Source organism: Trachypithecus francoisi, unplaced genomic scaffold (assembly GCF_009764315.1).
Source record: "Trachypithecus francoisi isolate TF-2019V2 unplaced genomic scaffold, Tfra_2.0 Lachesis_group8, whole genome shotgun sequence".
NCBI classification, from domain to species: domain Eukaryota; kingdom Metazoa; phylum Chordata; class Mammalia; order Primates; family Cercopithecidae; genus Trachypithecus; species Trachypithecus francoisi.
Window position 1 is genome coordinate 50704078 of NW_022681473.1, and position 576716 is coordinate 51280793.

The 576716-nt window shown below is 41.7% G+C and overlaps 3 protein-coding genes and 3 long non-coding RNA genes across 8 annotated transcripts; 3 read left to right on the plus strand and 3 right to left on the minus strand.

Moving 5' to 3' along the window:
• Positions 1-3443: 3443 nt before the first annotated feature.
• LOC117081561 (transmembrane protein 230-like) lies at positions 3444-4433 on the minus strand. Its single transcript, XM_033207686.1, has one exon. It carries the CDS (start codon positions 4304-4306, stop codon positions 3944-3946), a length of 363 nt encoding a protein of 120 aa, XP_033063577.1. The 5' UTR covers positions 4307-4433; the 3' UTR covers positions 3444-3943.
• RRAS2 (RAS related 2) lies at positions 4218-151417 on the plus strand. 3 transcript variants are annotated; one of them, XM_033207684.1, is made up of 7 exons: positions 4218-4285; positions 31041-31132; positions 133161-133248; positions 134157-134259; positions 134437-134545; positions 147314-147432; positions 149911-151417. In XM_033207684.1, the coding sequence occupies exons 2-7, from the start codon at positions 31082-31084 to the stop codon at positions 149996-149998; spliced, it is 558 nt and encodes a 185-aa protein (XP_033063575.1). In that variant the 5' UTR covers positions 4218-4285; positions 31041-31081; the 3' UTR covers positions 149999-151417. The 3 variants fall into 3 exon arrangements, with proteins under 3 accessions (XP_033063575.1, XP_033063574.1, XP_033063576.1); XM_033207683.1 differs by lacking the exons at positions 4218-4285; positions 31041-31132 and adding an exon at positions 68247-68666; XM_033207685.1 differs by lacking the exons at positions 4218-4285; positions 31041-31132 and adding an exon at positions 93521-93626.
• Positions 53438-69400, minus strand: LOC117081562. The gene is made up of 3 exons (XR_004436196.1): positions 68946-69400; positions 66268-66269; positions 53438-53488 (listed from the first exon to the last, which is right to left on the minus strand). It is a non-coding gene; the product is annotated as an uncharacterized LOC117081562 (long non-coding RNA).
• A 10414-nt stretch (positions 151418-161831) lies between the features above and the next one.
• SPON1 (spondin 1) lies at positions 161832-478764 on the minus strand. The gene is made up of 16 exons (XM_033204547.1): positions 478125-478764; positions 457214-457320; positions 392282-392415; positions 358221-358294; positions 353627-353749; positions 286544-286692; positions 186129-186193; positions 175198-175399; positions 174119-174259; positions 173217-173292; positions 172017-172199; positions 170465-170635; positions 170214-170381; positions 169165-169329; positions 166913-167176; positions 161832-164380 (listed from the first exon to the last, which is right to left on the minus strand). Exons 1-16 carry the CDS (start codon positions 478711-478713, stop codon positions 164217-164219), a joined length of 2775 nt encoding a protein of 924 aa, XP_033060438.1. The 5' UTR covers positions 478714-478764; the 3' UTR covers positions 161832-164216.
• Positions 164370-172398, plus strand: LOC117080056. Its single transcript, XR_004435706.1, has 2 exons — positions 164370-164787; positions 166840-172398. It is a non-coding gene; the product is annotated as an uncharacterized LOC117080056 (long non-coding RNA).
• A 38993-nt stretch (positions 478765-517757) lies between the features above and the next one.
• Positions 517758-521160, plus strand: LOC117079900. Its single transcript, XR_004435648.1, has 2 exons — positions 517758-517929; positions 520650-521160. It is a non-coding gene; the product is annotated as an uncharacterized LOC117079900 (long non-coding RNA).
• The last annotated feature ends 55556 nt before the right edge of the window (positions 521161-576716 follow it).

Genomic DNA, 576716 nt, shown 5'->3' on the forward strand with positions numbered 1-576716 from the left:
GAGATGGGGAAACTAAGGCTCAGAAAAGTCATGATTTGTCCAAGGTAACATGGTGTCATGAAACTGGTCATAAATGCCAGACCTGTCTGACTCTGGAGCTGGCTCTTAGCCATTATGCAAGTCAGATACCTGCTCTCTGCCTAGCTGGTAGTTCCCACAGCTTCCTCCAGAGGCCCCTTCGGGCTGGCCATGGGGCTGAGCCACAGCTGCTGTCCTGGTGCCTTCCAACCCCAGACTTCATTTTCACTCTTTGTGGAGGAGAGGGAGTTTGTTGGGAGGAGGGGCACAGTCCTGGACTGAAAGGCAGAACACTGGGGTACTCGTGCTGTTCTGTCTGGGCACCATGATCTCTCTCTCAGCAGGTGTCTCTCGTACTGGCTAACACTCAATCGGTAACATGGGAAGAATTGTCCTATTCCTAGTCTCCACCAAAATTAGTATACTCTTTTTGAGATTATATATGAAAGACATCTGAATAAAGGGTTAGTACATTACTAGAATTTTTTTTTTTTTTTGAGACGGAGTCTCACTCTGTCACCCAGGCTGGAGTGCAGTGGCGCGATCTCGGCTCACTGCAAGCTCTGCCTCCCGGGTTCATGCCATTCTCCTGCCTCAGCCTCCCAAGTAGCTGGGACTACAGGCGCCTGCCACCACGCCCGGCTAATTTTTTTGTATTTTTAGTAGAGACGGGGTTTCACTGTGTTAGCCAGGATGGTCTCGATCTCCTGACCTTGTGATCCGCCCACCTCAGCCTCCCAAAGTACTGGGATGACAGGCGTGAGCCCCCGCGCCAGGCCAGTACATTACTAGATTATGGGTCTAGCCCCTGACCAATGTTCCAGACTTAATTCCCAAAATTTCCTACCAAACTTGGAAAACCTCCAAAGTATCCCTGCCTCTCTGCCTCTGTTCATGCCTTTTCACATTATCTGAAAGGCTTTTTCATCTTCACCTACCATAATTCTACCTATCCAGAAGACCCAGTACATAGGCTTTCTCCTAAGAGGCATTCATGGACAGCTGTCCTTGAAGTGATCCATTTCTTCTATCTAATCTTTGACTGTAAGCTCTCAAGAAAGGCATCACTACTAGCCTTGCCATTATTATTAGTGTATAGGGCATCTGCCCTGTGGAGGACATGTTGGTTTTTGCCTGCCCAGCATCATCTCCCACTTTTGGTAACAGCAACTTGATTTTCCTCTGGTGGACCACCTTCCCTCTTTTAGTCCATGTGATTTGGAGGGGTTAACCCCACCTCAAAAATCCAGAGGCAGGCATGTGACTTAGGCCTTTTCAATCAGAGTCACTGTGAACGGTTCTGTGAAGGGCAGATGAACCACTGGGAATTACTTTTGCTGGAAAGATTGGAACAAGCAGCTCTAATTGCTGTGATTGCATGCAAACATGGAGCTGTAAGTACTTTCACATGGAAAAAAAAATCCTGAGAATGCAGCTACACAAAAGCAAGTTATAGAAAGAGATGTAATTTTGAGAATAATATTGTTGGACATCCTTGGATCTTAGATTCAGTGATTCCTGAAGCTGGAGGTAATCTTAAGCCTGGTTTCCTGATGCACTCACTGGTAAATGGAGTTGGATAGCCATAATTGACTTAGACTAATTGAGATCTAACAGGATCCACCTCTGGGATTAGAGATTGAGCCCAGCTTTCTCCTGATCACATGCCTGGGGCAAATTAATTCTGCCCCCTACCCACACCCTTTTTTTTACTTCTTAAGCTAGTTTGAGTTGGGTTTCTGTAATGTATAATTGAAAGATATGAACCCATCCTCAATTTGTTTATAAACTTAAAGAGGACAAAAGCCTGATCTTTTTAACCATATAACTCCTCAGGGCTTAGCACAGTACCTGATAAGACAGAGGGTGCTCAAGGTGTGACGTTTGATGGATGGATGCTCACTTCATTCAATCCCACTTTTCCTGAGCACCTACGATGAGCTAAGCTGAGCACAGGAACCACAGGGAATAACCGGTCAAAGTGCTTGCCCTCAAGGAGTTCTGAGTTTAGTAAAAGGAGAAGGTATGAAAACAAACATATTATAAAATAACCTGGGCTACAATAGAAATCTGAACACATTTCTGTGGGATTCCAGAAGGTTGGAGATTTGGGGAGTTGGGAATGTGGGGAAGCTTCTTAGAGGAGAAGATAGATCTGAGTTGAGTTCTTAAAGAACAAAAAGAAGTTCCTAGGCAGAGAAAAGCTGTCCCAGGGATGAGGTATTCCAGGCTGAGAGAGCAATATTATATAATTATATTAATATAGTTAATAATATCTCTAGCTACTCTTCTTCCTGGGGCTTCTTCACAATCTCCTTCCTCGTTTCCTGTGCCTCACATATGGATGGAATCACCACAGTGATTAAGAACACAGGCTCTGAGCTCTGAAAGATTTTCATTCTGCAACTTAACCTTGAGCAGAATCACTTGTGTCTTGCAAATAAGCACAGTAGTTGCATTTGCCTTGTAAGATTGTTTAGAACATTTTTAAAAATTACCAATATAAAGTGTGAGCCTGGCACAAGCCAATTCTCAAGAAATGTTAGCTGCTATTATTTTTATTGTCAGTGAAGAACCTTTAAGGACCAGGGAACAGAAAACCTAACTCGAACTGGCACAAACAGTAAGGAGATTCTTCACAGCACACAACGGGGAGTGTTGAAGTAGAGCAGGCCCCAGGCATGGAATAATCAGGGCTCTGACTCCATTTCTCTGTAGTGCTCCCAGCTCTGCCCTCTTCTTTGTATTGGCTCTGTCTACAGGCTAGCTTCCCTCATTGTCCAGAGATGGCTGTGTCACTGTGTCCTGAGCAACTGTGACAACATGCTTCCTTGTTCACATTCATCATAACAGAGAAAAAAAATCTCCTCCCCAAACAGAAATATAAACCCTTTCTTTCAATCTGCCTCCCTCTAGAATATAAATTCCATGAAGGTAGAGGTTTGGAGTTGTTCAGTTTTGCACTTCTAATGTCTAGAAGAGCCCTGACCCACAGAATGCACAACATAACAATTTGTTGAGTGAATAAAGTCTTCTAACCAGAGCCAGACTCCTTGGATCATCTCAGAGGTTGTCACCCAGCTACGGGGCCTGGGAATGGTCTCAGCTTTCACAGATTCATTTCTCCTCTTTCTGCTCTGTCTCTCTATTTATTTGCCCCTTGTCTATCTCTCAGTCTCTCTAATATCCATCTGCGGAGTAGGCTCATATTTGTCATTTTGCTTTCTTCCTACACAGCATTGATTACAAATCTTTTTCTTCTCCCTTTTCATGCTGATTACCTCTTATTCTCTACATGCAAAATATTAAATATTTTGTGTTCAAATAGAGCTAAAAGACCTGAGTGACCTTTATATTCTGCAAAGATTTAAGACAGGACATCTCATTTTTTTGAGAACTTCATTTATTTATTTATTTATTTATTTTGAACTCACTGATCTTTGATTTTAATAAGGCCTTCCACTGGAACATGAAGGTAGGGGTAAGTGTAGAGGATAATATACTCAGATATGTTTAAAATAAATTACTTAGTAATAAGAAATTAGCCATACTACATTCTTCCATTTGCTATAAGAGGAAATTGGCAATGAAGACTATTTAAAAGAAATGTTCAGCTCTACAGAGGGTGGTGGCAGGCAACACTTTTCCATTACAGAATAACCTCTCTTCTTCCATGATACATATTCCTGTGGAAAAACTTGTCAGGAGCTCTTGCCAGTGCCAAGGGATGAAAAACAGAGCATGTCCTAATTAGCTACTGTAGGTTCAGTTAACATCTTTGGGAAGGACCCATAAAATCTGGCCATTATTTTCTTAAACATCTGCAAGCAGAAGAATTCCTTAGTCCTTAGCTATAGTTTCTGCTAGGTATCTTAAAGCTGGGACAGTTCCACCGTGACTCTTCTCCTCAGCTATTAGGTGGGTGCTAGTCATCAAAGTCTGGAATGTCATCATAGGAGTAACCAGGGTAGCCTTTGGATGCGTAGTAAGCGATGCGCAGGTGGTAGAATCCCGGTAGGAACACCAGAATGCCAATGATCAGGACTGGAACGGCCTGGTCTGCCCCCCCTTTGCTGATGTAGCCTGACAGCAGGAGGGAGCCTATAATAATGAGAAAGGCGCCAATCAAAAACAGCACAGTGGCAAGTGCGATGGTCTTAAAAGGGATCTTAGGAGGAGTTTTCTTAAACTGAAGGTCAATGTAGCCATCGTCTGTGCTGGAGAGCCTTGAATATTTCACTTTACTCCTGGGGATTCCAGTAGCCAGGTTGGTATGGGACGGCATCATAACACGCTGACACAGCGGAGCGCCGCGCCAGGCCGCCCGCACACCCAGAGCTCGCCCACGGTTGGCAGCACCCGAGGTCGCATGGCACAGCCCGCTTAAGGGCCACTCAGCCTGCCCCAGCCAGGATCAGTGCCTCATTTATGTTTTTACATACATGTTTGAGAAATCTATATGGAGTGTATTACTGTAGGTGCTTCGGTGTCTACCATTCCATGGCTTCCTGGAATTGTATCCTCTTTTTTTTTTTTTGCAAAACAGGGTCTCACTCCGTCACCCAGGCTGAGTGCAGATGTATGATCATGGCTCACTGCAGCCTCGACCTCCCAGGCTCAAGTGATCCTCCCACCTCAGCCTCCCAAGTAGCTGGGACTACAGGCCCACACCACCACACCTGGCTAATTTTTTATTTTTTGTAGAGATGGAGTCTTGCTGTGTTGCCAAGGCTAGTCTAAAACTCCTGGGCATAAGTGACCCTTCCACCTTGGCCTCCCAAAGAGCTGGGATTACAGATGTGAGCCACTGCGCCGGGCCCTGGATTTGTATCCTCTTTGAAGTCCTCTTTGGTATGAATATTTTTAAATTTTAAGAGAAAAGCCTCTGCTTTCTCCCATACCACTCCCACCCTAAAATTTGTCTGCCTCTAGTAAGGGACATGTAATAAGGCATTGTTTTCTTAGGTGATATTTTCTGGCTCTAGGACTGGACAAAGGAACAATGATAAAAATAACAATAGAAAACATGTATTTGTCTAGCACTTTACAATAAACTGTGACTATTGTTCTTTTCTCAATTATAAAATCAATATGAGCTTACAAAATATTACCTTTTTTTTTTTGAGACAGAGTCTTGCTCTGTCTCCTAGGCTGGAGTGCAGTGGCGCAATTTGGGCTCACTGCAAACTCTGCCTCATTGGTTCAAGCAATTCTCCTGCCTCAGCCTCCCAAGTAGCTGGGACTGTGGGAGTACACCACTATGCCTGGCTAATTTTTGTATTTTTAGTAGAGATGAGGTTTCACCATGTTGGCCAGGCTTGACTCAGACTCCTGACCTTACATGATCCTCCTGCCTTGAGTTCCCAAAGTGCTGGGATTACAGGTGTGAGCCACTGCACCTAGTCTACAATTTTTTTAGCAGGATTGCATTACGCCATGGTGTTATTTGACTTTCAGAGACTGAGAGAGGTTGTCGAAGAGATATGGCTAGGAGGTGGAAGAGCCAGAACTAGAACCTGGGCCCTGTCGTCCCAAAGCCTTTGCTCTTCTTGATGCCCCTATTCCAGGCATTCAACTTGGCCTTCACCTCCCTCTCTGATGATGTGAACGTGTAAGTGGGTGCTAGTTGTTAGGCTTACTTGATGACTCAGAACAGCTGCCTTCCCCTCTGAGGTGGGGGGTAAACCCAGGTAGGTGCTGCCCACCCAGGAGTCTGTGGCTTCCTGCCTTCTTCAGTTCAAGGGTTTATCAGATAAGGCGGAGCCTTAAAATGCTTGTATTTCCCAGAACACATAGTTTGATTTAACAAGCACAGGTTACAAAGACTGACCAGAGGACAGGGAGTCTGTGGTCATGGGTAAACAGCAGTGGAGACTGGAAGAGTCCAGGGCTAACAGCCTCTTCCTCCAGTCCAGCATCAGTACCCCCAGGGCCTCAGTATCTATAACTAGTGAGCCTATGTCCCCAGAGGGGGATCCCTCCTCCACCAGAAAGTGAACTTTAGAAAGCCAGATGGTCTCAGTTCTCACAGGCTTCCAGGAAACCTCAACAATTCTAAGAAGACCCCATTTCCTGCTTCACACCCAGAGCCTGAGTCTTTGGTGGGGAAAGGGAGGGAGGCCCGTGCCACCCCCTGCTCCCTCCACCTTCAATCCTTGCCCTAGGCAACCCCTCTGTGTGCACAACTTCTCATAGAGGCAGCATGTCTCTGAGGTGTTGAGAGGCGGCCTCCCAGCTTATCCAGACTCTAGGATCCCCCTCTTCTCTGGGATATCTTTCACACCCATGTCTCCTAACCCAGATCCGTCTGTTACTCCCAAGCTAAAGACAGGCCCAGAGGTGAGCCAAAGCAGCTGACAGCCCTAAAGGCATTTCATTGGGGTTATGACATTTAATAAATCAATGTTTCCCTGTGTGGAAGTCACATAGCATTGGTAGGACAGAAAATAATTTAAAGTTTCCACATGAATATCAGCATTAAAGAATAAATAATTACCCCCTTTTTCATTCCTTTTCAATACTTTTTATAATATCAAGAAGTATGTCTCCATTAGGTGCTAGTAGTTCTTTAACATCCCTCTGATACCAGTAAGACTTACCATGAAAAAAAGAAGAGAGGGCATAAATAAATAATATTAAAAATAAGAACAGGATTATAGCAAGCATTTTCTATATATTTTTTAAAAGATAACCTTTAAAAAGCAACAACATTGTTTCCGTGTAGAAACAAATTTCATAAAAGATGTACGCCTAGTCTTTATCAAGAAAATTATATAATTTTAATGAAAACTATAAAGTAAAACCTAAACAAATAAGATCCGCATGGATAGGAAGAAAACTCAATATGATAAAGATGTCAGTTCTTCCAAATTATTCTAGAAATTTAATGCAATCCCAATCAATATTCTGAGTGTGTGTGTGTGTGTGTGTGTGTGTGTGTGTGAAATTTTTCTAGCTGATTCTAAAACTTATTTGGAAGAGCAAAAACAGCTGCTATTTTATATTTTATATAGGGTGGCCAGGGAAGGCCCTTCTGAGGAATGATGTGTGAGGAGTGACGCATTCTAGGTAGGTTGAGCCAAGGCTTTGAGGCAGCAGCTTGCTTGGAATGTTCCAAGAATACGAGGTCAGTGTGGCTGACTGAATGAATGGCAGAAATGAGGTCAGAGAAGTAGCCAGGGGCCAGCTGACGTTGGGCCTTGCGGACTGCGGTAAGAGCTCCGAAATTTACTCTGCAATGGGAGGCTGTTTGATTTTTTGAGCAAGGAGTGATCCAATTTAATTTGAACATTAAAAATGTTGAAAGGGCTGAAAATATTAAGTAAGCCTGTGTGTGGGTGGTATGGAAATGCAGTAAAAACTGTGAAGGGGGCACATGAATGACTGAAATTTTGAAAATTCTGCATGAAGTAATTCCTTAAGTCACAGATTTGGTCTTTCTAATTTAGCTGAGCCCAAACAGAATGGGAAAGGAATCTGAGTTCTTGGAGCCAATGCTGACAAATATGTGGGAGGGACAGGCCAGGCCCAAATCTTCTTCCTGCTGCTTTGGCTCATGGTGGATGTACCAGGGAATCCCCTCCATGGCTGGACCTCCAATTACAGCCTCCCAGAGAGTGAGTCCAAAAAGCAACTACTCTGAAAAACATCACTGACCTCAAAACTAGTGAGATTTAAAGAAGGTTAGAGCTGAATGGGACTCCAGAGAGAGTAATAAAAATAAGAAATGATAATAACATGGGCATGTCCCTAAAAACAATCATCATCTTCTCTCAAAAACTGTTCCTTCTTTGGCATTCCCTAGTCCAGTAAATGGCACATTATTCACTCAGTCAAACAACAAAGTTTTATTAAGCCTACACTACATGTCAGTATTGGATTCTCTCTAACAAGCAAAATCGACATAGGCTCTGCCCTCATGGAGCTACCAGTCTGATATGGGGAGAGAGACAGTAAACAAGTTATTACAAAACACTTAGCAATGTGAAAGAAACAAATAAGGTGGTGTGGTAGAGCAAGGATCAGCAAACTAAACAGAGGTCAAATATGGCTTACTGTCTTTTTTTTTGTAAATAAACTTTTATTGGAACACAGACATCCTCATTTGTTTATATATGGTCTATGCTTGCTTTCATGCTACAATGGCAGGTTTGAGTAGTTTGTAACAGAGATTTATAGCCTTCAAAGCCTAAAATAGTTACTATCTGGCCATTTACAGGATAAGTTTGCCTATCACTATTATAGAAGATAATGGGATCATTGGTGAATGACAAACAAAACAAACAAAAACAAAACAAAAGAAGATAATGGGGGAGCCTATCTCCCAGTAATGTCCAATAGAACTTTCTGAAATGATGGCAGTGTACTGTATCTGTGCTGTCCCTTATGGTAACCACCAACCACATGTAACTATTGGATTTGTTGCACTTGGATTTAGCTTCCCACTTCCACTTGTCCAGTCAGTTGTGGCCAAAGGGTGATAGGGTCACATGATAAAAACAGGGCTTCCTTTGGCTGCCTTTTGCAGAGACAAGGAGCAGAATATTTACCCTTAGGAAGGGCTGTGTGTGTAACAGTGGAGTTAGTTGATGTGTTAACTACCATCCTATAATGTCTACATTAGCTAGGTGCCCAAATCTGTGATGCTCTGATTCTCCCTGAGGCTTCAGCTCTTGGGGTGCTGGATCTGTGACCTAAATTAACTCCCTCTATAGCCAGAAGTTCCCAGATGGTTATGATTGCTTGGTTGGGGCAAAAACATTCTTTTCCCTCCATGCCCCCAGCCAGACCTCTTCTATTCCTTCCCCCATTTAGAGACACTGCAGCAAGGGAGGGAAGGACAAAAGTCATGTGGGTCTCAGAGCCACAAAAAGTAGTGCAGTCCCTTGGGAGGAAGTCTGCTGCAGAGGCTGCTGGAAATTTCTGATTTTCTGCTTTGGGTCTTACTAACTCAGGGATGATGTGGTTGGGGACGAAGGGGATCATTTTGCAATTTTGCCCCTGACAGCATTGGCCTGGGCTCTGATGTTTGGGCCACCTCTGACTCAGAGTTGAGTTAAATAACTAAATCTGCTGCCTCCCAAATTTGGCAGGGATCGGGGTGGGCGGTGGCTGCACAGGTCCTGTGAATCTCCTAGGCAGGCAGAATGGGTTTTACTCAGCCATGTGGCAGGGGAGGGAGGCCTGGAAATTGTCCATTTCCAGTACACCTTCCCTAACTGCTCCGAATGCCTAAAAATAAGCCAGTGGACCCTTACCTTACCTGGAGGCTTTGTTTCCAATTAAAAGCAACTCCCTATACTGCCCAAGACTGTCCTTGGAGTTAGCATCAATCCTATGGGCTTTAGAGAGGACTGAATTTCACATCCTTTCCTCCATATTGGGTATGGAAAGGGAGATAGCAGGGAACTGTGAGAGCCCTAGGGTAGTGTGTGCATGTGAGTGTGTGTGTGTGAGAGCGTGTGTGTGTGAGCATATGTGTGTGAGCGTGTGTGTGTGTGTTGGGGATAGACGCGGGAGGTGGAATTGAAAGAAGAAACATGTTCAGAATTGGGGCTGGGTGGCACTAAATGCAGATGTTGGCAGGGCTATATCTCTAATAAAAGACCCGAGTCTTATCCTGACTGTGTCACTCATTCTCTGTATCCTTGATTGAGCAAGTCTTTTAATCTCCCTGGGCTTCAGTTTCCTCATTTGTAAAGTGAAGTGATTGGGTGAGGAAGTCTCCAAGAGTCCTTCTGGTTCTGCATCACTGGACCAGAAACACATCCCTTCTGGAGAAGGGCTGGTGAGGGGAGGCAGGTTCCAGTGAGATCTCTCCTTTCAGGCTTTCATATAGTAAGAGCACCACAGCAGCAGAGCCCAGGAGGAAAGGTGTGGGGAGTCTCACAGCTAAGCCCAGACTGCCCTGAATCTGGCCCCTGCAAGTCTCACCTCCAGTTCAGTTAGAAAACTGTGTCCCTTCTTCAAGACATGTTACTTCTGTTTACCAGAAAATTGTCTTAATAACTATAGATCTACAATGCCTGAAATGTGAAGGGCATTCTTCAGAGCTGTGCAAAGCACAGTGGCCTGCCATGCTATCACATGCTCTGCCATGGGCAGGGTGCAGGCTTAGGAGGTACTGGGTGCCATAAAGACAGTGCCATAGAGCAATGGTTTGCAAACTGCTGGGCTCCACCCCAGAGTTTCTGATTCAGTAGGTCAAGGGTGGACTCTGAAAATATGCATCTCTAACAAGTTCCCAGGTAAATCTGATGCTGCTTGACTGGGGACCACACATTGAGAACCACCACTGTAGAGTGTGAGAGGTCATCTAGTCCCCTTCCTCCACTCTGCATCCTTTCTTATGGATTAGTAAATTGAGGGAAAGTGAGTTGTCAGCATCCCAGGGCTGTGATCAGATTTCTCATCCAGTCCTCTTTCTTTGTTTATTTCTTTGTTTATTTATTTGAGACTAGGCCTTTCTCTGTTGCCCAGGCTGGTGTGCAGTGGTATGATCCTAGCTTACTGCAGCCTCAAACTCCCAGGCTCCAGCAGTCCTCCTGTCTCAGCCTCCCAATTAGCTTGGATTGCAGGTTCAACTCACTGCACCTTGCCAGTCCTCTTTCTACTCCATCATCTTGCTATTTCTTGAATAGTGATATTAATGGAAAATCCAGCATCTTCCTTAGCCTTCCTGGAGATCTTTGAGGAAAGGGGAGGCTAAGTCAGGGCTCTCTGGAGGCAGGAGAAGGACTGTTCTAGCCTCTGGCAAGCAGTGAGAAGTTCTTTCTCAAACTCAGGCCGTACCAGCACAGGTGAAGCCTGAACTCATTATGGGACTCTGGTGGGGTATGTGGCAGCAGTTCTCGCCTCACCCCAATTCAGAAGGAAATGTGTCAGGCTGTGGTTTCCTGCTCCAGTTCTGCCCCACCTTGCTGACCTTGAGGAATTGTTTGGTCTCAAGGTCCCAAACCTTTGTTCCATACCCAAATTCCAAATCTAGTTTGACTGATCCTGCTTGTTCTTGAATGCCTTCAGTGAGCAGAAACTCATGCCTTCCCGGGCATCATCCTAACTTCAGCTAAATATCCAGTCTCAGTGGAGAATGTCTCTTTCTGGAGAAATATGTGCAAGATGCCTAAGGTTTTCCTGAGGTCCAGCGCTTTGTCTTCCTGAGATCAGAAGGGCTTCCTTATGCTGTCAGTTAAGTAGGTAATCTATAGATATTTGTTAAAGGAATGAAATGAGGTGAGGTTGGGTGGGCAGAGTGAAGCTATCAAGAAGATCGTTTTATCAGCAGCTACTTAGAGGTGCAGATCATGCAGCGTTCACATGGCTGTTACCGCCTTGCGTGATCTGGACACTGCCTGCCTCTCCTATCCCATCTCACACAACCTTCCCTCACACTCACTCCTTTTGTGACAACATATTCATTTGTGTGACTGTTTGAATAATGTCTGTCTCCTCCCCCAGACTGGATGAAGGTAGGGACAGTGTTGGTTTTGCTCACCAATGTATCCCTAGCACTTAGCAATGTACCTATCACATAGTATATGCTCAACACATACTGTTTTCGAGACAGGGTCTCGCTCTGTCACCCAGGCTGGAGTGCAGTTGCATGATCTTGGCTCACTGCAGCCTCAACCTCTGGGCTCAAGCAATCCTCCCACCTCAGCCTCCTGAGGAGCTAGGGATACAGGTGGATGCCACTACCAGCTAATTTTTGTATTTTTTGTAGAGACAAGGTTTTGCCATATTGCTTAGACTGGTCTCGAACTCTTGGGTTTAAGTGATCTGCCCGCCTCAGCCTCCCAAAGTGCTGGGATTACAGGCGTGAGCCACTGTGCCTGGCTTCAACACATATTGTGAAAGGAAGGAATGACTTGCCTGTTCTGTGGCAGAGCAGTGCTTAGCCCCCTTAAATTCCTGTTTAAATAGACAGAATATATATGCATATGTAAATTATTTTGCTCAAACAGTGAGGGCAGTGCTCTAAGAGATAGCCTATTTCCAAAAAAATATTGAATGGATGTTAGGGTAAAGGCTAAGTTGCTTTTAGCAGCTTTAAAAAGGTTCCAGAATACAATGACTTCAGAAAATACAAGTTTATTTCTCTCTAACAAAAGCACCCCAAGGTAAGCAGGCCAGAACGGCAAAGCCTCTCTGATCCACATCGTCATTAAGGATTCCAAGTTCCTTCCATCTTACTGTTTTGTCATCCCCAATGCCATTGTCTTCATCTGTGTATTAGGGTTCTCTAGAGGGACAGACTAATAGGATATATATATATATGTGTGTATATATATATGTTTATTAAGTATTAATTACACAATCACAAGGTCCCACAATAGGCTATCTGCAAGCTTGAGGAGCAAGGAGAGCCAGTCTGAGTCTTGAAACTGAAGAACTTGGAGTCTGATGTTCGAGGGCAGGAAGCATCCAGCACGGGAGAAAGATGCAGGCTGGGAAGCTAGGCCAGCCTCGCCTTTTCACATTTTCTGCCTGCTTTATATTTGCTGGCAGCTGATTAAATGGTGCCCTCCAGATTAAGGGTGGGTCTGCCTTCCCCAGTCCACTGACTCAAATGTTAACCTCCTTTGGCAACCCCCTCACAGACACACCCAGGATCAATACTTTGCATCTTTCAATCAAGTTGACACTCAGTATTAACCATCACAATCTGCATGGTCAAAGATGGGCCATAGACCCAAACACGTTTCAGCTTGTAAGAAGGGGAGAGAGTAGAAGTCCAGGGTGAGTGATTTAAAAAAACAAAAACAAAAACAAGTGAGGCAAAGTTGCATCCTTCACTTCCACTCATAGTCCATTGGTCATAGGTTAATTCCAAGGTCACCTCTACTTGCAAACTGACCAGGAAATGAATGGCCATTTGCCCAGCTTAACCTCTATTATTATGAAAGAAGAGGTGAATGTATTTAGGGAGACAACTGGGAGTGTCTGTCATGAGAAGTCTTATAATAAGTAACCATCACTCAGGAGATCTAAACGTAACCCGAATTATTATGCCCAAACCACTAAGTTCCACCAATTAATTGCCAGAAAAAAAGTTGTCTTCATGGATTCTCCCGGCTATTTCTGAAACTGTTTCAGGGTGCTATTCCATATGTATTCAAGAACAGGTCCCTCCTCAATATAGCAAGATATACCCAAATTACAGATGCTCATATCAGCAAGTCTACCTGTAGGAATTTCTCCAATAGATATATTTACCCACATGGGAAATTAAATACACATTGTTCATAAAAGGAAAATATTTAAAAATATATAACGTCCCAGTCCAGGTGCAGTGGCTTACACATGGTAATCCCAGCACTTTGGGAGGCCAAGGCGGGTGGCTCGCTTGGGCAACATGGCAAAACTCCAAAACTCCATCTCTACAAACCTGTACAGCATGTTACTGTACTGATTACTGTAGTAAATTGTAACACAATGGTATTTGTGCATCTAAACGTAGAAAATACACAGTAAAAATGTGGTATAAAATATTTAAAATTGTACGCCTGTATTGGGCACTTATGAACGGAACTTGCAGGACTAGAAATTGCTCTGGGTGAGTGAAATTGCTCAGTGAGTGAGTGGTGAGGGAATATGAAGGCCTAGGACATTACTGTACACTACTGTAGACTTTATAAACACTGTACACTTAGGCTGCACTAAATTTATAAATGCAGCACAGCATGGTGGTATATGCCTATAGTCCCAGCTACTTGGGAGGCCAAGGAGGGAGAATCACTTGAGGCCAGGAGTTTGAGACCAGCCTGGACAACACAGTGAGACCCTATCTCTACCAAAAATTTAAAATTAGCCAGGTGTGGTGGTGTGTGCCTGTAGTCCTAGCTACTTGGGAGGCCAAGGTAGAAGGATCACTTGAGTCCAGGAGTTTGAGGCAGCAGTGAGCTATAATTGTGCCACTGCACTCCAGTCTGAGTGACAGGATGAGACCCTTCTAAAATAAATAAATAAATAAAATTTTAAAATGAAGAGTTTTTAAATAGAAAAAATTTTTCTTTCTTTATATCTTTATTTTGTAAGCTTTTTGCTTAATTTTTATTTTGAGATCAGAGGTACATGTTAGGGTTTGTTACATAGGTGAACTTGTGTCATGGGAGTTTGTTTTACTTTTTATTTTTTAGATTTTTTCAAAAAATAAAACTAAGGCACAAACACACACATTTGCCTAGGCCTACACAGGGTCAGCATCATCAATATCACCTCCACATCTTGACCCACTGGAAGGTCTTCAGGGTCAATAACGTGAATGGGGCTGTCATCTTATGATACCAATGCCTTCTTCTGAAATATCTCCTGAAGGATCTGCCTAAGGCTAATTTACAGTTTACCTTTTTTATTTTATTTTTTTTGAGATGCAGTCTCACTCCGTTGCCCAGGCTGGAATGCATTGGTGCGATCTCGGCTCACTGCAAATTCTGCCTCCCAGGTTCAAGCAATTCTCCTGCCTCAGCCTCCCAAGTAGCTGGGATTACAGGCGCCTGCCACCACACCCAGCTAATTTTTCTGTTTTTGGTAGAGACGGGGTTTCATCATGTTAGCCAGGATGGTCTCGAGCCACTGTGCCTGACATTTTTTTTTTTTTTTTTTAAAGTAGGCGTACACACTAAAATAACAATTAAAAAGTATAGTATAGTCGGCTGGGCACAGTGGCTTACACCTGTAATCCTAGCACTTTGGGAGGCCGAGGCAGGCAGATCACTTGAGGTCAGGAGTTCGAGACCACCCTGCCAACATGGTGAAACCCTGTCTCTACCGAAAATACAAAAATTAGCCAGGCATGGTAGCACACGCGTGTAATCCCAGCTACTCAGGAGGCTGAGGCAGGAGAACCACTTGAATCCAGGAGGCAGAGGTTGCAAGTGAGCCAAGATCATGCCACTGCACTCCAGCCTGGGCGACAGAGTGAGATGCCTCACACACACACACACAAAAAGTGTAGTATAGTCAACACATAAACCAGTCCCCTAGTCATTTATTATCATTATTAAATATTATATACTGTACATAATTGTATGTGCTATACTTTTTATACAACTGGCAGCACAGTAGGTTGTTTACATCAGCATCACCACAAACATGTGAGTGGTGCTTTGCGCTATGACGTTAAGATGGCTACAAAATCACTAGACAGAAATTTTTCTTAAAATACGGGACCACCATCCTATATGTAGTCCATCATTGGCTGAAATGTTATGTAGCACATGAATAAATATAAATATATTTTGATGAATATATCTTTAAAATTAAAAATATATTTATATAAATATATCTTTAAAATAAACATATATAAATATAAATATATATACTTGTTTGTATATTCATAAGTTTCCCTGGAAGAATTCAAAGGAAACTAGTAACAGGGGTGAGAAGGGGAAGGGACTGGGTGACTGGATGTCTGGGGTATATGCTTTTTGTACTTTTTCATTTAGGACCATGTGAATATGTTACCCATTTAAAAAGAAGAGGGCAGGGCAAGGTGGCTCACACCTGTAATCTCAGTACTTTGGGAGGCCAAGGCGGGTGAATAGCCTGAGGTCAGGAGTTTGAGACCAGCCTGATCAGCATGGTGAAGCCCCAATGCCATCTCTACTAAAAATACAAAATTAGCCAGGCATGGTGGCGGGTGCCTGGAATCCGTGCTACTTGGGAGGCTGGGGCAGGAAAATCGCTTGAACCTGTGAGGTGGAGGTTGCAGTGAGCTGAGATCACGCTGTTGCACTCCAGCCTGGGCAACAAGAGAGAAATGCTGTATCCAAAAAAAAAAAAGAAATTTAAATTAAATAAAAAGAAGGGCCAGGTGTGGTGGCTCAGCCCCGTAATATTCCAGAGCTTTGGGAGGCCGAGGCAGGAGGATCCTTTGACGCCTGGAGTTTGAGATGAGCCTGGGCAACATAGCAAGATCCCATCTCTAAAAAAAAAAAAAAAAAAATTAGTCGATGTAGTGGCATGTGCCTGTAGTCCCAGCTACTTGGGAGGCAGAGGCAGGGGGATCACTTGAGCCCAGGAGTTCATGGTTACAGTGAGCTATGATTGTGCCACTGCACTCAGCCTATTTGACAGAGTAGGATCCAGTCTCTTAAAAACAAAAAAAAAAAGATGGCCTGGGTGCAGTAGCTCACGCCTGTAATCCCAGCACTTTGGGAGGTCAAGGCAGATGACCTAAGGTCAGGAGTTTGAGACCAGCCTGGCCAACATGGCAAAACTCTGTCTCTACTAAAAATACAAAAGTTAGCTGGGCATGGTGGCAGATGCCTGTAATCCCAGCTACTCTGGAGGCTGAGGCAGGAGAATCGCTCCAACCTGGGAGGTGGAAGTTGCAGTGAGTTGAGACCAAGCCACTGCACTCCAGCCTGGGTGACAGAGCAAGAGACTGTCAAAAAAAGAGGAGGAGGAGGAGGAGGAGGAGGAGGAGGAAAGGAAATGATGGGAGAGAAGAAAGAGAACAAGGAAGGAGAGGAAGGAAGAGAAGGGAAGGAAGGAAAAAAATAAAGGAAGAAGGGAGGGAGAATCCTTCCTATACTTTCTATCTGGCCTCCTCACCATGTATGGACACTGCTGCCTCTGCCACAGTGACCCCTGAGGTCTCTACTCCACAGACCCAGCTATCCTCTGCTAACAACTACTGCTGACACCGTTTGGGGTTCAAGTAGGCAGAACTTGGTTTCTATGGCCGATGTGTGAGACAAGACCTTCCCTTCAATTTTACATATCCCAGCAGAGACCAGCCCATAATATTTCAAGGGAAGCGACTGATGATTCAAGAGAAAGGAAAGGCAAATTAACAAAAGATGAGAATTTCCAGTGACTGCAAAAACTCAGATCCTTCCTTGGGACCCCCACTATCCATCTTCCTGCTGTGTTCCAGGCCTGGCCTCATGACAGCAGGAGACAATATTTATGACCACCAGGAGTTCTCCAGGAATATTCTGACCTTAGAGTCCAGGCCAAACTGGCCCTAGGCATCAGAGAAAGGAGGAAGTTTCACCTTACCCCATTCTATGGGTTTGCTCCCCAGACCTCATTTCCAGCCACAGGATTGAACTCTAGCCAGGATGATTAATGATGGTACTAACCATTCCCTCGAGAACGCATTTCCTAAAAGACCGCCAGAGTATATTTTGGCCTTACGGTCCTCAAAAGACAATTCCAATAATCTGATATAAATACCTTTCAATGTCTGGTCAGTCAGCTTTTAGATATCAAATTAAACTCAAATTAAGATATGTAATCTGGGAAGTCAGTTTCTGGCCCATGGGGGAACTGTGCCAAACTAAGTCTAGTTTCTTGTATTGTTGGTCTCTCCCCATTAACAGCCCAAAATCCTGGGGTCCAGTCTTTCCCAACATCAACTTATTACATGAAGAAAAAACAACAACCAGATATTAGACACAATATTAGAGGAAGGAGAAACGTAATGGTACCAAGAGCCTGGGATGAGATCATGACAGCTATTGAGCACTGTAGATAGCTCTAAGTTCACTGTTGCAGGAAAGAATGATTATGGATTGTGTAATTGTCCTCGTTTGGTGAGAGGGTATTTGTCTATAGATACAAATGTGTAATTGAAAGAGATATTCATCACACATTCTTATATAAAGGATATTGAACAAGAGCATAAACAGCGTCTTCTGTGGTAATGTAGCAAAAACCTCAAGGTAAAACACAGCTGTGCCTGGGGTTAGCTAATTCCAGAACTCGATGGGGAGCTGGGTAACAAGAAAGAAAGAGGGGAAATGTTTTGGGGAGGTGTCCACATCGGAATGGAGGGTAGTGAGGACAGCCAGTGGCTTTCATAGAGATTGTCGTCCAGCCTGGGCTAGCAGATTTGAATAGCCATGTGCTATGTGGAGAGTTAGTGGACACTCAGTGTTGCCTCCAGCTTCCATTTTAACAGAATCTTGATTTTGTTCAGCTATCCATTTGTCTCTCATGCAGCCATGAGTATCAAGGGAAGAAGACTCCAGGCCAGTTCCAAGAGCTAGGCCTGACTGATTGGTCTAAAGGCAATCTTATCCCCTTGCCCAGATTAGCCTAGGAATATGCATATGACTCGATTCTGACCAATGCATGTTGAGAACTATGTAAGAGGATTACAAGAAGAGTTTCTTTGTTTCAAAAAAAGAGCCAGGAGAGATGTTCTCTCTTCTTCCTCCAGAGTTTATGCCTTGATTTTATATGATGATTGGAACTCTTACAGCCATCTTGCAGCTTGAGGGTGAAGGCAACACCAAAGATGGCATGTAGGGAGGTGGAAAGAACCCGTATTTTTCGTTTTATTTTATTTTATTTTATTTTAAGTTCTGGGATACATGCCCGGAATGTGCAGGTTTGTTACATAGGTATACATGTGCCATGGTGGTTTGCTGCACCCATCAACCTGTCATTTAGGTTTTAATCCCCCCATGCATTAGGTATTTGTCTTAATGCTCTCCCTCCTCTTGTCCCCTACTCCCTGACAGGCCCCAGTATGTGGTGTTCCCCTCCCTGTGTCCATGTGTTCTCATTGGAACTCCTATTCTTTTTTTATTTTTCTTTTCTTTTTTTTTTGATATGGAGTTTTGCTCTTGTTGCCCAGGCTGGATTTCTATGGCACAATCTTGGCTCATCGCAACCTCTGCCTCCCAGGTTCAAGTGATTCTCCTGTCTCAGTCTCCTGAGTAGCTGGGATTACCAGCCACCATGCCTGTCTAATTTTGTATTTTTAGTAGAGATGGGGTTTCTCCATGTTAATCAGGCTGGTCTCAAACTCCCGACCTCAGGTGATTTGCCCGCCTTGACCTCCCAAAGCACTGGGATAATGGGTGTAAGCCACCATGCCCAACCTGAACCCATATTCTTGATGACATATTCTTGATGACATATTCTTGATGACATCATATTCTTGATGACATTGTTGAGCTGCTGAATCAACCAACCTGGGAACTACCCTACCTCTAAATTTCTTATGTACAATAACGTATTTTCTAATTTTAAAGCAAATTTCGGTTGGAGGTTCTGTCACTTGTATCTGAAAACATACACTGCATGAATTTTAGTTATTTATTTATTTTTAAAGACAGGGTCTCACTCTGTCATCCAGGCTGGAGTGCAGTGGCACAATCTTGGTTCACTGCAACCTCCACCTTCTAGGCTCAAGTGATCCTCCTACCTCAGCCTCCCAAGTAGCTGGGACTACAAGCACATGCTGCCATGCCTGGATAATTTTTTGTATTTTTGGTAGAGACGGGGTTTCACCATATTGCCCAGGCTGGTCTCGAACTCCTGAGTTCAGATGATGCACCCGCCTAGGCCTCCCAGAGTGCTGAGATTATAGGTGTGAGCCACCATGCCCGGCCAGAAAGTATTTTAAATAACACATATCTACTCGCATGGAACTTACCTTGTAGTGGAGGAGGGCTAGACATTAAACAATTGATTTCACAATGAATTATTTAATCATAATAGTATAAAGTGCTAAAAGAATACAGTGCGTAAGAGAGGATCTGATCTTGTCTGAGAGTGGCATGTTCCCTTCTCAGTGTCTTTCTAATTGGACTTTTAAATTCCAACTGTGCTTCTTATAAGAAGGTAGTTTACACTTTAAGTCTTAGTTTTGCTTCTTGACAAGGGCTTCTGGCATCGATTTGGTGACCACAGATAGGCTTTAACTGTAAGACAAGAGCCAGGTGAAGTGGCCCACATTTGTAATCCCAGCTCTTTGAGAGGCCAAGGTGGGACAATCACTTGAGGCCAGGAGTTCAACACCAGTCTGGCCAAGATAGTGAGACCCCATCTGAAAAAGAGAGAGAGAGAAAAAAAACAACTCTAAGACCAATAGGTGCTAGAAAGAGGGAAAGAGAGAAAGAGAAAAACATGTATAAGACCAATAGATACTAAAGCTGATAAGCTTCTGTGAAAATTGTGGAGCATGAATTGCATTCCCTCTTGGATGGGAGGAGTCCAACCTGTGGTTTGCCTAGGATGAGCAAATCTCACTTCATTAACCAGCAATGCCAAAGAAATCCTGAGAAATGAGACAACTAGAAGAGCTGGGGACAGGGTTTGGGAATCACTCACAGTAGTGTAATCACATATTGGATACATTAAAATCAAGTGTTATATTAGTTATCAACTGGTTGACTTCTGATGACAAGATAGCAAAATCAAAGTCCTTTCCCTGTACTTTACTCAGACATCAGCCCATTGCCAACAAAGAGACTAGTAAACAAAAACACAAACTTCATCCTTGGCGACAGAGGGAGAAATCTGAAATAGAGAAAGCAGGTGGAGAAATTGTCTTAAGAAATTGGAGGAAGGCAAAGCTGCTACCTCATTCATATCTTCTCAGCCTGCCTGTGACTTCAGCCACAGCTCAAACTCACCTGTGCTGATAGCATTGTGCCTCATACATGAAACCCAATTTTTTTCTTTTTGCCCTGGAGCTTCTTCGATATTATGAAAGCTGCTTGGCTCATGTGCAAGAGAAAAGGCACTTGGGGAGTGGGACTCCCCAAATTAATGCCAGTGGGGGACAGTCCTCAACCAAAGGGGGGCCCACAGAGAGAAAGGATGCGTACTTCAATGTCCAGTGCCTTGGGCAGACAGTTTGGAGAGGCACACTCTACCTTTCCCAGCCCCTAACTGCCTCAAAGATGACCTTAATAATGTACTCTTCTATTGGCTTTTCCTTCTTCCTTTGATCAGCTTTTCTCTGCTTCTTCACACTTGCTTCCTGGGATCATCTCTCAAATAAACTACCTCCAACCAAGTTCTTATCTCAGACTTGACTTTCAAGGAAAACCAAACGAGGGCAGAGGGTACTTGCGAAGGAGACACTGACAAGAAGCAAGTCAGTGTCCCTGCAGTACCCTAGAAAGATTCAGGAATTAGAGGCACCAGATGCCTTGGAAAGCAAGAGTGAGGTGTCCAGGGGAAAAGCCGACCCTCTGCCCTAGCAAGGTACAAAGAAGCCCTCTGGGCAACAAGTCCTGCCCATACACGATTGCAATCAGCCTTCCAGTGCCATACTCTTCTCTTCCTCTAGAACATTAATTTTTCAAAACAGTCTCAAATCCATGGAAAAGTTGCAAGATTAGTACAAAGAATTTTCTTCACCTTATTTGAGAGTAAGTCACTGACATGATAACCCATCACCACTGAGTACTTCAGTGTATATTTCCTAAACACAAGGACATTCGCCTATATAGCCACAATACAGCCATCAAAATCAGGAAATTGATATTAACACATTACAACCATCCAATCTTCAGACCCCATGAAAATTTTACCAGTTATCCCAAGGAGGTCTTTTTCAGCAAAGGAGCCAGTTCAGCATTACATGTTGCATTTGGTTGTCATGCCTCTTTATTCTCTTTTTGAATCAGACACAGTACTTCAGTCTTTTCTTGACATTCATAACCTTAACGTATTTGAAGATTACGGTTCTAGTTATTTTGTAGAGTGTCCCTCAATTTAGGTATGGCTGATGTTTTCTCAATGATTAGATTCAGGTTACACATCACAGGAATAATATTATGCTCTCATTGCATCTTACCAGCGGGTCTATTGTTTCCGTTTGTCCCATTACTGATGATGTTCACTTTGATCATTTGACGAAGGTAGTGTCTTCCAGCTTTCTTCACTGAAAACATATTCTCTTTCCCTTTGTAATAAGCATTTTGTGGGCAGAATTTGTTGTTTTTTTTTTTTTTTTTGCTCTCCCTAATTAGAAGAAATGTGGGTAGATGTTTTGAAACTATGCAGATATACTGTTCTTTATCAAACTTTAACTTATCTATCTATTTACATCAGTATGTGCTCATGGTCCTATTTTATTCAGTGGTGTATGTCTGGATTCTCCAGAGAAGCAGAACCAATAAGACATATATATCATATATACACACACATATATGTAAAAAAAATTATAACGTATATAACATATTAAAATGTATAACATATGAAAATAGCAAACCTATATATGTAAAATAATCATAATATATATGCTTTGTTTTTATTTTATTTTTTGAGACAGGGTCTACTCTGTTGCCCAGGCTGGAGTACAGTGGTGCTGTCTCCACTCACTGCAACCTCCACTTCCTGGGCTCAAGTGATCCTCCCACCTCAGCCTTCTGAATATCTGGGACCACAGGTGCTCACCACCATGCCTGGCTATTTTTTTTTTTTTTTGAGATGGAGCCTCACTATGTCGCCCAGGCTAGAGTGCAGTGGCACAGTCTTGGCTCACTGCAACCTCCACCTCCCAGTTAAAGCGATTCTCGTGCCTCAGCCTCCTGAGTAGCTGGGATTACAGGTGCCTTCCACCACGCCCGGCTAAGTTTTGAATTTTTAGTAGAGATGGGGTTTTACCATGTTGGCCAGGCTGGTCTTGAACTCCTGACCTCAAGTGATCTGCCTGCCTTGGCCTCCCAAAGTTCTGGGATTACAGGCATGAGCCACCACATCTGGTCATATATGATTTACTTTATTTTTTTGAGATGGAGTTTCGCTTCTTGTTGCCCAAGCTGGAATGCAATGGTGCCATCTAGGCTCACTGCAACCTCCACCTCCCGGGTTGAAGCGATTCTCCTCTCTCAGCCTCCTGACTAGCAGGGATTACAGGCGTGTGCCACCATGCCCGGCTAATTTTTTTGTATTTTTAGTAGAAACAGGGCTTCACCATGTTAGCCAGGCTGGTCTTCAACTCTTGACCTCAGATGATCTGCCCACCTTGGCCTCCCAAAGTGCTGGGATTACAGGCGTGAGCCACTGCACCTGGCCCATATATGATTTATTATGAAAATTTTTCTCACATAGTTTTGGAGGCTGAGAAGTTCCAAGATATGCAGTTGGCAAGTTGAAAAGCCAGGAAAGCTGGAGGTGTAAGTTCTAGCCTGAGTCTGAGTCTGAAAGCGATAGGAGACTGATGTCCCAACTCAAAGACGGCCAGACAGACAGTGAATTCTCTCTTACTGAGCTTTTTGTTCTGTTCAGATCTTCACCAGATTGGATGAGGTCCACCCACACTGGGAAAGGCAATTTGTTTTACTCAGCCTACCAATTCAAAAGTTAATCTTATCCAGAAACACCCTCATAGGCACACCCAGAATAATGTTAACCAAACATCTGGGGATGCTGTAGCCCAGTCAAGTTGACACATAACATTAATCATCACAAGTGGATTATAATCCATTATTATCATTATGAATTTTGATATGCAAATCATTCTGGATTTGGCCAGTGAACATCTCTGCAAACTGGCTTCTATGTCCTTTTGACATGTCCCCATCAACTTTTTGGCATTTCTTTACATTCTGTCACAGAAAGATGTTAAACTAGACTTGTCTTGCACTGTCTGTGATTCAGCCCTGGAAGCCATTTCTCTAAGAAGCCCTGGTTCCTTTTAGTGAAGGATGTTTTTATTATTTATTTATATTTTTATTTATTTATTTATTTATTGAGATGGGGTGTAGCTCTGTCAACCCAGGCTAGAGTGCAGTGGTGTTATCTTGGCTCACTGCAACCTCTGCCTGCCTCCTGGGCTCAAGTGATTCTCCCACCTCAGCCTTTCATGTAGCTGGGACTACAGGCACGAGCCACCAAGCCCAGCTAGATTTTTGTGTGTGTGTATATATACATATATACACACACAATATATATATGTGTGTGTATATATATATTGTGTATATATACACATATTGTGTGTTTGTGTGTGTGTGTGTGTGTGTGTATATATATATATATATATTTTTTTTTTTTTTTTTTTTAAGAGACAGGGTTTCACCATGTTACCCAGGCTGGTCTTGAACTCCTGGGCTCAAGTGATCCATGCACCTCAGACTCCCAAAATGCTGGGATTACAGCACCTGGCTGAAGGATGGTTTTTAAAAATCAAGAACTGAGTGCTAGGTGTGTTCATTGTGTTTGGGATATCACTGTTTCTGGACTCTAAGAATGGGCAAAGCTAGGAAATATATCTATGTATATCCATGTGGAGTGTGTGTGTTATGTGTATATACTCTCACATATAGACATTTATATGTACATTTCTTTTTATTTAGTACACTTGGAAGAGGGCCAAGCAGGTGACTTGAGAGATTCAAGTGCATATATGTATATTTCTTTCTAAATCTATCTATATATATTGAAGAAAATGTTTCCACCAATATTCAGTTTGTAATCCAACTCCAGAAGGTTCATCCTAGTTATCTTCCTTTCCATAGTTTTCTCTCCATTCTCTGATAGCAAGAAATCTTATGGATGCCTAGGATATTTTTTATTGAAAAAAGGAAGTTACAAAATTGCATATACATTATGAACTCATCCTTTTCTTAAAGTTAATACATGCATTGAAAAAAAAAGTCTGGAGGAATATATATCCAACTGCTAACACTGTTCCCTTTTATCCAGGGAAGCGGGGTTATGGGGGCTTTGCAATTCCTCTATTACATCTATATTTATAATATTTTTACATTTTTGGTCAAAAGTAGGGGTAACTGTTTTTTTTTTTTCTTTTTTTTGAGACAGGTTCTCACTCTGTCACCCAGGCTAGAGTGCAGTGGAACAATCGGGGTTCACCACAGCCTTAACCTCCTGGGCTCAAGCGATCCTCTTGCCTCACCACCCTGAGTAGCTAGGACAACAGGCACGCACTACCACGCCCAGCCAATTTTTGTATTTTTAGTAGAGATGAGGTTTTGCCATGTTGGCCAAGCTGGTCTCGAACTCCTGGATTCAAGCGACCCACCCGCCTCAGCCTCCCAAAGTACTAGGATTACAGGCATGAGCCACCGCACCCAGCATGGGGGGTTACTTTTGAACAGGATGTTGGTGGCTCTTTTCCTGTTGCCCTACGATTGACACTAAAGCCCATGGCCACAGAAAACAAAAAAACAAAAACAAAAACAAAATATCTCACCTTCTAAAGAGAACAGCTTACATTTGAAGTGTAGAACCCTTCGCCCTTTAATCTTCCCCTGGGCTTACAAACAGGATGCACAATTGGTTCTGCTCCTATCAACCACCACCCCTCCACCATCACCCCCTACCTTCTGAATTATATTAAGATATAGAAAAGGGAAGGCAGGGGAGACTTCTTGAGGGTAGTGGGACTTGTGGAGACTGCAGCGTTTGTTCATGGTAAGTGGGTGTTTTCTTCTCTAACTGAAGCCTTGTATGAGGAAAGGAGGGAGGGGCTCCAAAGGAATTGCTATTACTAGTATTATTATTTATTTATTTAATTTTTTGAGATGGAGTCGTGCTCTGTCGTCCAGGCTGGAGTGTAGTGGTGCGACCTCAGCTCACTGTAACCTCCACCTCCTGGGTTCAAGTGATTCTCCTGCCTCAGCCTCCTGAGTATTTGGGATTACAGGTGTGTGTCACCATGCCCAGCTAATTTTTTGTATTTTTAGTAGAGACAGGGTTTTACCATGTTGGTCAGGCTGGTCTCAAACTCCTGACCTCATGATCCACCCACCTTGGCCTCCCAAAGTGCTGGGATTACAGGCGTGAGCCACTGCGCCCAGACTTATTTTTTTTACTTTTTAAGGGACAGGATCTCTCTCTGTTGTCCAGGCTGAAGCGCAGTGGTGTGATCATAGTAACCTCAAACTCCTGGGCTCTGGCAATGCTCCCACCTCAGTCTCTCAAGTGGCTAGGACTATAGGCATACGCCGCAATGCTTGGCTGATTGTATGTATGTATGTATGTATTTATTTTGTGGAGACAGGGTCTCACTATGTTGGCCCAGGATGGTGTTGAATTCCTGGCCTCAAGTGATTCTCCCGTCTCAGCCTCCCAAACCACATGGATTACAGGTGTGAGCCACCACACTGGGCCCCAAAGGAAGCATTTGTAGGGATTAGAGTTGCCTGCAAGAAGATGAGACTGCAATTCTATTTCCCATGTGGATATCTGCTTAGGCAATAGATTACTGAACTATCTCCAGGGTCTAACTGAGCAAGAGAGAAGAAAATTTGAGGGAAATGGCCCTTTCCTTCTTCCCCACCTCCATATACTAGAGGAACTAGGAATAGTTCCTTTCCTTTTAAGTCAGGAAAGAAGGTGTTAGAGTCTCTGATGTGGCCCACTCAGAGTGCTGTTCTCATCTGCCTGAGTTCTAAACAAATTGAGAAACCAGATAGAGATGGTGACAAAACCAGATAGATGGTGACAAAAACTCACCTTTTTGGTAATAAAGGCCAAATTGAGGCATATAGTTTAGAGAGGAGCCAAATAAGTGAGCTAATGAATCCCTGAATTAGGCACTCACCATCCAGTGGAAGTAGCATGGTCCCCAGCAGCCTCCAGACATGGGACCCTGCCCAGATGAGACTTAAAACAAGGAGCAGAAGAGAACTCCTTCTCCCTGCAGGCAGGCTCTAGCCTAAGAATACAAAAGAAAAGAAATTTATTTATTATTATTATAATTTTTTGAGGCAGAGTCTCACTCTGTTGCCCAGTCTGGAGTGCAGTGGCACAGTCTCTGCTTACTGTAGCCTCCACCTCCCAGGTTCAAGCAATTCTCGTGCCTCAGCCTCCCCAGTAGCTGGGATTACAGGCGCATGCCACCACACCCAGCTAATTCTTTGTATTTTTAGTAGAGATGGGGTTTCACTGTGTTGGCCAGGCTGGTCTCAAATTCCTGGCCTCAAGTGATCTACCCACCTCAGCTTCCCAAAGTGCTGAGATTACAGGTATAAGCCACTATGCTTGGCTAGAAAAGAAATTTAAAAGAAGGCACTGAATCAACCATGCCCAGCTTACTCTCACTTTTATGAATCAAGTAAGTCACTCCACTTGTGGACAGGGTAAGTTAATGGAAAGTGTCACGATAATTGAGCTCTCTTATTTGAAAGGAAACATAATGGTGAGGGAGAAGCCTTCCCCCTATTAAGGACAGGGGATGACTTACTGCTACATTTTATTCCTCTACTTCTGCTCTAAGCAATCAGGGTGAAACCTAAACCTGGGATGAGGAGTAGTGTGTATGTGATGAGGGTCAGATTTATACTGAATTTAAGTTTTAACTCCAAACGGATCATCAATGAAGTGTAAGAGTTGCAACTAAAAAGCGCTTGGAAAAGAACACAGGTGTAAAGCTTCAAGACTTTGGGTTAGGGCCAGGCACAGTGGGTCACACCTGTAATCTCAGCACCTTGGGAGGCCGAGGCAGGTGGATCACTTGAGGCCAGGAGTTCCAGACCAGCCTGCCAACACGATGAAACCCCGTCTCTACTAAAAATACAAAAATTAGCCGGTTATGATGGCACGCGCCTGTAATCCCAGCTACTTGGGAGGATGAGGCAGGAGAATTTCTTGAACCTGGGAGGCGGAATTTGCAGTGAGCCAAGATCACACCACTGTGCTCCAGCCTAAGCGACAGAGCAAGACTCCATCTCAAACAAAACAAAACAAAAACAAAAACAAACAAAAAACAACTTTGGGTTAGACAAAGCCTCCTTGGATACAAAAAAAGTATGAGGCTCGGTGCAGTGGCTTACGCCCGTAACCCCAGTGCTTTGGGAGACAGAGGCAGGCAGATCACCATGAGGCCAGTCTGGCCAACATGGTGAAACCCCGTCTCTACTAAAAATACAAAAATTAGCTGGGTGTGGTGTCGCACACCTGTAGTCCCAGTTATTCAGGAGGCTGAGGCACAGGAATTGCTTGAACCCGGGAGGTGGAGGTTGCAGTGAGCTGAGATGACACCACTGCACTCTAGCCTGGATGACAGAGTGAGAGCCTGTGTCAAAAAAAAAAAAAAAAAGCATGAGTGAAAGAAAAAATAGACTGGATTTTATCTAAACTTAAAACTTTTGTGCTTCAAAGGCTATCATCAGGGACGTGAAAAGACAACCCACAGAATGAGAAGTTTTGCAAATCATATATCTGATAAGGGACTTGTACCCAAAATATACAAAGAACTCTTAGAAATCAGTAATTAAAAGACAACCTAATTTAAAAATGAGCTAAGGATACAAATAGACATTTCCCCAGTGAAGATATGCAAATGGCCAGTAAACACACAAACAAATGCTCAACATTATTAGCCATTAGAAAAATGGAAATCAAAACCACAATGAGATTTCACTTCATACCCCCCAGTATGGTTCTAATGAAAAAGACAAACAATAAGTGTTGAGAAGGATGTAGAGAAACTCCCATACACTGCTGGTGGGAATGTGAACTGGTGCTGCTGCTTTGGGAAACAGTCTGGCAGTTAACAATTAAACGTCATGTTTAAACAATTACACAATATGCATACTTATATAACCTAGCAATTCCATCTCCCCAAAAATGAAAACATACATTCACACAAAACCTTTTACACAAATATTCATAGCAACATTATTCACAAAAGCCAAAATATTGAAACAATCCAAATGTCCATGAACTCATATGGCACATCCATACATAGGAATGTTATTTGTCAATCAAGAGGAATGAAGTATGAACACATACTACAACATGAATGAATCTTAAACCATTATGCTAAGTGATTGAAGCCACAGAATGTCTACCCTGGACCTCATAGCCCAAGATGGGGATGAGGAATAGGAAGATGTAGCAGAAACATGGCTTCTGGGAGTAAACTTTGGGGGTGAGGCAGGTAGTTTCTGTACAGGTTTCCCTTAGAAAACATACTGCAGCTGGGCACGGTGGCTCATGCCTGTAATCTCAGCACTTTGGGAGGCTGAGGTGGGTGGATCACAAGGTCAGGAGTTTGAGACCAGCCTGGCCAATATTGGTGAAACCCTGTCTCTACTAAAAATACAAAAATTTGCCAGGTGCAGTGGCGCACACCTGTAATCCCAGCTACGTGGGAGGCTGAGGAAGAAGAATTGCTTGAACCTGGGAGGTGGAGGTTGCAGTGAGCTGAGATTGTGCCTTGGCGAAAGAGCAAGACTCCGTCTCAAAAAAGAAAAAAAGGGAAAACATATACCGTGGCCAGTGTGGTGGTTCACGCCTGTAATCCCAGCACTTTGGGAGGCTAAGGCAGGTGGATCACTTGAGGTCAGGAGTTTGAGACCAGCCTGGCCAACATCAACATCGTGAACCCCCGTCTCTACCAAAAAAATACAAAAGTTAGCTGGGCATGGTGGCGAGCACCTGTTGTCCCAGCTACTCTGGAGGCTGAGGTGGAAGAATTGCTTGAACCCGGGAAGCGGAGGTTGCAGTTTGCTGAGATCACGCCACTGCACTCCATCCTGACAGAGAAAGTGAGACCCTGTCTCAAATATATATATATACACACACATATATACACACACACACACACACACACATATATATATACACACACACAAACACCTCAATATGTGTCCTACCAGGGCTCTGTGGGTAAGGGCTGCCTGTCCCAGGGCTGCATGTTGGGATCTGTGCCGTGTTGACAGCTTTTCCTGGATCTCCTTCAAGTTACACATCCCTGACCTCACCAAGGTGCATACCCTACTCTTTGCTTCTGGTTACAATTATGCCACCAAGAGATGGACAGTGAGTGACTGGCCGGGCAAAGGAAGCTCTGAATCTGAAGGAAGTAGGGAAGGTGAGGGTACAGCTCCCTGAGAACCTGACCTGGGGACAGTGGGACCAGCCCCAAAGGGGATAGGGAAGATACAGAAGACAGATCCCTGGAATGTAAATGGCTGTCTGCTAGACGGCTCATCTGTGCCTCACAGTCATTTCCATGAAATTACCACCCCAAGACACTAATAAGTGATCTGGGAGACAGCCAGTATTTTGCATAATTTCCAGAAAGCCAGTACTAAATGGAGACTAGGATTGATTCCCTTGTGTTTTCTAATAATAATAAGGGCATCTGGATGAGTGTGTCATCATAACAGCAGAGGCTGAGGGACACCTGGTGACCCCCTGTTGAGGAGCCAGCCGAAGGGATCCTCTGGAGTGGCCCACAGGGAGGAGAGAACTCAACTTTTGGAGTTTTGCTTCAAAACTGGCCTATGTCTATAGGTCAGACAGGACTATGGTATCTCCCAGGCCCTGGGCTCCTTCCTTCAGCCTGCAAACATGTCCAAGCTTCATTCTACATTGTAAAATTCTCCCTCACCCGCCTCAGTTATCATATCATCTCTCTACTCCCCATCACAGCCAGACTTCTAGAAAGAGTTGTCTGCATCTGCTGCCTTTACTGCTCACATCAAAGTCATTAAAGCTGAAGTCAATGCCTGTCTCCCTTGCCCTTCTGTGGTATTTAACACTCTTTGGAAATCTTTGTCCTTTGGCTTCTGTAATACAACCCCCTCCTGGTTCTCTTTCTATCTTTCTGATTACTCTGAGTTCACCTTTTTCATGGAATTCTCATCCACAGTCCATTCCTTAAATGCTGTGCCCCCAGAGTTCTGTTCTTGGCACCCTTCCCTTCTTGCTTTGGGTGACTTCATCCATTCCTTTGGCTTTAACCAATCCCTCCCATGCAGACAACTCTCAGCTCCATATCCCTTTCTCAATTCCAGCCTTTATCTTGTCCTTCCACCTGGAAACACCATGGTCTCCAAATTCAATATTTACACAATTGAGCTAATCATCAGCTCCTTCAAATTCGATCCTGTGATGTTCTTCAGTTCAGTTGGTGGCAAGACTTCTAGACAATCCCTGCATCTACTGCCAATGCAAATTTACCATCTCCAATTAGCTCTGTCTTTCCTAATTCCTACGCCAAATTCCCATCATCATTACTTTGGTTCAGGTCTCATCATTTCTCATATGGGTTTTGCAGCAGTTTGCTAACAGGTGTTCCTGCTTCTCATCTTTCCCTCCCTCTAGTCCATCTTCCGTATTACTCTCTAAGTGATCTATCGAAAACAGAAATCTAAGCTGGGTGAGGTGGCTCACACCTGTATATCCCAGAACTTTGGGAGGCCAAGGTAACAGAATTGCTTGAACCCAGGAGTTTGAGACCAGCCTGGGCAACGTAGTGAGACATTGTCTCTACAAAACAGACAACCACTAAAAAGGTCTGACTCTATCACCTGGTTGAAAATCCTCTAATGACTCTCCATTTCCCTCAGGAGAAAACCCAAATGCTTGATCCTAAATCCACTATGAAGGTATGACCCTGGGCCCTCGCTGTGATCAATGGGACCTGATAGAAAGTCTGCAGGTGGGTAATTGGGAGAGGTTTTCCTCACTACTAAAAAGCAATGCACAGGAGCAAATGCCTTTCTTCTTTGGATATGAAACATCTGCTTGTAACACTTGGAAGTGCTTTGACCATCTCTTAACTGTGAGGAAAGAGACTGCAGACATAACAAGGACAAAAGAGCAGAAAGATAGAAAAGATTTGGGTGCTGCTGCTATCCCTAAGCCACTGAATTAGCCAGCCCCAGAATGGCTCACCTCCAGGTTTTCTGGAGCATGAGATATTCACTGTTCTAATTATTTAAGCTGCTTTAGTTGGGTTTCCTGTTACTTGGAGCTGAAAGTACCCTAATTAACACATTTATAGGATGTTTCTCTTTAAAGATAGAGAAAATACCAAGATTTTATAAAGATGAAGTCTTCTATGACTCCCTTAGGAAGCATTAGGTCCAAATCCTCCTATTGTTCACATAGCAATAAGTATCTTCCTCTGTTGTGGCACTTAGAATGGAATTTTTGTTTTGTTTTTGGGCTTCTTTTAACTTATTATAGTCAAAACAGTTAACTGCTACAATGAACAGCCAACTGCATTTCCAAATTCAATTTCCTACTCTTGCAAACACAAACTTCCCCACCCCTCAGAGCCACATCCAGCCTGCTTTAGTCCTTAGATAAGTGCAAGGAAATAACAATAGCTAGTCAGCTACATTCTGTGGAGAGCAGGGTGTCACAGCTCCTGTCTGCTGAAACATCTAGTTGTGCTGGGCTTGTCGTCATGGAAACACAGCTGATGCTGTGAGCATATGGCCTAGAGCCTCTGTCTCTTCCATTCCCAGTGAGGGAGAGGAGCTGGTACTTGCTTACAACATGACAATGTCCTATATTGTCTGTTGGGTTTGTTGAATGAAGGGGGGAGAATAGATTGCTGTGGAGGGGGCTGAGCTGAAAGTGTTGTAAGGAATTAGAACTTAGAGAGCTCTAGTTCCTTTATGAGTAAGGCCTGTGCACCTAAAAATGTGTGCAGATGAATCTGGGGAGGTTGGAGGAGTGGTGAGGAGGAGGTAGGGAAACAGGCCTGTAATGAACGCTCACTGTGTGCCCGACGCTATATTTTGTACAATAACAAAAATTAGCATTTTTGAAACTTTTAAGTCAAGGTACTTTCCACATTTTATTTCATCCATACAACCATCCCATGGGATGAATTCTATTATTCTCTCAATTTTTCAGAAAAGGAAACCCAGTAAATAATTTTCCAAAGTCATGCAGCCAGGAAGTGATAAGCCCAGGCTTGAACCCAGGGTTGTCTATGTCTAAAATATCTGCATAAACCTATGCTATACTGTCTCTTTGCTATGATAAGTGCTTTGGATTTATTTTGTTCAGATAAATTATTTTGATATTAGACTTCTGCCTTAGTCCATTTGGGCTGCTATAACAAAATACTATAGACTGAGTGGCTATAAACAGCAGAACTATATTGCTTACAGTTCTGGAGGCTGGGAAATCCAAGATCAAGGTGCGAGCATGGTTGGGTTCCAGTGAGGGCCAGTTTCCTCATAGACAGCTGCCTTCTCACTGCAACCTCACATGTGGAAGGGGTGAGGGATCTCTCTGGGGTTTCTTTTATAAGGGCACTAGTCCCATTCATAAGGGCTTTGCCCTCATGACTTAATCATCTCCCAAAGGCCCCACCTCCCAATACCATCATCACCTCAGGGGTTAGGATTTCAGTATGTCACTTTTAAGGGGACACAAACATTCAGATCATAGCAATTTCACACCAAGCTTATAAGATATAGTGTTTGTCTGAAATATCCTTACATACAGTACGTAGATGAGAGTTTTTTGAACTGTTAATTGTAATATAGTATAATTCTCATGATAATTCAGTGATGTAGGAATCATTATTTCCAAATAATAAGGAGTCTTATGCTCAGATTAATTAAGCAAATTGACCAGGGTCACATGGCTGGTGGTTAAAAGGGAACCAAAAACCAATGAGTGCCATTCCAAAGCCTGTGTACCATCTATTCTCCACTATGCTTCAGGGATAGGCAGGTTGCCTCTCTCTGTCCACTGTGCCTTCAGTTGCCAATAGGTTGACTCCAAAACCCAATCCTCTCATTAATCAAGGGACCTCCATACCCAACTGCTTCCTCAATTCCATAGGCATACTCGGCATTCTCAGATGAAACCGAATTAAAACACAACCACCACAACTAGAAAACCCAATGTGTCTAAAGTTGAACTAAAGATCACCCTAAAACATGCTCCCCCCTAGTACTCTGATCTCAGTAAATGGCACCATCATTCACCCTGTTTTTCATTCCAGTAATGTTGTAGAACTTTATTCCTTAGTTCAGCTAAAACTTAGGTTCTTGTCACACTACCAGGGAAATTTAGGCATGTGGATGCATTTAAGGGCAAGTAAAGCAGGGCTTTATTGAACAAAAAGGAAAAATAGAAAAAAAAACAACTCAGCAAGTGAGATGGAGTCCTGCTAATAGGCCCTCCACCTCACAGATTGATTCCCAGGTCACCACTTGAACTGAAGAGAGCAGGCTCCTCTGCTGCCTAAGGCACAAACTTGCCGAGGCTCCACCCCCTTCCCCAGTGTGCAGGTGGGCATTATTCAGAGAGAACCAGTTGGGAAAGTGTGGGCTTCATCTGGGACCAGCAGTCTGGTTTTTCAGACTTCAGGCTTTTTTAGGCTTGAAACTGGGGTTTTGCTGGGGACCCTTGGCTGTCTTCTGTCTCTATCGGTAACATGAGTGTCACCTTTAACATGGCCTTCTCCCTTTCTCTTGTTACATGGAATCAATCATTGAGTCCCGATAGTTTTATGCCTCATTGGTCTAGTCACCCCACTTCCCTAATCCATGTCATTAACATCTCTTGTCTGAATTATTGCAAGAGTCAACTAGCAGGCCTCCATGCCTCCACTCTCGCATCCTTCCAATCTGGTCTTCATTGCAGCAGCCTCAATATCACCATTTTGCTTAGATGATTTCCTATTACTATTTGGGTACATCCAGAATCTTTGTGTGTGTGTGTGTGTGTGTGTGTGTGTGTGTCTTTCTTGAGATTTTCTCAAAGTCTTTTTTTTTTTTTTATACTTTAAGTTCTAGGGTACATGTGTGCAACGTGCAGGTTTGTTATATATGTATACATGTGCCATGTTGGTGTGCTGCACCCATTAACTCGTCATTTACCTTAGGTATATCTCCTAATGCTATCCCTGCCTCCTCCCACCTCCCCACAATAGACCCCGGTGTGTGATGTTCCCCTTCCTGTGTCCAAGTGATCTCATTGTTCAATTCCCACCTATGAGTGAGAACATGCAGTGTTTGCTTTTCTGTTCTTGCAATAGTTTGCTGAGAATGGTGGTTTCCAGCTGCATCCATGTCCCTACAAAGGACATGAGCTCATCCTTTTTTATGGCTGCATAGTATTCCATGGTGTATATGTGCCACATTTTCTTAATCCAGTCTGTCACTGATGGACATTTGGGTTGATTCCAAGTCTTTGCTATTCTGAATAGTGCCGCAATAAACATACGTGTGCATGTGTCTTTATAGCAGCATGATTTATAATCCTTTGGGTATACACCCAGTAACGGGATGACTGGGTCAAATGGTATTTGTAGTTCTAGATCCTTGAGGAATCGCCACACTGTCTTCCACAATGGTTGAACTAGTTTACATTCCCACCAATAGTGTAAAAGTGTTCCTTTTTCTCCATATCCTCTCCAGAACCTGGTGTTTCCTGACTTTTTAATGATCGCCATACTAACTGGTGTGAGATGGTATCTCATTGTGGTTTTCATTTGCATTTCTCTCATGGCCAGTGATGATGAACATTTTTTCATGTGTCTGTTGGCTGCATAAATGTCTTCTTTTGAGAAGTGTCTGTTCATATCCTTCACTCACTTTTTGATGGGGTTGTTTGATTTTTTCTTGTAAATTTGTTTAAGTTCTTTGTAGATTCTGGATATTAGTCCTTTGTCAGATGGGTAGATTGTAAAAATTTTCTCCCATTCTGTAGGTTGCCTGCTAACTCCAATGGTAGTTTCTTTTGCTGTGCAGAAGCTCTTTAGTTTAATTAGATCCCATTTGCCAATTTTGGCTTTTGTTGCCGTTGCTTTTGGTGTTTTAGTCATGAAGTCCTTGCCCATGCCTATGTCCTGAATGGTATTACCTAGGTTTTCTTCTATGGTTTTTATGGTTTTAGGTCTAACATTTAAGTCTCTAATCCATCTTGAATTAATTTTCATATAAGGAGTAAGGAAAGGATCCAGTTTCAGCTTTCTACTTACGGCTAGCCAATTTTCCCAGCACCATTTATTAAATAGGGAATCCTTTCCCCATTTCTTGTTTTTGTCAGGTTTGTCAAAGATCAGATATCTGTAGATGTGTGGTATTATTTCTGAGGGCTCTGTTCTGTTCCATTGGTCTATATCTCTGTTTTGGTACCAGTACCATGCTGTTTTGGTTACTGTAGCCTTGTAGTATAGTTTGAAGTCAGGTAGCATGATGCCTCCAGCTTTGTTCTTTTGGCTTAGGATTGTCTTGGCAATGCAGACTCTTTTTTGGTTCCATATGAACTTTAAAGCAGTTTTTTCCAATTCTGTGAAGAAACTCATTGGTAGCTTAATGGGGATGGCATTGAATCTATAAATTACCTTGGGCAGTATGGCCATTTTCACAATATTGATTCTTCCTATCCATGAGCATGGTATGTTCTTCCATTTGTTTGTGTCCTCTTTTACTTCACTGAGCAGTGGTTTGTAGTTCTCCTTGAAGAGGTCCTTCACATCCCTTGTAAGTTGGATTTCTAGGTATTTTATTCTCTTTGAAGCTACTGTGAATGGGAGTTCATTCATGATTTGGCTCTCTGTTTGTCTGTTACTGGTGTATAAGAATGCTTGTGATTTTTGCACATTGATTTTGTATCCTGAGACTTTACTGAAGTTGCTTATCAGCTTTAGGAAATTTTGGGCTGAGATGATGGGGTTTTCTAAATATACAATCATGTCATCTGCAAACAGGGACAATTTGACTTCTTCTTTTCCTAACTGAATACACTTTATTTCTTTCTCTTGCGTGATTGCCCTAGCCAGAACTTCCAACACTGTGTTGAATAGGAGTGGTGAGAGAGGGCATCCCTGTCTTGTGCCAGTTTTCAGAGGTAATGCTTCCAGTTTTTGCCCATTCAGTATGATATTGGCTGTGGGTTTGTCATAAATAGCTCTTATTATTTTGAGATATGTTCCATCAATACCAAATTTATTGAGAGCTTTTAGCATGAAGGGCTGTTGAATTTTGTCAAAGGCCTTTTGTGCATCTATTGAGATAATCATGTGGTTTTTGTCTTTGGTTCTGTTTATATGCTGGATTACGTTCATTGATTTGCATATGTTGAATCAGCTTTGCAGCCTAGGGATGAAGCCCACTTGGTCATGGTGGATAAGCTTTTTGATGTGCTGCTGGATTCAGTTTGCCAGTATTTTATTGAGGATTTTTGCATCGATGTTCCTAAGGGATATTGGTCTAAAATTCTCTTTTTTTGTTGTGTCTCTGTCAGGCTTTGGTATCAGGATGATGTTGGCCTCATAAAATGAGTTAGGGAGGATTCCCTCTTTTTCTGTTGATTGGAACAGTTTCAGAAGGAATGGTACCAGCTCCTCTTTGTACTTCTGGTAGAATTCGGCTGTGAATGGATCTGGTCCTGGACTTTTTTTGATTGGTAGGCTATTAATTATTGCCTCAATTTCAGAGCCTGCTATTGGTCTATTCAGGGATTCAATTTCCTCCTGGTTTAGTCTTGGGAGAGTGTAAGTGTCCAGGAAATTATCCATTTCTTCTAGGCTTTCTAGTTTATTTGCGTAGAGGTGTTTATAGTATTCTCTGATGGTACTTTGTGTTTCTGTGGGGTTGGTGGTGATATCCCCTTTATCATTTTTTATTGCGTCTATTTGATTCTTTTCTCTTTTCTTCTTTATTAGTCTTGCTAGAGGTCTTTTAATTTGTTGATCTTTTCAAAAAACCAGCTCCTGGATTCATTGATTTTTTTGGAGGGTTTTTGTGTCTCTCTCTCCTTCAGTTCTGCTCTGATCTTAGTTATTTCTTGCCTTCTTCTAGCTTTTGAATGTGTTTGCTCTTGCTTCTCTAGTTCTTTTAATTGTGATGTTAGGGTGTCAATTTTAGATCTTTCCTGCTTTCTTTTGTGGGCATTTAGTGCTATAAATTTCCCTCTACACACTGCTTTAAATGTGACCCAGAGATTCTGGTATGTTTTATCTTTGTTCTCATTGGTGTCAAGGAACATCTTTATTTCTGCCTTCATTTTATTATGTACCCAGTAGTCATTCAGGAGCAGGTTGTTCAGTTTCCATGTAGTTGAGAAGTTTTGATTGAGTTTCTTAGTCCTGAGTTCTAGTTTGATTGCACTGTGGTCTGAGAGACAGTTTGTTATAATTTCTGTTCTTTTACATTTGCTGAGGAGTGCTTTACTTCCAACTATGTGGTCAGTTTTGGAATAAGTGTGATGTGGTGCTGAGAAGAACATATATTCTGTTGATTTGGGGTGGAGAGTTCTATAGATGTCTATTAGGTCTGCTTGGTGCAGAGTTGAGTTCAATTCCTGGATATCCTTGTTAACTTTCTGTCTCGTTGATCTGTCTAATGTCGACAGTGGGGTGTTAAAGTCTCCCATTATTATTGTATGGGAGTCTAAGTCTCTTTGTAAGTCTCTAAGGACTTGCTTTATGAATCTGGGTGCTCCTGTATTGGGTGCATATATATTTAGGATAGTTAGCTCTTCCTGGTGAATTGATCCCTTTATCATCATGTAATGGCCGTCTTTGTCTCTTTTCATCTTTGATGGTTTAAGGTCTGTTTTATCAGAGACTAGGATTGCAACCCTGCCTTTTGTTTGTTTGTTTGTTTGTTTCCATTTGCTTGGTAGATCTTCCTCCATCCCTTTGTTTTGAGCCTATGTGTGTCTCTGCATGTGAGATGAGTCTCCTGAATACAGCAAACTGATGGGTCTTGACTGATGGGTCCAAACTGATGGGTCCAATTTGCCAGTCTGTGTCTTCTAATTGGACCATTTAGTCCATTTACATTTAAGGTTAATATTGTTATGTGTGAACTTGATCCTGTCATTATGATATTAGCTGGTTGTTTTGCTCGTTAGTTGATGCAGTTTCTTCCTAGCATTGATGGACTTTACATTTTGACATGTTTTTGCAATGGCTGGTACCTGTCATTCCTTTCCATGTTTAGTGCTTCTTTCAGGATCTCTTGTAGGGCAGGCCTGGTGGTGACAAAATCTCTAAGCATTTGCGTGTCTGTGAAGGATTTTATTTCTACTTCACTTATGAAGCTTAGTTTGGCTGGATATGAAATTCTGGGTTGAAAATTCTTTTGTTTAAGAATGTTGAATATTGGCCCCTACTCTCTTCTGGCTTGTAGTGTTTCTGCCGAGAGATCTGCTGTTAGTCTGATGGGCTTCCCTTTGTGGGTAACGCGACCTTTCTCTCTGGCTGCCCTTAACATTTTTTCCTTCATTTCAACTTTGGTGAATCTGACAATTATGTGTCTTAGAGTTGCTCTTCTCAAGGAGTATCTTTGTGGTATTCTCTGTATTTCCTGAATTTGAATGTTGGCCTGCCTTACTAGCTTGGGGAAGTTCTCCTGGATGATATCCAGCAGAGTGTTTTCCAACTTGGTTCCATTCTCCCTGTCACTTTCAGGCACACCAGTCAGACATAGATTTGGTCTTTTCACATAATCCCATGTTTCTTGGAGGCTTTGTTCATTTCTTTTACTCTTTTTTCTCTACACTCTCTTCTCACTTCATTTCATTAATTTGATCTTTAATCACTAATACTCTTTCTTCCAGTTGATCAAGTCGGTTACAGAAGCTTGTGCGTTTGCCATGTAGTTCTCGTGTTATGGTTTTCATCTCTATCAGTTCTTTTAAGGTCTTCTCTGCATTGATTATTCTAGTTATCCATTCATCCATTCTTTTTTCAAGGTTTTTAGTTTCTTTGCGCTGGTTATGTAGTTTCTCCTTTAGCTCTGAGAAGTTTGATCGACTGAAGCCTTCTTCTCTCAACTCATCAAAGTCATTCTCCATCCAGCTTTGTTCCGTTGCTGGCGATGAGCTGAGTTCCTTTGGAGGGGGAGATGCCCTCTGATTTTTTGAATTTCCAGCTTTTCTGCACTGCTTTTTCCCAATCTTTGTGGTTTTCTCTGCCTTTGGTGTTTGATGATGGTGACGTACTGATGGGGTTTTGGTGTGGGTGTCCTTTCTGTTTGTTAGTTTTCCTTCTAACAGTCAGGACCCTCAGCTGCAGGTCTGTTGGAATTTGCTTGAGGTCCACTCCGGACCCTGTTTGCCTGGGTATCAGCAGCGGAGGCTGCAGAAGATAGAATATTGCTGAACAGCGAGTGTTGCTGTCTGATTCTTGCTCTGGAAGCTTCATCTCAGGGGTGTACCCAGCCGTGTGAGGTGTTGGTCTGCACCGAGTGGGGGATGTCTCCCAGTTAGGCTATTCAGGGGTCAGGACCCACTTGAGCAGGCAGTCTGTCCGTTCTCAGATCTCAACATCCGTGCTCAGAGAATCACTGCTGTCTTCAAAGCTGTCAGACAGGTACTTTTACATCTGCAGAGGTTTCTGCTGCTTTTTGTTTAGCTATGCCCTGTCCCCGGAGGTGGAGTCTACAGAGGCAGGCAGGCCTCCTGAGCTGCAGTGGGCTCCACCTAATTTGAGCTTCCCGGTGGCTTTGTTCACCTACTTAAGCCTCAGCAATGGCGGGCGCCCCTCCCCCAGCCTCGTGCTGCCTTGCAGTTAGAGCTCAGACTGCTGTGCTAGCAATGAGGGAGGCTCCCTGGGCGTGGAACCCTCTGGGCCAGGTGTGGGATATAATCTCCTAGTGTGCCGTTTGCTAAGACCCTTAGTAAAGTGCGGTATTAGGGTGGGAGTTACCACATTTTCCAGGTGTTGTGTGTCTCAATTTCCCTTGGCTAAGAAAAGGAATTCCCTTCCCCTTGCGCTTCCCAGGTGAGGCGATGCCTCGCCCTGCTTCAGCTCTCACTGTTCGGGCTGCACCCGTGGACCAGCATCGACTGCCTGACACGCTCCAGTGAGACGAACCCGGTACCTCAGTTGAAAATGCAGAAATCACCCATCTTGTGTGTTACTCATGCTGGGAGCTGGAGGCCAGAGCTGTTCCTATTTGGCCATGTACATCCAGAATGTTTACCACAGCTTATACATCATGTTACGATCTGTTGTGTGTTTGCATAGCATCCTCTACCTTTCCTTTGTGGCAACTGTCACATTTCTGATTAGCCACTTCATTAATCATTTATATGATTATTATGTCTACATCAAGGTCTGGGCCCTGTATTCTAGTCCTTGCTCTGCCACTCACTGTGCTGCCTTGATCAAGAAGCAAGATCATTGCTTTTGTGCCAATCTCTTTTGTAAATCTTTTTTATGTATCTGTGTCCTTAGCTGACCTCTGAGTTCCTTTGAGAAGAACTGGGCTAGAAACCAAGTCTGTCTGACTTCAGAACCTAAATTTCCTAATCTTTTTTTTTTCTTCTTTTTTTGAGATGGAGTTTCACTCTGTTGCCCAGGCTGGAGTGCAGTGCCATAATCTTGGCTCAGTGCAACCTCTGCCTCCCGGGTTCAAGTGATTCTCCTGCCTCAGCCTCCCAAGTAGCTGGGATTACAGGTACACACCACCATGCCCAGCTAACTTTTGTGTTTTTAGTAGAGATGGGTTTCACCATGTTAGCCAGGTTGATCTCGAACTCCTGACCTCAAGTGATCCGCCCGCCTCCGCCTCCCAAAGAGCTGGGATCATAGGTGTGAGCCACCACACCTGGTCAATTTCCTAATTCTTACAGCAGAACAAGAATTAGAAAAATGTGTAGATGAGGAAACTGAAGCCCAGAATGGCAAGTCAACTTGCCCAACATCACACAGAGCCAGAGTGAGAACTCTAGCCTTCTGGCTCCTAATCCAGGGCTTGTTCCTTCATCCGACAGCCTTCCCAGTAGCAACACCTTCCCAGTAGCTAAGCGGAGCTGAAAAGATTGTTTTTCTGTCTACCTTGAGTGTTGGCAGTATTATTGCTAGACTTTGTGGGGTCTCTGTACACCAACCTCCCAACCTGAATCTTATTAGTGCTTAGCTCTGATGAGCTCTGCAGGTTATCCTCACTGGTCCAAGGCAGCACTGCTCATCAGCTCTGCAGGTGCCTTTAGGTGAGGAAGACATATCCCTGTCGGGCCCCAGAGGACCCATTTCAGTTTCAGATTATTACCTCACAGTCCTTGACTGCTGTAACTTTCTTTGGAATCCATGTAGGCTCTGCTAGCTCATATGGCACCTGACAGCATATTATAAGCAGGTACCCCTCAGGTGAACAAATTGTGAAAGGCAGCTCCTCTGGGAGCCTGGTTAAAACAGCCTCCCCTCTGCCTGCTGCCTCAGCCTCAGGTAGGTGATCCTGAGTTGCCTCCTCTGCAGGTGCTTTCCTTCGGAGTACAACCCGCCCCACCAGAAGCTGTGCCTGATAGTAGTTCTGAGCCCTGGAAATTCTACAGCTCTTCTGGCTACTTCTCTTTATCCTGTGCAATTTGTCCAAAGCCTATTCAGGACCTACTTAGGAAGATGAGCTCTGTATAACTCTGTCTGTACACCTACTATCTCACACCAACCTCCTAAACCATGGCTCTTCCTCTCCTGGAGTTCATAATCTAAGGAAAGAGACCAGGAGAGAATCCAAGGTGGTTCTGGGGAACCGCCCAAATTGTATCAACTTATCTTCTCTTAGACTCAGACAGAGGCACATTATTAGGCTCTCATGGGCACAAGCCCTGACTTGATGGTGAGAGGTAGGGGGAGTGGAGGGACCTAGGGAGAGGTAGTGTGTAAAGGGAGTCAAGGACATAGGACTGGAGGTTAGGAGGCATCAGCGTGTTCCTCCCATGATGGGTGATCCTGGGCAGGTCTGGTCATTTTGCCAGGCCTCTCTCTGTTAGCAGAGTCTGCAAAGGGAATTGGCCCTAGTGATATCTAGGATCTCTGTCAGTGTGGACATGCCATGATGGGCTCTATAAGGGGCTCATCAAACAAGAAGAAGAGAGTTTCCCAAAGTGTGCTATACATAGCCTGCACATATTATGCACTCAGACATCTTACCTGGTGATATGGTTTGGATCTGTGTCCCCACCCAAATCTCATTTAGAATTGTAATCCCCACGTGTTGAGGGAGGGAACTGGTGGGAGGTGATTGGATCGTGGGGGTTGTTCCCTCATGCTGTTCTCGTAATAGTGAGTTCACAAGAGCTGATGGTTTTGAAGTATAGCACTTTCCCTCTGCCTCCTCCTGTCACAATGTGAAGAAGGTCCTTGCTTCCCCTTCGCCTTCTGCCATGATTGTAAGTTTCATGAGGACTTCCCCAGCCATTTGGAACTGTGAGTCAATTAAACCTCTTTTCTTTATAACTTACCCAGTCTCCGGTATTCTTTATAACAGTGTGAAAACGGACTAATACACGTGGCATATAAGATGACATTAGGTGGTTAGAGAATGAACATTTTCTACTTTAATGGTTATGTATTTCTTAATAAAGTAAATTATATCAGGGAAAATATAGAACAAACACTTAAGGGAGTAATATATATTTTTTAATCAGGAAATATTTTTTGTTAGACTGTTTTAAAGAAAAAATATTCAATAACTAAATGTACATGTGGCATACAAATACAGCAAAACACATGAAGATGGTATGTAAATGACTGATACTTGGGGAATGAAGATTTAGAGAATATCCCATTTTTTCCTGAGGGCTTAATCTTCTCCTCTGTACTAATCTTTTCCGACAATGAGTACAACATTATCTGATTGTGGTTCCTTTTACACTTTGACTGACTGCTTTGAAACTCAGAACTCAATTCCAAACCCAATGTCAGAAATGTTATTGATCTTTATTATTATTATTATTGTTATTATTATTATTTTGAGATGGAGTCTCGCTCTGTTGCCCAGGCTGGAGTGCAGTGGCACGATCTGGGCTCACTGCAAGTTCTGCTTCCTGGGTTCATGCCATTCTCCTGCCTCAGTCTCTTGAGTAGCTGGAACTACAGGCACCCTCCACCACGCCCGGCTAGTAGAGAGGGGGTTTCACTGTGTTAACCAGGATGGTCTCGATCTCCTGGCCTCGTGATCCGCCCACCTTTGCCTCCCAAAGTGCTGGGATTACAGGCGTGAGCCACTGTTATTTATCTTTATATTGGCAGGTGTGTGCTCTCCTTTGCTTTGGACCTGATTTCCTTCCCAGTTCTAAGCTATCACTGCACTATAGTCTTCCATTTTAAGCTGTGGAAAGTGGAAAGTGATGATTTACCAATACACACAAATAACATTCAAAATTTAAGAACTATTAAGTCCTAAAATGTATACATCTAGCGAACAGGGACTGGCATCAGCTTATCCGTCATAATTTCCAAAGTAGTTTTCATTACTCTTTCTTATATCATTTGTATCTTCATTAATAAGACTCACGCTGCCTCTTGGGACAAATAGGATCATTATATCCATGTCACAGATGGGGAAGCGGAGGCATGAATGTGACCTGCTCATGGTCACATGGGTTGACAATCAAATTTAGGTCCTCTGACTCCTGTTTTTATATTTCTTTTGCGTCACCGTAATTTGTGTTTTTGTCTTTTTAGAGTAAGATCGATAGCCCCCCTGGGTGGAAATGGAGGGGAGAGTTGCCGCCCGCGAGGAATGCCAAGGGCTCCTGAGCGCGGAGCACATGATCCCCGCCTGCCCTGGTTCCCCTGGCACTGCTCCCCAGCGGGCGGGCTGCCAGGACCGCCTGGCCAGGGAGCCACTTCATGATGGCTCCGCTGCAGCGGCACGCGGGCTCCAGCGGTCAACGCAGCTCTGGGCAGGCCCCGGTCGGGGCTAGCTGTTGCGGAGCAACTTCCGCCTGGTTGGCTTGACTTTTCACAGGCTTACAGCTTCCTAGCTCCGCGAGCATAGCCTGCTAGCACCCCTCGTCAGCGGCGCCGGCGGCACCCGGGTGCCCGCGCGATGCCCCGGCATGTTCCAGCTCAGTGCCCTTCCAGAGCCACGCATCCAAGCGCGTCGCCCCGGGCCTGCTGGGCAGAGGCTGGGGCGAGCGCTCCGCTATGGAGAGGGCTGTCTGCTGGCGCCCATCCGCACACCAGCCTGCCCGTCCTCGGATCGGTCCAACCCGTTTCTTTCCTCTGCCCTTCTCGCCTGTCACCTGCGCACTTTGCTCTCAGAGCGAAAGTCTTTCACTTAGTTCTGATTTCCCCCGCACGGGGCTGTGGCAGATGTTGGGAATTCTGGCAATAGTTTCCTAGGCACACAGTGTGATTTTCTTAAAAAAAATAAAATAAAATAAAAGCAGGGGAGGAAATCTCCTCCTCTCCCCACCTCTTTAATTAGGCAAACAAGGTACTCAAGGTAGGAAAACACGAAAAAAGCAGAATAGTATAAAGAAAAAATACAAAAATTTCTTGTAACTATCCCTGCCTCGCAACCCAAGAGCAACTGTTGTTACCATGTTAGTATCTGTCCCTTCAGTATTTTACGCCTATGATAGCATGCTTTATTCTCTGTACAAAAGAAAGGGTGTCACGTTGTAGTTACCATTTTGTAAGTTTTTTTTTCTTACCAGTAAATCATGAACATTTTCTGTACCAACCAATATTCTTTTACAATACGATTTTTTGTTTGTTTTGTTTTTTGAGATGGCGTCTTGCTCTGTCGCCCAGGCTGCAGTGCAGTGGCATGATCTCGGCTCACTGCAACCTCTGCCTCCCAGGTTGAAGCGATTCTCCTGCCTCAGCCTCCTGAGTAGCTGGGATTACAGGTGCGTGCCATGAAGCCCAGCTAATTTTTGTATTTTTAGTAGAGACATGGTTTCACCATGTTGGCCAGGCTGGTCTTCAACTCCTAGCCTCAAGTGATCTGCCCGCCTCAGCCACTCAAAGGGCTAAGATTACAGGCGTGAGCTACTATGCCCGGTCTACAGTATGATTTTTTAATGGTTGTATAGCATCCCATTCTATGGATATATCATTGTTTATTTAACCAATATTCTGTTGTTTGACATTTAAGTAGTTTCCATTTTTTTCTACAACAATGCTATAATAAGGATTCAATAATTTACATTTTTGTGCCTTATCTCTGATTATATTCTTTTTTTTTTTTTTTTTTGAGACAGAGTCACGCTCTGTCACCCAGGCTGGAGTGCAGTGGCCGGATCTCGGCTCACTGCAAGCTCCGCCTCCCGGGTTCACGCCATTCTCCTGCCTCAGCCTCCCAAGTAGCTGGGACTACAGGCGCCCGCCACCTCGCCCGGCTAGTTTTTTGTATTTTTTAGTAGAGACGGGGTTTCACCATGTTAGCCAGGATGGCCTCGATCTCCTGACCTCGTGATCCGCCCGTCTCGGCCTCCCAAAGTGCTGGGATTACAGGCTTGAGCCACCGCGCCCGGCTATATTCTTTTTTTTTGAGACGGAGTCTCGCTCTGTCACCCAAGCTGGAGTGCAGTGGCCCGATCTCAGCTCACTGCAAGCTCCGCCTCCCGGGTTCACGCCATTCTCGTGCCTCAGCCTCCCGAGTAGCTGGGACTACAGGCGCCCGCCACCTCGCCCGGCTAGTTTTTTGTACTTTTTAGTAGAGACGGGGTTTCACTGTGTTAGCCAGGATGGTCTCGATCTCCTGACCTTGTGATCCGCCCGCCTCGGCCTCCCAAAGTGCTGGGATTACAGGCTTGAGCCACCGCGCCCGGCCTATATTCTTAAAATAAATACTTGGAAACCAGTATTGCAGAGTCAGTAATACACACATACTTAACGCTTTATCCCAGGAGTTCCACAGTGGTTTTAAAACAAAATTGTTATTTAATATAAAAACAACATTACAGCAACAATAATGAATTCTTCAAAAGAAATATCCACAAAATCCTTCTCTAACGAATTGATGGTTTTTATTTGTTCATGTTCCTGTCCCTGTCTATAGGCAAAGATAATTTTTACAGTTATGCTAGACTATTATGGTTCCCAGGAATGCATACTCACACTGGCTACAGGGTCTGATTGAAACCATTTAGCCAAAAGAGGCTGGAGTCCAGGGAAGCCTGTAGGACTGGACCTAGAAAGCATTCTGAATCTAAGGCTGCTCTCCAGAATTCTTGATCCTCACTCTAACACTGCTATTTACCTAAGTTAGCAGCTCTTTGGGCTTTCCTTTCTTTCTGTGTGTACCTCTGTCTCTCCGTTCACCTGGCTGACTTCTTCACGCTGTACTCTGTATCTTTTCTCAGGCTAATACTTTCTGGTTCCTTATAACACATGAGTTCATAGCCTCTCATGGCCCTTGCTTGATGACATAGTCTACATTTTGTTTTTGTTTTACCCAGGCTGCTGGTGAGCAGTGACATGATTATAGCCAATTTTTATTTTGTTCTATTTTATTTTATTTTTTTGAGATGGAGTCTCACTCTGTCACCCAGGCTGGAGTGCGATCTCAGCTCACTGCAACCTCCGCCTCCTGGGTTCAAGTGATTCTCATTCCTCAGCCTCCTGAGTAGCTGGGATTACAGGCGCCCACCACCACTCCTGGGTAATTTTTGTACTTTTAGTTGAGACAGGGTTTCACCATGTTGGCCAGGCTGGTCTCGAACTCCTGACATCAGGTGATTCACCTACTTCGGCCTCCCAGAATGCTGGGATTACAGGTGTGAGCGACTGTGCCCAGCCTAATTTTTATTTTTTATTTTGTAGAGATGGGGTGTCATTATATTGCCCAGGCTGGTCTGGAACTCCTGGCCTCAAGCAATCGTCCCATCTCAACCTCCCAAAGTACTGGGATTAAAGATGTGAGCCACTGTGCCCAGTAGTTCTCTATGTATTTTTTTTTTTTTGAGACAAGGTTTTGCTGTCTCCCAAACTGAAGTGCAGTGGCACAATCATGCCACACTGCAGCCTCAAACTTTTGGGCTCACGCGATCCTCCTGCCTCAACCTTCAGAGTAGCTGGGACTACAGGTGCATGCCACCATGCCCAGCTAATTTATTTATTTATTGTAAAGACGGGGTCTCATTATGTTGTCCAGGCTGGTCTCCAACTCCTGGCCTCAAAAGATCCTCCTGCCACAGCCTCCCAAAGTGCTGGGATTACAGGGATGAGCCACTATGCCTGACCGTTCTGTGTATTCTTTAAACTTCACTTCGTGATGTGATTTGCCTGATTCTTTTGGTATGCTACCAATTCTGATTCCAAAGGATGAGACTCTTACTGGCCCAATTCACCCCTGTTTGAGCAAAGAGTTTTGCAATAAGCATTGCAAAGGATGTTGGGTACTCTGGATCAGATGTCCACCCCTGAGCCAATCAGCTGTGTGGAGTGGAGGTGGTCATTGAGCCAGCCACACAGCACAGAACATGTTTACAGCTGCTCTGCTCATCAGGTGCAGTGGGTGATTCAGTTCCTTTAAAGGTGACAGTGGCCATTGCAGATAGCCTCAAGTGATCCTCCAGCCTCAGCCTCCCAAAATGCTGGGATTACTGGTGTGAGCCACCACACCTGGTCCAATTTACTTTTTTTTTTTTTTTTTTTTTAGATGGAGTCTCGCTCTGTCACCCAGGCTGCAGTGCAGTGGCCAGATCTCAGCTCACTGCAAGCTCTGCCTCCCGGGTTTATGCCATTCTCCTGCCTAAGCCTCCCGAGTAGCTGGGACTACAGGCACCCGCCACCTCGCCCGGCTAGTTTTTTGTATTTTTTAAGTAGAGACGGGGTTTCACCGTGTTCGCCAGGATGGTCTGGATCTCCTGACCTCGTGATCCGCCCGTCTCGGCCTCCCAAAGTGCTGGGATTACAGGCTTGAGCCACTGCGCCCGGCCGATAGCTGAGTTGGTATGCATAGTATATAACATAGATACAATTACTCATTCTAGGGTTTTAATTACTATTATGTCATAAACATATAATAGCTTCATAATTATTTATGTCACTATAGGCATAGTGGCATAGTAGTTCATCTAGTGGATAGACTGTAATTTATTTAAGCAATCTCCTATAGATAGACATTTAGATTTAGTTATTTCTTTAAACCAGTTTGGAAAATTCTGTAATAACTTTCTCTCTCTCTCTCTCTATATATATATATACACACACATATATACACACACACATATATGTGTATATATATGTATATATATTTACTTCTAGATTTTTCTCTCAGGGATATATCAATAAATAATTATATAAGCTGCAAGGAAAGAAAACTTCTTAAAATTGCTTTTAAAATAAAAGGTTATTTTTCTCATATAACAAGAGATTCAGAGGTGGGTGGATGCTGGCTTTGGTTCTCTTAGCCATTTTCTCATGTTTATGTTCTCAAAGTGGCTGCTGAAGTTGCAGTTGTAACATCAGCATTCATGGCAGAAAGAGGTAGAGATAATGCCAGTCAGGTCTACCTTTTTGTTTTTATCATCCCCAAATCACCTCCAGTGGATACAGACTTAATGTCTCATTTGACTAGAATTGTGCTACATGGCCACCTCTACCTGTAAGGGAGACTAGGAAAATAAACATTGTTCCAGTCTCGTCCCTAGAAGGCAGCAAAGGAGAAAACAGTAGATAAGGTATATTAAGCCAGCCTTCTTGGCGATCCACAAGGGCTTCTTTTTTTTTTTTTTTTTTTTTTTTTTTTTTGAGACGGAGTCTTGCTCTGTCGCCCAGGCTGGAGTGCGGTGGCCGGATCTCAGCTCACTGCAAGCTCCGCCTCCCGGGTTCACGCCATTCTCCTGCCTCAGCCTCCCGAGTAGCTGGGACTACAGGCGCCTGCCACCTCGCCCAGCTAGTTTTTTGTATTTTTTTAGTAGAGACGGGGTTTCACTGTGTTAGCCAGGATGGTCTCGATCTCCTGACCTCGTGATCCGCCCGTCTCGGCCTCCCAAAGTGCTGGGATTACAGGCTTGAGCCACCGCGCCCGGCCCACAAGGGCTTCTTAAATGTGTTGAAGCTGCAGAAACCTTTCAGCAAACAAAATCTTGCCTGGAAGCCTATTTGGAAAAGGTGATGAAAGTAGAGTTGCTCTGGCTGAAGTGGGGGTAGGAAGCTAAGAGCTTTATGTGGTTAGCATCCCTGAATATCACCCAGTAGTTGATAAATATTTCCTGCTTTTCAGCTGTCCAGCATCCATATCATCCTGCAACTAGTACCCAAGTCTTCTGCTTGAGGGTTCCCCATATGTGTGTAGACTTGAGAGGTAGTTCCCATCACCCATTAGGAAACCAGAGACCCAGAGTCTTCACCCTCATCTCCTGCTTCCTTGAAAAGCCTGAGGCATGTGATTTAGGTTCAGTCAGTCAGACATCCTTTCTTACGAATCACGGGCATATGAAGGTTTGGGGGTGACTGAAGGTCATTTTCCTCCAGCAGCAGTGCCACATGCACCTAACTGTTCTTGCTCTGTGACCTGTAGTGTGGTTCCAGCTGCCTAGCCCTCTGGAATTCTCTTGTTTCCTGCCTATTTTCAGAACCTGGTTTTGTAGCTTCCCATTGATTCTGTGAGTGTCCAAGTTTTCCCTGTGAATTGTCCTTTTGCTTAAGGTAATCAGGGTTAGTTTTTCTTGCTTATAGCCCCAAACCTTGGTTAATGTATATTCCTACAATCAGTTCCACAGACAATTCTGTAGCACTTCTCAGCTTGCCAGAAGCATAGTTTAAAATCTGCTGCCTTGGGATAAATCTCTTGGAATGGAATTAAGGAACAAAGGTACAAATAGTTTAAAGTTTCTTGATAATTATTGCCAAATACTGGTCCAAAAGTGTTGTACAAATTTACCTAACCACAAGCATTGGGTATTATCATTGTTTTACTTTTTGCTAGAATAATGGCAGGGAAAAGGTTCTTGTTAATATTTTAATTGCATATGCCTGAAAATAAGAAGCTAAGCATTTTTCCTTATGTTGACATTTTTCAGCTTATGGAAAATATGTTTACTCAGGCTTTAATTCTTCTTTTTATGATATGAACTTTATACGATATAAATATTTATTCTTTGCTTTACTGCAAACTTTTTATTTTTATCTTGTTACTTTTTTTTGTTCAGAAGCTTCGCTTTTTTTTTTTTTTAGGCCAGGTCGTCGGGCATGGTGGCTCACACCTGTAATCCCAGCACTTTGGGAGGCCAAGGTGGGTGGATCACCTAAGGTCTGGAGTTCGAGACTAGCCTGGCCAACATGGTGAAACCCCATCTCTATTAAAAATACAAAAATTAGCCAGGCATGGTGGCAGGTGCCTGTAATCCCAGCAACTTGGGAGACTGAGACAGGAGAATCACTTGAACCCAGGAGGCGGAGGTTGCAGTGAGCAGAGACCATGCCAGTGCACTCCAGCCTGGGCAACAAAAGCAAAACTCCATCTCAGAAAAAAAAAGAAAAAAGAGAGAGAGAGATGAGGTCTCACTATGTTGCCCAGGCTGGTCTAGAAATTCTAGGCTCAAGCAATCCTCCCACCTCACCACTGCCCCCCACCAACCTCCTGTCCCTGCCACCCAGTAGTTGGGGTTACAAGCATGTACCACTATAATAAAAATCTTTTCCTTCATGATTTCTTCTTTGCTTTAATGCTTTAAAAGTTACCATTCCTTCAAAGATCTGATAAATAGTAAATTCAATTTCCTGCAGTTTTTCTGTGATTTGGCTTTTCTATGTTTAATTCTTTAATATGTCTAAGATATATTTTTGTTTATGGTATAGAGGTATGAATCTAAATTATTACTGGCTTTTAGATTCATATGCTTTTGTGAATACCAAAACACCCAGGCTTATTGGGTGTTTTTGTTTGGCTTTGTTTTGGGTTCTTGTAATGCAAAGAAAATTTCCCAGGGAGCCATGCCTTGTTATTCAGAGAAATGTGAGTAAAATGGAAAAAGAAACTTTTAGATAGAAACAAAGACAGAAAGAGAGAACAATTGGAACAGAGACAGAAACGCTGAGATAGATACTAAAATAGAAACAAAGAGAAGTGAAGGATCAAAGAGCAACAAGCCAAGGGAGGGAGACCAAGATCCAGAGGAGAGGGCTTTGTGTCGAGGCTTGGAACTTGGATTGCTGACCACTGAGGCTGTGGGACTGAGGCTGAGGTGATGTTTAGGGGCAGCAGTGGAGGATCTCTCTTGGCCCCACTGCCCGAATCCAGTTTTAGACTGTCCCTGGATCTGGGGAGACCCCATATACTATTGGGGGACTGCAGTTTCCCCATTATTCTCCAGCTGGCTCAAGGTCTGGAGGATCTCAAGGCTTGGAGAGAAATATCTTTCCTCTGCCCTGTCCTTAGTCCTCCTTCTTTCCAGTTTGTCTTCAGCCCGGCATTTTAGGAAGGACAAGATCCTTAATACCAGTCATCTGAAAAGGCCACAGGTGGGGCTGTAGAGTCCAACTATCTCAGCCTAGCTCTGAAGCCCCATTCTCCCACCCCACATTACTTCCATCCCAGTCTGTTTCTTGGAGCTTAGCCCCCTAAATCTCTCCCAGTGCTCCAGCCAGCACCCTTTCTTCACTGTTACCTGTAGCCATTAGCTGAAGACTTTTGGATTTCATGTATGAAGATGAAAAATCATTTATTGAACACCTACCATAAGTGAGGCACTGGATTAGGTTGTCAATATAATTAACTAGCTTAATTCTCACAATGGCCTTATGAGCTGTTTTCCTTATCAGAGGGGTTAAGTAATTGTGCCCATCTATAAAGGGTAGATCTGGGATTCAAACCTTGGGCCTAATTCCAAATCTTACACCCTGCGTCAGGCTGTGAGGCTTATAAAACATCTCCACTAGAAATTGTCTTCCCCAGAATGCCTTCCTCTTGATCTCTGCCTATCTAGGTGACATATTCCCATCTCTACTGTACAGGGCTATTCTTCTACTTCTGATTGCCTGTGGCTGAGGCTTCATTTGACACGGGGGCCTTATTTATAGCCTGTCTCCTATGCTTACCTAAATATTGTGGTATTTTTGTCTTGTCTCCTCAACTGAGTTATAACCTAGCACTGTGTATTTTACTTCTTTGGACTTCCTGCATTGCCTCTCACTATGCGGCCAACTGTTGGATCATTCATTCACTCACCAAATATTTTCTGAGAAACCTCTATGTGCCAGGCACTGAGCCAGGGGCTACAAAGGCAAAATAATCTGTACTTTCAAGAACGTTCAGCTTAGTGCACATAGAATGTGTTTACTAGATGTTTGTCAAAAATATTTTCCAGACCAGTTTTGATAGATTCCCCCCCCTGTAATATGGCATTGTCATGCTGCAGTCACAGAAAGATGTGGACCCTATGCTCTGGCTCTGGCATGAAAATCTGTACAAAGGGGACAAAGACCAAATGGCTATCCTTCCTGCTTACTAGAGTACTTTCAGGCCTGGACCTTGGGCGATGACCCCTTATTCAATATTCTTATCACCTCTTACCAAGGTCTGAATCTTTAATAGATAGCACTGAGGGGATGTTGGTACATATCTTGCCTTGGGGTCAGATAGACCTGGAATTCATGTTCTCCTTAAGTGACCTTCAGCCAGTCCCTTCAGCTCTCCAGCCTTAGTCTCCTCACCTATAACATGTACATACTAATCTCATAGCAGGTCCACAGGATAGGTAAGATGTTATTTATAATGAGAGCTTCCAAGTCCCCAATTGTGACTTTGGGCTCTTCAACAACTTACCTGTCTTTTATTCTTTCTACTTCTCTGATTAATTAACACATTATCTAAACCTTTTAAAGCTCTAGGTGGCTGTTGGTACACATTTGTTGGACATACTGCAATTTGTAGTTTTGTGGTTTGTAGTTACATCTAACTTTACACAAATAAATGTTTCTGAAATGACTCAAAATAACTTTCTGAATATAAAATCTTTTTTCCACATTCATTTTTTAAAAGTTTCAATTAAGTCATTTTTTCTGAATAGGTAATTGACTCACATAGTTCACAATTCAAAAGGCACCAAAGGGTTTATATAAGAAAAGTTTCCCGGCCAGGTGCAGTGGCTCACGCCTGTATTCCCAGCACTTTGGGAGGCAGAGGTGGGTGGATCAGGAGATCGAGACCATCCTGGCTAACACGGTGAAACCCCGTCTCTACTAAAAATACAAAAAATTAGCCAGGCATAGTGGCGGGTGCCTGTAGTCCCAGCTACTCGGGAGGCTGAGGCAGGAGAATGGCGTGAACCCAGGAGGCGGAGCTTCCAGTGAGCTGAGATTATGCCACTGCACTCCAGCCTAGGTGACAGAGCAAGACTCCGTCTCAAAAAAAAAAAAAAAAGTGTTTCCTAGTTTCTTGTTTATTCTTCCAGAAAGAAAATCTGCGATTACAATCAAATACATGTTTGTTTATGCTCCCCCCTTTCCACAAATGGTAGTGTATCACACATGCTGTTTGGTATCTTGTTTTTTCATTTAAATAAATCTTGAAGATTGTTCCAAGTTAGTAGGCATTTGTTTTTCTGCATAGTATCTCATTGTATCAATGAACTTTGATTTATTTAACCAGTTCCCTATTAATGGGATTTAAATTGTGTCAGTCTCTTGCTATCACAAATAGTGATTCAGTGAATAACCTTATATATGTTATTTTGCACATGTGTGAATATACTTGTTAAAATTGTTACTAGAATTAGATTTGCCAGGTCAAAGGGCATGTGAATTTGTAATGCTGCTAGACATTGCCCATTCCCAGGGACTATTTATATCTTGATTGAGGTTCCTCCAGAAAAACATATCTCTGTGACAATGATTCTAGTGCATGTAGTACATTTGGGAGGTGCAGGGAACACCAGAAAGCTAAGGGAGAGGGAATGACGCAGGGATGGGAAGGCCTCCATTAAAGGGATGTGTTATTAAGCCAGATACTACAGTGAGTAATTCTGAGAAACGGTGCAAAATATTTACTTCAGGGTTTTCCTAATCAAAGGTGAAGCAGGTGAAACTCCCAGGACTCACAGGATGAAAGCTGCTCTGGGATGTGGAGGTGTGAATTGGGATAATACCCTGGCCTGGCCTGCTGGTGGCCAGCATGGACTTCTACAGTTCAGGAAAAAACCCTCAGGTAAACAGAGAAAATTCCATGAGACACTGGGCCACTGAGGAAAATGAAAGGTCCTAGGATATGGGCTGAGCTCAATCAGCAATAAATGAAAGTGTCTTTCCCCAGACTTTCACTCAATAGTGTTACCAAATATTTCATCTTGCCAATTTTGTAGGGGGAAAATAGTACTTATAAAACAAAAAGTAGTAACTCCAGATAATTTCAATTTTCATACATTACAATTCACATCAACTTTTTTTTTTTTTTTTTTTTTTGAGACAGAGTCTGGCTCTGTCGCCCAGGCTGGAGTGCGGTGGCGGGATCTCAGCTCACTGCAAGCTCCGCCTCCCGGGTTTACGCCATTCTCCTGCCTCCGCCTCCCAAGTAGCTGGGACTACAGGCGCCCGCCTCGTTTTTTGTATTCTTTAGTAGAGACGGGGTTTCACCATATTAGCCAGGATGGTCTCGATCTCCTGACCTTGTGATCCGCCCGTCTCGGCCTCCCAAAGTGCTGGGATTACAGGCTTGAGCCACCGCGCCCGGCCGACATCAACTTTTAAAATTATTTAAGCCGGGCGCGGTGGCTCACGCCTATAATCCTAGCACTTTGGGAGGCCAAGGTGGGCAGATCACCTGAGGTCAGGAGTTCAAAACCAGCCTAGCCAACATGGTGAAACCCCATCTCTACTAAAAATACAAAAATTAACTGGGCTTCGTAGCATGCACCTGTAATCCCAGCTACTTGGGAGGCTGAGGCAGGAGAAATGCTTGAACCTGGAAGATGGAGGTTGAGAGCACGCCACTGCACTCCAGCATGGGCAACAAAGCGAGACTCTGTCTCAAAAATAAATAAATAAATAAAATAAACTCATATTTAATACTTTCCTAATAAAGAAGTGTTACATGTTCTAGAAAATCATCATACTCTCATCCCACCCTGTGAGTAGGTGTTATTGTTATTTTCCTTTTAAAAAACTAAAGAGAGGAATGAAACACTAAAGGGGTTTAGTGATCTGCCCCAAACCAGTCAATTTGTCTGTGGTGGGGATGGATTTTCTTACTTTAAAACCCATGCATACTCTGTCTGTTATGCCAAGCTACCCTTTCAAAAAACTTTTCTATTCCAACTGGGATAAAACATAACAGCCACTTAACCTGTTTCTTAATCTATGAAACAAAAGGTAGAGAACCTCTATTGTTAGTGTCTACCAGCATTCGTTTGCCATTTTCTAAAAGCACCTTTATGTATCCCTCACCCATTTTCAATCTGGATAGCTCATGTGCAGTTAACCTCACCTGCATCTCCAGGTACTTCTGGAGTACTTACGGAAACTTCGGACCCAAGCCTGGCTGATGAGAACATCACAACAGTTGTTGGCTCAGGGACATGGGCATTCAGCTCAAATCCGTTCAGTTGGAGCAATGAGAATCAATTCCAGGTCTTATTTTATTTGTTTTTTGAATGGTGTGGAAAAAAACAGGAGAGATAAAATCTCTTTGTTTTCTTCAGAAACTGCTTAGAGAAGTGGTTCTCAAAATGTGGCCCTTGGGAATTTGCTAGAAATGAAAATTCTCAGTTGTTACCCAAGTCCTGCTGAATTAGGGACTCCAGGGGTAGGGCCCAGCAATCTGTGCTTTAACAAGGCCTCCAGGTGATTCTGAATCATGCTCTTTGAGAAACACTGTGTTAGGGAAAAGAATGTAAGTGGAGTCATCTTGCCAATACCAGAGGAAACCCCCGCTTATGACTAGAGCCATGCAGAACAGAGCTGAGAGATACAGAGTCCTGAAGATATCATTTGAGTCTCTGAGTCTAGTAGTGCTTGAACTTAAATTGACTGTTACATCATTTAGCTATATGAACCAATAACCTTTTCTTTTTTTAACGGGTTGAGTATCCCTTACCCAAAATGATTGGAACCAGAAGTGTTTCAGATTTCAGATGTTTTCAGTTTCTGGAGTATTTGCATTCTATTTACTGGCTGAGCATCCCTAATTGGAAAATCTGAAATCTGAAATGCTCCAATGAGCATTTCCTTTGAACATCATGTTGGTGTTCAAAAAATTTCAGATTTTGAAGCATTTCAGATTTTGGATTTTCAGATTAGGAATACTCAGCCTGCATTTCAGTTTGAGTTGGCTTTGTCACTGGCAACCAAACAAGATCTGGCTGTCAAGAGCAACACTTATTCTCCTAATGTTTCCAAGTGGAGAGATTTTCTTTGTGCAGCGGTTCTCAAAGTGTGGTCCCTAGATAACTGTCTCATGTGGGAACCTGTTTAAAAACACAGTTTATCAGGCCCTACTGCATACCTACTGAATCAGGGTTCTGGGAGTGGATGCCAGCAATCTGTGGTATAACAAGCTCACCAGGTGACTCTGATGTTTACTAAAATTTGAAGATCACTGGAGCAGAATTCCTGGCCTCTCTTTCTGCCCCTTATTCAGTCTTCTCCCTGAAGAAGATATGAATTATCTAATTAGTAAGTTTGGCAATGGTGAGTTTAATGCCTTCTCTTTTTTCTCTTTGGGAGCCAGCCTCATTAAAGGGGACAGTTATTCTGTTCCTCTATGTGCCACACAGAGGCAGATCCCCATAAGATGAGGCCTGCAGTCTTTCCAGCACTGCCTGTAATTAGGTGGGAAGTTTATTCTGGGAACAGTGTAAGCAAGCCCATTTGACCTCGCATCTAAACCATATCTTCCAGTCTAGCTCTTATCAGTCATAAAGCTGACATATTGATCCCCATCTGTTGGTTTTCTGTGCCTTGTTTCTCAGTTGGTTTAGAACTTGAGTGAAAAGAGAGTTGTTATTTAGTGAGCCCCTAGTGCCTGACTAATATAGGCAATCTCTCAGTCCCTTCCCCTTCTAATATTCTAGGATGCCATGTCCCACCCTCTCTCCAGGGATCCTGAATGCTCTGGTGAAGAAAATCTTGTTTGTTCTCACCAGATCACTGATGTTGCATCTGTGGGAGTCAGAAGTATCCCTTGCCCCATGGGCACAGGAGGGAAGATTGCAATCACAAAGCATTTCCTTTCTGTTCTCTCCTGAAACAGTGTAATTCTGTCAGGCAGGAACGGGGCTGCCCCACTGCATTTTAAAAAGCTTCCTAAGAGCTGTCTACCTTCTTTAATTATCAGGTTCTGCCAGCTGTCTAACCTAAATCTATATGGCTACTCTTGAAGTTATGCCGATTGTTCTGGAGGTTAGAAATGTCTTAGCCTGTGTTTGAAAAAAATAGGACTTCCCTCTTTCCCTTGCCACTATGTTGTTCTTTCCTGAGTTCTTCATGAATCTTTTTTTTTTTTTGAGACCAAGTCTCATTCTGTCGCTCAGGCTGCAATGTAGTGGCACAATCTTGGCTCACTGCAACCTCTGCCTCCTGGGTTCAGGCGATTCTCCTGCCTCAGCCTCTGAAGTAGCTGGGATTATAGATGCCCGCCACCACGCCCAGCTAATTGTATTTTTAGTAGAGACGGGGTTTCATTATATTGGCTAAGCTGGTCTCTAACTCCTGACCTCAAGTGATCCACCCGCTTCGGCCTCCCAAATTGCTGGGATTACAGGCATGAGCCACTGTGCCCGGCCCTTCATGAATCTTTAAAAGAGTGATAGTCATGGTCCTGGTAAAAGGTGTGGATTAAAGAAAGACCTGTTTGGAGCTCCAAAAACCAGGCCTGGGTGCTACCGGGAACTCGATTTTCAAAGCTTAGTCCCCTCTGAGCAGTAGGTATGCCTCTCTTTGGAAAGCTGCTGTAGAGAAGAAAGAGAAAAACAGCCATCACAATTCTCCTGAGTGACAGAAGGTTACATAGATTTTTTTTTTTGTATATGAACCCTCATTTTCAGTTGTCCTGGAATAGTTAATTCTTCCTTTCAGATTATCTAACTCCCATACCTTTTTACATAAATAGATCATATGTGTATAATCTGCCTCCCACTTTGTCCATATCATTAACAAATATTCACAAATATAATTTTATATTTTTCTCATTAAAAAGAAATAAAAGGTCAGGCATGGTGGCTCATGACTGTAATCCCAGTACTTTGGGGGGCCAAGGCAGGCAGATCACTTGAGGAGTTTGAGCAGCCTGGGCAACATAGCAAGTCCCTGTCTCTACAAAAAAATTTAAAAATTAGCCAGATAAGGTGTCACATGCCTGTAGTCCCAGCTAGTTGGGAGGCTGCGGTGGGAGGAGGGCTTAAACCCAGGAGTTCAATGCAGTGAGCCATGATTACACCACTACGCTCCAGCCTGGGCAACAGAGTGAGACTCTGTCAAAAAGAGAAAGAAAGGGGTGGGCGAAAGAGAGAGAGAGAGAGAAAGAGATGAGATTGCATTTCATTAAAATTAAAAAGATGCACATCCAAGAACATTATCAAGAGAGTAAAAAGACAAGCCATAGGATGGGAGAATATGTTTGCAAATCACATATCTGATAAAGGTTTAATATCTAGAATATATGGATAACTCCTACAACTCAACAACAAAAAGACAAACAATCTGATTAAAAACTAGGCAAAGGACTTGAATAGATATTTTTCCAAAGAAGATATGCAAATGGCAAATAAACTTGTGAAAAGATGTTCAACATCATTAGTCATTAGGGAACTGCGAGTCAAAATTACAGTGATATATCACTTCACACCTACTAGGACGGCTATAATAAAAAAATGAAAAATAACAAGTGTTGACAAGGATGTGAAGAAATTAAAACCTTCATACATTGCTAGTGGGAATGTAAAATGATGCAGCTGCTGTGGAAAACAGTGTGTCAGTTCCTCAAAAAATTAAACATAGAATTACCATATGATCCAGCAATTCCACGATTAGGCATATACTTGACAACAAGAATTCAAACAGGTACTTGTGTTCATAGCAGCATTTACTCTTAGAGCCAAAAAACAGAAACAACCCAAATGTTCTTCAACAGTTAAATGAATAAATAGTGTCATATCTATACAAAGGAATATTATCCAGCCATAACAAGGAATGAAGTATGAATATGTGCTACAACATGGATAAACTTTTTTTTTTTTTGAGACGGAGTCTTGCTCTGCCACCCAGGCTGGAGTGCAGTGGCCGGATCTCAGCTCACTGCAAGCTCCGCCTCCCGGGTTTACGCCATTTTCCTGCCTCAGCCTCCCGAGTAGCTGGGACTACAGGCGCCCGCCTCGTCGCCCGGCTAGTTTTTTGTATTTTTAAGTAGAGACAGGGTTTCACCGTATTAGCCAGGATGGTCTCAATCTCCTGACCTCGTGATCCGCCCGTCTCGGCCTCCCAAAGTGCTAGGATTACAGGCTTGAGCCACCGCGCCCGGCCCCAACATGGATAAACTTTGAAACATTATGCTAAACAAAATAAACCAGACACCAAAAGACAAATATCGTATGATTCTAGTTATATGTAATGTCTAGAATAGGAAAACTCATAGAGACAGAAAGTAGATTAGAGCTTTCCAGGGGCTGGAGGTAGAAGAGAATGGGGAATTACTTTGAAAAAAGATGCAAAACACAAAAAGTAGAAAATAAAACTCATCTGTGATTTCGCTCTCTAGGATAACTGAGTATCCTGCCAGTCTTCATCTTTTTAAAAAATCTATGCATAGTGACTAAGTAAAAGCTTGGACTTCCTGGGTTCAATATGCACTCTGTCATTTAGTAGCTATAGGACATCTCTGTGCTGCAGCTTTTTTGTATGATACAAATAATAACTGAACCCACTCAGATGGTTGATGGATTAAACTGGATAATGTTTTGAATGGTTAGCACAATGCTGGGTTCCTGGTAAGTGCTCAATAAATGACAGTTTATGTATTAATATATATCGGTATCTATCTATCTTTGTAACTGTAATTACACTGGATATACTATGTGTTTTTTTTTTGTTTGTTTGTTTTGAGATGGAGTTTCACTCTTGTTGCCCAGGGTGGAGTGCAATGGCGTGACCTCGGCTCACTGCAACCTCCACCCCCTGAGTTCAAGGGATTCTCCTGCCTCAGCCTCCCAAGTAGCTGGGATTACAGGCATGTGCCACCGCATCCTGCTAATTTTATATTTTTAGTAGAGACAGGGTTTCTCCATGTTGGCCAGGATGGTCTCAAACTCCCGACCTTAGGTGATCTGCCGGTCTCGGCCTCCCAAAGTGCTGGGATTAAAGGTGTGAGCCACCACTCCTGGCCTATACTGGATATACTGTTTTGTATCCTACTGTATTTTCCATTTGGGTGGTTATAACAAAATATCTTATTTCCTTATTTCTTTTTTTTGAGATGGAGTCTCACTCTATTGCCCAGGCTGGAGTGCAATGGTGCGATCTCAGCTCACTGCATGCAACCTCTGCTTCCTGGGTTCAAGCAATTCTCCTGTCTCAGCCTCCCGAGTAGCTGGGATTACAGGCACCCGCCATCATGCCTGGCTAATTTTTGTATTTTTGTAGAGATGGGGTTTCACCATGTTGGCCAGGCTGGTCTTGAACTCCTGACCTCAGGTGATCTGCCTGCCTCGGCCTCCCAAAGTGCTGGGATTACAGGCATGGGACACCACGCCCGGCCCAAAATATCTTATTTCTAGTAACTGGCCAGTGGATAAAAATATATGTATCTTAGACTGAGTAATAGATAAGCAACATAAATGTATTTCTCACCGTTCTGGAGGCTGGGAAGTCCAGATCAAAATGCTAGCAGGTTTCATGTCTGGTGAGGGCTCTCTGCTTTACAGATGGTGCTTTTTATGGGTCCCCACGTGGTACAAGAGGCAAACAGGTTTCCTGAAGCCTCTTTTATAAGGGTACTGTGATGGTTAATACTGACTGTCAGCTTGATTGGATTGAAGGATACCAAGTATTGATCCTGGGTGTGTCTGTGAGGGTGTTGCCAAAGGAGATTAACATTCTGAGTCAGTGGGCTGGGAAAGGCAGACTCATCCTTAATCTAGAGAGGCATAATCAAATCACCTGCCAGTGAGGCTAGAATATAAGCAGGCAGAAAAATGTGAAAAGAGAGACTGGCCTAGCCTTCCAGCCTACATCTTTCTCCCTTGCTGGATGGTTCCTGCCCTTGAACATCAGACTCCAAGTTCTTCAGTTTTGGAACTCAGACTGGCTCTCCTTGCTCCTCAGCCTGCAGGCGGCCTATTGTGGGACCTTGTGATCGTGTGAGTTAATATTTAATAAACTCTCCTTTATATATATTATATTTCATTAATTCTGTCCCTCTAGAGAAGCCTAAGAGAGGCACTAATCCCATTCATGAGGGCAGAGCCCTGACAACCTCCTAAAGGTCCCACCTTTTAATGTTATTACATTTAGAATTGAGTTTTAACATATGAAGTTTGGTGGGGGGGGGGATTAGACCATAGCACTTACCCTTCTCATTTTCCTATATAAGTAAACATTATTTTTAATGGCCACATAGTAGCCATTGCGTCATTGATTTAACCAAGTCCCTGTTGTTGAATATTTAGGGATTTTTCAATTTTTCATTATTTAAAAAATGCTATAGTGAGACTGGGTGTGGTGGCTCACAATGTAATCCCAGCAGTTTGGGAGGTCAAGGCGGGCGGATAACCTGAGGTCAGGAGTTTGAGACTAGCCTGGTCAACATGGTGAAACCCTGTCTCTACTAAAAATACAAAAGTTACGTGGGCGTGGTGGGGTGCACCTGTAGTCCCAGCTGTTCTGGAGGCTGAGGCATGAGAATCACTTCAACCAGGGAGGTAGAGGTTGCAGTGAACCAAGATCGTGCCACTGCACTCCAGCCTGGGTGACAGAATGAGACTCTGTCTTAAAAAAAAAAAAAAAAAAAAAAAAAGCAGTGGTGGATACCTTTGTTTGATTCTTTCTGTTAGCCATGCAGAAGAAGAGAGGTATGATTTTTGGCCCTGCTCTGCCTTCTGGGCTCTTGGGTTCCTAAGACAGTGTGCTACATTGAGATGGATCTCAAGGTGGGAAACAGAAATCTGAGTTCCAGTCATGCTTCTGCTCTATTTCCAGGTGATGCTGGGGACTCCTCTTCTTTCTGTGGGCCTTTGTTTTCCCATGTGTAAAAGGAGAGCTTTAGAGGGAATGAACTCAAGATGCCTTTTCTGTTCTAAGGCTCAATGATTCTTAGATCATCCTCTACTAAGCTGTGGATTTCTCCAGCTCCATTATGGCCTTCCTCAGGGCTGTGTGTGTGTGCACACGCTTGAGCGTGTGTTTCAATTTCTATTCTTAGCAACGTGATCTTTAAACAAGGAATAGATTTGTGCTTCTGTCTCATCTCAGATGCATGCAGCTCCTGCTGGGCTGTTTCATTCTCTGCCAGCCATTCATTCACATTAAAAGCAATGGCCCATTAAGGAAATAAGTGGATGATGCTCCTTCATCACCCATGATAAGTATTGCAGGCTCTGATCTAGGGGTTTGGCCTTCTTTGGCCACTAGGTCTTGGCTCTATCTGTTGTAGCTACAGATGAGGTCAGGGGAATCTTGATTTCAGCATCTCCCTCTCCACTCTACCCTCAGACCCTGTCTCCAGGATGGGCCAGGGATGCTGTTTGGTCAATATTGGTTTGTAAAGATGATGAGTAACTAACAATCCAGATGAGATGGTCACTGTTTGTCCTGAAATAAAGAGTGGACAGGGATGAGTACCCTCCTCTAAGAGTTCTTGCTGTGGTGGTGTCTCAGAGTCACTTTATTTTATTTTTAGACAGAGTTTCGCTCTTGTTGCCCAGGCTGGAGTGCAATGGTGTGATCTCGACTCACTGCAACCTCCACCTCCCGGGTTCAAGCAATTATATTGTCTCAGCCTCCCGAGTAGCTGGGATTACAGGCATGTGCCATCACGTACAGCTAATTTTGTATTTTTAGTAGAGATGGGGTTTCCCCATGTTGGTCAGGCTGGTCTCGAACTCCCAACCTCAGGTGACCCACCCGCCTTGGCCTCCCAAAAAGTGCTGGGATTACAGGCATGAGCCACCACGCCCGGCCTATTTTACTTTATTGTTTGAGATGGAGTCCTGCTCTGTTGCCCAGACTGGAGTACAGTGGCACGATCTCTGCTCACTGCAACCTCCGCCTCCCCGGTTCAAATGATTCTTCTGCCTCAGCCTCCCAAGTAGCTGGGATTACAGGCACACACCACCGTGCCCAGCTAATTTTTTTGTACTTTTAGTAGAATGGGATTTCGCCATGTTGGCCAGGCTGGTCTTGAACTCCTGACTTCAGGTGATCCACCTGCCTCGGCCTCCCAAAGTGCTGGGATTACAGGCATGAGCCACTGCACTCGGCCATCACTTTAGATATTTAATATACAAATTCAGATTCTAAGTCTGCGTCCTCAGAGGTTCTCATTTAGCAGGTCTGGGGAGGAGCCCAGTTTCTTCATTTTAAAAGACACTACAGGCTGCCTTTTATGTTTGAATAGCAAAAATAAATAAATAAATAAAATACACTACAGGGGATTTGGAAGCACAACCTTCGTGGAGAACATTGTCATAGTAGTAGGATTTGCAAGCTCTTAAAGCCCACTAAAGCCAGGCAGGTAACAAATGGGTGGTGTGTGACAGAAGAGTGCTGGCGACTCTGATGAGCAGAAGGATCTTAAGTTTTCTAAAACACAGTCAGTACTTAGCTTTAGCTACTTGTTGCCAGATAACGCCAGTCCAGTGTTGCTAGATATTCCACTTAATCTTTCCAAGAAGAGTTAGAAATCCTGATTTATTTGTGACATTCCCTATTTTTAAATATCGGCAACCAATTCAAAATTTAAACAAAAAAATTGAATTGTAGGCCAAAACATATGCGCTGGCTAGATCTGGCTCTGAATCTGCCTGTTGAAATCTCTTGACAACACTTTAGCCAAACAAAAGCTTGATTTAAGTCAAAATGATGCAGTCAACAGCTCTCTTGACTGGCAGCATCACACTGCTTCTGCAATGTGAGGCTCTCTGGGGTTCTGGATAACACCCAGCTTGGCATGGGGCAAAGTGCTCTGAGAGGGGAGTCAGGAGACCTGTTTCCTAATCCCTGCTAACAACTTGCTAGGTGACATTGGGAAAGAAATTCTCTCCCTTGTTACAGGATTTCTTTCTATAAAGTAAGGGGGATGACCTTTGTTCTTTTCAAGGTTCTAGATCATTCTTTTTCATGAAAATATATGTACTTATTATCTGTCAGCTACTTGAAAAGGAAACTTTTCAGATTAAGTTGAAAATTCACCTTTAATTGGCTTGAGTAACAACTAGTTCTTCCTCTCCCATATTCTCCTGTGTCTTCAGTGATTTGTGTTTGCATGGAAGTTTCTTTCTGCTGTATGCTTTTGGGGGTATTTTCTAAGGGAAAGAGCTCATACTGGAATAGAAAGTGTGGGTGGGGTTGAGCATATGGACTTCTCATTTGCTGAATACTACGTTTGAATCAAATAAACAAAAATAAAGGAATAGAGTTAATACGGAGAACATTCTGAAGTATAAAGCCACTTCCTTGAACTTCACTGTTCAAATAAAACCTTGCAATTCATTCTTTTTTCCTTGTAGCTTCACTGAGATATAATACACACACAATAAAATTCATGTATATAAAGCATACAATCCAATGTTTTTAGTATATTTACAGAGTTGTGCAATCAACACCACTATCTAATTTCAAAACATTTTCAACTCCTCAAAAAGAAACCCTATACCTGCTATTGGTTGCTATAGTCCTGGCAACCACAAATCTGCTTTCTGTATCTATAGACTTGCCTATTCTGGACCTTGTATATAAATGGAATTATACAATATGTGGTCTTTTGTGTCTGTCTTCTTTCATTTAGCATAATGTTTTCAAAGTTTATCCATGTTGTAGCATGTATCAGGACTTCATTCCTTTATATTGCCAAATAATATTCCATTGCATGGCTATACAACATTTTTTTGTTTATCCACTCATCATCTGAGGGACAACTGAGATGTTTCCACTTTTTGGCTATTATATATAACAATGCTATGAACATTCGCTAACAAGTTTTCATGTGAATATATGTCTTCATTTCTCTCAGTTATAGATAAATAGGGGTGTAATTGTCAGGTTGTATGGTAACTCTACATTTAATCTTTTGAGGAACTGACACAAAGTATTCCAAAGCAGCGGCATAATTTCACACACCTACCAGCTGTGTATGAGGGCTCCAGTTTCTTTACATCTTTGTCAACACTTACCTGTCTTTTTAATTTTAGTCATCTTCGTGTGTGAAGCAGTATTTCGATGCACTTTTTTTTTCTTTTTTTTTTTGAGACAGGGTCTCGCTCTGTTGCCTAGGCTGGAGTGCGGTGGCCCCGAGCTCGGCTCACTGAAACCTCCACCTGCCAGGTTCAGCAATCCTCCTGCCTGGGCCTCCCAAAGTGCAGGGAATACAGACATGAGCCGCTACAATTTTGTTTTGCTTATGATTTTGTGGGTCAAGTATTCAAGAAGGGTCGGGAGTGATGGCTCATGCCTGTAATCCCAGTGCTTTTTTTTTTTTTTTTTGAGATGGCTCTGTCGCCCAGGCGGGAGAGCAGTGGTGCGATCTTGTGATCTCGCGATCTTGGCTCACTGTAACTTCTGCTTCCTGGGTTCAAGCTATTTTCCGCCTCAGCATCCAGAGTAGCTGGGACTATAGGCGTGCACCACGCCCAGTTAATTTTTGTAATTTTTTGTAGAGACGGGTTTTAGCATGTTGGTCAGGCTGGTCTCCAACCCCTGGGCTCAAGCGATCCACCTGCGTCGGCACCTCAAAGTGTTGGGATTACAGGAGTGAGCCACTACAATTTTATTTTGCTCATGATTTTGTGGGTCAAGTATTCAAGAGATGGTTCATGCCTGTAATCCCAGCATTTTTTTTTTTTTTTGAGCCCACATTGTCGCGCAGGCGAGAGTGCAGTGGCGCGAACTTGGCTCACTGCAACTTCCGCGTCCCAGGCTCAAGTGATCCTCCCACCTCAGCCTCTGAAGTGGCTGGGACTACAGGCGCGCGCCACCACGCCTGGCTAATTTTTGTAATATTTTGTAGAGACGGGTTTCCGCATGTTGACCAGGCTGGTCTGGAACTCCTGGGCTCAAGCAAGCGATCTGCCCCCGCTCGGCCTCCCGAAGTGTTGGGATTACAGGCGTGAGCCACTACAATTTTATTTTGCTCAGGATTTTGTGGGTCAAATATTCAAGAAGGGCCGGTAGTGATGGTTCATGCCTGTAATCCCGGCAGTTTTTGTTTTTTTTTTTGAGCTGGCATTGTCGCCCAGGCGTGAGTGCAGTTGTGCGAACTTGGTTCACTGTCACTTCCGCGTCCCAGGCTCAAGTGATCCTCCCACCTCAGCCTCCGGAGTGGTAGAGACTACAAGTGCAAGCCACCGCTCTGGACTACCTTTTGTATTTTCAGTAGAGATGCGTTTAGCCATGTTGGCCAGATTGGTCTGGAACTCCTGGGCTCAAGCATCCACCCACCTCGGCCTCCCAAAGTGCTGGGATTACAGGCGTGAGCCATCGCGCTCAGCCATCCCAGCACTTTGGGAGTTCGAGACTAGCCTGGGCAACATAGGGAGACCTCATCTCTTAAAAAAAAAAAAAAAAAAAATTACCTGAGCTTGATGGCATGTTGCTGTAGTCCCAGCTGCTAGGGAGGCTGAAGCGGAAGCATCACTTGAGTCCAGAAGTTGGAGGCTGCAGTGAGCCATGATTGTGCCACTGCACTTCAGCCTGGGTGACAAAGGGATCTTGTCTCTCAAAAAAGAAAAAAATAAAAGATTAAAAAAAAAAAAAGAATTCAGGACGGGCTGGGCTGGGTGTGTAGTTCTTGCTTGGGGTCTCTCACGCAGTTGCAGTCAGATGCTAACAGGGGATGCCGTCATTGGAAGGCTTGATTAGGCTGAGTGTCCAAGATGTCTCACTTAGATGGCTGGCAGGTGATGCTGGTGATCTGGTGGGAGCTCAGTGGGACTTTTTTCTTTTTTTTTTAAATGACATGTTGCTCCTGGCCATCAATGAGACTTCTGATTGGCATGCCTACATGTAGCCTCTTTAGCATGGCAGTCTTATGGTAGTCAAACTTCTTACGTTGTTTCTCCCAGAGTGAGAATACCAAGGGAACAGCTGCATGGCCTCTTCTGATCTAGCCTGGTAAATTAGGCAGCATCTCTTCTGCTGCATTCTACTGGTTCCAAATGAGTTACCAAGTCCAAGAACTTGCAGTCATGTTCCAAGATTGCTGTAAATGCTTCCTGTGTACCAGCACTGTTTTATGTGGTCATTTAATTCTTATTAAAAACCCCATGAGGGCGGGTACAGTGACTCACACCTATAATCCCAGCACTTTGGGAGGCCGAGGCGGGAGGCTCGCTTGAGGCCAGGAGTTCAACCCCTCACACTCACACTCCTTATATCCAATTTACTGCACATTTGTCACACATAAACATAGCCGCCACGACACTGTACTGACACATACAAAATCTGTCACATTCCGTCTTGCCCATGCAAGCTCAATCACTGTGACTTATTCTCCATGCTCAGCCACTGTCCAATTTTTCATACTGTCACAACCACCAGCCCATCACACACTCAATTACTGTGACACAGCTCTAATCCTCAATCACTGTCACATACTGTTTTTCACACAAATATGGTCACCATCTGCACTCGTAAAGCAGGGTATTTACTCTCCTATAAAATTGAGTTAATATGCCAACAGCCCATTTTTCACACATGCTGTCACATATTGTATTTTTCATCCATACAATCCCTGACATACACAATTAGGGTCACACACTGTTACTACCTTCGTCCCACTCCCAACTGACACCTACTCCCACACTCTCACGCACTCGCTCAATGGCTAGGGATTGGATCGGCGTGTCCGTGGAGGTCTGAAGCCCGAGTGACCTCCCGAACCTCAGCCCCAAGCGGCGCGGCCCCGCCCCTCCCCGCCCCCTCATGCATATGCAGCACCTCAGCCTGGCAGCCCGGCCCCCAGACGGCCATTTGTGGCGGCGCTGGAGGCTGCGTTCCGCAGGCGCTGCGGAGACGCGTAGAGGAGCGCGCCCCCCGGCCGCTGCCGCCCCTGGCCCGTGCCGTCACTCCGCTTCTCAGCGCCTCGGGCGGTACCAAGCCATCCCCCAGCCCCGCGCTACCGCGCTGACCGGCCCTCCCGACACCTTCCGGTACCCGGGACCCCAGCGCGGCCGCTCGCCCGCAGCCCGCCGGCCGCACACGTCCCCAGCCGGGCCTAGGGCGGGCGGCAGCGGCGGCTCGGCGCGGTCAGGCTGGGCTCTGCGGCGTCCCCATGGCCGCGGCCGGCTGGCGGGACGGCTCCGGCCAGGAGAAGTACCGGCTCGTGGTGGTCGGCGGGGGTGGCGTGGGCAAGTCGGCGCTCACCATCCAGTTCATCCAGGTACCTGGAGCGGGCCTGCCCAGGGCGCCGGGGCGGCGGCGGGCGGGAGCTGGCGCTACCTGTGGCGGGTCGGCCGCCGCGACCTCGCCCCGGAGGCGCCTCGCGGGCCGGGGCCGGGGCAGGGGCCGGGGGCGGGAGGGCGCGGGGCCGACTACGCTTCTGCCCTGCGGCCGCAGCGTCGCGCTCTTGCCTCCTCCCGGGCGCGGCGTCGCGGGAGTAGGGCTTCTCAGGAATGTGGTCGGGAGGGCGGAGCTGGCAGGGTGGGAAGCACCGATCTACCTTATCGCTCTGGCCGAGGCCGGAGACCTCCGGGAGAGGCTGCGCCACCGAGCCGGGCTTCTTGCTCCGAGGGTCCGGGCGTGGGGCTGGAACTGGAGCCCTGCGCGCTGCTTTTCCAGCCGTCTGCGGCCGCGCCTGCACCGTCGGGGCGATCGCAGTGGCAACTTGGCGGCGGCTCCGCGTGGTCTCCGGGCTTCCCAGCGCCGCCTGAGCCAGAGCTACCCGCTTCAAGCACTGTGTATTTCTTTGTGTTGTTATGCTTTTCTTATAAGTACTCTCTTAGGTAATATGTCCGGGTGGGAGTGTGTGATAATGCCCCGGGGAAATGGTGGCTTCGAGGAAGTTAAAAATGTTCTCTGATGGGGTGATACCTTTTCCTAGGAATTCCTGATGCCGCCCTGCTTCTCGCCGTGCCTAGGTGAAGTTTGGGATGGGCCAGGCTAGGATATGACTGAGTCGTGCGTTCTGTTTTCTAACCACCCTCTCCCCCACCCCCAGCCCTCTCTGGTTGCTAGAGGCGGAAAGTCAGGGGTTTGTGGTAAAGAAAAAGGAGGTGGAATTCTTCCTTCTTAGAATTTGCTCTTGGGGAGAGGTTTGAGTAGTCTCTTTTGCGATTTTTAAAACACAAAGCCCCGATGTCTTTCTGCTTTTGTCAACCTAAAAGGTGTGGCATATGCTGGGAGAGAAGGAAGGTACCCTGCTATAACAGGTAATAAGGATATTTTTCACAGTATCTAGAGTATGAACGGTGAAATATTTTTTTCTGGTTTCCTTTTCACCCATTTGTCAGATACCTGAATAGCTTATTTCACTTAGTGTTTGTAGTGACATTAAAATATTGTACGGTAACAAATGTGATTGTCACCTTTCACATTGAGTAAATGAGCAATAATTGCTGCTATCATATTCCCTGGGATTACTACTGCTAAAACCTTTGTATCCAGGAAGAAAGGATGTTTTATGTAATGAGCATTTACAGTATGCTTATTAGTGGGTTAAAAAAAATAACTGAGTAAGGGGTGAGATTGGTTTAAGTTTAGCAGGCTACAGATTCAGGGGTGTTGTCAGGTTGCTATTTCCCTAGGGCGCAGAGAGATTGTACGTATCTAATGGCAAAGCAAAGCAATTTATAGCTAACCCTTTCTTTGGGACTAGTCTGATGGCGGGGGGTGGGGGGGGGTGGGGGGGTGGGGAGGGTAAGTGGAGGAGAGGTCTAGGAGTGGGAGAATAATCTTGGGTTCCAGTATTAGTAGTGTTACTTAAAAGATTTGAATCACAAATATTTAAGTTTTTTTGAGGAAGGGGCCATCTGAATTATTTGAGCCTATGTTAATTAATTAAGGTGTTGGGCCTTTTTGTTTTGGGGAAGTAATGGTATTAAACCATTAAGAAAGCAGTAATTGGACCTGGCGTCGTGGCTCGCTGTAATCCCATCACTTTGGGAGGCAGAGGCGGGCGGATCACGAGGTCAGGAGTTCCAGACCAGTCTGGCCAATATAGTAAAACCCCGTCTCTACCAAAAATACAAAAATTAGCCGGGCATAGTGGCGCGCGCCTGTAATCCAGCTACTTGGGAGACCGAGGCAGTAGAATCGCTTGAACCTGGGAGACGGAGATTGTAGTGAGCCGAGCTCGTGCCTGGGCAACAGAGCGAGACTCTGCCTCAAAAACAAAACAAACAAATTAATTGCTGTTTTCCTAACAATTTATAGAATCATTTGTTGAAGCAATACCTCCACTGTGAATAGTATAGTACCTAGATGCTCTAGATGATATTAAAGAAGTAAAGGAAGCAGATATGTATGAGGAAGACACATGTACATCAAGAGTATGAACTTTGAGTCTTACAGACTTGAGCACGTGTGTCTTTTAAAGCTGTCATTTATCGACTGTGAGAACATGGCCAAAATACTCAGCCTCTCTGAGCCTCAGTTTTCTCACCAGTAAAATGGGTCTGATTACACATTCTTTATAACTTTTAAATTACGACAAAGTTTGTAGCATTGTATCTAGCATGTTGTATGTGCTCAATAATGGTAGGTGTTATCAGTGTTTATGCCTACAGTTCTCTAACATGTTTAAATGCAAAGGGAATTCAGACTCAGAAAAGTCTGGAAAAAATTGATGAAAGCACTATGTAAGCTTGGTGGTGGGGAGAATGGAAATGTTATATGTGGGAGTCATATGCTAGCTTGGAGAGAGGAGGTGGCAAGTGCGGAAGTGGGATTGATGGTTGATTTGGGACCTGTGTTCTGGTCTCTGCAAAAAGGAGACTTTTTGGAGAGACAGGAACCCGACCACCTGGATGCAGCCTCGGCTCTACCACTTGCTGCATGTGTAATTTTAGGCAGGTTACCTAACTTCTCTGTACCTTAGTTTTCCCCGTCTGTGAACTGGGGAAATATGGTGGACCACATACAGCCGTGAAATTAAATGAGTTAACATGTCAAGGGCTTAGAACAATGTCTAGTACAATATATAGTAAAGCTGCATACATTATTATATTAATTTTAGATTATGGAACTAAAGTGATTTTTTTATATTTACACTTAATAGGGTAGCTATTCATTGCCTGACTCCTGGGATGTTAAAATTCATTCCACTATGATTGTTTAGCAGTAGTAACTGGAGGGAGAGAACACAGCAGACTAATCATTTTAATAAGCAGAAGTCAGTTCTCTTGGTAGGAGATTAGAATGGCACAAATTGGTCTTCATTATTTTTTTTGAGACTCCTGAAACACCAGACTGTTTTTACAGTTTTCAGTATATATGTTTTCTACTATGTAATTTTGAGCAGAAAAAATAATGTAAAATTGGGAACGGAGAATTTAAAAACAATGCCTTTTACCTTAACTTTCTTTGACTTAGATTTAGTTGTTACCTTCTGTTCATATGAAGAGTTGCAAAATTAGGAAACTAAGGAAGTCAAATTGAGATACCTTTTCCTTTTTAAAAATAAATATAACAAATCATAAAGTAGCCATGATAAAACATAAAATATTATGTTATTGAATGAGTACGTGTGTGTACATGACCTCCTCCTTTCTGTTGCTCATCATTCTTTGAAAAATGTGTGAAGTTCTGTTGGTAGGTAGAACACCTAAATGATGAGTAAACTCTAGGTAGGAAATGACTTCAAGATGGTACAGAGTGGTTAGGAGAGACCACTGGGTATGTAGGGGCTAGGTCTCTCTACCCAGGTGACTTTGAGTAGTTTCTTAATCGGCCTTTATCTCGACTGAGCTTCTGTTTCTTCATGAAATGTTGGGTTTGGGTGAACAAATTTCTACACCTTTGAAATTCTAGGGTTTTTTTTTTTTTCTTGTTTAACTAGCTGTGCCTTTAGTCAAGTTTCTTAGGTTCTCTAAACCTAAGTTTCACCACTTGGGAAGGGAGAATAATATTAAATAATAGTACCCTTAGGTTTTTGGAGTAAATAAAATAATGCAGGTAAATCATCCAGCACAGTGCCATCTACACAGTAAATAAATAAGAATTGTTGGTTGGGCACAGTGGCTCACACCTGTAATCCCAGCATTTTGGGAGGCCAAGGTGGGTGGATCAGTTGAGATCAGGAGTTTGAGACCACTCTGGCCAACATGGTGAAACCCCATCTCTACTAAAAATACAAAAATTAGCTGGGTGTGTTGGTGTGCGCTTGTAATCCCAGTTACTTGGGAGGCTGAGTCAAGAGAATCTCTTGAACCTGGGAGGCAGCAGCCACTGCACTCCATCCTGGGCAACAGAGCGAGACTGTGTCTCAAAAAAAAAAAAGAATTGTTACTTGGTTTTATTTGCTGCTGTTAGTTCTGTATCTTGGTGTTCCTGCAAAACAAAATTTGTAATTTATTCATTTTTCTTTGACACATAATCTGGTCTATTACTTTAAGTCTTCACTGCCCTCTCCTTCCTGGCTCAACCCTATACTCCCCTCCTTACTTCTGTGTGGTATTCAGGTGATGAATGTGTGGATTCCATTTTGAGTTGGAGAAATTTCTTTTTGTCAGTTTGGATTTGATTTTAAGAAATAATGAGGTAAGCTTTTAATTTTGGTGTTAGTGCTTTATCTGGTAACTCTGAGACAAGACCATATTTTTAAAAAAATTTATAGGGAGAAGTATCCCAGTTTCTATTTTTTTTTAGCATGTTAACTTTTTATTCAACAATTTGCCAGATTTTGAGGGAGGTAGGGGTTAGCTGATTTCTCACATCTTGAATTTCAGTCAGTCCTATGACCTGTTAGTCTGGACCCAGCATTGCTTTTTAAAAGTTTGTCTTTTGCTGAGTGCTTTTTCATTGCTTTTTCCTGGGGCAGAGATCCGAGAAGAGATTTCAGGAGATTTGTGTTAATAGTTTATTGATTTCATGTGAAGGTTGTGAGTTTAAATTCTCAATTTGCTGTTCCATTGCTGCATCTTGAAGATTTTTCCTGCAATTAGAAACTACTTAAACTGTTAACTTTTATCTGTGATTTTGAAACTCTAGACATTTTTAGTGCGTGAACTTTTTTTTTACATTAATGTACAAATAAATTGTTAGCATTGAAAAATAAGACACCTACCCCCAAAGTGATATCATACTAAAGGTTTTCTTGTTTGGGAAATAGCTGAAATGGTCCTGCAGGCAATTCCTAGATAAAATTTCTGTACACTCAGGGAAGAACATTTTCTTATAGAGGATGACTGCCTTTGGAGAAGAAGGAAATTTTAACATGCAGTTTCTTAACTTGCATCTTATTCTTAAGTGTTTTGTTTGTTCTCTTTCTCTTTGTGTCTGTCTCTGTGTGTGTGTGTTTGCGAGCATGCGTGCCTCTGTTTTGGGATAAGGAAGTTGTAGGAGTTGAGTGGGGACACTTCTTTTTTTGAGACGAAGTTTCACTCTTGTTCAGGCTAGAGTGCAATGGCGTGATCTTTGCTAACTGCAACCTCCACATCCTGGGTTCAAATGATTCTCCAGCCTCAGCCTCCCAAGTAGCTGGGATTACAGACAGGCATGCACCACCACACTCGGCTAATTTTGTATTTCTAGTAGAGATGGAGTTTCACCATGTTGGCCAGGGTGGTCACGAACTCCTGACCTCAGGTGATCCACCTGCCTGGGCCTCCACTGCGCCTGGCCGAGTGGGAGCACTTTTGTTGAGTAGGTCAAGAATACTGCTTTCCCTTGGTAGATGACAGGCTACTGCTCACTGGGATGGGATTTTATTTCATCTGATTGCTGAAATATAGTCTTTCCTAAGCTTTGAATGAAAATAGTCTGTTCCATTCAGTTAGGAAAATAAATTGATAACTTTAAATTGGGGGAGGAGAGTGGGAAGAGACTTTCTTAAAACTATTAAAAAAAAATATTTTAGCTGGGCACAGTGGCTCACGCCTGTAATCCCAACACTTTGGGAGGCCGAGGCTGGCGGATCATTTGAAGTCAGGAGTTTGAGACCAGCCTGGCCAACATGGTGCAACCCTGTCTCTACTAAAAATATAAAAATTAGCCGGGTGTGGTGGCGGGTGCCTGCAACCCCAGCTACTACTCAGAAGCTGACGCAGGAGAACTGCTTGAACCTGGGAGTCGGAGGGTTGTAGTGGGTGGAGATCATGCCACCGCACTCCAGCCTAGGCAACACAGCAAGACTCCATCTCAAAAAAAGAAAAAAATATATATATACACACACACATGCACACATATATTTTAAAGGTTTCTTTTTCAAATTAAACTTGGTCTGATACAATTGAAACATTTTGTGATGCCACTTGAACACCTTTTTTTCTGATTGGGGAAAATGGTCTTTAGGATGTTACTTCCACTGTGCCTTCCTTAATGAAAAGTGATAATGAGTAAAGGATTTTCACTCTGCGTGTAGACAGCATGGGGCTAATAGTCATGAATTTTGTTGAAAGGCCTTGATCTTGAATTACTTTGGGCAGAGCTACTGAGCCCTGTTTGAGATTGAAACTTACAACTATTATACTTGGTAGGCCTTAGATTTATATCTTTTTGCAAAGAAAAATGTGTTTCAAAGATGCGAAGAAATATAAATTGTCTTAAATTGTACTTGAGAATAATTGGACTGAGCTCCTTGATGTCTTATAAATTATATTTCATTTTTAGTGTTTTATAAAGGCCATGTGATTATTTGTTGCATAGCACTAAACAGCTTTAAATTATAGTTTAATTAAAAATATTATAGTCAATTTATTGTTGGTATGTACTAACAGTTTAATACTGCCGTCTTTAACTTACTGTCACCTTATACGATGAATTTTTTTTTTTTCCCCGGGAGAAAGCTCTTTATCCATGTAAGTAAAATTCAGCAGTAGAAATAAGAATATAAGTGTTAAAAAGACATCTGATGTTGCTTTCTTTTTTGACTTTAACCAGATTTCCCAAATGAACGTTTTACCATATTGCTTTATTCCCTGCAATATATAGTTTTTAAAAACATTTGAGTGTAAGTTGAAGACATGATGCCACCCTTATCCTTAAATATCTCTTTGCCTGAAAAACCAGGGCATTTGCTTTCTTCTTTTTATGTTGTGAGACGGAGTCTCACTCTGTCGCCCCGCCTAGGCTGGAGTGCAGTGGTACGATCTTGTCTCATTGCAACCTCCACCTCCTGGGTTCAAGGCATTCTCCTGCCTCAGCCTCCCGAGTAGTTGGGATTACAGGCGCCCGTCACCACACCCGGATAATTTTTTTTTTTTTTTTTGAGACGGAGTTTCACTTTTGTTGCCCAGACTAGAGTGCAGTGGTGTGATCTCAGCTCACTGCAGCCTCTACCTCCTGGGTTCAAGTCATTCTCCTGCCTCAGTCTTCTGAGTAGCTGGGATTACAGGTGCCTGCCACCATGCCTGGCTACTAATTTTTGTATTTTTAGTAGAGACGGAGTTTCACCATGTTGGCCAGGTTGTTCTTGAATTCCTGACCTCGTGATCTACCCGCTTGGCCTCCCAAAATGTTAGGATTACAGGTATGAGCCACTGTGCCTGGCTGCATTTGCTTTCATTAATAAAATATACTGACCTAACTCAGAAATTAATCTTGATTTGTTATTATACTATTACCTGATGTGTAGAATTTGTTTGAAATTTGCCAGTTGTCCCAGTTGTGCCCTTTATAGCAAAAGAAAATCTGATTATCCAATTCATTATTTACTTTGGAACAGTTCTTTAGTCTCTGTGTTTTATGACATTGACATTTTTAAAGAGTACAAATTAGTTACTTGTAGAGTTCCCTCAATTTGGGTTTGGCTGATGTTTCTTCGTGATTAGATTCAGGTTATGCATTTTTTGGGGGGCAGAAATAATACAGAAATTATGTGTTATTAGGCGACATAAGATGTATTTATTTGACCACATACATGCCTTTTGACTCAGCAATCCCAAATCTCAGAATTTACCCAGAAGACGTACTTCCCATAGTATGAAAATACACATGTATAAGGTTGCAGCATTTCTTAATTACAAAAATTACAAGCAACGTACATGATAGGAAAATCCAATGGAGCGTTATGCACCTGTGAACAAGAGTGGGAAAGGGCATGACTAACTGATGTGGAGTGCTTTCTTGGATGTGTTGTTCAGTTGCTTGGTTTGTCTTGCTTTCGAGCAAGCTTGTCCAACACTCAGGCTGTGAGTGGCATGCGGCCCAGGACAGCTTTGAATGTGGCCTAAGGCAAATTCATAAAGTTTCTTAAAACATTATGAGATTTTTTTTTTTCTTTTGCAATTTTTTTTAACCTCATCACGTATCGTTAGTGTATTTTATGTGTGGCCCAAGACAGTTCTTCCAGTGTGGCTCAGGGAAATCAAAAGATTGGACACCCCTGCCTTAAAGGAATACCTGAGGCTGGGTAATTTATAAAGAAAAGAGGTTTTGTTGGCTCAGAGTTTTGCATGCTGTACAAGAAGTATGGTACTAGCATCTACTTCTGATGAGGGTGTAAGGAATCTTCCATTCATGACAGAAGGGGAAGGGGAGTGGCGTGTGCAGAGATCACATGGTGAGAGAAGCAAGCCAATGGAGAGGCACCAGGCTCTTTTTAACAACCAGCTAGGCCGGGCGCGGTGGCTGAAGCCTGTAATCCCAGCACTTTGGGAGGCCGAGACGGGCGGATCACGAGGTCGGGAGATCGAGACCATCCTGGCTAACACGGTGAAACCCTGTCTCTACTAAAAAATACAAAAAAACTAGCCATGCGAGGTGGCAGGCGCCTGTAGTCCCAGCTACTCGGGAGGCTGAGGCAGGAGAATGGCATAAACCCGGGAGGCGGAGCTTGCAGTGAGCTGAGATCCAGCCACTGCACTCCAGCCTGGGCGACACAGCAAGACTCCGTCTCAAAAAAAAAAAAAAAAAACAAAAAAAACAACCAGCTGTAGTGGAACATAAGTAAGAGCTCACTCACACCCCAATCCCAGGGAAGGCATTAATCTATTCATGAGGGATTCACCCCCCATGACCCAAACACCTCCCATTAAGGCCCACCTCCAACTCTGGGGATCAGTAGTCAATATGAGATTTGGAGGGATCACACAAACCAAACTTATAGAATCAGTGAAAAAAGTAAAGTGCAAAAGTATCTAATACTACCTTTTGTGTAAGAAAGAAGGAGAAATAAGAAAATACGTAGGTATTTGTTCATTGGGGCAAAAACAAAACACAAAGATAAATTGGAGGTTGATAAGATTGATTTCCTAGAGGATGGGTAAAAAGGTATGCAGTGGAAAGGATAGAGGGAATAGGGGCAGGGACCCTTCTAAGGATACTTTTCTGACTTTTGGAACTATGTTAATGTTTCACATACTGAGTATATAAGCAACAAACACACCAACCAAATCAAGTGATAAAAAAAAAAAAACCTTAAGGGAGAGTACAAACAGAAACAAATGAACTGAACTGTATTTCAAATGAGTAACTTAACTACACTGAAGGAGTGAAAAACAACTAATTTAGGTAACTTTTGATCCTAGTATTTGAACTCTGTCCTCAGGATAAAGACAAAAAGATTGAAACAAACATTGAACTCTAGTTAATAGAGTTAACTAGAATTTTTGGTTTTTGTTGTTGTCATAGAGGCATGGGTTTGCAATTTTGAAGCAATTGTCTATACTATTATAAGCAAATAAGTAAATATATTGTGGAAAATCGGAGCCAGTTTCTCACTGTTGGAGAAGGGAGTTACAAAGGTGAAAAGGATGAAGTTATTAAAATGAACTCTGATGTTTGATTGGAATTTAAGATAGTGGCATAAATTCATGGTTTTAGCAGTATGTACATATAGGCCGGGCGCTGCAGCTCACACCTGTAATCCCAGCACTTTGGGACGCTGAGGTGGGCGGATCATGAGGTCAGCAGATCGAGACCATCCTGGCTAACATGGTGAAACCCCGTCTCTACTAAAAATACAAAAAAAAAAAAAAAAAAAAAAAATTAGCTCGGCATTGTGGTGGGCACCTATAGTCCCAGCTACTTGGGAGGCTGAGGCGGGTGAATGGTATGAACCTGGGAGGCAGAGGTTGCAGTGAGCCAAGTCGTGCCACTGCACTCCAGCCTGGGCAACAGAGCAAGACTCCGTCCCCCCCAAAAAAATACAAAAAATTAGCCGGGCATGGTGGCGTACGCCTGTAGTCCCAGCTACTTGGGAGCTAAGGCAAGAGAATGGCGTGAATCTGGGAGGCAGAGCTTGCAGTGAGCTGAGATCGCGCCACTGCACTCCAGCCTGGGCGACAGAGCGAGACTCTGTCTCAAAACCAAAAATCAAAAAAGTATGTAGATATAGAAATAGATCTTATTATGGATACACATGCATGCATCTGTACATCTTTTTCCACGTCTGTCTGTTAAGATGGCCAGGAAGCAGTGATACCCCTTTAGCAATGAGATCACCTAGCACTAGATCTTGGTTTCTAAATACCATTAATACTGTTCTCTACTGGAAGGAACCTTAGAGAAATGGTGGATTCCAGAATAGGAGAAGAAAAAATGCAAAATATGCTTAGAGCATCTTGTAGTCTCATAACATATGGGAGTGCTCAAAAAAGTAAAATGATGGAGATATTTGAAAGAGATACAGGAGCCAGCCTGGCAAAACTCCCATTGACTGACTATAGGGCAATTTAATCATTGAAATAAATAAGACAGTACTTGTTTATTATGCATAAATAGAGTAAGGATCTGTGATATATAAATGATCTAGAAGTCCTTAATGTAGAATTCTGACTAATGAATGAACATAAAGGAAAAGGTGGTTTAGTAAGTTGCCTTTTGGCAATTATAACAATTGATTTAAGTAAGAACCATAAATGGATCTTAAAACTAGTGGGTAAAAATGAATGTTAAAACTAGTATGTGAAAGTTTGAGAGTAGTAGATGTTAACATAGTCTCAAAGTATGTTCTCATAAGTTATTTATTTTACAGGGGGAAAATAACACCTTTACAGGGGGAAACCTGCACTAACTTGCCCATGTGATTAAAGTCAACATCTTTGATGTTATTCTAGGTAATAATAATGAGCAGAGTTTGTTTTATACTTAGTTATGCTAATGAGATCTTGTCTTTATAATTAGTTCAGCTAGGCATTTAATGAAATTAAGCCTAAAGGAACCAAGCAGAGCATAAAGGGGACCAACTTTTTCTCTGTTTAAAAAATATATCTTCTTAATTTGGTAACCAGATGTCTTGGGAAGGAAAGGTTGATAAATTTAGGCCAGTAAGGTTTTGGCCATGAACTCTAATCTTTTTTTTTTTTTTTTTTTTGAGGCGGAGTCTCGCTCTGTCGCCCGGACTGGAGTGCAGTGGCCGGATCTCAGCTCACTGCAAGCTCCGCCTCCCGGGTTTACGCCATTCTCCTGCCTCAGCCTCCCGAGTAGCTGGGACTACAAGCGCCAGCCACCTGGCCCGGCTAGTTTTTGTATTTTTAGTAGATACGGAGTTTCACCGTGTTAGCCAGGATGGTCTCGATCTCCTGACCTCGTTATCCGCCCGTCTCGGCCTCCCAAAGTGCTGAGATTACAGGCTTCAGCCACCGCGCCCGGCCAAACTCTAATCTTTATTTAGCATAATAACTTCCTCCCTTTGCACCAAGTGTGTCTTTTGCTGTACAACTGTTTTTGTTTTTTTCTGTGTTATGTGGTTGGTTTTTGGAAAGTATATTTTTTTTCCTACTGGAATTTATCTTAAACATTGTTTATATTCTTTAAAAAAATTTTAAAGACAAGGTCTTGCTCTGGTGCCCAGGTCAGGCTGTAGTGTAGTGGTGTGATCACAGGTCACTGCAGCCTCGGAACTCCTGGGCTGAAATGATCTTCCTACCTCGGCCTGCCAAAGTGCGGGCACTACAGTTGTGAGCCACTGTACCTACGTTTTTGATGTTTTGTAGCGACGAGGTCTTGCTATGTTGCCCAGGCTGGTCTTGAACTTCTGGCCTCAAGTGATCCTCCTGCCTTGGCCTCCCAAAGCGCTGGGATTATAGGTGTGAGCTATCTGGCTCTGTATAAAATGACTTATATTTTTAAACATACTTAATTAGGGAATCAGAATAATAGTGTCTTATTCCCAGTTACGGAAAATGGGAATTAAGCAGTTTTGTTTACCCTGTTTCTACCCACTCCTTCGTACATTTTTTGTCCTTATTTACAACAACCAACATTGTGTGAGATTCAGTATTTTTAAAAGATTTAAAAAATCTTATGCATTCTGTTATTGCTATAATTACAATAGTTAATAATACCCATTGGCATTAATCCCTTTGTCATTAAGGGTTATTGCTTTTATTTGCCATTTCTATCATTCTGTCTGGTTTTAGTGTTTACAAACAATCCTCATGAACAGCTAGTTTTAATTAATTGTTTTTAAAATTGACTTTATTTAGAGACAGGGTCTTGCTCGGTTGTCCAAGCTGGAGTCCAGCGGCATGATCATAGCTTACTGCAACCTTGAACTCCTAGGCTTAAGTAACCTTCCTCCTGTCTTAGTGCTCTGAGTAGCTAGGACTGCAGGCGTATGCCACCATGCCCAGCTAACTTTTTAAATTTTTATTTTTTAGAGATGAGGTCTCATTTTGTTGCCCAGGCTAGTCTTAAACTCCTGGCCTCAAGCAGTCCTCCCACCTTGGCCTCCCATAGGGCTGGGATTATAGGCCTGGCCTTTTTATTTTTAAATGACAGATAAAATTGTATGTATTTATTATGTACAACATGGTATTTTGAAGTATATATACATTGTGGAATGACTAAATATAGCTAACATATGTATTATGTCACATAGTTGTCATTTTTGTGGTGAGAAAAAACATCCATTCAGCATTTTTCAAAAGTACAATATATTGTTATTAACTATAGTTACTATGTTGTACAGCTATTTTTTAATTTGAATTGTGATCTAAAGAACATTTCCAAGTACTTTTTACTGAAAACATATCTAAGATTAAATTTATTTTGCATGATAATTGATGATTTGGCTGGGTATAAAATTATTGGGTCCCAACTTTTTTGTGTTAATAACAGTAGAGGTCCTGCTTTATTTGTCATCTTTATCTCTCTGGCCTCAAGTTTCTGTTCTGTAGAAATAACTTCTCTAGGTGTATGCTTGCAGCATTTTCTTATCATTGGAAATGGACACATTTATTAGGATATGACTAGAAGTTTTTCTCTGTCACTGGTATTCCCGGGGAAATGATGAAACACTCTCAGGTCTGGGAAGACTTTCTTCTCCATTTTTGTATTCATTTTTTTCAGTTACCTTCTGAAATACCTATTATTTACGCATTGATTTTCTGTTAACTTCTATAGTACATTGTTTTAAGTTAGCTAATGAAAAGGATAAGATCCTCTCTATTCTGGGAAGATTTATCAAATTTGTCTTCTCCATCCTTGATGAAATTTTCTGGATGTCACACATAATTACTGTCTCCAAAACATATTTAGTGCCCTTGATTTCTCGGTCTGATATTAAACAATGGTAATGTTCTCTTTTCTGAAGGCCACAAAACTGGTATTTTTGTAAAGCTTGATACTGTTTAATGAAACAACTTCCAGGGAAGTGATTTTTCTTTGTGTGGAAGAATATATTTGTTTTTCTTCTTGTTTATTCAAGAAGAGTTGCTTATAGCTATTCTTGGTTTAGGAAGTTAAGAGCTGGTCATCTCTCAGAATTGCCTTGGGGTACTGAGATTTCTGCTTTGTTTTGGTGCTGAACAGCAAGTTGACCTTGGGGAGCTTCAATTTCTTGGAGAATATCAGTAGCAGAATTTCAACAAATACGAAATTTTATTAAATCCTCCAAATCTTAATCTCCAAACATGGGCTTTTGACTGAGAGGTATAATTTTGTAGAATTAGAGATGTTTAAAAGGGATAGTTTTCAAGCTTTTACATCCTTCATACCTCAGCTTTTTGTGTGTGTATTCTTAAAAGAAGGTTTTGGATTAGAAAACGATCCTTTTTTGCTTCTTTTGTTCTTCTGTAGCTCAGACCTTGACCAACAATCTGTGTCTGGTTCACCTTGATGTTATTTTAAACCCTGTAAGCCCTAGACTATAAGTATTTTAGTAGAGGACTTTATATATTTGGTATATTTTGTCTGAAACTATGTCTCTTAGTTATATTTGTTTGTACATTTTATTCATATTTGCATTTTCAGAATCGCAGACTAGGAATACCTTTGTTACACAGAACTAAGCACGTAACAAAATATTTGTTGGTATTTGCTAGTATCAAGTTTTGAGTGGAGGCCAGGTGCGGTGGCTCACACTTGTAATCCCAGCACTTTGGGAGGCTAAGGAGGGCATATCACTTGAGGTCAGGAGTTCAGACCAGCCTGGCTGACATGGTGAAACCCCATCTCTACTGAAAATACAAAAAAAATTAGCCAGGTGTAGTGACATGCGCCTATAATCCCAGCTACTTGGGAAGCTAAGGCAGGAGAGTCACTTGAACCCAGGAGCGGAGGTTGCAGTGAGTCGACATCATGCCACTGCACTCCAGTCTGGGCAGCAGAGTGGGACTGTCTCAAAAAAAAAAAAAAAAAAAAAAGTCTTGAATAGGACACAGGAAATAAATAGTAGAAAAAAGAGGCCTTTGGAAAGATGAATTGTATCTATTATGGTTCCATAGCATCTAGTTAGTGAAGAAGAAAAAGAGCTGGCTATTATTTTGGATTTCAGAGATCATATGTGGCATATACACTTTGAATCTTGAGTTTTACAAGTTGATCCGTAACATTCGGTTTTAGCCAAAATAGTCTTTGGAGAAGATAGTCTTCTCTTAATTTCTCTCTGCCAGTTCTGACTTGGGAAGTGTACAACAGTCTGAGAGTAAGGTCTTAAAAGTTGTAACTTTTGTCTTATTTCCTGATGAATTTTCTCCTAATGCCTGTTTTTAGTTAATGATGATGTGGTTGACATTTCAGTAGTCAAAAGATGTGAGCTGAAAGGAAAGGTAAGCAGGTAGTCAAGTCAAACTGCAAATGAAGATTTGTGATAGATTTAATGTTTAGGTTTCAGAAGTCACATGGAAAAGATATGTGGCTATTTGTAATTTTGTCCTTTTTGCCTCTAAAATTAAGATGTGTCAACTAAAGGAAATTTGCCCCATGCAAGTAGGCTTGTGTGCGGGTACACAGAGGCATACATTTTACTTAACTTGAGGAAGGAGTGCATTTAAGGTTAGAGAGCGGTTTGTGGGTTTTTGGAATAAAAAAGTGGAAATGTGAAACAAAAGTTAAGTCTGATAATTTAATGACAAGTTGCAGATGTTTAAATTAATGATTGTAGTAGCTTGAGTACTATATGAATTATTATTTTCAGATAATGGCATGGAATCTCCATGCCAATAAGATGGTTTCAGTTAACTATTTAATAATTTTTTTAAAAAATTATTTTGTTTGAAACAGGGTCTCCCAGGCTAGAGTGCAATGGCACAATCATGGCTCACTGCAGCCTTGACGTCCCTGGCTTAAGCGATTCTCCTACCTCAGCCTCTCTAGTAACTGGGAGTACAGGTGTGCACCACCATGCCCGGCTAATTTTTGTGTGGTTTTGTAAGGATGTGGTTTCGCCGTGTTGCCCAGGTTGTTCTCGAACTCCTGGACTGAAATGATCTGCCCACCTTGGCCTCCCAAAGAGCTGGGATTACAGGGAACTAACTACTTTATTTTTTTTAATGTTATGTTATGTTATGTTTGAGACAGGGTCTCACTCTGTCACCCAGGCTGGAGTGCAGGGGCACGATCTCGGCTCACTGCTACCTCCGTCTTCGGGTAGAGGCAATTCTCCACCTCAGCCCCGGAAGTAGCTGGGACTACAGGCACGCACCATCATGCCCCACTAATGTTTGTATTTTTTTGGTAGAGACGGTTTCGCCATGCTGCCCGGGCTGTTCTCAAACTCAGGCTGAGCTCAAGCGATCCGCCCGCCTGCCTGGGCCTCCCAAAGTGCTGGGATTACAGGCGTGAGCCACTGCGCCTGGCCTACAGGGAACTACCTTAAAATTATCAAGTGACTTAATGTCAAAAATATCTGATAACCACTGCGAAGTGTTTTATGACAAAGCACTGTTATTCATTTGAAAGTTAATTGAGAATGGAGGCGAGGTTGCATATTGGTAATTCGAATTTAAGTTTTGAGTCTTTGGGTTATTTCCTTACTATTATGAAGCCTGAGAGGTGTAAGAATAGTATGGAAAACTTCTGTTTCACTATTAGTTTGTAATTTTTAGTTTTTAATTTTATATTTAGAGACAGACAATTGTGTTTATTTTGTCTCCTTCCTCAAATCATTGCAAAGTACATATTTAGTGTATATTTCTTTGTAGTGAGAGTTTCAGAAAAGCCATTGGCTGAGCTGACTATCCAATGAAGTTGTCTGACATGAGTTACTTTAGTTTGTGGTTTTAGATGAACAGTACATGGTGCACAGCTGTTGCTCAAACAGCTTTGTTCCAGCTGTCTTACTGGCCTGTCACAAAATACCCCACATTCCTTTTCTTTTAAAAACAGAGCCTCTTGTAATATTCTATACTTTATTACTTAAAATGGATCTAGTAATGACTTTCTTCATTTTTACTCCGATCAATAGCTGTTTACTTAGAGTAATGCCAAGATGAATTATGTGTAATAGATTTCAGCCTTGTCATATTTTTAATTCTTTAAAAATTAAAGTTGCAGTTGTGAAATATGTGTATGAGACAAGTTAAGTGATTAACATTGAAAAAGGCACCATACATTAATCATGTCCCCCAAATAAGTAGCTAATATCTAGATAATGAAGCTAGACATCTTCTGTTATTTATTATTATTTTTTTTTTGAGACGGAGTCTCGCTCTGTCGCCCAGGCTGGAGTGCAGTGGCCTTATCTCAGCTACACTGCAAGCTCCGCCTCCCGGGTTTATGCCATTCTCCTGCCTCAGCCTCCCAAGTAGCTGGGACTCCAGGCGCCCGTCACCTCGCCCGGCTAGTTTTTTTGTATTTTTTTAGTAGAGACGGGGTTTCGCCATGTTAGCCAGGGTGGTCTCCGTCTCCTGACCTCGTGATCCGCCCGTCTCGGCCTCCCAAAGTGCTGGGATTACAGGCATGAGTCACCGCACCCGGCCCTGTTTTCTTAATATTAACCTTGAGTTTGCATTAATTTCAGTAGAATTATGAAATGAAAAGCTATAATATCGTGTTCTGTAGCTTGTATGGAACCTATATTGATGAAATTTGGTTTGTATTTTTGATAAGCTGATTGGTTGGTGGTACTTCATTTTTCTATCCAATGCAGTAACTGAATTATATTACTAAGTGTTTCAAGTTTTGTTTTTTAATTAGGAGCAGGTACCTATGAAAAATATATTGAAGTAATTATGACTAATTATTTCATTTTCTACCAGTTACAACCCTTTATGACTGGAAGACAGCACGGCATCGTCATGGTCATTATTTCCATTCTATAGATGAGGAAATGCAAGCTTGGGAAGAAGGGATTTGCCCAAGGTCCTGTAGCAAGTAAAAAGCAAAGCCGGGATTTAAGTTGGTTTTGTATTTCTAAATATGATCCTCTTCTTACTACAAAACTGTTAAGGTTAAGTTGGAATAAAAATGCCAACACTTACTAGAGGGGAGCTGAAAAGAATGATAGATACTCTTTCTGAATGAAGTTCTTGGTCATGTGACTATGTTAACAATTTGAATCTGGCAGGAGCAGTGGGGTAGGAGGAGAGGGAAGAATGAGATTTCACCCAAAAGCACACTTGATGTATTTGTATTTCTATTAAAACTGCAAATGATGGGTACTGATAAAAGCTAGTATGGAGCTGAAGATTTGCAGTGGTGTCCTCTCCAAAACGTAGTTTAGGAATACTATTATATGATTCTTAATGTTGTATAAAGGCATGAGAATGATGGATACCAAATTCACGATATTGATTACCTCTTGGTGTTGGGGGAGGAGAGAGGGGAATATTATTGAGGAGGCCTGCAAGAGTCTTCAATCGTATTACAAATGTTTTGTTTCCTAAGTTGGGAGGTGAGTATGCATATTTATATTTTTTCATAACATTTTCTGAAGTATTTTATAGTTAATTAAAAACAGAGAATGTACTCTGACTTAACTGTGTAGTCAAATGGAAATTTTTAGCTGTTTGGTATTAAAGGTATCATGACTTGTTTGACGAGACACAAGTGTGTTCTTCAGGGGTTTTCTTCAAAGTGGGAAACTATTTTTATTTTTATTTTTTTGGTCCTCGTCCTCTCAAACAAATAAAACGAGTACATTCTTATTACAGTAAGAAATTCATATTTGAATTTGTGGATAAAACTTGTATGTGAATGTGTGTGTTATGATTTGCTTTAAAAATTACTATACATGGTTTCTGAAGATTTCTCCAAAGCACAGTATCTGATTTTGTCTTGGTAGTTACAGGAACTGATGATTAATTTTGCCTTTAGTTTCCTATATAAATAAATGCCTTTAACTTTTCTCAGCATCGAATTCATAATACTATTTGAAGGTATATATGCCCACATAATGTAGTTTGAGGTAGGTTTAATGATTGAAAGAAAACCTATAGTATCATACTAGACCTGTGCTCTGTGCTGTGCTGTTGACTTTTTTTGCACATGAAATTTATTCCTTTAGAAAATGGATTACTTTTGGACTGAGAAGATTTTCATCAAGAGTTGAATTTTTAGTGGGAGGGATAGGATTATTTATTGAAAAAGTGTGCTGCCACTCTTTTGGTGGCCTTGTGTATGACAGAAATCTTATTTTCATCATGGGATTAGAAAAAATGCTATGGTCATTGTTCATTTTAAAGGCTTCGCCCAATTTGGGTACTTATGCTTTTGAGAGAGGTGGGATGGGAGAGAGAAAAGGAATTCTGTGTTCTTGGAACAAGAATGTGAAAGTATATACATTTGAATGTTGCTAATTTCCTTAAGAAAGGAACTCTTCATCTTTAGATGTATAGATTATAATGTTTAAGAGGAAATGGGTAGGGGTAGGTAAGAGGTGGAAGATTGGAGAAGGTGGAATAAGTGCTCTTGTTCTTGTTTAGAGGTTTAGATTATATTCTTTTTGGGAATTACCTAGGAATTAACTCATGGTGTAAACTGGGGATCCTTTGGTGATTGTTGATAGATTTTTACTGAACTAAGGGTCTGACTCTTGGGGTATTGATTTTTGAGAACTTGAAAAAGCATTTGCTTCTAGCATGTTTTAGTTTTATAGGTAATTTTCTTTTGGTGTCTTCTAGCAGAGCTATTCTTCTCATTCCAGTGACAAGTAGAAGCTGTGGTCCATTAAGACTTTTTAATAAATTGGAAATGTTCTTAATGTAGGGATTCTTAAACTTTTTTGTGTAAAGGGTTCTTGGTAGTTTGGTAAAGCCTGTGGGATTCTCAGAATACTTTTTTTTGGCTGGGTGTGGTGGCTCACACCTGTAATTCCAGCACTTTGGGAGGCCGAGGCAGCTGGATCACTTGAGGTCAGAGTTCGAGACCACTCTGGCCTACATGGCAAAACCCCGTTTCTACTAAAAAAAAAAAAGTACAAAAAATTAGCTGGACGTTGTGGGGTGTGCCTGTAATCGCAGCAACTCAGGAGGCTGAGGCAGAAATCACTTGAACCTTGGAGGCGAAGGTTGCAGTGAGCTGAGATCGTGCCACTACACTCCAGCCTGGGCGACAGAGGGACAGACTCTGTTGCCCTGTCGCCCAGGCTGAAGTGTAGTGGCGTGATCTCGGCTCACTGCAGCCTCCCCCACAACCCCCAACTCTGGCTCAAGCAAACCTCCCACCTCAGCCTCCTGAATAGCTGGGACCACTGGCCTGCACTACCACGCCTGGCTATTTTTTTTTTTTTTTTGGTGTTTTTAGTAGAGATGGGGTCTCTCCATGTTGCCCAGGCTGGTTTTGAACTCCTGAGCTCAAGCCATCTGCCCACCTCAGCCTTCCAAGGTCGGTGGGATTACAGGCATGAGCCACTGCTCCTAACCAGAATATTATTTTTAAATGTATAAAATAAAATATGTATGATTATAAGGGGGAACCAATACATTTAAATTCAAATATGAAAATGTTAGAAGCAAAATTCTTTAACTTTTTAAAAAAATTCTTTTTGGGTTTAATAACTTTCTTTTTTAACTTTAACTTTCTATTTTCTTTCTTTCTAACTTTAGTAGTATAAATGCTATTCTGACTTACCTGCAATGGCTATTACATGAAAATGATCTGATATCTGTTGTTGACAGTCAGCAGGTATTGCTAGAGTGCTTTATGGAGGAAGTGCTAAGTTTCAATTGGAGGTATCAGAAAACAAAATTACAACAAATTTAGTTGAAAGATCTAATTGACTTTTTGATCCTAGAATCTGGCAACATCTCATTTTATAAAATAGAATGACTATTCTGATGAACTGAGCATAGAAGTTTGGCTTTACAGGCAGAAAAGGGCTGAAGAAAGCAAAAACAAAACAAAAAATGGATTGGTCTTTTTATGTTTTATTATCGATTTTTTCTTTTCCTTTTTTTTGGTAGAGACAGAGTCTCATTGTTTTGCCCAGGCTGGTCTTGAACTACTGGCCTCAAGTGATTTTTCCCAGCTCGGCTTCCCAAAGTACTGGGATTACAGGTGTGAGCCACTGAACTGGGGGCCCATTGATCTTTTTAAAGTTATTTTCCTTGTAAAGGTTAAAGCAGATGGAAGTTCCTTATTGTGCCAGCTAAAACTGGCCTGTTTGGGGATTTGGCTGTTACCTCTTATTCTCCTGATTTCTAGAAGGTCAGATAAATGGCTTGGTGGGGTGGAACTTCATTCAGCACGGGTAACTTCATTTTGGTTTGGTCTGTTGGGCCTAGTACAGAAGCTCAGTCCAAACAGATGGTCTCTCATAAGTTTGGTTTAACAGAGGTTAGTGAAAAACCATTTCCCCATCATGTTTTGAAGTTTTAAATCCCAAGAACCCCTTTCTATTCTGATGGAAAAAAAAAATCAGAATTTGGGATTGAGTCCCAAATTCACTGTTTTGTAGTATCTGTCCTTCTGTAACTCTGAGCTTTAAATCCCCATTACTCCTTTTTAATGTAGTTTTAAAAAAAATTAGGATTTGGAGCCATTTGACTTTGGGATTGAGTCTTATCATTACATGTTGTGCATTCCTAATTCAAAAATCTGAAATCCAGAACGCTCCAAAATCTGAAACTTTTTGAGTCATGATATGATGGCACAAGTGGAAAACTTAAAACTTGACCTCAATTTCGCTCTTGACCTTGAAACAAAGTACACAAACTTTGTTTCATGAACAAAATTATTAAAAATATGTATCAAGCTACCTTTTAGATATGTGTAGAAAGTGTATGATGCATAAATAAATCTCATGTTTAGACTTGGGTCCCATCCCCAAGATAACTCATGTATATGCAGATATTCCAAAATCCAAATAATTTCAGATCTGGAACACTTCTAGTTCCAAGTATTTCAGACAAGGGATACTCAGCCTGTACTTACTAGTATCTGCATCCTTATGCAACTTCGAGCCTTAATTTTCTCATCAATATAACGGGGATGATAATAGTACTTACCTTATAGGATTTTAGCTCTTTTGTGGGTACTCTTAGGTATTACATTATTTATGTATAATTTATTGCAACCTACTGATACTGTCATTTTGCCAGTTTGAGTAAAGTATGGAAACCTTACTTTATGTCCCTTTATTTTCCTGTTTATAATATAACTTTTAAATATTATCACTATATACATTTTACAGTATTAACATTTTTTTTTTTTGAACTGTCAAGCATACTACAGAAAACTCGAGAAGGAAAGCTATGGAGTTTGTCCATATTTTTGCTAACCATGTTCTTTTTCCCTTTCTGATGTTTCAAGGTTCCTTTTATTGTTTAAGGAACTTTCTTTAGTCATTCTTTTAGGGTGACCCTGCTGGCAATACATTCTCTTTGGTTTTCCTTATCTGAGAATATCTTGATTTCTCCTTCATCCCAGAAACATTTTTTAAAAATTTACTGTACATAAGATTCTGAGTTAATACAGTAGTACCCCCTTATCTGCAAGGCTATATATTTCAACCCCCCCAGATGCCTGAAACTGTGGATAGTACTGAACCCTACATATCCTGTTTTTCCAATAAAGAGATAGATACCTGCAATAAAGTTTAATTTATAAATTAGGCACAGTAAGAGATTAGATTATTAATAAAATAGAAAAATTACAACCATATACTGCAATAGAAGTTATCTGAACGTGGTCTTTCTCAAAATATCTTTTTGTTCTATATTCTTCTTGTGATGATGTGAGATAATGCCTACTTGATGAGATGTAGTGAGGTAAATGATGTAGGCATTGTGATGTTGCATTGTTACTATTGACCTTCTGATGTATGGTCAGAATCATCTGCGTTGGATGATCCTGGATCGTTGAGGCATGACGATGTGGATCGTTGAGGCACGATAATGTCAATAGTTGAATGTTCAGAGCAAACAGTGTTGATGACTAACGGGTGAGTAGCATATACAGTGTGGATACTCCGGACAAAGGGATGATTCATTGTCCTGGGTGAGATGGTGTGAGATTTCATCAGGCTACTCAGAATGGTACACAATTTAAAATTTTATTTTTGAAATTTTCCATTTAATATTTTTGAACTGTGGTTGACTGTGGGTAACTGAAACCAAGGAAAGTGAAACTGGGGATAAGCAAGGTACTGTAGTTTCCTTTGATCAGCACCTGAAAGATACTGTGCCACTTCTTCTGATCCCCATGTTTTCTGATGAGAAATCTGCTTTTTTTCTCCTGTAGATAAGATGTTTTTCCCAGGCTGCTTTCAATATTTCTTTGTCTTTTGTTTTTAGAAGTTTAATTATGATGTGTCTTGGTGTGGATTTCATTGGGTTTTTCCTCTTTGGAGTTTATTCAGCTTCTTGAATGTGTAGGTTTATGTATTAGCAAATTTGGGAAGTTTTCGGCCATTATTTCATGTACTTTTTCAGCTCCATTCTCTTTGTCTTCTCATTGGGATCCTCTGATAACATGGAGGTTAGATCTTTTGTAACATTCCCAAAGGCTCTGGAGGCTCTGTTCATTGTTTTCTTTTCTTCAGTGTATTTTCTGTTTTTCAGATTTGGTAGTTTCTACTGTTGTGCATTCTAGTTTGTTGATTCTTCTGTCCCTTCCATTTTGCTGTTAAGACCATCCATTGAGCTCTTTATTTTGATTATTGTATTTTTTAGTTTTAAGCTCCCACTTGTTTCTTTATACTGTGTCTTTACTGAGACTTTCATTTCTTTGTCAAGACTTTTTTTTTCGTTTGTTTCAAGCTGTTGAAACGTTTTGATGGAGACTGCCTTAATATGTTTGCCAGATAATTCTGACATCTTTGTTATCTCAATGTTGGTGTCTGTCGATTGTCTTTTTGTCATTTGGTTTGGGATCTTCCTGTTCCTTGGGTTTTTCTTTTGAAATCTGCACATTTTTATATTTTGTTGTGTGGCTCTGTATCTTCTTTAGACTGGGTTAGCTGGCTCTTTTGGATACCACTGTGGCAGGAGAAAGGGAAGTGCTGCTTGTTACTGTGAGGTGGAGGCAGGTGTCTAGATTCGCTACTCAGCTTCCATTAAGTCCAAAGTGTGGGGACACTCCTTGTTACTGCCTGGTGGCGATGGAAGTCCATGGACACTGCTGGGAGATGGAGGTTCATACTGGCCAGTTGGGATGAAAGTCTTAGCTCCCCACTTGGTCTTTTCTGACAGCATTGCAGTGGGGTGTTGGGGTGCCTCGTTACAGCCTTTTGAGTGTGGGATTCTAGGATCCCCGCTTGACCTTCCATGGTGTGGGCAGCGGTTTTTTCTTTGGTGTCTGGTGGGAGTAGAGCAGTTGTCATCTAAAAGTTTTCTGTCTTGCTGGGACATCCTGTTCCTGGTCCTTTAGCTAGAGAGAGCTTTCTTTTGTTAGGGCTTTTTTTGTGTGTGTGCCTGTTGGCATTTCCACGTTGCTGGCTTTTTCAGCTCCAACTCCAGGATATATGTTGCAAAAAGAAAACCCAGGAAACTCACCACAGTGTTGTTTCTTGGATTCCAAAGCGTTGGTCTATATGTCTTCCCTCCAACTTTCAGAGTCTTATGTTTGTCAAGGATTTTTAGTTTTTAGCAGGAGAAATAGGGAAAAGTATGTCTACTCTATCTTTTCATAAGAAGAATTTATTTTAAGGGCATTTTGGTTTATTAAGTAATGTTGTAATTGATGTTTTCTTCTAAAGTTTTGATTTTGTTGCTATTATTTCTCTGCTAGCAAAAAAATGGATATTTTTATGCCTCATTCAGATTGCAAGTTATTTTGTCATTCAGCTTAATTTATGATGAGTTCAGTTCTGAACCTCTTGAGTTTGAGATGCTTCAGGGGCTGCCATATGAAGGTATATATCCCTTTTTATAATCAGAAGAGAAGTGTAGGTAAGAGATCTAGGTGCAGAGGTAGATTTGGGAATGTAAAGTAGGATTTTTGAAGCTAGTTGGTGTAGCTGAGGATCACCCATGTTAAGGAGGTCTGCCAGCTCAAGGTGGAACTCTGAATGACTGCCATTGAAAGGGAGTCTGGAAGAAGAAAAGGAAAGGAACAAGATGACTGAACAGAACCCATTGGAGAACTAGAGACACAAATCATGTTAGGTATTACAGAAACCAAGAGAAGACAGATTCAGGAATGGCTTTGAGTGTTCAGCAGAGTCACATGTCTTAGAATGGTAAATAATCTGACGGTGAAAATTTTAAGTTTGACCGGGCGCGGTGACTCACGCCTGTAATCCCAGCACTTTGGGAGGCCCACATGGGCAGATCACAAGGTCAGGAGATCGAGACCATCCTGACTATCATGATGAAACCCTGTCTCTACTACAAATAGAAAAAAAAATTAGCCGGGCATTGTGGCGTGCGCCTGTAGTCCCAGCAACTCGGGAGGCTGAGGCGGGAGAATGGCCTGAACCCGGGAGGCGGAGCTTGCAGTGAACCGAGATCGCGCCACTACACTCCAGCCTGGGTGACAGAGCGAGACTCCGTCTCAAAAAAAAAAAAAAGAAAAGAAAATTGTAAGTTTGGATTCAGCAATGAACAGTTCACAGAGAGCAGTGTTAGTGCAACGATGGGACTAGAAGCCAGACCACTGGATGGGCAGTCAAGAAAAATGTTGATGGAGGAGAAAGAAGGTGAGAGCAGAGGTTGGGGCTGGAGTGGTGGTAGTGCAGTGGTGCATGTGAGTGTTTTTAGAAAAAGGTGTCTTGTGGCCGGGCGCGGTGGCTCAAGCCTGTAATCCCAGCACTTTGGGAGGCCGAGACGGGTGGATCGCGAGGTCAGGAGATCGAGACCAACCTAGCTAACACGGCGAAACCCCGTCTCTACTAAAAAATACAAAAAACTAGCCGGGCGAGTTGGCGGGCGCCTGTAGTCCCAGCTACTTGGGAGGCTGAGGCAGGAGAATGGCGTAAACCCGGGAGGCGGAGCTTGCAGTGAGCTGAGATCCGGCCACTGCACTCCAGCCTGGGCTACAGAGCGAGACTCCGTCTCAAAAAAAAAAAAAAAGAAAAGAAAAAGGTGTCTTGCTTATATGCTGAGGAAAAAGCTAGTACAATAGGGAAGATGTTGGAGGAGGGACAGTTGTGGATGGCAAGGACCTTTGAGAAGGTTGGAGGAGATTTGATTTCTAACTGAAGGATAAAAGATGCAGAATAATATACTTTTTTTTTTTTTTTTTTTTACACTTGCTAGAAGGGTGGGAAGGATATTTATATGGCTATGTTTATGGATGCAGGAGAGTTTTTAGAAACAAGGAAGAACTTGATGGGAGTCCCAGCTGGATAATTTTCTTTGATATAGGAGACAGACTAATCTATTGTGTGTGTATGTGTGTATGTATGGAGGCTTTTCAAAAAAGTGTTACCCTCCATCAGTAATTGAATAGGTTACATTATGGATATATCAGAATTGTATATATAACTTAATGGATGTGAACAACAACAAGAATTGCATTTTTAAAATAAATTTGCTGATGATACAAATGATTTTTGTATCTTAAAATGACAGCGAGGTGAGCAGTTGAAAAAAGAATAAACACTTCAAATTGTTAGCCCTCACTGAGTAGGAAAAAAACCAGGACAAAGTAAAACAATAAACCATTTTTAAATTATCAAATTGACAAAGATTAATAAAAGACTACCTGTATAGGTAAAGTGATGGGAAATGGGCACTCTCATGCTGCTGTTGAGATTGTAAATCGACAAGCTGAATTAAATCTTAAATTTCATAAGTTTTGACTCAGTAGTTATTTTCCAGGTAACTTTTTCTGATGTAGTAATTTGCTATATGTGCAAAGATTTTGACTGTTACTTAATATAAAAAAATTAGAAATCGCCTATGTGGTCAATAATGAAGATGGATTAAATAATAGTCCATGTCATTAAAATTACTTTTAAAAGACTGGTAAGCAGGAAAAGCTCATTAAAAGTAAGGGCGGGGCTGTGTGAGGTGGCTCACGCCTGTAATTCCAGCACTTTGTGGAGGCAGGTGGATTTCTTGAGTCCGGGATTTGAGACCAGCCTGGACAACATGGTGAAAACCCGTCTCTAAAAAATTTAGCGAGGCATGCTGGCACGTGCCTGTGGTTGCAGCTACTTGGGAAACAGAGGTGAAAGGATCACCAGGGCCCAGGGAAGTCGAGGTTACAGTGAGCTGTGATCGCTGCCACTGCACTCCAGCCTGGGCGACAGAGTGAGACCCTGTCTCCAAAAAAAAAAAAAAGAGGGCAGGGTGGGGGTGGGGAAAAGACTATAAAATGAAATTCACAGTACAGCATAGATTTAATTATATATGCATAGGAAAATAGGACACAAACTAAAAGTGGGCATCCCTGGATGGTGGAATTATGGATGATTTTAATTAGTTTTGTTTTTTTCTTTTCTGTGTCTGGATTTTCTTTATTGAACATGCAATATGTTTTTTAAGGAAAAAGAATTTTTAAAACTTGAGTTTTTAATCTTAAGGGAATATAATTGGTGTAGCTTTCTAGAGTATAGTGTTATGTATCAATAGCCTCGCCTTTTCCTTTGACTTGATAAATACACCTCCAGGGATAAGAACCATAAATATCTATCTACAGTGGTATTTATCATGACGTGACTTATAATAGTGATACACTAGAATTGTGTTACATAGACTAATGGTTAAATATAACTCTTTTTTCTAGTGGACTTAAAGCAGATCAGTGTAGCTTATAAAATTATTTTAGAAATATATATTATGATGTAAGAAGTTGCTTATACTATGATTTACCTGAAGAAAAAAATACTTCTTGTGCTTTTTTTTATCTTTAACAGATAAAACAATGGGAAGAAATAGAAATTGACCCAAATGTTATCTTTTTCTTTATACTTTCATAAAGTTTTTACAATGGTCTAATTATTTTATAATAAAAAAGTTGTAAATTAATTTACTAATTGATATAAAATTATATTTAAACATTTTTTGGTTTGTATTGTTATGGTTTCCAGGGAAGTCTGATTCTTATTTTTACTGTTGCATTTTTTTTCTTGTATGATTTTTTTCATGTCTTTGCCATTATCCGTTAGCTTACTTGGAAAAGCCTCTGGATGTTTTATATGTACTTCAGTTAGTTTCTCTATTGTGTGGTGAAACACACACAGTAGAGTACAAATCAAGATTTTCTCTGTCACTCAAAGCTTAGAAAAAGATCATTTTTAAAGATATCTGATTTGTAATTCTTTTCTATTTTCAGATTTTCTTATGCATTATATCTTCTTTTATAATGAGTCTCTTTCATGGCTTTCTGTTTTGGTCCAATGATAATGTGTGTGTGATTTTTTTTAATTGGTTGAAAAACTGAGTGAAATATTTGTGAGTCACTAAAAGTATAACATTTTAACCTTATGATATGTAAAGATGCAAGCAATACAAAGGCTTGTCAATTAAAAAGTAAAAGCTTCCTGTTTACTTCCCATTCTTATTTACATTCTTATCAGTAGTAACCACATATGTTAAAGTGTACCCTTTTTAGTATATTGTCATGTGAATTTTGAAAAATGTACACAGTTGTGTAACCATCATTACAAACACATATAGGACATTTCTGTCTCTCCAAGAAGGTCCCTTGTCTCCCTTCCTGCTGACTTTTTATTCCCATTGTTCAGTTTTGCCTGTTTCTAGACTTTATATAATAGAAATATACAGTATGTACTCTTTTGTGTCTGGGATGTTTTTGCTTGGCATGATTTTGACATTCACCTATGATATTGCTTGTTTCTATAGTTCTTTATTATTATTACTATTTTTGAGACAAAGTCTCACTCTGTTGCTGAGGCTTGAGTGCAGTGTGCCATCATGGCTCACTATAGTCTCAACCTCCCCAGGCTCAAGTGGTCCTTCTGCCTCAGCCTCCCAAGTAGCTGGGACTACAGGCACACACCACCATGCCTGGCTAGTAGTTTGTTCTTTTTTATTGTTTGGTAGTATTTCATTGTATGATATACCACAGTTTATTTGTCTGCTTATTGATAGAACATTTGGATTGTTTCCAGTGTTCAGGAACTGTAAATAAGGCTGCCCCAGACGTTGATGTACAAATCATTGTTTGGACTTACATTTTCGTTTCTCTTGGATAAATACCAAATTGTGATTATTGAGTCGTATGATAAGTGTAACTTTGGGAGACAGGTAGTTTCTTATAAAATGGTTGTACCATTTTACATTCCCAGCAACTGGGTATGGAAATTCCAGTTACTCTGGGTCCTTACCAATACTGGGTATTTTAGCCAATCTAGTGACTGCACTGTGGTTATCTCACTGTGGTTTTAAATAGCTTTTCCTTGATGACTAATGATATTCAGCATCTTTTTATGTGCCTGTTGGCCATTTGTATAACTGCTTTTGTGTCTGTATGTCTTTTGTCTCTTTTAAAAATTAGATTGCTTTGTGTTACTGAGTTGTAAAGTTTCTTAATATATTTGGAACACAAATCCTTTGTCAGCTGTGTATTGCAGATAGTTTCTTCCAGTCCGTAGGTTGCCTTTTCATTTGTTCCTTCCCTTTTAATACTTACATCCTGTTTCTGTAGTTTACTTGCCAGAACTTTTTTTTTTTTTTAAAAGAGTTGAAGATCTCCCTATGTTGCCTAGGCTGGACTTGAACTCCTGGGCTCAAGTGATCCTCCTGCCAGTCTCCTGAGTAGCTGGGACTACAGGTGTGCATCACCATGCCCAGGCCAGAACCTTATAACAAAATACTTCAAACAAAATGAACACAGTAGATAACCCTGTTTTGTTAATTTTTTTTTCTACATCGTGTACAATGGTTTTAAAATTTTTTGGATAAGTTATATAAGTATCCTATTAGTGTTTTCTTTTCCTTTGATGTTATTAGCAATGTAATTTTACCAGATGCTGTTTTGACATCTGTAGAAATGGATCCCTGTTTGTTTTTATTAAGCCATTACTGTGGTATGTTGAATCATTAGAATATATTTGCTTAGTACATTGAGGGATTTTATACACCATCATTTTACCCCAGTTTCTTGTTTATTTTATTAAGTTGTATGGGTGCTGTGTTTCTTGTTTCCAGTTTCTGGGTTCACAGAAACTTGTGACCAAGAATATATTTGACTTGAAGGATGAATTGAGTAGTATGTTCATCTTCATATTCTCCCAGGGCTTTAACTTTTATGTTCTTTAAAAAACTGGATTTAGGGTCAAGCGCAGTGGCTCATGCCTGTAGTCTCAGCACTTTAGAAGGCTGAGGCAGCAGGATTGCTTGAGCCCAGCAGTTTGAGGCTGCAGTGAACTAAGATCACGCCAATGCACACCACCCTGAGCAACAGAGTGAACTGTCTCTAAAACAAACAAACAAAAAACAAATGAAATTTACTACTGTTATTAACTACAGTTACTCCTATTGTCGATAAACAATTTTGTCTATTTCATCCTGTTGATTCAGTTTTCTGTCTCTTGAAATGTAAGCTTTATGTGTAAATATGTTTTTCTTCTTAAAAATTTGAGGGTGTGAAAACATTGCCCTAATTAAGTTTCTCAATGTATAGCTGTGGTTAAAAGTACCTTATTTTTGTTACAGCCTTTTTCCCTTGAATATTTATATCATCTGAAAATATTTTTTTTTTAGTGTTAACTACATGTCATCATAATGCCTCTGCTTTTTCAGGGAATCTGAAATGATTAAGACATCCCTCATCAGTGGTACTCATTTAAGTTTCTGAGAATGGTGTTCCCCCAACCCCAAGGAACCAGTTGTTTTTTAATTGAAACAAGGTCTCGCTCTGCCCTCCAGGCTGGAGTACAGTAGCACAATCATGACTCACTGCAGCCTTGACCTCCTAGGCTGAAGTGATCTTCCCACCTCAGCCTCCTGAGTAGCTGGGACTACAGGTATGTGCCACCATGCCTGGCTGATTTTAAAATTTTTTGTATAGACTGGGCCTCCCAAAGTGCTGGAATTACAAGATGTAAGCCGCTGAGCCTGGCCAGGAAGCAGTTCTTAAATTTTCAGGACTACCAATGAATAGATCCTTGTATTTTTCCTTAAATTATTTTGTTCTGTTTTCCTTTGGGTTTGTTTTCTAAAATCTTATAATTCATTGCTGTGTTTTTCCATCTTTTAATGAACACATTCACATTTCACCATGAATACTACATTAGTCATTTGGATATTTGTTAATTATCTTTTTGTTTGTTTCTCTCTTAAGAGATAGTGTCTTACTCTGTGACCCAGGCTGAGGTGCAGTGGCACAATCATAGCTTACTATAGGCTCGAACTCTTGAGCTGAAGCAATCCATCTGCTTCAGCCCCTTGAACAGCTAGGACTACAAGCATGTGTCACCATACCTGGCTAATTTATTTTTATTTTTATTTATAGAGATGAAGTCTCACTATGTTGCTCAGGCTGACCTCAAACTCCTGGGCTCAGGTGACTGTCTCACCTTGGCCTCCTGAAGTGCGGGGATTACAGGCATGAGCCACCGTGCCTGGCCCTGTTTTTAATTTCCTAATTTAAAATGTGTCCTTTCATCATGTGAATTTTTAGTATATATTTAAAATTTAAGTCTTTGTTGATTTCTGCTTTTTTGTTCTATTTTGCTTTTGGTATCATGACCAGAAATTTGCAAGTTTTAGACATTAGAAAAGGTATGTTTTTGCTATTTACTACAGGAATCAGATCCAGGTGTTGAGGGGGCCTAAAGCTTATATCATTTTGAGGACCCTCTTTAGGAAAGAAAATACAAGATTATGCACACGTGAATATTTGTTTAGAATAAGAAAAGGTATCTGTGTATGTGAGGGGTCTAAAAGCCTAACTTGATGCATTCTGTGTTCGATCTATCTCTGCTTTAAAATATATAATTTTGGCCGGACGCAGTGGCTCATGCCTGTAGTCTTAGCACTTTGGGAGGCCGAGGCGGGTGGATCACTTGAGGTCAGGAGTTTGAGACCAGCCTGACCGACATGGTGAAAACCCGTCTTTACTAAAAATACAACATTAGCTGGGCATGGTGGCGCATGCCTATAATCCCAGCTACTTGGGAGGCTGAGGCAAGAGAATCGCTTGAACCTGGGAGGCGAAGGGAGGTTGCAGTGAGCTGAGATCGCGCCGTTGGACTCCAGCCTGGACAACAAGAGTGAAACTCCGTCTCAAAAAATATATATATATGTATGTGTGTGTGTATGTATATATGTGTGTGTGTATATATGTATGTGTGTGTATATATGTATATGTGTGTGTGTGTATATATGTATATGTGTGTGTATGTATGTATGGGTGTGTATATATGTGTGTGTGCGCATATATATGTATATGTGTATATGTATGTGTGTATATATGTGTATGTATGTATATGTATGTGTGTATATGTGTATGTATATGTATGTGTGTATGTATATGTGTATGTATGTGTAGATATGTGTATACATGTATGTGTATATGTGTGTATACATGTATGCGTGTATGTATATTGTGTGTATGTGTGTATATGTGTGTATGTATGTGTAGATATATGTATATGTATGTATGTGTGTATATATGTGTATACATGTGTATACATATATATGTGTGTGTGTATATACACATATATATGAAATTTGGTGTATGTGCTGGGCGCAGTTGCTCACGCCTGTAATCCTAGCACTTTGGGAGGCCGAGGCGGGCAGATCACCTGAGGTTGGGAGTTCGAGACCAGCCTGACCAACATGGAGAAACCCTGTCTACTAAAAATACAAAATTAGCCGGGGATAGTGTCGCATGCCTCTAATCCCAGCTACTCGGGAGGCTGAGACAGGAGAATTGCTTGAACCCAGGAGGCAGAGGTTGTGGTGAGCAGAGGTTGTGCCATTGCACTCCAGCCTGGGCAACAAGAGTGAAATTCCGTCTCAAAAAAGACAAAATTTGCTGTATGTGTATTGCATCTGTATTAATTTTAGTCATTACTTTGTGTCATATATATATATTTTACTACTTTACATACTATAAATGTTTTCTAGTGTTTCTGAGCTTTTACATTGATTTATACTTTTTTGTTGCCTAAATATTATTTTTACTATTGCCTAATGGCACCTTAAAATTTTACTATAGCTCTTGCCAAATACATTTTACCGTTTGATATTGTTTTTACACTTGTCTTCCTGGCTTGACTAAATTTGCTACAATGTTTTTTCTCTTTTTTTTTTTTTTTTTTTTTGAGATGGAGTTTTGTTCTTCTTGCCCAGGCTGGAGTGCAATGGCACAATCTTGACTCACTGCAACCTTCGCCTCCTGGATTCAAGTGATTCTCCTGCCTCAGCCTCCTGAGTAGCTGGGATTACAGGCGTGCTGGCGCACGCCTGGCTAATTTTGTATTTTTAGTAGAGACGGGTTTCCCCATGTTGGTCAGGCTGGTCTTGAACTCCCGACCTCAGGTGATCAGCCTGCCTCGGTCTGCCAAAGTGCAAGGATTACAGGCATGAGCCACCCTGCCTGGCCATTTTTCTCACTCTTTACTGTTAGCCTTATGTACTTTGTAAGCACTACAGTGGTAGATTTTATTTTTTAAAAATCCTGTTAAGACTTTTTTTTCTCTAATAAAGCCATTTAACTTTGTTACAGCTACATTTGGTCTAAGTTTGGCTTCTTTGTGTTTTTTCCTCCATACTATGTATGACCTGTAACTTGTAAGAGACAACATCCATTTGCATTACCTGCAATATGGAAAGAAGTAAATAAACCCTTTTCATCCTTGAATTTTGTTTTTCTGTTGAGTTGTTACAGATGAGAAGTATATATGCATCTGTGAAAAGCGTTGGAACCTAATTAAATAATGTACCGCACGTTTTTCTTTTTCCCTAAAACATTTAGAGGCTGGCTAAATAGGGGAAAATTTGTATTGTTTGGGTTGTGTCCATTTTTATTAAAATCCTGGTAGCAGTCATACAAATAATTTGACTTCCGCATGAAATCAAGTGAAGAGAAAGGAGGGTAGAGAAAGACGCTTAGGCAGTGTAAGTTTAATTTACTGGGACAGATTAAAAGGCAATTTTGTGGGTACTGATAAAATGCTTCTGAAAAGTAACATCATACTTTACTGTTTTAGTGTTAGTAATGGCAAATTGCATTTGTTCTTAAACATTTAGGAAGGTCATGGAATTGTTTTTCTTTCTCTCCATCCTCACTTCCTCCCGGTGTTTAAGTAGTAAGATTTTTCCCCTCCTCTTAACTCTGAAGAAGGCAACTTCCTTTATTTTGCATTTTTGGGTGGTGGTTATAGTACTTGTTTTGAGGTTTGACCATCCTCTCTTCAGCTATTTTTATTTTTACACACCACTTGAAGTGAGTACACTCAGTGGTATTTTAACTGTAATAATCTGTAATGAAATGAAATTCATGCATGCATATTATGTCTTAAAACTCTGTTGTTTTGATTTAATTTTGTTTAATTGGTTTATGCTATGTCTGCTTCATCTTCGTTTTTAAACAAGTGACTACTTAGTTTTCCCCAGCAGAACAGAATAGCAAAATCATATTCTTAATAGGATTGAAATGTTTACTTTCTTTTTGATGTTATAAATGATTTAAGATACGACATAGGAGTTTTAACTGCTTGATTGCTCAGTGCCCCGTCCCCTCCCCCTCCCAAATAGAGGACAACATTTTGCTCTTCCTGGAACTCTTAATTTTATCACGTCAGCTGGAATAAAGATATAGAACTCTTACTCCTTAAAATTATTTTACTTATTAAACAAATTTCAGAATTGGTGAAACTTGATGATAATTTTATGTTTGTATATTTACAGTCTTTTCTAAAACTTCATTAGCATTAGAAAGTACATATTCCCTGAAATGTTTTAGTATAACAATTTATGTAGTTGAATTTAATCTGATATGTGTGATACCTTTTTATTTAAAATAAAATTTAGGCACCATGTAAAATAGTTAACAGTGGCATACTTCCTGGCATAGAAATTCAATATACAAAATGCTAAAAATTACACAATAGCAGCAGCATTTTAAAAGCTATGTAACAGTCTAGTTACTTGTTTTAAGCTGTCACTATTTCCGGTTTTGTGAAAAATAAATATAGCATTAGGTACATGCCCTGAGATTTTCAGATTTGCACATATTCTATGGAAGCCTTCTTTACTATTTTTGGATTCCATGCTATGGGATAATGAGGTCACTTTTCAGCACTATTCAAGAAAAGAAAACCAAGTTCTCTCAAAGGGATTCTAGTACATGTCCATGTTTTGCTGAATGCGTTTCTGTAATATTCTTAGAGAACATCTCAAATTCAAGGAAGGAGATGAGAGAAGCATAGTGAGATTCCAGACTTCATTCTCCTTCAAAATGCTATCAGTTGCTGCTCATTCCCCAGCCTCCACTCTGTTCCAGAATTGGACAGTATTTTATGTAATACTTAGAATTTTTACAAATCAATGGAAGAAGACACCCCTTTTAGAATAGCAAACAAAAAGACTGTACTTCTACACACTTAAAAAATGTGTTTTAAATGTTTTTACAGTCTTCCATACAAAATTTTAAAGCAAACATTAAATTTTTTTTAAGACAAAGACTTAAATAAATAAATGGAAAAGCATACTATATTTTTAGATCTGAAGATTCAGATTCTTAACAGTGTCAATTCTAATAGTTAATCTACAAACTGAATGCCATTCTAGAATAAAAATACTAAAAGGGTTAAAAGAAACCCCCACCAGTAAGTTACTCTTGCTGAGGTAAGTGGTAATGCAGGCTCATTTTGTAGTAAGACAAAGTGAATTCAAGTAACTTCTCCAATGTTACAAAGCTGAGGGCTCAGATATGATGATAGCTAACATGTAGTAAGCATTTATATTATTGTGCATTTCCATTCCAGGTGAGGTACTATATATCTTCTCAATTAGAATACATCTTAATGTAAAACTTGTGAGGCTTCGCTAGGAAGAATCTAGAGATAATACAGACTGTGCTTAGAGATTTATGAACCCTTGATAATCCCTCCCCTCAATCTCGCTTTTTTCCACATGCCTAAACAGTTGTCCCAGCATCATTTATTGAGTAGTGTTCTCTTTCCCCTATGATCTACTCTTCTATTTATATATCAAATTTCATTCATGTGGATTTGTTTTTAGGCCTTCTGTTTTGTTCCATTAGTCTTTTTTGCCTATTCTTGTGTCATTTCCATTCTAAATTTCGTAGAGGGTAAGATAAGTTTCCCTGCTGTGTTCATTCAAAAATTCATTCAGCACATATGTTGGAGACAACTGCTATGTGCCAGGAACTTTTTAGGTGCTGGGAAAATGGCATTGAGCAAAACAAAAAAAATTCTCTTGAATGTTACACTTATAAACAATTTCTTGGCTATTTTCTTGCTCATAAATTTTAGGATCAGCTTGTCAAATTCTATGAAAAACCCAGTAACATTAAAACAAATTTAAATTGGGTCAGTTAAAGGAGTACTGATATCTTCACAATTCTATCCATGAAGAAAATGCTTTTATACTCATATACATTTTCCTTTTTTTTTTGGCCTTTGTTTAAAGCTTAATTACTTCTTTCCCTAAAGGTCTAGAATATATTTTTACTAGAGTTAGTCCTGTATATCATATAGTTGCTGTTGCTGTTGTAAATGGTGTCTTTTATTAGACTTAAACTTTCTAATAGCTTTATATGGAAGTGGTATTTTTTGTTGTTGTTGTTTATTTTTTGGACAGGTTGAGGGGACTGTGTAGACTTTTATCCAAATACCTTGCTGAATTTTAATTCCAATCATTATTATGTATATCATTTCCTGTGCAGATAATCATGTAAAATATATTCTTTTTTTTTTTTTTTTTTTTTTTTTTGAGGCGGAGTCTCGCTCTGTCGCCGGGACTGGAGTGCAGTGGCCGGATCTCAGCTCACTGCAAGCTCCGCCTGCCGGGTTCACACCATTCTCCTGCCTCAGCCTCCCGAGTAGCTGGGACTACAGGCGCCTGCCACCTCGCCCGGCTAGATTTTGTATTTTTAGTAGAGACGGGGTTTCACCGTGTTAGCCAGGATGGTCTCGATCTCCTGACCTCGTGATCCGCCCGTCTCGGCCTCCCAAAGTGCTGGGATTACAGGCTTGAGCCACCGCGCCCGGCCGTAAAATATATTCTTTAAAAATTTGTATACCACTTTCTTTTCTTATTAACTAGGACCTCCAATGTAATGTTGAATAAATATGGTAATAGTAGACATACATACTTGTTCTTGATTTTAATGAGTTTCACTGTAAAAAGTGTTGTTTGCTATAGGTTTTTTTTTTTTTTTAAGACAAATGTGACATTTTCTTATCCTTTTTCCATATCTCATAGTGTTTTTCTTTAGTCTGTTCATATGGTGAATTATATTTGTAATTTAAAAAAAGTCTGTATATTCTGTTCCTGGATTTCTGGGATATATTGGTCATAATGTATATTTTTGTTTATATACTGTTGGATTCTGGATTCTGTTAATATTTTGCATATGGACTCTTTTCATGTATGTTTATTAGTGAAATTGGCCTGTACTTTTCATTTTTTAAGAATGTTCTTTTCTGGTTTTGGTATCCAGATTATATTGGCCTCATAAAATGAGTTGGGGGAGTATTTCCTCCTTTTCTATTCTCTGGAAGAATTTGTGTGATACTGGATTTACTTGTTTCCTGAAAGTTTGGTAGACCTTGCTTTTACAACTTTTAAACCTAGTTTGTGTGTGTGCTGGTGAGGGGAAGAGGGGGAAGTTTATTTTTTTCTTCCTTTATTAGTCATAGGGCTGTTCAGGCTTTCTAATTATCTTTTTCTTTTTTTGAGACAGGGTCTTGCTCTGTCACCCAGGCTGGAGTGCAATGGTGTGATCTCACTTCACTGCAACATCCACCTCCCAGGCTCAAGCAATCCTCCTACCTTAGCCTTCCAAGTAGTTGGGACTACAGGCTCATGCCACTATGCTTCCTAGTTTTTTTTGTTGTTTTGTTTTGTTTTTGTAGAGATGAGGTCTCACTATGTTGCCCAGGTTGATCTCAAACTCCTGGGCTTAAGTGATCCTCTCATCTCAGCTTCCCAAAGTGCTGGCATTACAGGTGTGAGCCACCACACCCAGCCTTCTAATTATTCTTGAATCAATTTTGAGTTTGTATTTTTCTAGGCGTATGTCCATTTTGTCTGTGCTTCATATTTATTGCGTAAAGTTGTTCGTAGAATTCTCTTTTAAACGTCTCTAGCTGTAGTTATGTTCACTATAGTCTGTCCTTTAGTTCTCCTTAGCAGTGTTTGAAGAGATATGCTTTTTAGTCCATCTATTGAATTTTTACCATTAGATTATATTTTTTATTTCCATAAGTTCTGTGTGTTTTAAGATCTTAGTGGTCATTCTTTAACTTTTTATTTTTTAAATTCACATTTGTCTTGATTGGATTGATGGTCATTTTTTATAGCCTCTTGCTCACTTGTTTGTGATTTCATTTATTTTTAACATTTAATCTGGAATCTTGATGGGTATGGCTGATAAAATTTTAACAATGGATATTATGTACTTCCGTAATAAGAAGTTCAAGATAAATTAGATTGCGACTACTTTAACACATAGATACAGATCTGGATTGCTGTTTTCAGCCAATAACATCGTATTACAAAGGAATTACTTGATGGATGATTAAGATTTTCTTAGGTAAAGAATTTGGAAAAAATGTTATTTGTGGGACATATGGGAAGAAAAAAGCATCAAGGAAGAGAAGCAGAAAATCATTGCTAGCTATGTCTTCCTAGATGGAATGTGTTTGGATAGCATTTGATGTTTCTTTGTATTTTTTTTTTTTGAGACAGAGTCTCCTCACTTTGTCACCCAGGCCTGGAGTGCAGTGGCACGGTCTTGGCTCGCTGCAGTCTCAACCTCCTGCACTCAAGTGATCCTACTACTTTAGCCTTCGAAGTAGATGGGACTACAGGTGTGCACCACTATGCTGGGCTCGTTGTTTTTGTATTTTTGGTAGAGATGGGGTTTCACCATGTTGCTCAGGCTGGTCTCAAATTCCTGAGTGCAAGCGACCCACCTGCCTCTGCCTCCCAAAGTGCTAGGATTACAGGTGTGAGCCACCGTGCCCAGCACATTTGATATTTCCTGATAGCAGTTATCACCTATTTGGTTGGGTATATTTGTCTTGACAGTTAGACTGCGATCTCTTTTGGGGCAAACACTTTCATTGGTGTTGCTTTGTTTTTTATACAGTGTCTAGCATAGTAACTGTTAAATAGTATATAGTCAATAGATTTATTATAGCTAGGTAGATAGGGTTATAAAAGTACTAAACAAAGTTCAATTGTAGTTAATTATAATGAACTAATCACTGTCGTATCATTACAGTACTCGGAATTATACCAGAAGCCACTAATAACTAGATCTGGATTAAATACATCTTTTAAATGCATTGTTGGATTCAAAAGAACCAAACACATTTTCAAATGTTGTCTTCACCTCACTCTACTCAAACAAGGGTGAGCTTAAATGGAAGCGGGGGAGCATTTAGTGATAAAAACACAGGACAGGCAAAATTTCAGAAATGGGTAAGACTTTCAATTAGAGACTGAATTTTCAGCCAGCAACAAGCCAGGAATGGTGGAAAGGGAGCTAAATCTGATATATTTCCTTTATTAAGAAGACTCCATCCAACCTGGCTAAAAGTGGTCAGAGGTAGGCTAAAGTGATCTTAATAGGTAGATAGCTCCCCTACTCTCCCCACTCCCACTTGCTCCTGGATGATCAAACACACAAAAAAAAGACATGGCAAAAATAATAACAAATGTAGTGCCCCCTGCAACCCCTATGCAAAAACTTCAGAAATTTTGACAATTTTTGATCATTCTTTTAAGTGAGTATAAAGAATGAAGGACTTTAGTGCCATCCTTGTAGAGTTCCCTTCCCTGTCCCACCACCATTTCACCAAGGGAAATTTATTGAGAACACCTATGCTGTTGACTAGTCATGTTAGGGGAAGGAGGAATGGTATAGACATAAGATTTTAAAATATTGATGTGTGTTTACTTGTTTGCAATCCTTTTTTTTTTTAATTGGAGTCTCAGTCTGTCGCCTAGGCTGGGGTGCAGTGGCTGATCTTGGCTCACTGCCACCTCTGCCTCCACAACCTCTGCCTCCCAAGTTCAAGTGATTCTCCTGCCTCAGCCTCCCAAGTAGCTGGGATTACAGGTGCATACCACCACACCCAGCTAATTGTTGTATTTTTAGTGGAGACCGGGTTTCACCATGTTCGTCAGGCTGGTCTCTAACTCCTGACCTCAGAGATCTGCCCACCTCGGCCTCCCAAAATAGGTGTGAGCCACTGTGCCCAGCCATTTTCAATCATTTTTTAAATTGTTGTTACTATAAAAATTAACATTTTTATAGTTTTCCCACATTTAACTGCATACTACTTTATGTGACTTTATGATTGTTAGGTTATTAAAAAATGAATTTTGACTTAAATTATTTTATATTTTTATTTTTACCAGTCCATCCTATTTAAAATAAATTGACAGTATATTTAATATTTTTCAGAAAAGTTCCTTCCCTGTGCTTTTATTTTAACCAGTTTTAGCTAATGTTTTTGCATAACCTTTTCTAAAAGCAACAAAGAATTGATTAAGAAGAATCTCTGGGCTAATCTGAAGTTTAACTCTGAAGGCTGTGTGAATGAGTTTCTATAGGAAAAACTGTCTACTGCTTTTATTTTGTTTATAGATTGAAATTAGCTAAATGAAAGAATAAGTAAATGAGAGCTGCTTAAGTTAAGACATCCATTAAAATTTTTTGTCTTGATTAATTTCCCGTCTCAGAGTAAATTGATCTGGCTTTTGGTACTGAGCACGTGACTCTAGACAAGCATGCAGTCATTCTAGGTATACTGCTGTTTGAAAAAACAGCTTTAAAAAGATGTTAGAACCTGGGAAAAAAGATCTTGTTCTCTTGTGGTTTCACAGGGTGCCAAAGGTTTAGCTGCTTGTATGTTTCACTCAGTTGCTTTCTGTTCAATGAATAAAATCAGCACCATGCATTAGAACTTTGCAGACTCACTGCAAAGGAAATAGCAGGAGGTAAAGTGACCTCAAATGAATGTGGCTTTTTTTGTGGGGTGCAATGGGTGGGCAGTGCTACAACTAAATAAACAAATTGAGTTTTGCAGGAAGAAAACCTTTAACTCATCTTTATACTCTCTCATGGTGACATTTTTCTTCTGCTGTCATTCCCGTTCTTTAAACATTTTTACAATGATTAGTTCATTGTAAACATGTCACATAGCTGCAGTTGAGTTGTTTAGTTGTTTTATAATCATATGTTTTTCAAGTCCATCAGTAAACTGGAATTATAATCTTGCTTTTGTTGTTTTGATCACACAACTTTTCTGCTCTCTCAAAAATAAAACTGTTTCTTGCTTCTCTCTTCACCAAAAGTCTTTTAGGTAGGTTTATCACCTTTTATCAGTTGAGTGAGTAAGATATTTTGAAAATATTTTACAGGGGAAGTAGGAGAAATTCTCCATCATGTATGGTAAACTTGGAGTTATCTGTACTCTTAGAAGACAGAGGGAACCTGAATAGTTAATATAATTTTTTATTGCAGTACAGGTCTTACATACCATGGAAAAAGATTCTTTTCCTGCTTGGCATTATTGCCAAATGTCAGGATTGACGGAGGTGTATGGGGAGATGGATTTGAGAAAATCCGGGCATTTTACTCCATGAATCTAGAGAAAGCAGGGGCAATACATTTATTTTTGTTTTCTGAAGGTAGCTCTCATTATAATGATTTAGCTTGGGGCACAGAGTTGAGCCAGACTGCCGGGCATCAATTTCTGCTCCATGCTTACTAGTCTTGTGACTTTAGGCAAGTTACTTTGGGCAAGTCTTTCCTCATCTGTATGATGGAGACAATAATAAGACCACCTACTTCATGGACTGTGAGGTTTCAGTGAATTAATATGGTAAAACACTTAGTGCCTGACACATAGTAAATGATAGCTGTATTGTTACCAAGTCAGTAAGTGTGACTCAAAGTATACAGATATATTTCCTTGAAGGAATTTGAAGTTTAATACTTACTTTTTCTAAAAGTCTGATATATATTTACTTTTGAATAGTCCGAAGTGGGGACTGAAAGAAGGTACAAAATGTCCATGTTTAGGTTATCTTTCCTAAACACTCTGCCTTCCTCAGGAAACATTTCTTCTGTCTCAGCTGTTCCACTGCCCTGCTGAACTAGAGTGACCACAGCACTGGGAGACACAGGTAGAGAGCCACACCTGGCTGGGCTCAGGAGCCTTGCTGTGAGAGAAAGGTTTTGCTTTTCTTATCAGGATACTTAATTGAATAGGTGCCATCTCATCCCTGGGCACTCAAGTGTTTTTGTTTGTTTGTTTTTGTTTTTCGTTTTTTGAGATAGAGTCTCGCTCTGTCGCCCAGGCTAGAGTGCAGTGGCATGGTCTCAGCTCACTGCAACCTCTGTCTCACAGGTTCAAGTGATTCTCCTGCCTCAGCCTCCCAAGTAGCTAGGACTACAGGCATGCGCAACCATGCCCGGCTAATTTTTGTGCTTTTAGTAGGTAGAGACGGGACTTCTCCGTGTTGGCCAGGCTGGTCTTGAACCCCTGACTTCAGGTGATCCGCCCGCCTCGGCCTCCCAGAGTGCTGGGATTACAGATGTGAGCCACCATGCCCAGCTGCACTCAAGTATTAAGTAAACATCCATGTAAGATTTATTAGGATAGTTATTCATTTGACAGGTATTTCTCTAGGGTTTACACATAGCAACGCCTTCAGGATTTTATGAAGACAGGGTTTTCTTTTCCTGTATAAAAGACAGCTTTAGTCCTAACAGTGAGGGGAAATATCATGAAAATGATTCCTTTATTCTTCCTGTTCCCTTTGAAAATGACCTGATTCTCTTTTAGAAATATAGTTTATTTTACAGTTGTCCTCTTCAGACATTTATTTATTCTTTTAGAGACAGAGTCTCATTCTGTTGCCCAGGCTGGAGGGCAGTGGTGCAATCATAGCTTACCGCAGCCTTGCACTCCTGGGCTCAATCGATCCTCCCACCTTGGCTTCCTGACTTGCTGAGATTACAGGTGTGAGCCACTGTGCTCAGCTCCCCTTTGTACCTTTAGAGTTTGCAATGATTTGTAGGGAAAGATCAAGAGGAAAAACTAGTAAGTTCACTCATCATCTGCTTCTTGTTCATAGAGGCTACATTTCTTAAAATAATTACCTTTGAATTTTGCTTCCCAAATAATTTAGTGAAATGTCGATATGAATTCATCGTGTCTTTTAAGATTTTATTTTATTTGGAGGTGGAGTTTTGCTCTTGTTTCCCAGTCTGGAGTGCGATGGCACAATCTCAGCTCACTACAACCTCTGCCTTCCGGGTTCAAGCAATTCTCCTGCCTCAGCCTCCTGAGTAGCTGAGATTATGGGCACCTGCCATCACACATGGCTAATTTTTGTATTTTTAGTAGAGACGGGGTTTCACCATGTTAGCCAGGCTGGTCTTGAATTCCTGACCTCAGGTAATCCTCTTACTTCGGCCTCCCAAAGTGCTGGGATTACAGGCGTGAGCCACCACGCCTGGCCTAAGATTTTATTCATACAGATATTCTGCATCTTTACAGGTCTGTCTTTGCACTTTGCAGATAAGTCTGTTCTTGGTAAGGTGTGTATACATTTTGAATTCTCTTCTTCCGTAACTTGAATGATTGAGAGTCTGTGGAACTCCCCCTAATACCTATAAGTGTAGTAGTGTTAAATGGCAGTACATTCACATCTATGCCTCCATAGTACCTTTTTCTGAATTTACTCTAGCACTTACCACACAGAAACTATAGTATCTCCTTCATTCTAAGGCACACATTAAAAGATTTCTTATTTTAACACCTCTGTAATTAGGCGCATCTTCTAATTGATGGCATCCTCCCGTCAGCAGAAGTGGTATTTGTTTTCTTGTCTTGCCTCCTACTTGACTATGAGTAGACTCTTTGAAGGCAGGAACTGATAGTCATTTATTTTTGATATTTTCGATGTCTAATTTGCAGTAGAACCCGAAGTTTGGTGAATTACAATGTAACAGTTTTCAGGATATCTTAAGAAATGTTAGTTGAAATGAGAGTTTCATCAGGACACTGTTTTTGGATTGTTTTGAAACAGGGTCTTATTCTGTCACCCAGGCTAAGTGCAGTGGTGTAATCATAGCTCACTGCAGCCTTGACCTCCTGGGCTCGTGCAATCCTCCTGCCTCAACCTCCCAAGTAGCTAGGACTACAGAGGTGTACCACCATGCTTGGCTTTATTTATTTAGTAAGTAGAGACAGGATGTTGCTGTGTTGCCTAGGCCAGTCTTGAACTCCTGGGCTCAAGCAATCTTCCTGCCTTAGCCTCCCCAAGTTCTGGGATTATAGGCATGGATTGCCGTACCAGGCTTCATCAGTATACTTTTGCAGGGGGAGATGTAAAAAATGTAAAAAGGAGGGCTTGGAAAATGCTGATATAAACAGTTAAATGTTATTCCTACTTTTCCCTCCTTTGTATCCCTTCTGTCTCTTTTGGTTGATTCTCTTTGGACTGATGCATACCTCACCAAGAAAGCACTGGTTTTGGCAGATGCGACTGAAGTAAAAAGACTAAGAATTTTATATTTTTATTTATGACAGGCTATTTTTTGGATATTACACTGTGTGATTGTCACTTTCCATTATGTAAATGAGGAAATAGTCAAATGTGTTCAGAGATGTAAAATTTTAGTCCAAGATGGTGGAAGAAGGACCAAACTTCCTGTTATGGGTTTCTGATCTGGGCTTTCTGCTTTAAAAGAATTCTCTTCTGAACTACAGTTTTTTTTGGTTCTTTTTATTAGTTTAAAATTAATATTTTTTAATAGCTCTGTGGTTTTGAGACTGAATTTTTACATTCTTATCACAGTAAATGTTTGCTTAAAAAGGTGGAGTTGGTCTGGTCTCCCTTTATCTTGCCTCTGAGTACCCTAAAATGTGGATTTAATATTAGTGCTAGAAACTGTTTAGTGGGTCTAGTTGTTTTCCTTAATTAAATTTAAGCTTTTACCTGTGGGTGATTAGAAAAGTCTTATCCAGAACTTCACTTGGCATTTTTTAGAAATGACTGCCATATAGTTTTTTTTTTTAGTAGACTTTAAGAACTTTAGATTTACAGAAAACCTGAGAAGATAGTATAGGAAGTTTCCATATATCTGTCACTCAGTTCCTCTATTGTTAACATGTATGGTACATTTGTTAGAATTAATGAACCAATGTGGATACATTATTATTAGCTAAAGTCTATACATTATTCAGGTTTCTATAGTTTTTACCTAATGTCCTTTTTCTGATCCAGGATCCCATCAAGATAACACATTACATTTAGTTGTCATGCCTTCTTAGGCTCCTCTTGGCTGACTTTCCTTGTTTTTGATGACTCACCTGTTTTGAAGAGTACTCATTAAGTATTTTGTAGAGTGCCCCTCTATTGGAATGTATCTGGTGTTCTTCTCATGAGGGGTGTAGAGTTATGGTTTTTGGGAGGAAGACCACAGAGGTGAAGTACTGTTTTTGTCACATTATATCAAGAGTACATGCTGTCAGTGTGATTTGTAACTGTTGATGCTGACCCTGATCATCTGGCTGAGGTCATGTTTGTCTGGTTTCTCTCCTATAAAGTTACTCCCTGCCCCAACCCTTTTCCATATTGTATTCTTTGGAAGGAAGTCATTATGTGTAGCCCACACTTAAGGAATGAGGATGCTGTCTGATTGTGAATAAACATTTAAATAGTAGAGGTTTAGTTTAAAAATTTACCTGGAGTTAGTGAGACTTTCACTGTTTATAACAAAAACCCTGGTTATTTAAATGAAATATTAGAACATGTGCTTGCATTCGGCTGGGCATGGTGGCTCATGCCTGTAATCCCAGCACTTTGGGAGGCTGAGGCGGGCGGATCACTTGAGGCCAAGAGTTTGAGACCAGCCTGGCCAACATGGTGAAACCTGGTCTACTAAAAACATAAAAATTAGCCAGGCATAGTGGCGCATGCCTTTAGTCCCAGCTACTTAGGAGGCTGAGGCAGGAGAATCACTTGAACCTGGAGGTGGAGGTTGCAGTGAGCCGAGATCGCACCACTGCACTCCAGCGTGAGCGACAGAGTGAGACTCCATCTCAAAAAAAACAAAAACTACAAAAAAACCATGTGCCTGCATCCAAAGATTTGGTTTGGCAATAATTTTCAAGCTATTTTTCATTCTCAGTATTTCAACATTTGCTATTACATGGCAGCTGTTAGATGTTCCTCTTTATTTTATGGCATCTAATTGATAATCATTTTTTGAAAAAAATGTAATGGAAATGTGGAAGACCATTAGTCAAGAGCTCTTGAATAAAATTTGTTAATATTTTGTTCTGCATCTATTGCTTTTCTGCACTTCTTATTTCTGCATATATTGTTTCTAAAATTGAGGATTTGGTTGATATGTAAATTATGATTAGAGACCAGAACAGTTTAGGACCCAAAATGATCAAGGGAAAGCACCTTGCTGGAAACCCCCATGACAATAAAACTCTCCTTGTAGTTCCCATTTGTACGTTTCAATTATAAGGCTTATGTTAAAATTAGATCAGAATTTCCATCATAGACTCTCAATTTCATAGTTGTGTAAGTGCCATATAAACCTACTTGTAAACAAAGGCATTTAATGATGGACATTATTTGAACAATTTAAGATCAGGTTATTTAGCTCACATGCTAGAAAATACATGTCTAGTTTCACATTTTAAGTTGAGAGATTGTGAAGATGGGCTTTGATTCTAAAGGTGAATTTTATAATTTTTTCTAATGATTTTCCAGATTTTCTACAATGAAGATGTTTTATAACATAATAAATTAAAAATACTTGTTAAGTTCTTTTTTCTTTACTGGTTACTCTTGAGACTTAATACATTATAAACAAATGATTATTTTAGATGTGTGTATTAATTTCCTAGGTCTGCTGTAACAAACCACCTCAAATTTAGTGGTGTAAACAAAGGAAATTTATTTTTTCATAGGTCAGAACTCCAAAATCAAGTTGTTGTCGTGCTGGTTGATTCTGGAGTCTGAGGTAGAGTCATTTTCATGCCTCTGTCCTGGCTTCTGGTGATTATCGACAGCCCTTTGTGCTCCTTGGCTTGCTTGTGGACGCATCCCTCCAATCTCTGCTTCTGCCTTCATATGTCCTTCCTTTCTAGGTTATTTTCTGTGTTTTGTGTCTCACCCTCCTTTATGTTATAAGGACAACAGTGGTTGGATTTAGGTCCAGGGCCATCTCACCTTGATTATAACTGTAAAGACCCTATTTCCAGAGAAGGTCATATTCATAGGTACCAGGCATTAGGAGTTGGATATATATTTTTTGGAGGCCACCATTCAAGCTGCTACAGTGAGCAAGCCTCTTCCTGCATTTGCAGATAAGCACTATGAAAGTGCTTTTGCTAAATGGAATAATACCTATAGAATCTGACCTATATTATATGCATAAATATGATTCACAGTTTAGTTACATGTTTACTTTCATGTGGTTTACAATTGATGTGGCATTTTTTTTTACTATGAAATTAGGCTGAGCACATATAGACAAGCTATAATTTGTGTCTCTAAATGGTGTGAGCAGGGTCTTAAATTCTGTAAACATGTACTGTTTAGCTCTTGACTTTTTTAACCTACATAATTGGGTATTTTTATGAGTATATATATGGTTCCTTTTGATATGAATCATGTTTGTCTCCACATAAAAGTTTAAAATTATCCCTAGTGATCTAGTCTGATTTAAATTTGTGTTTCTTAAATAAGAAGAGATTTTATAAAAACTGAGAATTGCTGGTAGAATGAGGTTAAGTAATCAAAAATAAGATGGGTCATCCTTGGTATGTATAGACAGCCACCTGCAGAGAAGTGTTGGCCCAGCCTCCAGGCATGTGGTTTGGAGGGAAACTCTGGTTGAGAGCATTTGCTGCTGCTGCTTTCCCATTTTGAGATGAACATGATGAGGAATTTAGTTCTTCATGTTATTAGGAAAGTAAAACTACAGTGATACAGGTGTAAGATTTTTTTTTTTTTTTTTTAAATTTTACTGTGCCATAGACCTGTATGTCTTCACTAAAGCATAGCTCCACAAGTGTCAGAACTGACTGGGTGCAGTGGCTCACGCCTGTAATCCCAACACTTGGGGAGTCCTAGGTGGTAGGATCGCTTGAGGCCAGGAGTTGGTGACCAGCCTAGGGAACATAGTGAGACCTCATCTCTACAAAAAAAAATGAAAAAATTAGCCAGGCGTGGTGGCATGCACCTGTAGTCCCAGGTACTCTGGAGGCTGAGGTGGGAGGAGCACTTGAGCCCAGGAGTTCTAGCCAGCAGTAAGCCATAATCAGGCCACTTGCACTCCACCCTGGGCAATAGAGCAAGATTCTGTCTCTAAAAATAACAAAAAACAAAACAAAAAACAAGTACCTGAACTATGCTTGTTTTATTCTTACTCAGAACCATATCCTAGCTTGTAGGTAGTACATACACAACAAGTATTTGTCAGATGAATAGTATATTATAGATGCTCTTGAAATCTATGTGGCATTTCAAGATGTGTCTTCTTCTTTTCAATGGCTGCTTGCTATTCTGTGATAGATACGCCATAATTCATTTAACTAGTCCTGTGTTCTCCCATTAGGGATATTTAGGCTATTAAGAGTTTTTCAGGCCGGGCACAGTGGCTCACACCTATAATCCCAGCACTTTGGGAGGCTGAGGTGGGCGGATCACCTGAGGTCAGGATTTTGAGACCAGCCTGGCCAACATGGTGAAACCCCGTCTCTACTAAAAATACAAAAATTAGCCACATGTGGTGGCGGGTGCCTGTAATCCCAGCTACTCAGCAGGCTGAAGCAGGAGAATTGCTTGAACCTGGGAGGCAGAGGTTGCAGTGAGCCGGGACTGAGCCACTGCACTCTAGCCTGGGCAACAGAGCGAGACACTATCTCAAGAAAAAAAAAAAAAGTGTTTCACAGTAACAAAGCTATCATGACATATCTTGTTTGTGTGTGTATGTTTATGTAACTTTGGTAGTTTGCAGTGTTAATTTCCTTCATTAATGGCTATGTTCTTGTGAAACAAGCACATTTAAAAATATATTATTGAAATAATTTTCTGGTATAACTGACCTATATTTTCCTGAATACATTTAAAGTACTTTTATGTTGCCAGGCGCAGTGGCTCGTGCCTGTTATCCCAACACTGGGAGGCCGAGGTGGGTGGATCACTCGAGGTCAGGAGTTCAAGACCAGCCTGGCCAACATGGTGAAACCCTGTCTCTAATGAAAATACAAAAATTAGCTTGGCGTGTTGGCATGTGCCTTTAATTGCAGCTAATCGGGAGGCTGAGGCAGGAAAATTGCTTGAACCCGGGAGGCAGAGGTTGCAGTGAGCCGAGATTACGCCATTGCACTCCAGCCTGGGCAACAGAGCGAGACTCTGTCTCAAAATAAAACAAAATAAAGTACTTTTATTTTTTATTTTATTTTTATTTTTTAGAGGTAGATTCTCACTGTGTTGCCCAAGCTGGAATGCAGTGGTCTGAGGCTAGCTCACTGTAACCTGAAACTCCTGGGCTCAAGTGGTCCTCCCACGTCAGCCTCCAGAGTAGCTGGGACTGTAGGTGTACCCTACCACACTGGGTTAATTTTTAAGTTATTTTTTATGGGTCTTGCTATGTTGCCCAGGCTGGTCTCAAACTCCGAGCTTCAAATGATCCTCTCACCTTGACCTCCGAAAGTGTTGGGATTACAGGTATGAGCCACTGCTTCTGGCCTAAAATGCTTTTAAATTTGTTTCTTCTTGAATCAATGAAAATCCTTTGCCACAGAGTTTTCGAAAAAAGTATCAGAAGCAATGTGTATGCACACACTGTTTTGATTTCCTCTGTGGGATGGTTCTTGGCTAATCCCTTTGAAAGGAGGTATGAGAACCCGCCTGTCCATTGCATGCAAGACTGGGAAGGAAAGCAGTAGCCACACGATAGGTTATGATTAGAATGCTGAATAAGAAGGAAGAATTCCTTCCATGCCTAAGAGAGATGCATAACCTTAGGGTGACCATGTCTATTTGCCTAGGAAAGTCCTGGTTTATGCCTGTTGTCCTGATGTAATTATTGTTAGCATCCTCTTTGAGTCCTAGTTTATCAATAACTTATATGGTCACCCTACTTAATCTTTCAGTTCTTTTTTTTCCTTGTCTGTAGAGAGAGAGAGAGCAGTGTCTGGTGTATAGTAAATGCCACATAAGTGTTTGCTGTCACTGTTATTATGGTTACTTGACCTATCAGTAACCTTTATCTTTCACTCCTTAAATTATTTTCTTCTCTTGGCCTCCTGGCTACGATTTTCTTTGTTCTCTCCCTACTTTTAGCTGCTCCTTCTCAGTTTCCTTGCCTAGATCTTTCTCATTTTCCTAACCTCCCAACAGTGGAGTACCCCAGGTCCCAGTCCCTTTTGTTTTCTCTGTCTGATTCATCTTGTGACAATACCATCTATCTCCTGACTCCCAAATTTGTCTTCAGCCCCACCTTTCAGTGAATCCCAGACTCATTTCTGTAGTAGGTGTCTAATAAGTGTCTTAACAGAACATGTACAAAACCACTCTGTGTTCTTGCGCCCATTCTCTACCCCACCAGCCTGTTGCAGCCCAATAAATGGTACCACCATTCTTACAGTTAATTAGGCAGAAAAACTTGGCATCATCTTTGAGTCCATTCTGACAGACTCTATATCTACATCCAGTTTATCTGCAAATCCTATTGGCCCTCCTTTGGAAGTAAACACGGATCTGGCCACTTTACAGTTCCACTCCGGTCACCCCCCTTCAAGCTGCCATTTTCTTTTCATGATTTATTGTAATAGCTTGTTAAGTAGTCTCTTTGATTTCACCCTTGGCCTATAATCCAGTCTTCTGACTGCAGCCAGTATTACTTTTCATATGAAAGTCAGAACATTTTACTTACCTGCCTCAAACCCTCTAGTGGTTTTCAGTTCACTTTGAATAAAATCCAAAGTCCTCACTGTGCCCTGCAAGGCTCCGCCTGCCTACCTGTTAATTTTCTGAACTCTTTAACCACTCTGTCTTGTTTGTTGCAGCTACACTGGCTGTCTTGCTGTTTCTCAGATATGTTACAGTACTCTCACCGCACTGCCTTTAATTTAATGTTCCCACTGCCTGGAATGAGCTTCTAGATGACAGCATGACTCACTCCCTCAGTTGATCCAGGATTCCCTTTTCTAGTGTCACATTGTGCATGGAGCCTTCTCTGACTGTCTTATACAGTATCATATCCCCCCCTCCAACTCCTGCTGTTGCCAGCCCCCTTCATTTTCCTTCAGAGTTCGTATCACCTCTGATGTATTATGTTTGCTTATTTGTTGATGGTCAGTACTTCAAGAAATTGCCAGTCCTCTGAGAGCCTGGGATTAGATCCTCAGCTCCTGACACAATGCTTGACGCATTGTAGGTGCTCAGTTAGTATTTGTAGATTAAGTGGTCTGGTGAGTGAACCTAGGGAAGATTCTTGTGGCAGTTTTAGCAGCTTAGTAATAAAACATGGGCTGTGGAAATCACCCCCTTTAATTCTAGTTTTGCTTCTACAGACCATTCTCTGCTCTAGAAGAGGTGAGAAATGAAATCGGGGTTTAGGATATTGGTAGGTAACAAGGGCTGGAAGGGAGAGGAAGTAAAATTGGAAGTAACAGTCCAGACTCTGGGAAGCAAAAGTTGGTTACCTAGCTGTTTATGGGGCAGCCTTCCATTTCTAAGTTTGGAAAGGAAAAGAGCCAATTTTTGAATGCCCGTTTTTAGTTAAGCAGTGGTACTGAGTACTTAACAATATCATTTAATCTTTACAATAGCCCTTTCAAGTAAGAATCATTATGTTCCTCTTTTAGCTGAGGAAATTGAGACTTAAGAGGTTAAATAACCTTCCCAAGATGATACAGCAATTAAGCGGGGTATGTGGGTCTGACTGCCTCCAAAATGCATGCTCTTTACTTCGTAGCACCTGAAGGGGGAGTCTTCGGTAGTTCACATTTCATGTGGAGCTGAAAAGTACAGAAAATTTTCACTCCTTGTAACAAACTTTTGAAAGTAGCTCTCAGCTTTGCAAGTAATTAAATTTGGTGTCATTGAGAAGTGACTTACTGCAAATCCTACAGCTATAAAGTAGCAGAGGTAGGTCTTCAAGCAAATCTTCCTCATTTAAAATCTGATATTTTTCTGTATTCCACAAATTTAAAACAAGGAAGTCCCGGATAGCACCTATAAATTATATTTGGCATATTGTAGGAGCTAAACATGTCATAATAAAATTATATACCTGGAAATAGTCTTAAAGAGGTCATGAAGAGCAAACTCTTCATTTATAGCTGAGAGCCAGGAAAGAGGTTTACTCATCTAGGAGCACTCAGCTAGTTGTTTGTATAGCTGGGACTAGAATCTAGCTTTTATTACTAAAGAGTTTATGTTTAATCTGTCTAGGTCTTTCAAAACTCTTGTGTTCCTTCTTTCATTCACATATTTCAGATTTGAAAGCTACAAGAATTGTTTTTCCTTCCATCCATATCTCCCAGCAGCCCAGTTAAACCCAAAGAGAAAGTTCATCAGTTTCTTGTGTATCTTTCCAGAGATATTTTGTGCACATAAAGCAAATACATAAACTGTGGGTATTTAACAACGTATCTTGCAGATTACTGTATATTAATGGATGAAGTCATTCCTTTTTTTAATGGTTATATTTATATTGAATGAACCTTTTATAATTTAACCAGCCATTTGCTGAATGATATTGTCCTTGCTGAAGCACATTGTGTTTCCAGTCTTTTAAAGACATTTCACTATGAACAACCTTACACATGTCATTTCTTATATTGTGCAGAGCTATCGGCAGGATAAGTTTCTGGAATTGAAATTGCTGGATCAAAGACGATCTTTGTGTATTTTAAAAAATGACCTACTTATACATTTACTCATAACTTACAAATGGGGTGTTTCCATTTTTAATGAAACGACTTTACTTTTGTATCTGGCAGTAGCAGTTTGTAATTTAAAAAAGTAACGAATCACTTATTTTAAGGGGTACCAGGATGTTTTTTTAAAAAAATGTCACAGGCTGTGTGCTATGTTAGTATGGCAGGTTAAAGAAAGTGTAATGGAAGGAGTATTGCATTGGAGTTAGACCTGATTTGAATCCCAGTTCCACTTTGTGACCTTTGGCAGGTTATTTAACTGCTGAGCCTCAATGGTCTCATCTGTAAAATGGTGGGTGCCTGTAATTCCAGCTACTCGGGAGGCTGAAGTAGGAGAATCACTTGAACCAGGGAGACGGAGGTTGCAGTGAGCCGAGATTGCACCACCGCTCTCCAGCCTGGGCGACAAAGTGAGATATTCCGTCTCAGAGACCATCCTGGCTAACACGGTGAAACCCCGTCTCTACTAAAAATACAAAAACTAGCCGGGCGAGGTGGCGGGCGCCTGTAGTCCCAGCTACTCGGGAGGCCGAGGCAGGAGAATGGCGTAAACCTGGGAGACGGAGCTTGCAGTGAGCTGAGATCCGGCCACTGCACTCCAGTCCGGGCGACAGAGCGAGACTTCGCCTCAAAAAAAAAAAAAAAAAAAAAAAACTAGCCTTACCAGTACGGTTGTCTAGAACTATTGTATTTCATCACATTCCCCCCCATACATTTTAGTATATCTGAAATTGAGATGCCTTATAATCAAAGGCATGTCATGAGTGTATTGGTAGCGTTTTTTTTCTCTTTCTTTTTCTTTTTGTTTTTTTGGTTGGGGGTAGGGGCAGGGTCTCCTCTGTCACCCAGGCTGGAGTGTAGTGGCACAGTCACGACTCACTGCAGCCTTGACTTCCCGAGCTCCTGTGATCTTTCTGGTTCAACTTCCCACATAGCTAGAACCACAGGCCTGTGCCATCATGCCCAGCTAATTTTTGTATTTTTGGTAGAGACTGAGTTTCACCATATTTCCCAGGCTGGTCTTGAACTCCTGACCTCAAGTGATCCACCCACCTTGGCCTTCTAAAGTACTAGGATTATAGGCATGAACCACTGCGCCCAGCCTTTTTTTTTTTTTTTTTTTTTAAATCTTGGCACATAAAATAATGATGGTCTTACAATCAGTGGCATCTTAGATTTGATGAAAAAGGGTAAATTCACATACTGGGACAAGTGAACTATGCTAGCGCATGGTATAGGCTGAAGTTCAGTGTGGTAGGAAAAGCTCCGGGTAGGGAGTGGGGTGAATGGGGTGTCAGAGGGATAGTTACAGTGAGGGAAGTTTCATTCTAGATCAGCAGTCAGCCCAGTAGAACAGTCACCTAGTGGGAGGCTAGTACAACCCATTGATGGCGCAGGAGCAGGTATTACCCAAAATCTTGGGTATGTGGAATTGGAATTGTGGAGAGTTGTTGGTGGGTAATAAGACTTAGCCCCACAGTTGAGATTTAGGAACTATGTACTCATTTATGGCAGGAAGGCTTTATAAGAAGGGGGCTATGAGAGAAAGTATTTGCAGATCATCTGGGCACAGTGATGCATGCCTGTAGTCCCAGCTACTCAGGAGGCTGAGATGGCAGGATCCCTTAAGCCTAGGAGTTTGACACCAGCCTGGACAACATAGTGGGATCCCATTTCTATAAATGAAGGAATGAATGAAAACCATTTAAAAATATTTGTAAATCGTATTTCTGATAAGGGATTTATATCCAGAATATATAAACTACTCTTACATTCAATGATAAGATAAAATTTAATAAGGGGCAACGATTTGAGTAGCCATTTCTGCAAAGAAGATATACAAATGGCCAATAAGCACACAAAAAGGTACTCAACATCCCACTAGGGAAATGCACATTAAAACTGCAGTGAGAGACTATTTTACATCCATAGGGTGTCTGTTGTAAAAAAAATTATTCCTTTTTTTTGGGTGGGGTGGGGGTTGGGGATAGGAGCTCACTCTGTAGCCCAGGTTGGAATGCAGTGGTGTGGTTACTGCTCACTGCAGCCTCTAACACCTGGGCTCAAGTGATCCTCCTACCTCAGACTCTCACATAGCTGGGACTACAGTTATGCCCCACCACATCTGACTAATTTTTAAATATTTCGTAGAGATGGGGATCTCACTGTGTTGCCTAGCTGGTCTCGAACTCCTGGGCTCAAGTGATCCTCTCAGCCTTCCAAAGTGTTAGGATTACAGGTGTGAGCCACCACGCATGGTCAAGACTGATGTTTAATAACAGGTCTAGATGAGGATATTGAAGAATTGGAACCCCCAAACACTGCTAGTGGGAATGTGCCTGTGGATTTTAGTTTGGGAATTCAGGGAATATCTCCTGAGGGTTTTAATTTGGAGACAGTGGGAAGAGACATACAATGTTTTTGTACTTACAGTGTTTTCAGAAGAAGGCTAAACCCAGGGAAGGCTATTCGAGTGGGGAGTTAGGGCAGGCTGAGAAGGCTGGGGTATACAAGTGGTACCCCAAAGACAAACTTTCCCTCTAGACAAGTTTTGTTTAGGCCTGACTCTGTCCTCTGGAAAAGGAAAAGAAATTCTCTTCCCATTTATTCTTAGAAAAAATTACCCTGCTTCAGAGGTTAGAACTTGGGGCTGATACTGGCAGGGCCACATCCAGTAGTAGCTTTTGTGGTTTGGCTTGTGAATATACCTGCAATTTAGAAAGAAACACCAAATAACTTATACACAGACTTTTGTGATAGAACCAGTTTGTAAGCTGATTTTGTATTGTACTTTCTGCTGGCACATACCAGGCCCATTCATTTGCAACTAAATACTATGTGTGAGGTGATACATATATATTAGCTGAAAATGTATGGAAGACAAATAGAAGGCACATAGTTGCTTTAGACAGTCTGAGACAATTGGCAACACTGAAGACCTCACTAAATTTTGTTAAAAAGAAACTAAAAGGATTACTGGATTTAGTGTAGCTTTTGTTATTCTGCATTAGAGTTCTGGGGTTTAAATTATAGACATATATAATTGTACATGTTAGATTAAATGAAATACTAATTTCAGTCAAAAAAAACTGTACTTCAGTGAAGGAATATCAAGCATATTGGAAACATTTGACAAAAAAATAAGGGAGGATGTTGCAGGGAACAAAGGTTCTCTGTGACATGACAGCTGCTGCTAAAAAGTGACACAAGGAGGAGCCCAGCTCTGGCTTACAGCTGCCTGAAGTTGCTGCAGTCTTCTCTAGTGTTACCAGAGGAATTTGCTCTGCTCTTGTTTTAGAAAATAGAGGCTACCAATGACTAACTAGGTCCTTATTGTGCTTGGGGAAATTAATTCTTCTCTCCCCACTGCAGTCCTCACAATTACTGTGTTTTCCAATAGCTGATACTTTGAGATCTATGTGCAAGTATATTACTTAGCTTCAGGAAAGTTTTAAACACCTTGAGCATGTAAATCTAGTTTTATATGTCCTGGGACATATAACACAATTTTAACTGGAACTCTAATTCATTTTAGCTTCTGTTGAAACCCAAAAGACAGAATAAAACAGTAGGTGCCAAGTTATCCTTATATTCCAAGAACTTGCATAGTGGGTAGCCTTAAGCTGGTTTTGCACATGTAGCCCATACCTACCTCTAGGGAATAAAAGCGTTGAGATTATTAAGGGTTCTAAGACAATATTTTTGGAAAGAGCTATTAATATCTTGTGTTCGGTGTCCCTTCCTGCTTCCACACATAGTGGAGGAGAGGAGAAAGATGCTTCTCCTTAAGCCCCTTTCATTTAAGCCAAATGATGAGGGAGGCTCTAATGGAGTAATTATGAGAATTTGACATGTATCACCTGGAGTTTGGGGAATGAAAGGTTTAGTATGCAAATCTATGGCTCAGTAGCCCTGAGGCAGCAGAGCACAGAGAAGATTGTATGTTAGCTCGCTGTACTTGGAAAGACATTAGTGTTTCCTTGAGCTGCTGGGTGAAACCAGCTTAAAGCCATCTAGAAAGTGACATTGTGCTTGAAGGTGACGTGAACCAGAAGGGAGGTACCCATGGAAACCCCAGAGATCGAGGGTTGGGGTTGTAAATGGCCAGGTCTCACTTAAGTTCTGGGAATTGAGTATGGAGGGCCCTCATGAAAAAGTTGGTATGCACATCACAGTTAATTGGTGTGGCCTTTTGACACCCTCATAGTTTTTCCCACTCCTTCAGTTCCCACCCTGAAGGAGCCAGAGACGGCCTTGTTGTGGGTAGAAGAGATGCAGAGAGCAGTGAGAGAGAGATGATGACAGGATCCCCCATATCCCGCAGCCCAACTAGACTTCTCAGCTCCATCAAGGAAGGGGAGAAGCTTTAATTTAGATGAGTATTGATTACTGCATTTAAGACAGTTGTTGAAACTGTGGTATTCTTGGGGCTGAAAGATATTTAAACTTTTTTTTTTTTCCTTTTTGTGGAGATGGGGTCTCTCTATGTCACTGAGGCTGGTCTCAAACTCCTGGGCTCAAGCAATCCTCCTGCCTGTGCCTCCCAAAGTGCTGGGATTACAGGCATGAACCATTGCGTTTGGCCTTAATATATTTATAATCAAAGAATGATTTTAAAAAATTATGAGACTTGCCTTAGATTTCATCAGGAATAAGGAAAAACTTTCCCACAGAAGGGTTTGGAGGGAAAGTCTTATGTTTATACCCTTTGAGTTTAACTCAATGTATCAGTTATTCATACATTCACTTACACACATACATGAAAAGATAAGCAATTGTAAAAGGAAATTGTAAGTATCAATTATATAGTATACAGTGAGCTTGGTATATGTATTTTCTAAATCACAACTTATTACTAATAAGACAGAAGTTGAGAAAAATCCAAACTCTTGTCACTTTAAGGGTAAGAGAATATTGAGATTATTTTCTGGTTGGAGTGTTGAAGGCATTGCATAGAAAGCAAGATGTGATTTGGGCTTTATTAGCTATAATTTATTAAGGGCATCTGTTGTGCTTTGTACTCCACATAGACATAGAGTATTTTTTAACTTTTCACAACAATCCTGCAAAGTTGGTGTGATTTTCATTTCATAGACAAGGAAACTGAGGTTCAAACAGGTTAAGTGAGCTGCTCTAGTTTCTCACAGCTGGCAAACTGATAGAACTGTGTCCGGGTCTATTTGACTTACACCTCAGACTCCCTCAATTCTGCTGCCTCCCTAGGCAGCCCCACACACCAGAGATACAGTGGTGGAACTAGGGATAGGATAACTTAGCCAGCGCTTCTGTCCTGGAAGAGGAGAATGGAGGCTACATAGCAGTCACTGGGGACCTGTGGCCCTTAGATCCTGAGGGGCAACGTTGTGAGCTTCCCCTTACCCGCTGGGAGTGGGAGCAGCTCCCCGGGAAGGTTTTCCTTTTCCCTTATAATTTCTTTGCTGCCACATCTGAAGTGGGCATTGGAATATGCCTTCCCTAAACTAGCCGTTCTTGCCCTTTTCTGTTGAGGAAATGGAGTTAGAGATGTGTTAGTCAGTTTACCCAAGGACTCAAACAACTAGCAAGTAGGGATGACTTCTGGATTTGGATTTCAGGCTGTCCGACTCCATAGCCCTTGTGTTTTCTTCTCATCATGTTGTCACCAGTAAAGATATAAATGTACCTATTAATAGGAAGCAAGTTAATGAAATCTCACGTTTTAGTTTATCATAATTTAAAAAACATAGTACGTGTTTTATGGATAGAAGTAATAATAGGGAAATGCTGTCTTAAACTGGAGGGGAGCAGAGAATCACAGAATTTTGCCTCTAGAATGTTTCATGACCTGATATCTGTGTGTAGTATGGGGGTAAGGGGTGAGCTGAGCAGGAGCCCAAGAAGGAGAAGAAAAGAAAGTAAATTTGTTAGTCTTTTTTTTTTGGGGGGGGGGGGGGGTGGGGGGGCTACATTTACTCCTTTATAGGCCAATAAGGGAATGAGAAATTTGAAATTTTATGCATTTTATTTATTTATTTATTTTTATTTTTGAAACAGAGTCTCGCTGTGTTGCCCAGGCTGGAGTGCAGTGGTGAGATCTTGGCTTACTGCAACCTCTGCCACCCGGGTTCAAGCGATTCTCCTGCCTCAGCCTCCCAAATAGCTGGGACTACAGGTGCCTGCCACCATGCCCGGCTAATTTTTGTATTTTTAGTAGAGATGGGGTTTCACCATGTTGGCCAGGCTGGTCTCGAACTCCTGACCTCAGGTGATCCATCCGCCTTGGCCTCCCAAAATACTGGGATTATAGGCATGAGCCACGGTGCCTGGCCTATGGATATGTCACTTTCAATGGGATCAGTGGAAGCAGGAATGGAAGATGAGTGTGAGTGTGTTTTACTTTCAGAGAGGCGGAGTAGCAACGTGATTTGATGTTTAAGCACTAAGCAGGTCACTTTACTTCTCTGACAAAGTCCCTGCCCTCGTGGAGTTTCTAGTTGGGTTGGGGAAGAAATGGACAATAAAAGTAAAAAATAAAAGATAAAGTAGATAAGATATATGTGGTGTTGAGAGAAAAGGAGGAAGGGAGAAAAGAGGGATGGGGAAAAGAGAGAAAAAAAACCTGGAATATATTCTGAGCAAGAAAAGCTATCAGCTTTCTACATGGATGTAGTCTTGAGTGAGGTGAAAGCTCACACTGTCTCTTTCCTTATGTGCTACCACCAGATTTAGAAAAAATTAATTTTAATATGAAATTATCAAATATATACAAAAGTTCAGAGAACCTACAACCATATACACATTGCCCAGATTCAGTATTTTTCAGGGTTTTCCTATAATTGTTTTGTCTGTTTCGTCTGTTTCTGTCCTCCCCTCTCCTTTTCCCTCCCCCTTTTTATACCCTATGGTTTTAGAGAACTCCTACGACTTGCCTGAGAATGATGCTGTGCTCAGAACTGCCCTGCATTTGTTTACAGCTCCCCAGTGGTACCTTAGATCTAGCCTATCCTTTTTCTATGCAAGTGGTAGACTTAGCCAGTGTGCTGGATTCACTGAGTTTCCTAGAATTTCCAGTAAATTACCAGTTCCAGTGTGTAGACCAGGCACCACTATGTGGCAGTGTTTGGGAACTACACTTTCACCAATAGCTTGGTGTCAGGAGAAAGTGAGTTGTCACTCCTTACCACTGAATGCTGAAGGGCAGCTCATCCCCTTTCCTCTCCTTCCTTCCTTCTTTTCCTCCTTAATGTAGCTTCTTTGAATGGGGAGATACTGAGTTGGCAGTTCTCCTTAGGAGGCCAGCCCGAGCTTCTGTTACGTAATCTAGTGGCATGTAAGCAGGATTATCCTGCTTATCCCAGCATAATATTATACTTTGGCATTATTAGGGACTTCTGACAAACTTACCCAGATCAATTTTTTTTGGAGGGGGTGGTGTTGAAACAGGGTCTTGCTTCGTTGCTCAGGCTGGAGTGCAGTGGTGCCGTCATGGCTCACTGCAGCCTCATCTTTCTGGGCGCAAGCAATCCTCCTACCTCAGTCTCCTACCTCAGCCTCCTGAGTAGCTGGGACTATAGGCGCGTGCCACCACACCTGGCTAATTTATTTTTTGTAGAGATGGCGTTCTTGCTATGTTGCCCAGGCTTGCCCGACCAGATTTTATCTCTGTCTGAATGTGATAGCTTCCCTAATCCTAAATGTTTCTCCATATCTCCTGACAACTTTAAAGAAACTGAAGTTCATTTGCCCTTCCATACTACCGGGAAGGCATGCTGCCCTTTGAATGGGGGTATTCCCTGTCTTTTGACTAGGATCCTTCTGCACACATCCTTTCATGTTCATCGGGAAACATGTGCTCTCTCCATCCTCCACCCTTCCTTTCCCCTCATTGTACTCTTGAGCCCTTGGGTCCACCCTCTTTCCCTATCCTTGCCTGAACCTTTACTGTCTAGCTCAGTGCAATACTGTGCTGGGGTTTTTTTTTTCTTTTTTTTTTTTTTCTCTTTCTACTACAGAACATCCTTTCTGGGATATAGTTGGTAACTTTTTATAACTTCAGGAGAGAGACTGTTTTCTTTTCTGGCAAATTGCTGAGGCTCTGTGTTTATAAGTGAACGCACACATAGTTCTGTACATAACTGTAGTATTAACTGCCTAACTTCTCTTGCCTTCTGAACAAGCATGGTATTGGCACTTCGTGCTGTTTCTGTTCTTTGTCTTGGGTATAGATTTAAAATGCCCCAATCCCTCTTGCCCCCAGTAATAGCTCAACTACTGATTGTTGTATAAAAGACACTGGGCTCTGAAGGTAGAGACCTTGTCTTTATGGAGTTCTTAGTAGGTGCTGCATACATGATCACTGAACAAATGAGTGAGTGAAATCAAGAGAGCAAGGACAATTGGCCGAAGGGTTTCAAAGTAGTGGGAAATGGGGCTTTGCATGGTGAACAACACAGATCAAACTGAAGGGCTTTGCGTACTACATAAAGACTGGAGGGCTTTGCATACTACATAAAGAAACTATGGAATCCTATAAGCAGCAGGAAGCCATTTAATTTACATATTCTCTAGAGGTATTCATATATGTACAAAAAAGTGTACAGATCTTAAATGTACAGCTTGATGGGTTTTTACTTACGTAAATTACCGGTGTAGTTGCTGCTCAAATCCAGAGACTATTTCCAGAACCCCAGCTTTCATCTTGATTCACAGTGTTTGGATATCAAGTCCCAGAGGTCATGTGGTTGGTCTGAAGTGTAACTAGGACTGGAATTATTACAGCTACTCCTGAGCTTAGCAAATCTTTATACTTGAGTAAAAAACACTAATTCACACCGTTTAACTGCATGACAAAAATAAGTTATTATTATGGTTGACATTTATTAATCAGCATGCCTTGGTACTTCATATGCATTATTTCATTCTACCTGCTTCACAGGATTTTGTTTCTGTCTCTGTTTTATAGATGCTAAAGATTAGACATGTAAAGTGATTTGCCTTAGGTCCCACAGCTAGAGAGTAGCAGAGTTACTACTAGCAGAGTTAAACCCAGGACTGTTCATCACTGGGACTGATTACTTATTGGTGATCTGTTGCCTCAAATATCTGGTATCCAAGTTTAACAAAAATGTTGCCTTTTTGGTGGGGGATGATGCTTGTATTTGTTACCTGCACACAGTGAATGCTCTTCTTAGGGATATTCTGACCTGTCTTGTTAGAATTTTGAGAGGGAAAGAGGTTTTTGATTCTATGATAGTCAGTTCCCAGAGTGATGTTTCGTTGGAGGAGGAATCTTCCAATGTGGATGGCTCTATAATTTACGTATAGCAAGTAGATAGATGATCGTCTCTGTAGACAAAGTTTGAAGATAGGACACAGCAGAGATTAGATGTGAACCTAAATATCCAAAAATCCCAACAATTAATTTGTCTTAAAAATTAGTGTGAGTGGAATAAATGCATGTAGCAGTATGGCAAAATTCTTGTAATACTAAGATTGTGTTTCAAGAGTTAAGACATCCAAAGAAATGTTCATAGCTAGTAGAGGTAAAACCGTTTGTTATACTGGACTTCAAAGTTTTAACAGTCTTTTATACAACAGTCAAACAATCTTTTGTACATACTTATATCTTAATCTCACAGTGCCAAGAACTGTCACATTTAAATAATTCTAGTTATTGTGCATGGCTTAGACATTTGTAAAAAATGTATTTAACATTTGTTTATTATATTTTAGGCCAAATTGATAGGGACAGTGTAGCACTTTTAGGCATCAACTGGGAGTAGTCAGTGAAATTCAAGTTTTACAAGATATAAAAGCATGGCATATGGGGAAACACGTTTCAAGAAACGAATCTTAAAAAGTACAGAGCATGCTTTATCCAATTTGCTTGTGAAAGACTGCTGATTCCTATTGTTTAGAATAGTGGGTATAGAGAATATTGTTGCCAGTAAAATTTATTTACTTTTTGAAGTGGCATGGGTGCCAAAAAGTAAGATCATGATTGTTTTGATACTTGCTTATTTATTTATTTTTTTAGGCTAGTTAAGTAAATTGATACTTGTTTATTTTTAAATGGTGATGGAGTAGTGGAGGAGATGGCTTCCTACTAAAAGTTACTGCTGTTGGTAAACATTTCTTTTACAGACTTTGTTCAGTAAAGCATGCATTTAAGTGAAATATCAAAAAAGAAATAGGATTATTGATATTCTATAATCACAGAATATAGGAATTCTGTGATTAAACATTTTAATTTTAACTTAAAAAAATTTTTAAGAGGGTGTTATTCTGTCTCCAGGCTAGAGTGTAGTGTGACATGATCATACCTCACTACAACCTTGAACTCCTAGGCTCAAGCAATTCTTCTGTCTCAGCCTCCAGAGTGACTAGGACTCCAGGTGTACCCCACCACGTCTGGCTAAGTCTTACATTTTTTGTAGAGATGCGGTCTCATCTTGTTGCCCAGGCTAGTCTGGAACTCCTGGGTTCAAGTGATTTTCACAAAGTGTTAGGATTACAGGCATGAGCCACCATGCCTAGCTTTAAAGTTATTCTTAAGACTTAAATAAAATGTGGAAAGTGTCCTTCAAAAAAAATATGTAAAGTCTTGGTATCAGGCAGATTAGTATATCTCCTCCCAAAACCAGGGAGTTCTTTTCTCTCCTGTTCTGAGTGCTTATTTCTGAGTAGCTCTCTGGTGTTTGCGTAGGTCACCACATCTGTTGGGTCGCGAGAGCCAGGAACCCTTGCCTGAAGAAGGCTAAACACCCTTGGTGCTAGTTCCTAGCATTAAGCTGTCTCCTTCCAAATCATTCCTTCAGATTTTGTAATGAGCCAGTGGGAAAAATGGGCTCTGAGGAAGTCTGTCCAAAGTAGATCATAGGAGATACTCAGAACAAAAGGAGGATAATGTTGGTGTCCTAGTTAGTGCCCTTCTGTAAAAAGAGGGAAATGCACTTTCTCAGATTATTATTGTTTTCTTTTTTAAACCTTTTTCTTTTTTGGAAACAGGGTCTCATGAGTGCAGAGTGGTACGATCATGTCTCACTGTAGCCTTGACCTTCTGGGCTCAGGTGATCCTTTCACCTCAGCCTCCTGAGTAGCTGACTTTCAAAACCCTTTTAAAGAAAACTGATATATAGGCTGAGATTTTTCCCTTCTTACTTGGATACTTTTTGTCTCCCCCCCTTTTTTTTCAATAGTTGGGAGGGTTTGATCAAAGAAGAGAGGAATAGAATATAAGATTTAAAAAACAAAAAAAGGTGTCACTGAAAGAGTAAGTTTGAGGTTCCTACAGATGAAAAAATTTCAAAATGATATTTTCTTATAGTACAATAAGAGTTGAAAGCGGAATAAGACAAAGTGTGAGAAAAGAAAGGTATAAGATGAAATGTTCCAGGCTTCTTTGTGTTGTCTCCATTTCTTTCCAGCTACTTGTCTTCTTAGGACTGATGATTATAATCAGGTTGCTAATTCAAATAGGTCTGAATTATAACTTACTGTGTTTTCTAATTTTTCTAGATTTGAGATCTAGATTCTTAACCTTAAATAATTACAAAAAAAGTTGTAGATCTTTTGCAATCTTGCATATTTCAGATATGAACATTTAGAGATACCTAGTACCTTTTCCTCACGTGAAAGTGCTCATAAGAACATTTGGTGGGAATTTGACATATAGGGTAAACCCTAGTACAGTGAAAATGTTTTGATTAGTTCTGGGTAAGTGGAATTTGTTAAGCAAAGTAACATTGGTAGGCAGGTAATCATAAATTTTATTTTTTATTCTATTTATTTTATTTGTTTTTATTTTTGAGATAGGGTCGTGTCCTGTCTCCCAGGCTGAAATACAGTGGCACAATCATGGTTCATTGCAGCCCCTACCACCTGGGCTCAAGTGATCCTCCCACATCAGCCTCCCAAGTAGCAGAGAACACAGGGACACACCACATCGGCTAATGTTTTAATTTTTTAATTTTTTTATTTTTTTTTTAAAGAGATAGAGTCTTGCTGTGTTGCCCAGGCTGGTCTCAAACTCCTGGCCTCAAGTGATCCTCCTCCCTCAGCCTCCCAAAACACTAGATTTACAAGTGTGAGATACCATGCCTGGCCATAAATTTTAAAATAAGGTTTTTTCTTTTCTTGCAGTCCTATTTTGTAACGGATTATGATCCAACCATTGAAGATTCTTATACAAAGCAGTGTGTGATAGATGACAGAGCAGCCCGGCTAGATAGTAAGTAAACTTCCTTTATTTGATAATTTGCATATCATATATTTTAAAAAAGTAAGCTCTGATGTTTTGCTATGTTAAATATATTTGAAATATTAGATGATCTGGAATATTAGCCCATGTCATTTGTAAGTTTTGATTGAAAAGTCCGCAAAATGGGTAATTTAAATATTCTTCAGTAAATGAAAAGTAAAACAATATTTGTACTGATCTTGTTCTAGTGAAACTAGTCTCATTGCAGTTTGTTGAAGTTGATTTTATTGGGGCAACTGGAAAAAACCTGCCAAGTCTCAACTCTTCCTACCTTTTGGCAAAGGTTAAAATGGATGAAGTGAATATAGAAAAGGTTTGATATTTGTTACTTAGAATTTATAGCACAGAGGCTTTAACAAATACTGTTTGTGTCTAAACATCCTAACTCTCCACAAGGAAAGCCCTATTCTTCTAATATGTGTGATTCTTTTATTTGCAGAGATCAAAAATTACATTAGCACCTGCGCTAAGTATGGTATTGGGGGATGGTGGTTATAACTCAGATTTCTTTATTGAATTTACAAGTATCTTTTTCAGTTTTTTCCATGGAGGGGATAAAACATTCAAGTGATTTTAGAGGCTACTTGACTCTATCTGATTAAATGTATTTGCCATTTTTAAGCTTCTAGTTAGTATGCTAATATATTCTAACCACAAAGTCAACCAGTACTGATGAAGATAAACTCTGTAACTGTCTGCCATTAGAATATATTTGTTTTTAGTATTAAGAATAAAGTACTAAGAAAGGAATGCCATTTCTACATTATACCAAGTATGAGGCTCTCTAGAGGACCCACATTAATTGGTCTTGCCCTTGTGGGGAAGCAGTTTATAAAATGAAAGCACAAGTATAATTACGTTTGTTGTTTTTTCTGTAGTTTTGGATACAGCAGGACAAGAAGAGTTTGGAGCCATGAGAGAACAGTATATGAGGACTGGCGAGGGCTTCCTGTTGGTCTTTTCAGTCACAGATAGAGGCAGGTTTGTACCATATTAGAATGTAGATCCACTGTTTTTGTCAAGATCACTAGACTTTATTGAATTTGGACTTTTTGTTTTTATAGAAAAAGGAAAAATAAAGTACTAAAAGGGGCATGAGACTTGCTGAATTCTGATACTTGACCAAATTGATTAATTTGTTTTTGATTTTTTTTTAAGTTTTGAAGAAATCTATAAGTTTCAAAGACAGATTCTCAGAGTAAAGGATCGTGATGAGTTCCCAATGATTTTAATTGGTAATAAAGCAGATCTGGATCATCAAAGACAGGTGAGAAGGAATTTCACTGTTGGGAAACCAATTGTTTGTAATCATGTGAGTGAACTGATAGATTTAAGGAAATAATTGAAAATCTGGTAAAAAAAAAAAAAAATACTGTGCTCCATGCCACTTAAGTGTTTATAGCTGAGTCTGGCACACTGTATTTACAGAAGTCACAGCGGGTAAAAAAATAGAAAGGACGTAGATTTGGGGAAATTAAAATTTCTTATTTTCAAATAGTTTTTCATAAAATTTTGTAAGACTTTATAAGCCTGCAAGTGTTTGAACTAGCTTCATTCACATGTAATAATTTCTTGGATTACATCCAAAACTCTAACTTAGTTGAATAATTTCAAAGTTACCACTAAAGGCCTAAGTTATTCAGTGTTAATACTAAATTAACTTCATGTAGAGAATGGCTTTCATTTACATTAGAATATTTGGATTTTTTCTAAGTCACTTTAATGACTGAATTTTCTATTAATTCTTTACATTGGCTAGCTCTAACACTTTGGTAACATTTAATAAAATAATATTTTTAGTATTTAGTTTGCAGGCTAATTTATTCTCACTTGTTTCTTTACCCACTTACTGAAATTTTATTAGTTAAAACAATTTTTTGGTAACATTGTACATTCACCTTTTTTGTGGAGGAGGGGAACAAGGTCAGTTGTATATTAATGCAGGCTGTTCATTTGTATTAGTCCGTTCTCATGCTACTAAAAGGACATACCCAAGACTGGGTAATTTATAAAGAAAAAGAGGTTTAATGGACTCGCAGTTTCATATCGCTGGGGAGACCTCACAATCATGGCGGAAGGCGAAGGAGGAGCAAAGACGGCAGGCAAGAGAGTGTGTGCAGGGAAACCGCCCTTTTTAAAACCATCAGATCTTGTGAGACTTATTCGCTACCATGAGAACAGGATGGGGGAAACCACCGATGATTCAATTATCTCCACCTGGTCCCTCCCACGACATGTGGGGATTATGGGAACTACAGTTAAAGATGAGATTTGGATGGGGACACAGCCAAACAATATCAATGTTATATATGTGTGTGTGTGTGTGTGTGTGTGTGTGTGTGTGTGTGTATTTAAGGTCTTTCATCTCTACCCCACATCTGAAATGTATTTTTAAAATTGTTTCTTTTGCTGATATTTAAGTATTCTTGTTTTTATATTATGTTGTGTTTACAGATTCTTAGGATTTTGTTGGAAAAGTGCAAACATCAGGAAAAATTGGTTGATAAACAGCTTTGAGGGCTGCCTTCTATTTTGTAACTGTCTGATTTTAGCTGTGTACATAAAATTTTATTGGCATACCAGATTTCAAACACTGACTTAAGAGAAAATGATGTATTATCCTAATGCTAAGATTTGGAAATGTTCACTGATGAAACTTGGTATAGAATAAATTTTCCTGCTAGGTCTTATGCAAATCTGAGTTATAAGTTAGGGTGAAAACATTTGTTCTTCATTTCAAATCAATATAAACCATTTGAAATAATTAAGAATATGGCGTTACTTGCATTATAAACCTAGCATAGACACTTCATCTATTTTTTTTAGATTTAGTTTTTTTTAGACCATTTCCTTGAGGTTTCTAAACCTGATTATATTTATTGACGTTGCCCAGTGGACCCTGCCTGTGGCTCTTCTCAGTTCTTTCTAATACTAGAAACTCTGTATGTCATTGCATCTGGGAAATAATGGCAAAGTAGATGTGCATTGAAGGAGTTCTTTTCCCTATCTCTTGCTGACTTCTGCCTCACCCGTATATGCTTCCTGCCCCAAATATAGAAATAGGATCTTTCTCAAACCTTCTCATGGTGGTAGCTCCAGTAAAGGGATAGGTAGGAGACCTAGGATAGGTGGAGATCTCCTGTAGGGTAGGCAGTGGCACAATAGGGAGGGGAGGAGGGTATATACCCACTAGAACCCAAAGAAGCTCTGCCATTATCAGCTGGGGTCTATATGAGTTATCTTTAAGTTGTCTATATACCAGATTGAGGATCCCTAGCCCAAAAATCTGAAATCTGAAATGCTCCAAAATCTGAAACTTTTTGAGAGCCAACATGATTCCACAAGTGGAAAATTTCACACCTGACCTCATGTGATGTCACAGTCAAAACACAGTCAAAACTTTGTTTCATGCACAAAATTACTTAAAATATTGTATAAAATTATCTTCAGGCTATGTGTATAAAGTATATATGAAAAGTAAATGAATTTTGTGTTTAGACTTGGGTCCCATCCCCAAGAAACATCATTATGTATATGCAAATACTGTATTCTAAAATCAAAATATTCCAAAATCCCAAACACTTCTGGTCCCATGCATTTTAGATAAGGGATATTCAACCTGTATTGGAGATTGCCAGAATGTGGTATGCAATTCCCATCTGTCTGCAGACAGTCAACATATTGTGGCACTGGCTTTGTTTGTATATCATTGGATTATAATTTTTTTCATGGATTTTTTTTTACTTTTTGTAAAAGTAATAGATTCTCAGAGTTAAAAAGTGGGAGAACATACAGGAAATGATTTCCTTATTTCGGTCACCCTAAAGATACGTAGTGTTAGCTTTTGGAGTAAGTTATTTTGTATTTTGTATTTATTTTTCCATCTAAACCATATAAATAGACACAAATTATGTATATGCTGAAAAGCTTAGATGTATATATATCCAAGGGAGGAAAGCAAGTGCCTGAAATCCGATTGCTTAGTTTTCTGCTCATTTATATGGCGTCTACTCTCTGAAGGATAGACACAAAGAAAAGTTTTATTCTTCCTTATGCTTTTTTTTCCTTTGCACCTGTACTCAGGCATGTTGACTCCTCTCACTTTAATGTCATGACCACTGATCTTTATGGGCCTTTAGTGCTGACTGGAAATCCTACATTTCCCTAGTCCACTTATTTCCCATTTGTTTGGATAATTTTTACGTACTTTCTCATTTTCTTCAACTTGTAACAGTTTTTTCTCTTTCCTCACTCTTGGCTGATAATGCGTATGTTTTCCTTTTTCTGTGAGAAATTTGTACATGTCCTTACCTCCATATCTACTAACCTGAGTGCTCAGGTACCCCATCAAGTTCACTTCCCTCCACTTACATGGATAAACTGTTCATCTGTCTATGAACAACTTCTCCACCAGACACTGGATCCTTTTCCTTCTCACCAGCTCATGGACTTTACCCCAGCAGTTGTTCTATTTTAGATGAACATTTCTACATGATCATTCCCATCAGCATACAACATGCTACAATGTCTTTTATCTTTAAAACAAAAAGACTACAGCACAAACTTTTAATCTCACATTCCCTTCTGAGTATGTTTTTTCTGCCCCTCTTTAATAGCAAAACTCCTAAAACTTCAACTTTCTCTACTTTTTCTCCTGCCATTCTTGATTGTACTGACAAGTGCCACTGTCATTATCACTAATTGGGCAAATGTCAGTGACGTTTGACATCGTTGATCACTTCCTCCTTTTTGAAGCACATCACTTAGCTCTGAGATAGTATTTCCTGCTCCTCCAGCCTCCCCAGTGTCCTTTGTTGGTATTACTTTGTCTCCTTGTCTCTCTAAAGTGTCTTGGGCTCTGAATGTGCAAAGACAAACGTGCCTTATCTCCTACCCTTGAGGGGCATGCTATTGAAATTGAGATACTATAGCATGAAATTGAGATGCTATAGTAAGAGGTTTTTACCTTTTTTTTTTTTTTTCCCTGAAACAGGTCTTGCTCTGTCTCCCAGGCACAATCTCGGCTCACTGCAACCTCCACCTCCCGGATTCAAGCGATTATCCTGCCTCAGCCTCCTGAGTAGCTGGGGGCTTACAGGCACGGGCCACCATGCCCGGCTAAGTTTTTATATTTTTAGTAGAGATGGGGTTTCACCATGTTGGCCAGGCTGGTCTCAAACTCCTGATCTTGTGATCCGCCGCCTTGGCCTCCCAAAGTGATGGGATTACAGGCGTGAGCTACTGCGCCCCGCCGGTTTTTACCTTTTTAAAATCTCTTCACAATTAAAGGTGTTGGTCTATGTCTTGACACACTTACGTGTTCTACCAAGTCAACTTGGACAGGCCACGGGGACGCTGTAAAAGCTTCTTTCTCCCTGTTGAGAGATGTTTAGTTTTTTGTCATCTCTAGGTTCTTAGTAACCTGTCTGGCTTGCTCTCTGTTGCCGACGCAGCTTGTTTTCTTATACCTTTGTCTTAGACATGACCCTTTGTAGTTTCTTTACCTTCTATCGTATTTTCTTGTAGATAATAAATGCCAGTTCTCCTTGTTTTTTGAATTTGTGGGTCAGTACTGGCCATTTCTACCACTGGCTCCTGAGATTCTGAACCCCACCAGGGAGGGGAGATCATCCAGAAGAGGCTTTGCTTGCTTGCTTGCGGCCTCTATCTGTGGACTGGGTTGCTTCTTTTATCCTTCTATCCATTCATCCAGTATTTATTGAACACCTTTTCTAGGCAGTGATGATGAAGCAGTAGACAGAATAGTCACTGAGGCTTATGTGAAATAAAAAGATATCTGTAGAATTTGAATGGTTGTTTAGTGTTAACGGCCATCTGGTCCCTTAAGTTATGCCAGTCATCGGTGAAACCCCGTCTCTACTAAAAAATACAAAAAACTAGCCAGGCGAGGTGGCGGGCGCCTGTAGTCCCAGCTACTCGGGAGGCTGAGGCAGGAGAATGGCATAAACCTGGGAGGCGGAGCTTGCAGTGAGCTGAGATCCGGCCACTGCACTCCAGCCTGGGCAACAGAGTGAGACTCCGTCTCAAAAAAAAAAAAAGATATGCCAGTTATTTTGTTTATTCTGCTAAAGGTGTAGGAAGAAAACATAGGTAAATGATTTGCTTACCTTTGCTGAAATATGAAAGTAGGTAAATATAGCAGCATTTGAACCTGAAATTTAATACCACAGTATTTTGGCTTAGACAGTAGAATTTCATGATATATCTGATTTCAAATTCCTTGTCCTCAACTCAACCCTGTCTGGAAATCAACTGTTTTTGCTTTTTTGTCTTTACCATCTTTCTCCTGGCTTACCTTGGTTGTTCCCTCTTTTTCCCCTCCTTTTTAGTTGCTTAATTATTAATCGTAACTGTTAATTTGAGAAAATAACTCATTATACTTAAAATAATAGATAGCTAAGTATATCAATCCAGACTCCCATCTGTCAGTACTTTTGACCACACTGTGCCCCCTATAGCCTCCTAGGAAAAAGAACCCCTCCTTCTCAAATAATAGAGGGTCTTAACCACATATGGCCTTATCTGTGCCTTATGTGCATCTAAAAGGGCGAATTTAGATGGTGAATGTAGGTGTAGGTACTATGAGGGCTTCTCGGTTTTGACAGGTCAATTTTGTTCAGGCTTTTTGTTTGTTTGTTTGTTTGAGACGGAGTCTTGCTCTGCCACCCAGGCTGGAGTGCAGTGGCCGGATCTCAGCTCACTGCAAGCTCCGCCTCCCGGGTTTACGCCATTCTCCTGCCTCAGCCTCCCGAGTAGCTGGGACTACAGGCGCCCGCCTCGTCGCCCGGCTAGTTTTTTGTATTTTTAAGTAGAGACAGGGTTTCACCGTATTAGCCAGGATGGTCTCGATCTCCTGACCTCGTGATCTGCCCGTCTCGGCCTCCCAAAGTGCTGGGATTACAGGCTTGAGCCACCGCGCCCGGTCTGTTCAGGCTTTATTGTCAGCATATAGAACAGAGGTATGCACTAAATAAATATTTGTTGAGTAGATGAATCTGGGTGCCAATGAGTTAAGACGTGATATTAATATGATGATTCTTTTTGCATAATAAATATTTGTGAAAACAAGTTTTGCTTCTGTAAACTTCATTAACTTGACATAACTCTGAGTGCTACAAATGTAGTTTATTCAGTTTGGAAATATGTAGTACTAGATGAGCTCATACATACTATTGTGAACTGCTGCTGATACTTAATTGTGTTTTTGAACTGAGTCTTACTGGAAGCTACCAAATGTAGTTCTGTGAATTTGTTGCATCAGATTTGTGCTGGTTATTTAAAACAAAACATGTCTGGAAAGTGCTTAAATCTACCAAATCAGAATATCCAGGAGATGAGGCTTAATATTTGGTGTCTTTGTGAAATTATCTGAGTCGAGGAACCTCTAGGAAATACTTACTTGTGTAGCTTTCTTCAGTTTTCTTTTGATTTCTAAATTCCACAGTGCTATGGCTCCTTTTTATCTTTCATTGTTTGCTTTGGTGATGGCAATGCTGTTTCTACTTAGTCAAAAGTCAGTGAGCTCACAAGCATGTGGTTAGAGATTTCTTCACCAGAAATGTATGTATGAATTTGCTGGCTTTGTTTCCTGGAAGACAGTGATGTGAAACCATGCTTTAAAAACAAATAAATGGCTGTGCGTGGTGACACACACCTGTGATTGCAGCACTTTGGAAGGCCAAGGCAGGCAGATCCCTTGAGCCCAGAAGTTCAAGACCAGCCTAGGCAACATGGCAGAACCCTGTCTCTACTAAAAATAAAAAAAATATTAGGCACGTGCCTGTAGTCCCAGCTACTCAAGAGACTGAGGTGGGAAGGTCACATGAGCCTGGGAGGTTGAGGCTTCATTGAGCTGTGACCATGCCATTGCACTCCAACCTGGGTGACAGAGTGAGACCCTGTCTCAAAACAAAACCAAATAAAAACAAGTGAAGCACATACCCCTAGCAGGGTTGAATTACATTATGCATGATGGGTAGGACAAGGTATCTTTTTGAGCAGAAAAACTAGTGGAAAAATTCTAAGTACATATATTTCCTTCCCCCAATCATATTTACCCCAATAAAGTAAGTAATTTATTGAGATTTCTTTCTGTGTATATATATATTGTTTTAATTTAAGAATGTACCTATTTGATTAGTCATACACCATTTACTTAACGTGTTTATTTATTTAGCTGCTAAGCATACTTTTAAGCTTTGGATGTACGAAGAGAAGCCTGTCTTAACTTCCTAGCCTCAGAGGACATGATGACGTGGTGAAAGAACAAGAAAACCAAATGAAAAATGTTACTGTGGTGTTGTTAGAGACTTGTCGGTGGTAACCAGAGGGTGTGATGGGAGCTCTGAGAAGGTGCTTCCAAAACAGCACCAACACTTAGGGGGAAGTTTCATTGCTTAGGTCTTGAAAGGTTAGTGAGGAAGAATTTGAGAGTGTAGAGTTGAGAGAGAAGGGATGACATCCCGGGAAGATGGAACAGAATTTGTGACAGCATAGGGGTATTTTACAGGAAGGAATTTTCCTTGTCAAACTTCCCTAAAATAGAAATTGTCCTGTCTAAAATTGGTGTGTCTGTGAAGCTTTCTGTGTTTACGCAGCTTCCTTCCTTATTAATTGTTTGGGTAACTTGATCAGTTTATATTTCAAATGCATAGGCCTTGTGGTACATACGTTATTTTGAAGAGAGAGAAGATAAATTTAAAAGATAAACTTAAGTATACCAGTGCTATGTAGAACCTACCTGTTATCCTGTTGGAATGTAACAGGGCACAAATTGTTATGAAGTGTTGGATATATGTATATTGGTGTAATAAACTAATGATACTGTATTTAGGCTGCTAAATTTTTGGAATAGAATATTAAACTGGGAGAACAAACTACCTGAAAAGTTTAGAAGGAACAATACCTTGAGCTCTGCAGAGTCAGGAATAATTCATATTCTAACCAGTCAAGGTAGAAAACCTTATATTTCTTGGAGTATTGGATAGTATAACTCAGAAGGGTTTTGTCCCAGTAGTAGGGCAAAATTAGCCAAACTAAATGCTGTTCTGGTACCCTGTAACAAAACCTAGAGCATGACCTGAAAGGATAACATGTTTCCAAATACCTGCATCCTGGAAGAAAGCTCAGGAATGTGTTTAGGAATACATGATATAAATGATGAATTGATGGGTACTGACGAGTTGATGGGTGCAGCACACCAACATGGCATAAGTATACATATGTAACAAACCTGCACGTTATGCACATGTACCCTAGAACTTAAAGTATAATAAAAAAAAAAAGTCAATAGTGTTCCTCCATCCCAGCAATAACCAAGTAGAAAATGAAGTACCATTCACAATAAGAAGAGAACTGTAATGCATCTGAGAGCCAACTTTATAATAAATGTACATTTATGGAAAAAAATTAAAATTCTACTAACAGACATAAAAGAAGACTGAATAAATGAAAACATATACCACAGTCATGGTTACTGACTTGATATTTAAAATATTTTAATGCTTTCTCAATTAATGTATAATTTCAACACAAAGACAATAAAAATTCCAGCCAGGTTTCCCACCTGCCTGGGTGGCTTATTATTGCCTATCCAAAAAAAAAAAAAAAAAAATCTCATACCTGGTAGGTAAAATTTCCAACCTTCTACTCAGAAATTCCCAGGCATATAAAGAAGCAAGAAAAATATGACACACAATTAGAAAACAAATAATTAATAGAAACAGATCCAGAAATGACAGAGAGAATTAGTGGATAGAGACATTAAAACAGTTATTTTGACTTTTTTATAGAATCAAGAAGCTAGAGAAAACATGTTAGAGACATGAAAGATATAAAAAGATCCAAATTAAACTTTCAGAAGTAAAACTATTATGTCTGACATGAAAAATGCACTGGATGGGATTAACAGCAGAAGTAATTGATGAAAATTTCCACATTTGATGAAAAATACAGACACACATCCAGGAAGCTTAGCAAACCCGGAGCACAAGAAATGTGAAGAAAATCATAAGATACATTATAATGAAATTGCTTGAAATCAGTGATAAAGAAAAAAATCTGAAAAATAGCCAGACAGAGGGGGAAAAGAGCACATTACATATGGAAGAACAAATGTAAGGATGGCAGGAGTCAATCATTGTATCTCATTGGAAGCAGTGAAGCCAGAAGATAGTGGTGCAGAATCTTTTAAGTACTGATAGCAAAAACTGTCAACTAGAATTCAATACCCACCAAAAATTTATTTCAGAAATGAAGATGAAATAAAGACTTTCCCCAGACATATAAAAAGCGGGATAATTCATCATCAGCAGACCTGCATTACAAGAAATGTGAAAAGATGTCTTTAGGCAGAAGGGAAATGATACCAAATGGAAATCTGAATATGAATCTGCAAATGAATACAGAGTACCAGAGATGGTAATTATGTGGATAAATATAAATTACTCTTACCATAACTGAATATTTAAAGCAAAAATAATAAACACATTGTGAGGTAAAAGTTAATGACAAAAAAGAACAGGAGGGAGAAACATTGTTGTTAACTAGTTTGGTTTTTTCTTGAGAGACAAGTTCTCACTGTGTTGCCCAGACTGGTCTTGAACTCTTGAGCTCAAGTGATCCTCTGCCTCAGCCACCCAAGTAGCTGGGACTTTAGGCACACACCACTGCACCTGGCTTTGTTGTAAGGTTCTTAAACCATACTTGAATTGGTATAGGATCATTTGAATTAGACTGTCATGAATTAAAAATGTATACCATAAATTCTAAAACAGCCACTGAAATAACAGATACATAGTTAATCAACAAAGGAGATGAAATGTAATCATAAAAACAACTGAGCTAACGCAAAAGAAGGTAGAGAAAGACGACAACTAGAACAAAGAATAGATGATATGGATAGGAAACTAATAGCAAGATGACGCAATAATATCCATGAGCACATTAAATGTAAATTGTGCAAATGTCTCAAAAGGCAGATGTGTTAGATTGAATAAAAAAACAAGATGCTACAGGAAATCTACTTTAAATACGAAGACACAAAGGTTAAAGTAAAAGGATGGAGTAAGATATTTATATAGCTACTTTAGTTATTTTCATGATTGCCTGGCTAGCAATCATGAAGATAATTAAAGTAGCTATATAAATATGAGACAAAGATTTCAGAGCCAAGACTTTACCAGGGATAAAGAAGAGTGTTTTATAATGATAAAGAGATTAATTCATCAAGAGGACATAACAGTCCCAAACATTCGTTATCTAATAGCTTCAATAATCTTGAAGCAAGATGTTGAGGACTACAAGGAGAAATGGACAAATTCACACTTAAAGTCAGAGACTTCACTACCCCCTCAACTGATAGGAAGGTAGAAAGAAAATAATAAGGATACAGTTGACTTCAGCAACAATATCAAACAGTATATCCTAATTGACATTAAGTGTACACTTTATCCAGCAACAGTAGAATGCACCTTATTTTGAAATAAGAATGGATCATAAAGCCTCAATAAATTTAAAAGGATTTTAGTCAGACAGTATGTATTTCCTGACCACAGTAGAATTAACTTGGAAATTAGTAACAGGTATCTAGGAAATCTCCAAATATTGGGAAATTAACATATTCCAACTAACCCTTGGGTCAAAGAAAAAAATGAAAAGGGAAATTACAGAGTATTATGAACTGAATGAAAATTAGAACACAAAATCAAAATTTGTGGCAGGCTACTAAAGAAGTATATATAGAGAAATTTGTAGTACTAAATATTTGTATTAGAACAAAGGTCTGAATGACCTTTAGGTTCTTTCTTAAGAAATTAGAAGAAAGAGAAAATTAAAACCCATAGTAAGTAGAAGGGAAATAATAAGAGAATGAAAACCAATGAAATGGAAAATAGTAAAACCATAAAGGAAAGAAAAATTGGTGGAGCGTGGTGGCTATTCCTGTGATGCCAACTTTGGGAGGCTGAGGTGGGAGGATTGCTTGAGCCCAGAAGAGCAGTTCAAGACCATCCTGGGTAACATAGTGAGACCCCACCTCTACCAAAAAAACAAATAAATAAAAACCCCAAACTGGCTTTTTGGAAGATCAATCAAATTGACAAGATTCTTGCCATAATGATCAGATAAAAAAGAGAAAAGACACAATATCAGGAATGAGAGCAGTATCTTCACTTTAGATCCTTCAGATGTTTGAAAGATAATACTATAAACAACTTTATGCCAATAAATTCAAGTTAAATGAAATGGACATATTACTTGTTCTGAAACAAAGTGTTCCAGAACATTGAAGAGGATAGAAAATTCTTCCCAACTTACGTGAAGCCAGCATAGCACTCAGAAACCCAAACCAGAGGAAAACGTAAGAAATCCACAGTCCAATCTCTCTCATGAACACAGATATAAAGATTCTTAATAAAAATATTAAATAGAATTTAACAATATATAAAAAGGACAATATATCACTCAAGGAGAGTTTATTCCTGGAATGGATTGTTGGTCTGATATTTGAAAGTGAGTCAATATAATTCATCATATTAGCAGACTAAAAAGGAGAAATCATATAATCATCTCAGTAGATGGAGGAAAAAACATTTGGCAAATCCACCATCCATTCCTGATGAACACCTTATACAAAGGGAGTAGTGGAGAACTTGGTTAACCTGAGAAAGGACATCTACAAAAAAATTCTATAACTGACAGCATACTTAATGGTGAAAAACTAGCTTTGTTTCTAAGATCCAAAATAGGTCAAGAGTATTCCCTTCACCACTTACGTCATTGTACTGGAGGTTCTAGGTAGTGCACTAATGCTGGAAAAGGAAATAAAAGATACCCACATCAAAAAGCAAGAAATAAAACTGTCTTTATTAGCAAATGACATGGTTATCTAGAAAGGCCTGTGGGATTTACAAAAGAACTCCTAGATAAATGAGTTCGGAATGCTTCCAGAGTATGAGATATACAAAAATTATGATCCTGTTTTTGTAGTGTAAAAACTATGCCTCATTGAAAAATGACCAAAAGAACATGGTTCTCTGTGGTTGATAGGTTCCTAAATTTTCTTTGATTTTTTTTTTTCCCCCAATTTGGCTTTTCTAATTTTTTCATCAAGTGTTTAGTTTTGTGATGATAATAGCAATAAAAGGTACTGTTTTCAGAAATATAATTTTAAGCCCCACTATATAAATGTAAATGTAATAGAATTTAATAATTTTTGGTAATCGTCACTATTCAAATCCTTACAATTAAAACATGTAGGAACTTACATTCATTTATGTTTTCTTATTCTGACCTGCCATTTTATACATCAATCAGCTGATGCCACCTTTCCTTGATCTCCAAAATTTTAGGCATTGTGAGGGCCTGTGATCGCATTCATAATTCATTTCTCCCCGCGTATTGATGAGTGTCACCTGTGTACCAGGTACTGGGGAATGCAAATGATGAGGAGACCTTATGGCCTCTGAAGCTTACACTTTTCTCCATCCTCACCTCTTGCCATTTTCTTTCTTTGCTTATTGTATTCCAGCTATATGACACTTCTGTTAGTTCTTGGAAAGCCCATTCACTCTCATGCCTCACACATTCAGTTTTCTCTGTCAGGGATACTTCTTCACACCCCCACCCTCCACCCCTCAAATCCATACTCTGTTATCTTCTTGGCTTAAATGTCACTTCCTCAGGGAAACTTTCCCTGATCCCCTGACAGAGTTGTATACTTTAATAGCACCTTACACTTGCCCTTCCCAGAATGTATTACTGTTGTATTTAATACTTTTTGTATCATCTCTAGTTGGAAATATTGTTGTAGGCTAGTATTTCCATCACAGATATGTTCTGCATTGTTCTGCAGAGGTGGGCTTTAGTTTATCTTGAGCTATTAAGTCTGTTGGTTCATCTTGTGATAAAACAACTTGGCCTTTGGCTGAATTATTAGCACAATCTGTGGCCACGAATAGATGGAGCAAATCCAGTTGTTAATAATGTACCATAAACATAACTGTTGGAATTTCAGGTAACACAGGAAGAAGGACAGCAGTTAGCACGGCAACTTAAGGTAACATACATGGAGGCATCAGCAAAGATTAGGATGAATGTAGATCAAGCTTTCCATGAACTTGTCCGGGTTATCAGGTAAGCAAAACACATTCTAGAAGTTTGTTTTAATTAATTAGTATTAAATGTTTTTAGTAAGAAAGGATATTTTATACAGAAGTGATTCTTTTTAGGGATTAATGCACATGGTGCATTAAAATTTTTAAGTACATATTCTAGTTACTTCGAGAATATAAAATCTAGTTTAATTATGAAGTATAAAGTACACATAGGATTTTGAAAAGAATAAGTGCTGCTTCCAAAGGGGGTGATAGTGTGAAGATAGTGATGACAGCAGCTAACTTTTGCATGGTAATCTCTGCCAGCTTCTGTGCTAAATGTTTTACATGTATTATTACATGTAATCCTCACCATAGCCCAATAAATTAAACACTGTTTTATCCTCACTTTCAGAGGAGAAAGCAGGAGTACAGAGAAAGAAGTTAAATAGCTTGTTCAAAGTTTAGGTATTAAATGGCAGAACTGGGGCTTTAATTCAAAACTGTGATTCCAGACCGGTGCTCCCAACTCATCCCAGGCTGAGAGTAAGCCAGGTAGTAGAGATTCAATAATCCTGCAAGGTGTGAAGTATAATGTCCCACACAACAAATAATTTTTCTGTTAGATGCTGTAGGGGGCCCCGTTGGCTTAAAAAGTGTTAACGGGTTCCAAGAAGCTTAAGGTGTTGGGTGAAGTCTGATAGAATTAATAGATATGTTTGTGGGTAAGAAAGATGAAGTTGCTTTAGTGAGTAGGATTTGATTTATTATTTTGGGTCTTGGTGCCTGGCCCCTGTTTCATACTCTGCTCTGTAGATCTGGGAATCTCTGCTAGTTAGACAGTTTGATAGGAATGTGAAGTGGGCTGCCCTTTTTTTTTTTTTTTTTTTGAGAGTGAGTTTCTCTCTGTCGCCCCAGCTGGAGTGCAGGGGTATGATCTCAGCTCATTACAACCTCCACCTCCTGGGTTCAAGCAGTTCTCTGCCTCAGCCTCCCGAGTAGCTGGGATTACAGGTGCCTGCCACCACACCCAGCTAATTTTTGTATTTTTTGGCAGAGACAGAGTTTCACCATATTGTCCAGGCTGGTCTCGAACTCCTGACCTCGTGTTCCACCCGCCTTGGCCTCCCAAAGTGTTGGGATTACAGCGTGAGCCACCGTGCCTGGGCTTCATATTTATTTTGTATCTAAGGTAAAGTGAGACCTGAGCGATGATCTTCTGCTTATTAACTCCTTGCCCAGGCATTATCTTTCTGTGAAGGAAAGAAAAGTGAAGGTTATGGCTTTTTCTTTTTTAGTAGTTTGTTAAAAATCCCAGTCCCATTATTTTTTAATGGGTACAGAGTCTCAGTTTTATAAGATGAAAAAGAGATCTGGTGATGGATGGTGATGATGGTTGCACAGCAACATTCATATACTTAATACCATCAAATTGTATACTTAAAAATGGTTAAGACGGAAAATTTTATGTTATATGTATTTTGCCCCCTTTTCCCATTCCAGTTCCATTTTAGTGTTAAGCAACTGATGGGGCAGTGCCTTCTTAAAATAATTATGACTGCCTTTTTGAAATGTTGTCCTTGGTTTTGGTTCTTAGGCTGTCTCCTTATCCATCGGTAATTCAGGAATGAGGGGGGAAGTAAAGGAGGTTTTTTGTTTGTTTTGTTTTAAATGCCAGGAACTATTAGATATATTTTAACATCACAAGATCTTTAATCCTCACAACAGCTGTGAAAGGTAGGTTTCCATTATTCCCCTCTAAAAAAATGAGGCTCAGACTAGGTTAACTAACTTTGTCTAATACTGAATTTAATAAATGGCAGAACACGGATAAGACCTGCATACCTCGTAAGGTTAATTTTATGTTGCACTCTAATGATGAATCTTTATTCTTTTTTTTTTTTTTTTTTTTTTTGAGACGGAGTCTTGCTTTTTCGCCTGGGCTGGAGTTCAGTGGCCCGATCTCAGCTCACTGCAAGCTCCGCCTCCCGGGTTTTACGCCATTCTCCTGCCTCAGCCTCCAGAGTAGCTGGGACTACAGGCGCCCGCCACCTCGCCCGGCTAGTTTTTTGTATTTTTAGTAGAGACGGGGTTTCACCGTGTTAGCCAGGATGGTCTCGAACTCCTGACCTCGTGATCCGCCCGTCTCGGCCTCTCAAAGTGCTGGGATTACAGGCTTGAGCCACCGCGCCCGGCCTGAATCTTATTCTTAAGTATACCTTAGAGTCATGGAATTTCAAATTGGGATGGGAACTTAAGAGATTACTGAGTCTGGTATCTCATCTGATTCAGGACTCATCCATTAAAGCAACTTCACAGCTCTGCTTATGCTGGTGTTGACGCATTTGTGCCCTTTTTTGGTGGGGGTAGGAAAGAAAGAATATGCTTTGTTCCCTCGTTGAAGTTTAACATGGAAAAGCATATGCCCTTAAAGTGAACTTGTGCAAAAAATAACCTGTGTTTGTAATAGTAGATTACCAAGAAGGCAATTATATTTTAGAATTTTTTTATCTTACAGGAAATTTCAAGAGCAGGAATGTCCTCCTTCACCGGAACCAACACGCAAAGAAAAAGACAAGAAAGGCTGCCATTGTGTCATTTTCTAGAATCCCTTCAGTTTTAGCTACCAACTGCCAGGAAAAGCCCTCATCTCCTCCTCCTCTCCTCGGTTTACATCTTGTTGGTACCTTTCTAGCCTTAGACAAATGATCACCATGTTAGCCTTAGACCAAGAAGCTGGCTAGTTCTTTCTGTGAAGCTAATACAATGGTCATTTCCAGACAAATTTAAAGGAAACACTAAGGCTGCTTCAAAGATTATCTGATTCCTTTAAAATATATGTCTATAGACACAGACATGCTCTTTTTTTAAGTGCTTACATTTTAATAGAGATGAATCAGTTTTGGAATCTAAGCTGTTTGCCAAGCTGAAGCCACAGGTTGTGAAATTTTTAACTTTTGGAATCATACTGCCTACTGTTACTCTAAATAGAAATATAGGAATTTTTTTTAATGTGAATTTTTGCCTATCTTTAAACATTTCATTGTCAGCCTTTATTAATCTTAAATACACTGAATTGAATCTACAAAAGTGAACCATCTCAGACCTTTACTGATACTACAACTTTTGTTTTCTGGTGGCCAAAATACCAAAATGCCTATTGTATTTATGGATTAAAAACTGCTCATAAAAACCTGTGTTATTACTCCTACTCTTGAAGATGATAATATTCTACGTGGTCAAATATTTGGACTCATTCAGGACTTAGACATTTCAGTGTACTTGATTTTTTAATTTAACTCTTTTTCACAGCCATGCTAAGGGTAAAAATGAATAATTTCTGTTTGTCTTCCTTTTCGAGTATTTCTGGATAAGGGATTCAAAAAACTAAAACTGTTTTTGTTTGATGTAATATAAAATATGGAATTGATCTTTCCAGGGTCAGAGATGATTAATGTTTTTGCTACATACTTTTATACATTATTTTCTTATCAAACTAGTTAACAAGTATTTTTATATGTTTGTATGCAGATATGCTTTCGCAGCATACCTTGTGTATATGTAAAGATAAGTATTTAATTCTCACTGTTCACTTTTAACTGACAAAGAAAAACAAGTGGAAACTACAGAAACTGTGGTAGAACTTTTACTTGCTGGTCTGGTCTTGGTTGTACCCATCTTTGGCCAGTCACATATCTACTCAAGAAAACTTCCCAATAGAGTACAACAGGATGAGACTCTGAAATCACTTTCAATATTCCCTCCTAGGTATTGATTGTTATATGAAGTATTAAGTGTAAGCTTTTAATGGATAATTAGTATAACTGTGGATGGCATCTGATTTTGTTTTTAATTCTGTGGATTGTGTTTAAGCAATTCAGTAGTATGTTCCTGATTTTGAGATGCTAAGTGGTATTGCACAGTTGTCACTTTATCAAGTGTGTACAACAGTCCCATGAAGTTTATAGAGCATACCCTTGTATAGCTTCAGGTGCTAGAATTAAAATTGATCTGTTATCACAAGATGATGCTTGATTACTCATTGTGTTAATTTAGTGGTTTCTTAAGGGAACAAGTGTTAGCGAAACTTACTTTAGTAGCTCTATGCCTTTTCTCCAGTGCCTTAGGGTTTGAATCTAAAAGTCAGCATTGGTCATTCAGCAGGTGGAGTGGATGTGAAACATTTGATGTTCTTCGATTTTTTGAATATTTACTTAAGTCCGTGTTTCTTAAACCTCTTCTATGAAGTGTTCCTGATCGAGACACCCAACTGTAGAGGAAGGTGAATACCTACACAGATACCCCTCTGAAGATGAAACTGAAAACAGCTAAAGCCACACACACATTTATTTGAAGACCAGTAAAAATAATATAATTGGCCGGGCATGGTGGTGCACACCTGTAATCCCAGCACTTTGGGTGGCTGAGGCAGGTGGATCACCTGAGGTCAGGAGTTTGAGACCAGCCTGACTAACATGGTGAAATCCCATGTCTACTAAAAATACAAAAATTAGCCGGGCATGGTGATGGGTGCTTGTAATCCCAGCTACTTGGGAGGCTGAGGCGGGAGAATCGCTTGAATTCAGGAATCGGAGGTTGCAGTGAGCCGAGATCGTGCCATTGCTCTCCAGCCTGGGTGACAGATTGAGACTCTGTCTCCAAAAAAAAAAAAAAAATTGTATAATTATACACTGTACTTGATAGTATAATTATGTTGATATGGAATTATCTTCCAGGTCTTCTAGTACAATTACTGCCCAGGAAGATACCATGTTTATCCTGTGGCCTTTGTTACTGTAGTACTATCATGTATCCTTGGTAGTACTTTCAGTTGGCAAAGTTTGTTTTGGTTAACTTCAGATAACAAAAGATTGCTTACATAATATCCAGATTTAATGAGAAACCCATCTACTTTCATTATCTCACTTCACCTTTTTTCCTCTTTATGCTTTATTTTGGATTATTGTTATTATTTTTTTGAGACAGAGTCTCGCTCTGTCGCCCAGGCTGTAGTGCAGTGGCATGATCTCGTCTCACTGCAGCCTCTGCCTACTGGGTTCAAGCAGTTCTCTGCCTCCTGAGTAGCTGGGACTACAGGTGCCTGCCACCACGCCTGGCTAATTTTTGTATTGGTAGTAGAGATGGGGTTTTACCATCTTGGCCAGGCTGGTCTTGAAATCGTGACCTTGTGATCCACCCACCTTGGCCTCCCAAAGTGCTGAGATTACAGGCGTGAGCCACCATGCCCGGCCAGATTATTTTTGTTACTACATCTTCAAGTCCCCTCTCCCCTCTCCCCTCTCCCCTCTCCCCTCTCCCCTCTCCCTCTCTCTCCTCTCTCTCTCTCTCTCTCTCTCGCTACCTTCCCCTCCTCTTCCCTGCCTTCCTCCTCCCTTCCCCCTCCGCCTCCCCCCTCCCCTTCCCCTCCTCTTCCCTTCCTCTTCCCTGCCGTCCCCCTCCCCCCTCCCCTCCTCTTCCCTGCCTTCCCCCTCCCCCTCCTCTTCCCTGCCTTCACCCTCACCCTCCCCTCTCCCTCCCTGCCTTTCCCCTCCCACCCCCTTTCCCCTCCCACTCCCTTTCCCCTCCCACTCCCTTTCCCCTCCTCCTCCCCTTCCCCCTTCCACTCCCTTTCCCCTCCTCCTCCCCTTCCCCTCCACCCCCTCCCCTTCCCCTCCTCCTCCCCTCTCTTCCTCCTCCCCCTCCCCCTCCCCCTCCCCCTCCTCCTCCCCCTCCCCTCCTCCTCCCCCTCCCCCTCCCCCTCCCCTTCCCCTCCTCCTCCCCCTCCCCTTCCCCTCCTCCTCCCCCTCCCCTTCCCCTCCTCTTCCCCTCTCCCCTCCCCATCCTCTACTTTCCACCTCCCATCCCCCTCCCCTCCTCTTCCCCTCCTTTAGTAGAGACAAGGTCTTGCTCTGTTGCATAGGTTGGAGTGCAGTGGCGCCATCTTGGCTCACTGCAAGCTGCCTCAGGTTCAGAGTCATCCTCCCACTTAAGCCTCTTGAGTAGGTGGGAGTACAGAAGCGCATGCCACCACACTTGGCTACTTTTTGTACTTTGTGTAGAGACGAGGTCTTGCCCTGTTGCCTAAGCTGGTCTCAAACTCCTGGACTCAAGCCGTCTGCCCGCCTCAGCCTCCCAAAGGGTTTGGATTATAGGCATGAGGCACTGCACCCAATCCCCATAACCATTTCTTCTGCTGCTGTTTAATCTGCTATGAATCCTATCCAGTGAATTTTCATTTTGAATTTTTGTGGTTTTTTTCCCCCTTGAAAAATTATATTTGAGTCTTTTTTATATATATTCTGCTTCTCTCCTCATTGTGTTCATGTATTCCTTTTAACCAGCCCCTCTCAACTGGTTTTGCACAACACTGAGCCCTGAATTAACACACAACAGATATGGCATTAGGGCTCAAGTTGCATCTAGATAATTTGCATTGTACCTTTGCCTCTAGAATGGTACAGCCATGTACCATTCTTGGGAAAATCAAGAAAATAGTCATTCAAATAACTTTCTGTGGGGTCAGTTCTCTCACAGAACTATGGTTAAGACTGCTTTGAATATTTGAATGTGGTTATAATAGCTGTTTTAATGTCTGCTGAATCTATTGCTTGTATAATTTTTGGATTTGTTTCTACTGACTGATTTTTCTCTAGTTACAGGTCGCATTTTTTTGTTTTTTCACATGCCAAGTAAGTTTAGTTGGATGAAGGACATTGTGTATTTTATGTTGTTGGGTGTCTACATTTTGTTGTTTTCTTTGTCGGGTTTCGTTCTGATAGTTAATTTACTAGCTGCACTTCAGTTTGATCCTTTCAAGACTTCTTTGAAAGCTAATGCAGTCTCAAGTAGCCTTTTTCCCAGGCTAGTTTAGCTCCACTATTAAAGTATGGCTCTTTTGGGGTCTCTCTGCTGAATGCCCTGAATTATCACTTTGGCTTGTGGGAACTTGAAGAATTCCCAGCCCCATGTGAGCTCTATGGAACCATTCTATTCACAGCTCCTGGGTCATTCTTTGCCCATCCTCCTGGAGTTTTCATCCTAGACATATGTATCTTGATATTCAGCAAAGACTCATAGACTCTATGCATGTTTTTGGATCTCTTTTTATGTGTAGCTGTCTTCTCACCACAACTTTGTCCTGTGACTTCTAGTTGCTTCAGACTTCCTGTTCTTTAATGTCTCCTTTCAGCTCAGAGAAACATTTGTGCCCTACATGGAATCCCCCATCTCCTCTACAGTCTGGAGTGTGCCTCCAGGCAGATGGCCAGTGCAGTGTTGAGGCTTACCTTACTTCTTTCCCTTCCATGAGGATTGTAGTCCTTTGCTGCCTGGTGTACAATGTCTGAAAACAGTTGTTTAATGTCTTTAGTCCAGGTTTTCTTTTTTTTTTTTTTGAGACAGAGTCTTGCTCTGTTGCCCAGGCTGGAGTGCAGTGGTGCGATCTTGGCTCATTGCAACCTCTGCCTCCTGGGTTCAAGCGATTCTCCTGTCTCAGCTTCCCAAATAGCTGGGATTACAGGCATGTGCCACAACGCTTGGCTAATTTTTGTATTTTTACTAGAGACAGGGCTTCATCATGTTGGCCACTCTGGTCTTGAACTCCTGACCTCAGGTGATCCGCCCGCCTCGGCCTCCCAAAGTGCTGGGATTACAGGCGTGAACCACCGCACCTGGCTTGGCCAGTTTTTTTTTTTTTTTCCCTGAGACAAAGTCGTGTTCTGTTGCCCAGGCTGGAGTGCAGTGGTGCAATCTTGGCTCACGGCAACCTCTGACTCCCAAGGTCAAGCAATTCTCCTGCCTCAGCCTCCTAGGTAACTGGGATTACAGGATCGCACCACCACGCCCAGCTAATTTTTGTATTTTTTAGTAGAGACGAGTTTCACCATGTCGGCCAGGCTGATTTCAAACTCCTGACCTCGTAATCTGCCTGCCTCAGCCTCCCAAAGTGCTGGGATTACAGGTGTGAGCCACTGTGCCCGGCCTAGTCCAGTTTTTAAATTGTCTAAGATAGGAGGGTAAATCTGGTTCTTGTTACTCCATCGTGATTGGAATTTGAAGTCTTTCCCATTTGCCTTGTAGCTTTTTAAATCTCTCACTTGAAACTTTTCTTACAAAGAGTGGCCAGTCTCATGGAATGAATAGTCCTTGTCTGTGTGGCCATTTTTTCTCTATAATTGGGCGTTGGCAAGTTTTTTCATAAAGGGCCGGATTGTAAGTCATCTTGGGCTTTGCAGGCTGTATCTCTGTCCCAACTACTCGAGCCTGCCGTTATAGCACTGAAGCAGCCATAAGCAATGTCTAAACGAATGAATGTGGGTGTGTTCCAATAAAACTTTGTGTATACTGATGTTTGTGTTTCATGTCATTGTCATATGTCATGAAATATGACTCCTTTTGCAATTATGAAAACCATTCTGTACAAAAACAGATGGTGGGATGGATTTGACCGACAGGCCATGGTTTGCCAGCCCTGCAAACCATGCACATTTAGCATTTGAGTGATTCTTTAGAATCTCTTAAGTCTCTTTATGTGGAAGTTCTTTCAGACAGCATTTCCTGAATGGATCGTCATGAATTTCTGTTCTAGGTGTTTTCTTCCTTTATTGTTTGTTTAGAGATTTACAGTATCTAGTAACAAGGTTGTATATACTTAAAGTCTAGTTTGCTCCTCTTCTGTTTATCACCACTTGTTTTAATTCATTTTCTTTTCCCGTAGCTGTACGCTATATGTAATGATTCCATTTAACAGGTTAAGTGGGAGCCAAGCATAGTGTCTCATGCCTGTAATCCCAGCACTTTGAGACGACAAGACACGTGGATTGCTTGAGACCGAGAGTTCAAGACCAGCCCAGGCAACATAGCCAGATCCTGTCTCTATAAAAAAGTAAAAATAGAAATTAGCTGGGTATGGTGGCATATGCCTGTAGTCTCAGCTACTCTGGGGACTGAGGTGGGAGGAGCATTTTAGCCCAGGAAGTTTGAGGCAGCAGTAGAGCTGTGATCCTATGATCAGCCTTATGGTGAGACCCCATCTCTTTATTTACTTATTTATTTATTTTTAGATGGAGTTTCTTTGCTCTGTTGTCCAGACTAGAGTGGAGTGGCACAATCTTGGCTCACTGCAGCCTCCGCCTCCTGGGTTCAAGTGATTCTCCTGCCTCAGACTCTTGAGTAGCCGGGATTACAGGCATGTGCCACCACAGCTGGCTAATTTTTCTATTTTTAGGAGAGATGAGGTTTCGCCATGTTGGCCAGGTTGGTCTTGAACTCCTGATCTCAGGTGATCCACCTGCCTCAGGCCTTCCAAAGTGCTGGCGGATCGTGAGATCAAGAGATTGAGACCATCCTGGATAACTGGCAGGTAAATAGATAACTGGCAGGTAAATAGAAGGAGATGATAATCAAATGGTCTTTTTCAGACGCATCACTTAATCACTTAAGGGTATTGAACCAGTGACTGCTTCTAAAATTTCAAAGTGATTTTTAGCAAAAGGTATTTTAATTAAAAATACTTGACTGAGCATATAGTTTTTTTTTGTTTGTTTCTTTTTTTTTTTTTTTGAGACGGAGTCTTGCTCTGTTGCCCAGGCTGGAGTGCAGTGGTGTGATCTCGGCTCACTGCAAGCTCTGCCTCTGGGTTCATGCCATTCTCCTGCCTCAGCCTCCCGAGTAGCTGGGACTACAGGTGCCCGTCACCGCGCCCGGCTAATTTTTTGTATTTTTATAGAGACGGGGTTTCACCGCGTTAGCCAGGATGGTCTGGATCTCCTGACCTTGTGATCCGCCCGCCTCGGCCTCCCAGAGTGCTGGGATTACAGGCGTGAGCCACCGCGCCCGGCCGAGCATATAGTTTTTTGTGTGTGGTTTTTGTTTTTGTTTTGTGCACGGCAGTAATAGGCATTCTGGGGAAATGGATAAATGTGGAGATTTTCCTTTTTTTCAAATTACTCAGAGTCTAGTGCAGGAAGTTTTAGAGTGATACAAACAAATGCTGGGACCCACTTTCAAGGCAGAGTAGGAAAAGCATTCAAAAAGTGTTGTCAAGTCCTGCAGAAGGGATTGTAGCATATATTCCTCCTGGAAAAGCTGAGGGAACTTCTTAATTAGAATTGGTGTTGAAGCTGGAGCTTGATGGATTGGTAGGATTTGAGATGGAGAGGAGAGAAGAGTGAGAGTGGAAAGATGGAAAAGGCCCAGAGTTGACAGAATGCAGGGTGTATTCTGGACTGGAACGTTGGCCTAAAAAGATTCTACATGCAACGGGAAAAAAAATATGATAAAGTAGACTGGGATCAGGTTGTAGAGGGCTTTAAATAGGATGACCCTTCTGTATATTATGGGAAACTGCCAAGGATTCTAAACAGGAGGTACCTGGATCTAATCTAGTGGTAGCATAATGGTAGAGAAGTGCAAATTTGGCGGTCCTTTAGAGGTTGTTGGAATCATGGAATCTGTCCTCTTAGTATTATAAACGCAGTGAGGGCAGAATCGTGTCTGTTGTGTTTATATTGCCTGGCATGTGCTGAAAAGCCATTTGATGAATGGATGATTTCAGAAAGAGACGATGAAAACCTGAACTGCAGTGACATGGGGAGAAGGAGACTGAACACTGGAGGGATATCTCCAAAATACTGTCTGGGTGACCAGGAAGGTGGTGTTGCTATTAATTAAAATAGGAAGTATAGGTAACTCTCTAATGATAGAATCTTATGTGACAGTCCCATACAGGGTTAGTCCAGGAGGCATTTGGGAATGGGGAATGGGAATTGGAGGCCAAAAGAGGAGGCTAGGACTAGGAATGCAGATTTAGAATTTGTCTCTTTTGAGCTTGGTGATTGAGATAAGAATGGGTACTATCCTCCAGGAAGAGTATGTCTGAGGAGAGGGTCCAAGGGTAAAACTTTGGGGAAAACAAACATGGGAGGTAGAAGATTAAGAGGCAGCAAAAAGCCAAGAGAAGTAGCCAGAAACTGGAGAGAACCATGAGGCTGTTTTGTGAAGGAAGCCATGGAGGTGGTGGAAAGCATTGAGTGCTGTGCAGAGGATGGGGGAGTGAGTGGCTGCACTGGTCTTGTGCGGGTTGCTGATGATTTCCTTATATTTATTTCAGTCTTCTGGTTGTAGAAACCAGATGACAGTGAGTTGAGGTGTGATTGGAGGCTAAGGATGTGGAGGAAGTTAAGTGTGGGCTATTTTGAGAAATTCTGTGGCAAAAGCAGGGCAAGATGGGGAAGTTATCTTGTTTTATGGGGTAGGGGGTTAGAGGAATAAGAATAAACCACTGCAAGTTACTTAGTCACAGATACGGAGGTATACAGATCTGGAACTAGATATTAACACCTTTAGCGTTTGAGAGATTTGGAAACCTAGTTCGCAGGTTAGCACATGCCTTTCTGATGGGGGAGAATGGCGCAGTGCAGCTTCTCAAGACTATCTGCATTGTAGGGCCAGGTTAAAAGGTTGTTAGTCTCCAGTGTTGTGGACTGATACTTCGCTAAATGTTGTAAAAAATGAATTATTTGGAAAATAATCATTCTCCTATATATCATGGCAGTGTCAAAAGCTTCTGAACACTTGCTTCCAGTTTCTTTATAATTTGTGGATGTTATCAGGCTGCAGGTCTTGATTTGGGCAGCACTGGTGTAGTGAGTGGGGAAGGGAGCAGGAGAGTCAAGTGTTTTTCACAGGTGGCTCTTTTGACTTCTTCTGTAGGCTAGTGATTCCAGATTAGGACCACTGAGTAACAGTTGCATTCCAACACTAGAAAAAGGGACGATGCTTATACCAATTCCAGGTGTTGTGAAGGAGTCAATAGACTTGAATAAGATGTTTTCACCCTTTTCTGTGAATACTTACAAATTATTTGAGGTAAAGAAAAATTGCTTAAACATGCAACTGCTTAAAATATGAGAATTATTACCAATCAGTTATAAAGACGAGTATTTAGAACAGTATGAGAAAATGTTAATGAATGCTATCTAGTGTTAAGACGTTATGAATATTATGAATGTTAAGTGAAGACAAATTTCATTTTGCTCTGATAACTGTAAAATTATGCATGCATATTTTATTTGTCATGACATTTTCAGTTATAAGTGACAGAAGTGCAACCCAAACCAGCTTCACACAGTGCATGCATTTACTCATTTATAAAGTGAGGGTTGGGTGGAATGCAGTTGGCTTTCAATGAGTCCTACAACAGGATACCATCAAGACCCACGTGTAAGAATTGTCTAAATTGTGGAGGTGGAGTAGAGGCGTCTGCTTAGTATGAGAGAGCTTGTGTCGAAGCCTAAGGCCAGAAAAGGTAAAACAACTGGTCCCAACCCTCATAGGTACTCAGGTGCAGCAGTGGTTTGAACCTAGGTCCCTGGTGCTGAACCATGACACAAGCTCTGCTCTCCACCCTACAGAGCGTGTTAGGCCTTCTGAACCAACAGGGTTTCTAAAGCAGGATGTCATTATTTAAATTTGACATTTTAGTGTGGATCTTCTGCTTTCAGATTTCAAAGCATGTAAATTGAAGAATTAGCTTCATGCTAATTAGCATTCAGCTGCTATTTATAATTTGTTACTGCATCTCATTTTCAAAAGGGATTTATTTTTATTCTCCCTATGTTGGGCAATATGAAGAACAAAATGAATCGTTCTCTTATTAAAACTGATGGCACCACATAACAAAATAGAGGAAATGACTGTGTCTTCCTTGAGTCTATGCTGTAATTAGGGATTAAACATTAATGTTTAGGTTTTTTTTTTTTTTTTTTTTACAACAGAGTCTGTATCATTAGGGAATAAATATTTAGCTCCTTTGTAGCTGAACTTCCGAAGCTGAGCTCTTTTAATGGTCAGATTCCATTATAAACTGATGAGAGACCTTTCTACAGGTCTTTGAGCTTTCTGATTTTTTTTTGAGACAGAGTCTTGCTATGTCATTCAGGCTGGAGTGCAGTGTTATGAACATGGCCCACAGCAGAATACCTCCTGGGTTCAGGTGATTCACCTCAGCTTCCAGTGTAGCTGGGACAGTAGGCACACACCACCACGCCTATTTATTTATTTATTTATTTATTTATATTTTTTTGAGACCGGGTCTTGCCCTGTTGCCCAGGCTTGAGTGTGGTGGCGCGACCTCGGCTCACTGCAACCTCCGCCTCCCTGGTTCAAGTGATTCACTTGCCACAGCCTCCCGAGTAGCTGGTACTACAGGCACACACCACCATGCTCAGCTAATTTTTGTATTTTTTGTAGAGACGGGGTTTCACCATGTTGGCCAGGCTAGTCTCAAACTCCTGACCTCAGGTGATCTACTGCCTCTGCCTCCCAAAGCCTGCTGGGATTACAGGCGTGAGCCACTGCACCCAGACAATTTTTGTATTTTTTATATAGACAGGGTTTTGCCAAGTTGCCTTTTATTTAAAAAAAATAATTTTTCTTTTATTTAAAAAAATTATTTTTTTGGCTGGGCATGGTAGCTCAAGCCTGTAATCCCAGCACTTTGGGAGGCCAAGGCAGATGAATCAATCACCTGAGGTTGGGAGTTTGAGACCAGACTGACCAACATTGGAGAACCCTGTCTCTACTAAAAATACAAAAAATTAGCCAGGCGTGGTGGCACATGCCTTTAGTCCCAGCTACTCAGGAGGCTGAGGCTGGAGAGTTGCTTGAACCGGGGAGGCAGAGGTTGCAGTGAACCGAGATTGCGCCATTGTACTCCAGCCTGGGCAACAAGAGCAAAACTCCATCTCACAAAAAATTTTTATTTTTTAACCGTTGTCTGAAATGTGGGTTAAACAGAAGTCACAGAAATAATTTGAGAGTTTTTGTGTATTGATATTCATCTTAGTCCTTTTAATGTTGCTATAACAGTACCTTAGGCTGGGTAATTTATAAAGAAAAGAGGTTTATTTTATTTAGCTTATGGTCCTTCAGGCTAGGAAGTACAAGAAACATGTTGCCAGCGTCTGTTCCGTTTCTGTTGAGGGCTTTTCATGGTGTGTCATAACATAGCGGGGAAGGTCAATAGGGACTTGGATGTGTTTGAAGAGGCAAAACCAAGGGGACATCCTAGCTTCATAACAACCCAATCCCATGGGAACAATTCTGTGAAAACTAATTCAGTCTAGAGAGAGTTAGAACTCCTTCACTACAGTGGTACCAAGCCATTCATGAGGGAGATGCCTGCATGACCCAAACCCTTCCCACTAGGCCCACCTCCCAACACAGCCACCTTGGGCATCAAATTTCAAACATGAGTTTTGGTGGGAACAAACTCAAGCCATAGTACATTTTAGCCATGCACTTGACCTAGTTCTGGAGAGCTATAGTCATATGAGAATGTGTAATGTACCCTTACTTCCTGGAGGGAGTGCATAGACTTTGAGTATCCCTAAAATATGTTCAATATGCAAAGTTCAAATTAAAAAAACAGCACAAATGTTTATTTTTTCAGTTCTGGGTCTATAGAAGCCCAGGTTTATTCCCATTTGCTACAACAGATTCCCTTCAAATAAAATGGACCGGCAAGGTGACCAGTGAGTGACCCAATGTCTGGTTGGGAAATCTGTCTCTCAACTTCTTGCTGTTGAACCTAAAATGTGGATGTAAATTGGATCACAGCTGGTTTGGCATTGAAAAAAATATATACACAACAATCAATTACAACTTCTTTATATGGCAGTTTTTACTGGGTGCCTAATACTCTCTTTACTATCTCAAGTGGAAGTCCAAACAGATTTCATTTTTGTAGTAAAAAGTCTTTATTTCCAAAATGATTTGTTAGCCAGAAGAACTATAAACCACCTAACAAGACTTTGGTAAGAAAGAGACTTGATGCTTCTTATAAATTCCTCATTGCAAACAAAAAATAACAATGCAACAAGAGTCATGTTACCCATTCTTAGCCATTAACCTGGTTTTAAGTCTCCCAAATCAGGATTTTACACGTACCCAACTGGGATCAAATAAGAACATGAGACACTGGGTGGCTTGTCCTTGGATTAGGAATCACCATTGGAACCGTATCATGGGTTGAGAGTTATTTAGATAGCTTAGAAAAACATTGCAAAAGTGGGCACTTCTATATGAGGACTTTTTCCCCCCAAGTAGAAAATCAAATCTTGTGTTTCGTTTGTGCTTTTTTGGGGAGAAGGCAATTCATTTAAGGATTTAAAACATGTTGGAGACAAGTAGTTCTGAGATGTAATAATGGTCCCGCCAAGAACAAGGGAGTAAAAGCCCTATCTATCTTTTATTGGAAATGGAGGAGGACAATATAAAGAACCTTCTGAACACTTACTTAGCTTAAAGACATGAAAGACGCAGTGAGTTTTTATGGAACAGTCTCTCGTGTTAAAGAACATATGTTGTATTTGGAAATATCCTGATGTGTTTAATACAAATTCTTAGTGTATTCAGAGCATTGTATGTGTCTCACCAATCTCACACATTTGGATTAAGCAATAATGAGGCCTATAAAAGAAATGAAACAATAGTTTTCAACAATAAATGCAGGAGGAAAAACTGCTGATGGACTCAACTGAGAAAATGTCCTTTTACACTATCCCTCGGTGGTCAGTCTCCCTGAATCTGGTGTGCTTTAATTGCTGGGAAGGCAGTGTAAACCTGTGGCCATTCCTATGCATGTCTGGGAGGACCACTGCCCTGGTGTGGAGCACTGACAGATTTGGCTTTCCACCACAATTGCTTGCTCAGCTTAATCTTATAATATTCCTTTCCCTTAGATTTATTTTCTGTCTTGATAACCTTTTCTGTCTACATACAAAATTTCTGACTAAAATAACTTTAAAGTACAGAGAGAGATTGTATTTTGTTGAAGGAATGCTTTGTGGGGGGCTTTGGGCAGACTTGGCAAAATGTTTGTATAACAAAAATGTTTTCTTGCTAAAAACTGATTTGCAAACTTGAAAGTCTAGATGTGTATAGGAAGATTTTAAAATTCAGACATGGGACCGCCAAAGAGACCAATTTTGCTTCCTTGGTCTTGGTTCCAGGAAGGATTTAGTACCTAAAAGTTCAGAAGGTTGGCTTCCTAGAAAAATTGTGCATACCACCCCCAAACCCCAAAAGCAAGGGAAAAATACACTCTAAACTTATTCTTTATCTTAGGTGTAAAAACTAGTTACCTTACATTTAAATAAAGCAGCCATAATTTATTTATTTTTTTTGTGGGGGGCATCAGGAGCCAGTATCAGGGGTAAGATAAATGCATTCCAAATTTCTCAGTGGAAGAATAAAAGCCACCCAACATCAATTCTCCTCTTGAAGTCTACAGGCTCTGTTTTCCCCAGGAACTATTGATGACTTGAGGAGACTTGAACAGAGACCTCAAGTTCCACTAAGAAGAGATGGGCAAACAATGGTTTCAGTGAACAGGCCAAAGATGAGAATGAGGGGAATCTGCTCTCTTCATCTGATTGAGAGTGTTTCCTACCACCTGCTGCACCCTGGGACTCAGGCATAGAGTCACTTCCAGACATGGTTGCCTCTCCATGTGGAGGAGTCAAGGTCTCCGTCCTGCCTGGCCAGGTGGAAGCTCCAGGGGGACATGTTTCAGTTTAGTACAAGGTGGCTGACACTACTCCCGTGCAGGAAGAGGGCTGGCTGGAGGTGAGGGTGCCCTACTCAGCCTGTACCCATCAAGAAGTATTCAGAAAGGATGTCCCTGGCATCCACAAGACTACTGGGCGAACCACACTGCAAAAATGAAAACTAGTGTACACAATTTAAATTGTCTTAAGCAAATAATCCAGCCATTGGTGATTCTGGAATCTAGAGTGCTGCCCTGGGGAACTCGTACCCTTGCTAACAGGGATGAACGTTGCATGCTCTGATCTCCTTCTTGTCTTTGCAGCTGGTAAACTGGGAGCTTTTGAATCTCTTCTTTACAGTCATGTAACGCTCCTGAATTCCACCTCCACACAGTTTGGTGCATTCTGACCAGGCTGTCCATGGGCGCATCCTACAACCTGAAAGCGTGAGAATTCCTTGTTAGGCCTACAGAAATTGGGGACGGAACAGGAATGCTGAACTCTAGTAGAACTGTGAAATGTGGTTGTCTGGTCTCCTCCTCTGTTTAAGTATGTAATGATTTGGTTAGAGCCCTTATTAGGGACAGTTAGGTCATATGTGACTGATTGATTGCAAAAAATGGCCACAAATGCTTCACGAATCTTCTCATCAAAAGGCAGACTCTGTTTCTCCACCTCTTGAATCTGGGCTTGACAACATGATTTGCTATGGCCAATAGGACATGAGCAAAAACAGGCCTAAAAGCTGCTAGGACCCTTCTACCATGTAAGCAAGCCTGGCTAGACCACTGGAGAGACCATGTGCAGACAGGCCTCAGCCATCTCATGAGTCCCCAGATATGCAGGTGAGGCTGGTCTGGCCCGTTTGTGCTACCAGCTAGTAATAACCACATGAATGAGTCCAAACTAGACCCAAGAAGAACCATCCAGTGGACCCAGTTCACATCACTGATCCACAGGATCATGCTAAGTGGTTGTTTAAAAAGATTGTTTTGGGGTGACTTATGCAGCAGCCATGCAAGGAACACTAAACTGCTTTCTCTTATGCCTTACTCCCCAAATGCTTGTATAGAGAAGTACAATTTTTGTTCTTCCTACTCAGCATAAACATGCTGCTCTCCAAGAAAACTTCCTTGACCCCCAAAAGATTAATTAGATTTTTTGATTACTGCTTCCATAGCACTCTAGATTCCTCTCTTATAGAACCCATCACATTTATGGTTACACATGAGATATTTGCTAACCACACTATAGCTAAGAGTCATGGAGGAATGTATGGTACAACTATGTACCTGGCACATAGTTGACTTTAATGAACGTTTGTTGATTGGCTAACTACCATGTAGAACAGAAACACTTTGATATGCAAACAGCTCCCTAATCATAAGGATCCCGAACGATCAAGTAGCTCCTCACACTTTTTCCATTTCTCATCACCCTAGGTGGAGGTGGAACATCTTTAAAAAAAAGAATGGGATTTTAAAAATCAGAAAACTTGATGTACACGTTAACCTTCACTTTTTTACATGGGCATCTTCTTCAGCCCTGAAGCCCCTGGTAGGCATTTTCTTTTTCTTTTAAAGTCCTGGAAATCTCTGAAGTTAAGCTGGAGTTTGGGGACGTACAATCTTTTTCTTGGGTTACAAATAAAACCTATCTGGCCTCTGTGTCTGTTTTTGCCACCTCCAGATCACTCAAAACAGGTCTGATACAGCCACCCTTTCGATTAAAACCACCTACAGAGTCAAGTCCCAAATTCTTGGTGGGCCACTGGCCTTTTGTGGTCTGGTCCCCACCTTCCCAACCTGGTTTCCTGCCTGCCTTGTCGTTTGTGCTTCATCTGCATCCCATTTATCACTTGGACCTATCATGGTCTTTGGCATCTCTGTGCCTTTGTAATGACTATTCTTGTGGCCTGGAATGTACTTTTTTTTTTTTTTGAGACGGGGTTTCACTGTTGTTGCCTAGGCTGGAGTGCAATGGTGTGCTCTTGGCTCACTGCAACCTCTGCCTCCCCGGTTCAAGCGATTCTCCTGCTTCAGCCTCCCAAGCAGCTGGGATTACAGGTGTGTGCCACCATGCCTGGCTAATTTTTGCATTTTTAGTAGAGACGGAGTTTCACCATGTTGGCCAGGCTGGTCTCAAACTTCTGACCTCAGGTGATCAGCCCACCTTGGCCTCCCAAAGTGCTGGGATTACAGGCATGAGCCACCGCGTCCAGCCTGGAATGTACTTTCTAAGTGGCAAACTCTTCCAGGTTTTTCAAGACCCACTCTAGTTTTCCCTGCTTTAACATCTCCCTGAACTCCAGTCAATGTAAGATGCTCATTCCCCAGCTCCCTGAGCACTTGGTGCATTGTTCTATTAGTTATTTGGCAGCTTGGATCAATATTATTTGGGGAAATAAAACTCAAGGCTGACATGACACTGCTGCTAAATTTCTGGTTAGCCTTGCAAAGAAAATCAAAGTCTCAGGCCATAGCTGCCTTGTCTGAGCCAAACCCTTAAAATGGAAGATGTGTTCTGGGAGATTCTCAGGAACATTCCCTAAATGGCGAACAAGATTCCTTTGACACATCTGTATCATTTTCCCCCGTTGCAAGGAGTGAATGGGGTTGCTAAGTCATAACTGACTTTGAGCAAAGTTGGACACATTGGCTTTATATGTGTGTAAAAAAGAAGGAACTGTGTAATTCCTAAAGATTCTTTGCTTGAAAATTTACTTTTGTCAGGTAATTAGGTTGTCTAAATGTTCTTTGATAAAGGACCCTCCCACCACCAATCTCCTTTATAAATTATGTTTGCTCAATATTTGGGAACAAACTTAGATCTGAAGAATCAAAATGTGGTCTGAAGACTCCAGAAAATGCAGACTCTCCCTGACTCTTTTTAAACAGGCCCAAGACTTAGCCCAGTGCAGAGCCCTGCCTGTCCTGGAGACTAGCCCAGGACCACACTTGGGAGCCATACCTGGGAACTGCTCCCCTTCAGACTCTTCCTTCAGCTGCTCACTCCGCCGGCTCTCTCGGGCCTCCCTCCAGCGTAGCTTCTGGATAGATGGATTTCGAAGGCATTTCCGGATGCGGCACTTTTTTCGCTGCACAGTCTCTGGGCAGGGTGCACCTCCAAACTGAGGCTCCATTTGGATCATCCGGGTTCGAATCACGTGGCCTTTCCCACATGACTTGTTACATTCCGACCACTGGGACCACTCGGTGAGCTCACAGTCAATGGCTGGCAAGACACAGATGGGCATGAGTGTATCACATGTCTGAAACAAGATACGGTCACACACTCCTTTGAACATCTCAACAAGCCTATGAGGAATGCAAAGCAGGTGCTGTGTCATGCCATTTTACAGAAGAAACTGAAGCTCCAAAGAGGCAGGCTGACTTCATCCAGCCCCTGTGGTTGGTAAGCAGCAGAGGCAGCATTGGTGCCAGGTCATCAACCATTCTGTGCTCCCTCTATGACTCAAGAAGGCTTTGGAGGACTTTCAAGATGTGTTCAGAGCCTCTTGTCCTGCTTTGTGAACTCCTAGAATATTGTTAGATCAGCCTCAAGTACAGAATAGCCTCCCACAGTCCCAAACTCACTGGTGATATTTTTCAGAGCAAGGCCAACAAGCCCCCTGCTGCTCTTTGGAGAGAACAAGTCAACAAGCTAAAGGTGGCTGACCCTTGTGGACCAATACCAGGGACATTTTGGTTCTCACACAGCCTGGCAGCTTTTCATTCCCAGCATCATCCTGTGTTCTATCTATGGTGATCTATGCAAAAAACACAGGAGCCAGAAATGGGACATTCAGTAGAGAAGAGGGTCAGGAGCAAGGGGTGCTTCACGGTTTATCACAGTACGAGATCCAGTAAATTCTTATTAAGCCAGCATCTCATAAATGTGAAGGGAAAATAACACATCAGTTTGACTGTCAGGATGTGTCCCAGGGAGGTAAATTATTCCAAGCTCTCTGTTGGCCTTGCAAGGCCAAAGTCAGGGTGGACCTAGATGTCCTCATTTTGTTCAACAGTTTCAGTTCTTTTATCCGCCCTGTGGAAGCTCAGGCAGCTTTCTTATCTGCAAAATGGGGATCATGGTATTTTTCTCATTAGGTTGTAAGGATTAAATGAGATGCTCCCAGCCCTGCAAGTGCTCCATAAATTTTCGTTTTCTTCTCCCTTCCTTCAGTGGACCTTTTGGATATAAAACTTTCAAGTCAGGTACTCTCAGTCAGAAGGCTATGGGGCCCTAACTCTGGTGAGCTGGCCTGAACCATGGGCCAGTCTTAGTTACTGAAAATCCCAGGCTTTCTCTAGTGGACAGTCCAAGTTACCTGTACCTGTGGCTGAGTCTCCTAAAACAGCCCAGGACCTGGAGCATGGGGTGGGGATTAAGGCCTATTCTTGCCATGTCCAGTGCTCACACTTTGGACCAATTACTTGGTTTCATCCTCAGAGCAACCTAGGAAGTATTTCCTGCTACTTTACAGATGGGGAAACTGAGGAACAGAGGTGCTGAGTCATCGGCTGAAGGTTACTAGCTAGGGGAGGGAGGATGAAGGACTATAAGTGCATGCTGGAGGGGACCAGAGCCACAGCCAGTGTGCCTGCCCTTTCACCACCCAAAAGAGCAGCTCTTGGACGACCAGCCAAGGAAACTGGCTTGCTTGGCTTGGAGGTTAGTCCCACATAATACAAACAGCTGATGGCAGATATTTTGGAAAACAGGACTGGGAGTGGAGTGGGGTGGGGTGAGCTTTTGAGAACTTGGCTTGTTATCTTGCTGGTTTTCTTACCAGTCTGCAGGAGTCATTGATTTAATGTCCAGCTTCTAGTCATGGGGAAATAAAATGGTCACAGGGAGAAGAATAGAATTAAAAAGCTTGGAAAATCCATGGGTCACGCAAGCCCATAATTGCTGGGTGAAAGGAGGGAAAGAACTAAGGTTTATTATTGAGCCTTGTGCTGTTTTTCATATGTGTCTCTCATTTACACTTCACAGCAACTTGAACTTTGGGTGTTATATAGACGGTAGTGGGATTCTGACTTTACTAATTAAATTGACTGCAGCGTTTAAGTAACTGCAAACACTGAAAGCCAAACCCCAAACTTCTCCCCAGCAAACCGTTTTATTCTAGGATCTAGCAGTATTAGCACTGACTGGTTCAGGGCTCCCTGGACTCAGGAACATAGAAGTGATAGGCTTTGGGGAGCTCCAGGACTTACGGCATTCAGGGAGCATGCACTTCTCCACCTGCTCCAGATCCTCATTGCAGTCTCCAAGTTCCGCCAGAGACTTGAGCATCCGCTGTCGGGTTCGCATGCCCTTCCCGCAGGTCACGCTGCAGTCACTCCACTCGGACCATGGGGACAGCAAGCATGGGATGGTATCTAGATCAAGAACCGGGTTTGCCACTGAGAACAGGTTCCTTTTGTTTTCTTTGAGCTCCCTGGCCCCACAATGTCCCACACCCAGTCCCCTGCTTTGCCCCCTGGAATAAAGTGGAATTGGCCCATGGGTTCAAATAAGAGTGAATTCTATGGAGCAAGAGGTGGCTCAGCAGCCTACTGCTCTTCTTGTCACTCTCTTTCATCTATCCCCTCCTCCGCCCCGCCCTGGCGGCTATGACATGAGGGTTGCAATATGACTACGTAAGTCCCCACTGGAAATGCCACTGAGGATTTAGTAGGGCCTTCCTAGAGACAGAAGCATCCCACACTCACTAAGAATCAGGCACTAAAGAAGAGGCTCAGGGCTGCATTTTTGGACATTGTGGTCCTGAATTCCCTGGAATGTGTATGTACTTGTGTGCCTGTATAAATCTGTGTACTGATGTGTGGGTAGGCCCCATATGCATTTGTGCACAGAGTAGGGGAAGTCATGCTTTATGGGATCAACCAAGTCCAATGTACAACAGGAGTGGGCTGGACCTGGGTAGTGTATGTCCCGCCTAAATGTGTTGCCCCTCCTCCCCACCACGGCAAGAAAGACACTCCTATAAAACACAGCTGCAGGTGAATTCTATCCAGAGGCCACCAGTTTGCCACCCCAGCATTGCTTAGAATGTCCCCCAATGGAGGTTACTCTCTCTGGGTCTGGTTGATGTCCACACATCTATGGCTCTCATATGGCTCCCAGCAGTGCCCGGCAAGGACCGTGGGCCAAGCTTTCCTCCTGCTCAGCCTCCGACCTTCATGGTGGTAATAGTGGATGCTATGGCCCTCCACGCCTGTCCCCGGTGGCCTCCTTCAAGCCCACCCCCGCTCCCACTCACGGCACTCGGGCATCATGCACTTCTCTGCCTGGGACGTCTCGGCCTTGCACATGGAGCCATCTGCGGGGCTCATCTTGATCATGCGGTGCCGTTTCTTCATGCCCATGCCGCAGGTGGCGCTGCACTCGTCCCACTCGCCCCACTCGGTCATCAGGCAGCTGCTGGGAGCTGGGGAGGCCAGCAGCATTGGAGTCGCACCTGCTGCCTCCCTGACCTGCTTGCCCGCCTGCCCGCCCGGGGCCCCCACTCACAGCACTCCTCGTTGACTGTGCACTTCTCCGTTTCCTCAGTGGGCAGCGTGCACACGGAACCGTCCTCTGGGAACTGCTTCACGTACCTCTCCCGGGACCTCATGCCCGTCCCGCAGGAGATGCTGCAGGGCGACCAGGTGATCCACTCGGACATGGTGCAGGTGGAGCCGTCTGCAACATACCGAGTGCACGCTGCAGCAGTGGCGGGGGTGCCCGCCAGGCCGTGCGGCGGGAACTTCCAGCCAGTGAGAATCAAGAGTTAGGCAGTTGAGGATGTCAGCACGCCTAAGAGGTCTAAATCCTTAAACCGGCAAAATTCTCTAAGAGGAAATGCCTCTTTTCCAGGTGCATGGGACACTCAGAATTACTCCTTATCTCATGAAAATACTTTTGAAAGATGCTTGTATGGAAAGGAGGGTGTTTAAAAAATGTAGACATACATATATCTAAGATAAGATATAATTTGATCCACATATAATTTAAGATAAATCATAATCCATTTGTATGAGGAACAATCCTTCCCTGTGGAGGGGGAGGTTAAGGACCTCAACTCCTCAGCTTAGACAGCTCCCCAGTCCCAGCCCCAAGAGAGCCTTCAATGTTGACAGGCCAGTCCCAGCTTTCCTCCCGCCTGTTTGTAGGAATGACTTGTCTATGGGAGGGTTTACTCCCCTCCAAAGTGCTTATTGTGGGCCAAATGAGCTAGCAATAAACCACCATGAAAGTGCAGCGCTGGGAGAGGTATTTAAGAGCCTCCCTCTAGGCAGAGCCAAGGAATTAATGACCTGCATGGGATACGCTTGCTTTCTCTATCCTCAGCTTGGAAGTGGTTTTTTTCCCTGCCATACACCAGTCCAGCCTAACCATACCTTCCCATTGCCTTATTGCATCTGTAAGATCAGGGCATGAGTAGCGTAGATCTATCAGGCAGAGAAAGGGGTCATGGCTTGGGAAGCAGATAGCCGACCTTTGCACAGCAATCAGCTTAGTGCAATCTTGCAGCTTGAGCCATCATGACTGCATGATGTTGCAAGATTATACTTAAAGCCTGACCTTTGCGCTGTTGCAAATAGACTGAGAATTTCTGCAATCAACCCGAACGTCCTGACACAAAGAAGTGAGAGTGCTCTGACTCACGCTGAGGTAGAACACAGATGAGGGGCCGTAAATGACAGAATTAGGGCAATGGATCTAGATTCAATCTGGGCTGATCTGTTAACAGACTCCTTAAGAAGAGATTGGAGTTAAGGCCCAGAAGCAGGCTATGTGTTATCTGTAACTTGTCATAAGATGTATCTATGTTTGTTAGTTCTTCAGTAAAAGAAGGGGGGGTGGTCAGTCAATCTCAAGAATTCCTTTGATGTCATAAGAGAGGTTCTGTGTTCAGAGCCCTCAAGATACTGTTGCAGATAGGAGTCTGCCCAAGGTGGACCCCACTGACATCTACTGTCAGGGTCCTTGTGCCCTCACCAGCGACACTGTCTGACTGCTGGGCAGACCCTCCCTTCCTGAACTCCTGCAAGCCCCTGGCTGGTCTGGGTTGTCTCCTCACCTTCGTCACTGCAGCCAGGGCCCATGCAGGGCTGGAAGTCCTGGGTGTCAGGGCAGGGGACGCTGAGGTCCAGCTGTGCCTTCAGCATGCGCTGTCGCATCCTCTTGCCTTTGTCGCAGGTGGAGGAGCTGCAGGCGGACCATGGGGACCAGTTGGAGTAGATGCAGGTTTCAGGGGTGTCATCTGGAAAGAGTGTTTGACATGTTTTCCCTGGGAGCCTATGGGAGCTGCCACTGGCCCTCTCCCCATACTGGCTCATCTGGGAACAAGAAAAGCCATGCTGCCAGACTGGCCGCCGTAAGCCTGCGTGCTCCCGGGATGGAAGCAGCCATTCACTTCCCTCTAAAGATGACAGTTTAACATCTTGCTAATAAATATCTAAATGAGCAGAATGATTCTTATTATCCCTTCCTCTCAACACATGGACTTCTTCTCATTTTCAGTCCCTCATCTTGGCATTGTTTCCACACACATGCATGCTCATTGTAGGCAATTTAGAAAAGCTCAAGGCTTGTTTTCATGCCATGGCTTCATCTTCCCAATGATCCCATACACAGTTGTCATGGTAAGAATAAAAGCAGCCGCTATTCATTGAGTACTTATCATGTACCAGCACCATTCTAAGAGCCTTACATGTTTTATCCCATTTAATTCTCACAACTGTATGAAGCAGGTTCTTTTATCATCCCCATTTGACTGTCAAGGAAACTGAGACAGAAAGGTTAGCTTCTTGCCCAAGATCACATGTCTACTGAGAGTCCAAGTTGTCTGGCTCCAGATCCCATAAGAAAACTTGAGCTTGAACCATTACTCTGTGCTCCCTCCTGACTGTAAGATCTGGGCCTTTCTTTGCTTGCTGGGAAAGTGAATGTATCCACACCTGCCTTATAGACCGGCCTGAGAATCAAAGCAGAGAGTAGTCTGAATCCCGCGAAGCCCATTCAAACGAGATTTACATGATTGTTTTAAAGGCCTGATGTTGTTGAGTATATATTCTGATGTCATATCTTCACCAATTCCCTTATGCTTTATGCCTAACCTTGGCCTTGTTTTTGATTATTTCTTGAGGAGAAATCCTCAGAGATAGGATTACCAAGTCAAAGCACATGGTTTATGGTTCTTAAAACAGGTTAGCAAATTGCTTTCTCAAAGGGTTGTGCCAATTTATGTTGCCACCTGCAATAAAAGAAAACAACGTACCTTCATCTTTCTCTTCTGGAGCCAGGTCAGCTACAATATCATCGACATTGTCAGGTACAATATTGCATTGTTCCCCCTGCAAAAGGAATTTTACTTGGAGGGCTCACATAGCGAAAGCAGGGAATGTATAGTGTGAAGATGAAAGAGGACTAAAATCTAATGCCCATTCTGTATACAAATCGTATGCCATGGCAAAGTTCTGGGCCAACATTTACAATCTGCCTGAGAAAGAAATGCCAAGAAAGCAGAAATGGCTAACCAGGGATGATAAATACATAACTTGGGTACCAGCACTCCCCAGTTCCTGGCCCATGGGAGACATTAGTAATCAATTACGGAACTCACAATGAAACCAATTTGCCTGGATCAAATTGTTCATTTGAGCACTGGGCCTCACTGCTGAGTTCATTTTGCTCATTTTCTTTTTTTTTTTTCTTTTTTTGAGGTGGAGTTTTGCTCTTGTCACCCAGGCTGGAGTGCAATGGCACAATCTCGGCTCACTGTAACCTCCACCTCCAGGGTTCAAGTGATTCTCCTGCCTCAGCCTCCCGAGTAGCTGGAATTACAGGCGCCTGCCACCAGGCCCAGTCGATTTTTGTATTTTTAGTAGAGATGTGGTTTCACCATGTTGGCCAGGCTGGTCTTGAATTCCTGACCTCAGGTGATCTGCCCACCTCGGCCTCCCAAAGGGCTGGGATTACAGGCATGAGCCACTGTGCCTGGCCTGCTTATTTTCATCTTATGAAATAATTTGCATGTTAGAAACCCGGGGAGGCCCAGGAATTCCACATCCTGAGGTGCTTTCTGCCAGGGACTCCATGATTCTAGAGCAGAAAGGTGTGCAATCTCCCTGGCACTCCTGCCAGGAAGGGTCGATGCCAGAGTGGGCTCTAACCCAGTACCTTCCGTGCGATTCTCTCGATGACAACTCTGGCTACTTGAGTGATGGACCCACCCTCTGGGTCGTAGAAAGGACTCTGAGGATGGTCCAGGCTCGTCAGGGGCCGGATTTTCTCCTGGGGAATGGTGGGCTTGTTTGGTGACTGCAAGAAAACATACAGAGGTAGAGAGTAAGAAATAAAATTGGGAAAACCCACAAAAGCCATTTGTTACATGTATCAGAGCAAAGTCCTTAATAGGAATTTGACAAGTTTAACTACTATTTACATTTATGGAATTGTGTTCATGCCATATACTGTGCTGGGAAAATTCTAGAACTATATTTTAAAATTCTTCCATATACATGGTAGGATTGTGCTCAGATGAAGAAGCCAAGTTTCAGAGAGGCCATCCAAGCTAGGAAATGGCTGAGCCAGGTTGGCCTGAATCCCAAAGTCTTTCTAATAGACCAGGCATTGGAAAACTTTTTCTCTGTAGAGGGTCAGATGCTACATATTTTAGACTTTGTGAACCATACTGTGTCTGTCGCTAATACTCAACTCAGCCGTGGTAGTGGGAAAACAGCCGCAGATAATATGTACTTGGAGGAGTATAGCTGGCTTTGAAACCTTTATTGACAAATCACATGGTAGGGCAGATTTGTCTTCCAAAGCATAGTTTGCAGATGTCTGTTCTTCTAGATTGTTCTCCCATTGGTTTTCTGATGGCTCCAGATTTCAATGCAATTGATCATATCAGAGAAATACGACATTCAGGACAGAATGCAAACTCTTTAGCCCAGCTGTCCAGAAACCTTCGCTCTTGCCATCGTGGTTTTGGAATGCTGTCCCCTGCTCACTTGGGAACTGCTCTTTAGCACTTCCCTCTCCATGCTCTCCTGGCCACTGCACAGACACTTCCCAGAGCCCATATCACACCACATGTGATGATGAGACCATGCCGTCCTCCCCAGCCAGACTGAAAGTTCACCTAGGACAGAGCCTGGGTCAGATCTCCTCTGTGTCCCTCAGGATGGGGCTGGGCAAGGAAAAGGTGCTAGGGAAGTTTGCCACTCCAGGCACCACTCCAGGCACACACACACCTCATAGGTCACCCCGCTGTCAGTGCCAGCATCCCAGGGAATCAGGTCTTGTACCACCTTCTGGACCCAGCCACATTCCTTGGTGCACAGATCTTCTGCAGATAAGCCTACGTTCCAGTCGGGACTGGGGCCCATCATAGTCAGGAAGGACATTAAATGGCGAGTTCTGTCCACAGAAAATTCAGCTGAAGGTGCTGCTCTCCTGGAAATGAAATACAGAGACCATTATATTAGAGCTCTGGGGGTTGGTCCTCACTCTGAGGGAAATCTGCCTGGATTATGGATGAAGAATGAGAGACCCAGAGAGTATTCAGATTCGTGGTCTCCCACTGAACTCTGCCTTTGGCCACGACGGGTTTATACCCTTCCCTGTCATGGGCCCATCCATTGAAGAAACGTGGAGAGAACCATATACTACCGCCCTATCGAGTATTTCTTTTCTTTTTTTTTTTTCTTTCAGAGACAGAGTCTTGCTCTGTCACCCAGGCTGGAGTGCAGTGGTATGATCATGGCTCACTGCCGCCTCAAACTTCTGGGTTCAAGTGATCCTTGCAACTCAACCTCCCATCAGAGGGGTCATCTCCCCCAACTTCCTGTTTCCGTTGTCCTCAGAAGGCAGGCGCTGTCCAGCTCCAGACTGTACCCATCGGCTCACAGCCGGGGAGCAGGGACCAGCTGTAGAGTCAGAGACCTTTGGCCGACACCCCCGGTTGCTGGGAATAACATCCTGAGTCTAAGCTATCGGAGGCTGCTCTTCAACCTCTATCTCTTTGTGTCACTCAGATTCTCAGGAATGGCTGGGACCATGTGAGATACACGGCAGCAACCACTCAGAGTGGCTGGGAAGGAAAGAGTCACATTCACAGGGCACACAGTGGGTGGCAGTCCCATATTATTTCATTTTCCCCTCATGGCAATCCTGTGGGGTTAGAATTATTATCCTGTCTCGTAGAGAGGCCATGAAAGTGAATAAGTGGTTAATGAACTAAGAGACACAACTAAGAGGCAGCTGAGACTTGAAGGCAGCTTGGCCTGACTCTGCACCCCCAGGCTGCTAATCATGGGGAATCCTTGGCCAGAGACAAACTGTTCTGTTCAGTCCAGCTGGCAGCTGCTCTGCCTCAGCTGTCTAGAAGTCCCTGTGCCTCTGTTGGGACCAGCTGCTTCTGGCTGCCCTCACCTGGCTCCAGAAAGCAATGACTGCAGACCCGACTGGGGCTGGGGAACTGGGCCCCTTGGGCTCTGGTATCACCTCTTACAGCTGTGTGTCCTTGGGCAGATTACCAAACCTTTCTGTGTCTCAGTGTCCAAATCTTTAAAATGATGATCACATATGTCTACTCCAAAGGGTTCCTGTGAATTTCAAATGAGCTAGGTTGCAGACAGTACTAAGCCCAGTACCTGGCCCTAGAACTCTTATCACCATTAGTGTTCTTGAGAGACGCACCATAGGGTCGTATGGAGATCAGAAAGGGGACAGGTGGGAAGAAAAGACTTCCTGAGTGGACTTTCCATTTTAGCCTGATGCCAGTCTAGGTTCTGGCACAGGAGTGGAGAAGAACCTGGCCTGAGCCCTGGCTTTGGCATCCGTCGACTGACAAGGCCCTCTTGCTGCCTCCCATGCACCCCCTCCCTTATCCCGCCCTACATGCTACCTAAGAAGCTCCCTGGGCCCTGACAGGCAAGCCTAGCTGCAAGTCAGCTGCAGGTTCCACTTGTACTTGCATCTATTGGGCAAGCTCTTCAATGATTGGAAAAGTGTGGTCCTTGGACCAGCAGCATCAGCAACCTCTAGGAACTTGAAGGAAATACAGATTCTTGAGCCCCACCCTAGATTTGCTGAATTAGAGACTTGGGGTAGGGCCCAGCAATTTAATAATCCCTCCAGATTTTAATATACCTCAAGCTTGAGAATGCTGGGTCCACTCATCTTTCAAGCCTCAGATCATGTCACCTCTTCAAGCGGCCTTTCTGCCTGCCTTCGGCTGAGGCAAGTATATAGCGCCAGATTCCCACACTCTGCACAGGTCTTGCCTTCAGCTGAGGCAAGTACATAGCGCTGAATTTCCCACATTCTGTGCAGGTCTCTATAGCCAGACCCCAGGAATGCAATCACTTCCTCACTGTTTCCTCTCCCCAACTTAGACCAGGAGTTCCTTCAAGGAACTCTATGTTTTATAGCTGCACCCTAGGACCTAGGTGTCCAGCGGGCCGACTGAACAAATATGCATATGATGACTTGAGCTCCTCCACTTCCTAGCTTTAGATCTTGGGCAAGTGGCTCACCCTCTTCAAATCTCAATATCTTCATCTAGCAATATATACCTGCAGTGTTGCTGTCAGGATCAAATGAGATGCTTTATTAGGAAGCCTTTATAAACTGCTAAAGTATTGCAATGACATCATCAGCTACTTAGGCACAAATCAGGGGGTTTAATTTCCTTTTCCCATGTGTGCATTTTCTGGCATGTAAGTCAGTGATTTTAATAGCTTCTTTACAGACCTGGTTCACACAAGGATTGCAGTCTATGGAGGTGTGGCATTATCTCATCTAGGGACTCACAGGACAGGGTTCTTGTCTGCCTTCTAGTAACTGCTGAGCAGACAGCACTGGCACCTGGGTGCGGCTGCCCTCTGGGGCGTCCAGCAGTCCCCTGGGAGGCAGGTTTCCTCTTCCATTGTTATAGAGACTGACCGCTCCATCTATTGCCTTCCTGTCTTCCTAAGTATGTGATTTGAGGCCAGATTAATCATTCATATCCTGTACCCCATGGGTGACTCTGTTCACAATGGCAATCTAAGGGGACAAAAGCAGTTCTAATCCAGAGCTGTAGAAACTAAACCAACTGCCACCCTAACATACTGCCCTGAAACCTGCTCAGCCAATGGGTGTAACCATCTGAGACCAAGGCCTTGTGGAAATCATTCTCAGCAAAGGCATTTTGGCCCAATCTGTTGTATCCAAGTCTGTAGCCGAAGCGAGGTACCCTGTAGACCCTGGTAAATGTTTCAAGATGTGGGAAACATGGGGCAGCCAATTCCTGACCGTGAGGTCACATGGCTGATCACACAGTGACAGAGTAAATTTGAATCTATAAGGGCCTGAGAACAATTTTCTAGCATCTTCAGATATGCCCTGCAGCTGGAGAATCCCTCCCTGACCCCGTTTATGTAACCCTTCCTGGAGGAGGTATTTCCTGACCTCTCCCCAAATTGCTTAGAACTCCTATTCTACCTCCCCATAGCATGCTGAACTTACTCTTGCTTTGGAATTTCTTGTTCACATCTGCCTTCCCCATCAGGTTCCAAAAGAATGAAAACCATTTCTGTCCTGTTCATAGCTATATCCTAATGTCCGGCTTAGAACTTGGCATGCCATGGATTCTCTTCAAATGTTTGTTGAAGTAAATGAATTAATCTAAGAAATGAACATGGAGCTCTTGTATTTCCTTTCACCTTCAAATTTAATTAAGCATCACTTCAAAGTATTTATTCTAAAATAAAAATGAAATGAATAAGAATCTATATGAGTTTTCCTTAGAAAATGCTAGATAGGACTGAAGTGCTTTAATTTGTTCAAACTGTCATAAAAATTCATATTTATGCTTTTGTATATGCCATGTCTTCCATGGCATATACAAAAGCATAATTTTTTTATGCTTTGTTAATTTGGTTTCATCTTCCTATCTGGGACTTAGACTTGTATCCACGTTCTAGCAAAGAGAGTTGATCTAGCTATACCATATCCCAGAGTATATGATAAAGCATGATAGACAAAATAGCATGATATTCAGATAAGATAGAAATATAAATCAGCAACACAGATAGGGGATCCCAGAAACTATATATAAGGACTACACAGAACAGGCTTTTCAAATTAGGGGTAAAGAAAAGATTGTGCAACAAGTGGGGTTGGGCTAAGTTAACTGTAGCAAAAAAAAATACTGGATTCACATTTAATATACCACACAAGAAAAAAACAAAAAAAACCAGTCTCAGAGTCAGATAGAAAATAACCAGATCATAGAAAAAAATAAAGCTTTCAGATCTATTAGAGAAATATTAATTTTTTCAACTTTGAAACAATATAAGCAATAATAAAGGAATTATCTATCAATGAAAAACATCTGTAAAATGAAAACGGCAGTACTGAATTGGAGAGAAAAATGACATGCTGGCAAAAAATGTCTCCACTGAGTGTGACTGACAAAGTGTTAATATCTATACTATGTACAGAGCTAATCCAAATATGTAGAAAAAGATCCCACTAGATAAAGAAAAGTTATGCACAGACAATTCACATTAGATATGAAGACCCAGAGAAATGTTTCCTCTTTCTACATTTGGAGAGGCAGTATGGTGTGGAGGGAAGAACCCAGGGCACTGGGGACAGTCAGAGCTGGATTCGAATTAGCTGTTTATTTCATAGCTATGTGATGGGGGCCTCCACCTCACCTTTCTTTGCAGTTACTACACTGCCGAATGGGAGCGTCATCATCCTACCCCAAGGTTTTATTGTGAGAAAGTTGCTTATCACTGTGAGGGACACATAACAGGGCTTGGTAGAGGTTGATTTCCTTCTCATTCAACTTTTCCGAACAAAATGTTCCAAAACGCCATAAAAGAAAAGAGGTAAGAAAGGATTTTGAAACTGCTTCCAGAGACTTACAATCCCCTCCTAAATTACAGATCCACACCAGTGAGACTCAGGAGGGTTTCCTAAACCACTCATGCTGTGTTCTGTCACTCAACCTGTGTTTTCAAAAATCTGAATTTTCAGAGTTGCAAAAACTCAATATGGCCACGAGAGGGCGTCAAAGTCATTCGCTAGGCTGAAGTCCTGCAGGGGTGTGTGTGGAGAAAGGTTTGAGAGAGGTTCCTGTAGCGTTGGAAAACGCTGTGTTTATAACCAGGCGGCATCTAGGACTCCAGGTCCATCTGGACGCTTAGATCTACCACCTGCTCCTCTGTCCAAGGCCCATCTTCCTTTAGCACCCCGAGGACATCGATGGACCTGTGCAGGTGTTGCAGGAGGCAGGGAGAGCCCTGACTCTTTCAGCCCTGATTTAAGAGAAAGATGTCTCTGGCCTCCCGGGGAAGGTGGCTTTGGATTTCTGGAGAAGGTGACCATGTCTCTACTCCACTGGCCTCACAAACACGACCTTTGTCTAATCAATGTTAATCTGGCAGAGTGCCTGGAAATAATTTAAGGTGATGACAGTGGTTTGCAGGATTCATTATAAGAAAGGAAATAAAAATTATTTGTAAAAGTTCCAGTGATTCTTAGCATTCAGATGCAGTTGCAGGAACCAGATGATGGACATTCAGAATTGATTTGTAGGAAATCTGGGCATTTGCTACTTAGGCGCCAGAGGAACTAGGGAAGGATGTGGGTTTTGTTCAGAGTTTGCCTTTCCTGTCTCTACCTGAACCCTGGGCTGTCGGAGTCACAGCTTGATTTATTGAGCTAAACAAGTCAGCAGCTAATTTGCTCATTCATGGCTGTCCTTTGAGAAGTGGTCCTGGGGATAAAGATGCAGATCATTGAAAAACAAGTCAGTTTCAACGGGCAGGACCTTGCAAAGTAGGTCACCCTGGCTTTCCACTGGGCGGAGGGAGGCTGGAATCCCATTAACCTCAATCAGGCAGGCTCAGCAAAGAAGGGCAGGGCTGTTTCTGCAAAACAAAACTTGGCTGCATGTAGGCTTCCTAATTTGACTTCCTAATGAGATTTGGAAGAGGAAAGGGGAGACTGGGGTATGGGAAAATCAAAGGAAAATTCCTTTCCCTTAACAAGCTGGTAGCATTGAGTGCAGAGGTTTTAGGTGTTTGGGAGGTCTGAGTGTTTGCCATCAATTAATTTTGTTCCACTGGGGCCTCAGGAAGTCTGAGGGGTAGGTGAAATGTGGGAAGCTGTCCCAAAATATTCATTTCAGTTTTTCAGAAAGTCTCTCCCATCTTAAAAAAGAAAAATAAAATGCTCTTTGGCTCTTTTATCCCCTTGGAGCCAGGTTCTTTTCTTTCATAGCAAACTTCACAGAAGAGAGGTCTGTACTTGCTGATTCCGTAACCTCATGCTCTGTTCACAGTTCACCTGCTCTGGGCTGTTTTTCCCCCTCATCACTCAGCAGAAAGGATTCTCCAAAAGTCACTGATGACCTTCCTGTCGATAAACCCAAAGGGCTTCCTGCAGCCCTGATCTTTCTTGTTTTCTCGGCTGCATTGGGCACAGTCGACCACCTGCCTCAAACACTTTCTTCCCCTGGATTTCTCCATACCAAGCTTCCTTATCGATTTCTTTGCTGCTCCTTTGCAGGCAAGATTCCTCAACATTCAATAGTAGAGATCTTTGGAACTCAGTCCTAAGCCCTTGATTCCTATCCTTATGCCCTTGGCATTGATTGTCTCCCATTTCTTGAGGACTCCCAATTTTAGATCTCAGCGCAGAATTCTTGCCGTGAGTTCCAGAGCTATCTAGGCAACCATATACTTAACACCTCTAATTGGAAATCTTGAATACATCTTAACAACATACATTTAGAACTGATCCCATGATCTTTCTCACCGAACTTCATCTAACGTTTTCAGCCTTATGAGTGGCTTCACCAACTCCTTCGTTATGCCAGCCAGACACATGGGAAACATCTTGACTGCTCTTTCTCCGCCCCTTATTTCACCTATCGCCACAGCCTGTTGATTTTACCTCCTACGCGTCTCGCGCATCTCTGTACCTCTCTCCTTTTCCGCTACCACCACCATCCTAGTGAAGTCACAGTTAATTCTCTCGGGTTTTCTGTAGTAGCCCCCCTCACTGGGCTCGCCACATCTACCCTTTCACACAGGGGCCAAAGTGTTGCAATTGCTTTTTATTTTTTAGTGCAAATATGATCATGTCATCCTTGTGCTTAAAACCCTTCAATGATTTACCATTATTATTATTTGAGACAGGGTCTCGCTCTGCATGGCTCATTGCAGCCTCAACCTCCTCGGCTAAAGTGATCCTCCTGCCTCAGCCTCCCAGGTAGCTGAGACCACAGGCACATGCCACTATGCCTGGCAAATTTTTTAAACTTTTTATAGAGATGGGGGTCTTGCTTTGTTGCCCAGGCTGTTCTCAAACTCCTGGGCTCGAGTTAGCCTCCTGCCTCCACCTCCCAAAGTGTTAAGATTACAGGTGTGAGCCACTGCCCCTGGTCTTACTCATTACTTTTAATGCAAAAATTCAAATAAAAAATTTCAAATGTCACATGGCTTGGCCTCACACCAAACTCATCTTTGATTTCTGGATCTAGTTAGACCAAAGCCTTTTAGTGCCTTAGACATACTCTACTCCCTTCTCATACAGGGCCTTTGCACATGATGGTCTCTCCAGATTTTCTAGAATGTTCTCCCCTTTTCTTCTTTGCTTAGTTAACTCCTACTGCTTCCTTAGATCTTAGCTACACTGCCTTTTTAGGGGGAAGCTATCTCTAACCCCCAGGCACTGTCATGGCACTCTATGTCTTTCCTTCATAGACGTGTCACATTTATTTGTGTGATCATTTAGTAACTATCTCTTCCCCACTGAATTGTAATCTCCATAAGGAACTGTGCTGTGCTCACCACAGTTGCCCTAAGCACCTTTCACAGGACTTTTTTGGGGGACCCTCCTATCAAGGATGTTTCAATCTTCCTTGATAGGATACAGGGTAAGTGAAAGTCAGATTTTGTTTGTTTTGGGGTAGGTGTGAGACCATGTGGTGTGGTCACATTGTTAATTTCATGCCAATCAGAAGGCTTATTGGCAGGTATATATGTCTTCATTCATTTAAACATGGGAATATGAATGAATTGTTACTTAATTGGGAGGATCTTGTTCTAGTGAGAAGCACAGGCATTAGAATCAGCCGGGTACTGTCGGCATTCAGTATCCACCCTTGGTGTCATATGACCTCTGAGTCTCAGTAGTTTGGTCATTGGTAAAATGGACATTGCAATACCTACCTCATGGTTATTAGGATTAAAAGGGATAATAAATGTCAGTGCCTACTTGGACCCAAGAAGACGCTGAAAGTAAAAGGACTGCTCTCTCTTTCCTCTCTCCCTCCCTTCCTATCTCTTTCCTGAATGTGCTTTGATTTGTAGTTTACATCTTCCTAAGCCCAGGCTCCTCAAGAGAAAACTGGTAGAAAGATTCCTTAATGGTGCAAAAATTGGTACCTACAAACTCTCCCTACCCCTACCTTCCTTTGATCCCCTGCCCACTTAGAGGACCAGAAGTGAGGGGTTCTTTACACATAGGTTCTGGGAGCCGAAGAACTGGGAGAATGAAGAGACAGTAGAGTAAGGATATTCAGGGTGACCCGACTGGTAACTGACGTTAATTATGCAAAGGGCATTGAGGGCTTTTGTGAATTCACACCGTTGTTTTTGGTAGGACATGCATGAGATGGGCAAAGGTGCACCTGCCAGGAGAGCGCCTTGGGCAGGCCCTCCCTGGTGTTGCTTCTCTTGGAGGGCAAGGCATTTCCTGCGCTGGGTGGGTTTTTCCTGCCCTGGTGTGAGCTTCCTTAGGGAGGATCCAGAGCAAGGCTTAGAGCTCACAGCAGGCTAGAAAAGGCCTCCATGCAGCCAGCTGGGCTGCCCTGGGCCAGCTGTCTGAGTGTTGGTCTCTTTTTCCCTCCTCAGGCCTCCACTCAGAGCCTCAGCTCCACCCAAACCTGGGCCAGTCCTGACCAGCGCAAGGAACACCTTTCAGGCACAGCCCCATGTCCCTCCTGCACACAGCAGGAGGCGGTTCTGCCCCTGTTCTGGGGCTCAAGAGCCACTCCTCACCCTAACATTTATCCCCTTGGAGTTTACAAGGCTGCCATGATGACATTATATTTTATATATTCAGGTTGTATGGTGCTGCCTGGACTTGCGCAAAGGGAAGACCTGGAGTGGCACAACTTTGTCTGTTGTCTGTCTCCCCTCTGGCTGAGTGTTCCAGAGAGCTAGGACTGCGTGTGTAGGGCTGGCGCACAGTAGGGGATGGGCCATTAGTTTGCCGAATGGTTAAATGAGCAGCTATCAGGTGCCTCGCCATAGTTTCTGTGTTCCCAGCCAGTCAGCTATGAGCATTCCTCCTCCCTCACTCCAGCTGCCCTATCCTGGGGCATCTTCCTTTTGAATGTCCAGCACTTTCCTCCCTTCCTATCCTGTGGATTTCACCTTTTCTCCCACTGAGCAGTGTCTCACACATTGCTCATGTTGTTGCTGTCTTCAGTATCGGTGTTAATGGATGTAGATTACTCCCTAGAGGGGCTGGCCAAAGCTTCTTCATAAACCATCTTCTTGGAGTCAGTCAGGAGCTTCTTCTGCTCCAGGCCTTGCATCTTTAAAGGATAAGCAGAATCAAGGCTTGTTCAAGGAACTGCCCAGGATTCAGGGTGGCCTGCATGAGGTGCAGTGTGGGGAGGCCAGGAGATGAACCCTGATGCGTGTTTCACCCACCTGTGCACACTAAACTAAGGAGTGTGGACTTGATCTTGACACTAAGCGAGGTCACAGAGGGATGAAGAAGGAGAGGACACAACAGATTTGGATTATTTTTTGTTGCTGTTGAGACAGAGTCTTACTCCCATCACCTAGGCTGGAGTACAGTGGCACGATCACGCCTCCCTGCTGCTTGACTCCCTGGGCCCAGGTGATGCTCCTACTTCAGCCTCCTGAGTAGGTGGGACTACAGGCATGCGCCACCATGCCCAGCTAGTTTTTTGTATTTTTAGTAGAAGCAGGGTTTCGCCATGTTACCCAGGCTGGCCGGAGGATTTGGATTTTTTTTTTTTTTTTTTTTTGAGACGGATTCTCACGCTGTCACCAGGCTGGAGTGCAGTGGTGCAATCTCGGCTCACTGCAACCTCCGATTCCCTGGTTCAGGCGACTCTCCTGCCTCAGCCTCCCGAGTAGCTGGGATTACAGACATGCACCACCATGCCCAGCTAATTTTTATATTTTTAGTAGAGACTGGGTTTCACCATGTTGGCCAGGATGGTCTCAATCTACTGACCTCGTGATCCGCCTGCCTTGGCTTCCTAAAATGCTGGGATTACAGCGTGAGCCACTGCGCCTGGCCAAGATTTGAATTCTTACAAGATCGCTCTAGTAACTGTGGATGAGGAATTGGACTGAGGGAGACTACAGCAAAGGAAAGAGGTGACGTGGTGCAGGTGAGAAAGGGTGATGGCTTGAAGGAAGGGGAGGAGAACAGCCAAGTAAGGACTGATTTGTGAGCTGCTCAGAAGGCAGAATTCACAGGGCTTTGAGACTCACTGTACTTTCAATATTTCTCCACATGGAGAACAGCAGGTTTGTTGAAGGTGATGGGACCCATTTGGGACATGATGAGTTTAAGGTCCAGGTGGATCATTCATGGAGAGGTGTCCAAAAACCTGATGGATACACCACTGTATCTATCTATCCATCCATTCGGCAGGAGGTAGTTTTGGAGACTGTCAGCATACGCCTAGTCACCTGACTCAAGGGCAGATAAAATCTCTATGGGATAGAGGAGACAGAAAAGAAATGGGACTGAGAATGGAACCCAGGGTAAATCTGACTTTCCACACGTCAGACTGGCTAAGCGTGAGTATAATCTGTATGCTGAGGGTGAGGGCATGTTTGGTCTGTTGTGGCTGAGAACATTGGTGACCACAGAACAGTTAATCCTCACATCTGAGTTGAGTCCACTGTGGTATCAAGGCCATTGGGGAAAAACAGAGCCTGAGCCTACATCCTTGAGAAGATAGGGCAGGTGTGATGCTCTGCACCTAGAAACCATCTTGCCTGCTTGTTAATGGAGAAGTACTGCTAACTTTAACAGCATAGCTGGTATGTGGTGGCCACTAGGTAGGTGGCCTTGAGAAGGGGCTAGGATAAGACAGGCCAGGCAAGGGACTTGTGTTACTTACACGTTGAGAGGCTGCCAGGCTGGCCACTGGGCTTTGGCTTTGATGACGGTGAGGACCTCATCACTCTGCAAAAAAGGACCACAAATATTTAGTGAACAGAGCAGGGCTCATGGGAACAATAGGGCTTTGAGCTGGTGACATCGTTCACCCCACTCCCTCACTTACAGTTGGAACTCTTCCTGCCTGGGTTTAGAGCCACCTTTCTCTGGGATGGGGGAACCCTGGGGCCTCAGTGATACAGGGAGAGGGGACTGAGTATCTAGGTATGTCCTGGACACTGAAGGGCCACTGAGTCATACCTTTGGTTTCCAGCTCAGCCCATCCCTTCCCCATTAGAGCAGAGATCTGGCCTGGATTCTGCCTTGGTTGGCCAGACTCCCATGTCGTGTCCATTCCAGAGGGCAGAGCCATGTTCTGTGTCCAGACACTGAGTGGGGCCTGCTCCAGGCCAGCTGGGTCAGCAGAAGCTGCAATGTGGCTAACACCTGGCCCCGAGGACTGTCCCCCCAAGGCCTGTCCTGCTGGTGAGACCCATGGCTGGATCAGACTCCCTTGGACGAGGAGGCCAGCACAAAGCTGAGGCCCCACACCCGTGGTGCTCCTCAGGTTCTCTGGCTCTGTTTTGCTTTGGATGATGAATAAAGCACGATAAAGTTATTTTAGGGATAACTGGGGAACTTGAAGTAATTTTTTGAGGAATAATTTGATAATTAACATTTTGAAGGAAAGCACTGAATGGTCATCATAGGGCAAAAATCAGAACTTTGTTGATCTTGCTTAACTTTGAGGTTTGGTTGGGTTTTTATTTTCAATTACCCACTGCGGGTGAGGGGTGCCATGATCTTTGCAAGGCTGGAGGCCTCCACAGGCTGAAGTTCAGCTTTGGTGGGGAGCTTTCCCCAGAGTAGAGTCAGCTGGCCCTGTATTACCCCTTTCCCTGGCCCGGGCCCAGCAGTGCTCAGACACAATAGTCCATTGTGTGTGGAAAACTCCAGAATGTCACCAGCTGGGGAAGGAAGGGCTTTGTTGCCAACTGAACAGATCCCTGAGTTCCAGGGGAAGAGACTTGCTTGGCTGGCTCATGGCGACAAGGCTACAGTCCTTAGAGTCGTGCCTGGCAGCAGGTGCCTAGAATATAGTTAGGATGCATTGTGACCTTCTCCCTGGTTGGGTACCTTGCCCAGAAAATCCCACAGCCCCATGGAGACTGGAAGGAAGGAGGACAGTGCTGTTTCTGAGGCTCAGGCCCAGAGGTTATAAAATGCTTTCTGGTCCAGCGCTTACCATTTACCATGCAGGAAAGGGGCTGCTGGGTGGTTGTGGTGCAGAGGAAGGCGGCTTAGCCAGACCCAGTGTGGTCTGGGCTCCTACAGACAGTTCTGGGTGAGGAGAACGGCCCACAAAGACAGGCCAGCAGCAGTGAGCCACCCAGGAAGCTTGCAGCCTCCACCTAGGCTCAGGCTCCCTGGGGTGCCCCCTTTGCATCAGATGAAAAATATCTTCGGATGCACAGACACCCCAACATTCATACGTCTGCAGGCAAAGCATTTCCCAAAGGAGCAGTTACATTTCTCATACAAAATATATTTATTTGTTTACAGTGTATCCCTTCTTCCCTCCTAAGAAATACCTGTTGAATGACCGAGAAGTTGTTTATCCTGAAGTCACATAGAGAATACAACTTATCTATCTCCTGAGTGCCAGCTCCGTGTCTCCCCAGACCTGGTTTTCCTCCAGTCATCTCATATGCCTCATGGCTGAGCCCTTCCTCTGACCTCAGAGTCCTGCTCCTCCTCCAGCAGCCCGGCCTGGGTTGAAGGCACAGCTCAGGCGTGCCTGAGCTGGATGCCGAACACCACCAGCTCCCTTCACCCCCGACACCAGTCAGGCTGAGGCCTCCAGTGTTCACCTCCTTCCACAGTCTCCCCTCTGGCCACACCGTCTCCAGTATCTTCTTGCTTCCCCCAGTTCATCCTCCACTTGCTGCAAATCTGACCATATCTGTCTCCTGCCAAAACCCTTCAAAAACTCCTCATAATTTCCATGACAATTTCTTACTTCCTGAGTTTTGCTTACGTGGTCCTCATCATCTAGTTCTGCTCTACTTTTTTCTTTGATTTTTAATTCCAGAATAATACATACACTGTGGAAAACTTTAGCATCACAGAAACTCACAATGTAAATGTTGAACACAGTCTACTTCAACAGCAACCCTGCCTTCTATCTCCTTCTCCCTTTCCAGAATATTACAGCGTGGTGTGTATCTTTCCAAATCTTCTACGATGCACACGTAAGGATGTGTGTGTTTGTGCATGCATTATATTTAGCTTTCCTGCCAAATTTGTGTCATACTGAATATCTTGTTCTGTACCATGACTTTAAAATATTTCCTTAATATCATATCACAGGAAACTCTCCATCAGTACATACTACATACTATATATGCTATGTATCTTATCTCTCTTTTTTGATTTTTAAAGTGTTGGATATCTTCAAATTATGGCAAACCAGGTCAAGACTTATAAAAAGGAAATCCGAGATACTGTCTGATGACAATCCCTTTGCTCTTGAAGAAATATTTCACTAGAAAATAAAATCAATGTGGGTGGAGTGAAGGTGGCTGCCAAGTTAGCTGGCCCTGCAGATTCACCTTGCTTTACAGTTAAATTCTGGTTTACAGGTCCCAGCTAATATAGTGATTTTGCTTTTGTAGTATATCACTGTACACACACACACATACATACATACATACACACACACACACACATACACAATATTGCTTCTTGGCCTTTTGGCCAAGATCAAATGTACAACTCCACAAATATAGTTTGGACCCTACATTACCATTTATTTATGGTGATGAAACTCCATTTAGATCTATGGAGGCTCCAAGGATGGTGGGTTCCTGTGTGTGGGGCATGACAGCTTCCTGCTGCAAATCTTTTCATCTAGTGGTTACACAACATCTGCATGGTCAACAGCTTATTGTTCTCTTTTTTGGTGATCATTTGAGTTAAATGAAACAGAAAGCAGGAGCATTCTACCACACTTATTTAAAAAGCTACATATTTTTGTTGAAGCAGCAAGTTATCTGGTAGGACTTAACTTCTACAGGATCAGAGAGAATCTTCCTCATTCATGGCCATATCTCCATGCCCACGGCTGCTCAGTAGATTGTTGAAAAAGCAAAGCCACACCATTCTCTTTGATGTATGCAGACAGTTATGTAGCAGGGGCTATTCTCTAACTTATTCCACTGGCACCATTAGCAAATATTTAGTTGTTTTCATAAATGATGCTGTGATGAAGACTCATATACATATTTATTTGCTCATACATCCAAGGATTCCTGTGTCATTGAGTCAAACGAGTGATCAAAACATGAAGCAAATTTAAAATTGTAGTTGGCCCTACCAAATTGCCATCCAAATGTCTATACTAATTTCTACTCCCAGCAAGGATGTGTATGTGCCCATGTTCTCAATTTAGGGCACACAAGATACTATTCATTTTTTTAACGTTTATGAATCCAGCAGGCAGGAAAGTAGCGTAGTTGAGAAGCATAAACTCTCGAATCATATCTGAGGTCATATGCTGATGGTACCATTTACTAGCTCTGTGTGTTTGTTTTGTTTTTGAGACAGGGTCTCATTTTGTCACCCAGGTTGTAGTGCAGTGGCACGATATCAGCTCACTGCAGGCTCAGCCTCCCGGGCTCAAGCAATCCTCCCACCTCAGCCTCCTGAGTAGCTAGGACTACAGGTGTGCACCATCACCCATGGCTAATTTTTGTATTTTTGTAGAGATGGGGTTTCACCACATTGCCCAGGTTGGTCTTGAACTCCTGAGCTCAAGTGATCTGCCTGCCTTGGCCTCCCAAAGCACTGGGACCACAGGTGTGAGCCACCGTGACCTGCCAAGTTCTGTGTTTTTTGGCAAGTCTCGTGACCTCTCTTAGTTTTCTCATCTGTGAAATAGGGTAAAAAGAGGATCTCCTGCATGTGGTTGTTAGGGGGACTAAATGACAACTCATGTAATGTGCCAGTGAAGTGCCTGGCACATAGCAGGTACTCCATCAATATTACTCATCCTTCTGATTCTTACTTACATTCAGGCCAAGTTGGATTCAGAATTGACTTGTGCTGCCTGAGTACAGAGACTGGAGCACACAGTTGCAGGTACAAACCCACAAAGCCTCAGGAGAACTTCCCTCCATTGAAAGCCAAGCTCTGCGTCTCAGGGAGCGTAGGATGGAAGGCTTATGTAGCTTGGATGGGGGCACTGAGGCCCTGGGCATTTCATATTCTGAAGAATGAAGGACTTAAATTCAGAGTAAGCAACCCACACTTCAGACTTAAATGAAAAGCTTATTTTAACAAGTCTCTAAGGCACAGACAGGAACTTTCAAGAATCCTTAGAGCCTCTTCTCAGCTCCCACAGGACCCTTTTCAAACAAAGTGTTTCAGGGCATCCACAGTTCATGCTTCGTTAGGATGATGCCAATTAAAATAGGAAAAAACCCAAAGATACTACAGGCCACTCATATTCATCTTCCATTTTGCTTTTGTAAGCATACTGTGGGGATATAACAGCTGTACTTGTACCTCACAGTTACTGGTACCAAATGGGAACAGCATATCCCCTAACAGGCCATGGGCTGAGGTCAGGTCTGGAGGGAAGCGGGTTCATGTGGAATGAAAACAGATCTGGAACAGATCTTTTCTGGAGGCAGCAATTACATCGGTACCAGGAGACAAACAGGGTGGTCTGACCAGAACAGAGAGTAAGGCTGTGAGTCTAGGGTCAGGGCTGGTGTCTGAACCAATCTTACCCCACGCTGGCCCTCCTCTGCACTCCAGAGCCAGCACCCACTGAGGGAGAGCTCCGAGCATCTCAACTGTGCCTATAGCAGAAGGCCAGAGTCTGTCACCTCCCCCTGCTCCTTTCTTCCTAATTTTTTGACTTCGTCTTCCAGTCCCGAACCACAAGCCGTTTCCTCATCCAAAACATTCCTTTGCTCCTGGTAGCACTGAGGCTCAGACCTCAGTATGGAGTCAGCCTGGCCAATTTCCCTGATGCCCCTACCATCTCTCCTCCTCCTCCCAGGAAGAGAAATGGGATGCAATCCATGATCATAGCGGGAAAGGAATAGAAACAGGTGGAAACAGCGACAATAATAAAACAATTTTTTTTTTTATGTGCTAAGCATCTTGCTAACCTTGCAAATTGCCTAATAGATAGCATCTGATTTAATCCTTACAACACATTTGCGAGGTGGGTATATACTTTTTAATCCTCAGAAACACATTTATTCAGCCAAATGAGTTTCACAGTCAGCCGACTGAGCTAGAGTTTAGACCTCAGTCTGATTCTAGAGGCCACACTCGTTGCCACCGTGAACCCAGGCAGAGGCGGACTGAAAGTACACACTGTGGCCCAGGAGAACCAGGCCCACCCCTCCTACTTCTGCTGCTCTTAAGGGCATGTCCTAGCCTACTTTCAGTTCTGCACATCACAGCCACACGTGGAAGACTATCAGACTATGTTCACAATGCTGAACCTTAATGCTGTTCTGACAACAAGTCTTGATGAAGCCGGGGAGGCACCCGCTCCTTGGGCTGAAGAAAAACTGTCTGCTACTAAACAGGGGAAAATCCAGTGCCACTAATTGCAAATGCAGTGATACACAGCTGTACACACAGTGTGCATTCCCCCATTCAACAGCCTGTTTCTTACAGAAAGCTTTGGAAATAGCTATCATGCTCTCCACTGCAGGTGAGGAAGCTGAGGCTCAGAGAAGTCAGGTTACTTGCTGACCACACAGGAACCACGATTCCAACGCAGGTGTATCTGACTCCAAAACTCACATTCTTTCCACTTTCCCTGACTGTCCTTCCTCTCCATCCTTCTCTGCTCCCTCCCCCATGTTGCTCATTTTGCAGCCAGAGCACAGCTGACCCTGGTTGGTGGCTTTCTCCAAGGAGCCCTTGCTTTGAGGTACAGGCTCACTGGGGTTCCCTCTGGGAGAGCGGCATCTGGAACCTTGCATAGGGATCCTGGTGAGCACTATTTGGCCCATTATTCACTTTTTCCCTTTCCCAGTTGCCACGCATAAAAAATATCCATCCTGACAGCTTCTAACTCTGAAGGTAACTTTTTCATGCCTGGGTGAGTGTCCTGGTGATGAGTAGCAGGAAATGAGCCATTTTACGAGGTGATCATAGGGCTGTAAGCATCTTTAAACCCGATTGTGCCCAACAGTCGCCTCCCCTAATTTCTACAGGCTCTGGGCTTCTCAGGTCATAAATAAAACAGCTCATATTTGGTGGCACTTTGTAGTTTGCCCACGGTCTACACTGCTGCCCTCTGAGGAAGGCAGGCAGGTGTCCCCATTTCTCAGGTGAGGCAACTGAGACTCACCTCTCCTCTGACAGCAGACTCACTGCTCCCCTCAAGGCACCAGTGACCTCTCCATGCCAAAGCCAAAGTCAGTGCCCACTCTCGGCTCTCGCGGCCCCTCAGCAGTATTTGACACAGCTAGTCACTCTCTCTGCCTTGAAAAGCTTTCTCCTCGGCTCTGGGACTTGCTGCCTCTGATTTTCTTTCCACTTCATCAGCTGTTCCTTCTCAGTCTCCTTCGCTGACTCCTCTTCACTTTCCTCTAAAGCTTGAAGTGCCCCAGGGCTCAAGCCTTTGGTCTCCTTCTCTTCTATCCGCACTCCCTTGGTGATTGCATTGAGTCCCCTGCCTTAAAAAGCCAACTGTGTATGTGCTGGTGATTTCTAAGCTGTAATCTTCTACTGCAAACTGGCCTCTGACTCTAGACTTGCATATCGGCCACTCAGCATTTTCATCTGGGTATCTAAGTAGCATCTCAAACTCAACAACATGCCTGAAACCAAACTCCTGATCTTCCCCTCCCTATGCCCAGCCTCCTTCATTCTTCCCATCCCATTGCATGGCAATGCCGTACTTCCATTTCCATCTATCCTGGATGCCTCTTTCTCTCCCACCATGCATCTCATCCATCGGCACACTCTGTCAACTCCACTTCCAAAATATCTTCATGATCCAACCACTTTCCATCTCCTGCCTGCCTCCATCCTGATCCAAGCCACTATCATCAGTCAGCTAGATGAGTGCAGTTGCTTCCTAGCAGGTCTCTCTACCTCCCCTCCCTCCCTCTAGACTCTTCTTCATCCAACAGTCATATCATGCCATTCCTCTGGCCAAAATCCTCCAGCAGCTTTGCATCTCACAGCAGACAGGACCTTGCTCTGGTCCCCTATGCCCTCCATGGTCTACCTGTCCTCCTGAGCGTCATCTCTTACCACTCTTCCTCAACCTGGCTTTCAGCATCCTGGACTTCTTATGTATCTTTAAACATGCCAGACACACTTTGCACTTGCTGTTCCCTGTGCCTGGAATGCTGTTGTCCCAGATACCAGAGCACTCTCTCCTTTGTTTCCTCCAGGTCTTTGCTTAAATGTCAGCTTCTCAGGGAAGCCTTTGATGTCCATGTCAGGTCCCTGCCCCTTTTGACTCAGCATCCCTATTCCTTTATCCCAGTATCTTTTCTCCATAACATTTGCCATTGTCCAGTTGACTGTGCATTTTGCTTATTTTTTTTTTTTTTTTTGAGGCAGGGTCTTTGTTGCTTAGGCTGGAGTGCAGAGGCATAATCGTGGCTCACTGTAGAATGACCTCCTGGGCTCAAGCCATCCTTCTACCCTCAGCATACCAAATAACTGGGACTACAGGTGCCTGCCACCAGGCCCAGTTAGTTTTTAAGTTATTTGTAGAGATGGGGTCTTGCTTTGTTGCTCAGGGTGGTCTCAAACTCCTGAGCTCAAGCCATCTGCTTGCTTCAGCCTCCCAAAGTGTTGGGATTACAGGTGTGAGCCACTGTGTCCTGCCTTATTTGCTTTTTATTGTCTATCTCCCCCCTGCTAGAATGGAAGCTCCAAGAGGGCGAGGGTGTTTGTCTGTTTTGCTCACTGCTGTGCTATCAGTGTTTAGATCTATGCTGGGAACACACTCAGCTAATACTTCTTGGATGAATGAGAGGCTGTGATGAGGAAGAGGCTGGTGTCTTCCGAGCCCCAGTCCGTGAACACTCCCTTGACCTAGGATGGAGCCAGAGTAGTGTGAAGTGACACTCATCGACCGGGGTGTTAGCTGGAGGCGCTGGAGGAGCAGTGGGAGCCCCAGCATAGAGCTATGCCAGCACTGCCAGGTAGAGGAGAGGAAGGGACAGCACACAGGGGCCACTTTGGGAACCGTGGTCAGAGCTCACAGGTTCTGAACCTGGCTCAGGTGGGCGGGCTGGCTGGCTGTTCGTAAGTGCTCATTCCACGCCCCATCCCCTGGGAAGCAGCTGCCATCACAAGCTGCTGTCTGATCAGCTATTTCAGAGCCAGAGAAAGTATCTGAAGCCCATTAGCAGATCCACTAGAAGATGATGCGTTTGCACAGAAGCATTTCAAATTCAATTTCTTTTTATTTCTTTTCAAACACAGCTTGTAATTCCGATGGGAAAATTGCATAATGTCCATAGATAACAATTTTCCCCTGAGATGGTTTTGTGGAAGCAGCTTGGCATTTCTGAAGCCAGAGAGGAAGAGTCCATCAGAGCTGTTCTGGGCCTGCCCCACTGCCCCTCCGCCCAAGGGCTGCCTCCGGTGGGTGGGAGCGCTGAGGACTCACATCACCCTGTTATCTTCTGTGTGCTGGCACTGGCCATCGGCATTTATTTAGCTTGTCCTTTGGTAACTGAAGTACCATCCTGGGTTTAACCTCATTTTCTGAATTTTTATTATGTCCTTTTTAGTGCTCATGCAAGTCTGCTGCTCCCCTGAGTGAAATCAGTGAGCAAAGGAGCAGAAGAGGCTGATGGGGCATGCCTGCCTCCCATCCCACCAACCCCCAGGACCTGCTCTTTCGTGGCCCACCCCTCCATCTTCTACCCGACCTTCAGCAGTCAGAAAAACCTTAGTGCCAAGGCCAGAGCAAAGAAGGGAAAAGGAGGCCACAACAGAAGATATTCAAACATCATGTAGGTGATGCCAAATTCAAACAGGAGAGAACATCAAGCAGGGGCTGTCTGCCTTCAAACAGAAGGGGCTGCCTGGAAGCCCAGCCATGAGCCAGGCCGTATCTGACTGGAGGTGCTTCAACCTGTAAGGATAGTGCCCCTTTCAGCACCCCAACCCTGCCCCATGGGAACACCTCCTGTAGTCTTCAAGAAACAGCATTGGTGGCTAGGTTCTTTGGCTCACACTGTAATCCCAGCACTTTGGGAGGCCAAGGTGGATGGATCACCTGAGGTCAGGAGTTTGAGACCAGCCTGGCCAACATGGTGAAACCCCATCTCTAAAAGTACAAAAATTAGCTGGGCATGGTGGCGGGCACCTGTAATCCCAGCTACTTGGGAAGCTGAGGCAGGAGAATTGCTTGAACTCAGGAGGCAGAGGTTGCAGTGAGCTGAGATGGCGCCATTGCGCTCCAGACTGGGCGACAAGAGCAAAACTCCATCTCGAAAAAAAAGAAAAAGAAACAGTATTGGAAACCGTGATTCCCATCCCCACTGCCATCCCAGGGCAGGTGCCGTCCCAGAAGCCAGCATTAGAGCAGGGGCCGCACTGCATTCCTTCTATATCCCCAGCAGCAGCCTGGCTTGTGAGAGGTATGCAGGGAATATTTAAGGGATAAATAATGAATGAATTAATTAAACAATTAGTTAATAATAGGCTAGAGGAAGCCTCTGGCCTTGGCTGCCCTCTCAGAGGGTTTAGGGGCTCTTGTTCGGAGTGTGATGGGACTGGGACATGGCTGAGGGGTTTGTGAGCAGAAGAGTGGTATGGCCTGATTCATATTTTTAAAGGATCTCTCTTGCTGCTATGGGGAAGTAACTGGAATGGGGCAAGGTGGGGAGCAGGGACCCCAGGCAGGAGGCCATTGCTGTATCTGGTGACATAGGACCAGGGAAGAGCAATGGAAGGGGTGGCAAGGCATGGGATGCAGACATATTTTACAGGTCGGCTGGGCATTATCTACTGATGGATTGGATGTGAGGTGTAAAACAAAGAGAGATCAAGGATGACTCCAAAAGGAGGTGTCATATAGGAAGCTAGATATATAAGGCTGGATCTCAATGGAGAAGTCCAGGCTAGAGATGTAAACTCCAAGTTATCAGCATAGAGACTGGTAGTTAAAGCCACAGAATAGATTTCCTGGGGAGTGAATGGAGGCAGAGAAGACGATGGGGGAGAGCCAAGCAGACTAAGGTGCAATGGCCAGAGAGATAGGAGCACATCAGGACCTGCCCAGGGCCTCTTCAGAAACCTCATGCTGCCCCCATTGCTACCTCTGCAGCCCCTGCTTACTGCTGTCCTACTGCCCCCTGCCACGTGCTCACGGCTGCCGCCACTTGCCCTACTGAAAATACAAGGGAAGCAGGTTCAGGAAAGATGGAGGTGAGCTAGCGGAGCCAGCAAGCCCAGACAGAACTTTTTGAGAAGTTTGCTGTGGAACTGAGAAAAATGGCAGTAGCAGGAAGGACATGTGATTATTTTTTAAAAGATGTGTAATATGAGGGCAAGTTTGTATGTCCAAGTGTATAATCCAGCACAGAAGATAAACTCATATTGCAGGAGAGAGGGAGGGTGCAGTTGCAGGAATGGAACCCTAAGGTGAGATCCAGACCTGGGAGGAAGGAGTGGTCTTCCAGGATTGCCAGAGTGGGGAGGGAAGAAGGAGGCAGAGGACAGAGCTGCAGATGCTCCGGTTACTGGTTAACTGCAGGTGCTCTGGTTAGTGGTGACAGGCATGAGCCAGAGAGCATATGGGTTGGGTTACTGGGGCTGATGGTGAGGACTCATTCATCCAGCAATGATAGATGGAGCCCCTAGTCCATTTCAGGCCTATTCCACATGCTGGAGAGAGAGCCCTGAACAGAAGACACACCCATCCTTGTCCTCAAGGAGCTTACATTCCGGAGGAGGAGGCAGACATAACAGCTACACGGTGTGTCCAATGATGATTGGCTCTCTGGGGAAAATACAGCCAGGAAGGGTGAGGGAGAGGGCCAGGAGAGGGCGAGAGAGTTATGCTGTAATTTTAAATAGAGTGGTGGAAGAAAGCTTCACCAATAAAGTAACTCAAGTATTTTAAGAAACAGATGCTGATGTACATGAAAGGGCCAGGAAAGAACTCTACCAAAATGAAAATATACCTCACATACTGAAATAAGGTCTTTAGAATTTAAAAACATAACCATGTTTTGGCCACACACACACACGAGGTCAGGGCAGAGAGAAGCAAAAAGAATGACCCTATAATCCCACCATCCTTACCCGGCAGCTTTCATCAATTGCAATATTCATTTGCTCTGTCATAGCTGACATCATAACTTATGCACAAAACACACACACACACACACACGTATATACTTTTGTATCCTTTTTTTTTTTTTTTTTACACATTGCTATATAGTCTTTGGATTCACCATTAAAAAAAGTTGTGTCACAAATGAAAGTATCTCTAAGATATATCAAATGTTAAAAGGAAACTACAGTACAGTTTGTATAGTAATCTATTTGTGTAATCTATTTACTTTTGTGGAGGGGGTGGTAAAGATAAAGAAAATTGTGTGGGTATATATCTCTAGTTGCATAAAGTATCTCTTGAAGGATATATAAGAACATTACAAAAATCAGCTGTCTCAGGGGAAGGGAACTAGGTAACCAAGGAGCAAGGAAAAGGCTTATCACTGTGTAACCTTATATATCTTTTGATTTTCAAACCATGTGAATATATTGCCATTAAAAAAATGGAGGCTGGGGCCAGGTAGGGTGGCTCACGCCTGTAATCCCAGCACTTTGGGAGGCCAAGGCAGGTGGATCATGAGGTCAGGAGACCGAGACCATCCTGGCTACCACGGTAAAACCCTGTCTCTACTAAAAATACAAAAAATTAGCCAGACGTGGTGGCAGGGACCTGTAGCCCCAGCTACTCAGGAGGCTGAGGCAGGAGAATTGCTTGAACCTGGGAGGTGGAGGTTGCAGTGAGCTGAGATCGTGCCACTGCACTCCAGCCTGGGTGACAGAGTGAGACTGTGTCTCAAAAAAAAAAAAAAAAAAAAAAAAAGGCAGCTGGGCACAGTGGCTCATGCCTGTAATTCTAGCACTTTGGGAGGCTAAGACAAGAAGATTGCTTGAGTCCAGGGATTCAAGACCAGCCTGGGCAACAGAGTGAGACTTCGTCTCTGCAAATAATAAAAATGAAACATAAAAAATAAATTAGCTGGGTGTGGTGGCACACACCTGTAGTCCCAGCTACTCAGGAGGCTGAGGTGAGAGGATCGCTCGAGCCCAGGAAGTCAAGGCTGCATAGAGCTGTGATTGTGCCACTGCACCCTAGTCTGGGTGACAGAGTGAGACCCTGTCTCAACACCATGAAGGAACGAATGAACGAAAGAAAGAAAGAGAGAGAGAAAGAGAAAGAAAGAGAAAGAGAGAGAAAGAGAAAGAGAGAAAAGAAGAAAGAAGAAAAGAGAAAGAGATAGAAAGAGAAAGAAAGAAAGAGAAAAGAATAAAGAAAGAAAGAAAGAAAGAAAGAAAAAGAAAAAGAAAGAGAGAGAAAGAGAGAAAGAAAAATGGAAAGTAAAAAGAAAAGGTCGCATCCAAGCCTGTTTCCCAGGGTTTTCTCAACTGGTTAGTCATGAAGGCTTTTGAGGTGGGCATTGTGTGAGGCTGACCCTGCCTGTGGAGGAGAGTAGGGCGGATGTCTAGACCCGATGGGCTTGGAGCCAAGGCAGCGGCTGGGAAGGTGGGCAGAGGGACAGATCGCCATGGCAGGGGTAGAATTCATAAGATAGCTGATGGGTTCTTCACTTGACAATTTTAAAGACTGTTAAGCTTTGTTAGGCAAGGAGTATCTTTAAAGTGATGGCAGTTTCAAAAGAAATGAGAATTCATCCAGACACCAAGATCTCCTTCTCCTTCTCTTTCTTTACTTAGAAATGTCTGACCCAGGTGTTATTCTGGCAGCTTAGTTTGCTGGGTCCTTAAATGTAATAACATTTCACTTCATCATCTCCCTTTATCAATTGATTTCCATAAAAAGCTTTCAAATTATTAAGTAATGAAGCTCCAAGTGACCTGAATGGGGGAGAAGTAAGTGTGCCTTAAGGTGCTCAGCACATTAGTATCAAAAAAGGATCCTGGGAATGCTGCTTTCTTAAATGCTGCTATTTAAATGCAAAGTAACAGCTCTCCTAAGCTGTGAAAGCTTAACCCTTTTCATTCTCGAGTACCCCACATATTTGAGGTTTGGGGAGAGACTTGGGAGACGACAGGAGAAATTTTGTGTTGCGGCTGACACTAAAGGGTGTCCATTCTAGGAATTTGAGAACACACACACACACACACACACACACAGAGGCTGTCCTCTCTTCCAGGTTTCCCATGGTAACAGAAGTTTCTCTGACTGTGAAAACTCTCTTTTAGTTATTTTCGTGGCATCACGGAGCAGGAGTTGAAGAGCGGTGTGGTGGAATAGGCAGACCGAGGGTTCAGCTCTTGGCTTGGTCTCTTACATGCTGCGCAAGTTTGGGGAAAGTGCTATCCTCTCTGAGCCCGACTCTTTGTAAAACACATGTTAATGAGCTCCTTTCTGGATCAGACACTGTGCTGGGCTCTCGGCACAGGGCAGTAGACCAGACTGCCCTTGTGGAGCTTGTTCCCTAGTGGGTTAAACACAGTGCATGAAGGTTAAATGAGGTGTCAGTCAGGGCCAGGAGAATAGTAATGAAGGGGGTGCCTCTGATGACTTAGTCATACTGGCAGGCTCTCCACCCTCCTTCTGTCAGTACAACCTCTCATTACTGCCTGACACACCTTTTGGCCAAATCTCCTACATCACCTGTCATGCCCAGGCACCTCAAGGCTCCTGCTTTTGCACTGGATCCTTCTGTCTGGAATGCTCCTGCCCTTGTCCCCCCAAGCCACCCCTTTTCTGAAAAAGTTTACTGACGACCCGAGACTCTCAGATCCTCTTTGTCCATGATTATTTGTTCACTCCTATAAAGGTATCTTCCCCACCAGGTGTCTAGCAAAGTACCCATGTCATAGTATGTGCCTGATCGAATATGTTGAATGAATGTTCAATCAAGTTTTTATTCCCAAATATTACATGTGAATTGTGAGAGGATCTGTCCATCATGATTACTGCCACCCAAAGAATTATTCGTAAAACTTTGTGATTGTCACACCGTGGGGATATCACAGGTATATGCAGCAATTCCCAGCAGAGGTAACTGGGGTGGAAGCTTCCTAACCTTCATCTTTCTTGGAGTAGGTTCTGAGGACCTCTAGGGGCCTGTAAATATGTTGTTATAGTCTTCTTAGTTCTCTGTGGGAATTAAACATTTATATTTATATTTTTGTGAGGATAAAGAAATAGATTGTGCACATATTAAGGATTATCTCAAAGATCTAGTCAAACATCATGGTAGTTCAGTGGCTGGGATCCATTTGTTTTCACATCTCACTGTTGCCCTGTACAACTTATTGTGCATTAGTGTGGAAGACAATGCAATGCTCTGTCCAGATCTCTCTTCAGGAGTGAAGGACTTACTTCCTAGCTGCAGGGATGATGGTAAAAGGTGGCTCTTAGCTGTCAGTTCTTTGGCATTGGCTAGATACCACAGCCTAATGTGAGGTCACACTTCCTTCGAGGGTGAACCTCATCCAGTGATCCTCCAGGGACACAAAGGTGTACTCTTGTCCCCAAGGCAGGACAACTCTGAAGAGCCACCCTGCCCAGTGAGTTGGTTGGCAGAGGTCTTCGCTGGGCCTGCGACACAGCTCAACTTCTCCCTCTGCACATCCTGCTTCCTTCCCCTCACTCCCACAGCTGTGGTTCCCAAGAACATTCCTTGGTAACTTCCTGCACTCTAATCTTGATGCAGGTCTCCTTCCCAGAGAACCCAGCTGCTAAAGAGAGTGGAATGAAAGGAAGGCAGAGTTAACAAATCAAAGACATTTTGACTAGGTAAAGCCCAAAGGATATGTGTGCTGCTGCCTGAACAATGTGTTGTCAGTGGTTGGAAGAATAGTGAGAGAACTGAGTTAAACCAAAGGGGCCTGGTGTATGCACACCAAACTTGGAAGGACCCAGGCTACGAAGGTCAGCATTGCATCGAGATTGTGAGCAGTCATTTAATTTCAGCAAAACAGCATCACCCATCACATTAAAGTAATGTTCTTAATTAGCATTTAAAGTGTTTGCAGTTTTATTTGTGTTATTATTAGTATCACTATTTTGTTTTTATAGTGTTATGAGAGCTATAAGCATAAGGAGTTCATATCTGGTTATCTTTGTACATATTTAAATAATATGATTATGAAAATCCTTATATCTCAACCTTGGGCATTTGTGAGCTTGTATTTGCCCTTTAAAAGAGATCTATACATCACTCAGGTTTGGCAATTATTTAATTTTGCAAGAGCATGGTATTAAGAGGCTGGGTTTTGGAGGCTCTGTGGCTTAACTGCGTAACCTTGGGTATGTTACTTAACTCTTTGAGCCTTGATTTTCTCATCAGGAAAATGGGGATAATAATCTACCTTACAGGCCTGTTCCAAGATACAAATGAGCTGTAAATAAATGTAGAATGCTTTCAAAGCTTCTGACACATATTAAGTGCTCAATACATGGGAGTAGTTAGGAGAGGCTGAACAATGAAGAATGCACCTCTCTGTAAGCCCTTTCTAAGCCTGGCCTGGAAAAAGTCAGTGGCCTGCATCCATCCCTGACAGAGAGTAGGAGGAGGGGTTTTGGGGGAGTTACTTTCAACAGAAAGTCAGAGTTAAATTTGCTTAAAAGGAAGCAAGCAAGCAAGCAAGCAAGCAAACAAACACATAGTAAGGCCTCAAGGCACACAAAAGTGAAAGGTTAAAATAGAAAACTATGAAGAGCTGTGGCCTAAATTTAAGTTCGGGGAATCTTACATTTAGGGACCACTTAATAAATGAAATAAAGCTGGGAGTGGTGGCTTGTGCCTTAAGTCCCTGCTATTTGGGTGGCTGAGTAGATGGATCACTTAAGTCCAGGAGATTGAGACCAGCCTGGGCAACATAGTGAGACTCCATCTCTACAAAAATAACTAAATAAATGAATGAAATGAATATTGCCATGGTAAGCTAAGTAATGGTCCCCCAAAATATCTACATCCTAATCCCTGGATCCTGTGAATGCTTCATTATATGTCCAAAAAGACCTTGCAGATATTGTTAATGATCTTGAGATGGGGAGATTGTCCTAGATTATCAGGGTGGGCCCTAAATATAAGTGTCTTTACCAGAGGGAGGCACAGGGAGATTTGATCAAAGGAGAGGGGAAGGCAATGTGATGATGGAAGCAGAAATTGGAATGATGTGGCCACAAGCCAAGGAAGACTGGCAGCCACTGACTGTGTACTGGAGCCTCCTGAAGGAACCAGCTCTGCTTGTATCTTGACTTCAGCCCTGTAAGACTCACTTTGGACTTCTAACCTCCAGAATTGTAAGAGAACCAATGTGTATTACCCCAAGGCACCAGATTTGTGAGTAATTTGTTACAACAGCAACAGGAATGAATATAATTCCTATGGGCCGTACTTGCCTTTTTGATTAGTGAGTCTAATGAAAATAAAATGCAGACAGTCCCTGACTTAAAATAGTTTGACTTAACAATTTTTTGACTTTATGATGATGTGAAAGCTTTATGCAGTCAATAAAAATTGTATGTTGAATTTTGATCTTTTCTGGGGCCAGCAATTTGCCATATGATACTCTTGTGGTGCTGGACAGCAACAGTGAACCACAGCTCCCAGTCAACCACTCAATCACGAGGGTAAACAACCGATACTCTACAGTGTACTGTGTTGCCAGCATTTTCTGGATATTGTGTTTTGTGTTTTCGCATCCCATTATGTTTAAAAAAAATGCCAATTTCCCACTTAGGATATTTTCAGCTTCCAATGGGTTCATTGGGAAGTAACCCCATGGTGGGTAAAGAGGCATCTGTAACTAAAATCTGTCATTAGAAGAGAGCATTTTAAGGGGCATTGCTATTCAAGTCCGAAGAGCTTGATCTGAATCCTGTCTCTCTACTTCCTAGCTGTGTGATCTCAGGCCAGTCAGTAAGCTTCTCTCAGCCTTACCTTCTTCATCTCTAAAATGGACTAAAGTGAACTCAAATACTTAAAGTTGTAAAGATTAAATGTTAGAACACTTTTATGAACCACACAACTATGTGCACTATTGTCATTATTAGTATTACAAATTTTTTAAAATCCAAATTGAAGATTGTAACCAAAATTCCACCTTTTAGGAAGATGGCCCGATGATGCATACAACATCTAAGACATTATATAGACAAACATTTGATTTAGGCCCAGCAAGAAAGTGCTTTAGAACATGATGCTGAAAAATCTCAGCCGTTAGACCCCTGTCTGCAGTTCTCTTAAACATCACATACTTAAACCAGAGCTTACTTTCAACTCCTTACTTTTACAACCCTGTAGACATACGGTGATATTATTGTCACTTGGACTTCTCTCTGATAAGATATTTTATTTTCCTTAAAAAGACAGTATCAATAATCCAATCTTCTCTAACTATTGGGCAATTTTCCCACACTTGGGGTTTCCTGAAATATAAATCATGGAAATAATCCATGCTTGAAGCTGTAACAATAAAAATGACTATTATTTTTCAAACTCAAGACATGTCTTCAGTCTATCTTCATTGGCACAGCACAATCTCCAAAGCAAAAGGAAGAAAATAAATAGCTTAGAAGTTTGAAGTTGGATCCTATCAACAACCTCCCCTCCCATTTCTAATTCAATCAAGCGTTTCCTTACTCAGGCAGCAAGGAGAGAGGATGCTGTTTGGATCGAAACTACGTAGTTTTATTCTTTTAAAAAACATTTTTATAATAGATTTTTCCTTATACAAAATATGTTCTTTGTAGAACACTTAGAAAGTAGACATAGGCAAAAGGAATAATATAAAAACAATTCATAATCCCACTACCCACTGATAACCATTGCTACTTTTTACATCATAAGCCAGAAAAAAAGACATGTTGGTGTGCCTGAGTGTGACATTTATGGACTCAACGAAGCAGCTTAATTCTAATGATAATAGCCTGGATTCTATATTCCTCCATGCAGTTGGGCCCTGCTGCGAGTCAGCAGACCTGGATTAGGAAAATTCACATCCATAGCCTGAGAAATCATAAGGAATGGTGTCCTTAGCCACACCCTGGAGAGGCCTCCGTCACTCCATCCCTGCCACGTCTATTGACTTCACCATACCTTTACATTAGTGCAAGAGCCTTCAAAATCAGTTCCTGCCTCCCGTTTTACTCCCTGCATCCAGTCCATCAGAGGGAACTTTCTAAAACAGACACTTGATCAGGCTACTCCACTCTTGAAATTCTTCCTTTGGATTTAGGGGTCAAGTCCAATTTTGTTCAGCATGGAGCCCAAGGGCTCATCCTTTGGGCCCGCCTACTTCCGGCCTCATATCTCCCTCAGTCTTTCACCCTTATGTGTATTCTTTATGCCAGTCACCACCATCCTCATCTTCATCCTCATCACCAAACCAACTGGCAAGTACTGGGTCTGGCCTCTATGCTAGATATGAGAGTGCTACATGCATTATCTCATTTGCACACTAACAGTCCTTTAAGGTGGAGCTTCCTGCTGAGGAAACTGTAGCTTAGAGAAGCTAAATTCACTTGCATTCATGTAGCTAATAAGCAAAGGAACCGGCCTCTGAACCCAGGGTCCTCTGATATCAAAGATATTCTACTTGCAGTTTCCTGAACCACACAGCTTTTGTTTTTTTAAGCTTCTTTGCATAAACTACTATCTCCCTTTTAATCCTTTTAACCCTTTCTCACCTAGGTAATGCCTACTTGTCCTTGAGAATAAAGGTCAAGGCTTTCCTGACGGCTTAGTTTAGCGTAGCCACCCTTCCTCTGTGCTTCCAAGGTAACCTATGTTGCACCCTGTCACGGGATCTGCCTCAGGGACTGCAGTTACCCCCTTACATATCATGTATCCGCTTCCTCCACTCTCTGTGCTTCAAGGGGAGAAGCTGTTATTCATCTCCTCTCTATATCCCTCTTCCCCACTGTCTAACACAGGATTTGGCATGAGGGAGGTATTAAATAAATGTTTGTTTAATAAATGAATGAATCAGCAGCAGCTCCTAGAGCCTTCAAATAGTCTTCAACTGATCAAAATTTGATTTGCTTATAATGTTTCTGACAGAAATGACTCAGAGAAATAAGGAAAATGAAAGCCAGAAAGAATTCTCTGCCAGATCTCTTGCCAGACTGGAGCCAGATAAAAGAGTCCGTCATTAGTAACTAACTGCATGTCCTCAGTGGTGCAGAAGGGACCTGGGCTCCCCAGTGTTTTCTCGTTACATTTAATTCTTGTCACTTGGCTATTCTGTGACCCAGATAAGACCCAGTGGCATGGCACCTAGCTTTGGAAATTATTGAGAGGCAAAGAACAGAAGGTAGAGGGGAGAAAACTATGTCCAGGGTCTCTCATAGATTGAAAGGGAGGGTGGGAGGGTGGGAGGTAGAAGGGTGGAGACAGAATTTGGGGTGGTGAGGGGGTGTGCCCCAGTTTTCACACTCACAAAAGCCTCAGATAAGAGTCTGGCATTTTCTCCAGAGGCACAGAGATACACCAACAGAACCGAATGACTTTCATCTTACGGCTTTCCATATGTCCTGCTACCAATCGACCCCATTTATGGTGAAGTATAAATGAATATTTTTATAATTCTTATAATCTTGAGATCAATACAATTTTATTACATTGTATTTTGTTGTTAAAGCCTTACCCCAATTTTGCCAATCTTGTGGTAGCACTTTTTCCACTATTTATTTATTTATTTATGAGACACGGTCTTGCTCTGTTGCCCAGGCTGGAGTGCAGTGGCGTGATCTTGGCTCACTGCAACCTCCGCCTTCTGGGTTCAAGAAGTTCTCCTACTTCAGCCTTCCAAGTAGCTGGGATCACAGGCATGCACCACTACACTGGCTAATTTTTGTAGTTTTAGTAGAGAAGGGGTTTCACCATGTTGGGCAGGCTGGTCTTGAACTCCTAACCTCAAGTGATCCACCTGCCTCAGCCTCCCAAAGTGCTGGGATAATAGGCATGAGCCACCATGCTCAGCCCACTTTTTCCACTTTTTAATATGCCAGACCTTTTTAAAAAATGGAGACAACTTTACTTCTGAGAGGCTCTGGCTGTACTGTAGGATCTGAGAGAGACCCCTCTGTTTCTTGGGTGCAGTTTGTTTGATCTTTGGGAATCAGTAAGTGGGTGGGTGGGACAGTGAGGTACTAGAGCTGACTTCTGTCTAAGAAGCATTAATTACATGCATCTTTTCCCAACTCTACATTCAGTGGCATCACATTGGTAGCTGGAAACTGGCCCTGGTAGGAGTATTTACACCATGGAAACTGGCAAACATTATAAATCAGGGCTTAATTATTTTTCTTTCTGAGAGCCTGTTGTTAAATGTTTACTAACATGTTACTGGTGGTGAGAAAGGAGAGGGAAACCTTAAGCTGGAAGCTGGAGGTATTTTTCCGACCTAATGATGGTATACGTACAGATGAGGGAGGACTCAGGCCACTCAATTGGTATCAAGATTTGGGAATATCCAGGTTCACGGACAGCAGCTACATGTCAGTGCTCCCCAAACTAGCTGTGCTTCAGAATCAGCTAGAGGCTTTCTAAGTCTACTCATGTTCAGGTCCCACCTCAGCGCTACTGAATTGGGATCTCTGGGTGGGGCACAGAAACCTATAGTTTTTAATATGTTCTCAAGGTCATTGGTCACTGGAACAGTATATGGAAATCTTTGCCATATGTCTCAAAATATCAAGACAGTTCAAGAAGATGTTAAAGTGCATCCTATGAGGATATGGATTTCCTAATCAGGTCCCCTGTCATGTGATGTCTCTGTCACCTGTCACAACTTGATGAGACCTGCATTATGTCACAACTTGATGAGACCTGGTTAATGGAGGTGGTGGTGCAGGGACAAAACAAGGAAGAGATTATGAAATGTTATAATGGGAAAAAGCACGGTCTGAAAATATTTTTGTACTTATACAAAGCTTTGTCAGAAATACTCTTTGAAATGGGCTTAGGCCATTGTATCAACTGTCATTGAGCTCCCAAATGAGTTCACAGGATGATAAAATATCTCATGGTGCCAATATGACTCTAGTACTCACAGCAGCTGAAAGTGGTCCTAGTCCCAGGAAGAGCTGGTAACTTGGGTTGGATAAGACAGTGATCCCTGGGCCAATATCTTCACTGATGGCTGGGAGTAACCAGAAGGCTGGTAGGTAGCAGAGACCAGGAGGACAGATGCTAGTTAATGGCTGGGCATTAGGAGGCTCGCAGGATCAGGGTTCTAATGAGAGGTGAGGAGGTGATGAGAATGAGGTGGAGCCTGACCTTTCCTCTTGCCCTGCATCATGTGGGGTGTGGAAGAACAAATGCCCTTCACTTGCAAGGATGGGGGGAGCAGAGAACAGGTTTTTGATAAGAAGGAGACGGAGGGAGAGCCGGGTGTGGGGCTGAGGATGAAGAAGAGATTTGGAGGACACATTAGGGTCACGTAGACATTTCCTATTACCTAAAAATGTCGGGTGAGTCCACTTAGACTGGAAATCTGACTTTCATCATGGCAGTTGGCTTGATTTATATGACTGTGTATCCCATTCATCACATTGTATTATAATGTTTTAAAAATGTGTTTATGTTCTAAGTCCAAATTCCAGGTGTAGCAGAAATAGCCTAGGCCTTGACTTAAGACAGGCCTAGGTTTGAATTCTGATTCCTTCCCTTTCTAGGCCTTGGACAAGTCATTTTACCTGTCGGAATCTTAGTTTCTTCATGTATAAAATGGGTATAACAACTCTACCTACCTTCTGAATGCTCGAGAAGAATAAAACAGATATTGTCTGAAATCTCCCACTACAATGTCTGAGATATAGCAGGTTCTCAATAAGCCTTGACCCTATTTCCTTGACTAAGTCATCTTCGTCTCTCCACGATCTATCACTGTTCATGGTTTCAGGAGGACGCACAAAATATGTTGGTTGAATAAATGAATGGGTTGAATGAATGAATGGGTAAGTGAATAAATGAATAAATTAATGAGTAGAAATGTTCAGAACGACATGCTGAGGAAACCAAATGCACTCTGTCATGTCTGAAAGGACTTCCCTTGGAATTCTTTGAGGCATTTAGCTCAGGCTGGGTCCTCTGTCCCATTTCAAGGTCAGGGCCATTCCTTTGTCCTGACCCTGGCATAATGACTCATGAAAAGCTTGCTGCTTTGTTTCTATTTTAATCTTTCTGTTCATTTAATGGGCTATATTTTTCCTGGAAACAGTGGTGTGACCATCGCCAAGATAATAGGTAATAACATTAACATTACCACCAGTATGATCCAGATATTATTCAATTAAACTAATAACTCCTAATGCAGAAGAAATTGTTTTTCTCCTAAGAATCCAATTCAGTCATCAGCTCACCCTCATATTTAAATGACAGAAATTACCTTTAAGTCATAGATCTGTAATGTGATGTTAAAATGGATTTCTAATTATATTTTATGATGCTATATTAGAGACGCTTTTAAGGTCAGAGTTTATAGCTTGTAATGTTTTCATTTTCTATTATCAGGCAATTTGAATTTCTTTTCAAATATATAATGAACAAAAATTAGAAAAACTGGGAGGAAAAACCACTTCAAAGGATTGCTCAAAACAGCCTAACAATGTCACCTTAGTAAGAATTAAAAATAAAAAAGACTGTGATTATCACTCAGCTTTAACACTGGTCTCCTGAAGACAGAGATAGGGAAGAAAAATCACCTTCTCACAGTTGAATTAAAGAGTTTTGTCATCTAGGATGTTGGCTGAACCATGTCCGGAGTATGGTCCTATTATTTCCCAGTCCAGATCTTGAATTTGATGGTATGTGCAGAAGGGTTCAACCAGAGGAACTGGCTCACACCACTCAAACTTTCAAGATGTAGAAGACAAGCCCAACAGTGAGAAACAGGAATGCCAAGTGGACTCGATGTAAACTTATGGGCGGGCGTGGGGCAACATGGCCTCCACATGTAGGATTTTTTTTTTTTTTTGGCATAAGTTCTTACTCTGTTGCCCAGGCTGGAGTGCAGTGGTACAATCTTGGCTCACAGCAACCTCCACCTCTTAGGCTCAAGCAATCCTCCCACCTCAGCCTCCTGAGTAGCTGGGACTACAGAGGCACACCATCATGCCCAGCTAACATTTGTACTTTTTGTAGAGATGGGGTTTCACCATGTTGCCCAGGCTGGAGAAAAGTCTTCATGAGAAGCCATAATCTTAACAGAATATTGCCTGGGAAGCGCAGAGTTGAAGCAAAGGTGTTTAGATGAATAGTTTTTATGGACATCATGAAACTATCTAAGTCAAATGCATTTATCTCCCATTATGGGAACAGACCTGGCTTGCAGATAAACACATCATGTCATCTGGTCATGCTATCTTCTTGGACTGCACAGAAGACCCCAACAAACTCCTGTCTCTCATGCAGACCACTCTCTCCTAGTTAGATCTGTCTTCAACCAGGTTACAATATGACACAAATAGGTGGCAGTTTCATGACAAACATTCAACTTTAGAGGATTCATACTAGTTGTGATTGGAATTTGGCTATCATCCACTTAAAAGCCAGATCTCAGGGTCACTTCTGCATGTGGTTTAACTCATCCCATCTGCATCAATTTTTCCCCTTCAACTCTTAGAGGGTACCTGCTCTCCTCATTATGGGGGACCTCTCACCATCGCCCACTACATATGGTCTACACTTTGATTTAGAGAGAGACTGAAACTGGGATAACTTTTTCCTTATAGTTTGAATTTAATTGTCAAAGTTTTCCAGCAAAGGATGAATTCCCTGCTGCTTTTCAATAAAACTGAATGTGATTACAGCAGGTAGGAATATTGCAATGAGAAGAAATAGGAAGGCTCCATAAATTAATGTGTGAAAGAAGAAATCTATATTCATTCTGGTTCTTCTAAGTGGGCTAGATGAATGGCTCACAGCATAGGTGGCAGTGGGTGGGGGACAAAGTGGTGAGCAGGATGGCTTTCTACACCCACCCAGCATGAAAAGACATGGAAGGCAGGAATAATAAATTCAGAGATAGCCCCAGAGCAGGGCCAAATTCCTCGTCAGTTAAGTCTGTGCTCCATTCCCATCTACCCACTGAGTGCTTTGTTATTTTTCCACAGCCCAGAGCAGAATTCAGTCCTTCACTGTTCAGAATTCATGAAACAGAAAGGTTATTCTATCCAAATCGTCAACAGACAGAGCTAATTTCAACCTCGCCAGCAACTGGGAAAACAAATTATGACAGAGAAAAGAAATGGATATTTGCAGTATGCTTTTCTAGGCTGTTCCTAATGTGGGTCTGATCTGCCATGAGACTGTCACACAGCTTTCCTTGTGGCACAGAACTGAGCCAATGGATGAAAGAAGACATGGCTCAGGTAGCATTTCATGGGTCTCTAGGCAATCATATTGCCTACTTGTCACCACAACCAGAAATATACTGGCTGCTAGGGTATGCCTAACACCCGAATGCCCCAGGAACAAATGCCCCTCTGATTTGGGGCTGACACTTCATTCATTCACCACTCATTTATTAGGCGTCTATTATGTGTACTGGGTGCTGGGGACACAGAAATCATTAAGATGTTGTTCCTGCCCTCGGGGAGATCATATTTTATCAGGGGGACCAATGGGAACACATAATGACAAGTCAGGGAGATATTGACTCCAGGTGCTGGAGCTGGAGGAGCTATTCATTCTCTCTGGAGTGGCTGAGTTCTCAGCAGATATTTCATAAACTGCCTGACACAGACAGGATGCAGACCCTCCAGGGGAGGAAGAGAGGACTCGGGAGGGAGAAGGAGGTAAGATATTTGGGTTTTCCAAGTCGCCTATCTCCTTGTAAGGAATGGTCACAGATATGACTAAGGTGGGAAAAATCTGGGGCTGTCATCAAACAAAATAGAAGAGGGCGTATCTGTATTTGTTTCAGCACAAATTATTAGCTGTAGTGTAATATGAATATGATAATCATACATTCCATTTCTTGGACACTCATAACAGTTGTTTGCAAACTTTAGTGTGTATCAGAATCACCAGGAGGGCTTATAAAACAGATGGCTGAGCCCTATCCTCAGAGTTTCTGATTCAGTAGGTCTAGGCTGGGGCCCGATGAAGAATCTGCAGTTCTAACAAGTCCGCAAGGGAGAACCATTGACCTAGACAGTGTCTGCCACATAGTAAGGGTTCAATAAATAGTAGTTACAAATACTATTTGGCCCTGTGCTTGGCACTTTACATAAATTAGCTAACTATCCTTATAATAGCAGTATATTACAGGAACTGTTGTTGTTTTTATTTTATACATGAAAAAATGGAGACTCCGAGATCTCAATATTTTGCCCAAGATCACAGAGCTAATAAGTGGCACAAATTATATTTAAACACAAGTCTTTTTGAGTAAAAAAAAATCCATGTTTTTTCTGACATACTGTGTCTTCAATAAAAAAGTGTTTTTTCTTCCCTTTTAATACAGAACCTACAAGATTCAACAGTAAATAAGTGAAGTCTACAGTCATAATATCCCTATTCCATTTCAGATATTTCTGCAAATATATTATTAACATTATCCCTCAGAAGGCGTGGAAAGGCCATTTGTTTCTTGAAGATATTTGTAAAAATATATGAGAGAGCAAGGGCTGGCTGTGCACTGAGCTCTAGAAGCCTCCTAAGCTAACGGCTATCAATCTTTTTTTTTTTTTTATGTAATGGAACACATTTTGTTAAACAAAAGTATACTCAGAACTCCAATATATAAAGCAGACAGGAATAGGGCTACTTTTAGATCTAAGAAACAAATGTTGGTGCTGGCTGAAACAACCGAACTGTGAGCACTTGTAGGCAGAAACAGAGAGCTCTCCCCACGGAAGCATTAGCTGTGATACAAGCAAGACAACCATCTGATCTGTTTTGGAGTGGGATGCAAAAATGGATCACTGAGTTTCTCTGAACCAGGAATAAGGCAGAAGAAAGTCCAGCAAACACCCATGACGCATGCCACCTTCTCCTAGGGAATGGCTTCACCAGTATCCTACTGAGATGGGGTTGTTTGGTTAGATCAGGCTGATGCTGTTGCTATATCTGCCTCACAGTAATGCTTTTAACACTCTAGTTAGGCTGCTTCATATTTATGATTGCTCAACAGTTTAGTCAACTGTTTAGTTCATTCTTTATCAACTAATTCTTTTGTGGTCTTGGTGAAGTTCAGAGTAAATGTTATGGTTTGAAAGTGTTCCCCAAAATTCATGTGTTGGAAACTTAATTTCCAATGCAACCTTGTTGGGAGGTAGGGTCCAATAACAGGTAATCTGGGTTGTGAATGGATTAATTTTGTTATTCTAGGAGTGGGCTAGTTATTTGAAGAGTGCATTGTTGTAAAGTAAGTTCAGCCCCTGGTGCCTCTATGTTTCATGTAATCATGTTTCATGTAATCAATCCATTCTGCCTTCTGCCATGGGATGACCTTCCTCAGATATTGGCACCATGCTCTTAGTATTCCCAGCCTTCAGAACTATGAGGCCAACTGTGGTATTCTGTTATAGCAACAGAAAACAGACTAAGACAATAAGGAACCTCATTAGCTATTTCTAAGGTGTACCCTACCGAGTGAACCCAACAGATCATTTCCATTACCATCCAGTGAGAGATTCAAATAGGCAGCTACTCCTCATGGAGCGAGGCATCTGCACATTATATGCTTCTGTTTGGTGAATAACCCAATACTTAAATATGTGTTCAGAGCACCCTGTGATTTACCACCCAGCCCCAGATGTGAAAACCCTTTGCATGTACAGGGTTGATTCATAAACCGCCACAGATGCCAACTTCATTGTCTAGAGTTGAATCTCATCCAACACTACCTATTTCTTTTTGGGCTGTGAAGAGAAACCAAGAAGCAATTGTCCCCAATACCCATTTTCCCTATCTTCTATTAGGCAATAACTTACAGAAGGTGTGGCCATGTGACTAATATTTAGCCAATATGATGCAAACAGAAGGGATATGTGTATAACTTTTGGATCATCTTTTACGAGGAAGCTATTTGTCCACAATTCTCATTTTCCCTTTCCCACCACTTGAGAAGAAGTAGCTTTCCCACCACTTGAGAAGAAGTAGCAGCCAAAGCATGTTAGATCCAGATATGTGAGCTGTCTGGCTGAAATAGACCACCAGCCTTGTGTTGCTCACCTCTAAACTGTGATGTATAAGGGGAAATATACTTTCATCTTGTTTAAGTCAGCATATTTTTGGTCTCTTTATTACAACAGTTTAACTTATAACCTACATATGACCCAAAGATAACTCAATTCTCGGACACTCCTCCCATTAGGAGGTGGGGGTCTCTGTTATCTCCCCTTGAATTTCGGGGGCTTTGCGACTGCTTTGGCCAGTTTTTGGGCCCAGACCTTAAGACACTGGCAGCTTCCACTTTCTGCCTTTTGTCATACTGTCTTTGGGGACCCTGAGCCATCACGTAGAAAGTCTGACTCCCTGAGGCCGGGCGCGGTGGCTCAAGCCTGTAATCCCAGCACTTTGGGAGGCCGAGACGGGCGGATCACGAGGTCAGGAGATCGAGACCATCCTGGCTAACATGGTGAAACCCCGTCTCTACTAAAAATACAAAAAACTAGCCGGGCGACGTGGCGGGCGCCTGTAGTCCCAGCTACTCGGGAGGCTGAGGCAGGAGAATGGCGTGAACCCGGGAGGCGGAGCTTGCAGTGAGCCGAGATCCGGCCACTGCACTCCAGCCTGGGCGGCAGAGCGAGACTCCGTCTCAAAAAAAAAAAAAAAAAAAAAAAAAAAAGAAAGTCTGACTCCCTGAGACCAACATGCCGAAGAGCCATGCAGACACTTCAGTTGCTAGTCGCTGCCTTCAAGACACCCCTTTAAGTTTCCAGTCATATGAATAATACCATCACAGACCCTTTACAGTAGCCCATTTGTATTTGAATACCACAAGTAACCTGGCCGACAGCACTCTGAGAAGAAATCACCCAGGTCACCTAAGGAGGCAATATGTGGAATTACTATGCTAATACTGATCTTGTGACCATAAAGGGAGCCACTGATGACACATTACAAATGGCAGAGTGGGCTGGGTGTGGTGCACACCTGTAGTCCCAGCTACTTGGGAGGCTGAGGTGGGAGGACTGCTTGAGCTCAAGAGTTCTTGGCTGTAGTAAGCTATAATCCTGCCTGTGAATAGCTACTCCAGCCTGAATAACATACTGAGACTCTCATGTCTTAAAAAAAAACAAAAACAGAAACAAACAAAAAAGGCAGAGTGGAAAGATGGAAGTGTCTTAGTCCCTGATGACATGAATGAGCCACTCTACTAACCTTGGAATTACCTATCTCCAAACTTTACGTTTAATGAAATAGTAAAAGTCCACAAAATTTAAAGCACTCTTGGTTAGGCTTTGTGTAGCTTATGGCCTCTAAGTATTCTAACAAACACATCCCCTTCATCCTCTCTCACAGGAGGAGTTTGTTACAGAGGCAAGAGGATTTGGCTTGAGACTGTACTCTTACTTCATTAATAAATTTGCCAGTCAGAAATGGTACAATGTTCCAGTCACTCTGGCTGATTTATCCTGAGGCAGCCCTCTGAGGTTCTCTTGGAATTAATGCACAGCCTCCCGTTTTTCTAGCCTGATGATTGACATAGCAGGTGGAATTCCATGGCACATCATCTCACTTGCCTTCTCTTTACCTGCTTGGTGTGTGGAAGAGACAGGCCAACATGTTCATCAAGGTGGTTAAGAATATCAAATGTATAGTTTCAAGTGTTAGAGAAACCTGGAAATTCACTTGGATCTTTTTTTCCTCTTAACGTATTTGGAAAGATGCACATACAGGAAGCCTCTGAACCCCATGCTAGTAGGACTGTTCTCCATTCTGGTAATGAGCCAGCTGTGAAGGGAACCACCTATCTATGCAAGGGCATGTTTTTATTTTGAGGTATCATCTTACCTGGGGCCAGGGAGTAGAGGAGAACTTGTATTACCTACACAACTCCTGGGTGGATAACACAGGGAATTCTTCCAATGGCTTCCTCATTCCAAGATTTGGTCTGACTAGGGATGGGGGCCATATGGGTAGAGGACCAGAGCTGAGAGTTCTTCCTCCAGGACAACATGGAGTGAAAGGCTAAAACTTAAAGAAGGGAGCAAAACCAAAAACCATGTAGAAAGGACCAAATTTAAGAAGCTAAGCTTTGGAGGTTATCAAATTGAAGAGGTTCAGAGGCATGTCTGGGAGTAAGCATTTGGATTGGACAAATGCAATGAGGAACAGGAAAGTACCCATAGGTGACCTGGGAACAATATGATTGTGTGCTTGTGTGCACACATGGGTCTGGTGGACTAGCTTAGAATAGGTGCTTGTGTTTGCTGACATCTGGGGCATAATACATAGGTGTATTGGCTGGCTCACCTAAAAATCTAAGGGAACACATCCTTATAAAAAAGCCTACTTACATTTCAAGATGCAACCCAAATGCAACTTGCTCATGAAGTCCTTGCTAATCCATCCCCAGAATATGTACTTCAATACAGTGTGGTTTATGTCCTGACTTTAATATTTATTTATTTCCATTTCCCTTGTATTATAGCTAGTCAATTATTTGGCTATTTCCTCAGCTCAACTGAAAGACTTTTGAGGCTGGAGACTGTTTCCTATTCTTACTCCATAGCATATAGCTTTGTACATAGAAAGTGCTCAATAAATATCGTTTGATTAATTACTATTGTCAACCTTTGACTTGTTTTTCGGTTGACATTTATAAATGGATTAGGAGTGTTTTTAATAGTGCATTTTTCTTTAAATGACACAATAAATACAAATCCATCACTAAGGAGCCAAACATAAATCTTAAGCAGGAGAGTTAAACATATTTAAGAAAAAAAAAAAGAAAGGGAATGGGAAACAAGAGAAGGATTTGGAAACTGAACATTTCTCTCTGTCTTAGACTAGCTCCAGGCAAATGAAAGCCCTCTGATGAAAACTTCATCAGCCTTTTCTTACACAAAGTGTTTTCTGACCATTTTTTCTACAGCGTCTCTCCTCTTTGGACACAGAGTTTCATTTATTAATCAAACATAATTGGGCTCCATTTCAAAAGGATGAACAAAGCCGATTTTGTTGTCTCATTGAAAAGCTGGGTTCAGTCTGGGTCATGGTGTTTGTCAGCATCTCTGTTTCCAGGCCCTGAAGGCTTGGATGCAGGGGCAGGACGATTGGGGGCCTCCTCAGTTTCGCACTCTCAGAAGCCCTTGAAAGAGTCTCTCCCAAGCTCTGGAGCCTGTGTTTACTGACTATGAATATAAGGACTACACTTCCACATTTTGCTTGGCAAGAAGAGTCTAGATGGCCCCTTGTCAATTCTGTCATTTCTCACAGCATAGACCCATCTTTTGATGATCCACCCACAGATGAAGCTCAGACACTCAATTATCAGAGTTGGTACTCTTTCCTTCAGTGGCTCCCCATTGCTTATATGTTGCTTCTGAAAATACTGAAAAGACTATGAAAAATAGACAACCCATGCAAATATAATTAAAGAACATTGAAAAAGGAGACAAACAGCGTTAGGAAAGAGAACAGTGTAATATCTTCGACTTACTGAGGACAGGCACTGTGCTAAGAACTTCACATACATCATCTGTAATCCTCACAGCAACCCTATACTCTAAGTCATATGACCCCTATTTATAGGGAAATGATGTTAGAAGTCAAGTTACTTGGTTAAAGTCACATCAATCAGTGGTGGAACCTGGATGAGAATTCAGGCCTGACTCCATATACTAAGTAGCAAAAGGAATTAAGCCACTGACATGGAATACTATGTCTAATTACATGCTAACTGACTAAAACCTGCACAAATGGATGATATTTTGTAATAAACATATATGATTTTAATTCACTCTTATATTTAAAAATGAAGCAATGAGGTAGGAAACCCTATTAAACCAGTCATGGAGGTAGAAATTTTTTTAAAATTCAGAATATCCCCCAAAAGCAAGGCATACAGATCTAACGGATTTCTTCAAGCTCACAAGGAACAGATAATTCCCAAGCTATGTTGACTGCATCAAAGCACAGACAAGGCCGGACTCCATCTAATTATTCTATGTGACAAATTTGATCTTAAGGAAGGCTACTCAAGAAATGCAAAAAAAAAAGATCAATAAAAGACTAACATTATATTAACATTAGATGACAATCTATTTCAATATATATCAAAAGAAAAATTGATAAAACCTTTACTTGGAGTGATATTATTTACTACCTTAACTTGATAAAGATACCTATTTTAAATAATGAACCATTAATGGATTAAGATGAAAAGCTTTGTTTTCAAAAATTGGCCCTTGAAAATAATATAGCTACTATTATAACATAATATTGCTTTAGACAAACTGCAAAAGACTTAAAGGACAATAATTACTGGGAAAGAAGAAAATAATATTTACAAAGAATTTGCTGTACAGTTGGAACTAAACCAACCAGTTTAGAAAGAGGACATGTCATTTGGTATTAAGATTCAAAGGTCAGTAGCATTACTATGCCCCATATATTACTATACACCATATTTTCATATATACTACATTACTATGTACATTATTATACACAAGCAGTAAATCCTTAGAAAACATACATGTATCATAATATAAGAATATAAGATGCTAATTCTGTGAAGAAAGTCAATGGTAGCTTGATGGGGATAGCACTGAATCTACAAATTACTTTGGGCAGTATGGCCATTTTCACAATATTGATTCTTCCTATCCATGAGCATGGAATATTTTTCCATTTGTTTGTGTCCTCTCATGTCCTTGAGCAGTGGTTTGTAGTTCTTCTTGAAGAGGTCCTTCACATCCCTTGTAAGTTGTATTCCTAGGTATTTTATTCTCTTTGTAGCGATTGTGAACGGGAGTTTGCTCATGATTTGGCTCTCTGTTTGTCTATTATTGGTGTATAGGAATGCTTGTGATTTTTGCACACTGATTTTGTATCCTGAGACTTTGCTAAAGTTGTTCATCAGCTTAAGGAGATTTTGGGCTGAGGCGATGGGGTTTTCTAAATACACAATCATGTCATCTGCAAACAGAGACCATGTAACTTCCTCTTTTCCTAACTGAATACCCTTTATTTCTTTCTCTTGCCTGATTGCCCTGGCCAGAACTTCTTTAAATTTCATATGGAACCTAAAAAGAGCCTGGATAGCCAAGACAATCCTAAGGAAAAAGAACAAAGCCGGAGGCATCACACTACCTAACTTCAAACTACACTACAAGGCTACAGTAACCAAAACAGCATGGTACTGGTACCAAAACAGATATATAGGCCAATGAAACAGAACAGCGACCTCAGAAATAATGCCACACGTCTACAACCATCTGATCTTTGACAAACCTGACAAAAACAAGCAATGGGGAAAGGATTTCCTATTTAATAAATGGTGCTGGGAAAACTGGCTAGCCATATGCAGAAAACTGAAACTGGGCCCCTTCCTTACACCTTATACAAAAACTAACTCAAGATGGATCAAAGACTCAAACATAAGACCTAAAACCATAAAAACCCTAGAAGAAAACCTAGGCGCCCAGGTGTGGTGGCTCATGCCTGTAACCCCAGCACTTTGGGAGGCCAAGGTGGGCGGATCACGAGGTCAGGAGACTGAGGCCAGCTAGTCAACATAGTGAAACCTCATTTCTACTAAAAATATAAAAATTAACCAGGCATGGTGGCTTGTGCCTGTAGTCCCAGCTACTCGGGAGGCTGAGGCAGGAGAATTGCTTGAACCCAGGTGGTGGAGGTTGCAATGAGCTGAGATTGTGCCACTGCACTCCAGCTTGGGCAACACAGTGAGATTTCATCAAAAACAAACAAACAAACAAAACCAAAAAGCAAAAAAAAAAAAGGAAAAAGAAAACCTAGGCAATACCACTCAGGACATAGGCATGGGCAAAAACTTCATGACAAAAACACCAAAAGCAATGGCAACAAAAGTCAAAACTGACAAATGAGATCTAATTAAACTAAAGAGCTTCTGCACAGCAAAAGAAACTATCATCAGAGTGAACAGGAAACCTACAGAATGGGAGAAAATTTTTGCAATCTATTTATCTGACAAAGATCTAATATACAGAATCTACAAGGAACTTAAACAAATTTACAAGAAAAGTACAAACAATCCCATCAAAAACTGGGCAAAGAATATGAACAGACACTTCTCAAAAGAAGACATTTACATGGCCAACAAACATACGAAAAAAAGCTCATCATCGCTGGCCATCAGAGAAATGCAAATCAAAACCACAATGAGAAACCATCTCACGCCAGTTAGAATGGCGATCATTAAAAAGTCAGGAAACAACAGATGCTAGAGAGGATGTAGAGAAATAGGAACGCTTTTACACTGTTGGTAGGAGTATAAATTAGTTCAACCATTGTGGAAGATAGTGTGGCAATTCCTCAAGGATCTAGAACTAGAAATACCATTTGACCCAGCAATCCCATTACTGGGAATATATCCAAAGGATTATAAATCATTCTACTATAAAGACACACGCACACATATGTTTATTGCAGCACTATTTATGATAGCAAAGACTTGGAACCAACCCAAATGCCCATCAATGAAAGACTGGATGAAGAAAATGTGGCACATATACACCATGGAATACTATGCAGCCATAAAAAAGGATGAGTTCTTGTCCTTTGCAGGGACATGAATGAAGCTGGAAACCGTTATTCTCAGCAAACCGCATGTTCTCACTCATAACTGGGAGTTGAACAATTAGAACACATGGACACAGGGAGGGGAGCATCGCACACTGGGGCCTGTCAGGATGTGGGGGGCTAGGGGAGGGATAGCATTAGGAGAAATACCTAATGTAGGTGATGGAATGATGAGTGCAGCAAACCACCATGGCACATGTATACCTATGTAACAAACCTGAACATTCTGCACATGTATCCCAGAGCTTAAAGCATAATAAAAAAATTATTTTTCTTAAAGAAGTCTCCTCTCACTCATATAAGCTTTGGGCCTCAAAAATCTTGCTCCATTCTGTGAGCTGTCAATAACAAAGTTGCATCAGGATATCTCAGGCAATGGTGAACTGTGCAACTATGGGTAACTTCTCCCTTTCTCTCTCTCTCTATATGAAAACAACAACAACAACAACAAAAATAAGATGTTTAGAATGTATGCAATTACTTAAGAAGCTGATATATTTTAAATCAGAATTGCCATTTATTTTTATAACTTGACAGAGCAATTTTAACACTTATGAGGCAAACAAAATGCCAATATAAAATATTTTGAAAAACGAAGACCTCCAATTAGGGAAGACTAGTACTATAGTACTATAAATTCTATACATATTATGAAGCAATAATAATTAAAACAATATAGTACTCACAAAACCAGGCACATAGAACAGTAGAGGAGAGTTAGAAGCACTGAAATAAACCTATTTAAACATGACAATTTGGTTATATGATGAAGTATAATAAACAATGGGCAAAGGAGAAGTTATTTAATACAATGATATGATCAAAGTAAAAACCATTTAATAAGCATGTGCCAACTATGCTCAGATGAGTTAAAGAATTAAACGCATACTTTTAAACTATATAAAGCAATCAAAGGAAAAGAGAATGAAGATTGCATCAGATCTTGGGAGCTATTAGTAACGAACTATGAAGAATAACAATGGAAGGGATCAAAAGATTCATCTAGGTAACATTTAACATATTTTAATCATAAAAATATGAGAAGTGAAAAGAAAAACATATTGAAATATATTTGCATCAAAATAATACAATCAATAACATATAAGGAATATGTTAAAATGAAGAACAACTTTTTTTTTAACTTTTAAGTTCAGGGGTACATGTGCAGGTATGTTACACAGGCAAACTTGTGTCACTGGTGTTTGTTATACAGATTATTTCATCAACCAGGTATTAAGCCCAGTACTCATTAGTTATTTTTCCTGATACTCTCCCTCCTCCCACCTTTCATCCTCCAATAGGCCCCAGCATGCATTGTTCCCCTCTATGTGTCCATGTGTTCTCATCATTTAGTTCCCACTTATAAGTGAGAACATGTGGTATTTGGGTTTTCTGTTCTTGTGTTAGTTTACCATAGATAATGGCCTCCAGTTCCATCCATGTCCCTGCAAAGGTCATGATCTCATTCTTCTTTATGGATGCATAGTATTCTATGGTATATATGTACCACATTTTCCTTATCTAGTCTACCACTGATGGGCATTTAGGTTAATTCCACGTCTTTGCTATTGTGAACAGTGCTACAGTGAACATACGTATGCATGTGTCTTTATAACAGAATGATTTATATTCTTTTGGGTATATACCCAGTAATGGAATTGCTGGGCCAAATGGCATTTCTGTCTCTAGGTCTTTGAGGAATCGCCGCACTGTCTTCCACAATGGTTGAACTAATTTATACTCCCACCAACAGTGTATAAGTGTCCCACAACCTTGCCAGCATGTGTTACGTTTTGACTTTTTAATAATAGCCATTCTGACTGGTGTGAGATCGTATCTCACTGTGGTTTTGATTTGCATTTCTCTAATGATCAGTGAGGTTGAGCTTTTTTTTCATATGGTTGTTGGTCGCATATGTCCTCTTTTGAAGAGTATCTGTTCATGTCCTTTGCCCCCTTTTAAATGAGGTTGTTTGATTTTTTCCTTGTAAATTTAAGTTCCTTATAGATGCTGGATATTAGACCTTTGTTGGATGCATAGTTTGCAAAATTTTTCTCCCTTTCTGTAGGCTGTTTACTGTCTGTTTATCAACAGATAGTTTACTCTCCTGCGCAGAAGTTCTAATTAGAAACCATTTGTCAATTTTTGCTTTTGTTGCAATTGCTTTTGGCTTCTTTGTCATGAAATCTTTGCCCATGCCTATGTCCTAAATGGTATTGCCTAGGTTAGTTTTGGGCTCTACATTTAAATCTTTAATCCATCTTGAGTAAATTATTGTATGTGGTGTAAGGAAGAGGTCTAGTTTCAATCTTCTGCATATGGCTATCCAGTTATCCCAGCACCAGTTATTGAATAGGGAATACTTTCCCCATTGCTTGTTTTTGTCATTGTTGTTGAAGATCAGATGGTTGTAGGCATGTGGTCTTATTTCTGAATTCTCTATTCTCTTCCATTGGTCTATGTGCCTGTTTTTGTACCAGTATCATGTTGTTTTGGTTTCTGTAGCCCTGTAGTATAGTTTGAAGTCAGGTAGCATGATGCCTACAGCTTTGCTCTTTTTGCTTAGAATTGCCTTTGCTATTTGGGCTCTTTTCTGGCTTCATACGAATTTTAAAATAGTTTTTCCTAGTTCTGTGAAGAATCTCAATGGTAGTTTAATAGGAATTGCATTGAATCTATAAATTGCTTTGGGCAGTGTGGCTATTTTCACAATAATGACTCTTCCTATCCACGGGCATGGAATGTTTTTCCATTTGTTTGTGTCAGCTGTGATTTCTTTGAGTAGTGTTCTGTAGTTATCTTTGTAGAGATTCTTCATCTCCATAGTTAGCTGTATTCCTAGGTAATTTATTTTATTTTTTTTGTGGCAATTGTGAATGGAAATATGAAGAACACTTTTATTATTAGAAAAAGTCATATGTATGAAGATTTTCAACACAATATTACTTCTAAGAGCAAAAAAATAAAAAATTGATATAACAATAACAGGAGACCTAAATAAATTAGAGCCAACCAACTTAAAAACTTGTCATTTAAAAAGGTAACCATGGGAGGCCGAGGTGGGCGGATCATGAGGTCAGGAGTTCGAGATCAGCCTGGCCAATATGGTGACACCCCATCTCTACTAAAAATACAAAAATTAGCCAGGCATGGTAGCATGTACCTGTAGTCCCCGCTACTCAGAAGGCTGAGGCAGAAGAATCGCTTGAACCCAGGAGATGGAGGTTGCAGTGAGCCGAGATCGTGCCACTGCACTCCAGCCTGGGTGACAGAGCAAGACTCAGTCTCAAAAAACAAACAAACAAAAATGTAACCATGAAAGGCTGTGTCTCACATCTCACATAATGGAAAAATATTCATGATACAGTGTTAAGTGAAGAAAACAGAATATAAAATTGTATATGCAATACAATTATAAGTATATATAAAAACAGGCATCGTGCTCTGGGCCTGGAAAGAGGTTCATAAAAATGAAAACAGTTTTAGAGGGCTGGGGTTAGGGGTGAGTTTTGAGTTGCAAACTTGAATATCAGGAATCAGGCAGGTGAAGATCTATGGGGAACGTAACAAGTGTTGGGAACTATAGAAACCTGGAGAGTCAGGCTCAGCCATAGCCATTCAAATAAAAAGAAATAAGGACACAAAAGACTTTGATTCTGTAAACCTCTTTGACTGGAAGGGTGTGGGACCGTGAGCCACTTCCCTTCTGTTTAGACCTCCATGTGGAGGCCTTAGCATTAGTGGTGTCCTAGGAACCTCTGAACTCCATGAACAACAGGAAGTCTCATGAGAATTTTAAGTGAAGAAATGACCCAATCAGATCGGTAGGGTCAAACCATGCCAATTTAAAAGACTGCTATTGTCCATGGGCTTTCAGCATGTGACCGCTACACAACATTTCTTTTAATGTTGTTGCAATCATAAGTTTTATAAAAAAATAAAACTCAGACCTAAACAGAAGTAGTTAGAAGTAGTCATGTTCTTTGTTAACATAGAGCTGCTTGAGTTGCTTATGAGAATGTGGGCCTATTTCTTTGAATTCCTTCTGAATAAAGGGGTTTGGGAAAATGCCAAATTGCTATCTAGTGTGAATTAAATAGCTACACATCCATCCATCAAATATTTATTGAGTACCCACCACATGCCAGGCCCTAGAGGAAGATGGAGGAGGACAGAATAAGACAGAGACTCTATATTCTATCAGTGTACAGACTGGTCCAAGATTCAGACACATGTAGTAATGCAATATGCGTCAACACATGCACAAATATAGTGGGAATGTGGATAATTGCTGCTAAGGCAGGAATGGGAGTACTCCGAAGGCAAAAATTGAACTGAATCTTTTTTTTTTTTTTTTTTTTTTGAGACGGAGACTCGCTCTGTCGCCCAGGCTGGAGTGCAGTGGCCGGATCTCAGCTCACTGCAAGCTCCGCCTCCCGGGTTCCCGCCATTCTCCTGCCTCAGCCTCTGGAGTAGGTGGGACTACAGGCGCCCCCCACCGCGCCCGGCTAGTTTTTTGTATTTTTTTAGTAGAGACGGGGTTTCACCGTATTAGCCAGGATGGTCTCCATCTCCTGACCTCGTGATCCGCCCGTCTCGGCCTCCCAAAGTGCTGGGATTACAGGCTTGAGCCACCGCGCCCGGCCGTGAACTAAATCTTAAAACAAGAATACAGATTTACCATGCAGAGGAGAGAGAAGGGAGAACACTCCCGGCAAATGAAATGGAAGGAAACTTTGATATAACGAGAAGGAAGTCACCGGACATGACTGGATTATCTGGGTGTGCTGGGGAACATCTAAGAGGAAGACAGGATAAAGAACAGGGAGGATCTTATCTGAATTTAATCCTGCAGACCTCTTTTTTTCAAACAAACTTTGTTTTTAAGCCTCAAGACTCTTTGTTGAAAATCTTACTTGGAGCTGGGCGTGGTGGCTCACACCTGTAATCCCAGCCCTTAGAGAAGCTGAGGCGGGAGGATAACTTGAGCCCAGGAGTTTGAGACCAGTCTGGGCAACATAGTGAGACCTCATCCCTACAAAAAATTAAAAAATAAAAAATTTGACCACAGCTGATGCATACCTGTGGTCCTAGCTATTTGGGAGGCTGAGGTTGGAGGATCACTTGAACCAGGGAGGTCAAGACTGCAGTTAGCTGTGATCACGCCACTGTACCCAACTTCAGAGACACATAAAAAGAGGAAAGAAGAAAATCTTACTTGGAAGCTCAATTTGTAAAACAGAGGAAAGAACTTTTCTGACTGGTGCCAAAGGGATGTACCCGAGAGCTGTACCTTTCCTCCCTCAGTCCCTGTGGAAGCCTTGACCCGAGCCCATGGAGCAATCTGAAAGCTACAGCTGTAGGTTATAGGGGCCTCCCAAGGATTTTAGACTGCAAATGGTTCAATCAAACTATGCAGAGATTTAGAAGATTGCCATTACACCGAAGATAGGCCCTTGGTAGTAATAGCAAAAATACCCTGGATTTCTGGTTTCATTTCTTTGTACCTGAGTATTATGGATTTTGGACTTCCCTGCTCTCCCTGCTGGAATGATTCTTCCCATGTTTGAACACTGGAGAAGAAAAGATCTCTATGTTAATGTCTCCCCTGATGCCCAAGAACCAACATTAATGTGTCAATTGACGTTGCATGCTCAATCCTTTCTTTTAACTCAGTGCTTAAACGTCTCCGGGCCGAGGTGGTGTATCCTGTGTGTACTGATTTGGAGACTCTGGGCAAGAAACCTGTACACATCCTCTCCCTCAACCCTCTCTGAGGTGTGAATCTTATCGTTCAGCCGGTGGGCACAACTCAAATTACCTGGGCATGTGCTGGCCAGGAGCACACAGACACTTTGGAGTTTGCACATTTGTTTTCTTTAAAAGCTCAAAGTCTCCATCTGTCACGTCCATTCTGGGTGACTGTGTGTGATTGGGCGTCTGGTACAATGCCTTTTGGAATGGACATCTTGATGTATGATAATCATCTCTTAAGGACATTTATGTTGCACATTTCTCTTTCAGAGGATAAAATACGAAGATGTCTTTCAATAAAGCAGGTGTGCTTCTTCTTGCCAAATCCTGCCCCGGGTATTAAAAGCAGCCCACCTAACGACAAGACCCAGTAAGTGCCAGCAGCCCTGTCTGTATGTGTGGGGTTAATGGAGCCAAAGAAAATAGCTTGCTAGAGAGGTGATTGGGTGATATTAAATGTCAAGATTTCAATGAATTACCCTCAGAGGTTTCATAAAATAGAAACATGGTCTTGCTTCTATTGCTTCTGTGTCAAACAAAACATTTTTGGTCTGCTCCATTGCTTAGAAATGTAACTATTGGCTTTTGATTTTGAAATACATTCCAAGGAGGAATTAGAGGAGGGATCAACCTCCTAAATCAGGACATCTTGCGCCCTGGCAGGGGTGGACGGGAGATTTTCTGGGGCTTGAGGGCTGCCTTTAATTCATTTTCTGAAGTCTGGCATTTATCTTTTTGGCATGGTGAAGGGTAGATTGAGGTTGATTACAGACAGACACTATTAGCATGAACACAGAGGAGATTAACAGCACCATAGTTTCCAGATGAATCTATAAAGAACGGAGCCAGCACCTCTGCTTGACTCTGCCCGGTGTAATTGGTGATGTATAGGAGCCCACAGTGAGATGGCCTTGAAACTAGAATTAAAGAAGTGATTACCCTCTGAGAGTTGAATGAATAAGATAATCAATGATATTAGCCACCTGCAGAAATCGTGGTAAAAGACAGGATGTTTCCCTAAGGGTCAAGCATGAAGCACCAGGTCTGGCAAGACTGAAAGTGAAAGAAGCTGAATGCTAATCAGTGAGTCTGGCTCAAAGGGATGAATAGGTTAGCTGAGGGGGAAGGGCTGAACAAACTTAGAAAACAGAGTCCTGGAGACTGACTTTGGTGGAGTCTGACTGAATCTGGGCCAGAGGGTATCGTCCTCTTCCCTTCCCCACTGTCCCGACACATATTCATTGAGCACTACTCCGGATCATGCACTTGTGCTAGGCATAGAGGGGGTGCAATGGACATCATGGGGAGGTCCTTGTGTTCACAGAAGCTGCATACACTAAAAACTCCACCAAGGCACAGGATGGTGATTACTGGAGGATGAGGGAGAGGGCTTCCTGAAGAATAGACGTGAGGCAAATAGCATCCTCCATCTCCCTTGACATGTGTACCCAACACAGCAAGGCTTCATTCAGCCTCAGCTACTGTGACTCTTGTTGATGTTAGGTGTCCCTCTGACATACAAGTGAATGTTTCCTCAGTGACTGACACTTGTAAAGGGACGATGTCTTTGACTCATCCTTGGTTCCCACAGTGTTCAATTAGAGTTCTCAATTTAGGATATTAATCCACATTAGAATCTAATCTTGCCAGAAAATCATATTAAAGAGAAATTCATTCCATTTTAAACTACTGTATCTTTTCAAACAAGTCAATATAATAAAGAATTTATCCATTTTGTAGGTGAAGGAATAATCTTGCAGTTTAATTATAAGAGAATGAGCTAAACAGATTAGGAAAAAAATGATTTCTCCATCATCTCCTTATCTAAGTTCCCACTGAACTTTTTGTTTCTCCTTTCAAGGACTCCCCCGACCACTTTACAGTCACCTGCTATGAAACCATAGTTTAAGATCAGATGCACTAGATTTTGTCCTTATAATAATCATCGTCATTATACATTAAACACTTATGTGTATATACTCAATTGTATGTATTTTATCATTTAAATTTCAAACTAGACTGAGTGAGGTGGCTCATACCTGTAACGTCAACACTTTGGGAGGCTGAGGAGGGAAGATCACTTGAGTCCAGTAGTTTGAGACCAGACTGGGCAACATAGTGAGACTTCTTCAAAAAATAAGAAAACAGCCAGGTGTAGTGGCACAGGCCTGTGGTCTCACCTACTTGGAGGCTGAGGTGGGAGGATTGAGTCCAGGAGGTCAAGGCTGCAGTGAGCTGAGACTGTGCCACTGCACTCCAGCCTGGGTGACAGAGCAAGACTTTGTCTCAAGAAGAAAAAAAAATCAAACTAATGCTATGGAGTTGGTAGTTTTTTGTTTTTTTTTTTGAGACGGAGTCTCGCTCTGTCACCCAGGCTGGAGTGCAGTGGCACGATCTCGGCTCACTGCAAGCTCTGCCTCCTGGGTTCACGCCATTCTCCTGCCTCAGCCTCCCAAGCAGCTGGGATTATAGGCACCCGCCACCACGTCCAGCTAATTTTTTGTATTTTTAGTAGAGACAGGGTTTCACCGTGTTAGCCAGGATGGTCTCGATCTCCTGACCTCATGATCCGCCCGCCTTGGCCGCCCAAAGTGCTGGGATTACAGGCGTGAGCCACTGTGCCTGGCCAGGAGTTGGTATTTTTATTATCCCCATTTTATAGGTATGGAAACTGAGGCTCAGAGAGGTAGGTAACTTGCCAAAGCCATGCAGATACTACGTGGCCAAGAGAGATTCAAATATAAGTCTGTTTCACTTCAAAGCCCAACTTCCAGCCACCATCCTGTAGAGCTACGGAGTTTTCTTTTGAAATCTGGGACCACTGCATGTTCCCATAAATCTTTTTTTTTTTTTTTTTAAGAAGGGTCTTGCTCGGTCACCCAGGCTGGATTGCAGTGGCATGATCTCGGGTCACTGTAACCTCCGCCTCCCGGGTTCAAGCAATTCTTGTGCTTCAGTCTTCCAAGTAGCTGGGATTACAGGCATGTGCCACCATGCCCAGCTAATTTTTTGTATTTTTAGTACAGATGGGGTTTCCCCATGTTGGCCAGGCTGGTCTCAAACTCCTGGCCTCAAGTAATCTGCCCACCTCTGCCTCTCTCCTATGAATCCTTTATGTAACTTTAAGACAAATCCTCAAAAGTGAGAATGAAGAAACCAGCCAAGAGATCTTTTAATAAAGAATTTTAAGATTCATGAAGTCAACAACAAATCTTTATAGAAGTTAATTAAATGGATGTTAAAAATATTGTTTTTTCTATGGCTTTGATGGAAAGAAAATGATCATAGCTCCAAAGTTCCACCTTCTCTTACTTCTTTCCTTCCTCCCACAAATATCAAATGTTAGCAAATTCCTAGGATGCAAAGCACTGTGCAAAGAACTGAGATCTTAACAATTGATAACCCAAAGTTCTTGGTCTCAAGGAGCTTATCCCCTAGTACACAAGACAAGCTATAAACTTGAACACTCTATTAATTACAGATAAGCATGAAGCCATAAATGATCTTACAGGGGAGGGACATATAACATAGAGAATAGGGACATAAATGGAGCATGGAAGGCTTCCTGGAGGTGGTGGTTCTTAAGTTGTGTCACGGAGGGTTAGTAGTTGCTAACTGGGTAGATGAAGGGTGGGGGAAAGTATTCAAGGAAAAGAGAGCAATGTGTAAAAACACATTGGGCATGGTCTCTTGAGGGTACGGTAAGTGGTTTGGAATAGGCTGGTGCACAGGGCACATATGCGTGGGTGGGAGGAAATGAGGTTGCAGATGTGAATAGGCCAGATCAGAAAGAACCTTGTAGGCAAGACCAAGGAACTTGAGCTTCACGCTCTAAGGCAGGGGTTCCCCACTGAGGGCTTGCACCCTCCAGAGTGGTAGGGCGAGATTACAGCTGGCATGCTCAGAACCATGCATGAGTGAATGAACCTCTGAATGCACATACATATGAGCATGCACAGTAGCAGGAGAAAAAGCTGGAGGACCACAGCTGAGAGTAACGGGGAAGCACAGAGGAATTTAAGCAGGAGGGTGCCATTGTCAGCTTTGTGTTTTAAAAGCCCTTTCTAGCTATAGTATGGAACATGGGCTGGGTAGGGCAGGGGGATTGGGAAGAGGTAGGGAGTGAGAATGGGAGACAGGGAGAGAAGTTTAGGAACTAGTGATAGTCAAGGCAAGGGGTGATGAGGCCTGAACCAGGAAAGAGATAGAGGAGTAAGAGGGAGAAATGGATTCAAGAGGTATTTTGGGACTTAGAACTACTATCTCTTGGTGGTCAACTGTTGTGGGAGTGAAGGAAAGGAGTGGTCTGGGTGACTCATGGTGTCTGGATTGAACACCTAGGTAGATGTTGGTGCTATTATGAAGAGAGTTTTTGTATAAAGCAATGTAACTATGAAGACATTGGAGGAATACAGTTATTCTGCTCCCCTGAAAGGTATATTGAAAGCTAGTGCCTTTACATCTCCTTAAGAAAGTATCTAGGGGACTAAATAGCTTCAGACATATGTGACCTTCAGGTCAAGGCTGTGTACTATTCATTCATTTCTGAATCCCACATGCCCAGCAAACAGGGCTGATATTTAGGTACCTAGTAACTCTGTACCAAAGGGACTCTCTTTTTTTCCCCCAAAGTAGTAGATAGTAGGAAACACTATTACTTATGTCAGTGAAATAGACATAAGGGTAGGAACAAAACTAACTCAAGTCCTGAGACTGATTTTAGCTAGATTTATTTCTGGTTATCTTTTGGAAACCTCATTTATTGCCTTACTTGAGTCAGTTTAAAAAAATGCAAATACAACCAAAGCACCTTTTCTAAGCTTAAGCTTTACAAAGAAGTAAAAAAGCAAATGTAGCAAGTAAATTATTAAGTTCATTTCAAATAACTTTTGTTTATTTGATGTAACTTTACAAAGTTACATCATGTAGACGTCATGAAGAAATGTTTTCAAATGGGAGACTCGAGAACCCTCCCTCAGGTAAAAGAAAACCCTTACCCCAAAAGAGGTGCTGAGCCCAGGGCCCACGCCCTGAATGAATGTGATGGTCATGTCCTGAGGCCACAACCAGAAACACCAGCTTGGAAGACACCATCTTTATCAGAGCAGTGTATATGGAGACCTGATCAAATGAGACTTAGACTGAAATTCAACTGACATTCACAGAGCATCTCTTGTGCCAAGTCCCAGTCTATCAACTTCCAAATATATCATCTTTTCAAATTCCATAGCAACAAACCAAGCTGTTAACATTTATTAAGTTTATAAGGGCTCAGTATCAAAACAAGAGGCAGTCAGCATCCCAGGTGAGCACCTACCTTTGTTCAAGCTAGAGATTTGAGAGCGGTCATAAGGCAAAGAGGTTCTTACCTCCAGGCACCTGCATTTGGATTTTCCTTCCTTTGGTCTGGCTTAGTGATTTTCAAACTTGAGTGTGTCTAAGAACTACTGACAAGGTCAGACACATAAAACCACACATTCTGTACTTAACAGGCAATTTAAGGGATTTTAAAGACAATAAGGCTATGTGTGATTTTCACATTAGGCACCGATTTGTGAGCCCAACCTCCACTCAAGATGGGATGTCCTGTCATTCTAGTTATTGTTTAGCTGGTGTGGGGAGTTAATTACACAATTACTTAAACTCACTGTATTTTTAAGAAGAATTAGGAGGCTTATGATGCTAAATTGCTAGTAACAATAGACTTTTAAATGTAAAAACAAAATTAAACCCAATTAAAAGGAGCAGAGAAATGAACAAAGCCACAGGCAGACTTATCAGGAAGCTGAGGAAGCTTCCTTGGTCAGGCCCCTTCCAAGGGTTGTACTTAGCATTTATAATTTTGTGTTTTTGTTTTATTTTTATTATTTATTGACTGATTGATTGAGATGGAAGTCTCACTTTGTTGCCCAGGCTGGAGTGCAGTGGCGTGATCTCACCTCACTGCAAACTCTGCCTCCGGGTTCAAGTGATTCTCCTGCCTCAACCTCCCAAGTAGCTGGGACTACAGGTGCGTGCCACCATGCTTGGCTAATTTTTTTTTTTTCTGTATTTTTAGTAGAGGCGGGGTTTCACCACATTAGCCAGAATGGTCTCGATCTCCTGACCTCAGGTGATCAGCCCGCCTTGGCCTCTCAAAGTGCTGGGATTACAGGTGAGAACCAGCGCACGTGGCATTTTTTTTTTTTTTAAAGGGGAGATTTCCTCCTTCCAAAGTGAATAAGTTTCATGGATTCTGGATTTGCCCCTCTGATGCTGTAGTCAGTACTTTTGAGCCTTAAGTTTAGTCCCTTGCTTTTGGGCACTGAGGGCAAAGTGGGGCCCATAACAACTCACTATGCACAGTGAAATGTAAGCAGGGAGATCAGAATCTCTGAAATACCAGAGTGCTAACTGTTGACTGAATTAATAGAGCCTGAACTGACAGCTGGAGAAATTAAGCATCAATATTAGAAAATAATACTAGATTACGGCCTTATTACTTAATATTTAATGTACATACAGTTCGGTATTTCAGTAAATAAGCATTTATCAAGGGCCTACTTTGTGACGAGCCCTGAGCTAGATTCCCAGGAAAATATAAAAGGCTGAAACTCACATTTTATTTATGAGACAGAGCCTCACTCTGTTACCCAGACTAGAGTGCAGTGGTGCCATCTCTGTTCACTGCAACCCCAGCCTCCCGGGTTCAAGAGATTCTCCTGCCTCAACCTCCCAAGTAGCTGGGACTAAAGCCATGCACCACCACGCCTGGCTAATTTTTGTTAGTAGAGATGGGGTTTCGCCATGTTGGCCAGTCTGGTCTCAAACTCCTGACCTCAAGTGATCCACTCGCCTCAGACTCCCAAAGTGCTGGGATTACAGGCGTGAGCCACCACACCTGGCCTGAAGCTCAGATTTTAAAAATTCTCTACTCAAAAGTTCTGGAAGAGGCAGGTTAGTGTTTACTAAAAAAACAAAAACAAAAACAAAAACAAACACACACACACACGCACACATACACACACACTCCTGAAACAACAGGGAAACACCTAGGGGAAACCCAACACTGATGCTGGGGACAATTTTAGACGTGTTCTACTTCAGTGAAAGTGAGAAAGTGGAAAGACCACTGGTTGGAAATCAAGGAACAAGGATGTTTGATCTGTTTTCCTCCCTCTATTCTGTCCTTCTACAAATGTTTACTGAGCAGATTTTTTTTAAATAACAGCTTTACTGGGATATATTTTATATAACATATAATTTACCTCTTTAAAGTGTGTAATTCAATAATTTTTAGTATCATCATAGTGTTGTGTAAACATCACCACAATTGATTTAGAACATTTTCAATGCCCCCACCAAAACACCCATACTCATTAGTTGTCACTCCCCATCTTCCCTCCCATCCATAAGCCTAGGCAACCACTAATCTATTTCCTGTTTCTATAGATTTCCCTATGCCAGACATTTCCATGCACCTGCTCTATATCAGGCCTAAAGCCAGGAGAAGGGAGCTACAACCACCCCCATCTTCTCTCTCCCCTGAGAAGCTCTGGTATTAGAGGACAAATTGCCTATCCTTTGTGGGCTTCTATTTTTTTCTCCTATATATGAAAGGGATGGAATTCAGACTCCCTTCTACTTTAAAGACTCTACTTTAAAATTTAGTCCTAGAGAAAATCATGTGGCAAATGGTGGATAGCTGGGGAGACAGGAACTTTCAAATGCTCTTATTAGAAACAGAGAATGTACAATTTTTCTAGCAGCACATGGTAGTATGTATTAAAAGCCTTAAGAATGTATATACCCTCAGACCCAGGAATTTCACTTTTAGGATTATCCTTAGGTATTCATTAAGGATGGCTGCAAAGTTATATATACATAGCTCATCATGACAATGTTGCTAATATGGAAACCTGTGAAATAAATGTCTGACAATAGAGGCTGTGACTCCTAAATCCACTCCCCACCAACAGAGTTCCAGCTAAGAACCCTGCTTCCAGATTATGCCTTCTAGGGCTGTCCATACTCACACTGGCCTTTCTGCAGCCCCTGCATGCCATGAACTCGGAATTCACTGCCCACTAAAACCTGCAAACTATTTTTATTCCCAATACTGTTACTTGATCTTGTAATTGTGCTGTTGCTTCCAGGCCCAAGTGTAGGACCTGACATTTCACCCTCAAGTATCAAGTATTATGCTCAGGGGCATAATTTGACCTGCACTGTAAGAATTCCATGGTATTGCAGTGTTTCTGATGGTGGCATTATGCTGCATTGTGTTTAATAATTCCAGCTTTTGTCCTTTGATTCCAGGCCTTTTCCAATCATTTTTGTCTTTGCCATTAATATCCCACACCCTTCTTTTACTTTGCCAGAGAGCTGAAAGCCTGATAATTTTATCGTAAGGTATCTTTGAGCTTATTTATGATCAAACAGATATGACTTCATGAAGGGCTTTGCACACCAGATTGATCAGAGGCGGCCATTTTCTGAACTCTGCATGGCATTTAATAGAAGTGTAATTTAGAAGTTGAAAACAAAAGATGCTATTTTTGAGATTTTTAAGAGGGCAGAGTATGTACTTTTGAAAAAGGCATTCCTTCTGGCTACTTAGTAATTACATGTGGTAAGGGTGCTAAATCAATATTATGTAGAGTAAGCACCATTCTACCCCACTTGCTCACCACTAAAGACATTTCAATATTTCAGTGAGCTCAACCAACAAAGATGATCACGAAAACATTTCACGTAGACCACCCCCTCTAGTATTTTCAAGAATTTACCCATGCTTTCCTTTCCTTGTCATTCATTAAAGATAGAATAAATATTTACTTTAGACTCACCTTTAAATTTAGGATTTCCTCCTACAATAATAAACATATTAATAAAATAAATTTTAAAAATATTTCCTACCCTGGAATAATTGTGCAAGCCAGTGTTTTACTCTAAATAATTTTTAGAAGAATCCCTTTACTTGCAATTTGATAACAACTAATTTATTCTGTAGCTAATTTAATTACTTTGTAATTAGCTTACCACAGCGGGAAAGAAGACAAAATAAATGTCTTTGTGATTGGTCCCTTGTAATGAAATAGATGAGTGAGTAAACACACACTTTTATTGTACCAGCCTTGCAGGCAGGCCGTGTGTGTGTGTGTGTGTGAAGTAGGCCGAGATTCCCATTTCCCACTGTTTCTGAGCATTCTCCCACTTAAGGGTTTGCTGTGGATGTTTCACCACTGAAATTTATCCTTGAGCTTTGAGCTGACCCAGTGGCTGGCATTTGCCATTCAAGTTGGAGTTGCTAATGAAGTTTAGTTTGTATTTGCCGCTTAGGGAGCTGAAGGAAACGGAGGACTGGCAGATTATTCAATTCCATGCCCATAAGTATATGCTTTGTAAGGACTCAGAGGAAGAGGAATCTAGAGCTCTTGTCAAATACCCTAGAAATTGACTCTCGCACACCAATGAGAAGATTTAATAGGCATATTTTGCCTCACCAGTGAAGGATGAGTGGAAAGACTAAAACTTAGTAAGGGTGAAGTTTTATCTTGAACCAAAAGGGCTAGAACCATTGGCCTGTGCTAGGCACAGGATGAGGAGCCTCTGGCAGTCCCAGTGGATCTGAAGGTATTTCTAAAAGGTGTTCCTTGGGCAAACTGCAGCGGCTCAGCTTCACCAGGGGCTCAACAGGGGTTCTTCTGTAAACTGCTGCTTTCAGAGGCACTTCTGAGAGTATCACAGCCCTTGGTGAGCTCCTCAGAGAAGCAGCATACCCTGAAAGCCATGCGTGGTCACCACTGTCAAAAGGCTCTGTGGGAATCCCCTGTAAGGGCTGTGTGATGGGCAAGGTCTCACAGTGTGGCCCTGTGATGGGCCCTCCTGGATGTCAGAGGAGAGAGTACAGACTCTCTGAGAGTCATGTGCTAGCTGACTGGATTCCCCAGATAGCACTTCCTCAGGGATTCCAGGCAATACCTGAGATTCGAAGGCAGAGTCTCAGCTCTGCTTGCTTGAGGAAGGCCAGGGAGGGAGAAGGCAGAGCCTCAGAAGGCTGGACACTAAAGGAGACCCTCCTCCCCAAGCATCCCACAAAGTGACATTGAATGTGAGTTCACTTAAAATGTACTTTAAGGTCACATAAAGTGAAACCAATGACCACCCCTACTATCTTTGTGACAAGCAGAGCTCACCATCCTCAAAAACCTTGGAGCAGGATGATATTTATATTACGTGTGCATACTTTTACCACAACTCCGCCTGGGCCTTATACACCTTCACAAGCTGTCAGTGATGAAATTCAGCATGGGGTACCTTTAAGATTTGGGTGGTGTGGCAGTGGGAGTGAGGCTAGGGTCCTCTGTGGAGGCAGAACTGTTCTGATCATCTCCCAGGCCTTCCTTCCAACACTTCCTGGTTCTGATCTTGGAATCTCAGGACCATCCTGCTTTTACCCTGTTTCTCACCACACTTGCTGCTGACACTGCTTTTCCTCCATGCTTGTGGCCTTGGCACCATTGAAATATTTTTCCAGTGCCTGATCTCAACTGTGTCCAATATTTGGCTTAATCATTGATATTTAGGAGCAAATACACCAGAGACTTGCTCTGCTGGTGCACGAGTTTAGACTTTCTTTTTTGTGTTGTAATTTATCCATCTTTTGCATAGGAGCTGCGTGCCTTCTACTGTGATTTCTTCAAATGCACACAGCAAGTTGGTGGGAAACACCAGTTTGGATGCCTGCACTCTACTTTGAGAATTCTTCTAGAAATGTCCATTTGAATGCTCTTCATTCACCAGCATCTCTGGTTTGGTTCTTTACCTTGGCTGTACATTTTCATTTTTTTCCTCAGTTTGGACTATACTGGACCTGAATTTGATGTTCTCCCCAGGGCACAACTTCCTGTCTCACCTCTTTCCAGACCTTGCGTCCTGTGATGGGGGCGGGGGGTGGGCACCTCACTCCTAAGCCCTGTCTTTGTCCTGGCCTTACCAGGTCTATTTTTTGCCTGATTTCAGTCAGATGTGTGTGTGGCTTGGAGGAGGGTGTACCGTGAGGGAGGATGTTTAGACAACAGTCTGACAAACAGCTCACTGTCACCCTTTCTGCTCAAATTCACCTTTCGTGCCCCTGAAGAGATTGATCCATCTCTATGCACATTGATGGGGCAGCTTCAGAAATCCTTTCTCTTCTACTTCTCTTTCTATATTTAGAGACAGGCAAATATATCTCTACTTTATGTGCAATAAATTCTTTAAAACGTTGAAGCTACGAAGCTACAAATGACTTACATTATTCCCTTATTCAACAAATATGTATGGAGCATCTATTATGTGCAAGGCACTGAGGACATAACATTGAATGAGAGACATGCCCTAGCAGGGTCCTAAGTAGGAGAAGACTTCATTTTCAGTAAGATATATATATATATATATCTCCCTAATGATACCTTGTCTTTTAGTCACAGTTTGTTACCAATATTTTTAACATTTCACACATTTTAAAATTTTGTTGTTTTCTTTCAGAATTGAACACATGGTTGACTGCCGTAACCCAATGACTATACAGGGCTAATGTTACTCTGTTTTCAGGATGCCTCATAATTTCCTTTATTTTCTCAAGTATATTATGAGTTTATAAGACCCACGCTTCTGATTACTTTTGTTCTTTTGGTTGACCATTCTTACTATTAAACCGATACAATAAAATCCTCAATTATACAAACATGGCTGTACAAACTTCATGGCTGGCTGGCATTTGGTGTTTGAAAGGCAGTGTAGAGGGATCAATGTTTCACGTATGAAAGTAAAGATTATTTGAAAGTTGAATACATGAAAATACAGGACTGCTCGGATTTTGAACGTCTCTTGTCTGACCATTACAGCTTTCACAATCAGCATAATTTTGGCAGAAAGTAGATTTCCAGCTGTTTCAAGTCACAGATGTATTCTTTTCTGGGCTGTTCTAAAAATACAGACAGGCTGTTTTCTTAACTTCTAAATCAGAATTCTCTTGATGGGTTTTTGCTTTCATTTGGGATCCTTTGTCCCAGGACTGTGCGCAACAGCGAACTGAATGCAAACTTACTCTGGAAGGAATTTTCTAGAGCCAGGAAGTCAGAGTCCGGGCCGTCTCCTCCTTTCGCATGTTGTTTCACAGTGTGTGTGGGTCCTGAATGTTCACGAAGAACAAAATGTGCCTGCCTGTTTTAAATGTGTGGGGAAGGGAGAAGGAAACAACTCTACATTTAAGGAGTTCTACTTGAGAGGAGGTGGGACTGGAAGATCTGGAGGAGAGGCAGAAAGCTCAGCACAAGGTCATAAATTAAGGGGAGAGTTTAAAATGTGAAGGCATCATCCTTTGTATATAACATAACCTATGAGCGCTTCCTAGGCAGAGACTGATTCTCACTGGTCCAGGTTCCATCACTGCCAGGGCCAGTTGGGGCAGCCATTGGATTCCCTGCCCCAGGTCACCAGAGGCATCAGAGGACTCAGGAGGGGAGGATGAGCAATGTATCTTTTAAATGATGTGGTTTAATAACATTTCACTCTTCTTTTGAGGAACTTCACAAAGTATTCAAGGCTAAAAGACTTGAGGTCTAAGTGTAAATGGGCTTCTAAATAAACTTTAGAACGATGCTCTTTTTATTCTTTATATACCAGGTGATGGGATTGTAAGTGCTTTTTTCTTTTTTGTTTTCAGCGTTATTTAAACAATACTTAAGAAAAGAGGCCAGGCGCAGTGGCTCACACCTGTAATCCCAGCACTTTGGGAGGCCAAAGTGGGTATCACGAGGGCAGACCAGCCTGGCCAAGATGGTGAAACCCCATCTCTACTAAAAATACAAAAATTAGCCGAGCACGGCAGTGGGCACCTGTAATCCTAGCTACTCAGGAGGCTGAGGCAGGAGAATCACTTGAACTCGGGAGGTAGAGGTTGCAGTGAGCCAAGAATGTGCCACTGCACTTTAGCCTGGGTGACAGAGCAAGACTCCATCTCAAAAAAAAAAAAAAAAAAAAAAAAAAAAAAGAAAAGAAAAGAAAAAAAGCAAGGAAGGAAGAAGGATAGAAGAAAGGAACTAAAGAAGGAAGGAAGGTAAAAGGGATGGAAGGAAGAAGGAGGAAAGAAGAAGGAAGACAGAAGAAGAGGCAGGATGGATTAGCAGGAGCTACCTCTACAGCACACAGTGTGGAACTCATGGCATGTAGTAGGTGCTGAATAAATATTAATTTGAAATAGTGATTATTGTTCAACCAGTAAAGCAACATTTTAAAAAATGATCAGTTTATTTTCTTTCAAAAAGTGGCCATAACCTGGCAGCCATCATGAAAGGCCTGCACTGAGGCTCCTGGAGGGGGGGAAGGACCTGCCCCTGTACAGCTTGTTCTCGCTTGGCTGAGGAAGTTCACACAGGGTTTCATCACATGGTGGACCCAGTCTCCCCTGGGTCCAGATGCTGAAGCTGAAAGGAAAAGCCCAATTGTGAAATTGTCCTTAGAGTTGAAAGTGCTGACACCAAATGCTACCCAGTGCCTGCCAAAGCTAAGAAATTGCACAATGCATGTAATTATACAAACTCAAGAGAAACCAAATGCTCTTCCCAAGGAGTTATCAAAAGAGGAAGTGCCAGCTCACAAAATACAGGTAGCACCACATGACTTTATGTGATTTTTATTTTTATTTTTGATCAGCTAACTGTCTGTGTTTCTAACTTCATGAATGCCAGCTTTGAAATGATGTAGTTTAATAACATTTTAGTCTTCTCTTGAGGGATTCCACAAAGCAGTCACAACTGAAAGACTTGGAGACTAAGTGTAAACAGGCTTCTAAATAAACTTTGACATCAAAGTCCATCTTTTTTCCCTCTTCCTTCAGTTTATGTAGATGAACAAATTTTGGACACCTGAGAGAATACTTTCTCTAACTTAGAAGGACACAGCAAATTATGTTGGAGATAATCAGGAAAGAAGTTGGAAGTAGGAAGGTAATAGGGATGTGGGGTGGGCCCAGAGCAAGGAAGCCTTGGGAGACAGATAGAGAGCTGTGCCAAAAAACTGCCAGCCTTGGAGAGAATTTCTGTGTCTGCAGGGGAAACAGCTAAGATTTGCTTCCGAGGGGGCATAGGCGGCTGGGTGGGAAGCTTAACGCTGTGCAAATGAGCTCTGGCAGTACCCAGATGGCAGAAAAAGAAATTGTTGGTCTATGGGCCATATAGGGAAGCCCTTCAGAGAGTGAGGTTGGACATCAGAGATGGGAGATGATGAACTGAAGAAAAGAATGTTTGATCCTTGATTTGCTTTGCCCATTTTCATACTGTTTTGAGCTGTGTATTTTATACTGATTTAAAGCATGTTTAAAGTATCGGCAGACTGCAGTGGGACTCGGCAATCATTGGCTTCTGGACATTCAGGTTGCTTCCGATTTTTCACTACTGCAGCGATCTGTGCATTGAACCTCTTTGTGCATTCCACTCTTTCTGTATTAAGGACAATTTCCTAACAATAGGTTCTGAGAAGTGGAACAACTGGGTCAAAACATTTTTATGTGTCTTAATACACAGTGGAAAGCATTTGGAAAGCCAAATTTCTTTCTAAAAGGTTGGTTAAACCCAATCACTTCTTTCAAATATGATTTTAAGGGTGATTACTCAGGGCTTTAATGAGATGTTTGGCTAAGAAATGGTAGTACAAAAACTGACATTTATTCTGTGCTTATTGTAGCTTTTCTATCTTCTGTTGTATTTAAGCCTCACAACAACCCTGTGTGACAGACATCATTAGCCCCGTTTTACAGATGAGGAGACAGGTTCAGAGAGATTAAGGACTTTCTCAAGGTCACATAGTTAGGTGAGTGGCAGGTCACTACTAGAAAGCAGGTCTGACTTCCATCCCCTAAGCTTGCCTCCACATCTTGCTGCCGTCAAAAGTTTCAAGAATATGAACCAAGGAACAATGAGACACCTGAGATACATCCCGAGTCCCTGAGAGTTATGAAGCTATGAGCTTATTCTTTCCAGATGATACTATTGGTGAGAAAGTTTATTTTCAGAAGAAATATATTTATTTCAGAGTAAAATGAGTCAATTACTTATTATCATATTCTGTCCATTTCTACCACCACTACTGAATTCAGACTCTTATTACCTTAACTTAAACTTAAACCACAAAATAGGGTGCAAATTGTATCTTCCTGCCACCTCTTCATTGTATAGGAGGGAAGAGGCAGGATAGTCCTGGACTGCGTCCAGGATTTCTCTTCTGAAAATATGGCATTTGATCATGTTATCCTCATGTTTATAACCATCTTAAAACCTTCACTGGCTTGCAGGATCAATAGAATCAAATGTAAATGTTGGTGTTGAAAGTCTTTTAGGGGCCGGGCGCAGTGGCTCATGCCTGTAATCCCAGCACTTTGGGATACTGAGGTGGGTGGGTCACCTGAGGTCAGGAGTTTGAGACCAGTATGGCCAACATGCTGAAACCCCATCTCTATTAAAAATACAAAAATTGGCCAGGTGCAGTGGCCTGTAATCCTGGCACTTTGGGAGGCTGAGGAAGGGGGACCACCTGAGTCTGGGAGTTTAAGACCAGCCTGACCAACATGGCAAAACCCCATCTCTACTAAAAATACAAAATTAGCCAGGCATAGTGGCAAATGCCTATAATCCCAGTTATTCAGGAGGCTGAGGCAGGAGAATCGGTTGAACCCAGAAGGTGGAGGTTGTGGTGAGCTGAGAGTGCGTCACTGGGCAACAAGAGTGAAACTTTGTCTTTAAAAAAAAAAAAACAAAACTAGCTGGGCATGGTGGCACATGCCTGTAATAGCTACTCAGGAGGCTGAGACAGGAGAATCGCTTGAACCTGGGAGGTGGAGTTTGCAGAGTGCCAAGATTGTGCCACTGCACTCCAGCCTGGGCAACAGCTCGAGACTCCATCTCAAAAAAAAAAAAAGAAGAAAAAGAAAGAAAGTCTTTTAGGACCCCAACCTAACTGCTGCACTGAGAATTCCTACCTATGACATGTCCTTGGTACCCAAGGATTTGCAGCAGGATGGCAATATGAGTCAGGGTCTAAGTTCCAAGGGTTGCCTAGAGTAAAATATCCTATCCATGGGTACCAACGATGAAAAAAACTAATATGGTGGGCCAAGGCAATAAGAGGCTGTGTCATCTGCCTAGTGGTGGGAGTTAGACTATGGGGTCAGACAGGTTGGGGTTCAAATCTCACCCTGATATGGTTTGGATATTTGTCCCCTCCAAATCTCATGTTGAAATGTGACCCTAAATGTTAGAGGTGGGTCTAGTAGGAGGTGTTTGGGTCATGTGGGCAGATCCCTCATAAATGGCTTAGTGCCTTCCCCGAGGTAATGAGTGAGTTCTCACCTTATTAGTTCATAGGACAGCTGGTTATTTACAAGAGCCTGGCATCTCTCTTGCCCCTTCTCTCATCTTGTGACATGCCTGCTCCCTCTTGCCTTCCGCCATAAGTAAAAGCTTCCTGTGACCTCACCAGAAGCCAAGCAGATGCCAGTGCTATGTTTGTACAGCCTGCAGAGCCATGAGCCAAATAAATATCTTTTCTTTATAAATTACTCAGTCTCAGTTATTCCTTTATAGCAATGCAAAGTGGACTAATAATACACATTGCTCACACTTAACATCTCAAGCCTCAGCTTCCTCTCCTGCAAAATGGGGGTAAAAGAAATTCCATTTCACAGGATTACTTTAAGGAGGTAGTAGATTTCAAGATCTCACATGAAGGTCTGGCTGAGTGTTAGCTTTACTTCTGTAGGCTTAAGTGGGAATTGAGGAAGAAACCTCTGAGGACAAAAATTAGAATCAAGTTCACAGGGCCCTGCACAAGGATATAAATGGGAAATGTAGTCAAGATTAGGCGTGAAGATGAGCCAGGATGGTAAAGGGTGAGTACAGTATAAGCAGGAGCGAGTGTTGGATAAGTGGGACAGCCAAGATTGGAGAGGCTGGTTGGAGTGGGTGGCACAGGTATGTAGGGCTTGATTAAAGGTACAGAGTCAGAGAAAATACCATTCACAATTTCCCACTACATCAAATGCATCTCCCTGACTCCCAGCTCCCTGAATACTCCAATCCCTAGCAAGTCCACCCAACCATACATAGCTTATCTTCCCTGGAACGTCCTTTCCCTGCCAATCCAAATCTTATCTGGCCCACAAGACCAAAAACAAAATCTCTCTTCTTCAGTACAGCCTCTCCTGATCCTCCTTCTTCCCTTCCCCACTGGTTAGAGCTCAGCCCTCCCTTGTTCAAACTCTTCTGGCAATTATTCTTTTCACAATTCACTTGGCAATTAATCACACACTGTCTTGGATGCATTTACTGTTGTTGGCTTGAGCAGATAAAAATATCTTCTATGCCTGTTTAACTTGTCACATGTGTCTGGCTTGCTTTTCTGAAAGAGGAGTCCAAAGACAAGCCAGGAATCACTAATGGGGAAGAACTCCTTCAGAAAGAAATAATAACAATCATCAGGCCTATATGGGTTTCAAATTCATTTTGCATATATTATTTCATTTGATCCTCAGACAACTCAGGGAGATGCATATTGTTATTACCAGGATGTACTCCTCAGCTCAATAGTCTTTACTGACTATGAGATCAAATGCAAAGTTCGGCATTGAAAGGTTGCCCAGTCTTCCTCCCACTTTGTCAGATCAGTTAGACCGACATATTAAATAACCCTTTGCATGTTCTGATCAGTTCTGATACAAGGAAGTGGCCAGTCTGATGAGAAGGGGTGCTGCTCATCTTGGTCCAGAGGTCAATCAGCAGAAACTACAGAACCATCACAGAGAGAGAAGAAGTCTGGAGAAGTCCAAGAAAAATCCATTCAACTGGCCTAGGCCAAGGGCTTTCCTAATGCCCTGTTTTGGAGGGATTGACCGTTAACCCAACTTTACTCTACAGTGATGCCTGTATGCTATTTGGGGTAGCTGTGATTACATTTCATCTGCTTGGTAAACTATATGTAATTCATTTTACCATGTAGACTCAGGTTTAACTAACATTTTCACTGAACCAAACCCCTGGTTTGTTTCCATTGTCTTTTCAGGAAAATGGTTGCAAGATTCTATAGATGAGTTATGACAGAGGTCAGGTCTATATGAGAAAGGCTCTTTAGGAGAAAGGGGTGTGGGGCACAGACATTCAAAGTTGATAGTAAATAGAGGAAAAACAGTTCATACATAAAAATCTTGGATAGTAAACGATGGGGGATATGCTATGGGCAAACCTTCAAACTAAACTCTGCAGCCAATAGCAATGAACAATAGCTATAATATTTAAGGGAAAATGATTGGCTTTGCTGATGATGGGGGGTCATTACAGGTAGACCCTGTGATAAGCAGAACATATAATACTGTTTCCTTGATGGGAATGATTTAGCAAAAGCATGTGCATTACATTCGCACTACTCTTATATGTAAGCAGAAATGCTACATGGCTAAGAGGGTTGCACAAGAGATTTATGTGGCTCTGGAAGGGTTACCTTTCTCACACAGGAGAGCTGGGTATGAATGGAAATGGTGCAGAGTGGACTGATGAAAAGTTTGGGTTCTTCATGGTGTACCCTTCTTCTGACTTTGAGCTCTGGTCTTCCATGGGTTCCATGGAATCTGAGTGCTCAAGGATGAGTGATCTCTCAAAGACAGGGTGACAAGTTTGTAGCTACTTGCTGCACTCACCAGAGCTTGTAAGGATCCCGGAGGCCGGAGGGGCAAATAGGCCTATTGTTTTCTTATCTTGCCTGGCTGGCTCTCAGGAATTCCTGGGTGGAGAATGACCTTGAGATGAGGGAAGGGCCAGCAGCCCAGAGCTGGATGTCTAATGTTGAAAGAATCACAGTAGTTATGGTGCTTTTGTGTAATACCCAAATTCCACAAACTTATATGGCAATTCAGAAAAAGGAGGTCCCTGTCACTGGAGGAACTGAAGCAGAGATGGGGTGACTATCTGCTAGGAATGTGATGAAAGGGGCTTCTCACTGAATGGGAAATTGGGCAGAATGACCGGTATTTGTAGACTTTATATAACAGCCCACAGGCCACTGTGCCTGGCCAATTTTTGTATTTTTAGTAGAGATGGGGTTTCAGCATGTTGACCACACTGGTCTCAAAGCCAAGTAAGAGCCAGGGAAGACAAAGGAATGGGTGGGAACAGTGGTGGTTTGTGCCATGACAGTTTTAATACACTCATACTCACAAGGTGACATTTACCTTCTCTGCCTGGCTGGAGACAGCTCTCACCTTTTCTACCAGGCTGGCCTTCTGAGAGGAAGAAACACTCCACTTAGCCTCACTCTTATCCCCCCCGCAACCATCTGATGCTTCGGAGGTAATAGCAATTAATGATGATTGTAACTGTTATGAGTCATTAATCCATCAATTAATAAATTAATCTCTTGCCTCATTCCACAAAGGATCTGGGGCAGGAGTTATTAGTAAGATTTATCATGGTAACCAAGAGAAAACGATGATAGCATTGCAGGGAGCCAAATGGTAATTGCAATCATGATTGTAATAGCTGTAAGTTAGTAGATCGATGCCAAGTGCAATGACTATTTGAAGAAAGAATTTATGTTAATAGATCAATGAAAAAGGAGACTTAGAAAAGGGAATCTGTAAGTGAGCAGAGATTACATAGTTGGAAGGCTGCCAGGGACTAAGGCTGGTTGAAATGATGATGAAATTATTGTTTGGTCGAATGTTTGAGTTCTGGACCATGGGCTGGATGCTTGACATAATACTGTCCCATTTGATCCATACATCAGCTTGCATGCCCATTTACAGATGGGGAAACTAAGGTGCCTCAAGAGTTGCAAATCCATCAACATATGTATAGCATTTCACTTTCTCCAAAGGCCATTTACGTTTATTACTATATTTGATAAATACAATGTACTGTGAGGGAGTCAATATTATTATCATCCCTATTTTACAGATGTGATCTTGATGATTAGGATGTTAAAGTGACTTTCCAAGTTTCCAAACCAGTAAGCAGAAGAGCTAAGAGAAGGGGAAGACCATATGCTTTAGAGTCACATCTATTTAAATTCCAACTCCATAACCTATCAGCTGTGTGACCTTGGGTACTTTACCTATCCTCTCTGAGTTAAAGTTTCACCATCTGTAAATGGAGAGAATGACCCGCAGCTCACAGGGCTGTTGGAGGCATTAAACATCTCACCCAGAACTTGGCAGATGGTAGGTGCCTAATAAATGTTGGCTCACTTCTCCCTCTCTTCCAACTCTAATATGCTGAGACAGAACAAACACTAGCTATGATACTCAGAATAATAGGGGAGAAAACTTACTGGCTCCGATGAGAACTTAAAAATATTTCAACAATGGTGGCATATTCACCAGATGTTGTGTCTGCTAGCAATACTTATGGTTCAAGTGAGATTTTGTGTAGTAAAGGGTCTATACCTCTAATTGCACAGAAAGTTGTGTTCCATGAACACTGCTAAGCAAAAGAGGGGGAAAAAGAGCTCTTCTTTGGCTTCTTCTGCAAGGAACACTCAGACAATCTAATTAGCATGCCTGGTGTCTCCAAAATTGAATTCAACCTAAGAGTATGCTATTAAAGGCTCCCACATTAGACAGGAAAGTAATTTGAAATGACTGAGCTATCTGCACAAACACCTTAATGTTACTCTAATGGGCCCAGAAAAAGAATGACATCAAATACAGTTAAAAGGAATTTAAGTTTAATTGCTGCCTAATAACATTATTAGTACATTTTCGTAACCATAAAGCCATTTCACAGTCATGGATAAGATTTTGCAATTTGATAAATGATCAAGCATGGTGTGCTACTGCAGGTCTTTATTTGTTATATTCTTCTCTTGCAGAGACACTAGCTTGGATGGCGACTAATTGCTGGTCTCTCAACACCTGGGCTCATTTGGGGTCATGGCCCTTGCTAAGAGGAGCCAAAGGACACAGTCTCACTGTCCACTTGGCATCTGAAACAACATCCTTCATGGCAGAGGTTGAAGTTCCTTCTATTTTTCAGTGAGCACTGGAGTGTGTTGACCTGACAGGGTCAGTGCTAGTCTATATGATGCCTTTGTGAAAGTTAGAAAAAGGAGCCTTTTATGGACCGTCAAATAAGAAAAAGGCATCCTTTTTAGGCAACAAGCTTTACATGCAGAATGGGGACTCGATTTCAGCTCCCATTTGCCTCTTCAGCTTGGTGCTTTTGTGTAATACCCAAATTCCACAAACTTATATGGCAGTTCAGAAAAAGGAGGTCCCTGTCACTGGAGGAACTGAAGCAGAGGTGGGGTGACTATCTGCTAGGAATGTGATGAAAGGGGCTTCTCACTGAATGGGAAATTGGACTGAATGACCGGTATTTGTAGATTTTATACAACGGCCCACAGACATAAGCGCTGCTCTTGCACAAAGATGAAGTGGCCAAGGTTAGAATTTAGGCCTCTGATTCTAAAACCCTTGCTCATTTAGCCTTACTGGGATGTCTTCTACAGCGCCCCATGGGATTTTGGCTTACAGGTGTGTTAGCCTCTCTCACACATGCCTATTCAAACGTGATTTTAAAAGATGAGCAGATTTGGAGGTGAATGAATATCAGGAACAATAGTATATGGAAACAAGTAGTCTCAGGGACAGGTATCAATGGATATTTCAGAGAGCTTAAGAGTGTTAGAGACCCCTCTCCATTTGGGAGACATAGGAGAGCAAATGTGAGACTCAAAGCAGAATATAGTGTTTCCAGAACTTTCTGGAGACCCAGAGCAAATTACAAGTCACCAATTTTTTTAGCTGTCATGGTTGCCTCATGGATAGAGCTGTCACATTTCCCAGGTACCCCTTGACAATTCTAATTTTATTCTGTTCAGCATATTCTTGTCCTTCTATTCAAAAGTAAGTAATTTAAAAATGCATATCTAAATTTGATATCATTTAAAACAATCTTTATGAGAGTTATCATTACTAAAAAAACAAAAACAAAACAAAACAAAAACCCACAGATGACGAAAAGAAAAAAATCCATTGTCAGACCAGAAGTATCATTTTAGCAAATACAAAAAGGAGTCAAGAGAGGGGAAGAGAGCTAAAATGTAGTGAACATACTCTGTGCCAACTAGGTCTTGTCATTCTTCTCCCTGTTGAGATTAGAAAACTGAGGCCCAGACCCACTGAACTGGGGTCAGGTGGCTTCTACACAGAAGAGTGAGGCTTTGATCTCTGGTCTGTGTGACCACAATACCCTTGGACCTTTTTCCACTTTACATTTATTCCCAGGAACAATCACTGTTATTCCAAACTTTCTTCATTTTCTCCATCGTGCCAACCCCTTGAGGCCTTATTCATTGCTAGGCTTTCTACTTAACTTGTCATAAAACTTTTGTAGGGGAGAAAGTCATAGGTGGTTGGCTGGAAAGGTAGTTGGAGAAAATGGATGGACGCTGCCTGCCACTGACTTCCTGCCATCAGCAGTGGAATCTGCACTGTCAGAAAGGGCTCCCAGCTGTTTAATGCTGAGCTCCGAAAAGACTAAACCACTATAGAAGTGGAAATGACATATATTTCATCTCTTTGTAGTGGGAAAGCCATCTGGTGTAGCTTTCCTCCCCATGTGCTAGTGGCCTTTATATTCAATTGTGTAAGGAATCTGGTCGAAAATGTTCTTAGATCTGACTGAAATCAGCCTTTGGACAGATACCTTTTTCCTTCTGGAGTTCATGCCTATAGGAGAGGTCCTGACCCCAGTGTCTTCGGGCTGATGGCCACTTGAGGGACAGTGTGGAGCCATGTTTAGTTCTGGCAGCTAGTTCCTTGTCTAGGGCACACAGCCAGCTGGGGCAGGGGGTGGTGAACAAACTGAAGGGAAGTTTATTTCTCCAGGAAAGCTAGGCTCATATCTAAAGAAAGATGTATTCATGCATTCATATATTCAAAACATTTAATTAAGCCCTGCTGTGGACCAGGTGCTGGGGGAGAAAATCAAGAGATCAAAGAAAATGAGTATGTGTCCTTTCTGCCTTTGAGGAGGTCACTTAGTAGTGGAGGTGAGAAGGCAAATGTATACAACTTATTTGTTCATCCATCCAATAATGAGCATGAACCATGTGTCAGCTCCTTGACTTAAAGAAGGCATAGTCCTTGTCCTCAGGAACTGCTCAGTCTATTAGGGCAGGCAGATCATAATCACAGTGAAGCATAAGAGATGTCAGGTCAGAGGTAAACACAGGGTGCTACAGAAGTCACAATTGAGGAGCTTCTACGTTAGACTCTCAGGGGAGACTTCTTAGTGGAGATGATGCTTTAGGATCTGAAGGAGCTAACTGGATGAAAGGAGTAGCGGAATGGGCATTGCAAGTGGAAGGAACTGCAAGGGCAAAGACAAAGAAGGCGTCAAGAAAGGGCATGAAATATCTGTGGAGGAATTTCTAGGAGCCCAGTACTGCCAAAGCAAAGGGTGTGTGTGTTTGTGCAGGAAATAGAGAGGCATGATGAAGATGAAGGTAGAGAGGAAGGGTTAGATTACAAAGCGTTTTTTGTATTACATTGACAAATTTAAGTTTATCTTGGAATCTTTGAGAAACTGTTGAGAGATTTTAAGTAAGGGATGTAGGGTGACTAACTCATCTTGATTTGCCTGGGAATGTCCTGATTTTAAAACTGAAAAGTCCCACATCCTGGGAACCCTTGCTGTCCTGGACAAACTGGGATGGTTGGTCACCTATGGTGAGGGACAGGGAGGATCACTGTGCGAGCCTCATGGAAGATGCAATGGAGGGGTCAGATGGGAGGTGTGGGGATCTGCAAAGAGCCTTCCCCACTAATTCGGGTGAGGGATGAAGAAACCATGTGCGAATCAAGGTAGTTAGCAGTGAGGACGAAGAGAAGAGAATGAATCTGAAATAGGAAGTAGAGACAAATACATTTCATCACTTTTTTACTTGGGGAGGGGAAGGAGGAAAGGACAGAGTCTAAATTCCTGTTTTCTGGCTTGCTGATCAATTAGCATCATAAAGGAGATTTTTTTAAAAAAGTGCTACTGCTGGAAGTGCAGAAGAGGAAAGTAGACTTAAACCTATCACACCCTTTTATGACCAGGCATCAATCTGGGTGCTTTCTATAAAGTATCTCATTTAATCCACATGATAATAACATAGGAGAATGTTAATTTTCCTTCATTTAGATGAGGAAACTGTGGCTCAGAGAGCCTAAGTAACTTGCCCAAGGTCACACAGCACTGGCAGTCCCAGTCAAATATGTCTCATCTAAGGCCTCTGCTCTTTCAACCCCCACCCTCACTCCACCCCTATCTCAAGGCAGGACAGAGGAAATGGCAATTGAGCTGGCCTTTGCTGGAAGATTTTATCCAAATGGATGGGGGAGAGAAGGGAATATAGCATGTGCCAGCATCCAAGGGCATAAATGAGTATGGAGTGTTCTGGAAAATCCCAAGAATGTCTTTGGCTCTGTCTCCCTGGAATAAATAAATACATACACATGTCAGAGTTAATTATTCTTGACCCTTTTATGCGGAACATCTGCGATGATGGCGAAATGCTGTGTCATATCTTAACCCGCTCGATGGATTTTAATTGCCCAAGTAAGATAAACAAAAATAAACTGAATGACGCTTTCTTCATGGTTTCCAATCTGTGTGCAAATCCCAATGGCTTGCCAATATTTCCCAATACAGACCTGACTGAGCTGTGGTGCAATGAACTGAAAAAAGGAGATCAATGCAAATAGAGACCACCACACCCTGAATTTTGTTTTCCTTTCAGGTATTCTTTTGTTTAAGGACAATGAACTGGTACAAAAGTGCTGCACTCTTATAGATGTAATTAAAATGGAAGTGGTTTCCCTCCTTCTCAGCGATTCAAGTCATTGAAATTAATCATTATTGGGCCAGTCTAGCAGGCTGCCACGGTCTCAATAGGAAATGTATCTCAAGGTGTCTGCTGCAGCAGCTGCAATTAAAATCTATTGAGCAATGGGATAAAATGAATCCGACACTTACCACAATAGCAAAGGCACTGGATAAATGAGGGAAGTGTAATTAACAGATAACTTGAAACAGGGCCGGGGGCTTCACATAGATTGACACTTTAGTGCTTTTTACAGGAATCATCTGATGGTGAAAAATTACTTTACCAACCCTAGCCATAATTTATTTAGGCATTTATCATATTTATTACTGACTGCTTGTGTATGATGGTTTAGTCTCAGAAATATCTATTCTCATTTCCTTGCAAAGTATGTAACAATTTAGCCAGGAGAATAAAAACAGGCAGGCTGATTTCTTTTGTTTTCTCATCTGGCGAGTGGGGGTAGGGATTGGTTGAAAACTGAGACCAAGTTTGTGTAGGATTCTGTGTTGTTTGTGATTTCTAAACATTCATTTAATTGAAGAATTGTGTGTAGAATACAATAATCTGTGAGAGCAAATGACTCTTTCCCAGTCACTGGAGACCAAAGCGTGTGTGTGTGTGTGTGTGTGTGTGTGTGTTTTACAACGTTGAGAGAATCAGAGAATCTTGGATTTAATATACTTAATGTGACAAGTACTTTGAACAGGAATAAAGAAACAAGTCTTTCAATCTCTGAAATACTTTTGGAATTTGTACCTGTGTCAGGGAAATCACCTTTGCAAAATCATGACTGAGACAGTGAAACAGATCTAGTTTAACTGACTCCATCTTGCTTCTAACCTCCAAGCTGTCCTTGTTTATTCCTGGGTGTAGGCTGAACTAACTTTGGGAGAAACTTAGTTTATAGTCCATAGTTTGAACAAAGGCAGTTAACAGCCCTTTCCCAAAGCAGACTTCCTTCTTGCCTGGGGACCAGATTGCCTTTGTGGGACTAACATTAGCCACAAGATTAGAAATTATGGTTTAGGAGTCATGCAGCTGGAGGCTACAAGTTTCTGACCCTCCCTAAACTGCTCCTAAGATCAGTGCTTGAGATATTTTGCAGACCCTGCACTTGATGGACCAGCTGGCCCCACCCAGATCAATAAACTGGCTCATTGATCTTGTGGCCCCCACCCAGGAACTGACTCAGCCAAGAAGACAGCTCTGACTCCCTGTGATTTCGTCCCTGACCAATCAGCACTCCTGGCTCACTGGTTTCCCTCCACCCATCAAGTTATCCTTAAAAATCTGGGCTGGGCACAGTGGTTCATGCCGGTAATCACAGCACTTTGGGAGGCTGAGGTGGGCGGATCACGAGGTCAGGAGATCAGGACCATCCTGGCTAACAAGGTGAAACCCCGTCTCCACCAAAAATACAAAAAATTAGCTGGGTGTGGTGGCAGGCGCCTGTAGTCCCAGGTACTCTGGAAGCTGAGGCAGGAGAATGGTGTGAACCCAGGAGGCGGAGCTTGCAGTGAGCTGAGATCGCACTACTGTACTCCAGCCTGGGAGACAGAGCAAGACTCTGTCTCAAAACAAACACACAAACAACAACAACAACAAAAAACTCTGCTCCCCGAATGCTCAGGGAGACTGATTGAGTAATAATAAAACTCCAGTCTCCTGTGCAGCTGGCTCTGCATGAATTTCTCTTTCTCTGTTGCAATTCCCCTGTCTTGAACAATCGGCTCTGACTAGACAGCGTGCAAGGTGAACCCCTTGGCTGGTTACAAATTTAAGGGCTTGTCTGGGATTGCCCTGGTAGCCACCTGCCTGTGGTTCAGTGGAACCCCCTTTAGGGATGGATCCCGAAGCCAACCCAAGTGGTCGCCTAGTTCTGTTGGCCTGGGGACTGACTCTGGTACTCTCTCTACTGGCGGGGCACTACCCCCAATGTGCATGGATTTAATTGCAATGGAGAAAAAGTCCTGGGGAGATGTCCCTTAACCGTACCCTATCACAGGATATCTGTCTGTAGCTCCATTGAGGGGTGTCTGGATTGGTGAGTACTGCTGCCAAGGCCGCCTTCCTTCTCCCAACTGGTTCTGTAGCCCTATGGTGGGGTGTCTGTAGCCCTATGGTGGGGTGTCTGTAGCCCTATGGTGGGGTGTCTGTAGCCCTATGATAGGGTGTCTGCAGCCCCACTGTGGGGTGTCTCTTTGTAGCTCCACCATGGGGTACCTGTAGCCTCATTGTGGGGTGTCTGTTTGGCTCCTGGGGGGTCTGGGTTGGTTCTAACTAGTAGGGAGAGTCCTGACTTTGGAGACTTCTCAATCAGGCAGATTTTGAGGAGGTTTCTCAGACGGAGAACAGGAGGATAGTTTGGAAGAAGGGATATTCTTGGAGCTCTTGGTTAGGGATCTGATTGGGAAGGCCTTCTGTCTGTCTTATCTTTGTGTGTGTTTGTATATGTGGAAGGGATCTCAGAGGGGTTGCTGCTGGAAGTCCAGCAGGCCTAACTCAGAGAACCCTTCTTATTCGTCTGGTCACATTGGATGAGCCCTAAAGAAGTCTCAATAGGCCTGTCTCGGGGTGCCTGTCTGCTCTTTGCCTTTCCCACAGACCCCAATATGAATTACCCTTCAGAGGTTGTCCGTCCCCTTGTAGAGTAGATCAAAGACGACAGGGACCAATGGGAAAAAGTTTGAGCTTTGCCAGGCTGATAGTGGGTGCTGAACAAGGTGACTAATGTCTGTTTTGTTATGTGTGTTTTGCTGGGAAGGAAAATGTTAATTCAGTTTCCCATGCAGCCCCTTGGGCAGCATCTTGCAAATTAAGAGTCTTGCCTATGGTTCTGTAAGACAGTAAAGGGTAATTTTCTCTTGTAAAGTGGCTTGAATCCCCAGCTATAGCACAAGTGAGCAGGGTCGCCAGAAGCCACTCCGTTCTTCTGGAAACTGCAGAGAAAGGGAACCCAGAAACCTGGTATGCCAGCAAAATGGGTAAGAAATTCTTATCAGCCAAGTTTCTGGTCGCGCTCTTCTCTCTCTGTTTGGGTAGAACAGTAAACTACTGGTCCCCTCTGTAAGGGTTTGATTAATAGAAAAAAGAATTTGTGAGACTAGTCTTAGGCTGTAGCAAATCTGGTATTCTTTGTACTAAGAATTTGTCTTTCTGTGTTCTGTAATGGAGAGAAGGGTATCACAGGATAGAATGTGGGCTTAGGATCAATATAAGCCTGCTTTTCAAGCCAGCTTGGCAGGCTGGTCAGTTACAAACTTTGCTACTGGTCCCTGAAATCAATACTGTATGAAATTTCTCTGTCTTGTTTTGTGTCCTTAAGAGCTTAACTTAGTGACCATGTGGGAATACTTTCTTTTGGTTTCCACCATCCACAGGATAGGAATTTGGAGGTTCATGTCATAGTTAGTCCTAACAATTTTCTTGAGCAGTTAAAGCCTTGCAAGCTTGAAACTGGCTTCTCTAGGTTCCTTCTGGGAAAAGCAATAGAAACTGCTCAATGCTGTATACTCAGAAGCTAAGGCTTTATCTTTTGACAACGGTGGCCTGGGTTCAATTGTTGGCTTCTGGAATGATTCCTTTCTGGTTTGTTGTTTGTGTAACTTTGCCATTTATTGAGTTTTTCTCCCCCATAGTTAGCTTCTGATTTCCGCTCTTGAATTTTCCTTTCTCTGAACTACCTTGTGGAGATTCTAACTCCTACAAAAAAAGAAACTGCTCTCCATGTCTTTGAAGCACCTGGGAGGTTACCTTTGGTAAAGTTCAGAAGCTAGAAATATTGGCCACTTGGCATGGATAAAGTCAGGTAATAAGAGATTTGAAAGGATTTCTTTTTAAAAGAGCTCTATGATTAAAAGTCAACTTAATTAAAAGTGGATAAACAAGCTACAGATATATTTAAAAGGCCTTTATGTTTTTCTCTTCTTGGAATTTGTTTTTCTGGAAAAAGGTTTTTTCTTCTCAATTGACTGAATTATTTTTCTCCTTTTTTTTTTTTCTTGCCACTCTTAATGCACACATGAGAGACCCTAAGATAACTTCTGGTTTCCTGGGACTCATTGGGAAAACAGAGAGGTGCCACAGGCCCCGTTTTGGGAAAAAAAACCCCTCTGTTTTCCTCATGAAACCCCAGGAATTAAAAGCAGATAAATCCCTCTCAAAACCAAAGGCTCTGTTCTGTTTTGCATTGTGTTATCTGACGGTTTTGAGTTTTGGGGGTATCAAATTACTTCACATTATGATAACTAGGTAGGAAATATACTTTAAGGGATGGCTAATAGTTAGGGAGGGATACTTGACCCTTTGCACACTTGGATCAGAGAAGCATGCTCTTGGCCACCTGGAAGGTAAGGAAACATCCTCACCCCTAAATGGGAGATGAGACTCCCTCATGAGAGATGGGCTGATTACAAAATGGACGGACTGGCTTTGGGTTGCCTTGCAATGAAATGCTGAAATGCAGGGTAGAAGCATTGCACTGTCTTCTCCCATATTTCCCTCCTTTTGGGGATCCAGGATCCAGTATAAAATGGCACCCTTAATTTTGGGGATCTGTCTTTGCCTTCAGCTGCTTATTTGGTCCTTATTCGGCCCTAGAAATGCATGCTTTCCTGGCCCTGTTCCTCCAAGGGCTCCACCCTGAAGCCACTAATCCAATTAAGAAACTGGCAATTGAAAAATTTTATAAGTGTTGAATCTTCTGTCTGTGTATTATATGTGTTGTATGTTTATCTATAAAAGAGCTCTGATTAATTGGTTTAGAAAAATAGGCGCTTAAATCAAATATTTTGTCAGAAAAATAGAACCTTTAATACCTTTTTGTTCACATGACTTTAGTAATCTTTTGGAAATAAAGACAGTTTTAAGGATTATTGGTAAAACAAAATGTCTTGAAAATGTAGACATTTGGTCTCAATTAAGGTCAGATATCAGATTTGCTAAATGCTTTAAGGTCAAACTGTTTGACTTTTGAAAATTGTTCAATTTACCTACTTTGAAGCATTAGATTATAGATAAGGCCTGGGAATATATGGAGAGCCATGCCTGCTAGCTATGCTAAAAGGAGTAAGAGTTAATACTATAATATGTAGTTGAGACCACTGGAGAAACAGTTTTATATACAAGGTGTATAGGGAATGTGTTTTTGGTAAAAGATTGTAAGAAGGCATAGGAATATGGCTTTTGTTAAAGGGAATGTAACTTTGTCTAGTTCAGATGATTTTAAAGATTGTCTTAACCTAAAAGAGTAATGGGACAAAACTGAAGTCTTAAGCAAAGTGAAAAGGGTTTGTAAAAGGTTAATCTTATAAAAAAATTCTGTGGGTATAAACAAGGTGGCTAAGATTTAAGAGAAATTGTTCAGGTTTTTCCCATAGGTTAAAACATTAAAATCATACCGATGTGGGACCAGAATCTTGGCCCATGTGTCCAAGTAACAGGGTTTTCTCAGAAAATTAATCTACTGTTTGATGGAAAGTTGTAAAGGTTCTAAAAAGTTAATGAACATCTTACCTTATGGTCAATCTAATTAAAACCAGATAGAAATATAAAATTTTATTTAAATAACTAGCTTTAACATTAAAGATGCACTAATGCAAACATGAAATTTGGTTTTCTTTTTTGAAGACGATTTTTATGTAATGTTAAAAGATAATGAAAGGGTTTGGTCTTCTCCTTTGGGTAAATGGCAGGGGAAAAAAGGGGAGGAGAGAGAAGAGACAAGTTCAGTTGGCCTCATGCTATCTTTATTGGCTAAGTTTCCTATCAGAGAAAAGATTTTTCTTTTAAGATTTTGGAGTTATCATTTTGGCCAAATGAATAACTTATGATGACCTGGGATTCTATTTTATGATATCCAGTGTTTTAAACCTTTGATATTTGACAGACTTTCCAAAATGAAATTATAAAGTATGTCTCTTTCTAGTCCAATATTTTAGCTGTTAGGTCCTCTGAAGTCCAATAATGACATTTGGCTTATTTGGTACAAAAAATTATACAGGAAGCATCATCAAATACGAAACAGTGTTTGGCTTTCTTTGGTCTATATTGGTGTAAATGTGTTATTGGTATTTTTCCAAAATTATGTAAAACTCCTATAATTCTAATATTTAATATATGTTATCAGTATTATAATTATTATGTTAACAGACTGTGTGCCATGGAGGTAACAAATTTCCTTGTCAATTGTGTCTTTAACTGTGGCTGCCCTAAAATATTTTTGTCATCTACAGACATTTGTCTTGTTTTGGTTTTATAATCAGCTATAAAATTTAACAGGTGCTCTTAAATGCAGGATTCTGATGAATAACACTGGAGATTGTGACATTAGAATAGAAGAAAAAGTTTCAAATAGAAGAGTAAATGCTGTTTGGTTTACTTTGGACTGTATTTGCATAAATGTTATTAGTATGTGTTCCAAAATTATGGGAAACTTCTATAATGTTAATATAATTTAGTGTACATTATTAATTGTAAATGTTATATAAAATTGTTGTATGCCACAGAAGTAACCAAAATTCCTAGTCAATGTAGCTTTAATAGTGGCTATAGACTTTTGTCATCCACAGACATTTTGTCTTGGTTTGGTCCTTTTCAAAAGGCAGTTCATAATCAGATATAGGACTCTAAGTGCAGGTCTCAGATAACTTTAAAAACTGCGCCATTGGAGTACATGAAAAAACCAAACTTCTAGGACTCTTATGGAGAGCTAATGTGTTAAACATTCCTAAACCTTTTGTTTTCAGAGACAAGAGGACTAATTTCTTTAAGCTATTTGCAACTTTCAACAAGTGAGTAAAATAAACTCTTGTGAACAAAATTTGAATCATATTTGTTCTTCTCTACCTGATTTCTCCAGAATTTGGAAACTATTTGTGACTATTCTCAATTTATGGCATTATAGTATAGTTAATTGTTTAAGCACAGTAAGAATCTCTTTTCTTTTGTAACAGGACACAATTGGATAAATTGGTTATTTTACCAAAGCTTGGACTGGAATGGCATGCTTCCTTTAAAGAATCAAAGTTGACTTAGAGATCCAATTAAAGCCCATTGGGGAATCTGGCCTCATACCTTGTCTACACAGAGTCTCTGTACAAGGTTCCTGACCTGTGGAAAGTTAAAGAGTGCCACTTTCTAACAGGCCCAGGAACCCCAGCTTATCTTGGGACCTCAAGAGAAGAGGAATTTGCCCAACTCATAGGTATTTGAGGGTACAAACTCATGCCTGAGCTCACCTTTTAAAAAGTCTTATCTGAGAGTGTTCATGGAGCAGAGTTCTATCAAAGCCAATTAAAAAAGCCTAAGTGAAAAATAATTATTCTTACTGCACTTTTTGCCAATAATCAGGCCAAGTACAGTAAGAGTAAAGTTTATTTTGTAAACAAATCAGTTCTATCATGATTTGTTTTTAATAAAAATGGGGACTGGAGAGAGAAAAATTATGCTTCAAAAGAAAAACTATAGTACACTGCTGTTAGCTGTTCTTGAGGTTTTTTCTGCAGTTTAGACTAAATTTTAAATTATTTGTGGGTTAGATGTCCCCAAACTAATGCTTTGAAATCTTTGCTTTTAAAATTGGGAATTGTACTCCTCATCCTCAGACTCGTTATTTACCTTATAGTAGGCTAGTCACTTAAACACTGTAGTAAAACTATAGATGAGAGTACTAATGTTTTTGCCATGCAAGCCTTGAAAGCCCAGCCAGGCCTGCATGAGTACACTCAGACAGTTGCAAAACGGTTCTATTCTTCTCACCTTGGGGATTACTCCCATTCCCACTATGTCTCCTGTCAGCAGGAAGAAGCCAGAGTGATTGATGGCCTTTTCCCATCCTCATAGCCTACACCTTAAGATCAAGGTGTTATAAAAATCCAAAAGGAGGGATTGAAGTCACCTTTGCAAAAGGTGTCTCATGACTGAGACAGTGAAACAGATCTAACTTAACTGACTCCATCTTGCTTCTAACCTCCAAGCTGTCCTTGTTTATTCCTGGGTGTAGGCTGAACTAACTTTGGGAGAAACTTAGTTTATAGTTTAAAGGAAGAAGGTAACAGCCCTTTCTTAAAGCAGGTCTCCTTCTTGCCTGGGGACCAGATTGCCTTTGTGGGACTAACATTAGCCACAAGATTAGAAATTATGGTTTAGGAGTCATGCAGCTGGAGGCTACAAGTTTCTGACCCTCCCTAAACTGCTCCTAAGATCAGTGCTTGAGATATTTTGCAGACCCTGCACTTGATGGACCAGCTGGCCCCACCCAGATCAATAAACTGGCTCATTGATCTTGTGGCCCCCACCCAGGAACTGACTCAGCACAAGAAGACAGCTCTGACTCCCTGTGATTTCATCTCTGACCAATCAGCACTTTTGGCTCACTAGCTTCCCCCCACCCACCAAGTTATCCTTAAAAACTCTGCTCCCTGACTGGTAGGTGAGACAGATTTGAGTGACAATAAAACTCCTATCTCCTGCACGGCCAGCTCTGCATGAATTACTCTTTCTCTATTGCAGTTCCCCTGTCTTGATGAATCGGCTCTCTAGGCAGCGGGCAAGATGAACTCCTTGGGTGGTTACACCAGATAGGATTAGGTTTGACTGCATATAACTGAGAACTCTCAAACATCATAGCTTACAAAAGGTTTATTTTTATCTCATGTAAAAAAGTTTGTAGGTGGACAGTCCAGAGGACAAAGAGCGGCATGCTCCCTCTGGTTAAGTACTCTTTCAGGAAATTGCACACATGATTTTTCTTACACCTTATTGGTCAGAACTTAGTTTCATGGCTATGGCTATCTCAAGAGAAGCTGGGAAATGTATTTTTCTGGGTGGCCATGTATCCAGCTGACAGCTGGCATTCTGATGTTAAAAGGAGTGGGAGTATTGATACTGGGATACATGTTAGATGCACTTGATAGTGGAAACTTAAATTTATCCGCGGACTTCCCCTGAATTTCTGCCATTTCAGCACAGCCAGGAAATCCATCTTGGATATAGGCTATTTGGATAAACGAATTTCTTTTCACCTTTAATGGTTAACAGTGGCTGAAGCTGTGGCTCTTTTGCCTTTTCCACTCAACCTCATTTGTGCCAGGCAAAAATACTTGGTATTTTAACAGTTTTTCCAGAAGTCATGATACTTAGTTCTAAATAGTGACCATCAGGTAATGCCCAGAGGAGTCATTACTGCTGTTGTATATGGGGCCAGAATTGTATGCTTCCCAGTTTGAAGGGCTTTAGAGCACAAGCCTCCACTATAAACAACGGGACATCTGTGCTAGGAAAAGGAGTCTTTATGGGTGTGGGGGTAACCAGGGCTCTTGCTAAAGGGGGAGAGGGAATTGGAGAGCCTTTCTTTCAGGAATCAATATGGAGGACAGCAGTCCAGGGGAGCATTTGGTTCCCACCACAGCACGGGCATGAAGAATGGTAGCTCAGGAACCAGAATCCAAGAATGTACTAAGTTTCTGAAGCCTTTGTCATTTTTCTGCATGTGTATTTCTCTCACCCCATATCTCCATAGTGATGACAGTAAAATTCTGAAATCACAAGGGGCTCACACAAATATCGTCAGAGTCAGTGAAAGGGAATGGAGGACGCGTGAACTCAGCCCTTTGACAGGTGAGGGGGGAGAATTTGGGGGGCTAGAAGTAATCACTTCCTGAACGAAGGCAAAGTGGGCTGAGTTTAGGGAGGCTGACTGGAGAAATAAAAGGAGAATGGCAGGGTGGGGAGCTGGCCCCAGCCTGAGAGGTGGGAGTGCACCACCAGTCCCCAGGTTCTATGACAAGGGATGCACTTAGTGTATGGTACACATGTAAGTTGTAGATGCTCACGACCTGGACTTGAATTGTGCACCTATCATTACTTCCTATGAGCCTATGTGCAAGTCATTTCACTCCTCTGAGCCTCCATTTCCTCAAGTATCAAATGTGGATAATAATAGCCCCACTTCATAGGGTTCTGAAGATTCAATGAGATTCATGTAAAGTGTTTAGAAGTCTGGTAGTTGGTAACACACAAAAAGTGTACTGTTATTATTAAACAGGCAATCTGTGATACTTAGATTGGAAGAAGCTATCTCCAGTCATTCTGAAATCATGCCAATGAATGCGAGGATAAGATGAGTGCTGACAAGGAAGGTGACTTCAAAAAGATGTAGATTCAACCCAAGATTAAGCAAAATAACTATATTCAAAATAACTGTATTGCAGAAGCTCTCTTGACTAGCCAACACTTAACCTCCTTGCAGGACCAGCCAGTGCTTGCTATTCCCTCTGTAGTATCATAAATACTGACAGAGCTAGGGTATGCAGATGATTCAGTTGGGTGCCCACTCTCCGCTGTGGCAGCACGCTTCTGCTTCTGCAATAAACTTGCATGTTTATCAAGAGTAAGTTGTGTTTGTTGTCAAACCTCCTTATACCAGTTATTCTGACATTGTGCTTACATAATTTAGTTAAATCTTTTGAAACTGATGAGATATGAGTGAGAAAAGGAAGTTTTTTTTTTTTTTTTTTTTTTTTTTTTTAATGACTGCTGTGAAAGGACTCAACAGAGGCAAGTGGCTGAAAATGATATATAATTAGGTGAGAGCAAGATAACTGTAAAAGACTGGGAAAAGTTGTAAAAATCAGGAGTTCTATACTCAGATGGCTCTGTAAGTATCTTTAAGTACTAGATTCATTTTCAAGAAGCCTAAACTGGAAATCAGGGATGATAAATTATTGGCATGATTTATATTTCTGATTGAAGGTATACTTATCTGATTTAAGTTAAACTATCTGACATATCCATGTATTAATTTTTATAATTCCCTGCTTTAACACATTCTTCTTTAGGTTATAGTAATCAACTATTGCTCTCATTTGAATTGGAATGGAGGGCATCTACCAAACTAGATATTCCTATATATACATTGGTTAGTGTTTTCCCTCTCTCTCTCTATATATAAGTAATATACATTGCTTAGTGTTCATATATTTTATATTTTTAAGAAAACCTTATTTATTTATTTATTTATTTATTTTCTGAGACAGAGTCTTGCTCTTTTACCTTGGCTGCAGTGCAGTGGCACTATCTCAGCTCACTGCAACCTCCGCCTTCCGGGTTCAAGTGATTCTCATGCCTCAGCCTCCCAAGTAGCTGGGATTATAGGCGCTTGCCACCATGACCAGCCATTTCTTTTGTGTGTATTTTTAGTAGAGATGGGGTTTTGCCATGTTAGCCAGGCTGGTCTTGAACTCCTGACCTCAAGTGATCTGCCCCACCTTGGCCTCCCAAAATGCTGGGATTACAGGCATGAGCCATGAGCCACCACCTGGTGTGAAAAATCTTCATTATTTTAATATACAGACAGTCCCCATCTTATGATGATTCAGCTTATAATTTTTGACTTTATGATGGTATAAAAGCACACATACAACCACTCTATTTTTTACTTTCAATATAATATTAAATAAACTATATGAGATATTCAACAGTTATTTCAAAATAGGCTTTGTGTTTGATAATTTTGCCCAACTGTGGGTTAATGTAAGTGTTCTAGCTGGATGCAGTGGCTCATGCCTGTAATCCCGGCACATTGGGAGGCTGAGGTGGGTGGATCACCCGAGGTCAGGAGTTCGAGACCAGCCTGGACAACATGCGGAAAGCCTGTCTCTACTAAAAATATAAAAGTTAGCTGTGTGTGATGGCGTGCACCTGCAGTCCCAGCAACTGGGGAGGCTGAGGCAAGAGAATTGCTTGAACCTGGGAGGTGGAGGTTGCAGTGGGCCAAGATTGCACCACTGCATTCCAGCCTGAGTGACAGAGCAAGACTCCATCTCAATATAAAATGTAAGTGTTCTGAGCACATATATGGTAGGTTAGGCTGAGCTATAATGTTCAGTAGCTTAGGTATATTAAGTGTATTTTTGACTTAATGATATTTTCAATGTTTTTCAGTTGTAACTGATAAAACATCCTGAGTTTATCAGGATGTAACCTCACTGTAAGTCAAGGAGTATCTATAGTTCTTTTCTTTTTAAAACAAATTTAAAAATTTTTTTGTGGGTATGTAGTAGGTGTATATATTTATGAGGTACATGAGATGATTTGGGACAGGGATGCAATGTTAAATAAGCACATTATGGGGATTGGGGTATCCATTCCCTCAAGCATTTATCCTTTGAGTTACAAACAATCCAATTATACTCTTTAAGTTATTTAAAAATGTACAATTAAGTTATTATTGACTATATTCACCCATTATGCTATCAAATAGGTCTTAATCATTCATTCTCACTATTTTTTTGTACCTGTTAACCATCCCCATCCACACATCCCCACTACCCTTCCCAGTCTCTGAAAGTCGTCCTTCTAATCTCTAAGTCCAGGAGTTCAATTATTTTGATTTTTAGATTTCATAAATAAGTGAGAACATGTGATGTTTGTCTTTCTGTGCCTGACTTATTTCACCTAACATAATGATCTCCAGTTCCACCCATGTTGTTGCAAATGACTGCATCTCATTCTTCTTATGGCTGAATAGTACTCCAGTGTGTATATATATATACACCATATTTTCTTTATCCATTTATCTGCTGATGGACACTTAGATTGCTTCCAGTATTGTGAACAGTGCTGCAACACACATGGGAGTGCAGATATCTCTTTGATATACTGATTTCCTTTCTTTTGGATATATACCCAGCAGTGGGATTGGTGGATCATATAGTAGCCATATTTTCAGTTTTTAAAGGAACCTCCAAACTATTCTCCATAGTGCTTGTAGAAATTTACATTCCCACCAACATTGTATGAGGGTTCCCTTTTCTCCACATCCTCACCAGTATTTTTTATTGCCTGATGTTTTGGATATAAGCCATTTTAACTGGGGTGAGATAATAGCTCATTATAGTTTTGATTTGCATTTCTCTGATGGTCATGATGTTGAGCACCTTTTCTGTAATTCCTTTCCAAAGGCATCAAAAAAAATCTTTAATAATGACTGTTTCACATTTAATGGCTCAAAAAACAGAAAAAAGTGGCATCAGTTCATGACATCTTAGAGGTAAGAATCAATTAGAGTCCTATATTACTATAAAGTAATTAATTATGTTAAATCCATAGAGGTTTTTTTCTTCAGTCTTAAGAGTTGCAAAATTTTGGCCGGGCACGGTGGCTCAAGCCTGTAATCCCAGCACTTTGGGAGGCCGAGACGGGCGGATCACGAGGTCAGGAGATCGAGACCATCCTGGCTAATACGGTGAAACCCTGTCTCTACTTAAAAATACAAAAACTAGCCGGGCGACGAGGCGGGCGCCTGTAGTCCCAGCTACTCGGAGGCTGAGGCAGGAGAATGGCGTAAACCCGGGAGGCGGAGCTTGCAGTGAGCTGAGATCCAGCCACTGCACTCCAGCCTGGGTAGCAGAGCAAGACTCCGTCTCAAAAAAAAAAAAAAAAAAAAAAAAAAAAAAAAAAAAAAAAAAAAAAAAAAGAGTTGCAAAATTTTACCAAGGTACTCACATTGAAGGAAGTCACACTTGATGTAATATTATATTTCCCAATACCAATTAAGAATAGAAACAAATAGTAAGAGATGTTACTTAAGAGGAAAGATTTGAACAATTGTAGACAGACATACAGTCCTCCACACCTAGCATATTAGAACTGATACCAGAAAGTGAGATTTGAGACACAAATAAGAATGATGCAAGAGAAAGACTTGCATGCAGGAGAGACAGAACCCAAGTACTTAAAGAAGAGGTACTAGTTTCACCTCCAGCACTGAGGAATAGCTTATATCACACCAACAACCTCCCAAGAACAATTACAAAAAATGAACAAAACAAAACAAAGTAACTTGGTTTAAAGTATTGGAAAGGTCTCAATGCAGCCAGGATTTGAAGGTCAAGATCCTGGAGAGAAGGGAAATGCATGGAGGTGAGTCAGATATTCCAAACTGCTTTTTTCCCTTCAGGTTCTGGCTTTTTCATCAGCCACACAAGGCTAAGAGGCTGAGAAGCTGAGTACAGCTTTCATCAGTCTCACAGGACTGGGGAGAGAAAATGACTTGAGCTAGTATCCCGAAGAGAAAGGGACAGAGAAGTGAGCCTGATGTTTGGCACTGCTGTTTCTTCTGAGGCAGTTGCTAATTTGTAAGAGTCATGGTGAAGGAAGTTTGCAACTCTGTGTAGAATTGGTGGCTAAGAGATTAAACAGAGCTTTTGGCAGCCTCAGATTTGAGGAAGATTAAAATTGGAAATTGGAAACTATAAGGAAGAGTGAGGAACCCCTGAAGAGCTACACCCATGGAATAAGAGTGAACCATAAGTAAAAGAGCCCTCACAAAGACTGAATCCAGCTTAAAAACAGCCCAACCCAAGGCCTGATTAAGGTGATCTTCCATACTCTTAACTGCCTGCTAGAAGAAGCAAATCTTTGTGAAGGAAGATAATGTCATCCAGAGCCCCTATAATTTTTCATACATATGTCTAGTATTCAATAGAAAACGATGAGACATACCAGGAAACTGAAACAAGGGAAAAACAAACAATAGAAATAGACCTACAAATGATCTGGATATTATAGTTATCAGACTTGGACTTAAAAACTGTAATTAATATGTTCAATGAAATAGAAATCTAGATGGAGAATTTTAGCAACAAACTGGAATTTCTAAAAAAAGAATCAAATGAAGATTCTAGAACTAATATTAATAAATATGATAACTAGAATTAAGAACAAGTTTAATAGTATTTCAGACTAGCAGAGGAGAGGATTAGGAAATATCCAAACTAAAGTATGGAGGAAAAATGATAAAGAATATAGAAAAAAGCATAAGAAACATATGGAAAACAATGATAAAGTTGAACATATATATAATTAACATTCTGGAAGAAGAGGAGAAAGAATATTGGGATAGAACCAATGTTTGAAGAAATAAGGGCCAGAATTTTCCAAAACTGACAAAAGATACCAAGACATGGATGCATGAAGTGCTACAAATCTCAAAAACAATAAATATAAATAAAGTCATGCCTACCTATGTAGTAAAACTACTGAAAATCAGAGATAAAGACAAAATCTTCAAAGCAGCTATGGAAAAAGACATGTTACTTTCTAACAAGCAACCACAAGACTGACAAAGGACTTCTCAATAGAAATCATAAAAGCCACAGACAGACAAGTGATGCCTTAAAAATACTGAATGAAAATAAGTGGCAACTTATTTAAAAATATTCTTCAAAAATAAAGACATTTTCAAATAAACAAAAACTGATAATTCTTTGCCTACAAATTCTCACTAAAAAATGCTGAAGGAGTTTTTCAGGTAGAAGGAAAATCATCCCAGAAGGAAAATGGACATAAAAAAAGTGAAGAACAGCAGACAGAGTAAATATTTGGGTAAAACCTAATGAATTTTGACTGGGCAAAGCAATACTAATAAATGTGTTGTAGGGTTAAAATATATATGAAATTTAATTATTTGGTAACAATAATACTTAAGGTGGTAGTGGGTTGATATAATTTGGCATTCTGTCCTCAACCAAATCTCATGTTGAATTGTAATTCTCAACGTTGGAGAAGGGATCTGGTCAGAGGTGATCAAATCATGGGGGCAGACTTCCCCTTGCTGTTCTCATAGTAATGTGAGTGAGTGCTCAGAGATTTGGTTGTTTAAAAGTGTGTGGCACCTCCCCCCTCTTCCTCTTGCTCCAGCCGTGTAGGACATGTCACTTTCCCCTTCGCCTGCCGCCATGATTGTAAATTTCCTGAGGCCTCCCCAGCCATGCTTCCTGTATAGCCTGTGGAACTGTGAGCCAATGAAACCCCTTTTCTTTATAAATCATCCAGTCTCAGGTAGTTCTTTATAGCAATGTGAGAATGGACTTATACAGAAAATTGGTACCTGGAGTGGGGCATTGCTACAAAGATACCTGAAAATGTGGAAGTGACTTTGGAACAATTTGGAGGGCTTAGAAGAAGATAGGAAGATGAGGGAAAGTTTGGAACTTTCCAGAGACTCGTCAAATTGTTGTGACCAAAATGCTGAAGTGATATGGACAGTGAAGCCCAGGCTGAGGTCTCAGATGGAGATGAGGAACTTACTGGGAACTGGAGTAAAGGTCACTCTTGCTATACCTTAGCAAAGAGACTGGCAGCATTGTGTCCCTGCTCTAGAGATCTGTGGAACTTTGAACTTGAGAGTGATGATTTAGGGTATCTGGTGGAAGAAATTTCTAAGTAGCAAAGCATTCAAGATGTGGCCTTGCTGCTTCTAAAAGCCTGCACTAACCTGCATAAACAAAGAAATGACCTGACACTAAAACTTATATTTAAAAGGGAAGCAGAGCATAAAACTTTGGAAAATTTGCAGCCTGGCCATGTGGTAGAAAAGAAAATCCCATTTTTTGGGGAGGAATTCAAGCCTGCTGCAGAAATTTGCATAAGTAAAGAGAAGCCAAATGTTAATAGCCAAGACAATGGGAAAAATGCCTGAAAGGCATTTCAGAGACCTTTACAGCAGCCCATCCCATCACAGGCCCAGAGTCCCAGGAGGGAAAAATGGTTTTGTGGGCCAGGCACAGGGTCCCACTGCTCTGTGCAGCCCTGGGACATGACGCTCTGCGTCCTAGCCTCTCTAGTTCCAGCCATGGCTAAGAGGGGCCAAGATATGTCTCAGGTCAGAGCTCCAAAGGATGCAAGCTGGAAGCTGCCAAGGCTTCCACATGGTGTTAAGCCTGTGAGTGTGTAGTTGGCAAGAGTTGAGGCTGACATATATTCCAGAGGATGTATGGAAACACCTGTATGTCCTGGCAGAAGTCTGCTGCAGGGATGGAGTCCTCATGGAGAACCTCTACTATGACAGTGCAGAGGGGAAATGTGGGGTTGGAGCCCCCACACAGTATCCTTACTGGGGCACTGTCTAGTGGAGCTGTGACCAGAGGGTCACCATCCTCCAGACCCCAGAATGGTAGATCTACCAACAGCTTGCACCATGTGCCTGGAAAAGCTGCAGGCACTCAATGCCAGTCTGTGAAAGCAGCTGTAGGGGCTGTACCCTGCTTAGCCACAGGAGCGGAGCTGCCCAAGGCTTTGAAAGCCCATCATTTGCATCAGTGTGGCCTGGATGTGAGACATGGAGTCAAAGGAGATTATTTTGGAGCTTTGAGATTTAATGACTGCCCTGTTGGGCTTTGAACTTGCATAGGGCCTGTAACCCCTTTATTTTTTGCCAATTTATCCCTTTTGGAACAAGAGCATTTACCCAATGCCTTACCCTCATTGCATCTTGGAAGTAGCTAAGTTGTTTTTTATTTTACATGCTCATAGGCAGAATGGACTTGCCTTGTCTCAGATGAGACTTGGGACTTGAGTTAATTTGAGTTAATCTGGAATGAGTTAAGACTTTGGGGGACTGTTGGGAAGGCATGACTGTGTTTTGAAATGTGAGAAGGACATGAGATTTGGAAGGGGCCAGGGGCAGAATGATATGGTTTGGCTCTGTGTCCCCACATGAATCTCATGTTGAATTGTAATCCTCAGTGTTGGAGGAGGGGTCTCATGGGAGGTGATTGAATCATGGGTGGACTCCTTGTGATAGAGAGTGAGTGCTCAGAGATTTAGTTGTTTAAAAGTGTGTGGCCCTCCCCACTCTCTTCCTCCTGCTCCAGACTTATAGGACATGCTGGCTTCCCCTTCACCTTCTGCCATGATTATAAGCTTCCTGAGGTCTGCACAGCCATGTTTCCTTTACAGCCTGTGGAACCATGAGTCAATTAAACCTATTTTCTTTATAAATTACTGAGTCTCAGGTAGTTCTTTACAGCAATGTGAGAACAGACTAATACACGGGCTAAAGGGAATTACACTGTTCTAAGGTTTTTCGCATTGTCCAAAAAATAGTAAAAGTATATTAGACACTAATATATTAGGATCTAATAAGTAAACGATGTATGTTGTTAAAGAATGAAGATAGAAGAAGAAGTAAAACTAACATGCGAATGGAGGTCAAAATAAAGCTCTAAACTAGGCCATACACTTGCCCTGCAACAAATTCTGCAGTTGTCTTAGGGCCCTAATTTGGAGTGCTTGGAGGTTAACTTCAGACTCACTTCTTTGTGTATCATATGTACTTGATATATATTTACTCAAATTTGGGGTCACTATGCATGGGATAAGTTTCAAATTATCACCATGTCCATTTGAGAAAGAATATCCCTTGGCCACTGAAACAGAGGAAACCCTCATCTCAAAAGATCCAACCATACTTGTAGTCATGAATACAGATCACAAGCCAATAAACACATCCTTTATATTTGCACTGATTCTTGAATACATTATGCAGGGAACTCATTGCATTTTAAAAAATAAATTCATTTTGCTCAAGATAATATGAAAGTATCTGTGTTTCTTGGTTACATGTATGCACTTATGAAATCCTATGAAATGATGTGTCTCTATATCATATTGCTGACAAGCAAATAGTCTCCCCTTCTGTATTCCCTATCAAGAAATTCCCAATAAGAATCAGATGTGTTTCCATGCATTTAAAAGCTATTTCAAAAAAGATTTCGGTTTCCCCAATGCTACTCCAGACAGCTGCTCTCCAAGAGCTGTAGCTATCAATGAACAGGCTGCCCATAACATACATGAATCAATGCCCTTTAGAATAGCATTGGCTTGCTAGTTAATAAGCTTTTGATTTTCCTTACCCATTGATTAATGAAGCAGTAGTTCTGCCTTTTAATAGGAAGATAAATTAAGAAGTACTGTAACTGGAGTCTGTTGGGAAATAGGTTGTAGTTTGGAGAACTGGTAGCAGCTATGGAGACAAAGGAGGTAAAATGGCTAACTTTGCTAAAGGAGTCCTTCTGTCAGTGAACCGAGTTCTAAAGCATTCAATTCAACAGACACTTCTCAATGTACCATGAACCATATGCGAAGCCTCACTAGGGAGATGGAGGGGTGATTCCAGAGTACACCCCAGCTCATACTGACGCCTACTTTTGTTTTTAGGAGCAGACACCCATAATACAAGGCAGAAACTGGGACAAATGGGGTTACAAGATGGTCTGGAAGATCCAAGGAGGCAGAAATGACATGCATTTGGAAGGAGAAGGAAAGGTGTTCTGGCAAGGAGGGTATGGAAGGTTGAGTGGAATTCTGATGGATACAGATCAGGAGAGAAAGGTCTTCTAGGGATGGAAGCCTTATTGAGTCCACAGCGTCAAAAGGACATGGTATAATGTCTGGGTAGAGGCAGCAGACTATCTCTCCATGAGATTGGGCTCCTGTTTTATCTTTGACTTGTATATTTCTATGTTAAAGAAAAATTGCTATGCTTATATGATTATAGAACAATTAGAACGGTGATTTATAGTTTATAATTTCTGTCGCTAATTTCTTATCCTCTGATGTTTCTTTCCTTCTCTGAGACAAAAAATTTAAGCTGTTGCGTGGGGTAGAAGGCATTATAACCCAGGAGGATGACATGTCTCCCACCCTGGGTCTTATTCATTTCTGTGCTGGGGTCCGTAGCACAGGGTCTCACTCAGAGTTTTGCACACAGTAGATGTTGACAATTATTTGTTGGATGAACAAATACATTGGTCTCTGGTCACTTCCCTGCTCAGAAACCCTCACTGGCTTCCCAATTACTTTAGGTCTACTTGTAATCTCAGCATCTCACTAGCCTGGTATTTAAGTTCATTTATGAAAGGGCCCCACCTCTCTTTGCAGGTCCACCCCCTACCAATTTACACACCTTTCATTCCAGGCAAGCTGGGTGGACTGCTTTTGTTTCTATGGAGGGCATCTTCTATGGGCTACAAGAACTTGTTTGCTTGGAGAATGAAAGGCTAACCTTTGAGAGAGCTTCAGGATAACACAGCTGAAAAACTACATAGGCAGGAGGGACATTCCACAGATGTTCTGACCAGAGGTGGGAAATGAACAATGCATTCGCATATGGCTCTTTGGAAAACAGATCTGCAGACCAGATGCAACAATGGCACGGATTCAGCTCTTGGAACAGCTACTCCATGCAGCCAAAGGGCATACACTGGCTGCCTTCCTAACATGATCAGTTAATGAGTCCATCCTCAGACACAGAGAAGGTAACAACAAAAACTGCTATCCCAATCCTGCTGGGGTCCAGCAAGAGGAAGACAAGAAAGGAGGTAATTTTAGCATCTACTGAGAATCCAGAAAATTGAGTTCAATGTTGCTCATGATACCTGCAATTTCCCAATGCAAAGTTAAACCCTACACTGTGCTCCCCGTGTCCTGTACTTGACTTTCCTAGCTTTAGTTGCACTGTAGTGGAGTCACCTATTTTTCTTTTTCACAAATGATTACCATTTCAGCAGGTAATCAATATAATGAAAATATTAATGAGTCATTTTCTATTCTATTTTTTTAAGTTTCAAGCTCACCATGGGTCTTTTTGTTCTCCATTTTTCTATTCTTTTTTCTTTTATTATTATTTTTAGTTGACACATACTTTTGTACATATTTACAGGGTATAGTGTGATATTTTGATACATGTATATAATGTATAATAATCAAAGGGTAATTTACATGCATATCACCTCATTTATTGTTTCTTTGTGTTGAGAACATTCAAAATCTGCTCTTCTAGCTATATTTGAAAACATACAGTAGATTGTTTTTAATTACAGTCATGCTACAGTGACATTGGAATTTACTCCTTCTATCTAGTTGCAATTTTGCATCCGTTAACTAACCTCTCACCATCCCCTGACTCCCAGTCTCCAGTAACCACTATTCCACACTCCACTTCTATGAGATCAACTTTTGCAGCTCCCACATACGAATGAGAGCATGTGATATTTATCTTTCCATGCCTGGCTTATTATCACTTAACAAAATGTTAACCAAGCTCATCTACATTGCCTCAAATAACGGCATTTCATTCTTTTTTATGGCTAGATATTCTATTGTGTATGTACACCACTTTTTCTGTATTCATTGATTTGTTGATGGACACTTATATTGATTCCATATCTTGGCTATTGTGAATAATGCCACAATAAACATGGGAGTGCAGTTGTTCTTCAACATACTGGTGAATCACCTGCTTTTCTGTCAGTCTTTCCCAGGAGACTAGGAGTGCCTTAAGGACAAGTGATTTCCCAAATACAGTCATGCCTCACTTAGCAATGGGGATATGCTCTGAGAAATGTGTCATTAGGCAATTTCTTCATTGTGCAAACATCATAGAGGGTACATACACAGACTTGGAGGGTCTAGCCTACTACACACCTAGGCTATATGGTATAGCCTATTGTTCTTAGGCTACAAATCTGTACATCATGTACTGAATACTATAGGCAACTGTAATGCAATGGTATTTGTATATTTAAACATATCAAGGTACCATTAAAATAAGGTATAAAAGATAACAAATGGTACACCTGTATGGAGCTTGCAGGACTGGAAGTTACTCTGTGTCAGTTAGTGAGTGAGTGGTGAGTGAATGTGAAGGCCTAGGACATTACTGCACACTACTGTAGACTTAATAAACACTGTACACTTAGGCTGCACTAAATTTATAAAAACATTTTTCTTTAATAATAAATTAACCTTAGCTTATTGTAACTTTTCACTTTATACACTTTTTTTATACCTTTTTAATGATTGTAATAATACTTAGCTTAAAACAACAACACAGTGCATGTTGTACAAGAATGTTTTCATTCTTTATATCCTTATTCTACAGGACTTTTTCTTTTAATTCTTTATTCAACTTTTTAAACTTTTTTGTTAAAAACTAAGATGTAAACACACACATTTAAAAAAATGTGCTTAAGCCTATAGAGGGTCAGGATCATCAACATCATTGACTTTCACTTCCACATCTTGTCCCACTGGAAGGTCCTCAGGGGCAGCAACTCACAACTCTCCTGTTCTAGGAAAACAATGCCTTCCTCTGAAATACCTGTGAAGGACTTGCCTGAGCCTGTTTTATAGCTAACTTAAAAAAAATGAGTAGGAGTACACTCTGAAATAATGATACAAATTATAGTATAGTGAATACTAGGCAATGGGAATTTTTCAGCTCCATTATAATCTTAAGGGACCACTGTCATGGATGCAGCCTGTTGTTGATTGAAATGTTATGCAGTGCATGACTGTATGGTGTTTGATGCAGGAATGAATGAATGAATGAATGCAGTCTATGTTAGGTGCACACATCTTTTTTTACCACTAGATGGCAAGTATTCATTGAAAAGTCCAGTTCTAAACTGTCTCAGAGACACAATCTGGTGAAAAGTAAATGTTTCAGTACACTGGATGAGTACATATACCAGAGTGACGTTTTCGGGGCTGCCTAGGTCTTTTTTTAGCAGAGACAGAAAAAAGCACCAGGATGGAAGTCAAAAGTCCTGCGTTCCCATTAGCATTCGGACATGTGAAGTGTATTTTCTGAGCCTCAGTTTTCTCTCCTAAAATAATAGGTGAACTGTAGCTCTGTTGGTCACCAGGAGGAGAATGATCCAGGAAGACCCCACAATGTGCTTTCAGACACAGCATCGTTTAAATGTTCCTAAGCTTGGGTGTTTGTTGGCTGGTTGGCTTACTTTTTTTTATTTCAGTGATAAAATAATTACTTTTTGAATAGATAACACAAAAACACGGCACCACATTCCAAAGGCACCAAAGGGAATACAGTGAAAGGCTCCCTCCTCTTCATTTTCCGCAATCTCTTAACTCTCCACCCCAGAGGCAACCGCTATTAATATTCTTATATACCCTTCAAGAGACGTAAATACACATCTTTAAAAAGATAGCACAGGCCGGGCGCGGTGGCTCAAGCCTCTAATCCCAGCACTTTGGGAGGCCGAGACAGGCGGATCACAAGGTCAGGAGATCAAGACCATCCTGGCGAACACGGTGAAACCTCGTCTCTACTAAAAAATACAAAAAACTAGCCGGGCGAGGTGGCGGGCGCCTGTATAGTCCCAGCTACTCGGGAGGCTGAGGCAGGAGAATGGCATAAACCCGGGAGGCGGAGCTTGCAGTGAGCTGAGATCCGACCACTGCACTCCAGCCTGGGCGACAGAGCGAGACTCCGTCTCAAAAAAAAAAAAAAAAAAAAAAAAAGATAGCACAAATGGGACCAACTGTGAGTACCCTGCTGCAGTTCTTTTTTAATGAAACAATTTGTCTTGGAAATGTTTAATATCAAAATCTCATTTTTATTTAACTGGTCCCCTATTCATGGGTATTTAATTTGTTCCACTCTTGTGTTACAATGTTCAATAAGTAGAATGTGCCTAAATGTGAGCATATCTGCGTATATGAATTTCTGACTATGAATTGCTGAGTCAGAAGAAAGTGCTCTCCAGTATAGAATGGTGTTTCCCTACGCCTCTGACAATATAGTTATCAAAAGTCTAACAGATCAAAAATTATAGCTCTGTGAAACTAATTTGTATTTCTATGATTGTAAATGAGGTTGAACATCTTTTATAATATCTAAAAGTGATCTGATTTTCCTTTTCTGAGACCTGTCCATGTGTTTTGATCTATTGGTTTGCTGGTCTTTTAAAAACTGACCATAAGAAGCTCTTTATATATATATATAAATTAGCCCTCTGTTTAGCGAGACTCTGTCTCAAAAAAAAAAAAAAAAAAGTATTAGTATTTTCCACTATTTAAAAAATGTTTTTGGCCAGGTGTGGTGGCTTGTGCCTATAATACCAGCACTTTGGGAGGTCGAGGCAGGCAGATCACTTGAATTCAGGAGTTCGAGACCAGCCTGGCCAACATGGTGAAAGCCCATCTCTATTAAAAATATAAAAATTAGCCAGGCTAGTGGTGGGCACCTGTAATCTGAGTTACTTAGGAGGCTGAAGCAGGAGAATCGCTTGAACCTTGGAGGCAGAGGTTGCAGTGAGCCAAGTTTGCACCACTGCACTCTAGCCTGGGCAATAAAGCGAGACTCCATCTCAAAAAAAGAAATGTTTTTAGTTTACTTCATTAACCTTTTATGATCTCTGGGTCTCATGATGTGCTTGGAAAAAACTTTGCTCTAGATTATAAAAATGGTTTTGGCTGGGCACAGTGGCTCATGCCTGTAATCCCAGCACTTTGGGAGGCCGAGGCAGGTGGATCACCTGAGGTCAGGAGTTTGAGACCAGCCTGGCCAACAAGGTTAAACCCTGTCTCCACTAAAAAAAAATACAAAAATTAGCCAGGCATGGTGGCAGGTGCCTGTAGTCCCAGCTACTTGGGAAGCTGAGACAAGAGAATTGCTTGAACCTGGGAGGCGGAGGTTGCAGTGAGCCAAGATTGCACCACTGCATTCCAGCCTGGGCGACAGAGCAAGACTCCATCTCAAAATAAATAAATAAATAAATAAATAAGGTTCTTTCATGTTTTCTTCTAATGTTTTTAATGTCTTCACTCAAAAATATTTAAATTTTTGATATATTTGGAGCTTGTATTGGTTCCAGGATTAAGGTATGAAGAAAAATATTTTTTCCAGATGACTTCCAGTTGTGCCATTACCACTTATTGAAGGATCTAGTGTTTTTCCAACTGATATGAAATTATACATTTTTCATATACTTAACTTACAAATGAATTTGTGTCTATTTCTGGACTTTCTATTAGCTTCTATTGATATGTGTATTCACTCTCTAGCTTCACATAGTTTTAGTTAATGTTGTTCTATAATGTTTTTATATCTGGTTTAGCCAGTCTCCCCTTCATTATTATTCTTTTTCAAACATTTTCTGGCTATTGTTGACTGTTTAGTTTTCCATTTCTATAGAACCAACTTGTATAATTTTAAAAAAATTATCTGAGATTTTTGAGGGGGCACATTAAATCTACAAATTAAGTTATGGAATTTTTTTGGGGGGGAATATTTAGTTTCTTATCAAAGCTTTCTTTGTTCATTTAAATATTATTCTTCTAAAAAGGTACAGTAGGCCAGGTGTGGTGGCTCACACCTGTAATCCCAGCACTTTGGGAAGCCAAGGCGGGCAGATCACTTGAGGTCAGGAGTTTGAGACTAGCCTAGCCAACATGGCAAAACTCCATCTCTACTAAAAATATAAAAATTAGCTGGGCATGGTGGTGGGCACCTGTAATCCCAGCTACTCAGGAAGCTGAGGCAGAACCTGGGAGATGGAGGTTGCAGTGAGCCAACATGGTGCCACTGCACTCCAGCCTGGGCAACAGAGAGAGACTCTGTCTCAAAAAAAAAAAAAAAAAAGTACAGTAATTTGTGTTCATGGTAAAATTCAAGCAATACGAGAGGCCATATGACAAAACGTGAATGAATCTTTCAGTTCTGCCCCTTACTCTCCCTGTGTGCTCTAGAGGCAAGGAGCTTCTGGTATGTTCATAGAGATATTCTATGCATATATAATCCTATACTTGCATATAATCATTTCACTCTAAACTGCCATTTTTCATATATGGAATCAAACTACACAGACTGTTCTGCTTTTTCCCCATCTAACTATATACACCAGGGAGCATTCTGTATCAGTACACACAAATCTGCCTCATTCTTTTTAATAGCTGCATGGTATTTGACCTGTTAAATGCATCCAGAGTTTCTAATATGTCCCCTATTGATGAAAGTTTGCTTGTTCCATCTCTTAAAAACAAAATACTGTAATGAATATTCTTCCTCATATACCTTTGTGCAAGACTATTTCAGAAAGACATATTCGTAGATATAGAATTATTTTATTATGTTGACGTATAAGGAAAATATACATACAACAATGTGTATATACCTAACACTCCTGAACTGTGCACTTAAAAATGGTTCAAATGGTAAATATTATGTTTTCTTTTACTACAATAGAAAGAAGAAAATGTATAATTTTGATAGATATTGCTAAATTGTCTTCTAAATCGTAAGGTAATATATTAATGATCCCTCACTTAAATTTGCCTTCTATTTGCAATATTTTGGCTCGGTTACTGTAAAAATAGATATTTTAGTGAGTCAAATATTCTGTAAGTCTTGAATAAGACTGTCCCACATTTCCTTTATACAGAGATTCTCAGAAAAATTCCCAGGGATCATGACGCTGGCTTATAAAACTGCAGAGGTTAAGAAGTAATGCTAAGAGGCCAGCTCTACACCCTCCCAGCAAAGGCAGCCTGTGCCAGTTTTATTAAAGAACAGGCATCACCAAATCACTCTGGCAGCTTGTCCTGCTGTGATTTGGATTTGTTTGAAGACTCAACTGAAAGCAAGTAAGAGGTTTCATATGTCTCAAATCATACCTTTCAAACAATGTTTTAATTTCTATATCAAGTATCGGTGACAGAATCTTTATTTGACTCCTTAGCCTATCACCACTCTGAGCATCATTTTATTTCTATCAACCACAAGTGCCCACTTACCCATACTACATGGAATTACACCTTGAATGAGGTGAGGGAGAACAAAGGAGGTGTGTGTCATCAGTGTAACCCAAATAAGGTTGGGCACCCCTGGGGGCCATTTGCAACAGGGTGACACACCTGAAAAAATAGACCCAATCTGACTCCCAGAAGTCTTGAAAAGTATTAGAGGTCTTTACTGAAGGTTTCTTGAGAAGGCAGCAAAGGGAAAATGATATCACACAATATTCCTCAAAGTATACTGCTAAAAATTCTCTTTTGAAGTTTCCTCTTTTAGAAATCAAATTTACTCAAAGTCTTCTTTGGGTTTTTACTTTTTATTTTTCATTATTTATTATTATTATTATTATTATTTGAGATGGAGTTCTCACTCGCTCTGTCACCCAGGCTAGAGTGCAGTGGCACAATCTCAGCTCACTGCAACCTCTGCCTCCCAGGTTCAAGTGATTCTCCTGCCTCAGCCTCCTGAGTAGCTGGGATTACAGGTGCCCGCCACCACGCCTGGCTAATTTTTGTATTTTTAATAGAGACAGGGTTTCACCATGTTGGCCAGATTGGTCTTGAACTCCTGACCTCAAGTGATCCACCTGCCTTGGCCTCCCAAAGTGCTGGGATTACAGCCGTGAGCCACCACACCTGGCCTAAAAGTCTTCTATGGATCTTTCTTTCTCCCTTTTCCTGGTCTTTATTCTCTAGTAGATTCTACCTACCCCAATTTGTGTCTTCTTTCTATTGTGTTCCCACCCAATAAAACCAAAATACCCTCTTAGAAGATGGGAGGAAGAAAGGGTTCTAAGTACTTCCAATTTATTTTGTCACAATAATAAGACTAATAATGAGCTCATACTCCAAGCCATGCTTTGTACACGTATTATTTCATAACCAACAGAGGTAATTCATATTCTCATTACTGTTTTTCAGATGTAGAATCTAAGGCTCAGTGAGCCTAGATGACCTACTCAAGGTCAGAGACTTAAGAAGTACAGGTTCTCTACTGTTTTCATGGTTCTTAAGTAACAGTGCAAGGCAGCAGGTGGCAAGGGTAAATAAGTGGCCTTAACAGTGCTTTGGGGCCCCATAAGCTTTCTCTGACCTCTGCCTTTCCATACCCTTGTGTTTAGGCCTAGTAATGTCCCTCGATCCCACTTCAATAGCTAAACCAAACTCTAGACCCAGCATTTTGTCACCCAGTTGGTGCAGCTCTGAACTGTGGGTTTCTGCTGATCTTTCCTCTTCTTTCTTTAGCGCTCCTGAACTATTTCTCTCTTCAGTGCCCCTCTCTTCTATAGGACTGAAATCCTGCCCTGAGCTCCTGTCCTTTGGCTGGGGCTCTGCAACTCAGTCTAATTCTTGCCCATCCACTGCTGCCCTGAAATACAAATTTATCTTCTACCTTCAGTTTCCCCTGCCTTTTTTTTTGGAAACAGGGTCTGACTCTGTCGCCCAGGCTGGAGTAAGGTGGTGTGATCATGGCTCACTGCAGCCTCTGCCTCCTGGGCCAAGTGATCCTTCTACCTCAGTTCCCCAACTGCTGGGACTACAGGCGTGCGCCTCCATGCCTGGCTAATTTTTGGTACTTCTTGCAGAGACAAGGGATCACTGTGTTGCCCAGGCTGGTCTTGAGCTCCTGAGCTCAAGTTTTCTGCCCACCTCAGCCTCCCAAAATACTGGGATTACAGGCATGAGCCATGACACCCAGGCCTTCAGTTCCCTTTTTTAGTATAAACTGCCCTCCCCACAGCCACTGGATACAATAACAGGCCGATGGTTCTTTACACAGAGGTGGCCACTAGATTGGAGTAAGGGTTGTTATCTGATGCAGGGGGCACCATTGCCCAAGCTATCCAGTGATCAACCTGTCTTTCTGGTGCTTCAACTAAGAGTCACCAAAACTGCTCATCTAGCTGTGAGAAGCCAAGGAGGAATATCCTATGGCTACCATTTGGGGCCATGTGCAAACCAAGTAAGCAGAGGCAGCAGCTCTGTTGAAAAATAGTCGGGGAGAGATTCACATGGAAGGGCATGGAAAAGACCACCTGACACTGGTGGCAGTGTGGAGGAGGGAGAGAGAGTTAGTGGTCATCTCAGCCTGATGCCTTCCAGTTCCAGCTCTCATGAGGCTTTTTGTACTCTGCACAAACTTGTGTTCTCATGCGTCCTACTTTCTTTCTACAATAAAGTTTCCTTTGTTCTTGAGTTAGTTTCAATGGGTTCCTGTTACAATCAAACGAGACTTCACTAAACCACCTCTCTCCTTGGGTTGGGGGCCACATTTCTGCCCCTTGGCTTGTGTCCTGCTAATTCAGGAAGATGCGCTCCATGGCTGCCTCTAGGGCTGTTCTGGAGGTGGCATTGAACTAGCTCCGGCGAGCATCCTGATGAGACTGTTCCAAGGAAGGGAGGGAGCATGCGCAAAGCAGTGAGTTGGTAATGGGTGTGGAGTTTTACTGTAGCTCTTTCTACATTTGAAGGCTCAATTCTTACCCTTAATTGCTTATGGTCAACTTTGGGAAAGAATGTTAGGGCAAATTAGGAGATGACATTGTCAAGTGGGGATAGGAGGGCAGGCTGGGGCAGAGCCTGGGGATTCTGAAGGAGTTGAAGTAGATGGTAAAGGAGTTGTGGCCTCATCCTCTGGACCTTTTCATGCTGAGAAATGACATGAACTTGCAACATTAAATTTTCTAGCCCTGCAGGGGCTCTTAGGTCTTAGGACAAATCCCTCATTTTACTGATGAGGAAACAGAGGCTGAAGAATGAAAACATGGTAATGATAGCTAACATCCAGTAATCTCTTTCTTAGGGCAGGCTCTGCTCCAAGCACTTGACACTTATCAGCTCACTTAGCCCTCAAAATGACCCTATGAGGTTGGCACAATTGCCATTTTCATCCCATAGAAGAGGGAACTGAGACACAGAGGGGTTAAATAACTTGCCCAAAGTCACACAGTAAGCAGGGGATGGAGCGAGGATTTGAACTCAGGAAATTTTGATTCAGAGGCAATGCTTTTAGACATTATACATCACTGCTTCTCATAAGCATGGAAGATCACTGGACCTTTATTATTATAAATAAAAGCTGGTGGGGTGTGTGTATGTGTGTGTGGTTTTTCCAAACCGGATGAGGCAGCATGTCATGATTCATAGAAAACACTCGAAGTCAGGCCATGGTTTTAATGAAAGAAAAGTGATTAAAAATTTAGAAAATCAAAAATCAGAAAACAACAATAGTTTAGTAGACATATGTCATCTCCAATGATTTAAAGGTGATGAGTAAAGAAAATTCTCAAACCTTTTCTTCCAGTCCCTGGAGCCATATCAACTGTTTCAACTTTAAAGAAAAATAACATCTGCTTGTGTATTGCTTCCCATGCCACAGGTGGTGTGATAATCCTGTGGGCTGGTTCAAGTCATCCTCCAAAGCAAGGTCTCCTGAAGGTGAAATAATCAATGCCTGTGTTAGGGGCCACCATTATCTGACCTTTTATGGTCAGGAAAGCCTTGAATCCAGAGGAATATAAAAGCTGGAGTGATTTTTCTAATAGATTTTTAATAAATGGGTGGCTCTTCAAAGCTCAGAGTTTTATGCAAGAACCATTCATGGCTTGCTTGTCAATCAATTCAGGTATTTGTTAGGTGTTACAGATATTAGTTGGATACCTGAAAATGTGGAAAACTGAACTGACACAAAAAGTTCTCTTTCCTTCTACAAACAGATAGAAATGCTGGACAAATATAACAAAACACATTACAGAAATATGTAAATGAGTTTAGAAAAACTGCCCAGATGCCAGAAATGGGGAAGAAAGTCTAACTCAAAACAGTAAGCAGGAGCTAGTGCGTGGTGAGCTGTTGGGGCCCTGGACTGGGATATGGGCCCCAGGAGCTGGAGGCGGGGGTTTAGCAGCCCATACGTGGAAAGAAGGGGAAATCTTGAGCCAGTGAGAAGTGGGGCATGGGAGGGCATGCCTGCGTACAGTTGGATGTTTTAAAGGGCGCCGTGTTTGTGAATAGAGCATGAGAAAACCCTCCATCAGGCATTTGGGAACCAGGCAAGGAAGCTTGCTTCTGCCCGAGACACCTCCAAGAAATGGAATTCCCAATCTCTCTCACGCGTAAATGCAGGGTCCAGATGTATACTAGCTGTGCAGTGGGCAATTCCAATCTGAGAAATGACACAAAAACTTGGGTGGGACCAGGAGAAGAAAATACAAAGTCACTGTAAAGACACCATCACTTGAACCTTTTTTCCTCCAACAGGAAAAAAAGAAAAAGGAAAAAAAAAAAAAAACTACTGAGACTGAGTATGGTGGCTCATGCCTGTAATCCCAGCACTTTGGAAGGCCAAGGTGGGTGGATCACCTGAGGTCAGGAGTTCGAGATCAGACTGACCAACATAAAACCCTGTCTCTACTAAAAATAAAAAAAATTAGCTGGGCATGATGGTGGGTGCCTGTAATCCCAGCTACTCAGGAGGCTGAGGCAGGAGAATTGCTTGAACCCAGGAGGCGAAGGTTGCAGTGAGCTGAGATCGCACCACTGCACTCTAGCCTGGGTGACAAGAGCGAAACTCCATCTCAAAAAAACAAAACAAATACCACTGAAGATGATCAAACAATTTAAAACCAAAGAACAAACTAATGACACCGAGAGCAAGTTCAATGAAAAGGAAAAGTAGTCTCTAAGATTATGAAAAAATAGAATAATCTGAAAGAGACAATTAGACATATTTAAAATTATTAAAGAGATAAAAGTAGCCCTAATGAAGGATTAGAATAGTGGAAAGAAGCAGATGTGGATTGGAAAAGGAGACTCCAGCAGAGAGGAAACCCAGCAAGGCCCTGCCCACATTTGTGCCCACATTTCCCCAACAGATGCACAGATTCCTCTAAGGAAAAAAGTTCCTTCTATGGAAATAATCATGTATGTGCCTCTCCCACTTTGTCTGTGAATTTCGTCTGTGTAGAGACAAAGTGGTCCTGCATTCAACTTTCCAGCCTCCTTTTGTGCCACAATCCCCTCACTATCCTTGTGCCACACTAGTCTTTTTTTAGTTCTAAGCACAATAAGGTATGTTCTCCCATAGGCCCTTTGCACGTGCTGTTGCTAGCATCTAAAATGATTTTCCCCTACACTTGTCTTTTGGGTTTCTGCTTCACGGTCACTTGTTAGGGAGACTTTCCCTGACCAGTTTATCTAAAACAGGCCCCTCCCTACTCCTAATCCTCTTTATGTCACCACCACCCTTGTTGGTTTCTTTTCACTTAAATATATGTATTTTACTTGTTTTCCTTTTCTCCACTGTTAGGATGTAGGCTCATGAAGGAAAGGAGTTTTCTTGATTACTGCTGCATCTGTGACGTCTAGCATATAGTAGGTGTTCAGTAAAATTACCAAATGAATAAACTAAAAAGTTCAATAAATATTTATAAAGTTATTGAATGAACAAACTATATATTCAAGAAACATTTAGGAAGCATTCAATACTATGCCAAGCTCAGGGGATACAATAGTGGGAAGGGCAGCTTTAAACCTTGTTGTTTAGTGAGGGAGAGACATCAAACAAATATGTAAGTGTGATGATGCTAACAATAGGAGAAGTACAAAGTGCTGGGAGAGCACTTGGGAAGATCAATTTAGTGCAGAATCAGGGAAAGCCTCCTGGAAGAAGCAACATCTAAGCTAAGTTCTGAGGGATGAATAGGAGTTCACCAATTACAAGGCTACTGGAAGATGTCCTGGCTGAGAGATGGTCCAGAGGCAAGAAGGGCATGGCCCTCTTGTGCAGACTGAAAGAGGTTCTGTATGCCCAAAATTTAGAGTTGCAGCAAGAAATAAAATTGGAGAGATAAGTCAAGGCCAGGACATAGAGGGTATTCAGGCTATGATAAGGAATTTGGACTTTATCTTAGGGTTAAGGAGAAGCCATTAAACATTTTAAGTGGGGGAGCGGCATGATCTGATTTATTGTTTATAAAGATGGCCCCGGGGCAGCATGGGAAATAGGAGCAGAATCAGAGGCAGGGACGTCAGGAGGCTAGTGCAGCAATTTAGGCAAGAGATAAGTAGAGGGAGGTGGTGATGAGGGCAGACTGAACTGGATGAATTTAAAAGAGAAGGCATGAGTTTTGGTGTGAAGAGATCAAGGATTCTAGCCTGAATAACTGAGTGAAAGGGGCATCATCTTTGGGCCAGCATCCAGCAGAGAACCAGACACTTAGTAAACATGCCAGAAATATGGGCTTACTGAAGTAGAAATGGTCTTAGTGGGATGAAGTGTTTTCATAACGAGTATTCATAAGCACACTTTCCACTCCCACACCAACCTACAAGTGTGATCTACCATTTCCTGCGGCCCCCGCCTGCCTTGGATTACCCGTTTGTGACCTGCCAGACTAGCCATAGCTCAGTATTTCTAATTCCCAGTCCCTAGGTATCCTGGCCACCAGGACCCACTTGCCTTTGTCTTCCCACAAAGGAGCGAGCATTGTGGCCTTCCCCAGCCCCAGCTACGAGTGCCACTACTGCCAATAATTCTGCTGTAATTTTTCATTAATTTTCTTGGTGTTTTGCAGTTATAGTAACATTAAAATTTATACTCAACAGTATTATTATAACTTTCCACTATTAATGGGATTAGTATTTTTGTTCATTTGTGCTTGAAAGTCATCAGCATAAAATTTACCTCCAACAATAGCTATTGTGATTCTTCATGCCCTTGAAACTTGCAGTGAGCAGTAAGTTTATAGTAAGAGAATGCTGGTAAGCATATAAATGTCTTTCTTGAGAAAAGAGGGCTTTTTATTTTCATCGTGGCTGGACTCAGGTTCTTTGACAGAGTGATTGGTAGGATAAAAAGTATTAAAGGCTGAGAACACTGTGTTAGTTTGTTGATGTTTTCAAGCAAGTTTCTGGTTATTCAGAGGACACTTTCATATTCTAGGAGGATTCATATTCTTGCTTCTTTTACTGTTGTTTCTTACCCGACTTACAAAAAAATATAATTAATTGTGTGCTTGCAGGGAACAATATTTAGAAAGATGAATTATTTGGAATCCTGAAATCAACCTATCCAACTGACTTCCCCAGGAGCTGGGGAACCCGAGGCACTGATAGCAGAGGCCAGATTGAGAGGTTGGCAAGAGGAATGTCTCTGTGGGGCAGCTGTGTGGGACAGGGAAATTATACAAGTAGGCCTGGCTTCATGGGCAGGTGACCTGTGCAATCTCACAGGACCCCGTGCTATGAAATTCACAGTATTACCATCTTGAGATTCTCAACAAGTTTTGAACAACTGGCCCCAGGTTTACACAGAGCAGATTATACATCTAGTACTGTCTGGGCTTTGGAGCCAGACAGAGTTGGGTTTAAGTCATGGTATTCTCTGCTGTTGACCTTGCCTTGGTTTCCTTATCTGTAAAACTGGGATAATAATAGCATCCTCTCAGCCTAGATGTGAGGGGGGCTAAAAGTAGATATCCAGCACCCAGGGAGCCTGAAAGGTAGTGATGGGCTCTGAGATATGCTCATTCCATGTGCGGTACCCATAATTAAACTCATTATTACGACTGTATGTCTGAAACACTAGCCAGCTGGGATAGGCAGACAGATGTTGCCTGTGTGGTAATACAAGCCAATCACAGGCATGCTGACTAGGAACATACCAAAGAACCTTTTCCTAAGAGGGACATTCTGAGGCTGGCAGTGGTGGTGGTGGGGGGTCCCACCCATGAGTTTTCAATCTTTTTATTGCTATGACATATGTCAGATAATGTTCACCAGCACAATATAGTTCCAGTTACATATAATTCCTGCAGGCTTCTTTTTCCAGAAAACTTTCAAGTAAGCCAACAAGTGAGACTGACATTATCGTGAAGATGTCCCTGACCCTGATGTAATTAACGGCAAACTTTAATATTTCAACTACTATTTGTAACAAAAGGTTTTCAAGATTCCACACTATGGAGCTTGACAAATCAGGGAGGCACAATCCCATACTTGAGAACTGGGAATGTGGACCCCTAGGATCCCAAACAAGGGTTCCCTCATGATAGGCTAGACAGACTAGTGCCAATATGGTGCCCTGCATAACTTTGCCATAGTCTGAAGGAGTGATGCCAATTGTGAGGCACGGCAGCCAGAGTCAGAGAAACAGAGCATAGTCAGATAGCTCATCTTGGATGAATAGAATGCACTCTTAAAACATCTGGTCAAACATCTTTTTCTTCCAAGAAAGGAGGAAAGACTTTAAATCAAATTAATAAGAAACATAAGCTCATTCTAGGGCATTTTTCTGATTCCTCAGGGGATTTATAGCAGGAGTCAGAGTGACCTTTGTTGCATCCGATTTAGGGTTTGTGGGCAGCTTGGAGTCCAGATGGTAGGGAGCACTGCAGGCCTCAGCTGTGCTTGCCCTGCTGTGCAGTTCAGGCCTCTGGGCACATGCATACTGGGAGATGGGGTCCCTGGTGTTTCCTTAGCCTCCTGCATTGTCTCAGGAGATGTGGGACAGGAGCACAGGGAGGGCAACAGCCTCTTAGTGACCTGTGTTGTAAAATGATCACATCCCAAGCATGCTTTCCTCTTTCCTTACTTCCTCCTGAGCACTTGGTGGGCAGTGGGACATGCTCCCATGTGCTCTCTCAGGCTGGACGGGCTTTTGTGGGTAGTGATGGCTAAAGCTGCCCTGCCACGTCTTGCAGTAAACCACCACTGAGCCACGTGGCTCTTCTTCCAAGGTTCTCTCATTAGCCTCCTCTCTGGTGTCAACCTCATCAGGCTTTTGATGAAGGACGACGGCATTGTCAGCCAAATGAATTGACAAGAATTATGGGCTTTTTCTCCCTTATCTCGCAGAGGTATCAGTGAGGGCCTAGATAACAGGACTGCTCCTGGGCCCACACAACATAGGACACAGAAGATGCCTTAGTCCATAATGATTATGATGAACTAATGACTAATTTATCAAGTACCTCAAGACATAGTGGCAAAAAGCACATGCCAACACACAAATGCTTATTTGGGGATTTGGCTGGACAGCTTGACTATTACTCCTCTGACCCTCTCAAAGATCACAGTAAGAAAACCTTAATTCACAGCTTTGACTCTCAGGAGACTAGAGACAAGGCATCCCAACAATGTGGCCACAGCAGCAGCATTTAGCACAGGCTGAAGAAAACATGAATGCAGTCAGGGACAATCTGAGACAACAAAATGGATATTTGTGCCTCTGTCTGTCCTCTACTTAACATAAAACCCCAAACTCAGCAAATAGATTTTCTTCTAGCACACTGTACTGCAAATTTCAAGCCTCTGGGAACAATATCTAAGGAGTGTTTTGATTGCATTTCTGTTATTTGGTCATTCTGTGATTTTTTTTTCTTACCTGTTGTCGAATTTCTTCCTCCATTTTCACGGGTGAGCCCAATTCTGCAACTTGTTTGACACCTTCGCTGGCATATCCTCCATATTCCCACAGTACATAATTCTTGGAGTGGGATCCTCCGATGATTGCAGACCAGTGATTGGCCCGACCTGGGAAAGTCAATCAGGATGCAGTTATCAGTGTGGCTGTGGCTGAAACATGAGTCCCTTAAATGATGGTGAGGATGCGTAATTGGACAATGATTCAGAGAGCACTGACTAAGCACCTATTCTGTCTTAGGCCCTGTGCTATTCAGTGATAAGAGAGAGTTCCTATAAGTAAATAGGTCTTGGGAATGTATAGACAGGTAATAGCAGATGTTGAACAAGACAGAGGCAGCCCAGAGATGCGTTCTGTCTAGGAAGGTCTCAGAGAAGGGGATAGTGGAGAGAATGTTAAAAGCCGATCATATTTGTAAGGCAAAATAGAGTAGAAAGGACTGTTCTGGCAGACTCCCTTCCAAGTGCTAACCGGGCCCTACCCTGCTTAGCTTCTGAGATCAGACAAGATTGGGTGTATTCAGGGTGGTATAGCCATACCCAGACTCAGAAACATTAAATAACATTGTGTGTTTGGAGAGTCATAACTAATTCAGCATTGCTGTGTCACAAACTGTCAAGGGGAAAGTTAGGGGATGATGCCAGGGAGGTAGGAAGAAGCTGGCTCATGAATGGCCTTGCTCCAAATGCTTCAGGAGTTTGGATGTCATTTGAAAGGATCTGAAAACCACTGAAGGGTTCTGGCAGAGGAGTGATATAATTGCATTTGAATTTTAGATAAATCATCCAGACAGCAGTGTGAAGAATGCATTGGAGGGAGCACAGTTGGAGTGGAGAGCTAGAGAGGTAAGCAAGGAGCAAAAGATAGAAGAAATGTATGCAGACTAGCCTTAGAAGTAAACATGGTTGATTTCAGCTGAGTTTCATGTACATTTCAGTACAAGGGGCAATTAACTAAATTTAAAGGATGGGATAGACAGTTTGAATATGCGGAAGTGACCAGTCCACAGTGATTTGGTGAAGATCACATGGGATGGCAGCTGCAGCAGGATGTGGGAGGGAATTAATGCACAACACAATAGCATGGGAAAACAGAGTAAGATCTGGGCTGGACCAAGACAGAACTTGACTTGAGGATTTTATTTAAGTTCCCAAGGAAGGGAGGAAGAAGGAACTGATAGTATCAGCACGCTACTGGATTTGTTTTTGCATGTGATGAATATAGATACATAAAAATTTATTATTTACTAAGTTACATATAGTTAGTTCATCACAGGGTTGGCTCAATTCTCAGCCATTCTTTGGTTGCTTAAACAAAGTCTCAAGTTAAATAACATTTTCAGGCATAGCAAAGAGGAAAACTTGAACTGGGTGAACCCAACTGACATTTTCAGTTTCCCACCTGGCGGCCCAGAGTGGGCAGAACTCTTCAGCCCAGCACCTAAGAAAGTGGTTCTGAACATGGCCTGGTTCTGTTTACAGCTCACATCGCTTCCCTGTGGCCCTTTGCTCCAGGGGCACATCAAGAATATAGGTGTAAAGCCAGGCTGCACCTTCCTGGCCTGCTGAGGGCAGCCATGGCCCACCCCAGGCAGAAGACCATGTGGGTTTGCCCAATTGCTTGTTCATTATTTCCTACACATCAGGAAAATGCAGACCCCATGTTTATCCCTCATCTCTCATATCCCTAGAGTAGACAGATAGAGATGCTGCCAGCTGTTTCTCTAACTCATTTCTTGAGTGAAGAGAGTCCTAGCTGTCGTCTAAGCCAAAGTACGCTTGTGTAGGGGCAATGGCTGGTAGCCAGTAATGGCCTTAGGTTCGTGATGTGGACAGAGTGACCAGCTTCAGAATCTCTTGCTCTCCCTGCCCTTCTCCACCAAAATACTACTTGTTTCAGGCCTGTCCCGCCTGAAATTCTATACCTTAGTGCAGAATTACCATATACTCTTTGCTCTGTACTCTCTTCTTGTTTGGCTTAGCCAACTCCCATTCCTCCTTTAGAAAATACTCAGAAGTTCCTCAAGACCACCGCAGGCCAACCTAAGCTTTTGTCTTCTGTCTTGCCATAGCACAAATCACATTTATTATCACTGTTACAGTCTGTTATTTCACTAGGCCGAACGTTTCTTGAGGGAGCCTGCCTTCAGCCCAATACCTAGTGCTGTGCCTAGTGTGTTGTTAGTGCTCAGTATATGTTTCCAGAAGCATTTCATCCAGACAATCAAATGGGAGGGCAGCAGTATATGCACTTGACATAGTTGGGAACAAGCTTGCACAGATTTGATTCACTGTGATTAAATTCAAGCCTTAGTTCAGCAGAGTTGATAAGTTCAGCAGAGTTGACACCTGCTAAGCTAAGGCAGTATCCTATGTGCTGTTAAAAAACAAAGAGCAACAACAAAAAAGAAAGGCATTGGTCTTCGAGCCGGCAGACAGGGATTGAAATGCTAGCATAGACACTTACTGGCTTTGTAAACTTGGTTAAATTCAATTACTTTATTTCCCTGAGTCTCAGTTCCCTCATTTGTAATTCAGGGATGATAATGTCGACCCTATCAACCTATTATGAGCATTAAATTAAATTATTTAAAAGTGAGACAATATATTAAAATCACTACTGGCACACAATAGACAGTCAATAATTAGAGTTTCTTCCTTTCATGGTTGTTAGGGAGGCTACAAAACTGAGTAAAACATGAAACCTGCCTTTAATTCAGTATAAGAGGTAAGAAATATGTACTATAAGTAAGATAATGGGAACATGTACAATCCTAGGGGATTAGGGGAGGGACCCAGATGGATCTTTCTGGCTTATTCATGTAACTTCCATTATGTGCCAAGCACAGTGGCGGGCCCTGGACACTGAGGAGGACTGCCCTGAAGGGACTCACAGTCTGAGGGTGGGGGAAACAGATGGATAAGCGGATTAATTACAATCCACTGTGGTCAGGGTTATTTATAGCACAAGAATGCAGAGCACAGAGGATGGAGCAGCTAACTCCAAATTCCCCAGATCCAAGGAATCAAAGTCCAAAGGCACGAGTGCAGAGAAGCAGGCACCTCAAGCGTGGGACCTATCTTTATGATTCTCACTCTTAAATAAAATGTAATTACACCACTTCAACCTCATAGCCAATACAGCTGTTAGTTTCCTGCAATGGTCTTGCAACATAACATACTAATTCAAATTTTAACACGTTTAATGACATCAACAAAATAACAGATATGTGAAAGGCACTTGGCCAGGGGAAAGGAATAAGACTATGTCCCTGCCCTAGGGGGACAAGACAGGCACCTGTGGAAAAACAATTTGCAACATTACAAAGGGTACTGACGTCAGGTGAGCAGCAGTCACTCAGGTGCAAAATGGTGCAGGGAAGGAAGGCACGGTGACCAGCCTCCAAGCCCCATTTATAACCATAAATCAGTCATTCAATCTCTCAGAGCCTCGGTTTCCCTTTAAAAAATAGAAATAATAATTACCAAACTGGAGTATCTCCCAGAGTTGTACAAATTAATTGAGACAGTTTTGGAAAGAATTGTGAAAGCTGTAAAGAATTGTACAAAACAAAGCTCTTGGTATTATTACAGATATGAAGCACCAATCCAAAAGAAGGTGGTGGAGCAAGGAAACTTTCCAGTTGGAAGAACCGTGCCTAGAGATGTAAAGAAATAGATAGAAAAGAAGATAGTGTGCTGGGCGCAGGACTGGCAGGCTAGTTGGAGCAGGGATTTAATGAACAATATAGATGCTAGGCACAAACACCTAGTAGGTGTTAGGATGATGCTCTTCTATGTGTAATCCTCACTATAACCTTATCCTCATGTTACATATGAAGAAACTGAGGCCCAGAGAGCTTAAGGAATCAGCCCAAACTCACAGAGCAAGGAAGGGGAAAAACTGAGGTTGAAGCCCAGATCTACCTGACTCCAGAACACACGTTCATCTCTCTACATCCCACTGTGAGGTCAGGACACAGAAGAGATGATTGGATGGACTGTAGAAACAAAGAAATTAGATGAAAAAGAATTTCAGGGCTAGGTTGTGGTGGGTGCTGAGTACCCATGGTGGTAAATGGCATTGGGAAAGGGGGAAACATGATTGAAGGTTTCTCCTGCGAAGAATGACGTAACAGTAGTTCACATGTATTAAACTGATATGGATTGGCTCTGTGTCCCTCCCTGAATTTCATCTCAAGTTGTAATTCCCTTGTGTCGAGGGAGAGACCTGGTGGGAGGAGATTGGATCATGAAAGCAGTTTCCCTTATGCTGTTCTCATGATAGTGAGTGAGTTCTCATGAGATCTGATGGTTTGAAAGTGTGTGGCAGTACCCCCTTCATTCTTGCTGTCTCCTGCTGCCTTGTGAAGAAGGTGCCTGCTTCTCCTTCACCTTCTGCGATGATTGTAAGTTTCCTGAGGCCTCCCCAGCCATGCTGAACTGTTAGTCAATTAAACTTCTTTTATTTGTAAATTACCGAGTCTCGGGTAGTTCTTTATAGCAGTGTGAAAATGGACTAATACAGAAAATTGGTACCCAAAGTGGGGTACTGCTATAAAGTTACCTGAAAATGTGGAATCAACTTTGGAAGCAGGTAACAGGCAGAGGTCAGAACAGTTTGGAGGGCTCACAAGAAGACAGGAAGACGTGAGGAAGTTTGAAACTTCCTAGAGACTTGTTGGGTGAATTTCACCAAAATGCTGATAGTGATATGGACAATGAAGTCGAGGTTGAAGTGGTCTCAGATAAAAATAAGAAACGTATTGGGAACTGGAAGTAAACATTACACTTGCTACACTTTGGCAAAGGGACTGGCAGCATTTTTCTTCTGCTCTAGAGATCTGTGGAACTTTCAACTTGAAAGAGAGGATTTAGGATATCTAGCAGCAGAAATTTCTAAGTAGCAAAGCATTTAAGATTTGACCTCGTTGATTCTAAAAGCATATGGTCATACACATTCACAAAGGGATGATCTGAAATTGGAACTTATGTTTAAACGGGAAGCAGAGCATAAAAGTTTGGAAAATTTGCAACCTATGTGGTAGTAAAAAAAAAAAAAAACAAAAAACAAAAAACATTTTCTGGGGAGAAATTCAAGCAGAAATCTGCATAAGTAAAAATCCAAATGTTAATAGTCATGACAATGGAGAAGATATCTCCAAGGGCATTTCAGAGATCTTCACAGCAGCCCCTGCTATCACAGGCTGGGAGACCAAGGAGGGAAAATGGTTTTCTGGGCCAGGCCCAGGGCCCTGCTGGTCTGTGCAGACGCGGGACATGGCGCCTTTTGTCGCAGCTGCTGAAGCTCCAGCTGTGGCTAAAAGGGACCAAGGTGCAGTTTGGGCCATTGCTTTAGAGGGTGTAAGCCCCAAGCCTTGGCTGCTTCTATGTGGTGTTGGGGATCTGTGGGTAAATAGATGGCAAGAATTGAGGTTTGGGAACCTCTGCCTAGATTTCAGAGGATGTATGGAAATGCCTGGATGTTCAGGCAGAAGCCTGCTGCAGGGCAGAGCCCACATGGAGAACCTCTACTAGGGCCATGCAGAGGGAAAATGTGAGGCTGAAGACTCACCATACAGAGTCCCCACTGGGACACTGCCTAGTGGAGCTGTGAGAAGAGGGTCATCATCCTTCAGACCCCTGAATGGTAGATCCACTGACAGCTTGCACTGTGTACCTGGAAAAGCTATGGGCAGTCAACACCAGTTTGTGAAAGCAGCCTCGGGGGCTGTACCCTGCAGAGCCACAGGGGTGGAGCTGCCCAAGGCCTTGGGAGCCCACCTCTTACATTGATGTGGCCTGGATATGAGACACAGAGTCAAAGGAGATTATTTTGGAGCTTTAAGGTTTAATGACTGCCTTGGGTTTTGGATTAGACTGGGGCCTGTGGTCCCTTTGTTTTGGCCAATTTCTCCCATTTGGAATGGGAGCATCTACCCAATGCCTGTATCCTCATTTTATCTTGGAAGTAACTAATTTGCTTTTGATTTTACAGGCTCATAGGCAGAAGGGACTTCCCTTGTCTCAGATGAGACTCTGGACTTGGACTTTTGAGTTACTGCTGGAATGAGTTAAGACTTTAGGGGACTGTTGGGAAGGCATGATTGTGTTTTGAAATGTGAGAAAGACATGAGATTTGGGAGTGTGTTTTGAAATGTGAGAAAGACATGAAATTTGGGAGGGTCCAGGGGCAGAATGATATGGTTTGGCTCTGTCTCCACTCAAATATCATCTCAAGTTGTAATTACCACATGTTGAGGGAGGGACCTGGTGAGAGGTGATTGGATCATGGGGGTGATATCCCTTATGCTGTTCTCATAATAGTGAGTTCTCATTAGATATGAAGTTTAAAAGTGTGTGGCAGTACCCCCTTCACTCTTGCTCTCTCCTGCCACCTTGTGAAGAAGGTGCTTGCTTGTCTTTCACCTTGTGCCATAATTGTAAATTTCCTGCGGCCTCCCCAGCCATGCGGAATTGTGAGTCAATTACACCTCTTTTTAAATTAGAGTCTCAGGTAGTTCTTTATGTCAGTGTAAAAATGGACTAATACATGAGCCTTTACTATGTGTCAGGCACAATGGGAAGGTCTTGACCTATGTTATCTCATTAAACACTCAAAAAGAAAATTCTTAATACAGATGCTACTCTCATTCAGTTAACCCAAGAATGCAGAGGCAGGCAACTGATGACACTGGGATTCAAAGTTGAGTCAAAGAACCAAAGACCAGCTCTTCTCTGCTGCATGGTACCATACCTTTGGTAGGACATACCCAGGGATAGGAAGGGAGAGGGTTTGAAGGTGAGGAGACCAAATAGGAGGCCCTTTGACATTCCCTTCATGAATCATGCAGGGTCTGACTTACGGGAGTGTTAGGGGGAATGGGGACAAGCGACCAGGAGTGTGAGACAATAAGACAGAAGACCGAACAGTCCTTGGGAGGCATTTTGGTAAAGTAGTTAAAACTGGGTTTTTAAATTTATATTATTATACTTTAAGTTCTAGGGTACATGTGCATAACGTGCAGGTTTGTTACATATGTATACTTGTGCCATGTTGGTGTGCTGCACCCATCAACTCATCAGCACACATCAATTCGTCATTTATATCAGGTATAACTCCCAATGCAATACCTCCCCCCTCCCCCCTCCCCATGATAGGCCCCGGTGTGTGATGTTCCCCTTCCCGAGTCCAAGTGATCTCATTGTTCAGTTCCCACCTATGAGTGAGAACATGCGGTGTTTGGTTTTCTGTTCTTGTGATAGTTTGCTAAGAATGATGGTATCCAGCTGCATCCATGTCCCTACAAAGGATGCAAACTCATCCTTTTTTATGGCTGCATAGTATTCCATGGTGTATATGTGCCACATTTTCTTAATCCACTCTGTCACAGATGGACGTTTGGGTTGATTCCAAGTCTTTGCTATTGTGAATAGTGCCGCAATAAACATACGTGTGCATGTGTCTTTATAGCAGCATGATTTATAATCCTTTGGGTATATACCCAGTAGTGGGATGGCTGGGTCATATGGTATATCTAGTTCTAGATCCTTGAGGAATTGCCATACTGTTTTCCATAATGGTTGAACTAGATTACAATCCCACCAACAGTGTAAAAGTGTTCCTATTTCTCCACATCCTCTCCAGCACCTGTTGTTTCCTGACTTATTAATGATTGCCATTCTAACTGGTGTGAGATGGTATCTCATTGTGGTTTTGATTTGCATTTCTCTGATGGCGAGTGATGATGAGCATTTTTTCATGTGTCTGTTGGCTGTATGAATGTCTTCTTTTGAGAAATGTCTGTTCATATCCTTTGTCCACTTTTTGATGGGGTTGTTTGTTTTTTTCTTGTAAATTTGTTTGAGTTCTTTGTAGATTCTGGATATTAGCCCTTTGTCAGATGAGTAGATTGCAAAAATGTTCTCCCATTCTGTAGGTTGCCTGTTCACTCTGATGGTAGTTTCTTTTGCTGTGCAAAAGCTCTTTAGTTTAATTAGATCCCATTTGTCAATTTTGGCTTTTGCTGCTGTTGCTTTTGGTGTTTTAGACATGAAGTGCTTGCCCATGCCTACGTCCTGAATGGTACTACCTAGGTTTTCTTCTAGGGTTTTTATGGTATTAGGTCTAACATTTAAGTCTCTAATCCATCTTGAATTAATTTTCGTATAAGGAGTAAGGAAAGGATCCAGTTTCAGCTTTCTACTTATGGCTAGCCAATTTTCCCAGCACCATTTATTAAATAGGGAATCCTTTCCCCATTTCTTGTTTCTCTCAGGTTTGTCAAAGATCAGATGGCTGTAGATGTGTGGTATTATTTCTGAGGACTCTGTTCTGTTCCATTGGTCTAGATCTCTGTTTTGGTACCAGTACCATGCTGTTTTGGTTACTGTAGCCTTGTAGTATAGTTTGAAGTCAGGTAGTGTGATGCCTCCAGCTTTGTTCTTTTGGCTTAGGATTGTCTTAGCAATGTGGGCTCTTTTTTGATTCCATATGAACTTTAAAGTAGCTTTTTCCAATTCTGTGAAGAAACTCATTGGTAGCTTGATGGGGATGGCATTGAATCTATAAATTACCTTGGGCAGTATGGCCATTTTCACGATATTGATTCTTCCTATCCATGAGCATGGTATGTTCTTCCATTTGTTTGTGTCCTCTTTGATTTCACTGAGCAGTGGTTTGTAGTTCTCCTTGAAGAGGTCCTTTACATCCCTTGTAAGTTGGATTCCTAGGTATTTCATTCTCTTTGAAGCAATTGTGAATGGAAGTTCATTCATGATTTGGTTCTCTGTTTGTCTATTACTAGTGTATAAGAATGCTTGTGATTTTTGCACATTAATTTTGTATCCTGAGACTTTGCTGAAGTTGCTTATCAGCTTAAGGAGATTTTGGGCTGAGACAGTGGGGTTTTCTAAATATACAATCATGTCATCTGCAAACAGGGACAATTTGACTTCTTCTTTTCCTAACTGAATACCCTTGATTTCTTTCTCTTGCCTGATTGCCCTAGCCAGAACTTCCAACACTATGTTAAATAGGAGTGGTGAGAGAGGGCATCCCTGTCTTGTGCCAGTTTTCAAAGGGAATGCTTCCAGTTTTTGCCCATTCAGTATGATATCAGCTGTGGGTTTGTCATAAATAGCTCTTATTATTTTGAGGTACGTTCCATCAATACCGAATTTATTGAGCGTTTTTAGCATGAAGGGCTGTCGAATTTTGTCAAAGGCCTTTTCTGCATCTATTGAGATAATCATGTGGTTCTTGTCTTTGTTTCTGTTTATATGCTGGATTACGTTTATTGATTGCGAATGTTGAACCAGCCTGCATCCCAGGGATGAAGCCCACTTGATCATGGTGGATAAGCTTTTTGATGTGCTGCTGAATCCGGTTTGCCAGTTTTATTGAGGATTTTTGCATCGATGTTCATCAGGGATATTGGTCTAAAATTTTCTCTTTTGTTGTGTCTCTGCCAGGCTTGGTATCAGGATGATGTTGGCCTCATAAAAGAGTTAGGGGATTCCTCTTTTTCTATTGATTGGAATAGTTTCAGAAGGAATGGTACCAGCTCCTCCTTGTACCTCTGGTAGAATTCAGCTGTGTGATCCATCTGGTCCTGGACTTTTTTTGGTTGGTAGGCTATTAATTATTGCCTCAATTTCAGAGCCTGCTATTGGTCTATTCAGGGATTCAACTTCTTCCTGGTTAGTCTTGGAAGAGTGTAAGTGTCCAGGAAATTATCCATTTCTTCTAGATTTTCTAGTTATTTGCATAGAGGTGTTTATAGTATTCTCTGATAGTAGTTTTTATTTCTGTGGGGTCGTGGTGATATCCCCTTTATCATTTTTTATTGCGTCTATTTGATTCTTCTCTCTTTTCTTCTTGTTAGTCTTGCTAGCAGTCGATCAATTTTGTTGATCCTTTCAAAAAAACAACTCCTGGATTCATGATTTTTTGGAGGGTTTTTTTTTTTTGTGTCTCTATCTCCTTCAGTTCTGCTCTGATCTTAGTTATTTCTTGCCTTCTGCTAGCTTTTGAATGTGTTTGCTCTTGCCTCTCTAGTTCTTTTAATTGTGATGTTAGAGTGTCAATTTTAGATCTTCCTGCTTTCTCTTGTGGGCATTTAGTGCTATGAATTTCCCTCTACACACTGCTTAAATGTGTCCCAGAGATTCTGGTATTGGTATCTTTGTTCTCATTGGTTTCAAAGAACATCTTTATTTCTGCTTTCATTTCGTTATGTTCCCAGTAGTCATTCAGGAGCAGGTTGTTCAGTTCCATGTAGCTGAGTGGTTTTGATTGATTTTCTTAGTCCTGAGTTCTTTTTTTTTTTCTTTTTTTTTATTATTACTTTAAGTTCTAGGGTACATGTGCATAACGTTTATTTCATGTATAACTCCCCAATGCAATCCCTCCCTCCTCCCCCCTGCCCCTGATAGGCCCCAGTGTGTGATGCTCCCCTTCCGAGTCCAAGTGATCTCATTGTTCAGTTCCCACCTATAAGTGAGAACATGCGGTGTTTGGTTTTCTCTTCTTGTGATAGTTTGCTAAGAATGATGGTTTCCAGCTGCATCCATGTCCCTACAAAGGACGCAAACTCATCCTTTTTTATGGCTGCATAGTATTCCATGGTGTATATGTGCCACATTTTCTTAATCCAGTCTGTCACAGATGGACATTTGGGTTGATTCCAGGTCTTTGCTATTGTGAATAGTGCCGCAATAAACATACGTGTGCATGTGTCTTTGTAGTAGAGTGATATAATCCTTTGGGTATATACCCAGTAGTGGATGGCTGGGTCATATGGTACATCTAGTTCTAGATCCTTGAGGAATCGCCATACTGTTTTCCATAATGGTTGACCTAGTTTACAATCCCACAACAGTGTAAAAGTGTTCCTATTTCTCCACATCCTCTCCAACATCTGTTGTTTCCTGACTTATTAATGATTGCCATTCTAACTGGTGTGAGATGGTATCTCATTGTGGTTTTGATTTGCATTTCTCTGATGGCGAGTGATGATGAGCATTTTTCATGTGTCTGTCGGCTGTATGGATGTCTTCTTTTGAGAAATGTCTGTTCATATACTTTGCCCACTTTTTGATGGGGTTGTTTGTTTTTTTCTTGTATATTTGTTTGAGTTCTTTGTAGATTCTGGATATTAGCCCTTTGTCAGATGAGTAGGTTGCAAAAATTTTCTCCCATTCTGTAGGTTGCCTGTTCACTCTGATGGTAGTTTCTTTTGCTGTGCAAAAGCTCTTTAGTTTAATGAGATCCCATTTGTCAATTTTGGCTTTTGCTGCCATTGCTTTTGGTGTTTTAGACATGAAGTGCTTGCCCATGCCTATGTCCTGAATGGTACTACCTAGGTTTTCTTCTAGGTTTTTATGGTATTAGGTCTAACATTTAAGTCTCTAATCCATCTTGAATTAATTTTCGTATAAGGGGTAAGGAAAGGATCCAGTTTCAGCTTTCTACTTATGGCTAGCCAATTTTCCCAGCACCTTTATTAAATAGGGAATCCTTTCCCCATTTCTTGTTTCTCTCAGGTTGTCAAAGATCAGATGGCTGTAGATGTGTGGTATTATTTCTGAGGACTCTGTTCTGTTCCATTGGTCTATTTCTCTGTTGTGGTACCAGTACCATGCTGTTTTGGTTACTGTAGCCTTGTAGTATAGTTTGAAGTCAGTAGCGTGACGCCTCCAGCTTTGTCCTTTTGACCTAGGATTGTCTTGGCAATGCAGGCTCTTTTTTGGTTCCATATGAACTTAAAGCAGTTTTTTCCAATTCTGTGAAGAAACTCATTGGTAGCTTGATGGGGATGGCATTGAATCTATAAATAACCTGGGCAGTATGGCCATTTTCATGATATTGATTCTTCCTATCCATGAGCATGGTATGTTCTTCCATTTGTTTGTGTCCTCTTTGATTTCACTGAGCAGTGGTTTGTAGTTCTCCTTGAAGAGGTCCTTTACATCTCTTGTAAGCTGGATTCCTAGGTATTTGATTCTCTTTGAAGCAATTGTGAATGGAAGTTGATTCCTGATTTGGCTCTCTGCTTGTCTGTTACTGGTGTATAAGAATGCTTGTGATTTTTGCACATTAATTTTGTATCCTGAGACTTTGCTGAAGTTGCTTATCAGCTTAAGGAGATTTTGGGCTGAGACAATGGGGTTTTCTAAATATACAATCATGTCATCTGCAAACAGGGACAATTTGACTTCTTCTTTTCCTAACTGGATACCCTTTATTTCTTTCTCTTGCCTGATTGCCCTAGCCAGAACTTCCCACTACGTTGAATAGGAGTGGTGAGAGAGGGCATCCCTGTCTTGTGCCAGTTTTCAAAGGGAATTTTTCTAGTTTTTGCCCATTCAGTATGATATCAGCTGTGGGTTTGTCATAAATAGCTCTTATTATTTTGAGGTACGTTCCATCAATACCGAATTTATTGAGCGTTTTTAGCATGAAGGGCTGTCGAATTTTGTCAAAGGCCTTTTCTGCATCTATTGAGATAATCATGTGGTTCTTGTCTTTGTTTCTGTTTATATGCTGGATTACGTTTATTGATTTGCGAATGTTGAACCAGCCTTGCATCCCAGGGATGAAGCCCACTTGATCATGGTGGATAAGCTTTTTGATGTGCTGCTGAATCGGGTTTGCCAGTATTTTATTGAGGATTTTTGCATCGATGTTCATCAGGGATATTGGTCTAAAATTTTCTCTTTTTGTGTGTCTCTGCCAGGCTTGGTATCAGGATGATGTTGGCCTCATAAAATGAGTTAGGGAGGATTCCCTCTTTTTCTATTGATTGGAATAGTTTCAGAAGGAATGGTACCACTCCTCCTTGTACCTCTGGTAGAATTCAGCTGTGAATCCATCTGGTCCTGGACTTTTTTTGGTTGGTAGGCTATTAATTATTGCCTCAATTTCAGAGCCTGCTATTGGTCTATTCAGGGATTCAACTTCTTCCTGGTTTAGTCTTGGAAGAGTGTAAGTGTCCAGGAAATTATCCATTTCTTCTAGATTTTCTAGTTTATTTGCATAGAGGTGTTTATAGTATTCTCTGATAGTAGTTTTTATTTCTGTGGGGTCCGTGGTGATATCCCCTTTATCATTTTTTATTGCGTCTATTTGATTCTTCTCTCTTTTCTTCTTTGTTAGTCTTGCTAGCAGTCGATCAATTTTGTTGATCCTTTCAAAAAACCAACTCCTGGATTCATTGATTTTTTGGAGGGTTTTTTTTTTTTGTGTCTCTATCTCCTTCAGTCTGCTCTGATCTTAGTTATTTCTTGCCTTCTGCTAGCTTTTGAATGTGTTTGCTCTTGCCTCTCTAGTTCTTTTAATTGTGATGTTAGAGTGTCATTTTAGATCTTTCCTGCTTTCTCTTGTGGGCATTTAGTGCTATGAATTTCCTCTACACACTGCTTTAAATGTGTCCCAGAGATTCTGGTATGTTGTATCTTTGTTCTCATTGGTTTCAAAGAACATCTTTATTTCTGCTTTCATTTCGTTATGTTCCCAGTAGTCATTCAGGAGCAGGTTGTTCAGTTTCCATGTAGCTGAGTGGTTTTGATTGATTTTCTTAGTCCTGAGTTCTTTTTTTTTTTCTTTTTTTTTTATTATACTTTAAGTTCTAGGGTACATGTGCATAACGTTTATTTCATGTATAACTCCCCAATGCAATCCCTCCCTCCTCCCCCCTGCCCCTGATAGGCCCCAGTGTGTGATGCTCCCCTTCCCGAGTCCAAGTGATCTCATTGTTCAGTTCCCACCTATAAGTGAGAACATGCGGTGTTTGGTTTTCTCTTCTGTGATAGTTTGCTAAGAATGATGGTTTCCAGCTGCATCCATGTCCCTACAAAGGACGCAAACTCATCCTTTTTTATGGCTGCATAGTATTCCATGGTGTATATGTGCCACATTTTCTTAATCCAGTCTGTCACAGATGGACATTTGGGTTGATTCCAGGTCTTTGCTATTGTGAATAGTGCCGCAATAAACATACGTGTGCATGTGTCTTTGTAGTAGAGTGATATATAATCCTTTGGGTATATACCCAGTAGTGGGATGGCTGGGTCATATGGTACATCTAGTTCTAGATCCTTGAGGAATCGCCATACTGTTTTCCATAATGGTTGACCTAGTTTACAATCCCACCAACAGTGTAAAAGTGTTCCTATTTCTCCACATCCTCTCCAACATCTGTTGTTTCCTGACTTATTAATGATTGCCATTCTAACTGGTGTGAGATGGTATCTCATTGTGGTTTTGATTTGCATTTCTCTGATGGCGAGTGATGATGAGCATTTTTTCATGTGTCTGTCGGCTGTATGGATGTCTTCTTTTGAGAAATGTCTGTTCATATACTTTGCCCACTTTTTGATGGGGTTGTTTGTTTTTTTCTTGTATATTTGTTTGAGTTCTTTGTAGATTCTGGATATTAGCCCTTTGTCAGATGAGTAGGTTGCAAAAATTTTCTCCCATTCTGTAGGTTGCCTGTTCACTCTGATGGTAGTTTCTTTTGCTGTGCAAAAGCTCTTTAGTTTAATGAGATCCCATTTGTCAATTTTGCTTTTGCTGCCATTGCTTTTGGTGTTTTAGACATGAGTGCTTGCCCATGCCTATGTCCTGAATGGTACTACCTAGGTTTTCTTCTAGGGTTTTTATGGTATTAGGTCTAACATTTAAGTCTCTAATCCATCTTGAATTAATTTTCGTATAAGGGGTAAGGAAAGGATCCAGTTTCAGCTTTCTACTTATGGCTAGCCAATTTTCCCAGCACCATTTATTAAAAGGGAATCCTTTCCCCATTTCTTGTTTCTCTCAGGTTTGTCAAAGATCAGATGGCTGTAGATGTGTGGTATTATTTCTGAGGACTCTGTTCTGTTCCATTGGTCTATTTCTCTGTTGTGGTACCAGTACCATGCTGTTTTGGTTACTGTAGCCTTGTAGTATAGTTTGAAGTCAGGTAGCGTGACGCCTCCAGCTTTGTCCTTTTGACCTAGGATTGTCTTGGCAATGCAGGCTCTTTTTTGGTTCCATATGAACTTTAAGCAGTTTTTTCCAATTCTGTGAAGAAACTCATTGGTAGCTTGATGGGGATGGCATTGAATCTATAAATAACCTTGGGCAGTATGGCCATTTTCATGATATTGATTCTTCCTATCCATGAGCATGGTATGTTCTTCCATTTGTTTGTGTCCTCTTTGATTTCACTGAGCAGTGGTTTGTAGTTCTCCTTGAAGAGGTCCTTTACATCTCTTGTAAGCTGGATTCCTAGGTATTTGATTCTCTTTGAAGCAATTGTGAATGGAAGTTGATTCCTGATTTGGCTCTCTGCTTGTCTGTTACTGGTGTATAAGAATGCTTGTGATTTTTGCACATTATTTTGTATCCTGAGACTTTGCTGAAGTTGCTTATCAGCTTAAGAGATTTTGGGCTGAGACAATGGGGTTTTCTAAATATACAATCATGTCATCTGCAAACAGGGACAATTGACTTCTTCTTTTCCTAACTGGATACCCTTTATTTCTTTCTCTTGCCTGATTGCCCTAGCCAGAACTTCCAACACTACGTTGAATAGGAGTGGTGAGAGAGGGCATCCCTGTCTTGTGCCAGTTTTCAAAGGGAATTTTTCTAGTTTTTGCCCATTCAGTATGATATCAGCTGTGGTTTGTCGTAATAGCTCTTATTATTTTGAGGTACGTTCCATCAATACCGAATTTATTGAGCGTTTTTAGCATAAAGGGCTGTTGAATTTTGTCAAAAGCCTTTTCTGCATCTACTATGAGATAATCATGTGGTTCTTGTCTTTGTTTCTGTTTATATGCTGGATTACGTTTATTGATTTGCGAATGTTGAACCAGCCTTGCATCCCAGGGATGAAGCCCACTTGATCATGGTGGATAAGCTTTTTGATGTGCTGCTGAATCCGGTTTGCCAGTATTTTATTGAGAATTTTTGCATCGATGTTCATCAGGGATATTGGTCTAAAATTCTCTTTTTTTGTTGTGTCTCTGCCAGGCTTGGTATCAGGATGATGTTGGCCTCATAAATGAGTTAGGGAGGATTCCCTCTTTTTCTATTGATTGGAATAGTTTCAGAAGGAATGGTACCAGCTCCTCCCTGTACCTCTGGTAGAATTCAGCTGTGAATCCATCTGGTCCTGGACCTTTTTTCGTGGGTAGGCTATTAATTGTTGCCTCAATTTCAGAGCCTGCTATTGGTCTATTCAGGGATTCAACTTCTTCCTGGTTCAGTCTTGGGAGAGTGTAAGTGTCCAGGAAATTATCCATTTCTTCTAGATTTTCTAGTTGATTTGCATAGAGGCATTTATAGTATTCTCTGATGGTTGTTTGTATTTCTGTGGGGTCGGTGGTGATATCCCCTTTATCATTTTTTATTGCATCTATTTGATTCTTCTCTCTTTTCTTCTTTAGTAGTCTAGCTAGCGGTCTGTCAATTTTGTTGATCTTTTCAAAAAAACCAACTCCTGGATTCATTGATTTTTTGGAGGGTTTTTTGTGTCTCTATCTCCTTCAGTTCTGCTCTGATCTTAGTTATTTCTTGCCTTCTGCTAGCTTTTGAATGTGTTTGCTCTTGCTTCTCTAGTTCTTTTAATTGTGATGTTAGAGTGTCAATTTTAGATCTTTCCTGCTTTCTCTTGTGGGCATTTAGTGCTATAATTTCCCTCTACACACTGCTTTAAATGTGTCCCAGAGATTCTGGTATGTTGTATCTTTGTTCTCATTGGTTTCAAAGAACATCTTTATTTCTGCTTTCATTTCGTTATGTACCCAGTAGTCATTCAGGAGCAGGTTGTTCAGTTTCCATGTAGTTGAGCGGTTTTGATTGAGTTTCTTAGTCCTGAGTTCTAGTTTGATTGCGCTGTGGTCTGAGAGACAGTTTGTTATAATTTCTGTTCTTGTACATTTGCTGAGGAGTGCTTTACTTCCAATTATGTGGTCAATTTTGGAATAAGTGCGATGTGGTGCTGAGAAGAATGTATATTCTCTTGATTTGGGGTGGAGAGTTCTATAGATGTATATTAGGTCCGCTTGGTGCAGAGATGAGTTCAATTCCTGGATATCCTTGTTAACTTTCTGTCTCGTTGATCTGTCTAATGTTGACAGTGGAGTGTTGAAGTCTCCCATTATTATTGTATGGAGTCTAAGTCTCTTTGTAGGTCTCTAAGGACTTGCTTTATGAATCTGGGTGCTCCTGTATTGGGTGCATATATATTTAGGAGAGTTAGCTCTTCCTGTTGAATTGATCCCTTTACCATTATGTAATGGCCTTCTTTGTCTCTTTTGATCTTTGATGGTTTAAAGTCTGTTTTATCAGAGACTAGGATTGCAACCCCTGCTTTTTTTGTTCTCCATTTGCTTGGTAGATCTTCCTCCATCCCTTTATTTTGAGCCTATGTATGTCTCTGCATGAGCTGGGTCTCCTGAATACAGCAGAACTGATGGTCTTGATTCTTTATCCAGTTTGCCAGTCTGTGTCTTTTAATTGGAGCATTTAGTCCATTTACATTTAAGGTTAATATTGTTATGTGTGAACTTGATCCTGCCAGTATGATATTAACTGGTTATTTTGCTCGTTAGTTGATGCAGTTTCTTCCTAGCCTCAATGGTCTTTACATTTTGGCATGTTTTTGCAATGGCTGGTACCGGTTGTTCCTTTCCATGTTTAGGGCTTCCTTCAGGGTCTCTTGTAAGGCAGGCCTGGTGGTGACAAAATCTCTAAGCATTTGCTTATGTGTAAAGGATTTTATTTCTCCTTCACTTATGAAACTTAGTTTGGCTGGATATGAAATTCTGGGTTTAAAATTCTTTTCTTTAAGAATGTTGGGCCGGGCGCGGTGGCTCAAGCCTGTAATCCCAGCACTTTGGGAGGCCGAGACGGGTGGATCACAAGGTCAGGAGATCGAGACCATCCTGGCTAACCCGGTGAAACCCCGTCTCTACTAAAAAAAAAAAAAAAAAAAAAAAACCAGCCGGCGAGGTGGCCGGTGCTTGTAGTCCCAGCTACTCGGGAGGCTGAGGCAGGAGAATGGCGTAAACCTGGGAGGCGGAGCTTGCAGTGAGCTGAGATCCGGCCACTGCACTCCAGCCTGGGTGACAGAGCGAGACTCCGTCTCAAAAAAAAAAAAAAAAAAAATGTTGATTATTGGCCCCCACTCTCTTCTGGCTTGGAGAGTTTCTGCCGAGAGATCTGCTGTTAGTCTGATGAGCTTCCTTTTGTGGGTAACCCGACCTTTCTCTCTGGCTGCCCTTAAGATTTTTTCCTTCATTTCAACTTTGGTGAATCTGGCAATTATGTGTCTTGGAGTTGCTCTTCTGGAGGAGTATCTTTGTGGTGTTCTCTGTATTTCCTGAATTTGAATGTTGGCCTGCCCTACTAGGTTGGGAAGTTCTCCTGGATGATATGCTGAAGAGTGTTTTCCAACTTGGTTCCATTTTCCCCCTCACTTTCAGGCACCCCAATCAGACGTAGATTTGGTCTTTTTACATAATCCCATACTTCTTGCAGGCTTTGTTCATTTCTTTTTCTTCTTTTTTCTTTTGGTTTTCTCTTCTCGTTTCATTTCATTCATTTGATCCTCAATCGCTGATACTCTTTCTTCCAGTTGATCGAGTCGGTTACTGAAGCTTGTGCATTTGTCACGTATTTCTCGTGTCATGGTTTTCATCTCTGTCATTTCGTTTATGACTTTCTCTGCATTAATTATTCTAGCTATCATTCTTCCACTCTTTTTTCAAATTTTAGTTTCTTTGCGCTGGGTACGTAATTCCTCCTTTAGCTCTGAGAAGTTTGATGGACTGAAGCCTTCTTCTCTCATCTCGTGAAAGTCATTCTCTGACCAGCTTTGATCTGTTGCTGGCGATGAGCTGCGCTCCTTTGCAGGGGGAGATGCGCTCTTATTTTTTGAATTTCGAGCTTTTCTGCCCTGCTTTTTCCCCATCTTTGTGGTTTTATCTGCCTCTGGTCCTTGATGATGGTGACGTACTGATGGGGTTTTGGTATAGGTGTCCTTCCTGTTTGATAGTTTTCCTTCTAACAGTCAGGACCCACAGCTGTAGGTCTGTTGGAGATTGCTTGAGGTCCACTCCAGACCCTGTTTGCCTGGGTATCAGCAGCAGAGGTTGCAGAAGATAGAATATTGCTGAACAGTGAGTGTACCTGTCTGATTCTTACTTTGGAAGCTTCCTCTCAGGGGTGGTCTCCACCCTGTGAGGTGTGGGGTGTCAGAGTGCCCCTAGTGGGGGATGTCTCCCAGTTAGGCTACTCAGGGGTCAGGGACCCACTTGAGCAGGCAGTCTGTCCCTTCTCAGATCTCAACCTTCGTGTTGGGACATCCACTGCTCTCTTCAAAGCTGTCAGACAGAGTCGTTTGTGTCTGCAGAGGTTTCTGCTGCTTTTTTTTTGTTGTTGTTGTTGTTTAGCTGTGCCCTGTCCCCAGAGGTGGAGTCTACAGAGACAGGCAGGTTTCCTTCAGCTGCTGTGAGCTCCACCCAGTTCGAGCTTCCCAGAGGCTTTGTTTACCTACTTAAGTCTCAGCAATGGCGGGCGCCCCTCCCCGAGCCTCGCTGCTGCCTTGCGGTTAGATCGCAGACTGCTGTGCTAGCAATGAGGAGGCTCCGTGGCCGTGGGACCCTCCCGGCCAGGTGTGGGATATAATCTCCTGGTGTGCTTGTTTGCTTAAAGCGCAGTATTGGGGTGGGAGTTACCCGATTTTCCAGGTGTTGTGTGTCTCAGTTCCCCTGGCTAGGAAAAGGGATTCCCTTCTCCCTTCTGCTTCCCAGGTGAGGCGATGCCTCGCCCTGCTTCAGCTCTTGCTGGTCGGGCTGCAGCAGCTGACCAGCACTGATTGTCCGGCACTCCCTAGTGAGATGACCCCAGTACCTCAGCTGAAAATGCAGAAATCACCGGTCTTCTGTGTCGCTCGTGCTGGGAGTTGGAGACTGGAGCTGTTCCTATCCGGCCATCTTTGGTTTTTTTTTTTTTTTTTTTTTGGAGGTCAGATCTATGTATATTCTAGTCTTGGTTCTGAAACTTTCTACATTAAACATATCAGTTAGTCATTCTCAATCTCAGTTTCTTCATTTGTAAAATAGGGATAGTAATAAAATCAGCCTCCTAGTATTGTTCTGAGGCTGAAGTCCATGAAATAGTGACTACTGGTTGGCACATAAAATGGGGTCAATAAATATTAGCTAGTAAAATTAAATCTAAATAGAGCAGGGAAAACGCAGACATATTTCTGTAAGGTATGGTAACCAAAGAGAATCTAATTGGGTGATTGGGGGAGTGGAGATGACAGGAATGTCACATGCAAGGATCTGAATCTGAAAAAAGGAGTCAAGGAATCATCTAAATGGGACTCCATGATCTGGGGTCTGCAGAATGAGGTGGTTAAGCAGATCTCAGTTAGCTGCGACACAAGAAAGTTTATGCTTGGGCCCTGCATCCTCTAGTAAATAGAGGAGGAGAGAGAAAAGACTCAGGTATCAGGAGGGCTGGGAAGAAGGAGATGAGGTTAAACCTTGTGGCCTTAAAGGAAAACTCAGAGTTTCTGGAGTCTTTGGTGAAACACTGGGGACTCAGACCTAGGGAGAAGTAGCAGAGAAGCAGACTATCACTATCCTTTTTGACTTTCAGGTAAGGACATGGCTTTTTGATTTTGCATGTCCCTCACTGGTTCCAGCAGAGTTCAAGTGCCCTATCTGGGTTTGGATTTTTATTCCCAATAGCTTAGATGAGGTACAGAGGTCGGGGGAAGCTGGGAGGAAGAAATAATTAGACAGGTAAGTTTAAGATACTGATGGCCAACCAGGTGCATTTGTCTAAAAAGCTACTCCAGGGAGATAATTTGGAGTATATGTGTAGCAACCTTCTTCCTAACATCCTTTCTGCTGTCATCATTGGTACTAAATTACCAGTGTTCACAATGATGCTTGAAACACCAAGTGCTAATCAAATAACTCTGTCTGACATTTTGTCTAGTGTTGAGGGAGACAGGGTGCATGGTAGATAGATTCTCTGAGGTGTTCTGCAGATGGCAGTGTGATGGTTAATTTTATATGTCAATCTGACTGGACTATGGGGAGGGCAGACATTTGATCAAACTGGTTATGTCTATGAGGGTGTTTTGGATGAATATTTGAATTGACAGAGTAAAACAGACTGTCCTCCCTATTGTGGGTGGGCCCTATCTAGTCAGTTGAAGACCTGAATAGAACATAAAGACTGACTCTCCCTGGAGGAAGAGGAAATGCCTTCTGCTTAATTGCCTTTAAGCTGGAACCTTGCTTTTTTTCCCCTGCCTTTGGACTTAAACTAAAATAGTGGCTCTTCCTGGGTCTTCAGCCTACTGGCCTTAGGACTGGAACTGAACCATCAACAACCCGGGTTCCCAGGCCTTTACACTCAGACTGGAACTACACGGTTGGTTCCCCTAGGACTCCAGCTAGCTAACTGCATGTCTTGGGACTTCTCGGCCTCTGTACTCAGGAAAGCCACATCCTTATAAATCTCTTCACCACCGCCCTGCCCCCCAACATACCCTGTTGATTTTATTTCTTAGGAGAACCTTAATACAACAGGTGTTCAGTGACTATCTGGATTTCCTGGCCAATGGCTGCATTCCCCTGCCAATCCCAATTCTGCAGCAAGCCACCTATTCATTTCCTCGATACGCATTCATAATGGTTCTCCACAGAATGTTCTACAACCTTAGTGATTAGATTGCTGCAACCTTCTGTTATCTAACCTCAGCCTCACCCATATTACTTTCAGTAAATCTTTGTTTTGCGCCCTGATTGGGCCCTTATGGAATTTGCTATAGTTGTTATACATGACAGAGCTCCTCCAGCCTCTAAGTTCTAGGCTCCCCTCCTCCTTTTATTTCTTAGTAGATGACCTGGTCACTTAACTCTTCTGAGAAGACCAAGGTTAACCCATCTACAGACTCATCCATGCACAATGTGGCCAGTGACCAACAGAAAAGTATTGTGAACCTGCCAGTTCTATTCATAAAAGTTGTTTTGGATCTCACATCCCTCTTGCCCTTGTTATATTCATGCTAGGCACAGTTCCAGAACCTGCCTGGTTTCTGACACTTTGAATTTGGCTGCGGAACATGCCTTCTGTGGGTTTGCACCTGGGTGCTGCCCAGGACACAGCCTATACTTGTCCTTTGGCATTCTCTGTTCTTGGCTGCCTCAGGAACTTACTCTGACCAAACCATTCTGGTTTTCAGGATCCCATCCCAGAATGGCCTCCTGGCAAAAGCAATGCATGGGGAAGTCTGTCATTTAGGCCAGAAATCCCTCAGTTTTCTATTATCCTGCCTTCTTCACTCCACTGTCTTTTTTTCCTTCCCTAGGGCCTCATGGAAAGTGCCACTTTTCCATTCCCAGGAAAATTCTTTCACTTATAAAACTGATTACATTATTTTCTATTTCCTCTGAGGCCGCCAATAATAATATTTTATTAATTCATTCAATGAACATTTACTGGGATTATACTATGTGCTAGTCCAAGGATCAGTAAGCTACAGTTGCCTGTTTTCATTTCAATAAAGTCTTATATTTTATGCATTATCTATCTATTGTTTATGGCCACTTTCATGCTACAATGGCAGAGTTGAGTAGTTACAGCTGAAGATGACTGGCCTACAAGCCCTAAAATATTTACTATCTGGCCCTTCATACAAAAAGTTTTAAAACCTGTGCCAGGTCATAGAGACTCTGAGATGACTCAGACTTGATCCCTGTCCTAGAGATGTTCTGTCTGGAGGGTGGGGTGTGAAGGGCATGGAAGATAGGTCATAACAGGCAATTATAATAAAGCATGGGTGATACCACTTTGATAAAGGCAAACACAGAATATCAGAGCACATGTAAGGGACACTTAACCCAGATGGTTCCAGAGGCGATGTCCTGGAGGAGATGGTAGGTGAGCTAAATTCCGAAGGATAAGTAGCAGTTAGGAAGGCAGGTAAGGTTATTTTTGCAGACAAAATAATAGATGCAAAAGCAGAGGCATAAGAAAAAGCTAGAGATATGTGTAAGACTACGAGTAGGTCATGGTAGTGTGTGTGTGTGTGTGTGTGTATGTGTGTGTGTGTGTATAAAGACTGGATGATCAGTGATGAGATCAGTCAGCCAGGCAGATCATGATGGGATATGAATGTCTTAATAGAAACTTTTTATCTTTAAGGCAATGTGAAATAGAGAAGAGAATAAGATAGTCCTGTCTATAGACTACTCCCAGATCTGTATGTGCTCATTTGACTTCTGCTTCTGACTCTGATGAAGTAAATGGCACTGCACTAGCCCTCTGGACATAAATAACTATAAATGGGCAAAATATATTAAACACCAGTTTTCAAATGTTGGAAAACAGACCACAAAGGACTATGATCACTGACAGTAGGGAAACACAAGAGGTGAACCCACGTTTGCTTAGGCTTTCTGCCACAGACACTTTCTTGTTTATGGTGCAGGAAGGTAGAGTAGAACTGAGCATGATAAACTGTCTGAACTGAGGAGGTAGAGGTAAGAATTTGGGGCAACTGAAGTAGATAGGATTTATGGGCTAGAATGCCAGAGAGGAGGAAGCTGCACAGAGATGGAGCTTCAGAATAGGCACAGAAGTCCCCTTAAATCTTCGACCAAACACTAAGCTTCACATGTGCAGAGTGACACTTTACAAGGCCTGGCAGAGAACAGCCCCTGGGGAGCTAAGAGCTGAATAGAGATTCTAGAGGTCACACAATGCCAGAGATATAAAATGTCTACCCATCCATGTTAGAGAGACCTTGCTGAACACTCTGTACATTCAACTGAAACCCTAGAAAGGCTATAATTTAGTGGCAAAACTACATTAGCCCTAGAGTAAAGGCTACTCTAGACTTACCCCAACAAATCTTAGAAAACAGGCCTGGGAAAGGAATCAAGCAGATCCATCAGTAAATTAACCATCTGTCATACTCTTTAAGGGAAGATAAAAAATCCAGACACTCAACAACACAGTATTTACAATGTCCATCATGCAATAAAAAATTTCTAGACATGGCTGGGCATGGTGCTCAAGCCTGTAATCCTAGCACTTTGGGAGGCCTAGGTGAGAGGATAACTTGAGCACAGGAGTTTGAGATCAACTTGTTCAACATAGTGAGGCCTCATCTCTACAAAATTTTTTTAAAAACTAGCTGGGCATGGTGGTGCATGCCTGTAGTCACAGATACTCCAGAGGCTAAGGTGGGAGGATCACTTGAGTCCAGGGGTTCAAGGTTGAAGGGAGCTATGATTGCCACTCATTCCAGCCTGGGTGACAGAACGAGATCCTGTCTCAAAAAAAAAAAAAAAAAAAAAAAAAAAATTACAAGAGCAGTGTAGAAGCAGGAAATGTAATCCAGAACCAGGAAAAAGCCCCACAGTCAATAGCAGGAGTTCCCAAGATGATTGACATGTGGGATTAACATACAAGAACTTTAAAACAGCTATTATCATGTTCAAGGATTTAAAGAAAAAATGGACATAATGAGTGAATAGATAGGGAATTTTGGCAGAGAAATAAAAACTATTTTAAAAAGCTCCAATGAAAATTTCAGAAATGAAAAATATAGTATCTGTGTTTGAACACAGCAAAGGAAAAGATCAGTGAACTAAAAGATAGGGTGATAAAAACAATTCAAAATGAAGCAGAGAGAAAAATGGGCTGAAAAAAATGAACTAGAGTACATATAACTGTGGAATAAAAACAAGTGGTTTAACATGGGGTAATTGGAGTTCCAGAAGGAGAGAATAGATAGATAGAGTTAGAAAAATATTTGAAGAGACAGGCCAGGCGCAGTGGCTCACACCTGTAATCCCAGCACTTTGGGAGGCCAAGGTGGGTGGATCACAAGGTCACGAGATCGAAACCATGCTGGCTAACACAGTGAAACCCTGTCTCTACTAAAAATTTAAAAAGTAGCTGGGTGTGGTGGTGGGCGCCTGTAGTCCCAGTTACTCGGGAGGCTGAGGCAGGAGAATGGTGTGAACTCAGGAGGTGGAGCTTGCAGTGAGCCAAGATCATGCCACTGCACTCCAGCCTGGCCAACAGAGGGAGACCCCGTCTCAAAAAAAAAAAAAAAAAAAGAAAGAAAAATCTTTGAAGAGACAACGCCTGAAATTCTCCCAAATACCAACCTATAGATCCAAGAAGATCAACAAACCCCAAACAGAATAAAAACAAAAAGAATGATGCCTAAGCACATCATAATCTAATAATGAGAGAAAAAGAGAAAATCTTCAAAGCAACCAAAAGCAATAACAGACACAAGGGAAACAAAGACAAGAATGATGACTTGCTTCAAAAACAAGGCAAACTAGAAGACAATGAAATGACAATTTTAAAGCTTTTAAAAAAATAAAAACTGTCATCCTAGAATTCTGTCTTGCAAAGATATCCTTCAAAAATGAGGGTAAAAATAAAACATTTTTTTAAATAAATGAAAGCTGCGTGAATTTATTATTAGCACATCTGCAGTATATGAAATATTAAAGGAAGTTCTTTAGGCTGAAGGAAAATGAAAACAGATGGAAATACAGATCTACATGAAGGAATAAAGAGTGCTGGCAATGGTAAATATGTGGGTAAGGTGCACCTTTAATCTCTTCACTGAAGAGCTTCTGCCTTTAAGTAAAGAGGTTCAAGTTTTCTCATTCTGGGTGGAAAAAAAAACTTCCATCAGTGCTTTGTTCTCACAAAAGCCTATCTTTTGCCTTTCCTGCACCTCCAGGCTTTTCAGGAAGGTCAGTCTGAACCCACTGCTTCCATTTCCTCTCCTTGAATTGTCTCCCTTGCAATCAGAACGTGAGCTTATTTTCTCCACCAGGTCTTTAAAACTGACGTTTGCTCCCCTCTATTCCCACATTTGAACAATTGCTGGGGGCATTCAGAGGAAAATTACTCTCTATCTTCATTTCCCATTTAAAAATAAAAGTATGCTTTGAATTCAGTAATATTCACCCCTTTTAATGTAAAGTCTAGCAAGTTTTGACAAATGCAGGCAACTATATAGTAACTACTATAATCAAGATAATGAATAGTTGTATTACCCACCCACATTCCCATGTAACAACCCCACCACCACTCCCAGCCCTTGGCAACCTCTGTTTTGTTTTCTGTCCCTATAGTTTTAAGTTTTCCAAGATATAAGTGGTCTCCCACAGTATGTAGCCTTTTGAGTCTGAATTCTTAGCATTATGCATTCGAGATTTATCCACGTTGTTGTATGCATCAGTCTCTCCTTCTTTTCAATTATCTTGAAAGAAGAAAAGGACCTCCTACTGGCTTAAGGATATCATCACATTCCTGTTTTCACCATATACTCACTGTGCAATCTTGAACAAGCTATGTAAATTCTCTAAGATCCAGTTTTCTTATCTGTGAAACAGAAATAATAGGACCTGTCTTCTAGGGTTGTGATGTGGTTACAGAAGGAAATCCGTATACAGCACTTAGCACAGTTCCTGGCACACAAGAAAACATTCAATAATGGTTATTTTAAATATTAATATTTTATTTCTCTAGGAAAGACAGAAATTGGTAGCAAACCAGGACATGCACAGGACCTGCCCATTAGGGTAGGACAAGGTCTTAGAGGACAGCAAGCATTTTAAAGTGAAGTGGTCAGTTCAGGTCACAGTCAGCATTGGGGGTGCAGAGGCCCCTTGGGAGGGTGGGCAAGTGGTGGGAAAATGGTGGCAGAATGAGTCAGGCACACAGACAGAAGTTCCCAGAAGCAGGCAGTAAGGCTGCTGACATAAGCTGGGGGCTACTGCTCCAGCTCCAGCCTCTGAACCTAGGGTGGGGAACTGACAAGAAGCTGAAAAAGGAGCGAGGGCTAAAGCAACATCTCTGTTTGGAGACTCGAAGGTATATGGGCATGGTCATCTTGAGCATAGAGATAGTTTAGAGCCCCAGAGAGTAGCCTCAAGGGACCCAGGGCCTGAATCAGGGCTGGAGGCTCTTTAAGTACTTCCTGCCTCACATAAATATTACCCTGGGAACTGGGAAATAAGAATCATTAACATGTAGTGAGACTTTACTATATGCTTACATATTGTTATTTAATCATGGAAATAAACTTATTTTACAGATTAGCAAATTAAAGCATAGATAGATTAAATGATGTACCCAGGACTACCCATCTAGTATATGGCAGAGCCAGGATTAGGATCCAGACTGACTCTCTCAAGAGTGGCACTGTCCAGTTGAACTTTGCATGAAGATGGAAGTATACTATACTTCACTGTCCAATATGGTAGCCACTTCTCATATGTGGCTACTGAGCACTTAAATGTGGTCAGTGTGACTGAGGAGATAATTTTTAAATTTTATTTAATTTCAAAAAACTAATTTAAATCTAATCAATTTTAATGTATCAAGTGGCTACCCTACTGGACAGTACAGCTCTAGAATTGGGCATATGTTTGTGTACTGCTAAATATAAGAACCAATTGTGCAGGTAGTCCTTTCTGGCACAAGGGGATGGGAGAGGAAAGATTCCACTGATGACTGGGGTCTCTCACAATTGTGGATCACATGTGGCAAGCAGACAGTTTGCAGGAGGAGTCTGCACTTGAACTAAGACTTGGCCTGTGGCAGCTACAATTGGTGCCCTGCATCACACCCTCTAGCCACCTCCGATTTCAGCCACAACTATGGCAGGCAGGGGTGAGCACTTGCTAATGCTGTCAGTGAGTGTCCACCTCAAGGGCCTCTTCCTGTTTACTAACTCGTGGCCTTCTCTGAAGCTTTGAGAGTCCATTTGGCCAGCAAGCAAGTGCCTGGGAGTGTAGGGAAGTTCATGCTACTGCAGACAACCTTTGGTCTATAGGGGGTGGGTGCTAGTAGAAAATTCTGGAAAGTGGACAATTCTGGACACAATCTTTACACCTTTCAGAGGTACACTGATGCCAGTGACCTGAATAATGCACCCTTACCTTGGCCCTTCCTCCTCCCTTGTCACTCTCTCCCTATTCCTTCACTTCTGCTTCCTCTATTACCTTCTACACAAAGTACCTGCAGTCCTTGCCTCAGATTCTGCTTTCAGGAGAACCCAGATTGAGAAATGGCTTGTCCAACTAAGATCATCTGTCTGGGCCCAGAGATCCATAAAATAATTGTGGGAATTAGAAAAGAGGCAGTTAGGGATGCTCCTCCTGTTTCCACAAGCAGAATATAGGTAATCCTCTACCACTCCTCTATCCAAAGCTAGGGATGTTGTCTTCATTATCATTGTCTCATCATCAATATCATCATCATCACAATCACTACCATTTATTATTGAGCATGTTCCCTGCATCATGTCCTTTACAGGTGTCAGCTAATATCCTTCCATTCTCACAGTTGTCTTACTAGGAAGGTCAGTTACCATCCCCATGTTATGGTGAGGCAACTGAGTTGCAAGTAGGTGGCAGGGCTGAGATTTGCACGGACCTGCCAAACTTAAGGCCTTGCCCTTTCTACTCCACTGGGCATCCACAGCTTGAGCCAAGTTCAGATTTAGTCAGAAGGTCATTCTGATGTCACCCATGCCTGTCACCAGAATTAGTTCTTGGGGTGGAGATAATGGGGAGACATAGGATAGGACCTATCCAGTGTCCTTGATAGATAGCATTAGGGGTATTGACTCTTGGTATTCATAGACTTCATCCTTCTTTGAACTCAGCCTTCCCAGCCCAATCTTTCTGAACTTCTGACTCCTGATTTATTTGGATATCTATAAATAAAGCCTAGCTAATCGCCTGATTCTCATCCCAGACACAAAGGATAATGTCAGGGCACCCCCAAACTCTCATTCCCATTGGTACAATAAAGGCTGGTTGATGGTTTATTATGCATTGACAAGTAACACTGCAATTATGTATCTAGAAAGAATATTATTTAAAGGTGTCCTTCCAAGCTGACTTTTCTACATAAACACTGTTAAATATGGGAGAGAGGCTGTATTCCTGGACAACTTCCAAATGTTTAATACTCCACTAACACTTGAGTTTGAAGCCCCAGGGAAGGAACTGTAGCACTATGGATGATAAATTCTAGCAATGTTTATCTAATTTTAAAAATCCAGAAGCTTGTACTTAAAAAGCTTAGCAGGAGCAGTAAACAACTTTGCTTTGTTTTTTAGAGTATAACAAAAATAATGGACATCTCCCACCCCCATTAGTTCATTTTTTTCAGATTTGAATCTTAATTCTGACGGCTAAGCCCTATAAATAAGTAAGCCAATGGTCTTCTGTATTTGAAAAGTTTTTAAGCAGAAGAGCAGAGGTAGTGAGAAATAGGAATTACTGAGCACCTGCCTGTACCAGATGTTTTCTTATGCATTGTCTAACTTTCTTCTCAATGCTATTTCATTGATGAGGAAACAGGCTCAGAGAGGATCTATAATGTGACAGTGGACACACTGCCAGGGAGTGGTTGGACCATGACATGGCTCATGACTAGTTTGTCATTGGGAAGGCTTTTTGTTCTGTCAGTAAGAAATAAACTAGAGGATCTGGGGGAAGTTTGTTAAGCTAATAATAGAAGCAAAGTCTATTTAACTAAGTCTATATATAGGACAAAAGAGGGGTCAGCCTAGGGTAGAAAAAAATGCATCTCAAAATTGAAGGTAAAAGTGAAGATGGAAGCCCAATCTCTTTCATTGCCATAGATGTAGAAACCCCAAAATATTAGCAAACTCTATATCCAGTTAATTAGAAAAAGTATTCTATACAATAACAATGTAGGGTTTATTCCAGGAATACAAGGGTATCTAACATTCAAAATTTAATCAATACAATTCATCACATTAACAGAAAAAATTACATGAATATGTTCATAGACCACAGAAAAAGTATCTGATTATATTTGATACACATTCAAAATAAGAAAACATTTCAGCAAACTAATAATAGAAGGAAACTTTCCTAATGTGATAAAAATATTTACAAAAAAGCCATAGCAATAACCTTACTTAATGACGGATATTAAAAGCTTTCCCCACAAGATTGGGAACAAGTCAAGAATGCCCATTATTACCACTTCTATTTAACATCGTATTAGAAGTAACAGCCAGTGCAATAAGGCAAGAAGGCAAAAGAGAAGCTATAAAAACTAGAAGGGAATTATTGGCATAACTTATTGTGTATGTAAATTCCAAAATAATCTACGTACAAAGTAATAGAAGCAATAAGCGAATTTAGCAAAGTCTCTGAAAATTAATTCAAAATACAAAAGTCAATTTAATTCCTATATACCAGGGACAAACAACTGGAAAATGAAATTCTAGAAAGTTATTATTCACAATAGCATAAAACATATAATACCCAGGAATAAATCTCACGAAAAAGTGAACAAGACCTCTTCTCTACAGAAAGCTATAAAACATTATTGACAGAACTTAGAGTAAAACTAAATAAATGGAATGATATGGTCATTGATTGAAAGATTTAATAATGTAAAGTTGTCAAATCTCCCCACGTTTTTCTGTGAGTTCAAAAACAGTCTCAGTAACAGGTTTTTTTAAAAAATATAAATTGATCACGATTCTAACATTTATGCAGAAATGCAAAAGACCAAGAATAGCCAAATAATCTTGAAGAAGAAAAAATTGGAGAACAGTCCCAGATATCAAAGCTTTTTATAAAGGAATCATAATAAAGACAGTGTATTATTGGCAGGGCAGACAAACAGCCATGGGACAGAATAACAGAAGAGTCCTGAAATAGGCCCACAGATATAAGGTCACTTGATATATGACAAAGGTAAGGCTGTAATAAAGTGGGAACAAGATGGGCATTTCAATCAATGGTCCTGTAGAAAAAAATTCAGAAAGACTATTGACTCCTACCTCATACCATACACAAATTCAATTACAGATCAGTTCAATATCTAGATATGAAAGGTAAAAACTATGAAGCTTTAGAAGGAAATACAAGAGAACAACTTCACGACTTTGAGGTAGGCAAAAACTTCTTAAATGGGGCACAAAAGGTGCTAATCATGAACAAAACCAGATAATGTGGACCACATTTAAATTAAATCCTCTATTTACCAAAAGATTAGAAAAGTAAAAAGGCAAGCCATAGAATGGGAGAAGATGTTTGCAATACATATAATTGACAAAGGACTTTTATCTTGACTATATAAAGAATTACTACAAGTCAGTAAGAAAAAGGCAGAGAATATAATAGAAAAAGAAAAAATGATCAAAACATCTGAACAAATACTTCAGGTTATCCAAGTGGTCACTGACAACACACTAGGCAAAATTCAAAGAAGTGCAAATCAAAATCTCAATTTGATATCACTACTACATTCAGTAGTTAAAGTGGAAAAACAAAACAAAACCGTATCAAGAATATCAAGTATGGGCAAGGATGTAGATTAATTAGATCTCTTTTGGTGTGGAAAATTGTTTAGCTGTATTTATTAAAGCTAAGCCACTTGTGTTACAACTCAGCAATTCCATATCTAGTATCCAACCAACAGACAGGCACATGTATACTTATCAAAAGAATATACATGAATGGATATAGCAGCACTGTTCATTATAGCCCCAAACTGTAAACTACCCAAATGTTCATTCATAACAGGATAAATGAAAAGTGATAGATTCATGCAATGGAATATTATACAGCTATGAGGGAGAACATACACCAAAATAATATGCAACCACATGGATGAATCTCACCAACTATAAAGTTAACTATAAACTATAAACAAAAGAAGCCAGAAACAAAAGAGTACATATTGTAAAATTTCCTTTTTAAAAAGTTTTAAAACAGGCCAAATTAATCTATGATAGAAGTCGAGATGGTTGCCTTTTGCAGGCAGTAGTGACTGGACGGGGACAAAACAGAGGCTTCTGAAGTCCTAGTCATTTTAAGATTTTTGTGCTGGTGAAGTGAATGTGTTCACATGAACGTGAAGCTTTGAGTTATAGACTTACAATTTATCCACTTTTCTGTGTGTATGTTATGTTTCCATAAAAAGTTCCCTTTCAATAAAGAAAAACTAACCAAGTGATGGCAGAAGCAGAGTTACTTTTCTTGCCTTGTCTCTCCAGGCTCACTCTGGCCTACCCTATGCTTGAGCTGCGTTGGATGAAAACCGAAAGTTTGATCCACCTCCTAATGGGGGTGGTAACAGGGAAATGACAGTGATGATCAGTGAGCCTGTAAGAGGCAAAGGTGGGAGGACACATGTTACCCCAGAACATTTTACAGATCGGAGGTCAGGAGCTCTGGGCCAGGAGTGCCTGCCTGGAGCCATTAACCAGGAGTTGCAACACTGTTATTTTTAGTCTGGGATTTGACCTGTCAGAGAGGCAGCCTGGTAAAGAAAGAGTTTAGTCCACCTTTCTTTAACAAAAATTCACCCTCACGTGTTGTGCTCTAAATCCTACATATGGTCCTGGGGATTAAGAGAGAAACCAGAAAAGGGTCCTGCCCTTGAGGGTCTCTCAGCATATTAGGGGATTAAATGTGAGGACAGGCAATTACAGTGCAATGTGGATAAAGTGTCGTGATAGGATAGCCACAAAGCAGAAATGAGGAGGGCCACCAATACAGACTGGGGAATTGGAAATAGCTTTCTGAGGCAGTGGGGTTAATGCAGAGAATGAAAGGGTGGCAAGCAAACAGTCAGATGAAGAAACGGAGGCTGGATGGAGGGTGGCAATCGCAGGAAACAGCCTGTGCAAAGGCCTGGAGATCAGAATGAGCATGCTGCTCTCTAGGAACCTGGACGGACGTGAAGCCAAGAGTATGATGTGCCAGAGGGCATGAGATTAAGCTGGAACAGGTCAAGTTCCAGTGAACTGAGTGAGATGTGTCAAACAATCTGTATTTTAACACAGGGTGATGTAATTAAATCCTGGATCTGCTCCTTTTGAACTCTGTGACCTTGGGAAAGTCCCTTCTGCTTTGGCAGCATCAGAACTTTATTTGTTTTGCCTTGAATATTAGCTTCCCTCTAATACTTTTAAAAGTACATAAGGACTAAAAATCAAAACAATTGAACTCATAGACATAGGGTTGAAGGATGGTTACCAGAGGCTGGGAAGGATAGTAGGGGGATGGAAGGGAAGTGGGAATGGTTAGTGTGTACAAAAAAATTAGAAAGAACTCATAAGACCTAGTATTTAATAGCACAATAGGGTGACTATGGTCAACAATTGTATATTTAAAAATATTTAATAACTTAAAAAGTCTAATTGGATTGTTTGTAACTCAAAGGATAAATGCTTGAGGGGATGGGTACACCATTTCCCATGAAGTACTTACTTCACATTGCATGCCTGTATCTAATCATCGCATGTACCCCACACACATAGAAACCAACTCTGTACTCACAAACATTTAAATAAAAATTTAAAAAAGTACATAGGAGGTGACTTGCTTTCCAAAGACCTGCACATAGTAGGTGCACTCAGGAAATCTGGTTGATTGATGAGTGTCTAGGGCTAAGAAGCTAAGGAGAACATCCTCTTAGCCTTATTTAAAAACACAAAAGCAGGCTCATACCCACGCCCACCATCATCACATCCTCGCATCTGAGAACACTGCAAAGGCAATAATCAGGATGAAAAATTTCCCTTTCCAAGTTTCTGAAACCTGCAGCCCATGGTGGTGGCTGGTGCTTGGTTTGTCCCTGGAGCTCTGGTGAAATGGAAGACTCCTGTTTAAGCAATTCCAGGCAGGAGAGGTCTGTTTTCTCTTGATGGAGAGGGATTGTTTATGATTAGAGGGCTATTTCCTTAGTGCTTTTTTGAGTTTCTTAGAGATTAAATTATTGCAGTAAGGGGGCAGCAGGAATTCCTTTGGCTTTATAAAGTCTGGCTTCCTAGTTCTCCCTTGCAGGAAAATAAAGGATTTGCATAACTTATTCATTGCTTGAACAAATTTCAAGGGTGCTGTCAGAATCAAGACCAGACCAGGCAGCTGAGCTTAAAGACTAGACAGAAAGATCGGTATTGGGATGAGCAGACAGGCCAGAAAGCCCCTGGTGTTAGGCAAGATCAGGGATTAGGAGCAGATGGTGATAGAGAGACACTGGGCATCAGGCAGGTCTGGCAGCAATAAAAGGCAGAATTCTAGTGCTTGGAAGAATTAGAAGGAGCAAGGAAGGGACTTCATCCCCGGAAGGCCAAAGCCAGGACTCCTACATGGGTCTTGCTGGGGAAAAAGGCCATTTTATAAAGGACAAAGTCAGCTGGATAGTAGGCAGTCCCTAACTATCTATGGAATTGACACATGCATGAAAATTAAGACCCAGTTATGAGAACTGGGGTCCAAGGTAATAAATAGATCATGAAAAAGGGTTATAATAATAGCTACCAAGTATATAACTCTGAATATATGCTAGGCACTCTTCTGAGAGCTTCACATAAATTAATTAACTTCATCCTCACATTAGTCCTATGAAGTTAGTATTATTATTATCCCTATTTAATATATGAGAAAACCAAGGCACAGAGGGGTTGAATGTCTTACCTAGACTCTTGCAGGCAGTAAGTGGTGAAGGCAGGATTTATTCTGACTGCAGAGTCTATGTGCTTAATAAAGCTTTAGATGTAATGGCCTTGTTAGAACTGGTACAATGCTGGGTTGCTAAACTCTTGTGCAATTCTTCCAAATAAGGAAACTCACTGGTTTAGAACCTAGGTCTGGACTGAGTCTGAAGGGTCTTCAGCAGCCTCACTTTTCAGGAGTTCTTTTGCCGTTAAGCGTTATGGATTGTTTTCCAAGCACATAATCTCTAGCTGCTGTGTTTAAGACCTTGGTCAATGTAAGGTTTTGGTCTGCCAGCTTTTTTCTTTTCCTTTTTTTTTTTCCTGCAAATTTTGACCTAGGAGCCACCAGGATAATGAACTGTTTTCTTGCCTCTGCTAATAGAAATATCTGACTGACAGCCTTTCAGGTTCTTGGTGTCCCTGCACAAAATGTGGTATGAGCCACTTTTCAAGTGTTGAGTGTTCAGAACTCAAGTTAACATCACAATTCTATTGACTAGTTTCTGTGCTCCTTGGTCAATTTGTCACTTTAAAATTCCACGTCACTTTGTCAAGCAAAATAAGCATTTCAAAACAGAGTTAAGATGTTACTCTAATCAGTATAGCCTAAGTAAGTACTAATGAAGAATAAGACCCACGTAAGTTGAGCTTAAGAAGCATTTTACTGCTTTATTTTCAAAGTGAAACCCAAGAATCCTTGCAAATTGGATGTTTGGCAGGAATGAAGTGGCTGGCACAAAACATGCAGCAATTCCAGTCATGATCATGAATAGTCAGCCTTATTTGGCATAAACAATTCTTCAGGGTATATTTTCAACTCATTGTTTGGAAAACTCAAGCATATAAATGCTGTTAGCTTCAGCAGAGTTTTGTGTGTACAATTCTGAGTAATCTTATTAGATTGTTAGTACATACATATTCCTCCTATGATCATTTCAAGTAACTGAAATATTCTCTTAAAAGTGAAGACTTCTTGCAGCAAGTTCATTGAGTAACATGTATTCAGCACTAACTCTCTATCAGATATGGTGCCGGAGCTGGGGATACAGTAATGGTCCCAACCAACTCTAATGTCTTTCTTGAGAGTCTTCCATAAAATCACAGAATGCAGGGAAAAAGCAAAGAGGACACAGAAAATGAAAGGTAAGGAAAAGGATGTGTTCATCATATAGAGAGTTTGTCCAGTGTTTTTTCTAATATATGTGGTATCTTGAAGATACTAATTATGATTGCTGCCCCAGGATTGAGGGTAATATGACTTTTTCAGCCCTTATAGATTAAAGGAAGCATGATGCATTTAACTGATACAGATTTTAAAGGTTGAGAGTCTGTCTTTTATGACATTTCCTTGATATTATTACAAGAGATGGAGTGAACCCCAGAATCCCAGTTCATCTATCCATTCTGTTATCCGTCATTCATTCGATACTTCCAGCTGTCTATTTTGTTTTGCATAGGCTGGGAGATAGTGAGGCAGTCATGAACAAAACATAGCGTCTGCCCTCAGGGAAACAATAGCCTAGGGCAAGTGTGATAGTGAGTATTAGATGTCAACTTGACTGGATTGAAGAATGCCTAGATGGCTGATAAAATATTGTTTTTGGATGTGTCTGTGAAACAATGTTGCCAGAGGAAACTGACATTTGAGTCAGTGCACTGGGAGAGGAAGACCCATCCTCTCCTCCTGCCCTTGGACATTAGACCTCAGGTTCTTCAGTCTTTGGGCTCTGCAACTTGCACCAGTGGCCTTCCAGGGGCTCTTGGGCCTTTGACCTCAGACTGAGGGCTGCACTATCAGATTCCCTGGTTTTGAGGGTTTTAGACTTGAACTGAGCTAGGCTACCAGCTTCTCTCTTTTCCCAGTTTGCAGGCAGCCTATCATAGGACATCATCTTGTAATTGTATGAGCTAATTCTCCCCAATAAACTCCCTTTTATATACCTATATCCTATTGGTTTTGTCCCTCTGGAGAACTCTAACACAGATTTTGGTACCAGGAGTAGGGTATAGAATGTATAGTCCAACAGGCAATTGTTTAATTGATGTGCAACTGACACAGTACAGGTAGCATAGCAATTACTCAATAATTCTTATAAAGGAAGAGATAAAATAAGAGCTTATGGGTTCCTGGTTCCATAAGGAGATGGGGTGGTTATGGTATTAGAGACTCAAAAAGGGGAACTGCAATTCACTTCTCAGTAACTGGGAACTTTCTCTTCTTCTCTCCTGGATTGGGGGATGTCAGGTGTTAGAAGGCTTTAGTCTTCCTTCTTCCCTCCATGGCCAGTAGGATGACTGATAGAACTGGCCTGGCATGAAGGAGTATCTGCTTTGTTGTTAGTCTTTCACAGCAGAACAGTTTCAGTCAGAAAGGAATCCATCTGATGTGACTATTTCAGTGGAAAAGAGATTAATAATTTTGTCAGTTAGGATCTGTGTGTGATGTAGGAGTAGGCAGGATGCTGATGGAGCCCAGAGGAAGAGGTAACTCTTTCCTGTCTTTGAGATGGAAAACATGCTGCCCTTCCTGTCCACAGAGAAGAAAAAAGTTTTCCTCCTTTATTCTCAGGAAGTGTCAGTTTCTACCCTTCTAAATCCCTTCCAGGTTTCTTGAGTGTCTACCACATACCATTTTGCTAGTCACTGGGTAGAATGAAATGAACAAAGGGTAGTTACAGTGCCTGGAACTTATCCTTTATTGGGGGAAGCCAGTTAATTTAATTAAACAAATAATTACAGAGCAGTCTGATTTGGACCTATATGGACACGTCATAAGGCATAGAAACATAAAAATATTAACAAAGACATATAAAAATATTTAAAAATATTAGTAAAGTCACTCTGTGCACAAAATGTATAAAACAACGCTCTCTTTCCCCAAATTAAAAAATTGTAAGAATCATAATTTCAAAGCTGGTGACTGAATGAATTTTAAGCTGTGCTTATGTTATTGGTGCACAGCTGTACCACTTTATAGCTGGTTTAAAAATGCAGTCTTAATCCTTTTTCAGGATTAATCTTGAATTCTGTAAGCTTTAAATTATATGGAATATCCTGAAGAACATAACTCTAGGGAAACCTGGAGCAGCTATACTAAACAATAAATAGAACTTGGTGCTCTATCCATCGTGGTATGCACCTGTAGTCCCAGCTTCTTAGGAGACTGAGGCAGGAGGATCGATTGAGACCAGGAGTTCAAGTGCAGAATGATAAACAGAACAATAAATAGTTGGAAGGGTACAAAGGGTTGTAAAGAGTGCTTAAGAACTAGAACCAGTCCAGTGTGGGGAATCAGGGAGTGCTTCCTTGAAGAAGTGATGATTTAGGCTGAAATATGAAGACCAAGTAAGACCAGGCTAGGCAGAGAGAGAAGGAGCTGCCCAGGACTCAGTTCAACAATTAAGTGGTTTCTTTACCTTCTCTCGGCTTTGCTTCTTCTTTAACTGCTTGTTGCTCAGCCCCTAGGATACATAGAGACAGATCCCACCTAATAATTGCTTATGTGTTTCTGGGGGTTGGGTGGTGGGCAAAGAGGGGAAGAGAAATCAAGTAAAACTGACCTTGGCCCACAGAAATCACAGAACACATAAATTCCAAACTCCACTGACTTCTCTTATTTACAAAAAAAAAGGTCATCAAATACTAACTTAAAATTAGCTGATTAGTTCTATGTGTTTGTCTGTTTGACTGCTGAAATGGATATATTTTATTTGTTATTAAATTCCTTTCTGATGGGGAAAAAGTCATAAATGAAAACTCTATCTCCTCATTGCTGGTTAGGCCTTGTAGTATAAGATCTTTTACAAAGTATCTGTCAATTGTAAACTTGGGGCCATTTACTTCCAGTGATATTTGTGAAGTTAGGGATGATAAAATATACCTGGAACTTGGCCCTCTCTCCACTTGGGACATGGAAGAAATTCAGGAGTCAGGCTGGAATCTCAGCAAATTCTCATCAGGTGATGGAAGCCAATCAGATGAGAAGACTCCAAGATATCAGCATGAGATCAGAGCTAATTCCTTATTTAGCGGTTGAGAATTTGGGTGGGTAGCAGGACAAGGCTAGAAATAAGCACATTACAGCCATAGCTAACACAGTCCTTGATGTTGGTCTTGTTCTGAGCTAAGAACCATTTATACATTGTCTCATTTTAAAATAATAATGACTAACACTTTGTGAGCTTTCATCATATTCCAAGCCTATTCTAAGAATATTAACTCATCCAACTCTACAACAATACAATGATGTAGACTGTGATTTTACTGAGAGGAGATCGGAGGTCAGATAAGTTAGTCAGTGTCTTTTGCAAGGTGCTACAGCTAGTAAATGGTGGAGATTAGCTTTGAACCTAGGTCATCTTTAAAACTGCTTCATGAGATAGGTGATTTGATTATCCCTGCTTTACAGATGAGAAAACTGAGGCACAGACATGTTAAGTAACTTCCATAAGGCCCTCTAGTAAGTCTCAGATTCAACACTCCTAGATGGATCTGACTCATGATAGTTCACTATTGTTCAGACTATATACAATATGTATTGCCTCAGTGGAGTGCTGACCATTGGCTATTCTTTTCTGGGGAGCTGCGAGGTACAAAAGAAACCTAGATTACAGTTTCTCTCACTTTAGAAAGGCTTTCTTTCCACTCTCACATTACTCTGATCTGGTTTGGGGATTCAGTATTTCAACAAGAACTTGCTCTCTCCCACCTTCCTATTTTAGTTTACTTCTTAGGCTTTTAGCTTCCACATTAAAAGCTAGCCCTCTTTCTTTCTTTCTTTTTTTTTTTTTTCTGATGAACTCGCCTTCAGAATACAGATCAAATTTTAAGAGAGAAGCAGAATTAGCCCAGGAGCTGGGTGGCCGGCCACTCAAGTCTGAATGCAAGAAATGTTTACCAAAAAATTCAGTCAACGGACCAAAGATGGAACCAGAAACTTGAAAAGCAAAGCAAAGGAATCCACGTCCGCTGGAGTAGGGACAGCCGGACAGATGTACAGATCTCTTCAAAGGTTGCTTAGGGACCCAATAAACCTGAAAAGACTGTGCCTTGAATGTCAATGTGTGTGGGCAGATAAAGGAACATTATTTCTCTTCTTCCTCTTGGTTTTCCCAGGGTGTGCACAATAAAGCAAATGCAATTTACATTCAATGACTGAAAGCCACTCACATCTGTAAACACTAACTGTCCCAGCCAGCAAAACCCTCCAGAAAGCCTCTTAGCCCCATTTCAAGGAGCCAGATGTAAAAAGAAAGCCTTCTGCTTTTCATTGTTCTTTCCACTTGAGCTGCAAGACCCTGGGAGGCTCAATGTTCAGGAAAAACCTGGTACATTTTGCTCTTAAATTGAGGCAAGCTTATAATATTAGAGAGATTTTAATTAAACTCTTGCTGGTGGTTGTGAAAAAGTTTTGCTTCCTCTCAAGCGTTTCTTCATGTGTTCCCTGCAGGCAGCGCACACTTTTTCCTTCCAGTGGAAGGCCATTAGGACCATATGAATATGCACAGACTCAGGAAGGTTCCAAGATGGTCTGGGGGCATTTGACTCATAACTTTCAATTTAATCAATCGACTCAGTGGTATAATAAAGGGATTACAACTATCCTACTCCCTGATCACAGGTGATCAGCTTTACTGCAGGGCTACCCATACTAATCCTTTTCACTAAAAATAAGGCAGGGCTGCCTATGCTGTCATTTCCTATACCCTTTGTCCTCTTCTGTGTTCTTTCACTCTGAATTTAACTGAGTCTAGGAAAAAGCTGCAAATATTTCTTTGAACTCATGCTTCACTTTAACCCCAAACAGTACGAGTTTTTGCAAATTGGGAGGGATGTATACTAGGACTGTAGTGGCTGGCAGAGACCTTTGCAGAAACTCCACTTGTGATTATAAATAGTTGGCCCTTCTTGGCGTAAACAATTCTTGAGGGCATATTTTTCAACTCGTTGTTTGGAAAACTTAAGTACATAAATGCCATTAGCTTTAGCAGAATTTTGTGTGCAAATTCCTGGGTGACTATACATAAAGCTATTAATGGACTTTGATATTCCCCCTCCTATAATTTCATAAGGCTGTTTGGTGTTTATAATATTTTCTTACAAAGGGAAAATTAAGTCTTTATTATTAAAGTATGCATTTCTTGGAATCACAACACAGGAACTGGCAAATAGGTTTGAAGGAAATAGTAAATGAAAAATGCATGGGTTGGCATCATGCTTAAATGTTAATCACATCAATTTTGCTAGGAGATTGGTAGCATTAGAGCTTACATAATAATTGATCCATGACTTGCCAATGAATCCAGTCTTTCTTCCCTCTCAGATCAGTTCAAAACAGGTGACTATTTAAGCTACATAAATGAGATTCAGGAAGCATGTGCTCTTTAAGCTGCCAACTAGCAGGAGTAAATGGCAAGCAAGTTATCAATAAATTAACTTATCCCTCTCATTGGTAATGGCACTTTACCTTGATAGACATAAGGAAAGTAATATTTAATGTAATATATAATTCTGAATGGTCAATCCAATACAGGTATGTGTTATTTAGGACATGATGTGTTCAAGAAATACAGTTTTTGGACCTCCAGGAGGAAGTCAGAGTGAGAGCCTATGAACCTTCCAATTTCAAGGCCTATTTAAATGTAAGTAAAACAGTCTGAACCAAAGGTTTCAGAAACAGCAGCCATATCATCATAAGAAACTCAAGGAAGAATGAGTAAAGGGGAATAAATGACTGGAACCATTGAAAATGTTTGTCAGGTATGACAGAAGAAAGATGAATTAAGAACCTGGGCACAGGATGGGGTGGGGATGGGAAGTATGAAATCAGTATACCATGAAATGAAACAAGAATCAAAACAGGATTTAGAAAATAGTTGTAACCTATTTCTTAAATGTTGAAGAAAGACATTATAACTATTTCAGAAGAGCTCATTACAGCAGGAAGGGGCAGGAAGGAGTAAACAATGGTAGTACAGGTAAAATGTAGAATTGGATGCTACAGGTAACTAACAGAGAAAGAGAAAATGAACTAGGAAAAAAATATGCCAAGCATGAAAAGAGATACACAAATATGCAAAAGAACATCTGGAGAATGGAGTGCTCTGGGACAGATAGGAGCTCCTAAAGAAAGAGAAGGAATGAACTGAACACATTGCTTGCATGAAATAGATGCTTTGAATAGATTTATGGAATGAATGAGCAAACAAAGAATAAAACATCGAAGATTAGAAAAAGAAAAGATCCACTAGAAGAAAAATGTAACCATTAATAAAAAAGTTGAAGGTACAAATAGAGCCCTATTTAAGATCCATTAAAAATAATTGAAATCAACATTTATCATCAAATATTTTAATTACCAAAGGAAAAGAAAGCATTCTGCAAGGAGCTAGGTTACATATTTCATGTAAAAAATATAGTCATAAGTAGATAAGGACTTCACTGTAATGAAAAACCACGTATATACCATAGAGTAAAAAAGCTGTATAATTTCTGTCTTTATACAGTCAAGTTTTTATCCAAATGCAAAGATGTTCATGAATTTTCAGTATGAAGAAATTTGGTCACCCACTAAAGGATCAGCATTGACTTCAAAAGTTACTTCAAAAAGAAATCTGATCTTAAAAGATAGACCTGAAAAAAAGATGATGCTATTAAAAATAGTATGAAATCCTGAATTAGTATGTATCTATTGAAGAGATAAGTAAACAAAAACAATAGAAAGAATTGTTTGTGATAGGAGTTGGGCATTAGGAAAATTGTTAGAATAAAAATAGATTAAAATAAATAAACTGAGTAACAAGTTAAATCAATGAAAAATGGAAGCAGTAATAGAGTAGGGCAGCACAAAAAACACACAAAAATTTCCCACAAAAGAGAATCAAAGATACTATTTTGATAATGAAATCTTTGTGGTTTATCTTAAATTGACAGCTAATCAAATTAAAAAGAAGACAGTTGCTAAAGGAAATTAAAATAAGCAAAACCCAAACCAAACAAATTAATTGTGTATACAATACCAAATAACATCTAGGGGAAAAAAAACCAAATTAACTATAAAAATTGAGAGATAAAAAGTAAAATGAAAGAATAAAAACCTAAGAGGACTAGGGTTAAAATAAGTGTAAGCTCAAACAATTTGGGGGAAGTAAAACAAAATAAAACACAAAAACAAAAAGAATGCTTCCAACTGGAATAATGCAATAATTTACTGGGAAATCTTTAAAAAGGCTAAAAATACTAAAAAGTAAATTTAAAAAATCACTAAAAAGGTATACTAATTAAAGGGAAGAAAAAGCAAATGAGATTTCAGACAAGGTGGAATTATGGTAAAAGTTAATAAAGTAAGCTAACTATGTTAATTATGTGACAAAAGTCAGCCTTAATAATGACAGCATAATGATATTATGTCTATAAGGCCCAAAGAACATAGCAACAAATCACTTATAAAAATCAAAGGGAAATTAGTAAGTATACAATTTTAGAACAAGGTATTAATACCCCATTATCAGAATATGATAAACTAATAAGAAAATGATAATAGACTGAGAAACATAATTAAACGTAATTAAACATTATACAGCAGAAAGGGTAGGTACTGCCAATAATTTAATAGATTGAACAACAAACAAACAAACAAACAAAAAACCCTGAAATGTTATTGCTGTTTCCTGATAAGATGGTTAATTAACATGTACTCCTCATCCTCTAAATTCAACCCAGGGAAACTTCAGAAGCAGAGGGAAGCACAGATCCAAGGAACTAACAGAGACACTGAAATAAAGAGGAGATCAAAGGCTATTCTGATCCAGGAAAAAGAGGATAGATGGAGTGATGAATCCTCCTCTTTCCCCTAGCCCAGTGGTGGGAGGATGGATTTGTGAGGACTGTTGGAGTTCTCTTTTATTTCCCCTCCTTTACGTCACCAAGGGAGGGTCCTTGCCTGTCCTGCAACCCAGATGTCTGCAGGAGTAGGCCAGTTCTATTCCTATTCCCATTCCCAGCCAGAGTAATCTCAGGGCAGCAGCATAAAGCCCTCTCAGGAGAGAAGGGGATAAATGAAGCCCAGCCTTCACTGGGTATACACTTCTTCATCCCTTGTGTTTCCAAACTTGCAGGGCTGGGGATTACAACCTAAGGAGATCACTTCCTCCTATTCCTGCTTTGTTCTAAGAGTGTCAGGATGAATCCTTAACTAGAGATATTGCCCAGTAGAAGAATGCAAATAGAAGAGTTGATAGCAGCGACATGATGCCTGGGCCTCGTCTCCTTCCTTTTCCTTATACACACCAGAAGGGGCACCACCTAGGATTTGGCCTTTCCCCATCATACACTTCCAGGCATAAGATTTATATCACCACAGAAACAGAAGACCACCTGCCACAGTAACTAGATCCCAAGGAGTACAACTAGCGAAAGAGGATGCAAGCTGAACATGAAGCAGCTTATTGCAACAGATGGATCAAAACTTTAACAGAAGCACAATACATATCCTCAAAGATAGGGAGGATGTTAGCAATATGAAGCAAGAACAAGAAATAGAGAAAAAGAACAAAATGTAAATTAGGTGTTAAACAAATATCCGTAATGGCTGTGGTATTCCTGCCAAAGATGCACAACCTGAATCTAATCATGAGGAAGCATCACACAGCCCCAGACTGAAGGAGAGTCTACACAGTAACTGCCTGGTACTCTTCAAAGGCATGAGTGTCATGAAAGTCAAGAAGGACTAAGAACCATTCCAGACTGAACAAGACTGAAGAGACCTGACAAGTAAATGCAGTATATAATCTTAGACTGGATCTTGAACCAGAATTTTTATTTTTGATTTGCTACAAAACTCTGCTGTATGATATGGTTGCCACCAGCTACATGTAGCTACTGTGTGATTGAAATGTGGCTAGTCTGAATTGAGATGTGCTGTAAGTGAAAAACACAATGGATCATATTATGAAAAGAAGAATGCAAAATGTCTCAATAATAAATTTTTATATTAATTGCATGTTAAAATGATACTACTTTGGATATACTGACTTAAATAAAATAGAACATTAAAATTAATTGCACTTGCTTCTGTTTAATTTTTTTAATGAGGCTATTAGAACACTTGAAATTACACACGTGGCTCATATTTGTGGTTTACATTATAGTAATATGAAACAGTATTGCTTTAGAGAACATTAGAGGTATAATGAGTATAATTTGAACAAGATATGTAGATTATAGTATTTTATCAATGTTAATGATAAGTACATTGTAATTTTGTAAAAGCATCCTTGTTCTCTTACAAAATATTACAAAAACATTCAGGAAATACACACTGAAGTATTTAGGGGTAAAAGGTCAGGCATGATGTCTGCTACTTATAAGAAATTCACAAAAAATAATGTGTATCTATATGGTGAGAGAATGATAAAGGAAATGTAAAATGTTAACAATTGTGGAATCTGGTGACAGGTAATCAGAAGTTTTGTGTGCCATTCTTGCAACTTTTATATAAATTTGAAGCTATTTCAACATAAAGGTTTATAATAAAACCCCCACAACAGTTGAACTAAACAACACAGTAGTTGGGGTAAAAACAGGATGATTAGCACTAAAGAAGGAATGAGCGGCCTAGGGATAAAACTCAGGAACTTCTCACTTGCTTTTTCTTCTGTTTAATTAATATATCTTTTTAGTGTTTTTGAGTTTGTTTTTTAGAATTTTTAGATGTTCTAAGCCTTTTTAAAGGCAGCAGTGAGGTAGGAAGGGAAAAAACACATAAAATAAACCCCAGATGATACGAAGGAAATGAGAAGAAGTGACAACATCTGAGTCAGTAGAGGCTCAGAAAGAGAAAAAAGGAGGAGGGGAAATATTGGACAAAAAATAAATCTCCCAGAATTAGAGGAAGAGGAAAGGCCTCATATTTAAAGGACCCATAGAGTAGAAAACTAGGTTTTATATTTTAAAATTATTATTATTTTTTGAGATAGAGTCTTGCTCTGTCAAGCAGGTTGGAGTGCAATGGCATGATCTCCGCTCACTGCAACCTCTGCCTCCTGGGTTCAAGCAATTCTCCTACCTCAGCCTCCTGAGTAGCTGGGATTACAGACATGCACCACCACTCCTGGCTAAGTTTTGTATTTTTAGTAGAGATGGGGTTTCACCATGTTGGTCAGGCTGGTCTCGAACTCCCGACCTCAGGTGATCCGCCCGCCTCAGCCTCCCAAAGCACCGGGATTATAGGTGTGAGCCACTGCGCCCAGCCGAAAACCAGGTTTTAAAAAGAAAAAAAACTACATCAAGTCACATTAACAGTGAAAATTAAGAACATCAAAGAGACAGCTAAAAAAAAAAAAAAAAAAAAAAGAAAGGAAAAGCAAAGCAGAGAGTCAGAGTAGATCACCTAAGAAGCAACCAGATTCAGACTGAGATTGGGCTTCTAAGCAGCTGGATAGAAGCACACAATGGACAATGGAAAAAAAGTGTTTCCGAACTCAGGTCTTATATCAGCCATCAGTCATTTAAATGTGAGAGCATAATAAAAAATTCTCAGGCATATAAGGCCTTAGGGGGTTTGCCTTGCAAAAATGTATTGTAAAAACACTCTTATAGAAAGTAGTGAAATAAGAAAAACACTAAAGAGCAATGGGTGAACAACACTTTAGTAATGTTTATGGTTGTGTGAAAAAGCAAAGACTAAAGAAAAACAAAAAAGAAATTATCCATACAATCCAGAAATAAAATTCTAGAAAATAACCAACATACAGTGTGTATTTGGGTACAGGGATAGTAGAGACCAAAGGAATCATAAAGTATGCTCAAGTACTTGTTTTGTTTACGAATTCAACAGAGATAAACATAAGTATGTGTCTTACATTAAAGGCAACCACCATAAGAACAATAAAAAATGGATCAAATCACTTTTAATCCAGCAGAAGAAAATAATTTAGGGAATGGAAAGAAAAGAAGGTGTTTTAAAAAAAAGAAACAACGAGAAAGTACAATCAGAAAATGTAAAATAACAGGGTAGAAAAATTATAGTAGGACAGCAATCACAATAAACATGGGGTAAATGGAATCAAACAAACAACAGGGCCCAGAGCGGCCATTCATGGACCAATGATACTTGTGTGTCACTAGGTAACACATAGCTTGGCACCCAACCACGAATAAGAAAACAGGCTTTTGAAAGTCAAGATAAGCTAGGTTATTAAAAAAAAAACGGCCGGGTGCGGTGGCTCAAGCCTGTAATCCCAGCACTTTGGGAGGCCGAGACGGGCGGATCACGAGGTCAGGAGATCGAGACCATCCTGGCTAACACGGTGAAACCCCGTCTCTACTAAAAATACAAAAACTAGCCGGGCGAGGTGGCGGGCGCCTGTAGTCCCAGCTACTCGGGAGGCTGAGGCAGGAGAATGGCATAAACTCGGGAGGCGGAGCTTGCAGTGAACTGAGATCTGGCCACTGCACTCCAGTCCGGGCGACAGAGCGAGACTCCGCCTCAGAAAAAACAACAACAACAACAACAACAACTCAGTAAGTACAAAAAAGCAGAAATTTTATATAACATACTATTTTATTGATACGGTTGGGATGTTTGTCCCCTCCAAATCTCATATTGAAATGTAACCTCCAGTGTTGGAGGTGGGGACTGATGGGAGGTGATTGGATCAGGCGGGGAGAACCCTCATGAGTGGCTTAGCTCTCTTCCCTTGGTGATGAGTGAATTCTCGCTCTGGTAGTTCACAGGAGATCTGGTTGTTTGGAAGAGTGTGGCACATTTTCCCTCTGTCCCTCACTCCCTCTCTCACCGTATGACATCGATTGCTTCTGCTTGGCCCTCAGCCCTGATTGTAGCCTCCTGAGGCCCTCACCAGAAACAGATGCTGGAGTCGGGCTTATACAGCGTGCAGCCAATTAAACCTCTTTTCTTTATAAAATACCCATTCACAGGTATTTCTTTATAGTGATGCAAAAATGGACTAACACACTTACAAAACAAAATAAACGAAATTAGGAACAAAGATATAAATCAAAACTCTCTGACTACTTAGAAATTTTGAAATACTCTGCTAATTAACAAATATATCAAGAAGACAAAGTGCACAAAAGCACTCTATTAAGAAAACAATGAAAATGAGAACTACAAATTAAATTCCCTGGGAAAGGCTCAGAGCTAAACTAAGAAAATTCACAGTTGTAAGTGCATATATTAATAATAAAACCATAAAGCAAAATGGGAAAATTAGCATACTAAGTAATCAATATAAAAATTCACCAAAGGAACAAAAGGATAACCCAAAAGAAATAGGAGAAGAGAACAATATATAAAAAAGTGGATGTATGTAAATTACTAATAGGATAACAGTAGCATTATCTAATAAGCTACAAAGCTTATTAGATAAAGCTAACACGGGTAAATTTAGCCAGGAAATAGAGAATGATCTTACTGCACTCTATAGCTGTATGCTAGAAACTATGAAATTCTAAATAAAATGGATAATTTTTTAAGGAAAAAGTAAAATTCGAAAACTGACATAAAAGAAAGAGCCTGACAAAAGCTCTCAGCATTTGCTTGTCTGTAAAGGATTTTATTTCTCCTTCACTTATGAAACTTAGTTGGGCTGGATATGAAATTCTGGGCTGAAAATTCTTTTCTTTAAGAATGTTGAATACTGGCCCCTAATCTCCTCCGGCTTGTAGAGTTTCTGCCGAGAGATCTGCTGTTAGTCTGATGGGCTTCCCTTTGTGGGTAACCTGACCTTTCTCTCTGGCTGCCTTAACATTTTTTTCTTCATTTCACTTGGTGAATCTGACAATTATGTGTCTTGGAATTGCTCTTCTCGAGGAGTATCTTTGTGGCATTCTCTGTATTTCCTGAATTTGAAAGTTGGCCTGCCTTGCTAGGTTGGGGAAGTTCTCCTGGATAATATCCCGCAGAGTGTTTTCCAGCTTGGTTCTATTCTCTCCATCACTTTCAGGTATACCAATCAAAGGTAGATTTGGTCTTTTCACATAGTCCTATATTTCTTGGAGGCTTAGTTTGTTTCTTTTTGCTCTTTTTTTCTCTAAACTTCTCTTCTCACTTCATTTCATTCATTTGATCTTCAATCACTGATACCCTTTCTTCCAGTTGATCGAATCGGCTACTGAAGCTTGTGCATTCGTCACGTAGTTCTTGTGCCATGGTTTTCAACTTCATCAGGTCATTTAAGGACTTCTCTACACTGGTTATTCTAGTTAGCCATTCATCTAATCTTTTTACAAGGTTTTCAGTTTCTTTGCGATGGGTTTGAACTTCCTCCTTTAGCTCGGAGAATTTTGATCGTCTGAAGCCTTCTTCTCTCAACTAGTCAAAGTCATTCTCCATCCAGCTTTGTCACCACCAGGCCTGCCCTACAAGAGCTCCTGAAGGAAGCACTAAACATGGAAAGGAACAACTGGTATCAGCCACTGCAAAAACATGCCAAATTTTAAAGACCATGGATGCTAGGAAGAAACTGCATCAACCAATGAGCAAAATAACTAGCTAACATCATAATGACAGGATCAAATTCACACATAACAATATTAATCCTAAACGTACATGGGCTAAATGATCCAATTAAAAGACACATACCGGCAAATTGGATAAAGACTCAAAACCCATCAGAGTGCTGTATTCAGGAGACCCATCTCACATGCAGAGACACACATAGGCTCAAAATAAAGGGATGGAGGAAGATCTACCAAGCAAATGGAAAACAAAAAAGGCAGGGGTTGAGATCCTGTCTCTGATAAAACAGACTTTAAACCAACAAAGATCAAAAGAGACAAAGAAGGCCATTACATAATGGTAAAGGGATCAATTCATCAGGAAGAGCTACCTATCCTAAATATATACACACCCAATACAGGAGCACCCAGATTCATACAGCAAGCCCTTAGAGACCTACAAAGAGACTTAGACTCCCACACAATATTAGTGGGAGACTTTAACACCCCACTGTCAACATTAGACAGATCAACAAGGCAGAAAGTTAACAAGGATATCCAGGGATTGAACTCATCTCTGCACCAAGTGGACCTAATAGACATCTATAGAACTCTCCACCCCAAATCAACAGAATATACATTCTTCTCAGCACCACATCACACTTATTCCAAAATTGACCACATAGTTGGAAGTAAAGCACTCCTCAGCAAATGTACAAGAACTGAAGTTATAACAAACTGTCTCTCAGACCACAGTGCAATCAAACTAGAACTCAGGATTAAGAAACTCACTCAGAACCACTCAACTACATGGAAACTGAACAGCCTGCTCCTGAATGACTACTGGGTACATAATGAAATGAAGGCAGAAATAAAGATGTTCTTTGAAACCAATGAGAACAAAGATACAAAATATCAGAATCTCTGGGACACATTTAAAGCGGTGTGTAGAGGGAAATTTATAGCACTAAATGCCCACAAGAGAAAGCAGGAAAGATCTAAAATCAACACCCTAACATCACAATTAAAAGAACTAGAGAGGCAAGAGCAAACACATTCAAAAGCTAGCAGAAGGCAAGAAATAACTAAGATCAGAGCAGAACTGAAGAAGATAGAGACACATAAAACCCTTCAAAAAATCAATGAATCCAGGTGCTGGTTTTTTGAAAAGATCACCAAAATTGATAGACCGCTAGCAAGACTAACAAAGAAGAAAAGAGAGAAGAATCAAATAGACGCAATAAAAAATGATAAAGGGGATATCACCACCAACCCCACACAAATACAAACTACCATCAGAGAATAAACACCTCTATGCAAATAAACTAGAAAACTTAGAAGAAATGGATAAATTCCTGGACATACACACCCTCCCAAGACTAAACCAGGAAGAAGTTGAATCCCTGAATAGACCAATAACAGGTTCTGAAATTGAGGCAATAATTAATAGCCTACCAACCAAAAAAAGTCCAGGACCTGACGGATTCACAGCCACATTCTACCAGAGGTACAAGGAGGAGCTGGTATCATTCCTTCTGAAACTATTCCAATTAATAGAAAAAGAGGGAATCTTCCCTAACTCATTTTATGAGGCCAGCATCATCCTGATACCAGGGACTGGCAGAGACACAACCAAAAAAAGAGAATTTTAGACCAATATACCTGATGAACATCCATGCAAAAATCCTCAACAAAATACTGGCAACCCAAATCCAGCAGCACATCAAAAAGCTTATCCACCATGATCAAGTGGGCTTCATCCCTGGGATGCAAGGCTGGTTCAACATATGCAAATCAATAAACATAATCCATCATATAAACAGAACCAAAGACAAAAACCACATGATTATCTCAATAGATGCAGAAAAGGCTTTTGACAAAATTCAACAGCCCTTCATGCTAAAAATTCTCAATAAATTCAGTATTGATGGGATGTATCTCAAAATAATAAGAGCTATTTATGACAAACCCACAGCCAATATGAATGGGCAAAAACTGGAAGCATTCCCTTTGAAAACTGGCACAAGACAGGAATGCCCTCTCTCACCACTCCTATTCAACATAGTGTTGGAAGTTCTGGCCAGGGCAATCATGCAGGAGAAAGAAATAAAGTGTATTCAATTAGGAAAAGAGGAAGTCAAATTGTCCCTATTTACAGATGACATGATTGTATATTTAGAAAACCCCATCATCTCAGCCCAAAATCTCCTTAAGTTGATAAGCAACTTCAGCAAAGTCTCGGGATACAAAATCAATGTGCAAAAATCACAAGCATTCTTATACACCAATAACAGACAGAGAGTCAAATCATGAGTGAACACCCATTCACAATTGCTTCAAAGAGAATAAAATACCTAGAAATCCAACTTACAAGGGATGTGAAGGACCTTTTCAAGGAGAACTACAAACCACTGCTCAATGAAATAAAAGAGGACACAAACAAATGGAAGAACATTCCATGCTCATTGATACGAAGAATCAATATCGTGAAAATGGCCATACTGCTCAAGGTAATTTATAGATTCAATGCCATCCCCATCAAGCTACCAATGACTTTCTTCACAGAATTGGAAAAAGCTACTTTAAAGTTCATATGGAACCAAAAAAGAGCCCACATTGCTAAGACAATCCTAAGCCAAAAGAACAAAGCTGGAGGCATCACGATACCTGACTTCAAACTATACTACAAGGCTACAGTAACCAAAACAGCATGGTACTGGTACCAAAACAGAGATATAAACCAATGGAACAGAACAGAGCCCTCAGAAATAATACCACACATCTATAACCATCTGATCTTCGACAAACCTGACAAAAACAAGAAATGGGGAAAGGATTCCCTATTTAATAAATGGTGCTGGGAAAACTGGCTAGTCATATGTAGAAAGCTGAAACTGAATCCCTTCCCTATACCTTACACAAAAATTAATTCAAGATGGATTAGAGACTTAAATGTTAGACCTAAAACCATAAAACCCCTAGAAGAAAACCTAGGCAATACCATTAAGGACATAGGCATGGGCAAGGACTTCATGTCTAAAACACCAAAAGCAATGGCAACAAAAGCCAAAATTGACAAATGGGATCTAATTAAACCAAAGAATTTCTGCACAGCAAAAGAAACTACCATCAGAGTGAACAGAATGGGAGAAAATTTTTACAATCTACCCGTCTGACAAAGGGCTAATATCCAGAATCTACAAAGAACTCAAACAAATTTACAAGAAAAAAACAACCCCATCAAAAAGTAGGTGAAGGATATGAACAGACACTTCTCAAAAGAAGATATTTATGCAGCCAACAGACACGTGAAAAAATGCTCATCATCACTCACCATCAGAGAAACACAAATCAAAACCACAATGAAATACCATCTCACACCAGTTAGAATGGCAATCATTAAAAAGTCAGGAAACAACAGGTGCTGGAGAGGATGTGGAGAAATAGGAACACTTTTACACTGTTGGTGGGACTGTAAACTAGTTCAACCATTGTGGAAGACAGTGTGGTGATTCCTCAAGTATCTGGAACTAGAAATACCGTTTGATCCAGCCATCCCATTACTGGGTATATACCCAAAGGATTCTAAATCATGCTGCTATAAAGACACATACACACATACGTTTATTGCAGCACTATTCACAATAGCAAAGACTTGGAACCGACCCAAATGTCCATCAATGACAAACTGGATTAAGAACATGTGGCACATACACACCATGGAATACTATGCAGCCATAAAAAAGGATGAGTTCATGTCCTTTGTAGGGACATGGATGAAGCTGGAAACCATCATTCTCAGAAAACTGTCACAAGCACAAAAAGCCAAACACTGCATGTTCTCACTCACAGGTGGGAATTGAATAATGAGAACACCTGGACACAGGGTGGGGAACATCACACACCGGGGCCTGTCGTGGGGTGGGGGGAGTGGGGAGGGATAGCATTAGGAGACATACCTAATGTAAATGATGAGTTAATGGGTGCAGCACACCAACATGGCACTTGTATACATATGTAACAAACCTGCACGTTGTGCACATGTACCCTAGAACTTAAAGTATAATAAAAAATAAAAATAAAAAAATAAAAGAAAGAGCCTGAATACACCAATAACTGAAGAAGAAATTGGATGATGATTTGGGGATGAGGATAGGGGAAAGTATTCAGTGTGTGTGGATAGTTCTTTTAAAGTCTCAATTACGAATAGAAACTGGTAGGTAGGAACTAACCAATTTTGTCCTCAAAGCTAGCATGGTCTTGAGACTGAAGTCAGATAAAGAGTTGATTTAAAAATCAGAAATTGTGTACTACTTTCACGCTTGCATGTAGATCTGAAGAATTTAATGACAATACTAATGGATTACCACTTTAAAGGAGAGGCATGGTAGAAAGGACTCTAGGGTCAGATGCACCCAGATTCAAAGCCAGATCCATCTCATAGCGGAAACCTGTGGCACAGCCAGTGCATCATTCTCCAGTTCCCTCTCTTTCTCTCTCCCTCTGTCTGTCTTCCCCTCCTTTTCTGTCTCTCTCTTCCCACTCCTCTCTCTCTCTGCCTCTCGTATCACACACCAGTTCGACCACAGATTTGCTCTATGAACTGGGCCAACTAGCCTCTCTGAGACCCAAATTTCTCTTCCATAAATCAGGAGGATAATATTCATCCTATGAGAGTAAGGTGAGAATTATTGAGAAAATGTATACAAAAATATAATGCTTTGTGAATAGTTTATAATTATGCATGCATACTAAAGGAAGAAAAAAAACCCATGATTAAATTAGGCTCATCACAGAATGGAAGAACAGTCTAGCAAATTGAAAACTAGTAATTATAATACTCCACAAAAAGAGATTGAATAGTAACAATTATTTGTTCATGTCAATAAGTGCTGAAATGGCATTAGAAAAATCCAACATCCATTAAAAAAAATTAAAAGTGTACATCTATATTTAACATCCTTAAACATCCTGGAAGCGAAGAGTCAACACTGTACATTGTCAGTGAACAAGTGGGAGACCACAGAAATCATGGAAGACTAATCAGAAAAAAAAAAAAAGAGAGAGAGAAAAACATGTTGTGTTTTACAGGCAAATTATTACTTTTATTTTTTATTTTGCTTATTTATCTTCTTAGAAATGAGGTCTCACTCTGTTGCCTGGGCTGGAGTGCAGTGGCAGTGTTACAATCATGGCTCATTGGCCTTATCCATGGGTTCAAGGATGGGTTCAAGCCATTCTCCTGCCTCAGCCTCCCAAGTAGTTGGGACTACAGGCATGCACCACCATGCCCAGCTAGGCAAATAGCTATTGATTACTTATGTAGCCCAAGAAATATTAGGTAAAACTATTAGAAAAAAGCATACAGGTACAATAAGTGGGAATAATGAGAGCATTTTTGTACACTAATTATAACCTGGTAGAAAGCATAATGAAAACTGGAAATCTCATTCATAATAACCAAAACACAAAATAATCCTAGGAATTAAGTTGATGAAGCATACGTAAGAATGAAACTGCAAAGCCTTCTTGGGAAAACAAAAATCATTTAGAAAAAATTAAAATTTGTTCAAGTCTCAGTTTTTATGGAAAGTAAATATATTTTTAAACCAGGAAACATTATCTGTGAAAATGCACTATTATTAAAGGGTGTCCTCTTATCCAAAATTTCAGAAACCCTCTATCTAATAATCTACTTTATAATATTGCTCCTTCGAATATGTTTTGGGTTAGATGACAGCCTAGTGTTGGCAAAGTGAGAAGGAGTTAGAAGATTTGGGAATAGGAACTAGATTGGCATCTGAGTTTAGCCACAGACCCAGAGAAAAGACATTCTCATTTGGGTGTTTTTAGGTCTTAGGTGAGCAATGGAAGGAGGCAGCATTTGAGTGGGGTGGGGGAGAGGAAGGCAATTCTGAGTGGATCAAAGGCAGCCTCAGTATAGTGGGGGTGTACAATCCTTTTTAAAATCCTACAGCAACATAAACTCCTATAGCAATAGCTGACTTTACTGTATTTGCTAGCTTTTCTTTTTATTTTGTCAAAATAATACATGTACAGAATCTAAGAATCAATTTCTGAAAGAGTGGCAATACCAGTCTTGGTCCCACAGGGAACAGAGGGCATACTCAAGTGGGGCAAGAGAAGTGAGTCTGATGAAGGGACAGTTTATAAGGGCCTGGCAGAGTCAAGGGAGTACAATAAGGAAAGGTGAAGCTCCCAGGGAGTTGTGACTACCCCTAAACCTGAGGAGAAGCAGTTTCAGGAACCAGGAGGGAGAGCTGAAGCTGGAAGACAGGATGGCTGGGCAGAAGCTGTAGCTGCTGGAAGAGGACCGCCCATCTGTAGCCTCCACTGACAGAGAGCAGTGGGTGGGTAGGTAGAGACCCTGACCTCACTCTTCTCTGTCCTTGGCTTCCCACTGACCAAATTCAGCTGGAATGCAGAGGGCGAGAAAGCCACTTGATGAGATCCCTCGAGGTCACCCTCCCAAAGCAGGATGGAGAGGAGAAGTGTGGATCTGGGGGTTAGAATGAAATCCCTAAAAAACACTCCTGTGCAAAGTACCTAAAACTACTGGAAAAAGTAAGAGAAATCCTCTGGGACTGAATCTGCTTTATTCATATAGTGTTATCTTTGTGGGATTTGGGGAAACAACAGAGATGTATGTGTTCAGCCTTCCTTGTTTAACTGGAAAATGTGATCATGGACTTTCCTTCTCCACTCCCAACCCATACACGGGTGAATGGTTGTCCTAAGACTTCCTTTCCAGAGAGGCAGAAGGAAGGCAAGAGAAAAAGGGTACAGAAGATACTTAATCTTTTCTCTTTTGCCCTTTCTTTCACTGAAACTGTGTATGACAACACATGTGTTGGGTGCCAAATTCTATTTCCTGGTGAAATCCCGTATTTGTGACTCAGCCTGGTGGCAGCAGCAGTGTCTCCTGTCCCATCATAGCACTGGCAGTGGCACAGCTGGGAGGCTCTGATGGGCAGACTTCTCAGTTTTGGGAGGGATTTCACAGTGATGAAAGAAGGAAGCAGTGGGATTATTGTTCATTGTATGTTTGTGGTGGTTCATTTTATGTGTCAACTGCACCATTGGGTGCCCAATTTATTTCTGGGTGCATCTGTGAGGATTTTCAGATGTGATTCACATTTGAATCAGGTAACTCAACAAAGGAGACTTCCCTCTCCAGTGTGTGTGGACCTCATCCAATCAATCAAGGGCCAAATAGAACAATATGCAGAGGAAGAAGAAATCCATTTCTTTACATCCTGCCTGCCTGCTTGACCAGGAACATTGGCCTTCTCCTGCTCTGGGACTGGGATTTACACCATTGGCTCCCTTTGTTCTCAGGCTTTTGGACTTCAACTAGAACCACACCGCTGGCTCTCCTGGGTCTCTGGTTTGCAGATGGCAGATTGTGGAACTTCTCAGCCCCCATAATCATGCGAACCAATTCCTCATAAAAAAAATTTATCTATCTATCTATCTGTCTATCTAATCTCTCATTTTTCTGTCTCCTACTGGTCTGTTTCTCTGGAGAATGGTAATATAATGATTAATTTTGTTTCTGCAGTTAGATTGAGGAAGAAGGGCTATGGTCCATATGGTATCACTGTTCAAGGCATGGTTTGGTTTTATTCATTAATGGGAAAAAACTAGACAAGCTAAACATTATAAAGTTAACAATTCCTCTCAAGGTAATTTTGAGATTTAGTGCAATTCCACTTAAAATGCTGACAGGATCCTTTCCAGAGCTTGATGAAATGATTTCAAAGACATTTGTAAAAAGAGAAAGATAATAATATTGAGGAATATTTTCAAAAGAAAGAGCACTTCCATTTCCAAGCCAGAAACCTAGCTTGTCAGCTATGATGCTTCTCTCTCTTTACTCCTCCGCATCCAGTCTGTGACAGAATGTACTGTTAAAAGAGATGTCAAATATACCAATTTTCTCCATTACCACTTTCACTGCTGTAGTCCAAGCCACACCACTGCCTGCTAACCGACTGCAATGTCCTCCTAGACCATCCTCCCACACACCACTGGCCCCATCCAAGCTGCTGTCCACCCAGCATCCACATATGGCCTTATCTTTCTTCTGGCCTAACCTCTTCAGCAGCTTTTCATTGCTCATCTCCCTCCACTCTCTTCCTTACTCATTTTGTAACTGCTTCTCGTTCATTCATCCATTCATTCCATACTATTTATTCAGAACTTTCAATGTGCCAGACAATGACTGACTCCCTGGGGAGACAAGGAGCAAAATCAGACTTGATTCATGCCAACACCCTAGTGGTTTTAAAGGCAAAGGACAATAAACATGAAAAAAGATTCAAGTGTGTTGGCAATTAAACCAATGCCAATTTAAGAGTAATTTTGAATAAATAATAAGTAAAATTTTAATGAAAATTTTAATTGAATGCTGAGGAGGCTAGGAGAAACAGACACATTTATTCATTACTGGTAATAAACTGAACTGATAGAAATGTTTTGGAGAAGAATCTGGCAAGACATCTCAAGGGCCACAAGAATCATCCATATCCTTTGATCCAGCAGTTTTAATCTTGGGAAATTATTTAAGGAAATAATTCCAAAGAAAGGAGAAGGATTGAGGAAGACTTTAAGTACAAAGTGTTGTGGTGGGTTTTTTTTTTTTTTTGACACAGAGTCTGACTCTGTCACTCACGCTAGAGTGCAGTGGTACAATCTTGACTCACTGCAACCTCTGCCTCCCGGGTTCAAGCGATTCTCGTGCCTCAGCCTCCTGAGTAGTTGGAATTACAGGCACACACCAGCATGCCTAGTGAGCTTTTGTATTTTTAGTAGAGATAGGGTTTCACCATGTTGGCTAGGCTGGCCTCAAACTCCTGACCTCAAGTGATCCACCTGCCTTGGCCTCCCAAAGTGCTGGGATTATAGGTGTGACCACCATGCCCGGCCTAAGTACAAAGTTTTTTATTGCAGTGCTTTCTACATTAGCAAAAGACCTGACATTACTTAAATGATCAATAAAACAATAGATAAGTTGCCTAGAACAAGCTGAATGAGCATGAATGCCTAGAATGAGCATGAAGACAAAATCAAATGCAAAAAGTAGAACACAGTGGGTTCAAATGTGATATAGATACTCTGTATATAGATGAATATATGAAGAAACAAAAGTAGTTGCTAAGTGTTAGAGTGGTGGTTTTTCATGTGATTGGACTTAATAATAATTTCCTAAATCCAGTGACCCAATAGAAAAGATGGCTGAATTACACTGTAAAATGAACTTTGATTATATAGAGTATATTTCCCAATTGCTGTATTTATATTTTAGGCAATGTATTGGCAAATGAAAAACATAATTGGCTCCTGGAAAAAATGTTCTTTTCATCAATGCATATCTGTTAAGCAGCATTAAAACCGATGTCATAACAAAAACGGGGGAAGCTATGCAGCTTACATTGTCAAGGGTGATGAAAGGGTGTCTATGGGATAGGAGCACTTGTCAAAAACCCAAGAGCTGTATTCAGAGCTACAGAGTAAAGAGACTCGGCATCTTTTAGGTAACTCCCAATCCCTTGGCAAAGACTGGGCATGTCTCCAGCCTCCAGGACACTCTTAAGTGGTAACACTGCCCAGTCATCTTGTTTCTGTGAAGCAACTGCTTCTGAGCTACAGTTGGGAGCTACAGACTCACAGTGCCTAGAACAGACATTGCAGGAGCTGGCAGTTCTTCTGACACTTTAGGGTCCATGAACTCCACTCAGGCTCAGTGAATCCAGCCAGACCTTCTCTTTCTGACTTCTAAGTTAGGATCTCTGCAACGTAGGCTTTTGTAGAGTGGGGCAAAGCTGTTTAGTATGGCACCAAATTTGGTACCAGTTGAGTTCATGTTAGTAAAGCAGGGCCTTATTAAAAGATGCTTTGTGTATACAATACTAATTTTCCTGCAGAGGACAGAGGATTGATTGCCTCCTGATAGCCTAGAGAGGAAGGCAAAAAGGAATCAGGAGACCTAAGCTTTGATTTTGTTTTGGACACTCTCTGGCTATGTCATCTGAGTCGGTAACTTCTTTGTGCTTCAGGAATTTTTCACTTATAAAATTAGGAGGTAAAACTTACATTATAAGTTAAAATGAATTTCTAGAACTACTAGATTAGAAGTGTTTCAAAAGGATTTCACTATTTCCAGATGACGAGCAGAGATCTATGGCATTACAATAGATACGGAATGCCAGAGATCATTTAGGTAATTCCCCTGCCTCCCTTCTTATCTAACCACATCGAGCCCCTCCTAGAGAGAACTCTGTGCTCTGATGGAGAGAAGCCCAGAAACAGCACTTGGAACAAACCACTTTGTATAATGGTTAAGAAGAGCCTCTGCAGATGTGGCCCACCTGCAGAGACTGGGTGTTTTCCCATCCTTCCTAGAGTGTCCAACATAAATTCCGAAGGGCAAGTTACCCAAAGAGTACTGAAAGCCAGACACCTTAGGCTGCTATCTTATCTATTGCAGAGGTTCTCAAAGTATGGATCACAGACCCCTGGGAACCCCGAGATCCTTTCAGGGGGTCTAGAAGGTGAAAACTATTTTTATAATAATGCTAAGACATTACTTCCCTTTGTAATGTATTGACATTAACTCTGTCACTGAGCATGGATCAAGGCAATGGCCCCAAACCATATTAGTAGCTGATGTATTTTTCACTGTCACATACCAACAGTAAAAAACAAAAGGGGTCCGTTTCACTTAAGAATGTCCTTGGAGGGTATTGGCAAGATGGCCAAATAGGAACAGCTCTGGTCTGCAGCTCACAGTGAGACCAACGCAGAAGGTGGGTGATTTCCAACTGAGGTATCCTGTTCATCTCATTGGGACTGGTTAGGCAGTGGACACAGCCCACAGAGGATGAGCAGAAACAAGATGGGGTGCAGCCTTGCCCAGAAAGTGCAAGCAGCTGGGGGCCTCCCTCTCCCAGCAAAGGGAAGCCATGAAGGACTGTGCTATCGGGCCCAGATACTACACTTTTCCCATAGTTATTGCAATCTGCAGACCAAGGGATTACCTCGTGTGCCTACACCACCAGGGTCCTGGGTTTCAATTACAAAACTGGGCGGCTTTTGGATTTGGGCAGCAAGCTAGCTGCAGGTTTTTTTTTTTTTCCATACCCCAGTGGCACCTGGAACTCCAGCAAGACAGAACCATTCACTCCCCTGGAAATGGGGCTGAAGCCAGTGAACCAAGTGGTCTTGCCCAGCAGGTCCCACTCCCATGGAACCCAGCAGTCTAAGAACTGCTGGCTGGAAATTCTTACTGCCAGCACAGCAGTCTGAAGTTGACCTGGGATGATTGAGGTTGGTGCAGGGAGGGGCATCCACTATTACTGAGGCTTGAGTAGTCAGTTTTCCCCTGACAGTGCTAAGGAGGCTGGGAAGTTCAGACTGGGCAGAACTCAACACAGCATGGCAAAACAACTGTGGCCAGACTGCCTCTCTAAATTCCTCCTCACAGGGCAGGGCATCTCTGAAAGAAAGGCGGCAGGCCCAGTCAGGGGCTTATAGATAAAACTCCCATCTCCCGGAGACAGATCACCTTGGGGAAGGGGCGGCTGTGGGCCCACCTTCAGCGGATTTAAACATTCCCGCCCGCAGGCCCTGAAGAGTGCAGCAGACCCTAACAAGGATGCAGAAAAAGCCTTTGGTAAAATTCAACAGCCCTTCATGCTAAAAACTCTCAATAAACTAGGTATTGATAGAACATATCTCAAAATAATAAGAGCTATTTAAGACAAACCCATAACCAATATCATATTGAATGGGCAAAAGCTGGAAGCATTTCCCTTGAAAACCAGCACAAGACAAGGATGCCCTCTCTCACCACTCCTATTCAACATAGTATTGGAAGTTCTGGCCAGGGCAGTCAGGCAAGAGAAAGAAATAAAGGGTATTCAAACAGGAAGAGAGGAAGTCAAATTGTCTCTATTTGCAGATGACATGATTGTATATTTAGAAAACTCCATCATCTCAGCCCAAAATCTCAAGCTGATAAGCAACTTCAGCAAAGTCTCAGGATACAAAATAATTGTGCAAAAATCACAAACATTCCTATACACCAATAATAGGCAAGCAGAGAGCCAAATCATGAGTGAATTCCCATTCACAATTGCTACAAAGAGAATAAAATACCTAGGAATACAACTTACAAGGGACATGAAGGACCTCTTCAAGGAAAACTACAAACCACTGCTCAAGGAAACAAGAGAGGACACAAACAAATGGAAAAAGATTCCATGCTCATGGATAGGAAGAATTAATATTGTGAAAATGGCCATACTGCCCAAAGCAATTTATAGATTCAATGTTATTCCCATCAAGCTACCACTAAGTTTCTTCAAAAAACTAGAAAAAACTACTTTAAATTTCATATGGAACTAAAAAAGAGCCCGTATAGGCAAGACAATCCTAAGCAAAAAGAACAAAGCTGGAGGCATCATGCTACCTGACTTCAAACTATACTACAAGGCCACAGTAACCAAAGCAGCATGGTACTGGTACCAAAACAGATATATAGACCAATGGAACAGAACAGAGGCCTCAGAAATAACACCACACATCTACAACCCTCTAATCTTTGACAAACCTGACAAAAGCAATGGGGAAAGGATTCTCTATTTAATAAATGGTACTGGGAAAACTGCCTAGCCATATGCACAAAACAGAAACTGGACCCCTTCCTTATATCTTATACAAAAATTAACTCAGGATAGATTAAAGACTTAAATGTAAAACCTAAAAGTATAAAAACTCTAGAAGAAGATCTAGGCAATATCATTCAGAACATAGGCATGGGCAAAACTTCATGACTAAAACACCAAAAGCAATGGCAACAAAAGCCAAAATTGACAAATGGGATCTTACTAAACTAAAGAGCTTCAGCACAGCAAAAGAAACTAGCATCAGAGTGAACAAGCAACCTACAGAATGGGAGAAAATTTTTTGCAATCTATCCATCTGACAAATGGCTAATATCCAGAATCTACAAGGAACTTAAACAAATTTACAAGATAAAAATAAACAACCCCATCAAAAAGTGGGCAAAGGATATGAACAGACATTTCTCAAAAGAAGAAATTTATGTGGCCAACAAACATATGAAAAAGCTCATCATCACTGGTCATTAGGAAAATGCAAATCAAAACTACAGTGAGATACCATCTCATGCCAGTTAGAATGGCGATCATTAAAAAGTGAGGAAACAACAGACGCTGGAGAGGATATGGAGAAATAGGAATGCTTTTACACTGTTGGTAGGAATGTAAATTAGTTCAACCATTGTGGAACACAATGTGGCAATTCTCAAGGGTCTGGAACCAGAAATACCATTTGACCTAGCGATCCCATTACTGGGTATATACCCAAAGAATTAAAAATCATCCTACTATAAATACACACGCACACATATGTTTATTGTAGCACTGTTTACAACAGCTAAGACTTGGAACCAACCCAAATGCCCATCAATGATAGACTGGATAAAGAAAATATGGCACATATATACCACGGAATACTATGCAGCCATAAAAAAGAATGAGTTCATGTTCTTTGCAGGGGTATGGATGAAGTTGGAAATCATCATCCGGAGCAAACTAACACAGGAACAGAAAACCAAACAGCATGTTCTCACTTGTAAGTGGGAGTTGAACAATGGGAACACATGGACACAGGGAGGGAAACATCACACACCAGGGCCTGTCTGGAGGTGAGGGGCAAGGGGAGGGAGAGCATTAGGACAAATACCTAATGCACATGGGGCTTAAAACCTAGATGACGGGTTGATAGGTGCAGCAAAACCACCATGGCACATGTATACCTATGCAAAAAACCTGCACATTCTGTACACATATCCCAGAACTTAAAGTTAAAAAAAAAAGAAAGTCCTTGAAAAAACAATAAAAATGATTAATTTCATTAGATCTCTGTCTTTGAGTACACACCTTTTTATTATTCTGTGTGACTCATTGGGAACTATGCAGAAGCACTTCTGCTATATGCTGAAGTACTGTGATTGTCTTGAATAAAAGCACTTATGCGACTCTTTGAGGTGCGAGCTGGACTAGCCACTTTTTATGTTCATAAAACATCATTTTCACTTGAAAGGACAAATGACAGACAAATTATGGTTATTCAGACTTGGGAATTTGGCCTACATTATCTAAAAAATAAAGTGAGCCTGTCACTTCAAGGAAAACAACTGACAGTATTTGTTGCCAGTGATAAAATTTGAGCTTTCAAGCAAAACCCAGAATTTTAGAAAACTTGTATTCATTATTATGAACTTGATAGCTTTCCAATATTAAATACTTTTCTGATGAGGTTGGTAGTGATATTAATGGATATGGCTTTTCATATTGTTTAATAAACTGTGTCAACACTTGGACAATCTGCATAACTCAGTAAACCAATATTTTCCAAATGATCAACATAAGATGTTACAAAACCATGCATTTGTAAAAGATCCATTTAAAGTAGAAGGTAAAGCAATGACTTTTACTGTAGGAGTACAAGTTCACTGATACAGTTTCATATTCCACATTGTAATTAACCTTTTAAAAAACAACAATTTGCAGAGTTCTGGTGTAGGATCAAAGATTATCTATAATTATCGGAAAAGGTTATTAAAATACTCTTCCCCTTTCCAATTACATAGTGATATGAGACAGAATTTTCTTCACATACTGCAACCAAAAAAAAAGATTTTTAAAAATCTATGTGAATCTACTTTCAAAGTTGAATGCAGAAACAAAGGCAAATGGGAATCCAGGTGTCTTCTATTAAGCCAGAAGAAAAGACAGTTGCAAAAACTTAAAACATTGATCCTCTTTTCACATTTCTTTTGTTTTGAACAATATAGGTATTTTCACAAAATATGTTCTTTATATTAACCTGTAATGAGTTTATTATTTTTAATTTACTAGGTTTATTTTAAAAATAAATAATATTTTTAAATTTCTCAGTTTTAATTTTTGATATATGGAAGATTGATGGCTATAACCCATATAAACCACTTATGTTGGGATCCTCAAAGATTTTTTAAGCATGTAAAAGGGGTCCTCAGATTTAAAAGCTTGAGAACCACTGTCCTAAGATCACTGTAGAGAAAGCAGCGTTTTGGATGACTAATAAAGGACAGGGGGCTTGGCAACTGCCAGCTTGCACTGTTGTGGGAAGCTTCTCTGGGCATGATGATAGAGATTGGTTATCAAGACAGCATCACCTCTGCAGTGGCAAAAGGAAATTCATCTATTACTTAAGTCTGATAGAAATAACTTTTGAGAACATTAAATTTTCAAGGTCCTGATTAGATCCTCCCCCATGCCCTTTTAAATGGCTCTAGTCTCCCTGAGTGTTCACTCCTTTTCCTACATGGAAGGTTTGGCTCACACTCTCCTCATTACTGCCCATCACGACTAGGTGAAGGCTAGATATCTGCTTCCCAGGTCATAATGAATGCCACTCTGAGTTCAACAATCAGTACATAGTGCTTGGGAAGGCAACAGGCACTAAGAATCAAAGATAAGCACAGCATCACTTTTGTCCTGGAGGACTTCTCAGTCTAGTGGGAAAGAAATATTTTTTAAAAAATAATTGCAGTATGATATGTTAAGTGTTATTCTGTACAAGTGACCAAATTTTCCCAACCAAAAATTAGGACACAATCTGATAGACAATTTCTATCAGACATAATGCCAGAAATGGAACAATCCTAGAAGATCTGGAACACACGTCTGCTATGATTACTAAGAAACTCTCAACTCCACAGAAATTCGGTATAGATTTGTACTTGATTTGGCCCAAAGACCCAAAAACAATTTTTTTTCACCTCCTCCCTAAATTCTGGGAAATGACAGTGGCAGAATAGAAAAGGTCAAGAAACTTCTTAGGATCACAAAAGATGAGTAATGGGCCCCTAACATTTTATTTCCTCTGGTTAGTGGATAAGAGAGGCTGGAGGAAATTTTTTCCATCACGCTTGTTCCAAGTGTTTTCTTTCCCCTAGGCAGGCAGACAGTCCAAGTTTCTTCGTACAGCTGATGCAGATCAGGCTGAATCTCAGAGTCAGAAGAATGAACTAGAAAGAGGCTTCTAAGATCCCAAGCCTTGATTGCATGTGGGTAACATTAAACAATAGAGCTCTTGATTTGCCAACAAATGTCGGAGTCCCCTCTGGGTGGGCTGCGTGGGGATCATGGAGGTTCTGATCTGGTCTGAGTCTTAAGTCCCAATCATGTGCCTTTTTCTCCCCCTTTCCTTTGGGACCTGAGCCAAATCCCTCTTTTTAATCTCTCTCTCTCCCATTCCTACTGTTCTTCCTGAACTGTGGCAACTCCAAAGCAAAATGCACAAGAACAAAACAGACAATGAACAGAAAAAGCAGGCTCAGTGCCACACACGGACATCCTGCCACCCACAGAGAGAATGGGCAACATGCAACCCAAACAAAAGGCAGGCCTAGGAGCCTGACAAACCCCTTTGGATTTGGATCCATTACTTACATCTCAATGTGGGCAAATAATGACATCTCTCTGTTCCCCAGTAAACATATCCACAAAAACACATTACTTTGAGGATTAAACACTAGAACATATTTAGAAATGCTTGGTTCACAGTAAGTCCACTTTTCTTAGTCTTCACATCTTTCTGCATGACTATTTGGTTAGTGTCTGTCTCTCCACCAGCCGCTGAGTGGCTTGAGAATGGGGGGTGCATCTTTTTTTTTTTGTTCCATATGATAACTCTAGAGCTGAGCACAGTGCCTGGCACATGTTAGGTATTTGTTGAGACAGTTATATGATAAAGTGGAATTAGTAGGATCTACTTAAAAAATAGTCAGCTTTGGGTCTCCTGACAATTCTCATGGCTTTGTTTTGGCTATCTTGATAACAATGTGATGAAAGGATTTTTTTTTTTTTTTTTTTTTGAGTCAGAGTCTCACTCTGCTGCCCAGGCTAGAGTGTACTGGCGTGATCATGGCTCACTGCAGCCTTGAACTCCTGGGCTTAAGATCCTCCTGTCTTAGCCTCCTGAGTAGCTAGGACTACAGGCAAGACTACAGGACTACAGGCATGTGCCACCATGCCCAGTTAATTTTAAAATGTTGCTATGTTGCTTAGGCAGGTATCTAATTCCTAGCCTCAAAGGATCCTCCCATATCAGCCTCCCAAAGCACTGGGAGTACAAGCTTGAGCCACTGTGCCTGGCCCCTCGTGAAGGGATTTCAAGGTGGCATCTGAAGTCAGTAGAAAAAGGGCATGCTGACTAATTACCAACAGCTATGATAGTAGAGCATTTGTTGACCTTAACCTGTAGAGTCAAGGGCAGGTTCCTTTTGCCAGGTATTTCCAGCAGGTCTGTCATGGAATTCATGGATAGGGTCATGGCAAGGGGCATTGAGGTTACCAAATGCCTGACCTGAAGATAAGCAGCATGACTTCAGAAATATTTTTAAAAATCACAGATAAGAAAGCACAATGCTAGGGCTGGGCGCAGTGGCTCATGCCTGTAATTCCAGCATTTTGGGAGATCAAGGTGGGTGGATCACCTGAGGTCAGGTGTTCAAGACCAGCCTGGCCAACATGGCGAAACCCCATCTCTACTAAAAATACAAAAATTAGTTGGGCACAGTAGTCCATATCTGTAATCCCAGCTACTCAGGAGGCTGAGGCACGAGAATCGTTTGAACCTGGGAGGCAGATATTGCAGTGAGCCGAGATTGTGCCACTGCACTCCAGCCTCGGCAACAGAGTGAGACTCCGTCTCAAAAAAAAGGCACAACACTATGCAAAGAAGCTGAAAGTATACCCGTATAATGTCTGCCTGTCTTGATGAATATACGTACTTGGAATGTGCATTTCATGAACCAGCTGATACTAGGGAGCAGATCTGACATGCTGTAGCTAGTGTGCCCCACAACCAGACAGAACTTTGACCATGTGCTTTTCCTCAAACCACAGAGTGGCCACTCTACTCACGAGGGTAATCCTTTGGGTGTGTCTTCTCAGACCAATTCCCATAAAATGTGAGTCTGTACTTGGCAGTTCCGCAGGCACAGCAGTCTAAGATGGGTTTGTCAGTCACCCCATCAAATGTGGAATCTGAAACAGTCAGAAGAGTCACCAAGTTAGAAAGCAAATGTGGGTTGTACATAAGGTGGTGCTATTGTGATCTCATTTTATCCTTAACCCTTAGGAAAAGAAGATGCAGTTTTCTTTAGTTAATAAGACTTAGAGCCAGATCAGTACTTGGGCAATAAAGGATTCTGTATGTCTTTAAGTATGGTAATATTTTGAAAAAAACAATCAGAGCTTTTTCCCTAATAACTTAAGAAGATCTGTGGGAACAATAACCCACAGGTTATTCGAGAATATTTAAGATGGGGGCTATGTTGAAAAGTCAGGGGTAAAATTTACTCAATCATCCTTTCCGGATCTTCGTCTCCTTCCCCACCCCTCTCACAACAGGACTTCTCTAACAAATTTTAAGAGGAATACACATGTGTGCTTTCTTTAGGAAATATTCTCTGGGACCAAAATGACAGGACCAGAAGGAGTGACTTTAAAGCAGAGCAGTGAAAATAAATGGAGAGATATAAAGAACTACTGAAGCGGGGGGGTGGGGGGGGAAGGCATGCATATATAATCACGTCACTTCTTATCAGGCTTTCAGAGACTTCACTGGGAGGGGTGGGAGGTGGAAACGTGTTCATAAGCTCAGGTTTACTGTACTTCTGGGTATAGAAGCAGCCAGGAAAAACTTGATTCCCTCTCGGCCCTCATTTTTAGCTGTGAATAGCTGATAAGTGGGGAAAGAGAGATTACATGAAATAAATTCAGTATTTCTGATTGTCAAACCCACATCTCTAGCTGCACATTGTTGCTTTTAGTCTGTTCTGCTTCCTGCAAGATGAAAACAATGACTACAGATGTAACTTGCTTCAGTTGCTTTTTTTCACTTCCTCTAGTAGTATTAACATAAATGGTTTTTTTTCTTTGCAGTTGGACATTTATTCTTAAATATTATACAAAGAGTAGTAACAAAGAATGTTAAAATCATTGTGAGTGTTAGGAAGAGCATTTTATAAGACTTCCTTTTGGAATTTACTGGGTTGATTTGGTTTAAATATATAAAATCCATGATAGATAGAAGTGAATTCTAGGTTCTAGGGTGGAGATGAAAGCATGAGACATCATAACAATAACTACAAAATATTGAGTCCTTTTATGTGCTGTTTTCTTTCCATATATTGTCTCATTTAATCCTAACAATGCTAGGAGGTGAGTACTTTTTCTATTCCCATTTTACAGATCAGTAAATTGAGGTAGATTAGGTAACCTGTTCAAGGTCACAGGGTTAGTGAACACGGCCGGCAGAACTGGAGGCCAGGTCTTTTTGGGTCCAGAACTCATGTCCTTAATCTCTGCACTACATTACTCCAGGAAAGACCTCATCTGGATAGGTCTGCATAGATAGCAAAGAGAGAAAACTTTTTTATTGTTTCTGTGTTGCTTTTTCCAAATGAAGAAAGATGCACTTAAAAAAAAAAAATGCCTTCCTACATAGCTCTAGGATTTCTAAATCAGAGATACATGCTGAGGTTTCAATTGTAACTACTGGGGGCTATTAAATGAGGCAGCAATAGTCTCTACAAAAACCAAAAGAAGGCCAACTGGTAGCTTTGCCTTATCAAAAGGGCTTTCAGATATAGGTGGTAAGCTTAAAGATAATTCTGAGGGTTCAAAGGGATGCATAATAAACCTTTTGGATTTTCAAAGGAAAATAAGCTTCCATTTGAAAAATACATTTTTAAGCTTCCATTTGAGAAATGAATTTTTAAGTTTGAAAATAAAAACAGATATACTGTTTTCCTACTGAGGAAAAGCCTATTGAAAATGAATCAGGCTTTCAAAGGGCAGTGATAAGAATCGTCCACTTACTCCTCTTCTAACCACAGCAGGGCCTGCCAACCATGGGTAATTTCAGGCTATAGAGCATCTCCAGAGCTGCCCTCTCTCTCCATTTCCACTCTAAATCCACTGACTTCCTTTGTAACTCTCTTCCCGAATTCTTTGTTCCTCTTCCCTTTTTCTTCCTTTTCTCATTATCCCATTTCTGTTGAAATTTCCCTCTTTTTTCTGTGTTTCCCTTCATTTTGCCTTTTTTTTGGTCTCTTTTCTTTAATTGTTTGTGACATGGTATTAAAGCATGTGTATGCAGGGTCGGGCACAGCAGCTCATGCCTGTAATTCCACACTTTGGGAGGCAGAGATAAGCGGATCACTTGAGGTCAGGAATTCGAGACCAGCCTGGCCAACATGGCAAATCTCTATTTAGTTCTTACTTGTGAGACAGAGATCTTTTCATCTTTAGCAGAGATGAAACCCCATCTCTACTAAAATTACAAAAATGGGAATGGTGGTACGTTCCTGTAATCCCAACTACTTAGGAGGCTGAGGCAGGAGAATCGCCTGAACCGGGGAGGGGTAGGTTGCAGTGAGCTGAGACTGTGCCACTGCACTCCAGCCTGTGCGACACAGTGAAACTCTGTCTCAAAAAAATTAAAAAATAAAAAATAAAGTATGTGTATGCATATATTTGTTATAGGTCACTTTTTTGAATATTTTGTTTCTCTGTTCTTAATTGGAAGTAGTCTACTGTTTCTCTTGCTTTTTAAAAGTATTGATTGCCTTTGCTTTTCATCTGTGCAGCTCTAGGTCTTCTCCCACAGGCACTGTGGTGTGGTTTTGTTAGTTTGACTGTGGGAGGACAGGAGCTGAGGGTTCTTAGGAGATACTTCACTGACACCCTCATGTACTGACATCAACCATTAACTAACATGCACTTCCCAAAGTCTCAATCCTGATGTTATGTGAAGCCTTGTCTTAAGGCATTTACAAGAGGTGTCTTGTAAAGGTGTGATCCAAAACACCCACAAGTCCACCACAGCACCCGGATCTCATCACGGGGAGGTACAGCAGGGATGGGATTGTCATTGAGGAACCTAGAGCTTAATAAGTGGAGACGCTCCCTGTTTAGAGAAAGGCTGAGTGAACCTGCAGGCAGTTGAATACAAAAAAGAAAAGCCTCAGAAGACACATGTGGTGGTGCCCATCTGGAAACTGTCCAGGGCTCTCTGGACTACAGATTCCAGCTCTTCAGCCCTTCTGGGAGGTATGACCCTCATGTAAGGTATCCGACTCTCCTTTGCTATTGCCATGTTCTCCAAGCAACCCCAAACAGGGGACCTAGTTTCTGCTCAGCTCATCCACAGGGGACAATGCATTGATCTGTCAAAGGCAATGATAAGAACTACTGAACTGGGAAGAAGTTGCTTTGATAGAAAGCAATGGTTAAGGGCACCGGCTCCTGACTTCAAACCCTGCCTTCCACCATGACTATATGATGCTGAGAAAGCTATTTAATTTTTTTGTGTCAGGTTCCTCATCCATAAAAATATAATAATAATCTTTACCATATAGGGGTGTTGTGCAGATTACAAAATTAATGCATATGAAGTGCTTAAAATAGTTTTTGGCATGTAGCAAAGCACCCCAAACATATTAGCTATTATTATTGTTTTCCCAGAAGACCTTTATCAACCTTTCTTTTTCTTAGTAGCTTATACTTTGCTATAGTTGGAGAGGATTATTTCTTCTCAAAAGACTAATTGCTCTAAATGCAAATAAAAATTCTGCAAAAATAAATAGAAATGAGACAGTTATGCTGTATAAATGTGGAACATTTTTTATTTTTATTTAGTTATCTAATAACTTTTAAAAACATTCAGATGTTTAAGGTGAATTTGTTTTGCAGATTAATGAATAAGCTTTCAGATATAGATAACAAGAGCTATCTATTCTATAGATAAATTTACTATGTGCAAGAAGGTACTGTACTATTTTATCTATTTAAGTCACATGGCTAGAAGGGGCAGAGGCAGATTCAAACCCGGGCCTGATCTAAACTCAGGCCTCTGCTTTATCCCCCCAGTCTAGTCAGTCTCCATGAGCTTTGTTAGAATACCTTCAACCTAAGGAGAGGAGGTTGATGAGTTTGCAAATGTAAGGACTAGATCCTTGAATGTGGTGATATCACAAGGTCAACACTCCCTTGGCATCCCCATCCCCTGCTGGTCTTCTCTGGAGAAAATCCTCCCATATTGTTTTGGTGCCACACAAGATCTTGCTCATGATATTTTTTCCCAAAGAACCCTTATAGACTTTTTAAAGGCACACAATTGTGCATTCCTTAATTAAGTCCTGTGAATTATTCCAAGGAACCTCTTCAGAATAATCACTGTTTCACAAAAATAAGAAGATGACACCAATATAAGGTACATTATCTCCTACCCAGGGAATCAAGCTGAGTAATTAGAGCTTAAGGCGGATCCAATTATCCACAGCACACAGTCAGATTAAAAATCGGAGCTACGTGAGGAAGCAGAACCCAGGGGAACTCATGAAGCCCAGTGGCCTTAATTCCTGCAGCAGGAGGCTTGTGCAGGAGGAGCTGCCTTCCATGTCTCTGCCTACCCGCCACCCCACCCCTGCCCCGCCCCACAGGGTCTTACCTTGTTCACAAAGTTTCTTGGTCAGAGAGCCCTCATCTTGAAAATAAATAATGCGTTTTTGTACGATGCTGGCCCTGTGGAGAAAGAAGACAGAAGCACAGTGGTGAGGAGGGCAGGAAGGCAGGTTTGGGGGATCAGTCAGACAGTCCCTGCTTGGCTTTGTGGCTTTGAGTGAGTCATCCCAACTGTCTGTGTCTCCGTGTCTTCATGAGAAAATTAACATAACAGCAATATCTGCTTTATGGGGTTGTGGTGAGAACTAAGTTGGAAAATGTATGTCAAGAGATCAACACATACCTAGAAACCACTCCACTCAATATTAGTTACTAAATTGTTTTTGGTGGTAAGGTTATTGGGAAGGTAAGAGAGTGAACTAATAGTATTTTAATAACTTTTCTCAATGGTTCATTTTAATCTACTTTTCATGTTAAACTATTGAGGCCATTTATAGAGCAACCAAATTCAAATCACAGAAACATGTCAGATCCTCTTTGTGAAGGGGAAAAAGGAATTTAAAAATATATTTTGATTTGTTCTGAAAATGTCATTCTATATCTTTCCTGAAAGTCTAGACAAAACTGTCTCCTACATTCTGAACAAAGACAACTTCAGCTGTTATATCTCCCTCTTAAACATGTCAAATGCAGGATATCTTAGAATTTGGAAAAAATACTTTGAGGTTGAAAAATGACTTACTTTTGGCCAGCACATATTTTCGCTTTAATTTGGGATTGCACAGACATGCTTCTTTTATTTTAACCCACTCTGTTGTTGATTTTCAGCTGGCCTTGAAGGGGTTGGATACTGAAACCCAGAGTTTCAGTAATTTGAAAGTTTACAACATTTAAAACTGAGACAATGCGAAAGGATCTTGGGCCACTTCTATTGATTTTCCTCAGCAATGCTACTCAGTCAAAAGGTAATTTTCACTTCCATTCACCCTCTTTAACAAATATAGGGATTCCTTGACTCTATTATAGCTGACCACACTGAAGGAGTATTAGAGTCACATGATCTGCACTGTGTCACATGATTCCAGACCCAGGAATGGGGCCGTGTGTGCATGGATCCACAGAGTTTGGAGGCAATCTTCCTGACGGTCTGGGCCGAGGCCAGGATGACTTTCCAAAGAAATGTCTACTCTACATCTAGTCTTGCACAAAATAATACAATTCTGACCATCCTGCAGATGTCTTTTACAGTCATTCCTTACCCAAGAAAGACAAGATGTTGAAATAAATGAATGAAATATGCTTCCTGTCTACGCAAAGCTACTTTGATCATTCTTATGAAGCAAAAGAAAGTTTCCTTGGGCCAAGAGTAACAGTCTTCTCTAGGCCAAAGCCAAATAACAAAGCCTTTTATTAGTCAGAGCATCCCATCATCTCCAACAGTGCTTTTCAGAGTGTTTTCCACTCTGTGCCTCCAGGACCCCTGTGGAGGGGAAGGGGCAGGCTTAGTGGGAAGTATCCTAGACCCCACATTCCTGCTTCAACCAAAAGCTCCATCCTAATTTCAACCACAACAGCCTCCTACCCCGTTCGTCTTCCCATTATATTCACTGGTGTATTTTCAACAAATGTTGTGGGTTCTGCTTAGGGGCCTGAGGGAGGTTCCAGGACACTGTCATGAACAAGCCAGATGGGGCCACACTACCCATCCTCAAAGTTTACAGCACAGTAGGAGAAAGTATCAAATAACCAAAGCTGCAGCTGATCATTTAACACAACCTTGATTAAAGGTTACAAGGGAGTCCACAGAGTGCAGGAGAGCATAGAATAGGGAGTCCTAACCATGCTGGGAAAGGCTCCCCCCAAAAAGGGTGGCAGAGCTGAGGTTTGAAAGAGCAAACTAGGAGCTAACTAGGCAAGTGGAAGGGAGGAGACAGGGAATGGGCATCCCTTATAAAGTTCTTCAGGAGGGAGGAACACGGGCTCACGGGAGGACCTATGAGTGGAAAGTCAGGTAGGTAGTATAGACTATACACGCCTAATCTGAAAATCTAAGATCTGAAATGCTCCAAAATCCAAAACTTTCTGGGTGCTGACATGACACTATAGTGGAAAATCCCATGCCTGACCTCATGTATCAGGTCACAGTTAAAACATTTATTGGCAGCACATACATTTAGGGTCAGGAATGATGGTGACACCAAACAACCACAAATTGTCCACATGGCAGGCTGCGGTGGTGACACCTTTGCTCTCTGATGGCTCAATGTTTGCGTAAAACACAAACTTGTTTTAGGCACAAAATTATTAAGAATAATGTTTAACATTACTTTCAGGCTATATATATAAGGGCCTATTCATGTATATGTTTGAAATGTGCATGAACTGTGTGTTTAGACTTGGGTCCCATCCCAAGATACCTCATAGTGTATATGCAAATATTCTAAAATCTGAAAAAAATCACAAATCTAAAACATTTCTGGTCCCAATCATTTCAGATAAGGAATACTCAACCTGTATGAGATGAGCTGGGAAGATGGGTAGGGCCACATTACCCAGAGCCTGCCGGGAGATGGCATTTCACTCCAAGTTTAATGAGATGGAGAGTATGCCCGGAGGACTGAGATGATCAGATCTGCTCTTTTAAAAGAGTACTGGGACATAGTAAAAACCAGTTGGTTTGGACTGCATGGGAGCTGCAGTGGACAGAGCTCCCATGCAAATCAAGTTTTGTTTCCATAAAGCTCTCTTGTTAAAAACATTTAAAAATCAGTCATCTACAGGATAAAATACAAACTTATAATATTCAAGGGTCTTTATAATTTTCCCCAAACACGTCCTGGCTTCAGCTGTCATCACTTTGTGCCAAGCTTCCTGGCTTGCGGACTTTCGATGTTTATTCTTGTGTGAACACCTCTTCAATTCGACCAGACCTCTGCCTGTGCTGCCTCCTCTCCCAGAATCACCCATGCCTGCCTTTGCTTGCCTCTGTAATAAATATTCTCAACCTTCTTCCTGCTACTGTAAATAGGGGGGACAATGGCAAAGCCTATCATTTAAAAGTATGATCGTGCATAGAAAAGTAATTGCCCTCAAATTTTTGAAATACATGATTATAAAAATTTGGGAGAACTAGAGATGAAAAACATGTATTTCCTATAAGATGTCTCAGCTTCCTCAATATTTTATAAAGTCTAAGGCAACCCATTTCCTCTTTTTAATAATTGTTGTCATTTCTGAGCCCGCACTAAGGAGGCACTTAATATACATTATTACCTTATATAACTTATGCTTTATATATGACAGGTCCTCAAATTCTTTATCCAAAACCCTTGGTCTGGATGTGTTTTTGAATTTAGAAATTTTTAGATATCAGAAAGTTAAGATTGTATATATACCATTAATACCTCTATAATCAAACACATCAATATTCTGCAGTAAAATGTTAGATTATGGGTCCAGGTGCTGTGGCTCACACCGGTAATCCCAGCACTTTGGGAGGCTGAAATAGGTGGATCACTTGAGGTCAGGAGTTTGAGACCAGCCTGGCTAACATGGTAAAACCTCATCTCTACTAAAAATACAAAACTTAGCTGGGCGAGGTGGCCCATGCTGCTTGGGAGACTGAGGCAGGAGAATCGCTTGAACCCAGGAGGTGGAGGTTGCAGTGAGCTGAGATTGTGCCACTGCACTCCAGCCTGGATGACAGAGGGAGACTCCATCCCCCCAAAAAGTTCGATTATGTATGAATTTCATTTATCCTCCCTAAGAGTACTGTTACTACCTCTTCACTTTTCAGTCTCCTGTGCTAGATTCCAAGATTTGCACCTTATTTCTCCAAATGTTAGTATCATTCTACTACCAATGTTCTAGGAGAAGGAACAGGGTTTGGGGACAGGAGAGAATCTGAGGTGAATGTGGCTTAGGATGTGATAGTGGGCACTCTAGTGGGTCGTTAGACATAGGGCATTATAACTCTGGAGAGCTGGGAGGGAATGGGAGTGTGAACGTGGGAGTTGCTGGCCTGGGTAAGAGTCAAAGGATGTGGAGTGGCTGATATCACCCAGGGAAAGTGTGCAGAGTTGAGAGTGAGAGTCAAACTGAGCCCAGAACCCTGAGGAAGACCAAGATTCACCTACAGAGGTGCTAGCGGAGACCAAGACTTTGGAACACTCGGTTGCAGAAGTTTCTTTTTATTCCTCATTTGGTCAGCTCCTGAGAGAATTTTATATTCTGAGAAAATGCATTTTAAGTCTATTCCCACCAAAACTATAAAACTCAGCTGAGGTTTATAAATCATATTATCGTTCAGAAAAATAATAGCTTTACAAGATGAGAAAGCTGTTAGTAAGAACTCCCTTAGCATTTCAAAATGACAAATTTCTCCCATTCTGTGTTGCAATTTGGCAGTACTGTTGCATAGCATTTATACACTGAATGCTCTCTTATCGTAAGAGAGCATGTTAAAGAAATGTAAATTAAATTTCTCAGTATGTTAGCTTCTCAGACTTTAGAATATTGAGGTTCTAAATAACTCACTAATCATTTCAAAAGTTTTCTTTTCAACCTGAAGTGAACATTTCCAAAAATGCCATCCTGAATCTCTTAGGTGCTCAGCCTTTTCTGTTTGGAGGGTTTATTCATTTCCCACTCTTTTTCCTGAGGGAATTTGTCTGTTGGGGTGAAGTTAGAGTTTGTTAAGTTGTGGGTTTGCTGTCTAGTGCTAAAAGGGGCTGGGATCCCTGCTCCCAGTGGGAGAGAGATCTCAGAAACTGAAGTACTCGGGAGAAATCAGGTCATGAAATGACTTAAAAAATATACCTGGATCCTCAGGGAATGGGTCACAGCCATGCAGAGACAATTCATGTAAGTTCCTACTGCGATGTGTTGTATACGGTAAATTTCCAGTATGTGGTGGTCATTATCATTGCTGCTAAGTCACCAGCTCCTAACAAAAAGTACCTGGCACATAATAAGTACTTGATAAACACTAGTTATTTTTATGATTGATGTCAGGTCTGTTTCTTTGCTTGTGGAAGGAGTAGTGAGCGTATTACCTTGGTCAGCTGCTGCTGACAGAGACAATACGTTGTCAAAATGAAGGTTGGGTTTGTGGTCTCTAGACTCTTTTTGCCAGCCTTCTTCCCAATTCCAGTAAAATCCTTATTACTGAACATTTCTTGAAATACTTTATAAAATTTCCCTATGATCTCAGTAATGTTTTCCATAGGACTGGTCCAGTTTCTAACCAGCAATATTTATTCCCATCTACCAATGAAAAAATTAACTGTGGGATGACCCAGGAGTCAAATATTGAAGTCATTGCGATGATAATATCAGATGCTGAGGCCATCTCCCTTATTTTACTTCACAAGGATGCCAAGGGCTAACTGAATGATGACCGCATATTTATCCAAAGGCTGTATGCATGCCAGAATGCACACTCACCAATCTTGTATATGGTTTTAGGTGGGTCTCAAGAAATGGAGGTATGTCCAAGAGTTAACAAGTATCCAGGAAGCCCGTGACAGTGTGCCCATGGGAGAGGAAAAGTGAAAACTTATCTGCAGGACTCTATCTACAAGACTCTCAAGAACTCCATGACTGTTCAAGGATAAGGCTGCAGTCTCTGCTTGGGGTCACAAAGCTATAGATTCAGAGGGCATCTACCATGATGGCAAAAAAGCAATTCCAGTAGCTACCATGAGATTATTCCTAATTAATTATCATTCACTCATAAAACATATGTCGAGCACTCATTTTGTGCCAGGCACTATGTTAGGAGCTGAAACTTCAAAGAGGAATAAGAAACGATGTCTTCCAGTAAGCAGCTCCTATTCCAGCGGGTGAAAAGAGAGAAACAGGAAAAGAAAATTGGAAATCAATGTGGAACATGTTAATGGAGGAGCCATGGGAAGCAGAGGTGAAGCGAGTAACTTCACAATGGCAAGGCTTCAAGAGGAAAAGACGATGGCGGTTCTGAAGGTCTGAATTGAGAGAGGTGCATGGGAAATAGAGACTCTGTGAGACACATGGTAGGAAAATTCATCAGGACTTAGTAACATATTGGATCTAAGGCAGAAAGAGAAAGTTAAGCATAAGATATTTTATTTATTTATTGTTTATTTAACAGTTAAGTGCTTTCCTATGTGCTTGACAAATATTAACTCATTTAATCCCCCTAACCAAGAGGTAGGCATTACTATTATCCCTATTTTACAGGTGAGAAAACTGAGATAGAGGGAGGTAAGTGAACTGACTCCCTAGGTACGAACCCCAATGACTAGAGGGAGACATAGTCATGCTAGGATTGACACAAAAGACAGGGAGATTAGAAAGACTTTTTATTATTATTTTTAAAATTTGTATTGAGATATTGTAGATTCATATGTGGTTGTAAAAAAGAATATAAAGTGATTATACTCTGCCTGGTTTCTCCCAATGGTGATGCTTTGCAAAACTTAAGTATAATTGTACAATCATGATATTGATGTTGGTATAATTCATTGGGCTTGAGTCTGGGTACAAAATGGTGAAATGAGGTTAGATGAAAGCCAGATCATGCCATTCTAAAGAAACTCTGGCACTTTCTATGACAGAACATACCCCAATGACTCTCACAACACGAATCTGATAGAATCCCAATCAAAGAATCATTTACAAGTGCTGTGGTAACTCAGCGGAGGGTGGCCATTTCTGGCTGGGATGAGGTGGGGATAAAGGTGGAGTTGGGGGAAGTGTTGGTAGAAATGAGGTTGACCAGGTGTGACTTCTTGGAAAAATGGCACAGGAGTTGGACTTGGAGTCCTAGAGACTAAGTCTACAAAACCAGGGACAGGAACTTTGCAGTAGAGCTGCACAACTAAGAGAGACCCTTGGCAGGCCCACCATCCGTGGTCCTTGGAAACAACATTCTCTGCTCTGAGCAGACATCTCGACCTGAATCAGAGTTATCAACTCCACACAGTGCTGCACACCCATGCGCAGCTTAGTTTATTTCCAGAAGTTGGCTAAGAGTTCAGTTAGGCTCTCAACAAGACTACAATCCATTCCCAAACTTGTATGGTCATTGGATTTCTCAAGCCCTTGATTTGCAGTGCACAAAGTCACACTACAAAGCCCTGGCTCTGATTTCAATAAAAATGGAAGGAAAGCTAGTTTTAGTGCTCAGTTTATTTCCTCTTCAAAATTTAGACTGACCTAGGGATAACAAGGTTACCATGATCCCATTTTCTCTCATATTATTCAACTTCAGACCTCATCTTTATCATATACCTGGTCAATACCATTACTCTAGCACTTTAAAACTTACCTTTCTCCCCAAATCCAATGGAAAACTAATGAGGAATAGATTTTCATATAAGAGATGTAAAAAGAAAAGAATAAAACTGGATTGTGTTTTAAAAGAACGAATTTAGATGTAAGAGGTATTAAAACCAGACAGACATTCATTTACTCATGAGTTTGTCTAACAGAGTAAGTGCCACAAAGCTGTGTTAGGACTTAGAGATACAAAGATGAATAAACTACTGTTTGTTTGATACCAAATAGTTGCCAGCCTGACAGGAGAGTGACGTAATCTGTTGAATCAAAACACTCCACAGCAAGTCCTGGCATCTACCCAGCATCCATTCCCTCCATCTTCCCCACTTGCAGAGCTGTCATTTTGTTTGGGGTAATATCAGACATGCCGGTCATGATAGTCCTGTTCCTGCTTTCCCAGCCTTCCTTGCTGCTGGTGGCAGGACACGTGACCCACATGTGGCCTCAGTAACATACCGAGAAGTTTGCAAGATGGAAGAGACTAAGTCTGCAAAACCAGGCACGGGAACTTTGCAGTAGAGCTGCACACCTAAAAGAGACCCTTCTGAGGAAGTTTGGCTTTCCAGGCAAGAAAAATAAATGAACCACCATGGCCTTTCCCTTACAAACACAATGTGTGGAACAAGGCGGCCATTTTGCTACCATGAAGAAAGGCCAAGAAGAATCACAGAAACACTGGCCCTGACATCAGTTAGCTGCTGAAAGAATACCAGCAGTCACTTACCCTGGGGCTTCTTGTGGTATGGGAAAAATAAACCTCTATTTGTTGAAGCCATCATCAGCCAAGTTTTCTAATGAATGCTGCTCTTAAATGCATGCCTAACTGATGGAAAAAGGCATGGTGGGAAAAAGGAAGGGCAGTTCAGAAGAAAGGAAGAGCCAGGCTCTGTCTGGACCCATATGTAGGCCACATGGTTGCACCACTGGGGAGCCGTTGAAGGTCTTTTGTTGTTGTTTTGTTTGAGACAGAGTCTCACTGTGTTGCCCAGGCTGGAATGCAGTGGCATGAACACAGCTTACTGTAGCCTCAACCTCCTGGACTCAAGTGATCCTCTGGCCTCAGCTTCCTGAGTAGCTGGGACAACCGGTGCCTGCCACTATGCTTGGCTGCTTTTTACATTTTTCGTAGAGATGGGGTCTTGCTATGCTGTCCGGGCTGGTCTCGAATTCCTGGCAAGTGATCCACTTGGCTAGGCCCCTCAAAGTGCTGGGATTACAGGCGTGAGCTATCACTCCCAGACTGTAGGTTTTTGGTGGGAGTGAGGGGCAGGGATGCTCTTGACCAGAAGAGACTCTGAGAAGAAGGACAGCTGTGGACAAGGCCTTATAAGAAGGCCTTGGATTTGGGAACCAGAGGGTCCCTGTGCTGGGTCAGGCCTTCAAGTTTACACCCCAGAGATGTGGCTATAAAGGAAAGGTGGGGTGGGGTTGTGAGTAGGAATTTCACAGGAAAACACAAGCAAGGGAAATACTCTTTTCCTTTCTGGAGGAAGCTTTCACATGCCTGTAAGGTGAAGCTGAGGAAAGAGTGGAAATCCTTAGGGGTACCTGCTGGATCACTGGCTGCAAATTTGTCAGCTGTTGGAAAACTCTTCAGCTCATATGAATGAAACAAATAGGCTGCAGGAGGTAGTCCTGGTTGTGGAAGCTCTGACAGGCAGATAATTCTAGATAGTTAACAGGACTATTTCTCATTTTCTATAATTGTTTTAAACCAAACTATCAATTTTTTTCCAGTGTCTTTTGACCCTTAATGGTTTCCTTCCTCTGGTTTAAATTATCCATGGTATTTCTTGCAAAGAGATATTTGTCTAATCCCCGAGCCTGGGGTGAAGGCTCACACACATCATTAAGTCAAAAAATCTTTTCTCTTAATAACACATGAACAAGGGGTTTGATGTTACTGAAAAATTACTTTTATTTTTCAATCAGCCTTAGCACATTACTTAGCATTTTGCAATTGATTAGTGGCACCTGGGGTATTACTAGTCAAGGGACAACTAGCAGGCTGTATGACATTATTTAGCTGGTGATTATTAATGCCTCTTACAGTTCACTTGCTAGTCGGTGACCTACCCAGCTCTCCCTACCAACCTCTTCACATCTATAAACACTTCCTTAAACTCAGAGCCCCTTGGGTCCAGGGACTGTGTCTTATTCATCATTGCATTCCTGGGTCCTAACAGAAGATCTGGCCAAGGCTTATCAAACCTGGGGTTCTTAACATAGGGTTTGCATACAGGTTGTAGGATGATGAAATTTTGCTTGTTGTGCACAAGTGCATTTTTCTGAGTAAGGATTCATAGCTTTCATTAGCTTCTCAAAGGGGTTCCTGACCCCAAAAAACTTAAGAATCACCATTAGGTCTGAAACATATGAGAGTAGATATGCAGAAAGGCATGAATGTCATTCCATTTATTAAAACATTTCAACTAAGATATACACTTGTTTCCTAAAGATTAAGGTCAAATTTTTATTCCAAGCACCCAAGACTTCAACTGCTTTCTCTTCAGACTATGCTCTGATCCAAAATAGAACCTGTCTCAGCTGGAAAACAAGAAATAGAAAGTGAAGTGTTGCTCTTGGGTTTCTCCGGTGTTCTGTGCAGAGTCCTTGCTGCTCCGCGGCTGGGCGTGGGTGTAATCACATAATCGCCCCAGCCTCTAAGGAACAGGAAATGCTGCCACATTGCAAGCTCCCTCTTGGCTGGGTTCATGCAAGTCATTACTCTCTGCAGTTCGTCCCACTTTGCCTTGGCTTCAGCCCCCTCCTGCTTCTGTGGGTTCCTACAAACTAGGGCTGGCTGCTAGAGCACTGTCCTCTCAGGTATAAGGAAACAATCCAGGTGACAGAGCAACGTCCTTGAGGGCAGGCCACCTGCGCTTCTTTCTGTTTCCTCTCACTCAGGTTTTCTGCTGTGGAAATGGGAGCGTCCTATAGAGTAGTAGAACTGGCTGTTGGGAGATGCCTGCTCCTTTAGGTGGAGTTGGAGGTGTGGGAGGGGGTTACTGTTCTCAGCTAGGAACTCATAGTCCATGATTGGGTTCCAAAGGATCTTTGAACCCCTGAAAAAATTGTATGGAAAGTATATGCAAAATTGTAAGCATGTGCATTGCTTTGGGGAGAGATTCTATAAGAGCTGCTCTCTAAAGTAGAAGCCATGATTTTCATGCCTGCTAGTACCCACCTGACTCCCCTCTACCCCACCCTAAGGAAGGACACACAGAGATTAAATGAAGGATTTTCTGGTTAATTACTGCAGCAACCTCCTAATGGTCTCCTGTCCTTGCCAACCCATCCCATTTACCTATGCTCTGCCAGGGGACTGATCATCACCTCTTCTTTATCACTTTCTTTCACACATTGTTAGCAACGATAGCACCACATCCTAATTATCCCACCCCCCACCTACCACACTCCAGCACAGGGTCTGGCACACAGTATGTCCTCTCTGAACAAAGGCTCCTCTCTAACTTACAGGTTATAGTCCAAAGTCTTGGCTAAACATCCACAATCCTGAACACTGGGGTACAAATGACCTTTCAGGTTTGATACTCCCCTCCCCAAATACCTGAACTCAGCTTTACTGTGTGGATGTGTCACGTGTCTCCTCTTCACTTTTACCCTCCTCTCTGTCTAATCAGATCCCAATCATCTGTCACTGTCTCACTTCCTCCTCAGAGTTCATTGACCAGGACCATCAGAAGTGACCTGTCCCTCCACCAGACTTCTAGAACACAGTTTGTTGTTACTGTTCATTTGGCATTCAGGCATTGGGTGCTGTTGATGTTTGCTTGAACTTTATTTAATATCTTGTATTATCCCTTGATTTATTGCATGTTTATATTTTGCATTTCTGCCTGAATTCCGAGCTTTTTGAGGGTAGGAACCTTGTTACTCCACTGTGGACCCTCTAACATTTGGCACTGAGCTTTCATACAGGAAACATTGCAGGTGTGCTGATGTGATGCATTTTAAATACACTGACTTTCCCCATAATTCAACTCTTTTATATTCAACACATAATTTTGAGTGTCTACCATATGTCCACAATCTGGCAAGAAGCATAAACTCCTCTGTATTAGCAGTGCCACCCAGAGTGCTGTGTGATCAGCAAACAGTGACTGGTCTGAATCATGAAACATTTCCCACTGCATAAAGGCTGTTTATGCCTTCTGTGTTTTGACCAAGCTAGGCAGTTTGGCTGATGGCAACCATTGTTCTCAAAAGGAACCACAGAGGCTGAACTCAAAATCCCTTCACAATGTTGGGAATCAGCAGGGTGATGGTATGTCCAGCAGCAGGAGGTGAAACCAAGCACAGAGCTTTCTTATAAAAAAGACACTTGCTGATTGTACAATGCATTCGACTTTGCTCATCCATTGAGTTACCCCACGTTTCTTCTTTTCAATGTCTGTGCCCCTATTATAGCATCTGACCTCATCCTTATGTGGCATAAACTCATCAGAGGTAAGTCACGGTCATCTTGGACCCTCAGGGAGTGCTGGGGCAACAGCATGAGACCATATGTAAGCTACAAAATCTAGGCATGATCTGTCCTGTTTCCTAATCTTTCTCATACAAGTATTTTCAGCTACAAAACAGGAAGGAAGGAAGGAAGGAAGGAAGGAAGGAAGGAAGGAAGGAAGAAAGGAAGAGCAGGAGAAGGGAAGAAAAAAGGAAGGCAGGAAGGGAGGGAAGGAAGGAAACCAAGAACTCTAGTTTTCTTAGTGAAAAATGTGGAAGAGAAATTAATGTGATCCCATTTTAATGCAGAGCAGAAGGTAAATGACAGTTTTTTAAAAAATTTTATTTTAATGGTAAACCACTTGTGTTTACGCTGGGAGACTTGGGAATGATTCTGGAGCTTCTGTGTTAAACAAGGTACTGCAAATTGTTTTCAAGTTGGCAAGGAATAAATTAAAACCCAATATATAAGTAAAAATATATATCCTGAAGTTGACAATGTAACATGTACATTTCCATGTTGCACATCTGGGAGACATGAGGGAGTTGAACTTCAGAGAATGTGCCCCTTGAAAACACTTAAAACCTTTACAAAGCAGGGTAGGTAGAAGTCACAGAGGAGAGAGAAAAAAAAGAGGGAAGGACAGGGAAGCCTTTATCTCCTCATCTCTGTAAGGGAACAAGAGCAAAACCAGATAGTTGCCACCTCCATGGTGCAGCACAACAGACATCCCTGAAGCTGGACTCTCATGGTGTGGTGGGCCCAAACTTTTTCTAGGGTCTTTGTCCTGGTCACTGCTTTGTTTGTAAATGGATGAGTCTGGGCCATGAGATTAAGATGTACATTTCCCTAGCTTTCTGGATGTCTCCATTCGAAGGATGTTTCTACTACAAAGTGAGATGCATTTCAAGAAAGTCAACTAGCAGAATTCTTATCCTCGGAGGATATTTGGCGACTATCTTTTGGTAATAACATTTTGCACTGTATTTAATGCCTCTCCATCCAAAGGCATCAATATGTACAGTGTTTCTCTGGGCTGACACAGACAGTCTTGAAAATCTATAATTCACTCTCCTGCCAATTTGGATTCTTCTCTATTCAAGCTCCCCTAGAGATGACCAGAAGTCCCTCATGGTCAGAGGTCAAATGCCACTGATTGGCCCAGTTTGCGATGCTATTGTACTGGAATGTCAGTAGAAAAGGTAGTAAATCCTAGCTTTCCATGTGTGTAGTACCCTTCTTAGGAAATGTAAACCAGTTTTTTGATCCATAAATGTTTATGATTTATGTAACATGTTTTGGAGAAACGATTAACTGCAAATGATTACACTAGGGATCAATGCATGAGTCAAAGTCCCCCATATTAGACTTGGATGCTGGCCATTTTGGGGTTGCCTTCCTGCTGACCCTGCCCAGTAAGGGTTCTGAATTTGAATGATGTGAACTGACCTGCTTAAATTCTGTCTTTTGGGAAAAATAAATGTCAAATTAAGAGAAGATGAGTCGCTTATACAGGCGTAGGTCCAGAGCAATGGACAATTGTCCAGAGCACTTTTCTCCTAGAACTGTGGTATATCCCACTGTGACCCAATACTACCAAGGCTGATGTGATGATGTAACTAGCCAAGCTATCCCACATCCCATGTATTTGTGCAATAAACTTCCAGCACTGATGGTCAACTTGTGTGTGAGGAAGACCACATGCAAGCCTGCAGTTAGCAACACTGCCAGTTGCATCGTTGGGCTCTTGTTGTAGTGGTTAGGCCTCATCAGCATAAAAATGAAGTTGTTTTGATTTGATGCTGTCTGTCTGCTATCAGAAAACTGTTATTAGGAAAATCGCATTAATTAGTGACAGCTGAGCAGAGAACCAGCTTTCAGAGCTGCAGCTGCAAATCTCTGCAATCTGACTGTTGACTAAATAGCCTCCAAGTGTATTTAATCACGTTAATTTTGTTTTCCTCTATCTGTATTACTGTTTAGGGCTCGTAGTTAATCTACATTAAATAGTCTGATACCATTAGCATGGTTTAAAGAATAATATCAGCAATACTATTCCTCCATGATTTACTGGAAGTGATACACTGTTTGGCGTAATGCTAATATTTTAATTTTATGCAGGAAAATGGAGAATTAATTAAGAGTGATTTAAAAGCTTGACCTATTAACTGAAATATTTGATTAAGCTGAAAATCTAATTTTACAACCGATGATGGATAACAGAATTAGATGACTGGATAGATGGATGGATGGATGGTTGGATAGAATGATAGATACATAGAATGACAGACAGATGATAGATATGTACACTCATACACACATAAGGACTTGAACCTTCTAAATTCTAATTCTTACCAGCTTATTACTTGTCCTTATAATCACCATGAAATCAGGGTGCTAAAGACATGGTACAATAGAAAGATCTCTGTAGTCAGGCAGATCACATTTGATTGTGGATCTAGCTGTTTTGTGTGTAGGTGAATTTCTTCCCTGAGCCTCAGTTTTCTGTCCCACAAATTGGGCTTAAAACCTACTTTATGGGGCTCCTATGTGCATTAATGAACTATGTTGGTGTAGAAAGTTCCTAGCATGAGGTAGGAGCTTGGAAAATGTTATCTTTCCTTCTTCCTTCTCCTTTAAACCTTGTGTTACTATTTATTATAACTTCTCATACATTTATGCCTTTTGTACCAATCTAGAGAATTAATGGAACCCTTATAAGGTAGGGACTCTCTCTTGCCCACCGTTGTACCCACCCACAGTATACAGCACAGTAACTGGGACCTACTGGATGTTGGTACCAATGGATCAGTGTTGGCCCACGTGCCTTGGCTTTATCACCAACCAGTATGACAGTGATAACCAGCATCTACTGAGTGCTTACTATGTGCTAGGCACTCTGTAGCAGACATTTTATTTAGTTCAAAGGTTTGCAGCCCCGGTTGCTCATTAGAATCATTTGGGTGCCCTAATTCCATCCGACAGATGAGATCAGAATTTCCAGAGGTGGGACCAAAGCATAGGTGGGTTTGAAAAGCTGCTCAGGTGATTCCAATATGTAGCCAGGGCCAAGAATGCCTGGTGATCTTGTTTGATTCTCCCACCTATGAGGTAGGTAGTACTCCTTTTGCAAATAAATGAAGCTGAGGTACAGAGGGATCAAGTACTTTGCTTAAGTTCAGCTGTTAAGAGGTAGTCCAGCATTAGGAGTCCAGTGACTGAGTTCACAACCCATACCCTTCTCCACTGGGCTCTCCTGCCTTCCATTTGGCAAGGAAATTCCCAGCTAAAACTACTGGGTGTTAGATAGTATGTAGGTATCCTTGGTATTAGGCAGTCGATTTTGACCATCACAAAATAAATGTGCAAAAGCCCAGCAAATCAGTTCTATTTTAAAAGCGAAGGCCAGGTTTCTATCTTGATGTTTATACTCAGGGTCTGTGTGATCCAATTCAAATCACATTACTTCTCTGAGCTTCAATTTCTCACAATATGATGTGACCTAGCAAGAGTAGTTGAGGGGTAGAGTGGAAGGTGCTCTGCAAACCCTAAATTACTTTTAAAAATGTAAAGGGGTACTTCCTGTGCCTTTGCTCCCAATTCCCATTTTATAAGGAGGAAAACAGGCTCAGACTGTGTAGAGCCAGGATTCCACCCTTGACCTGTCTGACCCTAAAACCCACCTGCAAGGGGGAAATCTTTGCCTAACAGAATGTTTAGAACCAGTCAAGGACCTTCTTGACAACACAATTAGCAGAAGCATGTGTACTGCCAGGCAGGTGTGGAAAGGGGGATTTTTCCTGGCTGCGGAGGAATAATGGAATAACCAGGCTTTTCTGTAAAAACCTGTTTTAGAAATGACTGTGGAAGCGGCTGCTGGGGGGAACTTGCTCTTCCCTCCCTCCCACACTCTTCCCCAGCCAGTAACTGTGTCACTTCCTGGCTTTGTTCCAGGGGCTAAAGGGAAAATGGAAATGCAGCCTGGTTCCAAAGAAAGCTTGGCATTTCAGGTTCTCAGATGAATATTCATGTGCCAGTGCCTCTAGTTATTATGCCTTGTTTTCTCTCCTTTCTTCCCCCAATCCTAGCACAAGCCTGGCATATAGTAGGTGCTCACTAAATGTTTGTCCAATAAATAATTGAGTCCTGAGGGGGTGGTGGGGGCTCCACAGTGGTGGGAAGTATGTTTCCCATTCCCTCCTGCCCAAGACCACATGCAAAAGAACCTTTTTCACCTTCTACATTTTGACTTTGCCTTATTCAGTTTCCATCCTGAACAGCTCACCTTGACCCAACTTTGTGCCCAGTTTCTTGCTGGGCACAGCCTTTCCCCCTGAAGGCCCTTTGGACCTGATCCTTGATTTGACCCTTTGCTTCCCTCCTCCACTATGAGCTGCGCTGGCTCTGCAACCACCCTGGGTAAAACTCTCACTGGTCCAGCTCAGGCTGCAGGTGTCCCTGGACCCATTGCAGGTCTCACACAACTGATGACAGGGCAGGCACAAAAAGGCAGTGAGTGGGATGAGGGGAGGTGGCTGGAATGGGTAAGACGCCCCAATAGACAGAGGTTGTAAGATCCCCACTCCCTTTACACCTCTGGTTATAGAACTATTGAGGCTCTCAAGACACTTTATGAAAGACATAATCCCTGAGAATTCAGCCTTGTTAAAGATGTACTCTTGCACTGTGGTAGATCAAAAGCTTACGCTACAGAGTTAGACTGTCCAGGGTTCAAATCTCAGCTCTGCTACTTATGAGCTACATGATGTTAAGCAATCTTCAATTTTCTTCTTTGTAAAATGGAGGAAATAATAGTATCTGCATTATAGGATTGTGGGCACGTATTTTAGCGATTATTGTTACTGTCATTAAAAAATTAGAAAAATACCCAGCTGAATGCTCAAAGAAGGGATATTTTGGCAAAGGAAGCGATAAAGAAGAGAAGGAAAGTATAGAAAAAGAGGAACATTCATTGAGCACCCACTCCTTAGCATGGCCTCACCTTCTCCCCAACCACAGTCCTCCCTACTCCACCTGCTTGCAGGCCCCCTAATGTTCCTTGCTTTCTTTGGTCTAGTGAAAATCCCACACGGTTCCCTCTGCTTCCCCTCACCTGTTGCCTTTTTGCCACTGCTCTCTGGACCTTCCTCACCACCCTCAACAAGGATGGGTGCCTGCCCAACTCCGCCCTGTGCTTCTCTCAGGGAGGCCCTTTCATATCATGCGGTTGCTGCCTGTTGACTGGCTCATTTCCTACCACTCTACGAGTCTCCGGTCACACCGGCTGCATCCTGCTCAGCTCTGTATCCTTGCTGTCTGGTATGGCGCTTGGGATGGGATGAAGGTGCTTAGTATATATACACTACAGGAAGGATCACTGAACGAACCAAGTCAGCCCAGCCCCTCAGGTCTGGCAAGTCCCTGCCTGCCTTCCTGATTGAACCCAGTGTCTTCTCATCCAAATCTTGGCCCAACCTTCTGAGAGAAAAAAGCCAGGGAGAAAAGAAAAAAATGAAGGAAGGAAGGAAAGATGTAAATACAGCTCTTTCTTTCCCCTCCACCCCAACACCCCCTGGATTTTGCCCTGAGTCCTTTATTTGTTTGTTTTTGAGACAGGGTCTCACTCTGTCCCCCAGACTGCAGTGCAGTGGCATGATCATGGCTCACTGCAGCCTCAATCTTCCTTGTTCCAGTGATCCTCTTACCTCAGCCTACTGAGTAGCTGGGACCACAGGCATGTATCACCATCCACGCCCAGCTAATTTTATTTTTAAGTTTTTTTTTTTTTTTTGTAGAGACATGGTCTCACTAAGTTTCCCAGGCTGGTCTTGAATTCCTGGGTTCAAGCAATCTTCCTGCCTCAGCTTTCCAAAGCGTTGGGATTACAGATGAGCCACTGTGTCTGGCAACCCTAAGTCTTTTTAATTTGAAACCATTTCAACCTTAAAGAAAACTTACAAGAGCAGTATAAAAAACTTTTTTACCCTGAAGCATTTGAAAGTGAGTGGTTGACATGATGCCTGATCAGCTCAAGTACTTTTTTGTGTATAATTCCTGCAACGATATTCTCCCATTTAACCACAATACAACCATCAGATTAGATAACATTGATATATCTAATCCGCAAACCGTATTCACATTTCAACAATTATTCTTTTGCAGATAATATATCTAGTTTAGAATCACAGTGTTGCATTTAGATTTCATGTCACTTTAGTTTCCTTCAATCTAGAATCTTCCTCAGTCTTTGACTTTGAAACTTGAAGATTACATGTCATTTATTCTGTAAAATGTTTGAGCTTGTCTGATGTTTCCTCATAATCAGATTCAGGTTATGCATCTCTAGCAGGAATATCACAGAACTGACACTGTATTGTTTTCTTCTCATTGCATCCTATCAGGTGGCACACATTATAGGTGACTGCCAGATTTCTCCATTCTAAAGTTCTTGCTTTTCTCCCTTTTTAGTGATTAAGTATTTCAAGGCAAGTACTTTGAGATTATAGAAACATCCTATTCCTTATCAAACTTTCCAATTATTCATCCACTTGTTTAACTGGTATATGTGTTTATTTATATTAGACAACCCATGGTTTTCCATTTTATTTAATGGGTTGTAATCCAGTGCTCCTGTAAGTGTATGAGAATTTAGAGCCGTTAGCATGCTTTAGATCTTCCTCCTGTCTTGATGTTATATTTTATTTTTTAAATTTATTTTTTTGAGATGGAGTCTCATTCTGTCGCCCAGGCTGGAGTGCAGTGGCGCGATCTCCGCTCACTGCAAGTGTCGCCTCCCAGGTTCACACCATTCTCCTGCCTCAGCCTCCCAAGTAGCTGGGACTACAGGCGCCTGTGACCACGCCCAGCTAATTTTTTGTATTTTTTAGTAGAGACGGGATTTCATCATGTTTACCAGGATGGTCTCGATCTCCTGACCTCGTGATCTGCCCACATCGGCCTCTCAAAGTGCTGGGATTACAGGCGTGAGCCACCACGCCCCACTGACGTTATATTTTAATGTTTATTTTCCCTGGTCTTGATTTTTTAACACGACCACTTTGTTTTATATTTTTCTTAATGCCACTTCATATTCTTTATGGGAAGTGGCAAGGAGCAAGCAAGTAAAATAAATGGAGATCCAGTGTGACTAAACAGTTTTTTAAGCTTGAAAACCCGCTTTAAAATGTACAGTTTTTGTCCTAAGTACCAGAAAATGAAATTCACTTCTTGGATGGACCACTTCTTTGTCTTAGGAAACATCTACATGATGATCTTCATTTTATTGCAAAGGTAAAGCAATAGTAGTAACAGCAACATTAATAATATATCTTTGTTTAGAGCTTATTCTGTGCCAGAAAGTGTTCTAAGCGCTTTACATGCACTAACTCATTTAGTCTTCTCAGCAACTCTATGAGGTAGGTACATACTATTAATATTACCACCCCCATGTTATGGGGGAGGCACCTGAGGCACTGGGTGTCTAAAATGACTTGCCTAACATCATTAGCAAGTGGTGATGCCAGACTTCAATCTCAGATCACTTGAGCTGGAAGTCCACCTTCTTAACTACAATGCTAAGCAAACTAGTGTGGAGGGGAGTTAGGTCTGGAAATTGGGGCAACTGGGACTTGTACAGGGGTATTCCCTTAAGGAGAAGGAAAGAGGCCACTGGGGTTAGGTAGGCAGCCTGGTGCCCACCTTGTGTGAGACAGGCCAGGAGCTGACAGCAGGGAACCTCTAAGGATGAGCTTGGGCTTGTGGGCCTAAGAGCAGCCAACCCTTAGTCCAGTTATGTAGGTTCTCTCTGGGGACTTTGGGGCACTCCCCAAGTCCTCAACATCTTATCAACCATTGCTGTTTGGCCCTAACCATAACGTGGGTACTAATGGACAGCCTGGAGTCCAAGCTTGAGGCAAAGGCAGGGAGAGGAGCTGCCCATGGAACAGATCCAGAGCCTAGCCCCAAGTGGATGGCCAAGGTGGCAAGCAACAAGCAACAGCCAGTAGTTTTAGGTACATGTTTATAATTCCCTAAGGATTTTCACAAATTCTTGGGACATTAACCTGGCAGAAGCCTGGTCTATCATTTGCTTAAAGCGCAGTATTGGGGTGGGAATTACCCGATTTTCCAGGTGTTGTGTGTCTCAGTTCCCCTGGCTAGGAAAAGGGATTCCCTTCCCCCTTGCGCTTCCCAGGTGAGGCGATGCCTCTCCCTGCTTCAGCTCTCGCTGGTCGGGCTGCAGCAGCTGACCAGCACCAATTGTCCGGCACTCCCCAGTGAGATGACCCCAGTACCTCAGTTGAAAATGCAGAAATCACCGGTCTTCTGTGTCGCTCACGCTGGGAGTTGGAGACTGGAGCTGTTCCTATTCGGCCATCTTGCTCCGCCCCCGATACTATGAAGCCTGGTCTATCATTAAGGAAGAATTAGTTCTTAACTCATAATCTACAAATAACACTTTCCATTTAAAAAGAGGGAAGACTACCCTTTTAGGAGTCGGACTTGCCCCTCAGGGTCTACATCTTTAGTTCTGTCTAGAGGATCCTCTGGCACTAGAAGGGTGAGGTTGTAGACTGTTCCTCTATCAAACTTTAATTTCAGAGCTGGGGTCCAGGACATTTGCCAAACTTTTCCTTTGGATGGGATCTTTTTTAGCATAGCACATATCGAGTTGTTGACTGATGAAGAAGGCAAGGCAGTCTTTCATCTCAATGTACAAAGAAACAAATAGAAAGATAGGAGTGTGTTATTGCATCTAGTGTCCCCACTACAAAGGCAGTGTCAAAGAGGTTCTTTGGGACATTATGATTGGACAGATGATAGATGGCAAAAAATAAAGGCCAAGTGAGACCTCCGGAAGCCACACATATAAAAATGAGGGTGAAGAAGGATCCAGGAAGTGGGTTTAGCTAGCAACACAGCTGGTGCGAAGGAAGATTCCTCCAAGCAACGTGGACTGGAACAGTGGGCCCGATCAAGTACGTACTGACTCATCAGATTTCTACGTGGAGCCACAGATGTGTTTAATTTTATACTTTGAGACCAATTTGCACACTGTGAGCCTGCACAAAGCCAGCTGCCTGGCCGCAGAAGCATGGTAGATATGTAAGAGCGGGAGATCCTGGCTGCTGTTCCAAGGGCTCTGGTTGCTCTTGCTGGTTTCCTGATTCCAGAGCCACAAGACAAGACTCAGCCTGTGGCTTTCATCTGGGGTTGTGGCCCAGTCACCCCCATCATTCCCCATTCCTTGATTTTTGATTTTCTTCTGCACTTTGGAAGGCTTTTCTATGGATCTGGGACTGTTGTTCAGAGTCTGGGTGTAATTACCACAAAACAACCTCTGACTTTAAGAGGAAAAAAAAAAGAAAAGAAAACTAGACTTTGGACCATGTAGGAGATGATAGCTAACTAGTTCTGCACCCAAAACTGCAATTAGAGCAATTCTGATGTCATTGTTAATCATGCCGATTTACGTTTTGAAAGGAAACCAAATGATGAATATAATGATTATTTCTGTTTCTGCTTCCCCCTCTTTCTCCTTAAGAGCTGGCAATAGCGGTAAAGTCAAATTAAACATCTGCTTGAAAAATAAGCTGGAGTGCTGATGACAGCTGCTCTGGACTTACAAATGCACCACAGCTGTCAAACTCTAAATTAACAATGATTTTCATTTATGAATAGCATAGAACTAAGACATAAAGGAGCTTTTTCTCCTCTGTTTTCCTGGCTTCCAGGGACTGTTAAATGTGAACTGTTAGGAAAATGCCCAAGGAAAAATGTAGCTGAAATCAGCCCACAATAATTAATTATGGAGGGAGTGTGGTACATTCTTTCTTCTTATGTAATCTTATTGTTCACTGACTTTAGGTTGGGTATTCTTTGTTGTGAGCAGGCTTGCAGGAAGGTAAATAATTCAGGCACACTTATTTGATCAGTAATTGGGAATGAACAGTGGTAGAGTAGGAGAGCATCTATAGAGGAATGCCATCTTCCACAGCACTGAGGACCTTCAGGCAGCTTCCACCCTCGCTTCTTCCAGATGGAGAAACAAATTCCCCAGTATATGACTTTGTTGCACTGTGGTCACACACTGAGTGTCCAAAGATCTAATCAATCCATTTCTGGGACAGGCTGTTTCATACTTTGTGACCCTGAAAGACAAAGTAGGTGTAGAACCACTTCTTTGTCCTTTTCTACTCTTGTTCAGAGTCATTACTGTCCTTCCTACGGATGGTATGGGACTCAGGTGTAAGGCAACATGCCAATTTTGTGTATCTCCTGGTTAAAAAAATATGGACTGAAGTCAATGTAGGAATAATACCATGATACTTTTTCACTGTTGCCCAAAGTTCTCATTTTTATCCTTTGATCATCTCATTTTAAAAATGTTCATAGGGATAAACAGATTGTGGTATATCTATACAATGGGTATTATTCAGCTATATAAAGGAATAAAGTATAGTGATACAATATGGATGAACCTCAAAAACATTATTCTAGGTGAAAAAAAGCTAGACACAAAAGGTCACACATTGTATGCTTCCATTTATATGAAATATCAAGAATAGTTAAGTCCATAGAGCCAGAATGTAGATCGGTGATTGCCAGGGGCTGGGGCAGTGAGAGGAGAATGGGGAGAAACTGCTCAATGAATAAGGGGTTTTACTTTGAAGTGATGGAGATGTTTTAGAACTAGGTAGAGATGGTGGTGGCACATTATAAATGTACCAGATGTCACTGAATTGATCACTTTAAAATGGTTGATTTTATGTTATGTGAATTTAACCTCAATTATAAAAAAGTTCACAGGGTTGAAACATTCCATTTTGATCCTAACTTGACCAGGGCAGGGAATATATTGGCAACTCCCACTCCATCAGTGGGAGAGAACTGGAACTAGTCTTCCTGCCATAGACCTGGTGCTGGTGCACAAATAGGGTGGGCCATATGTTCTTGCATGCCCACCAAGTTGCAGTCACTCCCAGGATCTCCACAATGTTGGTGCAATCTGTCAGTGCTTTAGTCTTCCCACCAAGCTTCAGTTTACTGCTGTGCCTAGAGCTCTGTCTAGGGCCTGTTCCTCGGCAGCCTGCACTTCCTATTTAATTCTTGCCAGTTTTCTCCCCTGGGGGCTGGATCCTGCACCTGGGATCTCAGCTGTTGAATGAAACTCTGCTGCCATTGGACTGATCCCCTGGAGCCATGCTCCCGCTGGCATCCCAGGAACCTCTGACATCTGGATTCCACCTGTTGGATGGCAGATTCTGGGGTAACTGAGTCTTCCTAACCAGGCACATGTTTCCATTTAGCCATGGAATTGGTCTTTCCAACTGCTCTCGCAAGAATCTGCCACTTTAGCTGGTTCAGGGGTTTCCAGTCCTTTTTCTGTTGACTCCTTGATTCCTCCCTGGTCAGGGATGCTGAGGTCCTAGGCTGCCTGAAGTGAAGCCACCCTGACTTACCACAAAGGAGACTGTAGTTCCTCTTGTACCTAATGCCAGAAAAATTGTGGGGTAAGCTTTACCCCAGCCACATCAGATCTTCCTAACCCTACCATTTTCCTCTAAATCACACACAGGGTCATTGCATGTGGTTTTCTGTTACTTCCTTTGAAGATAAAAGGAGTTAGTGAGCCCTATGACATTATAAAGTATTATGAATGCTAGCTAATTGCTTCTTAATACTCATCCTCTCTTCCCACTAACAAGTCTTCCTCTTGCCAGTTTCCCTGGGCTTGTTTTCCATTTTCTAAGTGACATTTAGTTTCCTCACTTGCGGAACAATATCTCACCCCACAGGTAGTCCTCCAACCCCTGGTTATAAGAAGGGCTCTGTCCCACTCCTCACAGACCTACTGAGGCAGAAGGTGGGCAGGAGCGGCGGGGAGGGGAGTCAAGCTGAGTCAGTGTAGCTTAGTGGTGATCAGGGCTTTGGAGTCGGGCAGAAGTGAGTTGAAGTCCCAGACCCCATTACTTTACTGCTTTACTGGCCCGAGTATCAACTTTCAAAACGTCAGCTTTCTTATGAACAAAATGGGAATGATATAGCGAAAATTCTATAGGGCTTTTATGAGAATTATGTAAGACATAGATAAGACTTGCATTGCATTTAGCATAGTGCTTAGCAATAAATATAAGCTACTTATACTGTTATTTGATTAATCAACGTGTTGGGTACTGTCTCAGTCTGTTCAGGCTGTGATAACAAAATACAGTATCATAAACTGACTAGCTTATAAACAACAGAATGTATTTCTCACAGTCCTGGGGGCTGGAAAGCTTAAGATCAAGGTGCCAGCATATTCGGTGCCCTGTAAAGGCCCTCTTCATGGTTTAAAGAAGGTCATCTCCTCCTGTCCTCACATAGTGAAAGACAGAGTTTCACAGAAAGCAAGCCCTGTCTTTTTTTTTTTTTTTGAGACAGGGTCTCACTATGTCTCCCAGATTGGAGGGCAGTGGTGCCATCTCAGCTCATTGAAGCCTCAATCTCCTGGGCTCCAGCAATCCTCCCACCTTAGCCTCCTGAGTAGCTGGGACTATAGGCTCTCACCAGCACACCAGGCTAATTTTGTTTATTTTTTGTAGAGACAAGGTCTCACTATGTTTCCCAGGCTGGTCTCGAAGTCCTGGACTCAAACGATCCTCCCACCTTGGCTTCTCAAAGTGTTGGGACTACAGGCATGAGCCACCACATCTGTCCCTATATGTCTTTTTATAAGGGCACTAATCCCATTTTTGAGGGCTTCATCCTCTTGATCTGATTATAGCCCAAAGGTCCCATCTCCTAATACCATCACAATGGGGATTAAACTTCAACATACAGATTTTGGGGTGGACACAAAACATTCAGACCATAATAGGCAACTCTACACACATCTTCACATCCTCTCAGCACAACTCTGACTCCAACCACTGTTGCAATGACCAACTGTGTACAGACTTTGACCATCTCTGCCCCACTGCAATGGGATGATGCACATCTTGCCTGCATGGTGTACCACTTGATTCCTGTTCCAGAGCTTCTCTGATGCTGCAGCAAGTGTTCAGAATCTTAAGAATACTCACATGTATGCATCTCAGAAGTGGAGGGGAGCTAATGCTTGTGGGGCCACCTTTAATTAATGAAGGATGGAGACCAATGGATAGTGGCTTCCCTGGTTTACCCTGGGTGCACTGTTCTGAGACACATGTCATAAGCCTTCTCCAAAGGCCCCAAGTGGGATCAAATACCAGTGGCCTGCAGTGGTGGCCAAGTCAGTAAAACTTGACCAAATCACCACCCCTATCCTTCACTCTTGCTCCCTGGGATCATTTCCCAAATAAAGTACCTGCTTGTAAACTTTGGTCTCAGCTGGGCTTTTAGAAGAATCTAGGACAGGAATCAGTAATTATTGAGTTCCTGATGCTGGAGTGTACATTAGAACAGGAACCAGTAAACTTTTTCTATAAAGGGCCAGAAAAATATTTTAGGCTTTGCAGGCCATATGGTCTCCATTGCAACTTTTAAGTTCTACTGCTATAGCTTGAAAGAGCTCTAAACAATACATAAATGAATTAATGTGACTGTGTTCCAATAAAACGTTAGTTACAAAAACAGGCAGTGGGCCAGTTTTGGCCCATGGGCTGTGATTTTCTGACCTACATTACAATCACAAAGAAGAGTGAAATTGATCCATCCCTTCATGAAGCTCAGAGTCCTGTGTGGGGAAGAGTTCCTACAAATAAGGCTGTAAAGGTGGCTAGAAACATCATATAGAGTTGGATACCATGCTAAGGAATATTGACTTTATTCTTTGGTGGTAAGAAACATTGAATGAATTCTCATATCTTGTAGCAGCTGCAACTGGGAATAGGTTATTTCACTAGCAAGAAATGAATTGCTTCTTTTTAACATTTACATGAAACCCAATCCTGCCAGAGGGTTGCCTAAGCACCCTGAGTGATGCTTCCATTACTGAATTTCCCACCCTGGATTGCATCAACAGGGCCGAGGTCCTTTCTCTGATAGACCTGAGGCCAGATATGTTTTGAAATTAAGAATATTTTGAATAATATAGTACATATTCCTTATATCTTGTAATGCTCCCATCAGGGCCTGGGACAGCATCTCACCATCAAACACATTAATATGTATACAAAAAGACCATACGTAACTTTGAAGCAGTTTAGGGCAGGTTTTGGCCCTAAATGAGTTATGAAAAATCTTTTGGATTTTAGAGCTTTCTGGATTTCAGTTTGCAGATGAAGGGCTGTGGACCCAATTTGTATGTTCATGATTTTCCCTAGACTGTGCCAACCTCAAAGGCAGCCTCTGTGTCCTTAGTGCGCGCACACAGGAGGTGTTCGGTAAGCGCTACCAAGGGAATGGACAGACAAGAAAGGCTGGGGAGGATTCAGAGTTCAGAAAGAGATGGAGTGGAAGGCTGGTTAGGGACCTGGTGAAGGTCATAGGCACCCTTATGTGCTCTGATCAGGATTTGAACTTTATCTGAAAGTGCTGGGGAGCCCTGTTCAAGTGTTAGGTAAGTGGTGTGACTCAGCTGGGCCCGAGGACAGCAAGTCTTATATCAGCGTGAGGAGGATCAGAGGGTAAGAAACTGGAGTGATCACTTAGGAGGTTTCTACAAGAGTAAGGCAAGAAGTGTCTGTGAATTAGGCAATGAATGTAGAGCAAGCGATAAAAAAGAGCCAAGATCTGGCTCTAATGATGTTGGAGGGAGAGAAGAGTCAGAGTTCAGCCTGACCCTGCAGCAGCAGGCTGAGATGGCAGAGTACAGTATGAAGATCGCAGACTTGGGAGCGTTTCAGTCCCAACTCTGTCACTTACTCTGTGACCTTGGGCACATTACTGAACCTCTCTGTGCCTCAGCTTTCTCCTTCATATCTACTTCATAGGGTTGCTATGAGGATGAAATAAGTATTTGTAGTGCACTCAGAACAGTGCTTGGCTCTTGGCTCTTACGACTGCCTTTAACCAACAACTGTTTCCTAAGAGTGAATTTCCTGATGGTTCACCAGATGAATGTGTACTCAGGAGAAGGATGATCTACATCTCAGACCCTTCCAGGAAGGGACAAGTAAGTGTTAGAAATCCACCCAAAGGTAACAAATCCATGGAAACAGAGAATCACATCACAAGATAAAACTTTTGTCAGACTCAAGGATACAGAACTCCCTTCTGGTGAGGTCTGTAAACATTTATTCTACTCAGGGGGGCTTTTTCTTTTAATCAATTGCTACTTGCCTGTGATGGTCTGCAGCATTCGTGCAGCATTCTTGCAGCATTGTAACATGCCAGGGAAACTTTAAGTGCTGGGTCACTCATTCGTAGGGAGAAGGCTATAAGGAGGGCTGCCTGGAAAGTCTGTAATTTAGAAATGTACAAAGCTTTGCATCCAAATGGAAAATGGAAATGGTGTCAGGTTTGTGCCAAAAGGAAAGTCATAATTGCTATGTATTTTCCTTCCCAGCACTCCTGGGCAAAGGAACACAACCAGCCACGTGGGCTTCAGAGCTGTCATCTACAGACATTTATCAGTCTGTGCAGCTTATCTACTAGGCTGCCTTCTCCCAGGAATATTACTCAAATGCAACACAAATGCTCCTTTTGACAAGTGAGGGCTCTGCAGCACAGTTGGTATCCCCCTTTTTATCTGTCCTGAACTTTGCTGCCAGATTTAAGCATCCTCACTCACCTGTTTGTTTGTTTTGAGATGGAGTTTCGTGCTTGTTGCCCAGGCTGGAGTGCAATGGCATGATCTCCGCTCATTGCAACCTCCGCCTCCTGGGTTCAAGCGATTCCTCCTGCCTCAGCCTTCCAAGTGGCTGGGATCACAGGCATGCACCACCATGCCTGGCTAATTTTGTACTTGTAGTAGAGACAGGGTTTCACCATGTTGGCCAGGCTGGTCTCGAACTCCTGACCTCGGGTGATCTGCCTGCCTCAGTCTCCCAAAATGCTGGGATTATAGGCATGAACACCACACCCAGCCCATCGTTACTAACTTTTTGATGAACATTCCTCCCAGTGTGTCAGTCCATTGTTTAATACCTACTAATGGCTCCCTCAACTCCGCTAGAATCAAGTTCAATCTCTTCCTGTTGGTATTGGAGGGACTCTATGATTTAGCAATGAATTTCGGCCCCCAAAGGCTTTTTAATCTTGAAAAGTTTGTCTACTGTCTTCCAGGGCTGCCATGTTTGCTCTCACTTCAGTTTTCACTTTATCCACCCCTTTTACGTGGAATAACCTCTTCCCTTCTGTCCTTTTACCCAAACCCTAACACTGTCTTCAAGATGTAACTGCTAACCTTTCCAAGAGGCTCTGATTTTTCCATTCCTCATTCATCTCCTTTCTGAACTCTTACCATGTTTAATTTGTCCCCCATTAATGTCTGTCTTGGGTTTGCTAGCTTTTGCATAAATATTTTAATTTATATCACAACGAGACTGAAAGCATTTTGAAAGTCAGGATCATTGTTTATACCCTGAATCTTCCTCAATGCCTGCTATACTCTGGGTGCATGGTAGGTGCCCATGGCATACTGGTTGGTTGGTTTCCCAAACAGCACCTTCAACCTGATTAAAGAAGGGAAGTTTCTCAGCTAAATAAAGGGTCTTCCTCAACTTGATTAAAGGCACTGATTTGAAACCTGTAATACTGAATATTACAATTAAAAGTAAAATAGTGTTCCCATTAAAATCTGGAATAAGCATGAATACTACTATGTAATACTGTACTAGAGGTGCTAGATAATAAACTAAAATATAAGAAAGAAACAAAAGGTATATGTATATATGTGTGTATATATATATATTCATTATTTTAAGATATGATCATTTACATCAACAATCCCAAAAGAATGAAAGAATAAGCCATTAGAACTACCAAGACAGTGCAGCAGTATCCAAACTCAAACTTAAGGTACAAAAATCGATAGCTTTTCTAAACAGAAGGGATCAATGATTAGAAAGCACAAGACAAAGATCCCATTCACAAAAGACATAAAACTATAAATTACCTATGTGAGGAAAAAGCCTCTCAAGAATATGCAATCTAAATGAAGGAAAATTACAAAATTTTAAGAAGGATACAAAAGACCAAAATAAATATGGAACATTCCATGTTTTTGACTGTGAATGCATCTTATGTATTCTGAGAAACTATTATTTCAGTGCAAAGCCATTTGAAATCCCAAAATGATTTTTTATCAAACACAACAAATTTATTCTATGATTTGTCAGGAATTAGAAATCTGCTTGGATGACCAGGAACAGTTTGAACGAGAAGATTAACGAGCGATGACTTGCCATCAAAACATAACCATTTCAAACCATTTTATGCTATAAAATGGTGTGGGTTTCATGGAAGAATATATAAATAGATCAACAGAACAGACCAGACCTGTATAAAAATTTTGCATTTAATGAAGTAGCAGCTCAGCCCACCAAGGAAAGAATAAACTATTTGATAAGTGGATGGGGGACAATTACCCATCTGGGGAAAAAATAGGTAGATTTCAATTTCCCATCTGTGGTGGGTATCTTTGATTTGTTCCTCTAGATACCTGCTCTACTCTTCTGCCCCCTAGTTAAAGACTGAGAATACTCCGTAAAGATTATATATATGGGCTCTATGTTCCTGTAGTTGGAGCCACACCAAAGGGAGAGCCCACAAGGAATTAGAGAAAGGAGTAGGGTTGGTAGGGTTGGGGTACCTGAGGCCAGTTGCTTTCCTTAACCAAAGGTCTTAGCTCCTGTAAAGGGGTGGTCCTCTCTACCCCATCCTCTCTGCCTTTTCCTTTTGCTTCTTCAGGCCTGGATTGTATAGCCCTCCTTCACTGTCATTTTGCCCCCACCATTGTAAACGGACCCTTATTAAACTTTCCTCTGGCACCTCCTTTTGAGCATGCCACCTATTTTCTGTGGTGGCTTATTAATATCATATCATTCACAACATTAAATTCCAGGAAGATTAAAGACCTACACTTACTTAAAATCTATAAAATATGGGAATATATTTATAGCCTTAGGCATAGGAAAATTATTTTTGAACAAGACAAAATCAAAATTCATAAAGGAAAGGATGGATACATTTGATTACTTAAAATTTCAAACTTTTGACTAATTAGACACCCATAAGCAAAGTTAAAAGAAAGGTGGAGAGAAATATTTGAAATTTACAACGAAGTGTCATTATCTGTACTACCTAAAGATCACTTTTAAACATAAATATATTCTAAATAAATCAAATTATTTTATAAAAACATTTTATAAGCTATATTTTAAATATAATATTTGTATATATTAAAACAAAATTATGTATATAATTCAATTTTTATTATTATTATTTTTTAGATGGAGTCTCACTCTGTCCCCTAGACTGAATGGCAGTGTCAGGATATCAGCTCAGTGCAACCTCCGTCTCCTGGATTCAAGTGATTCTCCTGCCTCGGCCTCCTGAGTAGCTGGGATTACAGGCGCCTGCCACCATACCTGGCTAAACTTTGTATTTTTAGAAGAGATGGGGTTTCACCATATTGGTTAGGCTGGTCTCGAATTCCTGACCTCAGGTGATCTGCCCCCCCCCCCGCCCCCTCCCTCCCCGGCCTCCCAAAGTGCTGGGATTACAGGCAAGAGCCACCATACCTGGCCATATAAATCAATTTTTAAAAGACAGATTATTAAAAAATGGACAAGAATATGAATGGGCCATTCACACAATCTTTATGAATCTTAAAGATTGATAATACCAAGTGCCATTGAGCAAGTAAAGATTTAGGCTCTCTTGTTCACTGTCAGGGAGAGTGTTTAAGTTGGCAAGCTTTCTGGAGAAAAATCTGGCAGCATCTAATAAAATTACAAATGTGCATCCCTTATGATCCCATTTCTTGGCATCTACTGTGGATAAAAACTTGGAAATTTGCTCAATAGGCAAGTATCAGGATATTCATCATAGCATTATTTGTCACAGTAAGACACCAGAAACAATCTAAATGTCCATTAACTTTGGAATAATTAACATCCATACCATAGACATGCAGCAGTTAAAAAACAAAAGGAGGTAGCTTTGTATGTACTGACCCAGACATATCTCTAATATATCTTATTTAGTGAAAAACCATTCAAGTTCAGGGCATTATGCATAACATGATACCATTTGTTTAACCTTAAATTCCCACAGGAATGAAACTATGTACTTCTATGATTATTTTCGTAAATGTAAAAGCAGAGATAAGTCTAAAGCATACAAACCAAATTGATTCTATTGTTGCCTTTGTGTAGAAAACTGGAATTGAGAGAGATGCCATGGATTTTATTTATTTATTTGTTTGTTTATTTATTTGAGATGGAGTTTCACTCTGTCACCTAGGCTGGAGTGCAGTGGCACAATCCCAGCTCACTGCAACTACCACCTCTCAGATTCAAGTTATTCTCCTGCCTCAGCCTCCTGAGTATCTGGGACTACAGGTGCGCACCACCATGCCCAGCTAATTTTTGTACTTTTAGTAAAGATGGGGTTTTGCCATGTTGGCCAGGCTGGTCTCGAACTCCTTACCTCAAGTGATCTGTTTGCCTCAGCCTCCCAAAGTGCTGGGATTACAGGCATGAGCCACTGAGCCCGGCTAAGATGCCGTGGATTTTTAACTTTTTCTTTATTCCATATTTCACTACTTTTTGTATTGTTTGAAATTTTACAATGTGAATGCATTTATGTCCTACCCATACAATTACTATTTCTTTAATAAATAGTTAGCTTATATGGGACTCCTTCAGAGAAAAAATAAATAAAAGAAAGGCAGAACATGGAGTTTAATGTTAAATGGATTCATGACTTCAAAAAACTTGCCTAATTTCCCCAGGGCCTGTCTCCTCCTCTGTAAAATGGGAGTAGTTTTCTGTGAAGATCAAATTAGACAAAGCCTGCTAGATGTGCGCTGAGTTCTTGGTACACAGAAAACATTGGTTGACTTTTTCTCTCTCCCTTATCTGACTTGTAAGAACCTCCAGGGTCAAGAACATACCTCCATTGTGTATATCCTGGATGCCTGGGCTAATAGAAGCTCAGTTGCATTTGTTGGAAGAATGAATGAATGAACAAGCCATACATGTTGTTAATGGATAAACATATGTACATATACATTGATTGTTAATGAGTAAACAATAGATGCCCTTCTGGCTTCCACCAAAAAGATCTAATGCTTCTGGGTTGTAAGAACAACAAATCAAAGAAAACTAGAGATCTGGGCCAGAGGGATAAGAGCTTTTAGAGCAGGAAGACTCTTCACATAGATCTGACATTTTCAACCCATTTTCTTTAGAGCTCCAGGCTCTGTGGAGCCACTGGGCTGTCATGGGTAGTGGGATGGGCACTGAGGGCCAAGCTGGGAACCCAGTCTCTGGGCTAAGAGTGAATAGACTAACAGACAATAGCAAGGCCATTTATCCCAATGACCATAATACTCTGACCTCCAGTCTCTGGGCCCCAGCAATCGACACAGAATATCAGGATTTGTCCAAGGAACTGTCAACCGCTCTATTTTTTGCCCTCACCACCTCCCCCACTTTCAACTCAGAACTAACCAGAGAAAGCCAAATATGCCCTCCAAACCAATCGCATAAGATGCTCCACTTGTAGTTAGCCTGCCTCCAGCTTCCTCATGCCAAGGAACCTCCAATCAGTCTTCTCTTGTTTTCACTAGAAGGCTTTCCCAGTCCTCTGCCTGCCTTTGAGACTTTGCCAAATGCTAGTAATGGCAGCTGACTCCCTTGTTATACAACAGGCTCTGAACACACACTCTCTGTTCTCATTTCAGGGGTCTTTGTTCATTTCCACAAGGCCATCTCCCACATTTTAACTAGATACCTAGACATGTTATATATTGACATTTATAGACACGATTTCATGTTTTAAAATTCTACTGATTTTTTCTTAATGACCAGTGTAGATTAATTCCAAGAGCCAAACTGCTCAAGGAAACTGAGGAAGGATGCTCAGCTTTCATTAAACTAAGAAAGAAACAAATAATGTCCAGACAGATGGCAGCAAAGGGAGGCCAGACAACGACAGGGCTGAGTCTGGACAATGGACAGATGCTTCAGAGACTCTGTGGGGTTTTTCCCATAAGCCAAGCACAATGGAAGTCTAGGAACTACAGGGACTGCAATGCCTAGGTGGGCTTTCTTATCACCATCTCCTCAGGGGTGGGCTGGAGTTAACCACAGTTGTAAGTGTGTCAAAATGACTGTATTTGACAAATGAACCAAATACATAAATAAGACCTTCGAGGATTTTAAAAAGAGACTGTTGGGAAGGTCTCAGTGCCTACTTCCATTAAAAAAAAAACAGTGACTTCTGGATGCTAGGACTGGAACCATGTCCATCTATCCATGACTAATTTGCTGGTATGAAATCCTAACATTCTAAGCATCATTCCATATAGGACTTCAAACCTATTTAAAATAAATTATGGCTGTGTTTCACCAAACTGTGAATGTTAATAGATGTCACCATAAAAAAGGAGCTTTACAGTCAAGTAAGTTTGGAAAATACTGGGTGAAACCAAATTAAGCAGATTTTTATTTTTTGCCAGGACTTTGCAAAACCTTCATTATGTTAGTGCTGTGAATCTGTAAGAAGGGTATTTAGTACATAGCATTCTGCAAACATTTGACCACGGAAATTGTTTTCCTGCCCATCTATTTCCATTTCCCAAACCATCATTTTGTGGCACATAAGTTTGGAGATAACAGGTTGAGACAACACTACCTTTCAGAGGAAAACTGTTTTGGCTGGTTAATACCTTTTATCACCTATTATAATTCACGGAAAGGAGGGTCAAGAAGCAAGATAGGAAGTGGCACCAGAGGGCCATTTTGATGGGCAAGGAAGAAGGTAGCATCATAAAGCAGAGCTCAGGGCTAATGGAGATCACATGTGGGTCTCAGGGCAGCCTAAGCATAGTTTAAGGATTCTAGGTGCTGTATGCTCTGAGAAAAGAAAAAAGTGTCAAATTCCAGGTGGAAAAAGTCAAAAGATTATCTTCACCTGGTTTGTAATTTTTCTTAACCAGCCCTAATATAATTATCTCTAGTAGGACAGGGTGGCCAGGAGAAAACATCCTATTTGATGAACAGAGATTCCAGCAAATGAATCTTTATGGAGCCAATGATAGTCTATGGTGCTATTGAGAATTCAGATAAGGGAGGGCAGAGAGATGATGCAACTTTCTGATCCTCAGTGACGAACTTTTGTTTTTTCCTGCAATCACACCACAAAGTCTTTGATAAACTGCAGGGAAGGATTCCATGTTTACTTACTTCAGAATCACGCAGCCTGTTCCTGTTGGTGGCGCTATCCAAAACACCTGGATCCGCGTCCTCCTCCGTGGAGTGCTTTCAGTGACTGCAACAGGGCAATTGCTCATAAATTGTGTTTCTTCTTCATCTATGATCTACGGAAAACCAGTGGGAAATAAATACATGCAACATCATTTTGAGAGGGCGCTTAAGCTTCTAAGTTGGTACTTCCTTAATTTTATTTTTAAACTTGTCATTTTGTGTTAGCAACTCTGTATCCCCAGGCACCAGAATAGTGCTTGGCATAAAGTCCCAGTCAATGCTTGTTGAATGAATTAACATTGTATGAGGACATGGATTGGGCACATCTTTGCTCTCTGGGACCAAATCTTGTGTCAGCACTTTGAAGAATTAACCACTAGGTGATGATCTTGCTTATTTCAGTAGAACAACCTGTGTCCCACTTTGGGGAAGGAGGAGGATGGGGAAGGGGTACTCCAAATCAAACACTATATAGCAAAACTTTGTAACTCAGCTACAATTTTGTAACTTAAAATGTTAAAACACCCTTTTAGAGGAAGTATAGCAAAGTATATAAAGTCTCCCAGCTTCATAGCACTTTTTACTAGTGCAGTTCCTACTTCTTTAATCTGTGCATTATATTTACTAATCAGTATTCTCCCAAATTAACCATCAAAGTTTCCTATGATGCTACAAACAAGATGGTAGCCTTTCCCATTCCCCAAGGATGTTCCAGCTTTTCTCCTGCCTGTTGCTTCTGGGCCTCCTGTGGTACTTGTCTATCCCTCTGGCAGAACTCTAGTATATTAGACCTGAAAGGATCTTTTGGGGAAAAATAATCTAAATCCAATTGGTTTTAAGTGCCAACTCCAATGGATTGGTAGTAGCTGGACCATGAATAGTGTTGATAGCACTAATAGATAATATTAATTGAGTGTTTAATATGTGTTAGGCATTAAGTGCTTTATCTGAATTAATCTTCAAAACACAATCTTATTAAATTATTATATCTATATTGTATTTATTTTACTTTAAAAAATTCCTTTTTAGGACAACAGACAAAAGGAATGAAGTCACTCAAACTCCATAGCTTATCATGTAATTGTATCACTGGACAAAGCAAAGACCATTTTCTATTACTTTTTATCTTTATACTCTTTATCCTACTTTTTTCCTCCTCTACTTAGCACTCACTCCTAAGTATTTAATGTGTGGTGTTCTCAGTGTGTGTGTATTACTTAGAATTGTTTTGTGTTTTAATGGTTCTTTCATTCAACTTTATGCTTTTTTGAGCTATGTCAGTGTTGCTACATGTAAATGTAATTTGTTTATGACTGTTGCCTAGTATTCCACTGTATGCATAGATCACATTTTACGTAACCATTCTTCCAGTGAGAGGCACTTAGCTGACTTCTAGTTCCTTGTCTCCACAAATATTGATGTAATGAAGAACCTCATGCTGCTGTATTTGTGATCAGTTTCTCAGCAAGACTGACAATGTAGTAGGATTGCTAAGTTGTGGGTATAGTCATATTAATTTCACTAAGTACTGCAGAATAGCTATACCTTTTATTCTATCAGCTATGTACTAATGTTCCTAATTTCCCCCATATCCTCACCAGTACTTGTTATTACCAGACTTTCTAATTGTTTCCAATCTGATGCTTATAATGTAGTATCTCAATATTAGCATATTTGATCATCTTCACAAATTTATCAGGTCTGCCTTTCTGCAAACTGTCTACTCAAAATATTTGCCAGTGGATTTTATTGTCTTTTTCTTGTTGTTTTGGGGATTTTCTAGATATGAATACCTCATTATTTATACATATCTCTTCCTTTCTGGCACCCAGAGGTTACTGTTACCTTTGGAATTCCTCATTTAACAGAAATAACTTTCATCTAGTCAAATTCATCAACTTATCTCCTATGGCTAGCACTTTTATGATCTTGCCTAAAGAAACTGAGATCATATGGGTATTCTTCAATGTTTTCTTTCATTAGCTTTATACTTTTCCCTTTCACATTTAGATCTTCCATCCATTTGGAGTTTGTTTTATTTATTTATTTTTTTAATATGATAGAGTAGGGATCTAACTTCATTTTTTTAAAAAACATTAATAAATTTTATTTTCTTAGAGCAGTTTTAGGTTCACAGCAAAATGGAGTGGAAAGTACAGGGTTATCTCACATATTCCCTGTCCCTTCACCCCCCCCCCCCCACACACACACACACACACTCTTCCTATCAACATCCTATATCAGAATGATACATTTGTTACAATCAATGAGCCTATATTAACATATCATTATCCCTCAAAGTCCACAATTTACATTATGCTGCTCTCCTGGTATTGTACATTTTATGGGTTTTGACAAAGTATAATGAGATGTATCCACCATTGTAGTATCATACAAAATAGTTTCACTGGCCCAGAAATCCTCTGTGCTCTTCTTATTCATCCCTTGTTCTTCCCAACCACTAATCTTTTCTATCTCCACAGTTTTGCCTTTTCCTGAATGTTATAGAATTGGAATCATACAGTATGTATGTAGCTTTTCCAGATTGGCTTCTTTCACTTAGTAATATGCATTTAAGTTTCCTCTCTGTGTTTTCATGACTTAATAGCTCATTTCTTTTTTAGCACTGAATAACATCTGATTGTCTGAAAGTACCATAGTTTATCCACTCACCTACGGAAGGATATCTTGGTTACTTCTGAGTTTTGGCAATTATGAATAAAGCTGCTATAAACATCCATGTGCAAGTTTTTGTGTGGACATAAAATTTTTAGTTCATTTGGGTAAATACCAAGGAGCACAATTGCTGGATCATATGGTAGTAGTATATATAGACTTAACTGCCAAACTGTCTTCCAAAGTAGCTTTACCATTTTGCATTTCCACCAGCAACAATTAGAGTTCCTGTTGTTCCACATCCTCCACAGGATTTGGTGTTGTCACTGAGTTGGATTTTGTCCATTCTAATAGATGTATAGTGGTATCTCATTATTGTTTTAATTTGTAACACCCTAATGAGGTATGATGTTGAACATATTTTTATTTTTATATGCTTACTTGCTGTCTGTATATTTTCTTTGGTGAGGTTTCTGTTTGGGTCTTTTACCATTTTTTATTTGGGTTGTTCACTTTCTTAATGTTGAGGTGTTTTTTTTTTTTTTTTTTTGAGATGAAGTCTCATTCTATCGTCCAGGCTGGAGTGCAGTGGCACCATCTCAGCTCACTACAACCTCTACCTTCCGGGTTCAAGCAATTCTCCTGCCTCAGCCTTTCAAGTAGCTGGGATTACAGGAGCCCGCCACCACGTCTCATTTTTTTGTATTTTTAGTAGAGATGGGGTTTCACCATGTTGGCCAGGCTGGTTTTGAACTCCTAACCTCAAGTGGTCCACCCACCCTGGCCTCCCAAAGTGCTAGGATTAAAGGCGTGAGCTGCCACACCCAGCCGTTTTTTATTTTATCTTATTTTATTTTTTTTGAGACAGAGTCTCGCTCTGTTGCCCAGGCTAGAGTGCAGTGGCACAATCTCAGCTCATTGCAACCCCTACCTCCCGGGTTCAAGTGATTCTTCTGCCTCAGCCTCCCAAGTAGCTGGGATTACAGGCGTGTACCACTACACCCGGCTAATTTTTGTATTTTTAGTACAGACAGGATTTCACCATGTTGGCCAGGATGGTCTTGAACTCCTGACCTCGAGTGATCTGCCTGCCTTGGCCTCCCAAAGTGCTGGAATTACAGGCATGAGCCACTACACCTGGCCCTTAATGTTGAGTTTTAAGAGGTTTTTTTTTTGCATATTTTGGATAGCAGTTCTTTATCAGACTTGTGTTTTGCAAATACTTTCTTCAAATCTGTGGCTTGTCTTCTCATTCTCTTGACAGTGTCTTTCACAGAGCAAAAGTTTTAAATTTTAATGAAGTCCAACTTATCAATTATTTCTTTCATGGATAATGCTTTTGGTGTTGTACTTAAAAAATCACTGCCATATCCAATGTCATCTAGGTTTTCTTCTGTGTTGTCTTCTAGGAGTTTTATAGTTCTGCATTTTACACTTAGGTCTGTAATCCATTTTGAGTTAATTTTTGTGAGGGGTGTAAGGTCTGTGTCTAGATTCTCTTTTTTTTTCTACACGTGGATATGCAGTTGTTTCAGCACCATTTGTTGAAAAGACTCTCTTTGCTCTATTATATTACCTTTGCTCCTTTGTCAAAGATCAGTTGACTATATTTGTGTGGGTCTATTTCTGGGCTTTCTATTACATTCCACTGCTCTGTTAGACTATTTTTTTTTTTTTTTTTTTTTTTTACTAATACTGCACTGTCTTGGTCCCATCCCTTCTTCCCAACTCTAACAATTATCTCCTTATTCTTCTCCAGATTCAATTTATGCTCCAACTGAATTGCTCTCATTCGTCTTTTAAGCACTTTCAAATCTCTCCAATTAAAAAGCTGAGACCATACTTAACCCTTCATCCCCCTCTAGTTATGGTCTTATCTCTCTCTCTTCATCACAATCAAATTACTTGAAAAAGGTACCTATACTTACGGTCTTCACTTCACCTCCCACTTATTCCTCAACCCAGTTCTCTGTATTTTCAGGCCACATTGCACTACAAAAATAACTCTAGCTAAGCTTCTGCAATGCTTAATCCAATGGATCCTATATAGTCCTTCTTCTCAACTGGCTCTCCTCCCTTGCCTTCTGTGCCATAGCTCCTTCTTGGTGCCCTCCCCTAACTTCCCCCATCCACTCTCTCTACTTTCTTTGGCTGCTCATCTTCCACTACTGGCCTTTAAATTTGAAATTGCTCAAGGCTCAGTTGTAAACCCTCTCCTGTTCTGACTTGATTCTTTCTCTGTAGGTGATCTCATCCAACTCATGGCTTTAATTACTACCTCTGTATAGATGATTCATTCGTTTATATTTCTAGTGTTGGCTGCTTCTCTGAGTCCATGTATCTCCAACTTTATCTTTTACTTGCACTTACCTTGGGATATATCAGAAACATCTCAAATCTACCCTGTTAATAACTAACCTAACCATTAACCATCTTCCCTCTAACCTGGTCCTACTCCAATTGTGCAAGTCGGAAACACTGGAGGTCACCCTTGGCTCTTCCTTGCCTTCATCTTCCATAGTTAAATGTTGTCCATTTTACCTTCCAAATATCTCCTGAACATCTACCACCATTCTTACTATTACCCTGGGCTAAGCTACGTCATTTGTTCTCTGAACTAATGTAAAATCATTCTAACTATCTTTATATACTCCCTCATCTTTCTCCAATTTGTTACCTATACTACAAGCCACAGTGGCCTTTTAAAAGCACAAATATCATTACAATATAATATCTCCTTCCTCAGAATATTTCAACAGTTTTTCATTGCTTTTAGAATCAAGACCGAAATCCTACACAGAGGCTAGTTCCTGCCTCTAGCCTCACATTGTGCCATCTCCCTCTTTGCTTCCTGCACTGTCTATACTGGTCATGTGTCTTCTCCTGCCAAACCCTGGTCAATTCCTATTTCCAAAGCCTTTTTAAAAATAGTCATCATTTCATCATCACTTTGCAAGGTAGCTGGTACATGTAAGTGTGCACTGTAAGAATGAAGTGTAGTAGGTTGGGCATGGTGGCTCACGCCTGTAACCCCAGCCCTTTGGGAGGCCAAGGCAGGAGGGCTGCTTGAGCTTAGGAGTTCAAGATCAGCCTGGGTAACATAGTGAGGCCCCATCTCTATAAAAAAATAAAAAGTTAGCCAGCTGTGATAGTGCACACTTGTAGTCTCAGGTACTTGGGAGGCTGAGGTAGAAGGACTGCTTAAACTCAGGAAGTTGAGGCTAGAGTGAGCTGTGATTGTGCCACTGCACTCCAGTCTGGGTGATGGAGTGAGGCCCTGTCTTAAAAAAAAAAAAAAAAGAACTAAGTGTACTTGCCTCCTCCCTTTGGTTGTGAGGTTCCTGTCTGTATGACTTGGCAACAACATGTGTCTCAGCTCCTTTAATTAGATAATTTCCTGGACTTCATTCTGAATTTGGACTGTTTCCCTAGATGGTTATTAATAGCTTTGATAATAATAATAGTTAGCATTTTTGAGCACTTTCTCTTGATGAAGACCTTTACATATATTATTTCAATTCCCTCGAACACTGAAAAATAAGCATTATTAAACCCACCCCTTAGGAAACTACTGTCTTGCAGACAGCTTCAACAACCTGTCCGAAGTCCCCGAATGGCAGAGCTGGGACTTGAGGTCAGCCCTACTTGGCCATAATGTCCATGCTCTTTCCCCTATGCTACAGTCCCTCCTAATTGTGCCATTTTCTTTAATGATAGGCAGGAAATTTCTCTCTAGCCAATCCTAGTCCCATGAAACTACACACACTGGAGCAACCCACAACAAAAGACCCCACTCCACTCCAACATACACACAAGTACTTGATAAAAGTGAATAGTACTTTTGCTTCATATTTTCTTAACAGGTTCCTAGACTCCCTTCTGCAGCTTTGTTGATGTGAGGGTCGGTTTCCAAATAATGTGATTTTCTTGGAATTGCAGAATAGTGAGTCCAGAGAGGACCCTGTTTGCTCATGGTCGCAGAGAGCTTTGGCAGGAATTTTTAATCCTAAGTCTTTAAAATCCTTGGGAAGGTTCTGGGTGACTACACTGGGAAAGCCAAAAAAGTTAAACTCATATTTAGTTAACATTTATTATCTGCCAGGTACTTAGTGTGGTCATATCATTGGACCTTTGATAGGAACAGAAGATTTTACAGATGAGGAGCTGGAGTTCAGAGTGATCTGTCTGGATTCAGATCCAGGGCTGTCTGAAATTCATGCTCTTTTCAGGTGAACTCTGACCAAGGTCCCATAGGGACATAAGACTAAGACCCTTGGCCCAGAACTGAAACAAAAAAGAATGTTCTCCAATCCATAGAAGCTACCTCAGGTAAACACGGATGTTTATCCACAACCTCAGTTGCCAGATGGTAATTAAGCATTGAACAGAAGGAGTTATTTCCCTGGATCCAGAGAATCCTCCAAACATTGTTTGCTTCTCAGAAAATATCAGCTTCTTCTAAAAGCCTTGTGCCTATCAGAACCTGCTCTCAAACCTCCTCGCAATCCCAAATGTCTCCACACTCATTGTCATCTAGAGTGGGTCTCAGGATCCTACCATGTTAGCTACCAACTAAATGACAGTCATTCATTTCAATCTGTGGTTTCTTTTTACCTAAGACAGAAAGTTAAAACATATTACAATGGAGTGGTTGTGTCTAGTAATAACATTATGGGTGATTTTTATTTCCTTTGTATAATTTTTGTGTTTTCTAAATTTTCAACAGTGATGATGTACTACTTTAGATGAAGAGGTTATAAATTTTTCTTTTTATAAATGGGATCTTACTGTGTTGCCCAGGCTGGCTGTGAACTCCTGGGCTCAAGTAATCTGGATGATAGGTATATGCCACCACACCCAGCTTAATATTTTTAAAGGACCTAATTACAACATTCCAGTGATAACATTTCTATTTTGTATATAGGTTTAAATAAACCTTCTTAAGTTTAAAGTCACTTTGGGAGAAATTTGCTGGTAAGGCAGCTGCTTGGCTCCCTGCAAGAGGGGGACAAATCTCAATCTATGACTGGTTCCCATCCAGCCAGGTGAGACCACCCAGATATCCACCAAGTTTAGACAGGTAGACAAGGTTTGATTCCTCAATACTTGTCAGCCTACAGTTAAAGCAACTGGTTGGGTATCTGGTCATGAATATGCCTTTTCAAATATCAGGGGCATTTTAAGCTAATAGAATGGTTTTCCTAGGCTTCTAAAACTTTTCAGTGAACACAGTCCTAAATCACATGCCATACCCATTTTGAAATCTATATCAGGACCCATCTTTACTCTGAGGGTTCCTACTCGTCCCTCAGCCTATGTATGGGCTTTTCTTTTTCAGATCTGAACACACAACCCTTCTTCCCTAAATCTAATCTTGACTCCCCTCCTCAGATCTGACCTGGATTGTCTCCCTTGATAAGTCGCCTCCTCACACTTTCTGGTCCAACAGACCAAGCCTCAAGAGATGAACCTGAACAACATCAAGGTCCCAGATGAAGTTGCAAGCGTTCTAACACGTGGGTGGGCCATGGCAGCGAGACATCCAGGAGAATACTATTCCAAAGTCCATGTAAGTGGTATCTGGGACATTTGTCTTCAGGAAGCAGAGCCCCAGACACAGAGGTTAGGACTAGTGGTCAGGTCAGGGCTCCAGTTCCCACATGAGAATCAAGGAGAAGTCAGAATAGAACAGGAACTTGGAACAGCATCCATAGCAGGAAACTGGTCCCATGAACATGGGCTTGGAGCAGAGCAATCAGGAGAGGCTAGTCTTAGAAACTGGGCCTTGGGATAAGAAGGGACATTTTCTGTGGGGGATGTGAGATGTGATTAAGGGAACAACTCAGGGGACTCAGTGGTCAATGCTTAGGCACCACGACCAAGGATTCCTATCAGGGATAGTGGTGTGATAACTCCCAATTGAGAACAGCAGCTTCTGGTCTGGGTATGTGGGTACTGGGTGGGCTGGGTCTGAAGAACAGGGCACTGGGACATCTAAATATGAACTGTTGAGTCAGGGAGTGTAGGCGACACTGAAGTTAGGGACCAGGATGAGGAATGAGGGAAGATATGTGCTATGATAGCACCTTGTAAATATTTCTTCTCTAGAGGTATCGTGAACAGCAGCGTGGTAGAGTAAAAAGTAGATGAATGTTTGAGGCAGGTAGATTTGGACTAAATCATGGCTCTGCAACTTTCTAATTAGATGACTTTGACCACACCAAGCTACTTGACTTCTCTAGATCTGTTTTCCCATCTGCAAAATGAGGATGACAATATCCATCTTGCTTGGTGGACAGAAACAACAGATGAGATAGTATTGATGAAGCAGCCAGCAGCTGTTAACAGGCCCTCGGTATGTCATGGTTCCCCTTGTATGCCCTGCATCCCTCTCCTAACCAGTTGTGGCCCACATCCCCAGAGGGAAGCATTAACACCACAGGCTGGCTAACATGGGAGGAAGACACTCTTAAGAGGGGAAGCAGAAATAAACTTATAATTACTCCATATAGATATTTGTTCATCGTAGAAAATCAGAAAACATAGGGAGCAAAAAATATGAAACAAACATTCCTGATCATTCTACCATCCTAAGACAGTTATTAATATTTTGGTGTATATCATTTTAGATTATGCATACATACACATACAAAAATGCAATTCTAAAAGACAGGATTAAAGTATGCTTCTTATGTTGTAACTCGTCTTTTCATTTCACAACATATCATGAACATATTTCTCTTCCATTTAACATACAATCCCAATAAATTTTTTAATGGCAGCATAATAGTCCATCTTATGTTTGATCCACATTTTACCTAACAAACCTCAGTGTGTTGAACATTTTGTTGTTTATAATTTGGGGCTATTATGATCCCATTTAGCTAAATTTGACATCTTAAGTTTTTTCTGGAAGTGAAATTAATGCAGTTTATTATTGCTGAATCTGCCCAGGAAGGGCTTTCTAACTATTTCAGTAAAACCTGAGAGAGAATCCAAAGAAAATAATCTGAGTCATTAAATCACCTCTTAGTAGTTTCCTATGTGTATTTTTTTTCAATCTGAAAGCCATGGAAGGAAAGACAGTTGCTTTTGTCTTTTATGAAAGAGCTTTCAATATAGATTTTTTAAAATTAAGTAAAGATTTTGCCCTTATTGCTTTAAAAAGTTTATCATAGAAAAGTTAACCAGGACAGAAAAGTAAAGAAAAAAAAAATCCTCCACTGTTTGAATAATTTTGGTTTGTTTCCTTCTAGCCTTTTCTCCATGTATTCTTTAAAATTTGTTAATAGTGGTGCTGATTTTGTTTATATAAACGTGTCTTTTTTTTTCCCATTTGTCCTAGGACCCTCAATATTTTTCCAGGTTTTTCTGAACTTATCAGAAACATAATTTGAATGGCTGCATTGGCTGCGTTATTCAGTGTACTTTTTGTCAGTGGCCTCTCTTCTAAGCTGTAAAGATTTAGGCTTAAATCCTATCCTTTTTCCCTAAAAATACCCCCATCTTCCAGCCTAACTTCCACAAGTTACTAGCATCCTTTTAAAAAAATATGATTTCAACTTCAGGGCATACATGTGCAGGTTTGTTACGAATGATCCCATCAACCAGGTGGTAAGCACAGTACACAAAAGATAGTTTTTCAGACATTTCCCCATCAATCTCTCCCCGCTCCAGTAGCCCCTAGTGTCTATTGTTTCCATCTTTATGTCCATATGAATCCAATGTTTTGCTCCCACTTACAAGTGAGAACATGTGGTATTGGTTTTCTCGTCCTGAGTTAATTTGCTTCGGATGATGGCCTCCAGCTGCATCCATATTGCTGCAAAGGACAGACTTTATTCTTTTTATAGCTGTGTAGTATTCCATGGTGTATATGTACCAAATTTTCTTTATCCAATTCACCACTGACAAATACCTAAGTTGATTGCATGTCTTTGAGATTGTGAATAGTACTGTAATGAACATATGAATGCTCATGTCTTTTTTGTAGAACAATTTATTTTCCTTTGCATATATACCCAGTAATGGGATTGCTGGATCAAATGGTAGTTCTGTTTTTAGTTCTTGGAGAAATCTCCAAACTGCTTTCCACAGTGGCCAAACTAACTTACATTTCCACCAACAGTGTATAAGTGTTCCCTTTTCTCCGCAGCCTTGCCAGCATCTGTCATTTTTTGTCTTTTTAACAATAGCCACTCTGATTGCTCATAGGTGGTGCCTCATTGTTGTTTTGATTTGCATTTCTCTGAACTAGCATCCCTTTTTGCACTAGCAGCTCTTCAAACGGATTCTTACCTTCATCTTATTCATCTTTTAAAATCACACTTGCTTTATTTTCTCTTCCTGGGAGTGTACCCTGTGCTTCCCAGACTTGAGAAGCACGTGGGATTGTGGGGGAGGTGATGTGGCCATGAACACCATTGGCGGACCCTCTGGCACCGGGCATGTGGCATCCAATCCACAGAAGTTTAGTCCCGAGAACCACCAGATTGCATTTCTCCCCCAAAAGCAGATTAATCCTCCGCGCTATGTGGGTTGTTGCACATATTAGGAGCAAAAACAGCAGGCCAGGCTTCGGAGCAAGGCTGGGCCAAGACGCGTAGGCCCCCTGGGCAGGCTAATAACCTGGCCCCCTTTCAAAACGATATTCTCTAAATATTTGCCCAACATTCATTTGGAGGAGAGGCTGAGTGCTGCGTGGGAGAAGGAGGACAGGCAGACTGCTGGCTCAGCACTGCTCACTCTATTACCCTGAGCAGTTCAACTGCTGCCCTAAACCCGCATACCTCACCCAGCAACTAAGAGGCCTGGAAGGTCTCTGAGATACCAGCTCTTGTCACTTAAGTGCTCCTGGGGGTTTTCCCCCTACCAGGAGGCAATACAAAGGCCTGGGAGAGTCCAACAGCCTATTTATTACTGGTGTGACTCTGGCAAGTTCCTTAACTTTTCTGAACTGATTCTCCTTATCTGTAAAATGGGGACTGATAATAGCATCTACTTCAATGGGCCAGAAGTGTTTATATGAATTCATATACAAAGTTGTTAGAGAAGCTTCTGGCACAAAACCAATAGAGACAGGAGGCAGCCAAGGGTCCCCAGCAAAACCCCATCTTTAAGCCTAAAACAGCCTGAAGGTTGAAAAACCAGACTACTCTTCCTGGATGAAGCCACCCTTTCCTGACTGATGCTTTCTGAATAATGCCCACCTGAGCACTGGGAGGACGGGGTAGAGCCTCAGGAAGTTCAGTGGGGAGGAGCCTGGCCTCTCCCATTCCTGTGTGGTGACCTGGGATTCAATGTGTGAGGCGGGAAACCTGCTAGGAGGACTCTCTCTCACTTTGCTGAGAGTTATTTTTCCTTTTCACCCAATAAATTCTGTTTTCCTCATCATTCTGTGTGTCCACAAGCCTAATCTTTCCTGGTCATGTGACAAGAGCCTGGTTTTAGCTGAACTAAGGAGAAAGTTTATCAACAAAACTATCACTGTGTATATTATAACCACTGTGCATTGATAAATATTATTATTATCATTCTCATGTCCTGCTTGCTCTCAACCATTCTGGTAAAGACCATTTTCTCCACTGCATTACGTTTCCAGCAGCATTTTAGTGCACTTTACAGACTGGTATCCAGGGCACCAGCCCAGCTGGCCTGCACCTAAATCCAGTTTGGCTTGGGAGCCTCAAATACAATGGACAGGCTCCAGTCCAGTAGAGCTGGGCACACACACACCTGTGTGTGTGTGTGTGTGTGCGTGTGTGTGTAGGGGTCACTGCCTGAATCATGGTGTAGTCCTCAGTTAAAATAGAAAGCCTTATCTTCCATGTGAGAATCGGAAGATGCTGAGAAAAGTAGACACAGACTTAGAGGAAGTGGTAATTTACCACGAGTAGGTAATCCTCAATAAGAAAAGAGCTATCTCCTCTAGACAAACCAGGAAGAGGAGGAGAAATTATCCTTCAAACCAGGTGAAATGTGCCTCCTGGAATCCTGAGAGGTAGCATGGCGTAATGGGGAGAGAACATGTGGACTTTGGAGCCAGCAGACCTAGGTCTGATTTCTGCCTCAGCTACTGAATGACCTTGAGTAAAGTCACCCAACTCTCTGTGAGGACACATCCTTAAGTGAAAAATGGCTACGCATCAATGATGAAAGATTTCCTGTGTACAGAGCCCAGAAAGGGGACCTGGAGCTGCTAGATGCTTGATGACCGTGACTTTGAGTTACTGAAGTGACAATCAGAGAATGGACCCTGGTGGCATCTTGAGTGCCTAGAGCCTTGTGGGTGATTGATGCATATACACTGAATAAGTGGGAAGATTCTCACTGGCTGTATGTAAAAGCCAGGGAAAATCTCAGAATATCTAGAGTTTAATAAGTACATACCCTATATTCTTTTTAAAACTGTCATTTATTTTTGAGACAGGGTCTCACTCTGTGCCCAGGCTACAGTGAAGTGGTAAGATCATAGCTCACTATAACCTTGAACTCCTGGACTCAAGCGATCCTCTCTACTAGTAGCTAGGATCACAGGCACATGCCATCATGCCTAGGTAATAGTTTTTATTTTTTGTATTTTGTAGAGATGAGGTCTATGTTGACCAGGTTGGTCTCAAACTCCTGGGTTCAAGCAGTCCTCCTGCCTCAGCCTCCCAAAGAGCTGAGATTACAGGAGTGAGTCAACAAACCTAGCACAGAGTCTACATTCTTGCTAACACTTTGTATCCATTATTTCAAATAATAATCCTGTGAGTGGGAATTATCCCCATTTTACAGATTCAGAAACCAGGACTAGCATGTAAGGGGTCTGTATTAATATCCTCCATGACCCCAAAGCTAATAACCGCTGGACCTAACACACTGTCCCCTTATTTTTCACATGAGGACCTGGTGTCAGTTTCAACTCAATACTAGAAAATCACCGATAAACAGGTTTTACAAAACAGAACCATGTAATTGGGGAATTTTATTCTATGTAGTCTAATGCCTAGGAAATAAATCAGCCTTTTAAGTTTTATATAGCAGTACAGTTGAAATGTTTAATAATTATTGCCAGAGAACAGCATAATGCAGTACTAAAAATGAGTAATTGAAAAGCCCATCAAGGCAGATGAGGCATCTTCTTACTGAACTGTTCTTGAATACTTTACATAATTACTCCATTCAGATTTATGATCAGCTCAGCAAAACATAGATCTCTCTATCCTGCTCCGCGTGAGTAGTTCGGGAAGCCTTTTTACATTGTGCTTACACCTTCAGGGATGGACAAATGAATGTCTCTTATACGCTAATGGGGTTTGCAATGGTTTGATTTCATTTAGCAAAGGAAAAAGGAGTGAAAACTCAGTTTGCTGAGGTCCTTCTGTGTCCCAGTCACTGTGCTGGTGGTTTATTTGTATTAACTATGTCAGCTTATTTAAAGTCCCTAACAGTCCTGAGAAGGGATGGTGTTTTCCATCTCACAGAAGAAACTGAAACTCAGAGAAATGTTGGAACTTGATCAGATTATTGAAGCTCATAGTAAACTCACACTAGGCAGTTTGGATCCAAACCTAGTGACCTTTCCACGACATCACCAGCCTCCAGAAAGACCCTGTGTGCCCCAACAGGGCTTGGAATTTTGGAAAGAGGCATCTAGTGAGGTCAGTCGGAGAAGAAAACTGTTCCTAGCCAGATTTTGTTTGCAGCTCTAGCTCTTCAAACATCTGAGTTGTGGATGCTCCCCACCCCGACCCCATTCCTTCATTTCTTACAAAGTCAGTGCCTCCAGGCAGAGAGGAGTCCAGACGAGTCTCCTCAAGGGATGAAGTTTCCCATGGATTCAGCCTCCCCACTCAGTCCAGATCATCCCAGGCTGCAGGCTTTATCAGAGGCACAAGTTTATCATCTTGCCTCTCCCAGAGACCGCAGAGTGGGAGCTCTTGGCAAATTCAGTTTACTGGCAAGTATGGACAAATGGCTGCCTGGATGAGATGACAACCTTTGTTTCTGGTCTCACTTATATGTCAAAAGAGCCAAAAATGAGAAAAATGGGGAGAGAGGAGGAGAGGAGGAGACGAGGTGGGATGACCTCACAGGCAGGAAAAATAATATCCCTTCAAAACATTTTACAATGCATTTAGAAGAATATACATAGAAGAGGACTCTCCAACTCTCCTCCACCCTCGCTTAAAGGCAATGACATTTCCAGCAGACTGATTTTTCTTTCTCAGCCTCCCTGTCATCCTTTCCTTAACCCTGAAGCTTGTTGTACTCTCTGCTTAAGTCAGCAGACATCGGCACAGGATCAAAACTGTTTGTGTATCCCGTTTCCCCCACCCCCTTGCCTTGAGAATATGCTCAGGGTCTGCGGAGGGTTATTTCAGAAGAGGCTTAAGCAAGTCAGTGAATATCTTCCTTCTTTAGGACATAAAAGCATGTCAGATTTCCCTCTTGTTTTAGAGTGACATGGCAGACATCATGCATAGACATATATCTTACTGAATATGGTACACATCCATGAATTTCCTTACACCCTTGGGAAATACCAAACTTTGATCTAATTTATTTTAACAATAAGAATCTCTCATCAAGATACAGATTTATGGTAACACTAAATGACTATTGGTCAAACACATCCAATGTGGTTATCAGCTGGTGGGTACTGAGCACTTACTTGCAAACAAATCAAATATCTGAAAAGAATGCATTTTGTCTTTGTGCACCTGAAGGTGGAGGGTTGGGGGGAATACACTGATCAAATCATGTAGCAAAGAGAGCATTTCCCTCTGCTGTAGGGAGGCAATTGAGCTGGGAGCTGTGGGAAGGGAGCCGGAGGCTTGCTCCTGCCTTGCAGAGAAGCAGTGGACATGAGATGGATGACAGGAGGAAGCTCTTTCAGATAATTATTAGAAGCTGGAGAATTAGCTGTTGTGCTGTCAGTATGGTGTATTGTAGGAGAAAGAACATAACAGGAAGGGAGTGGGGTTGGAAAGAACAAAGTGAGAGAAACAGGCAAAGGAACAATGACATAGTTCTCGTCTATGGACTGTGGTCCACCTCTGTTACCCCTTTTACCCTCAGAGCAACCTCTGGGGGCTCTGGCCTTCCAAGAAACTGCTCCCACTTCTTGTTCCTGGACTAATCCTACTCATGGTCTCACCTGATGAGTCACTTCCTCTGGGAAGCATTTCCCAGCCCTAAGAGCCCAGGTCTGATAGGCTGCACCCTCTACCTGCCGAGCCACCACCCGCAAGACCCTTTATCTTTGCCTCTCGGGCACTTCTTCACCCCACCCCTATAAGAACCACCTGGAAGGTTTGTGAAAGTAGTGATGCCTAGCCCCACCCCAGAGCAGTGGAATTGACAGCTCTGGGCATGGGGCCAGGGCAGCAGTGACCACCTACGGGCTTCTGGTGATTTTGATGGACATTTAAGATGACAACCATCTTGCCTCTAATTCGTCATATCTGAAAGCAGGGGCTGGTTCCACCTTGCTTCCTTTTGGGTCACCAGCACCTTGCACTGTGCCTGGCACATCATATATACTTGATGAATATTTGTAGAATGAATAAATGAATTAATTAAAATTAAAGAGGTATTACTACTCCCTTTTTAGAGAAGAGGAAATCGTTTCATGAAGGCGAAGTAGGTGGACTGCCGTGGTAGAGTGGCTCTAAGAGGAGGAATGAGAACGTAAGCTCCATGCGGGCAGAAGCTTTGTCTGATTTATTTAACTCTGTGTTCCCCGTGCCTAGACTTGGGTCTGACATGGAACAGGAACTGGGTACATGTTTGCTGAATAAATGACTGCACTCCCAGTCTCTTACTTTAAGACTCAATCTCTTCCTACTATAGTTTGCTACCAGCCCTGCCTCTGCCATTATTTGCATGGCTTTGCCCAAGTCACTTTTCCTCTCTAGAGCTCAGTTTCCTAAAATGAGGAATTCAGATGATATGGCCTCCAGATTTTTTTAGTTCTCATCATAGCAGACTGCCCTGTTATACCTATACTGTCACTTTGAAGGATGCAAATCCAGCTGTTACGCCAGCACCTTCCACACACAACAATGTCCTCACATTTCTCAGTGATACGAAAGTAGGGCAGGGAAGCCCTGGGTAGAGAAGAGTGGGGTCCCTGGCAAGGGCTCCACCCTCGGGCCTGTGCCCATGGACCTAAGTGAGAACAGGCACTCTTGTTTTTGTGCCCAAATGTTGCATTTTCCAAGACCACTCTGGCCTGCCACGCCCCCCATCCTGTGCCCATATTAATCCAAGAGACCTTAGCGGGCGCACACACAAGCAGCTGGATGTCAAGAGGAGCAGAGGAACACACCAGCAGACACCAGCAGACCAGCAATGGTGGAACGATGTAGACTCTGAGGGGAGTTCAGCCAGGGTCAGTCAGAGGAGAGTCTGCCACTGGGTAGCCCGACTCCAAGGGAAGACCACCTTCCCACTCCATGCCCCTTCTGGCCCCCCATCCATCTTGCTGAGCACTACCTCCACCACTCAACAAAACCTTGCACTCACCCTCCAAGCCCATCTGTGATCGAATTTTTCTGGTACACTGGGCAAGAACTCAGGAGACGGAAAGCCCTCTGCTCTTGCGATAAGGCAGAGGGTCTAATTGCGCTGATTAACACAAGCCACCTGCAGACGGCAAAGCTGAAAGAGCACACTGTAACACACACCCACTGGGGCTTCAAGAGTTATAAGCACTCACCCCAAGCCCAAGATGCTGCCATGGGCTTGGAGCCCAAAAGTACTCCCCGCGACCTCTGCACCTGTCCATCTGCATGTTCCCGCTAGGGGTCTGAGTAATGGGGCACTGAAGAAGCCAAGTCACACCCCTGACACATGCCCTGTGAGGGGGATAAGGTCCCTGAATCGCTCCTTCCAGTCTTTTTCTGAGATGGAGTTTTGCACTGTCACCCAGACTGGAGTGCAGTGGTGCCATCTTGGCTCACTCCAACCTCGGCCTCCAGGGTTCAAGTGTTTCTCCTGCCTCAGCCTCCCGAGTAGCTTGGATGACAGGTGCCCGCCACCGTGCCCCGCTAATTTTTGTTTTCTTAGTAGAGACAGGGTCTCACTATGTTGGTCAGGCTGGTCTTGAACTCCTGATCTCGTGATCCGCCCGTCTCGGCCTCCCAAAGTGCTGGAATTACAGGCATGAGCCACCGTACCTAGCCCAGTCTTTTTTCCATACTGCTCTTCCCTCCTTTCCTGCTTCCTGCTTCTCTGTATTATTTCTTCCTTTCACAAGTGTTCCCAGTTGACAGGCTGTGATCTGCAAAAGCTGACCTCCATCTCCCAGTCAGCCCACCACCAAAGAGCAAATCCATAGCTGAGAAAATGTGGTTAGTAATTTATCATCTCCCTAGATCCAATTCCAGAGAAAAGCATCACTTTGTTGATATAGTTGTAGCACAAAGAGAGGGAACTTGTGTTGTTAAATGTCTACTACACACTTGGCACTTCATTTGTTATCTCATTTAAGCCTCACCTTTGACTGCCTGTCAGTTTTACCTTCAAAATATTTCTCTCCAGCACCCTAAAGCGCCCAAACTCAATAAACCACTGCAACAACTTCTAACTTATCTGTTTGCTTCCATACTTAGCCCCTACAATCCAATCTTCCCACAGAAGTCAGAGTGCACATTTAAAATAATAAATCATGTCACTTCCCTGTTTAAAGACTTCCAGTGGCTTTCCATTGCACTTAAAATCCAAACTTTATAATGCCAGCTTGCAATTCCCCGCCTAATCTGGCCCCTGCCAACTTCTCAGACATCATCTCTTGCCACCGTTTGTCTCACCCACCAAGCTCCAGTTCCTTAAACAAGCAGAGCTCCCTCCACCTCAGAGCCTTGGATGGTTCCCTTTGGCTGTCGTCATCCTACATGATCCCGCCCACAAACCTTAAGGTGTTAGGAAGAAAAAGAGGGAGGAACAAATTTAGATATGCCTGAGGCTTCCATGGCAGCTGGTTTTCCAGCTGAACCTACATGAACCTGCTTTTAACCCTACTCCTCACCTTTGTTTTCTCAGCGTGAAGGTAGTTGCAGCAACTCAAAGCGTTCTTTGGATAAAGTCGAATGTATGTGCAAAATGTAGGTAAAGAACCCAAAACATTGCCTGCTCTTCCCTATGAAAAGGTTTCAGTAAATCATTGCTTGATTTTTTAGATGAACAGGGAAGAAAAGCTTAACTTTCAGGGAAAGAAGCTAAAGTTTATTGAGCCCTGCAGCAGCCCTTTTAACATGATTTGGTTGAATCAGCTGAACAACCATTCTGAAACAGGTGTTATAATCCCCATTTTACAGAGGAGGAAACAGATTCAGGGGATTTCAGCAATTTCCTGAGGACCACACAACTGTACTAATGAACACAGCCAATATTCCACCCAGTCATATTTGATCCAAATCTCAAGCTCTCTTCTGCCATATCATCTTACTTTGCTAAGTGTATCCTTTCTTCCCAGCAAAACAACCTCAGAGGAAACATCAACGTATGAGTAAAAATGATTAAGGTGTAAAAGTGAGAACAGATTATTTGCCAGAAGCACATTTGAAGCCTCCATTTACCTGTGCTAATTGTAATATGTTAACAACAGGTTGTTCTTAAATATTCATTAAATTGAATCCCCTGAGGACCTGTACTTGGGAGCTCAGCTGGCTGATATTCTGAATTCCTAAATGCACTTAAAAATAACCAAATGTCTTTTCTCCCAAAGCATTTAATAGTATAGAATAGTAACCATTTCATAATAACCCTCTGTTCAATTAGTGCTTTTTTTTTGGCTTTTTCTTTTATCCTTCCAAACCGTAAGGTCAAACTTCAACAGCATCACCTGCTGAGTCCCTCAATGGGCTCTCTTTCTGAATGTGTGTTGCCAAGAGAACAATTCTGCTTTCAACAATAAAAACAATCAATGCTTGCACAAAAGACTTAAGGACAATGGGAAATGTGGGTGAGTTAATTACATCCCTAGTCCCTTTGTTCTTTACAAATAAAGAGCAAGAGTGATGGGTGATCAGTGAACTTTAGAGACGCAAGCCATTGAATTGTGCTTAAGAGAACTGGGTTTCTTAGGAGTCAAATGAATGAACATCCTCTGAAAACAACTTCATTTATATCGGAAATCTACAATGTTCAGTCCTTGGAAGAAGGAGCCAGACTAGAGCAGGAATTGGGAAACACAGGGCAGGGTCATCTCAGGTCCTGTGGGAACTTGGAGAACTCTTCCTTCCAGGGCCTTGGGTTTTCTGATGTTAAAATGACTCAATGGCACCAAAATGCCCCACAATTCTAAAATGTGATTTGGCTCTCAGATTCAGCCTGTTTGGGAAGTGCTGAATAGAACCAGGGACTGGATCCCAGTGCTTTGGGGCTTGTTTTCTCTCCTCTTCCTCAGGCTTTTGCACGTTTCAGAAGCTGAGGCATCCATACTGGAGACCAATATACAACCCTCAGCCCTGACTTCTGCTTCATTTCTGCAGCCTCGTCCCTGAGGTCTACCCTGGGAGTTGTTGGTGCAGAACTGCTGCATCTTTGAACTCTCGGCCTATGGAATTTCCTTCTAAACACAAATTACTATTTTTTCATACATTCATTCAACACATATTTATCATCTGCTTGTAATATGCCAGATATGATGATATACTGTAATGAACAAAACAGAAACGGTAGCTTCCTTCCTGTGGCTTATAGTTGGCCAGGTGAATAGGACATTAAATGCTTTGTTTTAAAGGTAAAAAATACAAATAAGTATAAAGTAGAAAGTGAATTGTGCCCAGGATTTTACCTCCCACATAAAACCACCTGTTGGATCATTATATCATGATATTCTGTAACCTCATTTCTTTCTCTTAACATCTTATAAATGGCTATTTCCATACATGTAAATCTGCCGAATCTTTTTAAATTACTGCATAATAATCTGTGCCAGAAATATTCAATGTATTTCACTTATATCAGCATCCTTAATCCTCACCATAGCTCTATGAGTTAGTACTATAATTATCCCATTTTACAGCTAAAGAAATGGAGTGCCAGAAATGTTCCGAGAGCTAAGGTCACACAGCTGGTAAATGGCAGAACCAGAATTTAAACTCTGGCTGTGGGACTCCAGAACTTCAGCTCTTTTCTACTGTGCCTGATATTCTACTGCCAACATGTACTATCATTTATTATAATTAATCCTATATAATGGGCTTTCAGATCAGATCAATCACCCCTCTTTTTTTGTTTTGCTATAGCAAACAAGGCTGCAATCAACATCCTCATACTTATATCAGCCTCCACTTGTCTAAATTGGCCAGTTGATTTCCAGAAGTGAAATTTCAGAGTTAAAGGGTATGAGCATTTTAAATTTTGGCATGCAGTGCCAAACTAATACAAATTTTGGATTAATTTGCACCCCTACCAATTGCATATGATAGAGATCACCATTCTCTTCTTAACCCTTGGCATCACCAAATCTGCTCTGGCAATGGTCACTCTGACCTCCTCACTGCCAACTCTGACAGCTTTTAACAGCCTCATTCTGCTCAAAGTTCTGCCAGATGTACCCCTGTAGACATGCCTCTTCCCCCAACTCTTCCTTTTGGTATACTTCTCTGGATTTCTTTGCTTCCTATTTCCTTGGTATTTGAAATCTCTTCCCTGGCCCCTGTTCCCTCTAAGACCTATGAATATCATGGAGTCCTGGGTTCTCCTCTTATCCTCTTCTCTAAACGTCCTCCCTCCCTAGAGTGGTGGACTTTCTTAATAACTGGCCCAACAGCCATTCCCTCCTTGTCTCTTGCTAAAAGACCCTATTTGTTTAGGGTTTACAGTGACCCCAGATATTGAATCATGACTGGTCTAAACCAATTATGGCTATCCTGTTCCCCTCCTTGAGCTTCAGGTGACTGTGTGGCCTGCTTTTGGCTAAAGAGAAGTACAGGAACATCAGCCAGGAGGCTTCTGGGGTTTTCCTCTCTGACAAAAGGGGTAGTGGCCTATGAGGAGAGTGTTTTCCCCCATTATCCTCATTCTCTCCTATTTAGAACTCTGTTGGTGAGGGTGACATGCTTTGAGCTAGTGTGGCCATTTTATGGAATAGAAGAGAAAGGCTGAGTGAATCACAGAGTTACTGGTCCAGGAACCTGATGTCACTGAGCTGCTAAAATAATGTGGAAGCCATTTATCTCCAAACTCATTGCTAAACAATAAAAGAACCCATGATAAAAGCCTTGATTGGATTTTCTGTTTCTTATAGCCAAATACCTCCTAACAGATACATCATGATCATACATAATGATCATATATAATACTCTAGCTTGATGGTGTCAACCCAGGTCTTTCTCTTGAGTCTCAGAACTATATGATAATAATAATAATAATAACAATGAATAAGTTATCAAGTTCCTGTTATGATCTAGAACCTAAATTATATATAATTATATATGATTTTATATAAATTATGTTTATATAATTATACATATTATAAAATTACATATATAATATATATAATTTTATGTAAAATTTAAACATCACGACTACTCTATAAGGTTAAGTACCATTATTCCCATTTTATTAGTGAGGAAACTGAACTGAGGCACAGAGGGATTAAGTAACTTACCCATGGTCATAAATCTCCTAAGTGGCTGAGCTAGAATTCAAACCAGGGCAGTCTGGCCTCAGAGTCCATACATCCAAATCCTACGGATGACTAAAGGGACCTTGAATTGTACAGGTCCCCAGTGGAGCTCATCAACCTTCTCCCTCATAAACAGGCTCTTCATTCAAACTCCATCTTGGTCAAGGCAGAAACTCGGGACTCTCCTTGGACTTGTACTTCTCTTTTCTACCCCATGTCCAACTGGTCACCACATACTGACAATGTACCTTCAAAACATATTCTGAACTATTCTGCGATGCCTGGCTTGCAACGAATGCTTACAAATGCTGGCTGCTATTACCAGGCTTTTCATGACTGAGCTGCTGCTTCTTATCTAATCTTTTAACCATCCTAAACCCTCCAGCCCACTGACCTTGCCTGGTCTACTGGCTCTTGTTGTACCGTTGGATCCTTTGTATAGACTGCCCTTAGTGCATTAAATGCCCTGTGCTACACTCTCCCTAACTAATTCTTCTATGATTTAGCCCATGTGTCATGCCCACTAGGAGGCTTTCTCTCACTTCCCAACCTCCACAAATTGTTCTCCCAGCATGCTCTTCAGATCTCCATCTCTGGCCTTATCATACTGCAGCTGAATCATTTGTTTACTTATCTTTTCTCACCTCTGTCAACTCCACATTCCCAAACCAAGTTATAACCTCCTCAGGAGAAGGATACAATATTTCAAACTCAATCCAGCCCCTTCCTTCAGCCCCTGCCCCTCCGTTGGTCTCTCAATTACTGGCATCATTAAACTAGAAATTTCCATGTCATTTCTAAACCGAACAAGCCAATTTCTACCTCTGAAATGTTGTTTGAATCTATCTTTGCTTCTTCATTCCTAAGTGACTACCTGGATGCCTTAAGGTCTCAGGCTTGATGGTTATGATAGAGTAGATCTCATTTCCATTTGGGACCTACTAAGGGCTTCCTGCAGAGTTCAGAGGTGAAGCTCATCGTCTGAAAGATGGTCAAATTTGAACAGAGGCCCTCTGGCTACTTGTAAATGGATTATATCCATGTATTGAAATATACCTTACATTTTCTACCTACAAATTAGCAACGAGACCCAAGGACTCTAAATAGTACCTTGTTCCAAGGTTATAGTTCATAAGAAAAGTGAGCTAAAGGATGGTTCAGTAGCACCAGCAAAGTCTTCTTAAAACCAAGTATAGTATAAGTTAATCAATCAGGCAAGTGATCAATAAAATATAAGAAATGCAGCATTAAATAATACTGAGCTGCTCGTTCCAAATAGTCTGACTCATTAGTTTAATCAATACATTACAAAGATGTAACAAGTGTAAAAACACAAGGGGCCTAAAAATACTTAGTTGATGTATTGTGTCCATTATCAGAATGCATGCATTTTTCAAGATACTTAGGTAGTTCCAGCAAATCTAACAATTAACTTCTGAAATAGCCAAATAGTAAGCAGAGTTTTGGTGAAGGTCTTCTATTCAAGTGTCCAATTTTGCAAATATTTGGAAAGACAGTGTGCCCAATGAAATATGCCTGAACTAGGGCTCAAATAACCCTCCTACTTTAGGCCAGGTGGCCTTAGGCAAGTTGTTCAATCTCTAACTTTTCATCTGTAAAATTTGGGTAATAATCCAGTTCTGTCTCCATCACAAGTCTATCACACAGCTCAAATGACAGGATAAATATGGACACGATTTAATCACTACTAAGTTATCTAACAATATAAGCTGCATTTTGCAAAAGAGTCAGCCCATCTCTAAGGCAGGCACAAGAGAACAGAAGCTTTATTCACAGATTACTAAAAAACTAAGCTAATTTTAAAATTCTTTAAAGAATAGTCTGAAAATAATGATGTAATTAAAACAAAACATTTTGACAGTGATTTTTTTACATTAAAGAGCTGGGGATCTTTAGAATATGAGCCTAACTCTTTTTATCTGTGACCTCCATGACTTTCAACTCAATGACAATGCTTAAAGAAACAATGACATTATTTTGGGGTCCTGAGCCAGTTATACCTGGTCATTTGTTCAGACTCAACTTGAAAAGTGGTTTGTAATATTTTCCCTAATACCTCCAGAGAGTAAAATTAAATTTCTCACCAACATAGGAAAATGCAGCATATGCCAGGAGGGTCATTGCCAATGAAAATGGGCCTGACATCAGCCCTGGAACATACAAAAGTTTCCCTTACACCATAGCAATCTCTGGGTGCCTGAAAAGAGGCCCTAAAGGTTGCTTTCAAAGTTAGAGTGCCCTGTGTCCATCCTGGCAGCAAAAGTCTGCTGATCTGCTGCCAGCTACTGTGCAACACATGGAGGTTCTACTGGCCACATGCAGTGCCTAGTACTTAGTAGGTGATCAGGATGCGTTGCCTAAATTGAAATGAAAAAATGGCACATTATCTTCCGCAATGTGAAACCAATAGTGTGAGTCAACAGCCAGCTTCTTGACTTTCCCAATTTAAGTCTCCAAAACACTACTAAAGTGATCATTTTAAAATTCCATTTTGAAAGTATTAATTTTAGATTACACCAGATATGAGCTATCTTAAATTCTTTTTGAACAAGATTAGGTATATATTTTTTTAATGTGAGTATAAAAATATAACAGAAAAAATCCCCCTTACTCTGAGAACTTGTTTTAAAGTACCCATTAGCGATAAATAAATAGTATGTTCAGTTGACAGCTAATCAAATTTAGAAAACAATAATCAATGCTACAGTTACATGGGTCCAAATAAATTATTTTGGTATAAATGGATACTTAGATGCATATACTTCTGCCTTCTTGCTGACACATAGAAAGCACATCAGTCTTCACCTGACAGATGTTTCACCAGTCAAACCTTCTCACACGTTTCCACAAGTAAAAAGGCAAAGATCATAGAACATCCTTACTGATTTTATAAGCCACTTAGCCTCCTGCCAGTTCAGTTAAATGGATTGAGCTAAATGAGATCACATGTAAAGTGCTTAGCACCTAGTACGTGCTCCCACAAATAATAAACACTGAGAAAGGAAGGAAAGAAAGGAAGTTATACCCAAAAAGAAAGGAAATTCCTGAGGCACCACCAGCAGGGGGTATAGGAAGAGGGAACTGCCATCAGAGCTTCTTCCCCTTTTCTTCCTTTCCCTTCCCAGCAAATGAATATAAAATAATTAATCCCAAGATTGGATGACCCCAGAGAAGAAGTCATCAACTACCGTGCCCTCTGCGGCCATCTGCACTTGAACCACAAGAAGAAAGGGCAGTACTTGACACTTCAGAGATCCCTCCTAGAGTCGTGGCAACATGAACTTACCGCAGCCTGCTATGAGCATGTCAGAAAAGGCAGGTAAAGTCAAAGGTGACCTAGAGCCTGGATATTGTCCCTAAGACCCTGAGCCTCTGACACACTGCATTCAGGCAGCATGACTCACTCCATTCTTAACAAGGACATCGCCAAACAGACAATATAAATGTGCAATGAATTACCTCCAATAGTTTCTTGTTCTTTGGTAATGGAAACACAAAGCCTTTATTACTGAGTTGAAATTCATCCATAGTTAACAAGTGTCAATCAACCACGTCTTTGTCACATCAATTCAGAAACTATCAGAAACCTTAAGCATGTTTATATTTCTGGGAAACCATCCTAATAAACTAATTTAAAACATAAGTAAAGCTTTCCTCATGGCAATGGTCCGAATGTCCCCTAAAATTCGTATGTTGAAATGTGATAATCAATATGACACTATTAAGAGGTGCAGCCTTTAGGAGGTGATTAAGTCACCAGGGCAGAGCCCTCATAAATGGGATTAGTGACCTTATAAAGGTCTTAAGGGATGAAACTGCTTGTATTATCCCTTTTACCATGTGAGGACACAGTGCTTGTCCCCTCCAGAGCATGCAACAAGGCACCATTTGGAAGCAGAAAACGGCCCTCACCAGACACTAGACTTGCTGGCACATAGATCTTGTACTTCTTAGCTTCCAGACTGTGGGACATACATTTCTAGTCTTTATAAATAACCCAATCTGTGGTATTTTGTTATGGCAGCATGAATGGATTATGACAGTGGTCAAACATGTTTTTCTGAGTATTTATATTCATAAGAAACAAGAAATAATCTTTGAGCCAAACCTCAGTGGGGACAGGTTAAGTGGAGTATGTTGTGCCCATTATAAATGAGGCCTGCTCAGAATTCCGCTAAGATTTTCTCCATAGGCAGAGAAGTGTGTGTGCACGTGCACACACATATACAAAGACACATTTGTTTACAGTAGAAGGGTAAAAACAATCTATAAGGCCAGTAATAGTAACATCTATACAATGAGACATTTAAAATTTCATGTACTTCTGTATCTTTGTATTACACCATGCAGGTACTACTTTTATAATTAAATTAACACTTTAAAAAAGTATTTAAAAAGGCCAAGGTCACAAATCTGCATGAAAGAGGCAGGCCTCTGACCTGGTCCCTTGGAAATGCTTCCCGTGTTTTGTGTCCTTTAGTTTACAATTGAAGATATGGCAGGTGTTCCTCTATTTAATACCGAAGATATTGGATGAAGGTGCAAATGCCTGACAGTAGGATTCTATGCCATCTCTCATGCACAGTGACGCCCCACTCAGTTTACTGTTGTTCCCCACTACCATGGACACAGCACCAGACCTTTCTCCTCCCAAACTCCAGACAGTCTCCACCACTGCTCAGAATTGACACATAAAATGAAACCTGCCATAGTTCTTTGAATCCAGGATGCCATTGAGTATAAGAGGTACCAGTAATGCACTAACAGTTTATCTGGAGGAGAAGGAATCCTACATTTCATGTACATGTCAGTTGTAAGGTGCATTCTGACTTCTAAAATGCTACAATGTTAAAAATGGGTATTTTTGAATCTGTGGAATGCTGTGGTCACCCTCCTTGGTCTACAGCAACCCCTCCTTCTCCTTCCCACTGATGGCCTTCCATGCCTGCTTCCATCTCACTTGCTGTTAAGAAGCTACAGCACAGACATAAGGCACTGGGCTGCACCCACCTTGTCCACTTAGCTGCAAGATGAAGATCTAGGAGCCAGAAGTCATTGGCAGCCTCAGGTAAGCCAAGGCAGTTTGGGCTGGGCCAGGGACGGGAGCATGTGGGTCCTTCACACAGAGCTTCTTCCCCAGCATTAACTTCCAATTTGATGATAGTCAGAAGCTTCAGAAGAACCAGCCTTCTCTGATTACTGTTTAATGCTCCCCTTTCCCTGAAATCCATGATAATGGAAACAGGCTTTGACTTCCTTTCTCCCCGATACAAAACACTCAAGGATGAAACACCCAACAGGTTTGGGAAATCATTGCTGTACAGGCTTGAGCAAGAAGCAAATAACCTCTCTGAGTCTCCTCCTTCCATCTCTAAAATGTTCATAACACTTTTCCTAGATTGCTTGTGAAGATTAGAGGTCAAGGAGACAGGGTACCCAGTCTAGAGCCTGGTATACAGTGGGTGCTCAGTAAATCTAGTGAGCCAATTTCCTCTAGCTGGTAAACTGATTGCTCAATTGACAATGTATTCAATATTAGCAATATGACCTAAGAAAAAGTCAAGCAACTTTCAAAACTACATTTAAGTTCTATGTACCCCAGAAGAGCCCACTCAATAGGCAGGCAACACAGTCAATGGGACTTCAGGCAACTGCAGCCACAAACCCATTGGTGAGTTAGAATCGGGGGAAATAAGCTCCTTAACTCCCTCCTCCTTTCTTTTATTCCCCAAACAGAATGGCCAAGTTGTATTAATTGACAGTCTTAGTCAGAGAATGGCTCTAAAATGACTATCATTCTTTACTAATAGAGTAGATTTTTTATTCAAAAATCTGACCAAATGGAAGTGAAGTAGGGTAGGTTTAGATTTCACAGTCTCTGTGTTCCCCATGCCCACCTTTACTGATGAAACAGACAAGGCCAAGCAGAGAGAGTTTAAAGGATAAAAAGCAGAAGGATGATCTATTCAATAATCTACATAATCAGCCTAAGAATTAGCAGAAGTTGTTAGCATGGGGCTTCTGGGACTGCCTGGAACTATATTCCCAGCTGGCATCTTATTCTGAAGGAGAAGCAAGATCCTAGGTTCAGGCTGAAGCAAAATGATTTAGTAACATGTGTGAAATTACATTTAGAAGATGAGGTTGCCGTTAGAAACAGACCCACAGGAAAAGAATGTAAGAAATATCAGAGTACAGTCATCAGGGACCATTTTGTGTAGGGACCAGCAACACCTCTTCAGTAAGGCAGAATATGTAAATAGGAATATTTAATATTTAATAACTAAGGAGAAGGGCATAAAATGTAGCCATCCTTTTGTTCAACAAACACTTATTAATTAACTACCAAGAGTCAATTTTTGTCCTGGGCCCTGGGGAGTCCAAGATGATTAAAACATGCTTTGCCCTCAAAGGACTTGCAGTCTAGCAGAGGGAGACAAAGAGGTAGAAATAAAAGGGAAATTCTCCCCAATGGCAGACAGCAGAAGCCTCAGGAGTGCTTGGCTTCTACTAGGAGTTGGGATGGGGGAGGAGGCACAGGAGTGGCTTCACAAAGGAAGTGACTTTGAGCTGAATCTTAAAAGAGAAGTCTGTTTTTGCCAGACCGGTGAACAAAATGGTTAACACTTAGAAGGCTGCAGTATGTGATGATGGCTTTATGGAGAAAAGTCTCATTCCCTATCACAAAGGATAAATGCAGTTTGCACGTCACCACTGAGAAAATTCTTGGCATAACTAAGTTGCTCTATGAGGAATATGGTGTTAATCTGGTTCTCCAATGTATCTCACCAGAGTCAAAAGCTGACCCGCATTTGGGGTCACAGGAAGCCCTGCTGTGGCACAGTCTCAGCCTTCCCATCTTGGTCCTGTGGCCTTTGGTGAAAGGTTAGGGTGGGTGTTAGGATGGGAAGTGTCTGTCAGTGGGGCTCCGTTGTCTGGAGCTGCAATCACTGTTGGCACAAGGAGGCCGTGTAGCCAGCGGGAGAGGCTGGCAGCATTCAGTGTTAGACCTCTGGAAGGCTGGCCAGCAAGTCCCAACTGGCAAAGAGGAGGCAAAGTGTCAACAAACTCCCTGCTATGACCCACACGGCCTTCACGGCTAGGCACCCCATCGCATGAGTTGGTACCTCATTGCAGCCCACCAACCCACTGTTTACCTGCCAGACTCTGCTAAGCACTTTCCACACATTATGCATTGCAGCACTCACAGTCTTCCTTTGAGGAGACTACTATTACTGCCATTTTAGACATGGGGAAACTGAGGCTTGAAGAATTGCCCAAGGTCACCTGGTTAACAAGCAGGAGAGCCTGGAATCAAATCTGAGATGTCGTATTCCAAAGCCCATGTCATGTTCCTTTCTTGTTCTTTAGGGTTCCTCTCACCTCCAGGCCTCTCCAAGCAGCACTCCTCCTCTTCCATCCTCCTTCACTCTCTAACTCTTATTTGTCCATCAGATCCTTACCGAGTTACATTCTCCTCAAACCTCCCTCACTCACCACCTCTATGTACCTACAGTGGGGAAATGTGAGGTAGTTGCCAGATCATGAGGGCCTCAAAAGCCATGTAGAATAATTTGGGCTGACTTGAGAACAATAGGAAAATTTTAATTTAGCAGATGAATGGAAAGTCAGAGAGCAAAGAGGAGAGACCTACTGGGAGGCTGCGATAGGAATCCATGAGTGGACTGAGGGCCCCCTAAACTAGAGGAGGAGTCAGACATGGACAGGCCTCAGAAAGTTAGAGAAATCCCTGAAATACAAGCAAAATTGTGTGTGGAAATTCATTTTCTTATGACACAGTACATAGCTCTCCTTAGATTCTAAGAATAAGAAGGATAGTACCTTATTATACGGTTACCCAAAAAATTGTCCAACATAAGAGTGGGCCATGCCTAGAAGTCACAAAGTCTAAAATTTGCTAAAATTTGAATGAAGAATGAAAACTCATGTAGAAACATGGTTTTCAATAGAGTTCAGTGCTCTTTCTTCTGAGCTTCTACAGCTGAATTCAAATCCACAGAGTGGAGAGGGCTGAGCTCTGAGCTCTTCCCTGGATGCTATATGTACTACCCAAACTCAGCAGCCCAGGAAGGAGGCACATTCCATTAATAATATTTTGGTTCTGGTCTGTCCTGATCACCCACACTAATTAAGAAAATGTAATTGATTCTTAAGGACTTCCCATTAAAGAAAAAAAGAGGGGAATGTTACAAGGAGCATCACAATTTCCTAAAGCTATGATCCTACTATATTGCCGTTTATCAAGGGCATTTTATTTTTCTCTGGCTGGGGGCCAGTTTCATCTGCAGTAGACAGAAATGCTGAAAGAAGACAGTAATATGTCTTCAAGCTCCAGACAAGCTGGCTAGAGCCCAGTGAAATAGTGTGGTTTGGTGGAAAGAGCATTGGCCTAGGATATCAGTCCAACTTAATATTGCACCTAAAAGAAAAATCATTGGACCTGCCTTACCTGCCTCAGAGAGTTTGGGTTGCTGTAAAAAGATGCCAGGTAATCTACTGAAAGTGAATTCACATTGAGAGTGGTGTGGTGTTCCCTATGACACACATATAAGCATGCACACAGGTAAACACACTTATCTCATGCAGGTGACCTGCTTGGCCTAGGCCTAGGCCAGCAGGAGATTTTTTTCCTCTCAGAAAATCTAAACCTTCCTGATTCTCCCCAATCCCTGATTTTACCCCCAGCCTGTCCTTCACCTTCACTTGGCCTCACCTGCTGCTTCACGTGCCTCTCATCCTCGTCCCTCCTTTACATCTCTACACTTAGTTCATCTTCTTTAAATCTGTGGCTCTTCCTTTCTGAGCTCCCAGTCTGCCCTTAATCCCATCCCCCTCTCATCTCTAGACATGAATCCTCTTATATCGCCCATCTTTTGTGTCTACTACGGAGTAACCAACCACCTAAGTCTAGATATCCAGCCTGCCCTCTGTCCTGAGCTCCCAGCCCAAATTCCCAAATAAGAGGGCACACCTCTCCAGCTGAATTGCCTGCGGGACCCTCCAACATGGGCAAAACTGAGTTGTGACCCTTCCACTAAACCTTCTTCTCTTCCTGTATCTGATCTCAGCCCTGCCATTATTCCATTATCCCTTCATTTGTTCCTGCAGTTCATATTTACTGAGCATCTCCGTGTGTCAGACAGTATGCTAAGCACTGGGAATATAGTGGCCCCTGTCCTCATGTGATGGGAAAGACAGTGATATAGTCTGAATGTTGACAGCCCCCTCCCTCAAGTTCACATGTTGAATCTGATACCCAATGTGATAGTTAAGAGGTGGGACCTTTGGGAAGTGATTAAGTGATGAGGGCTCCACCCTCATAAATATAATAATTAGCGTCCTTATAAAAGAGACCTGAGTGAGCTCTCTTGCCCTTCCTCCCCACGAAGATGCAGCAAGAAGGTGCCATCTACGGGGAACAGGCCCTTACCAGACAACAAATCTGCTGGTGCTTTGATCTTAGACTGCTCAGTCTCCAGAACTGTAAGCAATACATTCTGTTGTTTATAAATCACCGAGTCTAAGATATTTTGTTATAGCAGTCTGAATGGACTAATACAGACACGAATCAAATAGTCACCAAATATGAACACAATTCTTACTGGGAAATTTCTATGACAGATATATGTGCAAAGAGAACATAAGAGAGCATATAATGGTGCTAAGGAAAGAACATAAGAGAACATATAATGGTGCTTCCTTTCCAAGGAAGCAACTTGCTATAGATGAGCTAATATATGAAGGCTGAGTGGTATTTATTAGGAAAAGTTGGGTTGGGGCAGAGGGGAATGTTCTAAACAATGAGGAAACATCTCTCTACACATACCCTGGGGCAGAAGAAAACTGGGAGTGTTCATAGATGACCAATGTGTCTAGAGCTCAGGGAGCAAGGGAAGATGACACAAGATGAGCTGGAGAAATGAGCAGGGGTCAGACCTTTCTGGGCCTTTTGGGCTGTTAAGGAACTTTGTCTTCTTCCTGAAATTAGTGATAAATTATTGGAATACCTTCAACAAACCTTTATTGAACACCTACTGTGTTTTGGGCCCTTTTCAAGATGATGAGGACACAGGGAACACATGAATGGAACTAAGTCCCTGACCTTATGGAGCTCAAATACCAATTACACACAACTGAAGGCAGCTTAGCAGAGCAACTGTGAGGTGCCAAAAATGGATGCAGAAAGGTTACTATGGTCGTCCAGGAGTATGTGATGACAGACTGGACTCATAGGCTGAGAAGGGGAGAAGTTGGTGAAATAGAAAGATATTTACAAGGTACCATCAGCAGGACTTAGTGATGAATTGGCTAGGGGTGGAATTTTGTTTGTTGTGAGGTTTTTAAATTATTTTAAGAAGGAAAATTCCTGAAGGAAGAGTTTTAAAACTTGAGCTGAAGGGAAGGACCTTATCAAGAAGAAAAGACTGACCCTACAAAACAAAGGTGGGGTGATTGGCCATTTAAGGTTCCTGAGGAAGCAGGAGAGAGTGGTATCCAGAGCCTGAGTAGAGATGGTCTCAGGACAGGGAGGGAGAGATCCATTATTTTAGTAGGAGAAAAAGTGAGGAAGGATGCAGGTAGGTTTATTAACTTCAGCAACAAGTTAAGAAGTTCTGGTCCAGGTCCAGGGATTTCTTTTTCTTTTTCTTTTCCCCCATAGAGAAAACGTCACTTGTTGAGAGTGATGTGGGAAGAGTGCTGTGACCCATAGGTGGGTCAGGAATGAAAGGAATCAGGGAAAGTGGGAGAACGAGCCTTCCAGAGTAATTTAGTCAGATTACCAGGCAGGTCAAGGGTCCTCCAAGGTCAGTGGTCCTGCATAAGTGTAAACGGTAGGAAGAAAAATGTCCCCGCAAAATACAATCATTCCTTGGTATTTGTCGGGGGTTGGTTCCAGCATTTCCCTGTGAATATCAAAATCCATAGCTACTCCTTCCATATACTCCTTCTGTATACTTTAAAGCATCTCTAGATTACTTATAATATCTAATACAATGTAGTACTTTGTAAATAGTTGTTATACTGTATTTTTAAAATCTGTATTATTTTAATTTTAATTTTTCTAATATTTTTGGCTGAATCAGTGGATGCAGAACCTGCAGATATTAAGGGGCTACTGTATGTTCACTTCTAATCCCCAGAAATTGTGAATAGTACCTTATATGGCAAAAGATATTATTTATTTAAGGATCTTGAGAGGAGATGTTTATTCTAGACTATCTGGAAGCCCTAAATGCAATCACATGTATCCTTAAAAGAGAGTGGCAGAGGGAGTTTTGAGACAGAGACAAGGAGAAGGCCATGTGAGGACGGAGGCAGAGAGTAGAGTGATGCAGCCACAACACAAGCCTGCTGACAGCCACCAGAAGCTGCAAGAGGCAAGGAAAAATTGTCCCTCGAGTAGGGGTCCCCAACCCCCAGTCTGTGGCCTGTTAGGAGCTGGGCCGCACAGCAGGAGGTCGGGGTGAGCCAGCATTACCGCCTGAGCTTCACCTCCTGTGATGGTCAATGCTGAATATCAACTTGATTGGATTGAAAGATGCAAAGTATTGATCCTGGGTGTGTCTGTGAGGGGGTTGCCAAAGGAGATTAACATTTGAGTCAGTGGACTGGGGAAGGCAGACCCACCCTTAATCTGGGTGGGCACCATCTAATCAGCTGCCAACAAATATAAAGCAGGCAGAAAATGTGAAAAGGAGAGACTGGCCTAGACTCCCAGCCTACATCTTTCTCTCATGCTGGATTCTTCCTTTCCTTGAACATCAGACTCCAAGTTCTTCAGTTTTGGGACTTGGACTGGCTCTCCTTGCTCCTCAGCTTGCAGACAACTGATTATGCGACCCTGTGATTGTACGAGTTAATTCTTAATAAATTCATATATATATCTATCATTCTGTCCCTCTAGAAAACCCTAATACACCTCCTGTCAAATCAGTGGCAGCATTCGATTCTTATAGGAGTGCAAACCCTATGGTGAACTGTACATGCAAGGGATCTAGGTTGTATACTCCTTACGAGAATCTAATGCCTGATGATCTGAGGTAGAACAGTTTTATCCTGAAACCATTCCCCCTACCCCAGCCCATGGAAAAACTGTTTTCCAGAAAACCAGTCCCTGGTGCCAAAAAGGGGACTCTAGGGGACCACTGCCCTAGAGCCCCCAGAGGGAGTGTGGTCCTGTTGACACCTTAATTTTGGCCCAGTGAGATGACCTTTTTGAACTTCTGGACTCCAGAATTGTAAGATAATTAAATTTCTGTTGCTTTAAGCCACCAAATGTGTGGCAATTTGTTACAGCAGCTCTAGGAAATTAGCATGATGTGAACCGGCCAATCTGCACTGAAATGTGACTTTTCCCAGGTGCAGGGCTCAGGTGTAAGCACAAAGAAGAGAAAAGATGTGCTCATTCAGGGCTGGAGTTTTGCTAGATTGCTGTGAGGACAAGAGGCAAAGTAACAGCCAGAAGTGTTACTGAGATGATGAGCTTAGCTAAGGAGGGAAGAGAGAGAGGAGAGGGCAGTGGTGGGATGAGGAGACAGCAGAGGGTTCAATGGACCACCAGTCTACCACGCGTGGCCAAGCAAAAAGCCTCAGAGTCCTACTCAGGCCCCTGCATTCAACTCATCAGTTGCTAACTCTTTGATGTCTGTGGAATTCATCTCCTGATGAGCAGCCTTCCTCACTTCTCACTGGAGTTCATGCCACAATCTCTTACCCAGCCTTCCTGCCTCTGTTCTTATCTTCTCCAAGCTCTTCCATATTGATGAGAGTTATCTTCCTAAGTTGAAAATTTAATCATCATGTTGTTGCCTAATCTAAAACTCTTAGGTGTCCCTCTCCCCTTGCCAAAAAAAACCAGAAAACAATTTCTGCTTGCAGTTACTAAAAGGATAAAGACCATAGTCCCAAACTGGCGTGGAAGGACATTTAGATGATGATTCATTAGTTTCATCTCACGCCCTAACCTTACACTAGCAATCCAGAACTTCTTGTCATCCCCAGATTATAGCTCACTTTTCCTTGCCCCATCCCATTATTCATGCTCTGCCCAGACTGCTCTTTCTGCAGCCCTTGAGATTCAGTTAAAGATCAGCTTCTCTAATGTTACCCTAATAATAATGACTAATGTTTATTAAGTACTGATATGTTAGACATCATGTTAATTGATTTTCCTAGAATGATCTCATTTGATTCACCCACCAAAGTGGGTAATATTATTATGCCTCTTTTCCAAGGAGGAAGCAACCAAGCCTTAGAGAGGTCATAGAGCAGAGTTGTAGATTCAGGATTTGAACCCAGGTCTCTCAGGCTCTAGAGTTGAACTTTCAAGACTCTATTACACTCTTCGAAATGACCCTAACTCCAGAAGCCCTTTGTGCCTACCCTGAAGGCACTGAGATCAGAATTATGAACGTTATAATAATTAATACTTAGCAACTTACTATGTGCCAAGGACTCTAATGATCATCTTTACAGCATTGACATCTTTATTATTTGTTTTTCAGACAAAGAAACAAAGGTTAAAAGAGTTAAAGTCATACAGTTAGCAAGAGTGGAACAGGGGCTTACATTCCCTCATTTGAAAAGCCCCAGGTTTAATTTACCTTAATTTAGCCCAGGGTCTAGAACATCAAAGTGGGCCACAAATGTCCAAGTGGAGCATGAATGGGAGTCATTATCATGCAGATGGTACTCAAAGCCACGGGAACGGATGAGTCTTAATGGTGCAGAGAAAGGACAGAAAAGGTTGCAGGACAGAGTTTGGAGAGTGCATCGTTTAGAGAAGTAGATCTCAATGGGAGTGATTTTGGTCTCTGGGGGGTGTCAGAATCAGACAATATCTGGAAACATTTTTGGTTATCACAACTGGTGGGGGCAGGGGCCAGGGGTGCTGCCAACCATCCCAGAGGACACAGGGCAGCTGCCAACAACAAAGAATTATCTGGCTCAGAAATCATAAATCTCCTAGGAGAGAAAATAGCGGAAAACCTCCTCAACATTGGCCTTGGTAATAATTATCTTGGATATCATACCAACAGTTCATGCTACAAAACAAAAATAAATAAATGGAACTACATGAAACTAAAAACCTTCTTCACAGTAAAGGAGAAAACCAACAAAATGAAAAGGCATAGCCTGGGCAACACAGTGAGACTCCATCTCTAAAAAAAATTTTTTTTTTTTAAGATCAATCAGACATAGTGGCATGCACCTGTAGTCCCAACTACTCAGGAGACCGTGGCAGGAGGATCACTTGAGCCCAGGAGTTTGGGGCTGCAGTGAGCTATTATCATGCCACTGCACTCGAGCCTGGGTGACGAGTGAGACCCTGTCTCACAAAGGAAAGGGAAAGAAAGAAAAGGAAAACTATGAACTGAAAAAACAAACAAACAAAAAACTGCATTTCACATATCTGATAAGGGGTTAATATCTAAAATTTGTAAAGAACTCTTACAACTCAATAGCAGAAAAACAAATAACCCACCTAAAAAATGGGCAAATAACCCAAACAGACATTTTTTCCAAAGACAACATAAAAATGGCCAACAGGTATATGAAAAGGTGTTCAACATCATTAATCATCAGGGAAATGCATTAAAACCACTATGAGATATTATCTCACATCCATAAGGATAGCTATTATCAAAAGGACAAGAGATAGCAAATGTTGGTGAGGGTCTGGAGAAAAGGAAATCCTGTGTGCTGTTAATGGAAATGTAGATTGGTATAGCCATGGTGGAAAATGGTATGGAGGTTTCTCAACTAAAAATAAACTATCATATGATACAGCAATCCCACTTCTGGGTATTTACCTAGAGGAGATAAACTCACTACCTCATAAAGATACCTATATACCCATGTTCACTGCAGCATTATTAACGATAGCCAGGATATGAAAATGACCTAAATGTCCATGTTCATTTGGGAAAAGAAAATGTAGGAAATGTATAAATGGGGAAAGAACATGTATATGTGTGTGTGTGTGTAATGGAATATTATTCAGCCTAGAACAGCAAGAGATCTTGCCATTCTCCACAACACAGATGGACCTGGAAGACATTATGCAAAGTGAAGTAAGCCAGGTAGAGGAAGAAAAATATTGCATGATCTCTCTCATATGTGAAACATTTTTTTAAAAAAGAGCTCAAATGCAGAGATAGAGATGGAAGTGATTATCAAAGGGGGCAGAGAAGGAAAAAATAGGAAGATGTAGGTCAAAGGATACAAAATACCAGATATGTAGGGTGAACAAGTCTAGAGATCTAATGTATAGCATGAGGATGAAAGATTATATTAGGGATTTTGGTTAAGTAGATTTTAGTTGCCCTTGTCACAAAAAAGTAACTATGTGCAATGATGGATATGTTAACCTACTTCACTGCAGTAACCATTTTACTATCTATATATATCATCATATATACTATCTATACATAACATTATGTTGTAAATCTCAAATATGGCCCAAATGCCAACAGTGCTTATGTAGGGCCCTTCAGCTCTCCCGTTTTCTTTCTGCGTCTTGATAGAAAATCAGAGTGCCTTGACCACTCTGTGACCCAACCAAATATGGGTTATTCCCAGCAGGCTTAATCCCAAACTGGGGCCTTGAACATTCCCAGACACTGACAAAGGTATCTAGATTGTTGCCTAAAACACTGAAAGAAACTGGCCCCATCCCTGAGCCAAATTCCTTAAACCCTCATAAAAACTCCATACTCTGGCCCCCTCACCGCATTTGTGCCTGAGCAGAACATCCCTTTTCTCTTGCTGTTTGGTGCAGGGATCACTGCAGCACCTCTGTAAGTAAGTTCCCCTAATAAATGCTTTGGACTGATCTCAGTGGTGCTTAGTGCTCCTTTCTTTGGAATCCCAATCAGCACCACTTCAGGATAGTGTATGGCACTCCCTTGTGTGGGAACTCCCCCGCTGCCACTTTTTGGGGCAAAATACATAAAACCAGAAAGACGTGAGAAGAGAATATTCTAGGAATCAGGGAGTGGTCAGCTCCCTCTGCGATACTGAGGAATGTGTGCAAGATGATGGAGTGTGCATAGACAATGCGGAGGCCATTGCAGAAACTGTCAAGACTCAAGAGCCATTTTGGTGGGGGTTGAGAAGTGAACAACAGCAGAGAAGTGGGGAAAACACGTGTAGGCACAACTCTATTGAAATGCTTGGCTCTTGAGGTGGGACAGAGAAATGAGGTAGTGGTTGGAGGAGATGTGGGGTCCTAGGACTATGGGTTTTTTTTTTTTTAATTATAGGTAGATAGTAGAGGTACTACCTTCCTGGCCAACTTGAACTCCTGACTAGCTTTCTCAACAGTGCTCTGGTTCCCTGGTTCTCTCTCTCCTTGGTGGATGCCTGTGCCCCCCATCTTCTACTGTATTTGGGGCTTTCCAGTTCTGAGAAAACTGTACCATCTGTCTGCTTGGCTCCTGCCACCAGGCTCTTGAGAGTTCATGAAGAAAGTTACACATCCAGTCTGAACATCTCCCCTAGGAATATGTGTTTTCTAAACTGGGTCTCTGTTGCTACGCCATCCTTCCATCCATCTCTCATGGACTCCCTACCACATTCCTCCTGCACTTGCTCCATCTCCCCAGTCTTCAGCCCTGTTCTTCCCCTTTGCAGATCAGCTTGCCTCTGTCTACTTGAAAAACATTTGTTGACTGTGTTTCAGGTCAGTCACTGATCAACATGCTTATGTGTTTCTTAAGGTGTTCTTTGGGATACTTGTGTCAGATTCACATGAGGTGCTTACAAAAGATGCAGGGTCTGCAGCCCCAGTTCCTCACCCACTTAGGTGCACAGAATCAGATTCTCTCTGACTTGGGGCCCAGAGAGATGAATTACAAACAATTACCCAGGAGATTCTGATGTTCATTACCAGTTGAAAACCATTATTATACATTATTTAATTTTCTCAGTAATTCTATAAGGAAGATACTACTATTAAAGTCAGAATTATATGGAGGGCATCCTGTGTAATTCTATCTCCTCTCACTTTCCTTCTTGTTCACCATCAAATTGTTGTATATTTTCACCAGTTTTGCTTGTTTTCCCTATCTCAAGAAAGACATCCTCCCTCTTGTGCCTGATCATGACTAAGTCCTCTTTAAACAGTTGCCTTTCATTCAACTCTTCTTCCCTCCCCTGATATTTTGATCTATTAATAATACTAATTATGACTACCACTTATTGATCACTTAGTATGAACCAACTACTTACCATAATAGCCTTTTTATTATTTCATCTAATCTTCAAATATTTCTTTTATTCTTTTCTCTATTTGTCTGATATTCCCATTATACATATGTTACATCTTTTGTGATTTTCCCACAGTTCTTGGTTATTATATTTGTTTTTCATTCTTTCTTCTCTTTTCATTTTTGTCTATCTTTGGTTTTCCCTAGAAACTCCTTCTTAAGTAGAGGTTATGCCTCGCAGCCCTCTCTGTTGTAATCCACTGTTGTTACATTGAGCCTTGTTGATATGGTGGTAACATATTGGGAAAGGGTAACAGTCTATCTTTTGATTAAATCTCAATATTTTATTGGGGAAGAATCTTTGTGCTGTGGTCTTCAGAAGAGTGTCTTAGCCGTTTTTTTACTTCCTTTATATGAGACAGGAAGGCTAGACAGGGCTGGAGCTGGCTAATTGCTCTTTCTCCAGATGAGATAAGACTCTGGTAAAGTAGTTTCCTTGAGGGCAGACCTTGTTAGGGGGAAGGATCTGGCCAGATTTCAAAAACCTTCTTTTTCCCTTCCCAAGCCTCAAGCTGGAGGAGATTTCTCTGATATTCACTGTGAGAACCTGGGAGGGGCTCCTGGGAGTAAAATTCACAAAAGTGTGGGGGTCCCTTTAGGTCTGGGCTCCCAGGAGTTTAACTCTCCACGTAGTCCACACTCAGCCTCTAGCTAATCATTAACTACCCTTTAAGTCTTCCTACCAGTTACTGTTTCCAGCAGCTCCTGAGAATCTGTGCTTTTCAGTATTCACTTGTCTCTCCATTTTGAGGGGGCGGGGGTAGAGGAAGAAGGAGGTGGGGGAAGGTTTGCCTCATTCCTCAGTTCTCCGATGGAAGTAATTAGAGTCGTTGATTTTCAGGTTTTCAGCTTTTTTTCTTATGAGGACAGGAGTGATGACTTCTAAGCTCTTCACATGTCACAGTAGATATTAGAAGTTCTTATCTAACTCTTTGACTTAGTATTACTCCAAATTTGACAGGCAAGGAGACAAACTCAGCAAGGTAAAACTAAGTGGCCAAGCTTATATAGTCAATGAGGGGTGGAGTGGCTATATTGCCACTAAAATGGTAAAATTGGGATTCAGGTGAAATCCAATGGTAGGGCCCAGAAAGGCAGCCACATAAGTACAAGCTGTTTTGGAGAGGCTGGGAGGTGTGTGACTGTGCATGTGATGCACATGTATCTTCATATTGGTCCATGTGAAGAAGTCCTGGGGGTGTCAGCTGACCTTGGGGGGGAAATAGGCTGAGGGTAGGGGCCAGAATCCTTGTCAATACCATAAGTCAGTGTCATTTCATGGTCAAACAACAACTTCTTAGGCTGATTTCAAAAAAGCACACCCAATAAATTGGCAGCTATATATTAAACACCTATTATGTGCCAGGCACTATTATAGTGCTGAACAGATGCAGTGCTGAACAAAGTAATACCTCTGTGGAGTTCACATTGCAGTAGGGATAATAGCTAATAAGCAAGCAAGCATATAACATGTCTGGTGCTGATAAGTCAGATGAATAAAATAAAGGAGGGCAAATGGGGTTTAGAATGAGGGTACTGCTTTATAAAATATGGTCAGAAATGGACTCTGATAAAAGTGACATTTGAGCAGAAACTGGAAAGAAGTGAGGGAGGGAGCTTTGTGGCTACCTGAGAGCATCCCAGGTAGAGAGAAGAGGAAATAGAGTTTTTGAGGCACATATCCATGGCTGGGGGGACAGACCTATTCACTCTGCAGATGATATAATGCTGTGAAAACAGTGATCAACCACAGTGGATAAAAGATTCCTAACATAGAAGAAAGAACCTTGAAGTGCTAGAGAGATGAACCATGTTGAATAATTAATTTGTCAGGGCAAAAATCTAAGGTATTGAACTTTATTCCAAAGAGGTAATTTTATGAGAACAGGATTTGCAAGATCTGTTTAGTAACCACGTGGTAGAAAGATGGGAACCTACTTCCTCCAGCCAACACCCAGGCCTCCTGAACACGAAGGACTATAGGACATAAGGTACCAGCTAGGGGTCAACTGGAGAGAAAGTTTGTGTCCAAGGGAAAAACCAAGACAAAGTAACTTGACAAAGGTTATATACTCTCTAAAAGTAAGCTCTGAGTCAGATTCCTACTCAAACTCCTACTTGGTCAGGTGTAATAGAAAGTGATATAGCAGGCCGGGCACAGTGGCTCACGCCTGTAATCCCAGCACTTTGGGAGGCTGAGGTGGGCAGATCACCTAAGGTCAGGAGTTCGAAACCAGCTTGACCAACATGGCGAAACCCCCATCTCCACTGAATATACAAAAATTAGCGGGGTGTGATGGCGGGTGCCTGTAGTCTTAGCTACTTGGTAGGCTGAGGCAGGAGAATTGCTTGAACCTGGGAGGTGGAGGTTGCAGTGAGCTGAGATCGTGCCACTGCATTCCAGCCTGGGTGACAGAGCAAAGTGTATCAAGAGCCTAAAAACTTTGATCTAGAAACATGGGACTCTATCTCATGGAAATGATCTAAAATATAGAAATATAACGTCCAAAGGGGTAGGGATTTTTGTCTGTTATGTCACAGCTATATCCTCCGAGCCTAGAACATGCCTTGCACACAGTAGTGTCATTTATATACTCATAAATATAAGAGGGTTTTCTTTATACAAATGTATACTGCTAAATTATTTATAATATTAAAAAAAATCCTCTAAATATCCTACAACAGGATACTGTTTCAGTGAACTATGACCCATTTACTCTTTGGATTTTACCTGTTTTAAAAAACAAACACAACGACTTTAAGTGTTTGCAAACCAGAATTAAGAGCTATCCCATGAAGTAGTTAGATGTGGAATGAAGGCTTGTCACTCTCATTTTAAAGATGAGAGGATTGCAAGGCCATAGGAACTGACTGGCTTTTTAAAAAAACTACTTAATAGATATATCAAAAAGTTCTTTTTTGCATAAAAGTTACGTATTGTCTATTAAACAAGTCTATCATGTATTTGAAAATGATTTCCAGACCTTTAGAAAATAGATGTGGAAACAATGCTAGTTCCATGCAAGAAAGTAGAAGACTAATTAATGTTTGCAAACAAGTGGGTAAGGCCAGCAATTCCAGCAGCAGATATCAATGAATTTGGAAAGCACTTGTCACCTAGCCAGTGTGCCAGGCCTTGGTGAGGCCAGGGGAGTACAGGAGTAGCCACAGGAATACAGAGACAGATATGGCCCAGCTGTCTGCCTCTTTGCAGAATCTTGTAGGGGAATGGGAATTTAACTCATCAGGGTAACACAGTGAGTGAAGAACTAGAACAAAGGGATGTGCCAAGTGCTTGAGATCTCAAAGAGGAGGCAGGGTGCACAGATTCTAAATGGGATCAAAGGAAGACGTGAATGTCGGGAAAGATAGGAGATGGCATTTGAAAGTCCTGGAAGAGACCTCGTGGATCTGTGAAACTGTAAACCTGGTATGACCCCCGGAATAACCCAGAAAGGATTTTAGGGGTTTAGCAGTCAATTTCTGTCTTTGTCTCTCCCACACATCTCTCCCTGGAGCTGTAAGAGATGCAGAATAGAGAAAATGACACAGACCTTTGGTGGCTTAGTTTTTGTTCACTGCCACTTTCTGGCTCTGTGCCACCGATCAATGCTCTGATTCCCTCAGTGTTAACTTTCCTGTGAATGGGAATAATAAGAGTGCCTACTTCATGGGTGTGTATGTGGGCAGGCAGTAGAATCTGAGCTGAAGAGGAGATTAATACATTTATTTATGTGACTAATATTTACTGAGCTTTGATTGTGTGTTCAGCATGGCACCTAGCACTGTGTGTGCTGTTGTGAAAGAAATAGACATCTCTGCTCTCATGGAACTTCCAGCCAAGAGGAAGAAAGTTAAAGTATACGAAGCAACTAGAATAGTACCTAGAGGTGACAGTTGTGGTTTCTGCTATCCATTCATACCTCTGGTGTGGAGCCTTTTGCCAAGGTATAATTTAAATTCCACTTTTGGTGAAGCTGCTATATGGAAGTAGTTCATAAAACCAGTCATTGAGAGCCCAGCCAACCACCCACATTGAACAGATTTTGTTTGGGTATCATGTATCCGTAACATAAATTTTTCATTTTATTTTATAGCCATCCCAATCCTATTGCAATAAAGATAGAATGAACTAGAGAAGCCTGTCTCTCTCCTCACCTGTAGAGTTGGAAAGACAGCTAGTCAGTTACACCTTTGACAAGATTCAGCTGTGCTCCTCAGTGATCCACAGGTGCCAAATCTACAGAGGAATGGAGTTTATGATTCATTGTAAACAGAGATGTGGAAAGTGCACCCTAGGCTGCTGGCTCAGAAGGAGGAGGCATTGATTGAGGGTCCCTTATGTCCAGGCACTGTGTTGGGCATTTTATATACATTATTTTATTTTGATCATGCTTATTTTGTAGATGAAGGGACTAAGTAAGTTTCAGAGAAATTAAGCAACTTCTTGACCCAGCTAGTAGGGCAGAATTGGAGTCCTAGTCTGATGATCTAATGATTCTAAAACCCAAAGTCTTTCCACATACTCACTGTATATTTTAAATAGAAAAGCTAAGCTAGTTGCATGGTCCTTTTTGAGTAGTTAGAGCAGCCTGAAAATAGGAATACTTTCTACTGTGATGCTAACCTGTGTGCCCACCATTGACACTGTCGAAACCCAAATGGCTGCCTCCAGAAAGAGAGCTCATATATACATATACATGTGTGCATACATGCATGTGTGTATGTACAGAGAGAGAAACTTTAGTTTGACCCTATAATTTATCATAAGCAAATACAGATGCATAAATCTTTGCTTTTATCATAAGCAAATACAGGTGCAAAGATGTATGTGTTATGGTGTTCACTGCAGTGTTTTATATAAAAGTAAAGAAAATTGGAACCACCTATCTTGCCAATAATAGAGGAATCTTTGAATAAATTATAATTCAACAGTATGATGGAGTATTATAAAGCCATTAAAAATCATGTGGACAATTTAATTTCATTGAAATATATTCACAATGTTCATAAAAATAAAACAGGATATAAAACCCTATATACAGAATGGTTCCAATATTCTGTTTGAAAATTATATATATATGTGTGTGTGTGTATATATATGGGTGTGTGTATATAACTACATTTATATTATACAATTTTATTTTTCTATATAATATATAATCTGGAAGGAAATACACCCAAATGTTAATGATTATCTCTAGATTATAAAATGACATATTTTTATTTCTTTTTTATCTTTCTCTGTATCCTTGTCTGTATTTTATAACACAAAACACAAGTGTGCTCTGTTGAGAGGAGTGATGCTTAAGTCTTAATAACGCCTCTGGTTCCCAGACTCAGGCTTCTTGCTGGGAAGGAAAATGATTTTTCATCTTGTCTGGTAGCAGGCACTGGAGACCAAAGCTGCAGAAGCGTGAGGACCCAATGTCCATCCCAGGCACTCACAGTGCACATAGCTTCTTGTGCTTCTTACAAATGACTTTTCATGTGGCAATTTTAAGCAAGAAAACTAAGTGTCAAGCAAGAGGTATTGACATTGCTTTTAAAATGTGTTGTTTGTGCATTATAGCTCTGCAGAGGCATTTTACAAGTGAGTTCCTTAAGGGAAGGGGAAGGGACTGAATATCATTTATCCTCTGGTTCATTTATTTATTTAAAAAAAAAAAAAACTTGTACTGGGTCCTTGTGAGGTTCTAGGTGCTTGTTAAGGAAGATATAGTAAAACAGTAAAATATGGCAAATTTTAAAATAGAGATGTGAGGAACAGTACAGTGGTCTTCACACACATTCTTCACTCCTTGTCCAGTTGAAATTTCAACCACTGTAAGAGATAGCTCAGGCCGGGCGCGGTGGCTCAGGCCTGTAATCCCAGCACTTTGGGAGGCCGAGACGGGCGGATCACAAGGTCAGGAGATCGAGACCATCCTGGCTAACATGGTGAAACCCCGTCTCTACTAAAAAATACAAAAAACTAGCCGGGCGACATGGCGGGCGCCTGTAGTCCCAGCTGCTTGGGAGGCTGAGGCAGGAGAATGGCGTAAACCCAGGAGGCGGAGCTTGCCGTGAGCTGAGACTCGGCCACTGCACTCCAGCCTGGGCGGCAGAGCGAGACTCCGTCTCAAAAAAAAAAAAAAAAAAAAGAGATAGCTCAAAGATTATTGTCTCTGTAAATGTCCTTTCTGTGCTCCCAAATCAGCACTCACTACCCACTTTGTGCAAATGATTGTTTTCTTATTTGCACAGATGCAGCAATTTTAGCACCTAGCAGGCTGCAATATAGTTCTAACAGGTCTCTTGACTCTATGTCACATATAGAAAAGGATAGTATTTCCCTAGAGTAAACAGATGAGGCCACCCTAATATCTAAGGAAATACATGTCTGGGTTCTCCTTCAACCTATCTGTGATCCACCAGTGTACATAAAACACTGAACTGGGAAGTTCTTCTTTAGACTTTGACCTCCTAATACCAAGGACCATGTGATATGGTTTGGCTCTGTGTCCCCAGCCAAATCTCATCTCAAATTTTAATCCCCATGTGTCAAGGGAGGGACCCGGTGGGACGTGACTGGATCATGGGGGCGGTTCCACGCTCTTCTTGTGATAAGTGAGTCAGGTCTCACAAGAGCTGATGGTTTTAAAGTGTGGTACTTTGTTGTCTTGCTCTCTCTCTCTCTCCAGCACCTTGTGAAGAAGGTGCCTGCTCCCCCTTTGCCTTCTACCATGATTGTAAGTTTCCTGAGGCCTCCGCAGCTATGCAGAACTGTGAGTCAATTAAATCTCTTTGTTTATAAATTACCCAGTCTCAGGTAGTATCTTTATAGCAGTGTGAAAGTGGACTAATATACCATGTCTTATTTATTCATCTCCATATCCACAGAGCCTAGTATGTTGCATTTTACATAGCTGGTCATTAGTGCATTCATTAATTCACGTCAGCAGATACTTACTATATTTACTGAGTGTCCAATATGTAACACAGTGCTAGTTGTTAGAAATACAACAGTGAATGAAATAGACATGGTTTTGCCCTACAGTTTGGTGGAACAGAATAATATTAAACAAATAATCCTACAAATAATTATAAATTTTAATAACTACTCTGAAGAAAAAGAACTGGGTACTATGAGTGATATGGAAATACTTGAATGAACAAATGAATGAAAGAAGGAAAACATTTTATATTTTATATTTCAATATTCATTCACTGAAACGTATACTATATAGAGAAAGAAAGGGAATATTGTGGGCTCTCTCAGAATGGCATAAGAATCTCATAAGAAAATCAAAATCCTGTGTTCTGACCACTGTGCTCCTATGATACATCCTAAGACCTCATGAGTCTTCTGTGGTCCTATCTCATGGATGATTCATTCTTAATTTACTTACTGGCAACTGAAAGTTCTAGAGTATTTTTCTTGTTATTGTTGGTTGTTTACTGTGCTGCCATAAATCCAAACCTCTCATCTTGTACTCGTGCAATTGGTTATTTGGATCCAAGTAGGTGGTTTTCTGTGTTTCTCTCTTCCTCCATTAGCTTTCATCTTGCTAGATTTGATCTATCAATTTAACCTGCTCAAATCTTGTGATTCCCAGTCCTGATCTCATATGTCTGCTTCCCTTCACATCAGTGGCCATGACTTCCATGATGGAATGCCCATATTCCATTTTGTTGAATGCAGCGTTTTTTGTGTGTGTGTGGGTGGGTAGGGGGATTGGGGAATCATCTTGGCAATACACATTAGAACCATTAAAAATGTCCACATCCTTAGCATTTGTGATTACACTTCTAGGAACCTGTCCTAGTAAACAATATCAAATGAGAAAAAGTTTTATGCAAGAAACTGTTTCTGCTCCATTATTTATAATAGTGAATGGCAGTTTTAAAAATCCTAACATCTTATAAGGGGCTTGATTAAGCTTAGGTTAGTGTAACGAGTGCAGGTTTTCCTATGAACTCAAAGAGAATTCCTGAGAACAAGCTTGCAATAGCATTTTATTTTTAGAAAAGTGTGTCAAAAGCCCTTTTAGGTTCTAAAGCAGCTCAGAACCCATTAAATGCCACTAAATATTTATTGTTAACGTAGATATCACAAACTAGTTTAAAAACAGGTGATTATGAATATAAAAGACTATTAAAAGATACTTGGTGTTCATCTGCTCTTCTCAGACAAATATCCTTTTGAGACTTTTTTCCTTCGACTGGTAGAGTGTTACCTAAACTAGTTGACACCTGAAGACGTTAAATTAAAAATAAAACAAGGCAATGAATAGTATTATAAATTAGCAGCTTAAATTTTAGTGCAAATACTGTGCTTAAAATTCTGTCCCCAAATATTCATGTGCCTACTCTGTGCTGGGCATAGTTGCTGCCAGGGATACTCTGAAGAGAGATTAAAATCCTGCCCTGTAAAGCGTATAGTTCAGTGGAAGGTGACAGATAACATACAAGTTAACAAGTAAAATAGCATGCCAGGTGGCAATAAATGCAATGGAAAAACACTAAGTTGGGGAGAGGGAGAAAGAGTCTAGCTCAGGGATGGGAGGAGGAATGAAGTGTCTATATAGGATGATCAGGGCAGGCCTCCCTGGAAAGGGACCACTGAGCAGAAACCTGAAGGAGGCAAGAGAGGGAGATGGGCAGCTGGCTGGGCCACAGCATTCCAGGGAGCAGTTTTTGGGATTTATAATTTTTAAGGATAGGTGGGTTACTTTTGTACAGGCAGTTGAGTCCCTGAGTTCCTTGCCACTTTCACCAAATCAGCTATCTCATCAAAGACAGGCCCTGTGTCTTCTGATATCTAGTGTGTGCCAATGCTGCTGTGCTGGAACCTGCTGTTGGGGCCAGAGCAGGTAGCCTCACCTCCTTCTCCTTGGCCTTCTTTGGAGAGGTGAGAGCTGTAACTTTTACTCTTCCTCGCCACTAAGTCTAAGGAGGCGCAAAGACGGCATTAAAACTTGCTTTTGTTGTGTTTGTATTTTGTGAGTCTGTGTTCTCTGTGTAAGGATTAACTCATAAAGAAACACAAGTAACCCTCTCCCAAAGTCACTTTTAGAGCTACAAATATAATCTTTAACCAAATTTAAAGAATATTTAGGGGAGGCTGGCAAGACGGCTGAATAGGAACAGCTCTGGTCTATAGCTCCCAGTGAGACCCACACAGAAGGCAGGTGATTTCTGCATTTCCAACTGAGGTACCTGGTTCATCTCACTGGAACTGGCAGGACAGTGGGCACGCCCACAGAGGGCGAGCCGAAGCAGGGTGGAGTGTCACCTCACCCAGGAAGAGCAAGGGGTCAGGGAATTTTCTCCCCTATGCAAGGGAAGCTGTGAGGGACTGAGCCGGAGGAACTCTGGCACAGATACTGCGCTTGTCCCAGGGGTTTTCACAGCCCACAAACCAGGAGATTCCCTCCAGGGCCCTGGGTTTCAAGCACAAAACTGGTGACCGTTTCAGCAGATGCCGAACTAGCTGCAGGAGTTCTTTTCTTTCATACCCCAGTGGCGCCTGGAACAGCAGCAAGACAGAACCATTCACTCCCCTGGAAAGGGGTGCTGAAGCCAGGGAGCCAAGTGGTCTGGCTCGGCAGGGCAGGTCCCACCTCCATGGAGCCCAGCAAACTAAGATCCACTAGCTTGAAATTCTCGCTGCCAGCACAGCACCAGTCTGAGATGCATCTGGGACGCTGGAGCTTGGTGGAGGGAGAGGCATCCGCCATTGCTGAGGCTTGAGTAGGCAGTTTTATGCTCACAGTGTAAACAAAGCCACTGGGAAATTCCAACTGGGCGGAGCCCACAGCAGCTCTGCAAGGCTGCTGTGGCCAGACTGCCAGATTTCTCTTCTCTGGGCAGGACATCTCTGAAAAAAAGTCAGTAGCCCCAGTCAGGGACTTATAGATAAAAACCCCATCTCCCTGGGACAGAGCACCTGGGGAAAGGGGTAGCTATGGGCACAGCTTCAGCAGACTTAAACGGCCCTGTCTGACGGTTCTGAAGAGAGCAGGGGACCTCCCAGCACAGCATTCGAGCTCTGCTAAGGGTCAGACTGCCTCCTCAAGTTGGTCCTGACCCCTGTGTATTCTGACTGGGAGATACCTCCTTGTAGGGGCTGACAGACACCTCATATAGGAGAGCTCTGGCTGGCATCTGGCAGGTGCCCCCTTAGGATGAAGCTTCCAAAGGAATGATCAGGCAGCAATCTTTGCGTTCTGCAGTCTCCACTGGTGATACCCAGGCAAAGAGTGTCGGGAGTGGACCTCCAGCCAACTCCAGCAGACCAGCAGCAGAGGGGCCTGACCGTCAGAAGGAAAACTAACAAACAGAAAGGAATAGCACGTCCACTCAAAGACCCCACCCGAAGTTCACCAACATCAAAGACCAAAGGTAGATAAATCCACAAAGATGGGGATAAACCAGCAAAAAAAGGTTGAAAATTCCAAAAACCAGAATGCTGCTTCTCCTACAAAGGATCACAACTCCTCTCCAGCAAGGGAACAAAACTGGATGGAGAATGAGTTTGATGAATTGACAGAAGTAGGCTTCAGAAGGTGTGTAATAACAAACTCCTCCGAGCTAAAGGAGCATGTTCTAACCCAATACAAGGAAGCTAAGAACCTTGAAAAAAGGTTAGACGAATTGGTAACTAGAATAACCAGCGTAGAGAAGAACATAAATGACCTGATGGAGCTGAAAAACACAGCATGAGAACTAAAAACACAGCACAAGAACTTCCTGAAGCATTCACAAGTTTCAATAGCCAAATCGATCAAGTGGAAGAAAGGATATCCGTGATTAAAGATCAACTTAATGAAATAAAGAGAGCAGACAAGATCAGAGAAAAAAAGAATAAAAATGAATGAACAAAGCCTCCAAGAAATATGGGGCTATGTGAAAAGACCAAATCTACATTTGATTGGTGTACCTGAAAGTGACAAGGAGAATGGAACGAAGTTGGAAAACACTCTTAAGGATATTATCCAGGAGAACTTCCCCAACCTAGCAAGACAGGCCAACATTGAAATTCAGGAAATACAGAGAACACCATAAAGATACTCCTCAAGAAGAGCAACCCAAGATACATAATTGTCAGATTCATGAAGGTCGAAATGAAGGAAAAAATGTTAAGGGCAGACAGAAAGGTCAGGTTACCCACAGAGGGAAACCCATTAGATTAATAGCAGATCTCTCTGCAGAAACCCTACAAGCCAGAAGAGAGTGGGGGCCAATATTCAACATTCTTAAACAAAAGAATTTCAACCCAGAATTTCATATCCAGCCAAAGGAAGCTTCATAAGCAAAGGAGAAATAAAATCCTTTACAGACAAACAAATGCTGAGAGATTTTGTCACCATCAGGCCTGCCTTACAAGAGCTCCCCAAGGAAGCACTAAACATGGAAAGGAACAACTGGTACCAGCCACTGCAAAAATATGCCAAATGGCAAAGAACATCAACACTATGAAGAAACTGCATCAACTGACGGGCAAAACAACCAGCTAGCATCATAATGACAGGATGAAATTCACACATAACAATATTAACCTTAAATGTAAATGGGCTAAATGCCCCCAATTAAAAGACACAGACTGACAAATTAGATAAAGGGTCAAGACCCATCAGTGTGCTGTATTCAGGAGACCCATCTCACATACAAAGACATACATAGGCTCAAAATAAAGGGATGGAGGAATATTTACCAAACAAATGGAAAGCAAAAAAGAAACAAAAAAAACAGCATGAGTTGCAATCCTAATGCCTGATAAAACAGATTTTAAACCAGCAAAGATCAAAAGACACAAAGAAGATCATTACATAATGGTAAAGGGATCAATGCAGCAAGAAGAGCTAACTTTCCTAAATATACATGCACTCAATACAGGAACACCCAGATTCATAAAGCAAGTTCTTAGAGACCTACAAAGAGACTTACACTCCCACACAGTAATAGTGGGAGAGTTTAACACCCCACTGTCAATATTAGACAGATCAACGAGATCGAAAATTAACAAGGATATTCAGGACTTGAGCTCAGCTCTGAACCAAGCAGACATAATAGACATCTACAGAACTCTCCACCCCAAATCAGCAGAATATACATTCTTCTCAGCACCTCATCACACTTACTCTAAAATTGACTATATAATTGGAAGTAAAACACTCCTCAACAAATGCAAAAGAACAGAAATCATAACAAACTGTCTCTCAGACCATGGTGCAATCAAACTAGAGCTCAGGATTAAGAAACTCCCTCAAAACCGCACAACTACATGGAAACTGAACAACCTGTTCCTAAATGACTACAGGGTAAATAACAAAATTAAGGCAGAAAAAGAGATGTTCTTTGAAACCAATGAGAATGAAGACACAACATACCAGAATCTCTGGGACACATTTAAAGCAGTGTGTAGAGGGAAATTTATAGCACTAAATGCCCACAAGAGAAAGCAGGAAAGATCTAAAATTGACACCCTAACATCAAAATTAAAAGAACTAGAGAAGCAACAGCAAACAAATTCAAAAACTAGCAGAAGACAAGAAATAACTAAGATCAAAGCAGAACTGGAGATAGAGACACAAAAAAAACCCTTCAAAAATTCAACAAGGGGTGCGAGCAAGATGGCCGAATAGGAACAGCTCCAGCCTCCAGCTCCCAGCGTGAGTGACACAGAAGACGGGTGATTTCTGCATTTTCAATTGAGGTACTGGGTTCATCTCACTGGGGAGTGCCGGACAATTGCTGCTGGTCAGCTGGTGCAGCCCAAGAAAAAGGTAGATAAATCTACAAAGATGGGGATAAACCAGCGAGAGCTGAAGCAGGGCGAGGCATTGCCTCACCTGGGAAGCGCAAGGGGGAAGGGAATCCCTTTAGAAACTGAGACACACAACACCTGGAAAACTGGGTAATTCCCACCCTAATACTGCGCTTTACCAAGGGTCTTAGCAAATGGCACATCAGGAGATTATATCCCACATCTGGCCCAGAGGGTCCCATGCCCATGAAGCCTCCCTCATTGCTAGCACAGCAGTCTGAGATCTAACTGCAAGGCAGCAGTGAGGCTGGGGGATGGGTGCTCGCCATTGCTGAGACTTCAGTAGGTAAACAAAACCTCCGGGAAGCTCGAACTGTGTGCAGCCCACCACAGCTCAAGGAGGCCTGCCTGTCTCTGTAGACTCCACCTCTGGGGACAGGGCATAGCAAAAAAAAAAAAAAAAAAAGCAGCAGAAACCTCTGCAGATGTTAATGACCCTGTCTGACAGCTTTGAAGAGAGCAGTGGATCTCCCAACATGGAGTTTGAGATCTGAGAACAGACAGTCTGCCTGCTAGAGTGGGTCCCTGACCCCTGAGTAGCCTAACTGGGGGACATCCCCCACTAGGTGCACACCGACACCTCATACATCACATGGTGGGGTACACCCCTGAGACGAAGCTTCCAGAGCAACAATCAGACAGCAGCACTCACTGTTCAGCAATATTCTATCTTCTGCAGCCTCTGCTGCTGATACATAGGCAAACAGGGTCTGGAGTGGACCTCAAGCAATCTCCAACAGACCTACAGCTGAGGGTCCTGACTGTTAGAAGGAAAACTAACAAACAGAAAGGATACCCACGCCAAAACTCTATCAGTACGTCACCAGCATCAAAGACCAAAAGCAGATAAAACCACAAAGATGGGGAAAAAGCAAGGCAGAAAAGCTGGAAATTCAAAAAATTCAAAAATCAGAGCGCATCTCCCCCTCCAAAGGAATGCAGCTCATCACCAGCAACGGATCAAAGCTGGACGGAGAATGACTTTGACGAGTTGAGAGAAGAAGGCTTCAGTCAATCAAACTTCTCAGAGCTAAAGGAGGAACTACGTAACCAGCACAAAGAAACTAAAAATCTTGAAAAATGAACGGAAGAATGGATAACTAGAATAATCAAAGCAGAGAAGGCCATAAACGAACTGACAGAGATAAAAACCATGACACGAAAAATATGTGACAAATGCACAAGCTTCAGTAACCGACTCGATCAACTGGAAGAAAGAGTATCAATGATTGAAGATCAAATGAATGAAATGAAGCGAGAAGAGAAGTCTAGAGAAAAAAAAGGAAAAGGAAATGAACAAAGCCTCCAAGAAATATGGGATTATGTGAAGAGACCAAATCTACATCTGATTGGGGTGTCTGAAAGTGAGGGGGAAAATGGGACCAAGTTGGAAAACACTCTTCAGGATATCATCCAGGAGAACCCCAACCTAGTAGGGCAGGCCAACATTCAAATTCAGGAAATACAGAGAACACCACAAAGATACTCCTCGAGAAGAGCAACTCCAAGACACATAATTGTCAGATTCACCAAAGTTGAAATGAAGGAAAAAATGTTAAGGGCAGCCAGAGAGAAAGGTCGGGTTACCCACAAAGGGAAGCCCATCAGACTGACAGCAGATCTCTCTGCAGAAACTCTACAAGCTGGAGGAGAGTGGGGGCCAATATTCAACATTCTTAAAGAAAAGAATTTTCAACCCAGAATTTCATATCCTGCCAAACTAAGTTTCATCAGTGAAGGAGAAATAAAATGCTTTACAGACAAGCAAAGGCTTAGAAATTTTGTCACCACCAGGCCTGCCCTACAAGAGATCCTGAAGGAAGCACTAAACATGGAAAGGAACAACCGGTACCAGCCATTGCAAAAACATGCCAAAATGTAAAGACCACTGATGCTAGGAAAAAACTGCATCAACTAACGAGCAAAATAACCTGCTAATATCACAATGACAGGATCAAGTTCACACACAACAATGTTAACCTTAAATGTAAATGGACTAAATGGTCCAATTAAAAGACACAGGCTGCCAAATTGGATAAAGAGTCAAGGCCCATCAGTCTGCTGTATTCAGGAGACCCATCTCACATGCAGAGACACACATAGGCTCAAAATAAAGGGATGGAGGAAGATCTACCAAGCAAATGGAGAACAAAAAAAAGCAGGGGTTGCAATCTTAGTCTCTGAAAAAACAGACTTTAAACCATCAAAGATCAAAAGAGACAAAGACCATTACATAATGGTAAAGGGATCAATTCAACAGGAAGAGCTAACTATCCTAAATATATATGCACCCAATACAGCAGCACCCACATTCATAAAGCAAGTCCTTAGACACTTACAAAGAGACTTAGACTCCCATACAATAATAATGGGAGACTTCAACACCCCACTGTCAACATTAGACAGATCAACGAGACAGAAAGTTAACAAGGATATCCAGGAATTGAACTCAACTCGGCACCAAGCAGACCTAATAGACATCTACAGAACTCTCTACCCCAATCAACAGAATATACATTCTTCTCAGCACCACATCGCACTTATTCCAAAATTGATCACATAGTTGGAAGTAAAGCACTCCTCAGCAAATGTACAAGAACAGAAATTATAACAAACTGTCTCTCAGACCACAGTGCAATCAAACTAGAACTCAGGATTAAGAAACTCAATCAAAACTGCTCAACTACATGGAAACTGAACAACCTGCTCCTGAATGACTACTGGGTACATAATGAAATGAAGGCAGAAATAAAGATGTTCTTTGAAACCAATGAGAACAAAGATACAACATACCAGAATCTCTGGGACACATTTAAAGCAGTGTGTAGAGGGAAATTTATAGCACTAAATGCCCACAAGAGAAAGCTGGAAAGATCTAAAATTGACACGCTAACATCACAATTTAAAGAACTAGAGAAGCAAGAGCAAACACATTCAAAAGCTAGCAGAAGGCAAGAAATAACTAAGATCAGAGCAGAACTGAAGGAGATAGAGACACATAAAACCCTCCAAAAAAATCAATGAATCCAGGTGCTGGTTTTTTGAAAAGATCAATAAAATTGATAGACCGCTAGCAAGACCAATAAAGAAGAAAAGAGAGAAGAATCAAATAGATGCAATAAAAAATGATAAAGGGGATATCACCACGGACCCCACAGAAATACAAACTACCATCAGAGAATACTATAAACACCTCTATGCAAATAAACTAGAAAACCTAGAAGAAATGGATAATTTCCTGGATATTTACACTCTCCCAAGACTAAACCAGGAAGAAGTTGAATCCCTGAATAGACCAATAGCAGGCTCTGAAATTGAGGCAATAATTAATAGCCTACCAACCAAAAAAAGTCCAGGACCAGATCCATTCACAGCCGAATTCTACCAGAGGTACAAGGAGGAGCTGGTACCATTCCTTCTGAAAGTATTCCAATCAACAGATAAAGAGGGAATCCTCCCTAACTCATTTTATAAGGCCAACATAATCCTGATACCAAAGCCTGGCAAAGACACAACAAAAAAAGAGAATTTTAGACAAATATCCCTGATGAACATCCATGCAAAAATCCTCAATAAAATATTGGCAAACCGAATCCAGCAGCACATCAAAAAGCTTATCCACCATGATCAAGTGGGCTTCATCCCTGGGATGCAAGGCTGGTTCAATATACACAAATCAATAAACGTAATCCAGAATATAAACAAAACCAAAGACAAAAACCATATGGTTATCTCAATAGATGCAGAAAAGGCCTTTGACAAAATTCAACAGCCCTTCATGCTAAAAACTCTCAATAAATTCGGTATTGATGGAACGTATCTCAAAATACTAAGAACTATTTATGACAAACCCACAGCTGATATCATACTGAATGGGCAAAAACTGGAAGCATTCCCTTTGACAACTGGCACAAGACAGGGATGCCCTCTCTCACCACTCCTATTCAACATAGTGTTGGAAGTTCTGGCTAGGGCAATCAGGCAAGAGAAAGAAATCAAGGGTATTCAGTTATGAAAGGAAGAAGTCAAATTGTTCCTGTTTGCAGATGACATGATTGTATATTTAGAAAACCCCATTGTCTCAGCCCAAAATCTCCTTAAGCTGATAAGCAACTTCAGCAAAGTCTCAGGATACAAAATCAATGTGCAAAAATCACAAGCATTCTTATACACCAGTAACAGACAAACAGAGAGCCAAATCATGAATGAACTTCCATTCACAATTGCTTCAAAGAGAATAAAATACCTAGGAATCCAACTCACAAGGGATGTAAAGGACCTTTTTAAGGAGAACTACAAACCACTGCTCAGTAAAATAAAAGAGGACACAAACAAATGGAAGTACATACCATGCTCATGGATAGGAAGAATCAATAACATGAAAATGGCCATACTGCCCAAGGTCAGTTATAGATTCAATGCCATCCCCATTAAGCTACCAATGACTTTCTTCACAGAATTGGAAAAAAACGGCTTTAAAGTTCATATGGAACCAAACAAGACCCTGCATTGCCAAGACAATCCTAAGTCAAAAGAACAAAGCTGGAGGCATCACGATACCTGACTTCAAACTATACTACAAGGCTACAGTAACCAAAACAGCATGGTAGTGGTACCAAAACAGAGATATAGACCAGTGGAACAGAACAGAGTCCTCAGAAATAATACCACACATCTACAACCATCTAATCTTTGACAAACCTGAGAAAAACAAGAAATGGGGAAAGGATTCCCTATTTAATAAATGGTGCTGGGAAAATTGGCTAGCCATAAGTAGAAAGCTGAAACTGGATCCTTTCCTTACTCCTTATATGAAAGTTAATTCAAGATGGATTAGAGACTTAAATGTTAGACCTAAAACCATTAAAACCCTAGAAGAAAACCTGGGTAATACCATTCAGGACATAGGCATGGGCAAGGACTTCATGTCTAAAACACCAAAAGCAATGGCAACAAAAGCCATAATTGACAAATAGGATCTAATTGAACTAAAGAGCTTCTGCACAGCAAAAGAAACTACCATCAGAGTGAACAGGCAACCTACAGAATGGGAGAAAATTTTTGCAATCTACTCATCTGACAAAGGGCTAATATCCAGAACCTACAAAGAACTCAAACAAATTTACGAGAAAAAACAAACAACCCCATCAAAATGTGGGCAAAGGCTATGAAGAGACATTTCTCAAAAGACATTCATACAGCCAACAGGCACATGAAAAAATGCTCATCAGCACTGGCCATCAGAGAAATGCAAATCAAAACCACAATGAGATACCATCTCACACCAGTTAGAATGGCAATCATTAAAAAGTCAGGAAACAACCGGTGCTGGAGAGGATGTGGAGAAATAGGAACACTTTTACACTGTTGGTGGGATTGTAAACTGGTTCAACCATTGTGGAAAACAGTATGGCGATTCCTCAAGCATCTAGAACTAGAAATGCCATATGACCCAGCCATCCCATTACTGGGTATATACCCAAAGGTTTATAAATCATGCTGCTATAAAGACACATGCACACGTATGTTTATTGCGGCACTATTCACAATAGCAAAGACTTGGAATCAACCCAAATGTCCATCAATGACAGACTGGATTAAGAAAATGTGGCACATATACACCATGGAATACTATGCAGCCATAAAAAACGATGCGTTCGTGTTCTTTGTAGGGACATGGATGCAGCTGGAAACCATCATTCTCAGCAAACTATCGCAAGAACAGAAAACCAAACACCACATGTTCTCACTCATAGGTGGGAATTGAACAATGAGATCACTTGGACTCTGGAAGGGGAACATCACACACCAGAGCCTATTATGGGGAGGGGGGAGAGGGAAGGGATGGCATTTGGAGTTATTCCTGATGTAAATGACGAGTTGATGGGTGCTGACGAGTTGATGGGTGCAGCACACCAATATGGCACAAGTATACATATGTAACAAACCTGCACGTTGTGCACATGTACCCTGGAACTTAAAGTATAATAAAAAAAAATAAAAAAATAAAAAATTTAAAAATAAAATCAACGAATCCAGGAGCTGGCTGTTTGAAAAGATCAACAAAATAGATAGACTGCTCGCCAGACTAGTAAAGAAAAGAGAGTAGAATCAAATAGATGCAATAAAAAATGATATAGGGGATATCACTACTGATCCCACAGAAATACAACCTATCATCAGAGAATACTATAAACACCTCTATGCAAATAAGCTAGAACATCTAGAAGAAATGAATAAATTCCTGGACACATAAACCCTCCCAAGTCTAAACCAGGAAGAAGCTGAATTCCTGAATAAACCAATAACAAGTTCTGAAATTGAGGCAGTAATAGCCTATCAACCAAAAAAAGTTCAGGACCAGACGGATTCACAGCTGAATTCTACCAGAGGTACAAAGGGGAGCTGGTACCATTCCTTCTGAAACTATTCCAAACAATAGAAAAAGAAAGAATCCTCCCTAACTCATTTTATGAGGCCAGCATCATCCTGATACCAAAACCTGACAGAGACACAACAGAAAAAGAACATTTCAGGCCTACATCTCTGATGAACATTGATGTGAAAATACTCAATAAAATACTGGCAAACCAAACCCAGCAGCAGATCTAAAAGCTTATCCACCACGATCAAGCCAGCTTCATACCTGGGATGTAAGGCTGGTTCAACATATGCAAATCAGTGAATATAATCCATCACATAAACAGAACCAATGACAAAAAACACAAGATTATCTCAATAGATACAGAAAAGACCTTCAATAAAATTCAACACACCTTCATGCTAAAAACTCTCAATAAACTAGGTATTGATGGAACATATCTCAAAATAATAGGAGCTATTTATGGCAAACCCACAGCCAATATCATAGTAAATGGGCAAAAACTGGAAGCATTCCCTTTGAAAACCGGCACAGGCAAGGATGCTTTCTCTCTCCGCATCTATTCAACATAGTATTGGAAGTTCTGGTCAGGGCAATCAGAAAAGAGAAAGAAATAAAGGGTATTCAAATAGGAAGAGAGGAAGTCAAATTGTCTCTGTTTGCATATGACATGTTTGTGTATTTATAAAACCCCATTGTCTCAGCCAAAAATCTCCTTAAACTGATAAGCAACTTCAGCAAAGTCTCAGGATACAAAATCAATGTGTAAAAATCACAAGCATTCCTAGACACCAGTAACAGAACGCCAAATCATGAGTGAACTCCCATTCACAATTACTAGTAAGAGAACAAAATACCTAGGAATAGGAACTTATAAGGGATGTGAAGGACCTCTTCAAGAACTACAAACTACTGTTCAAGGACAAAAGAGAGGACACAAACAAATGGGAAAACATTCCATGCTCATGGATAGGAAGAGTCAATAACATGAAAATGGCCATACTGCCCAAAGTAATTTATAGATTCAATGCTATCCCCATCAAGCTATCACTGACTTTGTTCACAGAATTGGAAAAAACTACTTTAAACTTCACATGGAACCAAAATAGGGCCCGCAATAGCCAAGACAATCCTGGGCAAGGAGAACAATGCTGGAGGCATCATGCTACCTGACTTCAAACTATACTACAAGGCTACAGTAACCAAAACAGCATGATACTGGTACCAAAACAGATATATAGGCCAATGCAACAGAATAGAGGCTTTGGAAATAACACCACATATCTACAACCATCTGATCTTTGACAAACCTGACACAAATAAGCAATGGGGAAAAGATTCCCTATTTAATAAATGTTGGGAAAACTGGCTAGCTCTATGCAGAAAACTGAAACTGGACCTCTTCCTTACACCTTATACAAAAATCAGCTCAGTATGGATCAGAAACTTAAACATCAGACCTAGGACCATAAAGATCCTAGAAGAAAACCTGAGCAATACCATTCAGGACATAGGCATGGGCAAAGACTTCATGTCTAAAACACCAAAAGCAATGGTAACAAAAGTCAAAATTGACAAATGGGATCTCATTAAACTAAAGAGCTTCTGCACAGCAAAAGAAACTATCATCAGAGTAAACAGGCAACCTACAGAATGGGAGAAAATTTTTGCAATCTATCCATCTGACAAAGGGCTTATATCCAGAATCTACAAAGAACATAAACAAATTTACAAGAAAAAAACAAACAACCCCATCAAAAAGTGGGCAAAGGATAGGAACAGACACTTCTCAAAAGAAGACATTTATGCAGCCAACAGACACATGAAAAAAAATGCTGAACATCACTGGTCATTAGAGAAATGCAAATCAAAACCACAATGAGATACCATCTCACACCAGTTAGAATGGCAATCATTAAAATGTCAGGAAACAACAGATGCTGGAGAGGATGTAGAGAAATAGGAATGCTTTTACACTATTGGTGGGACGGTAAATTAGTTCAACTATTGTGGAAGACAGTGTGGTGATTCCTCAAGGACCTAGAACTAGAAATACCATTTGACCCAGTGATCCCATTACTGGGTATACATCCAAAGGATTATAAATCATTCTACTCTAAAGTCACATACACACATATATTTACTGTGGCACTATTCACAATAGCAAAGACTTGGAACCAACCCAAATGTCCATCAATAATAGACTGGAAAAAGAAAGTGTGGCACATATACACCATGGAATACTATGCAGCCATAAGTCGGGGGGAAACCATCATTCTCAGCAAACTATCACAAGAACAGTAAACCAAACACCGCATGTTCGCACTATAAGTGAGAGTTGAACAATGAGAACATATGGACAGAGGGAGGGGAACATCACACACCAGGGCCTGTCGGGGGGGTGGGGGACTAGGGGAGGAATAACATTAGGAGAAATACCTAATGTAGGTGACGGGTTTATGGGTGCAGCAAACCACCATGGCACATGTATACCTATGTAGCAAAACTGCACGTTCTGCACATGTAACCCAGAACTTAAAAAAAAAAAAAGGATATTCATAGTGACTATAGTTAACAACAATGTATTGTGTATTTCAAAGTAGCAAGAAGAGAGGATTTGAACTGCTCTTAACACATAGAAATGATAAATATTCAAAGTGATGGGATACCTCAAATATTTGACTTGATCATTACACATTCTATATATATAACAATATCACACGTATCCAACAAATATGTTAAATATTATGTACCGATGAATCAGTATTAGAATTTTGTGGTTGTTGTTAAGACCTCAAAGTCATCATATTTGCAGTAAAGGTGTTAAACAAAAGCTATATCTATTTGTTAAATCACTATAAATAAATATATATATATATATAGTTTGCTTATGTTTCAATGGATGACTTGTTGACTTTCTGCACATCCTTCAGCAGCAGAGGTCAGTTTATGGGATGATGACAAGGAAGACTCCTTAGACTTCATGAGGACTATCTCTGTTTTCTTCACCACCCTATCCCCAGTGCCTAGCACCCAGCAGGCACTCAACGAATGCTGCTGAATAAATCAATGACTTCAAAGATAACAGCTTTGGTCCCGAGAGAAAATACTTTCATGATAGATTTGGAAGGGACAGCATGGGGGCCACATATCATAGGAGCAGGAGAGGTAAGACGAGGGGCATGGGCTATGATTCCTTCCCCCAAATCTCTGAGACAATTGGAACCCAAGTGGAGTATGCATTTTGATGGCACAAGGGTAGGGCAGGGATGAGGAGATATGTACTAGGGTTGTTTGAGAAATAAGAAACTGGCACAGTGGCACAGTGTTTTGACCTTGAGATGCTGGACTGTCTTGGTGAACTTACTGAACTCCTTGGGGACTCAGTTTCATCATCTGAAAAATGAAGATAACAATACTGACCACACAAGGTTGCTACAAGATTAAGGGGAAAAAAAGGCTAACATATAAAGCACCTGGCACAGAGACTGTCATAAAAGTCATAGTGGGCCCTTATTTCTTCATTTGACAGGTATATATTGAGAGATGGCATACACAGTGGTCACAGGCAGGTACCCAGAGATAGACTGCTGGGGTTTGAACCCCAGCTTTATCACTTAGAGCTGGGTATCTTAGGAAAGTTACTTAGTTGTTCTTTGCCACAAGTTTCTCTTCTGTGGAAAATAGGATAATAATGCTTACCTCATCATGTCACTCTGAGGATAAACTCAGTTAACAAATGTAAAACACTCAGAACAGTATCTGGCACACAAGCACTTTTTAAGTGTTAGCTATTGTCATTATCATATGCTAGGCATTTTCATATTCTTATCCCACTTTGATCCCTCTTAGGGCTGGTGGAAACAATGATAGATAGGAACAGACAGATGTATTGACGTAATGATGGAGGACGTCCCATTAGATGGGCTAGTCTATGTCTCATTAGAATCATGGGTCCCAAATCTAAGCATGCACCAGATTCACCCTGAAGGCTTGTTAAAACACAGGTTATGGGGGCCCCACCCTCAGAGTTTCTGATTCAGTAAGTCTGGATAGGGTTGAGATTTTGCATTTCTAACGAGTTCCCAGGTGTTGCTGATGCTGCTGGTCCTGAGACTGCATTCTGAGAACCACTGTTGTGTAACAAGAGAGGACGTCTGAAGCTCCAAGAGGAGAAAGGAGGGAGGATGCATACAGAGATAGGAGTTCTACAACAGTCCCAAATAGGACTGAGGTATGGACACTAGGAGAAAGAGTCAAATGTTCATCCACTCATTGAGCAAATATTTATGCACTGCCCACTATCAGCAGGGCCCTGTATTCACCAATCAGTTGCAAGAACAAGGATTAAGCTGAGCAGAAACAACTGTGAGTCAGAGAGGACTATCGACTTACTGAATTTAGCCAGAACAGTGCTGCTATGGTTTGAACGTGTCCCCCAAAGTTTATGTGTTGGAAACTTAATCCCCAGTGCAACAGTGTTGAGAGGTAGGGTCTAATAAGAGGTGAAGTCGTGATGGCTCTACCTTTGTGAATGGATTGTAGTTATCACGGGAGTGGGTTAGTTATCTTGAGAGTGAATTTGTTATAAAGGTGAGTTCGGCCCCCTCTTGCTCGCATCTTCTTTTACCCTTCTGCCTTTCCCCATGGGATAATGCAGGAAGAAGGCCCTCATAAGATGCAGGCGCCTTGATGTGAGACTTCCCAGTCTCATGTCAAGTGAGCGAAATAAACTTCTGTTGTTTATAAATTACCTAGTGTCAGGTGTTTCGTTATAGAAACACAAAATGGACTAAAACAAGCACTAAACAAGCTTAGGCAAGTGATTTAATTTCTCTAGTTTCAATTTCCTGGACCAACAATGGGGATAATAGTTCATATGTACTAGGGTTGTTTTGAGAATTAAACAAAAATAAACTAATTAAACAAAGACAGGATAAACTAAGATTAAGTAAAGCACTTAGCATAGTGTCTGGCATATGGTATGTACCCAACAAATATTGGCTGTTGCTAGTATTATTATTGGGTCACCCTTTCAGATACATGCCAAGAGGTTCCTTGCCATAGAAGGACATTACAGTGAGTGTGGAATTAAATCTCACTAGGCCCAAAACCTAGAATCCTAGAAAGCAGAAAAATAATTTAAATCACAGGATTAAAAATCACAACCTGGCCACAAGGATTGAAAGACGCCTTTGGATAAGGGAGGTATTTGCGTCAGGGTCCTCCACGGAGCCCACAAATTGTACCAGAGTCGCCAGCAGCCAGCTATGGGTATAAGTATTCTTCTTGAGTTTTTTTCTTCTTAGTTTGCAAATGCAAGATAAAAATGAATTCCAGAATAATGGAAATCTGAGATGAGAATTAATTACAGCAAATTTGGCCAGGCCTCCTCCTAGGATCCCTCCAGTCTTCTGGGATGTGTTCTGACAACTTGCCGACTCTCTTCTAAACCTCTGAAAGGGGATGACGTTCCTACCACTTCCCTTGGAAGAATATTCCACAGTGAAATATGACTCACTGTCGAGGTCCTTGTCTGTGCGATTCCCTTTCTTTTCTTGACCCACTTTTGTCTTACTGTGCCCTTTCATGCAGAGTCAAACGTAAGCCTCCCCTTGAGGAGGGTGTTCTGTGAGGACTGACATTTAAAGACCATTACCACCTCTTAAACTCGGCCCTGTTCATTTGGCCAAGTAAAGCATGTTTAATTCTTTTAATCTTCCCCCATAAATCAATCTCTACATTCCCTTAATAGTCCTTCTCCTGTGCTTTGAAATCCCTCCAACCTGGCGGTCCCGAGCTCTTGTTCCGTTTAGACTTGAGAATTAACCAGTCAATCACGAAATGCCTGTGCAGGCGAACAGCCAGGCCTAGCCAGGGCTCCAAGTGCTCTCCCCACGCTTGGCTGCTGAAGGACATTGTGGGCCCAGAGAAGAGCCCTGTGATCTGCTGAGACAAAGCAAGGCCTGCCTAGTGGCCAACCTTGCTCAGATAGGTGTGCATCATTTGCTGCTTGCTTTATGATGACCCTTTCAAATGGACCTGGCCCAGCTGGCCAAAGGTCAAGGGACTGCATGGGAAGCCACCTGAGACACTTGTACCTCTCCAGCCTCTGCCTCCCAGGGCAGGGAGGGCCACTGAATAAGCCCAGGCAGGGTCTTACCTGGAAGGTCCCAGCATGGTCTTCTTCCTTATCACCCTCTCTGTTCTCTTTGAGGGCAATTAATGTGAATCCTCTGAAGTAGGAGGGAGGAGCAGCTGAAAGTGTTACTGCAGAGAGAAAAGAAAGCAGGTTTTAAGTATAAGAATCAATTATTGTCCATTTTCAAATGGGATAGACCTGAGTTCTCCATCAATATCCCAGACCTGTGGGTTACAGAGGCCGTGGACAGTGGTGAGGCCTTCATCCATTGATTTGAGAACTCTTAACCTCTTTACCCAGCTCCCTCTTACATTTCAGAACCTGTTAAATATCTGAGCTGCTATCTTACTTAGAGATTCTTGCATCAACCAGGGATGTGGTGAGCTCTCTCCCAATAACCACAATTTGATAAAGATAGTCCCTGGTCAGAAACTCAATCTTGACAATTGTCTAACATTACACTTCCATTAGACTGGCCCAAGAGAAAACTAGTTCTTCACAGCACAAAATCCTGTAGGATGACCTTTGTGGCAGAGGCTGCTGTGCGTTCTTCAAAATATATTTCGTTTTGTTTGTGGAAACTCAGCTACACCACATTTCCCAGCCTCCTTTGCAGTTACGTCAGCTTTATAACCAAGTTCTGCCAGTGGAAGTGATGGACAGACATGGTATACAGTAGCCCCCTGCAGATAAGGCCAAGACACATGCCAAGACCCCAAGTGGATGCCTGAAATAATGGATAGTACCAAACCCTATGCTTACGATGGTTTTCCTATATATACATACATACATACATATGTATCTATGATAAAGTTTAATTTATAAATTAGGCACAGTAGGAGATCAACAATAACTAATAAGACACAATCATTATAACAATACTCAAAACAGCATGCAATGTAAAACTTATGAATTGTTTATTTTTGGAATTTTCCAATTAATAGTTTTGGACCACAGTTTACTGCAGGTAACTGAAACCACAGAAAGCAAAACCTCGGATAAGGGAGTACTGCTATACTCTACTTCCAAGCCTGACCTGTACGAACTTTCCACATGACCCTGCAGTCTCACTCTCTTGCCTCTGCCTGCTTAATTCAGGGTCCAGCAGAAGACTCTGATGTCCCAGGAGGGCCATGGAACCACAAGAGGGAAGGAAACTGGGGATTTTAAACAAACCCGTGGAAAATCACCTACTGGCCAGAAACATCCATACTATACTTTGCATGAGCTGGAAATAAACTTATGTTGTGGAGGGTCACCTGTTACAGCAGCTGGAATTATAAGTCTGTTATACTCTTCCTTCCTACATGTCTACCCAGGGAACGATTTTTCCATTAAAATCTAGCTCGGCCAGGCACGGTGGCTCATGCCTGTAATCCCAGCACTTTGGGAGGCTGAGGTGGGCGGATCACAAGGTCATGAGTTCGAGACCATCCTGGCTAACACAGTGAAACCCCATCTCTACTAAAAATAGAAAAAATTAGCCGGGCGTGGTGGTGGGCGCCTGTAGTCCTAGCTACTTGGGAGGTTGAGGCAGGAGAATGGCGTGAACCCAGCAGGTGGAGCTTGCAGTGAGCCACAATTGCACCATTACACTCCAGCCTGGGTGACAGAGTGAGACTCCGTCTCAAAAAAAAAAAAAACAAATCTAGCTCAAGGGCCTTCTCAACAAGGCAATGGCAGTCCTCCCCCTCATTGGACCCCTAGTCTCCTGAGATGGAAATCTTTTTTTGCAGCATTTTTTTGTACTAAATTGCAATTCTTTGTTGGTTCACCTTCTCCACTGGACTGTGCTAATACAGGAGAGGGGCTGGGTTTTCATTCTCTTTTTATCCCTAGAACCTAGCACAGAGCCTGGCATCTAATAGACATTCAATTCAAGTTTCTTTAAATTGATGTAAATTGGTATTTAAATTACTTTATGGCCTGCATAAAAGTGCTAAGATTCTGGACATTAGATATGGAATTACAGACTATTAGAACTTCAAGAGATCTCAAGTATCTTCTAATTCAGCCCTCCAATTTCATGGATAGGAAAGTAACACATAGAAAGGTCAACAGACACACCTAAGATCATAAAATCATCCAGTGGCAACTTAGGGTCAGAATTGAAGGCCCACTCTCCCAGTTTAACACTCTACCCATGGCTTCACAAACTGAATATATTCATCATGTTACGGATCTTCCACAAATATTGACTGATTATTAAGTTTTTAAACTTTAAAAAATCAATTCATTTGACATATAATATTTGTGAATATGATATGGAGCCTCCTATCTAAGAGGAGCATTTAGTCTTCCAAATTCCTTAAACTAGTTTTAGCCCCGAAAATGAAGTGCCCTAAAGCTCCAACAAATAAAACCACTATCTTGGATAATGTAGTGGCTGCCCCTAAGCCACCAACAGAATGACACAGCAAAGAACTCTAAGACATAAAGAAGGTAAATGACATGCTGTGATTGGCCGGTTCATCCTACAAATGTAAAGGAGCTACTCATGTCTAGAAAAGATCAGATAGAAAAAAAGAAGGGGCTGGGCACAGCAGCTCATGCCTGTAATCCCAGCACTCTGGGAGGCTGAGGTGAGTGGATCACTTGAGGCCAGGAGTTCAAGACCAGCCTGGCCAACATGGTGAAACCCCATCTTTACTAAAGATATAAAAAATTAGCCAGGCTTGGTGGCACACCACTTGGTAATCCCAGCTACTCATGAGGCTGAGGCAGGAGAATTGCTGGAACCCGGGAGGCGGAGGTTGCAGTGAGCCGAGATTACACCACTGCACTCCAGCCTGGGCGACAGAGCATGACTCTGTCACACACAAAAAAAAAAAAAAGAAAAAAGAAAGAAAAGAAGGAATGGAGGGGAAAAAAAGCACAATAAAGCAAAGAAGAGTAAGAAAAGTGTGGTGCTCAGTGTCAAGCAAAAAAATGGTGGTTATGCTGTCAGGGGACAGAGCTGGGAATCTCTGAAGGACAGAGAGACAACCAAAAAGCAGTCTTGGATTCTCTAGGGTGAGGGTGGGTGGTCTTCGAGGCCATTATACACAATTCTGGAGGGAGGGGAACAGAAGACAAAGCAACAAACAGTAAGGATACTCCATCCAGATTTCTTCAAATGCCTTTTTACCATTTTAATGTGACCCTGGCACTAATATATTTCTGCTTCCCACGGCCAGCACCTGTGGCTCTTAAGTTGTGTCCCTGGTCCTCAGGTTACCAGAGCCTACTCTGCCCAAGATGAAAGATTCAGCTGCCTTGCACAGGTGAGTACAATTCTTAGAGGCACTTTACACTCCAAAATGGCCCCGCAGGATCCGACAGAAACTACCTGAAGGGAACATGCATGGGATCACAGGCTGGCAGGACACCTTTCCAGTCGCTATCCTGCTTCCCCCACTCTCTTACTAGTTTCCCCTGGGAGCACTTCCTTAAAAGAATCACTTGCGGCCGGGCGCGGTGGCTCAAGCCTGTAATCCCAGCACTTTGGGAGGCCGAGACGGGCGGATCACGAGGTCAGGAGATCGAGACCATCCTGGCTAACACGGTGAAACCCCGTCTCTACTAAAAAATACAAAAAACTAGCTGGGCGAGGTGGCGGGCGCCTGTAGTCCCAGCTACTAGGAGGCTGAGGCAGGAGAATGGCATGAACCCGGGAGGCGGAGCTTGCAGTGAGCCGAGAACCGGCCACTGCACTCCAGCCTGGGCGACAGAGCGAGACTCCGTCTCAAAAAAAAAAAAAAAAAAAAAAAAAAAAAATCACTTGCATCTAAATCCTCATCTGAGGCTTGTGTTATGATTTAAGATATGCTGAAGTTCTAACCCATACTTGGGAATGTGACCTCATTTGGAAATAGGGTCTTTGCAGATGCAGGTTGTTAAGATGAGGTAATGCTGGATTTGGGTGGGCCCTAAATCTCATATGACTTATGTCCCTATAAGAAAAGACACAGAGACACACAGGGAAGAATGCCACAAGATGACAGAGGCAGATATTAGAGCCATGCATTTACAAGCTGCAGAAAGCTAAGGCCTGTTGACAACCACCAGAAGCTAGGTGAGAGGCATGGAACCAACTTTCTCTCAGAGCCCTCCAGAAGCAAACACCACCACCAGATACCTTGATTTCAGATGTCTAGCCTCCAGAAATATGAGAGAATAAATGTATGTTGTTTCAAGTCACCAATTTATGGTAATTTGTACAGCAGTCCTAGGAAATAAATACAATCAGCCTCCAGGGAACCCAATGCAAGACAGATAATCCCTGCTCCACAGCCACTGCCTTCAGGAAAAAGATCAAACTCCATAGACCAAGAAGCCCTCAGGCTCTGCCTGTCCAGCTTCACTAACCATGCTCCCATTCCCCTGCCATACCACATTTCAATCCTTGGATTCACTCTCTAGAAGTTTCCCAAAATCTGTGTCATGTCGCCCTATTGTATTTTTTCACATGCTACTCATATACCTTTGAATGGTCAAGCTACTCCATTCCTGGCAAACTTCAGAAATCAGCCAAATCTCCACCCTTTGTGTGATGTTTCCTCTGATTTCCCCAGAAAGACTTGGGTGCTCTTTCTCTTGGACCCTACTGGAATTAAAAATACCTACATAATAATAGGCATAGTAACAGCACTTACCTCGAAGTATCAGTGCAAGGTATAAATGAAGTAATATATGTAAAGTCCTTAGTAAATATGAACTCATTATTATCAGTGAAAAGAGTATCAAATTAGATTATATTTTGTGTTTATGTGTTTGTTTTCACATTTGTAAGACCTTCAAGGGTAAGAACCCATCTGAGCTCAGCACAGTGACCAGTGCAGAGTTGATGTGCAATTAAATTTACTTGAGTGTTCATAGACTGGTTGGCTTAGTATTGCTAAAGATGTCAATGATCCTCAAATTGATCTATCGGTTTCATCAATCTAAATTAAAATCTCAGTATGCTCGTTGTGATATTGACAAGCTGGTTCTAAAATTTATATGGAAATTCAAAGGGCCAAGATTGTCCAAGACAATCTTAATGAAAGAAGTGCAAAATTGAAGGGCTTATACTTCCAGATATCAAGACTTATGCAGCTACAGAAACTAAGCCAGTGGACTACAGCAAAGTAAGAAAAATGGGCCAGTTGACCAGTTTAGGGTCCAGGAAAGTTCCACAAATATACAGAAGCTTGATTTATGACAAAGGATATATTAAGTTGGTCCAAAAGTAATTGCAGTTTTGGCCATTAATGGTTTTACCATGGCAAAAACCACAATTACTTTTGCACCAACCTAAAACATCAGAGCAATGGAGAAAAGATAATCTTTTCAGTAAGTGGTGCTAGGACAACTGAATGACTGTGTAGAAAAAGGTAAATCTTGGCCCTTAACTCACATAATACACAGAGTAAATTCCACATAGATTGTAGAGCTAAATGTGAAAAGTAAAACAAAGTTTTAAGAAAGCAGCATGATGCTATAAAGACACATGCACACGTATGTTTATTGCAGCACTATTCACAATAGCAAAGACTTGGAATCAACCCAAATGTCCATCTGTGACAGACTGGATTAAGAAAATATGGCACATATACACCATGGAATATTATGCAGCCATAAAAAAGGATGAGTTTGCGTCCTTTGTAGGGACATGGATGCAGCTGGAAACCATCATTCTCAGCAAACTATCACAAGAACAGAAAACCAAATACCGCATGTTCTCACTCATAGGTGGGAACTGAACAATGACATCACTTGGACTCGGGAAGGGGAACATCACACATCGGGGCCTATCATGGGGAGGGGGGAGGGGGGAGGGATTGCATTGGGAGTTATACCTGATATAAATGACGAATTGATGGGTGCTGACGAGTTGATGGGTGCAGCACACCAACATGGCACAAGTATACATATGTAACAAACCTGCACGTTATGCACATGTACCCTAGAACTTAAAGTATAATAAAAAAAAAAAAAAAAAAGAAGGCAGCATGAAATAAGATGCGAATGACCTTGGAGTAAGAAAGATTTCTCACATAGAGCAAAAAAAAGCACTGACAATAAAGAAGATATATAAATGGAGTGATATCAAACTTTTGCTCGTCAAAAGATACCATTAAGAGTGAAGAAGTCACAGTGTCAAAGAAGACATTTGCAACCATATAACCAGAAACCGACTTTATATATCCAAAATATATAAAGAAGTCTTTCGGATCAATAAGAAAGAGACAGACAACCCAACAGAAGAAAAAAAAAGAAAGACAAATGCACAAACTAATACTTCACAAAAGAAGGTGCCCAATGGCCAATAAACATATGCAAAGGCTCTCAACCTCATTAGTCAATAGGGAAATAAAAATTAAATCTACAATGAAATAGTACTGCATATCTACCAGTTTGGATACATTTAAAAGAATTAACAATATCCAGTGATGTTAACTAGAACTTTCACACACTGTTGATGGAAGTGAAAATTAGCAATTTTGCTGCTAAATTCTTTGGCAATGTTTACTGAAGCTGAACATACTCTTACCCTATCACCCAGCAATACCATCTTAAATCAACAGAAATGCGTATATATGTGCACCAAAGATACCTATAAGAATATTAACAGTAATGTTATTTGTAGGAGCATCCAAGTGGAAATACTCAAATGCCCATCAGCCCTAGAATGGGTATATAAATTGTGGCATATTCTTATAACCAAATGCCTCATAGTCATGAAAATGAACACATACTGCCACATGCAACATGGATAATTCTCACAAACATAATCTCGAGTGACAGAAGACAGGCACAAGAGAATACAAATGGTATGATTACATTTATATATATTTACATAAAGCCCAAAAACAGGCAAAGTAATTCATGGTGCTAGAGGTCAGGACAGTAGTAATATGTACAGGAAAGGCAGGGAGTGCAACATGGAGGCGGCATAAGAGATGCTGCTGAAGAGCTAGTCATGATCTGTTTCTTGATCTGGGTTCTGGTTACATGAGTATATTCAAGATGTGATAATTCACCACACTCCATGATTTGTAAGCTTTTCCTTATGTAAGTTATATTTTGATTAAAAGATTCTTAAACAATGTTTCTGAATGATAAATATCCAAACTTTTGTATATCTGTGCAGTGTGCTTAAATGGCTAATCATAAACTCAGCTTCCCAGAATACTGCATTCCTGTAGGTTCTAGAAAACTAAGGTTGTACCCTACCCTATTAAATATAACACATGAGATGGAGGCTCTGGAGGCTGAACTCAGTGTGGGGTTTTAATCCATAATTATCACTGGTGATGATGTTGTTACACAGTATAATTTGAAGGAATAGAGGAGACTCTATCCTTCCAGAGAACCTCATTATACAACTTCCTTCTGAAAGGCACAAATGTGCAGTGTGTTCAGAGTCCCAGTAATAACCTAAAATGACTGCTTGGCAGTAAATAATAGAATCTTCTCTCTAATGACTCCTCCCAATTGCCTCCCCTGAGAGGCTATTAAGAGATCCAAGAAATTAAAGAAAAATGCTTATGAAGAGTTAAAAAAAAGGAATTCCATTCAGAGCCATCTTGTGAGTACGTACGGGGAACTGATTAAGAGCAAACACTTAGGATTAGAATCCCAGAGCTACCACTTATGTGATCTCTGGTAAATTACTTAATCTCTCTGTTTCCTTATTTTTAAAAAAGAGGTTGATGATATTACCTTTCTTATAGGAATGTAGAATTAAATAAATATTTATCCCAGTGCCTGGAACATGTAAAATGTTCAAGAATTTTAAGGGATGATGATGATAACGATGGTGGTAGTGGTTATGATGGTGATGGTGATGGTGGTGAGTGACGATGGTGACAATGGGGATGATGATGATGATGATGAAATTGGTGATTATGATAAAAGATCATGATGCTTATCAGCCTGATTATCCAACAATGTGTTTCACAGAGCTGGTCCTCAGGAACAATGATTGAACCTCCAAAGAAAAACTCTAGCAGGTGCCAGTGAAGGACCACTGGGAGGATTGCAATGGAGAGAATTGGCTTTGGGGACAATTCTTACAAGTTCAGGTTATGGGGAGATTTGGGTAAGTCCTTATAATAAACCAAGGCTTCCTACAGCCCATGACACTCAAAATAGAGTGCCCTGTGAGGACCTCCCTGCCCCTTTCACCCCCACACAATACCTCTTTACTTTTCTGGAATACCTCTCACCCAATGTTAGTTCAATATGTGTTTATGAAACTCTCTGGTAAATGCTTGTCTCCCCTAATAACCTGTACTCTCCGTGAATGCAGAAACAAATTCTGTCTTGAACTCCACTGCATCTTTAGCATCTAGCATACCACTTTACACATAGTAAATGCTCAATAAATACTTGTCGAATGAATGAACAAAAAAGGTTTTATTTACCTTAAATGCATAGTTTTCTCATTCCTATTCTGGTCCCTTTCCCAAAGTTCCCATGGGTTACCTTGAACAATATACCAACCTCCCTCATCCTTTTATCTTTACTGAGCATTTGGTCTACACTAGCTCAGGGCTACATCCCTGGAGATAGAGTAAAAAAGAAATGGCCTCTGCTCTCTAGGAGCACAATCTAGTATCTGGAGGAAAAATACGTATCAACAGATATTTTTTATAACATGTAAAGTGTGTTATGGAGGTACGAACAATGTGTTCTGAGGTTGAAGAGGAGAGAACATCTGCGTCTATCTGGGTGAATTCGGAGAGGCTTCAAGGGGGAGGTTGTATTTGTGTTGTAAGTTGAATGAGGAATAGGAGTTTGTCCAGTGGACAAGGGAAGCAACAGCATCCCATGTAGCAGAAAGACGTAATGGGCCAGTCTTGGTCCTGGAAACCAGAACTAATTCTGTATTTCATAAGTTGCATTCTGGGAGGAAGGGTGTGATAAAAGGCTTGGTGAGGAAGATGAGCAAGGAGAAGATGATCAAAGGCTTTCAATGCCTTGATAAGAAGTGTGGATATCAGCCTGGGTGGGGGGATGATGCAGTACTGAAGGGTTTGAGCTAGGAAATTTCATATTCAGATTTATGGTTTAGGAAAATCAGGCTGGAGGCTGTGTAATTATTGAATTACAGCTTTGCCCTAAAAGCCACATCAGTAACAAAGGCTTGCCTTATTTATATGAAGGCTGATATTTCACAATAGAGCCTGGCCTCAAACCCCGACCCAGGGCAGAGTTCTTTCCATCCTTGGGTACACTTACCCTACCTAATTACCAAATAGCTTTCTGTGTCTTTCAAATGTTGGTGTGTCAACCTTCTAACAAAAACTCTAATAAACTATTACCCAAATTCATCTTCTATGCCTATTACCCTCATTGGATCTTGTCCAGTTCCATCTTCCTTCACACTCTGTCTCTTGGGTTTCAGAATTATTAATAGAACCCCAACCTCAACGAGAAGATCCTGAGTCCCAGCTCCATCCTATGGCCAGCCCCTGCCAACCACCTGCTATGTGTTATTGAAATGCCCCAGTCTTCATGCTACACATCTCAACCACAATGCACTTCAGCTTCTGCCTTAACTTATAACATGGAGTTGTAAAGACTGTGGGGGCATTAAATTAGTCACAGTGCTCCCCTTTCTACTCTGCACAACTTCCAGAGCTCTGAGGAACTGCAACTCATATATTTCTATGTAAAAAATTGGCACAATAATTAAGGTCACCTAGCCAGGATCAGGCAAGAAAAGATTTGCTGGTGATGGCCTGGAAGACTGGAAGGCAAGACTGATAATCCAAAAGTGAGCAGGTGAGGATGGTGGGGTTGGATTATGCTGTTTCCCTGGATGGCCTTCTTCGGTCAGTGCTCTCAGCATCCCCAGGCAGAGATGAAGTTTCTCCCATTCAAACTGAAGATCATGCATACTTAAATTTGTAAGGGTCATTTTTCTAAAACAGACGTAGCTAACAGACTTAGTTCAAATTTCCCATTTATCATGTGTAATTTCGGGCAAGTTACTCAAGCTCTCCTTGTCTATATGTCCTTACCTATAAAACCGCAGTAATATTTAATAGTATGTACCTCCTGTTGTCATCATGACAATTAATGAATTGGTAATAGGAAGTATATAAAAACATTTGCTAAATCAATAAAATATATTAAAAAATAAATCAGTCTCCTCTGTGAAATAAGGATCATAATTATCATCTCATGGATTTGTCATGAGGATTCAAGGAGATAATGCAATCAAGCGCACTGCAGCAGCTCAATAAAAGTTAATCCTTTCCCCGTTGTGTGACCTCATGATGGAACAGCTCAGAGCCAGATGAATGGGTCCTGAGCTGAACAACATGTGGATAGCAGGAGGAATAATGGGAAGGATGCCTCTGGGGAGGTAGAGATGTGTCAGCTAAGAGAACGTATCTGGGAATGTGGACAAGGGCAGGAAGCTCTGGGGGACCCCCACTGCTGCCCCTACTCTGACCCTGTGGTCACCGGGACTTCCAATCACAGTTCGTCCTCCCTCCTCAGATATCAAGTCACAAAAGTGACTGTGATCCAGAGCCAGTCTATCTCCATGCCATTGCCCTGGGCATGTGACCCACCCTGGACTAGTCACAATCTTCCCTGGGATGTTTCAGTTTGTAGTTAGAAGGAAAGGGGCTTTTCTTTTAGTCACAGGATGAGCTAAGAGGATTTTCACTGAAGGTTGCTGGCAGCTATCCTCCCTGTCATTTGGAGAAAGTTTATCTGTAGTAAGAAAAAATGAGGACAAAACACAGCCAAGAGATTAAGGATGAAATGAGCAAGACAGAAAAGGTGGAAGCGAGGGACAAAAAAAGATAGAGAGCGAAGGAGGGAAGGGGGGACACAGAGAGAGATGGAATGACCCCATTTGAGTCACTAGACCCATTTATGCCTGAAGTAAGAGCCACCCCTGGGCTTTGCAAATATGGGAATCAGTGCATTCCCTTTTCTGTTTTAGTTAGGTTGACTTTGTTCCTATCACTTGCGGTGATAATTTTGAAGCAAAGAAAGAAAACATTCTGCCTAAACTATAAGAATCACCAGCAGGCTCAGGAAACAGTATTTAGAACTAAACTGAGGTGGCTTATGGTGGGGGTGGCAGTTCGTATGTAAATGTCACCGGGATGATAGCAGATCTGTTGACTTCAAAACTAGCTAAATATCAGCTTTAGGGAAAGACTCTAAGGAATGTCAGAGGGCTCTATCCTAGACTCTTAAGTTGCTCAATATTCTTATCAACTTCATTGATAAAGACTTACAAGACCTTCTTATCAACACTGTGGATAATTCAAAATTAGATTATGTCAATAAGTCACTTGGTGACCGAATACAGATTCACGAATGGCTGACAGCTACAGGGATGGATCCAAACCTGCTAGATTAAATCAAATGAGAAACCATGTCAAATTTTATGTTCAAGGACCATTTTCACTAGTCTAGGTTAAAGAGGGAAGCAGGCCTTCCAGAAAACTGCAAGAATTTGAGTTGGCTGCAAGCTCAGTGTGATTCCAGACTGCAGCGCAGCTGCCAAAATGGCAAACACAAGACCTGGCAAGCTTCACACAAGCACAATGTCCAGGACAAGGAGATAATCATTCTGTCATGTCCTGCCCCTAACAGACCACATCTGGGGCACAAAGTACAAGGGAGCAAGCAACTGCCACCCACAAAGAATGGTTAAAGAAACGGGACATTTTAGTCAGAAGAGAAGCCATAACAGCTATTTATTCACAAACATCTTAAGGGCTGACATATGGCCCAGGGGAGACCTCATTTTGCTCGATTCCAAAGAACAGAACTTTGGACAGATGTGTGAAAGTTACATGGGAGGCAGACTTTGGTGGCAGAGAAGTACAAACAAATCAGCCCTGGCTCAAGCTTCGCCAGTCTGTGAGTGTGGCTACCTAAGGAAAACTCATGGTTCTCTTCTCCTCATCACCCTACTGCCAAGCGGGAAATGCTGTAGTCGTGTCGGCTTTGAGGATATTCCACTGGTCACTAAATGAGTGTGTCCCATAGTAACAAGATAGGGCAATGATGTGACCAGGTGCTAATGTGTGTGGGAGACTGGGGCTGGGACTCGGAGAAGTGGTGATGGTGACGCATGCTCATAGGAAAGGGGACACCTTTTCTTTGTGTCTTACCATTTTCCTTTAAAAGAGAGAGAGAGAAAAAAGAATATAAGATTCCTAGAATCCAGACTTTTGTTAGCGTGGGGCCCAGGAAACTTTTTAAATTAAATTGAATTTTAGTTTAGTTTTTGCACTCTCCAAAGGCATAGCCAGGTTTGGAAAGTACTACAAATGACTCCACAACGTGCTGGTTCCAGGGAAAGTCACTTTAATAATTGGTGTCTAGGTTTGATGGCTCAATAATCCCCTCAGCCCTACTTCTCCAGATACTCAGAGCCAGTTTCTTAGAGTCAGTTTCTGAGGTTGGCAGCCCCTTGCCTCTGCCCTTTGGCCTGCTGTTGCTCTGCTTTTCACACCACAGCAACAGTGTTTCTGCTTCCACCATGCGTGAAGCTGCTCTCTCCTCCCTCCTAGTGGTCTGCACCCTGGATGCAGGCCATCTGCCCTCTGCCTCTGGCCAATGCCCCTGTGGCATTGGGCATCCTTTCTCTCTGCCGCCACCACCTAGAGCTCCTTGCCCCCTGTCTGCCATCCCTTGGGTGCTCACCTTTCTCTCTGGCTGAGAGAGAAACACTTTCCCCTTCCTCCATCCAGCTCTCTTAGAGAGCTTGTACCAGGGTTCTTGGGGCTTCAATGACACTTTATTTTTTTTTTCCAACAAATAATGATTTAATGCCTGCTATGCCCAGGCACTGTTCTGAAATTGAAGATAAAATGGCAAATAAGAAATACAAAGTCTTTGCTCTCATAAGGCTTGTATTCTAGCTGTAGGAAGCAGATAATAAACGAGAGAATTTCAGAGAGTGTTTAAGGCTATGAAGTAAACAAAATCAGGCAAAAGTGATGGGAAACATAAATTGGTAGTGAGACAAGCCTCTTTAAAGAGATTCTCTTAAAAGATAAGGAGTCAACAATGCAAAGATCTGGGGACAACCATCCCAGGCATGAAGACGAGCAAGGATGAAGGCCCTGGGGAGGGAATGAGCTTAGTGTATTTGGAAAATTCAACGGACAGTGTTGTCAGGGGTTGGGAGAGCTTCCTGTAGCACCTAGAATCACCATTCGGTTCATACATCCTGCTGTGACTGTTACTCTGCCCATCTGCCCACACTCCGGCCCCACACATGGTGACTTGTTCTTGAAACTCTTCCCTGCTTCTCTCACCCAGTCCATGAGACATATTTGCAAATATCTCAACCACAACTGTGGAGAGGGCTCAAGTTATTTCCTGTGGGTCTCCTAGCCTCAAGCAAATCAGTAGATGTGGGTGGTTCCCTTGTTTAACTTTTCCTGAACATTTCATGGAAGTTATAAATATTCTGTGAAAGGTAGAAGCCTGCTCTACATAGACCTTGCAAAGGACTTCTGGTGTTCTCACTTAACTCCTTGCCTTGTCCTATCTGCACCCCAACTCCATCCCTGCCAAAACATAATGTAAAAGTGGGGTATTTTATACCAGCAAGAGCTGGCAAACATCACAAAAGACCTTTTGTGTGATATAGCAAGCTTCCTGACACTATAGATGCCCCAAGAGAGGTGCATTTGGTAAAAATCAAACACAATTGCACACTACTGGAGGAGAAGAGAGAGAACGTAATGCTTTAAATGACTTGGGCCACATATCACTCCGTTCAATGCATGAATGTGCTCAGCGAGCATGAGATGAGCCTCTCAGCTCCCTCACTCCATCATATGATGAGGATTTTGTACTTGCATATCGGAGCAAACCAAGAGTTTATCTGCTACTCTACTGAGGAAATACTGCTCTCTTCCAATGCTGGAGGGAAACTAGACGTGCTAGACTTTTTGATACATGCCAATTCGTTTCTATTCCTCTTACAGGAATATTGGGGGTAGGGTGTTTAGATAAGGCTAGGTTGAAGCTGCTATCTGGGTTTTATCTTATGTGTCATTTCAAGGGATTACTTTTGACTTAAGTGATTTTTGCTTTCCATGGCTCTTTTTGAATCTAGCCCTCTAGTCCCATCTTAATGGAACTCTGCCATACTCAAACATTTTCTTTCATTTTCATTCTGAATGTATACCCCAGTGGGTTTTCATTTTTCTTTTTCTCTTCCCACACCACCCCTTTGCTTTCTTGGTTTATTTACTTAACCCTCATTCCTTTTGTTCTTTGCTACTTCCTCTTTTATTGAGAAAGGAGAATGAGACAAAAGAGGCCACAACACATGCTTGCACATACACACCCCAGAACTCCTGCCTCTGCTCTTTTTCCCTTCTTTCTTTTGAGACAGAGTCTCACTTTGTCACCCAGACTGGGTGCAGTGGCACAATCTTTTTTTTTTTTTTTTTTTTTTTTTGAGACGGAGTCTCGCTCTGTCACCCAGGCTGAAGTGCAGTGGCCGGATCTCAGCTCACTGCAAGCTCCGCCTCCCGGGTTCACGCCATTCTCCTGCCTCAGCCTCCCGAGTAGCTGGGACTACAGGCGCCCGCCACCTCGCCCGGCTAGTTTTTTTTTTTTGTATTTTTAGTAGAGACGGGGTTTCACCGTGTTAGCCAGGATGGTCTCGATCTCCTGACCTTGTGATCCGCCCGTCTCGGCCTCCCAAAGTGCTGGGATTACAGGCTTGAGCCACCGCGCCCGGCCCAGTGGCACAATCTTTACTCACTGCAGCCTCAACTTCCCCAGCTCAAGAGATCCTCCTGCCTCAGCCTCCTGAGTAGCTGGGTCTATAGGCATGAGACACCACAGCCAGCTAATTTTTGTATTTTTTTGTAGAGATGGGGTTTTGCCATATTGTACAGGCTGATCTTGAACTCCTGGGGTTAAGCAATCCACCTGTCTCAGCCTCCCAGAGTGTTGGGGTTACAGGTGCGAGCCACTGCATCTGACTTCCTCTGCTGATTCTTAGCAGGAACATCAGTTTATCTGTTGTCAAGTTCATGCACCTAGATGACCTTTCACTGAGAGAAAAAGACATATTGTGTTTTTACATGACTGTGCATGAAAATATGTGACAGAGACAGTTAATATGGTTCTCACAAATTTATTCTGTTTCATCTTTTAGAAAAATAAATCCTCCTTCAAGTTTTAACTGGGCTCATGGCTACCCAGCTAAATGCTGTATTTCCCAGCCTCCCTTGCAGCTAGGTATGACCACATGACTAAATTTTTGCCAACAGAGTGTGTTTAGCAGTGCTGGGTGCAGTTCCTGGGTCACATTATTAAAAGAAAACTGCTGTCCTCTACTTCCTCTCCCCCCAGTCCCCTGCATGCTGACTGAATACAGATGTGCAGAGGTTCTCCTCGGCTGTGATGGTACTGAGGAGAATAACACCTTAAAACAGTGCTGTTTAGTAGAAATAAGCTCAAGCTAGGTGAAATTAATTTTGTTAACAGGTATTCACGAAAATATGTGAAAATAGGCAAAATTAGTTTTAACTAGTGTATTTTACTTAATATATACAATTATAATTTTAACATGTAATAATACACAAATTATTGAGACGTTTACTCTTTTTATACTACATTTTCAACAATCATTGCATATTTTATACTTACAGCACATCTCAATTCAGAATAGCCACATTTCAAGCACTTCATAGCCACACGTGGCTAAGTAGCTACGAACTAGACAACAGAGTGCAAGAAGATGTCAGGGGAACAAGGTAGAAGGAGCCTGGTTCCTAGATGGCCTTATGGAGCAAAACCTCCCATCATGCTGGATCTCCCATTTACCTCTTGTTTAAAACACTTGTGTTTTGGGTTCTGTTAGTAACATGAGCTTAGCCTGTACTATGACTAATATAACATGGTAAGAGTCCCCCCATCTCACAACAGAAATTGATATTGACCTATATATATGTGTGACAGTCTGTATAACAAGCAAATGGACAGTGTGAGAGTGAAAAGCTCCTCATATACCAGCCCATAGTGGTAAATGTATCAGTGATTATGGCTTCTTGATACAATTGAAAGAGTCAGCTGTAATGAAACAACTTACCTGTGTATGGGGAAGTACTCAAGTTTTAAACCTTGAAAAATTCCATTTTGATATGCTTTTTGCTATGTTTTTATTTCTTTCATTTCCTAAAACTCAGAGCAATAAACAATCTCCACAACCATTAAGCATTAGCTATAGCTGCATTTTCTAATTTTTATTATCAGTTTGTACTACTTATTAAAAGTAGTAATGGTTAAAAAATAGTTACATAAAAAAGCAGGAATGGTGCAAAAAAGGGAAGAGAGGTAGGAGGGGTGGCTTAATTATAATATCATCAGCAGTATTTACATTTTTAAAAACTCCACCAGCCAGGAAACAGTTTAAAATACCTCATCCTGTGTAAATTTCTCAGATCCTAAATATGTCCTTTCCAAACATATAATTTTGCAGGCATGGTCATATAACATCTGTATGTAAAAATGAAACAACAGTAAAATCTATTTTTTCTTTTTTCTTTTCTTTCTGGGTATTTTTGCTTCCCCCCATCCAATTTCCTTTCATTTCCCCACAAACAAAAGGAATTGGCCAAAGACTGACAACGTTCTTCATGTTTCTAAATTAATCCTCTAATTTATGGGGAAATACAACATTGAAGCCAATAAGAGAAAAGAGCAAATGTGAATAAGGATTTATCACTTTATATTACTTTGTAGTAATATAAAGTAATTCTCCTGAGAGATGTCAGTTACTATCTTGATTTGTTGTTCTGTTTTCCTTGAAGGAAGGCTCACGATCCAGAAGGCGGAGGGTAGCTGAGTGAATTTCATTCTATTCCCAACTAATTTCATTGAGTCAACACAGAAGACTGGTTAAGAGCACAGATTTAGGAGTCAGACAGACCTGAGATCGTATCCTGATTCTGCTGATTATTAGCTGTGTGACCATGGGTAAGGAACTAAATCTCTCTGAGATTTAGTCTTCTTATCCGTAAAATAGTAACGATCAGAAACTTCCTCAAAGTAACATAAGGAATAAGTGAGATGAGTAGGAAGAACTTAACACAATATCTTATCCAGGGCTTTGCTGCTAAGTATTTTTCTATTTCCAAAATAATCATCTCATATTTTTTCAGCAACCACTGTGTAACAATTTCTTTTGACATGAATTATTTCTAATTTTCACAGGAATGTTGGGAAAAAATCAAAACACTCTCATTTTACAGATGGAGAAATTGGCTCAGAGAGGTGAAGTGACTTCCTGGGATCACACAGTGAATATGTGACCAAGCAGGACCTGAAACCAACCCACCCAACATCAAAGCCTGTGCGCTTTCCACCAGTCTGAGGTGTCTACTCCTGTGGTCAGCGTGTGTCTCAGTGTGGGACAAAGAAAAAGCCATGCAGCTTTGGAGGTCTACAAACCTCCCAGTTTATAATAAAACCCCCAATTATGCTTGAAGTTGGACCAGATTTTGAAACGGCCACTGGACATTCTTTTCCCATCAAGTTCCTTGAAATGTCCCTTTAAAAAACATCTAGGAAAAGCCACTCTCATTAGCCAGAGTCTGACTTTATTTTCCTAATAAGCAGACCTCTGGTAAGACAAAAGAGCCTCTTTTATTTTCAGTCAATTATTGAACATTTCAGTGGATTTTCTTCTATTTGGCTTGAAATTGTGATCTGGGAAAGGCTCGTCCTGCAAATTGTCCTCCTGTATAAGGGAAGCCCCTTGAGGATCCTCAACTTGTTATTTTTAATCACTGTAATCTCCTTTTCAAAGGAGGCCCTGGTCAGAAACAGAGCAGGCCTTTCAGAGCTTTCTAAAGCACAATTATTGCCGTTGGAGGGAGGGGGGACTGTGGGAAGAGGGAGGGAGAATAGAAGTGGTGGGAGAGAAAAGGAAATCAATATAATACTAACAACTTGGAAAAGACAAAATAATGATCTCAACTGGATTCAGGTTTTGGGGAAGGAATCCCATGTTTCAGTCTTTTTTTAATAGTGACCATTTTATTCCGGTCTAGAGTACCTAAAGACTATACTTAGCAGGCACAAAGAACAGAAGCTGCTTGGGGATGAACTGGAATACTGTGGACAAAGATTTGAGGCAGGAAAACAAGTCATTGATTCCAAGGATTGTGAGGGATCCTAATTCAGGAAAAAATTAAAAAGCAAATAGAACACCAGCGGAATGCCAACTTAACAGCCTTAAGTCAGGACAATGAGCAGAATGTGTTCGAGTTACTTTTAACATAATTATTCTAAGAAAGAAGGAACCAGCAGAAAATGTCACAAACTAGGCCAGCAACTTTTCTTTCAAACTTTGAGTGGCGGAATCAGGTTTGCTAATTGCAGAATATTTACTTGGAAAACATCAGCATGGTTCCTGCAAGATCTCTTTCAAGGTCTTTTAGCCATAAGAAGGGAGAAAAGATGATTGCCCAATCTATAGCCTGAGTTGAGGTGTCAAAGTCCAGACTGCTGTTTAGGCAGGAGTAGCCTGAAGGGTGAAAGTCCAGGACACTCCCTATCCAGTCCCAGTTCCCCACCTGCTGGCCCTGGACTTTTAGGTAGTTCTAAAACCTCTTTGGCCCCGTGAATACCAGCTGTACCTCCCTCCCAGTGTTAGCCACCAGCTGCCAATGCTCAACTAAAACATAGAGGATTAGTGTGAAAAGAGACACTGGGTACACTTGGCCTGAACCCCAGACTAGCCTAAGCCACTGAAACAATCCTCCTGGGCTTGGATTAGCGACAGTCTTAGGCAAGGCTCCTGATATGAAGAAATACCTCATTCATTAATTCAATTAATTCATGAGGACCCAAATAACCACCATTCACTGGTAGATGAATGGGACTGGAGGAGAGCTGAGGAAACCTGCTTTCAAACGCACACATGCTCTTCAAAAACAAAAATCTGATTAAGAACCTACCTCCATTAGTAAACCAGTAAAGGCCTCACATTCAACTCTTACGCTTATTAGGCATCTCTTTTAGCTCAGGCACACTCACCTTTGTAAACTCATTTTCTCCCTACCACCAAGAGAGGGTGGATAAACAGCTTTTTTTGTTTGTCTGTTTGGCTTTTTTCTTTTCTTTTCTTTTCTTTTTTTTTTCAGCTAGGAAATAGGTGCAGAGAAATTAAATGACTTGCACAAGGTCACACAGCGAGTAAACCCAAGTCTGTTGGACTCCAGAGCCACTTCTTTCTCTGCTACGTGGAGCGGGGACATTTTCCCCTGTGAACTCAGGTCCTCAGTTTTGGGGAGGGCTGAATAGGCCAGTGAAGTTATACTCGCTTCCCTGCGGTCCACAGGGAGGATCGGCCCCCTCCCGGCTCCACTGAGTGGCAGTCGCCGCCCGTCGGCGCGGCTCGCTCCAGCCAGGGTGCCAAGCCGCGCACTCCCTCCCGGGATGGGCGGGGTGTTCTCCGCCCAAAATCTTTCTTTGTGGAGCTGCGCGCCGGGGTCAGATTGTTCCTCGCAAAGTGCTCAGCACGCCAAGGTGCCAAGGGCACCAAGGAGCCGGCTTGGGGTAGCTCCGGGTGGAGAAAGTCGGGGACACAAACCCGGGAAAGGGGGAAAAGCCCTCCAAGAAGGGTGGCCCCTGGCTTTGGTCTCCAGTGTGGCCCTGGCGCCCGCTGACACTGCCCCAAACTTTATCCTGTGTTGCTCCCACCGCTTCCGTCCAGGGCTCTCTGGGGAACTGGGAAGGCGGGGAGGAAAGTACAGTAGCTGGGAGCCCATTTGCCCCACCAGGTGCCCCAATGATCCGCTCCTCCCTGCTTAGCACTAGAGCTGACGTACGAAGGGGCGAGAGTGAGGGGACACGCTCCCTGGCGGGACCCAAGGTGAGGCCAGACAGGCTCCCTTCCCTTCCTGGTTACCTGTCCCCCACCAGGAGAGCGGCGGCTGCTGCACGGGGAAACGATGTCTGGGAGATGACCCTGCTGAGGAGCGAGGTGGCGGGCCTGGGGATACAGTCAGGCGTCTTTAGGTCGGTGCTGGTCGAGCTGCCTGTCCCGCCCAGGAGGCGCTCACCTGCTTGGACACCTCCTCCCTGAGCTCCCGAAACCCAGCTCTCAGCCGAGCGGCGTAGGCGCGACATCCCTGGCACGCGGAGACTCCGAGCTGCCGGAGCCAAGGTTCCCCGGCCTCCAGGGAGCAGGCCTTGGGCATCGGGGCTTCTCTTTCCATCTTCATCCAATTCCCCTTTCAGTTCGGAGCTTACCCAAAGCTCTTTGAGGACCCTGTCCCCACTGGGGACCTGTTCTGGAAACCCAAGATCCTCCATCTCGTCTGGGACCACGAGAGAATAATTTGGGGTTCTTTCCAAGGACCCTTTCGAGGAGCTTTAGGCTGTCCCTGCCCCTCCTTCTCGCGCCCCCGGACCGGTTAGGGAGAAGCCAAAGTCCCTTCTCCTGAAGAGACCTATCTAGGGAAGCCGGAGTGGTCGTCCCGCCCGGGGCCGGTCTTTGAGAATCGGGTACCCTCTCCTTCAGGGCCAGAGTGGGGAAAGCTGGGGTCGCTGCCTTGCCCGAGACCCGACCAAGAGAAACCTGGATCCCCTCCAGACTGATTTGGAGAAAGGCGGGTTTACCTCCCTCCTGCAGACGGCCGGGGGAGAAGCGAGCCTCCCTTGCAGTCAGGCCGGCGTGACGCGTGGCTCCGCCTGGGAACCGCGCGTCGGAGACGCGGGCTGCCTCTCCTGGCTGCGGCCCCCGCGACGGCCCAGTACGCTGGCTTAGAATCCGCGCCGAGCTCGCAGCTGCAAGGGCCGAGGGCAGCCAGGACAGAAGGGCTCTTGCGGGGCTGCACCCGCGCGGCGCGCCCGGAGACCGCGCGCCCTCCTCCGGCACCGCGAGGTCGGCGCCCTCCGGGGACCGGGTCCCGCGCTCCCAACGCCACGCCAGGCGGCCACTTACCGCGGTAGCTGGTTCCCGGCTTGTAGAAGTCGGGGTCGCCCTCCACGCGGAGGCTGAACTCGGTGTAGCCCTCGCGACGCGTGCCCTGGGCGCGGAGGATACGGCTGCAGTAGCCCTCTGACTTGGGCACTTTGTCCAGGGTCTCGTCGGAGAAGGCCAGCGCCGCGGCCAGGGGCAGCACCAGCGCCAGCAGTGCCGGCGTCTGGCTCAGCTTCAGGGGCGCCGGGGACAGCCTCATCCTCGCGGCCCCCAACTTTGTGCCGCGGCCTCCGGCCTTCGCCACGCGACTCCTGCCCGAAGTGGTCCAGACGAAGGCGCGACCTGGCGGAGCCGGGGCGGAGAGAGGGAGCTCGGAGCCGGCGTCGGCGACTCGGAGACCGTGCCAGGCTCGGCTTGGCGGCCGCGGAGCTGCGCTGCGCTGCGCTGAGCTGAGCTGAGCCGAGCGAACGAGAGCAGCGCGAGGAGGGGAGGGCCGCGGCGAAGGAGCGGGAGGAGGGAGGGCTGATTTTGCCCAGATCCCCCAGTGCAGCGCTGTTTTGTTTCCTCCGAACTGGCGATTAGCAACGCGGCCGTGTTTATTTTGCGACATTGGGTTCCCAGGGTCTGACGAAGAAATCGTGGCATACCGGACACTGTGGGCTCTGTCCCATCGCCTAGGAGGCTGCTGCTCCAACCCCCAGCTACACTCCGGACCCTCTGGAGGACGGTGCTCAGAGGAAGGAAAGCCTGAGAAATAACTTTTGTAGCACACCTGCTCTGTGCCCAGCAATATGCTTGGCGGCTTACTTACTGTATCGACTCGCCTTCATGTTCCCTACTCCCAATAAAGGTTACATTACTTTCACTCACTTTATAGATGAGCAAACTGAGACTTGCGACCAGTTACTGCAGGGTTAGATGCGGCGACTCCGGGCCCATTGCTCTTCCCAAGGCCATATTGGAACATGTCAGACTGGAGGCTGAGAAAGGAAAAACGACTTAGCTACAGAGCTTAGGGCCCAAGATAATTTTGGAGATCTATGAAAATGTTTTCTTTAAAAATCAGAAGAAAAAAGTTTAGGTCAAACAAAATGTTTCACTATATAATGTTAATGTATTTGTATTTACACCTCCACAGTCATAAAATATGCTTAACCTGGAGGAAGGAGCCAGCAAAGGCAAAAGTGCCCAAGGCTCAGGAAGGTCCTCCTACTGCCCGGGAAAGGAGTTTCGAAAGATTCAATGAAGAGCCTGTGTTTTCTTGGCTTACATTTTAGTTCAGATTCTCAGTCCTCAGGGACAGATGTTCAGAGAGGTGCTGAGCCTGAGGGCCTGAAGGGAAAAGACCTGGGGCAAGAATCTCTCCCAGTGTCTCTCCGGGAAGACACCCAAATCAAACCTCAGTCCTGCCACTCACCCATTGTGAAGCTTGGGCTAGTTACTGCACTCTCCAAGCTTGTTTCCTGCTCTGGAGAACAAGGGAGTGGGGGTGGGTGCCAGTACATCCTTCCTAGAGGTAGTGGGGTGGGGGGGGATATGCTAGAGTTAAATGATATGACCCATATAAAAGACTCGAGCTGGTCTCTAGTGGCGCCTGCTCCCTCACCCACCTGGGGATACCTTAAGCCCCCTGCCTCTCAGTGCACACAAGCATCCCTCCCCAGGTGCCCTCAGAAGCTTTGGTTTCCTCTTCTTTTTGCCCAGGGCCTTCAACACACCTTAAGTGCCTACAATTAGCAAGCAATCTCCTTTGCTTTCCAGGTCAGTGTTTCCTCTTTCATAATACTACAAACAGGCCCAGGGCGCCACCTGCATGGGAGGTCTCTCATTCCTGCCTGCCTGCCCACTTACTCCTCAGTGATTGTGCTGGAATTCCCATTGCCACTATTAACTGGGTGCCTTCTCTCAGAGGTCACCTGAGAGTAACCCCTTGCTGAAGCCAATTATGCTCCTCTCATCCCTAGCCCTTCTTGACCCTCACAGCACCTGATCCAGCTGATCGGCCCTCCTTTTTGAGGCGAGGCTCAGATCCACGTCTAAGTGCTGAGGGAATTGTCTGCATCTTCACTCCACTGGCTCAGCGCTCATGCTGCACTCCAAGTTACACGGTCCCACTCATCCAGCAAGCTTTCATTAAGTGTAGATTTGGAGCTAGACTCTGTGCTGACCAGTAGGTAGAAGAGGGAACAAAAATTCATCCATCCATTCATCCACGCATCCATCTATCTGTCCATTCAGTAATGACAAAGACCCTCCATGTGCCTAAAATCCTTAAAGGCAAGTAACATATCTATGTGTTTGGATAAAAAACACATAGATATGTTACTTGCCTTTAAGGATTTTACAGGCCTGTGGCAAAGGCAAATATTAAATACATAATTATATGAAACTTTTCAAATGATAATTGTGATGTATGCTACAAACTAAAATAAGTGGTTCTTGAAACTGTACTTGGTCTTATCTCAGAGGGCAAGAAACTACAGAAATAAATAAATTGTGACCCCTGTCTTCACGAAGCTTATGGTATGCCTGAAAGCTCAAATTTGTGCTCTTGAACCTCTATTCATCTACAAAAGGTTCAAATCTAAGTTGGAGGTGGGTGGGCATGAAGTAGGCAGGAATGCAATATTTAACTTTATGTTGGACATTGACAGGAAAACTATGTGAAGTAGGCAGCCTCAATTCACCTCCGCACTCCCATTTTTCAGATTAGAAGCCTGTGAAATTACCTGCTGAGATAATGTTCCATGGCTATTAAGGGAAAGAGCCAGGATTTAAAACAGGCATCCCCAACACCAAATGAGGTACTTTCCAGTACACAGTGTTGGCCCTACCATCTGGGCTATGACAGCAGGCTCTAACCAGCTCACCAAGCTCCAATCCCAGTACATGAGCCAGGTTTTCCTAAACCAGCTTGGCTGTCACTCAGACCTCTGCTCTCTTCTCCACTCATCCAATCCATCACCACATCAACAGTTTCACGCTCTCCTCCACCACTACCCCAGTCCGTGTTGACATCCTCTCTCATCCTCCTAACTGTGTTGCCCTTGTCTACTTGTGCTCTCCTTCCATCTGTCTTCTGCACTGAAGCCCAAGTGATCTTTTTAAAAATGCAGATTTGAATGTCAATCCTGAGGTTAAAATTTTTTCTCAGTGATTTTTCAGGGCTCTCAGAATAAAGATAGAATCTTTAGCCAGGTCTCCAAGGCTCTGCTTGATCTGCTTCTCCAGCCATGCAGCTCTTCTCTTTGCCTGTGCTGTTCTGTCTGCCTGGAATCCTAACATGCTCTTTGGTCTCTCCTACCCACCACCCTCCACTGGCCAACTCCTATGCACTCTTCAGATCTCAGTGCAAAACTGCTTCCTCAAAGAAGACCTTTCTGGTTTCCTAGAAGAGATCCAGTCACTAAAACTGCTGGAGCTCATGGGTACCTTTTCTTTTAATCTCCTGCCTCCTCCTCCTCCTCTTCCTCCTCCTTCGTCGTCTTCTTCTTCTTCTTCTCCCCCTCTTCTTCCTCTTCTTCTTTTTCTTCTTCTCCTTCTTCTTCTCCTCTTCTTCCTTTTCTTCTTCTTCTTCTTCTTCTTCTTCTTCTTTTTCTTCTTCTCCTTCTTCTTCTCCTCTTCTTCCTCTTCTTCTTTTTCTTCTTCTTCTTTTTCTTCTTCTCCTTTCTCCTTTCTTCTTCTTCTTCTTTCTTTTTTTTTTGAGACGGAGTCTCGCTCTGTCACCCAAGCTGGAGTGCACTGGCCAGATCTCAGCTCACTGCAAGCTCCGCCTCCCGGGTTCACGCCATTCTCCTGCCTCAGCCTCCTGAGTAGCTGGGACTACAGGCGCCCGCCACCTCGCCCGGATAGTTTTTTTGTATTTTTTAGTAGAGACGGGGTTTCACCGTGTTAGCCAGGATGGTCTCGATCTCCTGACCTTGTGATCCGCCCGCCTCGGCCTCCCAAAGTGCTGGGATTACAGGCTTGAGCCACCGCACCCGGCCTCTCCTTTCTTCTTCTTGAGGCAGGGTCTTCCTATGTTGCCCAGGCTGGTCTCAAACTCTCGGGCTCAAGAAATCCTCCTGCCTCAGCCTCCCAAAGTGTTGGGACTACAAGCATGAACACCTGGCTTCTTTTAATATTAAGATTTATAAGGACCTATTCATTTATAAGTTTGATTTTTAAAATTTTATATTTGTTCAGTCTTTGTCTCCATTCTAAATTCTAAGCTCCAGAATGTCTGTGGGGCTTACCACTGTATTTTCCGGGCACACATAGTGCCTGGCTCATAGTAGGGGCTCCAGAAATATTTTTTCTCTGAATAAAAGCTTTTTAACAAGCCTACCCTCAGTGCCTTCTGACTCAGCCCAAATTTTAAGACTTGGCCTCCAAGGCCCTCCATGTTCTGGTCTCACTGTGTCCATCTGGTCATGCCTGGTCACAGATCCCAATCTGAGCTCCCAGCACCACCCAGCTGGGCTCCCTGTGTCCTCCACTTTCAGTATTGCCTCAGCACCTTTGCTTACAGCTTTCTCATGGCCTGGAATGCCCTCCCTCCTCCTACCTGTTTAAATTTTCCTCCATAGAATGAGATCCTGCAGTCTCCCCTCCTCTGGACTTCAGTAGAACTGAGGAGAAAAAGTTTCCTATTTCGACTATTGTGTTCCAGTGAATTGTCATGAACTATTTCGTGTGTCTATTTCTCATCTCCTAGCAATGAATCCAGTTTACTTTCCCCTTAATTTCCTGTTCAGATGTTTTGTTCTTTTGTAAAATATACTGGACTTCAAGAAATCTCCTTCCAGTGTTGTAGCCTAAGGCAGAACTGATGTTAGTTGCTACGGTGTTGCTAAGGAAAGTCATTTAGCCAGGGCAGATAATTAACTTTATCAGTGTGTGTGGGTAGGTCGCAGAAGAGAAGAGCTGGGGGCTCCAGTTCTCCAAGAGGAAAAAAGTCCTTTGATTCATAGGAGGTAAGATCTCCCTCTTTTTTCCCCCCCTTTAAGAGACAAGGGGGAAAAGGATTTTCTAGATTAGTGTTTTTCTGAGTTTGGTCACTGAAACATGAGCCTCAGATGTTTGCTTCAAATGCAAATTCCAAAACCTCATCCTAGACCTACTAAATCTGTACTTTGGCAAAACTCACACTAAAGTTTAAGGAACCACTATCCTAGACTTGAAGTACATCCTAGACCTGAAGCAATTCAGACTTGAAGTACATGGGTTCCAGGCTGGTTCTCCTATGTTTTCGCCATGTGAAGCTGTGCAGTCTTGGAGAGTCACAGGACCTATCTACACTGATTATGTGCAAAATTGGTCATAGTAATACCCATCTTGCCTACCTTGTGGGATTTTGAGAAATAAATGGATGACTGAGATAATTTGTAAACTGCAACGAGGTCACAAAAAACCCCACCCAGTTATTATTGTTACTCTTATTAATTTAGGAAAACAGTCTAGAAACTTTGTTTTTGTTTCTCTTATATATAAATTGGACATTTTATAGAAACGAATTTCTAGAGAAAGAAAACAGATAGGCAATGAAGGAGTTGAATTGCACTGAATAATCTATTGTAATCTGTGGTGAGGAGGCCTGGAAGCTGTCTACAGGTGAGCTAGCAAGTTTAAAGACTAAGTTGAGGGCCGGGCGCGGTGGCTCATGCCTGTATTCCCAGCACTTTGGGAGGCCGAGGTGGGCGGATCACAAGGTCAGGAAATCAAGATCAGCCTAGGTAATATGGTGAAACCCCGTCTCTACTAAAAAATACAAAAAAAAAAAAAAATTATCCAGGCAAGGTGGCGGGCGCCTGTAGTCCCAGCTACTCAGGAGGCTGAGGCAGGAGAATGGCGTGAACCTGGCAGGCAGAGCTTCCAGTGAGCTGAGATCGTGCCACTGCACTCCAGCCTGGGCAATAGAGTGAGACTCCATCTCAAAAAACAAATGAACAAACAAGCAAAATAAATAAATAAAAATTAAAGATTAAGTTATGGAAGCTGAATACATATAGTAAAAAAAAAAAAAAAAAATCCTAAAAGCAAAAGACATTAATTAATTACAAAGATATTTCTTCAGAACCTGCTGTGTTCTAGGCATCAGCCAATTATGTATAATTACATTACCTTTGGAATCCTGAAACTGATTGGGTCCATCCCACAATGGGTCCATCCTACCCAAAGCTAAGGTATGAGCTCCTCTGATCACCTGTCTCTCCAATCTTTTGGTCTCCATTCAGTTTTGCCCTTCCTTCTGCTGTCTGCAGCATTCCTCTATCAATTGCCCATTGTCGTATACAGATCAGCATTCTAGTAAGTAAGAGAAAAGTAAGAGTCACTCTTACATTAAAACTCCCAGCATCCAATTTATACTCCTTCATCCTATCTCCGTCATCCGTAGCCTCCAGGTCACTCTCCTGCAGCCACTGTGGACACTGTGGGCCATCTAGCTTCCCGCCTATCTTGTCTCATGCTATGGGCCTTGGAGACTAGCCTGATGAAGTCTGAGCTGACAATTTAATCTTTGCTCTCACCTCCTCTACTCCAGTGAGCTTGGCCTCCCTCCATATCAGCAGCCCCCTCCCACAGAAACACCCTTGGCTTTGGGAATCTTGAGCTCCCAATAGCACTTTCTCATTTTACTTCCAGTTTTCCTATTTCTCACCTCCTCTGTGTCATTCAGGTCTACAACTGCTTAGTCACTTCCATTTTTTTCCATCCCATCTTGTTAATTCCTTTCCCACCCAGCCTGGACATCATGTTCAATCATTTTAACTATATCCTAACCACCATTCTTCATGAACTCTCCTCTTTTATTTCTGTTCCTCCTCTTTAACCCCCAACTTTAGAGCAAATCAACCAAGCGAAACAATGGAACCAGACTTCTGAGTTCTGCTGCACAAAACCTAGTAACCCTGCCAATTACTTTACTACAAATGCATGAATTCTCTTTAAGTATAGTTCTTAAATGTATTCCTAATCAGTTTCTTTTCCTATTCATCTAGTTCTTACCATCTTTTCAAGCCTGCTTCATCACTCTTTAATTCCCACTCTTTGGTATGGAGAGGGGTGGGTACTTGCCCTCTTATCCCTCACATGAGGGACAGTAGGCATGAACTTCTTCAAATCTCCGTATCTCCTTTCCACAAACCAAACTCTGGCAAAACCCAAGTTCGCTTCTTGCCTCAAATGAAGAAAGGTTTGACTCTTCAATTTTTTCAAGGTTAATCCCCTACTTGCATTCTCGTCCTCATTCCCTGACTTCTGCCGAACACCGATCTAGTTCTTATCCTCTCTACCTCTTGTATTTCTGTTTCTGTTCCTGTCCATGGCCTTGGCTTGCAGCTATAGCTAAGTCTTCCCCATCCTGGGCGGAGAATTGGACTAGGGATTGAGGTAGTGCTAGGCAAGAAACCGGACTTTTTACTGACCTTGTTTCACTCTCTACGTCCTCCCTTGTAACTCTGTTTCCTCAGTTTTCATGCTTTTTTTTTTTTTTTTTTCATGCGGTGTGGCTTGGAATCAGCTCGTATCTCTTTATGGAAAGTGTTCTAGCAGAGATCACCTAAGACCTCCTAATTGCCATAGCCATTGTCTGAATTAAAAATGGCAGACTAGAAGCTCACCACTGAGAGCAGTTAAAGAGAATTGCACAGCAGGAGGTCTTCCAAGCTATAGATCTGGTCCCAACCTGGAGATCTCTAAGTCTCCTTGCTTTGGGTTTATGGATTACAGAGAGCACTGTGTCTAAATGCAGCATAGCATGCCAGGTGCAGCTGTGGGCATCTCCCAAGAGCAAACCCTTGCAAGTCCAGCCACACATAGAACCCAGACGCAGTCTACATACCCCTTGTGGTTCTCTTGCTGTTAATCTAGCAACCCAACCCAAGCAGAACCACTTTTGTGAAGTTCTGGGAACTTCATGGCTTGGACCACATGACCACGGCACACTACTGCCACCTGGTGACAGTGAACTGAACATGCAGCAGTATTAAGTAAAAACTAACCACCCAGGCACTCCTTGAACCTATTTTAAACTACAAATGTTTGGGCCTATTTTAGACTAGATTGTTTGCTCTTTGAGAATAGACTCATTGAGTTTTACACTATTTTAGAATAATGTGTCTGCATAAAGCAGGTGTTTAGTGAGTTTTTGTGATATTTAAGCCTTTCATTCATTCAGCGAACACGTATTGATTAACCAGGAGGTGGTAATCCAAAGAAAAACAAGACATAATTCCTGCCTTCAAGAAGCTGCAGAGATGGATAAAGCAGATATTTGTAAAATGAAGAATTATGTGTACTAAGTATTAAAGGGGGCACAGAGAAGGGAGTAACTAATTCTGTCTAGGTAAAGTAACACTTGAAAAGGTACTCAACACCTGGAAAGACAGACTTGTCAACTGGACAAGGGGATGGAGAATATAGGAGGGGAGAAGAGCTAATGCAAAAGCTTAGAGATGAGAGAAGGCAGAGTGTGTCCTTGGGGTAGCAAAATGATCTCTTCAGTGGCACTGTATGAAGATGGATTGTCCGGTGAGAGTGTAGGGGCATGGACACATGTTAAGAGGCTTTAACAACAGTCCAGAGGAGAGCTGCGAGCTAAGGCTAGGAGGAAGGGATAAATTGGAGGGCTGTTCAGGAAGCAGACTAAAGAGGATGGAGTGCCTGGTGATGTATAGAAAGGGAGAGAGGAGTGGTTCTGAGAGTTTTCATATGGGCCACTGGGTGGTAATATCTACCACCTCAATGGTATATTTTTCCAAGACAATGAATTCAAGAAGAGAAGCCATGGGACATGTGGGAATGAGGAATGTGTGAGATGATATATATTCCATTGTGGATATTTTACTCTTAAGGGGTCTTTCAAAGGGGGATGTACAGTGGACTGTCAAAGACAATAGTTTTCTATCTCAGAAGGGAGTGAGCGCTGCAAACAGAGACCTGGGAGTTGGCATTGTGCCCCAACACTCCCTTTAAGATACTCTCAAAGCTTAGCTGTCCTATGTTACTTCTTAGCTTTGTGCTCTGATTTCCAAACAAATAAACCAATTTGATAGATGCACTTTTGCTAGCATGCTAATGGGAAATAGTAATCTTGAGTTCCCTACCTGGTTCACAAGGTGACACAGGAGGATGTTCACAACGGCAGCCCAGGGTAAACCAAAGACATAGGACTCTAGCTTCTGTAACCTAGAAGGTACTCATGGTTCTGGGGAGCTTCCCAAGCTTGTTGGCTGATCGTTCCTTTGCGCATGCATAAAGCTGGAACTGGAGGGAGGCACTGAGGCAGACAGTAGAGGAGAAAATAGACCTGCCTCCTTTCTGCCTGACAAGATGAGGAAGAGACAGAAAGGAGGGAAGGAGACAAAGCAAACAGAACTGGAAATGGGGAAGAAGACAGAAATGACCAGAAAGCATATTTAGTGCATAAAGAAATACGTAAGAGTGTCTGAGAAAAAGCAGAGGAAATGAGGATCCCGTCCTCCTATTACCATAATGAAGTGTCCATGTGATGCAATAAAAAGGCTTTTTAAATGCCTTCCAATTAACTGTGGCTCAAGTTTTGCATGTCTCTCAGCTGGAAAATATAATTGCTGAAGTGTCAGGTTTACCAATTGGATTGTGGCTTTAAATAAAGTGCCATCCAATTGTGATTTCACATATACAACCCAAAGAGCTAGCACTTGGGGGGAAAGAAAAAACAAAGCCTCCAGAACATAATTCAGGCCCAAAACTCATTTCTCTTAGAAAAACTTGAGCCAAGCTTGTTGGTACGAACTTTAAGAGGGAATAAGAATAAAAGACATTTATTCACTCATCAGATAGCAGTGACACTGACAAAGCTGAGCCCTTTATTGGGTCCCTGAAGGATGGGAAAGCATGCCTCCATCTACAGAGGGCTTGCAATAATCACAGCTGACAGTTCATATCATGCCTACTATGGGCCAGGCAGTGGTCTAAATGCTTCACACATATCTCATCCTTACAACAACCTATGTGCTGAGTGTTTTATTACTCCCATTTTGCAGATGAGTAAACTGAGGCATAGGTACCTTAGATTACTTGCTTGCCCAAAGTTACAATCTATTTGAGATCCAATGCAATTGTGCCAATGGCAGGTCAAGACAATGGTCTCTGTACTCCTCACAATGTCCTCAAAGGGAGAAATCCCCACAGGCTAGAGTGGCCCAAAGGTTTCAGGGAAGCAGTAGGACTTGATGGATAGGTGGGATTTGGAGATAAGAGGGGAAAAGACATCCTAAGTCATGCAGAGTGTAGGAGCCTGGAGTAGTGGTGGGGTAGTGAGAGGCCACCCAGTCTGGAACAGAAGGTTTGTGACAGGAAGTCACAGGGAAGCTGTAACGGGAACAGGGCTGTGATGAACGCGTAGTGTTGGGTCTTATCTCTAGAAGTTTTAAATTTGCAATGAGCTTCAGTTCTCAGCCCAGTGCATTTTAATGCAGTGGCACAGGAGCCAGAATTCAGAGTGCATTCATTCATCAGGCTCCATTAACTCATTAAACGTGCATTTCACTTTTGTCTCTTTTCCTTCATTCTCCCTAACAAGGCCTGGCATCTCAGATGCTGATTTTCAGAAAGATTCTCATGCAGATTGTCAGTCCCCTTCCTTATCCTTGAAAATGCAGCTGAAATGGCCACTCTGTGAAGACTCTGCTGGCAGCCACAGGCAGGGTTGTCACTCCTGTGTGCATCAGGCTCCTGTGTGTAGCCCTTGTAGGATTTATCAGAGGGGATCAGCATCTCTGTATAAATCTTGTTATCTCTCACAAGACTCTGGAGTCTTTACAATGTGGAACTGTTTACTTTGTATCCCTAAGTGCCTTCCACAGTGCCTGGCACATAGTAGATGCTCAGTAAGTGCCTGCTGAAGGAAAGAATGCATGAACAATTGAATGAATTACCACTATTACATTGGAAGGAATATAAATAATTATCTGGTTCAGATCTTTATCCCTTTCATGAGTCCTCTCTGTAAAATGAAAGTTGCTTCATTGCTATTACAATAGCCTATTTATTTATTGCCTTCATAATACTTATTACGATCTGAATTAATTTGCTTGTCCACTTGTTTATTGTCTTCCTCCCTTAGGACAGTGTAAACACCAGGAGTGTAGGCACCACATTTCTCTTGTTTACTGTGGCATCTTTAGTTCCTTGCACAGTGCATAGCATGTAGTAAATACTCAACAAATATTTGTTGAATGAGTATCACATCTCTAATTGATTGTCCAGATTCTTTTTGAATCCCTTAAGTTAGGGGAAACTCACCAGCTCCTTCCCATTCTTTTAGATGATTCTAATTATTAGGAAAATTTTTCTTTTTATTGAAGTAAAAACCACTTCCCTAGGGTACTTACAGAACAAACTTACCTCTCTTCCAAGAAGCAGCCTGTGGCAATTTAAAAATAGGTCCATAAATTTTTTGATACTCCTCCCTTCAAGAGGTAGAACCTAATTCTCCTCCCCTTGAGAGTGAGCTCAACTCAGTGACTCACTTCTAATAACTAGAATAATACGGAAGTTAAGATGTGTGACTTCAGAGACCAGGTCATGAAAGGCACTGTGACTTCTGCCTTGCTCTCTAAGATAGCTCACTCTGGGAATGTTAGCTGCCATGTCATAAGGATATTCATGCAACCCTGTGTAGAGACCCATGTAACAGGAACTGAAGCCTCCTGCCATGTGAATGAGCCATCTTACAAGGGAATCCTCCAGCCTCAGTCAAGTCTTCAGATGACTGCAGCCTCTATATGCTGCCTGCAGCCACACAAAGATCCTGAGCTACAGTCACCCAGTCAAGGCACTGGTGAGTTTCTGACCTACAGAAACTATAAGATAATAAATATGTGTTGTTTTAAGCTACTAATTTTTGGTATGACTTGTTATACCACAATAAATTCACAGCCATTTACAAATTTTCTGAGAATTACCATGTTGTACTGTTTTCTTCTCTTTTCCAGGTTAGGCATGGTTTCTGGGCCCATCATCTTTCTGTTCTTTTTCCCAAGGGCACATTGCAGCTTGTTACCAACCTTGCAGAAGGCTGGCACTAAGAAGTGAAAACAGATTTTAGGGTATGACTGAGCTATCCCAGAAGGGAGAAGCTATATCCTGCCCAACTAAACATTGCCACATCATCCTGTCAATTTACATTGATTTTTGCTTCATTTAATTATGAAAAATTTCAAACCTATAGAATAGTTAAAAGAATTTTACAATTAACACTCATATATCCACTACCTAGATTCTACAATGAACACACTTTGTCACAAATCGGTTTATCTATCCCTGTATCAGTCCCTTATTCCTTCTTTTTCATAAAGGAATGAGATACATATTTCTCAAGATTTAGCACTATAAACTCACTTAGGATGCAGCCAATTTCATATTTTGATGAAAGCTTTCTGGGTTTTTAGCAATCAGCACAACATTAAACTGCCTGCCAGAGCTGTTCTCATGCTGATTTTGCTGTTGTGTTGGTGATAGCAGCATGGCAACAATATATTCTTCTTTTTTTGATACATTTCAAAGTAAGTTAATAGACTTTTTAGCCAATTAAAATCTTTAAGTTCTTTTCTTACTTTGCTGATTCTCTCTACCTACGTCTTGACATCTTCTGCCTACTCCTGAAATACAGGAATTCCTTACATTTACTAGCAGAGGAATGCAGAAAGGTGTAGAAAGAAGAGAACAGGTCTTGAAGGTAGATAGACCTAGGCAGGGCTCCTAGTTCTTCCACTTCCATCAATGGGATATTAGGCACGTGATTTGACCTCTTGGAGTCTTGGTTGTTTTATCTATAAAATGAAACCGATAAGAATACCTACTTTGTAAGGTTATTAAGAGGACAAGAGATTATATATGGAAAGCGTGTAGCATGGTATCTGGCATCTAGTAGGTGTTCAGTAAATGCTGACTAATATTACTTGATCTATGATTCCTGCCCATCTAGATAATTTTGGATTCTGAACTTGTCACCCAGATTTACATCATCTTCAAGTCCATAAGGTCTACTAGATCCTCATCCTAGAAACTGTTGTGGAACATGACTGGGACAAGGACTGAATCTGCTGTCACTTATAAATGTTGTTATTGCCCTAAGTCTGATATTAATTAAAATAATTCAATGTTGTAATAATAGCTGTTGCTTATAGAACTGACATTAACTATTCATCTGCGGTCTTTTGATAGTCTTTCAAGCAGTTATAAATCTACCTTACTCCACTGTCATGGTTGATCACATTTCTCCATCTTACCTGTAAGAATATCACAAGTGACTTTGCTTTCTTAATTGATAAATGCATTTACTGCATCCGCCATATTTCCTTCTTCTACCAGTTGAGTAACATTTTCATTTAAGAAAAATGGGTTAATCTGCTGGGGTTTCTTTGCAAACTCATGGCAGTTCCTAGCAATCAACTCTTTATTTATTTATTTATTTATTTATTTATTTTTGAGACGGAGTCTCACTCTGTCGCTGGGGCTGGAGTGCAGTGGCCGGATCTCAGCTCACTGCAAGCTCCGCCTCCCGGGTTCACGCCATTCTCCTGCCTCAGCCTCCCAAGAAGCTGGGACTACAGGCGCCCGCCACCTCCCCCGGCTAGGTTTTTTTTTGTATTTTTTTAGTAGAGACGGGGTTTCACCGTGTTAGCCAGGATGATCTCGATCTCCTGACCTCGTGATCCGCCCGTCTCGGCCTCCCAAAGTGCTGGGATTACAGGCTTGAGCCACTGCGCCCGGCCTTTTTTTTTTTTTTTTTTTTTAACATACATATATACTATTTCTTGAAAAATCTGTTGTAAGAGAGACTGCGAATTATGTACTCAATATACGTTCTTTCCTTCCTTACTAACACATTCCTCATCTTGGCCAGGGAAAGGAGCAATGTGCCTAGCTAAATCACTGTATTCCCCACTTGTTTCAGATACCAGTGGACCATCTGGCACAGTTCTGACCAGTGAGATAAGAGAAGGAAGTTGATGGATAGAGCCTCGGGGAAAGCCTCTCAGAAGGGAAAGGGAGGCTGGAGACAGCTGATGCATGCAATTATGTCCTTGTCCTTTATCTTCCTTCTGCCTGGAATATGGACACTTAGGTTGGTGATAGAGGAGCCATCTTGGGACCATGAAGTGACAATGAGGGAAAGGCGAAGAGAATCTCAGAGATCTCAGTCCCGACATCCTTGAGCAGTTAAAGCAATGCCTGACTTGAGACTCCTCATATAATGAGAGCAATAAGCTTCTAAATTGATTAAGTTACTCTTTTGGGATTTCAACTACTAATAGCTAAATGTGATTCATTTGTCCTGGAATTCAGATCAGGATCAACCCAACTGCTCTATAATCTGGAAGACTCTGTCTTGTTCTCATAGAGAAATCAAGATGCTATTTGACTATTTTCTGACCTCTGGCACCACTAAATTTCCCCATAGTTTCATTGTCTACATGCCAGTGATCTTGTTGGCAACTTATCTTCATGACCAGGTAGGTAATTTATTTAGTCCAGGAGATGTGGCCTCTGCCAGAAGGTTGGAACTCAGTTCTCCCCTGTTTCTTGCTTACAATTGTCAAGAATAACTGTAGAAAGTGCTGGGAATGCCACATCCTGAGATAGGGTAGGTACTGGCCACTATAGCCTAGGCTCTGTTCCAGTGACCCACCACCCCCTCCTCTAGAAATCAGATGTCCTTCAACAATTTAGCCCAGTGTGTCATGTTGCCCCTGAGATATATAACCCACGGAGGGCTGCCTTTTTGAGTCTCAGCTGTGGTGCAAGTGAGGCACACACAGTCAGAGCTCTGTCTTCACTGGCAGCTTTCCTGAGCCTTGAGGGCCCAGCTCTCAATGAATCCTAGGCTTCTGTTGTCCCTTGCTGCCTACTTGTAAGTCATAAGCCCACTTCGTGAAACTTGTTGCATATGTGGGTATTCTGTCTCACCAGACTAAGACAAGTCAGTAATTAGTACACAGTGAACCTGCTTCACAGCCTCATTGGGAGCAGCTGTTTTCTCATTATTTTTCTTGAACTCAGGTTTCTTGTGCCAATATAGGTTTCAGTCTCTCCAGTGCAATGACAATTCTCTTTGACAAAGACAAAAGCCCAGTAGAACGCTTCTGTTTTCTCTGTCATGCACCACCCTTACAGACTCTCCATTAGCCAGATTCAGGGATCTGCATGTGTTCTCTTTCCAGATGATAATAACCTGGTCTGTTGATTTTGACATTTCTTGCACGTCTCAGCTCAGTTTGGTCTCCAACTTTCCTTACATGATTTCTAATATATATTTGCAGATTGAATGAATGTATCTAAGATATGAATAAACTAATGAATTCAATCAACCATGGAAATTCAACAGCGGATGCTCAGTCGCTCAGAGAGAGCAGGCATGGCTTGATGTTTTGTTTCTGCTACATGTAGAGTGTGGGCTGACTGCACTTCTTAACTATATTTGTGTAGCAACATTCCCTATTCAAAAATACTGGAAAGCCTTGGCAGAACATACTTGGAAAACAATCTATTAGAGAAGCGAGTGCCTGAATTTATTATCTCTTGGTCCAGCCATCCTCTCTGCCAAGCTAAATCCAAATTCCTTCTCTTCTATTTGTCTTCTAACTATTTTTCTGGGAGCAGAGGATGATTCCATCAAACCCAGTCTTGGCCCAGTCAGTAACACAATAATTGATGTATTAAACATTCTCTGTTTTAAAGCTCCTCACAATCTCTTATTTCAGAAGGTACTTATTTTAGGCAGGACTCTGTGTTGTGGGAAACAGAGAAGGGATCAGCACATTTTTCAGGTGATAATATTTTAGGGTCCAAGTTTGTTCAACCCACCTGATTTTGTTGTTGTTTTGTTTTGTTTTGTTTTAGGCTTTTAGCCTGAAACTATGGTTTTTAGTTTATGTCTCTAGTGATAAGTAGAAAAGAGGGATGAGGAAGGGGCTTCACTGGCCCAGTCAGAAATAGAAACTAAGATCCCATGACTGTATTCTCTCCCTTGGACACCCCTGTCTAAGGCTCTGGGGGTCATATGATCTCTGGGGCAAGTACTCAACTCTGCCTTTGTAATGTAAAAGGAGTCATAAGCAATACAAAGGCAAACAAATGCAGCTGTGCTCCAAAAAATATTTATTGATGGATACTGAAGTTTGAATTTAATATAATTTTCATGGGGTGTGAAATGTTATTCTTCTTTGGATTTTTTTCAAGTGCAAAGACCATTCTTAGCTTTAGGTGAAAGGCTGAATTTGACCCTCAGGCCACAGTTTACTGACCCATGAAATGAAGATATCCTTAGGACTGGTTCAAGCAAATGAGTCCTTTCTGTAAAGCTATAGCAAAAACTTATAGGACCTAGGAAAGGAAATAGAAAGCTCTCAGGCCCTCAGCCTGCAATGCTGTTCCAGAAGCGGTCTCCTCGTGGCTTCCCTGCACCTTTCAGCTTTTGAGTCATCCCAGAGTTAGTTTATGTCTGCACTCAGATTCATCCCAGATAAATCAATAGACAATCCAATATGATGGGATGTATGCAGTGAAATTGGCATGTATGCATAGGGTGTTATCAGGGACTACAGAAGGCCAGTAGATTAAAAGTAAGGGCCAAGTTGGAGAAGAGAGTTGGTGGTCAGAGGTCTTAACAAAACATGGAAGGTTTGGAATAGTCTGTATGGAGAATGAGATAGGAATCAGATGGAGGGGAAAACAACCCCTCTTAGGTTTCATTGAAGACCCAAGTGATGCTGGCAACTTTTAGCATTTGTTAGGTGCATTAGTTTGGTTGCCACTGGCAACAAATAATACAAAATCCTCTCAAAGTAGCTTAAGCACTAAGTTCAATAGAATGTGAGTGTCATAAGTAAATGAAATACGCCCATTTTATTTAACAATCCAGCACCAGTTTCTAGGACAGTAGCTGGTGCACAGAGATCATTCACTTATTCATTCAAAATCCAGTGAATGAATGAACAAGTGAATGATCTCTCATAGCAGGGAATGACCCCAGGCTTTGTTAACCCAGTGGTTCATTGACATCATGAAAAATTCAGGTTCGGTCTATCTTTCGGTGAGTTGACTTTGTCTTCACGCTAGTTTCCCATGGTTGCAAGATAGCTTCTACAGTCTGCTCATTATAACCAGACCCAAAAATGTCCAGCAGAAGGAAAAGGAGCTATATGAGCTATATATTCTTTGAGCTTCTTTTTAAAAGTGAGGAAACTTTTTCAGAGGCCTCAGCAGACCTCCTAAGTCCTATTGGCTGGAAGAAATGCATCATATACAACATTTAAATCAATTACTGGTGGAAAAAATTGAATACTATGATTAGCTTAGACCTGGAGTTCTCAATTGGGGATGATTTTGTCCTTCACTCCTGCAAAGGACATTGTTGACAATGTCTTGAGACATATTTGAATGTCACAGTTGGGGAAAGGGGATGCTAATGGCATCTAGTAGTTAGAGACCAGGGAAACTGCTAAAACATCCTACAATGCATTGAATAGCATCTCCTATAAAAAAGAAGTATCCAGCTGGACGTGGTGGCTCACACCTGTAATCTCAGCACTTTGAGAGGCCAAGGTGGGCAGATCATGATGTCAAGAGATGGAGACCATCATGGCCAACATGGCGAAACCCTGTCTCTACTAAAAATACAAAAATTAGCTGGGCATGGTGGCATGCTCCTGTAGTCCCAGCTACACAGGAGGCTGAGGCAGGAGAATCACTTGAACTCGGGAGGTGGAGGTTGCAGTGAGCTGAGATCATGCCACTGCACTCCAGCCTGGGCGACAGAGTGAGATTCTGTCTCAAAAAAAAAAAAAAAAAAAAAAATATATATATATATACACATACAACCAAAATATCAATATCTCTGAGACTGAGAAACGAAGGCTTAGACCAATCAGAAAACCCCCTGGAGCTGGAATGGGGATTACCTTTCTTGAGGCACATGGCCAGGGAGGAACATGAATATATCTGTATGAAATTAGAGTTCTTTAGAGCAGGAGAAATAAAAATGAGGTAGTGGGAAAATATTCAGCAAGACGGCCGAATAGGAACAGCTCCAGTCTCCAACTCCCAGCGCGAGCGACACAGAAGACCGTTGATTTCTGCATTTTCAACTGAGGTACTGGGGTCATCTCACTGGGGAGTGCCAGACAATCGGTGCTGGTCAGCTGCTGCAGCCCGACCTGTGAGAGCTGAAGCAGGGCGAGGCATTGCCTCACCTGGGAAGCGCAAGGGGGAAGGGAATCCCTTTTCCTAGCCAGGCGAACTGAGACACATAACACCTGGAAAATCAGATAATTCCCACCCCAATACTGCACTTTAAGCAAACGGGCACACCAGGAGATTATACCCACACCTGGCCAGGAGGGTCCCACGGCCACGGAGCCTCCCTCATTGCTAGCACAGCAGTCTGCGATCTAACCGCAAGGCAGCAGTGAGGCTGGGGGAGGGGCGCCCGCCATTGCTGAGGCTTAAGTAGGTAAACAAAGCCGCTGGGAAGCTCGAACTGGGTGGAGCTCACAGCAGCTGAAGGAAACCTGCCTGTCTCTGTAGACTCCACCTCTGGGGACAGGGCACAGCTAAAAAACAACAGGGGAAGCAGCAGAGGCCTGTGCAGACGTGAACGACTCTGTCTGACAGCTTTGAAGAGAGCAGTGGATCTCCCAACACGGAGGTTGAGATCTGAGAACGGATAGACTGCCTGCTCAAGTGGGTCCCTGACCCCCTGAGTAGCCTAACTGGGAGACATCCCCCACTAGGGGCAGTCTGACACCCCACACCTCACAGGGTGGAGTACACCCCTGAGAGGAAGCTTCCAAAGGAAGAATCAGACAGGTACACTCGCTGTTCAGCATATTCTATCTTCTGCAACCTCTGCTGCTGATACCCAGGAAAACAGGGTCTGGAGTGGACCTCAAGCAATCTCCAACAGACCTACAGCTTAGGGTCCTGACTATTAGAAGGAAAACTATCAAACAGGAAGAACACCTATACCAAAACCCCATCAGTACGTCACCATCATCAAAGACCAGTGGCAGATAAAACCACAAAGATGGGGAAGAAGCAGGGCAGAAAAGCTGGAAATTCAAAAAATAAGAGCGCATCTCCCCCTGCAAAGGAGCACAGCTCATTGCCAGCAATGGATCAAAGCTGGTCAGAGAATGACTTTGACGAGATGAGAGAAGAAGGCTTCAGTCCATCAAACTTCTCAGAGCTAAAGGAGGAATTATGTACCCAGTGCAAAGAAACTAAAAATCTTGAAAAAAGAGTGGAAGAATTGATAGCTAGAATAATTAATGCAGAGAAGGTCATAAATGAAATGACAGAGATGAAAACCATGACACGAGAAATACGTGACAAATGCACAAGCTTCAGTAACCGACTCGATCAACTGGAAGAAAGAGTATCAGCGATTGAGGATCAAATGAATGAAATGAAGCGAGAAGAGAAACCAAAAGAAAAAAGAAGAAAAAGAAATGAACAAAGCCTGCAAGAAGTATGGGATTATGTAAAAAGACCAAATCTACGTCTGATTGGGGTGCCTGAAAGTGAGGGGGAAAATGGAACCAAGTTGGAAAACACTCTTCAGGATATCATCCAGGAGAACTTCCCCAACCTAGTAGGGCAGGCCAACATTCAAATTCAGGAAATACAGAGAACACCACAAAGATACTCCTCGACAAGAGCAACTCCAAGACACATAATTGCCAGATTCACCAAAGTTGAAATGAAGGAAAAAATCTTAAGGGCAACCAGAGAGAAAGGTCGGGTTACCCACAAAGGGAAGCCCATCAGACTAACAGCAGACCTCTCAGCAGAAACTCTCCAAGCCAGAAGAGAGTGGGGGACAATAATCAACGTTCTTAAAGAAAAGAATTTTAAACCCCGAATTTCATATCCAGCCAAACTAAGTTTCATAAGTGAAGGAGAAATAAAATCCTTTACAGATAAGCAAATGCTTAGAGATTTTGTCACCACCAGGCCTGCCTTACAAGAGACCCTGAAGGAAGCCCTAAACATGGAAAGGAACAACAGGTACCAGCCACTGCAAAAACATGCCAAAATGTAAAGACCATCGAGGCTAGGAAGAAACTGCATCAACTAACGAGCAACATAACCAGTTAATATCATAATGGCAGGATCAAGTTCACACATAACAATATTAACCTTAAGTGTTAATGGACTAAATGCTCCAATTAAAAGACACAGACTGGCAAACTGGATAAAGAGTCAAGACCCATCAGTCTGCTGTATTCAGGAGACCCATCTCACATGCAGACATATACATAGGCTCAAAATAAAGGGATGGAGGAAGATCTACCAAGCAAATGGAGAACAAAAAAAAAGCAGGGGCTGCAACCCTAGTCTCTGATAAAATAGACTTTAAACCATCAAAGATCAAAAGAGACAAAGAAGGCCATTACATAATGGTAAAGGGATCAATTCAACAGGAAGAGCTAACTATCCTAAATATATATGCACCCAATACAGCAGCACCCACATTCATAAAGCAAGTCCTTAGAGACTTACAAAGAGACTTAGACTCCCATACAATAATAATGGAAGACTTTAACACTCCACTGTCAACATTAGACAGATCAACGAGACAGAAAGTTAACAAGGATATGCAGGAATTGAACTCATCTCTGCACCAAGCAGACCTAATAGACATCTATAGAACTCTCCACCCCAAATCAACAGGATATACATTCTTCTCAGCACCACATCGCACTTATTCCAAAATTGACCACATAATTGGAATTAAAGCACTCCTCAGCAAATGTAAAAGAACAGAAATTATAACAAACTGTCTCTCAGACCACAGTGCAATCAAACTAGAACTCAGGATTAAGAAACTCAATCAAAACCGCTCAACTACATGGAAACTGAACAACCTGCTCCTGAATGACTACTGGGTACATAACGAAATGAAGGCAGAAATAAAGATGTTCTTTGAAACCAATGAGAACAAAGATACAACATACCAGAATCTCTGGGACACATTTAAGCAGTGTGTAGAGGGAAATTTATAGCACTAAATGCCCACAAGAGAAAGCAGGAAAGATCTAAAATTGACACTCTAACATCACAATTAAAAGAACTGGAGAAGCAAGAGCAAACACATTCAAAAGCTAGCAGAAGGCAAGAAATAACTAAGATCAGAGCAGAACTGAAGGAGATAGAGACACAAAAAACCCTCCAAAAAGTCACTGAATCCAGGAGCTGGTTTTTTGAAAAGATCAACAAAATTGATCGACTGCTAGCAAGACTAATAAAGAAGAAAAGAGAGAGGAATCAAATAGACGCAATAAAAAATGATAAAGGGGATATCACCATGGACCCCACAGAAATACAAACTACCATCAGAGAATACTATAAACGCCTCTTCGCAAATCAACTAGAAAATCTAGAAGAAATGGATAATTTCCTGGACACTTACACTCTTCCAAGACTAAACCAGGAAGAAGTTGAATCCCTGAATAGACCAATAGCAGGCTCTGAAATTGAGGCAATAATTAATAGCCTACCAACCAAAAAAAGTCCAGGACCAGATGGATTCACAGCTGAATTCTATCAGAGGTACAAAGAGGAGCTGGTACCATTCCTTCTGAAACTATTCCAATCAATAGAAAAAGAGGGAATCCTCCCTAACTCATTTTATGAGGCCAACATCATCCTGATACCAAAGCCTGGCAGAGACACAACAAAAAAAGAGAATTTTAGATCCATATCCCTGATGAGCATTGATGCAAAAGTCCTCAATAAAATACTGGCAAACCGGATTCAGCAGCACATCAAAAAGCTTATCCACCATGATCAAGTGGGCTTCATCCCTGGGATGCAAGGCTGGTTCAATATTCGCAAATCAATAAACGTAATCCAGCATATAAACAGAACCAAAGTCAAGAACCACATGATTATCTCAATAGATGCAGAAAAGGCTTTTGACAAAATTCAACAGCCCTTCATGCTAAAAACACTCAATAAATTTGGTATTGATGGAACGTACCTCAAAATAATAAGAGCTATTTATGACAAACCCACAGCCAATATCATACTGAATGGGCAAAAACTGGAAAAATTCCCTTTGAAAACTGGCACAAGACAGGGATGCCCTCTCTCACCACTCCTATTCAACGTAGTCTTGGAAGTTCTGGCTTGGGCAATCAGGCAAGAGAAAGAAATCAAGGGTATCCAGTTATGAAAAGAAGAAGTCAAATTGTCCCTGTGTGCAGATGACATGATTGTATATTAGAAAACCCCATTGTCTCAGCCCAAATCTCCTTAAGCTGATAAGCAACTTCAGCAAAGTCTCAGGATACAAAATCATGTGCAAAAATCACAAGCATTCTTATACACCAGTAACAGACAAACAGAGAGCCAAATCATGAATGAACTTCCATTCACAATTGCTTCAAAGAGAATAAAATACCTAGGAATCCAACTCACAAGGGATGTAAAGGACCTCTTCAAGGAGAACTAACCACTGCTCAGTGAAATAAAAGAGGACACTACAAATGGAAGAACATACCATGCTCATGGATAGGAAGAATCAATATTGTGAAAATGGCCATATTGCCCAAGGTTATTTATAGATTCAATGCCATCCCCATCAAGCTACCAATGAGTTTCTTCACAGAACTGGAAAAAACGGCTTTAAAGTTCATATGGAACCAAAAAAGAGCTCGCATTGCCAAGACAATCCTAAGTCAAAAGAACAAAGCTGGAGGCATAACGCTACCTGACTTCAAACTATACTACAAGGCTACAGTAACCAAAACAGCATGGTACTGGTACCAAAACAGAGATATAGACCAATGGAACAGTAACAGAGTCCTCAGAAATAATACAACACATCTACAGCCATCTGATCTTTGACAAACCTGAGAGAAACAAGAAGGGGAAGGACTCCCTATTTAATAAATGGTGCTGGGAAAATTGGCTAGCCATAAGTAGAAAGCTGAAACTGGATCCTTTCCTTACTCCTTGTATGAAAATTAATTCAAGATGGATTAGAGACTTAATGTTAGACCTAATACCATAAAAACCCTAGAAGAAAACCTAGGTAGTACCATTCAGGACATAGGCATGGGCAAGGACTTCATGTCTAAAACACCAAAAGCAACGGCAGCAAAAGCCAAAATTGACAAATGGGATCTGATTAAACTAAAGAGCTTCTGCACAGCAAAAGAAACTACCATCAGAGTGAACAGGCAACCTACAGAATGGGAGAACATTTTTGCAATCTACTCATCCGACAAAGGGCTAATATCCAGAATCTACAAAGAACTCAAACAAATTTACAAGAAAAAACCAAACAACCCCATCAAAAAGTGGGCAAATGATATGAACAGACATTTCTCAAAAGAAGACATTCATACAGCCAACAGACACATGAAAAAATGCTCATCATCACTCGCCATCAGAGAAATGCAAATCAAAACCACAATGAGATACCATCTCACACCAGTTAGAATGGCAATCATTCAAAAGTCAGGAAACAACCGGTGCTGGAGAGGATGTGGAGAAATAGGAAGACTTTTACACGTTGGTGGGATTGTAAACTAGTTCAACCATTATGGAAAACAGTATGGCGATTCCTCAAGGATCTAGAACTAGATGTACCATATGACCCAGCCATCCCACTACTGGGTATATACCCAAAGGATTATAGATCATGCTGCTATAAAGACACATGCACACGTATGTTTATTGCGGCACTATTCACAATAGCAAAGAGTTGGAATCAACCCAAATGTCCATCTGTGACAGACTGGATTAAGAAAATGTGGCACATATACACCATGGAATATTATGCGGCCATAAAAAAGGATGAGTTTGCATCCTTTGTAGGGACATGGATGCAGCTGGAAACCATCATTCTTAGCAAACTATCACAAGAACAGAAAACCAAACATTGCATGTTCTCACTCATAGATGGGAACTGAACAATGACATCACTTGGACTCGGGAAGGGGAACATCACACATCTGGCCCTATCACCGGGAGGGGGGAGGGGGGAGGGATTGCATTGGGAGTTATACCTGATATAAATGATGAATTGATGGGTGCTGACGAGTTGATGGGTGCAGCACACCAACATGGCACAAGTATACATATGTAACAAACCTGCATGTTATGCACATGTACCCTAGAACTTAAAGTATAATAAAAAAAAAAAATGAGATAGGGAGTTGGGGAGAAATGGGTGCTGGGTAGGCAATCAACTGACTCCACTCCAGAGGGACTAACTGGATTTTCCAATTTAGCAGAGGATGAAAAGAGACTTTGGAGAGTTTTTTTTTTTTCAAGCGGAACAAAGAGGTCCTGCCTTCTATAAACAAAATAAGGTTCTGCCTTTTTGAACAAAATAAAAATTATAGCCTGCTGGCCACCTAGCTTTCCAATAACCATGCATGTGAAAAGATTAGGAGGAACTGACATTTACTGACCTGTTGTGAGAGCCAGTACCAGGAACACCTGAGATGTACAAAAACCATGCCAGGTGCTTACCTTTATTACTCCATATAATCCTTGCAATTATACAACAAGGCATGAATTCCCATCCCCATTCACAGATGAGGAAGCTCAGGCCCAAGGTGATCCTTTTGTGAGTCAGAGACCTAGGATTCTCTACCATGTTCTGCACATGAAACCCTTTTTTCTGAGTTTAGTATGGGGCAAAAGATCCTGCATTTCTAGAAGGAGCATAGTTAGAGAGGAGACCATGTGTTCACTGATGGCCTCTGGATGTCTTAGGTGCTGCAGCATCTTCCAAGGGCAAACGGGCTGAGTCAGAACCGCTTTAGAGAAAAGGCCTCTTGACAGAGATCTGCTTTTTTTTTTTTTTTTTTTTTTACAGCTTACAAGGCCCAGGAGAATCTCTCAATCTTTTTTTTTTTTTTTTTTTTTTTTTGAGACAGAGTCTCGCTCTGTCGCCCAGGCTGGAGTGCAGTGGCCAGATCTCAGCTCACTGCAAGCTCCACCTCCCGGGTTCACACCATTCTCCTGCCTCAGCCTCCCGAGTAGCTGGGATTACAGGCACCTGCCACCTCGCCCGGCTAGTTTTTTGTATTTTTTAGTAGAGACGGGGTTTCATCGTTTTAGCCAGGATGGTCTCGATCTCCTGACCTCGTGATCCGCCCGTCTCAGCCTCCCAAAGTGCTGGGATTACAGGCTTGAGCCACCACGCCCGGCCGAGAATCTCTCAATCTTAAACTCTGTGAATTAAATGATTTATTTGGAGACTCTCCCTCCCCCTCCTCCTTAGCACATACTCAGCTTTTATGTCACTCTGCTTTCTGAGCCTGATGGAAAAAACTCAAGAATGATAGAAAAAAGAGCCAAAAATTTTCTCAAGTATTCCTAGAGACAGTATTGTGTCATTAGAGAGTGTCTGTTTATTTGCTGTTGAAAATCTTCCCTGAGAAGTCCCTTCTTCTTAGAATTAGGATTCAGCCCTGGTCTGCTGGTGTGCATACTGGGGGAGAAGGCAGCCAGTCTCAGCTGTTTAAACAGCGGGAAATTAAATGCGTTTGTCTCGTAGGAGATCGCTGAGCTCCATGGTGATTTTCAACTCTCACCCAGTGGTGTTACAAAAGCTCTTTTCCCTCCCTCCTTCTTCCCTCTAACTCTTCTGTTTGTTTTGAAAGAAGAATGGGCTTATGGTAGGTAGGTTGCAGATTTGAGATTGAGTCTTAAAAAGGACAACAAAGAAAAGGGACTTCACTATAACGCATGCTGGGTCCGATCAAAGTGTCTGGTTCCACCCTGACAGTAAGTGCTACAGGGTGCTAGAAGAGATAAGGGCACATTATAAAAACACAGATTGGATTCTGTAGAAAACCTGTGGCTTTTTAACACAACTTACTTGGCCTGAGTTATCTTACCTATAATAAATCTCACTTCACAGGGTCAGTGTACAAAATCAAATGAAATATAGGTGTCTGATTCAAAATAGATGGGCAGTTATGTTGGTTCATTTGGCCAATTCGTTTGCATTGAGCTATCCTAATTGGAGCTCAGGATATCACATGTTTCACTTAGATATTTTCTCTGTGTGCCCTATATTAGTTATTTTTTTGCAGTATAATCAACCACCACTTAATATGGCAGTCTATCACAACTATTTTCATTACTCATGATTCTATGGGCCAGTGACTTAGGCTGGGCTCAAGTTGGTGGTTCTTATGCTGGTTCTGCCTGGGGTCGCTTGTGCAGCTAACATCATCTGGCAACTTTCTGTGACTGGAAGGTCAGAAATGGCTTCATTTATAAGTTGGTGCTGGCTATTGGCTGGGCCACATATTTCCAGATGGATAGCCCAGGCTTCTTCCCATGGTGGATAGGCTGCAAAAGCAGCAAGAGAGAGGGAAAGCAACAAGTGCCAGCTCAAGTCTCAGCTTGCCTCCCATTTGCTAATGCTCCATTGGCCCGAATTACATGGAAGCAATGAGAAAGTAGGTAAAATGAGGGTATGAATAGGGAAGGGTATATCATTGGGGGCCATTCCTATCATGATCTACCACAGTCCTTTTCCTCCTGGAAACCTACCTCTCCTTGGGTTTCCCAGAAGTCAACTATTTATTCAATGAATATAAATCTAAATTTAAAAACTAGTTTTGCAGTTTAATTTTCATTGAAAGCCCCCTACCCCTTCTTGCTGGATGGTAAAAATTGAAAAATTGCAGGGTTACGGAAGCGTTATATGCTCTGGATCATTATCTCTCCATGATGACATTGGTAGAGATGTTCTGGTTCTTCAGTGAGGGTCCATGTGGTCCCTCTGAGGTCTGGCCTCCTCTTCACTCTCTTTCTGTCCAAATGTAGTGCACTCCACGTTTCTGCCACTGTTATGCCCCATTGGACGGTGGGAATATTTGAGGAGCTGTTTAAGGCCCTCTCTGTATACTATGCACTTCTTTTCTGAGCTCTTGCTACCTTTTTTGGTTCCACAGAGGAAATAAGATACGCATTTCCATGCTCTTTTCTGAAGAATCTGCCTTGCCCTGAGCTCAGCCTGACTGAAGGATAAACAACGCCCCTTCTTCAGAGATTCACAAGTCTATGCACTCAACCCTTTCTTCTGACTTTCCCCTTCCTTCACCCCAGGGAAGGTGGAGCCTGCCTCTTACTCATCAGCTTGTTTCTCAAACTATTGCTTAAGCCCCGATTTCTCCCTGTTACCTCTGAGGGCTGGCTTAGTGAACACCAAAAGCAGAAAAGCTCCTCTTTTCTCCCTTTCTGGGGTTCATCCCATTCCTGAGATAAGGAACTCAGAACTGTTTAGTTTGAGCACGGGAAGATCAACTCTTGGGGGTGGGGGAAGGGATATGTTCCTATTTCAAAATATTATCCCAGGACATTTGTTTCCTGCTTCCAACCACAGGATGAATCAGCCTGCACTTTCTCCAGCCACCAGTGCTCCTTGAAATGCCTACTCCTAGGATGTGCTTCACCAGGTTGCATGTGGATATTTACTCAGGAGAATGTCTTGGACTCGGGAGAATAGTGTTTTATTTTCTTGGGTAGCAGTCAGTTGATTTCAGATGAACCAGTGTCTTGCCTGGTTCTCATGGGCCAAAGTGGTGGAGTCTCATCTGGCATGATTCTGCCCTATTATTTTACAATGAACTAAAGTAATTTTTAAAAGAGAGTCTACCAGTTTGTATTAGTTTTCTGTTGCTGCAGAACAAATTTCCACAAATATTGCAGCTTAAGAGAATACACGTTTATTATCTCACAGCTTGCATGGGTCAGGTTTCTGTAGTCTAAGCACAACTTAGCTGGGTCCTCTGGTCAGGGTCTCACAAGGTGTCACCTGGGGCTTTGGTCTCAGGGTTCTTGTCCAAGTGCACATTGTTCTTGGCAGAATTTATTTTCTTGCAGCTATAGAATTTGTGGTAGCTTGCTTCTTCAATGCCTGCAAGAGAATCTCTCTCTTCAGAAAGGGCCCAGTCTCCCTTTTCAGGGTTTTAACCTAGTTGAGTGAGACCCACCCAGGATAATTGGATTAGTCCCGTTAGATTAACTCAAAATCAACTAATTTGGCCAGGCACAGTGTCTCATACCTGTAATCTTAGCACTTTGGGCGGCCTAGGTGGGAAGATTGCTTGAGCCCAGGAGTTCAAGACCAGCCCTGGCAACACAGCAAGACCCTGTCTCTACAAAACAATTTTTAAAATTAGCCAAGGATGGTGGTATGTGCCTGTAGTCCCAGCTACCGGGGAGGCTAAGGTGGGAGGATTGTCTGAAACTACGAGGTCAAGGCTGCAGTGAGCCTTGGTTACAGCACTGCACTCCAGCCTGGGTGGCAGAGGGAGACCATGTCTCAAAGAAACAACAACAAAATCAACAAATTTAGGACCTTAATTACATCAAAAATCCCTTTACCTTTGACATGTAACTTACTAGAGTGAAACCTCAGCACATTCACAAGCTGTGCCCACATTCCAGGTATGTGGATTCCACAAGAGGAGCATAACAGGGAGCAAGAATCTTGGGGATTACCCAGGAATTCTGCCTACCACACACTTGTTGCATGCTTGCTCTAGGTCAGGCACTTTGCTCAGCCCTTTCATAAACACTGTGTTGTGAAGATGAGCAACTAAACCCCGTCACTCATATGAGGTCAACATTACTGATGGTTATCAATCTTCTTCTTCAGTTGTTGTGGTATTCTGCCTTCTACTCTAATTTGTTTGTTTGTTTGAGACAGAGTTTCACTCTGTTGCCCATGCTGGAGTGCAGTGGTGCGATCTTGGCTCACTGCAACCTCCACCTTCTCTGTTCCAGTAGTTCGAGTGCCTTAGCCTCCCAAGTAGCTGGGATTACAGGTGCCCACTACCATGCCTGGCTAATTTTTGTATTTTTAGTAGAGACTGGGTGTTTCGGGAAGTCAGGGACCCTGGACGGAGGCACCAGCTGAAGCCATGGCAGAAGAACATAAATTGTGAAGATTTCATGGACATTTATTAGTTCCCCAAATTAATACTTTTATAATTTCTTATGCCTGTCTTTACTGCAATCTCTGAGCATAAATTGTGAAGACTTCATGGACATTTATCATTTCCCCAATCAATACTCTTGTGATTTCCTATGCCTGCCTTTACTTTATCTCTTAATCACATCATAAACTGAGGATGTATATCACCTCAGGACCCTGTGATGATTGCGTTACCTGCACAAATTGTTTAAACAATATGAAATCTGGACACCTTGAAAAGAGAACAGGATAACAGCGATGTTCAGGGAACAAGGGAGATAACCATTAAGTCTGGCTGCCTGTGGGTCGGGCAGGACAGAGTCTTATTTCTCTTATTACTGAAAACATGTAAGATAAATATGGCTGAACTCTTTCCCCAGTAAGGAATATTAATAATTAACAGCCCTGGGAAAAGAATGCATTCCCAGTGGGGGGCACCCTATTCATACACTCCATCCCCTTTTGAAAATCACTAATAAAAACTTGCTGGTTTTGTGACTTGGGGGACATCACGGAACCTCCTGACATGTGATGTCTCCCCCGGACACCCAGCTTTAAAATTTCTCTCTTTTGTACTCTTTCCCTTTATTTCTCAGACCAGTTGACACTTATGGAAAATAGAAAAGGACTCATGTTGAATTATCAGGGGCTGGTTCCACTGATAACGGGGTTTGGCCATGTTAGCCAGGCTGGTCTCAAACTCCTAGCCTCAAGCGATCTGCCCCCCTCAGCCTCCCAAAGTGCTGGGATTACAGGTGTGAGCCACTGCACCAGGCCTCTAATTTTTATTATTATTATTATTTTTAGCCATTAGAGGGGCTTTGTTAAACCAGGAAGCCACCAAGTCCTGGAACAGATCCATAAGCCCCTATTAAAACATTAACAGTCACACCGATATTGGGTTAAGGGCTCTGGCCAATGATTGAAAAACAAAGGAAGTTTTATATATATATATATTATATATATATATATATATATATATATATATATATATGTGTGTGTGTATATATATGTGCAAGACATTATATTATTTTATAGGATTCTACTTTTATACTTACAGCATCCCTGCAAGTAGGTATTAAATAACCCCATTTTGAGGGATGAGAAAACTGAGGCTCAGAAAGCTTATGTACCTTGCCTGATGCCATAGAGCTAGTAAATGGCAGAGGTGGATTTTGATCTGAGATTGTTACAGCAAACAAAACACATTTGCAACACCCTGCAAGGTGGACAATGTGTTCCCTTGATGCACGGATTCTGTAAGGTATAAATACCTTCAGCTCTTCCATCCTCCTCTCTCTCCTGGATGACAGATGCATCCATGGAGGTACAGAAACTTTTAAGTTACACTGAGCATTCAGCCTCATCTTGGGAAACTGAAGCAGCACAGCAGCTCCTTTGTGGGTTGTGCTACTTACTGAGGGGAGAAATTAGCCATGAAATTAGTCAGAAAATGTCCTGACAGCTTTACAACTCTGACTTCTTTATGGGGCAGTGGAAGAGTGAGGGATGGGAGAAAATCAATACCAGGCAATGAAGGGCACAGGAGGATGCTTACTGCCTGTGCTCTCTGACCCCCTGTCCTACCCACTGCCCTGGGCCCAGGAAGAGCTAACAGTACTTAGATTTAGGTGTGCTATCCAAGACCCAGAGGGCATACAGAGTGGAGGTGACCAGGTCCAGGGAGATTATAGGGAAAGGTCATGACCAGGAATTCATTTGCTCCAGGCTGCTGGGAAGGGGATGGGGTCCAGGTTGGGGTGATGAAAAAAAGAGTCTTTGGAATTAAATCATCGGCAGAGAGCTGTGGGCCCCTTCCTTCTGAAGCAGCGCTCAGAATGAAGTAAGGATGTTCAAGGAAAAACAGTATCCCCTGGGACCAGAGTGATGGGACAGCCAGGTCATCAAGAAGAGATGAGAGGAATGTGAATCACAGTGACAAAGTCAGGGTGTTCAACCTTGGAGAACTGGGAGGTGTCCTTAATAAGGAAGCTGGAGTTTCCTGCCTACATTAGGAAGGGACTGTTTTGAGCTCCGGCTCTACCTGAGTCCTCTGTAGATAGGATCCTAAGGGCTACGGTAATTAATGGACCCTGTAGCAGGAGCTGGCTTCTCTCAGTTAGCCCCAGGGGAGAGATACCAGACTGACAGGAGGTTGAAGGAATAGTAAATAGTACCACGTGACCCCTTCTTAAATGGAATTCCCATGAGAAGAAGGTAATTTCCATTATGGCATTATGAAAATTCTCAAGCAGCTCTATGGCTGTGTGTTAAATGAGTTAAATGACTGTTAAATGGAATTGCCTTTTGTGGCTGTCACTACATAGTGCAAGTTCCCTGCCAAAGGGGCTGCACCAACTTACTTTGTCACAGATAAGAGAACCCCTTTCCCTGTGGACTCGGGTTTGCTCATGTAAAAATTGTTGCCTAAATTAATACCATTTCTATTTTAATTTGCATTTATTTACTTATTAGTGAGGTTAAATGCTAGTTTTCCAGGTTTGTGTTCCCCTTTCCTTTTGCATTCCCTTTCAGGTGAATCTATAACCTTATTATGAAAATGAGAAATGCCCTTGAGACACTGATGAAAAGGAAGGAGATAAAGGAGAGAGAAAATAGAAAACAAGGACAAATTAGAGAGGTAGAAAAACTCCTCCACTAAAACTAAGAAGGCTGGAGTGTCAGAAAATACACAGAGTTTGGAGTAAAGTTCCACTACCCACTTCAAAGTACAACTCTACCACTCTGTAGTTAGACAATTTGGACAAGTCACTTAATCTTGTCTGCAAAATGGAGATAATCAGTTTCTGATTCATAAGGTTATTATAAGGATTAAATGAGCCAATGTAGGAAAAGTACCTAGTTTAGTGCCTAACAATTACTACAATAATCATAGTAATCTGTAATTATTATACATACTTAATAATAGCTATAATATAATAATTATAAATATGATTATAATATCTTCATAGTTGTTATTATTATGATGATTATCTAAGCACTAACCTAGGCAATTTCCATAGGTATTGGAAATTGACTGGTTTCAGACCTCTACTCTAGTCACTGTCCTGCTATTTTATACTATCACTATATTTGTAGTATAAATATGAATATATTTTAAAGTGTTATATTTATAGTAATAAAGCAGCAGGTTGGTGACTGGAGTGGAGTGTCTGAAATCTGTCATGCCTGGAGGTGAGTCCTAGGGCTGCTATATACTACCTGTGTTATTTAAACATGCAGGGATTCCATTTTCTCATTGATTAATGGTGGGATAAAAATACCTGACTAGCAGAGTGTATGTAAAGATTAACTAGCATAGACAAAAGCCTTTAGCACAGTGCCTGGCAAATAGAAGTTGAAATAGTAGTAGTTGCAACAGCAACTAATTTTCAATGAGTGTTATTATGCCAGGCCATGGGTTAAACACTTAACATGTATCTCCTTTTAATCCTTACAAACCCTTATGAGGAAGGTGTTACACACATTTTATAGACAAGGCAACTGAAGCTTAGACAAAACTACATGACTTGTGCTAGGTCACACACCTTGTAAGTTAGGATCTGAATCCAATCTCTCTGGCTCTTGGTACCTACTAGCTTTCACAACCTGCTTCTTCAGTTCCCCCTTTCTAATTATTATATGACTTCATTCCATCTTTATTTTTCCCACTTGTCATATAGAATTACTATTGGTCATGTCTGTGTCTGTTTTCCTCTGTAGACTGAAATCCTGGAGCTTATTCTTATCCATATTCCCATGATATACGCCCTTCTTCCCCAGAACACTCTCTCCAGTCTACACCCCTAAGCACATGGCAAACCTTTGTTGAGGTACGTGCTCTTCCTGGGCCAACTGCCACCCTGCACCAGTCCTCCTCCACTTAGCCTGGGCTCTAGTCTCCCCTCCAGAGTGTTCTGCTCCCATCGTGTACCCACAAACAATGTCATCTGCAGCAGCAGCTGCACCAGCTGCAGCCCCCTCTTCTGGCGCTAAGCATCAACTTCCCGTTGCTGTTCCCTGGACTCTAATGTGCCCCCCAGGCTTCTGCGAACAAAATTTGGCCTCTATCCCTGTCTTCTTCTCACCTGTCTATTGATTTCTCTGCACCTCCAGCCAGCTTCCAGGGTAGAGAGGAAGAGGTGGTCTTAATGCCAAGGCAAACTACGACCTCATCCCTCTACTCCTGAGGTCATATAACACAACCTGGACCACCTATCATATGACTATGGCAAAGCTGATAACCCCAGGGATATGCCAATGAAATGAAGACCCTATGAATCTTGCAGAGAAGGTCTGGCACACAGGTGGGGAAGCCAGCTAGGAAGAACCTGTTCATCTAACCCTATTGATTGACATTTTATATCCAGATCCAGTCATTACAGAGCCTTTATTCCTTTACACTTTATCCATCTCAGTAGTACTTTTTGGTCACCAGCATTGTGCAGGGCCCTAGGAAAATAGTGATTAAAAAAAAAAAAGACCCAATTCTTGTTCTCAGCGAGCTCTCACTCATCTGATCCATATTCAAATTGATTCAAGTTCACTGTGGCACTAATCACACTCTTAAATATAATTATACTTTACATATGTTTTTTACTTTTCTATTCTTTTTTTTTTTTTTTTTTGAGACCAGGTCTCACTTCCATTGTGCAGTGGAGCTATCTTGGCTCCCTGTAGCCTCCAACTCACAGGCTCAGGTGATTGCTTCCATCTCAGCCACCTGAGTAGCTGGGATTACAGGCGTGTGCCACTACATCCGGTTAGCTTTTGTATTTTTAGTAGAGACGGGGTTTCACCATATTGCCCAGGCTAGTCTTGAACTCCTGGGCTTAAGTGATTCTCTTGCATCAGCCTCCCAAAGTGTTGGGATTACAGGCATGAGCCACCATGCCTGGCCTAGGTTTTTATTTTTAAAAATCCACTAGAGAGCCAGGCCATCTGTGTGGAATACCTTTCATGGCACTTAGCTCAGTGTCATGGGCCTGAAGGCAATTAATATAAGCTTTTTGATGATGTTGAACTTTCTGGAAGCTCCAGGCATTTTCTTTCAGTCATCCTAGTGTCTTAATGTGATAAAAGGTTAATTGATTTTTATATATTAATCACCCATCAGATGTTCAATGTGAAATTCAGTTCCAGTTCCACCAACCATATGACCTTGGGCAGGTTACTTCACTTCTATGAACCTCAGTTTCCATACCAGTTAAAGTAAGAATAGTAAAGTCATCTGCACAGACTTTGTCCAGTAATTAACTGGAATTCCAGGGCAAAAGGTTGTATATACTCCTAAAGGTCTATTCAGTCACATTTTTTTTTAAAACATGTACCACGGTCTTGGGACTACTAAAAGAATAACACATGGTCCCTGTTCACTCCAAATTCACAAGCCAGTGGGCAGAAACAGATATAAGCAAGCAAGTAGCTATAATACATTTAGGTATCTCCGAGTTCTTCGAGGACAGCGGGGAGAGAGGGAATCAATATTGATTTAGGATCTAACATGTGAGTTTGAAAAATCCTTAAGAAGAGTCGTCCTGGGGTGTGTTCATATGTGTATCTCCATAAGCTCATACTTATTTTGGACTTAGCGTTCTCCATGGCCTGGTTCTCCAGATGTCTGACTTTTCTTTAGTAAGTACCAGGAAGCCAATCCCGACTAACTGCATCCCTGAGAACAGTTGAGAATGCTGATGACCATTTAACACATTCTGAAACCATCAGCCAAATCTGGGGCCGGATAAATGTGCAAAGAAGGGCTCCCTGTTGACCCTTCCCCTGCATGCTTTTCCCAGCCCTCCTGTCTCCTGCTGCCCAGTAACTTGTTGCCGTGGGAGACAAGTGTACTTAGTGTGACAAGTCACATTGCACCCTGGGCCTCTTCAATACCATGTCAGGCTGACCCCAATGCTACGCCAACTCCACCAAATTATTGAGGACAGAATGCATTTGTGTTTAAATGCAGCACACATCTCTGTGAGATCTTCCCTTGAATAATCATATTGTCTTTTCCCCTCCTTACAGGAGCCTGCAGAGGGATGGATCTTGCCTGGCTGACACCTCTGTGGGTGCCTGGGTTGATTCCTCTGCTGCCACCCCCATCCCCTGGGTGCCACGTTCCAAACCCACCCAAAGACCAGACAGATGGGCCCCTTTCGTGATGAGACAAGAGACACTTGCAGAATATAAATCACCACCCCGCATTAGGCTCCCCAACAGCACTAGAAATGGAAGTGGAAGAGACACACAGAATCCAGCTTTTAAGACTTCAGTTGTTAATGTCAATGGATGGAATTCATGTAAAAGGAGGCAAACAGGCTTGTTTCTGCAGTTTGGCCTGACATTTTTTTTTTTTTTTCTTCCCAGCAGAGATAAATTGTGACATTTGGCAGCCCTTAAAATGTATCACATGCCTTTGTAATGATTTGCTTATAGAGTTTTTATGGATAATAACAACAACTAATATTTATTGAGCACTAACTACATGTCAAGCAACTAATACATGTTTATGTCATTTAATCCTTATATCAACTCTATGAAATAGGTTCTTGGATTAACCTCTCTTTATAGATTAGGCATGTGAAGCGTAGGAAGTGTGACTCATTTGCCCAAGGTCACACGGTAAGTGGAGGAGGTAGCACTCAAACCCAGGATATCTAACTCCAGATGACACACTGTTAACTCTTGTGTGTTATACTGTTGCTAGAGAGGCAGCCTGGGAGAGCAACTAAGTGTGATGGTTCTCTGCCACTTACCAGCCGCCTGACCTTGGGATGGTTACTTAAGTTCTCTGCAGAATGAGGATGATAATAGTATCTACCTCATAGGGTAGTATTAGTAGTCAAGGATTTGATACATAGAAAACATTTAGTATCATGCTTGGCTTAGAGTATGTTAGCTATTTGTATAGACAGTAATCCCCTCCAGTTTAGGGTCCATATCTCAGTCCTCTTTGAATCTTTACTCCCAACACATAGCACAGTGCAAAGTCCACAGTAGAAATGGATTCAACATTACTAGAATAAATTAGGAGATTAAATATTCTACAAGATAGTTAAAATGAAACCTTATTTTTATAAGTGATTTATTATTTACAAAGTGCTGTCATTTAGTTTAATTTGGTATAAGGTTTGTTTTTAAGTTAAAACACCAAGAAAATTGGACTCAGCAATTCCACTGCTAGGTGTATATGTATACACAAGAGAAATAAAAACATACGTTTGTACAAAAACTTGCTCATGATTGTTCATAGCAGCATTATTCATAACAGTCAAAAGGTAGAAAAAACCCAAGTGCCTATCAACTGATGAATGGATAAACCAAGTGTGGTATAGCTATACATTGGAATATTACTTGGCCATAAAAAGGAATGAAGTACTGAAACATGCCACAACATGGATGAACCTTGAAAACATTGTGCCTAGTGAAAGAGCCCATTACAAAAGGCCACATATTTTAAGATTTTATTTTTATGAAATGTTCAGAATAGGTAAATCTATGGAGAGAGAAAGTAGATTAGTCATTACTTAGGGTTAGGTGTATGGGGGTGTTTAGGAAGGGATTGATTACTAAACAATATGAGGTTTCTTTCAGGGTGATGAAAATGTTCTAAGATCGATTGTGGCACTGATCACACAATCCTATGGATGTATGATAAACTCTTGAATTATATACTTTAAGTGGGTGAATTGTATGGTGTGTGAGTTAAAAAAGGCTTTTACCAAGAAAAAAAAGTCAAACAAGTGGTAAGTCTCCAAATCAGAAGCTCAACACTGGTGCACTTGGCAGTCTCACCAGACTCCCCATTCTGCCCAAGCACTAATTAGGCAGCCTTGGCCACCTGCACAGGACACAGCCTCAGCAAGGCAGCCCAAGGATGGATGAATAGACCATTAATTTATGGTTATTCTTCTATTCAAGTCCAGTTGCCCCTACTGTTTCTTTTTAATTTTGCTTTTTGTCTAGCTCTATTGGACGGGATAAAAGGTTGGTAGGTTGACCAACCCAATGCAGAAATGTGAGATATAAGATGAAGCCTGGTCTTTCTCAATACTAAATGAAGGTTCCCAAGCCGGAAATCAAGGCCAGATGAGTCTAAATATCAAGTCTATTTATCATTTGTAAGTCTCTCTCCTCCCCATGATCTTGTCTCAGAAACAAATAAAGCCCGATGTTCTCATACTCAATGCATCCTTTGTTTTAATGATGTTTTTCAAAAACTTAAGCAATTGCTGGTGGAAGGGAGAGAAGTCAGGATTCTAATTAAGTTGCCCCAGTTTGAAATTTATAGAAGATTGCCAAAGGATTCCAACACTGTAGGTATTTGAAAGTGAAGACAGAGGAGAAATGATGCTTGTAATTCATGAGAGTAGCTATGAAGGTATGTAATTATGACTGAAACGGAAATACAATTTTATCACTTAGAAATCTTGTTCTTTGCTCTACTTTTCACTGGCAATGCTATATATAGACATACTCTCAAGGGAAATTCCTTGGGTAGAAGTCGAAAAATAAAAATTATACTTTCTCTTTTCCTGTTAGTACTATTCATGTAAACTCCAATAAATATTCATTTATTTAGGGACATAGAGAAGATTTACAGATGTGTTGATTTCGGTAAATGATTAGTGCTGACTTTCATTGAGTGCTCTTAGCTTGTCACAGTTTTTAAATCTCACCTAATCCCTGAAGCTATCCTATGCGGTGTGGGGGGGGGGTACTATTTTTAAAATATTATTATTATTCTATTTTGCAGATGAAAACAATAAGGCACAGAGAAGTTAAGTAACTTGCCCAGGGTCTTGCACCTTGTGTAAGAAATGGAGCTTAGATTTAAACCCCATCTGATTCCAGAGCCATTTTAATTATTATCATATTCTGACTCTTCAGTAAATTGACATGTCGTAAACTGGTTCCAGCCAACCAGGTGACTGCATTCTTCATGGGGTTTGGAAAAAAACCAGCTGTGGGGCAGGAGGCTATAAAACAGGCTGATGTGCTCAAGCTGATTAAATTCCTGTAGTCCAGGCTGGGCGCAGTGGCTCAAGCTTGTAATCCCAGCATCTTGGGAGGCCAAGGTGGGCAGATCACTTGAAGTCAGCAGTTCGAGACCAGCCTAGCCTGTCTCTACTAAAAGTACAAAAACCTTGATTTTTACTCCTGATGCTTCTCCTTTAAGAGTAGAATATGTTAGAACGTTGAAACAAAATATTATTATACAAAAGAATATCATTTTGTTTGAAATAAGTATTGTCATTTCCTTTACTTTATCCATGTGTCCTAGGTGCCTTTGTATGCAAGGCAGTGTCCTCAGCCAGCCACGTGGTGGTATGCGCCAGGGATGTTGCACGTGCTATTCCCTCGCCTGGTATACCCTGCCCTCCCCCTACTCCCCACTACTTTGCTAACATCTACTCAAATATAACTTAAAATATTAACTTAAAATATCGATTTCCAGAGAAGCTTTTCCTGAACTCCCCTTCTCTCACCCTTTTTAAATATATTATCGTATCCTTTTACATTTTCCTTTCATAGCACCTTCCTGGCTTGTAAGCAAATGTGTAATTAGCTATTAAACTTCTGTCTCCCCTGCTAAGATACAAGTTCCATGAGGTCAGGGCTTGGGCCTAGCCTATCTTGTTCATTACTGTTTCTCCTGTGTGTAGCAGAGAATTTGTAATGCTTAATGTTTGAACAGTGAATGAACAAATGAAGGAGACATCAGTTTTGGTGTCATGTTACTTATATTTTAGGAGTGTTGTATACAAGCATGTATCTACAGGATGGGAAATGGGTTTAGGAGAAGGAGCTCATCAGAGAAGAGGCTTATCAAGGCCATAACATTTGAGTTGGCCCTTGGAAGGTGGGCCAGCAATTCAGAGGGAGAGCCCAAGGGTGAAGCACAGAGCCAGGCAAGCAGAGCCAGCTGAGTAAATTGCTGTGGTGTATTATACTTACTTAGGAAATAAAATAAGAAAAGAGCAAAATAGAAAATGCTTTCTTTTTTCATCCAGAAGCACTTAGATATAGATTATCTTTTGGGACCTAAAGACAAGTAGAATTGCTTAGCTTTAAGATAGCTGTCTTTATGCGTTGATGAAAATTATAAAAGCTGAGATGCAAAATAGAAGCTGTGCCTTTGACCCATAGACCATTCCTCACTGGGAAGAAACAAAAAGAGCCATGAATTTCTGAGAATAGATGGGTAAGGTGTTTCCTTTGTTCTTCTGCCTTATGCTGTTTTTCTACTCCCAATGAGAAGGATGAGGTTGCAGATTTTCTTAGCTTAGTCATGAAGTCTCTTTAAAATCCAGTACTTCACTTTTTAAGCTCAAAATCAATAGAAGAAATCACACAAAGATCAATAGGTTCGACTCCATAAAAATTAAAATTATGTCAAAACCCCTCATGACCCAAATTAAAGGTGAACAATAAACCAAGAAAAATATTCACCACAACTCTGATGGCCAAATCCAGTTCAGTTCAGTTCAACATGTACCACTTGTGCATTCCTAGGTTCCTAGAACCATGAGGTCCTGAGAGCTGTAACGCTCAGTAAGACATCATGTCTGTTCTTAGAGCTCTGCTGACAGGGTGGCACATAAAAGCTGACCATTCCGATGCAATGCTGTAAGTGGTAAGGTTGTGATATACGCACAAGGAGAAAAGAGGAAGGAAGAGCATCTGATCTAGCCTGGGGCTCAGAGAAGGATCCCTGAAGAGAGGCCTTGGACTAATAAAAGTTGAGTAGGAGTTATCCAAGGCAACAAGGAGGAGAGGAGGAGGATATTTAAGACAATGAGAAAAATTAATAAAGACATAGAAATGCGAAACATCTTGGTATGTATGTGTATGTTGGGGTGGTTACAAATTCTTCAGAGTTCTGGAATAAAGTGTGAAATTTGGAGTGATGGGAATAAGGCTGCTCAGGTAAACATATAAATTTATAAAAGTTTTTACTTTATCCTACAGCTGACGGGCAGCCATCAGAAGATCTAACAAGGGCCTGGACTGGGTGATTTTAAGGCAAATCTTGCAAGTCAAGGAACTAGTTAGGATAGGATTGGGTACAGTTTATCGTGTTAATGGCTTTAGATTGGTGAGTGCAGTGAGGTTAGGATGCTGATGTGAGTTTTAATGAGTATGCTTAGTTTTGATAATTTAACTGTTTAGCTGATCCACAGCCTCACCTTGCAAGGCGTGGTATTTCCTGGAGCAGGCAATTAAGCTGTTTTTTCTTAGTCTCGAGGTTGTTTATCACAGGCCCAGGAAGTGTGCATGGTTTGAGCATTTTTAATGTAGAGACAGGAAATTACGTTGGTTTTGTTGCAGAAAACTATTCAAGACTGACTTGCTTCAGCACTCAACCGTCAAGCCACTACTCCCCACCCATGTCACTGCATTTTTGGCTGAATAAATCAGACTTTGAAACAAAGCATTTGAGAAATAGGGTTATTGTGATCCTGGGGATTGCCTGGTTGGGAGGAATGAATGAATTCTGGAGTTAGACCAACAGCTTTGGGGAGAGGCTGAGGGTTCCCACCTGTGGGGATGGAGTGTGGTTTCACATGCAGAGAGTTGAAGAAGATGGAGAAACAGGAGTGTTGACCTCAAGATGAAAGGAGAAAACCTTGGGTAAGACACAGTGGGTCCTCTGGGAAGGTGTAGTATAATAAAAATGTATTTGATCTTTGTCTCCAGTTCTTGGCACAGGGCTCCTAAAACCCTTGGAATTTCCCGAGTGACAGAAGTGTCCTTTGTTAGTCATAACAAGCCCCTTCCAACACATCTGAGTCAATGCTAATGAGGTCACTCGAATTGGGATCCCTAGATAATTTCAGTATATAGGGCTGGTCCTTAGAAACCCCAAATAACCAAATACACGATTAGAGGGTGGGAACTCTCAGCACTACCCCTCCAACCCTCCTGACCTCTGGGGAGAAGCGGAGGTCTGAAGATTGGGTTGTAAAAACTCCTGAACAAGGAGGTTCAGAGAGCTTCCAGGGTATTGAGCATATAGAAGTGCTGGGAGGATGGAGACAGACTGGAAGCTCTGTGCTCCTCCCCCATGCCTTGCCCTTTGCATGTCTTCTACTTGACTGCTCTTGCACTGTATTCCTTCGTAATAAACCAGTAATAGTAAGTACAGTGCTTCCCAGAATTCTGTGAGTTGTTCTAGCAAATTAGCAAACCTGAAGAGGGAGTTGGAACCACTGAATTTATAGCAGGTCCTTCAGAAATATAGATGGAAACCTGGGCCTTGTGACTGGCATCTGAAGTGGGGGCAGTCTTCTGGGCCTGAGCCCTTAACCTGTGGAAACTGCACTAACCGTGGACAGTTAGTCTCAGAATTGAATTGAATTGCTGAACACCCAGTTAGTGTAGTGGAATTGGAGACTTGGTGGTGTTGGAAAAGACAGCACGCACTGGGTGTTAGGGAAAAAACAGAGAAGGGTTTAACATTTTTTGTTGTTCTTCTTCCTTACCATCTGAGTCATTTTCAGCGTACTATTAAACAGTTCTCTTCATTTATAGAGATACTTTTTAGACATCTCATCATGGAGCTTTGAAAGTGAGGTGCTGGGAATTAGAGGTTTGAGGAGCAAAGGGAAACGTGTTCTTTGCAACACCATCCATCTGCTGAGCTGCGTGTGGCGTGGGGGCATCGCTGGGCAGAGGGAAGGAATGGGGGAGGCAGGAGGAGCAGCACCATATCCACGTAGCTGGCATGTGGATGCCAAGAACAAGCTCTTCCCCTGCCCCAGATATGTTAGAGGAAGAAGACCCTTGAAGAGAGCAAGCTCACACTTGGGTTGCCTTTTGTGTTACTGGAAAAAATAAACAAATTTAAAACCAAGAAGAGATATTAAGAGAGCACTATTCTAATTCTCTGCATATTTTATGCAGGGAGGCAGAAAGAACTAGACTAAAAAGAGTAAAATTATCTACAAGATCCTTAATTGATAAAGGAAGAAGAACTCATTTAATTGGTGGCTGTCTTAAATAATGTGCATTGGAAATTGTATAATCTAAAGTAGCATGCAGAGCAAGAAAAGTAACCAAGGAAATAAGGAAGTAGTCAAGAAAAGTTCCATAAATTAAATCATAGTTTGAAAGGATAAAGTCATGTTAACATTCATTACCATATTTTAATTTCATGGTGATTAAAATTATAATGTAGCATGTATTACCACTTAATTGATCTGCCAACATCAAGAATTTGCAAGTTTCTTTTTGTTCTCCGAAGTCATAAACTATCTATTCTTCGATGCATAATTTCGGGGGTAATTTTAAACCATAAATATTTCTCTTTATTAAAATTCTCAGGAAATTAGAACCTCGATTGCTATTTATTTATATCTCCTTTGGTGAGAGGCCAGGAAATTCATTTTCTTGCATTTTGAAATGTACAAAATTAAAGTGCTAAAGAATATTATCTATTAATCTTCATGCTTCCTTTTATGACAGTTTTACAGTTTAATCACAATGCTCAGAGATCTGAGGGTGACAAGCCAAGCTGTGTCCCTTTAAAAATGGGTGTTTTTTTTTTTTTCATATAGGAAACTCTCCTTGTTGAGGATGCAGACAGATCCATCCCACTGCTGAGCTCTGGCTACCCTTTCCAGGACAGGATTATAATCCCGTGACACCAGTCTCCAGAGACCTGGTGATATTCAAGGTCTTCATCCCTCTCTGGGCACCCCTACCTAACACTCAACCCTTAGATGAGATGATGTCCTCGTGCTGCCCTTCTGCCGACCCTTCCCTGCAATCAGACCTGACCTCTAAGAATGCAGCTCCCCCCAGCCTGATATAGCTCATCCCTCATCGGGTGCATCTGTGCCTAGCTATCCTGGTTCTGAGGAAGTAAATAGGACACATATGTCACTGTGGAGCCTCATGAGTCTCTTTAGATAAAAATAAATTTGGAAAATTGCAAAACCCTCCAGAGACAATACCTTCCTAATGATTTCTGCCTTCTTTGACACCTCATTGCACTGATTAATGGTCATTCAAATTGACCACCTGGCATAGCTCATTGTCAAAATAAAAAAGAACATATTTTAAAAACTCAGGTGCTGTCTCGTGTGGTAGAATCCTGGTGTGTGTGCGCGTGCACACAAGCAGGTTTACAACAATGACAAACGGATGCAGCATCTGAATCCTAAAATTTATTGGTGGCCCCCACTCTTTGTCTATGTTCCTTAGTACCATAGTTCTTAGGACTTCAAATAATTAGTCCCCACAATTAGCTCTCACATCAGCCAAAATTGTTAGGCTAAGGCTGGTCAAATATTTTAAGCCAAATAAAAGTGGAGAATTGTTCTTCTAGAGTCCTTTGTCATAGGCTACCCTGAGAGGTTAAAAGGAAGAAAATTAGGTGTCAACAGAAGCACCCTTTTTTACAATATCGTTACAAGCTATGAGCAAAGAAAAGAAACCTACTTTGGATGCCAAGTCTCAATATGGATTCCATCACTCCCCCTAAATTCTTTTTATCTGGCTCTGATGGGGTTTATAATTGAACACACACACAACTCATATATGACAACACCACTCATAGTTCTGTAGCAGAGTTAGGAAATATTTGAATGTGAGAAACAGAAACCCACTCAAAATGATACAACTCCAGAAGGAAAGCTCAATGGAAACAGATAGTGAATGTATGTCAGATCCCAAGGGCTTAACAGAGAGTCAACATTCATTAAAGCCAAGAACCAAGGGTAAGGGGCTACACAGTCCCCCAACCCTCCCCTCTATAGTCCAGCTCCAGCAGGTTCAGGAGCAGAGCCCAAGCTTCTGCTCCACCTGACTTGCAAGTTCCAGCATCTCAGATGGACTAAGTATCTCAGTCTCTAGTTGAAGTCCGACAGGGAGACAGAGAGAGAGGATTGAATTGGTCACTGGACTGGATCCTCTTGGGTCACAAATCTCAGAATTTTGAGTGGGGCAGTTTTAGGTAGAGTGGCATCTCAGCAACATTGATTAATATCTATTTAACAAACAAGATCTCTGGTCAAGAGAGGCTCTGTGGTATTCCCACTTTGAAAACTTACTTCAAGTGGAAAGAGTACCAGGATCTATATGAAGAGGGCCAGACATTTCACAAAGGGCCATTGAGAGGGGTATTACATGAGAACACATGGGAGAGAAGGTGTTAGGACCTGAAATTAGAAAAGAAAGTGCAACAAAGACTGTAGAGAGCAATTCTAACCTTGGGATGAAGGTAAGTACAGAACTATGAAGGCTGATGTGGGACTCTGAAAAATGGGAACTGACCAGATTAAGGTTACAGACCAGGAAGACAGGCTTTGGGGGAGGAGTAAGGATTCAGTCAAATGGCTAACTATATCATCATCTCAGCAACAAACATATATCCTCTCACTTAATCCTTACAACAAATCTCTCACTTAGCTAAAGGTGACAGTGTGGTGATTACTCACCCTGCCTCTGGTGTCTGAATGCCTGGGTACAAATTCTAGCCCTGCCACTTCCTAGCTCTGTAACTTTGGGCCACAAATTTTTCTCTTCATGCCTAAAATCCTTATCTGCAAAATCTCAGCAAAGGATTAACAGTAACTCAGCTGCCAAGTCTGGGGTTAAACAAGATGGGGAGGGAAAGAGAGAACTAACTTTTCCTGAGTACTCTATTAGGATCCAAAGCATATGCACATGTTTTTACATCCCAGTACGTTCTCAAACCCTGAGATAAACTATGAGATCTTAGGGGGATCACTCTGCCTTCATTCTTCCCAACTCTTTCAATTACTTTCATTGTCTATTGTGCAGCTCATGTGAATATTCTAATAGCATAAAACTGATCATGCCTCTGCATTATTAGGTTTGGTGGTTTCTCATCATCTACAAGATCAAATCCTAACACTTTAATTGGGCATGTGCTGTGCTTCCCAAACAGCCTCAGCCTACTTCATAGCCTCATATTATTCTTTCTCACCCCCTCCACCCTGTCCTTTCTCAATGATTTTGCTCTTCCATACCTCTATTTGTTCAGTTTGTATGTTTTTGAACATACATTAGCCTTTGTCTTCATTGCCCACCTTCCCATCTCTCCTCCCCAATTTGTAAAAGTTTATTGATCATTCAAGATCAAGGTCAAATACCTCTTTCAAATTCAAAATCTAGGTCAAATGTCCATGACTTCTAGGGGCTGGTTAATTGCCCCCTCCTAATACTCCAAATGTATCTCCATTATAGCAGTTTATCACATTCTATTAATTCAGCCTTCTACCTGGCTCTTTCTCATTGCTCACAAGGATCTAGAGGGCAGACCTCGGCTTCTTCCTCTCTACATCTCCAGGGTCTCCCACAGTTCCTGCTCTAGGGTAGGCTTGTAATCAGTGCTTGTTGAATGAATGTGATCACTGAAGCTTTCACACACACGGTTGGTCTTAATTGGTATTTTGCAAGAATTATATTCCACCCCCTAGTTGAGGCGTGCTCATGTTTAGACACAGAAGAAGAAAACATGGAATATTGTTGCTGTGGAAACTAACTTGGAAAATGACTTTCTTTTCTTCTTTATATAAATGTACAAGTCGTATCTCATGGCTAAGTGGTCTATGAGTACTTACACAATGACACAGAAAGCCTCAAGCCTGCTCCCAACGCGTTCTGTGGCAGTTAGCAATGCAGACCATGGAACACGCTCCATGTGCCATTCTAGCATATAATCTTTCTCACTTTGATGCCCAGTTGCTGGGTTAAATATTGTTTTCGGTCTATTCTACAATAAAATTATTGCACTTCGGTGGATTTCTGTTTCAAGATTTTAAATGTTTTAAAACCACACAATATAACAATTTTCAAAAGAAAAAGACACTTACCTATTATTTTTAAAAGTTCCTTTCAAAAGCCTGTACTCTGTCCTAGTATTTGGGATCAGCCCACGTGGAAAGCTTCTCTAAAGATTCTACAGGAATATATTCTATTTCTTCATATGTTTTCCTACAAGAAAGGTACTAAAAGTAATAGCACAATACTTCGCATTTGTGATATTTTCTTCTGACCAATTATCTTACTAGAAGAAACCTGTGGGAATTTTATTACTTTGCTCACCTTTGTGGACCAAAGACTATTTTCATGTATGAAAACCTCCATGTCCTGTTTGATCTCTGCGGTCCTATAACTTGACTTTTACCATGTTGATAAATTTCTTGGCTTTCAATCAAAACTGCAGTGTCAGCCCAAGTAGCCTTACTTTAAAGATTGTAAAAATGGGAGGGAGGGTTCTCATTTTAACCTGTGTAGGACACTTCATACTAGCATTTTTAAGGAGGCTTCATGACAGTATTCAAGATTTCTTCATGTACTTTCACACAGCAGGGATGTCTCGTGTAATAAATGTATAACCCACAGGTAAGCTGATTTGGCAAAGGGTCCCAGATGTTACACAAATAGGCCTCCTGACGCTGGGAACTGGGAAATGCCTATGGTTGTCTCGTCATTCAGCTGTGGAGAAAACAGTGTGAAAGGAAAATTAAAATCTCAGGACTCCGAAACTCACTATGCCAAAGGGAAAAGTCAAACTTGGGGACTGAGTCAAGACAAACTGCCTCCCATTTTGTTCTTAAATATAAAAGGCTACATACCTCCCTCACAATTTGCTCACAAGGCAATTCCTTGTAGGCCCCAAGATCTTTGCCCTAAATCAGTTCTGTTGAATTTCACCCTGATAATGTAAATTAACAGCTTATGTTCACAGATACGGAACCAAGGACAGAACCAGAAGTCATCTCTCCACTCACCTGAGATGAATGCATGTTTGACTGCTTCCTCTACTCTATGTTTACTTTATGTTATGTAACAATGCAGATTCACAGAGCATGAGATGAATGCATAATTGACTCTTCCTCGATCCCCTCCTTTCACATGTAAAACGTGGATTCAGTGAAGGCCGATCAAAGACTCAAAACAATGACACTGCTTCCCCCTTTTTATCTAGCCTTCCCCATCTTTTTTTCACTTCTCTTTCCCCTACTGCCCGCTCTTTCCCCTTTAAATGTCAAAGTTCCCAAACCTCTTTGGAAAAAGTACAGATCACAGATGTTCCTGTGGTTTCTGTTCCTTTTTCTTGGGTATGTCCTCAACCTTGGCAAAATAAACCTCTAAAATCATTGTGACTCACCTCAGTCATTTTCTTTGATTTGCATCAGAAAAGATAAAATTTAACTCATGGCATTGTTAAAAAGATAAATTAGGCCAGGCGTGGTAGCTCACGCCTGTAATCCCAGCACTTTGGGAGGCCGAGGCAGGTGGATCATGAGGTCAGGAGATCCAGACCATCTTGGCTAACACGGTGAAACCCTGTCTCTACTAAAAATACAAAAAATTAGCTGGGCGTGGTGGCGGGTGCCTGTAGTCCCAGCTACTTGGGAGGCTAAGGGCCACAGAGCCTGGGCCACAGAGCGAGACTCCATCTCAAAAAAAAAAAAAAAAAAAAGAAACAAAAAAGAGAAGAAAAAAAGAAAAATTAGACAGTACATATGGGTAATGTAAGGTTCCTTGGGGTTCTGTCTTTTTGTCTTTGCATGCTCTATGCTAGCCCTGGGTGACCTCATCTGCATGTGTTTGGGATACACACACAACATACACACACACACACACACACACACACACACTTTGTTTTGTGTGGGTGTATGTATTGTGTGTGTATCCCAAATATGCACAGTTCAGATTTCACCCAGGGGTTTAAGATGCACACACTCAACTGTACAGTTTGGATTTTCCACAGTCACCTTGAGCACAATATATGCAAAACTAAACTCACCCTTGGCCTTACCAAATCAGCTTCTCTTCCTGCATCTCCATTTTGGTAAGTGGCACTGTCAGCCACCTGTGTGTCTAAGCCAGAAACCAGGGACCCTCAATTCCCTTCACACTCTTTGCCCACCTGTTATTTCCAATCACTCACTAAGACTTGCTGATTCTAAATCCAAATATAACCAGTATATATATGTATATCTCTCTCACAGTTTTTATATATCTCTCACATTTTATATTTCTCACATTTTATATATATACATGTATACTATATATACACACACACATATATATACACACACACACACAAGTATATATACACCCCATGGAATACTACTCAGCCATAAAAAGGAATGAAATAATGGCATTCACAGCAATCTGGAAGAAATCGGAGACTAATATGCTAAGTGAAGTAATTCAGGAATGGAAAATCAATAACATGGGTCACATGTTATTAAAGAGGAGACAGACAACTCAAATACTGTTGTTTGGAGTCTCAGGCTACATATATATGAGTCTATTCTCACACTGCCATAAAGAAATGCCTGAGACTGGGTAATTTGTAAAGAAAAGAGGTTTAATGGGATCATTGTTTTGGAGTCTGTATAGGAACCATAGTGGCTTCTGCTTCTGGAGAGGCCTCAGGAAACTTACAATTATGGCAGAAGGTGAAGGGGAAGCAGGCATGTCTTACATGGCCAGAGCAGGAGAAAGCGAACAGTGAGGAGGTGCCACACACTTAAACAACCAGATCTCAGGATAATTCACTCACTCACTCTCATGAGAATGGCACCGAGGGCTGGTATTAACCCATTCATGAAGGGCCATCACCATGGTCCAATTACCTCCCACCAGGCCCCAACTTCAGCACTGGGGATGACAATTCAACATGAGATTTGGTTGGGACATAGAGCCAAACCATATCACAGGCCTAAGTGATATGTGCTTTCTACCACAGTATTCTTAAAGCAAGGAAAGAGAGGTCTGAAGAGGCAAGATGACCCTAGTGCTCAATGACATTTTTAAGATTTTCTCCATGGTCAGATTAAGAGGACCTAAAACAGGTGAGCATTTAATATATGAGAAAATGTATATGAAAGTGCACAGTAAATTATAAAATGTTGCCTAAATATTGGGTCATTTACTGATTAGATCAACGAGGTTAAAAAATAAAATAGTCTGAGAAGATGGATGTAATTGTACAGTATTACACATTACATTTTAATGGCTACCAAACATATCAAAGTATTTCACCTGCTTTGTCAGCTGTTTCATTGATTCTTTGTTGCTGATTCTAGCAGAGCTAACACATTGACCACAAATTTGTACAAGGAAAATGTGCGGGAAAATTAACTTGCACACAGCGTTTCTTTAAGATTTTTTCAATTATAAAAAAGAATATATAAGTATATTATTGTATAGTATTTGGAAAATATAAAAGAAAATAATGCAAATCACCTGAAAAACTGCCCTTGATAACAAATACTATTAAAATTTTGGTGTTTTTTTCTAACAAATTTAAACCTGTAAGTACATACTGTATACACAGTTTAAAATACCATATCTTCAAATGACATTACTTAGTGACTATTTTTTCATTAGTCTTTAAGAATATTATAATTGGTTATATATTATTTCATTATATAGAACCATGATAATTTATTACCCATTGTTGGACAGTTACGTTGTTACCAAATTTTCACTATACTAAGATTTCTGAAATGAAAGGGATACCTGTTTGGCCACACTTTTGATATTCATCCTTCTTGGAGTAAATTCATAGAAATTGAATTATTAGATCAAAGACTTTGACAATTTTTGATGTTCCTCATAAGGATTGATCAATTGCTTTTCAAAGAATGTGACCTATTTATATGACCCCCTAGCACTGTGTGTAAATATACATCTCACCACACCCTTGCTAGCATTGTCATTTAAAATAGTTGACAATGGGTGAAAGTTGGATGAGAAACAGGATATTTCCATGGTGTCAAAATAAATTCCCACAAGACATTTAATAACCACAGAGAGAAAAATAATTTTATACTAGAAAAATCTGGCAGACACCACGTTAACCAAGAGATCAAAGTTGGTAGCATTGATAATGACACTAATTAACATCATGTTCCTCATAATACAATGAACTTAGAAGGATACAACATCACTTCTGAGATATCCTTGCCAAAAATAGAAAACTTGAATCTAGTAATAGGCAAACATCAGACAAACCCAAACTGAGAGACACACAACGAAATAATCTGTTTTCTTCAAAAATGTCTACATCACTGGCATTTAATATTTTCTGATATTTCTTGTGATTGAATTCCCTTCCCCACTATATTATCTGAATGGTATTTCTGGCATTGAGGAAATCTACTGAATTTTTTACTTTTTTTTTGGTATAACATCATTTTACTTATTATGAATTAATATTAAGAGCTTTCAGCTGGTTCTCTTGCAGTTTTTAAAAGATACATAATCATACTGTCTGAAATTAACAGTAATGTGTCTCTTCCTTTCTGATAATCTTACCTCTTATTTTTGCTTCATATCTTATTGCATCAGATGGAATTTCCAGAACAGTGTTACATGACAATGGAGATATCTAGCATCTCTGCCACTTCCTGGATTTAATGGAAATGATTCTGTTTTTTTGACATTAAAGATGATACAGGCTGTCAATATGAAATATTATATGATAAAGGAAGTATCTTCCTATTCTAGTTTTCTACGAGGATTTTTTTCCAAATCAGGCATGGATGTTGAATTTTTCTGAATACCTTTTTGTCATCTATTGAGATTATCATACAATTTTTTATATTGGAGTTGTTGGACTAATGTCATTATATTAACAGATTTTTCTAACATAAAACTACCCTTGCTTCTCTGGAATAAACCATATTTAGCTGCAGTAGGTTATTCTCTTAATATTTTATTTTGTTATTACTATATTTTGTCCTTTTCCAACTCTGTGGTGGATTTGTATTGCATCAACTTAATTTAGCTGGAACTACATTTCCAGAATTCTCTACGTAGTTCTGGGTTAACTGTGCCACAACCAACAATTGTGTGAGATTAGGAAGATGAATGTGAAGCAGGCGCTGTATTCACTTTACACTCACAAGGCTGGTGCAGCACACAAGGTATTGGTGCTAGGTACCTGCTGTTGCTGTTCTGCTGGCTTGCCTGGTTGGGATGGGATAGCAGCTGGGTCTGTAGCTCCTCTAGATTCTGCAGGGCCAATATCTTCTGCTTCACTGACTCCTGGGCTAGACACACTTCAGCTACATGAGAAAAAGTACCCATTTCTCAAACCAATGCCACTCTATGGAGGCTTGGGGACAGTCAGAAACTGGTGTAGGTTTCAACCTGTCTTTTCAGGTTCCAGTTTTGCTGTCCCCAGTTCATGTCCATCTTTCTTTCCTCATTGCCTGCCTTTCTGATTTCAGGTTCCAGCCTGAAACACAGAAACAACAGTTGTACATAAACATTTAACCAACTCCCACAATTGCATAATATCCAATCTGTATAACATATCCCTTATTTTATATAACCCCTAGTGTTTCTTCTTCTCTTATCAAATCTTGATCAAAACACCATTTGTAAAATTGTTTTAAATATGTTCTGATTATTTTTTGTTGGCTCCATAAGATTCAATCTCTGAGCATCAGGAATGTGGTAGTAGCTTAGCTGGGTGGTTATGGCTCGGGGTATCTCATAAAATTGTAGTTAAGATGTCAGGTGGGGCTGTGGTCATCTGAAGGCTTGACTGGAGCTGGAGGATGTGTTCTAAATGCACTCACATGACCACAGGCAGGAAGCCTCAAGAGTCGAGGCCCCAACTCTATGTGGCCCTTTCCATAGAGTTGCTGGAGCCTCCTACAAAATAGCAGCCAGCCTTCCCCAGAACAAGCAATCCAAAAGAGAATAAGGAGGAAGCTACATGCCTTTGAGTCTCAAAAGTCATACACTATCACCTCTGCCATATTCTGTCCATTCAAAAGGAGTCACTAAGTCCAGCCCACACTCAAGCAGAGGAGAAATAAGCTCCACCTCTTCAAGAGAAGAGTACCCCAAAATTTGTGAACATACCTTAAAACCATCATACTTCCTTGACCTTTGCCCATTTCAGACCTGGGATGGTAATGACTTCCCACTGTGGCTAGTCTTGAATAAATCAATACATACAAATTTCCTAAACCTTTGACCACATCTCTACAAACAATCCCTTCATTATATTACCTATAGAAATCCATTTAAATATAATTCTGTTTCCAGGATTTTAATACAATCCATTAGAACAGGAGGGTGTGTAGTTATATAGCACGTGAATTTCATGGATTGACATACATATGTTAATCAGCTTTTCATTTTTTTCCTAAATAAAACAAATAAATGTGCTACAAAGTTAGCTGGCACTCAGTAACCAGCTAATTCCTCTTTTCCCAGCCCTTCTATGTTATCTCTACATAACAAGGAGGCTGAAAACCTGAGAACTACATCTCTCCCATTTCTTGGCCAGCAGATTTCTGATTTGTAGTCAATTAATGAGAGGTCCTCACTGTGCGATTAGAAGGCAGGAGGAAAACATACGCTAGCTATTATTTCTCCTCCTGCAATGCAGTGGCCTTAGGGCCTTTCCTCCCAGAGACATCCGCCTTAGTATTGCAGGTAACTGTGATCATTGTCAGTGGCTGATTTTTTGCAGTTGCTGACTTGGGAGAGAGTAGCATTTTCTTGATTCTCTGAAAGCTAGCAGGAACCTGAGCACTGTCAGCTATCTTCCCTGATCTATGCTTATTTGACTTAATAACTTAGAAAATAAACAGCAAGTTTTTTTTAAAAAGGCAGAGACATGATGAAATTGCCACTCCAATGGTTTTTGTGTGTTTTTTTCAAGTTTTTTAAGCATATGATTCCCTGTCCTAAATAAGGTTTTACCTAAGATCCCCAGAGTACTTTGTTTTCCTGACCAATATCTGATGAATATAGTAATTGGAAAGAAATAAAAAAACCTGAATCACAATGATTATTTCTCTCTTTTTTTTCTAAAACAAGATCCATTTTGAGATCATCAATCTTATTAGCAGGATCTTCTCTTAAAATTTTAAAATTCTCTCTGTATTTATTATATACTGATCTAAACCTTAATTTTGTTTATTTGCTTTGCCACTCTTCTTAGAAATTAGATTTGCCAGAGATTTTGTCTTTATTTTAAAAATCTAGAAATTAGAATCATATACATTAGAAATATATTTAGCTGCATGGATCGGAAAATGAAACTACCAGTGCGTTAAACAAGTCGGCATTATTTTTCTTACATAATAATAAGCTCAGAGGTGAACGGCTGCTAGCGCAGTTTAACTACTCAACAGTGCCATCAGGGATCTAGAGTCATTCCACTTTTCAGATTGGCTTTCCTCTTCATGTTTGTGGTGTCATGGTCCCAAGATGGTTATTACAATCTCAGATATCAAGGAACTATTCAAAACAGAAAATGCGATTGGAGAAGGTGAAGTGGGCTGCATGGAACCAGCTCTGTCTGTATCCCTTTTTTAACATTAAAGCAAGAGTGTTCCAGGAAGACTCCTCAATCACCTTCCACTCATATCCCAGTGATAAGGTCTATTTTATATGTCCACTTCTAACTACAAGACATTCTAGGGAATTAATTATTTAATTTTCCAGCTCCCATAGAAAAAAAAGATTAGAGAAAATGAAGTTAGGAATTGGCATTAAAAAAATCATTCTCTAATCTATAGTCATACCACCCTGAAAGTGCCCAGTCTCGTCTGATCTTGGAAGTTAAGCAGGGTCAGGCCTCATTAGTACTTGGATGGGAGAAAATAATTCTACAGTCTTCACTATATATAACAATTCTACTATGTTTCTGCTTCTTTTATCTTGCTGTTTATTTTCTAAGTCATCGAGTCAAATAAGGAATATTATTTTATTTTGCTGTTGCTGCTGTTAAATAATGAGATCACTTAATACTATGAATTTATCTATGATGACAGCTTTGACCACATCTCATGAATTTTGATATACTGTATTTTCACTGTGATTTTCTAAATAATATATAATGATACCTTTGATTTCCTCTCTTAGTTTTATGAGAGTGTTTTTTTTTTTTATTTCCATGAGGTTGAGGGATTTTCCTTAAACTTTTATTCTTGATGTCTAGATTCACTGCATTTTACGCAGAAAGATAGTATGATCTCTCCTTTTGGGGATTTATTAAACTTGTTTTTGTGGTCTAGTACAAGATCAGTTTTGTAAATGTTTCCCAACTATTTTGAAAGAAGGTATATTTTTGTTTATAATATCATATATTACCCCATACATGTATTGCTTGAATTCTCTATAATTCCAGGTTTCTGTTTTGGTTTGGTTTGGGTTGGGGTCCTAATTTATCTGCAGAAGTCATTCGAATAATTGTACAACTATCAGTTTCTTATATTTGTAACCCTTTTTTTTCTTTTTCTGGCTTGATGCTTTGCAATTTGGCACTAAAATTTTATGACAATACACTTTCTTATCACTGGACATTGTAGAGATATGGCTGCCTAGATTTTTGATAGGAAGACCTTGTCTTTCTGGACTGCAATTATGAAATGAAGGAGGAACTAAGTAAAGTGTAATGATTTTAATCTTGCTTCTATTACATACTATCTTTGGAACCCTGAGCAAGATACTTAGCCTCTCTGTGCCTCAGTTTCCTCATCTGTACAGTGGGAGAAATAATAGTTTCTACTTTATAGGGTTGTTGAGAGAATTAAATGACAATTCATGCAAAATGTTTAGAGCAGTGTCTTGCACACAGTCAGCATTCAATAAGTGTTAACTACTACTATGGTTTGGATACAAGTTTATTTCCCTACCCTATCCCCAAAGCCTTATGTTGAAATCTGATCCCCGGTGTTGAAGGTAGGGCCTGGTGGGAGGCATTTGGATCACGGGGGCAGATCCTCATGAATGGCTTAGTGCCATTCTCATGGAACTGAGGGAGTTCTCACTCTTAGTTCCCACAAGAGCTAGTTGTGGAAAAGAGACGGGCACCTCCTCCCCTCTCTCTTGCCTCCTCTCTCCTCACCATGTGATCTCTGCATGCTGGCTCCCCTTCCCCTTTCACCACGAGTGGAAGCAGCCTAAAGCCCTCACCAGAAGCAGATACTGGCACCATGCTTCTTGTACAGCTTTCAGAACCATGAGCCAAAGAAACTTCTTTTCTTTACAAATTACCCAGTCTCAAGTATTCCTTTAGAGCAACACAAGTGGACTAAGACAACTATTAATACTATTATTTCTATTATTGCTTTCAGCCTAGCAGACTTATTCTGTTTCTAATATCAGAGCAAGGGTAAGACAAAATCTGCATTCTCAGGCCAATTCTGTTGGCATTGGAGTTGTTAATTTGTCCCAGATTCTAGCAGTAGTTTGTCAGTCCTAGTTTGCAGTTTTTAAAAATGTGCATTTGTTTTATTTTCTTTTTTCATAGAATTGTATCGAGAGGTTTAAGGAGGTTGTGTTAGGGGTTACTAGCCAGCCACCTTTTAAACCAGAACACTTGTATCTAATTTTAAAAATAACCTGCTTCAATGTGGTCCAAGTTAGGTAGAAATTGATGCTATAATTCAATTGCTGTGTAGAAATAACTACTAATCTACTTTTTAGTCCTGGCTGGGCACATTCTTAATGGCCTCAAAAGACTTGAGTGAAATATTTCAGAGAACCTTTTTGTACATAGCAGGAGTACATTGGAGAATTTTGGTCCCTTTTTTTCACATGTCGTGAATTTCAACACTATCTTTCTGAATCATATCTGATTTATTCTCTAAAACTAATCACAGAATCATCTCTAAAATAGCATTTCTGTTCCAATCAGAGCTTCCTTTTAAAAATAATAAGTCGATGGGTATCACACATTTTAAATTGAATATAGACTGCAAAGCAGCCCTCATCCATTAGTTCAACTGACCTTTGAATAACCCAGACCAGAAAAGAATAGGGCCATAAATCGAAGAAGACTCTAAGCCTGACTGGGGCTTGGGGTGCTGTCAGCCCAGGAGTGGAAACAGCAATCGTGTGTGATGTGGGAAAACTTCCACAAGTTTTTGAGGCCACTTCTTCTGAGAAAGGTTGTCTTAAGTGGCTCTTTTCCTCCCAACAGATTTGGGAATATTTGTCATATGAAATTGGATTGTGTCTTTCCTGTTCTTTGTAAGCACTTTTACAAAGAACAAGGTCATAGAGAGGAGTTAATTAACACAGAAAATATATTGTAGGTATAAATCGTCTAATCAATGCTAATAAGTCTACTCTAATTTGAAGGGGAGTATATTTATAAACCCAGAACCTGAGAAAAAAAGGAGGAAAAGTATACTTTTCAGATCCTGGGAGTCTCTCCATTTCTCTCTGCAGAATTTTTCTTAGCGGGGCGCTTCTATGATCAGTTCTTTGACAATCTCTACTACATTCCTACAGCATGCAGAATTGTGAACAACAAAGCATCTCTGTTACTTCACAGTGCCAGCCTCTCCTTCTGAAGCACATGGCTACTATCTTGGTTTCCTTTATAATGACAAAGGAAATTCCCTTTATAATTTTCTTGTTTTCCTAATAATTACTTTTCATTTGCCATTGCTCTATACAAATGGAAATCTCTGGTTAATTGTGGTATCATATCATCACTGTACTATTTCCCACTACTAACACTGCAACTTTAAAAATTATTTCAGGTCTATTTGCATGTACATTACATAATCATTAAGAATAGAGGGTAGTTTGGTTAGAATGGTGGGAGCAGGAGCCAGTAGACTGAAAAGAGAAAGAATTAATTGAAGGTAGATTCTCCTTTCCTGAAGTCTGCTTGTGCTGCAGAGAACCATATGATGTCCAGTTGAGGGGGGATTCTGGGTTAACGGCTGAGTTTGGAGTAATGGGGACCATGGGAGCCTGTCTTTTGGTGAAGGTAAGGACAGCAGGAAGTGGTTGAAGATTTGATGGACTACTTTTGTCACTGTTGTCACATTATGGTAGGTCACTACTCACATGAGGGTGCTCACCTCACCTCTCTCATGGCCCTTTCCATACCCACTACCAGAGATGACAATCAATAGTAGTATACCAGTGGCAAAACCTAAAGTCTGATACCTGTACTATTTTATAATTATCTATCATCAGAGCTCATACTGCCCTGTGAAGGGATTTTATTGGTATTTTAAAATTTCTTTACAATTAGACCTGACTGGCTCATTGGGCATATGCCACTCTAGCAGTCACCTTAAGCAATGCTTGGTGGGTAACAATAATAACAAGAAGAATGATTAAGATAGCAAACAATTACATAGCATGTACTCAGTAGCTGCACCATTATACATAGTGGAAGACACAGGCTTAACTACATGTGAAAATAGCTTACTACCACCTTGTTGGTGATAATAATGACAGTGGTAGTAGCCAACTGGAGCTGAATTCTAGGTATCAAGCACCATGCCAAGCATTTTATTTGCGTGATGATAAAATGATACTTGATGGAGCAAGAGTGCTACGGGGATAGGAGGGAATTGAAAACACAGGTTGAAAGAAAAAAAACAGGTGAAGAGGATTCACTCAAGACAAGAGTTCCTCTGTACAGGTGAGTGAGGAAAAAGAAAGCACAGATCCAGCACGATGTGTCCATAGAGAGGAGCGACACAGAGAGGGTTAAGTCGAGTAGCTTCATTTTCCCCAGGAAGAAGGAGGCTGCCTCACCTGCTATGAATGAGGATGCTCCCATGTTAGGTAAAACTCTGAGACACTAATTTGTCCTATGACAGAAATTACTGAATATAGCTGATGTGTTTTGCTCCTCTAGACTTTAGCTGTGAACAAGGAATAATCACATAGACTAAAGGAAGGATCTCTGGTTTTCAGTAACATATTGCAGGGCCCTGCACTCAGAGTCAGCGCCAGCTCTGCACTGACGGATTCCGTCTCCTCCATGGTCAATGCCTGTGTCCTCTGGCCAGTCCTGGCCTCTTACCTGATCTCATATCCCTTTGACCCATTCCTACCTCCTGAAAGTTGGGGGCTTAAGGTTGGACCCACTCAGTCTTGAAGTGGAGCAATACAAAAGTGTTGCCACCAACCTCGGAAAGCCTTTCTTCTCCCCAAGGGGTCCCTTCCTCTCTATGTACGTTGTGGGTCAGCTTGAAACGTGTGTGTTCAGTGGCAAGAGCAGCCCAGGGAGAGGCAGGCCCCACCTTTCCCTCGAAACAAACTGATGCTGTCGAAACCCATCTTTACATCATACTCTTTTTGTTGGGAACCTATAATTTCCTTCATAACTTTGGGAAGATAATGATACCATGCTAGAGAGCAACAACTTGATTAATAGCTGTTTATTTTCAAAGGAGATGCGTTTCATTCACTGGCTGCATAATAGGGTCAGGAACACAGCAAGCTGTTACCATGTTTTCTGTGTTATTTAGCCTCCTGGCAGGGTTCTACACAGGAAACAGAAAATCTCCGTATAATGATAATATAATACCCTTGGCTTTGCTAGGAAGCCATATTTTGGAGGCAAGGTTTGTACATATCTTACTACTTACTATCGTTTGCCAAGCCTCATCTTGTTTTTGCTACACGTTCAGCCTCTGCCCTGTTCCAGGTCCGAGCACAGCCCAGCTGTGAGGCAGCTGCTAAGTATCTCAGGCCAGCACCTGATGGGCCTCAAAGAATGGAGTATTGCTGTGGAGTGCCTGGGCTGATCCTCATGTTTTATAATACTAAAGATCAGATCCAAGACCTAGAATCAACCCCCTCATTCCTCAAGCGTTTTGGAGAAACTTAGAGCATTTTCTACAATGAAGACATATAGGTCAGGCACAGTGGCTCACACCTGTAATCCCAACGAGGGGAGCCAAGCTGGGCAGATCACTTGAGCCCAGGAGTTTGAGACCAGCCTGGGCAACATAGTGAGAGCCCGTCTCTACAAAAACTACACAAATTAGCCAGATGTGGCAGCATGCATCTATAGTCCCAGCTACTCAGGAGGCTGAGGTGGGAGTACTGCTTAAGCCTGGAAGTTTGAGGCTGCAGTGAGCTGTGATCATACCACTGCACTCCAGCCTGAGTAACAGAGTGAGACCTCGTCTCAAAAAAAAAAAAAAGAAAAAAAAATATATATATAATACATTTAAAGTTTGCACCAGGAAATATAGGAACTAGCATAATTTTAATAGCTAACATTTATTGAGTGTTTCCTATGTGTCTGCTACTGGTATAAATGCTTTACATGGATTGACTCAATAAGTTGTTGCAAAAAAAACTTGAGCTAGACAAGATCATTATCACTATTTCATAAATGAAATTAGGGAACTTGCTGAAAAGTCATTCAGCCAACAAGCAGTTGAGCCAGAACTTAAACCCAGGAGCCAGAGTCTGGAGTGTAAGAGCTTTACCGTGATATGAGGCTCCTCTCTGTAGTGGATGCTGTGGTGTGCTGCCCAGAGCCAGTATGTTCAGGACTGAAATACTTATTCTGTCAGTTCAGGGTAGTGGCAGCAGCTGACAGTTCAGTCCCTTGCCTCACAAGAATTACACTACCCATTAAATGATAGATCGATGTAGGGCCCAGCCCCCTACCCTATTCCAGAAAACTCTGAAGGGCCATCCAAGATTTGTAGCTCTCCAAGAATCAGCCCAGCCCTTTGACTGTGATTACATTAGAGTTTACCTTCTAAATCTGCCCAATCCTGCTTATTTTCCTCCCCGACAGGTCTTACCACTGACAGTACACTCCAGTGCCTTTTCTGCACTCAGATCTCCATCTCACAGTCTGATGACCCAGAGAATCTGGTCTCCAACACTCCCTTAGACAGAATTCAGCTGAAAAATTAAAACACACTTGTACAGGACCCAGGACTGCTACATAATTACTAATGGGGAGCTGGCAATTTAGCTCTGAGCTTCTTGACAGTCAAAGAAAAGATGGAAACATGAAGATAATAGAACTAAGGATTCAGAGGCAATCTTAGAGGCAGTCTTTGTACCTCAACTTATATTTCTTTTTTCTCATCTTTTTTGTTATCCACAATAACTATAGCTTTATTAATTTTTTGTTTATATAGATGTCATGTTCATTGGAAAATTTTAAACAATATATAAGTGTATAAGGTGGAAACTTAAAAAATCACCTCAAATCTCATTGCATATTAACCATCAATAACATGCTATCTACCCTTTTATGCAACTTTTATGCATGTCCATGTAAATAATTTAACACAAATGGCTCTTCCTTTAGTGTAGATCATGGAAATCCACTCACTTCTCACCACTTCTACCAGTCCCATATCAATCACCCATAAAAATCACTAACCTTCTTTTTCTTGGACTGCTGCAGTAGCCTCCTGATTGGTATTCCTGCATCTGTTCTCCATACAGGAGCCAGAACGCTCTTTAAAAAACCCAAACACATCATGTTGCTGCTCTGATCAAAACTTCCTAATGGCTTTGCTTTACTTTTAGCATGATGGTGAAGCCCCTTACCAGTGTCTGTAAGGCTGTTCCTGGTAGTGCGCTGACTGCCTCTCTGACTTATCTCCCACTGTGTCCCTCAATCCTTGTCATTCTCGCTGTTTCTCAGGTTCTTACACCAAGCTTGTTTCCCTTCTAGGCTTTTGCATTGGTGCTTCTCTGTTTGGAGCTCTCCTCTGCCAAAATCCTGCAGGGCTTATTTCTTTACTTCATATAGGTCTCTGTTCAATTTCCTCCTCCCCCAAAAGCCAAACCACTCTCTCTAAAATAGCAGTCTACCCCCGCTAGTTCTTCCCTCCCTGTCCCGTTACCCTGGTTAGTTTTCCTCATTGAACTTATCTTTACTTTAAATCATATATCTTTTTGTCTACCCAATTTTTGTCTCCCTCCACTAGAATGTACATCCCACGACAGCAGTTGTCTGTCTTGTTTGCCATCTAGTGCGTAGAATAGTGTCTGGCTCTAGGTACAAAATAGATACCTGTAAAATTAATAATTAATCCATTTAGACTCAACTATAGATTATAAGAGTCCTTGCTCATTTCTCTATCTTGAGATCCTTGCTGTGATTTTTGAATATTTTCCTCAGATGGAGGATGTGAGATATTTACTGAATCCTTGCTTATCAGCAAGGATATATCTTGAATGAGTACAGGATTTGGGGGGCTCAATTCTTTTCTCTCAGCAACCTACAGATTGTTATTCATATCCACTAGCTTCTGGTATTACAGATGAGAAGTCTGATGCCAAAATGATGCTTTCTTCCTTTGGAAGTAAGCTTCATAAAGGGAACAGAACTGTTAGACCCAGGCACAATCATGGGACATCCCACGAGCAGATTTATTCTCAGTCTTTTTTCCCCCTTAATTCATATTACTGGGATTCTATCCTGGTCCTTGAACCTAAGTCATAAAAGTTTCCTCTCTTGTTGTATTCTTTTGGACCAGGGAATACAGGCTCCTTCCTGGAGCTGGAATGGAGATCTAGCAGAGTCACCAAAGGAATACAGCCCCACCCAGAAAGGCAGCTGCCTCAGGAGCATTTCTTCTCAAACTTGAGGGAATCTGCTCCCATTCTCTCTCCCTCTCTCCTGATTTCCTCTCTTCCCAACCCTTCTAGTCCTTCCTTGTATTTTGGCTCCTTCCCTTCTTGCCTTCACATATTTGCCTTTCTCTCCTATCTAGCTAACAGTGAAAAGCTATCCTAGAGTGATTTCAAAAGGGTATTTGTGAGAACCCATCTCCGCTGACTGCGGTTGAGTGAAGGACTTTGATCATTATCAACAAGTCCAAGTAATTAGTAGATACCAAGATGCAATCGATGTGAAATTCCAAAGTGGGACCCCAAATCACCACAGGCACATTTTCAGCAGAAATAGCTGGCCACCATTCTCTATCTCCAGAACTTACTTGCTCTTTTCCAGGAGCAATTTTGTGAGAAAGGGCTCTTTAGGGAAGCTTGGGTAGTGCTCTTTGTCCCCACCCTGCCCCCTAGTAGGAGGCGAGTGCCTGGGTGTCTGCTCACCATACACGTGGCAAGCAGGGGCTTCTCTGGGCTACCTGGAGAACTTTTTTTTTTTTGAGGTGGAGTCTCGCTCTGTCGCCCAGGCTGGAGTGCAGTGGCCGGATCTCAGCTCATTGCAAGCTCCGCCTCCTGGGTTTACGCCATTCTCCTGCCTCAGACTCCCAAGTAGCTGGGACTACAGGCACCCACCACCTCGCCTGGCTAGTTTTTTGTTTTGTTTTGTTTTGTTTTTTTAGTAGAGACGGGGTTTCACGGTGTTAACCAGGATAGTCTCTATCTCCTGACCTCGTGATCCGCCGGTCTCGGCCTTCCGAAGTGCTGGGATTACAGGCTTGAGCCACCGCGCCCGGCCGCTACCCAGAGAACTTAATGTGCCTCTCTTACACATGCACATAGGCATGTATGCATGCACACACGAGGACACACCTGGGAAATCAGAGGATGGGAAGACCAAGAGGCTGACTACCCGCTTTCCCGGCAGAGCCATGGGGGTGCTGCTGCCTTTAGATTTCTTGCATGCCTAGAGATTGTCCAGGCAAGAATATGTATTTTCCCATGGAACACATTTTCCTATGGAACTCAAGAAAGACAGCTTGAGGTTCCACCATCTGACTGGAGGGCAAGTGTTTACCAGCCATAAAAAATGCATGTCTCTAGGTGAACAGAAATTCACATAAGGGGGGCCCTATAGGAAACCCCAGAGAATCTAAGAAAGCACCCAGAAGAGAAAAAGTCAGCTCCAACATCTGCCAGGACCAGAGAGGCTGACGCCAGATGAGACCCCAGATTTTAGGTGAGGCCTTTCCTACATCCACCCAACTCCATCCCTCTCCCAATTGAGGAGGTTGAACAATGGAGGAGCCCAAGGGGTAGACATGGGGACACCAGTCACACCCCACCCCACTTCCCTTTGCAATTTCCCATCCTAAAGTCAGCCCAAGCTGAGAACAAGGTAGATGGCACCAAGCTAAATCAAAATTAGAGTTTGGAACTGAACATTTTGATTGCTATTATAAATTAAGAGTGCATGTGCCATTTAAAGAGTACCTGTTACATGAAAGTGAGCAGAATAATTGTGAGCTTGCTAGCAATTTCATCCAGGGCAGGGGAAAATTTATCCCTATTGAATAAATTGCAAAAGGGGTGTGGGTGATAAAATCGAAATTGTATTTTGATTGCAATACAGAGGGTGCTTGCTAGGTTTGTGTACATGACCCTCATCTGAGCTGGCTTCATGAGCCTGCTTAGTGGGAGGGACATTTGCTTGTTTCCCAGGGAACTTAGGAGGTGAGCAAAACTGGGGAATAGTGTCCTGAGGGGTTCAGGAGGGGACAGAAATCCAGTTTTCCTGGAGGGAAGGGCTTGAGAGACTAAGGGAAGTTGTTGCCTTCCCCCTGCTTTGGCAACAAGAGCCACCGGGGTCCATTTGAAGGCACCAGGGGTGAGCTCCTGCCAACCAGGCCCTGCAAGGGGGCTAAGGGTGTGTTCCCTTTTGGCAGGGGGAAGGTCTGTGAGTGAGAGAAAGAGCACTGAGGAGCTGAGCTACTGCATCCCCTCTGCAGATAAACACACACACACTGGCTTAATAGCCACAATAACCCTTGGCTCTCCTGCCCCTTTTAGCATCTCTTCTCATCTTGCTTCCAACAACTAATGGCTTACAGAATAACTGCAAGGTGAAATAAAATATCGTGTGTGAGTTTGGGGAGGGGACGTTCACATGCTGTTCCCTCTGCCTGAAACATCTGCAGAATCAGTCAGGGACCAGCCAGGAAACAGATGGTCCACTGAAAATAGAACAATTTGAGGGGGGTCTGTTCGCAAAGGGTCATTACAAAGGTGTGGATGTAAGGGATCATTCTGTAGCCTGGGGTGCCCTGCTCCCAAGCCCAAAGGGAGGAGGGAGAGAGTGGTTACTGGAAGGCAAGCACATCCCACACATTTGTGGGGCCCAGAACAAGAGAACAATTGGAAATCCTCCAAACCATATGTCTAGATATTTAAAAGTTATCACTCAAACTAACAAACCACTCAACAAAATATATCCTAGCTGTTGCCCTTGGAAAATATACCTTTATAAAAACCTGGAAGATGAAGTTGGAATTTGGAAGTCTCAGACTGCCCAGAACATGGCAGAAGGGAAATATCTGGGCCCCAACCCTGGACTCCTAGCTTACCCCCTTCTCTTCCCACCCCTGTGTTTTCTGGCAACTTCCAGAGGCCTTACTAGTTACAGGGGGGCACCCCAGGCCTCATGCCCATGCTGCCCTCAGAACCTACCACACACACAAAAACTATACTCTTTGGTCAACCCCTCAGACCTAAGGCAGAGGAGCCTGCAGGAGCAGTCCACATTCTGGAAGAGAGATGCACACAAAATGCATGACCATGAACGGCATGGGAGGAGGGTGCTCTTACACCGTGGGCAGTGATGTGGCCAGAGGACAGGAAGTCCAAGGCATGGTATCTATGGGGTGGCAGGGGTGTTCTCTCTCCCAGGTCAAAGGGCAGCACTGCTGGAGAGGCAGCGGGAATAGCTACTTTTCCTAAAAAAAAAAAACAAAAAACCCCACAAAAAAACCAACAGTAAATTGGAGGCAATACCACAGGGAAGAAGACAGGGAATGCACACCCCTTACAGTCCTCCTTCCCTTTGAATATCTAGGGAGCTGGGGCTCCCCACCGAAGAGACAGAGAGGGCAGGGAGCTAGCGATGCAATCCTAGGTGGCCAGCCTCCAAGGCCAGAGAGCAGGACCGAGAAAAGCAGAAAGCAGGTCTGGAAATGTCCAGCCCTCTGTCCTCCCCACTTTCTCTAGTTAATTTTTACTTAAGCTTTAAATATCAACTCAAGTGTCACTCTCTCAAGAAAACTCTCCCTGCCCTTCAGCACTAGAACAGGTTTCTTATTAGGCTGTTCCCTCTCCTTTTCCTTTACAGCACTCGTTCAAGTCTCTTACTGTAATCTGTGTGGTTATTTTATGAACAGCGGTGTCCCCACCAGACCCCAGGCTCCAGGAGGACAGGGAGCAGGTCTGTTTGGTTTGTTACTGTATGTCTATTGCCTGGCTCAGGCCTGGCATGTCATGGGCACTTGCTGTGCTTGCTCTTCTGTTTTAGGTGTTCCTGACTTTGCGGAGTCAGGAACAGTTGCATTCAAGTGAATGTAAACAGCATACATGACAGTAACCCTCTCCAATACACACACACACACTCATGCACACACACGCTCATGCACACACCCACACAGGACTTGGAAGGGAGTTCTTTGGGGGTGAAAATTCGGATCCCCATATAATTGATCAGAACCATCATCATCTTAAAGAACCAGAATGGTTCCCAGACCTGGACAATAAGCGAAGAAAAATATGGTTACATCTAAAGAATGTATGCGTGAGCCAAAGGCCTGGTCAGCCTTAGAAGCACAAAGGAAAGAAGTGCTGCCTAAATCATCCCCAGAGGAGAAGTGCCCAGCCAGGCTGTGTAAGGTCCTATTTCTCTGGACAGGCCTTCTTTTCTGGGGAAATGGGAGCATCCATTTTTCAGGGCCCGATGTCATTCAGCTTTCAGTTCCATAACTCCCTTGTTCTGCTTGTGTACTCACCAAGAACCCATCTGATAATGTGGCTCCTATTGGAGCTGACTGGTCAGGCCCACCCAATGACACATCTGCCAGATTTGTCAGTTGTGTTGCTCATTAAAAATACATTGTTGTTTGAATTCATTCACATTTATCAGAGATTTTTGTAAGTACGCATGGGCATTCCTTAAGTGTGATCACCTCTGGAAAGCTGATGGGTTTAGGTTCCTCACCCTGCAAGGCTGAAGGTCAGATCCCAGGCTGCAGGGAACTCACAGGACAGTACCCGGCAGAGAACTACCGCATCCCCCAAATCCAGTCATTAAACATTTTTTGTGTGTGTGAAACTGAAATAATGACATTCTCAAAGGCTCTAACATTTATCAGGAAAAAAGACAGAGACCTATTGAGTTGTATGTGAATAGGAATGTGTTTGATTTTCATTTTTCTTTTGACTTCTCTAGACTTTAATTGTCTTTTCAGTCAGAATGCATCACAGTGGAGAAATTAATGATGACTGTTTTTTGACCAGAAGCCAGGGGAAGCTGGGGCGATGGTGCCCCCTGAGGAGGCAGCACAGGGTGAGAGGGTCCTGGGAATGGAATGGACATTACCCAAGGCCCTTGAGGCAGTACAGAGTGTATGAAGAATAAAGTCATTATCAATAGGCGTTCTGAGGTCATGGTGTGCATGACAGCTGAGAGTAAGGAGAAAATTCAGGAGGAATGAAAAAATCAGAGACCAGGAAAGCTGAGAGTGGGGCAGAGGAGGTTTAAGGAGCAATTTTTTGTCTCCCACTGCTATTCTTTTTTTCTTTAATTAAAAAATAGAGACGAGGCAATAAACTAGGTATTGATAGACTGTATCTCAAAATAATAAGAGTTATTTATGACAAACTCACAGCCAATATCATACTGAATGGGTAAAAACTGGAAGCATTCCCTTTGAAAACTGGCAGAAGACAGGGATGCCCTCCCTCACCACTCCTATTCAACATAGTGTTGGAAGTTCTGGCCAGGGCAATCAGGCAGGAGAAAGAAATAACGGATATTCAAGTAGGAAAAGAGGAAGTCAAATTGTCCCTGTTTGCAGATGACATGATTGTACATTTAGAAAACTCCATTGTCTCAGCCCAAAATCTCCTTAAGCTGATAAGCAACTTCAGCAAAGTCTCAGGATACATTATCAATGTGCAAAAATCACAAGCATTCCTATACACCAATAACAGACAAACAGAGAGCCAAATCATGAGTGAACTCCCATTCACAACTGCTACAAAGAGAATAAAATACCTAGGAATCCAACTTACAAGAGATGTGAAGGACCTCTTCAAGGAGAACTACAAACCACTGCTCAATGAAATAAAAGAGGACACAAACAAATGGAAGAACTTTCCATGCTCATGGAAAGAAAGAATCAATATCATGAAAATGGCCATACTGCCCAAGGTAATTTATAGATTCAGTGCCATCCCCATCAAGCTACCAATGACTTTCTTTGCAGAATTGGAAAAAACTACTTTAAAGTTCATATGGAACCAAAAAAGAGCCCACATTGACAAGACAATCCTAAGCCAAAAGAACAAAGCTGGAGGCATCATGCTACCTGACTTCAAACTATACTACAAGGCTACAGTAACCAAAACAGCATGGTACTGGTACCAAAACAGAGATATAGATCAATGGAACAGAACAGAGCCCTCAGAAATAATATCACACATCTACAACCATCTGATCTTTGACAAACCTGACAAAAACAAGAAATGGGGAAAGGATTCCCTATTTAATAAATGGTGCTGGGAAAACTGGCTAGCCATATGTAGAAAGCCTTCCTTACACCTTATACAAAAATTAATTCAAGATGGATTAAAGACTTAAATGTTAGACCTAAAACCATAAAAACCATAGAAAAAAACCTAGACAATTCCATTCCGGACATAGGCATGGGTGAGGACTTCATGACTAAAACACCAAAAGCAATGACAACAAAAGCCAAAATAGACAAATGGGATCTAATTAAACTAAAGAGCTTCTGCACAGCAAAAGAAACTACCATCAGAGTGAACAGGCAACCTACAGAATGGGAGAAAATTTTTGCAATCTACCCATCTGACAAAGAGCTAATATCCAGAATCTACAAAGAACTTAACAAATTTACAAGAAAAAATTGAACAATCCCATCAAAAAGTGGGTGAAGGATGTGAATAGACACTTCTCAAAAGAAGACATTTATGCAGCCAACAGACACATGAAAAAATGCTCATCATCACTAGCCAACAGAGAAATGCAAATGGATACCACAATGAGATACCATCTCACACCAGTTAGAATGGCAATCATTAAAAAATCAGGAAACAACAGGTGCTGGAGAGGATGTGGAGAAATAGGAATGCTTTTATACTACTGGTGGGACTGTAAACTAGTTCAACCATTGTGGAAGACAGTGTGGCGATTCCCCAAGGATCTAGAACTAGAAATACCATTTGACCCAGCCATCCCATTACTGGGTATACTCAAAGGATTATAAATCATGTTGCTATAAAGACACGTGCACACATATGTTTATTGCGGCACTATTCACAATAGGAAAGACTTGGAACCAACCCAAATGTCCATCAATGATAGACTGGATTAAGAAAATGTAGCACATGCACATTATGGAATACTATGCAGTCATAAAAAAGGATAAGTTCATGTCCTTTGTAGGGACATGGATGAAGCTGGAAACCATCATGCTGAGCAAACTATCACAAGGACAGAAAACAAAACATCACATGTTCTCATTCACAGGTGGGAACTGAACAATGAGAATACTTGGACACGGTGGGGAACATCACACACTGGGACCTGTCGTGGGGTTGGGGGAGCGGGGAGGGATAACATTAGGAGAAATACCTAATGTAAATGACGAGTTAACGGGTGCAGCACACCAACATGGCACAGGTATACACATGTAACAAACCTGCACGTTGTGCACATGTACCCTAGAACTTAAAATATAATAAAAAAAATTGTGGTGAGAACAAATAAAAAAACAGAGATGAGGTCTTGCTATGCTGCCCCAGCTGGTCTCAAACTCCTGGGCTCAAGCGATCCTCCCATCTTGGCCTCCTGAAGTGCTGGGATTACAGGCATGAGCCACTGTGCCCAGCCTACAATTCTGTTTTTAGAATTGTAGAATATTTTAGAATAAAAATATGAAGGCTAAATAGCTAAATGCAACATGTTATCCTAGATCCCATCCTGGAGCAGTAAAAGGACAGAAAACCTGGTGAAATTGGAGTAAAGTCTGTAGTTTAGTTAGTTGTCATGTATGAGTGCTAATTTCCTACCTTTGACAAATACATTGTGGATATGTAAGCCAAGAACAATAGAGGAAACTGGGTAAAGGGAATACAGGAACTCTGTACTTGCAACTCTTCTGTAAATCTAAAATTATCCCAAAATAAAAAGTTTATTAAAAAAAAAAAGACCTATTTGATTTTTAGCTTAGGAAAGTTTTCAGTGCATCTTTAATCATTACTTCTGTTCTAATTGTTTGATTTTGATCAAAAACATCTATAATTCTTAGGTTAGACCTCTTTTCTCTCTTTTAATGGCTATCATAGTAATCTTATATTGTTTTTACCACTTCATTATTTTTCCTCTGAGTTCTGGGAGACCTGCAGCTTGTTCCCCACCTTATTGGTCTGATTTTCTCCAACGCCTCTTCAGATTGTAAGTCTTCCAAAGATTTTAATCCATCTCCTGCATTTCTAGCTTCTTTGTAATTCATTCTTATCTCAGTCATCTTCGTTGACATCTGTTTCAACTGTATTTTAGTCAGACTATGCTCTCCTGTCACTTCATGCTACCATATCAGAGAGGCCATGGCTATTACCTCATAGCAGGTGTCCATCTAGTATGACTTCGCAAAACTAGGCAGGTGCTCTCTCTTATAGACCTTATTGGCTGATCCTTTGCTATTTGAGTTACAGAGCACATGAAAATGTACGCTTGCAGTATGAACAAATACAGAGCTCTTCCTGTCTGCACCCCTGCTATAATATTTGCTTGCAGAGACCGTATTTTTGAGAATTTGCAATTCTTGATTAAAATTCCAGAAAACTTGCATCTTCTAAGTAATGTGCAAATCACAAATGAAAGATCCACCACTTTATTAGTTGATACTTAGTAATGTTATAACAAGGCCTATTGGCAAGGGGACTGGGACCTTTTTGTTATACACCACCAGGAATTGAATCAGGAAAAAGTCTTTGCTATGCTCATGATTCCTCTATTTTAAAAAAATCATATTTCTGTTATTGTGTGTCTAATAGAGGAGGTATTGTTTAGTGCTTGAGATATTATTCCATTGGAATCCAAATGGACAACACCTACCTTTGTGAGTAGAAAGCAGAATTCTCATCGGAAGAATAAGTTTCTTTTGCATGTGTCTATCAACCACTGGGGCCTTTTCTTAGCTTAGGGAGAGAGCATGGCATGCCCCTGAGACCACAGGCTAGACTGAAAGGGAATGCTGGAAGGGAAGTTGGTCGTTTTCCTGAAGGGTCAGGGATGTCTAGGAGACAGGTTCCTGTGTGATACAAGTAACCTGGCAAGTGTGAAGCGAGGAGGAAGGATCCATGATGTGAAACCACACTTTGGGGGCAGATGCTACTTATGGTGGAATAAAAGAAACAAATATAAAACATTATTTTGAATGTCCTTTATGCTGCTTATACTTTCTAGAATTTCTCTCTTTTTAGTTCTCATTTAGGAAAGTCTCTTTGGGAAGTTGGACTGTCTCAAAACGTATTTCCATTTCTGCAAGGCTAGTCTTCAAAGACAGTGTGTAGCATCCTCAGGAGATTAGATAGCAGTGACAGCTGGATTCAAGTGGGAGGTTGCTGAAGGGAAGGAGAATTCAGGAGGGATGGAGAGGCACTCACTCACCAGAGAGCCACTCTACTCCACCCTGGGAGGGGCTGTGCTTTGTTTTAACAAGGGCCCAGTTCTGAGATGATTCTTCTGTAGACTTCTCATTCTCTGCCATGGTTCAGACCAGCCCTCACTTGCTGTTTCTGCCCCTTCACTGCAAAGGAGCCCACATGACTGCCAAGAAGGCACCATCTGTGGAAATCACCAAGACACCTGAAACTCATGGACCTTCCTGCCCTTTGCTGGATAAAGAATTTGCTTGAGAAGAGTTCAATAATTTCTAGAACCTGCTTTGCATTTTTAAAGAACTTAACCCAGCACATGCATTCTGTTTTAGCAAAGTTGAATCTCAATCTTTTATTTTGTATAAATGAGTTGGTTAGGATTGCATCCTGGGATTAAGGATTTCAGCCAAAGCCTGGGAAATTTTCTTCACCCAGCCCCAACTTCTAGTCTATATATTTTTTTGCCAACAAAGTTTAATTACTGCAATTTAGGGTCAGATTGCATGCCTCCCCTCCTTCTCACAGTAAACTCTCAGGAGGAATTGCTAATATTTATCGAGCACTTGCAATTTGCCAGACATTATTTTAAATAATTTATGTGTAGCAATGAACTGAAGGAGGGAAAGGGTTATAATAAAGAGAAAAACAAAAGATGAATTCTAGAGTCAGATAAAGCTTGTTCAAATCTCCACTCTACCATTTATAGTACCTATGGAATTTGGGCCACATTTCTTAGCCATTTTATGTCTCAGTGTTTTTGTCAAAAGAAACTAATGGTATCACCTACTCTTCAGGGTGTTTTGTGAAGATTAAGAGAAAGTGTGCCTGGCACATAAGCAGAGTCCTTCCCCTTTACTCCTTCCTGATGGAAGCATAAGTATAGCAGAATGTGTACAGTTTGACCCATGACACTACAAAATGGAGTGGTTAGTTTTCTTCCTTCAAACAAATGGTCTCATTAATTTTCTGGCAAAGAGGGAAGAAAAGGGCTGGCAGCTCGCCAGGGCTAATGAAGTTGTTTTGTAGGACTATGGCTTGTTGAAGAATGAAACTCTTACCCACCGTTCATCTGCAGGGCAGCACAATCCAAATTGGATGCAATTATGAGAGTCTGACACCCAGGGGTGTTGGGGTAGTGCTGATCCTAAAACAGTGGTTCTCACCTGGAGAGTCTGGAAATAAATGGGTGCCTGGGCTGTACTCCTAACCATCTGATTGAACTGGTTTGGAGTAAGGCCTGGACATCTATATTTTTTATAATGGCATTGGCAATGGGGCATGAGCCCTTTGTGGTCAGAGGCCTAGTTCTGCAAACACTGCCTGTAGCTATGGATGCCAGCTGCCATAAGAGCAGCCTTTCTGCCCTGTAGCTGTTGCTGCTGCTCCTGACACTAACTATATCACGTTGCTGTTCCATCCCCTCTGCCTCCTTATGGCTGGAGATAGGTCATATCCACCACCACCATTTCTTCAGACCTCCCTCAGCATCTGGGCCCAACTGCACCAGGCTGGGGATGTGCTCCCCTCGCCACTGGACCAAAGACCACATTATAAACGCTATCTAAGATGATTAGCTGTTGGGGTTTTTACCCTTTTCAGAGAAAAATCCCACCCCACCCACCAGACTGTGATTTATTTCTATGGTCTCCACAAGATGCCCACAGGACAGTCCCACGTTATGCATTTTCAAGGATTATATTCAGTCTCTTCCAGGATTACCTTGTACTCACATTCAGAAATAAGAAACACAAGTAGTTTATTGTGATCATACTCAACAACCTCTAAGGATCCAGAGTCTCTAGTTCATCTTCACTAAGTAGCTGGGAATCACGGTATCCAGTGTGACTAAGGGAATAAATCTGGTCAAACTGGGGTTGTCCTCTGTGGGTTTCATGCTCTTGTGCTGTATTCGTCTGCCAAGCTGGGATGTTAGTCTGGCTTTAAATCTTAGCCTCTGTTTACAGACTTGCTTAACACTAAGTCTCTGGGATTGCTTTTTACAGAAGGCTTATCTTTCCCCTAGGACATTGCTATTTTATCATTTCATGCGTCATACAGTCTATTTTTGAAAGTGATTTTTAAATGTTTTTATTATAAGATAACATAAGTTCTATGAAATATTCAAGCGACACAAAAGGGAATGTAGTACTGTACCTTTTCCTCCCCAACAAATGCCACTCCCTAGTATTAACCAACTTAGATTTGGTCTAGATCATTCTAGATCTTTTCCTAAGGGCTATATTTTAATACTCATAAATAAAGAGTACACACCATGTGGCATTGGTGGTACAGTGGTGAGTATAGCTGCCTTTCCAAGAGTACACACAATGTTTTTTTCTAAAATGTTCCATAATAATTTCCTACTCTCCTTGATCATGGTTTTAAACATTTTTATATATTCCAATAAGCGAAAGTACTATAACCATTTATCAAGTGTCAGTGAATTGCCATTTCTGGTTTTTCATGATTATAAACAATGCTATGATCAACATCTTCATGCTTTTTTTCCCATTGAAGATCATTTACTTTGGTTTAATTCCCTTAAATGGAATTACTTAGTGTAAGAGTATGAACATTTTAAAGAAGAAATTTACAGTTTAATGGGGTGATAAGAAAATAGGAAAGACACAACAAGCAATTTATTTGATTGAAAAATTATAGTTTATCTGCATAATTGAATATTATGAAACCATTAAAAATAATATTGTAGAAGACATTTAATGTTATGGAAAGATTTCCACTATATATTAAGTCATTTATAAGACAAGTTGCTAAAATTATTATGTGATTTTTTAAAAAAAAATTTATAGTCAAAATAAATCTGAATAGAATTTGTATGGAAATACAAAGACCCCAAAATAGCCCAGACAATCTTGAAGAACAATATTGAAAGGCTTACTCTACCAAAAATCAAGATTGATTGTAAAGCTACAGCAATGAAGACAGTATAGCATCAGTGGAAGTATAATTTTTAAAAAGAAAAAGAAACAGAATTCAAGGGTCATAAACCTTTTCTCAAAAAGGCCAGATAGTGAATACTTTCGGTTTTGCAGGTCAACTGGTCTCTGTCACAACAACTCAAGTGCTGCTGTGCCATGAAAGTACCCATAGACAATACACAAATGAATGGGCATGGCTGTGTTTCAACAAAACGTAATTTACTAAACAAGGCAGCGGGATTTAGTTTGCCTATCCCTGTAACAAAGAATCCAGAAACATCTATAGACATGGATATAGGCATAGATGTATAGACATGTAGATATGACTTGTGATCCAGGTGGCCTTAAAGAGCAATGAGGGAAGAATGGTTCTTGAAATAGATAATAGAGATTCAGTTGATTCAATTACCTAGCCATATTGAAAAAAGTGAAATCTGATTCCTACCTCACAGCATACATAAAAATAAACTCCAGCTTCTTTCTAGATGTAAATGTAAAAAATCAAGATGATAAACCTTCTAGAAAATTACATAAGAGAATATATTCATGGGTACAAAAATATTTCTAAGAACACAAAAAGCACTAACCATAAAAGAAAAGATTAGTAGGTTGGGTTATATAAAAATCATGGGCTTTTTCTTCATCAAAAGGTGTTGGCAAGATATAGTCTGGGAGAAGATGTTAGCAACACATATAACTGAAAAGGGGCTCATATCTAGACAATATTTAAAGTACCAACAAATCAATTTTTCTGAAAGTCAAGAAATCTCACAGTAAAATAGAGAAGACATTGAGACACATGACAAAAAAGAATTTCCAAATAGTCAATGTATGTCTAAAAAGGTGTTAATCTTTACTAGTTATCAGGGAAATGCAAATTTAAAACATAGTGATATAACTGTTAGAGTATCAAGAATTGGTGAAGATGTTGTATTAGTCAGTTCTCACATGGCTATGAAAAACTGCCAGAGACTGGATAATCTATGAAGAAAAGAGGTCTAATTGACTCAAAGTTCCACAGGCAGTACAGGAAGCCTAGTTGGGAGACATCAGGAAACTTACAATCATAGCAGAAGGGCAAAGGGGAAGCAAGCACATCTTCACAGGCAGCAGGAGAGAGAGAGAGAGAGCTAAGAGGGAAGTGCCAGACTTTTAAACATCAAATGTGGTGAGAACACACTTACTATCATGAGAACAGGAAGGGGGAAATCCACCCCATGATCCAATCACCTCCCACCATGTCCCTCCCCCAACATTGGAAATTACAATTTGACATGAGATTTGGGTGGGGACAGAGAGCCAAACCATATCAGACAGCGGTAGAACAACTGCTGATACTGTCAGATGCTGCTGAGTGTGAAATGGTACAATGGAAGCTCCACGAAAGCTAAGCATAGTCGGACCTGTGGCCCAGCAGTTCCATGCTTAGCTTCACACCCTACAGAAATGTGTACTCACATGTATCCAAATACATGTACAAGAATGTTCACAGCTACATTATTCATAACAGCTTCAAACTGGAAACAGCTCAAATGTCTAATTAGTAGAATAAATAAATATTAGTATTCTTACATTAGTATTCATACAGAAATATTAATATTCTTAAATTGCAAGAATTACATTACAACTGGTAATATTATTTCAGCAAATGTACTCTCTGTCACACAAAAATATGGAGGAATCCCACATACATAATTTGTATGAAAGAAGCCAGCTATGAAAGACAGCAAGTAGGCAAAACTAACCCATGTTGATAGAAGATGAGATATTGGAGAAGGGTAAGGAATAAGAGGGAGTTTGGGTTCCTGGTAATGTTCCATTTATTTCTCTGGGGGCAGTCACATGGATTATTCACTTTGTAATAAATTATTAAGATTTATATATATGACAAATACGCTTTTTCTGTATGTATGTTATATTTTAATTTTTCTAAAAGTTTTTAAAGATATATCTGAATAGAAACAGAACAAAGGCAACTGATACTACCTAAAAATAAACAAAGAAATAAAGACAAAAGCATCTTTTTACTTAAAGCAGTGCTATTTAATAGAATGTTCTGTGACGGTAGAAATGTTCTACATCTGCTTCATCTAACATGTTAGCTTCTAGCCACATGAAGCTGTTGAGTACTTGAATGCAGCTAGTGAAAATGAGAAATTGAATTTTAAGTTTTATTTAATTGTAACTAATTTTAATTTAAAGAACCACATGTGGCTAGAAAGCAGCATATTGGACAGCACAGATGTCACCATGAGAAACAAAGCCCACTGAAATATGTTCTCTCTGCAAAGTAGAACAGCATGAGAAGGTGACATGGAACCCAGTTGCTCTTATTAGAAATCTTTGCACTACTTGATGTGCAACTGTATGTATACCTAGATAGAAATTAACATTTAATTTTGCAAAAGAAAAAACTTGAAGTATATACTTAAAACTGTTCATAGTGGTCATCTTTAGGCAGGGGATTTATGGTGATTTTTCTTTTCTTTCTTTTTAAAACAAGTATTTATATGTTCTAAAATGTTTACCATAAGCAACCATGAAAAATGAGCAAATTAATAAATCACAAGCTAAAACTAAACATGGACTCTAAAACAGAAAATTCTTTAGGGACCTATTTGTACTTCTACTATTAGGCAATAGTGTGTATAATGAGAATTTATGGCAGGTTCTATTTTTCTTTTCAACATTTAATATCTAAACTTGCTGGCTAAGCACAGATTCCACATATAGCATTCCAGGTTTCTGCCACTCTCTACTTCCTCCTAAGGTACAAAGGCGCTTGAGTTTGGGCTGAATCAACTATGCAGAATTTGGCGGGGCTCACCTTCAGGAAGGTTTGAGCAGGTATCCCTGGAGGAATAGACTCATTGCCTGCTGCACTGTCTGTTAGTTCAGCATCAAGGCTCTCCAAGGGCTGGATTATTGGTGAACTTCAGAACAAGTTTTGGTGAAGGTTATTATAGGTTCCTCATTGTGTATCCAATTACCTACTAGATTCTCTCCCTCTGGATTGCTCTACAGACCTTCAGCACTCATCCAAGGATAGTCATGACCTGTCGTCGGGTCATAGCTATTGTACCAGGGGTAGGTACCTGACACAGGGATAAGCACCTGACCAAAATGCTGACTCATAAGCTAGCCTAGGTAGAGTCTTTTGCAAAATTTAAACTAGGAAGTGGGTGAATCATATGGCATGTGCATTTTATACCTCAGTAAAATTGTTAAAAAATTAAACCAGGAACTTTAAAATACTGAGGCATTTGGTAATAGGTATTTGAAACTGTAATCCTGAAGGCAGCTTCGGGTCCTGAGAAACCATGCTGACCAGGCATGGGCCAACGTTCTGATGATACGGAATCTGTGACTCACATGGAATCTGTGACTAAGCAGAGGAAGGCATTAGGCAGTGAGAAGAGAAAGAATCAGACAGGGAGAGAGAGGGGAGGTAACTATGTCTACTGCATACTTACCTTAAAAATGATTCACTGTTGATCTGAAATTCAAACTTAACTAAACTTGCATTTCATCTGGCAGCACTGCATCCTGACCATTAATTGACACATTCTGTTTATAGGTATCAGGCATTTATTTCTACAACACCTACCTTCTTCTCAGAAGAATAGTGAATTAGGTGAGTGCCCTTTCTAACTATGTGATTCCCATTAATGAATCCTAGGGATTGCAACTGTGTCTTTAAGAGCTTACTATGTTTGGAGGTCACACGAGGTAGTGTGCCCCAGAGAGACCCGATTTGCCCTGTTGTCCTGGTGTAATTATGAATAGCTCTGTCTTTCACTCCAAAGTCAGCCGATTTGAACCATCAATAGTATGGCCTCCTGTATGCCAAGCCTGATGCCAGAACATCAGGCCACATTATCTGTGATGAGGGACTAGATGCTGCTCCCCAGGCATTGCACCAATGCCTCTCCCTGCCATGCTTCCCAACTGTGTTACCCATAAGGAACCTGAGGCTCAAGGAGCTGATACACCTTGGCCACAGTGACTGCCACCAGCCAGTTTTCCAGTGGCACCTGCCCCATGTTACAAGACAGAGGCCCACTCTCCCATTGTGCTTGTTTGATTGTATTTTTACTCTCTATTCGCCTCCCATTTTCTCTGCACTCCTATACTATATGAGTCCTTCTCTGGCTCCCTCTGGTCCCCCTAACATTCTCCCAGTGCTTTGGAACCTTCTGTCTTTTTCTCAAGTTCTTCCTTTCCATTTCTTTATGAGCTCCCCATCACCACCATGCTCCACTCTCCAATGCCTGCTGCCCTGCCAGTGCCTGCCACTTACAGGGCATTCACTATCTGCTAGGAACCAAGAGAAACACTTTATATGCATAAAGCAGAGGAAGCACCACCTCTCTCCCTTCCCCACTGCATGGGATCAGGTTCAGACCCAATCTCTCAACTGCAATAGCAGCATGGTCTCACAGGTCCAATGTAGAATTTTCCCCTGGTGTTGTGCTGACATTTTGTGCAAGCATGAATTCTGTGGGTGTGGCTCTGTGGGCGCACTCAGAAGGTACCACAGTTGACTGTGCTCTCTGAGCTGTCACACAGTCTCAAACTCTCAGCCACCCCATGAGGTAAGCAGCATCCTGCTACCTGCTTTATGAATGAGGGAATAAAGGCTCAGAGTTGGTACCAAGACCAAGTCCTTTGTCACCAAAGCCCATGTACTTCCTAACGTACTGCATGTGACTCCCCAAATTACATTGTTTTGGGGACCCACCTCCTAGGCAAGGGGAAAAGGTCACTGGCAGATGAAAATGGAAAAGATCCTGATAAGGACACTTAGAAATGCTCCTTCAAGACATGCTCTAGACCTGGAGAGACCCTCTTACGACAGATACATATATAGCTCCACTCTTTCCTCCCAGGAGGCTGTAGTCACTCAACCTAAGGCCTTCACAAATCATCCATTTATTCACTGTTTTTTTTTTTTTTTTTTCCAGCTTGGTAAATATTCGTAACAGGTGGACCTAAATAAGGAACAAATGCCATCTAATTTGAACTTGAACTCCTGCCTCACAGACCAATGCTTCAGTCAGTCTGTGAGGATAAACAATTATTACACTCCAGCTAGCACTGTCACCAGCTTATGAAGCAGCCTCAGTGGCACAACGGTTTATTGGCAAAGAGATGGGCAGTTAAAAAAATCAATTTTGTTAAAAATAAACAAACTGTAATTCCACCTTCCTGATTAGAGAATATTTCCAAGGCAAATGAATAATGGCATGACACTTCAGTGCCCAGAAACTCTTCCAGAAGTGTCTTTACAACACTTAATCTAATATTAACCCCAAGTGGCTTGGTGCGACATTCAAGGCCCTCTGTGATCTTGGGATCCTGGGATCTGCCCCTGTCAACCTTTCCTCCCTCACTCCCTGATCTTCCCTGAGTGAACTTGGCTCCAGCCATGAGGGGCCATTCCCAGTTCCAGCAAACTCATTGTACACTTTGCTGATCATTCTTCAAGATTCAATGCAGATATCAGTTTCTCACAAGATACTCCTTTTTCAGTGTTCTCAGAGAACCTGGTACATCATTCCTTCAACACTGCATGTACCACAAACATTGAATGGTTTTCTTTTTCTATGCTAGCATTTATGAAGCATTTCAATGTGTGAAGCATGATTTTAAGAGGTTTTACATGTATTGTAACAGTTTTTACCATACTCTCATGATGGAGATGGCACTTTCACATTTCCATTTCATAAATAAGGAAATCAAGGCACAAAAAAGGGAGGCAAGTTGTTCAAGGTCAGCATCATGTAAGTGGTAGAACCGGGACTGGAATCCAAGTGGTCTGAGTCCACAGTCCACATACCTAACACGAGACTGGATTTTTCTGTCTCTTTTATGAAACAATAGGGCCTAGAACCTGATGCATAGAAAGTGCTTCATAAACACAAGGGAATGAACAAACAAATGAAACCGGTTTCTTGGCTCGCAGTGACCCCGGGCTGCTGATGTGTAACATCTGCTTTCCCGACGCGGTCACCATTATCCCAAGCCCTTGGACACCAGGCAGAGAGGAAAGTCAGCCTAGCGCTTGTGTTCTGTTCCACCAGATGCCAGATATACACATGGGTGGTCCCTGGTTAGGCACAGATGCCCCCTGCTCTTTGAAAGAACATCTGCTTCCACTGAAACAGGTAGATCGCTGCAGGTTTCTCCTTTCTCTGAAGATAGAAACTGTTCCTTTGGCCCACAGTGAGTTCGTTGGAAAAAACTGATTTCACGCTTTGCTGAATCTGATTGTCCTTGAACTCCAGAGCGCATTATCTGCCTGCCTGCACCGGCTAAGTGTGAGGGCTGCTGTGACTGCGGTGCAGGGTGCAGGACGCAGCTGGGCCCCTGTTGGGGAGAGATCTGTACTCTCAAGCCTCTGCTGGTCCCCAAGAGCTTGGGTAGAGCCAAGCCATCCAGTACACAGCTTTTCTGGCCCTCACACTACTTTCTGTGCCCTTGGCTCCCCTCCCCCTCCCCATCTTCTCATGGGCTGCAGACCCATTTTCCCAGCTGCTTTACCTAAAGACCTTTTGCCCTGGGCTGCCCCATAGGCCCCTCAGCCTTAACAAGCATGAAAGGGAACTTTCTAACCTGCTTTGCTCATATTCCTAGTAATGTCACCTTCAAGCAGCCAGTCCCCAAGCCAAGATCCCCGCCATTCCACCTGCCCCATTATGGATTTCCTGGTCCTCCCTGTGTCCCATTAATGTTGACATCCCAACATTAGCGGGTAGTCCCAGGTTCTCTGCCTCCAGGCCCTGTGCACAGGATGAGACATGATTACTCACTGAACAAATGGTCTAGCTGACTGAAACGGGGTGAGTAGGGACCTTCCAAAGAACTGTCACGGACCCCCTCCAGGGGACAAATGTGTGACACAGGGCCCAGCTGGAGTGTGCGGTCTGGCCTAGGCAGCAGCATGTGTGGTCAAGGGCAGTGAGGCAAGAAAATGTAATCAAATCCAGGCAGCCTAATGGCCAACCCAGGGACTAAGTGGCATAGAAGAATCCAGCAAGGTAATGAGAGGGAAGCTGGGAAACTAGATGGAGAAAGAAAGACACAAAAATCCTACACCCTGGGGAAGGGGGAATCTTCAAACAAAGGAGGGTGTTGTTTCTAATGAGTCTGTTACGTTAAAGGGGAAACTGTTCTTTCAGAGCTTCATTGGGTGCCTTGGAGGAAGTTCCTGAGATGGCAGATTTCAGTAGAGGCCCTTAAGAAACTTTGAATATGCAAAGTAGTTTAGGGCTGTGGGTAGAGGGTGGGTAGGTGAGGTGTTTTTTGTATGAAGTTAATAGGATTTTGGTGGTAAGATTGGGAAGTTGGCAGCTTGGGAGGGGAGAAGACTCTCAAGGTTGAGAGCAAAGAAAACAGCAAGGCCTAATGAGGAACCCGGCCAGTGAGATATTTCTCAGGGCAGAAAATGCCCATTAGCTCTCGAGACACCAACAAGTAAGACACCATAGGTTGTAATCTCTAATGTGGTGTGCTAAATCTACCTGTTACCCCAAAGCCTTGGAATGTCTACTCTGTAAGAGGCCTTGTGTTTGTAGTAAACTAGAGAGAAATAAAGAAAATTGGGGTTATGCATGAAATGGAGCAAGGAGGTGTCAGAAGAGAAGGAGGTACCAGGAGGATGCTCTGTTCCTCCCCATACCTGGGCTGGAGTTTAAGTCATTTTTCTATATTTATTAAAGGAAGAAAATGCCCTCGTAGGTTGGAGGACTGGGGACACTCAGGTAGCTGACATCCCCATTAAATTACTGACCAGAACAAGAAGGTCTGAAGCCGAGAACACTAGAAGGAAGTTAAACCTGCAAGAAATTTTTAAAATTAGGTATCTGTGGCTATTGGGGGGCAGGAGAGGAGCTGTTACTGGCATCAGCCTGAAAAGGCCTAAAACAAAATAGAGTAGAAAGGGATCCAGCCAGAGAACTGACCAGGCCGGCAAGTTTATAGACTCAGATCAAAGACAAGCAAAGGAGGACAGCTCTATGTTTGGTTCAGTTAAGAAAATGGAACAGAGAAGATCCACCCAGGATAAACATGCCAGAGGTGCCAAAGGAGACAGGGTTGGAGAGAGACATGGCAAGAATGCACAACCAGCTTCTCTGCTTCTGTCTTTGGGGCTGAGCCAGCATGGATTTAACTTTGCTCCCATGGGCTGATGGAGCACTCAGTGAACTCTACCTGGCAAGTTCTGTGTTGCTGGAATTTCCAGACCCTTCAGTAAGCTCAGTTCCTGGCAGAACTGCGGCTGGAAGCCCAGGTAACAAAATCCCTCATCCCCACTCCCAATTAGCCTTCGAGCTCTGCAAATTCTGCTTCCCGAGCAGCACATTTCCTCCTTTTCCTTGGAATGCACCTTTCTTCACCTCCTCTTTATGGGCCTGTTGTCACGGGGCCTGATGCTGTGTCCTCCCCTTGGGTTAGGGCTCAGACTTCCCTTCAAAGTTTGGATGCATGCTAGCAGGTGCTCAATAACTACTTATTGACTGAAGAGTTTCCAGTAAACAGCCAAACCCTTATACTCTGTGCTGTTCTCCCTCCCCCGACACACATTCTCTGGCTTTTCCTTAGAAAAGCATGTGCACTTCAGTTTCACACTCACATTTAAGTGTACAAGCAAACTTTGCCACATGAGAGAACTAGGGTATCCTTCAATGTGTTCCTGAGAACTCACAAGTTTGATTATCTTGCTCTATAGCTTTGCATGGATTTGGAGACCAGGAAGCTGCCTTGCTTCACCACTGTGGATAACATGGCTATTTTAAAGCTGCAAGCTTCCCTTCCAGTGGCTGCTCAGAAGCAGTCCTCTCTTTCTTCTCTTCTCCATCGTCTTCCTCCCTCTCATCTCGCTCCATTGATTCATCACTTACTAGTATTTTCTACTATGTCAGGCACCGAAATAAGTTCTGCATATAATTTACTTCAATTAATCCTTACCGCCAACCTCCAAGATAGGTACCAGCATCCCCATTTTAGATAAGTTAAGAGACTTGCTTGTACAAGGCCCCATGGCTAGGATGCAGCAGATCCCTTGGGTTCCAAAGCTCTTTCTGCTATCCTGGGTTCACCGGCCAGTCCCTGATCCTCTCTTTCTTCAGTGTCTCTGTAAATGCCCTGCTAACTGGCGGCCTCTACTGGTCTCCTCCTTGAATTCAGAATCTGTTAGATCAAGTTCCTTTCATATTCCGGGTTTTGCTTTTGGAAAACATTGATTGCTTTCTACCAGAAGGTATATTTATCATAAGGACCAAGCAATCCTGGTCCTTAACAAATTACACTTTGATTCTTCTATCTGCCTTCACTGCTAACTCATTAGCTAGGAGAACAGGGACCACATCTGACTCATCTGTGTTACCTTCAGAATTCTTTACCCTGAGACTAGGTCACTACAGACATTCAGTTGCTATTTTTTGAGTAAAGGATGATGGCAGAGCGTAGAGAATGGGCTCCACATCAAATAGTCCTGGGTTCAATTCTCCATCACATCCAGCTCTGTGACCTTGAGCAGAAGCTTACCTTTCTGAACTTTAGCTTCCAAAATGAGGAAAACAATAGCATTCACTCAGTACAGTGTGAGGATTATATGAGAAATGCACATAAAGGAATTAGTAAGCTGCCATAACAGAGTAAGTGCTCAACAGATGTTGGTCATTATTGTTGGAGGTGGTAGTGGTGAGTGATTGTACCCTTCCAGTCTCTGACCCTTTAAGACCATCCAACACAGCTACCCAAACCTCCCAGGCCTGTTAGTGGCAATTCCTGGGGACTTTCCCAATTGTTTCCACCCTGCTCACACCCTGACTCCATTACCCCCATTACGGTCTCTGATCTCTATATTCAACCTTTTGATTCCAATCTTGCCTCTGTTTTTTTGTTTTGTTTTTTTCTTTTTAGACAGGATCTTGCTCTGTCACACAGGCTGGAGTGAAGTGGCACGATCTTGGCTTACTGCAACCTCCACCTCCCGGGTTCAAGCAATTTCCTGCCTCGGCCTCACTAGTAGCTGGGATTATAGGAATCCACCACCACACCTGGCTAATTTTTGTATTTTTAGTAGAGATGGGGTTTCACCATGTTGGCCAGGCTGGTCTTGAACTCCTGACTTCAAGTGATCCATCCGCCTCGGGTTGCCAAAGTGCTGGGATTACAGGTGTGAGCCACTGTACCCAGCTGCCTCTGCCTTTTGCATGTAGATTTTATATTTGGTTTCCTGGTGTTGACTTGCAGATCCTCCCTTATGGTTTTGGGCCTTTTGGTTCCTCCCAAAGCCTGGGGTCTGACCCTGCCCTAGTTTCAACCAAAGGTCACTCAATCTGCCTTAACTCTTCCCATTTACTATTCACACTCCTTCCACTGAGAAAGGGAAGAGGGAAGGAATAAGGGCAGGTGGCAGGGAAGGAGGAAGAAGAGAGAAAAGGAAAGATGAAAGGGTTTAAGTTAGGCTCTCTTAACGCTACACTGCACTTTTTCACCAGTGCTTGAAATTGTATTGCTGCTTCTACTCACCATCCATGTGGTTGCTGGAATAATGACTAACATGTATTAATCATGCATTATGTGACAGTTGCAATTCAAAGCACATAACATACATTAATTTATTCAACCCTTAGTACCAACAAATGAGATAATAATAGTAACCTCACTTTAGAGATAAAGAAGCCAATATGTACTTGCCCAAGTATTTGAGCAACTTGCCTGAAGTTGCTCAGCTAGTACAATAGCACAGCTGAGATTCCCGCCAGAACAGCCACTCGAGATACAGCCTGGTTGCTATTTATGCATAACCCTGAGCCGATCCTTCAAGTGAGGTACAGACAACTTTTGAGGCAACCTATTCAGATTTGGCCACTACCCAGGACTAGTGGATTTTGGTTAGGATCAATATTTTTGCTAAAGTGCTATGCTAGTCTTCTGGACAAATTTTCCCCTGGAGGGCAGCCAAAATTTGAGAGGCCCTAAGAGCCTGGAGACAGGATCAAAAGGCCTTGCTGCCTTCCTCGTCTTCATTCACACACATAACAGTGAGTCCCTGTGGCTCAGGGACTCTCATTCAGCTCCACATACCCCTTACTCTCTCATCCTGCACTGTGCCCAACCCAGCACATGATTTGAACACGTGATGTTATTTATACTGATCTCCCTGGGTTATACTGAGAATTTAATAAAATAATATTTCTAATGGTGTCTCTTAAAGTGCAAGGCACTTTTCAGAAAAAATTCATCATTATTGTTATTGGTGTCTCAAAAAAAATCCCAGCTGTTTGAAGGAGTGTTGCAGAATTTTGGTACCATTGGAACAGGTAAATAGAAAGAAAAGCCACTCTAACTTCCTCTTTTTTGCTAGACAGGGTCACAGTCATGCAGTTTCTTTTCAAGGGATCAAATTGTATTTGAAGACCTTTTAATAGTAGAAATTCTGCCTTTCTTGCTCAGACTGTGTGGAGAAAGAGCAAACTAAGGGTCCCACCCTTGCCCCTCACCCATCTATTTCCATCAAAGCTCTGTCTGGAGCCTGGGTGCTCACGCCTTTGACTTTGGTCTATAAACAAACCCAGAAGATGGAGTAGCCAGTATGGGTGTTTGTACAGAGCAGTTGAGGAAACATTCCCAGCCCAGGGACACAGCTTGGGAGGTTGTCAGAACAATCCAGGCTTCTGAGAAAAGGCTAAACTTAGCCCAGCAAACATGGCCCTGGCCAGAGCCTGACCTCTGGATGCCACGTGTCACCTTTGGTGGGAAAATAAATAGTCTCCTTGTCTGGAATGTACGCCCCTTTTCTTGTGGAACATGGGAAACAGCCAGCAATTGTGTGGGAAGAAAAGCCTGTCTGCAAGCTGTCCTCGGAGCACGCGGACAGGCCTGCTTCCCGTCAGCAGGTCAATACTGCCATTGTCTCCCTTGACGGGTAGTGCTTGTCACTCAGTCTCCCAAGACTTGGGCTCTCAATTTCAGGAGAGGCCAGGACCAGTGTCCACATAATTTTGTAAAGGGGGAAGGACAAAAGGACACATATTGATTGGGGGAATCTTAGTGCTGTTTGACTTGCATGAAGACTATGGACAGGTAGAGAATCTAGGTCAGGGGTGCAATGCTCACCTTTAGATGGAGCCTGCTGAGACTTGTCCCTGAGGCCTCAGAGGTGAGAGAAAAGGCAGAGGCTTGAGGTGAGCATGGGAAGCTGGCCTGGGAGGGAATAAATTTGCCAAGCAGGCACTGAGCAAGGCCCAGCCTTCCTACCTGTAAACTCTGCTTCTAAACCTCTAGGACGATAAAAGGAAGCAATCACCTTTCATCTTCAGAACTAAATTTCATTCATTGATAATGGCTACCAGGATTTATTATATTACAAAATGTTCTGACACTGGGTTCAAGCTCAGTGGGAAAGATTGGTACACTTGATTAGTAATATCTGTCCTAGGTCTGGTTGTGAAGGGTTGGGACTGTCAGAACGTACACCCCTCTCTGCCATCCCTGCCCTAATCCCCTTCCACATGCATCCTAACGGCTGTCAGGCTGTCTCCCTTCCCTATACCCCTCTCAGGACGAACTACTGTCCACCTCCATCTGCCCCATTCCCACTGCTAAAGTGAGAAACCTAGATCTTATCATGAACTTCTTTTCCATTTCCCTCCAGACACAGGTACTTTACAAATCCATTCAGTTCCTTCTCAAGATCTTTTAAATTCACAGGCTTCACTTCATAGCCTTTGTCTCAGTTCGTGGTCACTTTGGTGAGTACAACATCCTTCTAACAGGACTATCTGATTTTGGCCTCTTCTCAAGTAGCTTGACATCCACCCACCACACCCATCACCAGAGTAATCCCAGGAATGCTATGTCACAAGTGAGAACCCCAGTAATCCCAGCTACTTAGGAGGCTGAGGCAGGAGGATCACTTGGGCCCAGGAGATCAACCCAGCCTGGGCAACACAGTGAGACCCTATCTCTAAATAAATAAATAATATTATTCTTGAAAGAATTTGAGGTTTTCATGGAAGTAGAGAGTAAAATGGTAATTACCAGAGGCTGGGAAGTGAAGAGAGGTAGCAAATAAAGAGAAGTTGGTTAATGGTTATAAAAATACAAATACAGTTAGATCAAAGGAGTAAGTTCTAATATTTGATCATACAGTAGAAGAGTTATAATTAACAATTTGTTGGAGAGTTCAAAATAGCTAGAAGAGAAAATTTGTAATGTTCCCAACACAAAGAAGAGATAAATGACTGAGGTGATGGATATCCTAATGATCCTGACTTGATTATTACACATGTATCACGGTATACATATATTTCGTGGATGCCCAAAATATGTACAACTATAATATATCAATTTAAGAAACCCAGAAGTTTGAATTCTGGCTCATTTAGTTTCTACAAGCTGATTCTTCTAATACGTTAAAAACAAAACAAAACAAACAAAAAAAGAGTAGATGCTCCAAGAGCTCGGCACAGAGAGGAAGAGCTCTTCAAATGGTGAAAGAGCTGTCTGGATGGCTCCAGGCAAATCATAACTCCTTGGTCTCCCAGTGGCTGAAATTCAAGATAGTTCTCCAGTTTCCTTGCTCCCTGCACTGTTCTCTTTCTCTCTCTCTATCTCTCTCTCCCTCTCTCTCTCTCTCTCTCTCACACACACACACGCACACACACATTTGTTTACCTTGTTAACTGATCTAAATGCCTTCTAAAGGATCCTTATTCAAGTACGAGGAGTAAATGGTTCAAAGACCTTCTCTATTCTTTTTTTTTTTTTTTTTTTTTTTGAGGCGGAGTCTCGCTCTTTCGCCCGGACTTGAGTGCAGTGGCCGGATCTCAGCTCACTGCAAGCTCCGTCTCCCAGGTTTACGCCATTCTCCTGCCTCAGCCTCCCGAGTAGCTGGGACTACAGGCGCCCGCCACCTCGCCCGGCTAGTTTTTTTGTATTTTTTAGTAGAGACGGGGTTTCACTGTGTTAGCCAGGATGGTCTCGATCTCCTGACCTCGTGATCCGCCCATCTCGGCCTCCCAAAGTGCTGGGATTACAGGCTTGAGCCACCGCGCCCGGCCCTCTATTCTTTAAGATCTGAATTCTAGGAAAGTTAATAATTTTATCTTATTCTTCCAATAGCCTCTTTATCTGTTCTGGTCACTTTGCTCCTGTGTTCAGAGGAGTCAGGTGCCCAGAGGGCAGCTCAAGGCAAGATATAGACACCTATGGTCAGCGAGTGGGAAGAAGGAAATAGCATCTCAGAGGGCTCAGGCGCTTCTTTTCTTGGAGAGCTGGACCTCAGCAGGGGTCTGCCCTGGCCCCCAGAGAGCAGTTTTAATTCGTTCAGGCCAACAACAAGGGGATGATTTCTTCCCTGGTGCAGTGGGATGGGCTTCACAGGCATAAAACAGGAACAATAGCACTGTGTAATAAACCCAGCATGCCCTTGCTGGACAGGAAGGAAAACTAAGTGACTCAGACATTAAACTGTCAGATTGTGACTGGAGACAGGTCAGGTGAAGATCGCCCTTGCATAGGGCCAGGTTGCCAGATTCTGGGGCAGGCTCAAGCTGCCTACTGGTGAAGGACAAATAGGACAGTCAGCCCCAGAGAGACACCGGGAGAGGGCCAGCAAGCCAATGCGCAGCTTTTAATAGCAACATTCAAAGTGTTGACTTTTATTTTATTTAGAAAATGTGGAACATAATGTCTCTGTGTTGCACATGGTAGAAAAGTAACAATTTTTCCAGGGTTTTCCATAAACTTATCTATTTTGATCATTTGGCTCTAGAAGCCCCAGAAGCACCCCGAGGCAGGAGAGGCAGACAGAAAATACAGACAATGGGAAACGTCTAAGAAGCGATATGCCCAGGAGGGTGTGGGAAAGATCAGAGTATTGAGATCTTAAGAAATCATTGTTAGTGCTTTTCCTAGGTAAAAGTTGAGCAGATTTTTGAAATAATTAAAAAGTAACATTTAAACTACAGAAATGCTTTTCCTTTTTTTTTTTTTTTCTTTCCAAGGAGTTTCTTTTAATATTCTTCAGGGAAGACTTCTCCATCTCCTGAGACTGAATGGGATAAGCCTATTACGCAAACTCATTGCCTCCTGTGCTTTCCCTTCAAAGCTCTTCTCATAATTTTTAATCATACATCTATATGTTTCCTCATGTTTTAAATATCTATCCCCCAACTATACTATAAATTCTGGGAGTGCACAGCCAGGTTGCCTTTTCTTCCCTGCCCGATTTTCAGCACCTGGCACTTGCCTGGGCCATCATCGAAACTGAAAGGGATGAATGATAATGATGGATTATAAGGTGGATAGGGAGGAAGAGGAGGACATGAGGGGTAATAAAGAACCTATAGATTGAAGGTCCAAGTGAGCATGAGGGATGGTGACAGCCTGGGCTTTAGGAGATTGGCAGAGGGTGATGGGAGGGGGGCATGGAACTGAGATTTTAGAAGGAGATGTACCTAGTTGTGATGACACAGTCTAGACAGAGGCATCCCATAGGAGTTGGATATTGAAGCACAGTAGAGAAATTCGTCATGGGAGGGAGGAGCTGAAAACCTGAGACCAGTTGTTGGCTGCATCTTCTTCACAGATGTTGATATTAACAAAATTATTACTAATGTCAGGACTGGTGTGGACAGCTTAAGCCCTCAGTGAATGATGAAGAGACACGGAGATCAGTGGATGATAACAAGGAGAGGTAGCAGGTGACATACATTTTCTCCATCCATTTTTCCTAACAAATACTTAGTGCTTACTATATATGAAGCCCAATGTGTGCTATGAGTGCTACAAATAACAGTAAAATATTGTCCCTCTTCCAATGAGCTTGTGATATACTACCTATAAATGTATGTAACATTGGATGGGCACAGTGGCTCACGCCTGTAATCCCAGCACTTTGGGAGAGTGAGGCAGGCGGATTGTGTGAGACCAGGAGTTCAAGACCAGCTTGGCCAATATGGCAAAATCCTATCTCTACAAAAAATAGAAAAATTAGCTGGGTTTGGTGGCACATGCCTGTAATCTCAGCTTCTTGGGAGGCTGAGGCATGAGAACTGTTTTAACCCAGAGGTAGAAGTTGCAGTGAGCCAAGAACACACCACTGCATTCCAGCCTGGGCAACAGAGCGAGACTCCATCTCCAAAAACACACAAACAAAAAGAGTCTAAAACTTGAGAAAGAAGTCTGAACTGGAAATATGGATTCTAACACCTTCAGGTTATAGATGAAGATTGAATTCATGGGACTGAGAGAGGAATTGATAACCAAGGAAAGGTGTGTAAAGTAAGAAGGAAAGGGAGTCCGGAAAAGAGTTTTACCATCCCAAAATGTAAGGGGCAGGCAGAGGAAAATGAACTAGCAGGGATGACTTGGAAGGAATTATCAGAGGGATGTGCTGTAAACAAAAATGAAACATCATCACAGAGGGCAAGAGGGAGACAGAAGTGCGCGGAAGCAGCTGGGTGGGGGAGGGAGAGTGTCCACCTTCCACCTCATGCCCTTGGGAGAACAAATAGGTAACTCGAAGGAGGAACAAAGCCAGGAGGCACCCAAAAGGGAGGACAAGCTTCTAGTTAACACAAGAAGGTGAAAAGAGTAGATAGTGAAGATGTTGAGAAGAAAGCGGGGCAGTTATTCTGGAATGTGGAGTTCTAGGAGGCAGGGTGGAAACATTTTGAAAAAAAAGAATGGAATATGGGGAGACAAGGGCCCAGAAGAGGATTGTGATGCTGGCACTTGAGCTTGGAGGTTCAACCAAGGTTGATAGGGATGTGGATGGGAATAGGTAGTGTCAAGGTTCAAAATTAAAATGCTGCCAAAAGTCTTTTCAGTGCTGGTGTAGACTGGTAATATATAAATCAGACAATATCACTCCCCTGATGCAACTCTCCAATGACTTCCCATTGTCCCTGGAATAAATTGCAGCTCATTACTCTGGCCTTCAAGACTCCACATGGTCTGGTCCCTGACCTCCTAGCTCTGTCCCCAGGCTCTTGTCCCCCATGCCACATAGAAGCACACAGCATTCTTTCTAAACCTGGAAAATCTCAAGCTTGCTCCCACCTCAGGGCTTTGTCATCAGCTTCTCCTTCTGTCTGTGATCTTTCTCTCCCCCGTGGCTGGCTCCATCAATTCATTCAAATGTCACCTCTCCAGAGAGGCCCTTCTTCTGCCTCCACAAGTCACCCTCTTTCTCTTTGCCTTCTTTCTTTCCTTCATAGCATTTATTGCACTCTGACATGCTCTCACTTGGGTATGCCCTGTTTCTTTCCAGCAGAGTGTAAGATCCAAGAGGTCATAGGCCTTTCTCTTTCTTTGCCATGTTATCTCCAGCATCTGGAACAGAGTCTGGCACAAAGTAGGTGTCCCATAAAGATTTGCCAACTAAATAACGGGCAGCATAAATGAATATTTGAAGTTCGGACCTCCTCTGTAGGCTCTGAATAGAGCCATGGTGATATGGTTTGACTGTGTCCCCACCCAAATTTCATCTTGAATTGTAGCTCCCATAATCACCAAGTGTTGTGGGAGGGACCTGGTGGGAGATAATTGAATCATGAGGGCAAGTTTTTCCCATGTTGTTACCATGATAGTGAATAAGTCTCACAAGATCTGATGGTTTTATAAAGGACAGTTCCTCTGTACATGCTCTCTTGCCTGCCGCCACGTAAGATGTGACTTTGTTCCTCCTGCACCTTCTGCCATGATTGTGAGGCCTCCCCAGCCATGTGGAACTGTGAGTCCATTAAACCTCTTTTTCTTTATAAATTACCTAGTCCTGGGTATTTCTTCATAGGGGGTGCAAAGGGCCCTGACCATTTTGGTATGAAAATGGACTAATACACATGGTCAGATTCCTTTGAGCCTTTAAGAATAAACAACTTGATATATTTTGATACGAGAAGTCACTCCAGGCTCTTCACACAAGACATTTTTCCTGGATGTAAATTATTGTCAATGTTATACAGCATTTCCAGAAGACCAAATATAGCTTATGAAAGAGAGTATATTAAAAGTTAGTGTCCCAAAAAATAAATTTATTTAAATATTGCAAACAATGGTCCACCTATAAGTAGGTTTCCATATAAGCTATTGCACAAAACAAAAAGACACTTGCTCTTACCTCAGATATTTTTTGGGTGTTTTAATGTTAAGTGAAAATTTTACAGTGCCACATTCTCAGGCCCTACTGAGGCACTGCCTCTGAGGTTTAATGAGATGACTCTGTATTTGGCAAAGATCATCACAGTTCATGTTCTGACTGTTTTTGTTATAACACTGTATTTCCTAAAATAGAAAAATTTTAGGGAAGTACAGTAGGGTAAGTGATCCTGGGTAACTTTTCTTAGAAAACCAAGAATGTAGAAGAGATAGAGCTATGTACCAGATGGGGGACAGTCACATTTTCCAAATTGTGCTCCAAAGAAGGCTAGTGTCCCTTAACTAGAAAAAAAGCAACAAAATCTGGGTGGGTGTGGAAGAGGGTGGTATTCTGTCAAAATAAATCTGGTCATGTAGGCATTAAATTAACTTAAACAGGTTCTTTTACCGCAGGGTTTCCGTGAATTTGGAGATTTTCCTGAGCTGGGAGGTGACCAAACATATCTACTCCTTTGATCTCAACACTTCCTAGAAAACAGATACTAACGTGGGTCATGATGTCAATGGTAGTTGTACGATTCTTTGATTATAAACTTGGCTTTGATATATTAGAGCATCAGAAATGAGTAGTGGGGTTGTGGAAGTGGTAAAAGATGAGTCAATACACACAGAGGAGAGAAAGTGAACAGCGAAAACACAGCTTTGATTATCTGTTACCCTGAGGGCACAGGCTGCAATACTTAAGGTGGAAATGTGGCAAGTGTTGGGATTTTAGGCAGAATTCGTTCTAGCTAAGCCAACCCACTTATATAAGAATTTCTTTATCTAAGCTCTGGAGTTTTTTTTTTTTCTTTTCTTTTCTTTTTTTTTTTTTTTTGGCATACTATTTGGTTTAAAGTTTATTACTGCTTATACTGTTGACTAGCATAAATTTAGGTAGAAAAGATCCTCTTGGGCATTGTGGCTCACTCCTGTAATCCCAGTGCTTTGGAAGGTTGAGACAGGAGGATCACTTGAGCCCAGTAGTTTGAGGTTGCAGTGAGCTATAATCACACCACTGCACTTCAGCCTGGGTGACAGAGTAAGACCCTGTCTCTTAAAAATAATAATAATAATAATACTAATAATAAAATAAATTTTTAAAAGATTCTCTCTCTTTCCTTTCATGTACTTCTAGAACCAAGATTTTCAGAGAGGTAAGGCTAAGCACCAGCCAGGTATTACAAAATATAAGTAACAGCATATATATAAAATACAACTTGTATTATTTTCTGTTACACCAAAAGATTTCTTTAAAAAAATGTTTTGAATGGCCCATAGATCTTCTGTCTATTGACTGGAGTATCAGAGGACTTTGAGTATACCGATTTACAAGCCATAGCCTCTGTGGAAGGATGAGGCTCAGGCGACTTGAATGCTGCCATGTCTGGGGAGAACTGTCATGCTGCTGGTACAATGTACAAAACCTTAGATGCTGGTCTCACAGTCTCCCACTAAGCTATGGAAAGAAAATAAGACAATTACATAATGTAAGATAGAATATAAGCTTCATAAGAAAGAATCAATAATATATATGATTGTAAAGTAGAAAGAAATAACAAATGACTGGGGGAAGGGTAAAATCAGAAAAGGTTTCAAGGACTTTGAAGCAGTGGTGCCCAACCTTTTTGACACCAAGGTCCAGTTTCATGGAAGAAAATTTTTCCGTGGACATGGGGGATGGGGGTGAATGGATTGGGGATGAAACTGTTCCACCTCAGATCATCGGACATTCGACTCTCACAAGGAGCATGCAACCTAGATCCTTCACATGTGCAGCTCACAATAGGGTTCGAGCTATTATGAAAATCTAATGCTGCTGCTGATCTGTCAGGAGACAGAGTTCAGGCGGTGATGCTCACTCACCCAAGGCTCACCCCCTGCTGTGTGGCCCAGTTCCTAACAGGCCATGGACCAGTACCAGTCTGCACCTGGGGGCTGGGGAGCCCTACTTTAAAGGACAGAAACTATGCACCTAAGGCCACAAAAGGATGTAGGTTGTTTCACTTAAGATAATAGCCTCCAGGAGGCTTGGGTAGGGTTGGGATTGGAGGCAGGAGAATCTCAATGAGAAATTACTTAATGGGTATGATGTACATTATTTGGGTGATGGATACACCAAAAGCCAAGACTTCACCACTGCCCAATATATCTATGTGACAAAATTGCACTTGTACCCTTTAAATTTATAACAAAAAGAAAAAAACTGTGTAGGGAAGAAGCATTGGATTCCTGTGTCAAGGCACTGGGTGAGACGAACTGACTAAAACGGCTAAGAGTAGATGGGGCCAAGGAATATAGAAAGATGGTAAATGACATGGTTTTAATTGTGAGAGTTCCCAGGTGCCCATTCTTCATTTGATTGCAGAGGAAGATAAGCACAACTGGAGACTTCTTTGGACCTCATGGACTTCAGAATCAGTGAAATCCATGTTTGAACTCTATGTGACTTCAAACAAATTATATAACTTCTTGACCCTCCATTTCCCCAACTACAGAATAAGTATAATAATAGCTTTCAGAATCATTGTAAAGAGTAAATAAAATTGGTGGTTAGAAGATGTCACCCAATGCCTGGCACACAGCAGGTGCACTGTCATTCCTTTCTGCTCTGGAATAAAGGGCACAGTAGAGTGGCTTGTAGAAATTAGATTTTTAATATCCTGCTTTGTGTTGAACAAAGAAAAATGCATGTGTTAAGCATCTCTTGGTGGTATCCCACATACACACCCAGGAAAGGGTTTTTCAGATACTTCTCATACCTTGATGGTGCTTATTTTAAACTGTATACTTTGGCTACACAGTTTTTTTTTAAAAATGCTTTTTAAAAATTATAAAAGAAAAATACTTTTTTGTGCAGCCAGTTTAAGCCTCTCTATTCAACAGTACCAGTTTAATTTCTAGTAATTGAGTAGAATTACAGTTCTACAGTTCTAGCGAGGGGAATTACAGTTGCCAAATAGGAAATGCAGACAAGGGTTTTATTTAATACAACTCGTAAATTACATTGCCCATATCCTAAAGGTAATAAAGAAGTCAAAAGCACTATTTGTGAAAATCAGTATATCATATGATATAAGCATAGTTGCTATTCACCAAAAACATTCAGAAAACATTTGAATTCATTGTCTGAAAAAGCTTAGGCTCAAGACTTGAATTATTAAGAAAAGAAAGTAGTATATAATTATACAAAGATGAGTAATAACTAAAAACTGTTCTTTAATGCTTGTTTGTTTTCCTAAAAGCCATTTCTAAGTTAGTGGTATTGTGTAATGGGAGGTGTCTGAGAATCCAGGAAATGGGCTTTTTTCAGTTTGGATCCAAAACCCCATTCTTTGTCATTCCTATCTCTGTCATGTTCCCTTATCTATGCAGATCCACACCTATTTTCATGACACCAGCCACTTCCTAGTTTCAGAATCAGTCTACTTCTTTCTCTGCAATTTTCCAAAGTTTAGTCTTCAAAGAATAAAGTAGAGAGGAAGCTGAAAGCGTGTAGCCCGGTGATAGCACAGCAAGGTTGTGTCAAGAGACTTGATGTGGGCCAGATGTGGTAGCTCATGCCTGTAATGTCAGTGTTTTGGGAGGTTGAAGTGGGAGAATTGCTCGAGGTCTGGAGATTGAGACCAGCCTGGGCACCATAGTGGGACCTCATCTTCACAAAAAAATAAAAAAAACTTAGTCGGGTGTGGTGGTGCACACCTGTAGTCCCAGCTACTTAAGAGGTGAGAGGATGGTTTGAACCCAGGAGTTTCAGGTTACAGTGAGTTGATCACACCACTGCACTCCAACCTGGGCAACAAAGTGAGACCCTGTCCAAACTTAAAAAAAAAAAGAAAAGAAAAGAAAAGAAAGACTTGGTGTGGTCATGCCCTGTCTGCCTTCCATAGAGTTGCTTCTGTCCCTTCCAACCTCACCGCTTCCTGGAATCCCTTCTGCTCTCCTTCAGCCTTGTGCCTGCCTCTCTCCTCTGTTAAATTTTACACAGGTCGTGATGCAGACTTGTGTCATGTCAGCACTCCCACCTGTATTTTGTTGACTTCCTCATCATTTTAGAACTGGCATGTTTCAAATAGAAATCCAGATTTTTAGGCTTTTCTTTAAAAATGGGAAGATCTGGTAATCCTGGGCCTGCATTCCTTCATAGCCACAATCTACTGGATTCCAGGAGGGTTTGTCTCTGTTACACAGGGGCACTTGACTTCCAGTTTGACACAGTTCCCACCACTCTCTATTATTTTACACCCAACCCTCCACCCTCATTTCAGTTACCAGCTAAACCTTCGCAGGCATTTCACTGTGTAACGTCACTCTGTAGGTCTACCAATGCCAACACCTACCTTCCCCTTCTGACAGCTCCCTGACTTGCATTCTTCCCTTGGATAATTTATTTCTGCCATTGACCCTGGCATGATTGTCCCTGCCTGCCTCAACCTGGGCCAGCTCCTGGCGTCCAGCCATCCTAGGCCTTGCCCTCAGACTCAGTCTTGCTGGCTCAGTCCTGCTTAGACTTCCTGTGTTGAAGCACCTGTGTTGGAGGGTCACTGTGGAGATCTGCCACATGGAGCCCCAGATTTCCTGTTTGAGCACAAAAAATAAAAGTGAAGAAGACAGGTGTTCAGCTTTCCTCTAATAGATGCACTTTTCATCCCCTTGTCTTTTAAATCTGCATAAGGATGAAAGGCTGCTACACTCTGTTCTCGTTTGCCTCTCCCAGAGTTCTACACAGGATTTCGTTGGTTCCAAAGGAAACATTGCAGAAAAGGCAGGTTTTCTGTATTTCCTTTCTTCATAATTAAAGTGTCCTTCTGCCAATAGTGAATCTATGAGAACTGAATGACTCATCAAAGCAAGGTTGCTTCTGAAGTAAGGTGGAAGCCCTGGCTCTTTCATTTATTTTACTCTTACCTAATTAGGCTTTTTAAAGTAAACCAAAAGGAAGGAAAGAAAAAGGAAAGAAGGGAGGGAGTGAGAGAGCAGATGGTCAACCTTCATCTTTCATCCTCTGAGTTCTTCCTCTGTGACTCCCAGAGATGTGAGATAGACAAACCTCAGGTGCAAAGAGGAGACTATAATGATCTCTCCCCAACTCCCACTGTGCTCATCCTCTCCCTCATCCTTAGGGTGCAGTGCCCATGGCCAGACTTGGCTCTGGGGATGCCTAGTGCATGGGAGGTCCCTTTGGCTCTGGAGAGCTGAGGAAGTCAAGCAAGGCCCAAGGAAGAAGAGAAGGAGCTGGCTTCTTGGATTGAAAGCAGCCCTAGGCCTTAATGGGGGTGCAAAGGGCCCTGACCATTTTGGTGATGCATAGCCACACTTAACAGGTGAAAAGCAAGGTGGCAGCAGTGGGTGGACTTGAGGCCAACTCCAAGTTGGGAATAAGGAGAGAGAATTTGGTTTTATGTCCCCTAATTTGGATTGTCCAGGTATCTAAGAGGATAAAAGGGTGACTGGGGATGGAGGGAGGAAATCCTAATGTTATGAAATTCTGATGATTTCCTTCTGGACCTCTGTTGATTGAATAATAGGCTAATCCTCTGGTGACCCATTCACTAGCTAAAAGACAGCCCAGGAAGCTTTATCTGTGACTTGCTTCAATCACAAGCCATTATAAAACCCGTAATGCTCACTGGATAGCCCTGACTGGATAGAATTGGCCTTATTTAAAGAAGCGAAGACAAAGAAAAAGAAACCTTTTCTCTTTTGATTTGTGAGCCCTGGGTTGTTCAAATGCTTCTCTTCAAGGATTATTTTTCCCATTTCATGCCCATCGTTTTATTTTCTGGTACCTGCTTAGAAATAACCTTGTCTTTCTGGTACTTAGTTATACCACATAAATCCTTTTGCCATTTCTAAGAAACCACAGAACTCTGCTCTGACAGTCTTCCTCGAGAGCCTGAGCCCAACCAGTCCGGCCCAGCACTGCCACCTAGTCCGCTTAGTGTGACAAAAATTAATGAGCGTTGTGTTGAGGAGTAGGATGGAATTTGTAAAATGGGATTTAATTGGGGCTGAATAAACTCCACTTTAAAATTCCCCACACATCAGTCTCTGCTCATGGGTGACAACAGTCTGCATTTGCTATGAGTTTTATCAGAATCCTAGTCCAGCAGCCCGGTGCCCTAGAGAGAGGGCAGCGATGGCGACCCCCACATTGCCTTTCAGAGCTGTCAGTCATTCAGCTGCTGGGCTCTGCGCCGCCCTGGGAGAAGCTCCAAGCCAAGAGGCCTGGCCTGACAAAGCAAGCTTAAATTACATGGGAGCCCAGACAGAACTTTTGGGCAGAATCAGAAGCTTTCATCTAATGGCAGGCTTTTCTGGTTAATGGCTGCATAATGCCCATTGAGTTATGCTGCCTTGATGCAAGTTTAGAAAATTGGGTACCACCATGTGGTATTGACGGAGGGAGCAAAACTAGACCCCTGATTAATGAAAGTCTGACTTTCACTAATAATGTATTGTATGTATTAGTTTTAGCAGAAAAACTATCTCTGACCCATTGCATAGGGACTCTGCAAAAGCCACAGATGCCGTTGCTCTAGGGAACGAGTGGGGAGGTTCACTCTTTGGGGTAAGACTGAGGAATGGGAGAGGGAGTTTATGACTATCCCTTGGAGCATTATTTGTTTATGGATCCCTGGAGCAGATGGGGGAAGTGAGGAAGAAAAATCTATTGAGATTACCGGAATGACAAGATTTTCCTCCACTTATCCAGATGGAGGGCATGCCTAGAATCAGGATGGCAAATAGATTTCATCTCATGTGCCAATCCAGCCCATTGGTAGTGGCTGCCTGGAAGACTGTACTGAGAAGAATTTCAGTCCTTTGTGTAAGCTCTGGGGAAGAAAAGGTTCTGCTATTGATTAGTAATTATGTAGCATGATCCAGATTGCAGAGAAAATTTATCTCCATCCTGCAGAGGGTGAGTGATATGGTTTGCATCTGTGTCCCTGCCAAATCTCATGTTGAATTGTAATCTCCAGTGTTGGAGGTGGGGCCTGGTGGGAGTAACTGGATCACGTGGGCAGATCCCGCAAGGCTTGGTGCTGTCCTTGTAATAGTGAGTTCTCGCAAGATCTGGTTAAGTGTGTAGTATCCCCACCCCCTTCCTTGCTTCTGCTCTGGCCATGTTACATGCCTGCTCCCACTTGGCCTTCTATCAGAAGTAAAAGCTCCCTGAGGCCTCCCCAGAAGCTGAGCAGATGC

Excerpts from the sequence above, each read along its gene's own strand:
- LOC117081561 (XM_033207686.1), bottom strand. The coding sequence starts at position 4,306 with ATGATGCCGTCCCATACCAACCTGGCTACTGGAATCCCCAGGAGTAAA.
- RRAS2 (XM_033207683.1), top strand. The coding sequence starts at position 68,559 with ATGGCCGCGGCCGGCTGGCGGGACGGCTCCGGCCAGGAGAAGTACCGG. Across the intron at positions 68,667-133,160 it reads TCACCATCCAGTTCATCCAG|TCCTATTTTGTAACGGATTA; the intron begins GTACCTGGAGCG and ends CTTTTCTTGCAG. Across the intron at positions 134,260-134,436 it reads TCAGTCACAGATAGAGGCAG|TTTTGAAGAAATCTATAAGT; the intron begins GTTTGTACCATA and ends TTTTTTTTTAAG.
- SPON1 (XM_033204547.1), bottom strand. The coding sequence starts at position 478,713 with ATGTCGCAAAATAAACACGGCCGCGTTGCTAATCGCCAGTTCGGAGGA. Across the intron at positions 358,295-392,281 it reads ACAGGCTGCGTGATTCTGAA|GGCCAGCATCGTACAAAAAC; the intron begins GTAAGTAAACAT and ends CTTTCTCCACAG. Across the intron at positions 169,330-170,213 it reads GTGCATGATGCCCGAGTGCC|ATACCATCCCATGCTTGCTG; the intron begins GTGAGTGGGAGC and ends TTCTTGATCTAG.